Here is a 547,779-nt window from a genome sequence, read left to right as displayed (position 1 = left end):
AGAAATTAAGGATCAAATGAAAAAGAAAGTAATTGTGATCTATCAGTCTGGAAAAGGAGTGGCCGGCCGTCCAAAATTACCCCAAGAGTGCAGCGACGACTCATCCAAGAGGTCACAAAAGACCCCACAACAACATCTGAAGAACTGCAGGCCTCACTAAGGTCAGTGTTCATGACTCCACCATAAGAAAGAGACTGGGCAAAAATGACCTGCATGGCAGAGTTCCAAGACGAAAACCGCTGCTGAGCAAAAAGAATTTTTGCCAGAAAACATCTTGATGATACCCAAGACTTTTGGGAAAACACTTTGTGGACTGACGAGACAAAAGTTGAACTTTTTGGAAGGTGTGTGTCCCATTACATCTGGCGTAAAAGTAACAGCACTTCAGAAAAAGAACGTCATACCAACAGTAAAATATGGTGGTGGTAGTGTGATGGTCTGGGGCTGTTTTGCTGCTTCAGGAACTGGAAGACTTGCTGTGATAAATGGAACCATGAATTCAGCTGTCTACCAAAAAATCCTGAAGGACAATGTCCGGCCATCTGTTCGTGACCTCAAGCTGAAGCGAACTTGGGTTCTGCAGCAGGACAATGATCCAAAACGCACCAGCAAATCCATCTCTGAATGGCTGAAGAAAAACAAAATGAAGACTTTGGAGTGGCCTAGTCAAAGTCTTGACCTGAATCCTATTGAGATGCTGTGGCATGACCTTAAAAAGGCGGTTCATGCTCGAAAACCCTCCAATGTGGCGGAATTACAACTATTCTGCCAAGATGAGTGGGCCAAAATTCCTCCACAGCGCTGTAACAGACTCATTGCAAGTTATCGCAAACGCTTGATTGCAGTTGTTGCTGCTAAGGGTGGACCAACCATTTATTAGGTTTAGGGGGCAAACACTTTTTCACACACGGCCATGTGGGTTTGGATTTGTTTTCCCTTCATAATAAAAAAAACTTCAAAAACTGCATGTTGTGTTATCTTTGATATTTAATTTTTTTTGATCTGAAACATAAAAGTGTGACAAACATGCAAAAAAATCAGGAACGGGGCCAACACTTTTTCACACCACTGTAGTTCTGCAACTGGCCAAACTGTTTAACCAAGATTTACATTACGCAATCTCAGACAGCTTTCTGCTGTCTCCATTGGTTAAACACAGTTGCTCATCTGGTAAGGTCCCACTATTTAAACGAAGCTTCTGTCTCACATTGAGGCTCAATGACCCAACCAGAACATTACTGTATTGAAAACAGTGTTTATGTCTGTAGAGGATGGGAGGGTTTTATGTAACATAAAAGAGGATAACAAGGGTTATCAATAAATATCTGGAAAAAAATATATTAAAAGTCCTTAAACGATTCAAGTTTAGGTTCAGAAATGAAAATTTATGATATATCTAAATATTAAAGGTCAAGAAGAACATCAGCAGCAAACAAACAAAAAAAAAACATCAAAAGAAAAAAGTGGTTAATACACAATACATGTTTATTATACTTTCATGCAACCAAATGCAACTATTATACTTAAATGCAACCAAAATTATTTAAAATAAACATGAACAAAAATAAAATAAAATACAATGTTTATTTTATTTCCGCTATTTGCCAAATAATAATTTTACATTTTTCTTTAGTTTAACCTTATGTAATTACTAAAACTGAAATAAAAATGACTAAAAACTACATAGATGTATTTAGGGAAAAAACTTAAGAAAAACGCAACAAACGGCACAAAAAGTGGTGATTTTAAAACCTAGAAACCAAATATCCTATAAAGTACTATATATTTTGTGACAACTGTTAAGTTCAGGAAATTGCACATCAGATATCTCTTACCCGATATCTGTTTTTCCAGTAATATCCACTTCTTCTCACAAATTCTTTATATTTTTCTCCACCCCCTTGTTTTAAAACAAATGTCCTTTGAATTTGGAAGATACAGCTTTCCAAATATTTGTCGGGAGGCCTGTGGCATAACAAATATGGATTACTTTAAACCAATTCACAGGTAACCTTCATGAAGACAGTTTGAGGATTTGGTTTTCTCTTCTGTCGTCTGGACATGCTTGCTTTTCATCATAGGAAATAAGAAAGCTTGATTATGCCACATGATGTGATTTTTCTCAAGACTGGTTTGGAGAACAGCTACTAGACGTCATTTCTCAGTTTGCTTTGGGCACCGAAACTGGAAGGTAAATGCGTCTGAATAGCCTATATGTCACATGAATGATCTGACTTTTAGCAGTAATTGTTTTGATAAACATAACATAGTGAAAAGCAACCAGATGCAAAAAGCTCTGCTTCTTTACTCGGTGTGTGTCAGATGCAGTGATGATGGGCTGCAATGAGCGGCATGAGCTGATAGAGGATGAGAGGAGATGGGTTATTGAGCATCTGCAGACGGGGACGGAAATGATGGTGTATCAGCAGAGGGTTGAGAGACTCACAGTTCGGGTCATTATAGAGAGCATGCAAGTGGCCTTGATGCACTCCGATGACAGGATAGTCAGAGTGTGTAAGTTGCTTCCTTGAAAAGAGACTTGAATCAAACAAAGGAATGAATGCTTTTTAAAAAAGCAGTGTTGCTATTTTACACTAATGTCTAAGAAAGTGTTTTGGTTTCTAGTTATGCACTAATTCTGGCCTCAATTTTCAGAATTGCTTAGGCCGTATGCAAGCATGGAAATTTATTCTAAGGAATACTAGTGATATACTGTAGTGTATTGCATTTTACTATATGTGTGTTTATGTATTCGCAGTGGACATTTTTGAGTTCAAGGAGGTTCAGCAGTGGGAATAATTCAAGGATTTCCAAGGATTTAATGAGAGCAGGGGGAATAGATTTCGAAGAATCTTTTGCCAATCTGAAAAAGAGCTTCAGCAAGACAGCAAAACCTGTTTCACCATCTTCTATGGATCTGAGTTCATTTTAAAATCGCTGAGCCTAAAAGGTAACACATTTTAGGTTCACGATAAGACGACAAGACATTTATTTAGTAGCATAAACAACTGTGATAGCTATACTAGCATCCAACGGTTTGGGGGCAGTACGATTTATTTAGGCCTATTTAAAATAAATAAATAAAAATTAAAAAATTAAGCAGGGATGCGTGAAATTGATCTAAAATAACAGTAAATGCATTTATAATATTACAAAATATTTATATTCAAAATAAATGTAGCTCTTTTGAACTTTTCATTCATTAAATAATCCTAAAAAATGGTTTACACATAAAAAAAATATTAAGCAGCATGAATAAGATGAATAAGAAATAAGATGAATAAGAAATGAGCACCAAATCAGCATATTATAATGTTTCCTGAAGGATCATGTGACACTGAAGCCTGGAGTAATGGCTGCTGAAAATTCAGCTTTCCCATCACAGGAATAATACATTTAAAATATATGAAAATTGGAACAGTTATTTAAATTGTAATATTTCTCTTTACTGTTTTTAATTGAACAGTTGCAGCAGCCTTGGTAAGCATAAGAATACTTATTTCATAAATATTCAAAACTCTTACTGACCCCAAACTTTTAAACAGTAGTGTGTAACAGTACTGGTCCAAGTTTATGCTACAGCATATCCATACTAATGAAGCTGTTTTTTGTTTTGTTTTTGGTTGACTGGTTAAGCTAGCAAAAAAGGGACAGCAGTACAGTATCATCACCAACATCTAAAACATAACTTGTGCTGGTAAACAGCTATGCTAGCAATAGCACACTTACCGGAATGGTACCCTGAGGTTACATGTCCCACTGTGGTGGACAATCATGACAGTCTCACCACTTCATTTTAACAGTTGATAGAGTTTGATTGATTCAGTTTGATAGTACTGTTTTGCTTATTCTGTGGTAGCATTTGTTGTTCCACAGCTAATTCAGTGGAGGATGCAGAAAAATGGCTGACAGGACTGGAGTTACTCAGACAGGAAACATTGGCGGCTCACACACCAGACATTATAGAGAGGTACACACACACACACACACACACACACACACACACAGATAGTGTACTTTGTTTATCCATAAACCATAACACAAATCATGTGTTTGTTTTTCCCTCTACTGTAGTTGGCTGAGGAAGCAGATGACCAAACAAAGAAAAACAGGTTCTCCTCTTTCTCTTTCACCTTCTTCTCAAACAGTCTCATTTTAATTTAATTTAATTTAATTTCTGTCTCACTTCATTACTGCTCCTTTTCTGTCTCTCAAAGCATCACCCTGAAGGAGCTCAAGTCTCTTTTACCACAGATGAACTTCACTGTACCAGGTGGACGCTTTCTGGAGGACAGATTTGTGGTACTGTACACTGTACTCAATAAAGAGTATTTTTTGATTTTTTAAAACTCATTTAACACAAGTGCATTTTCAGGAGGTGGGAGCAAATGATTATTCCCTGGACTTTCAGCAGTTTTACAAATTCTACAATCTTTTGATATTTGAAAACCAGAAGATGGTGAGTGTGCAATTTATTTATACATGTATTTATTTGAATGTTTCATTATATTTATGTGTTATTTGAGTATCAGTTCCATTATTAATGTTATTTATAGTATTGCATAGAACATTTACTTAAGCATGCTAAAAAATATTGAAAATTATTTTATCATTATTATTTTTAGTTAAGAGATTAGCTAGAAGAGATTGAAAAGGGGCCTGCAGCTTTCACAATAAGGTAAAAATAATCTCTTTTTTGGGTTCAATTCAGTTTCGAAGCAGCCATATTATTAGAATTTTACTAAAGTTATTTATTTATTTTATTTTGTTTTTTAAAATAAGTGTACTATGAAAACTATATTTGTTTTTTGTATGTATTTCTCTGCAGTAATGCTGATAGTCCTGAATCTTCTGTAGTTCCCCTCTATGATTTTCAAAACTTTCTTTTATATGGACAAAAGGTAAGACCAATGTCTTCCTTGTTATCTTATCTTTTATCATCTGTCCATCTTTCCAACTGTTCAAAAGTTTGGGATCTGTACAATTTTTAAATGTGTTTGAATGAAGAATCTTATGTTCACCCATGCTGCATGTATTTGCTGTAAGTCATTCTAACATGCTGATTTGCTGCTCAACATTTCTAATGAACATGAATGTTGAAAAGCAATATTTAATTCGAAAATGAACTGTACATTTGTTTTCTGTCTGTAGGACGCCTGGGCCAAAAATTTTAACCAGCTTCAGGAGCTCATGACCAGTTTCATCAATGACACCATGAGGAAGACCAACGATCCGACACTTACTGTTGGAGAAGTACAAGTTACAGAGATCTATTTAGTTTGATGTCAACATGTGAAATAAATCTATAAAACAGAAAATCAGTGCAAATGTTATGTTTCTGTCTTTCTAGTTCCTCAGTTTTCTCTTCTCCAAAGAGAACTCGATTTGGGATGAGAAGTTCTCAGAGATTTGCCCACTGGACATGAACAATCCTCTGTCTCACTACTGGATCAACTCTTCTCACAACACGTCAGTGCTGCAGTTCTTCATGCTCATGACACACATACAGCAGCTCCTCCTCTTCATGATCAACTTCCTGTGTTACTTTTTTTCCACAGATATTTGACTGGAGATCAACTGCGCAGTGATTCATCAACAGAATCTTACGTGCGCTGCCTGAGGCTGGGCTGCCGCTGTGTTGAGTGTCAGTGACTTTTATATTGTGCGGTTATGATTCATATTACTCGATATCGGGCCCTATGTTATTATGTATTCTTTTTTGTGTAATGCAGTGGACTGCTGAAATGGTCCAGAAGAACCTGTCATATACCATGGACGAACCATGACCTCTAAGATTAAGTTTAAAGATGTGGTGAAGGCCATCAATGATCATGCTTTTATAACATCTGAGTTAATCATCAACAACACACACATTCAGTTATCATTGTGCAACATAAATTTGGCATTCAACAATCTTATTTGTATCTCTATTGGCAGGTTTCCTGTGGTGCTGTCCATAGAACAACACTGTGACATCAAGCAACAGAAAATGATGGCTCAGATCTTACGAGATGTTTTCAGAGACAAGCTCCTGACCGAACCGCTGGAACCAGAAGCAGAAGATCTACTCTCACCAAACCAGCTGAAGGGCAAGATTATCATCAAGGTGGGAAAAAACTATTTTGTTTGAACCAAATTTAGTAGGAAAAACTGCAGAGATTCTCCAATTGCTTCAGTCTCTAATGTAATGACTTATGACAATTTTAGTGTTTTGTCACAGTGTATGATTTCCTTTTTATTCTCTTCAACAGCACCAGAAAATAAAAGAGACTGATCAAATAGTTAAGGAATCCACAAAACACACCTTCCACAAGTAGAGTTTAAAATGAAAGCAGCTGTTTATCTCACTCACATAACCAACCACCAATATCATATGCTAATTAAGTCCATTAAGTAATACATTGGCTTTGTTTAGACTACATGTAGTTCTGACTTGCTTTTTAAATTCAATATATATGAAAATGAAGTTGCAATTTTTTAAGTAATGATCACACTGTTTTTGTGTAAACACTGAAGCACGTTGCATTTGTATGTGGGTAAGAATGAAAAATAAAGATGTATATGATTTAAAGGAATCGTTCACCCAAAAATGAAAAGTTGCTGAAAATATACTCATCCTGAGGCCATCAAAGATTTGATGAGTTTATTTCTAAAACAAATTTAGAGAAATAACATTACATCACATACTCACCAATAGATCCTCTGCAGTGAATGGGTGCCGTCAGAATGAAAGTCCGAACAGCTGCTAAAAACATCACAATAATCCACAAGTAATCGACTACAGTCCATCAATTAACTACTTGTCAAGCAAAAAGCTGTGTGTTTATAAGAAACAAATCTATCATTAAAGCATTTTAACTTTAATGATAGATTTTTATGATTATATATATGGACTTCCGACTTCATGCATTCAAAATATATATGTATATATTTTTTAATGTGACCCTGGACCACATAACCAGTCTTAAGTCGCTGGGGTATATTTGTAGGAATAGCCAAAAATACACTGTAGGCCTATGGGTCAAAATTATAAAACATTTTTTTTGCCAAAAATCATCAGGATATTAAGTACAGATCATGTTCCATGAAGATATTTGGAAAATTTCTTAATGTAAATATATCAAAACTTCATTTTTGATTAGTAATATGCATTGCTAAGAACTTGAACAACTTTAAAGGTGATTTTCTCAGTATTTTGATTTTTTGCACCCTTTAGATTCCAGATGTTCAAATAGTTGTATCTCAGCCAAATATTGTCCAATCATAACAAACCATACATCAATGGGAAGCGTATTTATTCAGCTTTAAGATATATAAATCTCAGTTTATTTATAAAATGTATACTTAAGACTGGTTTTGTGGCCCAGGGTCACAACTATACTAAGAAAAATGTACATATATGTATATATAAACTGACTGATTTGAGCTCAGTGATTCTTTCAGGTTGCTAAAGACAATCCTTTAGGTGACCAGTGTAAAGGTGTGGTGGACATCTCAAAGTGTACAGTTGGTAAGATTGTTTTGACACCTGTGTGAATGTTTAGTACTCATGTAGCCTACACTATGATTAGAGGAACTGTGACATCCATATAAAATCTCACCAATACTCAGCAGGCACTGCAAGAAAGATTATTCTCACTATTTTCAATAATCAGTGCCCTATGAAAAAAAAACCTCTCAGTTTACAAAATATAAGACTTTAATACTCTCTTCCTTGTTGATTTTAATGGGTTCTCCTCAGCATGCAAAGCCAAACATGCCAGGCCCCTCACGGTGACCCTTTTGAATAGGGAGAATCTGAAGCTAACGGAGTTCACGTGTGAGATCGTGGAGCAGGTGGACGAATGGTACCAGGTGCTTCTGAACATCATCCAAAATGAGCAGAGTTTAGAGAAAGCGGTTTTTTTCTCTCTCTTTCATGCCACACTAACTTATATTCAATATGCGCTATTGTGCTTGATTATTAATAGTGTATCTATTTCTATGTTTGGTGACCAATAGTTCCTGTGAATATCTATGCACTGACTATATCTATATCTCCCTTACTTCTCGAAATAGAGAATAGCAGAAATGGAGTCCAAAACCAAAATAGCTGCTCAGATGTCAGATATGGTGGTATACTGCCAATCTATCAAGAAAAAGATTTTTGGTATGTAATTTACAGTAAGTGAAAAAAAAACTGTGGAACTAACTAAAATGAAAAGCAGCTGTACTTTATAATACACATCAACATTAAGCAAAACAATTTCAAGGCAATGTTCAAAAAACTGCGGATAACGTGGTTCCAAAAGAAGGGAATGAAACTGCCGTGGAGAAATCAGACTGCATTTTGGAGTATAACTGCAAAGCGTTGACCCGTGTGTATCCCTGCAGTGGGCGAGTTGATTCCTCGAACTTTGATCCTTGTCCTTCGTGGAAACTAAGCTGCCAAATGGTGGCTCTCAACTTCCAAACTGCTGGTAAGTGAAAGAAGAGAAAAGAAAATTAATTATGTATAAAGGGTAGGCATAATAAGCAAGGCTTCTGCCTACTACTTTTTCGGTAAATATGTATTTTATTTATTTTGTGAAAATTTGTTTGTGAGGACCGGAATAAAATGATTATTGACTGATCGATTGACTGAAACTGAAACTGTTTAACTCTTGGGGAGTTGGAAATGAGCCAATTTCCAAAAAAAAGTGGAGTGTTCTTTTAAGCTCACCAAGGCTGCATTTATTTGATCAAAAATACGGTAAAAATAATATTGTGGAATATTATTATAATTTAAAATAACTGTTTTGATATATGTTAAAATATAATTTATTCCTGGGATGGCAAAAGCTGAATTTTCAGAAATCATTCATCTATCTTCAGTGTCACATGATCCTTCAGATATCATTCTAATATGCTCACTTGGTGCTCAAGAAACCTTTATCGAAGTTTAAAAGAACAGTTATGATGATTAATATGTTTGTTAAAACACATTTTAAGGATTATTTGATGAATGGGAAGTTAAAAAAACAGCATTTATTTAAAACAAATCTTTTGTAACATTATGAATGTCTTTACTGTCATTTTTGATGAATATGTGTACTTTTAATATTTAAAATCTAATCAAATGCAATATTACTGAGCCTCAACGGTAGTGTAAATTGCATTGCTGTGGTAGTACAACCTCAGTACTCTATGGGGCGATAGAGGGCTATCTTAAAATATTCTGTATGGAAGAAATAAATTGGTTAGTTTTAAATTAATTTTCAACAACTTTTCATTTTTGAGTCAACTATTCCTTTAATGATAACTATCCAAACAGAAAAGCACATTAAGTATAAATTCCCACGAGAGCTATCTTCAAATCCTTGTGCCATTGACCCACATGTGCTATCATTATTTACATAAGTTAGCTATAAACATCTTGACTAACTTTCTCAGCAAGCCTCTCTTAAAACTATTGCTCCACCACGACTGTACTTGACCTTAGAAGAAGAGTTTACAGTAAAGTCTGTTGTAGCGTCCATTCTGCATGATTGTTAAACTTCAGAACTGTTCTCCAATAAATGTGTCTAATAAATCTTAAACACAACTACGTCTCTCTTCAGATAAATTCTTGCAGCTGAACAGTGCTCTCTTCAGTCTGAATGGAGGCACGGGTTTTGTGCTTAAACCAGTGGATGCGAGATCCAACCAAGAAGAAACAAGTAGTTATTTTCTTGTTTAGTTAAATCTTGGGCACGAACTAAGAATTCATCCCTAGTTTTATTAAATTGTGTCCACACTGCTAATTCGTTCCTGTGTTATAATAAATTATAATAATATAATTATTATTCCAAGTTTTGATTTAATTAATGACTTAGTATGATGTTTCCACGATTTACTAAAACGAGGGAACAAAGCCGAGGGAAGAAATTCTTAATTAATGGCCACAATGCAACTAAAATTATAGCGAAGTGGCTACGATTGAATCAAAATGAGGGAACGAGTTCATAATTTGTGGCCACAGTAGATATATTTTTGTATGCATGTAATGTGCAGGGCTCTGAGATTTTAATATAATGTCTGCAAGACATGAAGGTAAAAAGTTTAGTGAGTGTTTTATTATTTATTTAAATCTGATATTTTTCATTCATTCATTATTAGCTTTTTATCAAACCACTAAGTTCCTGCAGTTCTCTCACAAACCTCAGAACTGGAACATTAGTTTTAGCTCCAAAAAAAAAAGTGCTTCTGTATTAAAATCCAAAAAGTTTTCTAAACTGTTGCATCTCTCTTCTGGTAATTTTTTATTTTGATTAGGGTATCGATCTGTTCCACTGAAGAACAGGTTTAGTGAAAACCTGGAGCTTTCATCTCTTCTGGTGCATGTACAGCAGCTGGAGGTGAGGAAAGACACAAACTAACATCTTTCTTTGATCGTCTTTACACAATCATTAACAACAGCCAGTACCAGCGTATGAAGAGATAGTTGACTATAGAAATCCATGGATTAACTGTATTTGCACCTTGGTTTCACTAAACACATTTTGCACTTGGAAGGGAGTTAATGTTCATTAACCTCGAGACTGCTGATATGAAAGCAGTAACACCACCAAAAACAAATAAGCCCAACTTTAAATATTATTTCCTCATTCCAGTCAGTAATGAAAAATCTTTGTTGACAAGTGTAAAGCCTTAACCACAAGGAACTTGCAGACGTGTCAATGTGAATATGGTGTAAAGGACGTGGTTTAGTCTTGGTCTTTTGGAAGATACAGTCCAGATTCTGGATCATTGTGGAAGTAAATTGTCAGGACTGCAAAGCAGTTACTGTGATACTGAATGAGATCTAAATAAACTGTATATGTATATATATATATATATATATATATATATATATATATATGAGTATTACATATAAATGTGTAGATGTGTTCACATGCTACTGATAAGGGAATTGTTTCATTGTTATCATTTCTCAAAATAACAATATCAAGCGTGCATATCAAAATGTGTCAAACCACTTTTGAAACAAATGACTAAACTAAAACACGTCAATAAAAAAAAGCTTTGAAAGCTTTCTATTTGAAACATATTCACAGACAGTTTATTTTGATTGAAACTCGTTCACATATTAGGCTTATTTTCCTGTTGAAGGTTGTGTTCTCATTACAACAGCCAAAGAGCAGCAGCAGCAGCAACCCAGCCGTAGATAGAAGCAGAAAAACACAGAATAAGGGCAGCAGTTCTATCTGTAAAAACTCCAGGAGTCATGGGAAATGTAGTTCATTCTGTATGTACACAACTGGGCCATGCAGACCCCACCCACATCAGATTAAGACTCAGTCTCAATTCAACATAGCAAAAAGCGCTTTTCAAGAATATGAAAAGAAAAAAAAAGCTGAAATTAATGAAACATTATAATATGTTGATAAGGAGACATTGGAAACACAAATAGCACAGTGAGTTCCACAGGATATTACAAATTAATCAGGAAACAGTTGAAGTACAAACTGGATTTCAACTTCAATAGATTAGCTATTGTCTCAAAGATATGGCGCTTTTTTATAATTTCGTAACAAAATGAAGGCCGAGGGAAACCCAGCCCCCTGAATCCTTCCCGCCACAGAGAAAAATGGTCTGCTTTTAGGACTGAAGACCATTACAATGTATCAGCTTGAGTTTCACCAGTGTACAGCATGGTACTGGTCTAGTCCACTTTAATAACACACTCTCAATATAATCCATCAGTTTACACTAACTGTGTCCATCTTTCACTTTTAGAAACACGTATTGATCCATATGGTAAGTGGTTGAAGGGGCTAGTGATTTGAACCTTTACATTAAATCTGTGTGTTCAAATTGCAAACATGCAAAAAGAGAAACAAAACAGGCAACGAAAATGGATTTAACTTATACAGTCGAAAAAAACCAAACAAACAAAAAGAACACAATAACAGTGCACTTGGTCTGGGGGCGGGAAAGGGAACAAAAATAGGTGACCATTTGCACACATCTAAAAACAAAGGCAATAAACAGTCTCCCAAAAACTTGAGAGAAAGAGAAACGGGAAATTATATACACTCATATGTACATTATACAGTATGCAACTATGCAAGATGGCAGAACATGAGTTGGTGCCATTATGGCACCCATTACTGAACACCCCCCTCTGGACGGCATCTATATCTGTGTGAAATCGAACGCACACACAAGAGCTGGAACTACCGAAAACTGCTACTTTCAAGCCCGGGGCAGCAACTCTCTCTGGATATAGTTTAACATGGGAGTAGAGACAGACACACCTTTGTAAACGCAAGAATAACTTGATTTAAGTTAAGACGGCAAATTGATTCTTTTATTTCTGACCGTTTTTCTTTGTTGTTTTTTTTTCTACAAGCTCGGTCTCGTTTCTCTACTAGTCAAGATATTGACTGTAACTAATTACAGTGGTCATAAACTATACGTTCGGAGAGACGTTGATCACAAACGCGAGAAAACTAAATATAAAAAGGTTAAACTGCATAACAAGCCTTAATGAACATAGCACAAATCTTGGCTCGATTTCGATATAAATATGCGGAACATTGTCAACCGTTGTGGCAGGACGCTCGTGGTGGACTCCTATCGACCACTAGAGGCGAAGTTTACAGAGAATAATAAAGCCTATTAATCCTTTTAAAAGTCCGTAATGTATCTATGTACAACTTAGCTGATGTTGCTAGGTGATGCAATCTTTACAGAAAATGTTTTAGGCACCATCTTGGTTCAGTATGCTTGACAAAAGTACTTCATAAAAGAAAAAAGGACCAGAAATGGGGCTCATAAATACAAAGTAGTCCCAGACTACTTCCTGGACGACGTTCTTTTAAATAGGGTGTGAAATTAAAATTACACTGTACAATGTGGCTAAAAAAAAAAGAAGAGAAAGGAAATGATGAACAGAAAAAAAATCCCCTGAAATCCCCAAAGCCCCTGAAATGTCTGCATAAAAAATGGGGATACGCCGATTTTCTTTACAAACACACACGTATATGAAAGCAGTGTATGGAAAAATATGCTTATTCAAGTTGATAAAAAATGATTTTCAGAGCGATAGAGATATAGAGATGAACGTGAACATTGTTAACAGACACATTTTACACCAGGAATCTATGTGAGGATGCAAAAACGATGGACTCTGAACCGAGAGGACCAAGCACACATGTAAAAAGACCAAAAAAAAAAAACACAGGAAGTGGAAGTTAGCTTTCCACACAGGAAGTGATATCAAAACTGTACTGGAATGTGGCTCTGAATATTCAGGCCTTCACCAGACGCTGGTACCACAGAGGAAATATATCCAGGTGGTCTGATGTCTTCTGGAGGGACGAAAAATGACGCCAGTTACGGGTTTAAAACGAGGGACATGGTTCCTCTGAGGGGTCAGGCGAGAACAAGAAAGGTTCCTGTGCTGTCTGATGTCACGGGACATTTCGATGCCGCTGCGAAGAGCGTCCTCGGATGAGACACTAGATGATTCTTGAGCGTTTATGATATTATCAGAAGGTCCTTGAATGATGTTCCTATAAATACAGTCCTCGTTTCTTGATTATGTTGTGTTGGGATGATGTGTCAGCGATTTCCTGTGTCTATCAATCTCCTTGAGCGTCGTGTTCACCACGCCTCCGTATAGCGAACGTCCACTTCCTTTAGATTGGGTAGTTTGGCCTGTGGAAAGGACCAGAGATAGAGAGGTTTAGATATTAAAATGTTTAATGTGTGACATGTTCCTGGTTCAACATCCTCTGTCGTTCCTGGAACAACATTCCTATCAGCCTTATGATTCCTCTCTGATTTCAGAGTCAAGGCTACGATTGATTGACTGAACCAGGAACATGTCCTGCTTGTGTAAATAACACTGTGCATATGGGCAATAAAAAAAACTGGCTGCATGATAAGAGTTAAAGGTGAAGTGTATAATTTCTGCACCATTAGAGTCGCCAGACTGTATTGGAAAAGCAAAGACTGTTGATAATGCTTTCCTGAACTCCCTCATCTGCTATTGGCCAGTCAAACAACATAACAACTGAAACTCAGGCCATTGGCCAAGTCGATGTTGCTGTTTTCCATTGGTTGTAATGGTTAAATGTTTTGAAAGTTTGGAATCACAGTATTTAATCTGTTTTTCATAAATGTTGTTACATGCTTCTTCAAAAATCTTTGTGATATCTTAATAAACATTTCTTTTTATTATCAATTTTAAAAACCGCTGTGCTGCTTACAATCTTTGAGGAAGCCGTGATACATTTTTCTTTAGGATTCTTTGATTTAGGGATGGGTATCGTTTATATTTTATCGATACTGATACTGCTTATCGATACCGGTACTTATCGATACTATTTGGTGCAAAAATAGGTGAAAAGTTGTTGAAAATTTCAAGTTATTTTATTACTGCTGAACTTTAGCAACTGTATTAAAGTTATTCAGTCAAGAGCAGCGAGTTATTTTTCTCTTTGAGTTTTATTTTTTTAACATTACATTTATGCATTTAGCAGACGCTTTTATCCAAAGCGACTTACATTCAAGTTACATTTTTTACATTTTATCAGCTCTTGCTTTCCCTGGGAATCGAACTCATGATCTTAGCGTTGCTAGCACCATGCTCTACTATTTGAGCTACAGGAAGACATTAGTTCATTACGACATTATGGACATAGTTCGCCCATAATTGAAAATTGTCATCATTTACTCACTCTGAAGTTGTTTAAAACCTGAATGAGTTTCTTTCTTCTGTTGAACATGAAAGTTATTTTGAAGAATGCGGGAAACCAAACAGTTGCTGGTCCCCAGTGACTTCCATATTTTTTTTCTTACTATCAAAGTTACTGGGGGCAAGCAACTGTTTGGTTACCCACATTCTTCAAAATATCTTCTTTGGTGTTCAGCACAAAAATAACTATCCCTTTAATGACAATCGGCAGCATGTTCAGTTCTGTCCCTTTAAGAGCACGCATCCGTTTCTCAACTGTTTACTTTCACTTTAGACATAACTGTGTTTATATGTAAACCTTGTGTGTTTTTGACAGTATTCGCGCAATCAGACGATAACTAAGATAATCAAGTAATCAGGTGCTGTTTGACTGGCCTTTTACTGTATGCACGCTTCAGGTGTGTAATGCGCTCTGAATAAGCGCACGTCAGAGCAACACGCGAATGAAATGTTTAACCGGCAAGGCTTTAGCACACGCAAATAATATACTTTTGCAACTGCAAATAAGTGCAGTGTCTCGTGAGTGTAACTATACCGCTGAATCGACATTTGATGCGAATATGTCTCGAGAGTTACAGTTGGAGCTGGAGAAGGGAGACAGTAAATTCAGCGCATTGCTTGAGGTAGTTAGTTGTTTTGTGTTAGTAAATGCTTCATTATATTACTGGTGTTGCCTCCTTTGTTCACTTTTACACTACTGCATATTGCATCTGACACTGGTGTCGCTTAGTTTTGTAACGTGAGCCCACACTTTCGAACGATTCATTCTTGCCGCCACTGATTGCACGCAAACACACACCGCACATGCGCATGGATATCACACGCACGTTGAGCAAACATCAGCCACATCATTCAGTGAAGGAAATGAACAAGCAGCAGCTTCTAATTCGTCATTAACATTGAAGTATACGGAGATAAAACAATGCAATTATCGATAACAGTATCATCCAGGTGGATGCTGCACACTGGTGGTGGTTGAGGAGATTTCCCCCTTGTATGTAAAGCGCTTTGAGTGCCTTGAAAAGCACTATATAAAATGTAACAAATTATTATTATCATTTGTCCTGAAGCTTATCGGTACTCCGGTATTGACCCAATTACGTACCGGTCCAAAAAAATACCGGTTCTCGGTACCCATCCCTACTTTGATTAATATAAAAGTTCAAAAGAACAGCATTAAATTGAAATAGATTTTTTTTTGTAACAATTCAAAAAGTCTTTTAATGTCTTTACTGAATAAAAATATTTATTTCCTTAAAATTAAATAAAAAAAATCTTACTGACCTCAAACTTGAGAAATAGTGTACAATTAGTACCTTCTGCATATTAAACTGAGCTAGATGATTTAACTTTTTTTTTTTTTTTTTTTTTTAATTATACACTTCACCTTTAATTTTACGTTTCAATCCTAGCAGTCTAAGGGTCTATTAGAGTCATCATCCTCTTACCTTCAGGTCCTCATATGTGTCCGCTGTGAGTTTAGTACTGTTCATATTCAGGCTGCACAGACTTTTCATAGCTGTAAGGAAAGGTTGCAATAAGTTAATTATCCTACTTGTTAATTAAAATAAACCATAAATGTGTCCGGACATACACTAAATATCCTTTACACTCAAAATAAACCATGGCAAAATAATATTTTGTTAAATGGATGGTTTAAATACTTAATTTTTAAAGCTGTGCCATAATTCAGAGCCAAACAACAAGTAGATGATTGTTTATATGGCTAAGCTCCAAAAAAAGCACCATAAAAGTGGAGGTGTGAGGAGCTGGCTGAAATTAAACTGAAAGCTCATGATCTTCATCTACTGAATGTCATTTGTGCTTGTGTTCAATAAAAAAAATTGTGCCTTCATACACATAACAGCAGGTCTGACTTCATTGATGGCAAAAAACCACTGGTTCTCGCATGTTACGTGACTGATTGTGACGTGGCAAATTTAAAAACACGGTCGCGAATGACATTTGAGATCTACGTGGAGAGGAAGATTATTTGTGAGCAATGACTATGGCTTCAAAAGACTTGGACTATAGTGCACGAGTCATATTTTATGATACTTTGAAGCTTGACAGTATAAATCACCATCCACTTTTGTTACTGTATATGAAATACAAGCTCGGATGGACATTGTGTTCTCCTTTTGTGCTCCATTCCTGGTCTGGAATGGCATGACAGAATTTTCATTTTTGGATCAACGATCCCTTTAAGAGACCTCAACAAGCTTCACAAATGAATTATTACTATCCAAGATCTGTTCTAGATCAAGAAGCTAGAGAATAAATACAATTATTTTAATTTGAGAAACAGCTGTGTTTTTTACTGTTGAGAATGTAAGTAGCTGGATATGAGATGTGTGTGAATGTGCTCTTACAGCTGAGGGACAGCAGGCCAGCGTCCGTGACTGGAGTCTCACACAAGTTCAAAACTTGCAGACAGGCCAGATGCTCCGATAGCAAACGCAGCCCAGCATCTCCAAACTAAAACACAGAGAAAACATAAATTAAATCAATAAAACAGACAGAGAAAAGATTTTCATTAAAGAAATTAATACTTCTATTCAGCAAGGATGCATTAAATTGATCAAAAGTGACAGTAAAGATATTTATAATGTTACAAAAGATTTCTTTTTCAAAAAAATGCTGCTCTTTTGAACTGTCTATTCATTACAGAATCCTTAAAAATTCTCTTAAGCAGCAAATCAGCATATTAGGATGATTTCTGATGGATCATGCGACACTGAAGACTGGAGTCATGGATGCTGAAAGTTGTTGCCATCACAGGAATAAATTACACACTTTAAAATATATTAAAATGGAATTTAAAGGTGCTGTATGTTAGAGGTCTGCAAGCCCAGATCGGACTCGGGCTTATTTAGCTTCTCTCCTTTAACTGTGAGTGTGCCCATATTACGCACAGAGCACACATGGCGACTGTATTTAATACTGATTATAAATATTACACATTGCCTACGCAATACGTAACACATTTTCGCACGCATTAGCATACAGGTGACAGTTGACCATGCAGAGCATCAAGGAGAATTTGGAGCGTGGTTACTAATAAAAGTTCCCAATGCTTCGGGAAAAGCTGCATTTTGGATCATCCATGCATTTGATGATGATCCTGAATCGCCATCTCCTCATGGATGCGCCGAAACTGCTTTTTTCCCCTTTATTTAATGTCTTTATTGCATGCTTTGTTGATATTTTGAGTGCACACAAATAAAAGTAGGCCCTTTACAGTTCCGAACAATGAAGCCTATTACTCTTACCTTTATGAGTACAAATGACAGCGTATTTGAAATGTTTCCAATGCAAGTGATCGCTCTGGCACGTCCATGTTCTGTTAAGCGCGCTTCAGCTTGCACTCTCCGCACAAACGACTGGATATGCATCAGTACACATTAACCTAGGTTAAGCCTTTAAACTAACATTGTGGAGCAGTTTTATAACTATAGATTTAATTTTAGACAAGTCGTGATAATTTGAGAAGGCTAAATATATCAAACATAGGCTATGATCAACTCACTGTCTGCCGCTGGCCGCTTGGTCGTTACTTAAAAAAAAAAAAAAAAAAAAAAAAAAAAAAAAAAAAAAAAAAAAAAAAAAAAAACTTACATTTAACAAATTAAAAAATGCTCCAAACGTTTTTCTAAATTAACTTAATATAACGAAATGAAATAGCTTACAATCACTTTGCCATTTCATACAAAACTGAAGTATTTTAATAGCTGAAACAATACAAGCTGTTTTGGGAGGAAAAAAAAAAAAAAAAGACAGGCTTGGGTCGGACTCGGGCTGGTAATTCTGATAAACTGTCGGTCACGGGCCGGGCTAAGGTCTATATTTTAGGCCCGTGCAGGGCTCTACTGTATGTAGGATTGACACCCAATGGTTGAAAAAGGTATCGCAGTCCAAATTCAAAATATTGGAGAGGGTTTTTTTCACCTGGCCCCTCCTCCTCAGACTTGATGCACATGCAGGTTGCCAGATTAACGACACCAACAGGAATGAGCGACCATGACGATGAATGAAATTAAATATTTCCGCCAACTGGAAACCCGGGGTGCCGAAATACAATTGGGTAAACTGGCAGTGGGCGGGTTTCACAAACCAAAACACAGACCAATATTCCGGACCGGAATGCACATTTTCAAAGGAGAATAACTGACTGTAGCATTGTTTTTCAGATAAACAAATATATTAACTTAGCATGTTTCTTAAATATCTGCAAACATATTATTGTATTTTATATGCTTTAGTAGAGTCAAAAACTTACATTCAGCACATAACTGTTTTATGATAAAATAAATACAGCCTTGTTGAGTATGAGACTAGATTTAAAAAAAAAATTAACAGACCCCAAACTTTTCAGAGGCATATTTTCAAAGCATTTAAAAAGTATTTCTCAAGTATTTATAAAGCATTAAGAAAGTTATTTCGGCTTCTAAACTCATATAGCTGCAAGACTGTTCCAAAATAGTGGAGATTCTCTGTGACTACAGGACTGAACATGAAATGAGCAGAAGAAAACAGACCTGGGTGGACCATAGGTTGAGCTGTTTGAGGGATGGCAGTTTGATAAGCTGTTCGGCGCAGGCACTGGTGACGTTGGTAAATGCCAAGCTGAGGTTTTCCAGATTGCCGAAGGAACCAGAGCTCAGCAGGCGAGCCAAGTCAGCATCCTAGAGTCAAAAAAATGTGAAGAATAAAACCTTGGGGAAGGATTTTTGCTAAGGTTTCATTATGAAAACGACATCATAAACGCAAGCCCATATATACATTGTAATTTACATAAACACACACTTACCGTAGATTTAGAGGGCAGAGTGAGTCGAGTAGGGCCTCCTTTTCTTTGCTAAACAGAGAAAGAGATATTACTAGTTCTGTAGGTTTTAGTTCAAATACCAGGTGGCGCTTGAGAGTAAGCACCGTATACGTAGGAAGTCTGTAAATGGGTCACTTTTGTCTTTTTGTGTTAATGGGAGCACTGCGTTAAACCAGGCCTGTGACGGCAGCAATGACTGCATAATGACCGGCCAGCGTATTATCAAAGCCTGTGCGTGGCAGTAAAAACGTCTCGGTGTTGATTTGTGAAATTGGGTTTGTGCACTCACCAGTTCTTTAAGCTCCCTCTGTCTGTCGCACAGCTGCTCATACATGCGCAGGCCGACCTGGGTGCTCTCCAGGGTGGAGATGATCTGTAGCTGAGTGTCCTTGTTCTCTATGATGTTGTACTCCAACATCAAACACAGGATCTGCACGGCAGACACACAGAGATCACTGCAATATCCTACATACGGGCTTCCCTGGAGTTTTTTTGAACTCTCCACAGATACTGTAGTGAGCTGCCTTGCTGTCTACTTGGGCAGCATCCATACAGAAATGGGTAACTGATTTGATACAACTCTGTAGAAACTATGTGACACACCTGACTAATGGTGTGGTGAAATTTTAAATTTCGTAACTTGAACTTGCTGCGAAATCTGTGTGGGTTAATATTTAGCGAAAAATCTCTTAATTGTGTGGATTACTATTGAAATTTTGCCTAAAAAGGTAAATGCAACCACATTCAATTCATTCCAATGGAATTTGATGTTAGCATGTTGCTAAGCTAACAATTGGATACTATAAAGAACACAAAACATGGCGCATATAAACATCAGATTAAATAAAATCCTAATTCTAAATCCACAAAGGATGCATATAGTCAGACTATAGACTATCTGGAATTTATTCTAGTCCAGAACAGCCAATTTAGATTCAAAAATCAACATTACCTTTAATTTTATGTGTTACGTGACATTTAGGGATGAGTTTTAACTAAAAACTGTTTATATACTACAACAATAGATAGCTCTGGAAAAACAAAAGAAAGCAAACAATGCAAGTTTCTGCAGGTGATTTAAAAGAAAACAAAGAAATTTGCCAAACAACATCCTACAACATGACCACATCCTAACATTCTTGCAATCTGGTGTTAACGTGTTGCTAAGCTTACAAGTGCTACTTTAGTAAACAAAACATAGCGCATACAAATACTGGATGATACGGTAAGATATTGGATGACATTAATTCAATTTGAATCATTACAACGCATTCCAGGGTTGCCAAATCATACACACAGTCAGACTATCCTCTATCCGGTCCTCTTCACAGTTTATTCTTGTTTAGAACTGGCAACTCAAGACTGAATGTGATCACCCACCAATTGTTCGGTTTTCTATGTCATTTTAATTGAAATTTATTATACTATAATAAGGAAATAAGAAAAAAAAGAAACAGTTTCTGCAGATGGTTTTAGAGAAAATAAAAGAATTTGGCAGAAAATGTACTTAGAATTTCTGTCTGTACAAAAATACAGATGATTTAAAATGGAATATGCAATTCTGCTTGAGGATATTTCAGTTTTCTTAGTCTAGTCATTAGTTCTTCCTCAAAAGCATTCATTAGTACCTTGTAAACATAACTTAGTTTCACAGGAAGTTGCATAATGCTTGCCAATCAGATACAAAACTGCTAATTTATAGTCTGCTTGTACCATTTTGTGTGCAATATTCATCATATGGCCAGTGAACAGACTGTTGGCGGTCTGAGGACGTGCCCTTAAAGGCTGAGACTAGCAAAACTAAGGCTTTTGGAAAAGCATTTGGGTTGAAGCATCCATGATACCTAAAAATGTTACTTAGGTGGGCAACAGTCAGTCATATGTACCTCCACCATGGTCTGGTTCCCCCGCAGGGCCAAGAGCATGCAGGGTCCCAGTTTATTTTCAGCCAGCGACAGGAGAAATTTCTTTGTCTTGTAGCAGGAGCCCATGAGGATGTGGACCTGTGAGGACGAACGACATCAGACCATACAAGTAGATATAGTGGCAAGACAAAAGACTAAATGAGACATCTTGTATTTCATACAAACACTTTCATACCATGCTAGCAAACAGCTCTCCGTCATCATCGCAAGCTACGCCTCCTGGACTGTAGAGCTGGAACCACCCATCTTTTCCAGAGCGCACGCTGAGCAAACAGGAGTGGACCTGTGAGAGACAAACACATGCATATACATTCACAATAGCTGAAGCTCAACAAAGCATTGTTTACTAAGTCTACAGTGCCAATATTAAGCAAGCATTTGACTGAAACTGTAAGCCTAACAACACCCTTTCTGCAAACAGCAGTTTCCTGTCTCACCTCTTGTCTGGGATCTTCAGCAAACCTCTGAATAACATATTTCAGCTCTCTGTTACAAAAATAAAAAAAGAGATCTGTTAGATGGCATGAAACAGTAAAAATTAAAAAATTCACCCTAAAATTTTTTATCTATATCTAAATCTATAATTTGGTCATCATTTAATTACTTTCATGTTGTTCCAAATCCATGTGAATTAAATTTTCTGAACAACAGGTCTCTCTTTTCTATGCAGTTACAATTAAAAGGTATTGAAAGTGTCACAAGTATAATAAAAATGGGTTAAAATGACTATAGGCTTTATTTTAAATCTTCTAAAGTCATATGATAGCTTTGTGTGATAAAAAGGCTGAAATTTATTTTGATATTTACTGTTATTCTTAACTTAGACTGTATCAGTTTGATATGACTGAATCATTCAGACTATTTCTGTACACTGGATGAACAAATTCACTAAAAAGATTAATTTCATTAAAAAAATTAATGATTCATTTCACAAAGCTGATCAATCTAATCTACTTAAGTGAGTCAGTGTGAATGTCAACATTTTCAGTGAATAATGACATAGTCTGTTCCTCAAAAGCTATAGTATTGCTTCAGAAGACTTTCGTAAAAAAACACTTTTCTAGTTTTTGTGATACTCTTCCACCCTTGTGTTATTTCATAGAGGTTTGAAAAAACAAAAGGGTGAGAAAATGACCGAATTTGATTTCTGTAAGAACGGTCACTTTAAAGTTTCATAATGACTCAAAAACTCTTAAAGGGTCAGTCCACCCAAAAATGAAAATTCTGTCATCATTTATTCACCCTTATCATTCCAAACCTGCAAGACTTACTTTTTTTGCAGAACATCAAAGAGGATATTCTGAAAAATATTTCAGGCAATTTTTGTTTTGTCCGTACAATGGACATCAATGGGCTCCAGTGTTTGGTTTTTAAAGTTCTTCAAAATATTGTATGTTCCACAGAAGAAAGTCAGTCATACAGGTTTGGAACGGCATGAATGATGATAGAATTTTAATTTCTGGGTCAACTATGCCTTTAAAATGACATTTAAGTATTTCTCTAAATGGTTTAATAACACATTGGGGCAAAACTGAAGTCACTTACTTTGTGAATTTGGCGTGTGCGAGGGCCCTAGAGAGGAGAAAGCAAACAGAGAAAAACATTGACTTGACTCTGGCACTCAAAAAAAGACAGTGTCGTCATTCCACATAATTGCACAAGTTGCTTTCTGAGTCTATATGTAGGCGTGCTTGCCTCGACATGCATCATGATACAGTTTCAAGTCATTTAAAGTGTTCTGTGTGTATGTCTGGGAGGACTTCATCAAATGTTTTGCATTTGTTTCAGGAGTGCTCTGGGATGCGCCTGGCTGTTGTTAACTTTTTCTAATGAAGGCCTGAAGCTCGGCGTAGCGTATGAAAGCAGGTGAGCCCCCCACCTGTGGCAACCGCAGGGCTCTGAAAAAGACCTGTAATGATGTGCTCTGTCCTGCAGGGCCAATTACAGGAGCCACAGAGGAACCGAGAAGCCTCACCCAATACCCACAATCCCACTGCAGAGCCCTGCTGCGGCTCGCCCACGTCAGTACTCTGTCCTGCATGCCATCCCTCGAGAGACCAGCCCACCACACGTACACAGAGAGCCCCTGGTATCATTATGTAGGCTACATATACAAAACATGAAATAATATTTCTCATACACCACAGTTCAAAACTTCAGGCTTTTTTAAAAATGTTTTTGAAAAGCCTCTTATGCTCACCAGAATGTATTTATTTGATTAAAAATAAAGTAAAAATACCATTGTGAAATATCACTACAATTAAATTTTTTTTAAAAAAATTTTATTTTAATATTTTAAAATGTAATTTATTCTTGTGGTGGCAAAGCTGAATTTTAGCAGCTCCAGTCTTCAGTGTCACATGATCCCCTAAACCATTCTAATATGTTGATTTGGTGCATCAGAAGTATTTCTTTTTATTATCAATGTTGAAAACAGTTGTCCTGCTAATATTTGTGCGCAAATCAGGATACTTTTTCAGATTTAATGAACAGAAAGTTCAAAAGTACAGCATTTATTTGAAATAGAAATCTTTAGTAACTAAAATCTGAATCAATTATACAAAAATATTTAGTATAGACTGAGCCATGCGAGACAGAGTTCCCAATGACGCTTTTCACTTTTGTTCATTTTAACATCTTTTTGAGTGTCAAATCATGCCGAAATGCAACTTAAAACTGGTATCTGTGAATCAAACTGGGTAAAACTCTCTCAATAGAAACAGTTGACTTATTCCTGTGCAACTGCACTAAAAAAGTTAAAACTTAAACACAATGATAATTAAACTGAATGGTGTAATTTACACTTCATAATGAGTTAATTGCAGCAGCTGTAATCATAATGGATTACTAATCGCACTGGATTCCATTAATTTGAGGCCATAGTTGATAGAGGCAGCAAGCAAATGGTTAGAAAGAAAGCAACTGTGAACAAGATGAGAGGGAAGTAAATGCCCTTACTCTTTCGGGAAGGGGATTGGTTGAAGCAGGCTGGCCAGTGCTGGTCTCCAGTCATCATAGTCTGATCTGTAGAGAGAAAAGGCCAAAGGAGAAATTCTGAGACAGGAAGAGCGAGAACTGGAGAAAATAAGAACCTTATGTAAGATAGGCCAGTGAAAGCTGAAACCTCAGAGGCTCTGCTGTGATCTGCAACCGGATGGTTCACAATAGGATCAGGTGAAGGTGGTAAAGCCTAAAAACAGATTCGGTTCAATGAATCTGTTATAAATATGCCGACTGGTTTAAGGTCACTTCTCAGTGTGATTATGGCCGAATCTGGCTTTTTATATCCCAAACTGATCATTTATATTCAATGTGGGACGATTACAGTGTTGGAGAATAACTACAATAGATTTTTCAGTAGCTCTGCTGTTATTAAAATAGCATAGCTTTTTCTGTAAGCCAATTATTCCAGCAGCAGTGTTACGCAACAAAACGTTGCATTACGCAGCCATAAAATGCACGAACAAACGCTAACATGCTCTTCTCTTTCATTCTCAAATCAGGTGGTTCCAATAGTTTGTAGTGAATCAGTTTGTACAGGCAACTTATCACTTAAAGGTGGGGTATGTATTTTTTCAAAAACACTTTAGAAAACGAGTCAGGGCCGAGTACCAAAACAAACGTCGCCAATCAGCAGTAAGGGGCGTATCTATTCATGATGCAGAGGAGAGAGAGAGAGAGCGCTCATCAGTGCACATTAGCCGAGCAGAGCGACAACAAAGATAGATAGCGGAAAAAAATAGGATGAAAAAAAACAAAAGAGGAAAACGTCAGCGGAACAAAAGAAGGCTTACACTGTCTACACCGGACGCGACCGTTATATTGGTAAATATTGGTTTTGCTTTGTTTCACAGAACTAATCGTTGTAAGTATGTGTGGGGCGGAGATATCAAAATAGGGGCGAGACCCTTTTGGGGTAGGGGCGTGTTTGTTTTGGTGATTTCAAATGTCAACATTGGCTACCAGAAATCACTTACCCCACCTTTAATAATGTTCCTGGAATTCACTGCATATGGTTTTCTTTTTGGTAGAAATATTTGAAATACAAAAATAAAACTATAATAAACAAAAAACAATGAAGTGATACAATATGTATCTGCCTTAACAGAGAAATACCTGTTTTTTTTTTTTTTTTTTTAGATATATGTATGTGTGTATAGATAAATAGATAGATAGATAATTTAACCCAATAATTATCTAAAATTGCCGCAAGTAGTTTAAGTGTAGCTACTTGTAGAGTAGGCTAGGTATTATGTACTTTGGATAAAAGCACCTGCTAAATGATTAAATATAAATGTACTTTGGCAAACTTATCAATTAACAAAATTAAGTTAGCACTATTTATTTGAGGTCCTGTGATGATGGCAGCATTTACCTCTACCATGTGGCCAATACTGGCAGCCATTACTGCCTAAAGGAACTTTTTAAAACTGGATGGAGGTATAATTAGTGTGGAATAGTTACAAAGATCCAGGGACGCCAAACTCACAGCATCTTAAGGATGAGGGCGAAACATCCCAGCACTCTGTCGGCGTGGGCAGGCAGCTGAATGGACAGGGCGTTGAGCGCGGGGCTGACCAGTAGACAGTCGATCAGGTTGGGCTCGCTGTCACCTTCTGCAGGGGCCTTGCGCAGTGTGTTAGTGGTGTTGTTGTTGCGCTCTAGCTCTACCAGGATCTCGCTGGAGTTGACGATGGAAGGTGGTGGTGAGAGGGGCAAGGCTGGAGGCGGGGACAGGGTGGTGGTCGGGGGTGGCGTGGGCGGCTCGGGCCGCAGTAGGCGCAAAGGCATGGATGGCTTCCTCTCACTTTGTTGCTGACAACCGTTTCGGATTTCCTTGAGACTGGGAGAGTTGTCCCGACTAAAAAAAAAATGAAAGAGAGAGGACATATTGTTTACCACTTTCCACAAATTCAAAACACTGTGGTGTCCTGTTAGTTTTTTTTTTGGTTTTGATTTTTATGCTCACCAAGGCTGTATGTATTTGCCTAAAAATACAGTAAAAACTGTAATATTGTGAAATATTTTGAGAGTTACTATTGAGAGATAAAAGCGTCTGCTAAATGCATAAATGTAAAAGTTATTATAACTATTTAAAAGAACATTATACTTTAAAAATGTAATTTAATCCTGTGATGGAAATGCTGAATTTTCAGCAGAATTTTTTTAAAGATTGCATGTAATAATAAAAAATAAAATAAAAATCAATGTTTTGTAACAATGCAAGTTTTTGCACATTTGATTAGTTTAATGCAATCTTGCTGAATAAAATTATTCATTGTGTATTAATTCTAAACTCCTCCTTTTTCACTGTCAATTTGTTGAAAAAGAAAAAAAAAACAACAACTTTATAACAATATTGCATTCAAAGAGTTTCAGGCCCTTTCCATGGAAATAGCCATATTTGCATGCAGTCATATACAAAACACCAGCTGTTTAATTTGCTACATAGCCACATTATTTGAAAGACCTTGTTTGTATAAGTAACCAAAGGACATCTGAATTTGGTAGGATGACAAATGGAATACATGATGCAAACACATGTAAATGTGCACCTTTAAAATATCCATGAACTGTAGTTATGGAAATTTTCCAAAAGGCCATTGGAGAGGGAATAAGAGAAGTGATCACAACAAAAAGCCAAAAGGGAGAGGTGCAAGGAAGCCTAAGGAGTGCGCTTTGACATGTCTCACTCTCTGGAGTCTTTGCGAATCATGGAAACTTTTGAAAATAGTTCCTTATTCCTCTCAGGTGGCAGTACCCTGGCCCAGATGCTCACAGTGATTACACAAACGGTGTCAGGTGAGACCAAAAATGTCACTACAGCCACGTCACTGTTGTTTGTCACAAAAAATACGGACCGATTAAAGCAGGTGGAAATGAAAGCATGCGTATTTAAGGAAAATTTCAGAAAACAGGATATGGAGCCGTGAAGTCAGCAAATATGATTCAGAGAAATGTTTTGAGCTGAGGTCTCAGGGGTAAACTGCATCTCATGGGTTGGAAAACCAGTGAATCGGACGCACCTGTTGATGAACTCTTCGTAGCAAGAGTAGATGGCAGCCAGGCACACCGCCACGAGATTGGGGAGAACCCGAGGATGAGGGCACTGTCCGGTGGGACCGTGCATGCTGAAATCATAACATGTAAGAAAAGGTAAGGTTAGCAGAGTTTCTGTGTCTAAACGCACACAGAGTGACAGCTAAAAGAAAACAAAGCTGCAACAGGAAGTAAGCGCAAGGCTTGGTCCTAAACAGACCATTAAAATGACACAGTCTGATAGATAAAATGATGTTACAGTTTGTGTACACACGATGGCCTGTTCTTTGTACGTAAGTGAGGTGGAGCCAGGATGAGGTAACATTGTGTTCTAACCAGGCTCGCCGCAGTGTTGTTGTCATTAATACATAGTTTCGCTTGTACAAGGAAAGTGTTCTGTGTTTGTATAAGAAAAAAAAAAAAAAAAAAAAAAGTCACTTACCTGTGAATAAACTTCTTGACCACTTCCATGCCAGCGTTAAGCTCATTCAGAGCCAAAATATACTCCTGAGTAAAGAGACGGAGTCTGGGGCATTTCCCAAAGTCCTGGAATGAGAAGAAAACACCAGGACTCAGTAAATGAAGGTCCAGTGACATGTGAATTCAAAAGCATGTCCAATATAGTGCGCAGACCCACCATGTTGTGTTTGAGGATTCTCTGAACCACAGGAGTGAACACTTCAATTACCACCATTGACCGAGGACGCTCCCTGCAGTGCTGTGTAGGGGAACACAAAAAAATGCAGAATTTTCAGCAGAATTTTTTTAAAGATTGCATGTAATAAAAAAAATAAAAATTTTGTAACAATGCAAGTTTCTGCACATTTGATTAGTTTAATGCAATCTTGCTGAATAAAATTATTTAGTTTCATAAAAACTACCTGATTTGTTTTATATATATATATATATATATATATATATATATATATATATATATATATATATATATATATATATATATATATATATATCTCGTTTTTTTTTTTTTTTAAGTATACTATATAAATTACTATCTAACATATAACCTACCATAACCATTATAATGGATACACAATAATATATATACAAAATAACCTCTGAGGCTGAAAATCTACTTTTCTGAATGGTAAACTCCTCCTTTTTCACTGTCAATTTGTTGAAAAAGAAAAAAACAACAACAACTTTATAACAATATTGCATTCAAAGAGTTTCCGGCCCTTTCCATGGAAATAGCCATATTTGCATGCAGTCATATACAAACCACCAGCTGTTTAATTTCCTACATAGCCACATTATTTGAAAGACCTTGTTTGTATAAGTAACCAAAGGACATCTGATTTTGGTAGGATGACAAATGGAATACATGATGCAAACACATGTAAATGTACATGTACACGTAGAACACAAAAAACGATATAAATTGATACATATATTAAATCAAATTCATTATATATAATCTCATTCTTTAAAAAGTACTTGGTAAAGTAATGCAGTAATCAGAAAATGTAACTTTTTTTAAAAAATAGAAATCTTTTCTAACATTAGAAATGCATTTACTGTCACTTCTGATCAGTTTAATGTGTAATTTCTTTCAAGTTTCTTCTTGGTAGTGTAGCTGTTTTTGTAGAAAATGTAAAAATGATTTATATATGAAGTAATCATGTTATAATGCCTTCTTTTTAAGTCCTAGTGAATTCAAACAATACAAATGAAAGATACTTTCCATTTGACCTTTTTGTCTTAAGTTCAGAAACACAAGCCAAAAGATTTTAAACAATTTAAAAAAATGAAATATTAAAAGCAGCAATAAAATAAAATAAGATTTACAAAATTTAACTCAATTGTTCCCCTGATGAATAGCTAGAATTGTTTATTGTTAAATTTACCTTGCAGAAGAATTCACACAGGTCAGGGGGAGGGTGGTTATTTTCCAGCAGCGGTGCGATGGCCTGCAGACAGATTCAAACCATTAGTCACTCCCCCACAGACATGTAGAGTCTTGTAGCTTTTCATCCACATTTTACAGAAGTGCACAACCTTCAGAGAGCACATCTGTGTGCGCCTGTCCTGTTTCTATGGCAGTCCACTACATTTTCAAGTCAATTTTATTCTAAAGTGCGTTTCACTGAGCCTTAAGATACATTACATAACTGCCTTTGTTAGCAATGGTGTTTAACACTCTGTTGTGTGAAGGCTATATGCGTCTTCATATTTTCTTTGTAAAAAAAAAAAAAAAAAAAAAAAATAGCAGCTTACCTCAATGATGTTCTCATGGTCCTGAGCACTGAGGTTAGTGTTCTGGGAAGGAAATGACACAAAAGCATATGTTGAGAATTCATTGGCCAGTGGTGCCACAGCTAAGTGACTCAACAACCAGCAAGCCTTGCTTTTAAAATGTTAATGTCCTTCTTGGGAAAGCCGGTGTGACTCAGGGATATAGCCTTTTGACCAAAGGCCAGTGAGAGGTCTGTTTTTAGACCTTTTAAAACCTTTGAATTCAAATGCTTGGTATGTGGTGTTCAAAGACAATCTACATTTTACAAATCAAAGTGGGGATGTAACCAATCTTTCCCTATCTGGAAAAGGAGATCTTCGTTGTGTAGCGATGCCATGTAAAAAAAAAAACAAAAAAAAAATCTAGACTAGATCACAGCAACACAGACAACCACAGGTAACTCTTAACCTGAACAGACTTGAAATGAAACGTAACGCACCTCAATTCACAAACGACACTCATAACCAGAAATGAAAGCAGAATGCTGCTCGAGTTCTAGCATAAAAGATGCTAGCTATACTTCAAGAAACTGGCTGAAAAATAATACATCCAATATATTTGATGTGCTCAATAAGAAAAGTGGCTCATAAATGCATAAACATACATTTCTATCAACAATTACAGCCCTAAATTAAAACAGCCCCCAATTCCTTAGATTTGGTTAGGCAAAATTCGAAAGAAATCTTTTATTATAATGCATCCTCACTAAACTAAATTCACTTACTAAAAAACCCTTTGGAAGGGTAGTGTAACTAATTTTAGGTAAACAAAAATGTTAAATAATCATGTGATAATGTCTACTTGTTGAATGTCCTAATAAATAAAATTCTGTAAAAATGAATGGTATTCTTATTTGATAATTTTTTATTATAATTTCATAAACACAAGGCCAAAAATTTTCAACAACTAAAACGGAAAGATTGAAAACAGCACTAAAATAAAATAAAAATCTATTCTATTTTAGGAAAAATCTTACACTTGACAAATCTGCTGTTCTCAATTAGAAAAGTGACTCATAAAAAAAAAAAAAAGTTTTCTTTTTGGGTTTAGAGATGAAGTTGCATGATTTGAAGCATCACTGCCCACAGTTTTGGGTGGAGGTAACTTAGCAAGCACTATTAAAGAGCATTACACTCCTGTCAAATTAAATAATTCATAACTAGTCTTCTCACCAATTAGATGATGTGACGTACCTCAGCAAGCAGGGTGGAGATGATGTGCAGCGGGGCCTGATGGATGGATTCGTCCTGCAGGGGTGAGGTGAGGGCCATGTCCACCAGGGCCCTGATCTCCTTCAGAACCACGTCCCAGCGGCTCGGGTTATTCAGAACTTTGCGGTACTTGTAGATCTTTTTCTGCAGAGAAGTCAGATAACCCAGATTGTACACACCTGCCTTTTACCAAATGCGATCAGCAGTTATGAAACCGGCACATATTTTATCACCATAATGCAGCAGTGGTATCACATATCAGGAAAATCGCAAAATCGCTAGCCCGACGTCCCGGGGCTATTGTGTTTTCCAGTCGGGCTACCAAAATGCATCACTGCCCTGCCTGACGGGCTACCTTAAATACAGGGCTCCCACGCAGTGTTCCCTCTAAACTGAGCGCGCTCTTCTTCCACCGCGGACGCGCAGAAGAAATAATGTGCCTCGCGCACACACAAATGAGCTGGGAAGCCATTTGATTGAATGCCGCCAGTAAAAGGGAAAGAATAGCAATGCTCGGGCAAACCGTTATAGAGCTGACCGGTGAATACGGTTTACAGGTTTCATAGAAAGAGAACGATATGCACCAAATGAGTCGCTGTAGAAACTGAATACTTCAATGGTTGCGGTGCGCTCAACACGAGTCAACGCAAACGCAATGACATGTGAAATAAAACGTCCTCATGTATTAAAGAAGAGTGGCTTGACTAAGTGCTGGAAATAGCTGAGGATGGGCAAAGAACGGGAACAAAACTCTGAAATATGTACAGTCACACACAAGAGTATTGTACAAACTGTACTTCATATCGATGTTCAGACAGCTATAGAAGAATTCATATGTTCATGTTTTTTTTATATTTAACTTACAGATCTCCGCTTAAGTTTTGCTTCAGTTTGTATTCTATTCTATTCGATTCGATTCGATTCTATTCTATTCTATTCTATTCTATTCTATCAGTTTAAATAGTTTGTTTTGATAATATATTATGTTAGGGCTATATTATAAACCTGATAAATAAGTGACCTTGTTTTTGAGTCTTTGACTTTGAGTCTCTTGCTCATCAAGGCTGTATTCATTTCAAAAATACAGAAAAAACATTGCTATAGTGAAATATTATTGCAATTTCTAATATTGGTTTCCTATTTTAATACCTATACTTTAAAATAGCATTTATTCCTGTGATCAAAGCTGAATTTTTAGCATCATTACTCCAGTCTTCAGTGTCCCATGATCCTTCAGAATGCTGATTTATTATCAGTGTTGAAACTGTTGTGCTGCTTCATATTTTTTTGGAACCTGTTACTTTTTTCTTTGATTCTTTGACTAATAAAAAGTTTAAAAGAACAACATTTATTCAAAATAGAAATATTTTCTAACAATAGAAGTCTTTACTATCAATTTTATCCATTTAACACATCCTTGCTGAATAAAGTTTATTTAACTTTCTTTCAACTTTTTTAAAGTATCTTTAAAAAAGAAAGAAAAACATTTCTGACGCCAAACTTCTGAATAGTTTATATTGTAACACAACATTTCTATTTTGACTAAACACTGTTCTTTTTAACTTTATTTTTTTTAAATATCACGAAAAATACAGTACAAAAAAAAATTAAAATAAAGCAGTACAACTGTTTCCAACATTGATTCAAAATCAGCGTATTAGAATGACTTCTAAAGAATCATGTGACTCTGAAAATACAGCTTTGCTTAACAGGAATTAATTACATTTCAAAGTATATTAAAATAGAAAACATTTATTTTAAATTGCAATAATATTTCACAATATTATTTTGTGAAATAATATTCAGTATTTTTTATCAAATAGATACAGCCTTGATGAGCATAAGAAACTTTATTGATCCAAACTTTTGAACTGCAGTGTATTGTACAGTAAAAATGTTTTCTCAGGTAACCTAAAATGTGCATCATTTACTTACATCAAGGGTCAAATCAAATATAAATAGCGCATTAAAGTTAAAAGTTACACACTTTTTGTGTGCATGCTGTACAGGTCTGGTATAAAGAATGCTTTTGCTCAGGTGACCGAAATGTCCGCCCAATATAGAAAAGTTTTGCTCAGCAAGAAAAAAAAAGAGGGAACATTGCTCCCACGGGTCCTTAAATTTGATACAACTAAACTGAGTTTTTAAATACGCTAAATGGTATAAGAAATAATTTTTCAAATTGCCTTAAATTAAGAATTCTGCAGATACCTTGTAAATAGTAAAATAAAACTCTTTCCTTGATATTTGTGTATTGAAAATGTTTTTGATTGACATTTATGGTCTTTATTTTATTTGGGCTAGTTAAATAAATTTTCAGGCTACCAAAATCTGAAGAGTACCTGCCCGAAGGGCTACCAGGGATTTAGAAATTTTGCGAGCCCTGCATATATGATAACAGCTTTTGAACTACGCTACAGTGTGATTTACCAAATCTACCCAGAAATAAGCTGTTGTGACCAGGCTTGGGGATTCAGAGTTTGAAGTTCTTATTTTGTTCCATTTCATTGCCCTCATGCATGCATATTTTTTTCAACCACAGGCACTTTTCTTAAAACAAAACACTCTTTTCACACTAGTTAAATCTATCTACTATCAGCGTCCCATAGTCAATGTGTATTTTTTTTAAAGATCATGAACACTTCCACCGCGTCTCAAAATATGGAAACTTATTGACAGGAAAGTTGACGCACCAAAAAACTGATGCTCGGAAATTATATTTACTGTTTCCTCTATCACATCACATCTCGTATTTCATATCAAGCAATGCTGTCTCCTTGGCAGCTAAGTATTATGTTTTGATAAATAGGTATTGGTTTGTAATGGAAATGAAGTCACAAATGAAGTTACAAATTGTAACAATTTCTCACAATAATACTAAAATGGTTTATAACCGCCTCATTCTTCTTTCCAAAAATGTTTCAATATGAAAATAACCAGTTTGCCTAATTTGACTATATTTTAACTTGAAAGTGATGTTTATTGTTTTCTTCATACATCACGTCTCATATTTCATATCAAGCATGATCTTCAGGGACATGGCTGTCTCCTTGGTAACCAAGTATTAACTTTTGATAAATCTTTATTGAGGCAAAATTGTTGATGTTGTAAATGACGCCACAACTGAGGTAGTAAACAGTGTAGAAAATAGTATATAATCATTAGATACAATAACTAATTTATGACGGTTTCATTCTTCCATTCAACAAAATGAATGTCAAAAAAAAAAAAAAAAAAGTTTTAATATTAGAAATCAACCCTTGGAACATCAAAGTGCCGTAGTTGAAGAACCACCCACATACGCAAACTTATAAAATGATACTCTCACTAAAACCATGCAAAATGTCATTACACAGATGCTTTTTGCAAGTCTATCCTTCCTAGACGTGTGACCTTACCTTCCACTGTATCGAGTGAAACCACTGGTCCCGCAGATAGCTGTTAGCAGCCTGCGAGTGCACACAAACATTCGCAAAATGAGTCAAGAGCGTAATCTCACAATGAGTGTCATGAAAGCGTGAGGGGGCTGGAGGTACCTGCAGGAGGACTGTGCCTCCAGGGAAGCTTAGCTGGACACAGTATTTGGGGGCGTTGTCCCAGGACAACAGCTGTAGGTCTTCAATAGTGCTGTAAGACAGAGGGGCCTCCATGTATCCTGTGGGCTACAGAGACAGGAAGAGACACGTTCATATTTGCAAAAAAACTGCCTGAGCTTTAACACCTCTCAGGACGAGCATCATGTAACGCACTATCAACCTTAATAAAAGCTCGACAGCGTCATGGACGGGTGGTTGTACTATTTATTAATCTGCAATGTGAATAATGATGATTGCTCTCTGAATGTCACGATACGCCTTCAAAGTTGCATTGAACTCTTGACATAAATATCTTCGAGCCAGTGTCACCCACATAACGATACTTCACGCAAATTATTTCAAAAGGTCAGTTGCAAACAAGGCTGAAGCTGAAATGGTTTGTGTTGCTGGGTACAACGTACAGTCTAAATGATCCATTTTCTATTATCCTCATTTCAATTTTATTAATAAACTTAGATTTAAATCATAGATAAAGGATAGTAAAGCATAGATAGTTTACGCAAAATTAAAATTACACCATAATTTTGCCATTCTGGGTGTATAGGACTTCTTTCAGACTAGGGCTGCACAATAAATCGAAATGAAAATCGCGATAAGACAAAAGTTGCGATTGTCATGCGCCTCGTCAGTGAAGTACGGTTCTGTGATCAGTAGTAAATCTCCATCCGAAGGCCAGAGGGCTCCAAATATACCCAGCAGAAGAAATCCAGGAAATCCCATAGCAGTAGCTGAATAAACAGAAGATTTAACTGCTTTCATTGATTCAAAGAGACTAATAAACACAGGACTACGGCAATATATTATTTAAGTTCTTATTATTATAATTATCATTACAATAAAGTATATAATGCAATGCTAATCGACATTTATCACTGCTTAGAATACTATGAAATATGTTGCTGCCTTATTCTGTGTAAGAAGCCACATCATCTAACAGAAGGATTTATTTCAATCACTCGGCTGATGTTAAGAAGTGAGTTTGGAGTAAAAACATTAAATGTGAACATATGTGAACAACAGCTCTGTGTAGTAAATGCTGCTCCATCTGAAAGCAGGTGATGGAGATTTACTACTGATCACAGAACTAGGTTTAATGACAAGATGCGCATTACAATCGCATTCGATTAATTGTGCAGGGGTTGAGATTTTGAAGTCCAATAAAGTGCATCTATTCATCAAAAAAGTGCTCCACACAGCCCCGGGGGGTTAATAAAAGAAATGAGTAAAGCGATGCATGTGTGTACGAAAAATATCCTTATTTAAAACTTTTTAAACCATAATCTCTAGCGTCCGCTAACTGTCATACGTACAGTCACGAGAGAATGGCATTCCAGCGGATGACGCAGGACGTAAGCTCTGGTGAGAATATGCAAGTCTTGCAAGAACCAAGTTTGTTTACAGCAAAGGTAAGTCTCCTCTGGGCTTACATCAAAATCCTCTATCATTTTTCTTTACAAATCCTCGTTTTGTGCTTCTAATATTTTTCGTACACAAACGCATCGATTTGCTTCAGAAGGCCTTTATTATCTTCAAACTTCAATTCTAAGAATTATGATGACTCTCAGCACTTCATAGTTACACTTAGGGGTATTCGATATGCCGATTTTTTATTGTGGATGATAAAAATGTCTCCACGATCTGCTTTTGAAGAAATATCGAAGTATCGTGCTACAGCCCACATTCTGTCAGCTGCAGTTCTGGCGCCGCGGTATCAATATACTGTACAGCGCGACATGCATTCACATCAGTGTTAAGTCAGCGGTACAGTTACTCTCACGGAACACTGCACTTATTTGCAATCACAAAGTATATAATTTGCGTGTGTTTTAAAGCCTTGCCGGTTAAGCTTTTCATTCACTAAAAAAAAACCTGTCTAAGAGCGCCTGATTACTCAACCAAGTAATCTTTTGAGCTAATACTGTCAAAACACACAAGGTTTACATACAGACTCAGCCGGTTATGTCTATCATGAAAGTAAACAGTTGAGAGAAACGGATGCGTGCCTGTATATTAGATGCATGCAGCTCTTAAAGGGACAGAACTAAACATGCAGACGACTGTCACTAAAGGGATAGTTCACACAAAATTTTTATTTAAAAGATATTTTAAAGAATGTGGGTAACCAAACAGTTGCTGGTCCACATTGACTTTGATAGTAGGAAAAAAAAAATACTATGGGTGTCACTGTGGACCAGCAACTGTTTTTCTTTCCATGTTCCTCAAAATAGCATTTATGTTCAGCAGAAGAAAGAAACTCATTCAAGTTTAAAACTAATTTTGAGTGAGTAAATGATGGTATAAATATAAAACACTATGACCGAATCGACAGACAGATGACAGAATTTTTATTCTTTAAATGTTAAAACAACAAAACACAAAGAGGAAAAAAAAACCTCACTACTCTTGACTGAAAAAATAATACAGTTGCTTTAATAGGAATCAATCTATGTAGTGTTTTATTTTTATATTTGTTCATTCAGTTTCTTGAACGCTCCTGCTAAATATTGTACCTGAAAATAAAACACTTTGTTTTATTTGTATATTATGTGTATTTGTAATGTGTATCTTTGTTCTTATTCTTTAATAACAAATATAAAATGATAAAGATTTTTATTTTCGCCCACTTTAGCCTAAATATCCACCATTCTTTTTTTAGATTTTGTAACCTTGAAAGGCTTTGTCTTTATAACAGGGAAATTAGTTTGGCTGTACTGCTCAGACAAAATAGTAAAACCAACATGACAAAGAATCGTGGTGAAATATTTCTAAAAGAATTGTGATATGATATTTTTGCCATATCGCCCACCCCTAGTTACACTTTATCATTATCTTGTTTGGTGTGAACGGGCTTCAACTCTCATGTGGTTCTCCATTGGAGCCGCAGATTTACAGCGAATTTAAGGTTCCCCTTCTTAACAATCTTTAAATGGCTGCAGGAGCTTCATTTTCATTATTTGTCACAAATGAGCCTGTTGTAGCTCATTTCTCAGTTCCACTCCTGACTGAAGTGTTGCTGGTCACATGACCTCAAATGTCAACAGGCTGTTCCCCATCTCCTTCCCTCTACAATAGCACACTGCGGCTGTTCCTTTATTAGCCGCCCTCCCTCCTCCGTAGACCGGCAACAGGCTCTTCTGTTATTAGCGCCGCTTTGCACAAACAGGCTATTGCTTTATTTGTGCTGCTCTCCCTCTAGACTCAAACCAAACCACAGTTCCTGTATTTGTTTCAGCCACCCAGTTCAGCAGAGCAAACAAGCTGTTCCTTTCTTTGACTCATTCTCTTAGCGTCTCTCGCTCGCTCGCTCAAACAAACAGGCAGCTCGTCCCCGTATAACCGAATAAAACAGGCCTGTCTTTTATTTACATCCCCCACTCTTAGGTGATAGACCAACTGGCTGTTCTGCAGTGGAGGTCCTCCCCCTCTGCTGCAGATGCGAGATGGTTGATTTTGTCTTTCTTTTTAAGAGTCCATGTGATAAGCATCTATTAAATGATATCTCATTTTTCAGGTAATCAATCATGAGTCTGCTAGCAGGTTTGTGTACGTTGGGAGACGTGCCACACGTGGAGCAAAACAAGGGCCTTGTGGTGGCAGAAACCCAGATAAACAGCTGAAGTCAACTTGTCTCTCATTAAATCAAGGTAAATGTCACCACTGGGGTTTATATACCTACAGTATGGTAAAAACCACTTTAAAGGTTGTCATAGCTACAATATCCTGTATGACGATGTGACGTGAACTTGCGCTGAGCTTGACGTTCCATCTGCTTATCTTTGTGTCACTCGCTGTCCTTTCCCCTCTCTCTCTCTCTCTCTCTCTCTCTCTCGCGCTATCTGTCCTCCTTTCCACTTCTCCGTTCCAAGAAGTCCTCCAATTCTTTCTTCCTTCATCTCATTCAGCCTGTTTTTCATCGTGCAATTCTTCCTTAAGGAGGAGTTGAAGTTCTCTCACCATTGCTATGTTGCCATGGAAACAAAGAGATGAAATAGAGACATATGTTTTTGTTTTTTTTTGTTACCAGGGAGATCCAGATGGAAAACGATTTGGAGAAAAGCATCAGTGTGTTCAGGTGGCGTCTCTATAACTGACAAACTGATCTCGGAGAGCTCCTGTTAGCGCTGCACCTACTAAACTGTAAGGAACCACAGCAAAGGCAGATTTATCAGCTTCTTATATTGTTGTCTGAAGAGCTGAGTGGCGAATATATAATAGATATGTATATTAACGATAGACATAAATCAATATTGGGCCATGTGAGATGGTCATAACAGCAAATAATCGTTCCGAATGACTGATTAAAAATTTTCCAAATCATTCCTTAAATCAGATCCAAAATCTACCACATTGTTGTCAATGGATAATACAAAACTTCTGCTTTTCAAAAATTGCTGAATTAGTATACTGAATAAATTATTTATGAAGTCAATATTCAATATGGTTTTAAAACAATTCATCTCTAGGTCTTAAATTAATCTGCATTAGCCTATAATTGCATACATTTTGGACATGTCAATTGGCTCTCTAGTTATTGATATCAATATCAGACAGTTAAAAACCCATAATGTTTGACCACTAATGTATATGCAATACTGTATGAGATGCCATGCTCTGTATTGACTACAATCACAGCAAAATGTGTTATTCTTATTATTATTATATTTTATTCACAGCAAATGAGAAATACTGCAGAAATTAAACTTAGTTTTATACTTTTTAATACTTATTTTACACAATATTTTAAAAAATACACTGTTTTTTAATGTTTTTGAAAAAATACTTTTATGCTTACCAAGGTTGCATTTATATGACAAATACTCAAACTGTAACACTGTAAAATATTATTACAATTTAAAAAAAAAATATATTTTCTATTTTAATACATTTTAAAATGTAATTTAAAATCCCAGCAGCCATTACTCCAGTCTTCAATGGCCACGTACACACTACAGGTTTCAGGAGTGACAACCGCATTTAAATGCGGGAGTGAGTCATGTAAATTATCGTTCCATGTGTGTACAGAACGGCAGTCGCTCCCGCATTTGTAACCATAGCAACATTCTGTCGTCTTGCAGGAGTGAATAAAAGTTTAGCCGTTTGTTATGTGCCATTTTTGACTAAAGACGCTTTTTGTCCGTCGATTTTAACTAAACTTTCGCTGATAGACGTGCTGTGTGTTGTTTATGCTCGGGAGGCTGCTTTAGAGAGCGCTGTCTTGCAATGTTGCCATGTCCTCACATTTAGAAGTGCTTTCAGGCATGTTGTTTGGTCTTAGCTCATAAAGATAGTCACTTTATGAAGTTCAGAACGTTTTCTGTCACGGATATGAGATATATGATTTTTGTGTGTGTGTGTTAAAACAAAGCATTTGGGTTGTAGTTTTAGTGTTTTTTTTTTTTGTGCTTGTCCTTGTTTGTTTGTTTTTGTTTTTTTTCTATGAAGATCTGGCAACACTGTCACTTTACCGCACGGTTCAAGAGCGCATCTAGCCCCGTGCTAAGACTTCTTTCACTGTTTTCTTGCATCTCACATACAGGCGAATACATTGATGCATGTTCAAATACGTCATTAACAACTAGTTGTCCAGTTCGGTTCTGTACACACTGTGTAGAATTTCTGTAAATGCGGTTGTCACTACCCGTATTTTTCGGGAGTTAATGCGGTTGTGGAATGCGGTTGTCACTCCTGTATTTTAGTGAACTGTGTGTGTACAGAACGCGATTAAGGAGTAAAAGGTGAACTGACAACTGAATTTAACTGCAGTGTGTACGTGGCCAGTGTCACATGATCCTTCAAAAAAACAAAACAACAACATCCTAATATGCTGAGTTGGTGCTCAAGAACCATTACTACTTATTATCATCAATGTTGAAAACAGTTATGCGGCATATTTTTTTTAAAACTGTAATACATTTTTTTCAGTATTATTTGATGAACAGAATGTTTATTTAAAATGGAAATCTTTGTATCAAAGTCTTTTCTATCACTTTTGATCAGATTGACCATCCTTATTATTATTATTTTTTTTTTTTTAAATACCTCACTCACCCCAAACTTTTAAACTGTAATGATATGATAATCATTAATGGCAGGCAGAAATCCTATCAGTCTATCAGTAAATTAACTGTGATCCTGGAGAAAAAAAACTAAAACAAAAAAACATGGATGGACAATGTCCAAGTCATAAAATCTTGACATTTCACATGCTTTTGCGTAACTGTTCGAGCCTATGCAAATTTTGTGTAAATGGAGCAAAAATATATTGGGCATGTAAAATCTGTGACAATGTGCTCTCTCCCAAAGTAAACATGCTTTTTTCCAGCTAAATTCTTCAACCATGATATATTAACAGCAAACCATTGCAGGCCAGGAGGAAGAAGAAGAAGAAGAAGAAAAAAAAAAGTCTCCAACCAGTAGAGCCAACTACTAGAGTTCACTTGGTGATCTTGTTTCTGTGCATCTAAAAACACCAAAAGCAACAGAGTTACTCGGTTAGCTAGCTCGGTTACTGTACAGACAGGTACGACTGCATGCCTATGGGCTCTATACAACACTAAATTCCCAAAGACAGCTGGCTTCAATTAATGCCATATATCTGTTAATATATACACATCCAACAATCCAACGCACACACTTGCGTCCTGATACGTGGTTTGCACATGTGGTGATTGGACTTGCATACAGTTAAAGACAAAAACACATTTCTTGTGAAATCTAGTCCAAAGAAATTCTGAGTGTGATGCAACTGACTATGGCATGCAAAGTTTAACACAGCCAAAATAAAGTTCAAGTGAAATATTGGTTTTAAAACAGTTCAAGCATGTCAAATCATCGACCGGTGGAGTTAGCAACTTTCAGATGATGTGGCTATTCTTCGTACACTCATAATTCAGCCATACGGCTATCTAGGGACAGAACTAGTTTTTCATTCGGTGGGCTGAATAGACAATTTCAGACTACTGTCATCCATTCATGCGTCAGCCTAACCACAAATTTGATGATCGGAGATGGTTTATGCAACAAAAGGAAATTTGGCAGCCAGTGTCAAAATGACGGATGTGGCAACGTCAGTTCCGTTTCAAAACCTCAACAGCTAGCAGCCGAGCAAATGAAAATGCTCATACATAATCAACAACTGATATCATATGATACATCTGTCACTTTAATTACATGCAACATGAGTTACAACCAAACTCACCGTTTATTCGGAGGGTGTCTGGCTATGCATCTATATATATGCAATGGAGTCAGAGTGAAATCTCCATTTTAAAATATGTTTTCAAGTGCAGTAGAACAGATTCATGGCCAAAAAATTATTTTATAAAATTGTATAATATTTTTGAAAGAAATGAATAAATTTATTTATTCAGAAAGGACACATTAAATCATTTAAAAAGTTACAATAGATTATATTTATATAATATGTATAATGATTTAAACATTTTAAGCAGCATGCCTGTTTAAATACTCATAATTAGGGATGTCAATTTTCGATCATTTCCACAATCGATCGTCGTTTAAATTAACAATCAATTAATCGATTAATCGTTAACCTTAATACTGCAAAATGTGTCTATTGCAGTAGCATATAGTCACCGGCATGACTATGGAATTATTTTTGTGTCTTTATTATTCAAACAAAAAGTATGTATTTGAGAGCAAAACTAATTATTTTGTAATTAAAAAATAAAAGTTTGCAAAAAGAGTCTTCTTAAGGTTAAAAATTAAAGTAATTGAAAACAAAATAATTTGCAGTGCGTGTAAATCTTTAAAAATATATATTTTTCTTTGTGCACTTCAAAAACTTTTCATCACTAATCCACAAATGTGGCTCTCTTTCCTGCCTTCTTTTTTTGCGGGTCTAAAACTTTTGTTTGCGAGTTGAAAAGTTTTGCTTGCGAGTGAAGCTGTGTGTCAGTGGGCGGTCTCTACGCACCAGGATGAAAGGCCCTTTTCTATTGGCCACTCTCGATTGAAGTGACAGGTTGACCACGCCCACTACGCTTTCCCACCACTGACGCCAGTCTGACAGAAGAGCGAGCTTCAAATTCAAGATTCAAGATTCTTATTCGTCTCACACACAATTATACAGAGTATAACCAGCAGTGAAATGTAGGTCAGGTCCGCTCCAAGGACAGTGCAATTGTATAGACAAATATTAAGAAAAAGAAAAGTAGAAAAAAATAAAAAGAATAAAATAAAAGATAAAAAAAATATAAATATAAATGTGCAGGTCAGTATGTTGTTGACATAAATAGTAATATAACAGGAATGTGCAAAAGAATGTGCAAAAAAGTTGTACAGGGTATTTAAATGGCAGCATATGAGGTAGAAAAAATTATGAATAGCTTATTGATATAGTGATATTTACACTTGAGAGTCAAGTGATGTTATGACACAAAAAAGCAGCAATGGCCAGCAACCGCTCCTTTACTTGGTAAGATAACTAATTTAACATCTTAAATTCAGTGACTAGTGAACTGAATTATTCTCTCTTCTCATGCTCCTCCACCTAAATACATAACGTTAGCTAAGCCTGTCTGTAGTTGTTGGTGATACCGCTGAATAGATTTGATTAGACAACAGTACTTTAGCTACAAGTTTCTATAGTCTTTGGTTAGCTAGCTGTTTTGTGTGTGTGTGTGGTTTATTTAACATAACGTTAGGCACTTACATAAAATACATACACGCGATTGTACCGTATTTTTCCTTTCTGAAGTTGGCAGACACACACACACAAAACAGCTAGCTGTCACGGAGACCACTGAATGCGCCTTTTTAAATGGTTTTATGGTGCCCATTGTTTTATTTTAAAACATCGGCACAATGTTTGCAATTGACATTATCGGGATTTAAAATAAAATGATCCCAAACGCAAGTACGGCGCGTGGGGCTGTGACGTGCGGTCAGTGATCCGTTTCCAAAACCACCGGCGTTGCAATGGCAAAACACACTGTTACCCATTTGCAACATTTTAATGCAAGTATTATGCCATAAGTGAGGTACAAAGCTTTGTTAATAAGAGATATAATTGGTTAGCAGGCAAATGTTACCTCGCGACCATGCTTTTGGATTCATGCCGTTCGAGCACATGCATACATTTAAATCAAGCGTGCCAGATGGTCACGAATTTAATATTATTTATCGTTTCTTTTCCAAAATCCTCACCGCCTCACCCTCTAGGTTTGCAGGTTTATTTTATTGTTGTTTTAATCACTGTTTTCGCATCTCTTACTGTGGTAAACATGTGGGGGTAAATGAAAGATTTAGTGGCCATGAATTAAGAATTCGTTACATAAACTGCTCCCGCATTTAAATTCATGTGTTTTCTCGGGAACAAATTAATGAAAACTGGACAGTGGCCACAAAGTAATATGTCGTATGAACGAATTAACAAATTGTATGAATGAATAGTAGCTATCTGTCCTGCTCGCATGCACGCAGCCCTGTCAAAGCGAAGTGCCCGATATGCAAAAATTATCTAGGGAAATTATAATTGAACATGACTTATTACTACATTTCAATACAAAAGAACTTGGATCACATTAAAAGCGTAGTTTGTACATTAGTAAATTATTTTCGTGACCCAGTCCCTTCACCGTCACTCACAGACGTTTGCACGTGTTTTGCGCATGAGCCGCATGCACCTCAAAAATTAAACTGCTTAATCGACAGCTTTTATCGATTACATCGCTTATCGAAAATTAATTGATCGTCGATTAATCGTTGACATCCCTACTCATAATAATAATAAAAGTTTCTTGAGCAGCAAATCAGCATATTAGAATGATTTCTAAAGGATAGTGTGACACTGAAGACAGCTGTACACAAAGTAACACGCTCACAAATGCTGCTTTATCAGGCATTACAGGCATGATGAAATGAAAATGAGACCAATCACCGCAGATTAGCGTCACGCAAAGGAGGGGTTTGGAAAAATGAATCGTTGAGCGAATCATTTGGGAGTCACTGAGCAAATAAGGTAAAAATAAATGCATATTATAAGACAATGTAAGTGTTTTTTGACCTTGCATGCATGTCGGCCTGTTGTTGGGGACTCCCAAAACCAAAATATGAACCTTTCATTACCCATAATAGGGGCACTTTAAGCAAACTTTTTAGAGTTGTTCAAGTATTCACTAAATCAATCCAACATTGTTAGGTAGAGTTAGTTGGAGTCACAAATGTTGGGAATCCCATTCCAGGATGCCTTTAAACTGCCCCGAAGCGGATCATGTGGACGGCCCCAGACAAAGCCCTATACTTTACATCCAGCACTCTCAAATGAAAATATCTCCAAAATATTTCAGCAACATGGCTCCACTGCATGTTCTAGATGAAAATGCATTCCAACCATTTAACATTTGGTTTTAAGTTCTCTCTATGAATTGCAATATCAACCAGTTGCATCCATTCATTCAAGCTTACAGCAACAATTAAAACAAATCGCTACAATATCAAGACACAAACAACCCAGTACATGCAAAACAATTAATCTGAAACCCTGCCAGTGTTTGAAAATGTCCTCCTAATGGCTTTTCTGTGCTACAAAAACAAAGCCAGCTCCTACATCTCAATTACAGAGCATATTTGGATGGTAGCCGAGGGGATCTCAATAGTTTATGTGCCCAGTCATCACCATAGCCCTGTTTGTTTACAGCAGAAAGCCCAACAGTACTGTTAAAATGGTTTGTTATAAGTGTAACCTGTTGTTGCGTTTGTTAACATGTCCTCAAGCTCACAACCGGAATATCATTTTATATGTACCCATGTGTTCAGCATCTAACCCAATCACGAAATAGCAAAACACACCACATAAAAACAGTCGTGCAGCAGCTCTCACCTTTCTGTGCATTGTTTATTCAGAGGACATGTTATGATCTATACAGGCTGTTGTCTCATCTGGTACTTCATCTAATTAACAGGACCTGACTTGAACAGCAACTATAGTCTGCAACACAAACAAAATGGTGCGCTTGAGGGCATCGGCATAAATGAGCCTTTAGAGGTAGGGCTTTTGATGTCTTTTTAACGAAAGAGTGACAGGAAGTATTTATAATGGCTTGCTGTTACGCAAATATGATTTAGACTCTGAGAGTTTAGAGACGAGGGTGACTAACATCTTTCATATCTTCCAGTGAGATTATTTTCCACAGAGCTGACTACACTTTGAATACACTATCAAGACTACACTATCAAAATGCCAAATGTTGTCTTCACTTAGCACACGAATTCTTAAGAAAATCATGAAAAAAAATAAAATAAAAAGCTGAAATCTTCAGGGAAAAGAAGGCATTTATCATCGGACAGGCGTCATGTGCTACATCTACAAAGCAAACGAGGTCAAATATTTTAAGAACATGTGAGCAAGATGTAATTTCAAGCCAAATGACACCCTAGCAAGGTTTGTGCTGGGAAAAACACCAGGTGAGGAAACCAAACAATCCAAGTCTAACAATTTATATGCTTAACATCAACAATAAGGCCTTTCTGTTGATATACTGACCTCTTTCTGAAGCACAATGCACAGTAGAATCACAAACAGGCTAGTCTTTGCCAAAAGAGACCATTAGCCACAGGCAACTACCTCCATTAGCTACGGTCAACTGAACACGGGTCACTAGCTAAACATCTATTAGAGACCTTGCAACTGTAGTAGAAAACCAATACTGAGTGACACGACTGTCAAAGTATGCTAACTTTTTTTTTTACTCTGTAAACACTTCCAAATGACATAAACCTCTGCAAACGGCCAGATATAGTTGCAAACATAAACATACGGTCAGTGTTTGGCTTGGGTTAATCTCAGCTAGCCTCCGAAATCTCAAGGGCCTCTCAGTGTCAGCGGCTGAGCTTCATCCGACAGTCAGACCGTTGTTAAACAAGCAATCTAATTCATTCTGAAGCATTCATTTCAGGAAGAAGTCAACAGCTAATTCGATCATATCAGAACGATGAAATATCTCTGTAAAATTTAAACCTTTAATTTAATCTGCAATTTGATGATGGCATCCTGTGAGGATGTCCTGAACGAAGAGACTCTCTACAAGACTCCTTTGGCACATCAGAGATACGATTTACTCATCTGAAACAGGCAGAGGGTAAAATATGACTGTCCTCTCCACATGCAAACCAAACATCGATGAATAACGGGTCACTGCCTGTGTAGTTTTGTGTTTTCACTTTTTAAAAATAACCGCCATTGAGTGGATTCCCAGAAATCTCCCAGGTGGGTGAATCCATTGTGACCCGTGACACTACTTTTCCAAAGATAAACCTCTTGAGCAGCAATTAAGATGTATGCAATGATGTTTTTGAATATCTGAGCATCAGATGAGGCTTAAAATTCGCAGAGAAGTAAGTAAACATCAGCGAGGAAAATAAGAAAACAGGACACGTGGACAAAATGTGATTCGATACTCAATTCATCATCTCCACTGACAACAATTCAATTCTGACACATCTAACTGTATCAAGACCCATGTAGCATTTTAATAACTCTGCTGGCCGAAAAAAAAAAAACATTTTCATGACACTTCAATACAGAACATAGTAGGTCCAAACCCTTCAAAATAGCTCTTTATCATTTTAATTTTAGGGTTTTCTATCAGAGGTCCATGAAAAATGTAATAAAATTCATATTCCTAATGAAAGTCATTGGCTGGGTGGTGGTCCCTGGGCTTATACTGGTTGAAAACCCCTTATGAACATCTGAATTACTTTTATGATTCATTTTCCAGTATGCTGGACCCTGATTATGGTATTTGGAAATGACAACTCATTAGTTAAATAATGCATTATTAAAACGATATAGATATTTGCAACAGGGTAATTCCATGGTAGAGTCCTTTTGTGTACCTCATATGTCAACAGTGGCTTTAACAAAGAATAGCTGACACCAGCTTTCACTGTTTGTTTTTATACCCAACACCTCCTTGATATTAGCAAACACACACCTTTATATAGAAATGGAAATAAATGTTAGCGCTTACTCTCTCTGAATATTTTTAGATTTTGTTTGACGTAGGCCACTTTATTAAAAGCATTTCAAGTGTCTAAAAGCTATGCATCAACAGTGTTATCATCAAAACTCTCATATCTTAAAATGATGCTATTAAACCAACATTGTCTTCCTGTTATTGTGTGAAATCATCTCTTAAAATGACTTTATACATTACACAACAGATTATGGAAAACTCGATATTCATAGAAATATCAGGATTAAATTATCTTTCTAAAACACACTATAGTGACTTTGTGTGGCTAAATGAACTGTTTAACCCCAACAGCTTTATCCATATGTAAGGTTTATACAAAAATTTTAGGATTTAGCTTGAGGTGGTGCAATGCAGTTTCTTTACCCTTAAACACACAGCCTTTTCTTTAAAATATTAACTTTTTTTCCAAAACGAAGCAGGCCCCAATTTCATAGAATGACCATATCAAATGACAAATCATAATACATAAACCCGGAAACTAGAAATAATAGAGAGGAAGCTGTTAGTTTGTCATTATTACGTCACGGTCACATATTTCGAAACACATCCGCTCAACATGATGCATTTTTTCGACGATGGGTTTCATTTTCTTAAGTCAAATGTTCCCTAAATTGTCTACTTTTTCGAAACCATGTTGTTTTGGGGATGCTGCTGGTTAGTGAGACAAAATTATTTGTTCCGGATAAATAAAAACCTTATTTTTCTCTTTAAAAGAGTTTTTCAATTTCCAAATATAGGAACGGCAATCCATCAAACCCATTAGAATTAAACATTATTTTAATATCAGCATATTACTTTGATTTCAATGAATGTTTTGTGCTGTTGTACTGAAGTGTATTAAACACTATGTATTTTGCTTTCGCTGTCTAAAGTGCCATTACGTGTATAACATCTCTTTGCACACATTGAACAGATTAACATACATACTGAATATTGAGCACAAAATTATACGGTTTCATATATGGCCATTAAACAGCCACACATCAGAGCGGCTCTTACCGTGGCAGACACTAGGCTGCTGTCCGTCAAGGTGAGGTGGTGCGGCTCCCACCTCCGTAAAAATTTGGAGGTGAGGAGCTTACTGAGGAAGGTCCGCGGGTGCTTGACCACGCACACCTGGATGTCCCCCTCCTGGAGGAGTTTGTATCTCATGCCGCTGCTGCTGTGTAGAAGGCTCCTCTTGCTGCAGGGCCCCGCTTTCTGATTATTATTCCCCTCCGGCGGCGGCTGCGCGGACATTTCCCCCAGCAGAGGCTTACTCTCTTCGGACGGATAAAACTGATTGTTGTGCAGCTCGTTTCCTCCACCGCTCCCGTTAAAATCCATGATTGCCCTCAGCGAAAATCGACGGCGTTGAATCAGATCAGGTGGCTGTCTTTTGATTTCGAGGCCGAATAATAGTCGTTCCGGTGTTTGGCATATAGAGGCTCACACGATCCTCCGTGACTCGACCTCAACAGCGGTACGGAAAAGACAAGGGTCGGCGAGGACTGAAGCCATTAAATAAGCCCGTCAAGATGAGGAAGGTTTGATGAAGTAGAATGTCTTTCCGTTGAGCGTCGCGAGCTATTCAATATGCTCGAGCCATTGTCGTATCCATTCCGTCTCTCTCCACAGCATATTATTCCTGTTCCGAATATGAAACAATAACCAGGTACAAGATCCACGCTGCGTTCAATTTTATTTGTTCTTCAGATGCTCGGAGTCATGGTTCCCTTTTCTGTCTTTTTTCCTCCCTACCTCGGCGGAGGAACCGAGGGCTGCGCGTGGATTGGTCCCGGCTCGTTCATGTGATACCGGAGTGACGTCAATGGGGAGGCGAACGGATGCGCGTCTCAGTTTGATAGGGAGCGCGCACTTCCCTTCTCTCGAGCAAAATGGTGAAAAGAAAGAGGGCATATGGCAAACCGCTTTAGCATTTATTTGATCGAGTTTACATTGCAAATACTTTTTTTTTTTTTATTATTATTTCTTGGATGTAGTCGAATTATGATGATAGGCTATACCTTCTCAATTTCACACTAGCAACTATATAGCCTACTTGTGCTTAAATAGTGGTTCAAATCTATTGTTAAATTCATTGTGTTAGCACCGTACTTATTTCTTTACTACTTTTACTCATTTATTCCTTTTACTACTCGATATCACTGTAGTGACACATACATAATGTTTTTATTTTTAAACTTCTCACAATTCAGACTTTTGTCTCACAATTCTCAATTGTGTGTTTATATATTAACCACACAATTTGGACTTTTCTTCTCAGAATTGCTAGCTCGTATCTTACAATTGAGTATATCTCGCAGTTGTTTTGTCATTATTGCAAAAAAAGTCTGAATTGTGATATATATATATATATAAGCTTCCACAGACAAGAAACTATCATTGTTGCTGGCAAAATTGCAGACTTGTGCCCTTTAATTTTATAGCAATTTTCAGATATAGACTAGTTTCTACTAAATATTAACAAGTAAATATAAAATAGTAAAACATAAGTAACTATTTTGAATACATACTTTTTTTAAATACTCATTTCAGTTAAAGGCAATGTTAAAATGGCTTGCCATAGTGAACAGAGTTTATGCCATACTGTCATTTTCTGTACACATTCATTCTGTAATGCTTCATTGTTGCAGAGGATGTGCCATCTGTCCTGTGGTTCACAATCTTTCATAATATATAACCAGTTCAAATAGGGGAGGATGGGCATACTTTAATGCCACCTAAATGTTTTTTTGGTTGTATTTTCATGAACAAAATCAAATAGGCCTAAATTAATTTCTCAGCATGTGTATATTATTCAAAGTCACATTCTGCAAAAGAGCAAGCAAAAAAATACTTCTCAATGGATGCACATTGACCTTTTGCTGCTAATTGTTTCTATAGCGGGGTACTTTTTTTTGGAAAATGAAATACTAAGGTAGGAAAAAGGCATATTCTACAACAGATTAGTATTTAAATTGTGTTACTATTTTGTTTAAACTGTACGATTATATGAAATTAAACAGCATAAATAGAAAAGGAAGCATACTCAAAAATCCAATGCATTGTTGTATATGTATAAATTGTATATAAAACGTGTAATAACTTGCCCTGACCTAACTAAAAACATATGTTTTTAAAACTTTTGTTTTTGATCTTTATTGAAAATACCTTAATGCATGTTATAGTGTATTGTTTTCCTTTCTGTGTACTCAACAGATATTACAAACAGTATGTTTGTTATTTTTAGAGATTGGAGGAGTTACCAAAATGTCATTATCATTTAGTATAGTTTTGAAAGTAATTGAGTTTGACTTTAAAATACAAGCATTTAAATGTTCATGAATATGCAAGCAATATTAAGTTTGAAATTCCCCTCATTGTGTTGCAGTTCACAGCCCTCCATCCGACTTTTGTTTGGCTTAAACAGCAAAGTATGAAAATAAATAGGCCCACATTTGGTCATTTGAGTTCGATATTTATTCAACTGGGATACTTTTTCTGACCGCTTGCTCTCATTCCGCATGAAGTGCATAAGATTTTTTGGGAGGCCGAAGCAAGCAGGGCCACCCACACTCTAAACAAAGCCCCAGTCACAAAAATGAATACTCCCCAGCCTCTGACAGCATTGTTATTGTGCTTGTAATCTTTCCTAACGCATTAGTGACCACATATTTTATCAGAATGAGCCATGGTGGTGCGTATCAGATGATAATGCTTGTTCATACTCTTCCAGACTTCCAAGTGGTAAAATCTTTCACTGAAATGCATCAGTGCTCAGATGCTAAATGCCTTATGAAACGGTCTTTGTTTCAGCAAGTTAAAGGGAAGTGAGATTTTTATCTGTGCTTTCGTTCTGTCATTTACTATAGTGCACTGGCGGAACTGATTTGATTTACATAAAGGAATATATATGTTGATTCAAATCTGGTTTACTTTCTTTCCAAAGAATATCACTTTTTCATATACTAAAAAATGTCACTCTTTTTTTATTTTTTAGTAATATAATCATTCCAAACCTGTATGACTTTCTTTCTTTAGAAAATCATATTCACTCTTTTCCATAATAAAATTTCACACTTTTACTATATTCAATAATATAATTGGTTCATACCTGTATGACTTTCTTTCATAAGAAGCCACTCTTTTCCATATAGTAAAATTTCACACCTTTATTATATTCAGTAATATAATCAGTCCATACCTGTATGACTTTCTTTTGTAAGAGTCACTCATTTCCATATAGTAATATATATATATATATTTTAAATACTATTCAGAAATACTATCAGTCCAAGCCTGTATGACTTTCTTTAGTCACTATTTTCCATAAATAATTTAACACTTCTATTATACTCAATATGGTCCAAGTCTGTTCGACTTTCTTTATAAGAATATCTTAGTCACTCATTTATATAAAATTTCACACATTAATTATATTCAGTAATATAATTGGTCCAAACATGACTTTTCTATTTTTAAGTCAGTTTTTCATAATAACATTTCACACTTTTATTGTAATCTGTCCAAGTCTTTTTTAGGAATATCCTAGTCATTTGGCCCGAGTCTGTATGACTTTTTCTTTCTTCAGAATATCCTACTCACTTTTTTCATTTAGGAAAATATCACACTTTTATTATATACGGAAATAAGTGGGCCGAACATTCTTCAGAAATTCACTTTCCACAGAAGACAGTCAAGCGGGTTTGTTTTGACATGAGGATGAGTAAATAATGGTGAAGTTGATTTTTAGATTAACTGTTCCTTTAACAAGTTTGACCCACAAAGTTATCTGATGTGTTTAGTTTCCTAGAAGACATGTTTTGGTGTACGGTGTCTCAGCCATTGCATTATAACGTGTTAAATGATCACACAACCATTCCTGATGACATACTTGTAGAGGGTGGGACTGTCGTATCTTAGACTGTGAATTCTGCAGATGTATGAAGTGTGTGGAGTCAGTACAGACAATGAGATCACCGCCTCAAGGACTGATACCAGTCTGATTAATCCCAGAGGAAAGATCTAAACATTCGCACACTGCCCTGCTGTTTTGCTTATGGCTTGTTCCACGCACTGGTTGCTGGGATGAAGGCATCACACCCCTGCTGGGATTATTGTGGTAATGTCAGCTGTGTTAACAACCAAAATGGTGAGTAAGAAAAGCAAACTGCATCACTTGACTTCCCCAATCGAATGATCTGCATGCCTCCTGACCAGCCCCTTGACGAGGAAGTGAATCAGGCTGTACAAAATCATTCACAAGTCGAATCAAATGGAAAGGAGGAAGTCTTGTTTATGTTGTCAGTGAACATGGTGGGTTGATGTAAGAGGTGTTGAAATAACTTCAGCTACATTCAAATGAGGTTTGCATGCACTCCGACTGGGAGAAAGAATTTTCTTGCTCTGGTCTTTTCCCGTCATTCTCACATTACTCAGTCCGACCTGTTTGGGCCATATATGCAACACTTGGTCACAAACTGCAAATAAAGTCATATGCTGTAAACTTAAGCTGAAAGTGAAACAGCTGTCTGTGGTTGTTTGGTTCTTTGAGGATGGGGCCTTTACAGGAAAACGCTCTTGTATGCAAGTTACTTTTTTTTTAAAGATGCGTACTGGGTTCATTTACAAAGTGTCACGTTTTTTTTGGGGTTTTTTTTCAAGCGAAGTCTATTTTAGGACCATTAAGACTTTTGAATTATGGCATTATGATATTTTCATGAAAATTATTTTTATTATAATCAGCACAAATTAAAGGCAGTACAATAAATACTACCACAATGTAAAAATACTTTTACATTTAAAGAATAACATATAAATATTCCTTAAGTAATATTATATTTTTGCATTGTAATAAGAATTATATTTTTTTGTATTACAGCATTTATAGTATAGCAAGAATGGGGGAAGATTTGTCATGAAAATACTGTCATAATTAAAAAATATGAATGGTCCCATACAGGCTGTGTTTTCATTTCATAAAATGAAATCGTTTTAGGGTAAACTTTTTAGCCACGTTCTTGTTTTCATGAACTTCGTAAACTTAGCTGTAGCACACCAGAATTTTGATTAATAATTGAACCTAAACTATTAAAATAATTCAAATGTTTTTTATTTGTTTTTGTTGAAATAAAGCGGAAATAAAATTAAAATCTAAATAAAAAATATTTAAGTAAAGTTTTAATAAATTAATGATTCATTTAAGTTGAAGCACTAAAAAATGAAACTAAAAAAATATGACTGAAATAAAAAATAAATAGTAATGTTTTAAAAAAGTAAAAAACTAATGAAGATAATAAAAGCACAAAACAAAATTAAAATGAAAACCAAAAAGACAAAAAGCTAATAATAAAAAAAAAGCTATAGTTCACCCAAAAATGAAAATTCTGTCATTAATTACTCACCCTCATGTCGTTCCAAACCCGTAAGACCTTCATTCATCTTCGCAACACAAATGAAAATATTTTAGCTAAAATCCGAGAGCTTTTTGATCCTGAGAGCAATGCAACTGAACTGTTCCCAGTCCCAGAAACGTATAAGCACATCTGTAAAACATGTTATATCAGTGGTTCAACCGTAATTTTACAAAGCTACACTGTAAAAAAAAAAGTTTCAAAAAGTTGTTTCAACTTAAAATAATGTTACCCCCGCTGACTTAAAATTTTTAGTTTAGTCAACTTGAAATGTTAAGATACTCAATGTTAATTTAAGGGACAACTGGAATATTTTAGTTGAGTAAACTAAAAATTTTAAGTCAGCGGGGGTAACAAATTATTTTAAGATGAAACAATTTTTTTTTTTAACAGTGATTATAGCAGTCAACAAGTTAAAGTAACTCTAAGTGTTTGAGCAAACTGATTGCCTTAAAAACCCGACAAGTTAAGCTAACTCAAACCGTTTGATGAAACGTATTGTCTTAAACCATTTAAGTTCTTATAACTAACAGTTATGAGTACTCTGAACTTTACTAAGTTTACTAAGTAATTAAGTGATTAATTAAGTGCTGATTGAGCATTAGTGATGAACACCTGCTGTTAACAAACAGAATCACTGACAGAAAGAGAAACACAAGAGCAACAACTAACTGAAATCAACTGAAAAAAATACATTAAATCAAGATCAAAACAACCAGCATCACCAGCTCCACCTATTAATAACCAGACGGACTTTAGTTCTGTCAGACATCTACAGAAGATCTTATTGAGAATTAACTAAGGTTTAGGTGGTGATTTATTGTTTCATTTGAAGTAAGCATGTTAGAGATCAGTGTCTGCTGTAGTTGGGCTCTTGACCCGTGACATTTGTGTAATTTTTTTCTGCTATTGTAACCATGTGTTCCTTGAACATATTTGTTATGACTGAAAAGCCCAGAGAAAATTATCAGTAGATGATTGTTATATATTTATAATGACAATCATCTGTTAGTGAACTGATCTCATTGAGAGTGGGCATAGACTCATTGTGTGTCTATTTTCTGGTTAAATGGATGTTGTATTGATTATAGTGAAAGTGATTCTGTGACAGTCAGGAAATATAAAGGACTTTCCAAACAGTTTGTCCAGAAAAAAGTTTTAATCAACAGTAGTAATTAGTCTCACACAGACATCAAGAATCAGCTTGTGAACCTCAACAATGGTGACCATTAAAAAATAAAATAATAATCATATTGCAATGCATGCTGGGTACTAGCATAGTACAAAACTCATCCATGGTCATATATTGCTGCATGATTTTTAAAAAAAATTTTTTATAGTCACCATTGATGAGGTTAATGAGTTGATTCTTGATGTCTGTGTGAGTCTAATTGCGACCATAGATTAAAACTTTTTGTGGACAAACTGTTTGGAAAGTCCTTTATATTAACTGACTGTCACAGAGCCACTGGCTCTTAGAATCACTTTCACTATAATCAATACAACATCCATTTAATCCGAGATAAGACACATAATGAGTCTATGTGTGATCAGTTCACTAACAGATGATTGTCATTATAAACGTACAACAATACTGATCATTTTCTCTGGGCTTTTAAATCATAACAAATATGTTCGAAGAACACATGGTTACAATAACTAGAAGAAAACCCCCCCACAAATGTCAAGGGTCAAGAGCCCAACTACAGCAGACACTGATCTCTAAAATGGCTACGTCAAATGAAACAATAAATCAACATCTAAACCTTAGTTAATTCTCAATAAGATCTTCTGTAGATGTCTCAGTCTGGTTATTAATAAGTGGAGCTGGTGATGTGATTTGTGGGGTTGTTTAATCCGATTTTGAGAGATTTAATGCATTTTATTTCAGTTGATTTCATTTAAGACGATGGTGTTTCTCTTTTCTTCAGTGATTCTGTTTGTTAACAGCAGGTGTTCATCACTAATGCTCAAACAGCACTTAATTAATCACTTAATTACTGCAAGTTTTAAAACTTACATGGTTTAAACCAAGTGGAATTTGTTTACTCAAACAGTTTGAGTTACCCTAACTTGTTGGGGTTTGCAGTGTAGCTACAGCCCCCAAATTTGACATTCAAGGAGTGCAGATATTTGCCCCAAACACAATGAAATATTTTACATAATCTGTAAAAAGTGATAAGTTGACTTAACTTAAAAAAACTGAGGAGACCCGTTGCCTTAAAATGATTAAGTAATTAATAATAAAAAAGTATAAGTTAAGTGAATTGTCAATTGTCACTTAACTTTTTTTTCAATTATTTACTTTAGTCAGCATGACTTCTTACAGTGACAAGAATACTTTTGTGCACAAAGTCAACAAAAATAACGTCTTAATGAGGAGCAGAAGAATTGTTGAATAGAGTCACTATTTTTGTTTTCTTTGAACACAAAAAGCATTCTCTTAGCTTCGTAAAATTACGGTTGAACCACTGATGTCACATGCACTATTTTAACAATGTCCTTACTACCTTTCTGGGCCTTGAACGTGTCTGTACAGAGTCAGAAAGCTCTCGGATTTCATCAAAAATATCTTCATTTGTGTTCCGTGTTCCGATGAACAAAGGTCTTACAGGTTTGCAACGACATGAGGGTATGACAGAATTTTTATTTTTGAGTGAACTAACTCTTTAAAATATTAATAAAAACTATTATAGTATTTAAATTAAATAAATAAATAAAAACTTATTGAAATAATTAAAGACCTCAAATCTAACAGACATGAACTATGAGGTATGTTTGGTAATCAACACCTGCGCTTTTTCATACACACAAATGTTTTGCAGGAATGATCTGAGGGCACAAAGGATGTTAGGAAGTCAGCTATTAAGATTGACTTGGCGTGCCTGTTTGAGCAGCACTAGCCATGTCCAAAGTCACAAGACCTCTGGTTAAATGTAAGTCCTGTCATATGAGCAGCCCAGTTTGGGTGAATTTACCGCATCCTGTTTATCTTCAGTAATCCTGTTAATCCCATGCCTGTCCTGCTGTTTATTCATACCCACACATGCACACACGAGACCCAACACATTCATACACACAACTTTTGATGAGACACCCATTACGCCATAGAAAAACCCAAACTTTGGTAACATACCAGAGTTATGCAACAAACAAGATTTGCTTACGAGACTAAATTCCCCGGTGTGTTTCAGTTTTACAAGACAATGTTATGACTTGTGTACTGAGTGAACGGATGCTGCACTCACTCGAATACCTACCGTCACGCTAATTTTTTATCTATGTAACTGAGAGGAATCAATATTAAATACTGGTAGAAGTTTAAAACCATCTGAAAGATTTTAAAGTTGCTGATGTGAAAGGCAGTGTATTGCTTTTAAGCCATAAAGCATGCTTTCACAAAAACATTTCAATGCAAAATCAAAGGAAAAAAAAAACATATTCCCTTTTTTATTATTCATTTTTCCAGTATCAAAGTGTGATAAAACGATGTATTTTTTATACAAAATATTCTAATGAAAAATATACAGTTTATTGGAAATGTGATATTAACTTAAACCATATTTTAACATGCTGTCAAATGATTAATCGCGATTAGTCACATCCAAAATAAAAGTTTTTGTTTACATAATATATGAGTGTGTACTGTGTATATATTATGTATACATAAATACAAACACATGCATGTATATAATAAATATACTAGTGCTGTCAAACGATTAATCGTGATTAATCGCATTCAGAATAAAAGTTTTCGTTCATGTAATATATGAGTGTTTACTGTGTATATTTATTATGTATATATAAATACACACACATGCATGCATATATTCAAGAAAAATGTTATTTGTATATTAAATATATTTATATATAATATAAATTATATAAATATATACATGTAAATATAAAAAAAAAATTATACTATGTGTGCGTATTTATATATAAATATACACAGTACACACATATATATTACATAATCAAAAACATTTATTTTCGACGTGATTAATCGCGATTAATCATTTTACAGCACTAACATATACACAGTACAGACGTATATTATATAAACAAAACCTTTCATTTTGGATGCGATTAATCGTTGTCCAGCACTAATATATACTGTATATAAAATAAAATCATTGAAAATGAAAATTATTTTAATAATAAATTATTAATGTAAAATTCTATATATAAAACAATGCACATTGTAAGATTTTATTTTATGAAATTATGTGACAGTATTTTTATTATATTTAAGACAATGAAACAAAAAATCGTAAAATGTTCCTAAAAATTAGTTTAGAAAGAAACGGTTTATAATTTTCCTTTCATTTCATGCATGTTTTAATAACCACATAAAACACACACCACCGACTTCTGCATGAGATTTTATTACAAGGCAGATTTCAAGAATACCTTAGAGGCAAATCTAAGCCTGACTTGCACTCCAAAACATCACAAACATGGAATGAGAATTCCACAGTGAAAATGTCCCTTTAGTACCAGAACACCACTTTGCATAATATAAACATTATGTGCTACATTTTATTAATCACAATGTTCTGGCAGACACCAAGCGTTTTAGTGTTGTGTGCAAATGGAGCCATGACAATGTTTATAGTAAAGTGAGTGTGTTGATCATTTTCATGAGCATGTATTGTGTGTGAAGTCTTGGCGAGGAACACACATTACATATCATGCATAGTTGGTATACTCCGCATTCTGACAGTACTTCGATGTCAATAACAACAGCAAATTTTGTGGTGATATAGAAATTACAACTTACATAATCCTTGGATAGTGCACATCTTCAATTTAGTGACCAGTGCATTGGTGCAAATACCACAAATTGGTCCTGTAATTTTTTGGTCCACATTCTCATGGTTTGAGAGCCATTTTTGACAAATGCTAGTGTCTAGTGTGTAAAAGTGTGGTATTTATTCCTGCTATTGGATTGCATTTCCATGGTGGTGAATATGCAATGTTCGTCCCTTCAATTAGAACAGACAGCAGCAGCTGAATCATGCACAGAACAAATGGGGTCACCAGATGCCAAAACCGTCCACACTAACAGGAAAGCCAGTTCAGAGGTCATTCACAAAATACATCTTGCCACATAAGGGTGAGACCAGCAACTTGCATCTATTTCTGACATGCTGTGGTGTTTTAAGTCCCTGGATACGAGACCAACAGCAAAATTTGATCGGTTAAGACAGACAGACAATCACGCAGAAAGCCAGAAAGACACATGAAATATGCAAATATCCACCATTTTCGGTTTCAACTTTGACAATACAATGCATATGTATTAGTTTAAACTAAAGTGTAAACTCATGTTCCTCCGATCAGAAAACACATTTTTTTTACTATTAACTAAGGCTAGCAAAGTTAACTTTTGAGACTAATCAAATGTGAATGAAAAAAAATGTAATAGTAAAACTGCTTAATTCTATAAGGTTCTTTTTCAGAACAAGAGCAGGTCCGCAGTTATCCAAATTCAATACAAAGTCCCACAGCTGGGCTTTTACACAACTTTTTTTTTTTTTTTCTCCCATAAATGAAACAGATGGGATTTTTAACATGAGTATGTTATTTGCATTTTGTAAGGCAGAATGTACTTATTAGCAAAATTTAACAAGACTGAAATTTCTCCTGGACACCTAAGAAGGCCTTTAAACAGGAAGGCATCCAGTCAACTTATGCACTTAAAATAATATTATTATATGTACATTTTTAATGATAGATTTTGTTATATAGTACAGGTATTATATTTATTTATTATGATATACAATAAAATATTTTATTGTGTGAGTATTATATATATATAGTCCTGTCAAACAATTAATCGCGATTAATCGCATCCAAAATAAAAGTTTTATTTACATAATAAATGAGTGTACTGTGTATATTTATTATGTATATATAAATACAAACACATGCATTTATATATTTAAAAATATGCTGTTTATATATTATATGTATTTATATATAATATAAAATATAATAATATAAATATATAAATGTATATACATGCAAATATTTTCAAAATATATACTGTATTTGTGTATATTTATATATACATAAATAAATACACATACATATAGTATGTAAACAAAACCTTTTATTTTGGATGTGATTAATCGCGATTAATCGTTTGACAGCACATATATATATATATATATATATATATATACATACATATATATAAATTATACATATAAACATATAACATCAAACTTAAAAGATGAGATGACATTTTAAATAATTTCAATAATCTAACATGTCATTTCAACTTTGATTGTACAGTATCTAGACACTTGCATTAGCAACATAATTGTGCTTAATATGAACATACCACTAACTTGATTTGATTTGTTCCCTTACTTACTGAACCCACATTTAAGACTTAACTATTGTATAAAATAGACAATTTTGACCTCCTTCACCGTGTTCAAAAGTGTTAGCGTCAAATAAGCTGCAATAACATCTAGGTAAAATCTATTCATATAAAGCATGAAAATAGTGAGCAGGTCCGATCTAATGTAACAGCATTTCCTGTGACTGGTAAAAAAGAACCCCCCCCAAAAAAGATGTACAATTCATCCTCTAGGAAAGGCATCAATCATAAAAAAAGGCCAATTCATTCAAGCTTTCCCACTTCATAACCAAACCTCTGCTGTTGCCAATATAACCCCACAATCCTCTGCATCCTCCTCCTAACCAGCAGACGACGGAGGAGTGACAAAGCCAGCAGTGAGGATGTGGGTTGTTTATGTGGATTGAAACCGGATCTGGAACTGTCCCTGCTGGAGCTGCAGGCGGAACAGCTTACAGTTAGCGATGCGTAGGGGGGCACAGCTCGTCTTACTCAGATCAGAGGACATGAGGGGTCTGGTGGGGTGCCAGGTGCCCGTGCTTCTGCGAAACTCCCGCACATAGTCAAAACTGGTGCCTGCAGATGAAACAAACAAACAAACAAACAAACAAACAAACAAATAAATAAATATTTACACATACACACATACGTATGTAAAAATATATGAGGTTTTTATTTTTAGATTTTTCATTTTCAATTGAATTTTATTTAGTTTTAGAAATTTTGTTGTGCATTCTTATTATCAATTCTTTTATAAATACATCTATATAATTTGTTAATTTTTGTTTCTGTTTTAGCTATTTTCGTACATCAAGTTAAACTAGATGAAAATGAGAAGTCTTCCTTGAAAACTATCTGAAATAAAACACTTTTCTTAATATTTCACTTTATTTTGTTTAATTTCAGTTAACATAATTTTTTTTTCACGTAACAGTTTTTTAATTGCTTTAGTCGACTATAATAAGCCTTCAAAATATCTTATCTTATATTACATTATACCATATATTATTAAAAATATATTTCAATATATACCTTCTTAATGACTTTAATGTAGAAATATACTTAACTACTTAAAGAAAATGGCAGCTTGATATTAACTATTCATAATTTGTTAGCAGCTTGTAAATTTTCAAAGTAGCTGATGCGTTGGTCCTCAAAAATGTTAAAAAGAGTTACAATATGCACTGGTTTTAGCTTGAATGTATAAGTTATCATAGCACAAAAATATTTGACCTTCTCAAGGACGGAATGTGAAGATAAACGTATAAAAAGACGCTCCTAGACCGAGGATAAAGTGCAATTATAAGACCTTATCAGCTTACCAGTGTCAAGTTCTCCAACCACATATACACTGGCACCAATGGGAACAGCTCCATAAACAAAAGATGATGTGGCCTGTATGCAGAGGTTCTGGTCATCTAAATCCACCCACCTGAGAGTAAAGAAAGACATGCATCATACTCTTTATTTAATCACTCTAGCATTACTCTAGTATTGTACAAGTGTTGCTTTGAAGAGCTCACCTTTTTAGTTCATCATGGAAGAACTCAGACTTGCAGATGGTCATCTGACTAGACTCTGGATTGTCAGCGTCTCTGTTCCTCACACCACCAAACACATAGAGCTCTTGTCCAATGCCACATGCCACCGCGCCAAACCTGAGGAAAACAAGTGTGAAATTATCCAGCCGTGTTCTTGTCAAGGAATAGTGCACAAATCACAATTATGTCATTTAGTAAATTGCTGATAATACAGAATACTTGCAAATTAAGGCTTCAGACACAAATAAACTAGTCTCTAGTACTCTTCATTTAATAATTTGGAAATGTAACTAATACCTAGCAAACACACATAAAAGATACTTACTCTATTGCTGTTTTTTATTTGTTTTTTTTCCAACTCTGTGAATACTTTATGAAAATGTCATTATAAATGTACATTTACATTACAAATACTGTACAAACAATAATACTGTAAAATATTATTGCAATGTTTTCTATAATGCACTGTACTTCTCTCCCTCACAGCCTCATTTTCATTCTTGTCAAAAATAATGGTGCTACCCTGACAAAAGTTTTGAAACCAATTGCGAGGAGTCAAGTCTTCTGTGCAAAGTGCTGTTGCGCCAGTAGTTAGTACCGATGCAGAGTATCCCAAATCAGTTACTTTTGAGGTTTCATGGCGTTTAGGATGCTGCCTTAGAACGCAGTAGGCAGCCAGGCAGCTCATTAGATTGTGTAACAGAGCTATGGACAAAATGATACTCCAAACAAGACAAGAACACCAAGAAAAATGACTATTTGTGTTCCTCCAGATGGGGATCAATTGTTTCCAGTTACATGGGTTAGACTGATAGGTCCCTTGACTCCAATTGCTCTAAATACACATCTGTAAGACATCACAGATTGTAGGGTGTGTCTCAGTTCTCATAGCTGTTAGACCTTATGAAGATGTGCTGCCTTTGCCTTAAAATGTAATCTGTTTCACTTTTGACATTTCTCTGCGTCATAGGCAGGATGTGAAAAAACATTCTCTTAATTCACATCTACAAAGAGCATGCCGCTTTGAGCGGCCAGTATTTGCAGTTTGAATGCATGGGGCCAAGTTATGCCGAATGACGTTTCTGCTGTTTCTCATTATCAAATTATAATGTAGCCTCTTTCACACCTATTCAGTGAAAACCTGGTTACCTAAATGTAATAAAATTACATCACCATCTTTTCAAGGTAAAATGTTATGAAACAAATTGCAAAGGCACACTCACACATTTATTGTGTTATATAAAAATACAGACCCTAGCACAAAATGTTGGCCTGTGTCCCTCCACTGCAAACAGTTTGCTTAAAGTGTATTCAAAAGAATGGTTCACCCAAAAATGAAAATTTACTGAAAATGTACTCACCCTCAGGCCATCCAAGATGTAGACGAGTTTGTTTCTTCATCGGAACAGATTTGGAGAAATTTATTACATCACATGCTCACCAATGGATCCTCTGCAGTGAATGGGTGCCGTCAGAATTAGAGTCCAAACAGTTGATAAAAACATCACAATAATCCACAAGCAATCAGTCCATCAGTCTACATCTTGTGAAGTGAAAAACTGCACGTTTAAGAAACAAATCCATAATTAAGGTGTTTTATCTTTAAACAGTGATTAAATGTGTGCATATTTCTGTCCTGATTCAGATGAAATGACTTTTTCCCCGGAGAAAGCAATATTATGGATAGAGAGCTTGCATTTTAGCCTGAAGCAACAGCTTGACATTAAAAACGTTTTAATGATGGATTTATTTATTGCAAATATGCAGCTTGTGGATTACCTACATTACTTGTGGTTTATTTTGATATTTTTATCAGCTGTTTGGACTCTCATTCTGACGGTACCCATTCGCTGCAGCGGTTCCATTGGTGAGCAAGTGATGTAATGCTAAATTTCTCCAAATATGTTCCGTTGAGGAAACAAAATCTTCATGTTGGATGGCCTGAGAGTAAGTTTTCAGCAAATCTTCATTTTTGGGTGAACTCATTGATTGTGAACAGAACAAGCTTTTAGGCGAGTGTTTGTAAATTGCTTTAAATAGAATTGTCTGCTAAATGAATAAACACTCTACCTCCTTTCCTTAAGAGGGCAGACTGAAGTCCACTGCTGGGTTTTGGGGTCATAGGACTCCACAGAGTCGTAAATCTTCCCATACGATCCTCCGCCCATCACATACAGTCTCTTTTTCATGGTGGCACAGCAACCGAACTAAAAAATAGAGACACAAAGTGTGAGAAGCATGAGAGTATTGCAGTCAAAGTGAAAGGAAAAAAAGAGCTAAAACTCACTTTGCGCACTGTGGTCATTTTTGGTTGTGTTCTCCAAACATTGCAATGGGGGTCAAACACCTCCATCGTGAGGAGGACCTCAGTGTCTTCATTCTCTCCACCCAAAACATAGATCATCCCATCTAACTCTGCAATGGCAAAGTGCTGTCTGGCCTGGACAGATGCAAGAAAATACAATATCATAATGCTGACACCTGGTGGCTAATGTAAGATCTGCACTATAAAGATGAGATTATGCAGTATCTACCACTTTCAACCAATTAAAATCAATAAACAAGCTCCTTTACACCAACTTTTATGTCTAAATATCTATAACTATCATGGATAATTTAGTTAATGTTAGTCCAACAGTAGCATTGCCATTCAAATTTCCCTATTTACATTCATTCACTTGACAGACAGTTTTATTCAAAGTGACTTACAAATGAGGGGAAAAAAACAAATTCAAGAAATGTCATAAGTTTTCCACAAATAAATAGATTTGAATGATAACATAACTTTCTGTATCTAAATATGTTGCAAAAAGCTTAAAATATATTGCTTTTACAATTAACATTAACTACTAGATGACTACAATCAATAATTTTATATCTTTTTGATCACTTACATAATTCACAAAGCTTCACAGGTTCAGAAATGTAATATGCAGTCTTGTACAACTGTCTTTATTCTGATTTTGCATATACAATTTGTTTCAAATCACATTCAATCAGACAGCCCACCAACTGCTCGATAATGATAATAGGTAGTTATGTACTATGAGGAAAGAGGAATACCTGCATCATTGCTGGGATTTGGGTCCAGGTGTTGGTCTCTGGGTCAAATTTTTCTCCACTGCTCAGGACAGTTTTATTCTCATTCATTCCTCCTATTGCAAACAGGAACCCCTCTGATTGGACAGACAGATTATAAGTTAATATCAGTTCAGTCATTAAACAATAATAGAACACACAGAAGCCCAATAATCCTCAGGATGAACTACGCACAACAAGTCAGACTCTGTAATTAATTTAAAACAGTCATATGTAGTTTAATCAATATAAATCCATTAACAGATTCAATGGATTTTTGGAAATGCTCAGGAGAGTATCTGATGGGTTTATATTGCTGTGGATGCACTAAACTTAAGACAAGATGTGGTTCTACATCTTTTCCAGACCGCATGCTAAACAAAAAGCAGATTGAAGCAGGACAATTTTATCTAGGGATTTTATTTCAGCTGTATTGTAAAGCCAAATGTCTGAAAATTAAGATTAAGGGCCAGCGAAGTCTCTTATGATCACCAAAGTGGCATTTATTTTAAAATACCTGTGTTTTACAGTGGTGTGAAAAAGTGTTGGCCCCCTTCCTGATTTTTTATTTTTTTGCATGTTTGTCACACTTTAATGTTTCAGATCATCAAACAAATTTAAATATTAATCAAAGTAAACACAACATGCAGTTTTTAAATGAAGGGTTTTGTTTATGAAGGGAAAACAAACTCCAAACCCACATGGCCCTGTGTGAAAAAGTGTTTCTCTAGCCACACCCAGGCCTGATTAATGCCACACCTGTTCGCAATCAAGAAATCACTTAAATAGGACCTGCCTGACAAAGTGAAGTAGACCAAAAGATCCTCAAAAGCTACACATCATGTTGAGATCCAAAGAAATTCAGGAACAAATGAGAAAGAAAGTAATTGAGATCTATCAGTCTGGAAAAAGTTATAAAGCCATTTCTAAAGCTTTGGGACTCCAGGGAACCACAGTGAGAGCCATTATCCACAAATGGTGAAAACATGGAACAGTGGTGAACCTTCCCAGGAGTGGCCGGCCGTCCAAAATTACCCCAAGAGCGCAGCGACGGCTCATCCAAGAGGTCACAAAAGATCAGTTAAGGTCAGTGTTCACGACTCCACCATAAGAAAGAGACTGGGCAAAAATGGCCTGCATGGCAGAGTTCCAAGACGAAAACCGCTGCTGAGCAAAAAGAACATAAAGGCTCGTCTCAGTTTTGCTTTTTTACAAAAGTTGAACTTTTTGGAAGGTGTGTGTCCCATTACATCTGGCGTAAAAGTAACACAGCATTTCAGAAAAAGAACATCATACCAACAGTAAAATATGGTGGTGGTAGTGTGATGGTCTGGGGCTGTTTTGCTGCTTCAGGACCTGGAAGACTTGCTGTGATAAATGGAACCATGAATTCAGCTGTCTACCAAAAAATCCTGAAGGACAATGTCCGGCCATCTGTTCGTGACCTCAAGCTGAAGCGAACTTGGGTTCTGCAGCAGGACAATGATCCAAAACACACCAGCAAATCCACCTCTGAATGGCTTAAGAAAAACTAAATGAAAACTTTGGAGTGGCCTAGTCAAAGTCCTGACCTGAATCCTATTGAGATGCTGTGGCATGACCTTAAAAAGGCGGTTCATGCTCAAACCCTCCAATGTGGCTGAATTACAACTATTCTGCCAAGATGAGTGGGCCAAAATTCCTCCACAGCGCTGTAACAGACTCCTTGTAAGTTATCGCAAACGCTTGATTGCAGTTGTTGCTGCTAAGGGTGGCCCAACCAGTTATTAGGTTTAGGGGGCAAGCACTTTTTCACACACGGCCATGTGGGTTTGGATTTTGTTTTCCCTTCATAATAAAAAACTTCATTCAAAAACTGCATGTTGTGTTTACTTGTGTTATCTTTGATTAATATTTAAATTAGTTTGATGATCTGAAACATTAAAGTGTGACAAACATGCAAAAAAAAAAAAATCAGGAAGGGAGGCCAACACTTTTTCACACCACTGTATATATAAAAGTATATTTTACATTGTAATTTGTTCCTGTGATGCAAAATTGAACTGAATCAGTCAGAAATCATTCTATTATGCTGATTTGTTACTCTAAAAATGTTTCTTATTATTAATGTCAAAAACAGTTGTGTGCTTAATATTATTTGGGGGGGGGGGGGGGGGCAATGATAGATTTTTTTGATGAAAAGAAAATTAAATTCAAAAGAACAGCATTTACTTGAAAAAGAAATATTTTGTATCAAATAACTTATTAATTGAATACATTCCTACTGAATGAAAGTATTTATTTCTTTATTTCTATTAAAAAAAAAAAATCTAACTGACCCCACACTTTTGAACAGTAGTGGAGATCACTGGAATTGCTTATAATTGTGGAAACGATGCATAATCATGAGACTTACAGTAAAAACAATGATAAGACAGATCAAAATGAAAAACAGAGCAATGTGAGCTGCATCTTTTGTTTAAACATCAGCATCAAAACAATACTGAGACAATACAAACCTGCTGACACAACTCCGTGGCCAACACGCCTCTCATTCATTGGCGTCAGTTCTATCCAGAGCTGCCTGTTTCGGTCATAAAGCGGACACATGCAACGCGTTGCTGCCGTGGGCCTCCGAGAGCTGCATTGGAAACATGCAGGAATTCAGGGAAACAAAGAGAACACCGTAAAATCTAATCTTGCATTATCTAGTTCGCTTTATGTTATGCATGTTTATACTCACGTCCTCTCCTCACCCCCTACGGTGACGATACACTCAGAGTAGCCACGGGGTTTAAACGCAGCGAGTAGTGCCTCCCCCTGCTGTGCTGCTCCTCCCAGAGGCTCCATACAACAATTCCGTATCACCTCCCTCATCAGGGACTCTCCGAGCATCTGCTCCTGGAGGTAGCTCTGGTCCAGGCCCTGAACCCACACGGCAGACATCACCTCTTTCATATGGACCTGGAAGAAAGGTATCCTATTTAAAAGCACTGCAGTGAATATCAGCTCAAATAAATAGCAAGAAATAAATAAAGTGTTCTAACGTTAGGAGTCAGTAAGTTCTAGTCTGAAAGAAATTAATAGTTTTATTCAGCAAGGATGCTACACTACCAGTCAAAGGTTTTTGAACTGTAAGGTTTTTAAAGAATTCTCTAGCCTGCATTTATCTGATCCAAAATACAGCAAAAGAAGTAATATTGTGAATAGTATTTTTACTATTTAAAATAACTGCTTTCTATTTGAATATATTTTAAAATGTAATTTATTCCAATGATCAAAGCTAAATTTTCAGCATCATTACTCCAGGCTTCAGTGTCACATGATCCTTCAGGAATCATTCTAATATGCTGATTTGCTGTTCAAGAAACATTATTATTGTTATTATTATTATTGATAATTAAAACAGTTGAATCCATTTTTTTTCAGGATTCTTTTATGAATAGAAATATCCAAAGCTTAGTATTCATAACATTATGCACTATACCATTCAAAAGCTCAGAATCTGTATAATTTTCTGGAAGAAATTATAGAAATTAATACTTTTACTTAGGATGTTAACTTACCAAGGATGCTTTAAATTGACCAAAAGTGATGATAGAGACATTTATAATGTTACAAAAGATTTCTATTTCAGATAAATGTTGTTCTTCTGAACATTCTATTCATCAAAGAAACCTGAAAAACAAAATCTACTCAGCTGTTTTCAACATAATAATAATAATAATAAATGTTTTTTGAGCAGCAAATCAGCATATTTGAATGATTTCCGAAAGATCATGTGACTGGAGTAATGATGCTAAAAATGCACCTTTGAAATCATAGGAATAAATTACATTTTAAATTATATTCAAATAGAAAACAGTTATTTTAAATAGTAAAAATATTTCTAAATTTGACTGTTTTTGCTGTACTTTGGATCAAATAAATGCAGGCTTGGTGAGCAGAAGAGACTTCTTTAAAAAAAACATAAAAAATGTTACTGTTCAAAAACTATTGACTGGTAGTGTAAATGATCAAAAGCCACAGTAAAGAAATGTATAACGTCAAGAAAGATTTTTTTTTTCCAAATAATTATTCCAAAAAACTATTTTGTAAAAAATACTTCACAATAATACTGTTTTTACAGTCTTTTAATAAAACAACTTTGGTAAGCATACGAGTTTTTATAACATTTTAAATCTTACTGACCCCTAACTTTTGAACAGTAGTATTTATTTAATTTGAATATATACTATTATAATTTTATTTTATTTTATAAACAATTTTTTTTTAATAATTTTCAGTTCTGCTAATATTTTGAATTAGATTTCAATTGAATTAGATTTAGATTTTTTTTTAATTAAACAATTGTTAGTCATTTTTATTTATTTGTTTTAGGTTAGTTTTAATTATTTAAGTACTTCAAGTTAAACAAAACAAGTTTACGTTTTTTCATTCTATTTTACTTTCAGTCAAAGTTTATTTTATTTCAAGCAAATAAAAAGTTTGTTTTGATTAAAAATAGTAACCCTAGATTAAATAATTATGATTAACAAAAATTGTTTATGTTTTTCTATGCCTGTGCTTATGGAACCCTTCCAAAACACTTCATGACACTTCCACTCACTCGCCGAGCTTCAGTGTCATGTCCGATCCAGCGGACCACGGCCTCCAGGACGTGCTTTTCATTCCCCACGTTGAGCTTCTCTATGGACAGCAGTTCACACAGACGATCGGGCGGCTGCTCCAGGAACTCCTCCGTATTAGCCACGTCACGAAAATGCGTCTGCAGGTACTCGGTGGCCACATGGTAAACGTGGTGCAGGCAGTAATGCAAAGAGAAGACCCGAATACCGATGCAGTTCTCTGCAGTGATGCAGCTCTCCAGGAACTGACAGCACAGAAATTTGAGATCAGTGAGGAGCAGAAGATCAGCAGCCTGGACCACATCCTGGATGGTGTCTTCACTCAGGGTAATCTAGAAATCAGAGCGCCAAAGAGAAAGGTTTTCAACAAACAGTTAACTATAAAAGCATTGTAATTATGACAATGGAAACCCAATAGTTTGTGACACACATTCATAATTCCTATATGTTTTTTCTCATTTTGATCATTTAATTTCCATTGCTTTTCCATAACCATAAGTGTATGTAATTATAATTGATTATAACGGAAATAATTGTAATGGACAATGATTTCTATAAATCATTTAAAGATGGCACTCACGAAAAGAAATCTACAATTAAATGAATTATTTTTTATCTTTTTATTACTTTTCTGGGCCTGAAAACCATAATTTTAAAAGTCAAGGTTTTCCATAACTGAGGGAAGCATTTATGTAGTATTTTGTTAGTAATATAATTACCTCCCCACTGAAAATGTAGTCCAGTATCTGCCTCATGGTCGTGACAGAGATCCCTTGCAACTCAATTTTGTATACAGATCCATCCTCCTTTGGTGGGTTGTAATTTAATTTGGTCCTGGAAACATGAATTTGCATTCACTGTGAGCTAATAAAAGGACTGACCTAATAACTTGGAGAATTGTTATATACATTTTCAGTATTTTAGCTGATTAGAGATGTGCAAGGATCTGTTTGCCAGTCAGGGTTTTGCACATTAGAGTTTTGCATACCATTTCTTTCTTTCTTTTTTTTTTACTTTTGTAACAGAATCCTCAACTGACCAAAAAATGTGGGGGTTCTGAGTTGAGTTGAGTTGAGTTGAGCCAATAAGGGCAAAAGGGCCTTGATACAATGTTTCCAGCTCATGTACTCTTTCATTGCAGTGATTCAATCAAGTAGACAGATTATGATGTGTGAAGAAATGCCTCACCAGATAATAATGGCTCCAAAATATCAGTGTTTTCTGTTTGCTGTTGCTTATTGTGAAAACTTGAATATTAAGCATGAAAGAAATTTTGAGAACTGTGGAATTACTGAATTTATCAGTGAACTTTTGTGAGTAACAGTTGAGACCCCAGATAAGTGAATCAGTGAATTGAATTTGAAAAGCATTTAGAAGACTATCTGAATTGCATCAACTGTTTCTTTGAAAAGATTTGCTTCAAATGAATAGTCCATGAATCTAAACGTTTATGATTCTCATAGTTCACAGAATGTTTTTTATTTTTTAAATTTATGATTTTATTTTAGTATCATTGATATACTAATTAAAGGTTTTGTTAATATTTTATTTGTATATTTTCTGTTTTCATTTTAATTTTGGTTAAAGTTTTAGTAATTTTGTGTTTTATTGTTTATTTTTTACTTTTTTTTTTTTTTAGTTATTTTAATACTTAAACTAAATGAAAATAAGAAATGTTGCCCTATAAACTAGCTAAAATAAAATAAGTTTGACTTTTTGTTAGTGCTTTAGAACAATTAATTGCAATTAAATAAAAGTTCAAAATAAAAGTTTTTGTTTATATAATATGTGTGTGTGTGTACTGTGTATATTTATTATGTATATATAAATGCACACACATACAGAATATTTTTTGAAAATATTTACATGGATTTACATGTATATATAAATAAATTTAATATATAAAAATTACATTTTTCTTAATTATATACATGCATGTGTGTGTATCTATATATACACATAATAAATATGCACAGTACACACATATATATTATGTAAACAATTTTTTTTATTTTGGATGCGATCAATCGGGATTAATCGTTTGACAGCACTACTTTTTGTTATATTTGATTTTATTTCAGTTAGTGTTTATTTTATTTTAAGTAATGACTTTTTTTTTGTGGTTTTGGTTTTAGTTTATTAATTGAATATCAGAGCATCCTTGAACCTACAGTTGTTTGAACCATTTTCATCATATTTTGTGGTTATTTCCTTTAACAAGTCATTGTCAATGCATAGAAAAGACTAAGGCATTCATTAATATTTCCCCTTTTGTGTCCCGCAGAAATCTCATAAGCTGATACAGTAGTTCACACGAGGGTGTGTAGATGACTTTTTTTTGGGTGAACTATTCCTTTAATTGACCCAAGCAACAGGCAATGTGGGGCGGTTTGGCACACCCGTATGACACATTGCCCAAGGGTCTGCTACAAGTCTGAGCACACACACCAGCTCTCCTGATCTGATCTCATTTCATGCAAATGTATCCTATATTCAAGCTTTGTCTCATACCTGATGTATGGACTAGCAGCAGCCAGAATGTTTTTCTGAACAGGAATCTGTTCACCATCCAAAACCAGCACTGCATCTTGAAAACAATCTTCTTGTCTTAAAGACTGAAGGACCCTCAGAAGCTTTTGGGAGTGTTGAGGGTCTGACACCTTTGATCCAGCATCAGCTCCAGCTGTTTTAGGGTCTGACATGCTGTTAGAACAGACAGACAGGTGATCTGTGAACATAACAACAACAACATGGTTCAAGCTTGTATTATATACACAGAATCACAGCTTGAAATCAATCAAACCCACTCCAGTGTACTTGCAATAAACTTGTTCTTGATGCTCAATATAACTTCAGCTGCTCATAATCTGTTGTCTGTTTCAGAGCAGCGCACAATGCAGAAAAACAATTTGGCAAGTTAGTGACGCTGCGTTACGCCACCAGGAAGAGCGTTTTACGCGTCATAATAAAAGTCCCTCCACAAAATAAAATAAAGCAAAAAAATAGAACACGCAGGCGTATTTAGAAATAGTCATAGAAAATTATCAATAAAATAATAATAATTCACTGGATTATTCGTTTTGTAGTTAATTTTAATTAGGCAATTTTAAGAAATATTTAAGATTATAATCTGTTCATAGCATTCAAATAATTATTAAATGTTGTTTTTAAAGTGTGTGTGAGTGTGTGAATGTAAATGACTTAATTTCGTTTTTTATAAGGATAGGCCTTGTCTTGTCAGACGTTCATTATTAAATATAATGAAAACATTTGAAGTAAAATTAAACACAAATTTCTATATGTGGCATTTCAGACATGGATGTATGTTGTTTTCATGATATCATGTTTATTATGAATCCATACTAAAAAATGAAATATTATTAAACGCGCGCGCACACACACACACACACACACACACACACACACACACACAGACTAGTGTAGGATTTACTTTAAACAATTTTTACTTAGAAATTGCTAGTAAACGACACAAGTACAAAGAAAAGGCAAGTAACACGTTGAATGTACATTGCATATTTGTATATTATTCTTTTATTATCTGTGTCCTGTCCTGTTGCTGTCTTTCTGTTGCACTGTGGAGCTTCTGTCACTAAAACAAATCCCTCGTATGTGTAAATTCCTTGTATGTGTAAAATAATTTTTTTTTTAATTTACACTTAAAAATGCAGAAAAATCATAACGCATGTGTGTTTAAATACTTTGTTCTGTTCTATTCTACTTGTATATTCCATTCCATCAATAGCCCATTAATAAAGTAGCCTACTTTTCATAATTCAAAACGGTTTCACAGAAGAGAATAGAATAGAGTCTCATGAATGTAGCAGAGAAAATGTTAATATATGACATTAATAGTGTGTTTAATAAACTATTATTTCACAAACAGTAAAGAGTGTAAAAGAATTAAAAAATATCCTTACTACAGCATTAACCTACTACTACATGAGGATAACAAGTACTGCAGATTTATATGTATACTCATGGGATTTCCCTTTAGGTAAATGTCACATGTTGATTAATTTCAGTTTTCATTTAGAGTCAGATTCGTTTCTTTGAAACAGCCACTCTTGCACAGGTGTAATGCATTTTAATGAAACATTTATAGGACCAGTAAATCCCTCTGTTGCTTAGTCATTAAAGGTGAAATCAATCACAGTTTCCTGTCAGGACATTATGGGAGAAGAGGTTTGTGGACAAATCTGTCCTTTATGCATGAAAAGAAAGAGGATTAAGCTGACGCATTGATGGGCCGAAGAAAAAACTGAGGAGAGGTGTTGATTTATGAGGACTGGTGACCTCAAAGATGTGAATGAGTGAGATGAAGAAAAGGATTGAATTAATCTTTTATTAAGAGAGAGCTAGATGGTGATTTAACACCCGTTTGTGGCACTGATCAGCTGTGCCAATTATCGTAAAGAGGGCAGAGCTATTCCCTTTAATTTTGGTGATTCATGCGTATTTCAATGAAATATAAAGAGGAGACTTTTAATTAGAGTCTGTAGGATATACCCTTTACCAAGTATAAAACCTTTTATAGTGTATTAAATTGGCCCAGACCTTCTGTGACTTGGCATGTCCTTTGGCACGTAAATTAAAGAGCCTCCCACCATTAGATGGTGCTCACAGAACATACATTTCAGATTCACTGTTATTTCAGAAGTGCTTAACAAATCTCAGTCCATCAGAAAAATAAAAATGTATAAAAAGAAATAATTTGCAGCATTTTATCCATCTTTAAAAAGCTTGTATGTCTGGTTATCCATCTTTCAAAGCATGTCTTTGATGCCCATTTCTATATTTAGAGGTCCTCTCACAAGTATCTTGTCTGTCCTTGATTATTCTGTCTCTTTCAAGCTTTAACCATAAATTCAACAATATCATTCTCTTTTATATTCGCTCTTCAATGTACTGGGTATCTTGATATCTCAAAGACAAGAACATGCAGACTTTTGAAACCAGAGGAAAGACGTGTAGCAGTGCAAGTGCTTATGAATGTGTAAGTGCTAAACGCTAACAGGAACCCAGACGGAGTCATGTCTTATTCCCACTCTTTCCCTCAACTTTCTTATTTCTTTCGAAAGTTATATGAATAAAAGTTTTAAAAGGCCATAAAAGGGTATAAAGCAACAATTTCCTCTTGCCTTTTCATGCTCTATAGTCAGCAAGCTTTGTGAAGGGTGTGAAGTCTCTACAGCGCACGTCAATGGGCACACAGTGTACTTCCAAACCCTGCATGCCGGTGGCTCTCAAAACCTCTCTAATTAGCCTCTTAATTCTGGTATTTCCAGGTCAAAGATTTATAGTACAAGAAACTCCACATTAAATCAATATTTTATTTTATTTATTTTTTATTTTCCCCAAGTTAAATATAGAGCAAGGTCTAACAGGGGGGAAAGAATAAATAATAAAAAAGCATTGGTGGTTTCAGGTCACATTCAGGAGAATAAATAACAAAGCTGTGGAAAAGGCCTAAAGGTCAAAGTTCAGAGGAAGAAGAAGCTGTGCACATGGAGAGTTTGCTGCCAGATTTAAACATTATTAATAATAGTCTATTTAAAATATTTTAAACTATTTAATGGCATTATGCAGTCATTTTAGTCAATGGTTAAAAAACATTAATATTAATTGATAATATAAATGATTTTATATAACTGAAGGTTTTAGGTCACATTCAGGACAATAGTAAGCCCCCCGCCCCACCTCCCACCATCAGCAAAAAAAAAAAAAGTTGGAAAAGGTCCAAATATGAAAGTTCAAAGGACGAAGAAGCTATCTATACACGTGGTGGCTGCATCCTAAAATTAGTATTTATTTTGAATAAGTAATTACTTCACAAATGCTAAAAAAGTATGCAAGTATGTATTTGGTATGAATATGTGTAGTATGAATGAAATTTGGATGCACTACATTTGCCATGTTGTCATTATCATGTGGCCTATTCACAAATCCTTTCGCATGGCCTCATGGGATATATGCACACTTCAGAAACTGGCCGGAAGAAGTAGGCCATCTAGGTACTTTTTGCCTACTCTTTCATGAGTACTGTGAATTCAGACATACTTCTTTTGTCACATACCGATTTTGCCTACTATGTAGGCTAATAGTGAAGTTTGCGATTTTGGATGCAGCCACTGAGTTTGCAATCACATTTAAACTATTCATAATTGTCTATTTAGCTAATTTTTAGTGTTCAATGGCATATGCATTCATTTTAGTCAATGCAATAGATGTCATATTAGAAAATGAATTGTTTTATGAGAAAATGTCACTGATGTTACAACCCTTGTTTTATTCATAAAAATAACCATTTATGATTTGTAATAATGTCAAGATCTTAATAAATATCTATCCACTTTTATGGGAGGGAACTGAATTCCACTGAAGTCAACATATTTTCAGAGTGTCATTATTAGCTCAGGGAGTGTTGTGTTGGAGCAGAGAAGAATTTTTTGATGAAACATCGTCATTTGCCTGTTTCTCACTAAGTTCAACACAAGGCCATTGCTCTCAAGTTGATATGCAGCACCTCACGCCTGTCCTTAGCAGTCATTCCTTCATATAGGGCTGTTTGTGAAATGCTGCTCTAAGCCCAGAGTTATTAGAATCACTTCATATGGAATCTGATTAGCATCTTTGAGAGTGCCTAATTATTTCTCAAGTGCTATTGTCTGTCTGCATCCCTCCCGTTTTGAAACAAAACAAATTTATGGAAAGCAAAGTGAAGGCAAGGTCAGGATGTCTTTGAAGGTGGTGTGTGTGTGTGCCGTGAGGACCAATTCCTCTTTGTTCAGTCTGAAAGACAGAATAAATGTTTGATAATTAGCTGAGCCTGCGCTGTCCAGAGTTTTCTAAGCAGAGGACAGACTGACAGAATGGGAGCAAACTGAAGACAGAGTCACTGTAAGCATTAGTCTATCAACCTTTCTTTCTCATGTGTAACAATTGTTCTTGATGAAAGCATGAGCAAAGGTGAGCCTTCAAGTTCCAGATCTGTCTAAAAGGAACAGCAAATTTAGATTCTCACATTAGTCGCCTTTTACATCTCACCATAGTTTTTCCACTTCCCCTCTCTTATTAGGCATTAATGGGTTTTCAATGGAGTTCAATATCCTTGTTTGACTCGTCAGGCTCCACTGCTCATAACCAGGAGAATTAATTACAATTGATTAAACTCATCTTTGTGGGAGCCCATTCCACATCTAAAAAAAAGTCACCATTTTCTTTTGTTCTTTAATCAGGCGGGGAAGTTTTCAACATCCCGAAGGAAATTGCCTGACAAAAGAGGGATGTGTTTTGTGATTGGGTGGTCAGGAAACAGTGGGTGGCTGGATTGCTCTGTTATGTCTCTCAACAATGATGTAACAGAAACTTTTAGACTTTTAGGCAAGCACTCTGCCTTACACCTACAGGGATGAACTGCAAACAACCGAGCTATTTTGTAATACTGATTATAATGAAATGAACAATATACAGTGGTGGCCAAAATTGTATTTTCACCATGTGTGACCTGCTAAAAATGGTTTTAAGAGAGTTATTTTTTATCTTTTTCTGTAGTGTGTCAGTAGGAAATATCAGTTTACATTTCTAGCGAGATTTTTGTTTGCACAAGAAGTCTGACAACATCCAGTGCTCCACACAGAGATCTGATCTCACCATCATCCAGTCTGTCTGGAATGACATGAAGAAACAGAACAAACTGAGACAGACTAAATCCAGAAGAACTGTGGCAACGTCTCCAAGATGCTTCAAGAAACTTACCTGCAAAACTACAGTACTGTTAAAAGTTTTAGGCACTTGTGTAAAACTGCTGTAAAATGAGGATGCTGTCAAAAATAATGTCATAAATAGATGTGCTTTATCAATTAACTTCTATTAACTAAACTAAATCAACATTTGGTGTGACCATCCTTTGTGTTCAAAGCAGCTTTTGTCTTATAGGTGCACTTGTGCATATATTATGCATTGCAGGTAGGTCTCTTAAATCATCTTGGAGACGTTGCCACAGTTCTTCTGGATTTAGAAATTTCTTCTCCCGGTTCTTCTCCCATGTTATTTTCTGTCACCATGTAAGTGGCGCCATATGAATCGGACTACAGTCGCAATGTATGTTTTTGATTCACTAAAAAAGAATCAGCTCATATTTGTTCATGAATGTCGCTACACTTGATGCCTTTATGTTATTTTTGCATACAGCCCACGAGGAGAACTCAATTAAAAGTCGTTTCTGGCAGTTATTTTGTCATACATGGTCTTTTTACAGCATAACCATCTTCAACTCAGGTAAAATATAATTTATTTGGTCTTGGCACATTTAAGATTTAGCATCTTGGGAACATTGCGCTGCTGAAAAAGTGGTGCAGGAAACAGTCATTCGTCTCATTTGTTTCTTTTAGGAATTTTAGGAGACATCTGTGACAAAGTTGATATGGTAAACATGACTGAGAACACCATTAAGTCAAATGAGCTATGAGAGAAACGTCTGAGCAATAAGCCCCATGTACACCAGGGAAGCAAGCACTTGAAGAGTTGAAGAGACATGTTTTGCTGTCAGTGGTTGATCTCTGTATTTTGCCTCTTAATAGACAGCCAGAAATAGTTCATTCAAATGTGGGATTTGCAAGGACTACACCGAGTTTGGGTTCACTTTCATTTACTTGCTATCATCAGTGACCTGTAAGATAACTGTACCTAGTCGTTTCCACTCCTTTCCCATTTCCCTTCTTAAGTGCACTGAAGTCAGCGTCGTCTCCAGAGAAGGAGTCTCCAGGGGTGAAAGCATTTGTCATGACTGTGAGAACAATCTCTGTTTTCCCCTCTTACTGATACCTGCACCTTTCCCAGGAAAAAAAATGGAATGTAGAGCAACGATATGTCACCACACATTATTATACCTTGTCAGGCGTGCTTCATGAGAAATGTGTCCATCCTCCCAAAATAATTCCCAAATTCAAATCTATGAAAAAGCAACATCAACCCCTCCTTTTCAACCATCACGCTATTCATGATATTATGATAGAAGTGCAAGTGACAACGCAGACCCCGTGCAGTGCAATTCATTGTCAATCCAGTGCATTAATAGCAATGAAAATGACATGCTGGTTCATTTTTGTGGATTTACAATAGAGAGCTGAACTTCTTTTGGGGGCTGGGTAATATACATGCATAGTTCATGTTACATCTATGTTCAGGTTAGATGATTTTTAATGTTTCCAGATGACAAGCTTCATTAGCTCCCTGCTCTGGGCCAACCAAATGCATATGAAACCGAGGGAAAAATATTGCAGCTGTTTTAAAAAGCACCTTGGGGGTTTAATGTCTCATAAGTGCATGCAAAACATATGCTTTTCATAACTCCCTCTGTTCTTTCACTGGTCCACATTTTGATCGAATATGTGCATAAACTGAGTTATTCACTTAGTTATTCATTTATGCACACTCAAGGAACATGGTGACATTATTCTACACTCATCAAAACAGTTCTCATATTGTAGCTGGGGAAATACAAGTGCCACAAAGATGTATAATCCTGTGTAAAATTTTAATTCTGCAAATGTGCTTGGCATGCTGTGAAAACAACATATAACACGCTTTGGGTGGATTTATGTGGGTTGAGTGTACATGTGTGTTCTGAATGTAATGGGCCAATCAGGGCATAATAAGAAATGATAAAGGAAGTCAGATAGAAGGAGAGATAGACTGATTGATTGTGCTTTTATCTGGTCCTCCTTCATGTGTTGATTTTCCAGATCAGTCATGTTCTTGCTGCTTCCAATAGTGCGCAAGAGTAAGCTTCTGGAATTAAAAATCCCTTTCATTTTCTCCAAAGAGATATGGATTTTTGGAGATAACGTATAAACCTTTCAAGGCAGATCTTCCATGAGCTTTGAGATTATTAATGATATATGCCTGCTTCAGTGTGATTTCAGCTTCCTTTTTAAAAGAAAGAAAAAAAATCAATTTATAGTCAAATTTCCAGTGACCAGTGACTGCCTAGTACTATACAGTATTTCCTATATGAAGCACTGAGTGTGTATGTGAATAACACTGAGTTATCGAGTCGATCACCCACTCAATGAAATTATGTATGTGCATAAACTTACTTATTTATGGACACCCAAGGAACATGGTGACATTTATATTCACACTTATAAGTAAAAAGTCTAAAAATATGGCTCATTGTACCATGTTATGAAGAAATTTAAAATTTAAAAAAATATATACATAGGCCTACCATTTTTAATTCAATTAGATTTTTCTTCTTACAATATGAATATTTAAAATAAACAAAAAATAATTTATAATATTTGTTAAAATATTAAATGTTTTACATATTTTAAATATTAATATATATATATTTTTTATTTATATTTTCGGTTCAGCAGGAAAAAGTACAGTCACTATAAATGTTCCCATGACATTTTGTTAATTCCCTGACATTTTCAGATTTTCCACTGTGGGATTTATTTCTTTATTTATTTTTACAACACTTTATGTTTGAAGTAAACAGTGAATAATAAAAAAATATACAGTTTTATAATGTTTTCTAATAAAGCAATTTTTTGTTTAATTAATTTTTCTCCATTCCAGTGATCATCTACATTGTCCAAACAAGTGCCAATGCCACGGAGGCCATTGATGTTAATTGTGACCTACAGAGGACAGCAGCGCTCCACAGTCTGAAACATGCATTCTGCATTGGCACAATTTTAAAGGCATTGTAAGACTGGGTTCATCGTTTCTTCTGTTTTCGACTCTCAGCGGTATTCTTGTGGGCAGATATAATTAATGGATCACTATTTACATCCCGTCTTTTTGCCCCCATCTCCCCCTTCTTCCACCTGACAGAGGCAAGTGTGCAGATTGACAGATTGGCTATCAGCTGTAATTAAAGCTCATTTAGGCTGCTGATGGCATTTTCCGCCCCCTCCATCCGCTTCAATTAGAGACAGTATTAGGCTCCAAACATTGCGGATCAGATAGGCTTATTTAAAGGGGAATGCTAAAGGTCCAGGGCAACAACCCTGGTGTCCTGGTAAGCTTCCGTGGGTATAGCTGGGGAGTTATGGATGTTCTATAATGCATGATGGGAGAGCGCTGGGTATTGATCAGATAAACACTCAGAGCTCAGGATGCTATAGATCATACAGAAGATAAACCTTCAGTCTGCTAGTGCTGCTTCTGTCCTTCCTCCCTCTCTCACTTTTGGGCTATCCATGAGTATGCTCAATTCAAGAAAGATAAAGTGAGCAGGGCTTTCAACCAGGACTCAGCATGAAAATTGATATTATTTATAATATAATTAATGTTAACGCATGTGCATTCCTCAGCCATCTGTGAAAGTCACTGCAAAACAGCACAGCTAGAGAAGTCTGATTATTGAGCGAATGACTCTTATAAGCAGCTTCTTTCTAGTGAACGAAACATGGCCTATATAGCATAACTAGTGAAGTTCGATTCTTGAGGGAATAACTCTTATGAGCTGTTCTTTTGAGTGAATCAAAAATATAGGCCTATATTGTGACCAGTGAAGTCCATTTCTCAAGTGAGGCAATTCTTTTTAGTGAAAAAATACAGCATAACCAGTGAAGTCTTCAAGACTCTTACTGTAGCCTATTAAACATTTTTTTTAGTGAATGAAGCATACACTCTTAAATAAAATGGTTCCAAACAGTCCCAGAAAAGGGTTCTTCGGCTTGTAACAATAGCAGAACCCTTTTTAGTGCTAAACAGAACCTTTTTTATAGGGTTCCATACAGAACCATGCTTTGAAAATGCTATATAGGACCTTAATGTTGGACGTGATACATCTGAAATACACAACTGAGTTTAGAGTTGTGTCCATGTGTTTATGTAAAAACAATTATGTTTATGAAGGCCAAAAGCAAAAATGGACAGTCTGTGAAGCCTTCACAATCTTAAAAGAAAAAAAGTGATAAAAAGATAGTTTTAATATTTTTTTGTGACTAGGTAGGTTTATACATAAACCCAAGTAATAATTTAAAAAGTCTAACAATATGAATGATAAATTCATTGTCTCTTGTACTTAGTGGAGAAGAGGAGAGAAGTTTCTGAAGCTTAGCAGAGCTGCACACACTTAGGCTATATGTGACCAAAAACTAAACAAAAAGATAAGAACATGTTTGTTTGGAAACCGGTTACAATTTTAAAGTATTATGTATTTAAATTTAAGAATGAAATCATTTGAGTGTGTTGAAAGTCTGTGTAGTTGGATCACTGAACTCCAGAAAATCAGTAATGAAGCACTTTGACAGATATAGATTTGAAAAACAAAAGGGCGAGAACAAAGAACCCTAAACTCTAACAAAGAACCATTTTGGCATAAAAGGGTTCTTCAGAATGCTATGGTTAAAACCATTACTGCATGTAAAGAACCTTTAAAGAACCATATTTTTTTAGAGTGTATGGTCTTTATTACCATGTATGATTCTTGAACAAATGACTCTTATGATCTGCTTCTTTTTAGTAAATCTAAAATACAGAGTGTGACCAGTGAAGTCCAAATCTTGAGTTCTTGTTAGTGAAAAAAATAAAAATAAAACTGTGATGTCTGATTCTCTTATGAGCTGCTTCCTTTTATTGAATCATAATTATATAGCATAACCAGTCTTGAGTAAATGACTCTTATGAGCGTTTGTTTTTTTTTTGCGAAGGAAAAATACCACAGTTTCAAGCTAATGACTCATTTGAGCCAATTCTTTTTAGTGAATCAAACATATATAGAATGACCAGTGAAGTCTGAGTGAATGACTCTTATAAACTGCTTTCATATCGCATAAAATATGAATATGAATTTTATCGTAACATATCAGGGCCTATAAGGTATATTATTAAGTCAAATGTAATCCGTGAAGTCTGATCCCTGCGTTAATGGCTCTCATAAGTCGGGTCTATTTAGTGAATCACAAACAATGGTAAATCAGTTGGAGCAGATTCTAAATGAATCCTAATACTGTATTCATTCTGAACTAATGAATTTTGTCATGTCATACTTTCGTGAGCCGAGAACCGATACTGTGTTATGTTATCAAAAGATCTAAATCAGTGCAATTACTGACTGGTTGTTCATAGAAAAATGTAGTTAAAAACACGGTGCAGGTTCATCAGTAATAATTTATACAGAAAATAAAAGGATATGAAATATATTACAACATTCAATCATTTGGTTCTTTTACATTGTTATTGAAATGATCCCCGCATTTGGCAACAAAATTGCATTTCTGTTTTTCAGATATTTTTCCTGAAATGCAAAAGAATTGATAATAGAATCGCTAAGGAACTGTTAAGAGGAATTTAATGCCATACTTTTAAAAGTAGCCTAATGTTCCCACACAAAGCTTATAAAGTCGTGCAGCAGGATAGGAAGCACGGATCTCATGCGGACACACACTGAGAAAAGACAACATGAATACTGAGACACCATTAGTGTGGATACACTTTTTACAGCAGTGTATCCGTGTGTTCGGTAAATAATTTATTCAAAAGATGGTTTTTCCTCCAAATAAATACTAATATGTTTTGAATATCTCTCCCTCTCTCTGTAAAGTATTTAGACTAATATCATGAATAATTCATTACTTACATTCAGCCTAAGATCAAACCCATTTCAAGTATGTCAGTGTTCCTGTGTAGATCTACTCTTGTAAACTCAGCAATGGAGAATGGCTGTTACGCTTCTTTACTGGACTCCAGGTGGACTTTAAAGTCTTTTTAAAGATTTATGAATTTCAAAAAGCATCTAAGGCAAAAACTGTATCCCCCAGGCTTTTTCCTCTGGCTCTACTCAAAAACACTTTGTCATGGTAAACACTTCTTTCAGCATGTAATCAAATGCTTTTGCCAAACATGTATTCTGTCCCAGCAAACAGCATGGTGCCCAAAGAGCCACATGAACTTCCTATAATGCTCCTCATCAGCTGGTTAGATGAAGGGATAGAGAAAACAGCAATCCGATAGTCTATTTCTTGGTCTCAATTTCCTTTGCTTGTTGTCTTTTCAGTTTAAATGCACTTCCTCTTAAATATATTTGTTCCATTATAAATAGCCATTGCTTTTTTGGTGGACACGGCATTTTTCTGGCTGTTTTTGCCACCCCACTTAACATCCTTTCAAATGTCACAGTTGCAGCGATACTTCTAAAAGAGTTTCTTTCTCCTCCAGCCCTGCCGAGAGAGAGACTTTCATATAAATGCTAATCTATTTCCAGCCATTCGGGCTTTTAGTAATTCACTGGCAGTTTCTAATGCGACACTTGAATGGTGAAAATGGGAAAGAAACAAAAAGTTGTTGTGACACAGCATGGTGATCGAAAAACAGTTTCTGTTAATGAAGATATTAGAGCGGAGAAACATCCAGAATCATATTTTTGTTAAAATATCTGTGTTTTAAATGGAAGCATGATTCCACCTGCAGGGTAAAAACAATAAGCAATAATTGTGACTTCATATCTCACAGATGCAATGTTTCTTTGAGTCTTTTTAAGTTTATTTTTTATAATTGCGACTTCATTCTGTGTGTTTGTAATTTGTGACCCTGGACCACAAAACCAGTCATAAGTGTAAATTTTTTCGAAATTGAGATTTATACATCAGCTGAAAGCTAAATAATTAAGCTTCCCATTGATGTACGGTTTCTTATGATAGGACAATATTTGGCCAAGATACAACTATTTGAAAGTTCTTAGCAATGCATATTACTAATCAAAAATTAAGTTTTAATATATTTATGGTAGGAAATTTACAAAATATCTTCATGGAACATGATCTTTATTTAATATCCTAATGATTTTTGGTATAAAAGAAAAATGGATAATTTTGACCCAAACATTGTATTTTTGGCTATTGCTACAAATATACCCCAACGACTTAAGACTGGCTTTGTGGGCCAGGGTCACATTTTATATTTCACAATGTGACTATTTCTTAAATATACTGTAACTACTGTATATTTAAAAAAAAAATGACTTTTAACTTTGTCTTTAAAGTTATGTCTCACATATGACATATGCAATTATTTTTTCATAATTGCGACTTTGTTGTTATTATGTCTATATTACAGAATGGGACTTTTATTTAAAATTGAATTGCACATTTACAGTACTGTTTAAAAGTACTGTATTTTTAAAATTAAATAATACTTTCATTTAACAAGGGCTCATTTAGTCAAAAGCAACAGGGAAGATGTTAGAAAAAAATCTATTTCAAATAAATGCTATTGTTTTTAACTTTCTATTCATCCAGTAATCCTGCAAAAATATTAAGCAGCATAACTGTTTTCAACATTGATGTTTTTTGAGCACAATATCATCATATTAGAAGACTTTCTGAAGGATCATGTGACACTAAAGACCGGAGTAATGAAAATTAAACTTTGCCATCACAGGATTTAACTACATTAAATATATATATATATATATATATATATATTATTAACAAAAAAGTAGTTCATTTATATTGCAATAATATCTCACAATATCACGGTTTTTACTGTATTTTTGATCAAATAAATGCAGCCGTTTGTTTTCAAAAACATTGCTTTCAAAAAGAAAGAAAAAATCTTTACGACCCCAAACTTTGAATACCATCTGTTTTCCATAGAATTTCTTTATGATTATTTGTTTATTTTCATATTGTGTTATTTTATTTACATAGCATTTTCACTGCAGGAAATGATTGTGGTACTTCTAAAATTTGATGTTCCAGAAATTAAGCACTTGAAAATAAAATTACATATTGTCAAACTCCCAATACCAGAATGCATCACGGATGACTGTTTACATTCTGCTCTTAGCATTAATCTGACGCATTGATCACAGGGAAAAAAGCTTTTAGCAATAATAAAAGAAGAGAACAGCAATGTTCCGCCATGTCAAGAAAGAAAGAAAGCGGAGGGTCAGAATTTATGGATGAATGATAGATATATATGGACATATAAGGTATCTGTGGATATCGAAATTAGTGCATGGCAACAGAAAAGATGAATGTGTTTGTGTGCGCCGCCGTAGGAGTGTGTCTGAGTGTGGGGGTGGGCTATTGGATCAATGAAAACAGCATTAAATGGAGGGATTGTTCAGTGAGGTGAAGTCAAACGCAGGAGATTTGGTGCGGTGTGATAACAAGACTGCTGTTGGAAAGCAAGGGATGTTGGTTTCTCTTTGATGCCCCACCGATCAGCATCTGTCAGATGTGAGTGGGCATATTCCTATACTCAAAGAGCATCCGGGAGTGATCAGATATGCTTTTATCCAGAACCTTGGGGCAGACGTTTGCCTGCGACAGACACTTAGATGTACTTAATGTGTTCTTTCTGTTCTCCTTCCATGTGTGACTCACACTCACTAACACTAATTATCAATTACCTTGGTGTGTAATTATCAGGTCAACAGGGAACTCACCTTTCATGAAAACAAAGTCTTTGAGATCTGCTTTGAAGATACACACCTCCTTAGTATATGGAGGTAAGAAAGAATCAATGCAGTGTTTGCGTAACAACCTCATTCTAGCTGATTTATGAGGCGCAGTATATTGTGGCTGATAAGGGCAGCATGTTTTTGAGTTTTTTGTAGAGATTTGTTTTTATTTAATTAATTTAATCTATCTAGTTTGTGTTACATACTGTCTGCTTAGCGTCCCCCTTCTGGCTGATTTATGAAATGCAGCATATTTTGGGCTTTACTGCCTGTGATTTTGAAACAGTCTCTTTCAATCAATATCCCACATACAGTAATGTGTAAATTTGTACTTTTGAGTGAACTTGTACTTGTACTTCATACATAAGAAGTGCAGCCTTCTGCATTTCAGTACAGTAACTGTCATCCAAACTGTAGCCATAGTTTACATCAGAACATCCCTCCAGAGTACACTGTTATATTGACAACATGACTAAGCAATTTGACTGTCTTATCCGTACACAATGACACAAGGACTTGTCATTCTGATGGCACTGACATGTTCATTGACACAGATATTTATTTTTGAGAGATGAACTAAGTATTTTGAGCAAGAGACTGGCTTTTGCAGGTAATCCATGGTGTTTTGCTATTTGTACGAGTTGTTTTGAGAAATGCACTTACTGTTTTGCAAATGTCAAGGATGATTCGAGAACTGTACCAAAGCGACTGATAAAAACTGTAAAAGAGCTTCTGTTTTTTATTTTGAGATTTTTTGTATACGTTTTAAGACTTTTATGTATTTTTTTATTGATTTAATTTAATTTAAATGCGTTTATGTATTTTTATGTATTGAATTATTTTTCAAATTTTTATTAATTATAGTATATTATATTATTTTTAAACCAAAAAAAAAGAATTGTGGTAATTAAATATAATATCATATAATAGGTTTTATTTTGTTTGTGATTATATCTTGCAATGAATGAATATTAATTTATTGCTATTTATAAAAATCTATTTATAATTAATATTTCTCTTAATTTAATTTAAAATCTTTATTACTTCTAACTGCAACTTAGAATGCGACTTTATTTTTATTTTCAATTTTGTTCATTTACTTTGTTGCCTCTAAAGCTTATTTAAAATGGTTTTAGATAATCAGACATGACGTTATAATACTGTGCAGCAAAGCTGCTGCATTTGGACACAGGTATGTGCATTATCTTTGTGAACATGATTTTCTTTTGTCAGAAAAGATTACTTGGCACAAGAATTTACATTGACCCTGACTAACCTCTGGTCTAATGCATTAACTTATTTAAGAAGCTTTTATTATCTACACTGCAAACAAAGATTTTTGGAATCCTTGTTCTCACATTGGTTGACAGATCATTGCTCAGAAAGTATAAATGCATTATTGCCTTCTTGGGGCCCCAAAAATAGACCTTTGGCAGTGGAATCTGTCAGTATGTGATATGCAGCTTAACAACTTTTCAAAAATATAGATGTCTGTATCTTACAGTGTCTTCTGCTGACCCCAGTAACAATCCTGGGGGATTGAGCCTCTGTTCAATAATTGTCCTGTGTGTCTACTAGACCTCGTGCTTGCTGTGCATGTAATCGTCTTACAGAACCAATATCCTGCAGATAAAACAGAGATGTGAGATCTAGGAGGACATAGTACCCTGAAAACTTGAGCAATTGGCCATGGGAACATGTGAGCTGCAAGGTTACTATTACTTGTACAGTTTCTGCAGAACATATATATATATATATATATATATACTGTGAATAATATGCACATTTTTTTAGGATGGATGAAAATACATTTGCCAAGCACACTGAGCTGTTGACAGTATCCCACAGTGCAAAGTGCTTGACTTGACTTTAATTTTCAGTCTTACAAATAACCCAGAAATAGTGCAATATTCATAAGTAGATAAACAGATAAAGGCATAAACAGAGGCAGTAATTATTTTTCTAATTTCAATTTAAAACTGGTTACCTTTAAATACACACACACACACACACACACACACACACACACACACGCGCACACGCGCACACACGCACACACGCACACACACACATTTTACACATTTATATATATAAATGTGTAAAAAAAAAAGATTTTACACATTTATATATACGTATGTGTAAAATCTTCAGTTTTCTCTGCACTGATTTGTGCACATAATTTTTGCCTTATTTGCCTTACACATATTTTGTAGAGCCTCCTAGTGTCTTGATGTGTCAGCTGATTAACATTTAACATGCCTCCTCCCAACGGTACTTCCTGAAGTCCTTCACTGTTCCTGTGCTTCAGTGCACTTACATCATGTCGAGATTACGCTCGCATTATACATCAGATTCACGTCAGATCTACATTAAGCAAAATGCCCAAGAGGTGCATCGCACTCTGTTATCATTTCATTATTTTACTGCTGAACGTACAGGATAGTGCCTGTCACATTCTATTCTGTTCTATCTTCTCTCTCTTCTCGCTCTTTCTCTCTCTCGTCTTTTCTGGTCTTTTTCAAGCCAGACGTTGATGAACACTCACACACAAATGCACGGAAACACACTTACTGCTAATGCTTTCAATTTGAATGGATCTTCAGGTAATATTATCTATGTGTGTAAGCTATGGATCACACAGGAAATGACTAAATATTACAGCCACCCCACTGAGGGTAATGCACTAACTATGTTATTCGCTAACTCTGCTATTATTCTTATGCTTTCTTATTCACACATGCAGACAGACATAAACCTGCTCACTGCTAATGAACCTAAAGTTAAAGTAGTTCTTATGAATAGTTCACCCAAAATGAGAATTTGCTGAAAATGTACTCATCCTCAGGTCATTTAAGATGTAGATGGGTTTGCTTCTTCACCCGAACAGATTTGGAGTAATTCAGCATTACATCACTTGCTCATCAATGGATCCTCTGCAGTGAATGGGTGCCGTCAGAATGAGAGTTCAAAACAGCTGATAAAAGTATCACAATAATTCACAAGTATTCCTCATGCCTCGAGTCTATCAGTTTTTCTAAAAAACAAATAGATTATTAAACCCATCCTTGGTTAATAATCCATAATAACACTTCCTCTAGTGAAATGGTTCATCTCCTGTCCTCTTACATCTACTGATAGATTTGTTAAAACTGTTTTGGACTGTTCATTTAAACTTTTTTTATGGATTTTATCGATCGGGAACTCGTGGGAAGTTAAAAATGTCTTAACGATGGATTTGTTTATTACAAACACACAGCTTTTCAAGCCTAAGATATTAGTTGATGGACTCGAGTTATGTGGATCTGTTGATTATTGTGATGCTTTAACAGCTGTTTGGACTCTCATTCAGACGGCACCCATTCACTTCAGAGGATCTATTGGTGAGCAAGTAATGCTGAATTTCTCCAAATCCGTTCTAATGAAGAAACAAACTGGGATGGCCTGAGGGTGAATTCATTTTCAGCAAATATCTATTTTTGTGTGAACTATTTCTTTAAGGCTATTTTACCCGTTTGTCCTACAGGAAATGCCAAGAAAGTAATGTATTAAGTTTCTGTCTTTCTCGACCCTTTCAATCATACTCCCCCATAACTGTATGTTACATCACTTGATTGTGTCTAACTATATATGAGAAAATGACCTAAGACCTCTTGCGCTCCTCTGGAGAGTGTCGAGGTAATTACAGTGAGTGCTGCCAAGGCATGGTCAAGTGATTAACGTGCGTGTATTTGGGTGTGAATCTATAATCACATCTGAATGCACATGGCTGCCGTTATCCAACACTTCGTACATTAAGTGTTTTTTAACCAAGTGCCCATAATCCTGGGCTTTGAATCCAACGAAGGACAAAGCTTCATGTTTCCACTATGTCCTTGGTTATGCATCATCACCATGTTGATAAAAAGCAAACATGATGCGTGTATACGAGATGAATAAAATCCTTGTCTTTTCTGTGCATCACTTATGTCAATAGAGATGGGGGAAGTCAGGCGCTAAATTACCCATTACACTGTCCATGCATGAAATGTTTCATTTGCATATTTAATCATGATATGTGTGAGATGTGCCCTGGGTTTTTGGTTTCCCCATTGGTCCCTCTGTACTCATTCAGAATATGGTATAGAATAAGGCTATATATTTTCAGAGATGCCTTAGTGCTTGAAAGGACACTTTGAATAGCAGCACTGCACTGCTTTTATTGATTTCTTTCAAAAGCCCATTGTGTCCAAATCAATTTGCACAAATTCTTCTGGGTGAAAATGGCGAAGTACAGTTAAAATTGAGTGTATTCACATACTTTAATGTGTTGAAAAGTTGACTAAAGATGTGCTGAAAGGTCGTATTTGAATAAACATTGCATTTAACTAACCTCAATTATTTTTCTAAAGACAGACTTGCCTGTATCTCAAAGAAAATGTCCTTCAAAGGCATTTTATCTGTAGGAGGATACATCAAAGGTATTGTAAATCATAATTAAATGAAAAACCATTTATACATAATGTTTTTATTCATATACACTACTGGTCAAGGGTTGGGAAAATATTTTTTTTTAATGTTTTTTTTTAATAAATCTCTTATCAAGTCAAAATCTCTTATCAAAAATAGAGTTCGAACAGTAATTACAGTGAAATATTTTTACAATATAAAAGAACTGTTTTCTGTTTTAATATATTACAAAATTTCATTTATCCTGTGATGGAAAATCGCAATTTTCTGCAGCTATTACTCCTGTCTTCAGTGTCACATGAGTATATGTTTCAATTTAATATCATTAATTTATTTCTTATATATATATATATATGTACTGTGATACACAGATATTTAAAAGATTTAAAAAAAAATATAGATATATATATATATATATATATATATATATATATATATATATATTATATATATTTTATATATATTTTATATATATTTTTATATATATCACAGTTTCCAAAAAAAATTAGGCAACAAAAACGGTTTTCAATGTTTCTTAAGCAACAAATCAGTATATTAGAAAGATTTTTGAAGGATCATGTGACACTGAAAACTGGAGTTATGCTGAAAATTCAGCTTTGCCATCACAGGAATAAATAATATTTTAAAATATATTCAAATTAAAAACAGTTACCTCTCAGGGATCAGTCCTTGGTCCGTTCCTGATCTCCATCAAAGCATGTGACTTTATTTATATTGCTACACTAACTGTACTCAATACTAGGTTTTATGGTTTTGCAATTTTATTGTTATTTTTGTTTTGTTTTGTGTGTTTTTATAATTTTGAGAGTTTTCTAGTTGAGTTTATTTATGTATTATTTAATTTTTATTTATGCATTTCAGTTGTTTTTTTTAGTTGTATTCAGATAAAATACTTCATAAATGTTTTCATTTGTTTTTAGTTTTCAAAAATGTAACACTGAATGATGTATTCTTTCACTCCCTGAAATAGATGAGATGTGTAATATATAATTATGTAGTTGAGCATCCTGTTATTAGACTTTTTTTTTTGCCATTGCTATTGTAATTCATTACATTAATCTGTCACATGGGCACTAATTATGAAAAGGGTTAATCAGTGTATAGAAATCATAAATGTTAGGTTTGTATAAAATAACTGTGATGATTGCTGTTAGATCTGGATTATCAGAAGACAATACAGAGATATACAGTAAATGCAATGTGCTAGATAATAAAGCTCTCAGTAATGTTAGTGAATCACATGCACAGCACTGCAGGAAACAAATGGAGAGCTGAGGTGTGCTTTAGATAGTGATATTGATTGGTTAAGGCTAGATATGTAGGTGGGTCTGAATGCCGTCTTAAGAACTCGGGTCTTCATCTATTAATCATGAATACATGGTGGAACATCAAGCTTAAGTTGTCTCATTAAGTACATCTCATGAGGGGCCCATACATTGGGTTCAATTATATCTTTCTTCATCAGCGACTTTGCTTCATAAGCAGAGTTGCTAATGAATCAAGGGATTTACCATGATGTGTGTGATCAGATGTAAAGTGTGTGAATACTCAATCACAGACACACAAATATGTTTTCTTCCTGTGAAGTTAGCTGATGAAATGGCTTTAATGCTCTAGAGAACAATAAGGGCTATGACGGGAAAATATGTAAAAAAAATAAATAAAAAATAATGGATATATATGCAGTATGTTTTTGAAGGAAGTCTCTTATGCTCACCAAGGCTGCATTTATTTGATCAAAAATGTAGTGAAAACTGTAATTAAATATTATTATTAATAATATTATAGACTGTATATTATTACAATTTAAAATTCACGTGTGTGTGTGTGTGTCACGGTGCACACACGAGGGAGGAACCAGGAACACGCAGACGAGGATACAAACTCAAATAACATACTTTACTGAAGAACATCAAGGCAGGGCAAGACAAGGCAGGACCAAAACACAGACAGGAACACCGGGGAGTAACGAGTAGACCAGACGAAATCTAACTAAACAGACAGGACTAATATACACCGGTAAATCATAGCTAACGAGACAAACACAGCTGAACAGAATGAACTACTAATGACATGACAGGAAACAAACCAAAAATGGACACAAGGGGCAGGAACACATGACACACACACAACAGTTCCCTGACATAACTCCCCCCTCCCGAAAGGCTCGTCCCGAGCCTTAACAGTTCCATCAGGGAGGGGGGGTGGGCGCTCTGGAGGCCTCTCAGGACAGACACGGACCACAGGACGGGGACCTCCAGAGCGGAACAGACAGACAGGACCCATGGCGGAGCAGGGAGCTCAGGAGGCCATGGCAGGTGGTAACTGTGGCCATGGCATCCTTCTTCGGCCCACCCACTCCACCCAGAGCTCTACTACCCCCCCCCAAAATTTCCATGGGGAATCCAGGGGGTATCAGGAGCCCTCCGGGGCTAGACAAACAAAACAGTACAAGACACGACATGAAACCCTCCAGGGTCAGACAAACAGGACAGGACATCCCACAGGAACCAGAAGCCCTCCTGGGCTGGCTAGGAAGCTGAGTCTTCCTCTGGGCATGACGAGGAGTCAGGGGCCCTCACAGGGTCCCTCAGCGACCTCCTCCACTTCTGCGACAGGGGGGGCAAGCGGCTGCGACTGGCCTCCATGGCCACAACTCAAGGAGCCGCCTGCCCCAGACGAGTCTCCATGGACAAGACAAGACATGGCATGACAAGGTAAGTTTAAAATGTTCCTGTGGGCACAATAAACACAAACACGGCTCTCCTGGCCGTGACATGTGGACTTGATCCACGGAGAGGGTATCGGCGACCGGCAGGCTTGAGTCAGCGGCAATCCGGTGGGCTTGAGTCAGCGGCAATCCGGTGGGCTCTGAGTCAGAGGCGGACCGGCGGCGTGCACAGGGGAGCCGCGGACGGCGGCGTGAACAGGGGGAGCCGCCGACGGCGGGTTGGCTTTCCCCGCGGACGGCAGCGTTGATCTCCCGCGAACGGCGGGCTCGGTGAAGCCGCCGACGGTGGGTTGGCTTTCCCCACGGACGGCGGACTTGGGTGAACCGCAGATAGCGGCGTGATCTCCCGCGAACGGCGGGCTCGGTGTGCCGCGGACGGCGGCGTGAACTCCCGCGAACGGCGGGCTCGGTGTGCCGCGGACGGCGGCGTGAACTCCCGCGAACGGCGGGCTCGGTGTGCCGCGGACGGCGGCGTGAACTCCCGCGAACGGCGGGCTCGGTGTGAGCGGCGAGGTTGGGATAGCCGCGGGCAGCGGCGGACATCTCCCGCGATCGGCGGGCTTGACTCAGCGGCGATCCCGCGGGCTTGACTTCAGGGCTCGCGGCCAGCGGACTCGCGGCACTCGCGGTGATCCCACCAAACTCCCACGCCCACTTGACGCGGGCTAAGGCAGGAGGACGAGTGGCGACTTCCATGCCGCGAGGGACAAACAGGAACAAACAAAAAACTTTTCAAAAACGGAAAACAAAACAAGGTGAAGGGGCGCCGCTTACTGTTTTGGTCTGGTCTTCTGTCACGGTGCACACACGAGGGAGGAACCAGGAACACGCAGACGAGGATACAAACTCAAATAACATACTTTACTGAAGAACATCAAGGCAGGGCAAGACAAGGCAGGACCAAAACACAGACAGGAACACCGGGGAGTAACGAGTAGACCAGACGAAATCTAACTAAACAGACAGGACTAATATACACCGGTAAATCATAGCTAACGAGACAAACACAGCTGAACAGAATGAACTACTAATGACATGACAGGAAACAAACCAAAAATGGACACAAGGGGCAGGAACACATGACACACACACAACAGTTCCCTGACAGTGTGTATATATATATATATATATATATATATATATATATATATATATATAATTATGCTTAATAATTATTACAATTCTAGTGTTGGTTCTGCTTCCAAATAAAATATATTCACTACCAATTCAATAGCATTTGCCATTCTAATTACTTTCGCCTACAATTATAAAATTAATTTCATGCTAATTTGATTGAAATGTTTTATTAAATAAAAAATGAATCAAATTCAATCCAATTTTCCATCACATTTTAGTTCCTTGACCTCATATCATTCCATTCCAACTCCAATTTGAGGTTGTTCCTGTTTCATTGAATTCCTTTCAGTCCCGTTCCAATCAAAACATTTTAATTCACTGCATCTAAGACGCTCCATAATGTCTTCATATAAAAAGAAAAATGTCATTAGAATGTTTGAGCTACTGTAATTGTGGATAAATTTAATACCACACCTGTCTAGTCTGCCTGCATATTCATTTTCATACATTTCTGTCATATCCATAAAGCTCTGCATAACCATTTTATGACTGGCTACAGAGAGAAACTAATTTGATCATGCTGAAACTATCTAATTGTGCTGAAACAAACACACTTTGCTCAATAAACAAAAGCAGCGAAATAGAACTAAGCAGATTTAGGAAAAACGTTGAAAATGAAGCTTCGCACATCTAATTTCCACTTCCACTCTGCACTGGCAAGAAAAGACTTTTCATCTGACAGCTACACCTAAGGTGGCCTATGACAATTATCTCTGGATAGTCAATGATGTTTTGTCACCAAGATATATCATCTGTCAAATGCCTCTGGTATTTTCTGACACTACGTCTCCATTTAAAAGATCTCACGTTGTCATTTTGGGGCAGATGAGGCCAAGATCCGTGGCACACCCACACCGATGATTTCCAGATGATTCAGACAGTTTTCACCATTTGCTCTGTCAGTCTAAATGAGGTCTAACAGCTTATTTAACATTCCTGAGGGGCACAAAAGCTTGTGTGCCAAGCATGGGTTGTTTACACAACTGGATGTTCTGTCCTCATTGTTGTTCACTTTAGCTGTGCTGCAGACTTACTAATCCCAGGCCATTCTTAGTGGAATACAGGGTAAATCTCTTGCATTGTTGCACATAGATGCAGCTGGTTCTTTCCGGATCAGTGACTATGGTAAGAATATCTCATTCAAGGGCAACCGCAGCTTAGCCATACTTAACTTCTCAGATCATGGCTGAGGGACAGATATGTTCCTGTGGGCTACGGTTCCATAACCATAACCAATTTAAACAGCTTTTTGAAGATTATTTTAAAGAGAAAAGAAGAAAATGATCCAAGTTGAAAGGAAGCTGTCAGAGCTTGAATGTTGTGGTGGTTAATTGTTCACTAATTCGTGCAGTGACGCTTACAAGTTATGTCGACAAGTGACCGTTTTTGTTTATGTGTGAGTCATCATATTCTCAAAAGATTAGTTTAAGACACAGAGTCGGTTTCATTTTCTTATACTGAAATGGTTTATCTACAAATCTATGAAGAGACTCCAGAAACAGTGCTTTATTATAATTGACATCATTTTTTTCTCCAATTTGTCAACAAACTGCCAACCAAGTTTTTCTTCTAACATTGTCAAAGGCTCAAATAGTGTCTATTCATACTTTTGGCCTTCAAAAACATATATTGTTTGAAATATTGTATTTTGAGTACCTATAACAAATAACAAAAAAGCTTTTTTGCAGTACAGCACAATATAGCAGCATTAGCAATATCAACATTATTATGGGCAGGCAGTCGTAGTGTTGGGTTTCTGTCACGCAGGCCTCAATCAAAACTCATCTGGGAGCTGCATGAGAGACATTAACCTCACCGTGTTGTTTTGTGCCGTGCTCCTAATGGAAGGTAATGAAGCGAGGCCATTAGACTCTGTGTATACCATCCAGAGTGCCGAAACAGATAAATAGATAATTAAATCACATCCTTAATTGCGTAATGTTGCTGGGAGTGTGGTCAGTCAATCTGGGTGTAACAAAATTCATTCTCAGTCCCTTGTATTCTCCAGAGGTTCCACAATTCTTGTTGGAAATGTTACTGATGGGTGTATAGGCCTTTCAGCAAAAACCTAGCCTTCACTATCAGAGCTTGGATTATAGCCGACCGCCTGCCTTATCAAACTCCTTTATGGTTACAAAGCAAATGTAATTGAAAATTTTCTTGCGGAATAGCCTTTTATGCTTCAAAAAACGAGATCCATTTATCTCCAGATCAGTCTGAGTTTTGTAACCTGCCACTCTGCATGGCTTCCGTGGCTCACAGTAGTAGTTTTTTTCTCTCCCACTTTATCTAATTATTCTTCAGATTTATTCAAAAAGGGTCTTTAATCATTCCTGAGAACAGCTATGCATCAGACATACGATGTTTTATTTCATAACCAATCACTGATAGAGTTTTTTACATAGAAATTACTTTAGCTAATCATCATCATGAAATGAATGTTGTTTTTCAGTGTGATCTCATTATACGTATTCTAGACTGCATCTAAAGCATAAACCCTTTTGCGTATCGAAGATATGAAAGTATGTAATGTAGTTTGTTATAAACAATACAATAATACTCATTGCACAAAGGCATGAGAAAACCTATTTTAAAGTGATTTTAAAGTTTAGAAGTCTTGTTTTGTCTCTCACACACACACACACACACACACACACACACACATTCAAATAATCAATTGTTCAGCAATCAGAATACACTGTATGTTTATCTATATATATATATATATATATATACACAAGACATTTAATAAATAAAGTATGCCATGAAAAATGTAGCCAATAAAAAAACATTTTATGCTAGTGATTTGAGAAAATTATTATTTGAGACCAGACTACTATGAATTACATTTTCTAATAACATTATTGGAGGAACAATGTCAATAACATAAAGAGAACCTTGCCAGAATGTTAGCCAAAGTTCTGAGAAACCCCAACCCCCCCTCAGTGACAGCTTGGTACCTGAGAGTATGGTTATTCCAAAAGAATAACTGGTGTTTATTGAAAGTGGGTGTACTTTCACACACTGTAAGTCACCTATCTAGTGCATGGCATCCTTAGATGCCATAACACATGTGAAACATACCTGGCACCAGGGCTGGTGCTTCTTTCATCTGGTATTGTATGTGTCCTGTGAGGCCTTGACTCCACTATTTCTACACATTGCTTGGCCAACGACAGCCCGTCTCCTAATTTGACAGGAGCACATAATGGGGTTTATAATTAGCCCTGAGGTCATGGAAGTTGTGCTCGGCAGTTCCTGTGCTGTCAGGTTAATAGATACGCCTGCGGGTGATGAGAACTAGAGGATGAAGAGATAGAGCGGCGAAAGGCTACGGTGCACGACCTGCAGTGTCTCATGCGGTTTGACAGCCCACATCTATGAGAGCAAGCCAGCCTGATAAAACGCCTTGTACTAATCAAATAAAATTGATAAACTGCAATTAGTGTGAATTCGTAATAATATGTGCTTGAGTGGAATTAATTAATAGGCTACTCTTATGAAATGAGAAGCGGAGGAAGATTGCATTGCGGGGGAAATTATAACCACTAGACAAGCCTGTCTGACTTCACAAGCAGAGTATAAAATTGAAGAAGAAAAAGAAGAAGAAAAAAAATATCTTAAAAATACCTTATTGTGTGTGTGTTTGTGAAAATATTATTAAAGGAAGAGTTTGCCCCAAAAGGAAAATTTACTCATCCTCAGCCCATCCAAGGTGTAGATGAGTTTGTTTCTTCATTAGATCATATTTGGAGAAATGTATCATTACTTGCTCACCAATGATCCTCTGCAGTGAATGGGTGCCGTCAGAATGAGAGTACAAACAGCTGATAGAAACATCACAATAATCCCACAATAAATTAATGTAACTCCAGTCCATCAGTTAACATCTTGTGAAGCAAAACGCTGTGTTTATAATAAACAAATTCATCATTCATCATGCCTCTGGCTAAAATACACAAGTTCTCTCTCTTTCAGTGAAAAAGTTGTGTTGTCCCAATCAGGAGAGAAATATGCACAGATCAGGCACTGTTTACAAGAAAAACAGTTCTAAACAAATATTTTGATGTTTTTATCTGCTGTTTGAACTCTCATTCTGACGGCACCCATTTACTGCTTCCATTATCTGTTTTGATGAAGAAATAAAATCATGTACATATTGGATGGCCTGAGGGTGATACAATTTGGAACTATTCCTTTAAATAGCAAAAGGGATAGGCTATTTACCTCATTGTCTAAGCATAACTTTAAAAATCTTTTGCAAACTTGCTTAGAACAGATTCTGAGACTATTCGTCACTGAAATTAATGGTACATTCCATAAACCATATTTGTTCATTTTCAAAGCTACTGAGATATCATTCATGTTTGTTCATTGTAGTTCTAAATGCTTCTGATTGATCAACTGCCATTTTCCAAACACTAGCAAATTGTTCTCACCAGGCTCACAAAGACTCTCTATGAAAAAAGTATTTTTAAAAAGAACAAAACTCTTGAAATGAGGAGAGCAAATCATAGATCTAAAATGAAGTGCATTATATTTATTTTCTTTCTGTATCCATGAATAGCTGTTATACATTGTATTCAGAGATCATTCTGGCTGACATTGTTTATTATCAAGAGATACATGTTCTTAGGAAATGAAGCATGGACAGTATATAATTCAGCACATCATTACAGTGTAATTTACAATCAACTTACCAAAAGAAGAATGAAAGCACTGTCATTATTCCAGATGCATAGACTTTTCACAGCTGAGATCAAACAATTGTCTTTAATGAAAAGTCAAGGAGTCACTCACACGCAGCATCTCTAAAGTGGCATCCTTCTAAATTGGACCTTAAGTATCAAAATCAGAGGACATGATGGCTATAAGACTATGTCAGAGCCATTGCTGTTATAGCCGGGGTAGTTTAATCTGTGAATGAGAGTTTGAAATATTCTCGTTTGTCATTTTTACTGTTTTGCCTATCACGCTCAGACTGGATTATATTGACTATTAACCTTGCGACTGCTTTGACATGATGGAAGATTAAAGGGTGTTTCAGGTCACTGTTTACACTGTGTGACCGCTAATAAGAATTCTAACCTATTAAAATTAGGCTCTGATTATATATATATATATAATGAGAACCAGATAATAGGGCTTTCTAGACCACATCCTTCAGCTCATCAGCTACTGGTTGAGGCCCCACATTCTGTACGTGTGTTCAGGGGCCACTTTTGTTTGCCTTTATGAAGCCTCAAACCAGCTTCTGACTGAATTGTCTTTGTTTTAGTCGACTGCTCTCTCTTTGAACGTAATTACAGTCTGTCTCGCCATTGCATTCTGCTCGTATACACATATGCCATTGATCTATTTCCTTCTCAACCTCTAAGATCTGTTGCTCTTCAGACAGCTATTGCTTTTATAGTGATGGCGCAGCGGGAGTTCAGAGGCAGAAAAGATGAGAGGGATGAAGAAAACATAGTTTGAATGGAGTCATTAAAAAGAGACCCTAAACATACATAACATTTTCATGTCTAGAGCGCAACAGATTCCATGGTTTCTAAAGTTCAAATATGCTTCATATTTGGGGTTTTGGAAGAAAGACATACTAAGATTTGGGGAACTGGTGCTCTAGGTTATAAAGCCTGCAGTATAATTACCATAATTATGATGAAACCTTTTTGTAGTAGTGCTAATATATAAATATGTCTTAAATATGTCTGAATGTCACTGCATTAAACAACAAACTAAATGACGTCTATCAACAAGTGATCACCTATTGTTTTGGAAAACTTCAAATTAATCAACATAGGTTTTTATGAGTGTGTCACTGAATTAAGCTGATTTGTTCAAAACACTGATTCATTTAGAAAGAAACAAGTGAGCTGTTTAAGAGAGCATCATTGAATCACTGAACTGATTCATTTAAAAACACAATTCAGAAAGGAAGTGATTTAATTTAGTCTATAAATCAGTCATTGATTCAGGAATTCTCATTAGCTACACCGTAAAAAAAAAATAGTTGAGCCAACTTTAAATGTTAAGGCAACCAGCTTCAGCAGATTTTTGAGTTTTCTCAACTTGTTGTTTTAAGTTTATACAGCAAAAAGTTGAGAATCTCCTACAAAAATGAGTTCAGAGAACTCAAAAATCTGCTGAAGCTGGTTGCCTTAAAATTTTAAGTTGGCTCAATTTTTTATTTTTTTTACAGTGTACATAAATGTCATTGTATATATTATATAAATGAATTTAAATTCGTTATTAATATAAATTTAAAATGTCATGCACACATAGCATAGGGACAAACTGATTTTTTTAAATAATTAAAATTATTAATAAGTATAAATACTAGTATAAACATAAAAAAATTAAAAACAGAGCAAAAATGTAGTTTTTGTAATATAAAAAGGTATACACACACTTATTTAACATACTGTTTTTATTTTAAGATCTGAAATATTTTGTATGAAAAGTGTGTTATGCTTGTTTAAATAATCTTTTAATAAAATGTTCTGTGTTTACTGGATCAAACACAAAATGGACTTGACCATTGAGAAAAATGGAATGGATTCATTAACAAACTGTCAATAATTTTCAGATTGGGATGATGGTATTTGAACTACAACTACAAATTTGAGTGAGAGCACCAATTGAAAATGGGTTAGATGTCTGATAAAATGAATGAAAAGGGCAGCTTAGATTTGTGGATGCAGATCATTCCCAGCCCTGGTGATAAAGATGAAGGGAACAGCACCAGACAGAAACTTTTGTGAGGCCAGTATTAATGTGTGTGAGATGGGCAGTCTGTGAGTGAAAGATAAATACATCTCAGTGCTTCTGCACTGTCTTGAGATGTGTTTACTGGGCTCAGCTGTAATAGGAGGTTTTTGTACAGGGAGGGCTTGTGGCAGGGTCGTTGACTAAAAGCTTTGCTGTTGGATCCGATGGGAATGAGCATGTGTGTGTTGGTTGGTGGGTTTTGATTGAAGTGTTTTTCCAGATTGGAGATGGAACTTCCAGTTCTTACATTGTGGAGGTTGGGGTATATAACCCTCTGAGATTTTCAAATGGCATTTCCTAGCAGAGGTCATTGTCTGCCTGACCCACTCCCCCATTTACCCTACCTGCACATTTCTCTCGTCCTCTTTACTCCATCTCAGATTGGATGTGGGCAATATTGGCGGCTGTAAATGTCACAGCGCTCTCATCCAGTGTAAATTAGAGAGTGCTGTACGGCTAACTGCACCTTTCCCTTCCTGCTTAAATTAGCTCATTCCACAACTATCAATGTGTGCGTTTTTTTCTTGGCCACTGCAATGCAATATTTCAAAGGTTATAAAAAAATTAACTTTTCTCCTTTCTGTAGGTGAATTTTAGGAGTAATAACTATACTCACAAAACCCACAGCCATAACATAGTCAAATCATAATCAACATGCTTGGTTAACTCACTACACTCAACACTCTAGCAGAATATTTGCCATACTCATATACTCACTCCATACTAATAATTATAAATATGGTGATTATCAGTATGGAAATAACAACAACAATAACAATGATAGTATTATTATTATTATTTAATCTTTAAAAAATGTGAAAATATATAATAGTATACAATATAATATATACTGTTAATATGATAATAATAGAATATTACAAAAAATTTAATAAAAATGTTATTACTAATTATACTAATTTTTAATTTAATTGTACATTTATGATGATTGTTATTATTATTGTTATTATTATTATTATTAATAATAATATATACACACACACACACATGTTGGTTTTTGTGGTTTATGGGGACTCTCCATAGGCGTAATGGTTTTTATTCTGAACAAACTGTATGTGCTATTGCCCTACACCAACCCTACACCTAAACTTAGCACTCACAGGAGACTTTGTGCATTTTTAGATTTTCAAAAAAACACCATTTAGTATGTTTTTTAAGCCTTTTGAATTACAGGGACATAGGCAGTGTCCTCATAAACCACCTTCATATTGTAATACCTCTGTCATACCCATGTCATTATACAAATTTGTGTCCTTATAAACCACATAAACATGCACACACACACACACACACACACACACACACACACACACATATACAATATAGTTTTAAAAATAAATATGAATAATTAATAATATATAATAAATACTGTCAATATTATAATAAACACACACACACACACACACACACACACATATACAGTATATATATATATATATATATATACACACACAAAAGTAAATATATATAAACAGTAAAGACAAAATTGCTCTATTAGCTGTGGAGTCAAGGTATTTACTAATATGATTAAAAGATGAATATGAGACAAAACTACATAATGTCACATTTTAGTACTGGGTGATTCAACACACAGATGTTTTACCAGCTAAGAAGTTCAGCACTTTTAGAGTTTCATCCCACTCATTGATGTGAGCATAAGTATTGGAACAGTTGCCTCACAGGTCTTCTAATTGATCAGCTGTGTCCTGTTGCATTCATTCTAGAGATATTAAAAGCAGGGAATATGTTGTATCAGTTATATCCATTACTTCTGTATTCTGAATCTTGCATTCGATGATGACACACACAAACCAGGATGAAGATGAGGGAGCTGACTTTGAGAGAAAAGCAAGCAATTTGGATGCTAAAAGAAAAGAGGAAGTCAGTTAGAGCTATAGCAAAAACAAAGGGCATTGAGAAATCAAGAGTTTGGAAACCACCAGCGACACCAGCAACCAACAACGACCTGATTGGCTGAGAAAACAACAATAGTTGATGACAAACAAATCATAAAAGCTGTGAAAATGAACCCTAAAAGACATGTCTGTAAAATCACCAACAGCTTCCAGAAAGCTGGGGTGATGCTCTGACAATCTACTGTCCTCAGGAGACTTTGACATAGAATTACAGATGCTACACAGCAAGATGCAAACCACTGACCAGCACCAAAAATAGAAAGGCAAGATTAGAGTTTGCAAAAAAGCACAAAGGTGAGCCAGAAGAGTTTTGGAACTGTGTTTATGGACTGATGAGACAAAGATGAACCTTTATCTAAGTGATGGGAAAGCAAAAATGTGGAGAAAAAAATGGAACTGCAAATGATCCCAAACATACAGCCTCATCGGTAAAGCATGGTGGAGGTGGTGTCATGGCATGGGCATGCATGGCTGTCTCTGGAACAGGCCTCTCAACTTTACTGATGACTTAATGTATGATTATAGTAGCAGAATGAATTTGGAAGGGTACAAAAACATATTGCCTACAAATATTCAAGAAAATGCCACCAGATTCATTGGGAAGTGCTTCATATTGCATCTGGACAATGACCCAAAACACCCTGCCAGTTCAGTCAAGGAATTTATAAGGACAAAGAAATGGAAAGTCTTAGATTGCCCAAGTCAAGCTCCAGATTTAAATCCGATTGAACATGAATTTCACCAGCTGAAGAGGAGAGTAAAGGCAGAAACAGAAAACAAGCAACAATTGGGATTGGCTGCATTAAAAGCTGGGAAAAGTATTTCAAAGGATGAGACCAAGAGTCTGGTGATGTCTATGGGTCACAGACTCACTGCTGTGATTGTGCGCAAGGGATCTGCAACTAAATAATAGCTTTTAATCTTTTATATCGGCCTTATTTTCAACTGTCCCAATACTTATGCTCACGTCAATGAGTGGGATGAACTCTAAAAGTGCTGTTCTCTTTATTTGGTAAAATATGTCTGTGTTGAAACGGCTAATAATACAATGTGACATTCTGTAGTTTTGTCTCATATTCATCTTTTAATCATATTTGCAAATGTCTTGACTCCACGGCCAACAGAGCAATTTTGTCTTTACTGTTCCAATACTTATGGAGGGCACTATATATATATATATATATATATATATATATATATATATATATATAGCAGGTAAAATAAATATTGAACACGTCACCATTTTTATCTGTAGATATATTTCTAAAGTGCTGTTGACTTGAAATTTTCACCAGATGTCGGTAACAACCCAAGTAATCCATACATACAAAGGAAACAAAACAAATAAGTTCAAAAATGAAGTTATGTATAATAAAATGGAATGACACAGGGAAAAAGTATTGAACACATGATGAAAGGGAGGTGCAAAAAAACATGGAAAGCCAAGACACCAGCTAAAATCTATCAGTAATTAGAAAGCAATCCTGTCCCTCGTCAGTAGAAATTTCTATTAGCTGGTTCACTCCCAACACCTACAGTACTAGGTTGATAACGATGAAACAAGGGTGGACATTTCAGCAAGACAATGATCCTAAACACAGCCAAGGAAACTTTCAACTTGTTTCAGAAAAGAAAAAAAATAAAGCTGCTAGAATGGCCAGCCAATCACCTGACTTGAATCCAATAGAAAATAAGAACTAAAGATCAGAGTTTATAGAAGAGGCCCACAGAACCTACAAGATTTGAAGACTCTGTGGAAGAATGGGCCAGAATCACACCTGAGCAATACATGCGACTAGTTTCTCTATACAGGAGGCGTCTTGAGGCATCATTTCCAATAAAGGCTTTTGTACGAAGTATTAAATACACTTCAGTAGTTCAATACTTCTTCCTTGTGTCATTCAATTTTATTATACATAACTTAATTTCTGAACTTATTTGTTATGTTCCTCTTCAGGAACTCAAGCTGCATCCGGTAAGACACTTTGGGGAACGTCTCCAGTGTAAGCGACTCTGAATATCGTGTTTAATCAGTCCAAATGATGGGCGAGACGTCACGGGCAGGGTGACGTAATGACCAGCTGGTATAAAAGCATGTGTGATGCAGCCAGCATCAGCTTTTTGTCATTCAGCAAAAGCGCTCTGTGTGTGTTGTCCAAACTTTCTGTTTTGTGAGTCTTATTTAGTGTTGTCCTGCTTGGGAGCGGAGCACGCACGGTCTCCGAGGGAGCCGACTGTGCATTGTGAGCGTCTTTCGATGCATTTGCTCCGCTCCCAGAAGGCTCTTTTTGATGCTGAAGGAGATTTCACCAGCGTTTCCCACGGTACTGGTCCCGCTGCTGCCGAGGCGGAACACTCATGGGGATCGCAAGTGGATCTGTTGGAGGGAATGGAGACGGGCGAGTCCCTATCTCCTTCCCCACCCATCAGATTCAGCGGCCGTTCTCCAGGATCGGAAGCCCGCTCGGCAGTTACTTCTCCCCTGGGAACGGAGTCGGCGCTTCTCTTATCTTCCTCTGAGGAGGGTGAGTGCGAGAGCTCCAAGGCTCCGCCTCCTGTGTCGGCCCAGTATGAGGAGCTGTTGCGCTCGTGCCCCCTGTACAGCCTGATGCGCCAGATCCTTGTGTGGGCCCAAGGGAGACTCCGCTTATTGAGAAGGGTATATATCCCTGGGCATCTCAATATGGGAGCAGACATCCTGTTGAGACAGGGGCCGAGGCCCGGGGAATGGATGCTTCACCCAGATGTGGTGAAGAAAATCTGGAGAGTGTTTGGCCAGGCTCAAGTGGACCTCTTCACTACTCAGGAGACAGCGAGCACTGGACGTATATGTCCACAGAGCTTCCATGTGGAGAAAGGGGGACCGATTGCTAATCTGTTACTGTCCCCCCAAGAGAGGTCTGCTGGCTACAAAGCAGACCCTCAGCCGATGGATTGTGGATGCCATTAACATTTCTTTTGAGTCCTCTCAGGTCCCCTTGCCGATGGGAGTCAGAGCTCATTCATCTTGGAGTGTGGCGGCCTCCAAGGCCTTTCTCACAGGTGTCCCAATACAGGACATCTGCAACGCTGCGGGTTGGTCCATGCCCCTGACTTTTTATGGCCTCGATATGCCGGCCACTCTAGGCTCCTCCGTTCTCTCGCCCTCGTCGTGCTTCTGAGGGATACACACAGGGCAGGGACTCAGGGACCCGGAAGAGGAACGCCTCAGGTTACATATGTAACCCTGGTTCCTCGAAGAAACGAGACGCTGCATCTTGGTGCCACACCTCCTGCATCCCTGTCAGCGTTTTGCTTCATTCCTTGAAGCTGATGCCAGCTGCAATGCATATGCTTTTATACCAGCTGGTCATTACGTAACCCTGCCCGTGACGTCTCGCCCATCATTTGGACTGATTACACACGATATATATAAGTTTATAAATTAAGTAATGTATAATAAAATTGAATGACAGAGGGAAAGAGTATTGAACTACTGCTAATATTATAATAAAACAAATTATTTTTTTAATAATTATACTGTTATTTATTTTAGCAGTTGTAGTATTTACTAAAATACTACTACAACTAAAAAAGATAATTTAACTAATTTTTTTTATATTATTATTCATATTTATTTTAATGATATGACTGTGTGGACTATGTTGACTGATTGGAAGGAAAAAGAGATCTCAGTGCTTCCAGGGACAGTTTGTGTGACAAGGCTCTGTTTAACGTGGGTCAGGTTTTCAGTTTCAGTCAGCTGAAAGATCGACCCAGGTTACGTATGTAACCCAGGTTCCCTGAAGGGAACGAGAGCTGCGTCGGAAGACGCTATGAGAACGCCATCAGCGTAACCGACGCTCTGAATATTGTCTACACCTAGTCCGATAGAAGGGCGAGGCGTCACGGGCGGAGTGACGTCACGACCAGGAAGTATATAAGCACGTGAGGCAGAGCCCGCATCAGCTTCATGTCATGAAGCAAGCGCTGGCAGGGATGCCAGAAGTATGGCTGCGAGACGCAGCTCTCGTTCCCTTCAGGGAACCTGGGTTACATACGTAACCTGGGTCGTTCCCTTCCAGGAACGTCGAGCTGCGTCGGAAGACGCTATGGGAACGCTATACCAACGCCGCCAGACTGACAAGTCCCTGCCTGATGTCAGGCCAAGAGGACAGAAGAGCCTGTAGTGGCTCGGATGTCGAGGTCGTAACCTGGCGAAGTCAGGGGCGTGGACTACCCAGCAGCGTCGCAGATGCCCTGATCGGTACATCTGTCCAAAAAGGCCCTGAAGGCCGCCATACCTCTGGTTGAGTGCTCTCTGACTCCCAACGGATGGGCAAGCCCAGAGGCCTCGTAGGCAAGATAGACAGCATCCATCATCCACCTACCACAGGGCAGCTCTGTGGATGTACGTGCCCAGTGCTCACACTGGGCACATACGGTTGTGCTTTTCCTGCCGAAGGGAGGAGGACAGAGGCCTGGCGTACGACTGGCTGTGATATGACCACTGGAACCTTCGGTACGTACCCCGCACAGGGGTAGAGAAAGACTTTAGCCGAACCGGGCGCATAGTCACCATCGAAGGGGCCGCAGACAGGGCCTGCAGGCCACACACCCTCCTCAGAGAAGTGATGGCCAACAAGAAGACGGTCTTGATGGTGAGGAGTCCATCTGTTATCTCCTCGATAGGCTCAAGGTGCTCGCACCGAACCTCAGAACCACAGCCAGGTCCCGAGTGGGGACGCATGATCGTACCGGAGGCCTCAGCCTCAGCGCACCGGAGGAAACGTGTAACTAGGGGGTGTCTGCCCACTGACTGGCCACCGCTAAGGGCGTGGTACAAAGAGATAACTGCCATGTAGACCTTAACAGTGGAGTGGGTTAACCCTGCGGAGAAGCGGGCCTGCAGGAACTCCAGGACTGCGCGAATCGGGCAGTAGACTGGGTCGAGCTGGCGGTCTCCGCACCAAGAAGTGAAAGCTTCCACTTCCGGGCGTACAGTTTCCTCGTGGAGGGAGCTCTGGATTGGAGGAGGGTCTCGACAACCTCGGTTGACAGACCGGAAGCTATGAGTTGTGCCCCCTCAGAGGCCATACCCACAGCTTCCATAGCTCCAGGCGGGGGTGCACAATGGTGCCCCCGGCCTGTGAGAGGAGATCTCTCCTGATCGGCACCGGCCACGGGGTGCCGTCGAGAAGAGAAATCAGGTCCGAGAACCATACTCGGCCCGGCCAGAACGGTGCTACCAGCAGTAGACTGACCTCGTCCCGGCGCACTCTCTCCAGAACCCCCGGGAGCAGAGCGATCGGGGGGGGGGGGGAGGCGTACGGATGGAGCCTCGGTCTCCACGTCTGTACCATAGCGTCCAGTCCCGGAGGAGCTGGAGGGGCTAGAGAGAACCAGAGGGGACATTGCGCTAACTCTCAAGCGGCGAAGAGGTCCACCTGTGCCTGGCCACAGCCTTCCAAATCTGCTTCACCCCTCGGGGTGAAGCATCCATTCCCCGGGCCTCAGCCCATGTCTCGACAGGACGTCTGCTCCCATATTCGCACCAGCACGTGGTGATCTCTTAGGTCTGGGAGGAAGTGCCTGAGCACACGGAACACAGCTAGGATCTCTAGCTGGTTGATATGCCACGTAGGTGGCGACCACTCCACAGACCGCGGGCAGGGTGGCCACTCATGACCGCACCTCAGCCGGTGAGGGAAGCGTCCGTCGCTAGCGAAACGCGGGAACAAGGAGCTCCCAACACCGGGCCCTGAGACAAGACTCACGGATTCCTCCACATGTCTAAGGCACGGACAGCGGCGTGACACTTAGACAGTGCGGAGCGAGTCCCCCCTCAGGGAGACCCCTTGGTCTTGAGCCACCACTGTAGGGGCGTCATGTACAGCAGGCCAGAAGGAATCACGCTGGACGCAGCTGCCATGAGCCCAAGCAGTCTCTGAAACTGCTTGAAAGTGAATGGCTGGCCTTCTCGCACTCTCTTGACTGCCGTGAGGATCGACTCGATCCGAGCAGGGGTCAAACGAGCCTGCATCGTGGTCGAATCCCCCACTACGCCTGGGTAAGTGGTTCTCTAGCTGGAGAAAGCACACTTTCCTCGGCGTTTAGTCTTAACCCCCAAATCTTTCACGTGGGCGAAAACGACACCTCGATGCCGAATCGCCACCCGCTCTGATTGAGCGAGGATCGACCAATCGTCGATGTAATTGAGTATGCAGATGCTCTGCAGTCGCAACGGGACCAGTGCCGCATCCACACACTTAGTGAAAGTGCGGGGTGAGAGTGTAAGGCCGAGAGGAGGAACCCGATACTGATACGCTTTGCCCCCAAAAGCGAACCTCAGGAACTCCCTGTGAAAGGGAAGGATGGGTACCTGGAGAGGTCTGTCGTGACAAATCAGTCCTCGGACCTGATTTGAGACACGATCTGCCTGCCAGTGAGTATCTTGAACTTCAGCTTTCTGGCTGAGCGGTTCAGAAACCCAAATCCAGTATGGGCCTCAGCCCCTCATCCTTCTCTGGAACAATGAAGTGCCGGCTGAGCCGCCGGCGTGGACTTCGTGAGGAGGAACCACTCGATGGCTTCCTTCCTCAGCAAAATATCGACTTCTTGTTCCAGGACCAGAGACTGCTCGGGGCGGACCACAGTCACGCAAACCCCGTTGAACGGCGGAGGTGGCCCATTGAACTGGATGGAGTAACCATTCTCTACCGTCCGCAGGACCCAAAGAGACACATCCGGCAGTCGCTGTTTCCCAGGCTGCCAGATGATCTACTAAGGGAATCAGTCTCTCGAGACTGACCTCTGGTGTTAGAGATATGGCCAGACCACTGTCTTGCTGCGGCTCTCCGGAGGAAGACGTGGTCTCTGGCACTTGAGGCGAGTTTCCCAGACCCGCAGTCACAACCGGCGGGGGACTCTGAGAACAGCACTCGCTGGGACCTGCTGTGCCCTGGAACTGCAGGGTTGACAGACAAATCCCCGGAGGGCACCGAGGGGAGACGGTCACCGTGTGCCGCGGTGTAAGCCGCTCCACCCCAGTAGGGGTCGTCCTCCGTAGTCCTGGGGCGCACCCGTCAGGACATCTGAACAAACCAGACCCTGCAAGGCAGGGCCCCGCAAGACACATTCGACAGCTCACTGCCCAATGATCTACTAAGGGAATCAGGCTCTCGAGACTGACCTCTGGGTTCAGAGAAGCGGCCAGACCGCTGTCTCGCTGCGGAGCTCCGGAGGGTGACGCGGTCTCTGGCAACTGAGGTGAGTTTCTCAGGCCCGCAGTCACTACCGGCGGGAAATTCTGAGAAAACGCACTCGCTGGGACCTGCTGTGCCCTGGAACTGCAGGGTTGACAGACAAATCCCCGGAGGGCACCGGGGGGAGACGGTCACCGTGTGCCGCAGTGTAAGCCGCTCCACCCCAGTAGGGGTCGCCCTCCGCGGTCCTGGGGCTCGCCCATCAGGACCTGTTGCGCGAGGAGCTGGTATGTGGAGGAGGCTGCGTCCGCCCCGCAGCCACCTGAATTTCGAGAGCGCGCATACCATCTGCCTTCAAAGATTTCACCCGCGATCTCAACACCTCGGTGGAGATCGGGGGAAACTTAAGGCTCTTGTGGGTCCTCACACTGGGGCGCGAGAGGCGGCGAAACCTCGTCAACGCTCGTCTCATCAACCTCCTCGGAGGACGCAGCGTCAAGCCCTCGTCTCGGGGTGAAGAGTACCGCTTCCGAACCGCGAGACGGGGCGCCAGATCTGGTGGATACGGGAGAAGATAGTTTCTTTCTCTTCTCTTCTATATGCCCGCCAGCCAGATCAGCCTTTTTTTTCTACAAGCCCAACGAGTGCAGCCGCCGCTCTGCCTCGGCAGAGTGGGGCTGGCTTTATTTGTGCTTGTGCAACACTAGAGTTTACAACGCTCATCATTTCTCATCCACCTCCTCGGTAGGAAGACAAGCGGGGCGTCGAGCCCTCTCTCTGGGGAAGAGAACCGCTTCCGAGCACAGAGAGCGGGCGCTGGATTTGTTTTGATGATCCATTTGCGAGCCGCGCGAGGGCAGCCACCGCTCTATCTTTCTTTTGCACAAAGCGGGGCCGACAGCGCGTGGAGAACTCGCTTTCCTTCTATATATATTGGGGCGACAGAGGCGGCGAAACCTCATCAACGCTCGTCACGTCAACCTCCTCGGAGGAAGACAGACGAAGCGTTGAGCCCTCGTCTCGGGGGGAAGAGATCGCTTCCGAACCGCGAGACGGGGCGCCAGATCTGACGGATACGGGAGGAGATAGGGACATTCCCGTCTCACTCGGGTTCGCCAAATCAGCCTGTGAGTCCCACGAGCGCAGCCGCCGCTCTGCCTAGGCAAAAGCGGGGCCAGCACCACGCGGGGAGCTCACAAAGACTCCCTTCTCGAAGAGAGCCCTCCGAGTGCGGAGTGTGCGCAACGAGAGCCGCTCACAATGCGGGCAGTCAGCTCCCTCGAGAGCCGCTGCCTCGCGCTCCGCACTCAGGTAGACCACGCACAGATCATGTGTGTCCCCGCTCATAATGCTTTTTTTTTCATAACGCAGGCAGTGGACTAGCACACAATCTGAAACGCGATCTAGGATCGCCCCCTGTTTTGGTCTTGGCTTTAGGGATGTCTAATTTCTTTTCAGGACATACAACACTAAATAAGACTCACAAAACAGATATGGACTGACAACACACAGAGCGCTTGCTGAATGACAAAAAGCTGACGCGGGCTCTGCCTCACGTGCTTATATACTTCCTGGTCGTGACGTCACTCCGCCCGTGACGCCTCGCCCTTCTATCGGACTAGGTGTAGAAGATATTCAGAGCGTCGGTTACGCTGATGGCGTTCCCATAGCGTCTTCCGACGCAGCTCGACGTTCCTGGAAGGGAACTTTTGTTTGATTATGTCAAAGTGGACTTATGAATGAACACTTATAAAGAGGAACTGTTTCTGTCTGGCATTTGAATGTGGGGAGAACATCATGTAAAGTGTAGACAAAAGGCATCACTTGCTAGTTTGTAGTTTTTGCACACCCCTTTGAAAGAGAGAGATGCTGTTTCAGTATAATTGTATACCTTTTTGTTCTTTTAGCCTTGATATCTTTATACAGAAGCGGCAAAATGAGATTTTACATGGGTCATATCACAAAGAATCAAACTTTCTTTCATCTTTTGAGATAAAAGAGCTTTTGCTCAAAATTCAACTCAAAATTCATTATTTTTAATTATATTTTATATTTATTTAAACAATAAACATTTATTATTATTATTTATATTAAAAGTTTTTAAGTTTACTTTAGTAATGCATTATTACTTAGGGCACCAAGTGAGACAGGGAAGCTTTAAACAAGGTATGCTAAAACTGTTGTCGTCACAGTTGTCACTATAAAATGATGGGGGTGCAGAGGCACTACAGGCTTCAGTTATTTTTTCTTGAGGGGACAACCAGAGAAAAAGAAAAAATGAGAGAGATAGAGGCTGTTTAGTAGTCATCTGAAGGGCTGGATGTAATTAGAGCAAGGTCATGCATTCCCTCCTCACACTGCAGCAGAAGGAATACAGCGACGCAGAGAGGTTGCTTCATCTAGCCTTGTCTTCTGCTGGCATTCTCCTGGCAGAGTTTAAAACGACTCGTCTCCATGGAGTTCATATCTAGACAAGCTCCCGCTCCGCGCACGCATGGACATCAAACAAATCAAACTGAAAAGAGAGAGAGAAATGGGAAGAATGAGCATGACACATACAGAGAGTAAAATATCATCAGAATTTGGGACTGAATGATAGGACCAAATGACATTTCTTTCTTTTCCTGGCACCCACTCACAAGGTGGTTTTGTTATAGAAATGAGCATTCATCATGCAGGTCATTCAGACCTGGTTGGATGGAACAAATGAACATGCATTTAGCAGGGCAGATCCATCAATCCATCAGTCTAAAATACTTGTGAGGGTTTGAATTATTGCATTTGTAGGCAGGATGTGATACATCCAAGGCTAAAGTCACCGTCTCCAATATTAAATGAGCTAAATGTGACCAATGACCAGAGTTGGGTAGTGACCGATTACATGTAATCTGGATTACGTAATCAGATTCCAAAAATTAAGCACTTGTAATTAGAGTAAATTACATTTTAAAATACTCAGTCAGACTACAGTTATTCACACAATAGAGATAAGTTATTCATCATTCATAAATTCTCTCTAATCCCTCTTTTTTATGTTTTAAATGTTCCTTTCTAAAATAGTCTACCGCTTATATGCACTCAGAAAGTCTTCCAGTTTTGTGGACATCCACACAGAGATCAGTCAGTCATTATTCAGGTGGCGACAGAGGATTTGACCAATGATTTACAAAAATAATTTCAGGCTTAAGAAGTATTTCAACATTGCATCGACTACTGATGAATATTTTTATTTGAATTATCACATTTTTATTTGAATTAACCATGTATTATTATGTATTATTGAAAGGCTTTTGTCTTTCAAACTCATTAAAATTCACAAATTCTTGTTATTTCTAATTTGCAGACATTCTCAAACTTTTTGCCATCTGAACCTCTTTCACCTAATATATTTACTTTAAAGGGGTGGTCAGTCAGCATTTCTGTAAAAGACAATGTCTCCCTTTACATTGAACATTGAGCGTCGTAACTTTGCGGATGTTTTTTATGCTCAAACAGCAACATTACACACTAAAGTTAAAAAAGTGTAATCATAATCAAGGACCCCTTTAAGTACCCCTGAGATTTTAAAATAAATATTTTAATAATTAAGTATCACATTTGCATGTTCATGGTTCTCTGACATTGGTTAATGGTCATATGGCGTGCAGGTAAACATAAAATATTTAATCTTTTTTAGTAAGTGTATGATTTATTTTAATTTTACATTATGCCAGTTATGATTTAATTACTTGTTAGACTTTCATTAAACTCATAAACCCCCTGCAGTTAATTTGCGAACCCCAGTTTGGGAAACCTTGATGCAATATAATGTTTAATGCACTTCATGTTGTTAATATCACTGAAAGTAATACATTTTCTCACTCTTTGTATTTTTACATCATTATGGTACAATATTATCCTGTTTAAATCAATGTGATAAATGATTTAGGTCAAAAGTAATCTCAAAGTAATCATTATTACCTAAAACGTGTAATGTAATGGATTACGTTACTGATTACAATTTTTGCCATGTAATTTGGAATCAGTAATGGATTACAATTAGTAAGTAATCTACCCAGCTCTGCCAATGACTAACAAAAATATTTTACTTACGAATGAATCATTCCCTGCATCTGAATATTTCCCTACTATACAGTAGGTGAAAAAGAGGTATGTCCGAATTCAAAGTATTCATAAAACAGTCTGTGAAAAGTACCTGGATGACTTAATACTTCTGATGGGATTCTGAAGTGTGCATTGGATGGACTCTTTTCTATCCCATGAGGCCATGGTAGAGGACTGATGCCGTAGGTCACATGACAGTGACAACATGGCGGATGTAGTACATCTGAATTCCATTTAAACATGTTCATGCTGTAAAACATGCTTTTTAACATCACAAAGCAAGTTTCAAACCAAATGTAGTGATTTGGTTGCAGCAGTTGACTTTTATTTGATGAAGCAGTGCTGTAGTTCTTTTGGTTGGCATTTTGTGTTAAAAAGAGCCTTTTTTGAACTAGCTTAAAATCTCTAAAGTCAAACTTACCACTTAGTGGTTGAATTAATATATGTGTGGAAGCTATTGATGGAAGGTATTGGTAGAGGAAGGTATTGGTAGTTTAAACCATGTATTCTTGTGTTGAATTTGTATTCTCTGTAGAGCCCCGTGCACTTCTAATTAAATTTTCAGGAAGGTATAATTAAAATCCGTAAAATGGATATTTGTGTCTCAGTGATCTGTAAAACGGCAACAAACAAGTTAATTAAAATCAATGGTGTGAGAGTTTAGGTTGGAAAGCGCTTATTTTGAACTTGTATTTCCCCTATGTACCTATAATTCAGTTTTTGAACCGTCTAAAACAGACTATTGCACTGACAGAAATGAGAATATTTATGTGTGCTGCAATTTAGCTCTTGTCAGTATCTCCCTGATTAGGCTGCCCTGGCCTGGCTAACATATCCATAGACCTTATGTGATAATTTAATTGCTTAATAACCTCTAATTCATCGCTAATTGGCAGCAAATAAGCTGTGCTTAAATATGAACTTGAACTAAAATTGCTTATTAATTGCTGATGTGACTCAAGTTGTCACAACTGTCAAGCTCGATAACACTGGGTCGTCTTAACACAGCGCACTCTCTCTCATTTTAGGTCCAGTTCGTTAACTTCCCCTTTTTTATGTGTCATTGCCACTTGGCTCTCTGCACCGTCTCGTAGTGTCACAAGTCGTGTTTGGATGTCTGTTTATAGCTGCGTGCTGTCAGGGCAAAATAACTCTGAAATCACTTTGTAAGACTAAATCCTTCCTGTTTATCCCTGCTGTGGCTGATAAGACGGTGCGTGAAAAAGGTGATGCAATGCTCACTGCTTCTTTTAGAATCGCAATCAGGATCAAAATGACTTTTATCTGTCATGTGTGATACTAAACTCGTGTCAGAACAGTCTACACACAAATCATTTTCCTTTGATGCATAGTGCTAATTGTTTTAATGGCAAAAGAAGGCACGGTAGTTTATAGTATTACTAAGTGACATGATTAATCTGCACAAAAGAAAATATGCAAATGTGGCAGACAAGGCTAGCCAATTACGAACTGAAAGCAAATGTGTACATATTACGTCATTTATTGATTGGTGTGATGTTAATTTCCTAAAAGTGAACACAAAGAAAACTGAGGAGATCATTTTTGATCCTAAGGGTATTGGAGATCATACGCCTGTATTTGTTCACAATCAGAAAATTGCACAAGTTCAATCTTACAAGTACCTAGGTGTGTATATTGACAAATCTCTTACATGGGACATGCATGTTCATTGGGTTTGTGAACGACTTTCACAAAGATTTCTTACGTATTGTACGAACTGATATGAAACTGACAGGACAAAAAGACTATCCCAGTATTCAGTCTCTTTTTGAACAATGTACATTGAAAGAGGCCAAAAGGATTTTGAGTGATCCGTCTCATGTTCTACATTCCAGCTATGACCTGTTACCTTCTGGGAGAATGTTTAGAACTCTACGTTGTAAATTGAACAGATTCAAAAATGTTTGTGCCTGTATCAGGCTGCTGAATCTGGAGCATTATATATATATATATATATATATATATATATATATATATATATATATATATATATATTTGTGATAGTGTATATGGATGTGTATGTTTATTATGTATGATAGTATTTTTTATATTTTTAGGTGTACCAGTTGATGTTGGAAAGCTGGTTTTGAGTCTACCCCAAATTTCCCTACCAGGGACAATAAAGTATATTTCATATGCGATAGTTATTTGGTTTTGCAACCAAGGGGTCAAGGTTTTACTGGTAAATATTTATTTATTTGTTTATTTATTAATTTTGCATGGTATAGAAGGGTAAGGTTCCATGGAGGTGAAAGGGAGACCATAGAAAACATAATTTTTGCTTTCACATATGATCCAACATCAAAAACAAAAAACAAAACGCTAGTTCCATGATATTCCAAAAGACACACACTCTCTCTCTCTATTTTATTCATAATTTATTTAGACATTTTATTTATATAATTTATACATTTATATTAATTTATTATTTATTTATTAATTACATTACATCAGATTTCGCATGCCAAAAGATTTTTCCAATTTAGTGGTAATTATGCAGCAGATGTCTGCAAATAGACTATCAAAGTGTGGACTGGTGCAAAAGTAAAGAGAAAAAAAAACATCAGATGCATCAAGCAATTGTCTATTCTTTCTTCACTTGGCACATTAATTCAGAGAGTTCAAGACTATAACGGAGAGTGAGAGTGAAAGGGCAATGGAGGTACATTATCAGGTTACTGACTACAGAGGAGGGAAATACTTCTGTAAAAATCAGTGGATGCCTTCAAAGGACAGTTAGAAATTCAAAACTAAAGACTAGCCGGCATTGGTGAACAAGAAAAGGTTTAGACTAAAGTAAGAAGAGGCTGCCGAAATGTCTCACTGGTGTCGAGGACACACAAAAAAAGCGTGAGAGGTACAATTCAATAACAAAACCTTGGTGATTTTCTGAAATATGCATCTTTCACTCTTGTATTGTTCAATGTCTCTCTCTGAGGTGGTGACCAATAATGGAAAAATTACTCCAGTGCCTTTTTTCTGCATCTCTGTTATCATCACCATGGAACCATGGTGAGGTAGTGGTCCTGGACCAACATACAAGCATAACAATCATTGCTCTTATTATTGTGATTTTATTCCCTTTATCCAATTTTTCATTAGTGATTAAAAACTGATTTTCCCAAGTATTTTGTTAAGTGTTTACAGAATGGAACTGGCACGACTCTCATTATCACATTAACAAATCTGTTAACATTGTCTCCAATAGCCGTCAGTTCACCAACATAATTTAGTCTGGCTTTTATGTGGCATTATGTCTTTACACTGAATTTTAAGCCGGCACAGAGCAGTCTTAACTGTAAAGACTTCTTCAGTTAAGCTTTTTATTACACTAAATTCATCTTAGTGTCACACGTTGGTGATTCAAACTTCACAAGCACGAAGGAGATCAATGAAAAGTCTTTTAATAAGATAAATCCAGGAGAACAGGCACAGAAACCAACTTAACATTGACGAGAATGGACGAAGACTAACAGTGCGTTTCAAATGGGATATATCGCCCTCCGAAGGGCACTTCGGAGTGAAAACATCATGGCCGCCATATTGAAGGGTCGTTCCAAATCGAAGTGCTCAAAACCGGCCACTTCAAAGGGCCCTTCGGAATGAAGGATTTCGAAGGGTACAACTGATGGTAACTTCGGGCTCCCATCATCCTTTGCGCTGATTCCATGATGACGGCGCCTCCGTGTGGGCACGGGAGGATGACGCAGAAGGGCACTTCAAGAAACAGTTGTTTGGTCCCCTACGCCCTTCAACCCTTCGAAGCTCTCACTCCGGAGGGTAAACCCTTTGAAGGGATTAGGGCAAAGGGATGAGCCCTTCCAAATGGAACACGAGGTAAGTTAGAACTGAGGGCTTATAATCATGAACCAAACAAAGGGAACTAATGGGATAATTAACAAGACCAGGTGAACAGAATGACTAATTAAACAAACTGGGTAAAACTAGGTCACATGGGAAACACAGAGACAGAAAACCACAGACATGTAATGCTTAGGTTTCAAAATTAAAAAAGAAAGCATTGATGAATCTTATATTTGATCTATTACAGACTTATGAACACATTCATTTATGTCATTTATCTGTAATAGAGTAAAGGTGAGCAGCAAAAAATAGATAAAGAGTAAGAGAACTGAGATGAAAGATAAAAGATATTGAAAACTTTGAAAAGTAATAAAAGAAATAGTCAAACTAATCAGAAATAGTACATTTTCTAATATCTTAATACTGGGGTTCTGAAAATGACTGGCATGGTCTCATTAAGTTACCAGCATATGCACTGGCCACCATGCAGGCTTTTTATGAATAATCTTTAACATACATTGTTACCTCCCACAATTTTTTTCTTTTTTCTTTTTACTTTGACAGAGTCAAGAAGTCATCAAACAAGGCTAATTAAAAATAAAATAAATAAATAAATAAAAAAGTCTCTCAAAGTAGATGAAGATAAAGCAGGGTGACAAATATGTTAATTGAATTTATGTGAACTCATTACTATTAATTTTTTAGGAAAGAGACATTGTACTGTGTCCTAAGCGACAACAAAGGCATGATGTGATCTAATCACATTGCTGAAGGTAGTCATTGATTCCTGGCTCCTTTATCACTAAAAGACGATTCCGTAGTGACAAGATTCGTCAACATTCGATCTGAATGTTTATTTTTTCTTACTGACAAAGCTTGGCAACAAAGGGCTGTGCTGTCACATGAACACAATTAACACTGCTGTTCTTATGCAGCAAACAGGAACTCTGTTTTTTAGGAAACCATAATTAAAACATGGAAAATAAATGAATATTTCTGTGTCTCAGTGATCTGTAAAAATAGTAACAAATAAGGAGTGTAAAGTTAATTAAAATCAATGGTGTAAGATTTTAAGTTGGGGGCAGAGGAAAAAAAAAAGCATGTTAGCTGTGGCAGTTTCCAGGATTATATGACGAAGGATTTATATGATCCCAAAATCGCAACAAGGCCTCGGGTATATATGTGACCCTGGACCACAAAACCAGTCATAAGTGTCAATTTTTCGAAATTGAGATTTATACATCATCTGAAAGCTGAATAAGCTTTCCATTGATGTATGGTTTGTTAGGACAATATTTGGCTTAGATACAACTAATTGAAAATCTGGAATATGAGCGTGCAAAAAAAAAAATCTAAATAATGAGAAAATCGCCTTTAAAGTTGTCCGAATGAAGTTCTTAGCAATGCATATTACTAATCAAAAATTAAGTTGATATATTTACAGTAGTAAATTGACAAAATATCTTCATGGAACATGATCTTTACTTAATATCCTAATGATTTTTGGCATAAAAAAAAAATCTATAATTTTGACACATACAATGTATTTTTAGCTATTGCTACAAATATACCCCAGCGACTTAAGATTGGTTTTGTGGTCCAGGGTCACATATATACAATACACTTGAAATGGAAGTGTGATCATGTGAGTATAGAGGGTTGGGGATGGCAAATTACAACAAATTCTTCTCCGCAATTACTCATCTTGAAAAAAATTAGCTTAATGTCATGCATCTCAACACATCCTCCGATTAGAAAGCTGCTGAACACTTGACGAGGGTGTAATTACAGAGGCAGCTAAGAGCTGACTGGCGGCGTGAGAGAATGAAATATGAACAGGACATGAGCTTTATGACCGTAGAGCACCCAGCTGAACACAAGCCCTATGGGTAGATTAAACACAAAACAGCTATATCCTTGTGATCCTTCACATTAACTACATTCACAGCCGCAGCTTTGAGATTATGGCCTTGACTGCAGATTCCTCATATTTAAAAATATACAAATACACCTGACATAAATGCGAATGGTCTCTTTTCACATTTCCAGAAAACTCTATTAATGCATTTATTTATCCATTTAACATGGTATAGCAGAGTAAAGGGAGAGAAATATAATTTTTGCATTCCCATATGATCAAACATAAAAAAAAGTCACTATCGCATTTCCATGACATTCCAAAAGAGGCAAGCATGAGGGAAGGTGTTACATTTACAGTCCCTCCCTCTGCAACTGTATTTGAAACCCTCTAGCAGCAGTGTTGACGAGTTTTTTTTTGTAATTTAACGTCAGATTATAGTGAAAATATAAAAAAGACTTCCTATATTTATTTATTTGTTTATTTACTTTTGCCATTTTGTCATCACTGTCTGTGAAAGAGTCCATTGATATACTGTGCATATGCTTTGAGGCCACCACAATTTAATGGCCATATTCGCTGGTAATTTCGTATAATTTACGTTTACGTACACAGAGAATATAAAATGCAAAATTTCTGCTGAAATAAATCCAGATTATTTTGTGTTCCTTTTTACAGCTTTTATCACATCTCACTGAATTGTGACGAAAAAGTTGTTAAAAATTCGCAATTAGCTTACCTGTTTTATTTTTTATTCCATGGTGGGAAAAAATGCTAAATGTAAACTCAGAATTTAGAAAATAATTCAGATGTATTGCAAGATGTAACCTCAGAATTGCGAGAAAATGTAAAAATTGTGAAATGTAAACTCAAAATTTACAGAAAAAAGTCAGAAATGAAAGATGTAAACTCTGAATTCTAAGAAAAAAGTCTGAATATTAAGATTCAACTTGCATTTTTAAATTCCATGGCAGACAGTTTCCATACCATAGAACACGTACAAGAAAATGACTTAAAGGGAGTGTTATTTTTGTGTGTGTTTTCTGTTTGTATCTACATTTTGCGTAAATTATCAATGCAAACTTATTGATAAATAATGATTTCTATGTGAAAACATTTCCACACAGATGTGATGCACATATGAGCACAGCGAATGAGACATTAATTCATTACACATTCTGAGCATGTTGAGCTGGGATTACTTTTAAAACTTGTCAAGTTTCACAGCAAAACACTCAAATTGCCACATCCACCTGCCACACTGAAGGAATAAATGAAAATCTCTGTATGAAATGATAATACACAGCAGAAGGAAGCTGTATCTCAACTCCATGACAACCTTTATGCATTCTGGAACTGTGAGATATAACGTGACCAAAAAACATCCACCTGTTCAGCATATCAAATAAGTGTATGTGTTTTTTTATTTTATTTATTTGTTAGTGAAGCTGTTACAACTCTCATGGGGTTTGGAAGGGCAAGCAGCAGCTGATGTTTTCTAGAAAACTGCAGCTATTTTCTCACCTCTGTCATACCTCTTTGGCACCGCAATGCAAAATACTTCATTATGCATCATCAGAAAGTCTCCTAATGGAAGGCTGGATTCCTGCTTTGATATTTGGCATAAATTAGCGCTGCCTTTTCAGCATTAAAAGCCTGGAAGCATGCCGGCTTACAAAGGTAATATTTAACTGCAGTCCGGATTTACAGTATATGAACTTCAGCCAGCATTTTTGTTGAAAGGCAACCTTTTTACAAATCATATTTAATATTTCAGTATGAAATAGTAAACTTGATTAAAGCCAAAAATTTCTATCTCATAAGGATGAGTGAATCCACTTCAAGTCACCTTTAACCTTTAGACGTGTTCACTGAAGTTAAAATATTAGGGTCCTTCACAGCAATAAAAATAACTATAAAGCTAACTATAGTGATAATTATAGCATGTCCACCAGCAGACAATAACTTTATTATAAGCATAATAAACAATTTTGTCGTCTGCCAGTTTTTTTGGGGAAACCTGTTTGGAAACAATCATTATTTTTGCACTTCTGTGTTGTTGCCACTTTGCAGGCTCAAAAATGTCTCTTTTTACATTTAACTAAAGCCCATATTTCTCCATGTAGCGAATGTTCGCACTGTCTCTTTCATGTTTGAATTGATAGCATGTTGATCTTTTCATGATTTAATCGTGAGTTGAAAAGCTGCAAATTAGTGCCAAGGGTTCCTCTGGCTCTCAGCATTATCTGCAGACTTGATGTAGATTTATAGATATATACATAGATTGAGGATTGTTAGACAATACAGTTTAATGATTCACGGGTAGAGGCCAGGTGTAAGGCAATTGTATCCTCGTTATGGCAGTTGTTTTTCAGAGTAACTGAAACAGGGACCGAATACATGACTAGGTACTTATATTAAAAGTAAAAAAAAAAAAAAAGTTTTTTATTAACTTTCAGCCAACTACTAAATCTATAAATCATCAGTCTATCCATGAAGGTTGTTTGATTGCTCATGTTTGAATGGTTGGTGAAAGAGAAATCCATAGCAAACAAAAACAAGATCCCGCTATTTGTTTTCTATCACATTATTTGTTGCTGGTCTCTTCCTTCTTTTGTCATTTCCATTGACTGCATTTCTTCCCATCCTTATTCTTGTCTCTTCCACTGTCTGCCCTCATTGAATCGCCCCATCACATCCTGGTTTGGATTTTGTCTAGACCGCCATTGTTGTCTTTAGGTAAATTACTCAAACAGAATCAATGCAGCATCTCCAAACTCTCACTTCCTGTTGCTTTGGCTTTGTAAGCAGGATATTGTGAACCGTGTTGCACACTGAGAAGAATTCACAGGCCCTCGACTCATTTAATGCACCTTGAATTATAATAGGAAAATCTGCTATGTATAACAGGGTCATCAATCTTTCCTGAGTTTCCCTGAAGTTGTTTTCCATTTGATACTGTGCTAAGAGAGGGATGGAGTTCAGACAGATCCTGCCACCAGTGCTTTGTTCCCCCCCGCAATCTTGATACCTGAGAAAGCTGGCCAAAAATGACCCTTTCAGAAGATATTTATTCTAAATATGTTTGCTCTGACTGGTTCTGGCTCCCGTTCTCATTACAATGAAACACAATGGAAATTGGAAAGTGTAATAACAGCATTATTATCATAGAAATTATGATCATTTAATTGATATAATAAATAATAACAATATTAATATTACATTGTATATCAAAATATTATTGTAAATTTAAATAAAATATTGTATATTGTATATTAAAAATCACATGATAAGGCCACAAGGAAAAAACTAAGAGGTAATGTACTTTTAGGGCAGCTAAATATAACATATTTAGGATATAAATTAAATATGAATATTCTTTCACATTTAATTTTAGCCAAATTTTATGTTTTAAAAACTTGTCAAAAACTATGCTTAACTGCAATTATTTTATTTTATTGATAGTGCTAAGTGAAAACAACAACAACAAAACAACAACCCAATTTGCTTATAATTTTGTAATAACATTTTTTAATCTTGATAATAGGCTGTCATCTTAATAAAGAGTAAATATTCCCCAAAAATATTTTAACAATTCGCCTTAGGACAATGACAATATAAAAGCAGTTATTTTATAAGGTCTTTATAATATCATTTACAGTATGTTTTCTTTATAATACCACACTTGATGCTTTTTGTACACAGTATAAAACTTTTTTTACTTGAAATAAATACGGTTGAAAAAAAAAATATATATAAACAATATCTAAACAAAAAAGCAGGAATATCTAATATCTAAACAAAAAAGTAAATATAAAAACTAATTCAAAATATTAATAAAAAAAATATAATCTCAGTGATGCTAAAATAAACATGAAAATTGCTCATGAAAATTGCAACCTTTGTATTATAGGAAGCCCCACAGAAGTTTCTTATGAAAATTTTCTTGTTCACACGTTGCAAATATTCAAATTTCTTCGATTTTTTAAGATATTTTCTTTGAAATGATTTTATCTAAAAATTATCAGTGATGTTTCTCTAGGCTTACTCCTTGGTTGACAAGTGAACTAAACATGTGAGCTTTCTAAGCGGCTCTCACTCTCCTCCAGCTGCTGCAAGCAACGTGTGACAAGCTTGTTGTGCCACAATGGAATTCAGATTGTGAAGCATCCTTGAATGCCACACACTGTAAAAAACTCACGCCGTGGGAATCAGTCAGTACACTGTGAACTTGTGTGTGAAAATGTTAATAAAAAGAATCTGGCAACATTGTAGCTAGTATACCTTATACTGAAAGATACAGGGACTGAAAGCCAAGCCAGTCTTTATGACTTGTTATTAACATCTTTAAAATGTAAAATTTATCAATTTAGAGTTGAAATGTCTTTGAACTTACAACATAATAGTCTGATTTGTTCTTAAAAATGTGCGAACCTGACTCAACTCGAGAAACAGATCCGATTATCCTCAGCATAGTGTGCAGTTTGTGATGTGCCACTGAAAACCTTCAGACTGCAAAAATTTGACAAACTTCAAGAAGCGCTTTCCCACCCACCTTGAGGAATGTCTGAAATATTCTCATCAGTTCCGCTTTAGTTGTTCCTGAAAGGTTCACGCGAATGTGTTCACTCTGTTTAAAATCTCTCTGTCCCTGTCAGTGTTTCTCTTTAGTTCCACTGAGCATTCAGCTTTACTTTGTTCTCTTTTATATGCTCTCCTCATTCTGAGTGTCATGAATGCTGCTAAATGCTCATTATCTCACCTAGTTTCCTCTGTAATTGGCACTTATTATCATTTGTTGTGTGCAAATGTTCTAGACCTCCTCACTGTCACGAATCCTGGCCATGAACATACACTCACACAGTTTCAGAGCTTTGCTTATTTGAGAAGAGAGGGCCTCGCTCCACCCCTTTCCAACCACATATCTCCTTTATGTTTGATATAAAATACTGATTACTGCAAAGTGTATATATATATATATATATATATATATTTTTTTTTTTTTTTTTTTTTCTTTTTTCTTTTTGTGTATAAAGTTGAGAAAATTCAAAAATCTGCTGAAGCTGTTTGGCTTAATTTTAAGTTGGCTCAACTTTTTTTTTTTTTTTTACAGGTGTATATACTTGCAGATGTTGCAAATATTCTCATTAGGAGCTTTGTTGGATATTTCCTAATTAAGTGAATTATTAATTAGCTTTTATTTTTTGCTTTAAGATTTCATTTTTAGTAATTTTGCTATGCGTCTTTATCATTTTATTTAATTTATTTTTATTTCAGTTTTAGTTTTCAGTTAGTTATTTTCCATTTAGCTCAAGTTAATAATAATTCCTGCTTTCCTTTTTTCTCCATCTAATATTTATATTACAGCTTTATTTAACCCTGTATACTGCACATTTTGATAATCGATAAGTAGAAAATTTGAGGGTTTTATGCATAGAATATTTGCATACTTTGCATAATTTACTGCATAGCATTAAAATAGAATGAGTACTATGGCAGTATATGCCATTCCAAATACAGACCTTTTTCCTGCTGTCATCTGTAACCTGAGTACATTTCTGTGTTTGAGGTCACCTTAAGGAATTCAGTTTGATAGCGAGAGACAAAGAGACACATGAGAGCTTATGCAGGTGGAAAACTGGCGTTCGTATTCATATGTCTAACAGACGCATAACAGGGTCCTTTTTATATTCATTATGCCTGACTGTCAGTGATGTTCCCGTTCCATAGACAAACTGGAGAATACGATATGCTTTTTCATGATTACAGAAGAGTGTAATACATCCATTTCCAAACACTGCGCCGTGTTGCTGAAAATGACAGCAACTCCTGCTCATAACTATTGTGTTTCATGACTGTTGGCTTTCTGTGCTTATAAACCTGTGCTATTAATATGCAAATTTATTTCTATACAGGACAATTCCAGCCTAGAAAGTGGCCCACAGAGGGAGTATTTTAAGCCATCATTCGCACAAAGTGTGTTCCAAAAGGTAGGCAACTTAATTATGCTGCCTCATAATATAGCTAGTTTTGCTGTCTTAGGATGCATCAGTGAACGAGAGATGGCAGGACAAGGTCAGAAAAATTCTAAGTAGTTGTATTTAATTAAATACTGAAAAATGTTGTTAAACATATTTCATTGTAATTGAAAATGAAAGATTTTCTATTTAAATATGAAGCAATTGTGCAAATGCGATGCCACTTGTTAATGTGTTCTCTAAAAAGAAAACGGTAATTAAGCTTTTCTATTACACAGAGAGAACTTTGCTTCTTTATTTTGCTAAATTAATATAAATGATCCTCCATGTTCATGCAGTTCTTAATTGATCTGACAAATTAGAGCTCATCTAATAATCCGACTGCGCAAATAAGGAAGGAGACAGATAAGGATCGTAAAAAGACAAAAAGCGAGATTCTTTTAAGAATCAAGCCAGAGCCATTAAATGACTCAAACAGATCGCAAGCTATCTGAACGTTTATGAAGAAGAAAGAGACAGACGTTGTTTTGAGACAATAAAGCTCCATCTGTTCTGAGCAACTGTTACAACAAGCCTCTTCCATAGTCTGAGTTAGCAAACATTTCTCGCACTTTCCTTCTCTCCGGCTCCAGTGTGTCTATGCTATCTCATTTTGCTGATATAAATGGAAGGCAAAAATAAGACCAACTTATTAAGACTCCTCGCAGAGCCATTGCCACGAAAGACACAATTAGCCTTAATGACCGTTGCTGCATCCTCATCTGAAATCGAATCAGAGGAAGTTCTGCGTGCTCCAGAGGGATCACGTTTAAGAAATGAGTCTAGACTCACTGGTTTGTGAGAATTGAACCATCTTGCTGCTGTGGAGCTCATATGGTTCTCTTCCCACTGAATACTGTAGGCTCAATGTTGACTTGGAGTTGCATGATTAGAAATGCAGTAGCATGGAAACAGCCTAGCGTAAATATGTTGGTTTGTGACCAAATTTGAAATAGAAAGTTCACCTAAAAACTGCCTCTCATGCTGTTACGAACCTACATAACATGACTTTATTTAGTTATGCAGAACATAAAAGAAGATATTTTGAAGAATGTATTAGCTGTTACAATGTGTGGTCCAAAACAACACCGGACCCCGTTGATGTTACGTTTTGCACAAAAACACCAATGCCATCTTTTTTATGTTCCATGGATGTTAAAGGTTCTTCATGAAACCATAGATGCCAATTAAGAACCTTTATTATCCATTTTTACTTTGACTTGCATGTAAAGACAAGCCCCTTTACCCAATAGCTCAAGGAACAGTGTGAATAAACAGCATCATATTTTCATTTTTAGGCAGAGATTGAGAATTATGCCTTTTTCCCTCTCTGTATTGACAGATTGCATCTTTACGAGGACTGCAGTTTTCACCCGTCTCTCCACAGTTTAAATGATGCATTAGAGGCCCGGTGAAGTTATCCGCTCAGGGTGAAAAGCACTGCCATTATTCAGGCATTGAAACACCATAATGAATATGGAACACAGGGAGTTCCTGAGGCAAAAAAGAACGCCCTATTTTTGAGCAACCAACTGTGATTCCTAATTAATAATATATAACTGTGGCATTATTACCTTGTCAGCAGGCACTTTTCTGTTTGTTTGTGTTCATGTAGGCTGTGGTAGTCAGGGATTTACACTTTTCTAATGCGATGTAATGTTACTGAAAACAGCTACACATTTCAGTATAGTGAACAGCTCCTCCGTCAACACACTTTCATCTCTATTTGCACTTCCCTGTGGTATAAGAGCATCTGAGATGCCCAGATAGAGTTGCTGTTTTATGATTTTTATTGCCTCTAAACTGGAAAAATGGTAATGAGATTGCAGATTTGCGAGGTTGAGCCTTTGTCTTTGTTTGAGGTTATTGCTCGTTTCCCCCATTGACACTTCAGTCCTCTCTTTGGTTTTCTTTTGGTCTGAATTGTTACTGATTGTGGGGAGGGTTTGGCTTCCTGTATCTTTTTTTGTTAACATCTAAATCTGCTGCCAGGGTGTTTACAAAACTACTTTCTCCCCGAGCTGTTGCTTTTCCTCCCTACTTGCCTGAGTCATCTTAACAGCCTGTGTGAAAATTGCAGCAAACAATTTGATTTAACTTAAAACTTTAACAACAATGTATTGGAGTCTGAACTCTAAGAATGCTTAAGGTAACGCATCTATTGTTTATGTAGCTAATGCATTCGGTACGGTTGGGCAACTGCTTGCGCGAATGAAATTTTGATGCATGAATATGCCTACCATTTGGGAAAAATATTGACATTGAAAGTACCCCATTTTCTATTAATGGGAGTTTCTAAATTTACAAAATGAGAACACTTTCTGTGGAACTCATCCAATCTGTAAAACAAACAGTCAGTGGTGAAAATGATGAAAGAGAAGAACACAAGAGAGAGGAGAAAATAACCATGTGTAGTATTTCACAAAAACAAGACAACTGAAGTGAAAGGAATAGCTCACCCCAAAATAAAAATAAAAATGAAAAAAATCTGTAATTACTTACTCACCCTCATGTCGTTCCAAAGCAGTTTTTACTGTTACTTCAATGGAACACTAATTTTATTTTTTTTGTAATTGTAAATAGATTTTTTTTTTACTTTCTGTGTACTGTTTTATGATGTGTTTCTGGCAAAATAACCATCATCATCTCTATCACCATCTTCTTCCTCAGTCAACATAATCTTCAGTCAGCATCATAATTGACCATCATCATCATCACTATCATCTTCATCAGTCAGCATCATAATCATGACCATCACCCCCATCATCATTATCAGTCATCATAACAATAATCATCACTGTCACTGTCAGAATCATTGTCAGTTATTGTCATTATCACCACCACCATTATCAATGTCAGTCACCATCATCATCAAAATCATCACCAACTTTTTTATCACCACCATAATCACCATAAACCAAGATCTTATATTTTCTCTTCAGGTTGAGGGGGTTAGAAGCATTATCAAAGTCTCTGGCAAAAGAAAGCTGGCAGCAGTTGAGACCAGATGCAACTGGACTTCGACCCAGCCCTCTGGCAGGCAGCATTAGGGTTGTTTTTCTCTTGTCCTGCCCTTTCTTTCAGCTACCTGTTATATTTTCCTTATTAACCTTTTATCATTTTCAGTTGTAGACAGATATTTGTCTGTATTTTGTTAATGTTTAAATACTGTGGCATAATACATTCTAAAGATCAGAGGCTACATGGCTTTCACTTCTTCATAAAGACCTGAAAAGCCACGCCGGTCCGTAACATCACCTAGCAACAGTTAGCCTGCCAGTATGAGCAATTAACTTGTGGTTGAAGGAAGCTTCAAAAGGCACAGAATGTTTTTTTTTTTGACGGATGCTGACTATATACTACTCTTTCAGTCAAGGGCGTAGTCTTGGTTTGAACATTGGGGGGTTGAAGTGGACCCCTGCTCATGCTCCCTCTTAAGGTTTATTTGTTTGCATAAATGTTTATTTTTTTGTAAAATGGTCTTTTGTGCTATCCACCACACATGCAAGGTTGGTTGATTGCATAACAGCAATAGGCTAGTTAACAATTACTTGTTTACATAGGATATATAATGTATTTTATATTATTTAGACAGTTAGGCTAGTATGACAGAATGTTCCAATTCAACACGCCATGTGAGGTCAATCTAATTTAACATTCTTATATTTATATTGTTTATTTCTTACTTACAGTTCAGCAGGCTCTTAATGATTTAATCTATACCATCATTGGAATATCTGAAGGCCAGGTTTTCACTGTCTCAGGCATGCTCACAATGAGCCACAGCTGGGGGTAATTAACCTGAGAGAGATAGTGAGGGAGAGGCACAAAACATAACACAAGGTACAAGGCCTACATTTTTAATAAAAAGAAGAAATCATAAACGCCCTATAGGGCATAACACATTTGTTATAATAAGGCTAGCCTATTAATCATTACCAGGCCAATAATGACTTTTTTATTCATCTATATTGCATTTGTTATGAGAAACAGCCTTTAGAAACAATAGCTACAACATGCCACAGTTGTAATATAAATCTTTAGGGAAAAATCTATTCCCTTAACAGATTATCTATTATAAATTCTACAAGTTAGACAATATTTCCCACAATAAATAAGCCTACAGTAAAACGTGATAAATTATAGTAAAGGTGGTCATGAGTAGTTTAAAAATATTTGAATATTATGTTAGTGCTGGTGCAAGACTGTTTTCTCCTCTTTTCATCAGTATGTTTAGATTGTGCCCTTTTTTTGTGTGAACTTGCTAGTTTTGGTTATTGGGGGGGGGGGGTTAGATTCTGTGGTCCAACTCAGACGGGTTGTGTGGCGTTTTGTCATGGTGGTTAAAGGTGAGGCGATGGTACTGAAGTTCCTGATGAATCGGCGGTAGAAATTGGCGAATCCTAAGAAGCGTTGGAGCTCTTTCACAGTTTGAGGTAGAGGCCAATCCAGAACAGCACTAACCTTTTTTTCTTCCATGGCTACTCCCTGCTGACTGATCACGTAGCCCAGGAATGATGTACTGGTCTGGTGAAATTCACATTTCTCAGCCTTGGCATATAGTTGATACTGGATCAGACGACTTAGCACTGACCGGACATGACGAACATGTTCTTCCAGGGTGTTTGAGTAGATTAGAATATCATCGATGTATACTATCACCCACTTGTTAAGCATGTCCCGGAAAACATCATTTACAAAGGACTGGAAGACAGATGGACTGTTGGCTAGGCCGAAGGGCATAACGAGGTATTCATAGTGCCCACTAGTGGTCGAGAAGGCAGTTTTCCATTCATCCCCCTCACGAATGCGGATGAGATTATAGGCATTGCGGAGATCTAGCTTTGTATAAAATTTGGCTCGGTTGAGCTGTTCTAATGCAGCTGGTACCAGTGGTAGCGGGTAACGGAATTTCACAGTGATCTCATTCAGGCCACGATAGTCAATACAGGGTCGCAATCCCCCATCCTTCTTTTTCACGAAGAAGAATCCCGCTGAAGCTGGTGAAGATGAAGGCCTGATGAAGCCCTTGGCTAATTCTTCCTCAATGTAGCATTTCATTGCTTCAGACTCGGGTTGTGACAGGGGAAAAATTCTTCCCTTTGGGGGTGTGGTACCAGGCATAAGGTCAATCGCACAGTCTACAGAGCGGTGTTCGGGCAATTGAGAGGCTTTTCTTTTGCTAAAGGCCTCGGTTAGATCAGAGTACTCGGTTGGCAAGTTTAGTTTATCAGTATCTGGAGAAGATGAGTCAGAAATCTTACTTTGGATTCTTGAGACTTTGGACAAGCAGCGATCTTGACAAGAGGGGTCCCACTGAATGATCTGATTCTCTCTCCAGGAGATGTGAGGGTTATGGGTGCGCAGCCAGGGTAATCCTAGGATGATGGAGTGTGTGGATGAATTGATGACATAGAAGCGGATGGTTTCTGTATGCAAAGTTCCAACAAGAAGTGTGGCCTCCTCAGTGATCTGAAGGATCCTCCCCTCACCGATTGGTCGTCCGTCTAACGCCTCCACTGCCAAGGGGGAGTTACAGGGGGTTAGTTTCAGTTGGCACTGAGTAGCAAACTCACTCGAAATAAAATTTCCTGCTGCCCCAGAATCTACGAGTGCAGATGTCTTAAATACTTTGTTCAGAGTGATTAACTGAGCTGGTAAATAAAAGCAAGATGAGGAGTGGGTGTTTTTGGATGGTTGACTCACCGGCTGAGATCTTGATGAGGGGCGCACGGGGCAAGAGTTCCTCATATGTCCCGGTTGACCACAGTAAAGACAGAGGTGATTCTGCATTCGGCGTTCACGTTCCTCAGGCGTGATGTGGGTAGTTCCGAGCTGCATTGGTTCCTGATCCATGACGGTCTCGTGAGAGACACGGACTGGGGCTCGTGTAGAGCGTCGTGAGCGGAGCAAATTATCTATTCGTATGGTGAGATCAATGAATTCGTTCAAGTTCTTACCCACGTCACGACAGGCCAGTTCAGATTGTAATTCGGTCCTTAATCCTCTTCTGAATAGCAGTTTCAGTGTGTCTTCGACCCAGGTGGTTTGAGCTGCGAGTGTGCGGAATGAGAGGGCGTATTCAGCCGCCGAGTTCCTTCCTTGAGTTAAGGTTAATAATTGCTCACCAGCATCTCCTCTCTCCGTGAAATGTTCGAAGACCTCCCGAAACTGTTGAAGGAAAGCCTCGAACGTGGGAAATGTGGAACCATCCGTTCGCCAAACTGCTGTTGCCCACTCTAACGCTCTCCCGGTTAATAGCGAACAAACAAAAGCTATGCGGCTAGATTCAGTGGGATATAATAGCGGTTGTTGATTGACAAACAGAGAGCACTGTAACAGGAAGCCCTTACACTTAGTTGGTGTACCATCAAACCGCTCCGGGAAGGCGAGGCGCGGGCTGACCGGAGAAGGCAGTGACGGTGTGGGGTTGCTGTGTGCTGATGGCTGGGCTGCCATGGTGCTGGTTGTCGACGGACGGATGCTTTGCAATGCTTGAACTAGCTCTTCTGTCAGGGTCGTCAATCGATTCAGCTGGTATTGTTGTGATGCCAGCTGAGATGCTTGAGCAGATAATTCGTTGGAGAGTTGCGTGAGGGCCGCTGGATCACTGTCAGGCGAAGTCTTCTGTTGCGAGGGACCAGACGGAGTTAGATCCATTTGCAGCTCTTTATTTGGGAAAGTCAAACAAGCAGGGTCAATCAACAGCAAACTGGGCAATGTAGGCGAGGCAGAGACAGAGTTGTGAATACAGGCAGAAGATCGGGGCAGGCAGCAAGAATCAGAATCCAAATTACAATCCAGGTCAGGGCAGGCAGCAAACAATCAATAACGGTAAACAGTCCAAGGTCAAAACTCACAGAAAACAAACACGGGAAATAACGCTCGGAAATGACAGCCGGGGCAAATCAAGACTTCGCAAAGAGTCTGTGTGTGTGAGCAGCTTATAAGCGTGTGTGTAAATGAGGTGCAGGTGTAAGTGCAATCAGTCCCAGGTATGAGGCCTTATGGGAAATGGAGTTCATGGAAAAACTAATACTCAGGCGATTGCTCCCTCTGGTGGTGCGAGGGAGGCGGTACAGGAACCTCCTCTGTAACAGTATTATGTTTGTAATGCGAAACAGAAACCATGCATAATTCTAATTATGCCAAAGCTAGCCAGTGACGTTAATAAAACTACACTGGCATTAACAGTGGACACCTTGATGTGCAATTCTGCTCATTATGTTCATAATAATGGCCAATCAGTTAAATTCTGTGAAATTACCTGAATGCAGTAATTGTATTATGTGAGCTTTTTGTAAGTGCTGCTTTCTAACAGTTCTGCTGTTAACAGTCGCTACACAAGGGTAATGAGAGGAATAATTGAAAAATGTTGAACTTTGTACACCGAATCCTGTGGGGCGGCACACAATGGACATGGCTGTTGTTGCTGTGCTTATTTCCTTTTGTTTCTTATGTGCTTGTTTTGTGTGTCTTTCAGGACCAGCATTCCCAAGATCGACTTTGGTTGGGAAATCAAGGGTGTTGGGCTGCAATCTGCTAGTTCTTTGACTCCGCTTAGCCTGACACAGCTGGGAACAGACATGAGTATTGACTGAATTCCCTCTGCTCATTCTCCTTCCATGCATATGTTGCTGCCAGCTCAACAAATGTGTTAAGGTGGAGCTTATGTGTCTGAGGACTGGCATTAGTGCAACTCATTTGGTGGCCGACAAGCTCCTGAAACTGTACTGACTCAGTGGGAATTTAGAAACGCTGTCTGTCTCACCCATTAAAATCACCCAGATAAATGCACCTGTGGAGACCCCCTGCCGCACCGTCTACCAGACATGCTCCATATGGGGCTGCTCTTCTTCTCACTCTTTCTTTCTCTCACCTTACACTTCATATTTCTATTTTGCCTTTATATTGCCCCCTCTTTCCTTTTATCTCCCTTGTCATACTACTTTACATCTGTATTTCTTAAAATGTCTACTAAAATGTTATATGTGACCCTGGGCCACAGAACCAGTCAAAATCGCATGGTTATATTTGTAGCAATAGCCAACAATACATTGTATGGGTTAAAATTATAGATTTTTCTTTTATGCCAAAAATCATTAGGATATTAAGTAAAGATCATGTTCCATGAAGATATTTAGTAAAATTCCTACAAATATATCAAGACTTGATTTTTTATTAGTAATATGCATTGCTAAGGACTTCATTTGGACAACTTTAAAGGTGATTTTCTCAACATTTAGATTTTTTGCACCCTCAAATTCCAGATTTTCAAATAGCAGTATCTCGGCCATATAATGTTCTATCCTAACAAACCATACATCAATGGAAAGCTTATTAAGAAAAAAATGACCATTGGGACTGGTTTTGTGGTCCAGGGCCACATATGTTCTTATTCTAAATTAAAAAAAAATAAAGCACTAAAAGCTAAATGCAATAATTTTTTAAATGTTACAAGTGCATTATAATGTCTAGTGTGAAAAAAATTCTGGTGTCGAACTCAAATCTGATTTGTGTTAATGTGTGAAAGAGCGATATAAAAAGAACCTAGGTGTTACAGGGCGAACAAGATGTGAGACGTGCGGATCCATTTGCAAGGCTTTTTTCAAAGGCGAGGTCACAAAACAAGCAAGGTTCATGCAATGGCAAACAGGAACATCACAGGCAAGACAATGAGTAATCCTAGGGCAAGCGTGGGTCGACGATCGGCGAACAATATCCAACAGGGCAAGGCAGAGAGATAATCCAGGTACACGAGCAATAGTCCAAGAGAGGTGCAAACAGAGTCCGAATGGCAAGGCAAAGGGTAAATCCAGGAAACAAAGGCAAGAATCAAAACACTAGAAAACACACAAGGCAAGGCAAAACTATGATAACTGAGTAGACTCTGTAGAGTAGCTACCGCTAGGAGAGTGATATAGCTTTATAATACTCGGCAGGGAGGAAGAGGAAGTCCATGGTTTATGTAGGGTGTGTGATCAGTGCAATCAGCTGTGTGTGTCGTCAGTGCAATGGATGATGGGAATTGTAGTCTGAGGTGGTGTGCAACAGATAGTGTGGTGCAAGAGTCCATGTGGTGAGCGAGTGACCTCTGGTGGTGGTGAGTTAGCAGAAGTTCATAGACCAGATTCACGACACTGGGTTTGCTGATCTTAAAAACATATGTGGAACCAAGGTGCAATATGTGTTTATCACAGATTGAAAGAGTGTTGGAAGAAAGGAAGAAGATGGCAAGTTTAAAGGAATAGCTGAACATTTGCTCAAAATTTGCAAATGCTTCTACTATTCAAAATTTCTACTATTTGAGCTACAGGAAAGCTGTTATTTAGGTAAATGAGTTTTTTTTTCTGCACCGGATCAGATTTGGAGAAATTTAGCATTACATCACTCAGCAAAGGATCCTCTGCAGTGAATGGGTGCGATCAGAATGAAAGTTGATAAAAACATCACAATAATCAACAAGTGGTCCACACAACTCCAATCCATCAATTAATTGTGAAGCAAAAAGCTGTGTGTTTGTAATAAACAAAATTCATTATAATTTTTTTTTTAATTAAAAACATTGCTTCCAAGTAAAATAGAGTCTTCTATGAATAATATTGCTTTCTCCAGTGAAAAAGTCAAGGCCAAGCATTGTTTACAAGCAGTAACTGTCCAAAACTCTAAACAGACATTGTGATGTTTTTGTTAGCTGTTAAAACTCTTTCTTATGGTACCCATTTACTGCAGAGGATTGATTCCTAAATGCTAAGTTCTTGAAATCTGCTCTGATGAAGAAAAAGGTTTCTACATTAAAAATGGGCTAAAGGTGAGGTTCTCAGCAAAAACTATGCCATTAAACCCTTTCAAAATTACTCATTAACCACTAGCTGATCATTCTGTGCAGCTGCAATAATATGATAATTTAATGGCATGATTGAAGATGTTATGGAAATCATACCATAAGATATATATGTCAGTCCTCTGTCGTGTGCGTCACGTGTTCCTGCCTCTTGTGTCCATATTTGGTTTGTTTCCTGTCCTTGTTAAATGTTATCATTAGTTAATTCTTGTCTTGATGTTATCAGTAAAGACATATTTGAGTTTACATCCTCGTCTCCGTGTTCCTTGTTCCTCCCTCGTGTGTGCACCGTGACAATATACTTGTTTTGTCCTTCAAAGACCAAGTGAGATATGTTGAATGCTTGATGTATAGAATGAATTCAAGGAGCAAATGAAATTATCCATCTTGCTTAAGAAAGATTCTGTGACCCACTCCTACATGACTAAGGATCTTTCCAACAGCTGGCAGGAAATGCACTTACATACCACTTCATCACCCACAATTGGACGTTCCACTAGATTCATGCTCTCCACTGGTTGAAGTAGATGCTCACTTAGACATTGTAAACATCAGTATAGATGAAAAGCGAATGGAAAGGCTACTTACCTCAAAATGTACATGCTTACAACTGTGCATGAAGCAGCTCTCACACTTACATGGCAGAGCTCTTTGATTTCCAACCTATTTGAGTTCAACATCAAAGTGAGATTGAGACTGGTCTATACACCACCGTAGGCTGACAGAATGCAAAATTCTCACCAGATTGCTGGAGAAAACAACCAGAAAACCTCAGCTAACGGTAAAAAACATTATCACAGAGCAGCAAGAGGCCATGGTTTTCCATGGAGCAACACAATACTATTGAGAAGCTTGTCTAGGAGAAGTGGCCGAGGAGAGCTGTATCTCCACTTATATGGAGAATTAAGCTGCTATACTGTGTAAGGGAAGGAACTAGAGACGTTCCAGTCCCAAAAATACAGACATCCGTGTCCTTGTGCGCCGATCGACAGCTCCAGAATTTCCCAGAGGAGCAACTATAGGCAAACAGGAACCATTTTAGAGACATTGACATGAGGTGAATCTAAAAACCAGTTTCATTCGCTTGCATTTTAAACAGACTACCTGCTGGGCTTACCCAGCCTCTGTTGTTTTACGCTCAAATGCAGAAATAAATGAGGAAAAAAGATGAAAGATGAAAGAACAATTTTCCTTCTCTGACTCCAGTGGAGGCATTGATGCAGTGGCTGGTTAAGGGCAGACAATGTTCAGATAATGAAACCTGTGAGGCTTAAAAACACATCTTTTAGTAATAGTGTAGGCCTGCTTTGCTTAAGCAACTGTGGCAGAATTAATGCATGAACTAAAGTCACTGAAAACTTCTCATTAGCCTTTCAAAATTGTGCTTTGAAGCATTTTGCAAAAGCGGAAACTGAGAAATTAGTGAGGAAAAAAAGATATCCTGAATGTTTGATGCACAAATTCAACAGCCTTAAAGATTATTAATGGTTGTTTGTTGAATTTAATAACTGACAGCCTACAGGAAGGGACAGTGACCTGAAAGGAAGGACGATCCTGATGGAAGCAGGATATGAACTTGCTCCAGCGCAGAATGTTGATATTGGAAAGTAATCTTGAAGATGCACTGGGCTTGCTGACACTGGCTCGAACAAATATGTTTCCATATAGACATGACATAAGCAATATCTGCCAGGCTCTGCTTGCTGAGCTCGTTGAGGCTGATCCCAGCTGGATTTTTAAGCAGATAGATAATATATTCCTTTGGAAATTGATGTGGGGAATGTGGCTATACAGAGTTCTGGCAACGCTCCCAGTAAGGGATGGTGGAGAGAGATTGATAGGAGGGAAGTGGTGAATGTATTCATATGGTGTTCCTAATGGCCCTGTGATTAAACACACTCTCAGATGTTTCTGGCAAGCACTGGGAGAAAATGGAGAGCTCCCCATTCCTGTCGCATTCACTGGGGCTCAAATAGACACATGTGCATGCACACAAACTGAATTGTCACCGCAATGTGTGTCAGTGCTCCTTCAGAGTGATTATTTTTTTGCAGTTTTTAGTGTTTGATGACTGTTGTTTAGATTTAGATAATATTTGTCATTTCGAATCATCATTATTATTAGGGGCCATTCACACAGAACGCGTTTTTGCTTTGAAAAACTCCAGATGTGGGCAATGAAAAGGGGAAGAATGCAAGGTCTCGAGGCATTTTTTAAAAGTTGAAATTCTATTTAAATTGAGCGCCGCATTTTTAGAACGCTGTGTAATGCAATAGATGCGAGTGCAACGGTCAAAGATGTCTGTCTGGTGCATGTTTACATGGTTGATAATCTTTTAACTTGAGCGTCGCATTTTTAGAATGTCGTGTCATGCATTAAGGCCCGTTCATCTGTTTATTCAGATGCATCTGTTAATTATAGTAGGATTGATTCTGATTGGGTGTTAATCTTTTAATAATTCATCAGCTGGAAGAAAATCGTCCTGAAAGTGATTCTAATGAGATCTTTTCTCGATGCCTTTATCATTATAGCTGTGATGTGGACGGTATTTTTTAATATAAAGAATGATTTTAGAACTATATCTTTATCTTTACCTTTATAGTTTTTGTCCTTGGTGTGAATAGGCCTATGACACAAGCGCAATGGTCGAAGATGTCAGTGTAGTACTTTTACACAGAAAAACAACGAAAACGTAGCGAAGTACCCTATTAGGTAACACTTTACTTTTATGGTTGCACCTATTAGTTGCTTATTAGCAATTACTAGAATATTGCTTATTACTAGAATATTAGCCATGTATATGTGCTAATTAAGCACATATTAATGCCTTATTCTACATGACCTTATTCTACATCCCTAATCCTACCCAACACCTAAACTTAACAACTACCTTACTAACTATTAATAAGCAGCAAATTAAGAATTTATTGAGGAAAATTTGTGATTAATAGTTAACAAGTGTTACCAATTATAAAGTGCTACCATATAGAAATAGTCTTAATCAACAAACAACGGAAAAACAGGCCAGCAGAATGAAAAAATGCATTCTTTGTGAACTACACCGGCATGGAACATGTGATTTCTTGCTGAGAGTCTTGCTGAGAAAAATCCCAAATCTTGGATTCTGCTATTGTCTGTTGACAAAATAAGATCCGTTTAAGATTAGCATGGCAGCCAAAAATAAACAAAGTATTGCAATCCGTTTAATTGAATAACAGTTTTGAGGAACAGTATAGCTACAGGCCATTTAGTTTGGCATGCTATGCGTTAAGCTGGTTCAACAGCTCCTCAACCCCTACAAAGTCAGAGACAACAGAGGAGCCGGAAGCCAAAGAATGTGGCCGCCTGATATGTTATCCTCTGGCAGTGTGAGCTCTAGGAGTCCTCTCTTCTCTCCATCTCATCTCATCTGTAATCCAAGCCTTCCAACCAGCCTCTCTGTATGTGTGTGAGTGTGCACAAATATAGAAATAGAAATGAATAATGAGAGTATATTACTTTCTTTCTTTCTTTCTTTCTTTCTTTCTTAAACCAGTGACTGACTTTCTTTCTTATTTGTGAAACAGAAAATAAGTTGTATATTATGGATAAATTTAAATATGTGTTATATATCAAATATACATTTCAGACTGTTTTTCACACAACAATACTGTACATTGTAAGAAAATAAATCTTATAAAAACAGAAAAGGTGCAGGTAACTTTCTCTCAGGACTTTTTTCATTAAGTTTACAGACATTTCCTTTAAAGGAATAGTTTACCCAAAAATGAAATTTTGCTGAAAATGTTCTCACTCTCAGGCCATATAAGATGTAGATGAGTTTGTTTCTTTATTGGAACAGATTTGGAGAAATTTAGCATCACATTACTTACAATGGATCCTCTAACAGCTGATAAAAACATCAAAATAATCCACAAGTAATAAACTCCAGTAACTTCTTGTATGTAAGAAACAAAACCATCATTAAAGCTTTTTAACTTTAAACCATAATCCATAATAATGCTTCCTCCAGTAAAACAAGCACATCACTCGTTTCCTCTCACATCAAAATCCACCAACATATTTGCTTAGAAATGTGCAAATATGAAGCAAAAAAAGGAGTGTTTTTCCTTGTAAACAGTATTGATCTGTGTATATTTCTCTACTAATTCAGACTAGATGACTTTTTCACTGGAGAAAGCAATATTATAGATTATGGACTCGTATTTTAGTCTAAAGCAATGGTTTGAAGTTAAAATGTACATATAATTAAATATTGATGAACATCACCTCAAAATAAGATTGATTGTTGTACTAACAGGACGCTTTAAAAATACTTTTTGCTACTGGCAGGCAGCAACAAAATCTTCACACTCTTATTTCACCAGAAGTAGGTTTATAAAGGAATAAATTACATAAATTTAGACTGATATTTTGGCTGTAGGCCTTTTCAATATTTTCTTGTCTGTCTGCAAAACCATAACTGTAAATATGCCAAAGAGAACAAAGGTTCAATTCATAGGTTGGAACTTTCAGCACTCTGGACAGTCTCAGCCTTTTTCAGAACTCTGGACAGCAGCTTTTTACAGAGAAGTGAAATATATTTTTTTACTGACCTTGCCAGGGATTTTTTTCTGTGAACTGCCACAACATTTTCTTCTCTGGTAAATCCCACATGCAGTCTATAGCTCCACTCAACAAATGAAGCTTTTTCCCAGAGTGCATGAGTGCATCTCCAGAGTGCTGGAGAAAATGCTGTTTGCTTACCCTTTAATCAACAAAAGGGAACAGCTGAGCTCCTACAGAGTTGCAGTATTTACTTTGGGATATTTTAATGATCCGAATTGCATTGTGTTAGACCAAACAACATGGCATTGATTAAAAATACATATCATCATATTTTTCTATCATTATATTATAATTTGCTCTGTAGCAGACAGGCTGATAAACAATTATTTACAGGGTGCACAGCAGTTGGCATCTTTAAGCCTGACAAGCTTTAAATATCATAATCACAAGACATTCCGCAGATTCTTCCTCTTGGCATAAATACACCAGAGTCCACTTTGACCTTTTGTTTTAGAGAAAAGGATAAATATGAAAAGGATGCTTTGCATGCAAGGACAGCAAGAGCTCCAAGATTTAAGATAATGCTGTATGTATTCCAAGACTGATGTAAAAATCCTGACAACAGAAATCAGTCATATTAAGCTTAAGAATGCATTTGTTTACAGATTGAATAAGGGAGAGTTTAAATTTAAAGTGATGCATGACCTAAAGGGGTTGAGAACCACTGCTACAGATAATATCATCAACCTGTTTAGCTGCTTTATAATGTGTGGAGCCATGAGACATAGAGATGTGCAAGAAGCCCAGAAAATCTAAACTTGCTCACTTGGTCTTTAGCAGGCAATCCCCATGGAGAAATTAAGGCAAATACCTGGGGTACAATAGTAATAGGACAGAACTGTTATCTCAGAAGCACTGCAGCTAATAGATTGTCCCTCTATGGATTTAAACCTGCAACCTTTGCATCAGCAGCCCAGATCTGTAACCATTAGACAACCTGAACCACAGATCTCTAACAGATTGTTTTTTGATGCACATCAAATATGTCTAGTTGTATATACAACACATTTGCATTTTAAGTAACAGTATTAGGGTATGATGAGCACAGTTTTATACTCTTGTGAGCTCAAACTGCACCAATATATCAGATGACTTTCCAAAGAGACTTTTTGATGATTATCGGTGGGTTACAATGGAGTCTGAGAAGGCTAATTTTCCTTTGAGGACTCATTAATGTGTGGGAAATGTGGGTGGCATAAGGCAGCCTGCAGTCTCTGAATGGCTTATTAAATGTACTCTGACTCTCATGTGGAAAAGAGAGCCTATCCTTTAAAAACACCATCATTCTGCTCCTCTGCCCCACTAGCTCAGCATTGGAGCCTTCATTTGCTTTGTTGCCTACTAGAAAGCATTTCTGAAAACACCAGGGGTGCAAAAAGAGGATGTGCAACATATGCGACTCCACATGAGGCAGGGTGCCAAAGTCATAGATGTCTTTTTTTACATTTTTTTTAAATAACCTAAAAATAAATCAAGGTACAATTTTACATTTTGCACAGTTTGGTGGACACTTTTTTACAAAGCGACTTGCAGTGCATTCAAGGTTTACGTTTTCCTGGTATGTGTGTTCACTATGATTCAAACACATGATCTTGGCATTGCAAACACCATGCTGGACTGGTAAAGTAAGAAATTATAATCAATAATAAGAGAAAACGTATTCGGTTGAGCCTGAGATACGGGAACGAGTACTGCGTCGCTAGACGCTATGGGGAAAAATGCCTTTTTCTCCGAGGACTGAAGACTTTTTCAATCACACAGTGTGACTGCACGGCCATTGGTTCGTGCAGTAAATAAAAACGAACCAATGGCTCGTCAGCGGCACTGCACGAGCCTATGGCGGCAAAGCCCGCCAGAGCCCGCCAGAAAGGGCGGGGCCATCTGGCTATATAAGCAGGCGCTTCGCCATAGGAAATCAGACCAATTCGACTGAAGCGAAGACCTGAGTCGTGCAGCTGAATGGCATGGCATGGTACGCAGTATCCCGTATCTCAGGGAACCGAGGTTACGTTAGTAACCAAGTACGTTCCCTATCGATACTTCACTCGTACTGTGTCGCTGGACGCTATGGGGAACAAATACAATCCCGCCATGCCATGAAGAGAAACAATTTGGCAAATGTGGACGGCGAGGCCCAGCCGGCCGCTGCACAAATGTCTGCCATGGACACACCACTAGACCACGCCCAGGAAGATGCCACGCCTCTGGTGGAATGGGCTCTCACCCCTTGGTGCGGCCGCCAAAGCAAACAAAGAGTTGTTCCGATTGCCTAGAGGACGCGGAACGCTCGATGTAAGTTCTCAATGCTCTGACCGGGCAGAGAAGGTTGAACTCTCGGTCCTCCTCAGAAGGGGGGAGCGCAGAGAGTGTAATAACCTGGGCCCTAAACGGAGTGTAGAGCGCATTCGGGACATAGCCATGTCTTGGCTTTAGGACGACCTTAAAGTCGTTAGGCCCAAACTCAAGACAGGCAGGGTTTACAGAGAGAGCCTGCAAGTCACCTACTCGCTTCACCGATGCTAGCGCCAGCAGCAGAGCGGTCTTGAGCGACAGTGTTTTTAAGCTTGCAGATTGTAGTTGCTCAAAGGAAGCGCCGTTGAGGGCTTTCAGGACCGTGGGCAAATCCCATGCAGGAACTGTGAAGGAGAACCCCTCAGGAAACGGATAACCAGGTTGTTCCGGCCAACCGACTGTCCAGCTATAGGAGCGTGAGAAGCTGCCATAGCTGCCACATAGACTCTGAATGTGGAAGGGGCGTGGCCCTTATCCAACAGCTCTTGTAAATACAATATTACTGATATGTCACATGTTGTCGGCTCCTCGCCGTGGGCTTGACACCAGGCGGAGAAAACCGTCCATTTAAGGGCGTAGAGGCGTCTCGTGGACGGCTCTATTCTGTTCAATGGTATATAGGACATTCTCGGGGAGATCTATTGAGTCCCATGCAGAGTCACGAGACTCATGCTCAAGCAATGTGAACATTCCATCTCGGTCAGAGCGGCTTCCGCGTGGGGTTTACCCAGGCACGAAACACACTCCGAGTGGCCGTCACCATCGTGCAGAAAGATCCTGCATGATGCGCAATGATGGCTCTTTTAGAAGTAATTTGTGTTTTTAGTATGCTCGCCGGATGGCAGCAGGGGATGAGCTGGCGTCTGCGTTGATCGCTGAAGCGGCTCGGCGAAGTGGGCTGGATCAGCAGGGAGGCGCAGAAGAAAAGGTAGCTTCGAATCCGCAGCGAGGCATGTCAACGGCGAGCGTCTGGAGTCCTGAGATCAGCGAAGAAGTCGTCGCTGAAGGAGAATTGATCTGATTTCCTAAGGCGAAGCGCCCGCTTATATAGCCAGATGGCCCCCGCCCTTTCTGGCGGGCTCTGGCGGGCTTTGCCACCATAGGCTCGTGCAGCGCCGCTGATGAGCCATTGGTTAGTTTTTATTTACTGCACGAACCAATGGCCGTGCAGTCACACTGCGTGATTGAAAAAGTCTTCATTCCTCTGAGAAAAAGGAGTTTTTCCCCATAGTGTCTAGCGACGCTGTACGAGTGAAGAATCAATAGGGAACTGTTAATTAACAGTGTGCATCTGACTATGCAAAACTGGAAGGGCATCAATTTAGCATGACATAACTTGCTCATGAGTGGATCCTCTGCAGTGAATGGATGCCATCAGAATGAGAGTCCAAACAGCTGATAAAAACATCACAGTAATCCACACGACTGGAGTCGTGGATTACTTGTGGATTATTGTGATGTTTTAATCAGCTGTTTGGACTCTCATTCTGACGGCACCCATTTATTCATCTACATCTTGGATGGCCTGAGAGTGGGTACATTTTAACCAAATTTTAATTAATGGGTGAACTATTCTTTTAACTAAAAATGTTATATTATGTAGAGTGAAAAAAATGCACTGAATGTTAGTATTTTACGTTTTTGCTCCAGTAATAATAAAATATTTAATTTTATTAAATAAAATGAATGTTTCAGCAGGTATTATAACATGTTTTTGTAGTGTAACATTTTCCCTTTTTTCCATATGTTATAATCTAATATTCTATATTGCAGATAATGCTTAAAATTACATTAAAAGTCCCACACTTTAATATAATCTTTGATATTTGACATAATTTCCAGTGTTTAGAGGTTTTAAACAGCTGTGTTGATTGCCTGTTGCTGGTGGTTGCCAACATTGATGTTACATACTCCTCAATAAATGGGTAGTTGCGCTCCTGGGAAAAACAGTGGGTGTTTTGTGTCTGTGTTTGACTTTTGTATCTGACTATGGAGTCTATCCCACTCCAACTAATTCAAAGCTTTTGTGTGTGTTTCTGTATGCATTTATGTCACAATTCTGCAGGCATTTCCTGTTATCTATTTAATGACAGCATGCAATGTAATTGCCCTCACTGGAGCAGAACTCAAAGAGGTTCATGGGGGTTCTCATCTCACTTGCTGAAGGGAACCATTGTGTTTATTTGTTCTGCGCATCATTATCCTGGGGCTTAATTGATCGTCTTATTGAACATGGCTTTGGGTTCCTTTATTTATCCAGTGCACTACACTCTTAAAGATAAGGCAGCTTATCATTCTTACTCATGGAGGTTCACGCTGAATCATTAGAAATGTTGTAACAGTGCAACCAGGTTAATTGCACTATTAAAAGAACATATAATGTTCGAAGTGAAAGTTATCAAGTGATTTCTTTTTCAGTTGTACACCTTAGGCTGTAAGTGAAAAGTTAAAGAAAATAACAAATGCTATCTGTGTATTGGGGATGTATCATGAAACTGATCCATTAATCTCTTAGCATACAAAATGAGTTCAGTACTGTTAAAAGCAAGTAATGAATTACAAATAAAATATTCTCAATCATAATGATAATAAAACACTTCCCATATGATTAAACGCTATAGTATTTTGATGCAACTTCATCTGACACTCCTGAACATATATACTGTATATACAGTACAGTATACAGTTACATGTACAGTTATACAGTTGCCTATAAGGACGGTTGTAGAGTACCCAAAAACTATACTCAAATAAAAGTAAAAGTACTTATAGAAATATTTACTCAAGTAAAAGTAATAGTTACTTGAGTAAGAGTAAAAAAGTATAGGATAAAAAAACTACTCAAGTAGTTACTAGTTACTTTGGATCATATACTGTATATAGTCTATTTTTATTTAGACATATAGATAAAATGTAGGTAATGTGTGTGTGTGTGTGTGTGTATAGATTTTTCATCTGCCTTTACCACAGTCTTCAGTGTCACATAATCCTTCAGAAATCATTCCATTATGTTGATTTATTATCAATGCTGTTCTTTTTAGCTTTCTATTCATCAAAGAATCCTGAACAAAATTTCACAGGTTCAAAAAAATATTGAACAGCAAAACTGTTTCCAACACTGGTAATAAATCAGTATATTAGAATGATTTCTGAACGATCATATGACTCTGAAAACTGGAGTAACAGCTGATGAAAATTCTGATTTGCATATATATATTTTTTTATATATAATGCATATATATATATAACCTGACACGGAGAAGAGTAAAACCTCCTCAGACGACCGCTACCGAACATCTGAACATAACGAAACAAATGCACATTGACGGATCTTCTTCCGTCTGTTCAGCAAAATGTAAACAAATGTAGCCTATATTTCTGCAAGCGTACATATTGTGAAAATATCAGTATTAATTGTGTCTAGGCAAAGGCATTCCTCCTGGAACAGGTCGCGCGCCGCTGCGCTCAACGCTCTTGATGTTATAAACTCTGTTATCTGAAGTGAGATCCGCTTCAGACGACTCAGCGCGTGCGGCAGGGAACGGAACGAATCATTCAAACCGATTCACTGGTTTGCCAAATGGTTTGATAAAGCCTTTGAACAGAATTGACTCAAAAGAATGAATCATTCGCGAATGGGCATCGCTCTTTGCCCAGAGAAAAGTAGACGGTGCGTTTGGAATAAATTGAAGCATTTTTAACTTGTATTGCATTAAGGTAAAGTAAGGAGAGGAGCGTCGCCCACAGTAACGAAGTAAAAGTACAGTTTTTCACTAAAAATGTACTTGAGTAAGAGTAAAATTTTAAATATACTCTAAAAGTATTAGTTACCCAAAAAAACGTACTTAAGTAAATGTAACGAAGTAAATGTAACGCGTTACTACCCATCCTTCTTCCCATATCTTCTGAAACCATGAGCAAAAGAGTGTTGTTAAAATAATAATAAAAAATGTTTAAACATTTTTTGTTAAATAAAACTGAAATAATACAAAATATAAATACTAGATGAAAAACTTAAGCTAAATGAAAATAAAAAAACGAATTAACTAAATAACTAAACGACTAACTGAAAATATATTTTAGTTATACTAATCACTAGTACTAATCACAAAAACTAAAACTGAAATAAACAAGGAAATAGAAATATTTAAGAAATAAAACTAATGAAAATGACAAAATAGATTTACAATTACTAAAACCTAAACTAGAATTAAACTGAAAATGTTAAATAAAAACTGATTCAAAATGTTTATAATAATAATAATAATAATTTCTTTGCAGTGAATCATTGGCTTAATAAATATAAAAAACATAATACATTTATTTAAATAAAAATGTTGAATTAATAATTGATTAATATAATAATTTATATAAGTTATAATTTTCTCATTTAAAATACAACTTTGGAGCTGTGTCGGGTCACCATTTGATGACCATTTGATGTAAATTCTGGGTATTGGAAGCAAAAGCAGGATTAGTGGTTATGAAGCCACCTAGTGGTGCTATTCCTCTGCCTGTACTTACGTGACCTTTGACCTTTGTGGCAGCCATATTTGATTTGGCTAAAAGTTCTCAATAATTATCACACTATTACTAATTAAACAGCAACATCCTTCAACATCCCTCATAAAATACTTTGTAAGTATTACTGAATTACTAAGATGCTTATCTTCATTTATATGCTGATATTTGTGTGATACTATTTGATATTCAGCAAATATAAAGGAAGTGTTCTGCTGTATATTGGTACATTAATTGTTGAGGGATACTCCACCCCAAAATGAAAATTTTGTCATTAATCACTTTCCCCCATGTCGTTCCAAACCCGTAAAAGCTTTGTTCGTGTTCAGAACACAATTTAATATATTTTAGATTGTGACTGTCCCATTGACTGCCAAGTAAATTACACTGTCTGAAAGTATTCTCATCGCTTCATAATGTTACGGTTGAACCACTGATGGCAGATGGACTATTTTGGTGATGTTTTTCATACTTTTCTGGACCTTGACAGTGTAATTTACTTGGCAGTCAATGGGACAGTCACAAGCCTCCCAGTTTTCATCTAAAATATATTAAATTTTGTTCCGAAGACGAACACAGCTTTTACGGGTTTGGGCATAACGACATGGGGGTAAGTGATTAATGACAAAATTTTAATTTTGGTGTTGAGTATCCCTTTAAGCATAATGTTTCATCCATGTCTTGTTAAGCCATTGTTAAGAAGTGTGTTTATTCTGTTTGGTCAATTTCAATGTGTTTTTTGAAGTGGTGGTGTCAGAAAATAAATGTGTTTTGTAAAAGTAACAGGAGTCAGAACTGAGAATGTCTTTCTGTTTTGACAAATGTGAATGACTTTTTTTAAAATTGTTATAGCATTGACATATGACCATGTGACATTTAGAATTCAGCAATGGCTATTTGGTGTTCGGAAACTTAACACTTGAATCACTTTGAAGTTATGAGGACTGAATTGGAAAGATACTTATATTGTTATCACACTTTCATGACAACTTGTAATAATTTGTTTGAGATGTAAGACTGTATGATATTTTACATCTTGGATTAGTTGAAACATGGTAATTTAGGCTTGATGTTTGCTTTAGGTTTGGGCTGTGTGATTTAGTTCTAAAATTTCTTACAGTTTTGCAATTTCATGCATTTTTTCCCCTAAGTTGTTATAATATGATAAGGTTTACTTTGTTGTGCAGCTTTCTGGCTGTGAATATGATGATGTAAATGTCTCTTTTTCTTGCATGAAACTTGACTACCACTGTAAGTAGATCTCTGTGAAAATGGCGAACAATGTATGATATGATACTTTTAAGTATATTCAGCTTTATATCATTTCTAAGTGAGCTTACTGGACACAATGAGGTTTGGAGCTTGACGCGGAACTGAGTAGAGTTGGGTTACAGTACAAAAAAAAAAAAGTTGCTCTTTGTGTTATTTTAGTGCAATATTTTCACTGAAAGCCTCCCTTTGAAACACAGGCACAAGGACAGAGTTGAATGTTGCCAGTGAAACACGCTGAAGTACAGTAATAATCGCTACAGCAAATGTATACCTGCTTCAAGTTTTGAATGCATGCTCCTTAAGCTCTTTATGAGTCTTTATTACCTGAAGGACTGCAATTTTGCTGTTTGCAGGTTTAAAATGTTGTTGCATCTAAAAGGAAAGAAATGCAGATTGAGTGTCTTTCGTGACCCTTACCATTTTTTGACTGTGGAAAACATAATGTGTGTGTAGGTTAGATTAGTGATTGTTGATTTGGGATTTTGGACATCTACTTTAATGAGATTTGGCTTTTCTGACAAACAGATGCCTGAGATTTTCATCCTACATATTCTTTATTGATTTCAGCCTTTGGCTTCTTTATTATATTTTTCAGTAACATTCATGAATAGAGCTGTTGGTATTCTGCAGATTTGCCAAGGAGTGAATAGTGATAAGTCATGAGTGGGTTTGTTCTGATTAGAGCAGCACACACATTCACACACATGATCAAATCATCTTTATTGCGGCCTGCTCGACGCACCCACCCACAGTGCTCAGATAGCACTGCCAGTGTCCTCTATGAGTCTGCCTGCCCACATGCTGTCTAGCCCCCTAAATACACTTTCTGTCTGACAGAGCTCAGTTCTCATCACATGAGCACTCAGTAAAATGATCACACTTTTGCATTTTGGTCTGTTTTACACTCTTCAAAATAAAGGTTATTTATTGGCATTGATGTTTCCATGAAGAAACTTTAACATTAACGTAGCCTTTCTTCTATAACAATGCTAAATACAAAAAAAAAAAAAAAATTTTTTTTTGGGGAATCTTTTATTTTTAAGAGCATGGGTTCTTTTAGTTTATCCAATTATTATCCAATTATTACTTTGAGCTGCAGTGAGATTAAAATTGATCTGTTTTGTATATATGAATTATTTTTAGTAAAAATGTGTTTTTTTTTTTGTAAAAATGATTTTGATATCTGTGTTGATTTTTGTACAGTTGTACAGTAAGTCATACATGATTTTGGATGTATTTTGTTTTTTATGAATATATAACACAAAACTTCCTGAAGCCTGAAGAATGCAGTGTATAAAAGTACAAATTACCATCTGGTATGTCATATGCGTCTTTACTATTTAAATACACATTGGTCCAGTAAATAATGACATTTGATACTGATCAGTGTTAGTATTAGACATTACATGTTTTTATTAGCATTTTTTCTTTTTCCACAGTGGTGATATCCTATTCTTCTGTGGTGATCTAATTCAAATAATAGCACTGCGAAATTATATTTGGATACTCCCCTTGGTTTTGGACGAAATCAGCATATATTGTTATTGTTGTGTAAATGTATTAAAGTAATGTGCAGTTATCATTGAAGACCAGCAATATTGATTTTCTTTTCTTTTCTTTTTTTTCTTTTCATTTTGATCACATTATAATGGCAATATATATCTGTTGCAGACAGAGTGTTTACATATTACTGGATTAAATTTGGCCCAGTACCCCCCCCCCCCCCCCCCCCTTTTATAGCTTCACTTAATTATGGATAAATTTAATACACAGCAGACAGTTACTTTAACTGTTGTTTTTTTTTCCCCTTTATCATTTTGTGATGACATTTATTGCTAAATATTCATGCTTATATTGTTCAAAACTACACTTTACCAGCTTTTTTTGGGGGGGGGGGGGGCGCCTATGGGTTCGAGCCTTAGTCCAGGACAGCAAGCCAAGTTTGTTTACCATTAACCATTGGGACTGGATGGCCAGGTGAATGATGAAATGGGAAATTCTGCCTTGATCCACTGAGCCTAACAGAAACCAAATGAAGCCTAAATACCCCAAAATCTTTTGAAAGTGTGCGTTTCAATCCCACTCACATCACTTTTGTGAAATATCCCAATTCCAAGCTGCTCTAAGAAGTAGGAAGTGTTATGTGAAGTGATAATTTAACACATTTTCACCAATTCTTAACATTGCTAAAATGAAAGGCATGTCTGGCTCATATAGCAAGAAAATAGTTACATATTCATTAACACATTAATTGGAAATGTATTTTCCAGTTGTGTGCACACATTAGACACTCAATGCACATACTCCAGAAATGAGAGGCTTATTTATATATATAAAAAAAAAAAAAAAGTTTCTGTTGTACCAATCAAATGCAAATGTAGTGTAATATTTGACAGCGCCATCAAATACCTAAACCGTTGTGATTTATAGCCCAATCTCAGCTGTAGGTGGTGAATGAGATTGACATTTGGGTTAATTTATTCTTTTCTATGCTGTTGCCTATTCTTCTCACAGACCCTTGTCTTTGTTAACCATCTGCAAGATCAGTCAGTAGTAATTGATCGCTGTTGTAGGATTACCCTGCTGCTACTTCACGATACATTCAGAGAAGTCATTTATATCATTCCTGTTGCCCATTCATCATAATTTACCTGTTAACAAGCAATCTCATACACTCATAGACAGAGTAGCTACATTAAGCATATGTGATCACTCAATTCTATTAGAAAACAAACCAGGACGATAAGCTACAATGGATTCATCTTCCTCATTAATGTCAGCTACTAAAAATAACATTGGCGGCAGGAAGGCTGATGACTTCAATCTATTAAAAGACGAGTTCTAGAAAATTTTGGAAATTTAATTCCAAAGCTCTTTGAAGCTGTGTCTTTTCTTAAATATATTTACCATATCTATTATTATAGAATCATTATTAGAATTATTATAGTATAAATTTATTATATTTAATTTTAATATAATTTTTTGGTGAATTTGCTTTTTTAATGTAGTTTTCACATTTTCTGTTATTATTTTTAGTCATTTTCTAGTCGAGATGTTTTATTTTTCTTACGAGTTCCCAAAAATTATTTATTTTTTATGTTTTTATTTGAATAATGCTGTGCCTGTACCATACCTGCATAACTTTTTTTTTTTCTTAAAGAAAATGTAAATTTGTTTTCTAGGTGGTTGCTTACTGTTTAAATCTGATAATTCCATATTTTGATCATTCTGATATGACTTGCATCTCCGAAGTCTAAAGGATGTTTTTCCTCATCAGCCAGGTATAAATTATGAGTCAAGATTACTTAGGAATATAATAGCACACCTCTCATCAACAAACTACATAATTTGCGGTGTCTGTTATTTCTATAGTGCATATATTTCAGGATGGGTTATGCGCTAAACTTTAATACTTGGGTAAATAGTCAAAAGTACTACAGAAGATACATATATCTCAAGGTACAGTGCTGCTTTGCATTGTAGTTTAAGGTCACACTTGAATGATATCTCACTGTGTACAATGCGTCGCAGGGCAAGTGTAACCTCTATACCAGACGATAAATTGCACTTATCTCATCTTCCATAGCACAAAGGATTGGTGTTTTATTAATTGAGAATCATTCGATTGCTGTTAATGGAAAGTGCTTTTCTATCTCAACTCCTAATGAATTGACTCCATGATGCTGCGGTTGTGGAGCTTCTGTTAATGTGGTGTAATTCTAAACCTTAATGGACCATTATGCCACTATCGAGATCATTTGCTGTTTTTTTATGCCTTTGTCTTTTCTTACTCTACAGAAAAGGAAAGCAGCTCCTTTGTCCATAACCTCTCATACTATCCGAAAAGGACAAAAGGTCCAAAAGCTGCAACTGTATGATCTGGTTTATGTTTAGAATAATGCAGATCCCCATATAGACAAAGATCAATAAGGATGCAAATGGAAAAAGCTTTTTTCACCAAAAGATTTATGGCCTTGATAAGCGTGCTCTCTAGAAAAATCTGTAAAATTGCTAGACAAATATTGTCTTAAAAATTGAATTGGTGATGCTTTTTTTTTTTGTTTTTTTGTTCTTGTTTTTATTCATCTCAGTGGGGAAATAGTCTTTAAAAAGCTCTTCTCTGAGGAATTTGCAACAAAAGTGCTAATTGGTATCAAATTCCTGCAAAAACTGTCAGCAGAAGTTCCAATAATTCCAACATAAGTGATTGTGTTTTTTAGAAGAACATTTAGAACAATAATATATTTGAGGCAGTTGTTTTTATTTTTATTTTTATACAGTGCACAGACCCATTTTAAAAGACACATTTGTACCATATACACTGTTAGACGTTGCATATCAGTATCTTAAATAGTTCACCCAAAAATTTAAATTTGTTTGTTTACTTATCATTTATCCAAGATGTAGATGAGTTTGTTTCGTCAGATTTGGAGAAATTTAGCATTACATGACATGCTCACCAGTGGATACTCAAAAATCACAATCCATAAGTAATCACAATGAAAAAAAAATCACAATCCATAAGTAATCCACATGACTCCAGTCCATCAATTAACAGCTTGTGAAGCAAATATCTGTTTATAATAAACAAATCCATTATTAAGACATTTGTATCTTCAAACTATTGTGTCCAGCTAAAAATATGAAGCCTTTATCCATAACATTGCATCCTGCAGTAAGAAGGTCATCTCTTCTGAATCAGGAGAAAAATATGCAAAGATCAATCTGTTGCAAAAATAAGCAGCTGTTACAAACAAAAACAGTTATGTATGGTACACCGCTATTCTCTTTATAAGACATTAATTGGTCAAGACATTAACTGAGGGATGGACTGGAGTCATGTTGATTACTTGTGGACCATTGTGATGTTTTTATCAGGCTCTAATTGTGACGGCACCCATTCACTGCAGAGGATCAATTGGTGAACAAGTGATAATGCTGGATCATGACATGATTATCACCAGGTCTTATGAACCAAATAATAAAATATTCTGAAATTCATGTTATTTTTTCAGTTCAACCTTTCCCTCTAATTTGTAATGGAGGAATATTAAATAAGAAATATTAACTTTCCCTAGCAGTCTCAGACTTTTGGTCCCCACTGTACTTTTGTATTTATTTTTTGCCTGCTTGTTTCATCTTGTTTGCTCATTCTCAGAAGTTTATTTGGCTGATGGAACAGAGAACTGAGAAGAGACAGTAGCAGAAGCCTTTCTCTGATCTCTCCAGGTGATTATCTGGAGATTAGATTATGATGAAATGTTGCATCTTCTAATTTAAATATTCATTTGATCTGTCATTTCCTGCAGAGTGTGCTATCAGAAGAATGCAGCACAATTTGAATCGGCCAAAATTCTTTGCCTCAGCTTTCTGATTTCTCATACTGAGCGCTTGACTCTAAAGAGAGATTAGTTTACGGAGATGGGAAAACATGAATTTAATTGCTTTTCAAAGAGTATGCAAAGTATGTTTATTATAAATCTGAAAGCTAACTCCTCCTTAGTACACATCTCCCCTCAGCTAGTAAGTCTCAAGTCTCAATTTATATATGAAGCACAATTAAAAACAACTACAGTTGACCAATGTGCTGTACAATGTTGTAAAAGATTAAAAAAAAACTTTGATTTAAAAATAGGTAATGTTGGTGCAGTTCTAATATGGATTGGTAACGTGTTCCAAAGTTTAGGTGCGGCTATGGCAAAAGCTCGATCACCCCGAGAGTTTAATTTTGACTTTGGAACAGTCAACAAACACTGGTTGGCAGACCTAAGAGTTCTTTCCGGATGATATTCACACAACAAGTCAGAGAGGTAAGGGAGGGCGAGGCCATTTAAACATTTAAAAACAAGCAAAAACACTTTAAAATCAATTCTAAAGCGTACTGGGAGCCAATGTAAAGACATTAACACAGGAGTAATATGTTTGTATTTACGAAGACGTGTTAAAAGACGTGCAGCCGCATTTTGGACCATTTGTAATCTAGATATTGAAGAAATGTTTATTCCCAGATACAGGGAATTACAAAAATCAATTCTAGAAGAAATAAAAGCATGAATTGCCGTTTCAAAGTGCTTAAAAGAAAGGAAAGTCTTCACTTTAGCCAATGTTCTTAACTGATAAAAACTTGATTTGACAACTAAATTTATTTGCACCAAATTTAAGTGCACTATCAAAAAAGACACCAAGTTTTTTACACCTGATTTAATTGAAGGAGATAGAACACCAAAATTTACATGAGAAATGTTTGGGCCAAACACAATGACCTCAGTTTTACTCTCATTTAGATTAAAAAAAGAGGGAGTCTACACCATTTTTGTGCTTCAGGGGCAAATAAAGTTGAGTATCGTCTGCATAGCAATCCAAGCTTTTCAAAAATAGAGGCTAAAGGAAGCATATATAGAGAAAACAATAAAGGGGCCAAAATAGAGCCTTGTGGGACCCAACAAGTCAGGGGGACCGCCCCAGAATAATATCGTCCAATATTGACTTAGAATCTTCTATTTTTAAAATATGACTGAAACCAACTTAATGCAATTCCTCTAATGCCCACAACATGCTCTAGCTGAGCAAGCAATACCTCATGGTATTCCATAGTATTCCAAAGTCTGCTTGTCTTCCTAAAATAAAGTAACTAAAACTCTATTTCCGTATGCTTCAGGCTTAAAGGCCCCGAAGACACACGATGCACCTCTCAGTTCCTCACAATCTATCAAAACAGCAAACACTCCTTTATCTCACTCCCACAACACAAGCCAAATCTAACAGAAGACAACAACAGCAATGCACCATGCGAGAAAGCAAATGAACTAATCACAGATATGTTAGTCAGGAACTTGGCGTAAAATGGTAGATCTCACGACTAAGTGTGACGAGAACTTGTGCGAAGAGGGGATTTTTTAACTGTCACAGGCATTTGACCGCTGTGCGTTGCTCTTTCAAACATCCTGTGAAAAGTGCTGGAGCTGGATGTGTTAACTACTGCCAACTACTGCTGACTGACTCAGCTCCCTCCTACATGTGACAGCAGGTACGGCAGCGCTCTGTCTATTTGTGTCACCATCTTTTGACTTCCTGTTTTAATTCACTCACTTGTGCCTGGCAAACTTGTCTCTCGCCGTTTTTGTGTGCATTTGTGCACTTCTATCTCTTTTGTGGTGTGTATTTGTGGCTCGTAGTTTTCTCTTGCATTCCTTGAAACTCTTTACAGAAGCAACTTTGGATTTTGCTTGTACAATGCTTGTTCTAAAGGTTGGATACCTTGAATCTAAAAACCTTTTACTTTCCTTCCTCATATGCACCTCCTTTCTCCTTCCTGACACCCTGTGAACAGGCATGATGGGATATTTTAAAATTGAGATCTCACATTGAGATGTTAAATCATAGCCTGGGAGAAGAGCTCATCTGAGATCAAGTTTTTTTTTTTTTTACGGTTCCTGTGTTTCATTCTGCTTTAACTAGCTCATTCTGTAAAACCAGCAAAGCAGACCAGGCTGGGAGACCAGCTAAGACTTGGGAACTGGTCTTATGCTAGTTTAAGGTATTATTTTCAGCAGAACAGCAGTTTCTTTCAAACTGCAGTTAGAAATACATATGTTCATATTCAGAGAGACATTTTTATACAGTGAAATAATCTTGTGGTCACTGTTTCTGTGACCTTCACTGAATGACCTTCATAGCTATACAGGAATGATCTGCTCTATGCACAGTATAGTTGCTATCATTATTAGTATTTAGACTCTTAAGTCACATATGAACATGAATGAATGTCATTGCATTAAATGACAAAACAGCATTTGTTTTCAAGCAGGACATTTCACAAAAAGTTTGTTGGAAAGATTTTTAAATATTTTTGACAGAAGTCATCTCTAATGCTTACCATGGCTGTTTACTTGATCAAAGTAAATACAGTAATACTGTGAATTATTATTCTTATTATTATTATTTAAAATATCTATTTTCTATTTTAATATATTATAAGATGTCATTTATTCCTGTTATGCTGAATTTTTAGCAGCCATTACTTCAGTCTTCAGTGTCGCATGATTCTTCGGAAACCATTGTAATACACTGGTTTGCTGCATAAGAATAATTCATATTATCAGGGTTTTTTTCTCTCGCTTTCATTAATTTTTACATAATACAACCATTTCTTACAGTTGGTGGTTACCCGCTGATATAAGAGGGATCAGTTTTGAAAACAGTTGTGCTGTTTATTTTCTTGTGTGTCAAAATAACAACATGTTTGAAAAAGATGTCTAAAGTACTAATTTCTTAAAAAAAAAAACATTTCGCTGACCCCAAAGTAGTTCAACAGTAGTATAAAGCATACAACATAACAAAAGATATAATGTGCATTTAAATCAATAGAGCATTGACATTTTCTGGTTGTCGAATATTAATGCAACTAACAAAGAGACATTGGGAAGTGGGAAATACCTCTTATACATCAACATAAGAGATGAACGGGTCACCCACTCACCCTAGCACTGAAAAGACCACTACACATTCTTCCATTTGTCCTTTCCTCCTCTTCTCTTTTGTGCTGTATCTAGAGTCGTTGCTCTCGTAAAGGCCAGAACATATGGCCTTGAAACATTTGTATTCACTAAAGAGATGCTGAACAATTTCGAATAGAGGTCTAGTAGAAAGCTCATCACAGCACTGTCCTTGACTTGTTGATATGTTGAGAGATGTACTGCACTTCCAACAGGAATACATTATTGGATGATGAACTCTGGGGCTGTTAGAGAGAGACAAGCAAATAACTGTAAGATAACCCTCATGCACAGCCATGCAGATAAATAGTTTGTTGTCTGTTATCTTAATAATGTCTACCCCCGAATTGATTTAGAAACGAAAGGAGACATCCCGTCAACACGCTGAAGACGCTCGCGGATAACTCAACTCATGCTGAGCGAATGTGACTTTACTAGACAGCAGACAGACAGTCATGTTCTTTCAAAGGCTTCTTCTTCTGTAACTCGTGTTATGTTTTAACCTGTTCCTTTTTGAGCAGCATGTCACCCTCATTTCCTTTCATAAGTGTTAAACTGCATGGTTTCTCCAGCCCAGCTGTTCTCCCGTGTCACATATGCTGAACTGCTCTGGTTTAATTGTAATGAGGCGGCGGGAGGGAGAGAGAAAAGTGAGGGTTATAATCATTACATAGACCCACTTCTCCATGTAGTGTAATTTTAGCTATGCTCAGAGGGAACATTGATTGCATTATTCCTAGGATGTTATATATCGCAGTTACAAATCCCTTTGATATGACCATAATCATAATTGCAGTATATGGAATTGCCCAAAAGCCATAGGATCAAACTTACCAAAAAAATGTCACGACAGTGCCCCAATTTTATTTTATTAAGTATTAATGATTAAGAATGATTAGCGATTATGGTTTAGAGCTGTTATACGTGTGCCAATCTTTCTGGTTTTATTGACATACACATCCAGTGCCATATAGCTGTATGCCTACATTTACATGAATAACATGTATGAATGCCAGCATTTCTTGTGCTACATTGATTCTGAAGTTTTAGATTGTCAGTTGATAATGGTTTTTTTTAATTTCAGAATTTTCAGAACTAAAAACAGCATGTGAATTCAAAGTCATGTGGATGAAGGACAAGGTGTCACTGAGCAAAAAGCATTTGTACATGATGGTATAAAATTCTACTTCAAATATTTTCTGTTTATTTTTTTACTTCTTGTAAGGGTATAATCATACTTAACTGACAACACAGAAAATATAACATATACAAATATCTTTTAGTTATTGGGATTTCTTTAGTTAGAAAATTGTTATTTTTGACTTGTGTTGTCTCTGTCTTCAGTGGAAAATAACTTGTACACTGTATCCAGTGATGGGGAAAGTTACTTTTAAAAGTAATGCATTGCAGTATTGCATTACTCCCTAAAAAAGTAACTAATTACTTAGTTACTTTTTATGGAAAGTTATGCATTACGTTACTTTTAAGTTACTTTTTTAAATCTTGGCAGGGTTTGCTTGTTTGTTTTTAATATAAAAAGTCCTTCTTTTACAAATGTAAAAGACCTTTTTCACAACTAAAGTAAAATGAATACTCCTCAGGCTGAAGGAAATGTAAATTCATGTCTGTACAGTAGAGGGCGCAGCTCAAACAAATTGCATGAAGAATATGATGCAGGAGAAGAAAGTTCAACAATATTCATCAAAAAACCAAAATGCAATGCAAATGTGTCATTTTTACTTAGTATGGTTGAATTGGGTCAGTAGCAAAGATATTGGTTAATAAAATGGGATTAAATACATAAATATATTTCTCTTATTTATTTTATTTAATTACTGGATGTTTGTATAATATTCTGAGTTTGCATTTAAAAATACATTAAAAATACATGTTCATATTTAGTGTAGAACTACAGTAAGCATCATGTTCACACAGCAACGAACACAAATTAAAAATTACTTTACTAGTAATTTAAAGTAATCTGATTATGTAACTTGTGTTACTTGTAATGTGTTACCCCCAACACTGGCTGTATCCCACATCTTTTGAATTCATATGATAGCTTAGTGGCATCTGATTCATAGATGAATCATTCTATGTTTCTAATGACCTCTCATGAATGTGAAAGTAGCAACTTTTGGTCTGTTCCTCACAGAAAGCTATTGTATGGCTTCTGAAGACTTGGAATATAATGTACACATTCACATGAACCACTTTTATGGTACTTTTTTTGTGATTTCAGAGCTTGATTTCCTCAATCCTCATTCACTTTCATTACATGGAAAAGAGTAGGTAGGAAAATCACCTATAAACTCAACACTTTGTGTTCCATGGAAGATAGAAAGTCATACGGTCTGGAAAGACATGGGGGTGAGTAAAAGATGACAGAATTTTCATTTTTAGGTGAACTACCACTTTAATCTTCAGGGCCTTTTGATAAATTCTCTTTTTCACTGCAACCTTTTCCAACTCTCTCATGTGTAGTGAGATACACGTGCAATATCCTGTGAGCTGTCTGGTTTCACCCCCCATCACCTACAGACCTTAAAAGCTTCACCCAGATTTCCTGAATGCATTTAGGTACAGCCAACCATGAACAAGATGCCAAACTGTATAGGAATTCAATATGAAATCCCACCTACCATGCATTAGTTCTATATGAATAGTTTACATGGAGCTGGTGGCACTGTATAATAATGCAGTATAACTTCTGTACTTGGAAAACGTACCAGGCATGTAGGAACGGCCATGCAATTGTCCAAAATAGTAATTTCAAAGAGTGAATTTGAAATTTGTGACAGTGATCTTTGAATTTTGTCTAAGAATGAATATAGCTATTCATTAGTGTTGCTTAATAGTCAATGCACAATTTAACAGCTTGCCACTTTTAGATGCACCTGTGGGATTCATGTACACTTATGAGTGCATTTAGCTTTTGCATGAAATATAAAATATTGACATTGCTGGTGTTCTGTTTCATGTTGTATTAATGTATTAATTTAATCAGCCAATTGCAATCAACCAATGCCAGTAATGTACACATATGTTGTGTCTAAACAGCTAATGCTCCAGAAGACTTTGTGATATTAGTTTTAAATTGCTGAGATGTTTCTTATCCTGTTGCTCCAAATCAATTTGTGCAATCAAGCATTCCAGAATGAGTTAAATTCCCTTTAAACTACACTGAGTCTCAAGTGAGTGAGCCACAGTACTCTCAGAAGGGAAGTTCTTCTGAGGCTTATTTCTGTTGTGTGTGTATTCGTCTCATAGTATGCAGTCTGTGTGCTTCCATGCGGTTAGAAATAGTTTGTTTCTCCTTTATTTTCATCGCTTTTTCCCTGGACGCTCCCAACCCCGTAGCTCCTGGAGCGAAGCTGAAAGGACACATACATCCAAGCATAGAATATATATGACAGGAGAAAAGGGGGAGATTAGCAGTTAATGATATTTTTCATGGGCAGCCATAATTCAGCCTGCATTTGCAGACATTTGAATAAACAACATAAATTCAGGCAGCAGTGGCTCTTTTCTGGTGGTAATAAAAGGTAAAATGAATTGCGGGGCGGTTTTAATGCATGGCACGTCTGATGTGGAGTGATAGGCACCTGCTAGGGCATGAGGAGCGAGGAGAACCGGATTGGGGGAGGGTGTTGAATCGCTCACGGGGCCTAGAACTCAATTTCACTTGTAGATTTCCCTCGTCTTTTCATTTTGCCATTGCTCACCATCCTGCCTGACATGGGTGGCAATAACAAAGGGTTGACAGGTGAGACTATATACTGCCCTCCACCACAGGAAGGGAGAGAGGTTCATGTTTGACAGGGGCCACAGACCCCAACAACCTGCGGTACTAAATCTACTCTTAGAGTGACTGAGAGAGTATGAGAAAGACAGAGATGGATTGACTGTCACTGTCGGATTTGTTTATGCATTTGCTTGATGATATGGCTAGGAGGTATGGCATTTATATACAGTAGCTTAGTATATTTATGTGTACTGTATATCATATAGCTTATCTTTCAATTTGCGTTTATCAATTTACAATAGTGTCTTTAAAGTGAAAAGTGAAATTTTATTCACCCGAAAACAGGCATTTTCCAAATGTCATTTATTTGATCAGAATTAAAGTGAAACATTATTACAGTTTAAAAGAACTGTAATAATGTAATTATGTAAAATAATTGTATTCCTGTGAGGATGCAGCTGAATTTTCAGAAGTCATTACTTCAGTTTTCAGTGTCAGATGATTCTTTAGAAATAATTCTAATATGCTGATTTGGTGCTCAAAAATTTTTCATTGTTGTCTTCTCCTTTGTCGTCCTTGTCATTGTTGGCTTTGTCATCATATTCTCCTTCTTTTTCTTATTCTCTTCCTCCTGTTATCTTCTTCTCCTTTTACTTTTTTCTCCTTCTCCTCCTTTTCCTTCTCATTCTTTCCTTCTTGTTCTTGATCTCCTCTTCCTTATTTGTCACCCTTGTCATTGGCGTTGTCTTCATTGTTGTCATCTTTATCTCCTCCTCTTCCTCAGTGTAAAAAAAAACGTAAAAAGTTGTGCTGCTTAATAATTTTGTGGAAGCCATGATATAGTTGTTATTTCTTTGTAAATTCCCAGCAAATATTGGTCATACTGCCCATGCCGAATATACAGTTATTATGCAGGAACTGGTATTAATTTGCAAAGGCAATTGCATCAGTAAATTTTCCGGTTTGCAATTTTCTCATCCCATCACTCGTCCATATTTGCTTTTGTGTGTTTGGTGAGTGTATTTGCTCATGTGGCACTCCGTGTTTAAAGGTGGGCGTTCACTCTGGTAACCTGGTGTCTGGCAGCAACACTTTGCTTTGTCAACAAAGAGAAATAGATGGTGTTATTAAATCATTGATTTAAAACATTGACTTTGCACCCTGGATGGCAGTTCAGCCAAAAGATTAGTTATTTTCTCAGAAAACTCCCTTGGCATGCTTTGAATTTGCCTTTAGTTTGCTTGATAGTTGAGTGGTGAAAGTCATCTGGGGTCATTTTGAAATCCTGGTATATTTATTTATTCATTTTATATTTATGTGGTTTTTGATAGCCGTGACAAAGAGTCTTGGAGAAAAAGAGACAGAAATAGGAGTGATCAGAACAGCGATTCCCTGTCTTTTAGTCTGGGTGTTTAAAGGCCTGCTTTAGCTCAGACTGTAGACTTGATTTGTTTTGTTCAGCGAGTGTGTGGAGTCGAGGCCGCAGGCACCTCCATTCCACTCTGATTTCATTTTGACTTACTTGTAAATGAAAAAGCTGTTGTCCCATCTGCAGAGGTGAAGGGCCAGGGCACTTGGGTGATTTACAACCGCACATCAACACCGCTATGCCTTTTCTTAGCCTGATTTGTTATTTTACGTTATAAAATCCACTGCAGGTGAATTGTAAGGATGTGTGTTTGTAGGGTTTGAATGTTATTACTGAATCTATCCTTTCAAAATGCTTCAGTTGATAAATCAAATGTCATGATTTGTTTAAAGTTTTGAATGACACTATTTTATAGAATGATTCACCTTTTATGTTGTGAAGTTCATTCAAATGAGGTATCAAGATAATGCAAGTTTTGACTTAAAGAACGTACTGCTATAACACTGTTTTTGTGGTTAGAAATAAACACAGGGTCTGAAATGTTTTATGATCACGCATATGGCACAAAAAACATAAACAACAGTAACAATCTAAATATATATATATATATGCTAAAATGTTTCAAAAAATATTTATGTACACTGATCAGTGTTATATTATTATAATATTATTAATTATAAACGCAACACTTTTGTTTTTGCCCCCTTTTTTCATGAGCTGAACTCAAAGATCTAAGACTTTTTCTATGTACACAAAAGGACTATTTCTCTCAAATATTGTTCACAAGTCTGTCTAAATCTGTATTAGTGAGCACTTCTCCTTTGCCGAGATAATCTATCCACCTCACAGGTGTGGCATATCAAGATGCTGATTAGACAGCATGATTATTGCACAGGTGTGCCTTAGGCTGGCCACAATAAAAGGTCACTCTAAAATGTGCAGTTTTGCAGTTCTCTATATTGGGGGGGTCCGGAAACCAGTCAGTATCTGGTGTGACCACCATTTTTCTCACGCAATGCAACATCTCCTTCACATAGAGTTGATCAGGTTGTCCCCTCCTCTTCAATGGCTGTGTGAAGTTGCTGGATATTGGCAGGAACTGGAACATGCTGTCGTATACGCCGATCCAGAGCATCCCAAACATGCTCAATGGGTGACATGTCCAGTGAGTATGGTGGCCATGCAAGAACTGGGATGTTTTCAGCTTCCAGGAATTGTGTACAGCTCCTTGCAACATGGGGCGGTGCATTATCATGCTGCAACATGAGGTGATGGTCGTGGATGAATGGCACAACAATGGGCCTCAGGATCTCGTCACGGTATCTCTGTGCATTCAAAATGCCATCAATAAAATGCACCTGTGTTCGTTGTCCATAACATACGCCTGCCCATACCATAACCTCACCTCCACCATGGGCCACTCAATCCACAACGATGACATCAGCAAACCGCTCACCCACACGATACCATACATGCTGTCTGCCATCTGCCCTGTACACTGAAAACCGGGATTCATCCGTGTTGAGAACACCTCTCCAAAGTGCCAGACGCCATCGAATGTGAGCATTTGCCCACTCAAGTCGGTTATGACGACGAACTGCAGTCAGGTCGAGACTCCGATGAGGATGATGAGCATGCAGATGAGCTTCCCTAAGGCGTTTCTCACAGTTTGTGCAGAAATTCTTTGGTTATGCAAACCGATTGTTGCAGCAGCTGTCCAGGTGGCTGGTCTCAGACGATCTTGGAGGTGAAGATGCTGGATGTGGTGGTCCTGGGCTGGTGTGGTTACACGTGGTCTGCGGTTGTGAGGCCGGTTGGATGTACTGCCAAATTCTCTGAAATGCCTTTGAAGAAGGCTTATGGTAGAGAAATTAACATTCAATTCACAGGCAACAGCTCTGGTGGACATTCCTGCAGTCAGCATGACAATTGCACACTCCCTCAAGACTTGCAACATCTGTGGCATTGTGCTGTGTGATAAAACTGCACATTTTAGAGTGGCCTTTTATTGTGGCCAGCCTAAGGCACACCTGTGCAATAATCATGCTGTCTAATCAGCATCTTGATATGCCACACCTGTGAGGTGGACGGATTATCTCTGCAAAGGAGAAGAGCTCACTAACACAGATTTAGACAGATTTGTGAACAATATTTGCGAGAAATAGGCGTTTTGTGTACATAGAAAAAAGTCTTAGACCTTTGAGTTCAGTTCATGAAAAATGGGGGCAAAAACAAAAGTGTTGTGTTTATAATAGTGTAAATATGTATAGACTTTGCATTTGTAGTTTGAACACTAATGTGTCCCGATCTGCCCCATTCAAACTCACCTGTCAATCATCCATTGCACTAAAACAAGAAATTTTTTGACTCAAGTGAAGCAAGCATTTCTGAAATTCTCTTAATATACGAGCTTGGATTACATTAAAAAAAAATAACTATATTTGGAAGTTTTTCAAACCTGACCTTTTCGAAACAAACAAAAGCAAGCAATAAGGCAGAGATATATTGACTTCAAATTCATCTGAGTCATATAAAAATAGCTGCAACTCAAGTCTGACAAAGCACCTGTCAGTTTAATGTTTGCCAACTTTAATCAAAATGAGATTTCATGAGCATAACTGCATTACATTATATGATAATAGATAGGAGCATCAAACACAATTACCAGTGTCAGTTTTCTTACATCACTTAAGGTCTTGTTTGGGACAGCATAATAATACCATGCTTGTATTCCTACTATTTTTGCAGCAAGTATGCTATGCATTAACATTTGGTTGTGGTGGGAATATTATGCTACTGCATTTATACTATTCCAGCAGTATGTGTACTATGACCCAACAATATTTACCAAAATAGAGAATATTGTGCTGTGAACTATATGTCATATACCACGATGCTCTTGACCTGACTTTCTGTTTTCAGGGTGATAAATGAACAGGAAGTAATACTGTGATTAATCTTTTATTACAGTTTTATACAATGAACTGCGAAATTAGAATTAAACACAGAATTAGTTTCTAAACAAAAGGACAGGAGAATCACCCAGAGAACTAATACACATCAACTCACGTAATCAATTGCATAAACATCAATCCAGGGCAAAAACTAAATAAACAAAATAAACATCAATCCAGGGCAAAAACTAAGGGAGAACAGAGGACTTATAAGCAGGAACCAAACAAAGGGAACTAATGAGAAGATTAATACAACACAGGTGAACAGAATGGACTAATCAAGAAAAACTAGGTCAAGGAAGGTGGAACAGAAACATAGGGAAATCTAAACAGAGACAAAACATAAATGTGACAAACACCTGTTAGTAATCATATCATATCCAACCAAAACAATACAATTCACAGGGTCCCTCTCACAGGATTATTAATAAATGGTTGCGATGAGTATTGAAACACCTGCTACTTATGTCATCACTTACTTGTTGAATACACTGACTGAACAGCTGATTCTTGCATGGCTTACCCTGATTCTCAGTGTTATTGTCGACTGTGTGTCTGTTAAACAGGAGGCTATTGAAAAGATGCATTCCATCTGTTTACCAGAAAGTGAAGAGTAAAAATACACAGCAAACAGCTGAAATAGGTGCTGAGCTGATTCACAGATGAATTATCAGGTTTTTTTTTTTTATGAACACCAAGTGCTTTAATATAATTCCTGTTTGGATCATCATCTCAATATTGACAGAAGTCATTTAAAAAATCTGTTTTGACCACTGCTTAGTGCCGCAGTGCTGCTTTTGGACTCTTTTACAGGTATTGAGCTCAAGTTTTGACATAAAGATGCTAATTTAAAGGGGTCATATGATGCGATTTCAAATTTTCCTTTCTGTTTGGAGTGTTATAAGCTGATTGTGCATAGAGAAGATCCCTGAAGTTGCAAAGACAAGAAGTCTCAAACCCAAAGAGATATTCTTTATCAAAGTTAAGACTCTGCCACGCCCCCCTAAAACGGCTCGTTCAAACACCCCCCCACATCTTGACATCAAGATGTGGACATATTTGCATAATGCAGCCCAAATGTTCACGCAAAGAAAGAAGGTGTGGTTTCAGTAACCGCAGTAGTGTTGATGCAGCCATGTCAGGGAGAAGCTGTGTGTTTCTAGGTGAAAGCAAAAGCACTTTATTTGGCCTTCCGAAAGTAGATGTATTTAGGAATCATTAAAATTACAACAGAACAGCACAACCCAGTTGTTATCACAATGCGTTTTATGGACAACCGTTTCGTGAACCTAGGAGAGGAGGTAATTCTGACTTTGCTATGATAATCAGCGACTGTATGTTTTGTTATTAGTTTAAGTATTTACTATTGACTATTTAGTTGTTGTTGAGCTTTATTGTCATTCTGCTACATGTGGGGACATACAGTGGAACGAAATGTCGTGACTCGCAGGACCACGGTGCTACATAAATACAGACATACAACAATGACGTAAAAAACACTATAAACCTATACACAACTAACCTACTGACAGATTTTAACTATAAGTATACTATATATAAATATTTACCCTATACAAACTAAAAAAAATAAAAGATAAAAAATACAAGGCCAATCAGAGCAGACTGCGCTTGTCAGAAGGAGGGACTTTGTAGAAAACGATGTGTTTGAGAGAGGCAGGGCATAGAGGACATACAATAATGTACAGTATTTGAAAAATAATGTGCTTTTTGATCAATAAAACACGTCAACATATTCTGTTACACCAAATACACAAAATAATGATCTTTAAAAAAGCATCATATGACCCGTTTAATAGAAAATTCAAGTCATGTACAAACTTTTACATTGATTGAATGTAAACATGATGCTAGTAATGCTAGCACATGGACTAATGTTATTTTTAGGATTTTCTGTACCAATTGTTTCTGGGAGAGAATTCACATGTGACAGTCACTAAATTACTTGTCTGTATAGCGCTCAGAAGTGTAATAAACATATTTAGCTAGAGCCTATATGAACAAAATTACATCACAACTCCCTCATCCTTATGTGAATTAATTGCCATCTATATGCATGAGGATCCATGCAGAGATTCTTTTATAGACGTCGCTGTGAGAAACAATTAGTCCGAATAGTGGTTCTGAGTGCACGCCAGAATTACAGAACATAATTCATCTCTAATTAGCATGTTCTCTTGTCTTTAATAATAAAAAAAAAAAGTAAGAAGTTGAGTTAATTCAGAGAATTTGTTCTGAATTTATTTTGGTCTCTCATGCTCATTAGCGCTAACAGGGATAAACTGATTAAAGCAGATTCAGAGCTGGATAATTCTCAGCTGGAGGACTCTTTCACAGAGTTGAAATTGTTCATTGAGCCACTTATTCTCTCTAAATCGCCATTTGCATGCAGTCTCAGAGCCGAATCTGTGGACTGATGCTATAAATTCATTCAGTAAAAGACTGTACTGACTCAGAAATGGATTAGTCACAGTTTGACTAACAATGCAAAATGGTTGGTATCATCTGCCCAGCGGTTCAGTGATGCAGAGACTGTTGTGCGAGACCTTAGCGCTCATCCTTCACCAAATCACTTTTCAATTCCAAATCCTTAAATAGCTGAATTAGAGCTGTGGTGAATGAATCAACACAGAGAATACATTATTGCAAAAGGTATCAAAATATATCATTTTAAGCACATTTAATTGTCAAATCTAATGGAATTCTTGAGTGTTTCTTTTAGTTTTACTATAAACCAAGGTTTATAATAACTAAATTATTTCACATTTTATTAACTAATACAATTGTAATAGTATTATACTAATATATTCATATATTATACTAATATATTTATTAACTAATAATATAATATAATGTAATATACAATTTGTGGTTGTTGTTACTGTAGTAGTAAAAGTATAGTAGTATATTTCACATTTTATTAGCTATATGATAATATAATATTTATTATGATTATTATTATTAGCCTATTGTAGTGGCAGTCGTATTTTTAACCAAACGTTCTGTATTTAATTTATTATATCCCTTTATATTTAAACCAAGGTAAATAAAGTAGGCTATATTTCACTTATTATTATTATTATTAATAATAATAATAATAATAATAATAATAACAAATAAGTAGTTGTAGTAGCAGTAGCGGTAGCGGTATATATCACAATTTATTGACTACTTTATGATATTTAGTAGCAGTGGTATTTTGCTTTTATTTTATTTTATTTCATTTTAATTTTTTTAAAAAAATTTTGTATTTTAAACCAAGTTATTATATACCTTTTGTTTATATTTAAACAAGATATATAACTAAATTATATTTCATAGGTTATTAACTGTAATTTAATATGCATTTTCTTTATTATTATTATTATTGTTTGCCATTTATATATTTCACTTTTCTATTATCAAAATATGTAACTGCTTTTAAATGGAGAAAAATGGTATTTGCTTCTGTAGTTTTGCCATCTTTCAGCAGGAGCTAACTGGACTATGCTAACTAGTAAAATATTGACCCATGGTTTAAATGGTACTTTGCACAAGTGGCTATATTTAGAATCAATTTAATGTAGACTTTAAAAATTTCCATACAAATGCTTTCACTGGGCTGTGCTGCATTCATTGACAGTCATGTAGAGGTGGTTTGTGTTGAGCTTTCAGTGATGGAAACTCATCAGTAAATATAGAAAATGAGTCTCTTGAGTAGCGGCTCAATCGGGTGAGTGTTGAAACAGGTGATTTGAAGAGACGATCAACAGAAAATAATTATACATGAGGTTATCTGTCATTTGGGACCTTGATTGTGTTATGTGCGTGGTTCACCCATGGGTATGAAGCCTCAAAAATGAAGAGGAATAATAGTGCTAAGATAAATAATGGAGTGTAGGTTTGTATGTTGGAGGTCGTTGTGTTCTTTCAGGATTTGAACAAAAGAATCCAGATAAATTATATTCCATTATTCAGATACAAGCAACCATTGAGACAGCAGTGGTTCCTCATGGTTCTGTTGTGTCCTTCACCATCTGCAACAATTGAACATATCTGAACTGATCATTTTTGAGAAAACACTTATTTCGGGATAGCATAAGCGCCAGAAAATGAACTCTTGGGTTTAATTTGGTACTCCCATGTTTTGCTATAATTTCAACGCTCTTGAAAGATCCGCTATTATCTGAATCAGCTGGATTTATACCACTCAACCTTGGTATATTTTATTAGTTTTGTGCAGGGATGAGCCAGAATGGTGTGTGCTGGCCCAATACAAACCACTGTCTGCTGTATTCACATATATATATATATATATATATAATATATATATATATATATATATATATATATATATATATATATATATATATATTGATTTCCATTGTATTTCTGAAACAAGATATTTTTTTACAATACGTTACATTTGACATAAAGTGGTTGAGGAATATGTTATGCATTATGATCATAGATAGATTATGATCAAGCTTCCATTACGACACCACACTGATCGGCCTCATCCAGGACGGTGACGAGTCTGCTTACAGACAGGAGGTTAAGGAGCTGGCTGTCTGGTGCAGTCTCAACAACCTGGAGCTTAACACACTCAAAACGGTGGAGATGATCGTGGACTTCAGGAGAAACCCCCCTGCTCTCCCCCCACTCACCATCATGAACAGCACCGTGACTGCAGTGGAGTCATTCAGATTCCTGGGCACCACCATCTCTCAGGACCTGAAGTGGGATATTCACATTGACTCCATTGTCAGGAAGGCCCAGCAGAGGTTGTACTTTCTTCGCCAGCTGAGGAAGTTCAACCTGCCACAGGACTTACTGAACCAGTTCTACTCTGCCATCATTGAATCCATCCTCTGCACCTCAATAACTGTCTGGTTCAGCTCAGCTACCAAATCTGACCTCAGAAGACTACAGAGGGTAGTCCGGACTGCTGAGCGAATCATTGGTACAACCCTCCCCACTCTCCAAGAACTGTACTTATCCAGAGTGAGCAAAAGGGCTGGCAAAATCACTCTGGACCCCTCACATCCAGCACACAACCTCTTTGAACATTTACCATCTGGTCGACGCTACAGAGCTCTGAGCACCAGAACGACCAGACACAGGAACAGTTTCTTCCCTCAGTCAATACATCTCATGAACACTCAATAAATAAACGTAGAACACACAACTAATACATTATCCATTCACCACACTCACTTATTTTATTTTCTCATTTCTAATTTGCACATACTTGACCTGTACATACATAGTCGCCTATATTATATATTATATATTGTGTATTTTTTTTTTTTTTTTTTTTGCTGCTTTGTACATTGGTCATTGGCTATTTCCTGTTATTATGTTTCATTACCTGTGTCCTGTCCTGTTACTGTCCTTCTGTTGCACTGTGGAGCTTCTGTCACTATAACAAATTCCTTGTATGTGTAAACATACTTGGCCAATAAAGCTCATTCTGATTCTGATTCTGATTATTAATAAACTAGGTATTACTTATTTTGTGATTTTACTGAATGCATTAATTTGACAACAACACAACTACTATAAATGTATTGACACAAAAATAACAATATCGTTGGAATCACTTTCAGAACGTTTTTTTTTTCAGCTGATAAGTGATAAAAACATTGAGAGCCAATCAGAATCCATTCTGCTTTAAAATGCGTGAGCATTTAACTCTTTCCCCATCAGCGGTTTTGAAAAAAGTTGCCAGCCACCGCCAGCGTTTTTGCTGATTTTCACTCAAATTTCAAGGCCCCCAGAATATTTTGTTGTATGAATATCTGAAAATGCAATACATCAAAATAAAGATCTTTTAAAAAAAACGAAACAATTTTTTTTCTAGTTTCAAGCATTGCTTTTTTATCAACACTTGAATGTAGGTAGATTTCATTAAAAGAAAACATCAACAACATTTTGAGTGAAAAGCTGAGAAAATAGCATTTTTATCAAATACTACATCTGGATCATATTCAGTAATATTATAAAGCAAAGATACAGTGGATGGCTTCCATCAGTTCTCCCAAAGCGTGCACAGGCCTTTACCACTTTCTGGTTTGACATTTCAGTCTGTAACATTAGGTAGTTTTCATTTAAAGGTGCCATAGAATGAAAAACTGTCTTTACCCTGGCATATTTAAATAATAACAGTTCTGTACATGGAAATGACATACAGTGAGCCTCAAACACCATAGTTTCCTCCTTCATATGTAAATCTCGTGATTAAAAAAAGACCACTGAAAAACAGGCGAATCAGAACATAACACCGACTGTGACGCAACAGTCGGGATCACTACGCCCCCAACATTTGCATAAACCCGCCCTTGTTCTAAGACGGCCGAACCATCAGAAGCTCTGCAGGTATTGTAAATAAACAAGCGCGGACAACAGCGAAAATAACAAAATAAATTTTATGTTCCAGGCCGTGCAGGGGGTGTGAAGTGCAGGGATGGGTTGGTGTCTGTATTCAGAAAGGCACAGAAAGCAAATAACGCGAGCCACTAAAGGGACATGGTTAGCTCCTTGCTAGCGGTAGCCTGTTACAGTACATACGATTTCACTCTCAGTAAGGAGAGATGAGGATGATGGCGAATGACTTACAGATCCTGAGCACCACTGACAAGCATCTGATCTTGTGAAATGTGTGGTAAGTACTGTTGCTCCATAATGTAAACATAGTTTGTGTGATCGCGTCTCTTGAAAGTGAAACTATAACGCGATCGATGGATCGTTCAAAAGCAGTTTCAATGCCTCGCATATTAATAACGGCTCCCTGATGCCCGCGTTTTATATACAGTATAATTACCCGACGATATAACTGCGAGAGAAAGTATTTAAATATATATTTTCCTCCCTGTGCTTCCTTCTTGCTGATGAGCCGTACTGTGAAACAGCCAATCAGAGCAGAGCTCAACATTGAGCAGCACTGTGAAACAGCCAATCAGAGCAGAGCTCAACATTGAGCAGCACTGTGAAACAGCCAATCAGAGCAGAGCTCATTATTATTCATGACCCTGCCAAATAAGCCAATAACAGACCGTTTCATTCTAGGGAGAAATCCTAGGGTTGTAAATGGACATGTAAAATCGTTTCTGGAGATTTTTTGCCCTTACCTAAGCCACATACCTTCTGTGTAGATATCAGAGAACAATTTAAAATACTGTATCAATGCATTCTATGGCACCTTTAAATAGCCTTAGTGTTGATGATCGCATTATTTTTCATATGCATGCTTACATATGAGATCGCTCGTTTCTGTGTCTTCCTGGTCTGTGTTTTTGTTTGGCACTTTCTAGACCAGGGGTGCCCAACCCTGTTCCTGGAGATCTACCTTCCTGCAGAGTTCAGCTCCAACCCTGATCAAATTCAGGAGATGTGTAAAGCGCCCCATAGCGTATAGCAATGAAAACACGGGAACCCAGGGAAATTCCATGTTTGGTAGGGAAAGAAATGGGTCATGAAATGCATTTTGTTTTTTTTTTTACAATATTTCATGTTATTTGAGGTGTTCATGTTTTCTTAGTGTGTGTGTTTAAATAAAAATGGTCATAATTTAAACGTAAATGGTAATTTTTCTCCCCTTAAAGGGATAGTTCACCCAAAAATTTAAATTCTGTCATTAATTACTCACCCTCATGTCGTTCCAAGCCCATACAACCTTTGTTCGATTTGTTCTCTCCTGGTGAAGACCTCCACCATTATCGACACATGTGCATTGCTTTCCTCTGCTTGTTTTATTCAAAAATAATTAATGAAAATAGCAATAATCCTAGAAAACTTTTCTCTACCATAGATTGTCTTTTAAATAATAAGCCTGTTAATTGTTTTGATCAGCCCTCCCTAATTATGTGTGAAGATTTTGCTATATTCTTTAACGACAAGATAACACAAATTAGAATTGATATTGCTCATACTGATCAATCTTTTGTGGATAATTGGGAAGTTACCCATACCACAAAATGGAAATGTTCAGGACAGTAAATAAAGAGAATCTTTTACAAATTATCTCTCAGTTAAATTCTTCTAGCTGTCTCGACTCTATACCAACAGTTTTTTTTTAAAAGATTTCGCACAGTTTGATTGACTATGTCTTTGACATAGTAAATAATTCACTGGAGACGGGCATTTGTCCTAATGCTTTTAAAAAAGCGGTTGTGAAACCACTTTTAAAGAAACCTAACATGGATTATTCTCTCCTTAATAACTACAGGCCAATTTCGAATATTTCATTTTTAAGTAAGATTTTAGAAAAAGTTGTACTGCAACAGCTTAATCAATTTTTAGAGGAATATAGTATTCGAGAGAAATATCAGTCAGGTTTCAGACAAGGTCATAACACGGAAACAGCATTATTAAAAGTAGTAAATGATCTGAGATTAAATATAGACAAAGGTAAAGCATCGGTTTTAATTCTCCTGGATCTAAGTGCAGCATTTGACGCGGTTGATCATTGTATTTTAATAAACAGATTGGAAAAATGTATAGGTCTTTCAGGTAATGTTTTGAATTGGTTCAAAACATATATTACAGCAAGGACATTTTCAGTGAATATAGGTGATTGTACATCAAAGAATCATGACATTCTCTATGGTGTTCCACAAGGCTCCATCCTTGGGCCAGTTTTGTTTTCATTATATATGCTTCCTTTGGGTAGCATAATTCAGAAATACGAAATAAATTACCATTTTTATGCTGATGACATAAAATTATATATTTCAGTTGAACCCAGAGACACTGTTGTAATAGAAAGATTGTCTAATTGTCTGTCCAGCATCGTAAAATGGATGAATGCAAATTTTTTAAAACTAAACAAAGATAAAACCGAAATTCTTATTGTGGGTAAAAAACCTGAGCGGGAGAGGATTGAAGCTGAATTGGGTTCCTTAGCTTTACAATCCAAGAAAGAGGTAAAGAACTTGGGTGTCACTTTGGACTGTGATCTGAGTTTTAAGTCCCATATTAATCAAGTTACAAAAATATGTTTTTATCATTTGAGAAATATTGCCAAGATTCGTCCTTTTTTATCTTTTAACGATGCTAAGAAACTAATTCATGTATTTATCTTCTCTCGACTTGATTACTGTAATGCTGTGTATACTGGTCTACCTAAGGGTTCTATGGTTAAGCTGCAATTGATAGAAAATGCAGCAGCCAGAGTATTAATGAAATTGAAGAAACGAGAACATATTATACCGGTTTTAATGGAATTACATTGGTTACCTGTGCATCAAAGGATTGACTATAAGATTCTTACATTAGTGTATAAAGCATTGCATAACTTGACACCTTCTTATATTTCTGATTGTTTGTCAAGATATATTCCTAATCGAACGTTACGATCCTCTAGTGCTGGACTTTTAGCATATTATACAGTAAATCTCAAGCGATCTGGCGGTACTTCTTTTAGTCACTATGCTCCAAAAATTTGGAACTGTCTTCCAAATGAAGTGAGAGAGTCAACCAGTATTTATATTTTTAAAAAGCGTGTTAAGACATACCTTTTTACAGTTGCTTATGATCATAATAGTGTGTGAAGTGTGTGTATTATATTTGTGTGTATTATATTTACTTATACTTGTTTATATTTTGCTTTTGATGACGTTGTTTTTTTAATATTTGTTTTATGCTTGTTAAGCACTTTGAGTTGCATTTTATGTATGAAAAGTGCTATACAAATAAAATTACTTACTTAAAAAAGGCACAGCGCATGCGTGTTTTGCTTTAGCAGCATCACATGCATGCATGGTGGAGGATTGTCCCAGGAGAGAAGAAATAATTGAATAAAGTCATTATTTTTGTTTTCTTTGCACACAAATACTGTTCTCGTAGCTTTGTAAAATTACGGTTGAACCACTGAAGTCACATAGAGTATTTTATTGATGTCCTTACTACCCTTGCTGTCTATGCAAGGTCAGAGAGCTCTTGGATTTCATCAAAATATCTTAATTTGTGTTCTGAAGATGAACAAAGTTCTTACGGGTTTGGAACAACATGAGGGAATAATTAATGACAGAATTGTAATTTTTGGGTGAACTAACCCTTTAATTTAGTCCTCTGATTTGAATGCTCTGTTGGAAGTGGCGTGTCTGATGTGAGACTTCAATGTAAACACCCGCTGCTATGATTGGCTTACATCTTTGCATATGAAATGAGGATTTTATGTGGAACTCTCTTGAAAACTTTTACTGTGTTTTTACAGCCGAGCTGCCAGTGAGTTTTGAAACTTGCGGTATGTTTTTATTGTATAGAGTAACCTCTTATGTGTAAATATTAAGAACATTTTGATTCTCCAAAACTGTACTTCTTCTAATAAACAGAATATTATTGTACAGTATGTTGTCGTGGACGCTAGTTCTCTTTATAGTTATTGTTTTTGGTGAGAATGGGCCTTAAGAGTTGTCTTATGCTGCCCCAGAGAGCGTTTTCTGTCAACTGCTTCTTCCACATCTGTCACTGTGGCTTAAATGGTTTGACTTGATGTTGTTGGAACTTTCCTTTCTTTAAAATCTTATTTAGTTTCTATCTAAATGTGTGAGAGTGTTTGTAACCACATTGTGTTTCCTTTAATTTAGCATTTAAGCTGTTGCATTACCTGAAAAATGGCTTTTAACGGCTGGAGTTGACAAGGAAAAAAATAAACACAGCTAGTGCATCTTTAATGTAAGTCACTTCAATCCCGGCAAACATTTACTTTCAGTGGTACGGGTTGAGAAAATGAACTTTGACTTGATTGTGGCCTGTTGCTTTTTCTTTTTTCCTGATGAAATGATGCAGCCTGCATCCCCACTGAGAGCCTATTGAAAAGCTCTGAGTGGAAAAAATGACTTTTCCATTTTTGTTTTCTATGTTTATGGCTGTTTACTTTTGTAACACGTGTCTTATAATGTCTGTGCGTGTGGCAGTGGGTTTATCCAGAAGTTCATGTGTTTAATAAAGTAAACATGATGTGTTTGTTAAGGGGCGCAGAGGGCAAATCAGTTGAGTAGACATTTAATTGACACAGGGCAGAGTAATTTATTCGGACTAATAAGAATGCTTTATAGTTATCAGACTAATTTATTCTTGGCTATAACAGTAGTTTATGGAAATTGAGGCATGTTCTAGAGCTCACTGTCCATGAGGCCACCTGCTCCGACTGATGAATTGGTGCCTATAAATTATGTCAGTAAGGAGTTTGTGCTGAGCTTCTGCATAGAAATTTATTGGAAAAGAGCTTTGGGCATGTTAGGAATCACAGTTCCACATGTTGCATGTATTTTTAGTTTGATAAGCTTTAGAGATTCTGTCATACAAGGCAACCCTTCTCGCTATATTTTAGAAGCTCACCTCAGGAGGTAGACACGCTCAAATGGATTGCAAATGGCTGTGCAAATAGCATATTTATAAAGTTTGTGCTGCCATGTGACTTGATGCCCTCTGTTCTCTGTAAAAGCTGAACCTTTCAGCAGAAATTAATTTATTACTAATAATATTTTTATTAATATAATGGTCCTCAATAGGTTTTGTTTCAGGATTTAGGATTTTAAGATTTTAATTTGGACAATGAGTCACAGCACCTAAATAAATTTATCTCACAAAACAACAACAGCAAAAGTCCTTAAAATTAAACATGGGAATATATTAAGCCAAGTGACCAATGAATCTGTGCCAGAATATTGCAATTTTATTGGACACATAGCATTTGGCATCACTAGTAAACATATGGTATGTGTTTTCTCCTTTCTTTTTAAATGTGTTGCTATATTGTGTAAAATTTTATTATTTGCATTTAGCATTGTTTTTCCTTGCAGAACAAACCAGCAAACCCAATAAAAGTCCAATTAAATAAAAAAAAACATTCATTTCTGTAGTTAAGCGCTTTCAATAATATAATGATTTTTAAATGCTCTATTGCATATTTGTTTTCTTTTGCTGATAGTGGGCAAAATTACTGTGTCCAATAGAATAGTCACATCCTACTTTGAAGTGTCATTTTCAGCAAAACTCTCTCTCTCTCTACGTTTTTTGCAACTAACTGACTGTTTTTTTGTTTTTTGTTTTTTTACTGAAGTGTATACTTATTTGATAATATCGTTCTAAATCCTATAATTTACTGCTCATTTCCATATAATAAAAGTTAGTGGTGTCTAGGGGCACTCAAGCTCCAAAAATAACAAAAAGCATCATAAATGTTATGCCAATATAATGGGCTAATATTAGACATATGCATGCTCATTTCACCATTTTATATTACATTTGTCATCATCTAACAATCACTTAAAGTTAATCATCTTTTAAAAAACAAATTGGTCCCACTTTATATTAGGTCATAGTATATTTTTTACACTTTATATTAAGGGCATAGAGGCATTTCGTAGACGGGGCTCTAGCCTCAGAAATCCTTGAGCAAGGCACCGAACCCCCAACTGCTCCCCGGGCGCTGCAGCATGGCTGCCCACTGCTCCGGGTGTGTGTTCACTGTGTGTGTTTGTGTGTGTGTGTGTGTGTGTGTGTGCGCATTTGTTCACTACTCACTGCTGTGTGTGTGCACTTGGATGGGTTAAACGCAGAGCACCAATTTCGAGTATGGGTCACCATACTTGACAATACGTCACGACTTTATTTTTTACTTTTTATTTTAACTACTATGTACTTACATTGAAATTAATAATTTGATACAATGCACTTATTGTGTACATACATGTTTTTACATTGTACTTATATATTTAAAATACCTATATGTAATTACATCTGTAATTAATTTCTGTAATTAAATTTATAATTACACTGTTGACCCATCCCTTACACCTTAACCCACCCTTAAACCTTACCCATATCCCACCTCGATAGCAGCAAAAGTGTTTTGAAATACAATATGACCACAATAAGTACATTACACTTATTTTTTGATGTAAGTACATAGAATTTAAGGCCACCTAATATAAAGTGTGACCAAAAAATTTATTTAATTAAAAAATTTAATTGGATGTCACGTTATAATATATAACTTCAGATGAGTTGCATAATAGCGCATGAGTCAGATTTCAGTAAGGCATACAGGTTTGAAGGTGAGTAAATTACAGGATGTTTATTTTTGAGGGACCTATTTTTAAACCATTTCTTGTTATCGCACCTTTCTTTTTTCACCTCTTGACAACTTCTTAATTCATTTTAATAAAGATACCTAAAATAAATACATGAAAAATCATGGAGGGGAAATTTAGCACCATTTAGAGAGAAATGCTTGTTGTTTGCGAGAGAATGGAGAGACGTAATAAAGAGAGTACAGGCTGTAATAAAGCATCAATTGGAGGGACCATCAATCTACTCCAGCAGTGCTGGCACATGGGAGCTTTCCCTGGCCCGGCTCTGATTCTGGCAGTGCATCACCTGCTCACTCCCAAGGACAAAAGCTTCTTGCCTGGCCAGGGAGAGGGAGTAGTGCTCCACTGGACACCATCCTGTACCTGCTGAGAAGGAGGCTTTTGCCTCACCTAGTGTCCATTGTTTGTAATTACATCCTCAGGAGGACCATACATCCAGATCATGAGGACAGTGTGCAAATGAGCATGTGGATTCATTCCAGCTGGCTTATATTAATTTTGTTGGACAGTCAGAGGTAGAAGGTCCTACTGAAAACATGAACGTGGCTGGCATGTGTTTAAAAAAAAACAAAAACAAAAGCAAACAAACACATTGCATTGTGTTGCAGTGTGCCCTTATTGTCGTTACGGCAAATTTATTTAATCAGTCTGAATGATTGGGCAACATTCAAACAGACGTTTTCATTTACTTGTTTAGTTAAGGTTCAGCTCTCTGGAGATCGGTGGAGTTCCTTCACCTGCATGGACATTGATTTCATTATCTATTTCTCAATGACCTCAACTCACTGTTTCACACAGTGAGCAGAAAGGATAGAAAACCGTTATGGAAGAAAATCTAATTGATTGACCTGTTGTTTTAAATTAATATGAAGAAAGACATCATAGACTTGTCAAGTGATTGCTGGAGAATGTTAATCGTTATTGTAATGCATTGATAGCAGACCTTAGGTTTTAGCTTATGCAGAAAGAAGAGATGTTAAGAATAAATTCATTTTTACACAAGTATTTTATACACAAAGACTTAATAGCAAAGAAATAACCATAAAATCTTGTCTGGTTGCTGTTTATGCCAGTAAAGTTCTACCCCCAGCTCTCAGAAGGCAATATAGCATTAGATTTGCAACTATATGATGCAGCTTTCTTTGAGGTGTGTACTAACCTGACCTATTTTTTCCATCACTTTATAGACTTGTAAACACTTCCTTTACTCCTTTCAGTTTTGTTTGTTTTCTGGTTTTATTATTTGACATTATGCATCTCTGCCTCTTTGCCAGTTTCATGTTTTCATGATTGTTGTTGCATTTGCCCTCCGTACTAACACTGTGCTCTTTTCTCTTTTTAGAGAGGGGAGGAGTGGATTGTTTCCCATAAAGAATATTTTCCGGCACTCTAACTCCTATTCAATACCAGGAGACATTTTCAACCCTCCCTTTTCAAGACAAGATAACAAGACATCAAGATAACAGGATGTCAAGATAAGCCCCAAAAATGAAAAAGCTCCATTTGTGCCATTTTTTTCCTACAGCAATCGCTCATGTTAACCTTTTCACATATATATATTTTGTTATAATTTTCTATGCAAATGTCTCGAGTTTGTCAGAAAACATTTTTAGATATTCCAGTCCAAACTGTTGATTTGTTGGTCACTGAGAAGGAAAAAAACAGAAACTTTAAAGGAAATGTTTTTTCATTTTTTTTCATTTTGAACTTCTAGTAAAAGTAGCATCTCAGGTGTGGAAAATTGAATCAGGAGACTTATTCCTTGAGTATTCACTCCTGAAGTGGAGATACGTTATCTGAAAACGTTTTGCTCTTGTCTTGACATTTTAATCGTTCTCATATGGTTTCATTTTGTAGTTCTTCATTTTTCACTTAAAATTGCAGCTAGCTCTCTTTCTTCATCGCCACCTCGACAAACCAAGATACTGGAACGTTTTTCTTCCCTGCCACGCACCTTTTTAACATATGCATTTTAGACAAATCCACAGCAGCCGTAATGCTATTTCCAGCCTGGATCCTTTGATAAAGAGATACAGCGCAACAATTCCGCAACATTGTCTTGAGAAGGCAATTCCTCAGGACGTCACAACAATTCCTAGCCTCATTTTTCACAACCGGACAGAAAAAAGGGAAAGAGAGGGAATCTAAGGGAGGTTGAAAGACGATGGCTCATGAGGTGACGGTATACGAATCATAACCCTTCCCCTTTATCAACTACAAGCAGATATATGCACAAATCTATCCATTTGCAAGTGGCTGCAGAGAGTTGTGGGTAGACTATGAATGGATAAAGAAGAGTCTTTCATTATCTTTAGTCTTGATTCATCATCTTCCTTCGAAATAGGAAAAAGTCAGCCAAACTTTTAGCAGAAACTCTGGTTGGATATGAAGATGACAGGTAGAGTGAGATGGTAACCTTTCCGCCTAAAGGGAAACGTTTTGGTATTTTCTGATCTATCACGTTCTCTTGATCTGTCTTTGTTTGGTCTGCTTTGTTTCTTTACATGCCTTTTAAAGCTAAAAGAGTTAACTAAGGTGTTTGGATATTGTCTGAGATGTTATAGAGGTCCATGATCTACAGTTCTGAGTTTGACTGTGAGCATCTGCCCTTTGCTGTCTTTCATAACAGGAAGTGTCACATTCCCTTGATGTGCATCTAAGACATGTTGATATAACAGGGGCAAAAGAGTGCTCAAAGAGCACGGCTGTATTCCCATACCAAATATAAATGTGTCTTTCTTTTTGAACGTTTTGGCCTGAAACTCCCGTGACTGTTGGTCAAAGGATATTTGTTTGTGCTCATTGTGGGATTCATGGGTTATTGTGATAGATCTTTGGACACTTTTAGTTGTCATCACTCTCAATAGCCTGTGTCATGCTACATGGGGGAAATAAAACATGATGCATTGACAGGAAAGCAAATACAAATCCAGAAACAAATATAAAACGATAAAGATTCATCTATATTTTATGAGTAAAGAAGCATTTGAATTTGAGCTGCTTCATATTTGTAGCTCATTTGACCATGTTAGCAAAATATTGTTAATTATTTCAGCTATTTGTTATGTTCAGATTAGCTTTTTGTTCTCAGATTTACCATTTTTGAACATCCCTGAGAGCCAACTGTTCAACTCTCTCGATTACAAGTGGTCATTTTTAGGCAGTATCAGACACTACTTACTGAGATTTTAATAGGCATCCTGTCTTTTCTGAATTCCAATAGAACATTTTTGGCACTGAATGTCTAGACATGACAGCTGACTAAAATACAGTGTTTCTGGCTTTTGAACATGGGCCATGGTCAACTTCACAATGGAAAAAAAAAACCTTCAGAAAAAATTATTTTGCAGCTTTCAGTTAGAGAGAGTTTTGCTGAAAATGACAAAATCCAAGATAGAATCTGTGGTTAGTGTTGTGTCGTTGTCAGTCAAGTTAATAAATGTGTGCTGTGGTTTTGAAATGAAAAAGCCTGAGTTTAACCCTCACAACAAACACTAACTGCATTCTAGGTGCTGTTCTGAAAGTTTAGTGAACTAGTTAAAAAGAAAATGAAAGAAACCTTGTTTGTCCAGCATCTAGTCCTCTCCAAATAATCAACATATAGGATGTTTTGCTATTATTTGAACTGTGCAACCATTGGTATTTTGAATTAGACTCCTAGCTAATATCCTAATGAGGTTTTCTTTTCAAAATCGTGAATCTTTGATGTTTAGGTGAGTATTTACAGATTGTTCTGTCAGGACTGTTTTTTCTTCACACAGAGATACTAGTTTAACCTTAATGGTTCTAACAAACCTGAACTTCAATGTAGATGCTTTTCTGGAAGTTAGTGAATTTGGTATTATAAACAAAATGACCTTGTTTGTCCTACCTGTACTATCCCCTCCAAATTGCTGACATACAGTATAAGATGTTTTGCTGTTATTTGAACTACCGAGTGTGGGTGAATTGTGAATTAGATTTCTAGAAAACATCCTCAGAATTTGAGGTTTTGTTAATTAAAATCCAGATCATGAAGCTTTAGATACATACAGATTGTTCTGTCAGGACAGATTTAGAGTTCAAAACTGAAATGGGTGTTTCATGCATATTTCAGCCAAGATTTCACCACTGTTCTGAAAGTTCCTCAGAAAACTAACTTGTCTATAGGTTCTGAAACTGATTTGATTGTCTCAAACTTTTGGAGATTGTTCCCTTATTAAATTTCAAAATCCCTTTTTAAGATATCCCAACTATGCATAGTTATATGCTTATATGATTTTTTTTCTTCCTCCCATCTACAACCCAATTTGAACAAACCTGTGACCCGTTTAAATGTCACAACCCACAGCTGAGAGTCACTGATCTAGAGCACACTCTATAAAGTTTTGATTTATGACCAATCATAAACCCTGCCTAAGCTTGCTGCTTTTCTCTTATGGAAATATTAAACATGACACCTTAAAAGCACAGCAAGCCCTTTGGAGCTATGCATGTCTGATTAGTCTATAATACTGTTTCCATTAAGAAGGTAAATGTGCAATATACCAGCCTATTAAACTCTTTATTCTCCATTTGTCTTTCCAAACAGAAAGTTTGAAATCGGATGAGGATGAAGGAATGCAATGCAAAGATGCCAAGACTATATCTTGAGCATCAATGTGAGCATGTCAGGTTCATGCGAGCGTCAAAAGAAGAAACACCCCCCTCTATAAATCTATTGGTGGTGGACTCCAATGCTCTGCTCACGAGGCTGCAGTTCTATTTGGGAAGTTGGCAGCTCGAGGCAGAGGGGCTTTACTCTCGCGACTCTGGAATTATGAACAGCGCTGGTCTGACCAGCATCTTGTTTTGAACATTATTCCCACTGATCTGAGACCATGGAGTTCGGAACCCGCATTTTCATCGCATTCCTCGTTTCCCAGGTAGGCGCGAGAGATTTAATTCCGTTATGTTCAGAAATATCGCTCGAGCTGGTTCTTAGATTTATTTTGCGTTAATTTAGTGTCGGGATAATAGTGAAATTATTTTGTGAGCGCATTGCACGTTTTTACAACTCAAGCAGAAAGAGTTGCACTTAAAGCCGAATGCGCACGACTAACAGAATAGAGATCAGTGTAATGTAACATGCTATTCTTTATTTCTATTTTTTTGTCTTTATTCATCACAGTAGCGATGTCCCCAATGCGTTGAACGTTTAATGTTAGATGCTTACTCCAGTCCATTCGTGTGATTCAGTCTAATGCACTGGGTTCAGGTGGGTGCAAAATAATCACGAGCAAACTCTCGTCTCAGATCGCATCTATATTCCGCTCAGCTCTGAAGTTGAGCGCTCCTTTGGCTCCCTTCATCAGGAGACATTCACGGAGCCCTTCTCCATTCACTAAAGACAGCGAAGAATCCGTAAATGAGCGAACAAATAAACGATTCAAGACTAAAACAGTGCCTACCAGTAATCTGAGATCGCTGAAACTAAATGAACCATTAACGAACAAATAAAAGATGAACGATACATTCAATCTCCGTTCACTTCAGAGAGTTTAAACAAGATTAACGAATAGCAATCCAACAAATAAAACAAGAGTCGCTTTATTCACTTGAAACTAAATAAACGAGAGCAATAAATATTAATGAATAACCAAACAGTCAACAATAAATGATACAATTAGAGATGAATCATTAGGACAACAGCGCGTTCACTTCAGCTGAAATCAAATAATGGAGCCAAATTCACGCGTAAAGTAGCCTAAATCGATTCAGTTTAAGGTGGCAGATGTGTTTTGAAACATATAGCTTTTTTTTCACCAGGTTTAAGGTGGTCATTTGCTGGATCAAGCTGGTTGACCAGACTACAAGTGGTCGAGCTTGCTATATAGACATTGCAGATGGTTAACCAGCCTCCAGTGATCTTCTTGCACCAACTAATAACCAATTTAGAAAGTCATTCCTTTAATGCTTAGATCCGCTGTTACTTTCATTCAGCTGAGGCTGTTAATACTAATGGACAGTTAATATTGTCATGTTCTTTGCAGTTTGCATGTGCATTACATTGTGAGTGGTAGTCAGCTGGGGGTGAAAGAGACATTATGGCCTCCTGCATTAAAAATGTTGATGGCTCATTTGTAAGCCACTGCTCAACAGTTAATTCCTTGTACAGGATAATGAACAACAGGTGTCGTGGTGGTGGTGAGGAACTCTCACACATTAAATGCCATTATTTTCCGAGAATATGATTTATAATGCTCAAGTCGTGGTTCTCAAATGGCCCTTTGAAGATAATATGCATTTGATGGACGTTTTCAGTTAGATAAATGTTATTATGGATTAGTTAGTGGTATGTAAGGTGATTTATGACTTTGCATGCCCTCAGCATGTGCTATAAATGCATTATTCATCATTTAATTTAAATAGATCTTCTCTGTTGTTTATCACATGGAAAGCTCCAGGCTTTGTGCGCAGTTTAAAAAAAGACACTTTATCCTTGAGAACTTTGAGAGACCTATCACTGTGCACTTATTATTAATACTTATTAGGCATTAGTCACATTTCAGCTTTTCTCAGATGCTTCATGGGCTTTTACTTTTATAGCTCTGAATCATCACAATGCTCTGAATCTTCAGGGAGTCTGAACAGATTACAGCACTTTTTAAAAACTATTCATTGTAAGCAAGATGTTGTCTGTGTTTGGCTCCCTTATGCAATACACCACTTTAAATAGATAATAGCTTCATACGATGCTCTCTAGATGGTCGTCTCACACTCACAGTCTACCTGGCTAACAGTGCACAATCTTTTTTCCTCTCTGGCTCCGTGTGTGATCAAGTGAGAAGGATCTTATTTATAGTCGCGCAGGTAGGGCGCCAAGTTTCCCTTGCATATCGGAGCCTGTGAATTCCCCTCCTCTATAAATCCCTGTTTCCAAAATGAAACGTTAAGCAGTCGCGAGGCGCTGCAATGATTCAGAATAAGCGTGGCGTACCCGTGAGGTGCAGACATTTATCTTTTGCTCTCTCTCCCCCATTGCTTTTGTGTTTTATTTTATTTACTTATCTATTTACCCAGTTTCCTCCAGCATGGCGTTAGAAAATAGAAAAGGAGAGCGTGAAATGGAAGATAAAATAATTTCCCTCGCTTGCTGTAAGATCCCTAAGTGGTGAGGGTTCTTTGGAATGGATCATTCAGTCCAATATCTCAGGTAATAGATAAGTCAGTGCGGCCATTTAAAGTTTGGAGAGGATGTTGTTCGCTCCAGGATGCACATGTTGGCTTTAAATCTTGGATAGGCCACACTTAACACTTTTGAATTGCTATTTGCATCACTTTCTCCTTTGATGACCTTGTGGCGCAACGTGGACGGTGTGTGTTTGATGACTTCGCTGCCACTTATGTGTTACTCCTGTGATTCATCACTCTTAATGAGAGAGAGGCGCTGCTTTAGGCTGGTGTCATTTCTATTTATTGCAAGGGTAACAGGTGCACATCGCTTCAGCCAGGGCATAACACACAAGCGCACACACACACAATCACACTTTCCCTTTAGTCGCAAAGCCTAAAGGCAGTCATGCAGAAGGGCTGGCTTCAGCTGTGTCCACTCTCTGTGTCTAGGGTGCTCATCACTAGCTACAGAGTGCATGTATATATAGCATCCCTTCTTCGTGAATGGCGAGGTGAGGTAGGAATTTGCGTTTTAATGTCAAAATGCAAAGCACCTTAAATATTGAGATCAATCACTTTACATTAGCATTACTTCAAATGCATTATGCTACATTTCCATCGGTTGCACGGTTTCCTCTACAGGGAGGTCTATAAATTAGGTCGGAATGGTTGAATTGGTGTAACTGGACTTCTTGCTGGATTTTTTTTTTTTTTTCAAATTTAGTTTTATAGATTTATTGATAAGCAGTGACATAAAAAATTTGTTTAACCTAAATTAGGGATGCAACAGTGATATTATTAACTAAATTATTAAAATTCTTTTCATGAATTGAAATGAGGCTGACATAAAATATAAATATGAGATGAAAAATGTAATAAAAATGACAAAATACAGATTAAATTTAAAATGAAAACGGAAAATGTAAAAGCTAACATATAATAGTATTTGAATAATGCTAAAGCTAAAACTGAAATTAAATAAAGGTAAACAGATTTTTTAGTTCTCGAAACCCCCCCCAGGAAATTACAATTAAAAAAATAAATGCAAAATGAAAATGTATATAAAAAATCTAATTCGAAATATTAATAAATATCATAATAGTATTTAAATAATAGTAAAATAACACTGTCTAGGATGCAAAAATATTTAAATTCTGGCCAGTATCGATAACCTGGTAATTATTTTCATGTTATGGCCGATAACCATTAAATAGCCTACATTAAAATTCTATACAATCTTGTCTTAATAAATTATGGTGTAAATGTCTAAATAAATAAATGGTGTAGTTACTGCATCAAACCAGCAGGGATGAGCTGCTGATATTAACTTGATACTAACCGTCTGGTCCTCGCAATGCCTTTAGGTAACTTTGCATTGAAGCACAGCCAGAATTTGGGAGGTCTGGTTTGTATTTAACCTTGCAGATGGACTATACTGTGACTCGTGCTTTCATCTTTGAAGTGCGCCATTAGGAGGAAGCTTGTCTTACCAGAGTGAGAAATCTTGATTAATTTGAACACTAGCTGTTGAGCACAATACGGTAAATGAAGGTCTGGTAATGATGGAGATAATGAGAGCACCCAGTCATTAGCACTGCAGTGGATTTGAATGGTTCGCTCCCTGTGTCGACCCTCCTTTGTACCCATCCTCTACCAAGGTTGCCGCTTTTGCTGCATAGGTTAGGTTTGATTTTGCCTTATTTGTACAATTCCTTCACATCAAATATGTTGTGCATGCTTGTGAGTTATATAGCTGTTGGTGAAGAATCAGTGATTACAGAACAATGCTGTTGGTGGTTTTGTCTTAGAGGTCAAGGCTCGCTGCCCTCGGGCATTTCACTTGGCTCCCAAAGTGGAAGCATAGTTGGAAATTAAATTTTAAGGCACAAATTTGTGTGTTTGTACTTAAATGTAGCCAGTAAGTTGTTGCGTCGCTAAAGTCAAAAGGCTTGGGCAATGTAAAGAGATATCAGAGCAGAAAGATTTGTTTAGATTTCTGGGCCTTAAACAGCAGGAAGATAGTTTCACTAGCTGCTACAACTGTAAAAGTTTTGAAGATGTTCAAAAATACTTGCTCACATACAGTACATATAGATAAATATTGTACACACAATCATTCTGAACTAATTCAGTGGTTTACATACTGTCAAATGATTCTTTCTCCTCGTTTTGCATTCTCTTTTCCCTTTCTCCTTTCCAAATAATCACTTTAAATGATTTATGAGGTTCATTATTTGTAAAAAATGTTACCAAGTGCATATTTTGACTGCTTGCTTTGTACAATTTTTCAAATATATCACCTTTCTGGCCATTTTTGTTGCATTTCAGTTTTTTTTTTTTTTTTGCATTTCTGCAGTCAAATATGGCACTGTTACATGCCATATGTCATGTTTGATATCAGATGTCCATCAAATGTCATTGGTTCCTGTGTGTCTCTTGGCCAAATTTCATCCTTCAGTACCATATTTCATGCTACAGTGGAGACTTGCAATTTAATACATGCATCATTTGAATTATTTTATGATGGCTTTCTTCATTTTTATGACATCTTCTCTTAGAAAAAAATAAATAAAGCTGTCATTAGGGTGGTAAACAAGGTTCAAAAGCCCCAAAACACATCTTTGTACCATTTTTAACCCTAAACGGTACATATTAGTACTTTTAGAAAGGGTAGCGCTCCAGTAACCAGAACATTCTTCAAAGTAACCATTTTTGTGTTTTGTGTCAACAGAGTGAAAGTAATAGATTTGTACCAGCATGAGGGTGAATAAATGATGACAGAATTTTAATTTTTGGCTGAACTATCCAGTTTTGAGATGGAAGCAAAGATGGAGATAAAAGGCAACGATATGTCCCAGAGCTGCTCGCTCATTTTAACCAAGACCATATCAGCAATTCCAACTCATTATACTGAATGTAACTGATTTAGAGACAGTGACAGTCGGGGGAGAATGAAAGCTCGCTTGTGTTCAAGTTTGTTCCGTTTTTGAGTGCAAGAGTTGCATTAGATTCCCCGAGCGTTGATTTAGCAGAAAGAGATCTCACATTGTCAGTCCTCTCATTTCACAACCCTCTATCCATCCCTAGCGCCCTTCTTTCTCTCTTTCCTCTCTGTTTGCATAGATCATCCCTCCGTCAGGCAGATAATTGCAAGGAGAGCCTCAAAAGCCTGGATCTTCTAATCCACTTCTCAAACACACCGTGTGGCATGCCAGGCCTGCGAAATGTCCCTGGACTGCCTCGTCCCTCTGAGAGAAATGGAAATTTTATATAATATTCCTGTATTTGCATATTGATTCATAGTCAATTACTGCTGGAATCTTTTCTTTCAGAATATTTAAACCGCCCAGACGGCCTAGCCTGCATTCGCCAATCCAAATATAATTGCAGTGACTCATGCTGTAAACACGGACAGCTTTATATGTGACACTGGATTTCCAACTCACTAGTTGGAAGCAGTAATTAATTGAATGGTATCTGTGTGGCGTTTGTCTGACTCTGTGTGTTTGTTGTGCATAGTGACCTGTGGAGCTGGAGGCAATATGGGGATTTGTATCGGAGACATGCACACGTACACAGATTTCACAGCGAGAACAGCCGAATGTCACGGTAAACATGATACGTGTTTATCTGTAGATGCTTATGCGGCACAATTCCTTGTGTATTAAAGGGAACCCAGAGAATAGTAATGGTAGGAATAATGGCAGCATCACAGAAAACTGTTCTCCTGTGTGTGTGTGTGTGTGTGTGTGTGCGTTCCTTTTAGAAAGATGCATGTTGTTGGGTATGATTGATGACAGAAACGGAGATAAATGGAAGGCTGGGATCTGATTTGTGATAAGCAGACAGGATGTGCCCTGCAGTCCTGACCACCGCTGTTCTGATCTTTCCATCTTTCATAGTTCAAGCTCTGTTTCATCCCTGTGTTAAGACAAAATTTAACCTGTGAATGCTTAAAAATATTCATATTTATGCAGATAAATGTGGATGGTCCAAAATTGAAAATATTAGGTAAAAAAAAGTTTTTCAGACCAGAAAAATGAATGACAATGATGTCTTTGATATTTCCATAGTAAATAGATATGCTCTGCTCTAAAATATTTTACTCACATAAGTAACCTTTTCCTCAACACAAGAATATAAGAAATGATGCTGAAAATGTAGCTCTAAATCTTACCGGCCACACATTTTAAATGTTGTTGTATGCTTTATATTGTTTGACCCAGTTCACAAATTGAGTAGAAAGATTGATTAATGATTTAAAATGAGCTTATTCTTAGTTTTATCAAGTAGATTTTAGATTTTTACTTTGTGGAGACACCTAGCGTTGAAATTAGTGAGGTCAGTTAGTTTGGATTTAACTTTCATATTTTTACCAGTATTGTTGCATGTTGTGCTTCAGCTGTTAGACTCTTTTCAGCTGTTTGCAGCATAAAACCCTCTCAAAAACCATCTCTTCAAATTTATCCACCTCGAAGCTCTGCCACTCTGGTCGGTTTGTTGCATTTTGTACTGTTTTTGCAACCCGCCTTTTTTTTAAACATAAAAAAAATAGTCTAACTTTTAAAATAACAACTACAGGCCGCTGGTTTCTGTTCCATTCGATTGCGCTCCACTGAGACATCCAATTGGGGTCAGGTGAACCCGAAACCAGCCTAATGATTCAGATCTTCTTTTAGAACGATTAATTGACTAGTCGTTTAAGCCAAGTTCCCACTGACTAGTCAATTTTGAAAGTATTTACACATCCCCATAACCCTTTAAAAATCTGTTGCATAAAAGTCATCCCCATCTAAAATGATAGATTGCTTTCCTCCCCACATAATCTAATTGGACGGTGATATTGAACGCTTTGATCTGCTTCATCTTGGCTCGTTGCTGTTTTTGCATTGACTGCGGAAGATCAAATCAGCCAAGTAAACCCTACCTTGACTGTAATCCTTTATTTTCTTCTTTTGCATTGATCTCCTCCCTATATGACTCACACATGCCTGAAGGAGAGCCTGAACCTCAGCTGGGCTGTGACTAACACCTTTCTCCCTTCTCTAGAGCCGTGTCTCAGACAGGACTTAGGTAACCAGCAAAGACGTGAAGGGACATCAGGTTCCACAGCTCTCACTCTCTACATCTCCCTCTCTTTACTGTGCTTATTTCCAAACCGTGGCTCGCTCTGTTTTCTTTAATTTACCGTGATTCACAGCAGATCGCCTCAGCTAAGTGCCACATCTGAGAGAGGGCAAATCAATCTCTGCCTTGCAATCTCCTCTCCCAACCCCCACTCTCAACACCCGCAGTACTCACTCCCACCATATAGATGGCGATATAGTGCCAGCAATTCTGAAGGGACACTGCCTGCCACACCAAAAAACAACAACAGGTGATCATAAGTGCCTCTGAGTGAGTTTGTTTGCCAGAGTTCTGTAAGAATGTTGATTAAGCAGTGTATTTGTTTAGAAGATCAGCAGATGTTCAGGGCAGCTGACTAGATGGCCTTTGTTGGAGTTACTGTAGGATAGACTTTTGGATTTATTGTACTTGATGGAGCTGTTGAGTAAGAAGAATAAGCTTTTTTTTGAAGGCTTAGCTCTTCTTCTGAGGGCTAAGGTTCAACTGCCTCGCTGTAAATGCAATCAATGCTTCATTCTTGAGTTGTTTTTCTTCAGTTTGGAAAAGAGTAGTGTGCGTGAGTTGTACAACAACACACCCGAGCGAATTTAGTCACCTCTTTAGCTTTATTTGTTCTCGGCACAGCAAGTCAAGTGTATTTATTCTCAAATTTGTTCTTAAAACTTCATCTTATATTTTGCTTACTGTTCAGTCACATGTATACAAAGTCGTAATTACAAAACTTGCACAAAGCATGTTTAGTTTATCGATGTATGCAGATCATTTTTTCATGCATTAGCAGTGAAAAGGAGGAGAAATGTTTCAGGGACATAATTGGAGAGAATGAAACACCCAACACTGTAGTCTGAGCTCTAAGCTCATCTCTCATAAAGACCCAACCTCCTTTGAAGCATTTCTAAGAAAAGAAGACAAATCCTCTATCTCGAGAAACCTTTTCTGCTCCATGATGAAAACTGGCATGATGCTGATGTGGAAGGGAGCGTTTGTCGAATAGCGTATCAAAAATCTATGTGTTTAAGCGGCTTTGCGAGGCTATTTTTGGGAAAGGCTGCTGTTGTTGTGGATGGTTGAAAGGGAACATATGGACACTTTTAAATGTGCATTTCTGTAGTTGGGTGTCAGGCGAATTGGCCCTCATCCTCTTAACCTGTCACCCACATGCACACGCAGCATGGTGCGGTGTCTTTCTTCCACATACTTCTTCTTTCTCTGTGCATCTGTCTCTTTATGTCTTCAACCCAGTCACACAAAGTCCCTAGAGGCACAGATTAGTTTCTGCGAAGGCTTTATAATCAGACATTTTGAAAGGCTGACAGCGCTTTGGAGGCCTCATTAGACCTTGAAATAAAGTAGAATGGATGTACTTTTAATAAAGTAAGGACTATGCATACTTCAGAAACAACTTTTTACTGACGGGCAAACAAATGACAAGAACAAAGAATCCTTTGTGTTCGCTTGATGAATCAGACATCACTACTAAAGTGCAAATTAAGATTGTCTGAACTTCACACATATCTAGTGCGGAAAACAAATGTTCCTATTAAAAGGAAGCTTTTTTTTAGGAATTTGCTCTAATGTAAATGTGCATACTAGAATTTTTTTCAATCCACTGCCTATAGAGATCCATTGAAGCCATGTTTCACTAGGAGTCTAGTTACCTGTACCATTGATTATTTTTTTCAATGGACCATATATTGAAGTGATTTTTTTTCTTCAAGATTATACTTAGAAAATAAGTATAAACTTAGGAAAATGGTTTTATCCTCCTAAAATTCATACACTAGAGTACATTGTGTATAGTATAACTTTATGAAAGCAAGTTATATTGTGCTATGGAAAAAAAAAGTTGGTCATAAGTCTCTCTATCATTGTTTTGTTCTGATTTTTAATTGGGTGAAATTTTTAAAATGGGAATAACTTTGCATTAAATGGACAAACGTTTTTGGCGATAGACCCACAATTAATTGAAGTCTGTTGTATGATTTTATATCGTACAAATTTAATGTATCCCCCTAATGCTAAACACAACCCTTAAAAAAACTTCCAAATTTTTAGTGGAGGTTTATAAGCTATTTTCCTCACAGGGACTGAAATTTTGCCCCCACAATGTCAACAATTTCAGGTTTTACTATCCTTGTGGGGAATTTGATCTCTACAGGGAATTCTCAGACAATGCACAAATAGATATTAGTACATATTTTGTCATTTATTAAGTGGCACCTGGGCTTCTATCTTGAAAATGCACGCTGTAGACATGTATTTTCAGCGTACAATATTTGACATTGTTTTTCAGATTTTCCTCACTGTTTCCCTTTAGACTCACATGTGATTATCTGGTTTGAGCGAGCCCATCTGCAAAGTTTAGATTGTGTAGGTGGGATTCCTGAAAATATGCATTGCATTACATTTGGTTTTCATTAGAATTTCATGTCCTGGCTGTCATATCCTACGCTTTGCTGGACGCAATTTTACGCTCCTTTGGACCCACATGGACAGGCTGATCCCCACCTCTCTTTTTGCCAGCTATCATACTGTCCCTGCGTCACAAGAGCTAGACGTTAACTGCATCTCTCTATCTCGCTCCACAGATACGAATGGCACGTGTCACAGCCTCTGTCGACTTTAAGGCTCACAGAGTACACAAATCATCAATTTACCCAAGCGTCTGAGATTGTTTATCCTTCTGCGTTTTGACTGAATCAATGGGAGATAATTTGGCGTGTCATGATGCTAATAGAATACGGGATGGACAGGGAACAAAATATCATCCTCACCCAATTCTCATTGAAATGCCACAGGGTCCTGTTTGCTTAAAAAGGCGAACATGGGCTGCTTGTCAGACAGAGTGAAAGTTAACCTTCATAGCATATCTTCAAACAATGAACTCGGAAACTAATTTAGCCTTGCGCAGACGGATGTGTGAATACTTGTGTTGCCGGCAATTAAACTTTGCCAGGTTGTAACAGCAATGCTCACATTCCAATTTTCCACATTTGATCGACGGAGCGAACACATTCACCGTATGCTTCACGAACACAAGCTTCTGTCATCTCAATTTTGCATTAATCTCTTCCAGTTAAACCTTGTTTTGCATTCTCGTGTCTTTCAGAGACCGTACCAATCTGCAGATTTCCGCATTAGTGACAGACATTCCCCTCTGAGCCATCATACCCTACTGACATCCATTCCGCACATAAAAAGTGAGAAAAGAATGACAGACACTCGGTCTAAATCTGAATCTGCTCAATGAACATTTAGAATTTTACCAAATAAAGTATCTGGGGGTGACACAGCAGTTGTACCATTCACTGAACAGCTCTGGTGGGGTTTGTTAGCTGCAGGGCTGATGGGCACGTGGTAATTGTGTCCTGAAGTGACTGAGTTATGACACAGCTGCCGTAGTATGTCTTTAAGAATTGAGATTGTGCCAGTGGCATTTTCAGCCATCATCATACGCCCTCTTGTTTTTGACCCTCAGTTCCCTGTTGAGTTTTACAGGCAGAGTCTGCTTGTGGGTGAATGTGGGCATGTGTTCGTGGCACTTTCATCCTCTGGATGTATTTTTGGTATTAAGCTGGGCAACTGCAGAAGCACTTGTAAGTATAATTAGAAAGCAGTAATAATGAGAGACATATTGTTTGCCATGGCTGTTATAAATACTTATACTAAGTATTTTTTGGGACATTAGACAGGAGGTGACATTTAAAAATTGAGAAGGGACATGCATTTTTAAAGGTGAAGTGTGTAATTTTTGCACCGCTAGTTGCACCAAGAAGTGATTGTCTCCTAACAGGCTTCCCAAAATCCTGTTGTCAGCCCTGTCTTCCATTAAGTCAAATAGTTAAACTCACGCCATTGGTTGAGCCAAAATATGACTTGCTTAATATACATGATGACCTGTTCTTTGGTCCAATGAAATGTCAGAAAAGGCGGGGCTATCTGGTGTGACCCATTTAGTTGTTTCTGCTCTGTAAATTTTGGTATTTCAGTGTCACATATTGCACATTTACCTTGAGGTATCATTGTCAATGTTATTTTAGTATTGTTTATATACTATTGTAGTATTTATTAATAAATGAATAAATTAGTTTTAGGTAACAATAACAACACTGATGTTGAATGTAGCCAAATCTGGCATCCTTTTTTAATTGGCTTGTGTGATAAATGTGTATTTAGAAAAGCATTTTGCCCAGTTGCTTTGTACTGAGGCTAGACCAAGTTGTTGCTCGTAGCATCCATAGTCTCCTAATTGCCGAGGAGACATTTTGGAGCCACTTTAGCCCATGTGGCTTAATGCAGCAGAAACAATGGCCATTAAACATGTCCAGGGTGAGAGATTCTCTAGATGTCTGTGGCTGTTATTTTTAGGCTTGTGTGAACAGTGTCTGCGGCTGCGCCTACTCCATGGCCATTAATCCCTTGCTCCTGCGCCTGACAGAATGAAGAAAGTTGCTTTATTTTCTTAATGACCTGTTTACTCAGCCGTGTTTACGTGAAGCTGAGAGGTCACGTTCTTGTGTGTTTTCAATAAACGCCTCTGGATTCCACTTCGCCATTCCAAGAAACTGAGCCACAGCATCCTGGCTCCGAAAAAGAGACTAATTTTTGCAGTTTTACATTCGTACCTGCATTTTTTCCTGTCCAGAGTTGCTCCTCAATGTTTAGCGCTAGTGCAGAAAAAGAGATTTAGAGCAAAGATGTAGGTAAAAACATAGATACTCATTTCAAAATGTACAGTGTAGAAATGAAAGATCGTATTAACTATTGCATTACTTATTTCTTTGTGTTTAATCATTTTAATAAATTAAATTAAATATATTAAATATATTTACTGTACCATAACATGCCTGGTACTCCAAATAATACAATGGTGTTGCCATAGTATATGCACAAAAACATGGTATTACTGTGGACTTTCGTAAGTGAAAAATATACTCACAGAGAACTAAAGGCATGGAGAAAAAAGAGAAGCAAGAAAAAAAAAAAGACAGAGGTTATACAGGGGGAATATTTCTCCTGTAGGTGATATGCAAAGGCTTGATTAGGGGAAGGTGAATTGTGGCTCTGGAATGGTTCCTGACAGGCACATCTCTCAGCCACAGATTTACCTACCATCGTACCTATGCAGGGTGGAAGACAATCTGGTGGAGCCAATGAATATTTATATTGCAGTCGATGCGATGGTTATTAAGTGGGTATTCTGTACTTTCTCTAACTGTTTGGAAGTTAAAGTAAGAGCTAGAGGGGAAAAGAACTAACCTGACCACTCCTTCATTTTTCCTTTCTTTCTTTTATTTTTTTTGAAGTTGGAGAAAGGTCATTTATACATCCTGCCTGGAGGCAAACATACAAGTGACGGCATTGAAATAAATCTATGTGCAACTCTTTACCTGAGCACAAAAATGCAGAAATTGGGGACATTTTGACTTCTGACTGGAACCTTGTCACACAAAAAGTGTTTAAATAAAAGAAAAATGGCTATGGTGGCAAAACAAAAAGGCGCTTCAAAGGAATAGTTCAGCCAAAAAATTGCTGAAAATATACTCGCCCTCAGGCTGTCCAAGATGTAGATGACTTTGTTTCTTCATTGGAAAAGATTTGGAGAAATTTAGCATTACATCACTTGCTCACCAATGGATCCTCTGCAGTGAATGGGTGCCATCAGAATGAGAGTCCAAACAGCTGATAAAAACATCACAATAATCCACAATTACTCTACATGTCTCCAGTCCATCTGTTAGCATCTTGTGAAGTGAAAAAGCTGTGTTTGTAGGAAATCCAAGGTCATTTCTGGCCAAAATATTAGTTCATAATCCCAAATTTCTCCAAATCTGTACCAGTGAAGAATCAGACATCTTGGATGGCCTTGGATTTTGTCTGATTTCCATTTTTGCCACCTTCATCTTACATTTCTTCCTATAAGTAATTTACCTGGCTATCTACTTCATTGTGTGTTAGCAGTGAGATTAGGATAATTCCAGCACAGATTTGCTATAGTCACATAGCACAGGTGTTTCTGGGAATGCGTCCAAAGCCCAAATGAGATCTACAGTCCTCTCATCATTACGGTATAGTAATTAGGCTTCCACATTGATTATTTTTATTCACCCTTTAGTCATGCTTTCCATCCATATTTGACTCATCACTCATAATGTTCATTAGACATTCAAAGCATTTCGACCACATAAACTGTGAGGAAATGATGCTGATGCTGTGTTGGATTTCAGAGCGCATTGCATTTGTTTTCAAAGAGAGAGCTACATTTTGTCAATAATGCTTTTTTCCCCAGGCTTGCTGTTGATTTTTTTTTTGCTTTTATGTTTGACCAACAAGACAAAGATAAAGTTTGAAGTATGTATTTATTTTCAGTGTTGGACTGCTAAATCCATCTTTTAACCATGACTTAGTATCAGGATTGGGAAAAAGTCAAAATTCATCCATCTACAAGGCCTGAAACACAACCCTGCATTTTATTGGAAATTTTAGATGTTTTCTGATATTTTTTTCCTCATTTATTATTATTATTATTATTATTTAAAATAAAATAAAATAAAATAAATGGAATGTCGTATAAAATCTTTCAAATCGATGCTAGCCATAGTTTAAGGTTATCAGCCTCAATTTGCACTGATATGACTGAATCTGTTACTTTGAATTATAAGAAAGTAAGAATGATTGACTATGAGAGGGGCAACCATACAATTAATATAATGGGCTTTATTTCTTGTGCTATTACAAGTCTCACAGGTGACCGAGTGGTTATACCTAATGCATTTTTAGTAGAATGCAAATTCGATGTGTTGGATAAAATCATGTAAGTGGAGTCATCAAGTTAGCATAACTGAAATGGATTAGCTAATAATCCAATGGTGTCCTTTGCTGTAGAGGAATGCAATGTAAATGCACTGATTGAGACAGCACCTCTCACTCGGTCGTCTTTTTCAAATGTTTTTGAGAAGGGAGATTAAAGAAAAAAAAGACGCTTCTGTTTGATGTTACGCTCTCATTATTGTTTTCTGCTGTGGTTTTTATCGCAACAACAGGAGCACAGGGCTAATAGTCAGCCCCGCCACAGGGAATAACAAATCACACTCGTGTTTGAGTTGGTGCGTAGCTGCATAAAGACTCAGTATTTTACCAGTTCCGGTGCTGTTAGAAGGGCCTTCATGCTTTAAAGATGCAGGAGTCTGGGCTTAGAGAGAGAGAGAGAGAGATGTGCATTGGTTGGGTTACTGAGGAGAAAATACAAGAGAGTTTATAAAGAGTTTTGATGTTTATATTTATAGAAATCGCATTTATATTTGTAGAAATCGACTGATTAAATTTTTTAAAAAGAAACATGAGGGAATTACTGCTATACAATAAAAATTATATGGGTTGTTAACATTTGGTAATGTTCATATAATAATAATAATAATAATAATTATTATTATTATTATTAATATTAATATTAATTATTATTAATAATACATTTGTGTTTTTTTGTAAGTATGAGTGTAATACATTTTTGGGTGACCTCTGTGCATGTTGCAACCAAACGCATATGAATTATGCTGAGATATCATGATGTTGTCAACAAGTTCAAGTTTGGAGCTTAGAGATCCAGTAGTATTCACTTGGGGTTTTCTTTGTAGCTCTCAGGAGTGTCTGTTTACTGGGAGAAGGTGCTTGAGGGATCCGTCAGGGAAATTCCAAAGGGACCCAGTTCAGCACCCTGTGGCACACCTTCAAATGCTTGTGTTTGGAAAAATACAAGACAGCGCAAACACTTCCAAGAGAAATCTTGGTGTTTGTAAGCAGGAAGACAGTAGGGGCAGAGAGACAGATAGACAGGGTCTCTGAGGTTTGATGAGACTTCTGGCCGCTGGGAAAGAGCAACGTAATTCCACAGAGAGATGGTTACCCTTCTATCCCAGAGAAGAGGTCAGGTAGGGTGAATCTTGTGTGTGTACGTGTTGGGGAAAACAGAGAGAGAGCATGTTACAGAGTTAGGCCGGTGTGAAAGGACGGTCCAAGGGGATTGCTGATTAGACTGTAAGGGAGTCTGGAGTGTGTCTGGGTTTTTAGCGTCTCTGTGCAGCCAAGTTTGAGCTCCAGTCCCTTGAGCCCCGTATTAGGCGGCGAGTGGAATATAAACCAACAACACTTAGCCTCTTCACGGACACTTACTGTAATGTGTGTCACATTGTAGCAAAGCTGTAGACTGGCAACTCTTTGATTGTAAGAAGAGAATGTGAGCGGACGAGAGGGCGGAATGGACAGCAAATGAGCGCAGCTGTTGAAGATTCTTCCTGAAGGTGACTTTTCAAGGATATAAGCTTATGATTTTCCAGTAAGCTGTGGAAGAAAACCCATATGGAGCAATAAAAACATACATCTATATAGATAAAAGATTGTCTTATGAAAATGAGACTGCAAGCAGTAACCAAGGTTATATGTATGTCTTTGGCATATAAATCATGATTGAAGATTTTCCCTTGAGCTTTTTGTATCCTTCCTTCATGAAGTCAAAATAAATTCTCAAATGTGATGCCACACTGAAAAGACAACATCTGGGTGTATAGGAACAATCTGTAGTATAAAAACGAGTCAAAAGATGTGACGTTAATGTGCAATAGTCTTTTTCCTTTAAATAGAGTGAAGAGTTGACACTACTTAGAAAATATCAAAGCAGCTCACTGAAACAGACATGCAGAGGGTGTTTCTGTCATTTATATCAATTTTATGTCTATATAAGCTCTTTATATTTAACATCATTTGAATAACGGATATGTTTTCATTTGTTGGTTGACACTTACTCTCGGACTGCCTGCCAATTAGAGTCCATCATCTCTCAAACTGTTACGCGCCATGGGAAAAAAAAAATGCATGTATAAAAATAAAACAATTATTTATCTAAATTCCCTCTGTAATGTCAGTTCCCCTGGCATTTTATTAAGGCATGTTCTGCCAAAACCACCCACTCCCATGAATGTCCTTAACACTTGTGCCTCACTCTTCATTTTCACTGCATTTTTTGTTATCCTCCATTCTCTCCGTCCCCTCACTCCCACGTTCTCGCTGACCTCTGTAATCATTGTATCGTGGTGCCCACCTGTACAGTTCATATGTCGCCCTTAAGGATAAGAATACGCACAGAGCTGCCGTTACTATGGCAAAAAGAAGCTTTCTGCATAGCCTGAGAGCAAAAGCTTCCACTCAGAGCTTTATTAGAGAGACTTTGAAGCTCTTTTCACTTTATATTTGTGTCTCCAAGCGAGCTATAGAACAATATACTCAACCGTGAGAGATTTAAAAAAAAAAGTCACAAGAGAAAATAGCAGTACTTACCTGCAAGCATGTCCTGTAGGGGTAAAATCACTAGTGATCATTATAATACTTTTATGCCTTCCATAACATTTTAAGGCATCCTAAACACTCCTGATGCAATTTCTAAGGCAGCATTGCATGTATCCCTCACCAATTAAGCAATACCATAATGCATTAATTAGGTCAGTGATGGAATGTGTTTGTAATATGAATTCTAGATATGCTTATTTCAATTAATACAAAAAATAATAATTAAAAACATTAAATAAACATTAAATATCTGTGTCATGCATGAATAAATGTTAACAGAATTTGTGCTTATTTAAAAAAAAAATAATAATAATAATTTTTATGCTCACCAAAAATACTGCAAAACCGTAATATTGTGGAATATTATTAGAATTGAATATAATTGTTTTTAAATTTCTGGTGCTTAATTATTAATAATAGTTTCCATTTTTTTAATGTTGAAAACATTTTTTGCTGTTGAAAATAACAGCATTTATTTGAAATGAAACATTTTGTGACAAATTAAAATCACAGGAATAAATGGCATTTTAAAATGTATTAAAATAAAAATAAATGTTTTTAATTTGTAGTACTGTTCTTACATTTTTTGTCTATTTTGATCAAATTAATGCAGCCTTATTTTTAGGTTTCACTTAAACTTTCAGCCGACCGGGATTTTTGAAGCCTCCTGGTCTGACAAAGCTTTAGAAGTAATGTTATTTGTTGCAAGTTTAGTCCATTTATTCACAGCAATCTATCCGTTAGTTTTAATTGATCAGTCAGCAAGTTGGTGTGAATCTATTGATTTTATAAAGTGATGAAAAGCTGGTACAATACTTTAGTGAATCTATATTTTCCACATTCTTTAGTACCCTTTTGGACTCCTAATAGAGCTGAGAATCATCTGTATCTTGCCTGGTTTCATTATTTTGACTTCTGCCCTGCACAGTAGCTGCTCCCGTCCTTACTATGATTTAGCGGTATTCAGGGTAATTATTCCCTTTGCTTTTTGGCTGCATATTTATCTTTGTCTTGGCCTTGTACCTCACAGCCATCCAGTCTCACCAGCTGAGGATAAAAGAACTGCAAAGAACTACTCAACCCTTTTAAATGGATTTCAGGACTGATGGGGGTGAATAGTAGGCTTGAGACTGATGGAATTAACCACTGTTGGATTACAGAGAGTTTCGGTGGTGTGGGTTGGTGTGATAGATGGACTGAGTTATTGCCATAAGGCGCCGGATTGAACGAAAGCTCAAGCTCAAGAAAGGAAGTGAGGGTAAGAGGCTGAAGAAATAAGAAGGTTGAGAGGAAGGAGGGGAGAGGAATGGTTTGTCTGCTCTGTGTGAGTGATCGAACAATGCACGGCTGGTTGGGAAGATGAAGGTGGCTTCAGTGCTGGAGAAAACGGTGCTGATATGGATGCTGGAGGTAATTTATTCTTCCCATCTTGAGCAAAGCTTACTTCATATCTATTGCCATTTCCTTCTAAAAGTAGATAACAGGGGTGACGAGTTTTCCAATTGACCAAAAGTAGAGGCACACAAATTTCAGAGTTGCTACTTCACCACTGGTGGCCAGACTCATTGATAGAAGAGATTTGAAGAGAGATTTGCAGAGACTTGACATCTTCCACAGGTGGGCTGAGGCAATTCGATTCTACATAATACTGATCCATCCATACAGTAACTCAGTTTACATGCTAGAATCTGTTTGATTAAACAGAGCAGCTCTTAAAGTTTTCTTAGGACTGCAGTCAAAGTGCTACTGACTGCATAGATGAAGTGTGGAGAATCTACTAATTACGTCAAACTATTCTAGCCTATTTCAGTCTAAAAATAATTAGTCAGATAGTTAATATTTGTCAGATAGTTTAAAATAAGAAATTGTCAGATTGTGAGAAAAAAGTCACATTTTAATGTACAAAGCCATAATTCTTAGATGTAAAGGCACATTTTGATATAGTCTTAGTTATAAGAGTCGAAGTTGGAGTTAAACTTGACATAACGCGTTGTAAGACATTACAATCTATTTGGATGTATAAAGTTGAAATAATGAGAAACATACTGTAAATTGGAGATATACAGTAACTTTTCATTAAAAATATTAAAAAATTTGTCCACAAAACTATTAAATTGCACAATGGTTTTAAATATGGATAATGCTTTTTTTGAACTCCAAATCAGCATAAATTACAGTAATTTTTGAAGTCATGGGATACTGAAGACTGGAGTAATGGCTGATAAAAATTCAGCATCTGATAAAAATTTGAATGTATTAAAATAGAAACAATTTGTAATCATAGTTCACAATTTTACTGTATTTGTAATCAAATAAATGCAACCTTTGGTGAACTAACCTTAAACCTTTGAACGGTAGTGTTTAAAGTGCCATTTTTAGAAATGCAAAGACATTTTGAGATACGAAACATTATCCCTTCATACCGTGACATATAAAGTCACAATTGGAGATGTAAAGTCACTATTACATTTTTATTTTATTATTATTATTTTTATTTAACACGTAAATAGGCTTTAAGTTTTTTTTCTTCTCAAGACTCTTGTAACCCCAACATGAGAAAATAAAGCCTAAATTTTATGAGCAGATAAACCACATGGCTTAAGATATATAGTACAAACAGATGCTAGAACATTGCAACAGGCCTCAAGTTCCAAACCCAGTTCATGGTCTGCTTAGCACAGCCCACAGTTGTGAAAACATTTACTCACTTACTTGTTTCAAGATTTTTTTTTTTGCCATAAATCACAAGTGCCTTGGAGAGTCAGGCTTTGAATGAACATTCACAGTGTGTAAAGAAGAACATACACACACTCACACTCTCGCGGTGAGCGTCAGCTGTTCCTTATCTCTTTCTTCCTCATCATGCTGTTTTTTAAAATTCAGTGGGCGAGTAGTGCCTGATACAACAGTCTCCCATCTTTAATGTGCTTAAAATCCAACACCTTGCTTTCCCAACCTCAGGGTACATCTCTGCTCAATTTCACACCACAGTCCAGAAGAATGTCCTAATTCAATTTGAGCCTGTTTAAGAAAGCAGGGGCTAAGGGGTAAGTTTATCTCTGCAAGAGGCCAGGCATGTCAGATTTGAACAACGACACACATTTCCCATTAGTAGCTAGAATGAAGTATGTAAATCAGTCTTGGGGGCTTGAAGCCCATTAGGACGACCCAGCAACTCACCCGGCAAACACCCCTTAGTTACTGCAAGGTCAGCTGTTCTCCGAGAGCTTGTGTTGCAGGACTCCTAATGCTTGTGTGTGCTGTCTTTCAGTATTACCTTCAGGCCGATGACAGGAACCTTATAACTTTTCATGATAATGAGAGCTTCACTCTCGGCAAACTGATGAACGGTTTAAGCTCTTAACAGCATGAACAGAGGAGCCAAGGACGGTGCAGCTAATCCAAAGAGACACTCCATAGATCTGTTTTATGTTGCTTAGATGAAATGCAACTGCATCTGAATGCACAGCGATGGCATTTTTCATGTTTTCATTGATGGTCTTTTGCATGACATTCAAATATGAGGCTTACACTAGTACAGACAAAAGTCGGGCGATGTGGTCCCACTGACATTTAGATGTTCATCTAATACAACCCTCAAGACTTTGAAAGGGTTTAATTGGGCAGCAGTTGGGAGTTTCTGTTTCTGTAATTATCCTCATGTTTAAATTCATGCCAGGTTAACAAACCCTGCTGAAAAGACCAGCATGAATTTCCATGTTAGTCCAGGCTTGCTTTCCATGTTAGTCCAGACTGATTTTTCTTTTTAAGCTAGTGAAAATGGGGACACCGTGTCGTTGTCTATAGAAGTGAGACTTCAAGTTAATTTCTTTAATACTTTCCTCAATCAATGATGAAGGGCAGGTGATGATGATCAATAGTCTACATAGTAAGTGCATCATAAGCATTGAAACAGTACGCTTGTGCAGTTATAGACGTCATAGTAGTACAGTATGCTAGACACTATTACAAATGATCTACAAGGAAGCTGTATACTAGTGCCAGCATTGTGAAATAACTGGCTCCATTCCGTTTCAATTCATGATTGGAATCTGAACTGAATTGGAGACAATTGAAATCTTTCATCTGTTTATCTATCATTCTATCGGTCTACAGATTTTTTTAAAATTTTGTTTGTTTTATTGATTCTGTAAACCTTAAAGACAACATTTTTAAACTTAGATTTAAATGTAGCTTTTCCTTTTAAAAATGAACTATTTTGGTTCTTCTATCGATTGTATTAACCTTAAAGATTTTTAAACTTGACAAATTATTTTGTTGTTAAAATGTATTTATTTGAATTTAATTCACATCATTGTTTCCACGAACCTTAAAGACTCAAAGGATTTCTAAATTTGACAAATTGAGCTTTTATTGTCAAAAATATTTCTTTAGAATTTTGTTAGCACTATTAATTCTATAAATCTTAAGACTTAAATAAAAAAAATATTTGAATTTCAACTGCTTCTGCATCCTTTGTGCTACTTCAATTCAAATTCAACTTTGAGTTCAATTCAGTTCAGATGTGTTCAACCCTGACTAATGCAGTTATAGCATTTATGATACAGCACAGTTTAACATTTTGAAAAATTTAATTGACCCCTGAACTCTTTCACAGTGTGTTCATAGTCCCAGTGCACCAGCTTGACCCTGTGTTCACAATGAAAAATAAATAATTCAAGCTTTAATAGTTGAATGTAAAAAATATAATGATAAAAAATCCTTTTCATTTATCAAGCCTCAGCCTGCTTGGCTTGCAGTACTCTGTGTAGTCCTCTGACATGATGAAGGTCACAGCTTTGACTGTTTTCTTTCCTTGGTGCATTTTGCTGGCACCCTCAATGCCTGACCTTTGGCTCCTACCTCATTCGCCGCAGAGGTCAGGCTTTGAAATCCTTTAGTGGGCAGCTACATACGGAACCACTCACATGAATATGACATGCTATTGTCAGGGTTAACCACCAACCTTGCGCAGCTGAAAGCACCTGGAGACCCCAAGCCTGCAATGACATTTCCTCACAGAACGGGTGCCAGCCTGCATGTCATTTTCTTTTGATATCTCCCCTTCCTCCATTGTGTGGGTGTCTGCACAGAAGAGACAGCTTGGCAGGGAGATGGAGACGTGCACATAAAGAGAGGACCACAGGTGTTTGCACGCACCTCTGTCCTCTGACTGCCTGGAGAGGTACGTGGGTCTCAGCAGACGCCGGGTTTGTTTGCGCCCGTTTATCAGCAAGGTGCAGTTGGTATGTGCCCCGTTCAGCTTCTACAGATGGCTCCGTGCCTGTGTTTTTGTGGGCGGGAGCCCATCGCTGTCAGTTTGGGGGGCCCGAGGAGGTCCTCTTTCCCTGTCTGTTCTCCATCCCAGGCCTCCGTTGTTCTCCATTCATGCTCTGCAGGGCCGTGCTGTCCTGAAGAGTGCAGCAGTCAGTTCACAGCTCCAACAACCAGGCTTGTGCACCATTCAGAATATTAATTATATTTAATTATATATAAAAAATTATATTTAGTTTATATATTTCATCTTGGAAAAAACCCCACAAATGTTAGGGCATTTTTTTTTTTTTGACGTATTGTCAAGTATGGTGACCCATACTCGAAATTGGTGCTCTGCGTTTAACCCATCCAAGTGCACACACACAGCAGGGAGTAGTGAACAAATGCACACACACACACACACACACACACACACACCGTGAACACACACCGTGAACACACACCCGGAGCAGTGGGCAGCCAGTGCTGCGGTGCCCGGGGAGCAGTTGGGGGTTCGGTGCCTTGCTCAAGGGCACCTCAGTCGTGGTATTGAGGGTGGAGAGAGCGCTGGACATTCACTCCCCCCACCTACAATCCCTGCCGGCCGGGGACTCGAACCCGCAACCTTTCGATTACGAGTCCAATTCTCTAACCATTAGGCCACGACTTCCCCCATGTCAAAACGTCTCAGACCTCAAAGGGTTAATAAGTTACATTTTGTGGACCAAGTCTCCTTTCCTAAAATGCATTACTTGTTATTTTTTTTTAATAACAATTCCGTAAATTCCTCTTCCTGTCTTTCCAGTTCAGCTTCCTGTAGGATGTGGCCAATTCAATTAAAATTCCAAGGAGATACCTTTCTTTTCTTCTGAATTGTGCACAACCCTTCTTACAACTGAGCTGGTGTTTCATCCAGAAGTGTCTCACTGGACTATTTTAGAGAAACAACGACAATAAATCCGCAGAACTGCTACCACTATGGTTGGGTGAGCACCACAGCGAGCCGGTTATAGAGGCATTAACCCCAAACCAAAAGCTGTGAACCTTCTCAAGTCTCAGGTTTGGTCATCCTGTGGAAGCATGTTAACTTTCTCAGGACAGGTTCGACTTTCTCTTTTGTGTGAGGGTCAGCTGAAGCATTGGGAAATAGTCGTAGCCGCTCACATTTTCAAGCTGGCTCAGCTGTATGTTTTCTCTCGGGTGAGTAAAACGCAAATGCCTGTGGGAAAGTTTTCACCTCCCATCCATGAATATTTACAGCACTTCAGGACGCAGAGGTGAGGCAAAATACAGTTTCATCATTAAATCCAAGGTTAGAAATTTTGCACAGGAAGTTCTGGCACTTTTTGTTTTGGTAATGCTTCTGCTTTAGCTCAATTACCCACGTAAATTTATTTTTGCATGGATTAGCTTTCCACGTCAAACGACAGCTCATCACACCTTCCTTATTATACGGCATGGAAATGGGAGATATGGGGCACAACGGAGGTGATGAATAATGTGTGTCAGTGGGTGTGTGATGGATTTTTCACTTTCATTCCCCTCATATGCACAGGCGGAACACTTTGCGGATTGAGAGGGAGTTTAGCTTTAACCACAGGTTTAAATGAAGGCCCGTTTTCATGGATCAGCCCTGCATTTAAATGCATGAAAGAGTAGAAGGGGGATCATAGATCACGATATGACTCGGAGAGCGCCGGCAGGCCTGGGCGCTCTGAAAACCTGATTCTCATTCGCGATCGCACCGAATTCATGCTATTACCTTTGAAAATCAGCGGTATGTGCTGTGAAACTAAACAATACAAAAACTACCTTAGCAGTTCATATAAGCAGGAAAAGTCATTTATAAAATAAGTTTACCAAAAAAATTTAAATTCTGCCATTTACTGATGACTTTATTTCTTCAGTAAGACACAAAAAGGTAGTTTTTTTTTGAAGGCCATTCATTTTAATATAATGAAGAATGGGGCTGTCAAATTGTATTAAACCATCATAAGTGGATCAGATTTGTATTTTGAATTTCAAGTCTTCTGATGTGGAATAATTCATTAATTGAAATTATTTCAATTAATTGGTTGATTCAGTTCATAAAATGAGTCAAATTAATCATTAACAAATCGGATTTTTAAATTTTTTATTTTAAGACCGATTGAGTTAAATCAATGATTTAGTTGCGGAAAAAAAAGAAGATAGAAATTCCATAGAAAGTCATTATTCACTGATAATGTTCCATTCCAGTTGCTGTTAACCATTGGGACCAAATCATTGATTCACACTGTCGATCTTAGTTAAACTCAAAAACCAAATCAGATTTGTGAATGATTGATTCAGACCCATTTGAGAACTGAATCAACCAAATAACTGAAATAATCAACCAATTAACTGAATGACTTCTTCACACCAGTACTTTATTTTAATGCATTTTATATTTTAATGCTTCGAGGAGAAGTATGAATGATTTTCTATGAATAAGTTTTTTTTTTGTTGTTGTTGCAGAAAGCCATAATATGGTTTGAGAATAATGTAGTACCATTTTATAAATGACCATATAGTGGTCATTTTGGAGCTTAACAACAACTTTGAGTGAGTCAATAATTTAATACATTTTGGGTAGCTTTTCCTTATGTATGTTCCCTCACCATATACTCCCAGAGCCCATTTTTGAATGTATACACATTTCTGCCTGCTGAGCATTCACCAGTGCGTTCACCATGTGTAAATCAGGCATGGATCAGCCACAGAAAAGCTGCAACTAGGTATGTGCAGCCATGCTGCTGGTGTGAGATGCACCATCAATGAGCAGCAGCAGCAGGCTGTGAAATTGAGAAGATGGTCTGTCAAAGGTGTGGGGATAGCGATGGGCAGGAGTTTGGGTGCTGCGGGTTGAGGGATTGGAACTGTGCAAAATGTGATTAAAATCCCCCTGCTCTTCGTCTGTGGTCTTTATCTTCCCCCCAACTCCAGGCACACAGGCTGCATACTGAGTGACACATTGATTACTGCTGTTAAATCATCTTTATAGGAGCTTGTAAAGCTAGAAATATGTTTTGGTGTAAGTCTTTGGGAAAATGCATATAACATCCATATAGAGCAGGGAAATGGTTAGATAGTATGGGCTATATAAGTGGAAGAATAGAAACAAAATATAATAGAACAAAATGTAGAAGCAAAAGCAAATTAAGTACATTCATCATCTGTTCGGTTTAGGGCAAGTTTGATGTTTGGTTTTGGGAGGAAATAAACTAGTATCACCAAGATCTAGCCTGAAGATAGATGCTTGAATGTAGTTTTGGGCATGCATGCCATTTCTATAATGGACCGTCTGATTCAAAGTCCAGGAAGTCATGCACATTAGTTGTGTTCTAAATGGACGTTTCTGTCAGTTACTATAGCAGAAAACCAATGAATGGCCAGTGCTGTTTCCCCACGATGCCTGAGGGATGTAATTTCAGTGATGCTGATGTCAGACGTTCATAGCTCTGTTTAGAATCATGCAGAAAGGGATGTCCTTTGAAAACTGGAATTTATATTCCCATTTCCTTTTTTTTTCTTCTGTAGATGAATATTTTAATTCCTTGACACTTCACAGTTTATTCAATTTAGGTTTGTGACTTAATTTTAATTTTGTAAATTGTTTTGGACATGTTAAATAGACAACTGGACATTTCTATGATTCAATAAACTATTCATGTTAAAAAACACAGGCATATGTGGAAGACTGTTTCCACCACTGAATAAAAAATAAAAAAGTTAATTGTGAGTTTTTGTGACAGTTCTTTTCTCACAATATAAACTTGCAATTCTGAACAAAAGTCAGTACTTTTGCTTCAGAATTAGACTTTATAACTTGCAATTGTGAGTTTATATCTCACAATTCTGAGAAAAGAAGTCAGAATTGCAAGAAATAAACACGCAACTGTAAGATATAAACTTGAAATTATAAGAAAAGACTTCATAACTGCAAGTTTATGTCACGCAATTCTGAGAAACAAAGTCAGAATCGTGAGATAAAAAGATGCAATTTCCTTTTTTTTCAGTGGAAATGAGCAGGCATAGATGCATCTACATTATTTCAAGGAAAGTTAAATATCCCCAATAATTATGCTGATTTTTAGTATAAGAAGCATGCGTGTGTTTTTTTTTTTAATTTCCTATATTTACCATACTTGACACTCCACAGTTGATTAAATTTAGGTTTGTACTTTGTCAATTTCATACTTTGTCACAAACTCCATCCCCCCACAATTCTTTGTAAGCAGTTAGTGTATTTACTTCAGGATTTACCACAGAATTTAGTTTTCTCATTATCATTTTTTCTGTCTTACATCAGGAAAGCAGTTCACTCGATAGGCCTCTCCAAACTGAGAATCTCAGACTTGGTAGTATAATCGGCACCTCTTTTAGCGTCTCTGCATCTCTCTGGCTGTCAGAGTTGGGAATTGCTATTTTTTGTTGTTGTTGTTTTTCGACACTTCATGTCTCCCACAGATAAAGAACACTTTGATTTCCTGTTTTCCCATTTGTGCCAGTCGGAATAATGTGTTCCTGTTGGAAATGCGCTATAATGTTTGCTTAGGTGTAATGGCAGCTGTTTCACCTGTCAGTGTTCCTGGCGGTATGCTTCTAGCATGTGCTAATAATGTCTTTGCATGATGGCAGTGCAGGTAGAGAGGACCAGCAGCATTTCAGATGGGCGTCTAGTCTGGGTCTCGATTGTCTGTTGTTGCTCATACTCAGGTTTGGTCGTGAAAGGCTGAAGCTGTTAGTAGGAAATATTGCATCATAATCTTGCAAACCTTACCAATGAGGGCTGGATCTTTATTATTATTATTATTATTATTTAATAATAAACCTTATTTACAACTGATATTAAGATCCGTTTCGGGTGAGCTGTTCACATGTGGTAGGGTGAAACAGATCACTGTTGTTGGTCTCAAATTTGTCTCTTGTGAAATTGAATTTTTGTTTTACTTACAAATATACTTGAATTTTAATTTTAGGCCAAATATGATGTTTGGTGCAGAGTTTTGTTATTTTACTCAAGTATTAGGCAAACTGTGAATGTGTTTCACATAACCCAGGTATTTTATGCTCACCAAGGCTACATGTATTTAATCAAAAATACAGTGAAAACTGTAATATTGTGAAATTTTATTACATTTTAAAATAACTGTTTTCTGTTTTAATAATAATAATAAAAAATAGGACAAAGATTAATTTTCAATAGCCATAAATCCAGTCTTCAGTGTCACATGATGTTTCAGAAATCATTCTAATATGCTGATTATCATTTCTTATTATCAGTGTTGAAAACAGTAGCACGGTTAACATTTTTTTTCAGGATTCACTTATGAATGAAAGGTTTAAAAGAAAAGCATTTATCATATATGACATTTTTTTTAAACATTATAATTGTCTTTATTGTAATTTTTGATCAGTTAAATGCATCCTTCCTGAATAAAATTATTAATTTCTTAAAAAATACTGAGCTCAAAGTTGTTGTGTAAAATATGGTGTGTTGTGAAAAAACAAAACAAAACGCTTTAAGGAAATATTTGTGATTTTATATATATATATAAAATCCAGAAATTATATATAAAAAAATCCACCTGAACAATTCTTTCCTTTAGAGCCAGCTCACTCCAGAGATGTTTGCCAGACAAGACTTTTATGGTTGCATTTGCTGCACTGATATGATGCATTGAAAAACTGATGCTTTAGATTTGTCGAAATGCTTTAGGCCTCTTGCTTTATTCGTTCTCCTGTGGATATTGTCTTGAAATTGGTTTGGCTGAGAATTTACAATAGTAAGGTTGTTTTGAATTCTTTTTTTCTGAACAAGCAAAGAAGAAGCAAGAGAAAGAATGAGAAACTATAAGCAATTCGCAAGCCTACGGGTTAGATTTCAGCCTTAAGATAAACACTTACTGAAACTTCTCCTCAATTCTCACAGGTTATCAAACCGTCTCATTCACGCATCCATATTGACGGATTTGAAACAGAACATTCTTTCCCCTGCATGGTCTGCTGTCTCGTCACCTTACACTTAAGCAGAAGCACAGTTATCTTCAAACGTACATGCTTCTTTGCGACTGTTAGTTGTAGCGCCCAGAGCACCTTGTCACCACGCCTTCCGATAATTAACTTAACAGGAAATTAAGGCATAATCTAGTGTGTCTTTCTTCTGTTTTCTGACAAGATTATCCCCATTTACATCCGTGCTTGTGTGGCAGAGGTTGAGTGCTGCGAGAGGGTTGCGGCATTATTGCGTTTATCTCCTCACGGCCTTGTCTATTTAATGAGTCTTTCAGCCTGACAATGTCAAATGTGCTACCACTTCACCCTGAGATGCCTCTCTCCTCCATAAACTCCTTTAAGTGGACGTTTCAGCTGTAATTTAATGGATCCTTCTTGTTGTTAAGTGAAGGTTATTTTGAGTGTTTAATTACTGGCCTTTGATCACTTTTTTAAGTGGAGGAATGGTGGAAATATCAGATCTTTAAAAGCTTTCCGGTTCGGCTCTGGAGTGAAAAAAGGGAGCGTTAAGGACATCATCCTATAATGACCTCCATTCAGAGAGGCCAGCTGAAGTGTGAAAAACAGGGAGTCGCAGATTAGGCTACTTATGGAGTGTCATTGTTAATGTGTTTAATGGTTGTGCACAAGTACTTAAGTGCTCAGAAATTAGCGTCAGTTGACATGAAACTTTCGTTTGCAATTTTGTGATTAGTTATGGTAGTATTTTGGGTATTTTGGTATTTGTGTGTTTTTTAGGTGTGCAGTTAACAATACATTTGCAGACATACTGCATTTGTCATCTTTGTGTTGCACTTTTGACATACCAACAATAACTGTGAAAATAATTAATTCTGGTGGTGTTAATCAAGTAAATTTTGAAAAACAACTTTCACAGTTTTCAACAAAAAAAATCATAACTATTATTTTGTGCGAGATGGCGAAATCTTAAGGCATCCTACGACTTGGCTTGTATGAATAGGTACACTATCAATAAGTATGATATACATATGTATTATATATTATTATTATATATATATATATATATATATATATATATATATATTAGGGTTCCCCATAATAGTCGACTAATCGTTAGTTAATCGGTTTGAAAATATATCGTTTGAATGGTTGGTAAACTATTTTGCAAATGCAATGCACATAATGTGTGTCTCATGCATTTGTACCTAGACCAATGATTACAGAGTCACAGATGGAACTCAAGCCTTCCTTCTCTTCCCAGCAAGCACAATGTCCAAAATCCCTATCCTTAGTTTTCCAGCAGGCTTAGGATGACGGACGGTGAATATGGCTTCATTTGTTATGCTTATACAGTGCCTTTCCTCTGTTTACAGCAGTCCACACAAGGTTAACAGATCACTCCGGTCAGCTCATTCATAAAGCATGTGTTTTGCATTTGTGGGATTGAAGGTAGCATGAGTGGAGAAAGCTGAAAGCATTCACAGAGCCATCACATCCCGATTTGTGCTGCGTTTCCGCACGTTCCCGCATGTTTTTTTTTTTACCCAGAATTCCACTGCATGGACAACCTCCGGTAGGGTTCCGCCTGCCAGCATGAAGGGCACAGACTGTCACACCGGGCATCAATCATGCAGCCAGTGTAAAGCTTTGATAAAGAGTGTCGTTTGAGCCGAAACCCCGTCAAGGACTTATTAAAGGGCTGCCTTGCTGTGATTAACGACCCGGCCCGTTCTGCCAAGACCAGTCTCTCCAGGAGGAGTGGAAGGTTAGGATGTGAAAGCAAAGAGTGCAGGTGCACCTTCATACTGTGAGAAAGAACATGAGAACACTAAGTTCACTTCTAGTAGAAATTACTTTCAATTCTCCTGCTCGCAGACGGCCCCACAACCACATTTCATGAGAATGTTCATTCATGCACTTCTTTTTTTATTTGTTTCTCTAATATTACACGTTAGTGGGGCACAAAAACTAAAAGTTACTTGTAAATATTGCTGTTGAACATAGTTGTTTACTTAATTTATTAGTGACTCTCCCCCTTTTTGTTATTATTGCTTGTCACCTTTAAAACAACCTTTAAAAAAATTTAAATAGAAAAGTCCTTCATATTGTCATATTGTGTACATATTGTGCCCTGCTTAAATTTTGTTGTTGTTACTGTATTCTTCTGTAATCTCGTCTTTGAAGCGCATTACGCTGCTTTTTATGCTGTGTAGATTTAATAAAAATTATTCTGTTAATAAATTTGTACTGCATAAATTGAGTATTTTATTTATTTACTTATTTTTTTAAAGAAGTGTCTTACCAAGGCTGCATTAATTTCATCAAAAATACAGCAAAATAGCAGTTTAGCAGTAAAACATTTTAAAATGTGTTCTGTATTAATATATTTTAAAATGCAATTTATTACTGTCACTTTTGATCAACTTAAATCATCATTGTTGAAAAAAAGAATTAATTCCTTAAAAGAAACTGTTTTAAATAAAATCATGAGTGGCTCGTAGTTTGGCAAGCTGACGTTTTACAGTTTCACAGTTCCCTCCTCAGTGCTTATTTTTCATATATATAGTAAATCTCTTGCCCTCTTTTCCTCATTGAGCCACAGAAGGAGGGATAGATCCAAACATATTGCGCTCGATTCCACATGTCACTGGTCCACATGTCTTTCAAATATCAGAGCTGTTTTTTTATGGTTACTCTTTTATGAAGTGAATTATTAAATTCCCAGCCTTTTCAGCACAATGGTCAGACCAGGCTGAGAGTGGAGCGGCTCTGAAGGCAACAGCCTGCGTCCTCCCATGAATGCAGAGAGTCTCTTTGTCGGGCATCACATACACTCCATGCATTCTTATACGAGTGTTATCAGCTAAGCAGCGAGTACACGCAAAATACACACATTCGCCATTGTGTACAGCTGTGCGCACTTCACTGTGTAAATGTTTCAAGCAGGAGCAGTGCCGTACGTCAGCTTCTGCTCTGGCATTTAGAAAGCCTGAGTGCCTAAAGCCCTCTGGGTTTACCATTTTCAAACATCCATGAGTATTTCCTGCAGTTTCCACTATTTTTCCAGTGACTGACAGTTGAGAAAAAGCCACAATATAGGGGACCTTAAAAAATGTTTGACAGCTAGTCCCACTCTCTACTATAGTTACTGAAACTCATATTGAAGTGGGTGGTCTGGGTCTTTTGACTTCCTGCATGACTGTGCAGTTTTAATTCCTTAATCATCAGTTTCCACTCAGCATGCATTGCATTCTTAACTAGTGTTCTAAGGGTGTTTTTCCTGTTTTACTGGGATTGACTGAGCATGTTTTTTAATTATTGATGAGGCTGTTTCTATTGCTCAAACAGCGGCTGGGATCTATAGCGATGCAGATGTTGTTGCGATGCTGGAGACTCCCATCAGCACTGTGAAATGTCAGTATGAATGTGAAGCAGGAAGTTCTGTTAATGAGCCTTTGTTGGTGATTATCTCCATCCTGAGTCTATCCTGAAGCTTCGTGCAGACAGAACACAGAGCGGTGAACTTCCGAGCTACTTTGTGTTTTATTTTTGTTCTCTTCTAAGAACACCCACCTCTCCCTGTAGGAAAGAGGAATCACAAATGAGATCCTTTTTATATCTCAATTGCTTCTCCTAGACAGCAAAGGAATTAGATGGAAATGTCTGCTTAAAGGTTTATTCACCGCAAAATGTAAATTCTGTAATTATATATACCCCCCCCCCCCCTCCCCCCATGTTGTTCTAAACCTAAATTACTTATCTTCAGTTGAACACAAAAAGTGTTATTTTGAAGTCTTGGTCACTCTTTTCCATGCAGTTAAATGCATATGGCTTTAAAATATGGTTAAAAGCACCATAAAGGCATCATAGTGGTCCATATGCCTCATACTTTATCTTTATAAGACTTTAGAATCTTTAGAGAATGACATAAACACTATTACATAATGAGATAATTTCTATTTTTGGGTGAACAATCTCTGTGAGTTTTTCTCAGATTTTCTCCTGAAATGGTTAAAAAAGCATAATTAGTATAGTATTAGTATAATTAAATTAATAGTTCATTGGAAATTAATCACCCTTTGGCCATCCAAGATGTAGATGAGTTTGTTTCTTCATCAGATCAGGTTTGGAGAAATTTAGCATTACATCACTTGCTCACCAATGGATCCTCTGCAGTGAATGGGTGCCGTCAGAATGAGAGTACGAACAGCTGATAAAAACATCACAATAATCCACATGACTCTAGTCTTCTGGATAAAATACTAGTCTTCTGTCCATAATTTGGCTTTCTTCAGTGAAAAAGTTGCTTTTAGGAGAGTAATATGCACAGATCAAGCACCGTTTACAAGCAAAAACAGTCCAAAACCATTCTGAACAAATTTTGATGTCAAATGACGACAGGTCATGGACTTTTCCACTGGAGGAAGCGTTTGTATAGATAATGGATTTGTTTCCTAAAAACACAGCTTTTTGCCTAAATAGGATGTTAATTGACTGGAGTCATGTGGATTACTTAGACAATTAGATTATTGTGATGTTTTTGTCAGCTGTTTGGACTCTTACGGCACCCATTCAATGGAAAGGATCCATTGGTTAGCAAGTGATGCAATGTTAAATTTCTCCAAATCGATGAAGAACAGAACTACTACATTACTACAGTATAATAATGTTTTCTCTATTGAGATTCAAAAAAACATAATGTCTCCAGCTATAAATATACCTTTTCTAATCAATTTAATATCAGTTTTATACAGTAGTTCTGAATTCTTATTGAATATCAACAATTGTCTCATTTGTGTCTTTTTTTCTTCTAAGGAATTTTAGGAGGCACACCTGAGGCAAGTTGATACTTAACATAAGTATGAACTCCATAAGTCTCCTGAGCTAAGAAACAGCAACCTCAGAGACACAAACTTTCCCTCTGGGTCCAGAGAGACACTCGGGCAAAAACTTTCCCTCTGGGTCCGGAGAGACACTCGGGAGGCTTCATGCATTGGCATGTCTTTAGTGTGCTAATGAGGTGCTCCTTTGAGACTGTGCCCACATGCTAAACCCGATAAACAGAGTGTTTGTCTATATATAGTGGAGGTGTCCTAGATTGGAAGCTCAAAAACCTGCATGTGGTCTCTATATATCATGGAGCCGTTAGCTCTGTTTGGTCTGAGAAAGGCTGTGTTTGTGGAAGTCATCTGATGGATTATTGTAATGAAGTCTATGTTGTTTACTAGCAACCTCCTGCTGTCTTTTCAATGCCTTTTCTCATATATTTTCCTCCACTCTTTGCCTGTCTCCTTTTCTTTGTGATGCTTATAGGCTCAGATTAATCCCAGCATGCCTGCATAGAACATCATCAAAACATCATCACATAATGAAATGTAGAAGATGCAGAAATGTTTTTCGATTTATACCAAATGAGGATTTATCCGAGGAGAGGACAAACATGCTTTCCTGAGAGAATTAGTCCAATGTATGTATCATTTTTCCAGCTTCCGGCTCCTCCGGTCCACATTGGTGTGGATGTCTTGAAACAGCCTACATGAATTATTCAATCAACCAGCTGATTGTCTCAATTAGAAATTGCATTGCCTCTTAATCAGTGTTTTGTTAACCAACGCACAATTTCCCCGCTTGTATGCGTAATTTGCCGAAGGATCGCTTTCTCTCCCCATAGGAGCGGAGACAGTTAAAATGTGCAATCCAAGTTGACAAATATCACAAATTCGTGCAGTTATATTAAATTAAGCTGCTGTGTGAGACAGAGAGCAAATATAAGGACAACCATGCATTAAATTCAATTGAGAATGCAGCCGATAATTGAAAATAAATCTATTTTTACCAGTATCTGCACATAGAATCTTGGCCTGTGATGATGAATGAGGCCAAGGAGAAAAATAGGCACTAAATCATGGATGGATGGTGATGTGAAGGAGGAATAAAAGAGGGGATTGGGTAGCTGTTTGTATGTGGTCGGGAAAATAAAAGCTTTTAGGACTCCTAAACTAAAACTGGTTGTCTGTGAAGTAAAAGTTTTTTTTTAGCCCAGTATGTTTATATAAACACATAAATCTCAATTAATTTCAAGTTCATTTTGATTCAGACTTGACTGAAAGTGATGTCCGAGTGTGTGAGTTGTTAAGAGATGCTGCCACTGGTGTCATGTAGAAGGATTTTACTCAATATTTGATATCATTATCAAATGGGTGGTGATGGCGCAGTGGATAAGACACATGCCTTTGGTGTGAGAGACCCGGGTTCGAATCCACTGTGAGACACCAATGTGTCCCTGAGCAAGACCCTTAACCCCCTAGTTGCTCCAGAGGCGTGCGACCTCTGACATATATAGCAATTGTAAGTCACTTTGGATAAAAGCGTCAGCTAAATGAATAAATGTAAATGTAAATCATTATAACACATTTTAGTTTTAATTATGTACCATTTATTAATTTTCTCTCCATCTGCCTCAGAGAAAACACCCCTAACACTATTCTCTGGACATAATAAAGATGACCGCTCAACAACATGTTTGTTATCAGACTAAAAGCAGTGGGCGACATTTTCAGACAGCCCAGCACAATTGGGAGCTCTCAGATCTGAAAGAAATGAACGAGTCTTCAACTTTCGTTCAAAGCCGTGGCAGGTAGCTCAGTGGGGGAGAGATTTTTTTTCTGTTAGTCGCTCTTGCTTTCCACCGAAATAGTGGCGTTTCAAATTATATCGCAGACAGTCAACAACTTTCTCGCTCGTTTGCATCCACCGCATGTCAGGTTAAACTTGCACTTTATCTGAGCTTCAAAAGCAGCCACCCAGTGTTAGGATAGACGTAAATCAAAATGTTTCTGGCAGTCGTGACTCACTTGGTGCTCTAGGCGAGATGAGAGGTATATAAGGGATTCTATATAGTGTTAGACGTACAGATGGTACTCAACCAGAATAAGTCTTTTGCCACCGTGTATTATCTTATGATGCAGTTTCCGTTTGGTGTATTGGGGGCTTCAAATCCCACACAAATGTCCTTTTTTATAACTTAATCAAAGCAACTGAACTTGAGAGCCAGCGTTCATCACGTACATACTATTGTGTGAAAAAAAGAAAAGCTTTGATGTTGCGACAACTTTGTGTTACATGGGAGAAAATTGAACACACCAAATTTAGATGTTAATAAATTGTTAATAAATAAATAAATCTCCCTCTCTCTATATATATCCTCTTATACTGTACATTTGATTTGATTTGAAAAGAGGAAAAAAAACAAAACATTTGGCTCAAAAATCAGAGTAGGTACAAATCTTCATATGTGACCCTGGACCACACAATCAGTCTTAAGTCGCTGGGGTATATTTGTAGCAATAGCCAAAAATACATTGTATGGGTCAAAATTATAATTTTTTATTTTATGCCAAAAATCATTAGGATATTAAGTAAAGATCATGTTCCATGAAGATGTTTTGTAAATTGCATACCGTAAATATATCAAAACTTAATTTTTGATTAGTAATATGCATTGCTAAGAACTTTATTTGGACAAATATAAAGGCACTTTTATCAATATTTAGATTTTTTTTTCTGCACCCTTAGATTCCAGATTTTCAAATAGTTGTATCTCAGCCTAACAAACCATACATCAATGGAAAGCTTATTTATTCAGCTTTCAGATGATGTATAAATCTCAGTTTTAATTTTATTTTACATCACCTGACTTTAACACTGGTTTTAGCCCATATTTGCAGTCTATGTTCGTCTTCTCCAGTCCAGTGAGAGTTGATGGATTTCACAGAATATTGCATAGTATATGAGGGATACGGACTCTGATTTCTTACCCTCAGACTGTAATTCCATCTAGCCAGAGTATATCAAACATTTTTGGAGCTGAATAAAGAGAACATGTAGCAGCACATGAAGCTTCACAACTCAAACTCAAAGTGAAGCTTTGGCTAGATAGGTACAGCCTAAAGAAGACTGACTTGTTAGTTGGCTCATTTATGAAAATGTTAAATAACACAAATTTGTTAGCTTGATGCAAGCAACTGTTGGTAACGTTGAATCTGAACAACACAAGTTTGTTGTTTTTTTTGACTTTGTATATTTGTTTAGCTATGTGGCTTGCTGTGCCTACCATCCGTTTCAAACAACTAGCCCTGCAAGCATGTAAAAACCTGGGACATCCTTCATTTTGGTAAGGGGCCATATTTTGAAGAGGTTATTGCATACGCTCCAAAATGGATCGAGGCCTATTTATAATTTACAATTCATTTTGCGCTCTCCTTTCTGACCCAGCATTCCATTTAAACTGCTTTCTGTTTGCTTAGTGCAGACCCAGGCGAGAAACCTTGAATGAAGGGCACTGAACACCCAGGGAGACTTTCATCCATGTCCTTTCAGAAGAGTTCGGCAAATCCCTTCAAAAAGCTAAACTTCAGCAAAAGCAAGTGTTCTGACTTCTGAGAAAAGCTGGACTGTGTTTTAAAAAATGATGAGAGGATACCAGTAGATATACTGTAGTTTACTTTTTTGGTAGAAAGAAAAAAGCGGTCAGAAAAAATTTGTGGTCAGTTTAGATGTTAAAATATGTTCAATGGGTAAAGCAGGATTTATATCTGTAACCTTGTATGCATAACCGGTCAAAAGTTTGGAATCGATTATATTATTTTATTTATTTATTCTAAAAGAAGTGAAGGCTGCATTTATTTGATCTAAATAGCCTACATTTAAAAGTGTAATATTGTGAAGTAGTACTACAACTTAAAGTAACTGTTTTTATTTAATATATTTGACTTATTCCTGTGTTGGAAAACATCAGAAGCCATTGCTTCAGTATTCAGTGCCTCATTATCCTTCATAAATCAGTATAATTTTCAGATTTGGTGCTCAGTTATTAGCCTTGTCAGTTAAATATTTTTGGTGCTCAATAATAAATAGTGTTTCTTATAGGGGTGTGCGATATGACGATTTTTGATCGTGGACGATAAAAATGTCTCCACGATCTGCTTTTTAAGAAATATCGTAGTATCGTGCTACAGCACACATTATGTCAAATACAGTCCTGGCGCCTCCGTCTCTATATACTGTACAACATGACATACAGCAGTAGAGTTACTCTGACAGGACACTGCACTTATTCGCGATCGCAAAAGTACATTATTTGCATAAAAGCCTTGCTGGTTAAATTTTTCATTCGCGCGCTGGTCTGACGTGCGCTTTTTGTATGAGCGCATACACTGAATCGTGATAAAATGGTGGAATCAGTGATACATTTTTTTTCCAGGATTCTTTGATAAATAGAAAGGGCAAAAAACAGCATTTATTTTAAATAGCAGTCTTTTGCAATATTTTAAATGTCTTTACTGTCACTATTAATCAATTTAATGTGTGTTAATTAATTTTGTATTTTAAATTTTGAATGCTAGTGTCTTAGGCAATTTACTTAGACTTTTTTTAAATAAATGTAGTCTGGATTGAGAATAAGAGACTCTCGTATGATGCTATTTTAAAGATCATTATTTTGTGTATTTGGTGTAACAGAATTTGTTGACATGCTTTAATGTTCAAAAAACACATTATTTTTCAAATACTGTACATTATTGTGGTTCCTCTATGCCCCGCCTCCCCTCCTCTAAGTCCCTCCTTCCAATAAGTGCAGTCTGCTCTAATTGGCCAACTGACCCGGTGCATTGTGATTGGCCGAACACCACAAGCACTTGTCGGAAATGTAATGCCCCTTACCATAATCGCGAGCTTCAGCTTTCAAGTTAGTTTTATCAGTTCAAGCCCGAAAAGGGGACAGAGTCACGTGACAGACACAGTGATGATACTATGTATTTGCAGTACACAAGCCGCGGTTAAGACGATTTCTGACGGGCTGTACACTCCGCTAAGATGCAACCCTGTTCCCCTCACACACACACAGGACGCGTTACGCACAAAACTCCGCATTTGAACAGTCAATAGCAAATACTTGAACTAATAACAAAACATACTTAGAGTCGCTGATTCAGAAGCGCCAGACTGTCATAGCAGAGTCAGAATTGACCTCTTTGTTTTTTTTTTTTTTTTAGAAATAGCCTTCGTACACAGCCAGCCTTGCACTCTACTAGGTTCACAAAACTGTCGTCCATAAAATGCATTGCACAAATTCGAACATTTTGGTTGTGCTGTTGTGTTGTAAACAAATCTTAACCAATGATTCTTAATTACATCTACTTTCAGAAGGCCAAATAAAGTGCTTGCTTTTGCATAGAAACACACAGCGTCTCCCTGACATGGCTGCATCAACACTACTGCGGTTACTGAAACCACGCCGCCTTTCTTTGTGTGAACATTTGGGCGGCATTACGCAAATATTTCCACATCTTGATGTAGATATGTGAGGGCATGGACGAGTCTTAACTTTTATAAAGAATATCTCTTTGGGTTTGAGACTTTATCCCACCAAAGAGAAAGGAAAACTTGAAATCTCATCATATGACCTCTTTAAACACTTCTAAAAATTACAATAGTATTCAGTTATTTTAGAATGTATATAGTTGTAAACAGCGATGTGTCTTGTTTTACCACACGTGATCAGATCAGCCCGGTAGGGCTTATTACCAGGTATAAACGGGGCCAGTATGAATGGTTACATTGGTTTCCAGATCCATGACTTCCTGTTTGGTGTTTGCACTGCTGGGGAAACACATGTGGCTGTGAATATGGTGGGGCAGATCGGACTCTGCCGCTCTGATGGGTCTTTTATTTCGGTCTGTTGCCTACAGTGGCTGTCATGGCACCATTGCAGAAGTGCCACGCTGAGACGTACGGGTGTGATGGCCGCAAATCGTTGTGGTCTTGTATAGAGTCAGCTGTGAAGAAGTTATCTGAGCCATCTGTCCTTTATTCCTTCTGCCCCCCATCTGTGCGGAGTTCCTCTTGTCAAATTCTCAGCACTACACTCTGAAATCCTCCATTGTCCATTCTCTTTTTTGGTTTGTCACTGACAGATTTCAAGGCACCTTCACATGCTCATGCTCGGTCAGTGCATTAAAGTCTTTTGCTGAGACTAGTTACTATGCCACTTTGTGGTCTATTGTCTTCAAGGTCAGTTTTTTATCTCAGATCATATTTTATCTCCCTTTAAAGGAACAGTTCACTCTTAAAATGAAAATTCAATCATTGTTTAATCACCTTAATGCTGTTTCCAAACCTATATGACCTTTTTTTTATTGATGTCCTGATTTCTGTTTCAGTAAAATGAAATTAAATATTACTAGATATTATGATTGTCAAGCTCATACAAGTATCATACATGTGTCTGTATTACAGTTTTCTGAACCTACTTTGTGGTCCTTTTTGAAGCTTATAATACATGGGGTGAATAAATGATGACAGAATTGCCAAATCCTAAATGAGTAAAAATGCATTTATGATCTGTAAACTCTGAATCACCCTTTGAAAAGTTTCAACAACATATATAGACATAACTTTATAAAAGTTTAATGCAAAACATTAGCTTTGCAGGCTCGCCTTGAACATGCAGTAAACCCTTACAGGCAGGTTTTAGATGTACAGAAACAAACCGACTGAACCTTGGAATGGATTAAATATCAAAAAGTTCCTCAGCAGCACTTCAGAGAGAAATGAAAAAGCTAGACAGTATTGCTGTTTAGATTCAGTTGCCAGCTGAGATTCTCTGTTTAGGTTTTCTGCAGCCATTTGGGACTTCTGTGAGAGACATTCTTAATGAAGTACGGATGTTTAAACATCTTTGCTAAATGAAAAGACAAATTTAAAGTATGCAGCCGTGTGTACTTCATCTTCGTATGATTAATTGTATGTCTGCCAGGCGAGATAACCACACCACTGCAGGGTCTTTCGCAGAAGTTTAGAAGTCCTTGTCACAGCGTCTGCTTTCCATTTCCTCCATCTTCCAACATTTTTAATGAGTTTGCCCACCCAGATCTCCCACTGTGCCTCCCCACACACCTTGTTGTGTTCTGCTTTTCCCTCCCTCCCATGCCCCTCCTGCTGCAGGTGGGATTCATCTCTGTTTTCCTGGCTGCCGTTCGGTAAACAAAGCATTCAGCAGTGGAGAGCAATTCAATTAAGGTTAATTGAAAAGCTCAGTCCGTCTGGGGCTCCGGAACGCTCCCATCTCCCTTCGGTCTGGCAGCCTGGTGTAGAACACTGCTAGAACTCCTCCTACACTACAACTCTGCCTCCTTCTCGGCTTTTTCCACAGCCGTTTCTATTCGCTCAACCATCTCTGGATTTTATCTCAGCGGCCAAGCTGGTCTCCTGGGCACTAGCCGACAGTGGCCTTATTAAAAAGGGATGTTCTCTTCAAAATTTCCTTGTAAAGTCTTCTCTGGCTAAAGCTTTGTGTGGGGTGATGTGGTGGATGCTTCTAGAAACCTTTAGCCAAGACCTTTGTGGAGATGTCCTAGACTGAGTGTTGGACTTTGATATTTTTAATTTATAAGAGATGTTGCATCTTAAGTAAATCTTTAAATATTACTGGAGCTAAAACTAAAACGCTTCCAGTTACCTCAGTCTGAACCTTTGAAATTTAGGGCCAGATTTACTAACAGCTTGCACCAGTGCAAATAATCTTTTAGGTTTAAAATAGTACTGTCAGGATCTACTAAAGACACGCACTGAATAATTAGCTGAAATGGTGGACACAGTTATTTTTGCGCCTGACCTTATTGAATATGCATTTGTAGGAGTTTCCCTTTGAGACGCAAAATTTATGGGAGGAGAGTATTAAAATGAATCACGCAACATGATTTACTAATGTTTGCACTCGTCAAATTACTTGTATTTGCGCCCTTATTTAACGCCCCAAAAAAGCATGTCTTAAAGCAGGTGGCAATTTGCGCTGCTCTTGGTACAGTAGCTTGTGCTGGTCATTATGGAAATGATCTGGCTGTGTCTGTGTTCTTTAATGTGTGCATTGTCAGTAAATCACTCATAATTTCCCCCTCCCATCAGCGCTTTTATGGAATTGTGCTCTAACACTAATTTAACCTGTTTTATAAATCTGGCCCCTGGTGTTTCTTTAAACACAAGTTTGTCCTGTTGTGCTTTTTTTTAACCAGTAGCAGTTAGAAGTTAGTAGGCTGTTGAAACGAGAGATTCTTCGAGAAGTTGCTGTATGTTTGTCAGAATACAAGTTTTGCCAAGACCGTGGCATTGTGAGTTTTGCAAAAACTGCACATGCTCAGGCTCTTGTCCTAAAACTTGCAAATCACTGTTTACTCTGGAAATAACTAAAAATAATGGTATATATATATATATATATATATATATATATATATATATATATATATATATATATATATATATATATATATATATATATATAATTTGTTTTTTTTTTACAGCTAAAACAGTCTGGATAGAGCTCAACTCTGACTAAAAATTCCACAAATAGGTTCCTAGTTTCTTCTGGGTTGCTTGTAGAACGTAAATCTCAGCAATAATTGAGCTTTCCCTTTGTTGCTGAGTAGACTACAGTATGCAGGACGTTTTATGTGTGACATTACGTTTGATTTATAGAGCAACTTGCAGCTCTGAATGATTTCAAATCTTTAGTGACAAAATTCACCAGGTATGAAAACACATTCACCTTGGAATTGCACTTAAAGTGCAGCCCAAAGTAACATGGTCTGATTTACAGCATATAAACATTAATTCTGGTTAAACTAATTGTTTTACTTTTGATAAAGAGCGGAACAAAGAAATAAAAGCCAAAATGCATCTAATATGTGAAACCTTTCATGGAGCACAAAGTACGCATAATTATACATAATATGTTTTTGTTTTGTATACATTTCTTTGCTTGGATAGGTCAGAGTTGTGTTGTGTAATAAAGGGTCAGAACATTGTCATTAGATCTGACATTTTGGGGAGCACTTTGAGATCATTTCATTGCGTTTTGTTGTTGTCGTGCTCGCCTTTCTGGCGGCAAAGCTTGGAGAGCGCGCTCATTAAGGTAACAAGCATAATGCTTGACTCTGAATTGCTGAGCAGGTGAGAGGCTCTTTTTTAGAGCAGCATTATTCCTGATGAACCTTTTGGTAAACAAGCATTAATTGACCCGTGGAGGATGTCGCAGTCACGGACCCTTCTACACCTGCTCATAAATGGTGAGTGCATTTACAAAAAGGTGAACGTGTCTCCATTCTCTCAGTCCGGGTAACAACTAGCATAACTTTTAGGTGCCACTGTTTGTCTTATTAGTGAATATCCACCCACAGAAAAAGTGGTTTGTTGTGCTTTGTTTGAGGCCTTTTGTTTCTTACATCAGGCCCGTTTAGAGACAAACGTGTCAAGCTTGAGATGGGGATGGACAGGGTCCGACTCCTTGAACTGTATTGAAAGCCAGGCGCACAGCAGTGCATATGGAGGAAGATTCACCTTGTCTTCGAACAGCTGCAGCTTCATTAAGGCCTTGGCGTTGATGCAGGGAGTCCCATCTGCCGCGACTGATGGTGTTGGCGTTAGCGCCTGGGCCATGCACGTTTGAGTCTGGCATGTCTAATTCACCCAGCGTAGCGACTACATGAGAGATCTGACTGCGAGCAAGTGTTGGACATTACTTAGCTGCTTCCCATGGGCCCATCTGCCCCTCAGAGGTGGGAGGCCTGACCCAACTTCATTGTGCTGCATGGGTAAGACGTTTTGGGTTGGGGAAATGCAAGAAAACTGGTGAATATTTTGTAATCATTGCACCGTTTTCACTAAACATTACATCATTAAGGTTTAGAGCTATGATTGGGGTCTGAACAGGATGGATGCTTGTTGCCCTCCAGTGAAGCTTTTAAGTTCTGGATGTCTACAGATCTTCTCTTGAGTGATCAGGTCTGTTTAAGCAATAGCTGTTGGGTATGGTTCATTAGGTCAGAGAGTTTTTAACTGGAAAGCTTTTGCTTTCCAATGAGATGACGAGTGTTTTTAACTTTTCTGGGAGCTTGTAGCCTCTTTTCCATTATGAAATGTTGTCAGCATATTCAAGCAGTTCAAGTGTTTGCTTCAGCGGTGTAAGCAGAAATTATATTTGGCTGTGGTCAGTCTAAAGTTGAATGCTCAGGCTTTGCCATGAGAAAGTTTGATCTTGATTGATTCGTTTAGGGCTGGGGTTTCCAAACTGGGGGCCACAGGGGTTGAAGGGGGGGGGGGGGGTAACTGAAGTTAATTATTATTATTATTATGTTATGACAGCCCCAGTTTTTAGCATTAATATGTGCATATAGTTTTGTGAAAATAACACTTTAAGTTGTATAAAATATTCTAGTGTTTTTAGTACATTGAAATTATAAAAGCCTGTTGCTTGTTATTCCAAAACACATTATTTTTTATAATAACTGTTGCACTGTTAATGTTTTTCTTACACAGAATAAATGGGTCTGTGTTTCTAAAAATGGGAAACGCAAAAGGGAATCAGCATATTTAGGGATTTGTGGCAGTTTGAGAACATTCTCTTTAGTGTACAGCCTTGTGTTAAGTATAATGGCAAAGGGTGAGAGGTTGCACGTTGGTGGTAAATGGGAACAAAAACAACAACTTTCTTATGTATATATACTTACTCTCTGCCATATAAATGGAAATGAACCAAAATATCCTGATGAACAGACTCCATTAAGGCAATGACCCATTCAGGAAAGATCACATATTATGTCTGGTAAACTATTAAGTAGTCACTTATTTTAACAGGAGTATTGACTTGGAGGTTTATTTAGGATGCTGCTTAAAACAGATGTCACTTTGATCGCCATAGTGTGTCACCTCTGTCACAATATTAAAGACGTTGCTTGTGAATTTAGTGAAGCAGACAGTTCTGAAAGACATTGTCAGCTGGTGCAGTGTCAGTGCTGAATGTGATGGCAGTGAATAGCACAGAGGAGATTTCCTGATGTTGTTGAGACTGCAAAAACTGGTGGAACGAATCAGACTGAGTGTTTATTTAATTTTATTTAGTGAAATGAAATTGAAAATTGAACAAAAAACTAAATATGGCATGTTTGTAATATTCTTTTGTACATATTTACTTCTAAAGCTAGTTTTTAAATGTCTATTCCATGCTTTATTGTCAGCTACAATTCCAAATACTTGTGATTAATTTGATTGATTTATTATCATGTAATGAATATGAACGCATTTTCTTAATCAATAGTCCTACAATGGATTATAACCAAACAAACATTTGAAAGCTCCCTTACCTTTTTTTTCTTTCTGTGAAGAACAGTTTAAAAATAAATAATGTTAATATTTTCAGCAAGTTGTGAATTGGCAGGCAAAAATTCCCTGTTCCAAATCAGGGCAGTGGAAAGATCAAAAGAAACTGCACAGTGCAGGAAAAAACACCTAGAATCCCCCCCCATTGTTACCTTAAGAGTTTCCTGGACAATTGTTGCAAGCCGTGGAATGAATTGCAGGGTCCTATAACATGGCTGACAATGGAGCACTATCATTTGACAAAAAGCACCACCAGAAGCCAGAGAGCAAAATCTTCCAAATAAGTGCCTTTCCAGTAAATGGACCCATTTTAGAGTTAGAGGAGTGATGGAGAGATGGGAAATTATGAAAAAAAAAAGGCAGAATGACAGAGGCTGACAGAAACCACCTGAACTGTTTATATCCCAGTAGCTATCGCGCTGCATCGGTGGATCCTGAATCCATGTTTGTGTGTGTTTGGAGGATTGGGGTATTACCTTTAGCACACTGGAGTGTATTCCTCATTCCCCTGAGGAGAAAATGAGGCAGATGTTTTATTGATCAGGTTTGCATTCACACTGTTTTTCTTTTGTTTCCACCTTCTGCCTGATGCTCATGTCATTTTCTTGAATGCCACTGATTTGTCTCATATCCATGTGTTTGTGATCCCACTATTCTTTTGTATCGTTATGGAAATATTTAGCTGTTTACATGCACAGGTTTTCATCGGTCAAAATGAATTCCAATCCGACTGAATATAGAGATATAAAATTCTGAATAGGACACATTTTATTTCTTAAATAAATATTATGGAAATACAGAACTTCTTCAAACCCGGCACGTTGCTGTGTTGCAAAATTAAGCACTGTAGTTTACATGGCAATTTTTTAATATATTGTTTAGGATCTACACAAGTCATTTAGAAATTTATTTCAAATCTAGCTGAATTGAATCATTTTTTTATTCACTTGAGTTTTCATGATGCTGTCTATGTTACTTGGTTGACAAATGCAGTTCTCATATATGAACAATATATCTAAGCATATCTCACAAAAACCTAACAGCCGTTTTACTTCAGTTTCACCTATTCTCTCAACCAGTTGTCAGTTGCAGTGTAAAAAATATATATTTTATTATTTTCTCTTGATGAGATTTAGACGGATTTTGATCTGTTTGCATGAATGGCTCCGTTACCTGTAGTTGTTTCTGAGTGTTTGCACATTCATATAGTCTTAGTATATTATGTAATTCAGTGGTGCTCTGCACATATTCAATAAGAGCGAAGTGAACAATAATGGGTTTGACGAGAGTAAGATGACAATTTTGAGTCAACACTCAAAGTGGGTGGTGAATGTCAGCATTTGCCAACAGAAGAATGTTTGCACTATTTAGTCGTTTTGATTTATTGCAGTTTATAATTTTGACAACAGGTTTTTCGGTCTCTCTCAGTTTCTGTTCTTGTCTTCACACTTGAAACCAAACACTTTTTCATCTAGAACATAACATCTAGTAGCGTAAAAGATCTTTTGGGAGATGATTTACGCTGTCACACAATGCTGTCTTTCTCCTTTATATGAATTCCACGTTCTGCAATATGCATGAGGTGGAATTACTTCAAGTGAAAATGGAAAGCAAAGCACATTGTATATTTCAACATCAATCTGAATGTTTGCTTCATGCCTCTCTGTGACTGGAAGCAGGGACGCACGCATCTGAGGCACAAGACTGTCATCTGAAATAAGATTTTATCCCGTCAGAATGAATCTGCCCTCTTGTAACATTATGTCCATTATTTTGAGATGCGTCTTTGGATGTCTTCTGATAGTCAGAGGAGGAAATAGAAACGCTTTTGAAAGCATATTAGCATAGAAGATGATTAGCTACGCCTTTCCTTTTTGATCTGACAGGGTTGTGGTTTTGAAGTGGAAGTTGATGGAAAGCAAGATAACACAAGATTGTAGGCTTGGAACAGAAATGCATTGTAGTCAATCATGGTACTTGTGACAAATTGAAGTAGTAAGTCATTTCTGAAATACGGCCCGAGCTCGTCTTGTAGATAGCTTTGCATTTCTCTTTTGGATATGCTGCTTCTTGGAGTTATTACCAGTGTCGTGCTTTGTAGGGTTACAGAGTTATTTGTGGCCTATGTATGTTTTTTTTTTTTTTTTTTTTTTTTGGCTTGGCATTAATTTATGGACTGACAGGACGTAAACAAACCACAGGTAGCTACAGACCAGATGTTCTTCGGGGTGTCACGCAACATTCTGTGTGTTTATTCCAACATATTTCGCTATTACAGCTGTCAGTTCATTTTCTCAGATATCCTTACAGATTTTATGATGCCACAGTGTATCATTTTTACTCTTGCACTGAACTACAACTGAGATACTATTATAGTTTTTATTAATGTTTTGAATAATTGTTTATTTTTATATTTTCCATCTTAATTTTAATGTATTTTTTTTGTAATTGTTATGATTTTATTTTAAAAACATTTGTCCATATAGTTTTTAGTAACTTTATGTCAGTTTATTAATTTGGTTTCAGTGTGCTTTTGGTCATTTTTAGTCTTTGTATGTATGTATTTATTTTCAGTTTTATTTTATCTAGTAAGTTTTTTTTTTTTTTTTTTTTTTTTTTCATTTAGTATTTTTGGTATGTATAGTTTTTTTAAATTAATTTTTTATATAAATTTTACGTTTTAGTTATTTTAACATTTTAGTATGTATACAATTATTAAAATATTTTGTTTTAGTTTTAAAGTAAAAGTTTTAGTAATTTTGTTGTCTTTTGTCATTTTAGTAGTTTTTTATCTGTATATTTTTTTAATTTCAGTTTTATTTGTTAGTTTTAGTAATTTTTGGTTTTTATCACTTTTAGTCATTTGTGTATATAGTTCTGTTTTAGTTCATTTATTTGAAGTTTTAGTCATTTTTAGCATTTTTAATAAGTCCATATAGTTTTTATGAATTTTAATTTCAGTTTTTAATTTCATCAGTCAATTCTAGAGAATTCTAGAGAATCTCATTCCCAGAAATTACAGGAAATTAATTAATTTAATATGAGCACTTAAATTGGCCAGTGACAATTTTTCCACTTTACTAATCTTAATGTTATTGCTCACTTTTCAGTTTTCACTTGGAAAATAGCTGATATTCTTTTATTGACCAATCCCTGCCACTTTATTTCATAACAAAGTGATGCTCATGGGTTCGAGTGTGTCTGATTAAAGGCCCGGAGGCGGTGCGTCCCTGAGCTGACAGTCCTCGGCCTTGCTTTAGTGCGTGTGCGTATTTATCACCATCTTAAGTGCTCTCATGAACCGTCTCTACCACTATAACTCTGTCTAATGGAAAACAAAGGCACAGCCAAGAGAGTTCAGACACTGCGTCTCTCCTCTGGCACTAATGCACTATCAAAGGGTGTTGTACGCACACCTCTGCTGGTCATAGCTCACACACCTGCCCACGACGGCACAGCTTGCTGCTTTAAGATAGAAGTTGATGAAAAGCATGCAGGGGGATGCATAGATCTGACTGCCAACATCAAAACACAAAGATGAGAGAGAGAGAGTGAAAGACAAGATTTAGCACTGACGTCTATCTTGGGGAATGCTATTTATTCACTTGTAATTAATTGATTTATTGCATGCATGCTTGACTTAATTGTATCCGGAAAGCAAAGCAACAGCTTGTAAAGAAGTTGTTTTTCTATCTGGAGCACTTTCTTTTGGCTTCTATTGGTTTTGTACTTAATATTTTTAAAAACATTTTTTTATTTTTGTGTGTGTCTCCATACCTCTAAGCCTAATCCTCAAAAAACTTCATTTTTAGATTTTTATTAAAACATTTTAGTATGTTTATTAAGACATTTATTAATTTAGTGGGGATTTAAAACATGCCCCAAACACGCGCTCATGCTGAAGGAGTTTTTTTTTTTGGTATCTGAGACTGAAGAAATTAATGTATAACATAATCTTTAACTATTAAATATGATTTATCTCATGGAGCATCCTTCTCTTTTTTTAATAGCCACTGTTAATTAGGCAGGAAACTTTATTGTAGTCTGAACTGAAAATCTATTTTAGGATTCTCATTATGTTTAACTCATGCATTGTTCAGTGTTTGTTCCTGAAAATAATTTTTATAAGCATAAATTGACATTGATGTGACACGTTAGATAATAGTTTTGTATGTCATATTCAAGTCATGAAATAGGAAAAATAATACACACACGCGCACACCCACACCCCCCCCCCCCACACGCACGTCTATCAATTTGAACGATTTTCTTGCCTTCGATCAAATTATCAAAGTAAATATACATACATGTCTGCTAGCCATCCCTCCTGCCTACACAAGTTGTCAAGATGATATCTCATTGATCACTTTATTTCGATACTTTCCTTGTTGTGATGCTTTAAACAGATGCTGTTTTGCTTTCTTGCTCTCCCCTTCAACAACCAAATAGCAGATAAAGCATCAGTGTACAAGCTGTCAGCCTCCTGTCTCTGTGGACATTCTCTCCTTTCGATCTTATGCTTTCAATCATCTTTATTGTAATTTATTTATTGTAAATTAATTCTCTCTCACACACACACACACACACACACACACACACACACACACACACACAATTCCAATTCATCCCATGTTCAATTCTGTGCTTTGTGCAGGTCAGTCAGATTTTTGTGTGTCATTGTCATGCTGGCATAGAAAATGACCCTCCCCAAACTATTGGTTAATGGCAAACAGTTAGATGGTCTCAAAACTGCTCAGGCCAATATGTTTTAATCATTTTAGAGGGTTTTGGGGCACTTTTTAGCTTTAAATTTGGGAGATCAGCCAACCAACAAGCTAAAAGCGGCTGAGCACGATGGAAGACCAGCTAGACCCATTTTAACCAATTAAGGATTCTTTAGGATCTCTATAGGACAAGGAAATTATCTAGAATTACTTGTGTGTTGTTTGGTCATTGGAAAATTTGTTACATATAAGGTGTATATAACCTAACTAGGTAGACGTGGAAGTGAACAGAATTCTGTGTTCATGCATCAGGGTCTCAGTCGTGTTATTGGAGGTGGAAGAGAGCGCTGGTCATTCACTCCCCCACCTACAATTCCTGCTGGTACCGAGACTCGAACCCGCAACCTTTGGGTTACAAATCCACCTCTCTAACCATTAGGCCACGACTACTCCTTTTAACCTTATTATGTGTGTGTAAAGCCTCTATCATGCTAATTCTGCTCTCCTAAATCAGGAGATTTGATCGCTCTTGGGCTCCACATAACAGGTGAAAGTGACTGTTTCCATTTCCTTCTCCTCCTTTCACTTTTTGTTTTGATCATGGCTCTATCATACAGGACACTCGTTCAGCGTCAGACGACGGAAGCTCCACATTCCAAAGAGGCGTAGAAAGGTATTCAAAGACAGCTTATGTCATCCATCATGTTTTATTCTCAGCGGTTGGCTTCCAGAGATAAGGTCTCGTATGCGACCCTTGCTGTGCAACTAGAAGTATACCCAGAGAGTCCCTGTTCATCACAATTACCTTTACGGAAGGGCTCTCTTCTCCAGAGAGCAGTAACAAGAGGAAATAAAATCTCACACCGCTTCCCTTTGCACCAGCAGGGATTTAGACGATAAGGCTATTAGAGGAGAGAGAACTGGCCGAAAAGTCATTACTCAAAGTGTCCCTCCTTTAAAAGTTGTGTCTATGCGCAGGTGCTCAGTGTTTGGCGGCTGTTTGGGAACGCATTCACCATCCTAACAAGTCTGCGGTTCATCACAACCAAAAGCGTTTACTTGGTGATACATTTGTACTCTACTCAGGCACGCACACACGCAGATGACTGCCCTCTGTACATCTGTGTATGTGTACGTGATGAATTATTTCGTGGCATAGTGACCTCGTAGTTTAGTATGTATGACAGCACCTACGGCGCCTGATATGTCAGTCTCCCAGCACAACAGCAGCTAGATAAATAGGAACAAACGGCCTGCTGGGCAGTAAATACTACAGATCTTTTTTCCCCTCTGGGTTATTTGAATTTCATCAAATGAATTTGAAAGACACAAATACGTGAGATGAGATTGGATTCTCTGTATCAGTAGCAGTATGGAAATGTTTTGGAGTGTGAAGTGCATGGTGTGATGCTAAAGTTGTAGTGTTAGGCATGACAATATATTGAGCAGAGGGGGGTTCTCAAGGTTAGATGAAGAGGACAGGCCACATTTTCAAGGGGGATCAATATTTCGTACATTCTACACTGTTTCCCGCCAGCGCCTCCTTTGCAAACCCCCTGGGGTGGTGACAGAGGTTTTCGGAACAGCGAGAAGGGTAGGAGAAATAGATTCTTCCATTCCCCGTGGACTGCATTTGTGCCACCGAGCTGTGAGGAAATAGTGAAAGTATAAAACAGCATTGATTGGTGAATTGACTCATTCCTTACTTGCATTAAGAGAAAACTAGCGATTGCAGCAAGGGGGTGGGTATGTGTTGTCTGTAGACCTTTCAGTCATATATTGTGCTTTACATCAATACTGCGTTAGTGATTTGTTCAGATTTATTATTCCATACAGCACCTCCTCCAGACCAGGAGGGGGCGACTACACCAGTCAGGGATCCTGATGTGGAGAGGTGATCTGAAGCATATGCTGCCTTTAAGTGCACCTGAGAAACTTCTAAATCATATGAATCAGGCATTTGTTATTACGACATGTCACGCATTCAAGTCGGAAACATAACAATGTGATATTTTTGACTATTTGTCGTAGTTTTTGTTTTTGACAAAGATATCTTATGTGCTTTTTCCTTCAGTTCAGTCTGTATTTTTAGCCATGTCATATTCATAAAATATTCATATTCATTGTGCAGATGCAAGTTGTAATATGTTTACACTATGGGTCAAAAGTTTGGATTGATTAAGATTAAGAAGTCTCTTATGCTCAAAAATTCAACAGTGGTGTACAACAGCTGGCATAACCAATTAATAGATTTAGGGGACAATTACTTTTTCATCTAGGGCCAGGTAGGTTTGGACAACTTTTTTCCCTTAATAAATGAAATGATCATTTAAAAACTGCAATTTGTGTTTACTTGCATTATTTTTGTGTAATATATTAGCCATTATCCCAGTCTTCAGTGTAACATAATCCTTCAGAAATCATTTTAATATGCTGATTTGCTGCTCGATAATCAATCAGTTATTATTGGTGCTCAATTATTAATACTTGTGCTTTATTTTATAAATGTTGAAAACAGTTTTTGCTTATTTCAGGATTCAAAAGAACAGAATTCATTCATTCATTTTTTTTAAATTAATTTATTAATTAATTCACTCACTCACTCATTCATTCCTCCAAATAAGTCTTACTCCAAAAATCTGAATGGTAGTGTTTCACAATTTGCACAAAAATATTAAGCTGTAAAATTACAAGTAGATCAATAGTGACAGTAAAATCATTTATGTAACAAAGGATTCCTTTGAAATTTTTTTTGTTCTTTTGAAATTTTGAGCTATTTCATCAAAACGTCATTAAAAATATATATTGAGATTTGACCAGTAGTGTATGTTGTGTACATTTATACACATTACCTGGATTACTTTGGACCCCAGCTACAGGTATTGTTGTGCACACATTCAGCATCAATGAGTGCACACTTTGGAGCTCTGACCATAATCAAGGCCTTGATTGCTTGAATGGCTGTAATTAAGAGTAGTGGAGGGAGACAGAGTGGAAGGGCTAAGTATTGACATGCTCCTGTTTTCAGTGCTCTTTCAATGAACAGACACAGGGAAGTATGAAGGTCACCATTAGCAGACCGGATGGAAATCGGTGTTGTACCCGCAATCAGCCGTTTCACTTGTAACGTGCGCTCGTTCTAATTACTGTCTTCATTCAGAAGGCTGCACTCTTTTAATTACAGTTCCTTTTAGCCCATACTGGGAAGCCCTGTAATTAAGAATCCCCTCCCCTTTGTCCAGAAAAAAGTGCTATTGAAAATCCTGAGGCGTTTGTGATTCATGTATTTTTTGCTCCCCCTCCAGTCAAACTTGCTGTAGAGGAAGGACACTCTCTCTCGAGGGTGCCTGGAAACACAGTTCAGCAATGCTTTTTGGCGCAAACTAGCTTGTTTATAACTAAATAAACTTTTTGATAGTGCCATCCAAGCATTTCATGTGCCAGAAAATAGCTTCAGAAGGAATAGATTTTGTACTCACTTAACATATATCTCACCCTAAGGCTCAAAACATGCTCTCTGCAAGAATATGAACACAAATGCTTCTAGCTATGCTAGCTCAATTACAGGCATCTTTGTGTTCCAAATGCTGTTGCTTTTTTAGCATTGCTACAAGGGACGTTAGCATTAACTCTTATTCCTTTTGCTGGTTGAGCAATAGCATAATGAGAAGTTTGTTCAGCATGATAGGTAAAATTTGTAAAGTCTCTGTAATTGTGTGTGTTTTGTACAGTACATTCCTAGTATCAAATGTCAACCTTAGGCTCTGTAAACAGGTACAGCTTCCTGTGAATCATTTTGTACATTTGAATACATTGACATGTTTGTGGAGGGTATGATTTTGGTAACATTTTACAATAATGTTCCTAATATTAGTTAGCGTTAACTAGGGGTCGAACGATATGTTTTTCAGGGCCGATATCAATTATTACAGATCATGTACACCGATAACCGATATTATGAACCGATATATATGTCTAGTGTTAAAATAAAAATTAATGTCAAAATTAAGAATAATAATGGCACTTACAAAAACTTTCTTTAAATGCTTTTAAATTGTTTTATCAAATCCACCACAGCAGTCTCGCGTAGCCAGACCTTCAGACTGACGGCTGAAGGTCTGGGAACTTTGGCCGCTTTGAATGGCCAAGGCCCGCCCAAGAGGCCATATGACTGACAGGTAAAGCAACCAATCATGTTTCGTTTTGTGCCGTGTCATGTTTAGGGGCTTGGAAATGTCGCCACAATAAAAGACCGGTGTGTAAAACTCTCGGACATATTTTAAAGATTCTATGCCGCAAACTTTACATTTTTCATACACTTTTGAAACTCCAGTATTTTGTTGACCCTGATAAGCGCTCGTTGTCACCGCTGTAAACATGACAGCATTCTTCTTTCGTGAGGGGATTGGGGCCACAGTATTTTTGTTTCCAGGCAGAACGTTAAAGAACGCGACACAGAACTTTAAAGAACACATCTCCTGGAAATCCTGCATAATTCAACCAATCATAAGACGACTTCTGAAAACTCCTGAACTGTTTCCAGATACTCCTGAACTGTTTCCAGATAAGTGTGCCATATGCATCAGACGTTCAGCCAACGTTCCATGGGCGCGACGTCTGAGGATACCACCACAGTGATGCTAAACCACACATTGCTGTTTACTTCTCTCACAAAAATTAACTATGGTTTTATTATAGGAAAGCTGTAATAACCATGTTTTTTGGCAGATTGATTACTATTTCTATAACCACAGTCTTACTGCAAATACCATGGTTAAACGATGGTTAGTGTAGCAAAACCATGGCTAATTTTGTGGTTACAATGGTTTAACTAACTTTTTTTAATTTTTTAATTTTTATTTTTTTTAGTTGTAGTAAAACTATGGTTAATTTTCACAAGGGTTGTTCAGAGTATGTTTCTGGCCTGGTCATATCTGTTTTTCCCAAAACTTGAAAAGTAAGCCTCTCTTATGTCTGACTGAAAAAAGCCTGTGTGGACTGTCGTTTCACTATGTTTACTCCCGATCGCTTCTGTTATCTCTTTGTGGCTACGTCTGCACTTGAGTTTTGACAAGTGTAGAGCCCTTATGCACAGCATGCCAGGGCCGGGTGACCTCTGCCAGAGATTGCTGCCCGGTTCATTAATCTCCCAAGGGCCTTGTCCTCTCAGCAAGCTAAAAACACACACAACACATAATACGACCATCACTGCAGAAGTAAAGATAGTCTTCACACTCTGGGGTCCTTCTCTTTCTCTTTAGATTCTTAAAAGCGAGGACTGATATTTCTTCAGCAGGTCTGATCAAAGGTCATTGGTTAGAGAGCATGTCCAGTTGACTTCAGCAAGGTTAGCAGGAACCATTTCTGTGATATTGTATGCCTTTTATGCAAAGATTATTGAAAAGACTAGCTTAGACCAGCATGAATTTGTTAGGGTTCGGTTTGTGCTGGTTTTGGTGGGTTTCTGTATATGTTTTCATACATTTCTTTTTTAATTAGTGGTGGATTAGGGTTAGTGGTTAGTGGTGGTGTTTTAGTAAGCATTAGTGATGCACAGTTGTGCCGCTTAAGGTTTTTGTGGATTTTACCCTCCAGAATTCTTTGAATTGAAAGTTTAAATGTTTAATATTTAATTATTATTTTTTTTTTTTTTTTAACAATATTAATGACATAATTTTTAACAAGTTTTTTTTTTTTTTACACTGAAAGGGTACTTTTACTTTTGATCAATTTAATGCATCTTTGATAAATAAAAGAACTAATTTCTAAAAGAAAAATTGCACATCTATAGTTTCACAAGGTGATGAAGCTGGCTGACAAAGGTATTTTTAATCATTAAGAAGCCTGGAGTGGATATCAGCATCCAAAACATGCGGTAATGACTAGCTGTGCTGGTTTTCCAGCGGGGAAAAGTCAGCGGGATGCGTCTTTGACATTGAAATGTACATGTGCGTTTTTCATTCTGCAAAATGAAATGTAGGTTTTAAGTACAGCTTTATCAGAGCAATCTCTGGTATGTCTTTCCTTTTATTTCTTTTAGACTACAGTTTTGTGTATTGGATGAATTATGCCGTTAGGCAGAACTGCAGATTGTAGTGAATATACAGCAGTTCAGCTTTTTTTTCCCACTAGTATTCTTTTTCTTTTGTCTACAGAATTATGCACACATGGGTTTGTGCCTGTGCATGCATACATAATTTAGTGTATAGCTAGATAAAGTAGCTGCTCGGATGCCACAAAGTTCACTCAATAGACCCTTTTTGAGTCGACGTCACGATTACGTCACAGCACAAGCTGGAGGCAAAACAGAGGGAGAACTGGAGGCGGCCCATTCAAACCAGCGCAGATTCAGCAACATAAGGAGCTTTAAATATAGTCTTGTTGTGATGTTGGGTGCCAGAATCGACATAGTACAGGCTCTGATTTGAAATTTTATCGCTTACCTGCTGCCACTGCCAGACAAAAACGGACGACTGATTAAAACGCGATAAAACCAGAGGACTGGACAGAAACGACCGTCAAAATGCTCGCGTTTGCAACGCACACTTCTCGTCAGAAAAGGTTCAATAAAGTATTGTCTTTTGTTGTTATGAGTGCGTCTATAGATTTCTTATGCATCTCACGATTATGTTGTGTATGAAATAATGTCCGTGTGCATGTGTGTAAAACAACAAACTTATAAGCTTAATCATTTGCAATTGTATTGTTATGAGTAATTGTGGCTTGGAATAATAATGTTTCTGTAAAAATAGTTGCCTGCTGAAATTGAAAATACATCTTCGTGACTAGATAGACACTGTGAGTATGTCTTAACTACACAGGTTAGATGTGAGTCAGTCAACCGGAGGGAATCCTGTCAGATCGTCCATGCTTCGAGGAAAAGCGTGCGCGGGTCGGCCGATCTGGTTTCGTCCATTAAAGTTAACCTTTTCAAATAACAATCGCGGTCCTGGACAGTGCGTGGCCTTACATATGTGGGTGAAATCGGATTTTCTCCAGTTATTGTTAAAAAACAAGCTAACAAACTTCATAGCTAGCGTTAGTGAAGCGGTCAGTGGAATCTTTCTGCCTCCAGCTAAGCTCCGCCCACAGAAAAACGTCACAATGTTTACTAACAGAAAAAGGGTCTATACTTCAGCACAACATCACACAGTTTTTTTTCCTTCTCTTTGACAGTCTGCAAAGCTGAGTGCACTTGACTTTCTCCTCCTAAGACAAATAGCATGGGCAGAAAGTGAAGGCGTTATCTAACAAGACAATCTCCATACACACCTGTGATAATAGAGAAGTGCTACTTTACAGCTGCTGAAGACATGCTTTGTCAATTAAACATGCTGTGCATATCTGTGGCTCTCGGTTTGATTGAAGAACCATGTTGGGAAGCATAGTAATTACATGAACCCCACAGGTGGCCTGGTGAATCATTCTCCCCATTACAAAGCGAGAAGGCCAATTTTTTTTCAACATTTGTCAGGGAAGGCCTATAGAATGTGTATAAACAAGCTTTGATTGCATGTATAAATGTACAGTGGCACCAAAAAGTATTTTATTTTGTCAGTGTATTATATGGAAGCTTCTTTCCCTCACAGAAATATAAACTCGAGTTTACGTCTAGCAATTTTTTTTTCTGCCACAGAATAAATAAATTATAGGTTATAATCTCACAATTTGGATTTTTTATAATATCTTGTCATTTTGACTTTTCTTCTCAGATTTGCACATTTATATCTTGCAATTCTGACATTTTTCTCAGAATTGTGAGAACTAAAATTCAGAATTATGAGATAAAAAGTTGAAATTATTATACTGACATTGCCATTATATTGACTTTCTTTCCGACATATGATTATTTGGATCAACTGATTTCATTGTGGAAAGCAGTTAAAGTCTTTTGGAATCTCTGTTTGACCTTGGATAAGGTCAAAAGAGCAGGGGTCCAATTACCCCCTCCGACAGCCATGTAAATACCAGCCAAGAATAGTTTGAACAGCACACCATCCACCCTCCCATCATGATCCACTTTCGTGACTCAACTAAAAGATTTAGACATTTCACAGACCTAAGTTCAGATTCCCGCGTGTTCGACACAGACGGTGCTTAACTCTTGACTCGATACCCAGGTCCAGAGTCTGTTGTTACAAGCCCTTTCGTTAAACACCGGAGCTGCCGCTCATTTCGGTTTGATTAAGAACGTCTGCTGCAGCTGCGTCCCCGTGTCTCCACCGGGCTCGTCTCTGGAGTGCGCCAGCGTGCGCCGAGCCGGACGTCTCTATTAAATCCTGTTTGTGCATGCATGGTTTTATTATTCTGATTTAATACAACAATGCCACCAATATCCATTCTGCTTCCTTCACTTCTTATTTATGCCAGTTTCCTCCTGCCTCTGTCTCGCCGCTGAGGTTGGTGGGACAATGGATATTAAATCAGATTTATTGTGAGGGTATAGAATAGTGTCTGACCTGCATCTCCTCTCCCTCGGCCCGCGGCTCCCCCTCCTCTCGGTGTGTGCCAGAGGCGACAATGCAGCCCTCGCACAATTGATGGCTCTTCAATTTGCTCTTGGGAATTGGTTACATTCCGTCTTGGAATGACACCGGGCCAGAAATGGAATTAGGGACAGGCAACTAAACGTTGCGTTAGAATAATGGTGTCCGCCCTCTCTGCCATCCAACTGCGCCGAGCTGTTCCCTCCAAACGCGCACACATACAAAGAGGAGGTTTAGAAACACGAAATATGTTCAACTCGACAACTTCTGCTTACTGTGCAGTTTATGTGACTTCAGGTTGGGGATTGTTTGGGGGTGGACAGACAGCACACCGAGTTTTGCTGAGAGAGTGCATGCAGTCTTCCATTCTGATTCATTTTGTATCCAACATACAGTCAGCATGATTTCGTCATATCTATGCAGAGTATATTAACATGCACTTCTTTAAATACTTAACTTATTTGAATTTAAACATTCTGTTGTTGAGTTTGAGTCTTAACTGCAAATGCTGATGAGCTTCCTTGTTCCTTGTTCTGTCTGGTTGTCTTTGAGGAAATCATAATCAAAGAGATGTATATATTTTAGATTCCTAAATTATTTATTTAATAGTCTCAGGTTCAGACAGCACACCTACAAATCACCCACGGCCTGTTCTGTTGCACATTGCACACAAACATGTCTCAAAATGGCAACTTGTTTGGCTGGCTTTGCTCAACTTTTGGAAGTAGGACAAAAACTATTATTAGTCCGCTTGGAAACAGAGTCGTGTTTACAAGGTATCAGCTTTTGAGGAGAAAACTAAACTATACTGGATTTGGCAAAGTTGGCAAGGTTCATAGCATCGCATCTTTGAAAAATCCTCTATTTTAGGAACTTAAATTGATATATGTGAGCAAAACTGTATATTCTAGTTTTTGAAATAACTAGTACCTCACTTTTGGACTGACAAAAATAGTGTCTGCACACATTTTCTGCTTTTTTTCACTCTTGTCTATAACTGTATAATCTATTTCAGATAAATAAAAAACAAAAAATAGGTGTATTAACTGTGAATTTCTTGTGTGTCACCTTCATAAAACGTCATTACTATAATCCCTTAAAATCAGTTAGTGTGCATAGTCGATAAGATTTTTTTTTTGAAAGAAATTAATACTTTTATTCAGAAAAGATGCATTAAATTGATCAAAAGTCATAATAAAGACTTATATTGTTACAGGATTTTAATTTGAAATAAATGCCATTCTTTTTACATTTCCTTTTATAAATATCAGTTTATAAACATTTAAATGATCAATTTATCAATCTTTAAAAAAATACAATTATAAGAAATATTTCTTGAGTAACAATTCAGCATATCAGATTCCTGAAGGATCATGCACTGAAAACTAGAGTAATGGCTGCTGAAAATTCAGGTTTGCCATCATAGGAATTAATTACATTTGTAAATGTATTATGTATAGAAGAAACTGTAATAATATTTCACAGTATTTCTATTTTTACTGTAGGTTTGATCAAATTCACGCAACCTTGGTGAGCCTAGGAGACTTTCAAAAAGCATTAAAAATCTTAACAACCCAAGACTTACTTAAATATAAGAATCAAAGTTTCATGATATTTTTTTTTCTATTTGAATATGCATCAACTAATGGTCTTTTAAGCATCATGTATTATTTATAAAGTTACTGTTTGCCTTTGCACAGACTGTATTTAGTGGTTTGAGGCACAGCATTAACTTAGAGACCCTGGAAAGCAGGCTGACTGTCTTTCTCTCTGCCTGTTTAACATTCTGGAAGCATGTGTGGGAAGGAAAGACTGTTCCAAAGTGGTACCGTGATGAGTCTCCCGTTGCAATGTCTGTCAGGCTCCGTCCACACGGTGTTTTTGGGGATGGAAAAATTAGATTTCAAAGAGTTATTTGTATCCCTCACTCTGCGCTTGCAATTGCATTTCTCATGGGACAAAAACTGAGTCTTATGGCTCTTGTATCATAGCTTGTTTTGCTGTGGGGCAGGCCTGAGAGTTAATCGAAAGTGAATGTGAAAGAAGATATGACAGAGATTTATGACTGTGTAAATTGAAAAGTTTGTATCAGATTGATATTGATTCAGAGTCTAAATAAAGCTAGTTTATCATCACAGTAATGGTTGATCTTTGGCCTTGAGCCCTTGAGCTCCACTTTGTTTTTTACATGTGTGTAGGTTACTTAGATATACTTAGGGGACAAAGTTGCCCCCAGAAGTTGGATAATCTTACAAAACGTTCCTTTTGGGATGTTTGGGCATGTCCTTAATTGGAAAAACAGTTCATAAACTAAGCCTATTTGTTGTAAACATGCAAAACGTTTTCTTTTAGGTGTAGGACTGAGTTAGGGTCAGTCTACAGTAATTAACTTTTATATAAAACAAGAGCAGTATATAGTAGAGATGCCAGAGACTGTTTTCATATGGTATTTTTTTTTTTACAAGGGCTCAAGTAACTGTAAGGTTTTGAGTCAAAAGTCCAATTACACACTTTCTGGTATTTGTAGCAGTGGTTTGGCTGTACAAAGTGGCCTCAAATTAAAGTAATTTTGTGAATTTTATGCTCCAAAGGAAGTACAAAAAGTATCATTTTTTTTGCTTCAGCTGTTGTGTAAAGGAATAGACACATTTAAACCACACTAATACAGATTCAGGCAAAAGAATAACTATAAAATCACTGCATTTTCACCGAAAGGTTGAACTCTGCTCCTAGACAAGTGATATTTAGATATCAGATCAGGGCAACTTGTCACACGAGTGTTAGATGTTGTCATTCCACTTAGCTTATTAATTAAAATTTCTGCTGGTCACAACAACTGTTTGATATTTCTGTATATAACCTTTTTTCATGAATTTCGTGTTTTACCATTTCATTTACTGTTGTCAGTTAAACATTTGCTTAAAAATACCAGGCCTGTTTAATGGCTTGTTTGGCATACCCAATTCTTTTAAGGTTTATGTCTTTACAAAAAAAACTGACTTAAAAGGCATATTTGACCCAAAAATGAAAATTCTGAACTCTTTTCAGAATTTAAGTAAGACGACTTTTCTTTTGAACACCAATTAAGAAGAAACTTTGAAGAATGTTAGTAACCAAACTTTATTGTACCATTACACAAGCAAGCATTTTCCAAAATACCTTCTTTTGTGTTCTACAAAAGTTTTGCAGTGCCATGAAAGTGGGTAAATGATGAATTCATTTTTTTGTGGGTGAACTATTCCTTTAAAAACTCTACTCTAAAAGTACTCACTGTATATAAAGTAACAACTAGCTCCATTTCCTCCCATATGCTCATTTTCATAGCTATGCATGTGTTTCTCTCTTATTCTATTCATTGCACAGGTCACTTAACATTTTTACATATTTGTCTTACCATGCAGTTTATCTGCAGCATTTATCTAAATGTCTTTATGAACAAAATCCATTATTTTCAGTTCATTTTTGTCTTTTTTTTCCACTGAAAAGAGCAGTGCATTTGGTTTCTTTGTCCATTCTTCATCATGTCATCATGTCCGTGGTTCATCATGTTCCATTAAAGAGAAAATTGTTCTGCTTAATGCACCGAGCTCAGGTACCTACGGTGTATGGCGTCCAGTAAATGGAGGACGATTAGAGGCATTACGAAGTAAAACTTTCAGAGATGAGTTCAGCATATCTCCAGGGAGTTTTTCACCATGATGGATAAGTGGTTGCTGCAGTTTTATTAGGCGGTGTATTTGTGGTTAGGCAGCATGGCACAGATCAAGTCTTCTGTCTAGAGCTGGAGAGATGGTTTAGAAATAGGTGAAGATGTGGCAGAGGGACAAATGCATTTCTCTCTTTCACCACCGCATGAACCGGCATGTTTTAGCAGCTTGAATGAATAAATATCCAGATCAATCCATCATTTCAGTGCCCCACACCCAGAAACCTGCATCCGATGCTCATGGATCATTAAACCCTACCTTTCACAAACCGTCACACAGGCAAGAAAGTTCAAGAGTCCCTCTGAGGCTTGCACGTGTTCCTGCCGAAATGCAATAACCAGACTAACCTAGCAAAGTCAGATCTGGTCAAATTAATGTAGCGTCAAGAAACAGAGCTTATATTTTACTGCTTTTGGACAGGCTGGTGATGTACTAGGCATGGTGTAGTTTTCTGTGCAGTGTCAAAAGATGTCTTCTGTCTTATCTGTTGAGATCTATCATTTCTGTTTTATCTATCTTATGCTGTTTTCTCACAGTGTTTCTAGTTGGACAGTGATGAAATTACTCAGTTCACACTCAGTCCAATCCATCTTCACAAATCCACAGGACTTTCTTTTTTCCCTGTATCTATTTTTACCGTCTTATTCTGACCTCTTAAACAGGTCTGCCTCAACAAATTATTCAAATATCTTTGTTTTACTCAAAATCCACTCCTGCTTTTTTTGTTGCTTCCAGATTACCTTGCCTTGAGTTTGCTGTTTAGCAGTTATGTATAACCATTTTTTTTTTTTTTTTTCAATGTGTCTGTTAAAAACACATTATATCTGAATATAATAAACTTACCATTATTGATCTGTAAACTGTAATTTTATTTTATTTTATAAAATAAATCTAACTTTGTAAAGTGACCTGGGTTTTGGAAATGTGCTAAAAAATAAAATATTATTGTTATTAGTAGTAGTATTAGTAGTAATGGTGTGATTTAGTTCATGTGGAGTGACTATACACACACACACACACACACACACACACACGATTTTTAAATGCTGCAGTCATGTTCACTTTCTGTGTCTGTGATTTGTGTTTTCATTAATATTTCACAAATTCCATATGTCTATCATTCTGACTGCTGTTTGCACTGTTTAACACATAATGAATTCTTGTTGTCATGCAGTTGCATTATGGGCTGTTATCATGTTGTGCTCATGATGGAGTGGTAACAGAGTGATTTTGAAGTGATAAAAAACAGATGCTCTGACTTATAAAAATATATATTTAAAAAATAATGAAACGTAGCTTGTTCTAGGCAGTCACTCAACTCAACTCACACCATTCACTATTTATATCTGTCTGTGTGTCTACGTACAGTAGAGTTATTTCTGTTGAATTACAAAGTGTCTGATTTGAGTGGAGATTTGCTTGGAATAATGCACTGAATTGAGAAAAACCAAAATAAGCTATTAATTGCAATAATTAGCTAATGACTTATTCTATAACTGTAATCATAAATCCATTATTCCACATTTATGCTTCTGCAGTTGCCAAGCTATAGACAACATTGCACTGGATCACCTTGAAACTTCCCATATCTTTACTGTGTTATTCTCAGAATAATTCACATTGTGCTTCCCGTTTTGTTCTGTTGTGTGTTTTCATGGCTGTTTTATCTGACGCAGTGGGCTTTTTCCTGATATAAGGTTTTAAAGGTCTTGCTTCAAAAACCGCAATGTTGCAACGGCTCAAAAAATGTAAGCATAACTTCATTCAATAAAGTGTCAAATGCTGCAATAGCTTGGCTGCCGCACTGAAGGAAAGGTGATTCCGGAATTGCTTTGTGTTCTCATAGCGTAATACTCTCAACCAAATAGCACAAAATGGTTTTTGCCATTCTGAGCGTGCAAGAAATTGAGTTATTTGTCAGAATTGAAAGACTGAATTGTAACACGCTCATGACAGACAGGTAATCAAGTCCTACGTGATACGAGACAGACCGCACAATGACCAAGATGGGAGTCCCAACACCTTTGAAACGGCCTAGAAATTTTAAGCTGCCAGCCTGATCTCACATCCTATTCCTGGCTCACATTGTACTGAAATTTTTCAGTTTCCTCAGCATCAATATCACGTCTTTCTTTGTTATGTTTAAATATAATCCTAAGAGACTGACTCCCTCCCCACATCTGCTTGTCTCAACGCTGTTTTTCCTGCATTATCTAAGAACTTCCATCCGTATGTCTGTCACTTTTCTCTATGTGGCACATAATTGTCAATCTCCTCTTGTCGGATCTCTTGTACTATGACAACTGAAAGTGACAATATTGTAAAATTATTTTTTTCCGGTACTTCTCTTACTTGGCCGGATCGTTCTCTTATTCCAGCCTGTTTTTTTCTTCCTCCACTAAAAGAAAGCCCCTCAAGTTAGCAATGATTATCTGAGATTAAAACAAGTTGAAAAAGAGAGGAAGTGACATGCTTGCGGGGTGAATTGATAGTAGTTGGAGAGAAACTTTCTCAGTTTTGCTAATATATATATCAGGCTTGGAGTATAAATAAATGTACAGCTTAATGCAATTTGATGCAACGTCTTTTACTAGCTGAATTTTCTTTCAATGAGGTCAACAGATAGAATGAAATCATTTTGTTTCTTTTAACATTGTCAAATTATAAATTCGGCTATTAATAGTGGTGACTTGTAAAAAGGCAATTTGTTTCTTCTATGTGCAGGTGTGCAGCTGTTTTTCCATTGATTGATAATGGAGTTCTTACTTCATTGAGCGAGTATGTAATGCATTCATTTCGTATTATGAGATGTATAGTAATATATTCAGAGGGCAGTGGAGCAGAAAAGCTTTCAAATGGTTGGTAATAATGAAAAGATTGTTCTGTGGTGTTCTGTTCTACAGTATAAACTATTCTACAATGGTTTGGCTTCGCAGTTATCAGCATTTAACATGAATGGAACAGAGAGTTTTTGTAGTGTTTTAAACAGAAGCATTAGCAGAAGGTAAGACAGTTAAGGTTTTATAAATTGTTACAATCAGAGTCATTTAAATTTTAGTGTATGCATGTGCAGAAAGAACGTTTGAATGTTTAATGCTAACTAGAAAGATGATATTGATTATCAGAGTACTGTATTTCCTGTTACTGTAGTTGACCTGTCTGGAAGTGGTTGGGTCATATGGGTCAGTCTGCACAGGTGGTATCAGACATTACACAAAAGTCTGATACTACATGACCGTAGATGTTAGAACTCTATTATTTTTATATTTATAGCGCCATGTGAACAGAGATGTAAATGCAACATTTAGTACTGAATAGGAAATGCCTAAAAAAACTGAATTTGAAATTCCAAATACACTTCTGAAGTTAAAATCCACTAAATTGAAAGCTGAGGTTAAACAATGCTGAGTTGCAATTTAAATAAGGAAGTAGAAATAAATAATAAAAAAAATGAATTGACAGCTAGATGGCCAATTCAAATTCACACTGATGAATGTTCAGTCCTTAATTTTGCTCAACAGTATGTAGAATGTTATTTTTTGTAAAAACAGATGGCTTTTTTACATAATGTCTTACATTTACAGAAGTTCAGCTGCTTTTTTGGTTCACAGTGTTATAGAGATGAACAGCAAAGCTCAGGGGATGTCGCGAGAGGTAAATTATAATCATTACCCTTGTTTTTCCTGTTTCCCTTCTGCTTTTAAAACTCACTCTACTGTAGTAACCTTTAAGTTGCTTTTTACTTTCTTCGGGGGTTGAACAAAAGACCAGCTGTCGATTATTTTGGGAGAGGACAGCATCAGGAGTAAATATTGATTCAGATTTTTCTGCTTTCCCCTCTGGAGATGATAAAAAAGGAAAACAGGAGGAACCTTTCACAGCTCGTTCAGTGGCCTTTTAACGTGCTTATAAAATGGTATTAAAGAGTTTGATTCTGAGGGGGGGGGGGGGGGGGAAACACGAGCGCAAATACCATGTCAGCGGAAAAATATTGGGCCTGTAGAAAGAAGTTGAAAAAGTGGACGTCCGGTTCGATATCTTTGCAGCTCCCCCATGAATATAGCCCAGTAGTTTGATCTGCTCCCTCAAAATGTCTGAAGAAATCTTTATTTTTCACTCTCAATCCACTATTGAATCTCAGTGAAAGGAAGAAGGAGGGCTGCTTCATGGGTTGGAGGGCTTATTGGCAACTTTGCCCTTTAAACTGATGGATGGTGTGACCGTGGTTGGATTTGATGGCGAGACTTGAGTAGATAATCGGAAAAAGGACGCAATCGCTCACACCAACCATATCTTGCTTTCAGACACTACTGTGGAAGGGCTTAGCACCAGGGGAAGGTTGTTTGGGAGTATGTGAGTTATTGCTAGCTTTGCTGGCTAATCTTGTCCATTCCTCTCCGCCACGGCCCTGGTGAAGGTGATGAAAACAGAAACCTGACTTTGGGACTCTTTTGTAGTTGCTTATCCCCGTATTGGATGGCACCCTTTGACCCTTAATACACATCCTGGGGTGTTGCAATGCTATATGAGTTGATGGCACAATTGTTGTGAGCGAATTGTCACCACCTCAGTTCTGATGTAGATGACCTTACTGACCCAGAGACAGATTCAGCAAGTATCAAAGAAAGTGAAGCTACAATATTGAGCCACTGTCACTGGAGTTACTTAAATGTCATGGCAAAATATCATTCAGCCATTAAAATCATTTTGATATGCTTAGATTGTTTTTAGCACTTTTAGCCAGCATATTCTTTTCACATTACTGCAGTTGTAATGTTCTAAGGTGAGTGATCAGCATCTAGAAAAAAAGATTTAACTCATTTAATTTCAAATTATTCCCAGCTAAGTGAGTTCATGTGTTTTACTTTTGGGTAGCATAATGAAGCTTGAATGCCTTTTATAAAAAGGTTTTTAGGATATTAGTGAACATGGTTTATTCTTGGTCATTGTAGCTGGTTGGAAACTACGGAATATGCTCAGTTGTTCTCCGAGACCGAACAAAATAATAAATAATAAAGTGACATATACTAGCAGGTATTTGTTTGAAAAATAAATAATTGGTAAAGAATAAGTTAATTTTTCTTTTCAATTTTGCTTTGTTGCACTAAATGCACCATTTGAATTTTTTGAGGAAATTATTAATACCTTTATTTATCAGTAATGCATTTAATTGATCAAAAGCAACCATAAAGACTTTTACATTGTATGTATATATATATATATAAGCTTTTATTTTGAATGCGAGTAATCCAGATGAATCATTTTGCAGTCCTAATAAATATATTTAATGCACAGCTAGCCATGCATCATCCCTTACATATATTATGTATGTATGCATATATATACATACATACATACATACATATGAAGAGTTTATTTGCAAAAACCGATAACTCCGTTTTTAAAAAATGTATCATGTTTTATCATGTTTTTTGTTTTATTGTGTTAGTTAGCTAGTATTTATTAGTTATTTTGTACCTGATTAAAATAACCTGACTGCAGTTTGATTGAGATTTATTGGAATGCACAATGAAAAAACATGATTTTTGAAAATTGTTAAAAACGGAGATATCTGTTTTTGCAAATGAACTCTTCATATACATATACATGTGACTTATCATATATACATAAATGTGGTATTTTATACCACATTTATATAGATTGGAGCCATTGTATACATTAGACAGTCTAAAGCTGAAATCAGGAAACTAGTCTGGCTCTTGGAGCCCCTTTTTCAGCATTCAGAATGCTTATGACCCCAGTGATCTGCTTAGTCATCCAAGGTCTGCTCTCTGCCCTTTAAACAGAGTAGCTAAGCGCCAGCTGTTTGGCCCTGCTGAATGGTAATGTCTTAAGGTAAACACTGTTGTTTTCTTTTGCTCTCTCCTGATGTGCCCTTCATTCACACTGCAGTTATTTTGCTTTAAGTTAGATCCTTTATGTTTATAATTTTCCAATAGTTTGGAAGCTCAGGAGACTCAAATTTGTGTTCCAATGCATGCAAGAACATTTTTGTCTCTATTGTAAGGGTAACATTTAATTTAAAGCAAACAGTTTAATTTAGCTCAAAGGGAATCGTTTATGATTTTATAGGGAATTTGAACAGACTCACTGTTTCACAGCTGATCACTGAGTCAGCAGCGATTCAGTGGACGAGCCATATAACATCAACTCTGCACTGGATATTAAAATCCAAAATGTAGTGAAAACACTATTTAATAGCACAGTAACAAGATCGGCAGATTAAGACATTAACTTGTAAGCACAAAACACAAGATACTTATCTTTTCAATATAAATAAGATTTTATTTATATAAACCTAAGACCTGAACTAATCTAATACATGAACACACACATTCACACATTCACACGTTGCAGAAAGAGAGAAAGTGAGGAAAGGATGAGTTTAAGAGAATGATAATGTGAAATCCCAAGTTTACAGCAATATGTGCTATTTCATATACCAGAACCATCAATCACTAATTTAACCCTCGCATTGAGTTTCTCAATGAGGCTAAAATTTATATTAAATGCACCAGCTCAGCAAAAATCTGGAGTTGTATTTGCTTGCGTTGCCTCTGTGTTAAGGGATTCCCTTGTTCTTTGTCATTGCAGAAAGGGGGTTTACCGAGGTTGCTGATTGGCTGACAGTTCAGTAGTCGTTTGTAGTGTAGTCTTGGGCATTGGCTCTTGGCTGAAGTTGTGGAGTTGTGGGCTGGTTGAAGTTTTAGAATATATATATAATTTTGGACATGATTTCTATAACAAGACTATGATACATTTTACAAAGAATTGATTGGAAGAAACATTTAAAGCATTATTTTTCAAACTCATGCATACCAAATACGAATATAAATCCTTAAATAGTTATTAAAAATACATAATATGTGATTAAAACATGATAGTCTAATGAGTGGGTTACATACATAATATGGAGTTATGCATGGAAATGATTAGTTGCTCATACGTCCTTTTAGGATGATTTTAGGTGCATATGGAAAAGACAATCTCTGAAGTTCAGTGTAGAACAAAAAGACATGTTCTGTGGACAAAGGAATTTTGGTCTGGTCTGTGTCTTCTATGTGTGGGGGAAAAGTCAATCTAAGGAAGCTCGTGATTTCTATCGTGGAACACATGCGATGGCCATCTCTTTGACCATCAGTCTTGATAACTTGCCCCAAATTTGACAGTCTCCTTCTTGAGTTGGACTTATCAATAAATATTCTTTTGTCTTAATGTTGCAAGCTGTTCTGTGAAAGAGGCTTGCTGGTTAGGCTTTCTTCAGACGGGTTGAAGCTAGGGATCCGATTTATGACTTCCTGTTGGGCCTTGTGGCGTCTCTGGAATTTCGGCTCCTCATGTTCCGATGTTCTGTTCGAATCTTAATTGTGTCTGATTCAGTCTCTGATATCCTACACTATCTTGCAAAAGAACATTAGAAAAGCTATGAGTTAGTTTGAAAAGATATGTTATGATCTATTACTGTATACAAGCAGTTTATTACTGCTAAACTGAGTCTAAATCATAGGCCAGGATCCCTCGGTGGTGCATTGTGTTTACACATCTGGAGTTGGAACCACAGTCGTGAACCCTGTCAGCCCTGCCTTCTAAATTACAGCAACAATGCAGATACCATCCAAGATTGAGTGTCTGTTTGCTGTGCCCAGTGCCTGGATTTTTTTTTCTGCTTATGCACCAACCCTTATTCACTGGCCCAGCAGGTGTAGTGTGTCCAGATTCCAGATGGTTGTGCAGGCTGCTTCTCCCACTGGCAAGCCAGATGCAGCTGTTTGGATGGCCGACTGATTGATTCCGCTGCAGACTCTCGCTGTGACCAGGCCTGGGTCACTCCTGCTATGCCCCCTGTGCGCACTGACATTTACCACAGAGCAGAGGATTCAGCCCAGTCTAGGGAAGGGAATGATGAGGGGACGTTTTCTTGCCCAGCTGGGGGCGGATTACGGGACGTCCTGGTCTTTTCATTGGCTGGGAACAGTAGGGTGTCGTTTTGGCCAGATTTGAAAACTGAGACATGGTCTGGAAGATTGGAAGGGAATGTGTACCATCCCAAGCGATTGCAGTAATTAATGCACATTAGATACAGTCTGGGGATATGGGTATTTTCCAGGTGTCAGTGGATATGAGGGGTTTAGTGGGTATCTGTGCATCAGCCTGAGGCCTTCATTTGATGCAATATTGGAATATTATACACTTTGAAATGTATGCTGAAATATTACATCTGTTAACAAGGCTGGACGAACCATATGGGTATTTGGGCACATGCCCAGGGGCATCACTTCCAGGGTGGGCACCATGCGTTTATTCTGGTGTATGTAATTTAAAATGCTTCAGTGGAACAGTTTTGACTCCTCTGGCTTTCTGTAGTGCAGTGTGCATAGCACACTGGTGTTGTTGTAAGTTTACAGGCTTTTAAATGAGCAATTCTGAGATAAATTGGTTAAACTTTATATTTTATTTATTTAGTCATTTAGCAGACGCTTTTATCCAAAGCGACTTACAAATGAGGACATAAGAAGAATATTAAGGGCCAGTCTTTAACTTTATATTAAGGGGCAGTCGTGGCCTAATGGTTAGCGAGTCGGACTTGTTACCCGAAGGTTGTGGGTTCGAGTTTCAGGTTTGGCAGGGATTGTAGCTGAGGGGAGTAAATGTCCAGCGCTCTCTCCACCCTCGATACCACGACTGGGGTGAGACCCTTGAGCAAGGCACTGTGTGTGTGTGTGTGTGTTTGTTCACTTCTCACTGCTGTGTGTGTGCGCTTGGATGGGTTAAATGCAGAGCACAAATTCCAAGTATGGGACGTCACGTCCTTTCCTTAAGGTGTTCCTTATACCATTTAATTATGTAATTAATTACTAGTCATATTAATTAACAGCATGCACTTACTGTAGGGTTAAGGATAGGGTTAGGCTTTGGTTTGGCTTAGTTGCTTGTAATTATGTATAATTTACAGGCATTACTGTATTAATTACATGTAACATTTAACAAGAACACTGTAAAATAGAGTGTTACCTAAAAATTAAGTTTAATACAGAGGCTCTCAACCTTGTGGGCTTGAAGGCTTCAAGTCAATAGATGGCCAATTCAAATCAATGACAAAGCACCTTGTTTTCAAAATATTTTATGTTTATTAATATATTAAACTAATGTAATAATTTTTATACATTAAATGAATTAACTGCAGTATATTTTGTGATTCCAGAATGTGTATTATGTATTCCTGAACTCTGTTTGTCAGTAACAACAATAGTTGAGGTAAAATAAAAATAAATGTGCTTTTATTATTACAATACATTTTGATTGTATGTGCTTTTAACATTTTAATTTAGATTACAGTTAGATTATTTTAATATTTAAAGTCATATTTTAAGTCATCCTCCAGTCATTCACTGGTAGAGAGCCACTTGTTTGGTGAAAACTTCCCGTTCCCAGGTTGCTCTCTTAAATTTAGCAAAAAATCTGCATTCTGAGTTATTTATGCAAAAGCTCAGTGGTTATTAAATCTGGTTGAAGGGAAACTATGACCAAACAAACCAAACTTTAAAAAAAACAAAATAAAAATTTGTCTGCAGAACAGAATTCTTCAGTTTACATGAAGAATAAACTGCAATATACACCAGAACTGTTTAGTGAGATTACATATCAATATCGAGCTGAATGGCTTTTATTTGTTGGCATAAATGACAAGACATGAATCATAACTTACCCCTAACACCACAAAACTCTTTACACACTTCAGGTGCTGCAGCCATTTCCATTCAGTCTGTCTGTGAACTCATATGGCCATATTGATTTAAAAAAAAAAAAAATTTTTTTTTTTTGAGCTGACATTTACACCAGACTCTGCCTAGTGACTTTGGCTGCACTGGCTTTCTTCAATGAAGTCTCAACCTTAATCACACTTCAGCACCTGCCCGGAGGCCATCACCACTATACTCTTTAAAGAGAAAACGGCTCCTGCTAAAGCCTCCAGAACCCACTGCAGAGTGACCGTGTGCACAGGTTCTTAGAAAGCCACATGCCCAAAATAAACTTCTTTACCTTGTGTGTAAATGTCATACACTGAACACCACTGGGCAGAGTTTACTCATAGCGTCTGCGGCATCTGAGCTTCATACTTACTTATGTATCTGCGCCTTCATTACATGCATTATATTGAAGTGCTACTATGTACAAATATAGCCAATGGTCAGTTTTTGTATTTTGCCCTTCAAGTATTCACTTAAACATACTGTAGTCATTTTGCCTCTAGTCTAAGTCATTGCAAACAGACTCACTGCTTCTAGTCAGATCATTTATAAATATTCATACTTGATATACTAATACTCATTCAGAGCAGACAATGGCAAATAATTTGTTTTATTTATTGAAGCTGCTGGTATAGACCTGAAAACTTTAATCAGTGTTTCATTGCGTTTATTTTTCATATAATTAATAACTGTATACTCGTCATGAGTAATTGTTCTCAAAATTATTCAAGCAGTATTAATATTAATCTTTTTTTTTTTTATATAATTTGTACATTAGTTTAGTCATGGTACTTATAAATATTAACATTGATTCAGCAACACACTATTTAAAAAAAGACTATGATTATCATAAATTTAGTTAAAGGTAAATATTAATATTCATTTTTAGCACCTTTTAAATTTTTAAGAGTGTGTTCAATAGCATATTAGGTTTGCAGTGGGATAAAAAGTGGTATTCAGGAACTAGACATTTCTTAATGTTGGTGTCTTGGTTTGTGAATTGATGTTCACAACCCATTTTGCTTTCATAATGTGATGTATTTCCAAGTGAAATAGGATTTTAATGATTTATTTTCGTTGGTGGCCGTACCATCCCAAAATGGAGCTACACTAATAGTAATGCTTAAATAGCTTTTTGGTTGTTGGTTAACATTACTCAATAGCCCTATGAAGTGAGATAAGTGGAAAAGGAAAGTCATTTCAGAAGAGCAAGTTATTATGTTTTGATTTAAGGTTATGAAGATAACAATTTTTTGTCTTGTAACATGAACCTATGAATTGCGATAAGACAGGAATGTGTGTTATGAAAGTAAATGGGGTCTGTTTTGATTTCATATTGACCTAAGCAATTCCGAGTTTACTTCACTAATATATCTTTGCCCTGTTATGCTGCTATAATCAAAATTTGCAAGACTTTCTTAGTATGTATTAATTTCTTTCTGACTTATTGAAGTTGCTGATGACTTTAATGGGCTAATTAATTAAAGATCTGATTCTCTGAGCAGCATTAAGGGAGATGATCTATAAAGTATGAATAGCCTACTCTACCATCATTATGGATGTGTGATATTAATGTTGATATCAATTTGTTCTCATTTAGTAGTTGAATGACAGAAGGTGGTTTAACTTGGACTCTAGAAGATTGGAGGACACACTTAAAGCTGTTAGCCTTCTCTTTTAGCAGAGGAATGTAGTGACATATCGATCTGATACTCGTCGTATATGTGGTTGTTGCTTTTCTCTCACCCAATAAACCCGGTGAACTTTATACACTCCTCTGACATCTTTATTTAAGAGAAAAATCTGTGAGGCACAAAAAGAATCAGTAAGTTTGTGCTTCTATAAGTGCTATCAATTGTGAAGAATACAACACGACTGCAGAAAGAAAGACTTTTACGTTTTGCCATCTGCAGTCTGTCAAGTGATTGTAATGTTAATCAGTCTGCTGCTTTTGTTTTTGTTCCTCAACAGTTATATTAACCTTAAAACCCTTCAATGGAAATCCAGTCTCCTATTTTACCACATATGGTGTAGGACTAAATTTTCTAATGACCCTTTGCAAACTAGGTTGTACAATATATAGGCAGCTGTAAAATGCTTTTAGAATGGGACATTAAAATTGCTTTGGGTTATTATTACGCTTGTGGCCTGCGTTATGGCTATGTTCTCATCTGTTGCTTTTATACTCCAGTAGTTTTGAGGTTAGAAGGTCTAATGAGTAGATTACATGCCATGGAGAGGGATTACAGTGCTTTAGACCTGCGAACTATTGCTTTACGGTGCTGTAGTTGCATGGGAAATATGATGGTTCCAGACTTTCTATGGAAAGAATTAATCCAGACATTATGGGTAAATTGAGATTCGATGCCTCAGACGCTGACCTCATTGATGAAGCCAAAAGAATCCAGCTATCAAGCGCTGCAGGATTCCTAACGTGCATGAATTGCATGCATAAATTATGGCGTCGGCCTTGGAAAAGTGCTAAAGCTAACGGACTACAGAGTTCTATCAGATACTCATCAAGCTGTTTTGCCCAGGCTCAGTGTTAATGTAGTCGCAAAGTAAGGCACACGTTTAGATCTTCAATATAACTCAGGGATTTATAGCACAGTTTATGAGCAGAGACGGAGGATGGGTTTGAACTCTGTTTCCCCTCAGTGAAGCAAAACAAAAAGCCAGACTCTCTCAGGCAGAGCTGAGTAAACCATAACCTCTATCTCTCAGCTGGGTCTCATAAAGCCACAAAGAAATGGCACTCATCAGTTTGGAAGCTTATTCTGTCTCTTTTTCATGCTTTGTTTGTCTTGTCTCTTGTCACACCTATCATTGTTTATAACAAACACAGCCCTTGCTGCTACCTTTTTATCATTTCCCTCAAACGTAAAGGGACTGTTCACCTAAAAATGTCAATTCTCTCATTATTCACTCACCCTCAAACCTGTGTGACTTGCAGAGATATATTTAACAATGTTTTTGTGTTGTTACAATAAACAGGGAATGAAGCTTTCAAGCTTCAAAAAGGATGCAAAAGCACCGTAAAAATATCATAAAGTGGCTCATACGACCTTGTGTGCTATATTCAAAGAAAGCTCTTTATAAGAAACCAACTGGAATTTAAGTCTGCAAATTTGGACATTTTCAAGAGAGTTGAAGATCTTTTCAATGAATTGATTAATTCAGTTAACAAAACCAGCCTGAATGTTTAGCTTACGATTCAGACTGATCAGGTTCCAGTGATTGTGATGTTCTTGCTGTGTTTTTTTGTTCCTCAACAGTTGTTAACCTTAAAACCCTTCAATGGTATTCCAATTTGCTAATGATTCTTTATTAGAGAGTGATTGAAATTTAAGTCTCTAAAATCTGAGCCCTAACCCTTGACAGGTTCAAGACAGTTGTAGCTGTTGAATATCTTTTTAGTTACTTAATTCAGTTAACAAAACCATCCTGAATGATTAGTTTACAAATCAAAGTTTTCTGGTTCAAATTGTGTTTTTTTGCTCCTCAACAGTTATGTTAAACTTTAAACCCTTCAATGAAAATCCAGTCTCCTATCTTATGACATATGGTGTCCCATATGACTAAATTAATGACCTAATGAACCTTAATGATTTGTTAATATATCGGACTTATCAGGTTCATTTCAGCTAGCTGATTCAATCGATATTCAACTCACTGATGTAAAGAATTATGGGTCTCAGTAATCCAGGCCCATCTCCATACTAATGCTGCATTTTGCATTATATTTTACTCTTATATTTATTGTGTAGCATCTGTTGAATTGTACAAATGTACAAAAAATTGCCGTAGTTAACAGCCCATTGGATGGCCCATCTGTTGAATGGCTTCCTGATAATTGAAATGTAGTGCATAGTTAAATTTTTATGATACTTTATGCTGCTTTGTGTGCTATTTTAAAGGCTGATAGCTTCAGTCCCCATTAATTGCATGAAAAAGTCTTAAATATCTCCTTTTGTGTTATACTGAGGGAAAAAGTCCCACAGGTTTGGAACGACACGAGGGTGACTAAATGCAGACAGAATTTAACTGTTGAGTGAACTATCCATTTAATTTCCCCCCTTTGTCGTTCACAAGCAGCAAGACCTAAAAGAAAAGTGGAGACTTCTAAAAGCACATTTAAATGTTTTTCTCTCCGGACCAGCAGGGAACATTGTCATTTCCTAACCCCTGTCCCCTCGATCACAGCCCACCAGTGTCATCTTCTCTAGTTTTGTTTAATAAGGAAATCATGCTGAGTCAAATTATTAGAAACTAATGAAGTCTCCACACAGCTGCATCACAGAAATGAACTGATAAGGCGACCAACATGCCAAGCAATCAATTACACTTTCTAGTTCAGAGAGAGGAAAAGAAAAGCCTGCGTTATTGAGGAAGGGAGGGTCGAGGTAAGGCAGCAAGTGGTGTTCTTGCTTTGGACGCCCGTTTCCCTGTAAGCACCCACGCAGTGGAAATGAAGACAGGTCGGCACAATCCCCTTGAGCTGGGCTTTCTTTTGTCACACCAAACAAGGCCACACATTTTTGTGAGCATGGGTGCACATTCTCTTTTTCCTCTTACCTCATTTCTCTGTCCTCCCATTGGTTGTCTTCTGCTCTGACGCCAACTTGGATACTTTCACACACACATACAGTGTCACCGCTCACACAGGGTGCTTTCTAGCAGTTTGACAGAGTGCAACAGTATTGAACATAAGGTGCATTTATAGGTGCTTTTAATACACTTGTCAATATATGTATTAATTATCCTGACCCCTAATTAATCTGATAGATTTTTTTTTTAATCTGATATTGATTTGCTGCACTGCTTGTCAGAAGTAATTTTTTTTTAAATCTTGACACAGCATCATGAAAAGTGATGTGGAGCATCAGCCATCCTTCATTCAAAGGGCTTCAGCTAACTGGGCCACAAGAAGGATACATGGAACATTAATAAAAATGTATAATGATTTATTTATTATTATTTATTTTTTGTATACAAATCCTTATTTGTATACAAAATATTTATGCCAAAAATCTTTATTATATATATAATAAAGTATAATATATATTTGTTCAGATTTATTTGAATTTATTTATATAATTATTTTAATTGTACTTTGTAGCTTTATTAATGTATGTATGTGTGTGTGTGTGTGTATATATATATATATATATATATATATATATATATATATATATGTGTATATATGTGTATATATATATATATATATATATATATATATATATATATATATATATATATATACTGTGTATGTCTGCACTGTTTTTTTAATAACAAAAAATAATCAGGTATTTATTTTACAGTTTATACATCTGAATTTAATAACAGTGGATAGAAAAGCTATATATACTGACAATTTAAAGTAAATATTGTTCTGGTAATTTGATATGTTCATTTAAATATATTTTTTATTTATTACTGAGCAAGAAAAAGAAAAATATATATAAACCATATGCTTTTATTTTAGAACCAGCATCCTCATACAATAATAACACACCTAATATGTTTCTCACACAGTATAAATGGGTCTTTGTACATGAAAAGACTCTATATTTTAGAAATGAAGTCCGGTTTAGGGGATCATCATATTTGGGGTCCTTAGCATAAAAAGTTGCAAACCCCTGCTCTTGAGCACATTTAGCTTGATCAACAATTAAAACTTTCCAGGCGGAATGTAAGAAGTCCTGTGTGAATTTCCCTTTAACACCCTTTTAAATTTTTACAAGTTCTCTTCAATTTTTTTTTGTGCTGACACTTCGCAGATTTGTGCCTCGGGCAGTTTGAAGGACACAACATAATTAATGTCCAGACTTTTCTTTTCCTTCTCATCTTTATTTCTTTATCATTTTATTCTCTTTTTGTTCCGGGAGAGGACAAAAATGTGCACAGTGCCCTCTGATAATATCTGCTCTTACATTTTTTTGTCTGGATGGATGTTTAAATGATGTTCACCATGCTGATTGGAGAAATGTCTGTCGTGCTGTCTTATATGCAATGTTATCTCTGCCCTGCTGAGGCAATTCTAAGAATATTTGCTTCGTATGCGGCTATGAAAAGTCATTGTGTTTCTGAGTAACTAAACTAGCTTCTGTTCTCTTATGAAGAACTCCATTAAGAGAATTCCTAAAGGACTGAAGAAGCAATGGGTTGAATAGAAACAACCATAAAGAGTGGAGACCTTGTTTGGAAACAGTGCCCTTAACCCCCAAATGTATTTGCCATTAAACTGGAGATAAAGCAGAGTATGCCTTTGTGAGTTTAACAAGAGACTGCATAGTGCTATCCGAGCGTCACTGAGGGCAGTGCTATTTTAGCAGCAAATTAACCTGTAGGACAAGAATGATAGTATTTTTTCCATTTCAGTAAACACAACAGTCTTGTCAGATTTGGCTCATTAAATAAAAAAAATAAGCTAAAATAAGCATTTATTTTCTCCCCAAAATACACAGTGCTGAGATTCTTCTTTTTTTTTTTTTTCGTCCGTGTCGTATCCTAGGGGAAACGTCAAAGAAAACTTTGTGCCGTATTGCTGAGTGTGCAATCGCAAATGGCTTTTTTTTCAGCTGCAGTTTTTCCTTGAAACTCTGAATTGCTGTAGTAATAACATGCTTGAAGCTCCCTAACGCTGAAGCTCCCTGGCATGAATTCTTCTTTCAAGGGATTTGAAGCTAGCGACAGTGCAATAGCATAAAATCTCATATCCAGACTTCTCATCTGAACACACAGTGAGGTGCAGCAGCTGTTTGAGAGCTGCCCTCTTAATGTGCATTCTGTGTCCCAGCTGGCTCCTTACAAGGCCCTTGCCGTCCTATGCTCTCCAACTCCGCAAATCAAACCGACGCTTCGACATTTTTGACTGATCTTCTATAATTGACTTGGATATTAGCTTCAATAATAACTAAAGAGACCTCGGCGAAACGCAGAGTACCAGAACAAGGCTGCAGTTTGGAAAGACAGAAGGCATTCTGTTGAATGTACATGTGCTTTTTGTATTATCTTATGCCTACTACCCCTTCTGGGGCATAGGCCGCCAACAAGGGATCTCCAAGAGTCTCTGTCCAGGGCTCTCTTCTCTAGTTGGTTCCAGGTCATATTCATGGTCTTTATATCTGCCTCCATTTTTCGGTGCCATATGTTTCTTGGTCTGCCTCTTTTCCGCTTGCCCTGTGGGTTCACCTATTATTCACCTAGGACTGATATGTATCCTATATCGTCTTTTAGTGTGAGCCGGCCCTGTGTATGATAATGCTACTTTCTTTAAAGTTAGAAAGAATAGCTTTTTTTTAGCTACAAAGCAGCTGTGTTCATATCCTTTCATAAAGAATGATTGTGAAGAAAGCATTGGGTTTTACTAAATCACAAAGGGAGAAACGAAGCCAAAACCTTCATTATTCATGAATGGGTTATCTAATCTAAAATATTTACGTTTTAGACAGCGCGGCTGATGATTTATGCTCTGTGTTTCTGATGTAGTGAATCTGTGTTGAATGTATTCTCTAGGAAGGACCTCTCGAGTGGATCTCTGAAATTCTGTCTGTGTGTCTTGAGTTGTTATGTACTATGTAGAACTGAGAGGAGGAACAGGGCTGTGTATTCAAGCTTGGGATGCGGGGTGCGTCATTGCCAGAAAGAATCCCTGTTTCCCTCCAGCTGAAAGGGTGATTGATGGAAAGCAAAAATAGGTGTGAAAGAGTAATAATGTTGCTGGAAGTAAAAGAGGAAGATGGACAGAAAGGTTGGTGCTGCATGGCTGACTGGTCCTTACAAAGGGGAAAAAGCAATTTCCTCCAGGTTTTAAAAGCTGGATGATTACCTTTAATTCTTAATGAAGACAAGCTTTGCTTTCCTAAGTGGAAGGCAACCTAAAATTGGTATAATTGACCAGAAAAGCCCTCAGCAGAATCATTGTGCTCTTGTCAATTTAGTCAATGTAGGTTTGACAGAAAATGGTCTTGTTGATCTATGTGAATTACAATACTCCAGATTTGGTCAGTACACTTGTTTTTAGCAGTGCAGTTGAAGTTGTTTTTGACTAAGAACAGGAAAAACATAAGGGGTTTTTGCTCTTTCAAAAGAAGTAATAAGGCAAAATCAGGTTGTATAAATCCTTTACATAGAAAACCTTGACTATGTAGTTCTGAGAATAAAATAAAAGTAAGAAAAGTGCACTGAATGTTGGCATGGTGAGAAAAATATGAAACTCTAGTTACATTTGATTGTATTTGTTAAACTAAAGATGGTTTACGGGCGAATTTACTTTTGTCACGCAGATACAAATGTGGAAGAGCAGAAAGTCAAGCATTGCAAAGACGTTCGGCTTTGCATGAAAATTACATTTTTGAATCGCATACAGACTAGAATGATGACAATTATTCTGCTAAGTTGAGTTTAAAAAAGTGATCATTTCGCATAAGGAAAGTTTTTGAGGTTTAAAAAGTTTCATAACTATATTTCTTATGCTGTGTAAAGTGTTGATGCCTTTTGAAGCTATATATTTATCTTAGGTTGTTGGGTAAAACTAACATGACATGAAACAGATGGCAAATTCATTATAACTCTGAAGGCAGCAACAATTATAATTCTAGTTCTGAAAAAAATGTATGACTGAATTCTAATACAAATATAAATGCAATTATTTCAATATTTGCAAATATATAAGCAGATTTATGATCTAAGAAACGTTAAAATTGTCCACTGTATTCAGTTATTCAATGGAAATCTGTCTTTCTGTTTCAGGTTGTATGCACTGGAGCGCAGGAAGAGGAAGAGAAGGCTGAATGTGTACCGGGATTTCAGGAGAATGAGCTCCAGGTGGAGTACAGTGGAGGGTTCCTCAAAGACGTTCCTCTGCTGCAAGGTACGGCAATGATGTCATCATCTGTGAATGAGAAGGTGCAGGTTTGGTTGTGGAATTTAAATTTTTTTGGCTTCCTCTCGCTTTCTCTCTTTCACACACCGTGGCTGTCTGAGCCACATGTGTACACCAGCTGGAGAAAGAACAGTTCTCGAGGGCCTCGGGTGAATGTTGATTGTTCATTATTCTCATCATGCACAATACTTTTTCATTTATTAAAAAAAGGAAATAAAGGCTCCAGTGTCCAAACAAAACATCAAAATGATCTGGTGCTCATCAATTATTCTGTTTGATTGTGAGGATGTTTACAAAGCCTTTGTGATTCCAGTCTCTTCTAGTGGCTGCTTCTCATAACGGCTGCAGCTGCGTAGAACTTTCTGCATAAAAATTCATGTCAAGATTCTGGCAGACAACACCGCCATCCAGACATTTTCTGTCTGCATCATATTTTTCAGAGGCAGTTAAGACAGATTATCAAAAACTTTAGAATGGCCAACACTCGTGTGACAGCAGAAAAAGAAAAGCAGAGAGCGAGAACTGCTAATAAAGGAGTCGTTTCCTCACAGGTCTCCACGTTCGCACAATGAAACTCTCCTGAGATCCCCGAGAATCAGAGTGATTAATGAAATTACAGTCTAATTACACATTAAGCATGTGCGTCCCCACAGGATACTCCTACACTGCCTTGCATGAAAAAGGCAACAACATGAGTGTTTTGAGAACAACAACATATTAATTCAGATAAGTCATAAACAATGTGTTGCTTGGCAGAGTTGTAACCCACCCATCCCTCAAGCCTAACATGAGAAATGAATAAAATAAATGGAAAAAATGCAATCCACTATGTGGTGTTCAGCTCAGAGATGTCCAGAGGTCCTGTACTGCGTGTGAATAGTAATCAGACAGGGGACCAAACATGCTGCAGAGGTCAGTTCTGCAGTGAGAGCAGGCAGACAGTGGCTTCGCTCAAGCAGGATGGAAAAGAAGTATGAGGTGCTTGTACTACACTGATTGTGGAAAACAGGCAAGAAGTCATGAGAGATAGTAGTAGTAATAGTAGTAGTATCATCCTTGATATTCATAACTGGTCCACAAAATAGCCTGAATGTGTTGAACTGCTTGAAATTGATGTGCTACTCTTAAACAACCACCAAATTGTCCATCCATCCATACATCCATTGTTTGTTCGTTCTATTTTTCGCTTGATCATTTGTTCTGTCTATTGATCGATCAATCATTCTATCTATTGTTTGTTCATTCTATCATTAGATTGTTATAGCTATCAATCAGTTGCTATCTATCACATTTGTTTAATTTTTGTTATTGCTGAATAGTGTTGAACTTTCTTCTCCTGTGTCATATTCTTAAAGCAATTTGTTTGAGCTGTGCCCTCTACTGTACAAAGGGTTTTTACATATGTAAAACAATAACTTTTTTATATTAAAAACAAACAAACAAGCCCTGCACAGATTTAAAAAGTAACGTAATGCATTACTTTCCATAAAAAGTTACTAAGTAAAATAATTAGTTACTCTTTAGGGAGTAACACAATATTGTAATGCATTACTTTTAAAAGTAACTTTCCCCCAACACTGACAACTACAGTAGTTGTGCACAGAATATTATTAAGAATACATGTGTTTTTGACTACTTGAAGTTTTCAGAAGTTATTTTGGTTTTGTTATGCGGTTGTCATGTTTGTGTATTATGTTTAATATATATATTAAAAGTAATTTTAAACTTTCAGTTGACAATACTCAAATATCTCCTCATGCCCAGGTGCGTAATTTAGGCGTTATTTTTGATGCTCAGATGACTTTTAATTCTCATTTCAAAAACATAACTAAAGTTGCTTTTTTCCATCTTCGTAACATTGCTCGCATTAGACCCTTTCTTTCCAGGCCTGATGCTGAGAGGCTTATTCATGCCTTCATCACATCACGGCTTGATTATTGTAATTCTCTCTTTGGGGGTTTACCAGCAAGTTCTGTTAAGAGATTGCAATATATACAAAACTCAGCTGCGCGAGTTTTGACTTATACATCTGCACGCCATCACATTACCCCAGTGCTCCAGCAACTTCATTGGCTCCCGGTTCAATCAAGTATTGATTTTAAAACTCTGATTTTAACCTATAAAGCTGTGCATCTGTGATTTGGTCACTCTTTCTACTCCTCCTCGCTCTCTTCGCTCTGCTGGTTGTCTCTTCTTGTATCAGCCTCGTTGTAAATTAAAAACCATGGGGGGGAGGGCTTTTTCTTATAACGGGCCTAAGCTATGGAACGCATTACCTGCGTTCATTAGGAATGCGGCTGCCTTAGATTGTTTCAAGAAACTTCTTAAGTCGCATCTTTTTAGTAAAGCTTTTAATTTGTGATTATTTACTGTGATTTTATTTTGATATTATGTAGTTTTGGTTGATTTGTTATTTTGTTTGTAGATGTTGTAGCGCTTTGAGTTTAAGAAAGGCGCATTACAAATAAAATTTATTATTATTATTTGTTTTTTTTTACGTTGTTGTCATCATTTCAGAAGTCACTAAATATTGCACTATGAAAGAAACAGCCATTATTTATATTTTGATAATGAAGCATTTTAGACCTAATAATTAACATTTATCAGTTATATTTTGACATTTAAGGTTAAGACTGTAAATTCCAGCCATGTCACCTGAAAGAAATCCTGAAAGATTTGTTTTAACAAAACGGCAGGAGTGATTTGATTGGCTAATCAGGCTCTGTGGGATCTCATGGAGTCTTGCGAAGATTGTCAGTCCTCGTTCAAAAAAGCAAAACAACTGTTCTTCTTGATTGTCACAATTCACTGGACCGTGTCTCCTCTGAGATGCGTCGTAATGTCTTCAAGCTTTTCTTCAACTCCTCTGGGATCTCAGTAATGTCTAGCTGGGTTCCTGTGGGAATCTAGCACCTCTGCCAAAGTGCCTTTCTTTTCCATCTCCTCTTCCCAAATTGACAGTTGTGTCAACCGGTTGCACAGCTAAAAGAGGAAGAATGGGCACCGTAGTCTGCCAAGACAGTACTGCGGATGCTGCAGTTTGCGTGACGATGATTTTTTTTTTTTTTTGTGAACGTTTGTGTTTGTGTGTGCGACTGATGACTGTTGAGTTTGCGCACAGTCACCGATTTGGAGCCGGTTTGACCGCTGTGTTCCAAGTTTTTGTGTTTGGGGGGGAGCCATTGATCCATGTAATTAGAACAGTGAGAGTGGTGGCAGTCCTTACAAAAGATTGTTCCCTTTGAATTTCAATTTACTTAAGCTACAGAACATGATTACACTGAAATAGAACACCACTCAACACCATTACGCTGACAGACAAAGAAACAAGGTGAAAGCTCTGTCATCAGGCCAAAAATGCAACGAGAAGTACGCGTTTTTCCAATGGAAAAATATATATTTTATCACCAGCTTGGCAAGCTGGCCAATCTCGCTCAGAGTTTCAATATTTCTATTCTCTTCTATTCAATTGGGAAGAGCGCTGAGGCATTCTGTCATCTAGGGACCCAGCGATCCATGCACATAGAGACAGAGCTCAGTTCCGCTTTACTGAGTCACCCTGTAACCACTGTGCACTTCTATTACCCTGAATATGCTCCTGTCAGCACAGCACAACACACCAAACACACTCACTTACGCGCACAACTTCGCACATGTGCAAATAACTTTCCTAGTAAACCGAAATATAAGCAATGCATTAGCATGCTTGTTTGCGAAAGCGTGATCATTCAGTCAGAGAAGTACACTTGGCTTGCATGAAGCTTATTTGCTGCGAGCTCTATGCTCAAAATCCTTGCAGGTAGTATAGCTACTACAGAAGAAAACTGTCCGGGGCAAACTCATTCGTATTCATAGATTCAAAGAAATTTGTATGTAAAGTATGTGTGTATGAGTTTGTACACAGACTACTGTTCAGGTATTTGGGGTTAGTACACATTTGGTTTATTTTATTTATTTATTTTGAAAAGTCTCTTATGCTCATCAAGGCTACATTTATTTGATCAAAAAATGCAGTAAAGTCATCAGAGTCAGCTTTCAGAAATCATTCTAAAGCTGATTTGGTGTTCAAGAAATATTTCTTGATACTTTCAATTTTAAAAATGGTTGTGCTGCTTAATATTTTCTGAAATAAAAGTTCAAAGAACACCATTTTTTATTTTATTTTATTTATTTATTTTATTTTTATTTGAGGACAATAGAAGCAATCAAAACCAACAAAAGAGAAACAATATGCAAGTGCTATGCCAAGTCTCGGTTAGCCTAGATGTAACCGCTATATGTAGCAAGTTTTTTTTTTTTTTTATGAAAACAAGTATGTAGAATAATAATAATAAATAGATATATATATAGGGGAAGGGAAGTGGTGTGTGGCCAAGTATGGTGACCCATACTCTGAATTTGTGCTCTGTATTTAACCCATCCAAGTGTACACACAGTAGTGAACATACACCCGGAGCAGTGGGCAGCCAATGCTGCGGTGCCCGGGGAGCAGTTGGGGGTTCGGTGCCTTGTTCAAGGGTCTCACCTCAGTCGTGGTATTGAGGGTGGAGAGAGTGTTGGTTATTCACTCCCCCCACCTACAATCCCTGCCGGACCTGAGACTTGAACCCACAACCTTTGGGTTACACACACACACACACACACACACACACAGTGGCATGCAAAAATTTTGGAACCCCTTGCAGAAAATGTGAATAATGTTAACAAAATAAGAGAGATCATACAAAATGCATGTTATTTTTTATTTAGTACTGTCCTGAGTAAGATATTTTACATAAAAGATGTTTACATATAGTCCACAAGACAAAAAAATTGCTAAAATTATTAAAATAACCCCCTTCAAACGTTTGGGAACCCTTGGTTCTTAATACTGTGTGTGGTTACCTGGATGTTTTTTTTGTTTTGTGATGGTTGTTCATGAGTCCCTTGTTTGTTCTGAACAGTTAAACTGAGCACTGTTCTTCAGAAAAACCCTCCATGTCCTGCAGATTCTTCAATTTGCCAGCATCTTTTGCATATTTGAACCCTTTCCAGCAGTGACTGTATGATTTTGAGATCCATCTTTTCACACTGAGGACACTTGAGGGACTCACAACTATTAAAAAAGGTTCAAACATTCACTGATGCTCCAGAAGGAAACACAATGCATTAAGAGCCGGGGGGAACATTTAGAATGCATTTAGAACCTTGATATTCAAGTGATATTATAATTTAATTTTTTTAATTAGAAGATCCAGGTAAATTGTGCTTAATTTGTCTTCCGGGAAACCAGGTATCTTTTGTTGCTTCCGAAGGGCAGTTCTAAATGGGGAAAAAAAAGGATATTTTAAAGATCCCCCCCCACACACACACCCTCGGCTCTTACTGCTAGTAATGATAGTGGCAGTCCAGTAAGGGAAAAAAAAAAATCCTGTGCTATAGGATTATGAGACAGAATTTTATGAGTTGTTTACACCACAAAATTGCTTATGTTTGTAGGGAACATTGGTAACATAACATAAGCTGAATTTAGTAGGTCAGTACATTTCATTATACCCTTAAAATGAAACATAACCCTTCCTTACTGATACAAGTGTGGTTGTAAGTACATCATACAACAGTGAAGAGGTTCTAATGAGTGCAGTGTGTGCGTGTGAGTTAGTGTTTGCAGGTGTGTGGCTGGTGACTCATAGCTGGTGTCAGAAGCAGTCAGCTGTGCAGGTGACATATGCAGATTTATGAAAATACACTGCTCTCCTGTCCTCCTGTTTGGCCATGCCTGCTCAGTAATTATGCAGATGGAAGCAGTCTTGAGGTGGTCAACGCTAACCACCTGAGAGTCCTAGGTCAACAAAATTAATTAATTTAACTCTCGGAAAGATTGCAAACATGCATAAAAGTCTAAATGCATATGAAGGATTATGGAAATATTTTTTTAACTTTTTTTTAAGCTAATTTGTATTTTAGAACATATGGGTGCCCGGTTCCTTCAAATGCATTTTTAGGCTACAACTGTTTCATTTGTAGTAAATAATAATAATCATAATATACCATAATATATCATCATCAGCCATTATTACAGTATTCAGTGTCATTCATTCAAAATAGAAATCTTTTGCAACAATATACACTACTGTTTAAAAGTTTGGGGTCAGTAAGAAATTTTATTCAGCAAGAATGTTAATTTGATAAAAAATATTGTTACAAAAGATTTCTATTTTGAATAAATATTGTTATTATTATTATTTTTTATTAATCAAAGAATCAATTAATTACAATTAATTAAATTAAGTAGCACAACTCTTTCTAAAGTTGTTAATAAATCAGCATAATGATTTCTGAAGGATCAGGATTAATACAACAGTAAAGAGTGATTTTAAATTTGATTGATATTTCACAATATTGCTGTTTTACTGTTTTTGATCAAATAAATGCAGCCTTGATGAGCACGAGACTTCTTAAAAGATAAAAATAAAAAGCTTAATGATCCCAAATGTTTGAATTATATATATATATATATATATATATATATATATATATATACATACACACACACACACACACACACACACACAATATATTTGTGTGTATAAATTACTTTTAAAAGGTTTGATTTTGTCAACATGAAAACCGAGAAGTCAGTCCAGAGATAAATCTAAATAAAATATGATTACATTTTTCCATCCCATCAAATTGTGCACCTAAATTAGGAGTAAAGTCATTTCCAGGAACCCTCGCCAATAAAAGTCGGCGCTAACAGAAGTGCGGCGTTCTCTCGAATGGGATATCGTTTTTATATTACTAAAACGAAAATCAAATAAAGCAGAGTGCTCTCATTTCTCTGGATACTCACCGCATAGGTATCTCCATTCTGCTCGTCCCACACTATAATGAAGGAGGAAAAATGGAATGCAATTTTATGAAAGCCAATGAGATTGATCTTTTCTTCTCCCAGAGCCCCTCACCGTTAATTCAACACCAGCTCCAATTTCACACACTTATTATCCCGCAGCTGGTCGCGCCAAAAATACAAACTCTGCTCGGCTCAAAACTCCTCCGCTACTGGGAAATTAGAATATCACCCGACGCAGATCAGAGTGATCGCATATCAAAAGTAGAAGGTGACACCGACAAGTATTGAATCACAGCCTGAAGACTGGACAATTTATCCTTTTCCCATTGCACTATAAATCTCTTCATCTAGACCTTTTTCTTGCAAAACTTTACCTCTTTGAAAAATTGTCCCATAATCACATAAGAAATTTATTTAGAGAGATAGTAAATTCATTGCGTTTGTGAGCATTCTGTTCAAAATGTTATATTTGTTTTATCTGTATTAAATAAAAAAGAAATGTATTAATGTATGTATAATGTATAGACATATATGTATAATTGGTCTTAATATATATATACACTGCCGTTCAAAAGTTTGGGATCAGTACTTTTTTCTTTATTTTTTTTTACAATTATTTCGATTATTTCCAACATTGTTAATAAATCAGCATGAATGATTTCTGAAGGATCATGTGACACTGAAGACTGGAGTAATAGCTGATGAAAATTCAGCTTTGTATCACAGAATTAAATTGTATTTTAATGTTTAGTAAAATAGAAAACCCTTATTTTAAATTGAAAAATTATGCACATTTGACTGTGTTCTGCTTAATATATTTGTAATAATATTTAATATTCTTTAACATTTAAAAAAAAACTTAAATAAGAATGCATGTTTAATTAGATGTTTTTCTCTCAGTAGTTTTTTATCATAAAATTATTTAATTTTTTAACCCATTTAAAAATTTTAGATGCAACCAGTGTCTTAACACTTACAAACTGTCGTAACCTCGGTTCCCTGATATAAGGAATGAGTACTGCGTCTTGTTAAAGACGCTATGGGAAAAATCCTTTTTTCTCCTGAACTGAAGTCTTATTCAATCACGCATTAAAACTGCACGGCTATTGGTTCGTGCAGTGTGTATAAAACGAACCAATGGGTCGGCAGCGGAGCTGCACGAGCCTATGGCGACGGAGCCCGCCAAATCCCACCAGAATGGGCGGGGTTATCTGGCTATATAAGCGGCCGTTTTACCATAGGATCCTCAGGCGACTGAAGCGACGACCTGGCACGGCAAAGTACGCAGTACTCGCTCCGTATCTCAGGGAACCGTGGTTACGATAGTAACCGAGTACGTTCCCTATCGATACTCCACTCGTACTGCGTCTTGTTAAAAACGCTATGGGAACACAATTCAATCACGCCGTGCCAAGGTAGAGGAACGATTGCCCAATGCACTTCCATAAGCATGTAAAGGCTCCTAGGGAAGTGTAACAGTCTACTCCAGGCTAAAGCGAGCTAAACTCATCGAGGTCATACACGGCCTGAGTGATCGTTCCATGAAACTCTTACATACTAGGTACGATTAGGACCGAAGTATGCAAGGAACCCACCAGAGAGCTTGAGCGACTCGCGGTTAAGGATTCTCTGTCAGGAGTATTCCCACAGCGGTATAATCTACGCTCATCTAAGCAGAGAGGACCCTGGCCTGTAAGGCCGGTACATCCAGGTTATAAAACCTAGCAAATGTGGGTGGCGAGCCCAGCTGGACGCCGCACAAATCTCTGTAATGGACACACCACTAGACCAGGCCCATGACGAGGCGGTGCCTCTAGTCGAATGGGCTCGTACTCCAATGGGGCATTGTAGGCCCAAGGAAGAGTACGCCAGCTTAACAGCATCCACTATCCACTTAGAGAGTCTTTGCTTCGTGACCGGATGCCCTTTGGCACGGTTACCGAAGCTAAAAAAGAGCTGTTTCGTACGCCTGAAGGAAGCGGAACGCTCAAAGTAGATCCTCAAAGCTTTGACAGGACATAACAAGGACACCTCCCGGTCCTCCTCAGAGGGAGGAAGCGCGGAGAATGTAATGACCTGGGCTCTGAATGGAGTCGAAAGTACCTTAGGTACGTATCCATGCGTTGGTTTCAGGACGACCTTGGAGTCGTTGGGCCCAAATTCCAGGCAGGCAGGGCTAATAGAGAGCACCTGTAGGTCCCCTACTCGCTTAACCGACGCTAGTGCTAATAGCAGAGCAGTCTTCAGCGACAGTGACCGAAGCTTCGTAGACTGTAGCGGCTCGAAAGGAGGACCTTTCAGGGCCCTCAGTACAGTGGGTAGGTCTCATGTAGGGACGGTAAGGGGCCGAGGCGGATTCAGCCTCGTAGCTCCCCTCAGGAAGCGGACAATTGTATTGTCTCTGCCCACTGATCGGCCTGCTATAGGGGCGTGAAAGGCCGATATAGCTGCTACGAACACCTTGAGTGCAGAGGGAGAACGTCCTTTATCCAGCAGCTCCTGCAGTAAGGACAGAATCACCGCTAACTAGAAGGGTCACCACGGTTCAGGCACCAAGCGGAGAAAACCGTCCACTTAAGGGCATAGAGGCATTTCGTAGACGGGGCTCTAGCCTCAGAAATGGTGTTTAGCACTCGCTCTGGGAGGCTGGTAGGCTCCCGTTGAGCGGCCAAAGGTGAAGGGCGCACAGTTCGGGCCGGGGGTGCCATATTGTACCGTTCGCCTGAGAGAGAAGTTCTCGTCTCAGGGGTACGGGCCAGGGGGCTGCAGTCAGCAGCTGAGTCAGCTCCGACAACCAAAGTTGGTTTTCCCATAGAGGAGCCACCAATAAAACCTTGTGTCCTTGTTCCCTGATCCGCCTGATGACCTGTGGAATCAGGGCGATTGGAGGGACTGCATAAAGGAGGAGGTTGGGCCAGTCGTGGGCCAATGCGTCCTTGACCTTCGAATAATAAGTTGGGCAGTGAGAGTTGTCTTTGGAGGCGAAAAGGTCTACTTCGGCCTTGTCAAATATCTTCCAAATCAACTGAACCGTTAGCGGATGGAACATCCACTCTTACGAGGGGACATTGCTCCGAGATAACATATCCGCTCCCTGGTTCAATCTGCCCGGTAGGTGTGCTGCTCTCAGCGAGCGCAGTTTGAGCCACTCCAGAAGGCGTTCTACTAGAATGAAGAGGCGCTTCGAGGAGAGACCTCCCTGGTGATTTATATAGGACATCACAGACATGTTGTCTGTGCGAATCAGCACATGGCGGCCTATTAGCTCTGTCAGGAAAAACTGGCAGGCTCGACATACTGCTAGCATCTCCAAGCAGTTGATGTGGAGGTCTTCCTCCGCCTTTGACCAAAGGCCAAAGGTCAGTTTGCATTCGCACAGCGCCCCCCAACCCGTGTTGGAGGCGTCTGTCGTGACAACTTTCCTGTTGCAGACCATACCCATGGCCACGCCCTTTTCCATCCATTGTGGGTTCTTTCAAGGGGCCAGGGCTGAAGGGGGCGCATGCGGAGCAGGCCCAACTGTAGCACTGGCGATACTGCGGCCATGAGGCGCAGTATTCTCTGAAACGCTCTGAGGGGGCGAGTGGTGCCGCTCTCGAAGGAGGCTGCAAGCTTTTGAATGGCCAGAGCGCGTTCTGGCGCTACCACAGCTCTCATCTGAGCTGAGTCCAGTACTGTTTCCAGGAACGACACTCGTTGGCTGGGGAACAGTGCGCTCTTGGCAAAATTGACCCTGAGCCCCAGGCGCTCTAAGTGGCTGAGGAGGAGGGTTCTGTGCGAAAGTAGCTGCACCTACTCAAAGCTCCACCTGATGGGGGGCTATCTGGATGTGAAAGTATGTGCCTTTCAGGTCCAGAGAACAGAACCAGTCCCCTGTGCGAATCTGCGAGAGGATCTGCTTCAGCGTGATCATCCTGAAATACCTCTTCACGAGGGCGCGATTCAGGTGTCTGAGATCGAGGATGGGCCAGAAGCCGCCATCCTTTTTGGGAACGAGGAAGTAACGGCTGTAAAAGCCTGATTCGCTCTGAGCTGGAGGAACCATTTCTATGGCTCCTTTTTCCAACAGCGTCATCACCTCTGAGCGCAGAACGTGAACGTTCTTGCCCTCCCCCGAGGTGGAGACCACGCTGCTGAAGCGCGGGGGCCTTCGAGCGAATTGAAGTGAGTAACCTCGTTTTATTATTACCTCGCGTGACAAGGGGCTGGATAAACCTGAGCGATCGGCTGCACGGAGGCAGGGCACTCGTGAGGGAAGGAAGAGGAAGTCTGCTCTCTCTTTGAGAATGTTTGTGTTTTCTTTTTTCCACTATCACAGCGGATGGTTGCATTTTACGGGCCCTGAATTTGCAACAAACACAATGTCCTCTGCACCCGGCAATGAGCGGGGTGAAAAGAGGCGCAGGTTTAGGGCGACTATTAACAGCAGCAGAGCTCGAGCGCTTGGGCAGGAAGTGTCGCATGGCCTGTGACGCCTTCTGTGCCTCCTTGAAGCACTCAGCGAATCCTTCCACCGCTGGTCCAAAGAGGCCGCTGGGGGAAATCGGAGCATCAAGGAAGGGGACCTTGTCTGCGTCCTTGATCTCCATCAGCGTGAGCCACATGTGGCGCTCGAGCACCACTAGGCTGGCCATGGACCGTCCTATCGCCTGGGCGGTGGTCTTGGTGGTGCGCAGAGCCAGGTCTGTTGCACTTCTCAGTTCCCTGAGAGTCGCAGGATCAGGTTCAAACTCGTCCACAGCAGAGAGGAGTTTGGCCTGATAGACCTGAAAACCGCCATAGAGTGAAGCGCCGAAGCCGCCTGTCCAGCTGAAGTGTAGGAGCGTCCAGCGAGCGCTGAAGTGATCCTGCATGGCCAGCCGATGGCAGTGGGTGGGCAGAGGTGTGCAGCCACTGACTCATCTAGCTGGGGCATCTGCTCGTACCCCTTTTCTTCAGCGCCATCAACTGTAGTGAGGGCGGATGAAGCGGAAGGAAGGAGGCGAGCAGAGTAAGGGGAGCGCCAAGATCTCGTGAGCTCGTCGTGAACTTCAGGGAAGAACGGTGAGGGTCGCTGACGAGGGGCCTGACGGCACCCCGGCAGGAACCACTCGTCGAGACGGCTGCGAGAGGGCTTCTCCGGTGGAGACCAATCCAATCCCAGCTCTTCAACTGCTCTCGAGAGGAAACGGAAGAGCTCGGTATCCATCCCGGGTTTGGCTGTGCTGGGCGCGGACGAACATGGGAGGGCAGAGTCAACAGCTGAGCCCGACAGCTCCTCAGCGTCCGAAGCTGCCAATGACATGCTGCCAATGACATGCTGCCAGCTCTTCGTCACTTCCCCCAAACGAGACCAGATCGCTCGCACTCGCAGAGGGACGCTGGTCAGGGCGGGAAAAAGGATGGGAGAAACCTCTCTTTGTGGCGAGAGCGAGGCACGCGGGATCTGAGCCGGCGTGAGCTCGCTCTCAGCCAGGCGCTGAGCTCCTTTGCCCCGCTGGTTTTTCCTCACAGGTCCCTGGGAGGAAGAAAACGGGAGGGCGCGAGGGGCGGAGTCGCTCTCTGAAAAGAGAGTGATCCACAAGCGCAGATCATCAGAGACTGATGTCCTCGCAGTGAGAACAATCAGTGCCAGCGAGCGCGGCATCCGCGTGGGATTTCCCCAAGCAGGAAACGCACTCACTGTGGCCGTCATCGGCGTGCAGGGGGACATTTGAAATTTGGGGGACATTTGCGTGAGTGATCGCCGGATGGCGGCAGCGAACGAGACCGGGATTTCCACGGCGCTGGAACATTTCATCTCAGCTTGCAGATCGAGGTCGCTGGTTCAGCTGCGAGGCGTGTCAACGGCGAGCAGGCTACTGGGATCAGTGAGGGCGAAGTCGTCGCTGAAGGAGAAGAAATCTGAGGATCCTATGGTGAAACGGCCGCTTATATAGCCAGATAACCCCGCCGATTCTGGAGGGATCTGGCAGGCTCCGTCGCCATAGGCTCGTGCAGCTCCGCTGCCGACCCATTGGTTCGTTTTATACACACTGCACGAACCAATAGCCGTGCAGTTTCTCTGCGTGATTGAATAAGACTTCAGTTCAGGAGAAAAAATGCTTTTTCCCATAGCGTCTTTAACAAGACGCAGTACGAGTGGAGTATCGATAGGGAACCTCTTTTTTCTTTTTTCTGATTAGGCTCGATAACATTGCTTATAGTGACTGCAGTTGACTTCTTCATAATGTAAATGCACTCGTTGCTTCATTCTGGGACGTTTTCCACCAGATTCGAACTCCCCATTGGCAATTCAAACATTTACTTCCATATATCCCTCTTGCTCGTCATTACATCATGCAAAACCAGGCCAGAAACTTTGCACCAGCCTCATTCTTCAGCCCGAATACAGACTGTCACTGTAACTAGCAACGTGTGATTCTCTCTCGCTCATATGACAGTAAGACTCTGAGTTACAGTTTTGATTATCCATCATCACAATAGTGTTCAGACACTAGCTCAGCTCTCAGTCCATACAACAGTGTGTATATTCAGGCCTGGCACTGATTATTAACTCTGGAGTACCTCTTCCTGGAAAGATCTCAGACTTCCTCCATTGTGTTGTTCTTGACTTTATCATTTTTCCATCTTAAGTGCACTCAGCCTTCTGCATTGCTTACTGGTTTTAAATAAATTGAATTAAGGTATAGCCTCAAGATCTTTGAGTTTACAGGTGTAAGTGTTTCCATGTGCGTCAAAGGCACATAAACATTTTTTTTACTGGCTGTGAAATGGCAGTTCACTCCATGGTCAAATAACATCAATTTATTGTATGTGATCGTAGAGGTAAGAGTTGATGACAACTTACAAGAACCTTTGCTCAAAAACCTTCAACCTGGTGCTGCACAGCACAGTCAGGCCTTTATCTCTTCTATTTATCTTGAGCTATATATGCAATACTGCATACATGTTGAATTGGTTTAAGATGATCTTAGTTGGGTCTTTAAAACCAGCCAAATGACCAGTCTAGGAGACCAGACCAAAACACCAGTTTCCAGTTTTAGATGATTTAAACTGGTCTGAAATGGTTTACAATAGTCTCAGACCCTGGCTAAGCTTTATCGTCATTACTAGTGCTGCACCGAAGTGTTTTTTTTTTGTACTGTTACAGTTAATCAACATTGAAATTAAAAACTGATTTGCATATAAAAACACAAAGTAATTTGCACACAGTTTTCATAATTGCATTTTTTTTATTTATATATTTTTTCCTACAAAACTGAAAGGAAAAAAAAAAACTAATGAAAAACTGAAACTGAAAAAAAGACTGGTTCATTAAAAGATCACAATACAGATTTTTTTTTTTTCCAAGCAAGTGTGATATGTGATTCAAAAGAAGCTTTTTTTCATGGTAATCTAATCTCTGTTTTAAACCGTGTAGCAAAGCCCTCGTGTCTCTCAACACGGCTTTCTCCAGCTCATGCCAGTCTCACAGCTGTAATTGTACAACATTAATCACACGGCCCACATACAACAGGGCCTACTGCCACTTTTTGGGGTATTTTTAATTGACTATAAATCAGGCACACGCTTGACAAATGACGGTAATTACAGTGCAGTTGTTTCAGTGCTAGGGAGAGTGTTTCCCTTCAGTAAAGAGAAGGGTCGGCAAGGTGAGGCAAACGCTTGTGTGTGTGTGTGTGTGTGTGTGTGAAAAAAATGGAGAGAGGACCTCAGGCGAACCGGTTCGCACTTGCAGACATGACCCTCAGTGCAAGCTGTCCTGACTTTGAACTGAAGTGTAGGGCATAGAGAGCTGTATAGGGGTCAAGGCTAAAGACGACATAAAATGTGCTTTAGGAAAAAGCTTTAATGGTTGGGTTTTCAGTACTGAATTTTTATTTTATATTGTGGCCAGAACTGTTTTGGAGAAACAATTATGTTTAATTAGTGCTTTTCCGACTACTTGTTTTGACGGCATCTGTGTCTATTGTACACAACACTGACACACTACAACAGGTAAATCTGTCAGCTACAGTATGTGCACCCCAGGCCTGGGTTTACAATATAGATTTCTCGATTTCTTCCTTTTGATGAATAGAGATCTTATCTATGCTGTTTTCAGTTGATGTTTGAATAAAATTTTACAAAACATTTACAGCATGCCTACCATCCACTAATCGTAAATAAGTTCAGTGCAATGTTACTTTTAAAATAATCAACTTACTGAAATGTAGTATCATGTCTCATGTAATCGTTTCAAATGTGTAAATGGCGTCAATAAAAGCTTGTGAACAATGTCACGTAACATTACATTTACCTCAGGTAAGCCATTCAGTGTCCATAAATCATTAGTTAGCTCAAAAAAAAAAAAATTCTCTAGAGAGGAGTTTTGCTAAATAAGTGCACTATGTATTTATGTTTGAATAAATGTCATGAAGACATGTTTTTATTGTAGCCACTGTTTAAATGTGTATATTTCAACAACAAATTTGAGTAGAAACATAATTGTATTAATAAAAAGTGTGAAATTGCCTTTTAAATGTTAAATGTTTATTTGGGTGTGTGGTGGACTTGTAAATAAACTTTATTTTTAGTTTCAGTTTCCGGCTTAAATTAAAACTTTAAGGCTCTGTTTCACAAACAGGGTTTAGCTTAAGCCAGGACTAGACCTTAGTTAAATTACGAAATTTAAGCATCTTATACAAAAATGCATTACAGCTGTGCGTCTTGACAGAGAACAATGACACAACATATTTTAAGACATGTCAGAGCAAGATATTTTCATCTGAGACAGCTCAAACATTCATTTTAGTCTGGGACTAGCTTAAGCCTTGTCTGCAAAACCGGGGGTAAGTTTAGTTTTGGTGTTTCAGGAAAAACAAAAATCATTTTGGTGCATCAATAGTAATAACGATGAAGCTTGGCAAGGCTATGAGAGCATTGTAAACCAGTTCAGAGAAGTTTAAACCATCTAAGACTGTAAACTTCTTAAACCAGCCTAAGCTAGTGTGCTGGCCTCTCCCAGACTGGTCACTTGGCTGGTTTTTAAAATATTTTGGGCACTTTTCTGCTGGCTTTTAAGACTGGTAGATAAGTGTAAGTCTATTACGACCATCTTAAACCAATATAGGATGAGTTTAAGAAGATTTCTCATAGCAGGAGTGGTTTAAGATGTTTTGACATCGCTACTTTCTGTAGCTAGGTGTTTAAAAGCTTGCCTACGTGAAAGTCCTCTTATTAGAACTTGTTCTTCTGAGTTGTTTGAATGTAGTTCCTGCTGGTCTCCTCCCTGAGCACTGACCCATAAATTCCAGGACGTCAGCAAGCTAGGCCGGTTAGAAGTGGAGGGAGGTTATGGGCTTGAGTTCTAGGACACCATTGAGAAGAAGATGGCCTAAGGGGGGGCACAGCACTGGCAGCTGCTCCCTGTCTGCTCCGGGCACAGTGACTGCCATTTGATCTCTCCTCCGCCGAGGCAAATGGCGCTATGCAAAATGGCCCCACTCCACTCGCTAACCTACTTAGCAGAGGAATTTCCATTTCTGATGCAAATCGGCGGTGAATCTGCCTGGACTGAGAAACAACTTTCACAACAGTGAAGAGGAAAATAACCCAGCGTGTTTCATTCAGCTGCGTCCGTTCACCAAAGTGTGTGTTCTTCATTAGTAACATGATCTTTGTAATTGCAGCTTTGAAGGATAATTTAAAGAGTGTAGCATGATTCAAATTATATAAACTGTCAGAATTAATGCTCTCCAGTGTTCGACAGTCGCCTGTTCAAATTAACTAGAATACTGAACCATTATAGTAGAATCTGCTACATTTCTGCTGCCTAAAAGGTCAGCGGCAAACTTATACATTTTAATGAGCTCTTGGAATTCGAGGCTTATTTGCCATAAATTTTAATAAGTGCTGTGTAAGAGGAAGCAGTGGCTTTTTAGTGCTAGAAATTTTTAAATTGTGACTGTTTAATATGATCTGATTGTTGTATGATATATTTTTATGCCAACATCTTTGTGTAATACCACATGCAGCACAAAGGTGTTGATATCAAAATATCTCATGTTTAATATTAGACTGCACAGTATACACAAAATAATTCCATTAAACTGTGAACAACAGCTTTAGTCTGTGATCATTAAGCCGTATGCAGACCTCAGGGTAAAAACTTTATATGTAATTTAATAAAAAACGAAGCCCTTGAGCTTGAGAGGTTCTGAAACATTTTTCTCATGTTGCTGGCTTCATTTTGAGGAGGAAATTAAGTATCCTTAAGTATATAATAAATCGTATATGAACAAAATAATTTCTGTAGGTCCCATTTAAAAAAATTGTTTAAAAAGTTACGTTTTTTAGAAATTGTTTGTACACAACCAGACAGAAGTTATTTTTTTAATGTTTAATGAAAGATTTAATTTTTAATGAAAGAAGTATCTTGTGTTCACCAAGGCTGCGTTTATTTCAACAAAAATACAGTAAAAGCACAAATATTGTTCAATATTTTAAAGAACTGTTTTCTAATGTAATATATGTTTAAATTAAATATATTCCTGTGATAGCAAAGTTGAATTTTATGATCCGTCTAATGTTTAAACTTTCCATATACTGATTTGATGCTCGTATCACTATTTTAAAAATTATAGATTTTTTCAATCAATCAATCAATCAATCAATCAATCAATCAATCAATCAATCAATCAATAAACAAACAAACAAATTATTTATTTATTTTAAATAAATGCTTTACTTTTGAACTTTCTGTTCATCAAAGAATCCTGAAGAAAAAACAAACAAACAAATAAATCAATTTACAAAAGATTTATATATTTTAAATACTGTTCTGCGACTGGACGTTGGCGAGAAGGATGCTAGGCAGAGGCGTGCGGTGTGCACGGGCTCTCAGCCTGTTCCTGACGCCGGCTCGTTTCCCTCGAGGCCGCCGCTTCGCGACGCGTCCATTGTTCTCCCTCAGGATCTCACTCGGCCAGCTCGGATCCGGAGTTAAAAACGTCGAATTGTGAGTACATTGTACACCAATAGAAACAAGAGTGTCTCTGTCATACCTAATGTACGCAATGGTGATAATTTTGCCGATTTTAAAACACTGAAAACTAACTTAAAAGACAAAAACAAAGAAAAGGTGGTCGGAGCAGTCGTGACGGCAGCCGACCTCACCGGCGCCATCTTCAAATTCCAACACAAACACACACACACACACACACACGAAACTTTAATAATGATTGAACACAAATAAAAATTGAGCACAGATTGCCAATTATGATTTCTGAAGAATCATGTGTCACTGAAGACTAGATTAATGACTTCTGAAAATTCAGCTTACCCATCACAGGAATAAAATATATTTAAAAAAATGTTCAAATAGAAAATTGTTGAAGTGCAATAATACTGTAAAATCTAACTTTTTTTTACTGTTTTTATTTTAATTTTGATTAAATAAATGCAGCATTTAAAAAGAAGAAAAACTTTATTTCAAACTTTTTACAGTAGTGTATTTAATGTTTTATGATAACTTCTATGGGTTCTTCATATTCAGTTCAAATTGAGCTGTAATTGAAAAGTAATTTTTAAATACCTTCTAATTCAGTTGGAATTTAAGAGTCATTTAATTCTTTTGTAACTTAAAAGTCTTCCACAATTCAAAGAGCTTGTTTGGGTAACCATAAATATTTAGTTCATGCTGTACACAGGTCAGGTCGGGTCAGCACCCACAGGATTAACCCATGCTGCACTTCAGTTTCCAAGTTATTCACAGTTGCTTGTGTCCTTGTTTGCAATATGTATGTGGGTTTGTTTATATCTGTGCAAGGAGAGGTCAGTCTAACATACTAAAAAGAAACTGCAACATAACAAAAGAAATCACAGGAGACTTGACATTCAGACTGTACTTTTTGGGGGGAAAAAACGTACTGTTTCCTCTTTCATCTCTGCTAGAAAAGCATCAAAAAGATTCACAGTAAATCAAAGCTTTTTATCATCGCCTTATTCCTGTTCAACTCCGATAGAGATTTTCAGCTACTTAAAATTGCACCGTAGTTGCTGATGATTGCCGACTGGGGCATTTATGCGGACAGCCATAATAACCTGCTTCTTAGAGCTGCCATAACCATCATTGAGTATCTAGACAGGAACAATAACTACATCAGAGTATGTGAGGTTCATAATTTTTGAGAAAGCAATCAGTTCATAAGTGATTACTTTAGTTCATCCATTGTTATAAACGCTCTGCTTAACCACTTTGGTGGATGATAGATCAAAAAATGACAGGAGCTCAATGCTGAGCGCAGTTCCAGAGGCAATCACAGCATGCGTGTGTGTGTGCATGTGCACCTTTTTTTTCTGAGACTGTGTGCTGTGGTTTTCTGGTCCTGATGGCTGAGCGGATGTTTGGCCTGGTGCCGTGGGCCCGTGGCAGTGAGAGCGCTGAAGTCTGATCCCTGGTGTCTCTGGCTTCCTGTGCTCAGATCGATCCACCGGTGAGCAAAAGGCGGGCCATTCAGCAGAGTACTGGAGAATGACAGGCCAGCAGCCTCCGTGGTTCCCTCACAGCAGAAAATGTACTCGAGGAAAGAGGTCTTTTGAGCCCATATGGTAAAAGACACCACTAGTCATTTGACAGCATAGGTCACTGACAAAAAAAAAAATGTAATGTAGTCAATAATGTAAATGAAGGCAAAAATACTGCCACTTCTTCAAGATCACTGCATTTCACCATGCAGACACCAATCTTATCATACTTATATAAAAACTTTTGCCATTAAAACACTGCCATAAAGGCACTGACATTGTTTAGTAAAGTGAAGCTAACTTATGACAACGACCTGTATTTCGTGTGTGTGTGTGTGTGTGTGTGTGTGTGTACACATGCTTGTAATACATTTATATGTGGTTCCAAAAATGGGCTATAATTTTATGTATATATATATGTGTGTATATGTTCATGGAGACATTTTAGATTGTAAAATTGTCAGAAATTGATGAAAAAATTATTGTTAGATTGATACAAATTTTTATACAAATTTTGATGCTTTTTGAGGGCAAATGTTTCTCACCAAAGTCAATGAAGTGTACTTGGGGGTGAGAACCTGTTTGTGTACGGACATTAGTTTTATTAACTTAATCTTAATTAAAGATTTTGAATTGTAAACATTATCTTAATTAAAAAGCTAAAACTAAAAGCTTGATTGAGGGCCTTGGACCAAAATAAATGTTGCATTATATACAGCTATAATGTTTAAAAATGTCTTAAAAAAAATTAAAAAAGAAGAAGAAAAAAATATTAACCAATATTAACCTGCTGCCACTGGTTTGGGCATCTCTGGTCTAAAAGTACTTATAAGGATGCCCTTTATAGCAGGACCTTTGAATATCATCTCAGATAAAAAAAAAAAGTTGAGAACCACTGGGTTTCTGAATATTGATGCTGCTCTTTTCCATACAATAAAAGCATACAGTGACAAGCTTCTTCCTTAGCATTATTCTAGCTCTCTGTTGGAAATAGATGGAATTTATGACTTGGAATATAGTGCACAAGTCTTATAATCTGCTTTTATGATGCTTGGTGTTTATAGAGCTTGACGGTGTCCATTCAGATACACTTCGGAGCAGCTTGAATATTTAGTATTTTTCTCCTTTTGTGTTCCAAGGAAGAAGTGAGTAAATGATGACAGAATGGCAGAATTTTCACTTGTCAGTTATACTGATTGCTATGGCTTTTAGGTTACTACATTTACCATAGGACTGAAAGGATTCAGTACAAAGAGTAGTCACCCCTTTTTAAACCATTGTTTTTATCCTCACTCTTTTTTCCCGTCAGAGAGTCAAAGAAAGCTGCCGCCAGTCATTCACCTGGAGTGTGCTGATGTGAGACCGGTATAAGCACTCTTACGTGAACTGGCAAGAGAGAGTGACAGCTGTTAAGTTGAGAGGTCTTTTTTTTTTTTTTTTTTGCTGACTGATGACGCAAGATGACCCAGTGAGAGAGAAGGGAAAAATAGCTTCGACAAAAAGCCATGCCTTTAATAAACCCGTTTTGAAGTTTGTTGTGATGATAAATTAAGATACCAATCCTCTTTGGATTCCTTGAGCGATTCCTTAGATCAAACACAGATGCTTCAGCCAAAACCCTGAGCTTAAGAAACTTAATGGAAAAATACAAATATATAAATATATATAAAAGCAGAGCTCAGAATGCTGTTTCTGAAGTAATGCAACCATGGTATGAGTAACTTCAAAAAGCTCTGCCCTTGGCTGAACGAGCTCAAAGAAAACAAGTTTACTGACAGTGGTCAGTTTGTATATGCTGAACAAAGATTTACGTCAATCATTTTGTTGTGTTGGGAGGATATTTGAGTGGTTTGTTGTTTTAAATGATGACTGGCTGTTTGTCAGACAAGTATTCATGTCCTTTGTTTTGTAATTATTTTTATTCATAACCACACAGAAAAACTGCATATTTAGTCTGTTTTGTTTATCACAGACTTTTCCATGGTGTAATTAACTCAAGAGACAGAACAACAACAACAAAAAAATTCAAACTAAGGTAATATTTTATGCACAGAGATTTCAACATGATGAAATGTTGTGTAATTTAAATATTAAATTAAGATTGAATTGATACAAATAATACTTATTTTACTATAAAAGAATAACTGGATGTTACTCAGAATGAAGGTATGCAGTATCACTTCTCTCCTATTGCTTGGCATTGTGTTGTCACTTTCTTTTGTATTTCCTGTATCCCATCTTTTACGTCTGGCATTAACATTATGGGTTTTTGCAATTAAATCACATTTGGATAGCACTTATTTACTCATGAACACTTGACTAAAATCCAAATTTGAAGCTGGTTGGTGTGACACAATTTACATTCAGTTTATTAATTCAGCGCATAAAAAAAATAAAATAATACAATTGAAATAAATAAATAAAATGAATATAAAATGAAATTCTTTATTCATTGAAAAGTCAAAAATATAAAACGCGTGTATCCATGTATAAAAGGTTGTTGTCTTTTATTATTTTTAATTTGACATTGATATCACATGAACGTACTGTGATTACATTTAGTAAGTGCTGTGCTTTGGGTTCTTGTCATTTTTGTTCTGCTCTTACGGTGTGAAAAGACTTCTGTTTAACAGTCTGGTCACCACTTTATTTCCATTTATTTGAAATCACAATTTCTCATTCACGTCTCTCTCCCGGACTCTTTTCTCAGAGCATGTTTGAGAATACTTTTAAAGTAAATAGACCAAAATACCTTACATTTTGCACAACTTAGTGTGATTAGATCTCTTTCCGATCACATTTGAGGCGACTTATAATTGCAGTGTGCAAATTCAGTCCAGAATGCTAACTGGATATAAAACCACATGTTAATGTAAGACGCACTGGGAATCTCAGACAGTCATTACAATCTATAACATATGAGATGCAGATTTGAATTTACTTGTACTCTACAAAAAGTGATGACATCATGAGAGCCGTGACAGTAACGCAGCTAAAGCAGAAACTGGAGAGGCACTGATTAAGGTACTTTATAGTGAAAGGGAATAAACGTCTCTTCCTTTCTCTCTGAACACTTCAAAGCAGACTCTGCATCTGTTTTGACAGACGTTCCTTCTTTGTTCTCACATTTCGTGAAAAAAAAAAAAAAGTTTTGCTATCAGCGAGGCTGGCTAATTTCTCCTCCACTCACTTTTACCTAAGGGTGCAGAATTTCTCTGCAGGAAAAGTGATGGGAAAGCGTAATTTTATTAGAATTGGAGGCATTCTGTTATAAGAAGCCTGGTATTACATTGGTTTAAAATTAGAGGCCTTAATGAATCGCTCATGGAAAGTAAATGAAGGTGATTCACTGGGTTCCCACATGATCTGCCATCTGTGAGAGTAAGATACGTATGTGGATGGTGTGACATCTGTAATGTGACAAATACCTTGACACTCTTATTTCTCATGGTCCACCTACCAGTTCAAAGTGATGCAATGTTTGCTGAATGTGATGTGAGTAGTCTTACTTTAAACTTTCTAACTCTCACGGTATTGCAAACTGTTGCTGTTGGATTTTTGTGGAATCTGGAATAGATGCAGGTACTTTTTGCAGCCAGTGTAGGTATGCTTTTTATTTTTATTTTAGTGAACAATATGGGAAGTTGTTGATAATTAGGGCATTTGAATATCAACTTAAAGCTTAATTAATGTTTAATTTAATGTTTATTTTATAAACTGATATGGTGTGAGGCGATGAGTGAGAAAGTGTGTGAGAGAGAGCTGGCTGTGATTTAAACAGCTTTGTGTCGATAACAAACAAGAACCGGGATCCCCATAGGGGAAATACACAAAGCAATTACGGCGAGGGAAAGTTGCCTGGAGAACCTTATTAAAATTTAATAAGCCCAAGGTTCTTTTCTGGCCGTTGTTCTGTGATGGCTGAACATTATGTTTCCCAATTCTCAAATTAAATCACAGGGTGAGGTGAGAAAATGGATGAAAATCAAAACAAAAATAGAGTGAGTTTAGATTGCTTTTCCTTATATCTGTGCCATATTTAAAGCACGCTGTTTGAGAGGGGGTGGGGGGTGGGGGGTGACATGCTGTGAAGTATGTGTTCACACATTGTGTGTCTTTTGTGTTTGCCAGTCTCTACTTTTTATTCTGTGCTATAGTTCCGAGAACCCAGAGCTGGTTTGAGGCGTTTGCATTTTGGCAGGGATGCATGATATTTCAATTCTGGTGGATACCGATAAGCTGGTAATTGTTTGAATGTTTAGTGGTGAATAACTTATAAATGATAACATAACTTAGAAATGGCCAGTATTAAAAATATGTTCTATTTTGTATGTGTATACAACAGTTCCTTCGGGTGCTTGAATCTGATTGGCTGATAAGAGTGTGATATTCCAGTGATAACAGAGCCAAATCACAGCCACTGCTACTCGTGTGCAGAGCTGGGTAGATTACTTACAAATTGTAATCCATTACTGATTCCAAATTACATGACAAAAATTGTAGTCAGTAACGTAATCCATTACATTACACATTTTAGATAATCAGATTACTTTTAGATTAATTTTGGATTACTTTTGACCTAATTTGTTTATCACATTGATTTAAACAGGATAATCTATCTATCGTTCTATCGTTCTGTAGTTTTGTCTATCAATCTGTAGTTCTATCTAGCGATCTGTCTATCGATTGATTGTTCATCTTGTTTATTGATCATTCTGTCTATCAATCATTCGTTCTATTGTTCTGTCTATCAAAAATCCTGTCTAATGATTGTTTTAACTAGCGATTGTTCTATTTATTCAGCATTCGTAGAACATCGTACAGTCCTGACTTCTTTTTGGATAAGGGATGTTCATGTACAAATGGCTTAAGACAGTCTAGAAAACATATATTAGAAAAATAGTGGCACATTGTGAATTGTCCTTCAAATTTATGTTGCCCTTACATTTTGTGTGTGTGTGTGTGTGTGTGTGTGTTTGTGCATGTGTGAGTGTTTGCATGTGTGGGTGTATGTCGGTTGAAACCTGTTGCTCTGGCCTGCTGACTCTCAGAGATAACAAGCAACCGCAACAGGAAAAACATAAGCGCATACTCTCATTATTCCACCATCATTACCATACAGTGCGCACACACAGACACACATACAAACTCTTCTGCTGCTAATCTGCAGTAATACACTGTAAGTACATGGCGAGTCTTGCCATGAAGCTAGTGCAGAATGTAACTGAACTCAGAGGCTACTGCGAGAGAATTTGTGACCTGTAACATTAGAACCGAGAGCTTCAAACACAACAGTTATTCCGACAGTTAATCCACTGATGTGATTTGTTGGATTCCCCTAGAAAAAAATGTTTGAACTGCTCCCCTGGAGCACCCTTAGGGTATTGAACTGAAATTGCTTCTTATACTTGATGGCATCCAGAATACTGGCCTCTGCTTTTGCACTTAGTTTCTGGTCCCTGTAATGGTTTAAAATATCTGATTTAAATTTATAGCATTGCTGATCTTTTTTTTTTCTTCTTTTATTCCTTTTTCTTCTGCAACGTTACCTGTAATAATAACAAAATAAAACTAATTTTCCACTGATCGGGAAGATCCCTTGTGCAAAGATGCATTGCAATAAAATTGGCCGCACGAGTTTGATCTCTATTGATGCAGAATGTACATTATAGAGAGAGGAAATGACTTTGCTCAGATGCAGTACATTCATTTTTATTAATGGAAAATGTAATACCTGATAGGAGTGTTACAGCTTCTTCACACTTCATCTATTGTGACATTTAAATTCTGGTATTTGTGACAGTATTTTGTGCAGTGATCTATTTATCTGTTAAGGACACATTTAACAAGCAATTGTTAGGCAAATTAGGGAATTAGTTTCCTGTCACCTGATATAAATTAGTTTAAGGTTATGTAGTCTCTGTGCTTTTGTCAGAATACATTCTGACATAATACCAGGAATTTCGTTTTGCTCATTGAATATATACCAATTGGGGAGTTTTCTTAATGTAATATACAATGAAACATTGGTAGTTTTTGATTCCAACTTTCTTGAACACAGGTTGAGTCATATTGAGCCTGTTATAGTTTTCATTTTAGTATAGTTTTCCTATTTTAATTTGTTTTATTTTATTTTAAAGATGAATTACATGATGACAATTTGGCTTTTCTCTGTCATTTACAGTATTTATTTATTGTATTTGCATGAAAAATATTTTTTTTTTATTTCATTCTTTATTTTTGGAAGACCTCTTATTAAAGTCTAAAAGAAGAACATCCTATTGATAAAACAAAACAATTAAACTCACTGCCTACTCACTGCTGCTGAGAGTATCATGTTTGAGAGCAGCCTTTTCAAAAACACTACATTATGATTATGACCTCAGATAAATGCAGATAGCAATCTCAGATGAATGCAGATTAATTGGTCGGCTTCTCTTGGCTGTTGTTGTCCATTCACATCAGCTGCATGTATGCTGTAACAAATGTGTGTGTTTGTGTGTGGGCAGGTTTGTGTGGGTGGCTAAGGTTACGCTCTCATATATTCCTGCTTTTAACATAATAAGAGAAGTACCCTATAACTACAAGTCTATCTTCTGAATAAACTTTTATTTAGATCACACTTACATGCACTTTTGGCTTAAGCAATGACAGGTTGCACAGAAATATGCAATGCATCAACTTGTAATGAAATGTTTTATTTTATCTTGCTGAACAACACATTATGCATTACATTGTAATAATATTTGAATAGTGTGAGCTAACTGTAACAAAATTATTCTCCATCAGTGTGCAGATGAGCTGGTTGTAAATTTCACCTAAGCAGATGTTTTTTGTTATAAGACTTCAGTACAATTTTAGAATAACATGCTGTATGCTGACTTAATGCATCTGACTAAATGATTTAATATTAGCATCACTAGTCATAATTGATGGGCTAATTAAAATGATTCATTTTACGTAGTGATTCATTAGAATAAAATAATGAAAAGATCAATTAAAGATGACCATTTATGAAAGTGTTTTAATATTACTACATTTGTAAAGCTCTGTATGCAATACAACATACTTTACAGTAACACTAAACAAAGAAATAACAAACAATAGCTTGTTACCTAAAAAGCTGTTTGTTTTGGCTGCTCAAAATCTAGTTAAGCTAGCACCATTTTATATATAGATTTTGTCTCTAAAAAAGTACCAATAACCTTTTTTGGCATGTTAGCAGGTAGTGTGAGTTTGTGCGCAAATATATTTATTCTAGGTTATGAGCTACAGTGTGCATTGATGACTGTGTATTTAGAAATTGAAAGACCAAGGTACTCCACTTTCGTATGAACCATTCTGTGTGAAAGTAAGAGATGACTACAGGTCTGTCTGACTTTATACACTTGAAAGACTCTTAGCCTTGGTGATTACTTCCACCACATACTTTGAGCCAAATGAGAATATTCACCCACACAACTTCTTGAAATATGTGCAGTCTTCATATTTCAATGTGTACAAAGACATCTTTGAATGCCTGAACTGTCACAATTCAGATCTTACTACCTGTCTGAGGTGATACAGTGAGGCTGCTCTAGATAACCCAATGGATCCAACAGAATAAAAACTTTTGAGTAGGCGTTTTAATCACTACAGTGATGTGATGTCTGCCACTCAACCCCCTTTACACAGAACATCCAAACACTCATGTTTAATAGCAGAGAGAGCAAACGTCCCACAAATGGATTTTAAAACTCCTGACTCACTCATTATAATGATTTTGTACAGAATTCACACTCACTGCAATCTATCTATCTATTTGGCCTTCAGCAATTATATATTTTCTGTAATGCTTAATTTAGGCTAAATATCAACTGTTTAAGACAGCTTGTCAAGTTATTAGCTAACTGGAAGATTTTGAAAATATGTTTTAGGTTTTGCTCATTGCCAGTTGGATATGCAATGTATTATTCCAGGTATTTTTACTACCTTTACTGTTGATGTACACTAAAAAAAAAAAAAAGTAGTACCTGTTAATGACTAAAACACTGTTCCAGGGGTCACACAACTGTGCTGGCTGGATACCCACGAAAAGGCTCAAGGAACAGCGGGGAACAAAGTGCTTGGCTTAGGCCAAGGTTGCTCAGCCATCAAGCAGAGCTGAATCCGGTTGGCTCTAGCTCAGTGATTACCCACCAGCCTAGACAGATCAATTTCACTGAACTTCGCCTCAACCGAGCAGCTGTGAATGTCAATGGTTCCTGTGAAAAGCCTCGGTGTAAATCTGAAGGAATTCCAATGGGTTTGTCTTTCTGGTCCAGGCAGAGGTGCAAAATTTAATCGTCCTTTTCAAGACACCGTGATTTAACCGACTAGGCCGTTGTAAGACAAAAGCAGGCCAGGGTGATGAGGACGGTCAGTTGTACAGGCTCAGACCGCTCTTGTTAAGAGAGCCCTTGAGACCATCTCCAACCAAAGAGGTGAGTAGGTGGTGGTGAGCGGAGAATGTGTGGGATTACTGAGCTGGTTTGGAGACTTACCTTCAATTACAATTGACATTTTTGTAGGTCGCTGACTTGTCCATAACTCTCAAAGGATGAACACCTACAAGCTGGTGTTTCGATACATCAGACGAAAATGTGGTTGGTTGGTCAAGGGCAGTAATCTCAGTAGACAGTGTAAGAATAGCTTTTACCCAAGGATTGATGTCTTTATAAAGCTGTGCAGACCATACAATTGTTGAGTAGATGTTTCTCGTTGCTGCTTGCCTGCTTCAGATCTTGGCTTTAAAAGGCTTTGCAAGTATCTTTACAGTATTAATATGTCAAACTCAGTGCACTGCATGGAAAATGGGCTTTTGGCCCACCCATGGAGCAGGAAGCTATGTTTGTGACTTTTAAAGCGAATGTTAGATCAGCCCTTTAATGGTCTTGATCTGAGAATCCCAACATAAAAGGCCTGGGTTAGACAGAGGCTTCAATTCTTCAATGGCTGACTGAAGGAGCACACAGCTGGAGAAGAGCAGAGATGAAGCGTGATTGGCTAGTGCCGTGAGATCAGATGCTGAATCAAACTGGTCCCTTCACCTCTGATCAGGAGTACGGGCCACTGAAATGTCATCCCAGTCGTTGCCTCCTACTGAGCTAAATCTTGTGTGACTGTTTACTTGACTGCCGATAAACATCCTCACATTTCAACAAGCTGGTTAATTGTAATTAAACCATCAGCCGTCAAAAGGAGAGTGGAAGTTGATACACTTAGAATTGATGATATCCACTGCAGGGTTTTAAGCCTGCTGATAGCTCAGTGGTAGTGTAATCCAAAGTTAAAGGCGGGGTTTCAGTGCAAGCGCAGCTAGGTTCAAACACACTACAAAATTTGTAGTGTATTCCAGCCTTTAGTCACCCTGAAAGATTGGAATTGTTTATATCTGACACTTTTCATGATACAGGTTAAGTTACACTTTCAGTTAGTTTACTTTAGACAATGTGTGTAGGTTTCCAATTTATTTCCTTTGAATTTCTAAATAAAGACTTCTAAATCTGAAATAACATGACCAGCTATGAAATGTATTGATGAAACATGTAACTAATGAACAAACTTGATTTGAAGAGAAATCTGAACTACAAAAAAAAAAAAAAAGAGAAAAAAACTTAGGACCCTTTGTAAAGCCATAGAAAAACTGTTTTAGTTTCCCCAAAGAACCTTTCTGTGAACAGTTCTTAATAGAACCATTTTTTCTTTGTGTAATGAACATTTTAATAATCTAAAGAAACTTTTTTCCCCCTATAAATAATCTTTTGTGCAATGGAAAGATTCCATGGATGTTAAAGGTTCTTCATGGGACCATAGATGCCAAAAAGAGAATCTTTATTTGTAAGAGTGTAAGAAGAAATCATATTAAATTGTAGCATCTACAATCATAAACCATTGCTTAAAACCTCAAAGCTCATGATAGGTCTCTCTGTAAAGGTTTATAAGTTATTGTTAAAAATCAATTACGCTGTGGAGAAAATGAATGAACTCTACTGATGCGCTCTGTTGAGGTTTCTCGCTATCAGTTATTGACACAGCTTTAATAAGTAAATTAAATGTTGCTAGCAATTATCAGATCTGGGCTTTATTGTTATGTAATGTGCATATCAGTGATAAAATGCTCGCCTGTGTATAAGCAGGTTCCCATGTGTGTATTTGAATTCTGCCGAGGCTCACCGCACAACTCCCACAAGCTAATCCTCGTAGCACGATGCAATTTGAGCTCAAAATACTCCTTTTAAGACGAGAGGGGTCTGCTATTGACAGCCAACATCAAAGCGGTCCATAGCTATATGCTCTCCAAAACACTCCTGTCCTCTACAGCAACAAACACACAATGCCATCAAACACTCACCGCGCTGCCTTTGAAACGCCTGACACTGTTTGCTTTGCGACTGGCACACTATAAAGAGCTTCCCCTTCTCATTGAAAGCAATATAAAATGGTGTAATGGAAAGGGAAATGAGCAGATACAAGGTGCTTGAGAGATTTACTGTGTCTTTGCTTGATTCGGTTTTCCACGAAGGGTAATCCTTTGACTTTGCTGTTTGTTAAGCACAATTGGTTATTTTCCCGACTGTCCTCAATTATGCCGGCAAGCAGGAATGCTTGACAATACGTTTGTGTGCAAATATGTGTGTGTTGGTGGAGGCATTTGTGTTCAAAATGGCCCTGAAAGCTGTTGTGTTGAGGAAGATAAAAACTAATGGCCGAGTTGAAAAGGTTAAGTGCTTGAAGAGAAAACTTCAGTGGATTTGATTTGTATTGATTTTGGTAGACACTGCACTAAACAGTTACCTTGCTTGCACCTAACAAACTGAGCCGAGGAAGCAAAACAGCTGGAGATGGAGAGGTGATGGCTCATGTCATATCTGTTCTGTTTTTCCGCTCACTTTCAAAAGTAGAAAGAAACACACAAAGAAAAATTACCGAAATGTGTTACCGAAATGACTGAAAACAGTATTTAAATAATCGAATGGTGTAGTGACAAATCTTCTTTCCTTCTTGCTCTATGCAAAATGTTGCGTTCTCCTGGGAAGTTCTTACTTGCATATTTGGAAATCGTAATTACTACATGATGTGTGCTGTAATGATTTCTGGTCAGTTTTGTAGTTCTTTCTAATGTTTTCGCTTCCCGACAAAGCCTTTTTAGCTCTAATGCATGGTAATGAAGAGCAAAGGATGCACATTAGGTGTGTAATTGCTGTATTTGATCATTCTTGGGCTGCCAGAGTGTTGAACAACTCGCTGTTTTGTACTTCAACATGTGTTTACGTGTACATGTTTTGGAGTTTGTGCATCTTTTAACATCTTTTATCTCAGTGGAAAATATAGTTCCTTTATGCAGTTTATATTGGATGCCACTTTGTCTCCCTCCAGATCTCTAGCATATTTCCAGTTCTTCTAAAATTGCTATACATCCAGTTTATGTGCTTATATTAATAGAGAGTGATTAAGTTTAACTTTTGAATGTTGAATTTTTTTTTCCAACTTTTATTTATTACCTAGCAGGATCATATAAATGAACAACTTTTATTTACCACAAAAGAGGCAACACAGGTAAAAGAGATTAAAGTGGCAGAAGTTAAAATGATGAATAGTCAAAGGACCCAAGAAATACATTTTTAAATTTAATTTATTTTTTCTTTAAATAAAAGATACCCATTTATTTATTTATTGTTTGTGGCTTTTCAAAACTAATTCTGAAATATATGATGCTGTAGGTGACAGAATGGCTGCAAATATATAGGGAAAAAAACAGCTCTATAATTCACTTGTCATGTGCGGTTTTAATAAAACTGATATGAAATACTGTTTCGTGGTCAGTTCGAAATATTTATAGCTGAGGCAACAAAAATGACACTCGCCTATGATATACACTCCTTTTAACCGGCTGCCAGCGAGTATCGGTTTATTTTCCCAGATCCCACTTTTAACTGTCTGACCTAAGATGGATGACTATTGTTACACCAGCAATCACAGAACACAATTTGACAAAGGCCTTGTGAGATGTTGAGAAACACAGGGGCGAGTAGAAGATGTACATGAGAGAGGAGGACAAAAAGCGAGATTGAGATGAGCAAGAGGAGCAATTGTTGAAAGGTGGACATTTAGAGAATAAACCAACTACAAAAAACACACATGAACAAGTTGAAAGGCTAGGAAACAACAAAGCTGAGAGTATAATTAGAGCACACATGTGTTCCTCTGAGCTCTACAATTGTGCTGTTGATGATAACCGTAACAGTGATAGGTGGGTAGTTTGACAGACAGACTGAACTCATTACAGCCGAGGTGCAGAAGCAGATCTCAGCACACAACAGAGGCACACACTGCCCTGCACTGCTGCCGTCCCTGGAGCCCGGAGAGAGACATGAACACGGGAGCTCATTAAGACCCTCAGTCTATCTCTCCCAGTGTCTTAGCCCAAGCCCACATCACATTCAGAGTGTGGGAGATTGACTCTGACTGTAGTGTTCACAGCAGCTGAGGAGAGCTACTGCTGTTGATGATTATCGGTAACTGTAAGCGAAAGACAGAAAGAAAAGAATCCAGTATGATCTTTCTGTTTCCCCTGGTGATTCTGTGTCTTTCAGTCACATACAGGACCTGTAGAAGAGGGCTGTGTGTTTGTGTATGACTACACCACATGGTCCTTAATATGTCTCAAGGCTCTTTCATATGACTCTTCAATGCATCTTCAGCAAATTATTGGTCAAACCAGGGGTGAGTTGCATAAACCTGGCTGCTATGTTAAGACTGGGTCTTAAAACTTAAATTAAATTTAATTTATAATTTATTTGTATAACTTACTGTTTATAATTTAATTTATTAGTTTGAATGTGCATTGCATGCATCTTTTTTTCTAGTGAATTTCTCCTTGCCGATTTCACCTTTAGTTTGATCATTGAGGACTGTATGACACTGCTCTCTCTCTCTGTGTTTGAACAATATTTATTGTGAAAAACACTACAAAAATAAATCAAATCGAAATATTATTCATTTAAAAAGGGTTTATATATCTAATAGCATTATATACAGTATAATATAAAATATTGCCATCCTACTGCTTTATTAACATCCTAATACCTAAATGTTCTTAATATGATGGAAATATTTGCATATAGTATTCAATAATTTCTTTAGACTTTAGGGGAGTGACAATTTAAAACCAATTATTTAATTTAGCATTTTTTTAATTTAACGTTGATTTAATAATCCCATCCTTACTATTTTCCTCACACAATATTGCATTTTTTTATTTAATTATTTTGCACTCAATAATTTTTCATTCCCTAAAGAAATAAATGATTTAGTTCAAAACATTTCAGCAGGAGCATTGGTATTTTGGTTTGTATTTTTCTTTTAAAGAACTGCCATTTGTTTGTCACTAAAGATAACACAATAAAAATCATTTCCCCCCCCATGGTACCCTGTATTTCATATTATCTCCTCTAATTCAGTTTAATTAAGATTCAGTTTGTTTTATTGTGGCACTGCACAGTAGATTTAGAATTGCAGATTTAATACTAATGCATATAATATGATGATTATTCTTTAAATATCCTGAATTACCTTAAATGTGCTAATTGCCTGTATTCCTTTCCCACCACATATATTTTTGAGTATTTACTTCAGAAAACGCATAATGCTTAATTTCCTGCCATGCCGCCTGCTTCCTGGAAAGAGCCTCCCCCACATAAACCTACACATGGTTTGCGGTCTGTTTTTGGTCTGCAGTTGAAGTGCCCACTTGAAACTAACAGTTTGCACTAACAGTAAGTAACATCCTTATTTTTACCTCTGTAGGTGTCCAGATCGCTTGCAATGTAAAAAAATCACACACAAAAAGTGAATGCGGTTGAAAGGCATCAAGATACCCTTCTCTGCACCGTTGAATGATCCATTTCGATGGAAACAGGTGCTTCTGCAGGCAATAAAATGACTGTTGATTCGATTACCTGCAGTTTCATCACCTGTGTTCGTGGAGGTTATCGATAGGGCGTCACATTACTGATTCTGCCTCAATTCAATTAGCTGAACAGATATGTGAGATGCTCTGTGGTCATACTGTGCTAACCCTGTTAGCATCACCGCAGTGCCTGCTTCAGGATGCTTTGTATGGTATGGTGGTGCATGTTTAAGTGAGAGAACAAGACAATATCTTCATCTTGCACCTACACCTGCTTGCCTGAGTAAAACAATGTATTTTTTATCCGAACAACCAGCGTGGCTCACAAAGGAAGCAGTTTTGAGGAGAAAAAATCAGTGAATGTAGCTCATGCACAGGTGTGAGGTGTTCGAAGGTTTTTCCAGTTTTGGCGTCCTGCAGTGCGCTACGTATATCAAAGCTGCCAAGCAATTAAGGTAATTGGTCACAGAGGCATTCGTTATTGACGTGTCATGCTAAACACCTCTGGTTTTGGAGCCGGCGTTGCCACATTAGTCGTTTGAACGTAAATGCGATTTCTGAGCGAACGTAAAATAATGTTACTGGCACTGTTCCAGCTCACTTACTCAAATGAAATCTTCATTGAATGCATTTAAATGGCATATTTAAATGTGGCTATAGCCGGTTACAGTTCTCACTTAAGCTTTTATGGATGTAATAGAATTTTCAAAAAAACATTGAAGGTTCAAAGGCTGAATCTCTGAAGGGTTTTAATGTGTGTGCCTTTGCGTGTATACATGTGAAGCCTTTGTAATGCTGTAGAAATGTGTTACCATGTACAGATCCTGCTATGCTTTTTATACCGCAGTGTATGCACTGTAAAATGGATACATAAATGCAATGATTTCTTGCTTATGTGTCGCAGCACGCTGGGAGTCCAGTTTAGAGACAGTGTAACTATAGGAGCATTTTTATACCAATATAATAATATAGTTACTATAATAGTGTATAATTTAACAGCTATCACTGCTGTTCATATAAGCTATTCCAAAGTCTTGTTTTGGGATTGTTACATATGGGGAAGCTGTTGCTCACTACCGTTTAAAAGTTTGGGATCAGGCAGTTTTTTTTTTTTTTTTTTTTTTTTTTTTTCAAACAAATGTTGTTCTTTTGATCTTTCTATTTATCAGTATTATCCTGAAAATATATATTACAGTTTTCCACAAAAATATTAAGCAGCACAGCTGTTTTCAACAATTATAGTAAGAAATGTTATTGTGCAATAAATGGGTATATTAGAATGATTTCTAAAGGATTGTGTAACACTGAAGACTGATGGCTACTGAAAATGTTTTTACAAAAAAAAAAAATCTTTACTTTGGTTATTATAGCTATTTTATATATATAAAAAATGAATGAATGGGGAAAAAATAGTCAGTTGGAACATAATGCATATTGGCATATTTGCAGGAATAATAACTATATACCATAATTTCGTCATACTGCCTGATTTTATCTGTTCCACCCCTGCTCACATTGTGTTACAAGAACATAACTTATAGCGTCAAAGAGGATGGTAAACAGGCAGGAAAAGAAGAGTTATGGATGAGAGAAAGAGGGATGGGGAAGGGAAATGAGTGGAGGAATATGTCACAGAGGACGCAAAGAGTGAAAGCGAGGTATGGGGCGTTGAGATAAGATGGAGACGGACACGATCAGAGGGGATAAGCTGGCCCGGTGTGGCCATATCTTCCTCGGTCAGACCTGATGGGTGAAGATGAAAGTGGGGTCGATATTATTGAGGGTTAAAGTTCTCTATTTCATGTTAATAACCTTTGATGAATGGGCCATATTTATTTTTTACTTGCTTTTAGCTCATGGTTGAATGAGCGCTGGGACAGCTTCGTCAGGTATAGTCACCTTTTCAGGGACATTTTTTGCAACTGCAAGTCCATTTTTCATCAACCGTAAGAGCCGTAAGAGATAGATCACCTCAAAAGAGCCCTTTCTTGACCGTTTTTACATTGGAAGCTTTACTAGGTGACTTGTGAATGAATGCAGTCATCCTAACAATGCTAACTATGGTTAATCCTATTGGTTAACATTTCTTTTCATCATACTGTATAATAAGTCATATGTATTGGCTTGGTTTCAAGTGTCAGACTATTTCTCCTAAGCTTATATGTCAATCTTTTCTTTTCTCTTGCATTCTCTGCAGTGGTTTTTGATGACTGCGCTGGAAATGAGGGTGTTGAGTTTGACGTATCGAACCCTGACTTTCTAATAGACGAGAACCTGAATCTGGTTCCCAGAAGAGACGTGATTGACATCGGAGATGTCATGTTTGTCCATGGTGTCAACGTTCATGTTGATGACATGGCACAGGTGACCATTATGGGAGCACCTTCCAGATCTCCTCAGACACTCAGGGTAAGCATTTCTCTGTGAGTTGATTTTGTGTGTGTGTGTGAATTTGTTAAATGGCCTGAAGTCTTCAATCTTGTCATTTTAAATGGTCTTCTATGCTGGAGACATCGTATGTCTGGACACCCATGATTCTGTTCTTTCAGAACTGGACGTATGTGTCAGTCAGTGTGTCTTCACTGCCATCGTATTGACAGACTCCAGCTCAGACTAGAAATTACCCATCATGTGCTGTCATGGTATCGTTGAGGACAGACACATATTTCATTTAGAGGAGACCAGTGGCAGAAATGATCATTTTTCTTATTAAGGGGGAAAAATCCCCCCCCTGGGGCTTTTTATGTTCATAAAGGGCATATTTTTTTCTAACTTCATAAAAACACAGCATGTTGTCTAATTATGTTACATGCTTCATTTGAATCTATTCATTAGAATGAATTGTCAATCTGACCAATTATGGCTATAACTGATGAAATTAAATGAACATTAACTTAGTAGATGTACACCATGCACAGGATATTATAACATGTAAATTTAAAATAATATCTTGAATTCTAAGAATTTCTTCTTTTGAAGGGTTTTCTTGGTTAATAGTGATTTATAATTGAATTTCAATATAGGCTATACACTACCATTCAAAATGTTGGGGTCAGTCAGATTTTCTTTATAAGAAATTAATACTTTTATTCAGCAAGGGTGCGTTAAATCGTTCGAAAACAATTAATAAAGACTTTTACCTTTTGAGAAAACATTTCTTTCAAATAACTGCTCATTTGAACTTTCAGTTCATCTTTCGATTCATCAAACAATCCTGCAAAGAGTATCACTGTTTCCATACATATATTAAGCAGCACAACCGTTTTCATCTTTGATAAATATAAGAAATATTTTTCTAATCAGAGCTAATCTGCATATTAGAATGATTTCTGATGGTTCATGTGACACTGAAGACTGGTGTAATGGCGGATGAAAATTCAGATTTGCATCACAGCAATAAATTACATTTTAAAATATTAAAATGGAAAACAGTTATTTACATTTTTTATATTTTTAACAATTATTTATTTTTTTACTATATTTTTCATTAAATAAATGCAGCTATGTTGAGCTTAAGATACTTTTTTCAAAAGCAAATCTTCAGGACTATAAGCTTTTTTCACTCACTCACTCACTCACTCACTCACTCACTCACTCACTCACTCACTCACTTCCTCATTCATTCAGTCTCGCCAAAATACATGCAATACAGGAACACTTGGGTCATACTGTAGCTGTATTATATTGCATAAGTGAATGAAAAGCAACTAGCTCCCACCTCTTCGAGATGATAAACTATGAATTATACTCTCAGATGAGCTATATAGCATGAGAGAAGTGATTGCTATGTGAGAGAGCTCAGGGAGAGAACAGCGGCATGTGAAGAGGCTGAGGCGAGAGCCTGGAAGCAGGGTCATTATGGATCATACATCCTGTAATCACAGTCAGACTAAGCCTTCAAAAATAAAGCTCGCCCCAACCCACTGGTTTGTTCCCGGCAGAAAACCTCGCATCAGCTAGTGAATGCCGAAGGGAAGCGCTTCTTATTGATGCCATATTTAACTTAATGCCCATTTTATTGGATTTTGATTATTGATAAGTGTGAGTGGAAATGGAAAAGGCTTCCGTCTTCCCCAGAGGCTGATGTGATGTAATTCTAGCCGCCATACAAGCACAGCAAGGCTGAGGAAAAGGCCTTATGAGAAAAGTGAGAATTTAGGGTATAATTCAGTATTTTACAGAGGATCAATATACAAATTAATTTCATAATTTGTTTTCCTCTCTAACATTTCTATGTGTGAACGAGACTGTCTTACCTTGTGGAACCACCAAATGGAGTGGAAGAAAAATGCAGTGAATTTGTAAGACCTTGACATTTCATACTTCTCAATCTGTTGAAAAACAAGGATAAATATACTGGGTTCTTTCTTTCACAGTCCTTTTTCATTTATTTTAAAGAAGAGGATGACCTGTTCACAAGGTTACAGGTTGGAAATCTGTCTAGTTTATTGCCTTTACTTGTTTATTGGCCTTTCTGGTGTTTTTAGCCTTGGCCTGTGCTAGTAATGTAATGGCGTTGTTTGATAGAAAGTGGTTAAGTTGCTTACCCTGCTGAAAAATAAAACATCTGAAACCACTGTAAGGTTTTAGCTTGTCTGGTTTGATCATTTTATAGACATTTTAGGTACTTATCATCTAGCAGTTCCTATGAAAGGTTGGGGTTACAAATGGGGTCTTTTGGGATGACTCACTACAGGCAGAGAATCTGCAAAGCAAACCCAGAGGTTTCTGTCTGGCACTCTGTCTCCTCTCTCTGGATAAATGAGAAGTCAGAAATGAGTAATGATACGTCCCAATAGGGCAGTCAGCAGCAGAATGGCAGAATTGACAAGGACGTGGTGCCTCTGACAACCCCGAGTCCTAATTATTGATGAGTTTTGATGACTAAGGAAAAGCAAATCGTGGGTTTTGATCACATTTTATGCACTGTAATACACTGTTAACAAGACTGAAAGTTTTAGGTGCTATAGAACAGTACTTAACTTTGTAGACTCTGTAAGACTGGGGGAAACTTGGTACTTCAAAGACAACACTGGTTCCCTAGTTAAGAACACACAAGTTGACCTAACTCAAAAAAATAAGGCAACCTATCACAATCAACTTTTTAAGTTAACTCAACTAGCAACCAACAGCTTAAAAACTTTAGTTCATCTAATGAATAAAAGTCAGTCTGTGAGGAAGAAAAAAGTATATATATTTCAGATTTTAAATGTATTTGAAATGCATTTTTCCCTCTCTGTCGCCTTAGACTTCACAGCTTAAGATGGTTGTTAGTGAAAGCTTTTGATTTGTGTTCTTGTAGTGCAATCAAATAAATCAGTATTCTTAGTATGTCAGGCCATAATTTTTATGTGGCTCCAAAGTTATTATTCACATTGGCATTAGGTGATTGCCTTAAAAAATGTGTGCCCAGAACTGTATGCCATCTACATTTTAGGGTAACCGCACCAGCCAAACAAGTGCCTTTGAGATGATTGGGAATGCTAACAGATGGCTTTTTTCAGGTATTATAAACCAGCTTTTGTCTTGGGAACTCTCACAGCTCAGCAATCAAGATTCAAGTGCCCCTTTTTCAACACCACACCATTAGCAGCAGCATTAATGTTACTAAAATAGCCATTATTACAACGATTCACTTTGAAACTCAAAACAGTCAACGCTGTGGTTGAGAAACACTCTCCATGTCTTCTGTCACCTTTCTCTTTAATGAGAGACCATAGCTTGTTTGTCTTTCACAGGTTTGGACAGTTCTGGGGGCAATCATGGAAACCTTTGATCATGCCTGTCTTCTTACGTGCAAATATATTTTACTACAAGTGTCACGAGTGTCATTCACGCGTATTACCATTATTACATTATTATTTTCAGTGTATTTTAATATTATTTATTCTCTCTCTCTTCTTGTGTATATTTAAACCTTTAATCAATACTTTTTTATTTTATAGCTTTAACAATGTATGTCTGGTACATTTTTTATTTTATTATATTTTTATTTTATTTTATTTTTGACAGTCAAGTGCAGACAGGGAAGTACGAGTGAGAGAGGAGAAATTAGATTAAGACATGACCCAGGTCAGGCTTGAACTCTGGTCCCCATAAGCCAACAGTTCATTTTGTGATGTTAAAGTTGCTTGCATTGCAGTTTTGTCTATAATTTTCAGGGAGGTGGGGTGGCGTAATGTTTGAGGCTCAGAGCTGGTAAACGAAAATTTGCTGGTTCAGTTCCATGCAAGGAGCTAACCATGAGCCTTCAGATGACTGCAGGGATTGAAAATAAGATAAAACATATTAAATCTGCTTAACGCACATAATTTATTTGCTAAATGGTGGGAAGAATTTCAAAAACCGTAATCCCCAATGCAGCTCAGCGGTGCAATGTACTCCATGGCTGGGATTCGTATGCCACTAATCTTTAAGCCGCCCTGTTTCAGTTATTGAGAGCTCAAACTAGCTCACAGAGCGGAGAAAGCCGAAGCAGGGATGATTGTACCTCTGTAATTTATGAACAGGAAACATTAAAGATTCATGACTATCTTCTTTTCAGCATGTCAGCACACTCTAGCCAATAGTGTTCATCACTGGCAGAGGGAAGCCATAGCAAACGCATACAACAGACATTACGCTCTGTTCTCAGAACAGTGCAGTGTGTTTTTCTGTCCTTGAGAATGCAGCGTGGAAGAGTGGCCAAGGAGTTCATCAATAACCTCAACGCAGACCTTCATTTTTCCAACAGAGAAGGTTCTTAAAGTTCCATCAGTCTCCCTCGTTCTCTCCATCGCTCACTACGGCGAGTTGATAAGTTGACAGAGACGTTTCATCTTCACCGTAATACCCGTCACTCTGTCACTTATGCCCCTTATGTAGCGGATGAGAATAACATAAACTCCCCTTATGATGGGAGGACATATTGGTTACTTTCTCATGGAAATGTGCTCTCAGCCAAGGTGAAGGGACTGATGATGCTGTTCTGACAGGTTATAAGTTGCAATACAGCAGCTGAAGGACACATAGTGACTTTAAAGCAAACGTAATTCAAGTGTAATTATGATTTGAATCATTACACAAATGATAATGTTGCATTTCCATGAAAGTGTAGTTTTAATACTATAATATGCACCCTTTAAAAAGACCCCAAAAATGAAATCCTCGTGTCTATTCGAAAACTGTACGACTTAATGATCTTTTTCAGAACATAAGATATTTTGAAGAATGGCGGGGTCCAAATCTTTTTATTTATTTTCAAAACAAAATCATGCAGGTTTGGGAAAACATGAGGGTGAGGAAATAATGACAGATTTCCCAGTTTTTGGGGGTGAAATCTCCCTTTAGGGCCATGGCATTTGAAATATTAAATATTAAAACTGAATGAATCATTTAAGTGAATGATTCAATGACTTGCTTGTTTCATTTCTGAGTCAATCAATATTTCTGAATGAATCGAGTGAAATATTAAGTGACTCACTAATAGACAATAATTTGCTGACTTGCAGATAGATACTTTACAAATAGAAGGTAATTCTACTCATGCGATCATTATTTTAATAAATTAATAAATTATTGATAAATTGATAAATTAACACAAATGTAAACCAAAAGATGAGTTTATTTTAAAACTTTCCTCACTTAAAAACTATAAAAAACTAATAATATAAAACAAATTGCTCTGATTCTGAAATATTGAACCACCTTCAAAGGTGTGCGATATATGTGTGCATAGATTTATTTGCACCATCTTTGAGTGTGAGTATCAAAAGCAGCCAGGTTATGATGATGTGTCGCATTATGTGGCCATGAATGATGTCAGTGCGATTCAAACAAATGACTTTATTCCGTCCGTTCTATTCCACCTTTATACACTCCGTCATCCTGACAGTCTTTGGGCTCCAGCAGCTCTGAATCCAGACTCTCACATTCCCCCATCACTCCACCACAGCTACGCCTGAACAAAGAATCCAGCAAGGACGGAACGCGCTGTGCTTCCGATGCAAATGGAAAGTTTGTGACCGCACCCCAACGGTTTCCTGCCCAACAAAACAAATGACATACGAGTAGGACACAATAAATAGCTTGTCAAGGGTATCTTTCTGTCTGTGGAGTGCATGCTTAGCGGGTTGGAATTTGGAGAACAGGAGCAAAAAAACAACTGGATTGACAAAAGAGCCTTCTTAGTGGTGCTTTTCCAACCTTGACAAACTATGTAGTCATTGTAGCTGCTGTTTTCCAGTTGGTACGCGGTGACATTCTTTTTTTTTTTGCCCTCCCTCTTTCTCCCTGTTCCTCCTCGTTCTCTCTTGTAATGCAGCTCAGATAGGTTCATTGTTGTAATGAGTTCAGATGCATGCTGGGATCTGTGTGGTGGCGGCATGCTGTCGCCGTGTCCTCAGCTTCAAGTCAGCTGAAAGGCTGCGTATGTGAAGCATAAAAAAAGCCTTGCTGAACAAACATAGATATCAGAATCTTTTTTCTCGTCTGTTTACTATGAAGCATTTTAGGACTATTAATTCCGCAGTTGCTCTGATAATAGAATTCATCTCTGTGTTTAATGGTGTTCTTTTGCTCATGACAGCAGGAAGGTGAAAGTAATTCCCTCAATAAAGGGAGATTTCGGAGAGAAACAGTGGTGTGTATCTGCTAATGACTTCAAAACAACAGGAGCCTGTAATAATTAATTTCAAGAACAGATTTTTTGAAATATGAAATACTATTAAGACTGATCCGTGGGGATTTATGATAATTTTTTTAGTTTTCCAGGGAAATATCCTTAAAAACGTCAGGCTGAAAAGTACTCGAGACACTCTTCCTCACATTAATAGCTCAGGCTGTCCCCAGAGATGGTGCTGTGATGTATCCATTTCACAAATGGAATCTTCTGTCCGGGCAGATCAAGATGGGCCATTTAGGTTATAATGTGATTTGCTAATGTACTTTAATTTTTCTCTGCATTTGGCCGTTTACTTTTCACTGTACTGCAATCAGCTCAAATTGCATTTTATTTTTGAGATAAAACTGGGAAATGACTGGTTTGTTGAGAACAAGGTGCTCTGTAATGACTTGGGAAAGATATCCGTTAGCATTCACATTCATCTCAATGGCAGTTGCTTGATTAGCACAGAACTTCCTGAAACTTGTTGAGCTACACTGGAAAAAAAGTTAAACATCTACAAGTTCTTCAGAGAGAAGCAGCATTGCATAAAATATTAAAACTTGTTTTCAGAAAAAATACTAATGTCAAAAGTCTCAAAATAAAATTGTATAAAGTCTTAAGGATTATTTTATGTGTAAGGTGCTATACCATTCAAAACGTTGGGGTCGGTATAATTTTTTTCTTTTCTCCCTCCTTAGTGTTACAAAGGTTTTCTGTTTTAAATAAATACTCTTGAACCTTCCTGAAAATCCTGAAAAAATATTTATCAGAGAATTATAAAAAAATGCAGTTTCAGATGATGCAGTTTCAGGATCCACCAGAAGGGCCTAGCTTGAGCATGCTAATTAGCTTAGCCTTGACCTATTGGTTTGCGGAAAGCATTTTGAGCCAGGTCATCAAAAGACATTATAGGGCCATTTACTCGTGCCACATGGCCATCTAGGGCCAGTGGGATCTTGCACGGGTCGCTGCCACCATGCTAATATATTCCGTTTCACCCTGCTGTCAATGCTGAGTGACAAATATAATTTGTGCTGCCATCTAATTGCCCTTAGGGGCTCTAATTGCAACAGTGTTGACAAAGAAAAGAGAATAGAACAAAATGGCGAGGAAGAAAGAACGGATCAGAGAGGGTAACGTGAGAGACACTGATTAGCTTGGTTATTGAATTGAGATGCTAATAAACTTCAGTAGTCAAATTTGGTGCATTTATACATCTTAGGTGGGATGAGAGCTGAGGCTCAGATTGCATGTCTGTTCATCTTTATATCCATTTTATCTGGAATACTTTATTCTGATTGGTCAGTTGTGACATTCTGTGGTCAAATAGTATTCCATAATGACTACTTAACTATATAATTGACCATTACCCATGGAAACCAATGTAGGAGACAGTGTTAATGTATCTCTGCGCTCTTTATTTTTTCTTCGTTTGCTAAAATTATTTGAAACTAAATCAATATTTCATTTCTGTGTATTCACTTATTTGGTGTGTGCCAGCATAATAAGCCAGATAATGTACAGTCAGGTGTTCATTATCGCAAAATAAACCCCACCAGAGTGACATAAAAGAGTGATATTTTGCAATAATGACTGGCTGACATCCCATACACAGTATAATGTCTCTTTTTATGTCACTTTTTTCTCTTTAAGGTTCCACTCAACTTCATTTAAGAGGCACAGAATGAAAGCTTATGACAATATTTGCATAGATTAAGTCTCTGAAATAGGACATGGCTTTCAATTAAGCTTCTATCTAAATAAGGGAAGCAATGGCAAACCACAGAACTGCTGTAATGACCAATTTTAATGACTTTGGTAAGAGCACAACGTGGCTTGTTTGTATCGATGTACTTGCTAGAGTTTTATATTAGCACTATCAGGTGTCTGCATAGTTCAGTAACACTCATGTACACTGCCCTCCAAAAGTTTGGAAACACCCCTGGCAAAGTGTGGTTTTGGACGATATCAGCATAAATCCTTATATTTTTTTGGTGCAAATACATTAAATTAACTTGACATTATCATTGAAGACCAGCAATAAAACATAATAATGGCAATATATGCATGTCAAAGTCAGACATGCCCCTTTGCCAGCTGTGATGCCTGGTTACTGGTTTAAACTTGGCCCAGGTTTTTAAAAGATTTTGGGGTCAGCACACCTTAATACTGTAGCTTCAACAATTGATTGCCAATTCAAAGTCAATGTTTGAATAAACTGACAGCTCAGATGCCCAGATTATGCAGAGCTCTAATAGCTGCTAATGGTGGATATTTTGATGAATCGAAATTTTTTTCTATGTATAAGCTGTTTATGTAATAAAATATGTTTTCGTAGTTTGTGTTGTCCCTTATCAGTGCAAAATTATCACAAATTAAAAAGGATTCATGCCAATATTGTCCAAAACCCCACTTTTCTAGGGCGTTTCCAAACTTTTGGAGGGCAGTGTATCTAATAGGATGTATTGTGGCTGTTTTTCTATCCATTCAAATAACATTATATGGATGTGTCCAGTGTAAGAGTTGGTATTGTCCTTCATGAAGGGATTTACATTGATTTTATGAAGTATTCATAACATTATGGGACTAATGTAGTGTATAATAGCATAGTGGTTAAAGATCTAGAATGGCAACTGAAAGGTTGTAGGTTAAAACCCTCCTAGGGGTGATTTATGATCCATCACCATTGTCCCTTCGAGCAAAACACTTAGCCCAATGGATGTTCCTGTAATAAGTGTACTGGAAGTCCCTTTGGATAAAACGGTCAGCTAAATGTCAAATTACCTCTGAATATGTTATATTTGGTGTTAAAGTAGAGTGACACATACCTCAAAACTTGTATTTCTTACAACTGTTTATTACTGTTTATGTATTTCTTGAACTATTTTCAAATTTTTGTCCTGGTTTAGGAGATCCTGGGTCTAACAGACATGATGCCATACCGATCCAAAAGATCCCTGCTGGTGCCCCCCATGTTTGTCCCAGAGAACCAGCGAGCCCCCTTCCCCAGGTTAATTGGAAAGGTAAGACCTTCCATTGGTAATGCTCTTTGACATTAGCTTAGTCCTAATAATGTGCATTGCCACCATGGCCTTGGTGAACCATATTTTGTGTGTGGACATAAGTGTGACAGTGCTACCTGATGGTTTGAATAAGCCATTCTTTGATTTTCAAGCTTACTTAGCCCTGCTTCCAAAAAGTCAGATGAATTAGCAGAAAAAATATGCATGAATGACACATTTTCGTAGGCCAACCCAGAAGTTAGCATCACCTTGGTTCCCCAGGGTAAAAAATCCAAAAGGATTTTTCCATTAGCTTTTGGATCATTGCAGAATAATAAACTCTGTGGCAAACAAAAGTTTATGATTCTTACACATTTTGTTCATCAAGGTAATATTCACAAATGATCATCGCTTTTATGAATTAAAAAATGAAGTAAACAGCAAAAGTTGTTGGCGCTGATAGCTGATATGTGGCTGATATGTGGGCAGCGTGCCAACATATAGCGCCATTGCGCTACAGGCGTCTCGAGTTCGAATTCCAGCTCGTGGACCTTTCCTGATCCCGCCCCCTCTCTCCCACTTCTCTTCCTATCACCAACCACCTTTTTGAGACACATAAGAAGCTTAAAAACAAAATGAGTGATTTACTGATATGTTGTAGAGTAAAATGTGACAATATCTTGAGCTTGTGGTAACCACACACCTTATTTCAGGCATTTAATAATAATAATAATAAAAAAACGATGTTGGAAGGATGGAACCAAAAGTGTGGGTTTTAGGATTCATTCTACCAGGACTTTATTAGTGCAGAAATATGTCCAAATTAATCATTTACTGCTCAGAATACAGATCCTTGCTGCCCTAGCTAGTAATTTGAAATGTTTTCTTTTAAATTCTCCAGAGTAACCTTTGGTCTGATTTACATTGAATTGCTGTACCAGTTTGCTCAGTTTTCTCAGGTCTCTAGTTTTTCAAGGACCTCTGAGACCAATGATGGGTCAGAAAAGAAAGCAAGCATGCAGGAAAATTGTAGTAAAAGACATCATACTTGATTTGCAAGCTTGAGATATGGGAGTTTTGCCCTAGTTGTGCCCCTGCCCATTTTTTATCACCATTCAAGCCTGCATATATGGATGTCCCAGGGGAGATACTGTAGATTTTTGCAGAATACCTCTGTTTGGGCTTTGAGGTGATGCCATCGGTTCAGCCCTGCTTTTTAATACAATAGTCGAGTGCCGTGTTACTATTCAGAGAGAAAGATAAAAGAAAATGGAAAAGAATGGGGGAGAAAAATTATTTTTTTTGGAGATGTGTGTTTACACCAGGAAACGAAGAGATGGAATCAAATGTTTTCGGTACTACCTGTTTGCTTGCTTTCTGTGGCTGTGTCTCAGCGTGGGCTGGGGTTATTCCTTGGTGAAATAAAAGTGCTAGATTACTGTGGCACAGTGAATAAACCACAGTTCATGCCATTTTATGTGGTCTTTATTCTAGTGTTGAATGCAAGGGCTGAATTATATTGCAATCTCTCCCACCGACAGAATAACCCCTCTATATTGCACATAGATTACTATACTTCAGCAAGTGGCAGAAAACACAGTAAAGAGTCTGATGAGGCTGACCTTCCTTCAGTCTCTTTCTATATACATCTGCATATGTCTGCGCTTTCTCAATCTATATTACCTCTTTTGCAGAATTTTCACCATGTTGAAACAACACAAGGGGAATGGCTACTGTGACCTATTCATTTGATAGGGCTGCTGTACATTGGAAACCGGGCAAAATGGATTTTCCGCATGGATAAATCTTGTTTCCTTGTGCTGTTTACCTACCATATGGTGCACATTCATTTTTCATAATTTCCACTGCACGGAAATTGGGAATTGCCCACAAGGATGATGGAAGCATGAAGAGAAACAGAGGGGTTTCCCAGATGTTTTCTCTCTGGAAAAGGGTAAGCATGTTGGGTGTCTGGAAAAGCCTTCTGTTTCTTTTTCAATTTCCATCATTCTTGTGGGGCATTGTTTATTTTTATTATTGTCATACTAAGATGAATCACGCTGCCGCTGATTATTTGCTCGCAATTTTGGAAAAGCCACTAACTGAATAAGAGATGTTAGTGTGTACACTGTGATAGATTTGCCATCACAATCCTTCAAGGCACATTAGATTATAAATTTTAGTGTACAGTCTCTTTGGTTTTACACTGACATCTACTGGTGTGGATGTATCAATGTATAATTTTAAACATATTTCCCAGAAGTACTGTCCATATATTTATCTATAAATTGTTTGAGAAAAAATCCTCCTCCTAAGTTTTTGTTGTATTTTATAGTGCCAGAGATACATTGATCCCTGTAGGAAGAAATTGTAATATGATTGTTTAGAGGGGTTTTGAAATTAATCCTTTGTGAACCACTCTGTCCAACACTGTTCTGTGTTTCCAAATGTTAAATCATACAATGGGGCAAGTGGTTTTACACTGGCCCTTTCTGTAAAGATGAGTTCTATTGGATGGTGTTGACTTGAGATCCACTCTCGGTTAAGGGGGTTTGAAGTATTGGAAAAGTAATAAAGAACAGATTTGCCCTGATTCCTGTTCTGGCTTTGACATCAGTCTTCTGTGGGATTATGGGGGATTTATTATGGTGGAGTGTTCACCTGTAGCACTGCAATCTCACAAATGGGAAAAAGTCCAGAGGTTCCCTCTTGGACCTGCTAGTAATTGTCTCTGGGCCAGTTTTTATGGGCAGTGCTGGTGTCTCTCTGTTCTATTATGTCCAGGACAAACCCTCTCCACAGCAATTGAATTGCTCAGTTTCTGTGTATTTTTTGGCACCCTGAGCTGAAACACTGGCCATATTTTGTTGCTTCACAGTTGCACTCATTCTCACTCTCGGCAATACTTTTCACAAATCAGAAGGAATAATTGTGTCTCGCACTGAAGTGTTGATAGATGGTGAGGAATATGTGCGCTTGTTTGTCTGTGCATCATTAATTCTGCTGGGTGCTGATTGTCTTTCATTCTGCTTTAACCTTGTACTAACAAACATGAGTTTCATGTAGAAAGAGAGAGAGAGAGAGTTCCAGTTAGTTAAGTGCTCTTTGTAGATATCTACTTGTTTGCACTCTAGAGAGTGTGACCCCATCTGTCTCTATCTTACTACAGTTTCCCTCTGTATTAATTTTTTTCCACACTGAAAGCCACTTGTCAGCTGCAGACGTAAGAGCTAGTAATTTTGTTTTGAAAGAAATTAATACTTTTATTCAGCAAGGTTGCACTAAATTGATAAAAAGTGACTGTAAACCTAACATCCATTTCAAAGTAAAGGTTGCTGAACATTTCTGTTATCACAGGAATTAATTCTGCTTTAAATGTTAAAACAAAAACAGTTTTAAATATTTTAAAATATTACTGTTTTTACAGTATTATTTATCAATTAAGTTCAGTCTTGGTGAGCATAAGGGGCTTTCAAAAACATTAGAAAGTCTGACCACAAACTGTTAATTTTACTTTTTTTGGTCACAATATTACTGCTTTTACTGTATTTACTGTGTTTTTGACCAAATAAATGCAGTCTTGGTGAGAAAAAAAGGGCTTTTTTCACAAACATAAAACACATTTATGCACACATTTTTTCATCAAGTTGCATGATTTGATGTATCATTCATGTCCGAAGCACAAAGGGGTTAGCTCAAATCCATAACCCAAAATTTGAGCAATAGTAATAGTGACACTTTTCTTAGCAAGCACCACTTAGTTTCTGGTTTATGGATTGTTTTTTGGAAAGTTAAGTACTCTGTGTCTAATACACAGCCTCTTTGACATCAGTTTCCATTCAAAGTCAAGCATCAGAGATTATATACCACGGCGGTGCTCATACAGCCGAAAGCTATCACGGTAGAAAGACAGAGTGAAGGAATATGAAAGTGAGGACGTATCCTCTCCTCCCCTTCAGTGCTGTATTGTCAGAGAAGTTCGAGTCGGGTCCCTCCTTCCTGTCATATACAGGCAGTGGCAAGAAACGGCTGCTCTTTCATGTCCTCCCTGCTCCTAATGAGAGCTGATAGAAATAGGGGAGCATCTCCCCCAGGGCTATTCGCTGACATCTAATGACTGAGAAGAAATCCAGGGGAGGCTGTGTAGGCTTGTTTGTGTTTGTGTACATATGTTTGTTTGTACGTTCAAATAAACCAGCACCTGTGAGCTCGCCATAAACAGCGAGGCAGCGCCCGCAATCCGTTTCCGCGGCCTCTATCGCTCCACCCCACCAGTAGCCTTGATCATTCGAAACTTGTCTCTTCTTTCTTGTATTCCACTGAAAGTTTGACTGCTACAATCACGCCACACACTGGGTGAATTAGTTTTGAAAGTGAGCAGGAGAATGACTTGCGCACTTGAACAAAATTTTTATTTTATTTATTTTTATTTATTTTTTTAAATCTAGTAACATTAGTATAGGGACCAATTCTCACTGTTAACTAGTTGCTTATTAGCATGCCTATTATTAACATATTGGATATTTATTAGTGCTTATAAAGCACATATTCTGCATGACCATATTCTACATCCCTAATCCTACCCAATACCTAAACTTAACTACATTACTAACTATTAATAAGCAGCAAATTATGAAAGACCTTAAAATAAAGTGTGACCAAAAATCTCTTAAGTTGCTGATTTGCTGTTTAGGAAAAGTTTCTTATTATTTTCATTGTTAAAAACAGTTGTGCTGCTTAATATTTTTGTGAAAACTTATCTCTTTTTTTTCAATAATTCTTGATAAATAAAGTTAATAAAAACATGATTTATTTAATTTTTTTATGTAACAATCTAAAAGTCTTTACTCTTACTTTTGATCAATTTAATGCATCCTTGCTGAATAAAAGTATTAATTTCTTTCAAAAAGAGACTTAAAAAAATATTTGAATGGTAAAGTCTATGTTTAGACCATGCATCATATAATGTTACCTTGATAACATAAGTAACATACTTTGATAAATTTGTGTTTGTAATTGTTGTAATTACTGAGGAAAATAAATATTTTGTAGCTATTTTACACGCACAAATTGGTGTCTTATTGGTTACTGGTTATTATTAGAGATTACAATTCGATATTTTTTTGGAAAATGTAATTGTTCATGATCATTTCCTTCAATAATTTACATTTAGCTCAGCTTTTCTGTCTAACTACTGTCTAATACTGTCTAATGTGTATGTAAGGTTACTTTTTAAAAATGTTAATATATTAATAAATTAAATCTTTAGCAAATCATAAAATGAATATTCTGTTCACGCTGTACATTATTATAATGCCCAAATTCACACACCAGTTTTAGTTTTTAGTATTTTATTTTGAATACACTGAGATAAAATCTCTGTCCTTTTATTCTTTTTACAGTTTTTGACATTTTTCTGAAAATAATTACCAGCTTATGGATATTAACCAGAACGTTTGCATCACTATTTTCCTCTAAAAGTCCTTGAGGGCATAAAAGCAATTGAGCACCGTAAAATCTCAAGTATAATGCCACAATTTATGGCCACTATTTTTCTGTCTTTTCCCCTGTCCAATTTCCACCTTCTTCCATCCATTTTGTCTCATGCGTCATCACACCTCCTTTCGTTTTTGTTCCTTTCTAATTATCTCTCGTGCTGAAGGAGACCATTGCACCTTTAATAAAGCACCTCTGAAGTACAGAGAGAAAAGTTGTGTTTTATTGTTCTATTGGATCAATATCACAGCTATGTGCAGCATACAGCAGAATGAAAACCAGCTCCATAGCAACCACTCACAAAACATACATGGAGCCGTTAAGGAGTTCTTCACAAGGCAGAAAGCGGCGTAGGAGGAAAACAGACATGACAAGAGAAGGAAGAACTGAGCTTGATGGACTCTTGTGGCATGGGACTCCTGTAAACAGGCGACACTGCAGTTTATCTGGGTGTCTTTTGGCTCTCTCGCGATGGACAGAAGAGTTCATTTACAGATGACCTGTGTTGGGATTCAACCATGATTGTGTCACAAGTGTACCTGCTCTATAGGAAAGTACTTTGCTGGGCTTCCTGCCTTGAGTTTTTTTGGAAGAAACTGCTACCCTGCTGAAAAGAAAACAGCTTAAGCCAGCTGTTTTTGCGAGCCTTAGCTGGTTTAACCTAGCCTAGATGTTCTCCAAGTCTGACAAATTCCCAAACACCTGGAAGTCTAATGGTGTGTGTGCACCAAAAAATATAAAAAAATAAGTTATCATTCTAGATTCCTTGCGCAATTTTTTTTTGTGTCGCTTGCATGAATAAAATCTTTGCGTAATGTGTTATCAAAATTTTCCACTTGAGTTTAAATATTTAATCGTGCACGGAAGATGCGATTGAAGTGTATATTGCACATTCGCTGCAATCACGTCGCCCAATTCACATCTATTTGCATCTAGATTTGCTTTTGGTGTGCATAAGACTTTTTTTGTCAGCTCTCTTTCTGACTTTAAAGAAGTATTTATTGACACATAGCTTATGTTACATAATTTATACAGTATGTAATTATGCATGCTAATTTGTTCGATAATAGGAACATTTTATGAGATTGCAGTACAGGTTCTGTTTACGTACGTGTTTAGCCTGTGTGAGCGGGTTAGCTAATACACGTTTGGGAATGTTTTCTAATAGTATTTAGATCACAAAGGTTTCTTTTTTATAATTAGATGCTAAAACATGTTGTGGGCTAGAATTATGCTAGGCTAAGTAGTGCTATGCTACAGTATGTTAGCTGCAAGCATCTTAGCTTAGCATATTTTAGAAAGGGAAATGTTTGGCTGTATCTACATATAAAAACAAAAAAGTAGCAAAAGAAATCCAAAAAATTGTATGATCTTAGCTTTTAGCAATAGGTACTATTTAGCTTTATTTGAAACTATAGAGAGTTGTGAGTGTTTACAGTGCTGTATGTGTTTGTGTTTCTGTCAGCGTGACTGCTTGATTTATTATTTTCACGATCCGCTTTAGTCCACGTTACCGTCGCTTACATTAACAACCTGTCCACTAAAGGGAAAGTCGTGGCCTAATGGTTAGAGAGTCGGACTCGTAATCCAAAGGTTGCGGGTTCGAGTCTCGAGCCTGCAGGGATTGTAGGTGGGGGGAGTGAATGTCCAGCGCTCTCTTCACCCTCAATACCACGACTGAGGTGCCCTTGAGCAAGGCACCGAACCCCGAACTGCTCCCCGGGCGCCGCAGCATAAATGGCTGCCCACTGCTCCGGGTGTGTGTTCACGGTGTGTGTGTGTGTGTGTGTGTGTGTGTGTTCACTGCTGTGTGTGTGCACGTTGGATGGGTTAAATGCAGAGCACGAATTCCGAGTATGGGTCACCATACTTGGCAGTATGTCACTTCATTTCACTTCACTAAACAAGACAGCTCTCATTGTGCAATAAAATTCTACAATTTCACAGCTGTTTGCCGGCCACAGTATATACACCAAGATTTGAAGGCCTCCTCCGGTGAAGCCTGCATTTGTGTTTGCCAGAGTCTTAGCGAGGTGCATTTCTCAGAATAATAATGTTCCCTGGGTTAACAGAGCCTGTAATTATAAAGGAGAAAAACAGTATTAGTGTATGATCTGGCAGAAAGGATCTGTGTGGGGAAGATAAATAAAGCTAACAGGGGCTTTTCATGTGGACAATTACTTTGCTTGGATTCATTTTCTAAATGGGATATTTATTCTTAAGCTTAATTACAAGATATGGGAGGGTTCAAGGTGGGCAGCCTCTGTGATTCGATACATGCACTGGGGTTTATTGCACTTGATGAAAACAACTTTTAGAAAGGGTCTTTTAAACAAAAAGGGGTCATAAAAGAGGCTATTGTTCATTTGTATTTAAAGGCATTAGTTAATAAGTGAGCTTTCATTAGCGAGGGAAGTTGCAGCAATCTAATTTGCACAAAAATATGCTTTACACAAAAGCCAAATGAACTGCAGGTGGTAGCACTGGTCACACTATAGCCAATAAAATATGTTGTAATATACAAATGGATCTCATTTGCAAACTTCAGTATATTAAAACACTGAGTTAATCATCTGTAGAGTGCTGTTATATCATGATTTAAGACTTCTCACTGTGTGTTCATCATTGCCATCGACTGTCATTTGGTAAATAATTCTGAATTTAGATTTAAAATGTGAGATCAAGCAAATTATGTGCATGTTTTATTCACACATAACTGTGTTTGCCTGGGAGTGTGTGTAATTAACTGTTTTCTTTGCTTTTAACTTGCAACACTCTGGACTTTGCTGCATTTATCCAGTCGCATGTGAGTACTGCTGACAAACTTGAAAGAATGAAAAATGTACACACATGATTGGTCAATATAGATTGACAAAAAAAATTTATTTTAATGTTTAGTTGTCCAATATCACATATGTGCAATAGCATATGTGACACTGGACCACAAAACCAGTCATAAGGGTAAATTTTTTGAAACTGAGATTTATACATCATCTGCAATCTGAAAATAATATTGAGAAAAAACTTTTAAAGTTGTACAAATTAAGTTCTTAGCAAAGTACATTACTAATCAAAAATTATCTCACAAAATATCTTCATGGAACATGATCTTTACTTTAATATCCTAATGATTTTTGGCATAAAAGAAAAATCTATAATTTTGACCCATACAATGCATATTTAGCTATTGCTACAAATATACCCATATTACTTATGACTGGTTTTGTTGTCCAGGGTCACATATTCTTCAGCTTTGGAACAATAATAACTAAATAATCAAAACGGACTATAATAATAATAGTAAAAATAATAATAAACAACATCAATATTATTATTATTAATAATAAGTTAATATGTGCTGTTGGAATTATTATTATTAATTTGTATTATTATATGCTACTGTAATATTTATTATATTTTTAATTAGATTTTGTATTTAAATTTTAATTGTTTTTTTTTTGTTTTTTTTTTTATTGTAATACATTTTTAGCTTATCATTTATTTCAGTTTTAGTAATGCAAGTACTTATTTTACTATAGCTGCCAAGGCAGCATTTCTAAGCTTGTAAAGTTTATGTAATATTTTATTTCAGATTTCTTAATAAAATAGTATATATATATTTTTAGTTACAGTAACAACACTGAAGTTTAGAGCAAATATTTGGGATATCATATCTTAAGGAATGATAAATAAATATTAATATTTAGGTAATTAAGAAATTATTCAAGTACATTAAAACCTTTATATAGTTTTATGCTTAAATTTAGTGTTTAACTGTACCATTTCAATAATGTTAACATTAATATGATTTTGGGTGCTATCCTGTGATATAGGTGATCTCACTCGACATGAAGGAAGACCACATCTTCCGTCTGACAGGAAGGGGAGCAGATCAAGATCCTAAGGGTGTGTTCAGCATCAACCGACTGACGGGAGAGGTGGCAGTCAGCCGAGCCCTGGATCGAGAGGCCATTGCGTACTACCATGTGAGTGAGATATTAACTCTTATCTACTGTGTTCTGTTTCCCCCTTGCATAATGTCAGTGAGTGTGTAGCAGTTCAGTTAAGGAGCTCCACATGAAAACTGCAGGTTTATTTAAGTCATATTAGACTGTCGCGTGAATAACCGATCATCCCTAATCGAAAAGAAAATATGTTTTTGCTTCACTCCATGCATCAAGGCGATTAATGGCTGTAATGATTCGTGTCTCTTCAGTGAAGGAAAGCCGACTGCCGTACAGGATGTGGAACTCCAGTTAGAGGAGGCAGTTACTCTACAAAACGTGTGCGAGATCAATGATGCAGCTGTCAGCTGGCCTGTCAAACACTTGGCTAATGTGTGTTGGGAGTTTGTGCGTGTGAACATGGTGGCACCTTTCCGTTTTTGCATTAGTGGTCTGATGGTGACTTTATCAGGTTGACTGATAGCTTTATTGAGGAAAAAAGTGTCTTTAACGACCTCATTAAAACGAGGTCAGTGAAAAATACTTTTATTCAGCAAAGACATAATGTTGCAAAATATTTATGTTTCAAATAAATGTTCTTTTGAACTTTCTATTCATTGAAGAATTCTGACAAAAAGTATCGCAAGTTCAGAACAGAACAACTGTTTTCGTTTTCAGCATTAACAATAATAAGAAATGTTACTTGAGCACCAAATCAGAAATATTAGAATGATTTCTGATAGATCATGTGACTTTAATGGCTGCTGAGAGTTTGGTATTGCCAACACGGGAGTTAATTACATTTTAAAATGTATTAAAATAGAAAACGGTTATTTTAAATCATAATATTATTTCACAATATTACTGCTTTAACTGTATTAAAAAAATGCTAACACAAATATTTTGCACAGTAGTGTTGAGTCTATTGTGTCCTAGTTTACTTAAAAGTTGCCAATTCGATTTGATGACACTGTTGCACTACATAGAATTTATCTAATCAAATGCTCTCTAGAATAATATGTCCCTCCTCCTGTCTGTACTGTTGATCCTCAACCATAAAATAAGGTCTGTAATACCTGAAAAAGCAGTTTGTTCCTGTTTATCTTAATGGTGAATTGTCAGCTCTAGTGCAGGTCTAAAGCTTATTGACTAGATCTTCAATAAATCCCTCCCCCTTCCTGTTTTAATAGGCAGTGCATCAAAACATGAAAGCGTTTCTTACAATATTTAACCAGAAAAGAAGAGACCTTTCAATATGTAGAGCTTTGCCAGAAGAAAGGACCACACTGTGCTAACTCCAGATAACAAGATAGACAAATACGATTCCTTTTAATTGTTTGCTCGGTTGAGCAAGCTGATACTTTGATTCAAGAATTCCAGAGCTCTTGTTCTCTTTCTCTTTGTGTCCTCTGACGTTTGACAGATAAAGGAGAGTTTACCTGGTTTCTATCCCCCTGTAGAGGGGAACTAAAGGGCTCTGCTTAGTTTGATATCCACCTGTCTGGCTAGGAACAGATTTAATAAAAAAAAAGAAAGAAAAAGAGTTGCTCTTCTTCCGCCCTCGCTTTGTTCCGCTCCACTGGTATGCTCCGATAAAGTATTCTTAGCAAGGTTTTTGAAAAATCTCTGTCAGCCTGATGCCTTTGGTTTGTCTTTTCAATAAAAAGTCTTCTTTCCTTAAATAAGAGATCATTCTTTATATTATTGCTGCTTTTTTGGATCCGTAGCGTACAGGCTGTTCTTGCTTTGGGCACTTCAAACTTTAACTCAGACAAGTGTATGTGTGTTTGGGCCCAAAAAGTTCTGTAAGGAAAGATGGCAGATTCCAAATCACATACTTCTCTGGATTCTCTGCTGGCTGAGGAGCTGCCTTTGAGGTAGAAGGGAATGCTAATAGAGTGCTGGACAGTTTTGGGAAGTGAAAGTAGTTACACTTACGTAAGTTTTCCTGTAGCGGCTTTAAAAGTAGAGTAGCTCTTGTGGTAGCCAATTATTATGTCTTATCCAGTAGCCTCAACAAACAGTAAATGACTGTTCTTAAGATCGGAAGGGATAATCAAACAAACTCACCTGTGCTTTTATCTCTAATACACTGTTCAAAAATGGTTTTAATGTTTTTAAAAGTATTTACTATTTTTTTTCTGTAATTTTTTCTGAAATGAATTTGAACTTTTACAAGTACACTTGGGCACAAATCCCAAATGCTCTCAAAACTACAATATGGTTAATTAAATTCATTTCTGTGATAGCAAAGCTGATTTTATAGCAGCCATTACTTCAGTATCACATAATCTTTCAGAGATCATTCTAATATGCTGATTTAGTGCTCACGATACATTTATACTTATCAATGTTTTGTTGCGTAATGCTTTTTTTTCCCAAAAATGTGATACATTTTTAATGAATTAAAATGAATGATCAATCAATCAGTCAGTCAATCAATCAATCAATCAATCAATCAATCAATCAATCAATCAATCAATTCCCAAACTTTTGCATGGTAGACTGGGACTGGAATTTTTGACTTGGTTATGTAGTTTCTGTTGTAAATAGTGCAAATATAGCATTTGAAGTTCGGCACTGTCATCCTCAGAGAGTCATTCATTCAGAACCTCTCATTGTTTTTGTGCCAGCAATAATGCAGCTTGATTAAATCTTACATTGTGTCATGTTTTAGTTTTTGCTTGTAATGTGTAGTGTAGTGTACTTTTTCCAAAAAGTAGCGTGACTAGTTTAACAGCTTCAAATTATGATTATCTACAGTTCCATTGTAGCTGCCCCAACATTGGGCTTTCTCGCAGTTTTATAACCTCCATGGTTTAGGTCTGGTGGTCACAGCAGAGCGGGTGAGTGCTCTGAAGAGAAGGGTAATCTCAGGTACGCAGACCCCAGTCGGGATCAAAGCCCTCACTCAGCAGAGCACTTGACATTTACATCTCCTTATCTCCCTTTCTCTCACATCCACACCACCCGCAATCTCAAAAGCGTGCGTTGAGCGTGCGCACATCAAAGCTTGACATTTTACAGCACTAATGCTCACACACTCCTATCTTGATGAAGGAATGATGCTAACAACAGCTGTTTTTGCATCTGTTGGCTGTGTCTTTCTGAGAATGATTACTCTTACTTTTAGTGATGTTTTTCCATACTGAAACAACAAAACTAACATTAAAGTTTTCATGTAGCTGAAAACCGAAACTGAAAATAATGTTTCAGTAATTCAGTTTGGGTAACTGAACTCATAATGTTGTTCAGAGTGTCATGTTCTCAAGTGATAAATTAAACAGTCCTTCATAGGGTTATTATAATTAACCAATAAAACTGGAATTGCAACTAAAACTATAATAATAATAATAATAATAAAAACTTGAAATAAAATAGTTTGACTAAATTATATTTAAGTATTTAAATAAAATTATGTTAACTGATCAAATAAAATAAAATAATTATTTTGGCTAGTTCTCAATGCCTCATTCCTCATTCGAATTGAGTTTATCTTGAAGAACTAAAATAAATATTAATGGATGCATATAAATTATATTTTATTATATATTCAAAAATGACTAACACAACAAAATGAATAAAACTTTCAAATTAAAATAAAAAATAATTAAAAAATAATAAAACTCATAGTTTCGTAATTATATTTAAATAACACTGGTTCTTCAGCAATAGCTTTATTTCAGCTTAACAAATTTTACATACACACTTTAGTATCATTTTTGGTCATGTTAAAGTGCGTTCACACTGCTCTTGCAACTTGTCCATGTTATGTGCACAAAATCGACACTGACACAGTCAAAATGCATAATTAGAGGAGAACTATTTAAATATCACTGTTTCAATCAATGATGTTGCCTTTCCAAAACCATTTTGTCCAAAACCAGAAATTATTTTTATTTTTTTACTTTTTCTTTTTCTTTTGCTAGCTTATTCCTCCATCATTGTTTTCTCTTTCTCTCTTGGCATTCCGAGTGGTTTTGGGAACGAGTCTGACAAGCGGGCATGTCAGTATTGCAGTAATCCACTGACTCACCTGCTATGTCTGAGAGCCTTGGAGCCCCTGACCTCTAATGGCGTGTTGTTCTCCATCTAATCACACAGATGGGCCAGTTCCCTCTCGCCTCGACCACCTTACGCACACATATGTAGTGCAACACCTCCGCGCCACACTTCACCTAATTCCCGAGCCACACTGGTGGGAATAACCGCATTTTCTGGCTGATCCCTCTGCAGCACATCCGGAGTAATTACACCACGGCTAATTCCAGCCAATCTCACACTAGGATTGTTCTAGTGGATGCTAGGTGTGGCAGTGGGGTTGTTTGGTGGTTCCTGAAAGAAATGGTAATGGATAAGGACTTGAGAGAGGACAGACAAATCATAGTAGGCTGACAAAAAGAGACCAGTTGACCAGTTGCCTCCAATGAATGGATATTTATTATCACATTACAGCAATCGACTGAAACCGTTTAGTTCCCACTGTATAAATTTACATCCCAAAGATCCAACCTGTAGGGAATGAGAACACATGGGCACTGGGAGGTAGGCAGATACACACTCTCACACACCGCATGAATATACAGAGAGTTGCACTGACTCTCATTCACACATACATGCAAACACAGAGGTGCCCACACACATTACCACATGTGTAGACACACACAGGCACACGCAAATCCCCTGAGCGATTCTTTCATATTTAGGAAGCGTAGAATTTCGCCAGACCGACTAACTAACCATGCAATTGACATCTTAGAAGCTCTTTCTTTCAAAGTGAATCCTTAATTACATTCTTCTCTGTGGCGTTCATGGCCAGACTGCTGCAAAACACAAGGCCACGATAAAGGCTTTATTATTGGACTGGAATCAGGAATCAGGCTTCTGTGTCATGCCTTGTTAATATCCTCAGTCTTCTTACCGCAGGGAAATCGCACTGTAAAATGTTGAGCACGAAGGACCTGTGATGAAGGACCCATGTTGTGATCACTTTACGAGTGGCTGATTCCAAAACAACTTCTAAAATAGGAGATTAAAAGAGCATGATTCTGTTGTACAGCAAGACAGCAGATCAGATAAGTGTGAGTAATAAAAGATAAATAAAAAACGATTGTGGTTGGAGCTGTGGTCTAGTGGTTAGAAAACACAAATACTCCAGACACTGTATCAGCCTTTCAAGTTTTCAAGCAGTGTATTGAGAGGTTCTGTGATTGTTTTGGATGCATTCCACTGACTGATTTTTTTTAGTTTTTATTTGCAGAGATATTTCTGTTTATTTGGATGTGTAAATATGTAACAGCTATAATGTCTCTCTAAGGTTTTAAAACTCTTTGGTTTAATATTTGAAAGAATATATTTACATAACCAAATAAATACTTCCTCAAGAAAACTCAGGCAAGTAAATTAATTGTGTATATATTATGAAGAAATGCTTCACATTTTAATCCATATATAGATGGATTTGATTTTTACAATTTAATGAAATGATCATTATTATTATCCTTAAATCCACAAACCAGCTTTAAACATTGAATTTACAAATATATAATTACATATCCAAATAATAAGATATATTTTCAAGAAAACTGAGGCAAGTGCATGAATTTTATTTAGAAAAATTTCAATATTGTGCATATATTGAGTATAGGACTGTTTTATGGTCAGCTTATAACATTGTGTTCATCCATGAGCAGCTTGGACTTTCTGTGAGGTAACTTCTTTTGAGTGACATAAGGGTGATTAGGTTCCCATTCAATGAAAGAACATGTTGCTCATCTCTGTACATGTAACTCTACTCTCAAAAATCATTCCTCAGTGTCAGCCACATGGATAAAACACCAGAGAGACACCTAGTCAGATAGAAAAATAGAAAGCAAAAAGATGAAGAAGCCACCCATGCATTAATACAGAACATATGGATGATGTTTTTTCCTGTGTAGCGGCAGCCAAATGACAGTGCCGCTCCACTGCCTGCAGAAGAGTCACATGATGATGTGTCGAGGGGTGTTTTGGTGCCTTGTCTCAGGTAGACAGACTCTGCGCTCGCCCACAGAGGGGTTGGCACTGCGATATCACGATGGGCTGATGCTCGTCTCTCACAAATAACTGCTCCAGTCTACCGTAGGGCTGAAGCGAGAACTGTGTGTCCAACAGCTGTTTGTTTGCCATGGACCTGACACACACCCTGATCCTCGGGGCGCTGGCATGCTGCATTTGATGACGGAGAAACGGTGGCATCTGTGCGTGTGTGTTTTTTGTGCATTTATTTGTGTGTGGGTGCGTGCCATCTGTGCTCCGAGTAATTGCTGGTATTTATATGATCTTAATTGTATACTGTGCACTGTGTGCTCTCAAAGCTAGTTTAAATTGAACTGTTTTAAGAGATAGTAGATGCTAAACATGAGAGATCTTTGCGTGCAACCAATTAGGTAACCATCTGTGTCGGCTTCTGATTTTTTTTATTGCACTGCAGTTTGTGCATTTAACCCTTAGATGCATACCTCGGGTCTTTAGTACAGTGGCCCAGTAGTGCACAGCACAACAAAATCTCCACAACACAGCTAAATCGCTATAACACAATGCATAGGACTAATTTCATTGTGTTTTGTTAATTTCGCTGTGTTGTGGCTTGATTCCGTTGTGTTGTGCTAATTTCATTGTGTTGCAGCCTGTTTCTGTTACGAGTCTAGTGTGCAAAGTAAAGCGCACAACGGAGTATAATCAAACAGAGTTCTTTTAATAATCCACAGAATTAACTAAGCACAATCAAACGCAATTCCAAAACGATAGCAGACACGGGAACAGGGGAGAACACAGGCTTTAAATACTAAACACAATCAAGGAGAAACAGAAACAGGTGTGGAGCTAGTTAACTAATAACCATGGAAACAAACTAGGTAGGATGACGGAGACATAGAAAACTAAACTAAAACAGATCAACATGTAACAGTTTCGTTGTCTTGTGCTAATTTTGTTGTGTTGTGGCTTGTTTCCGTTCTATTGTGGCTTGTTTCTGTTGTGTTGCAACTTGTTTCCGTTGTGTTGCAACTTGTTTCCGTTGTGTTGTGGCTTGTTTCTGTTGTGTTGTAGAAATTTCGTTGTGTTGTACATCACTGGGCCACTGTACTTTACTGACCCAGGATGCCATCCACAACCCCCTCCCTCATTTGACAGTTCATTATCAAATATTAGCGTCATGGATCTGATGACGAAGCTGTTGCTGAACAAAATACTGATTTTAAAGATGATGAAAACATTTTAAGATTAACATATCTGTAGGTTCAGATCAAATTATGATGGCGGTGAAGCAGTTGCTCAAAACGCCCTAACAAGTTTAAACGCCCTAAATAAGTTCCAACAGATAACAAAATATGCTTTAAAAAAATATTTAGCAATTGTTATTAACATATCAGGACTGTTTTATAGTACTGGGGTAGTTTAGAGATTCATCCAAGGTAGATATACATTATAATATGCTATATTATATAGTATGCTATAATATGTAAAACATTATTTGACAAAACATTCATGCATTCAAGGGTTAAACTCATTGCTTTCCTCAGTCATCACTATAAGGACCGTTTGTTCTCTGTCACATCTCAAAAACTGTCCTTTTGAGTGCAAAACCCAGACTATTAGGTCAGCTTGAAGTGGCCTAAGGTAATATCCCATTGTAACATCAATTAGAGTTCTCATTATGTGTGGCCTAACACTAATTACTGCAGTTATTTCCTGCTAACAGTTATGATCCCTGTAGTGGCGTATGCTGAGATGGCCTCTCATTTTTTTAGCGTATGTGGAAATGCCATTTTTGGTCCACCGTGGTTTATTCCCCTTGCTGAGGTTCGTCCATTGGGACGCCCGTGTGCTTCCTTGCACATTACAGTAATGACCTTCACGGTTTCCACAACCGAGAGACTGGCGGCATCTCTGTTTTCAGATTGTACTCTGATACCTAAAACCAGGCCAATAGTCGTGTTTAATGGCACCCGCTGGTATTGCTGTCTAATCAGCCCCCTCCGTACTGCACCAGTCATGGCTGTGGAAATGAAACATTAAACATTTAATGAGAGATTAAAACCTCCATTAGTCTAAAGAGTGCTAAAATGCCGAGGGAAAGTGGTCAGGTTTCCAGATTTTACCCTGTCCTAGTTTATCACATGAAGGTCAGAGCCAATCAACATGTGTGTCAGCAAATAATGATAAGAAGTGAAGGCAGGGCTGAATAGATTTGATGATAACTGAAAGCTGAATGGATGTTTTAATTACAGTGCTTGCATGCCACAATGTACTAATAATCCTGAAATGTTCATTTTAATAGTTTTGTTCTGAATGGTCATGATTGGATTTTATTTATTTATTGGATTAGATGCAATAAAGGTCTTAATCTGTCATGAAAGGTGCACCAGGCAGATTGAGGATGTATAAAAACAAATTCTAACATAATTATTTTAATTCAATCTAGCAAGGTTTTGCAATATACTTAAACCTTTCAACATCTGTTACCATGACTTATCCCCAGAGGAAAAAAATATGTTTTAGTAGCATAACATTGGTTAATGGAAATGTAATCAATTCGCAATAGGTTTTTATCAACATTAATAAAATATTGCAAAAGTTTTGCGCAAATCTGTCATGAAAACCCTGTTAATTTCACAAGAATTTCCATATATGGCAAAAAAGTTTTAACACTTAAATGAGGTGGTTTTTCAGGCAATTCGAAAAAAGAATATTCCGCCGAACCGCAATGGAAACAGTTTGTTGAAATTTACAGGTCACCTGGTGTATATAAAATCACATGAGCATTCTTTAATGTACTATAACCTCCAAGAAACACCTCATACGTGGCCGCTCTCAAGTATAAGGGACTTTGCTTTCCATTAATGCTTGGATAACCCCTTATTTACATTGCACACGTCTGCGGTGCATTATTATCTGCGCTGATACTTCTTTCAGAAAATGCTAATCTAGTAGAATATTCCTGAAAAAATGTGTTGTGCTTTGGATGGTGGTGTGCTGGTGTCCCAGAAGCTTAACTAGCTTTATCAGACTTTTCAGACCCTACTGATCAATCAGTCCTAATGGGTGAGATCCATTTGCCTAGACCAGCTTCAGCCAGCTTTTCAAGCAGGAATAACAAAAACACTTATCAAACCTGTGTTTTCCAAACCAGGTACATAGACGTGATCCCAAACAACCAGCCAATCAAAACCGGTGATCCTTGAATGTTACATTATACACTTGTGATATAATCAAGGTTTTGTTCAGAGTGAGGCTTCATGAAGTGAGTGTGGTGTCAGTTCTTAGTTTGCAGTAGCACCGGAGGCCTTCTCAGGTCTGGCCTGTGGTTGAAGGCTTTATCTCAGTTATTTAACAATGATGGATTCATGCAAGGTCACTCTGTAAACTGGCATATTAACCACAATGCTTGTGAGGATAAAATCGATATACGGTCTGAAACGCTGCTTGCATGCAGAAGGCATTTATAAAAATCTGTCTGAGCAGAGAAACCTTGTGTAATGTCTGATGAATTTAACTGAAGCTGAGGGACAATATGAGGTCTGTTGTAGAGCAATCTTTTAATAATAATATATTTATTTATTTATTCTATTACGTCACTCGAAACCCAAGGACATTTCATAATGCTTTTTAAAGTTGAAAATCTTATGAAATCATAATTTATTGGTAAAAAATGGCACTTGAAATTCTATTAAGTTTGGAAAAGGTATCCAATTATATACATAAGTGCTACTGTATTTCTGTGGAGCAGGGAAACCAACATTAGCCATTTTTTGAGCTCAGTTTTGGCCTGTTATGACCTTGGGTAAAGCACTTAACCCCAGGTTGTTTCAGATGGATTTTGCATTTGAGAAATTAAAGCTGGAAAGATCCAATATTTTTCCAAGAAGAAGAAAAGTTATTTGAATTTGAATCAAATCAGTAGAGAAAAAGTGAAAAGTTCATAAGATTAAAAAAGAAACAAAATACTGTAAGAGAAACAAAAATAGATGAAGATAATAAACATGCTTAACTGTTCATGTTTATTGTCATTTTCTCCCTAAGGATCTTTGTTTTTTTATGTGTAATTTCTTTCTTCGTCTTTTTTTCCTTTTTTTGTTAAAAAATGCAGCGTTGATAAAAATGCAGTTGCAAATTTGAGCAGATGTGCCTAACTTTTTTTTTTTTTTTGAAAATTGTACTCTGTTTTAACGTTGTTTCCAGCTTGTGCCAGTGTATGCTATGTTTTGTTCTAATCTGGGGTGCCAATAGATTCTACAACCACTAATTACCTGTACAATGAAATTAGAACACAGTGGATTCAGTTGTAAATGCTCAGCTCTGTTTGGAAAGAAGGAAAAACTGAAATGCTGAAACAGACCTGCTCTCTTTGTTATACATCATCACTGAAATACATCATCATTTTGTCAAATGATAATGGAACCTCTCTTGAAATTAGTGGATCATCATGTCACTTACAAAGTTCTTAGGAACGTGATGATTTGACGGGTAAGCAAAAAGAGGGGATAGGAGGGATAAATGTCTCTAGACAGCTCTTCTGTAGATGCTAGATCTTAAGATGTCTCTCCACTGGTAGAGCCACATGTCTCAAGTGTCTCTCTGGAGACACAAACACACTTACACCTGGTGAAGAGGGTCTCATGGGATACCCATCTGGCCTGACAACAGAACATCACACATAGTAACTTTTTATAAAATTACAGTCATAAATGTCTAATAATGTGCTGCTTCCACAAATTTTAGAGTAGGTGACTAATAGCTGTGGATTGAAATAGAGGTTTGATTTATTTTTTTTATACAGTGCCAAAATGTTCCTACAGAGCAAACGAGAGCATCTCACCTCTTTTTCTGTACATTTTTTGCATACTTTATTTATTTTTAAATTAATTATGTATCTTATTTTCTGAATTGCAGTCTGTGGCTGAGCTGTCATTTCACATTAATGGATCGGTGGGCGTTTTCAGGCCAGCAGCTTGCTTGGCTTGAGGATAAAGGGGTGGTACTTTCGAGGGGATTTCCGATTAATCCGAGAGGCAGGTGGAGGGCTCAGCAGGAAGAAAAAAGTTTGATTGCGGTGCAAGAAGGTTTGATTGCGGTGCCCGTGCGAGAAGAATAACCAGACAGTTGTCCACTTCATTTACGACTGGCTTTAGAGATATGTCCAGAGACAGGTGATGTTCACCTCCAAATCGCTATCCTCTTTTCTGCTTGGCTGGCCAGTAATTTACTGGGCATTGGTTAGCAAGGTATGCTGCCCTGCAGACAGGGAAACTCAGTTTTATTTTTCACCTTCTCTTTTTTGTGCTTTGTTTTTCTCTCTGAAGATAACACCTCTTCCTCAGCCTTTCAAGTAAAACTCAATATGTACCAACAGACGCGTATAAATATTATATGATGAAAAGCAGCTCTCTTGTTTTAGAAATGCACTTTTGTCTTGTCACTTTTTGCTTCTTTCAAGAATCTACTTATTTGAGTCTTTGAGAACCAAAAGGATTTTTTATAGGGTTTCTGAGCAACAAATTCCATGAAGTGTACTTTTTTTTTTATCAGTACAAACTGCAGCTTGTGTGAACGTATTTCCCATTTTATATTTTCTTAAAGTCTTTAGATGCTTTAGTGCCACAGAGCAATGCTTGTCAGAAGATTCTGTTTGCACAGAGTCAAACCGAGAGGAGACTGAAAGTCAAACAGCAAATTTTATTTTTTTTTTCTTTAAAGAACTACTAGTATCTAGTGTTTGTCTAAATCTGTATAGAAGTTGTGGCTGCACAGTATTTAAGAAATATTAATTATTTCAAGTCAAGTATTTATATGTGTTCAGATCAGGTAAAGAAAAACCTTTTTAGTGCATATTGTACTTCTTTTTATACTGCTCCTTTGTGGGTTAAATTTAAGAAAGAGAGCCTCTGTAAGCTTCAGGTTGCGTACTATGACTGTATGAGGATCCTGCTGAAAAAGCCAAGATGGTGCAGTGCAAGTGATTTATTCTGTAAGGTAAGATTACAATCATTCCCTGCTTTAATGAGAAATTTAATGTATAAATTTATTTGTCGGCTGGACATTTCACATAATAATATTATAATGCTGTTGACAAATCCTAGGTTTACTGAAGTGCTATATCAGTCCTCTATGAGGAAGTATTGGCATAACTGTCTTTTTTAATGTGTACTGTTTTGGTTTGTATTGTCTGTCTTTTGCTAATGGACCTTGAGTCTGGAAATAAATTTGAACTTAGAAAGTTATTTAAGTCTACCTGTGTCTATAGTCTCTGAAGACATGATTTACTCAAGGTTTTTTTTTTTAAAGGGCTAGTTTACCCAAAAATTAAAATTAGCCCATGTTTTACTTACCTTCAAGACATCCTAGGTGTATATGACTTTCTTCTTTCAGACGAATCCAATCGGTGTTATATATAAAAAAAAAAAAATCCTTGCTCTTCCAAGCATTTGAATGGGAGTAAACGGGTGTTTTTTTTCAACAGTTCAAAAGTAATCAAATAAAGTGGGCGCATCCATAATAAAACATGCCTCACATGGCATAACATCTTAGAAACTAACTGGACTAAATAAGTTTATGCTCTAAAATTATTAAAACAGTAATAGAAAAACTGTATGATATATGTAAATGTATCAAATAATAATACAAAATAAAGCACTTTGGTTAGGGTCTTGCAGTAATTAATTTTGCGTAGCCAGGCATTTGATTATCTATCAAATCTGGTCCACTTTGAATCTTATTTTGATTATTTTGAGTTATTTTTGTGATTAGCTAAACTAATTGATACCAAAATATACTGTGAATTTGTTTCCACTCTGGCAGATGTTCCTGAAAGTGCTCATTGTTAAAATGACCAAATTAGTACCTTGTGTTTTGTTTTTTCACGATGGTCTGTTGCAGCCAGAATCCTGGTAGTTGCATAAAGCATGTCACCATGTTTGTGTGTAATATGTATTAGACGTTTAGTAGGCAGTCTGTGGGTGTGCAGCCTGAGGCTGAGACTGTGTAGTTCCTGTAATGTTTGCCCTTATTAGTTTATTTATGGATTCTGATTAAGAGCTCTGTCGAAATGTATTTCTGTTTCTGCTGTGTTTGCATCTTTGGCAGTATGTGTGTCTTTACTTGGGGGAGTGATTCCCTAAATGAAGATGCATTCATGCACACTTCTAGAGTGGATTGTTTTGTCATGCCCCTCTTTAAAAAGTGTAAAAAATGGCACTCTTCCATCTCACTTGCCCCACAGGTCTCTAAATGAGTTGTGTTATTGGAAAAGGGAAGTGCTGCTCTCACATCAAGGGACTTGAAGGGCGAGATCTGAGCCGGTCTTTGAGGCTTTCTCAGGCGACAGCAACCACCAAACAAATGTGAATGAATAATGCCTTTAGAGAGGCAAGAGCCATTGCTCTAGTATGAAACACCTCCCAAAGCCCTGGTGACTTTTTTTCTTCGCATTTCAGCAAGCAATTATTTTTATCTGGCTGCTGCTATAAAGGATCTTCCTCTACTCTTATTTTCACTCTTTCATCATTTATTCCATCACCTCATCTCACTTCTTTTTTTCTTTTAAAGTCACTCTATTTATACCTATGCAAATCTGTATTTTATATAAAAAGGGAGAGATTTAGATGTACTCCTCCTCCTTTTTTTAATTGTATTTATCAGAACCTTCAAAAAGAACCTTTAAATGAATAGTTCACCTAAAAATTAAAATTTGCTGAATATTTACTCACCCACAGGCCACCCAAGATGTAGATTCTAGAGATGTAGAGTTTGTTTTTTCATCTGTATGGAGAAATGAAGCAGTCCATCATTTGTTTACCATTTAATCTTCTGCAGTGAATGGGTACTATAAGAATGAGAGTCCAAACAGCTGAAACATCACAATAATCCACACTCACTTAATCAGTTAACGTATTGTGAAGAAAAAGCATTCAAGTTTGTAATAAACACATTCATTCTTAAAACGTTTTAATGGTTGTTCGTTACAAACATGCAGCTTTTCTCTTCACAAGATGTTAATTGATGGAATGGAGTCATGTGGATTGCTTGTGAATTATTGTGATGTTTTTGTCAGCTCTTTGAACTCATTTTGACGGCAGCCATTCACTTCCATTGGTGAACACATGAAGCAATGTTACATTTCTCCAAATCTGTTTTGAAGAAGAAACAAACTAATCTACATCTTGGATGGCCTGAGGGTGAGCACATTTTCATTTTTGGGGGAATTACTCTTTTAAGTGGATTGTTTATGGTCATTGAGAAAACAAAAGTTTTTGCTTTGTTTTTACGCTCACTAATTATGTGCACTTCATGCATATTCATGAAGATTAAGGAGCCTTTTAAAATACAGGTAGTAATCTAATCAATAAGTGTTCAATCATGCTTTCGGCATTCTAAATATCCCCACAGTACTTAAAGGAAAAGTGAGGTTATGTTAAAAAAACTACTCAGTCTTGTCTTACGGATGGATGGATTGCAAATCAGTTAGTGTGACTGGGCAAATATTAAATCAGCTAATTAATATTCATGAGGCAAGCTGTTAAGATTTATAATTAGTTGCTCCCCAATTCTTTCTATATGCTCCCTTGTTTATGGAATCAGTGTTCAGAGTTCATATTAAGAATGAATTTATCTGATGATAGATTCTGGATGATCAGTAAATTTTAAGAAGTTGGCAAAACTATCTGCATTGGTTGTTGGGGTTGTCTTGTGTAGGGTTGTCCTCTTTTTGGGAACTTGCAATACCAACACACTTTAGCCAAGCTGTAAGTTGTAAAATAAGAGCAAACATGACAGTAGAATACAGTAACACAGAAGTTACAATAAATTGTGTATGGTGGAAAAAAAACAAAACTTATTTCTAAATGGCACTGGCTTGTGTTCGTACATGTCTGGGCTGTTCCCTCAGGTCTGGTTTTTCATGCGTCCATATGCCGCTTTGATAATGGATGCAGTTCCTACAGTCTCTAATGTACAAAGTAAAAAGGCCTACAGTTTTCAGCACTTGCACCTGGACTATATTTGCAGCAAAACAAGATGCATGGTTTCTTCATAACCCAGCAAATAGTCTGAGCACAGTAATATTGTGTAACAGCTACAATACATTTCAAGTTCCTCAGAGTGTTTTGCTGTTTTAATATACCTTTGCTTTAACTTTTTATCATCCCATTAGCCTCTCTCTTCTTCACTTGGCAATGAGCGGCAGAAACAGACAGGAAATGAGTCTAGCACTCAGGCTAGCTCAGCTGCTCTCCGATGGCTCTTTGAAATATTTAAATTCCAAGCAGACACACAGCATATGTGAACAGGAATTGTGGATTAGAGAGTTCCCTGGCAAGATGTCCCAAGTCCACTTACTTTGCTCGGTGTACATACTCATGCAGAGTAAAAAAAAAAAAAAAAAAACTGACATAGAAGATCAATTCATTTAGCTTTCAGAATAACTTCTGTTCGTTTTAGGAGGCATGAAGCCTGACTTCATTATTTTTTATCTGTCCTCCCAAGAGCAGCTCGCTGAATTTTGAGATTCAGCATAAGCAATACAGTTGCATTCCCAGTAGATGGAAGGATACATGGATGGATTCATGGCTAGCTGGTTAAGACTGCATCTCTTTCTTGTTTTGCTACAAAGTGCTGTGCAAGTGCTGCAAACTGTAGGTCTTCATTATTTTGTACATTAGAGACTGTAGGAACAAATTCCATTAAACAGAAACATGAAGAACCAGACCTGAGAAACAAGCCCTCATGTGTACTAATAATACAAGCCATTGCCATTTGGAAGCACAATTTGGATTTTCTCACCTTACAACTTTAATTTAAATGTGTACTGCTGTCATGTTTGCTATTATTTTAGTCATCCATCCTTCTCTTTCTCTCAACATTTCTCAAAAGTTATCCAGCCTCCATCTATATTCAGACATCTTACGTGGGGGTTTCTGTTTCCAGTTGGACAGTCTTCAAAGGAAGTCTGTCCACTATATTCTTACCAGCCGGTTCTTTGTATTTGAGGGTCATCTATGAATGCCCTTCCCATATGGCTTTTTTATTCATGAAACCTTAGCATTTTGGACAATTCTTAACAGCATAATGTTTTGAGTATTCATTGTTAGATTCAATCAGAGTTTTTGATTAAAGTTGTATTTGTTGAGATCTTTCTTTTGGAGACAACAAACATGTGTTTGTCAATTGTGCATCTTTGAGTTTTAGAACTCTAACTTGCTGTTTTAACTGAAAGGAAGGGTATTTATTTCTACAGCCACCATATTGAGCATTAAAGTTTCCCATTCATTTTTCAATAGTCATCTCCTATGCTGTCTCTTATTTGTACAGACTTTTTTTCTGACTATAATAGCTCAGAACTGCTAAATGTTGCTGGGAGTCACTCGTGTGAGGAAATGTCACCTTCAGATCCATTTCTTGAAGATTTCTATTGTGAGAAACTCTCGAAATCGTCCATCCCCAGTGGACTGGAGTCTCAAAGGAGATGAGTAAATCTCCAGAGAACGCATATTGAGAATATGTATAGCTTCCTTTATTTATTCACTACCACTTTAATAGACTGTTAAAACACCAAGTTCAGCAGTTTTCTGGACTAAAAGAGCCCAAATTCGATAGATACACCTCAGAGGGACATTCAGGTCTCCTGGATGTTAATTAATGCACTTTCTTTGGTGCTTGTACAGCTGAGATGTAAATACACCTTTGATGCTTTTGTAAGAATGCAGTAGAAATTCCTTGGAAATGTTTTTTAGGCCAAATTAAGGTGTTTCATTCGTTATAATTGTAAGAGATTGATGAATATGACATGGAAGTAATCCATATTATGTGGGTAGCACCATTCAGGTAAAATATTAAAGAGGAGTTTGAAAAAGTCTTCATTAATTAATATTTTACTGCACCCAGCAAACAGTAGCTATGATCAGAAACATTGTGCTCCATTCTTCATACTCTGTGGATATAATTCATAGAAACATGAGACTGTCATATTATTTGCAGAGAAAAATAGGAAGGGAGGACAATATCCTTATCAATTCTGTTTTACGAAGACATAATGAGCTAATGAACATGGCGTAATAGTGTCTAAAAGCTAATTTTGGTGTGAACATCTATAATTTTCACTGTTGTGAAAACCCGTATTTTCTCATTCTCTCTCTTCCTTCACATTTAATAAGTCATTTTCATTCAAATGAAATCACTGTCTGCTCATACACTCCAATTTTCGCTTGGGAAAATTTCTAGGGATGCTAGCAGAAACTACTACCTCGCTGGTATAATGAAACAACAGGCGTTGCAGTGGGCTGAAATGAGGAGGAATATTTCTACAGGCGTACTGGGATGTGGCGCTGCCTCTTGCTGTGACCCTGTCGGGAGAATTTAACCTTGCCGAGAGGCTTTAACATGAACATGGATCTTTATAATCTTTTGAACCATGTCAGTGGCAAAATGTCACAGAGATGCTCATCATGACACAAAGCACTGTGCTCAGCAGTCTGAAACAATTTTAATTCTGGGAAGATAAGAATCATTCACAGACATAGGAAAAGTGTAACGCTTCAGTGTTTCTTTTTGTGCCGAATGAGATTTCTAATCATTGAAACTGAAGTTTACAATCTGAGTGGTGCAAAAGAGATTTAAAATAAATCTGGGATCCCACAGGAATAAAATTAAGAACAAACAAACACTTTCATGTTGGATTCTCAGGCTGATTTTGCAGTGTTGTTGAGAGGAAACAACACTTGGGTATAATGTTCTTTGATAGTTTACACACAGATTCATCTTTTAACTGACTGCGATAATCTAAACCTTATGTGTACAGTGCAAATTTTATTTTTTTAATAGAGCTTTCAGTTTTTCAGTTTATGAGTTTTCAGTTTTTAATGTTTTCTATTTCTTTTTCTTTTCTTTCTTTCTTTTTAAGACTCTTATGCATAGGTTGAATTTGATCAAAAATACAGTAAAAACAGTAATATTGTGAAATATTATTACAGTTTAAAAGAAATTTTCTGTAATTTATTACCTGAATTTTCAGCAGTCATTACTCCAGACTTCACTGTCACATGACCCTTCAGGAATATGTATTTTCTATTTTGTTTTGTTTTGTTTTTTGTTTTGTGCTTTCTGCTTTGTGTTGTGGAAACCATGATACATTTAAAGGCTTCTTTGATGAACCGAAAGTAAAAAAAAAATCATAATTACAATTTTATTTGAAATATATATATATTTTTTGTAATTTTCTCAATGTATTTACTAATTGTAGTTTAATGCATCCTGTAATTTAAAGCACCCTTGCTAAATAAAAGTGTTAATTTTGAATGAAAATGTATGTAAAACAATGTTAAAATAATCTAGATTTCCAAACATAAATCTCATAAATGTTGAAACATTAACCAGAAACTGACAGGTTACTGGGTCTCATCGGCCACTGTTTAGTTAAATGTTCACTGGTAGTTAACACTGATGTTGTCATTTTGTTGTCATGAATATGTTTGCTAATAACCTAATGGAAATGTTGGCAACATTTTAGCAACTATAGTATTTAGTTTCTTATTTGTAGTTAGCAAATAAATGCATTTCCTGGTGGTTTGCCACAAATTGAAGGGTAAACTTCTAATAGGGGGTTTTATTCAGAGTGTCTCTGCATGTCTTAAATATAAACATTTTTAAATGTGTAATTATTCATATTAAGGTAATTGAAAATTGCTGTGTACATGCATGGCCAATAGTTAGATTATTGCTGCTATTGTTGTAAACACAGCTAATGAGGTGTACTGAGACAAATCCTGCATTTTCAAGTGTTTGTTTGCAACTGTATGCATGAACAGATTTCTTAATTGTAGGGTTGTGTCATGACTCAGTCACTGTCAGGTATAATGGTGTAATGGTTTCTGTGCGCTAGACTGCTGACAATCATTTCCATCCATCAGAGCAGATAACAACCTTCATAGTATGACAAGTCTTGCCACATGTGCTGGACACAAACCCACTCATTGATCTCTTGTTGCGTTGTGATTTTTAGTATAGTGAATTATTAATAAGGGGACTGAGTAGCATAGTTAAAGACCAAAGTGCCCTGTGATGTTAGATTTAGAATATTCCATTTTAATTTTATATTCATATTTTTTTCTTATGAAGAAGTCTGATATGTTAAGAGTATTGGATAAGGCATGAATGTTACATATATGAAAAAGGTTTCTTGAATAATGAATTGTTTTAAATAATAGAATCACACCCCTTGGCTGTAGAGATGGCAGTGCTAAAGGGAAACCTATACGTTTGTCATTTGCATCTACTCTCTCTCGCACTCTAACACTGATTCAGTGAAAATCCCACCTCAAATGAGAGACTGTTGACATTGCCGTTAATTAAATAAAAAAATATATATATTATATATATATATATTAAAACAAAAAAGTTACTTTTTTTCTCTCAATTCTGAGTTCATCTCTCACAATTCAGATTATTTTCTTGTAATTCTGAAGGGGAAAAGTCAGAAATTTGGTGACAAACTCATAACTGTGATATATAAAATGATTTTCTTAGAATTGCAAGAAAAAAATTGACATATAAACTCCGAAATCTGATGGACTTTCTCAATTTTGAATTTACATCTCGCTATTCTAAGTTTATAGCTTGCTATTGTTTTTCTCCGAATTCTGAGGTTACTTTTTGCAATTGTTTTTCTTCTTTTTTTTTTTCATAATCTGCATACTCTGGATTTACATCTTTCAACACCTTTCTTTTAAGGTAAAAAAAAATATCAAAGCTAAATGAATTGTGAGATAAAAAGTCACAATTACTGTTCCTTTATTAATTTTTATCCCGTGGTGGAAACAGGCTTACATAGGTTGTAGATTTAAAGGGAAAGTTCACCCATAAATACAATTTTGTCATCTTGTACACACGCATCTCATGTTGTTCACTGAAAATCGTACCTTACAAATCTTGCACAACTGGTATTGTCAACATTCCCTTTAATTGTATGAAAAAGACCAGCTTGGAGAATTAATACTTACTATTTCCATAAAAAAAAAAAAAAAAAATGTGTAGTCAAACACGTTTGGAAAGACATGAGGGTGATTTTCATTTTTCAGAATGTTCATTTTCAGCTGAACTATCCCTTTAAATATACTGATGATGCTATTGTAAGAAACTCTCTCTTCATATTGACGTGAGAGCGATGAATATATAGTACAAAGGTCCAGTGGGAAAGAGTATGTGTGAATATTATTTGCATAGTATTGACAAATAATGTGACAACTGTGGTCCTTTTTTTGCAGTAATCAGGAACAGAGTGCAGACATAAAGAGAGTAGGAAGCGAGATTGGGAGCAATGTAAAGTCACAAGTAAGGCTATAAATTCACACAGAAGAAATGTGGACAGATGTGGTCTTAGCAAAACAGACAGACTGACACTGGCTGCATGGTAGTGTAACAGCCAGAATGCATGCCAATGGCCGGATGCCTGCTCCGAATGTAAAGTGATGCATCACACCAGCACAGCATTAAAAGAATTAGGTTTGTAAATTGATTTTTTTTTTTTTTTTTTTTTGTATAGCATTTGCATTCTGATTATTTCAGTTGTTAATGCATTTAGTTCTGTGTTATGTAAATGAAACTCATTTGTATAACCTTTAGGTTCAGCAATTTGTGTGGATGCCAGGGTTGTGCATTCAGAACTGAATTAAGAACACCCTTTAATTCAGTGCAAGATGCGGAATTGCAAATTTGAAATTAAATGTAGGTAAGTAGAATTAAAATTGGTGTAAAAACATATAACTATAATGTTATATAGCATGTAACATATTTTAATCGATAGACATTAAAAAATTATATTTATCACATCTACTACTGTCCAATGAAAAACCATATACTGTCCCTTTTAGTCCACTACTGTCCTCAGAATCAGAGTGATTTCAGTATATTTGTACCATTTGTTTTGCAGTGGATCACCTGAGGACGTGTTGACTGGAGTGAGGGGAGAGAAAACACTTGTCCATCTCCTGTGTCTGAAGGTTCACAGGGTCTGTGCGAACACCAGTGGGGTATAAGTGCACTTGACAGGGATGTAAACACCCCTCAGATGAGAGTCAGAAAGAGCAGGCGGTAGAAAGGAAGGGCAATAGGATGAAAACAATAGCAACAAATCTTCCAGTTAAGGCTGGGATCTCTGTGGGGAGAGAGTCTGGGATATCAAAGGTGCTTTAAAAGGAATCAGACTTCTGGATATGCGAAGGGTGTTACTGTTTGAAGTCGCCTTACGTAAGTTTCGTCTTTCTCCCATACGGATAATTGCATAGTTGAAACAATGGATGCCTGTGAGCATACATCTCCTGAAAATGAGGCCTCGAACTGTGTGTGCTCAGAAGTGAGCTCCTGTAGTGCGCTGACACGTCTGTTTTACTGAAAATGAGCCACGCCGGGGGTCTGACGAGGTGTAATGATGTTTGATGTCTGCTGTAATGTGCGTGCCACACTTGCTGTAGCTTAATCTGATATAAATGTTGTTTAGCTTCAGATTTAAAAGGCATACATACATAAAACATTTAAAGGAACATGTTTTTTTTTTCTTTGACAGTTCATGCCGACAAGATTAATGTTAGAATCTGAGGGAATCGAGGGAGGCACTGATTAATTTTCTTAAAAAATGCAAATTCATTAAATGGTTCATAAATTTTCTTAAATCTTTGGAAATTAAATGGATAGTTTACCCCCAAAATTTAAAATTGTCATTATTTACTCACACTTATGTAAGTATGACTTTCTTTCTTTTGTGGAACATATCTCAGTGTTATTTATTTATTTCATGAAAAATACATTTAAATAGTTGTCTGTAAATACTGTACATTTCACAACCCCATTTATTGAAACTAATCTCAAACAGCTCATTTAAGACTTTTAGTCAAGTCAAGTCAAGTCTGCTTTATTGTCAATTCTTCCACATGTACGGCACATACATACAGGGAATTGAAATTGCGTTACTCTCAGACCCTTGGTGCATACAGTTAACATTTAAAACACTGACAGTAGACGTTCAAATACAGATAAATACAGTTTAAACATATGTACATACAACTATACAGATATACAAATGAGGACATTGTAGAAAAATAAAGAAAGAGATAGATAAAGTGGCATAAGGCACATGGCAGATAGAGTGCAAACCAGTTAAATAAAACAAAACTGTGCAGATATATGTGTAGTGCAAGAAGAGCTTATCAGTCTATTAAAGTGACAAGAGAACAGTCTTTTTATCAGACTATCCGAAGAGGTAGTTTGCAGTCAATGCTGGATGAGGTAGTAATCAGTCCAATGCTGCACAAGTGACAGGTGCTGGTCACAGTTTTTAAGTGGGTGTGTGGAAGGGTCCTGGGGATGTGGGGATGTGGGGAGCTGGGGGGGGGGGGGGGGGGGGGGGGGGGGTCGTAGTATCAGTGTTCAGTGTTGCATGGGGTAAAAGAGGGGAGGGGGGGCAAGGACGGGAGGGAGTTCAGCTTCCTGACAGCCTGATGTATGAAGCTGTCCTTCAGTCTGCTGGTCCTCGTCTGGAGACTCCGCAGTCTCCTCCCTGATGGCAGCAGACTGAAGATGCTGTGTGTCGGGTGGGTAGGATCACCTGCAATGCGGAGAGTTTTGCGGGTGAGACGGGTGCTGTAAATGTCCTGGAGGGAGGGGAGAGAGAGAAACCAACAATCTTCTCAGCTGCTCTCACTATGCGTTGAAGTGACTTGCGGCAGGATGCGTTGCAAGTGCCATACCACACAGTGATGCAGCTAGTCAGGATGCTCTCGATGGTGCCTCTGTAGAAGGTGCACATGATGGGGGCCGGGGCTCTGGCTCTTCTAAGTTTGCGGAGGAAGTAGAGACGCTGCTGTGCTTTCTTGGCCAGTGCTACAGTGTTGTTAGTCCAGGAGAGGTCCTCTGTGATGTGCACACCCAGGAACTTGGTGCTGCTCACTCTCTCCACAATCGCACCATTGATGGTCAGAGGGGCATGCTGAGTGTGTACTCTCCTGAAGTCAACAGCAATCTCCTTCGTCTTCTCCACATTCAGAGAGAGATTGTTGTCACTGCACCACCCGGCCAGGTGGCTCATAGCGAGCAAAGAAGGCATTCAGCTCGTTCAGCAGGGGGATGGTGCTGTCACAGGTCTGTGGTGGTGGCTTGTAGTCCGTAATGGTCTGTATCCCCTGCCACAGGCTCCGAGTGTTTCTGCTGTCGCTGAAACGATGGGCTATCCTCCTGGAGTACTGTCTCTTGGCCTCTCTGATGCTGCGGGAAAGGTTGGCCCTAGCTGTCTTCAGGCCCTCCTCATCTCCAGCTCTAAAAGCAGCGTTCCGAGCCTTCAGAAGTCTGTAGACCTCCCCTGTCATCCACGGCTTCTGGTTGGCCCTGACAGTGATGGACTTTGTGACCGTTACATCATCAATGCACTTGGTTTTACAATATATATTTGCTTACATTTGATTAGCATCAGAGTAAAATGAATGAATGAATGAATGAATGAATGAATAAATATTATTACTTTTTATTTTAAATTATAATTGCAACTTTTTTGTATTTGCAATTTTATGTCTCACATTTGTTTCTCACAATTGCAAGCTTTATTATTCATATTTGTGACTTTATATCTTATAATGTGACTTTGTTTTGCCATTTATTCCAGTAATTGTGACTTTTTTTCATAACCTAGAGTAGACTATCTCACAATTGCGAGTTTATATTTTACAGTTAGATTTATTATTTGGGGTGGGTTTTTTTCTTTTCTTTCTTTCTTTCTTTCTTTCTTTCTTTCTTTCTTTCTTTCTTTCTTTCTTTCTTTCTTCATTTACTTTTTACTTGCTCTAATGTAGAAACAGGCTTCTGTAGATTAGAAAATATTAAAACTTTTATTTATTATATTTATTTATTATATAAATATGTATTATGTATTATTGTTGGATTGTATTTACTTCCAGGTTTTATTGTATCCTAGATTGTTAGTGTCGTGTCAGACTTTTAGACCACAGTGCAACTATCAATAAGAGCGTCTTTCTAGGGGAATCCTAGCATTAGGAAAGAGTGGATAAAGTATGTATTATATTTAAGATCCCTGAACCAACAGTTATTAATTTAAGGTCATAGAAGATTTTTACATTCTCTTAAAGGGACAGGCAACACGTCAGCTAGTGACAAAACTAATCGACTAGTCGGTGTGAACCCTAGTAAATGTTCTCTCTCTTTCTGTGAATGCCGGAGTGCAGAGCAGCAGGCTGTGATGATGTATCGAACTATTACTGCTATAAACTCTGATGTGGGGAGTCTGTATCATTAAGAGCATTAGATCTGTTGAGCGGAATCATGACTGCACCGGTCGGGACCAGACAAAGAGACTGACCCATGCCTCCGCGAGATACAGAGAAAGCAGTGATGTCATGCAGCGATCGCAGCGCTCTGGTAATGTGCTGGCAGAGGAACTCCCCCGTTTTGGCCACTCTGTGTAATGGATCATTCCTGATGGGCTCTTAGGGTAATGCAAAATGGCAAGTGCTATCATTGGTCATTTCCACTGGGGTGAGAAGGGAGGGGAGACTCATCATCCGTTAACACAGCTAGGAGTTATGAGCCGCTAATTTGAGCTCTTAATGTTCCCGTTCTGAGCCAGGTATTGTTATATAATAGTAATTAATAATAATTAATTTTAGTAGTAATAATAATAATAATAATTTTATTTTATCTTATTTTATTTTATATTTGGAAACTGTTATTCATTGATTTCAGGATTCTTTGAGGAATAGAAAGTATAAAAGAACCGCATTTATTTAAAATTCCTGTAACAATGTAGAAGTCTTTACTGTCACTTTTAATCTATTTAATGTGTCCTTGCTGAATAAAAGTTTTAATTTCTCTCTTTAAAACAAATGACCTCAAACTTTTGAATGGCAGTGTACTCCTTAAAAAATTATAATAATAATAAAAATAAATAAACATGCTTAAATTAAGTATATAGTATAAAGAGTATATATGCAGAATAAAGCCAAATATGAGGTTTTATTACCATTATAATTTGTTTTAATAAAAGTGTGCATATAGGTTGTTGGCATGGAGATATTGGAAACAAAGAGTTGTGGAAAGGGCACCAAAAAAGCCATCTTCATGATTAAAATAAAATAAAATAAGTTGCCAGTTTAACAACATGGCATCAGATATTCATTGGTAAAGTAATTTTTTTTCTATCTAGTGAATGCACTATATGAAGGACACGTCCTTCTTCTAGAATGTTACTTGTAAAGAGTAAACTTTGTAAAGAGTACAAAGGAGGCAATAATGTGCAAAGCCGTCAGCACAAACTAGCAAACTAAAGTTCCAAATGTTGCTTCTACAGAGTTTACAGGTGCGCAAATAAAACATAACGCTACAGGGGAACGTTAGAGGTGCCCAGTAGGAGAGTTCTGAGCTCTTTTATCAGACAGTGATTTGCGTCAGGTTAACGTGTTTCACGGGCCAATTGCTCTGGAGCATCTAGTAAGCAGTAACGTCTCTGGCCTGGGGTATGATGTTTGGCATACAAGCGTGCGTGTTTGAGGCAGAGAGACAGGACGTGCTGTGTGTTTCGCTGCATTTGCTCTGCGTCGCGCACCCCCCAGGGGTGTGCAGAACGCACACGGTTACAGCAGCACTCGGAGAAGGGAGGAATGAATAAGTGATATGGGCTTTGGGGAGGCCCGACTCTGAGGCGGGGCTGAGAGATTGAGGCACAGAAGCGAGGCAGATGCTAGCGCCTCAGCCATCACCGCGCTCTCAGGTGGGCCCTTGTGAAACTTCACACTGTGAAAAGCAGATAAATCTTCTTTCTCTCCTTTTCTTCTCGCGAACCCCTCCTGTCACACTTCCAAACGCATCCCTGCGCTGTTGTTGTTTCATATTCATTCTCATTTTCCCCACATGGCTCTCTGTGTTGTCTACCTGTTTTTAAGGCTGTGTATGGCTTCCCATCTCTCTGTTTCTCTTTATCTCTATATGAATCTATTCTCCCCAACGGGTTTACCTCGTTTTTTCAATCACCTTGGACTCTGTGGTTTGGCTCGTTGCCTCTAATGGAGGATTTTTGGTCCAGTCAGGCAAAAACAAGCTGGGAAAATGGGATAATGAGAAAGAGTTGTGGAAAAATAAAACTTAAATAGATAGTTCACCCTTCATGTAATTACTCTCATGTCCTTGCCAAACTGTCCTTTTGATTTCAATAACAACATTCTTCGAAATAACTTTTCAGTATTTTTTAGCAATTTGACTATACTTCAATATATATATATATATATTCCCCCCAACAGCCATCATCTTTAAGATTCAAAATGTTTATTGCAAAATGTAAAATACAGTAAAATCTAGTTAAAAGTAGAACAGCATTTAATTTGATATTAATTCAAATAAAAATCTAAGAAAATCTTTACTGTCATATTCGATAAATTTACTGTGGCCTTTCTGAATTCTTGCTGTAAATCTAATTAAAATAATCCAATCATGCTGTTTTGCTGTTTTAACTAAATGAAAGATGAATGGTATTTAATCTTTTCATTTAATAATTTATAAGAACCAATATGACAATATGATAATACATTGCAAAATATTTTTATTTTATTTTTATTATTTTATTTTAAAATTCAAGATTCTTTGAGGAATATTCAAGAGAACAGCATTTAATTTTATATTAATTTACATACAAATCTAAAAAAAAAAAACATTATAAATGTATTTACTGTCACATTCAATAAATATAGTGTGGCCTTGCTGAATTCTTGCTGCATTATTATTATTATTATTTTATTTTTTACAATATTTTAAAATATGTAAAATGCTGCTGTTGAACATATTTTAGTGATGATGCAAACAAATCTTCAAACTTTTGATTTGAACGAATCTATTCAAAGCTCTGATTGAAGCATTGCATCAGCAGTTCACAGGCAAGAATCAAACTTTGACTGTGTTGTAATTTGAGTAATTTCTGTCACTAGCATCAGCAAAGTTCATTGAAATATTTTTGCCTCACTCTCATGCACTCTTATGGCTGCAGGACAAGAAGTGATTGTGAAAACATGTCTAATGACAGTCTTTACCTAATGGTCACATAAAAAGTGCATTAAAATCACACCTAATCAAACATTGCTTATCATGACAAACATGTCATGAATATTTGATATATAATCTGGTTTCAGCATCAAACCCTGCATCAGACAAACAAGAAGCAGTGCAATTGAATCAAATTGTGTAGTGCCTTCATAAATTGCCTGTGTATTTCTGAGAACCAGTAATCCATTCTTCCTCTGTATCTGTTCTCCTCAGCACCATTAGAGCAGACAGGCTCTCACACCGCAGATCAGCCGCAATCACAGACAAACCACTCAGGTCTTTCAATAATTGCTGACCACAGGCAGCATAGGTAGCCATTACCCATGAGGCCGTCCTAAAGACCCTGGCAGTCCATGTCTGCCATTTTTGCAACAACATCCGTACTATTTTTATTTATTTTTTTATCACAATCTATGTTTCATGTTTGGTCTGGTTGTTTCTACAGTTACAGGCATTTTTATGTATTATGTATATCATTCAAATATGTTTTAGAGAAATTAAAGCATGACCAAAAGTATTTGTTTTCTTTTTTTTAACCCAACATTTTACATTTTTCAAATTTTCCAAATTTCAATTAATTTATTTAAAAGCATGCTTGAGACAAAACGAGACATTGTTATTGTGCATCACTTTCAATCAAATTACAATTTTATTAAATTTAAAAAGTAGGAAAATATTATTCAGTTGTTTATATTTAGGTTAAATGCAATGCTAGGTATGAAATTAGCCTGAAGACAAAGATGTGCATTTTATTTTAAGATGTTGCAAATTTAATTTCCCAAATGAGTGATTATAGTTGAGGGAGAAATTACATTTATCCATGATGGCTCTGGTGATACTGATAGTATGCAAACTAGCAATTTTGAAAAGTGTGTATTTTTTACATTCTATAGGGCCCATAATTGAAGAAACACCCCACTGTTTCATATCAGTGAGCAAATGGTGAAAGAAAAGAGAGAGAGAACAATGTGAAGTGTAAAACATCTCTGGAGATTATTGTTTGTGCCAAATACCTTATTATTTTTAAACATTGTAAATTTCTTCAGCTGGCAACACAGGATGTTAATGTTCCTTTTATTAAAAGTCCAGTCATCCATCAAAAGTTTTCTTCAGTTTTCATTCTAAGATTAAACTGTTTGCCAATCATCTCACATTGCAAGTGAAATCTCAGTTGCCTAACACTGAAAGCAACCAAAGAAGCACTTTATTTCCTCTGTCAATTACTCCCAGAAACAGCTGAATCTTTCCTTTTTGCATATGTGTGTATAAATCACTCTCTTACTCTCTCACCCACAGCTCCAGGTATCCACCACTGACCTTAGTGGCAGATTGGTAGAGGGACCAGTAGACCTGGACGTGTCTGTTATTGACCAGAATGACAACCGACCGATCTTCAAGGAGCCGCGTTACTCTGGGGAGGTTCTGGAGGGCTCCCCCACAGGTACTCTTCTCTGACCTAACAGTGCTCATGCTCTCGTGGTTGGAATGTATGTGCCTAGGGAACTGATTACTGGAAGTGGAAAGTCGAAATCAGAGATGGCTAAGGGTCTAAAAGTCCTTGACAATAGTGGTTGGAGAGTAAATATGGTTTGTTTGATGGAACATACTGTAGCCTGTGGACAATAAGGATTGTACGTTTTGTGGTTTCTCATTAGTTGACAGGCCTGATTAGTTGATTAGTTAGCCTGATTATTGACAGTTCTACATTTTTTAATGATACCTACAATTATGTTGGCTGGTTGAAAAGATGTGTGCAGTTACTTTGAGTGAATGTATGATTTTCACCTGGCAGATGGTAGAGCCCAAACATTAAACCTGAAACAAAAACAGTTTGTTTTTTTTGACCGAGTTCAGTTAGCAACCACCTGTGAGTTATGCACATGCAGACCAACATCACTCAGTTCTCTTCAAAAAAAAAAAAAAATCAGTTTTTCCGATTTCATCATCTTACATGAAGAATGTGCTACACAAATAATGTGTTTTACATCATGGCATCTAAAGCGTTTGCAAAGGGTTGCACAGGATCTCTTTTGTTTCTTCTCAGCGTAGCTATAAAGCAAAAATGACATGTTTTATTTAAAAAAAAAAAAATTTAGTATACTTTGGAAGTCTTCCCTAATGAGCAAACACATTATCACCAAGCGTGTATGTTCACACCGCATGCCACAAAGATATCTTCGCTGAGCTAATCTTGAGCATCCCTCACCAATGGCAGCCGGCGTTTATCTCGCCACAAGAGAATGCTACATTGTTTTCATGATGTGTCTGATAAATCAAAAAAGAATTGGACCATTTACAAACTGCATGACACAGTCTCTTCAGTCCCGTGCCCTCCAGAAATAAGAAATTCATTGAGACACAACCCCGTCCTTAGAGGCCTCAGTACTGCACTTCCATTTCTCAAGCCTTCCATCATTTTTCCCATGATTCTGCAGCAATTCCATCACAGCACTTTGCTTCTCTCTTTTCCATTTACACTTTTTTGTGGTCTTTGTGGCCTGTCACCATGGAAACCCCAAAACACAAGAACCATGGTTTCAGAGAGTTTAAAAGAAGGGATTTCGCCAACCTTCATCACCCACACTCGCACCAAAAATACACCCCACACACAATTAAACATACCCTTGTAGCTCAAACAGGCATGTGAACTCTAAATCAATGAGAATGGCGAGCATAATAGGACGGGAGAGATCATATCAAATCTTTTTCTCTGTCAAGAGTGGGCGGTGCTGCTTTCATTACAACATAAACAAACAGACATCGGCCTCAGACATCAGTAATGCGGACAAGATGAACCGATCCAGGATCAGCTGCGCACAGTTCCTCGCAGGTAGAGTAGGCGGATACGACGTGCCTGTTTGCGGATACATTTAGCCTGGGAACGGTAATGTGTGCTCAGTCAGGAGTGAGTTAGGGTGGAAGGAGATGAGAGTCCCTAACAGTGGGAAACTTTCCGCCCGCTTCCAGAGTTGCTGTAACTTAGTTAAGCAAAGTGGGTTTATCTAATCGTCAAAAGAGGAAATGAAATTTGGCTGAAAGACTTAATGAAATTAAACTAAGACCTTCATGCGACCAGGGAGAAGATAAACACCCACAGGCCAAGCACTGTTCCATTGGCTTTAGTCAGAAAGTGTGTCTACATATACTGAAAGCCGTGTCTTGTACTATATAATAAGTAAATTGCAATAAATATAATGTATAATATGTATAATATATATGTATATATATATATATGTATATGTATATGTATATGTGTGTATACTGTATATACATATATGTATAGTATATTCTTTCTCTCTATAAGATTGTAATCATGGTAAATTGAGTGCGTAGTGCCCTCCCCACCCTTTTTATATATATATATATATATATATATATATATATATATATATATATATATATATATATATATATATATATATATATATATATATATATATAAAGTTTCACTGTCTTACATAAATACATTTTATTGCCATCAGTACTGAGTGCCTCTTTTAAGTTAATTTATTTTTTCTGGCTCTTATTCTTTTCTACATTTTCATTGGCATGTCTATCACCTTTTAAGATACCTTAATGGAGTAGATACATGATTTATGGAGAGTAGATCCATTTTAGTGTCTATTGCCTCTCAATTATAACCATTTTCCTTAGAATAAATTTAAAATTGATCATTTAAAAAGCCTCACACCATTCACTAAAAGGGGTGTTTTCTATAGTTCCATTATCTTTCATATAAATCAAAAAGTTGCTTTCATCATTTTCGAAGCGTCGTGTCCTGGCCAGTTGTTCAGAGGTGTAGAGTTCCTGTTCAGATTGCCATTGTCCCTGTTCTACTCAAGGAGCATGTGTGCAGTGCATTGTGGGTGCAGGTGCACGCAGTAGGGGCTGTTTTTTCTTTTTTGGTGACTTCCTCTCTCTTCTTTAAGCTTGTGTATGTACGAGTGCAGATGTGCACAGCGGGCCTCCTCCGCTATGTCGAACTCTCCTGGGCGCCTGGCAAAGGGAGGATGAATGTGTATTGCTTTAACGTCTCTTTTCAAACGCCCTGTTAGGCACAAGACTTTGCCAATGTGTGTCCGAAGAGGAAATGAAAAATGGGAATTGAGAGATTTTTAAAGAAGCCTACATTAATCAGCACTGGAACCAACAGTCATGGGCCTCCCACTCGGGTCTCGGGTTTAAGATATTCTGCCCCTACCCCCCGTCTGCTTTAATCTGCATGACCGCTGGCACAGGTTAGAAATTAAAGAGCTCAGCATGGTGCCTGATTAGTGAAGCTTTCTGCAAGCTGCCTTTTCAACAAGTTGCAAAGCTCTGCGACTTCATGCATGTGTGTACACATGTTTACTGCCGACAGTGTTATAAAAATGCCAAGTCAAGATGAACTGCTGAGTGAAACGACATTCAATAAGAACAAAATGTAGGGCAAGACTCTATAGATGAAAGGTGGTTGGAAGATGAAGATGTTATTTCAAATAAATCTGTTCTTCTGAACTTTTTACTCATCAAAAAATCGTATAAAAATAAAAGTATCGAGGTTTCCATAAAAAAATATTAAGCAGCACAACTGTTGTTTTCAGCATCAATAATTATAAGATTCTTTCTTTCTTTCTTTCTTTCTTTCTTTCTTTCTTTCTTTCTTTCTTTCTTTCTTTCTTTCTCTCTTTCTTTCTTTCTTTCTTTCTCTCTTTCTTTCTTTGAGCAACAAATCTGAATATTAGAATGATTTCTAAAGGATAATGTGACACTGACACTGGAGGAATGGCTGCTAATAATTCACCTTTGCTATCACAGCAATAAATTGCATTTTAAAATATAGCCTTTTTGGATAGAAAACAGCTATTTTCAATTGTGTATTTTACTGTATTTTAATCAGATAACAAAACATAAGAAAAGTCTTTCAAAAACATAAAAAAATATTATTAACCCAAATTTTATTTAATTTAATTTATTTTATTTTATTCAATCACTGTCTTTTATATTTACTCCCGTCACTGTTACTATTTTTATGCTTCCTTTGGTTGACACAATAATAGTTAAGGGGCTTGACTTCTACAATTTGTTTATACAGACATTATTTGATCAATTGGGAGTCTCAATTTGAGAGTCCCACCTGTTTGTCAATGTGTTTTTCAATTCCAGACACTCTCTATGTAATCAGAGCCAATAAAACCAGGATCATGCAGTAGGAAAGTAAATTGGGCCAATGTTTATGGTGGCAGTAATGAACAAATGGTTTGAACATATCATTCTTTCTCTCTTTCTCTGCAGGCTCCTCCCCACCTCCGTCCTCACACTTTTGCGTGTGTCGTGCGAAATGTTTATTTTGTTCTGAATTGGGAGGACAGTTGCCTATAGGGGAAAACACAGCAGCACTCTGACATTTCTGTGCGTGGTGATAACTGAGCAAACAGCTAGACTTCTGGCAGGCCTTTATTCACTCGCTCTCTTTCTCTCTTTCTCTCTCTATTTCTACAGGCTATTTTTGTTGAGGAAAAATATCTTCCTTTCTCAGTTGCCTTTCCTCTTGTCTGCTCTTTGGTTTTTCTATTTGTGAAGTCTATAAAAGGCTTCCTGGGTTCCTCATTGCACCTGTGATTTTCAGCAGCTCAAAGGAGCGTTCCAGGTTCAATACAAGTTAATCTGTATTCATAGGATAGTTGGCGTTGTGTCGATTAGTTTGGAAAATAATTTAAACTCGTCCTTCTCCTTTAGAGCACACACAAAAAGAAATAACAGTGTCATAATCAGCTAAGATAGCAGGTAATATAGACAATCAACCAGAGAGAAGCATTGACTGGTTGTTAAGGACGCAAACTCACACAAGGCATAAAATTGACAACAGAATGAGTTTATTGACTGGTATGGAGTGGATGGGGAGAAGCAGGTGAGTAATCAGTTCAGTAGGTAAGTTATAGTAGAGAGTGGATCTTAAGGGAGATTGTATCTCTTGACAGGAACGTGGATGACGGAAGATACACACACCTCACTTTGCTGAATATGGAGCAGAGCAGGCTTGAGCATATAGAGTCCACTTTTGGGTAAACAAGACCGGACACTGAGTGTTGTGAGGTGTGTGTATTTGTAGTGGTGGTGATGAGGTCTTGATAGCATGCAGGTGTGTTCAATCTGAATTCTGGTAAGGGTGTGCGTTGTGATTGGTTGGCGTGGGAGCCTGGCTGATCTGTGACACTGGTACAGTACCAGAAATAATTGATGACACATTAATATTATTGCATACAGAGCACAACTTATTACAACTACAGTAAATCTTTTAGCTCCAAAATATATCATATTAATATAAATATAAAATGAATTCATTATAAAGAGCAAACATGTTATAGAATATATGAGCCAGAATGTATAAATATTACTGGATTTGAATCTATTGTGTGTGTGTGTGTTTGTGTATACAATCAAAACAATTTCTGTCTTTAATATTCAATATTTTGCAACAAATATTGTCAATAGAACCAGAATATGAGAATGAGTTTTGAGCATTAAATTTACAAATATATTTATATAAAATAAAGAAAATCTTTCTACTCTACAGTAGTACCATTGCTGTAATATATTTATTGATTGAATAAAAAAAAAAAAAAAAATATATATATATATATATATATATATATATATATATATATATATATATATGTATATAATTATACATTTTAAAATATTAAAATATTTTATTTTGTTTCATTTTATTTTTAAAAAGGACAAATTTGGCCTGAGACGGTCCACTGTATGACTGTAACAACACCTGAGATAGATGGATGGATGCATAGATAGATAGATTAGTATTTATTTATTAGTTTTTGTTGTTTTCTCATATGTGCAAGCACCTACCTTAAAAGTGGATTTGTTGGAATACCATGATGATACTCATTTTGTCAAAAACATAAATAAACTAAAAATAACTAAATAAAAGGAACTGGCGTGCAGGTTCTTCCATTGCTCAGGTGGTCTGTCAACAGCACTGACCCTTTCAGCCCACTGTAATCAGTGATGTTCTGCTTTGTGGCAGAGGTTGGTGACTACCTGCTGCTCTGCCTGTATATCCTCACCTCCTGACAGGGCCGTTCGCCATCTCAGCCATGCCGTAGCCTCCAGCCTGATGTGGCAGCTCTGAGAAAGTGGCGTGGAGCCGGCAGAGCGTTGGCCTCAGAAAATAAAAGGCTAAAAAAATCAATAGCTAATTGCCAGGACAGGCCCCCGAGGAGGGCCGGCTAGACCCCAGCTCGGATTGATCTTGGCTAGAAAATGATTGGGCTGAGGGTGACACTAATGCCGGCAGGTAATTTGTAGCATAATGGCATGATGTCTGTGCCATTAGGATTTCCCAGCACCAATGTCTCTCTCACAGAGCTCTCACAGGATGACCCCTGCTCCCTGCTGCCGAGCGGCTTTTCAATCCCACAATGCCTCATTATCTGTCGATCAATCCCATGCTGACTGCCATATTATGGACTAATACTGAACTGTGCTCTGAATTGTTTGTGTTGAAGTAAAACTCCAGTACTAGATTAAGAAAGAAATAGATAAATGAGTTATTGAACACTTTTGAGGCTGTGTATGATATTTAGTTCTGGTCCTTGAATTAGACTAGCTGAGCGGTGTTCCAAACCTGAAGACATTTAAAATAAAATTATATTGTTATTCTGTTTCACTCATACACACTCATCCCAGTTAACTTTTGGTTCTAAACTATAAAATACAGACTACTTGGCCATTTTTTAATACAAAAGTTACATAATATTTATTTCTTGTTTATTGAACTGTTGCAATATGTTCAGGCATTTCTTCTGAATAGCAGCACACTACGTTCGCATGAATGCAAGTGATGTTGCTTAATTGTCACCTGCCTTGTCTCACCTCCTGTGCAATTTTATCCCAACTGTGTCTATCACATGAGAGTTAATTTCTGTCGGTTTTACACAGATATACCCCATGAGGAGTGATACAGGTGTTCAGGGCGCCATCTGCATCCCACACAATGCAGCTGGATTAGCTGACGCTCAAAGTACGAAAGTCATTCAGAGTACAGAGTGCAAAAGTGCCATTGCATTGCCACTGCCCTGTTCATCTATCTTTAGGTTCATCTAGTAAACACCACAGAACACAATAAGCAATTATGGCATCAGTATTTCATTATAGTTATTCATAAATTTTAAGCTTCCATTTACTGGATCTAGCATAGTAAAACAAGTATTTTGATAATTTTCTGCTTCGTTTGTCACTGCAATTAAAAATGACCTAAAGTGGTTGATATGGAACCAGCTAATGATGAGCTTGGACCAGCCATGAACTAGATAGCATGTTTCAAAACACCACTACTAACTTAATCTGGGTTTTCCAGCAGAGTCTCCTTGAATTTATGATTTGATACCCTCCAAACACTCCGTCATTTATATTTCATGAATTCAGTGTAAATCACATCAGCACACTTGAACTCAATGTGCTAGCCTGCATCATTTCAAAGCTAAATTGCATCATTACGCACCATTCAAATAGATTTTTTCCCCTTTATTCTCTCATTCACTCTCGCCTCTTTTCTTGTTTATAGTCCTGGGGCTTGCGATGCAAATTGGCGGAGGCACTCGTGGAGTTTCAGGGCCCTGTGAAAGGACAGGAGGGAGCTGCCCCAGACATGAGTGGCGGGTTGGCCATGGGCTCCCTGTGGGGGTTCCGCTACACGAGCGCTTCTAATCTATTAAAGAGCTTCTGCTCTTTCCTCTACGCACAATCCAGCAGCCCGCCGCACACCCGCACTTGATTATCTGTCCCTCACTCCTTCTCTTACTTCTCCCAGTGAGGAATAGAAGCAGACAGACCGTGCAAGACACAAGAAAACCAATCTCGGCCGATCTCCCTGTCTCGTTGTCACTTGTCTTTGATGGCCGATGCTATTTTAAAGCCCCGGGACTCCCAGAGCTCCAGGCCTGGTTATCTTCCTTCCACTCTTCTGCTGGTACATTTCCAGATGAGATAATTGTTTTAGAAGCGCTGGCTTTTAAAGCTCTTTGGATCAAAATTGAAGGTGAACAGCAGGTTCCGAGAACATAGTGTTTGTAAATAGCATTGCTATTTTTTCTTGCTTTTCTAGATGTTTTCGATCTAAAGCAGGGTGTAATCTTGTTATCATGGCTTGGCAGTAATAGGGTAAATGTAGCATCTTTTGCTGCTGGTTACAGTACAGCTGTAGTTTGTTCAGTCTAAGAAAGATTTACATCCACTTTGCTTTCTGTAGTTGTACCTGAAACATAAGTTGGGTCAGTGGTTTGACATAAAGATAAGGTGCTATGTAATGTCAGATGATCTAGAACCAATTCAAGTGGCGTTTAAAGCAATGATTGTCAATCAGGGGGCCAGGACCCAAGGCCCACTAGGGGTCAATATGGTTATAGAAGTTATGAATGAATATTGATAAATAAAAGAGAAAGTCAATTACGATTGCAAATATATATACGGGAACAAAAATAATTGTATGGAAATATTATTAACATGTAGTAATAATAAATTGTAAAATTAAAAACATCAAATTAAGGATATTGATCTAGTTTTTTTTTTATTAAAGGTTATAAAAGGCCAAAATGCATATATAGGATTTAAATTTTGCCCAAAACAAAGTTTGAATGAATGCTGTATGTTTGTTATTTGCAGAAAATGATGGATATGAAAAAGAAAAAAGAAGGGAAAAGAAAATATGCAGCAGCCATACCATATATATATAAATTGTTATATACTCTACTGATCTTTAAATTGATCATTAAATTGCATGCAGATGATTATGGTAGCTTGTGCAAGTGTAGATGGGTGAAAGTCTCAGGATTAAGGATCAAGTGTCTTTCTGAAGCGAGCTTAGCAGTCAGTGACATACTCTCGTCTAAGAAACAGAAATAGTCACACTTTCTTCAAGTGTCATTTCAGATACAAAATACATCGGAGAGAACAGCTTTTGACGCTTCTAATCCTTCGGTCCATGATCTCTGCATCATGACTAAGTTCTCCATGTCCTCCAGGTGCCTCCCCTCTTCCTGTCTATTACCACTCGCTATTCAGTGTGACAGGCTGTGAGAAGATAAGCTTTAAAGGAAAGACTGGAGTTTGTTTAGTGTCTGGTACCAGATGCTTCCTAGTCTTGCTTATTTTAAAATATATCAGGCAGGCTTGTCTGGAAAAAAAGGTGGACATTAATATCCCAAACAAGTGCTCTTTCTGTTCTCAGCCTGACACGTTCATGTCACTTTCTTTTTTATTATTTGTGTCCCACTTGTGCTGCATATGTGCATAGCCGAGAGGATTGCTGCCTGAGTGCACATTTGCTTTAGGGCCTGAACGCTTTGATTGAACATTGATCTCAGATCCTGCCGGGTTTGGCGAGCGTGGTACCACCTGGGCTTGTGGGATAGTGGTGAGCAGTTTTATGACCCTACCACCACCCCAATCATCTGTCCCATTGCTGTTAAAAAATATGGCATGTTAAAATTGTCAGAAAAGAATTTTCAATGGCATGTGATCAGTCAGTCAGTCATCTGTTCAAATACCGGTAGTTGCAAAATAGTGTTAGTTTTTTGGAAAGTTGGGGGGGCTAGTACATATACTGTATCAGGCTTTAAAAAAACTATTTATTGAGGAAGGTTTTTTTAATAAAAATAAATAATGATGAATAAAATTATTTCAAATGTCACTACAAAAGTTTTAATACAAATAACTTGTGGACATGTATGGCAAACGTTCACAGACTGTGTCCCGAAAATTTGCCAGAAAAATTCAGTTAATTACTACATATTGTGAAAGATCAGAAGCGCACAAGTGTGGAGAAAACAAGTAGTTTTCATGTTTTCTTTTCATTATAAAACAGGGAGAGAGAAAAAAGATGACAGTTGGAGAGGTGAAGAGGCTCTATTTTTGCTCTATAATAGCATTCAATGAAAGCTCCCAGAAGGCTTTGTGACATCCTCAGATAAACCTTTTTCCAACACAAAATGGAATAAAATATGTTTCTGAACAGAACTCGAAATGTAGTAAAAGTGAAATGTTTATTTCCAATTTCCAACTTGAAAAAAAATGTAAATAGTAAAATTTTATATTAATTATTAATGTAATATTTTCCAGTGATGGTGAAGTTCAGAAATTATTTGATGAATGGAAAGTTCAAAACTGCAGCATCTATTTGAAATCAAAATGTTTTGTAACATTAATGTCTTTACCGTCATTTTTGATCAATTAAATGCATACTTATTCAGTAAGAAGTATTTCTTTCTTTCTTTGAAACAAATTAATCAATCAATCAAACAATCAAACAAACCTGTCCACAGACCTTCAAACGGTAGTGCACATTTAAAAGTGTATCAGTGTTTTATTTGTTCATCGAATGAACTTCTACAGATAGATAGATGGATGGATGGATGGATGGATGGAACAACATGGGGGCTAGTCTTGATGACAGAATGTTCATTTCTGATTTTCATTTCTCTCTTTCACTTAATTCCTGTATTTGAAAATCACTTCTGTTTTTCTCTGCCAGTAAAAATCTGAGTTGTAGTCTTTGAGGGACTTGATCCCATCTGTGTTCAAGTATAATAACGTTGCATGAAATACATTAATAGAGGAGGTATGTCTTGTAAACCCAGGTTTAAAGCTGAGAGGGGAAGTCCATAAGCCGTCTGGTAAAATCTCACAACATTCCCGCTCAGTAAAAGAGGTTTTATGGAGGCATGCGTGCGTTGCATTAATAGAGGAAGGAATAAGGTCATGGCAGCCTCTTTTGAGTCGAGAAATGAAGGAAAGAAATCAATAGCAGAATGTCTTCGAGGTGAATGGAGTGTGTTTGACATTTATGAGGTGGCAGGTGTAGAGGTGCTGTATGAAAGGAGAGAACGGCATGAACAAACTGTGCACATACAGACCACCATACGGCATAATCAATAGGCCTCACGTCCCACCTGGGCAGCCTCAATCCCTTAGATTTAGATATCATAAGAAATCTAAGTCTAAATGTGTTGTAAATTAAATGTGCTTCATTGTCTTATTTCCATCCCGACCTCCCAGCAGCTTTGACAGACATCGGAATAGATTTTCAAAAAGCGCTACGAAACTAATAAAGCAGGCAAAATAAAAAGAGGAAGGCTGTCATGGTTATATTTCCCTGAAGTTTTTCATCAAATGACTTTGAATTGCTTTCCACCCTTTCATTTGTCAAGATGCATTCAGGTTTACTCGGTCCCCTGAGGTACACACAAGCATGGCATTTTAGCTCCACAAGTGAAAAAGCTTCTTAATTACTTCATAGGCCTTTTATAGTTTCATGCATCGTAGTTTTGAACATCAAAAGTGATTTCCAGACAGCACTCAGGAGATCTGGATGGCTTAGCTCGTGCCACAGAGCGACTGAAAAAACTCTGATGGAGTGGGAGGAGGAACAGCTACTGTATCAGCTCGACTGACAAGAGAAAATGACTGGGTGAGCTTGTAATTCTCTCTAACTGGTTATCTGAGGACAGAAGATTGCCTGTTACGGTGCTGATGTCTTTGTAAGGTCCAGTGATGATTCTGAGTTTTAAGGGTAAGAGTTAAAGTACACACTGTGTGTGTACTGTGTGCTAGGATTGACAAGAGTTGAAAATAGCTTTACTTAAGACGTGTTCAAAGAACACTACATTAACCTGAGATTGCAACAATTATCAAAACACAAAGATCCAATAAATTCCTAATGATCGCAATTTCCATTTAATGTTGATTTTAAAGATGCAGTATGTAATATCTGTGCCATTAGCGGCACCAAATGGATTAGCAAATTACCGTTTTTAAAAGTTTGGAAGCCTCCTTAGATCCTAGTAAGTAAGTCAAGGTCTTGAGGAAAACTAAATAATAATGTATGACCCACTGCATATCGACTTCCATACAGTATGTTTGAGAAAAAAGGCAATAATAGCAAAAATACTATATTACTCCAATACTTAGTTTGGAGTTGCTTGCTAAACTTTTATTGAATATAGTCTACAAAGCAGGTAACTGCTGCGATGTGTCCTCCAGAGCTCTACTTAAGGGCTTTATAAACTCCCGGGCTTTTGAACTCTCAACCTGAACCATTTTTTTTTTCAGGATTTGATAAAAGAGATAGAATAATACATAGTCAAGTGTCAGCAGCTTGAGAGGATTTCAGCTGAGTGCTGACTCAGCCTTGACTTCTGTGAACTTGTGAGCAAAGAATATTTTAGAGATCAAGACCAAGGCATTCCGATGCAAACTTTGTGATTGTTTTATTCCATCATATTATTTGTCATGTTTGGATTTATACTGACATTAAAGGATATACTTCACCCAAAAATGAAAATCCAACTATATTTTACAAATATTGTAGTCTTTTCTTTGTATGAAAAAGGGCAACTACTTCTGTGCTCAGAATATACAGTACAGGTTTGGAACAACATGAGGGTATGACAGAATATTATTTGTTTTGGTGAACTATACATTAAGGGTTTCAGTGTAAAGGTATAACTGTGTCAGATGGGTCTGAGATGTCTGTCAGCCAGTGAAAAGACATCATTTTTTGGCTTTGACTGAAGACTAATATTTCTGCTCCAAATTAGCCAGATCTATGTGCATCTTTCAAGAGCTACTTTTCGAAAACGAGATCCCAGCTTTAACTTTCAAGGTGAAACAGGGATCACAAGCTGTTCAATCCGCAGGATTCCTTGTGCTTAAAGCTCTGATCCTGCCATTCAGACTTGTGAGATGAACAGACATAAAAAAACATTTTTTACCAATCCTCCAAATGCATTGTTAGCAAGAATACAAAGTCCTGCCCCACTTTTCTGTGCATTTTAATCTTTCTGCTGATTGCATCATTAGGGGATAAATTGTTGCATGTTGTACGAGAGAAAAACAAAGAGGCAGCTAAAGTTTACTAGTCCTTTTTTAAATGAAATGATGACCGGTTTGTTCTTTTCTGAGAGTGTTTTGAAAAATTGAAGACAGTTTGAAAGAAAGTTTTCTAATTTTATCCTGCCATTGATGGTGACTGAAAATTCCCCCCGCCCCCGTTTTGGATGTTATTGAATTTCTAATAAAGCCATGAAGATGCTGTCTTTCAAATTTTAGTAGCACACAATTTTAACTCTCTAAAAGAACATTTATTTTACATCAAATCAGCAATGTTTAAGATCAAAGAGTGTTCAGTTGCTTCAGAGTATTATGAGACTACTAATATGGCATTGTCACATTAGACCTTGTTTCCATGGCATCTGTAGTCAGAGAGACCTGGCAAGCTCTTATTTTGATGTGTTCCACATTTGTATAGATATCCAAGTTTGCGGTGCAAAATTTTAAGAGCTGTAATGTGTGGGAAGGCTAGTTGGGGGCTTTGGATGAGAGGACGTCTATCAAGGGGGCTCAAGAGCTCTTCAATTAATAATGATCACTCAAATTGGATGCTGTTCTGTTTCACTGATCCGTACATCACCTTTGTGAGGAAAAGACTTTAAAGGACACAATATCCTCTCAGCACAGAAGAAGCATCATTGCCCATTCATGTATGATGAGGCTAGAGTGTTACATCAATGACATGCTCCTTGTAATGTAGGGTGAAGTAAGTTAAATTGGGGTCATTTTTGCCTTTCAGATGACTGATGACTGGAAAAAATGTCCCAATTATCCTAAATTAACTCTAGGTGCTTGTTTTATTTATTTATTTATTTTTGGACAGTGCTTATACAAAATCATTTCTTCAGTAGATCTTTTTATACCTGATGTTGACTTCCATTTTTAATCAAATCATCATTGAAGAAAAGGTATTAATTTAGGTTACTTGCTACATCAGTGAGTAATAAAGCACCTGTGATTGGATCACCTGAGAAATATGTTTATACCACTTGTAAACAGAGCTAGATTTCAACAAAGAATCTAATGTTCTGAAAAAGCAAGTATTATACCTGGCTATATGGATCGTTAATGTAAAATTTCTTACGTTTTAGGTTGAGATTAATGTATTTGTTAAGTGATTACAAAGCGATGTTCATATACCCCAGGGGGTATTTATGAGTATGATTTCAATTGTAGCTGTTACCTGCAAGTCATAACTTCTCATTAAAAGTTGTGGAAAAGGTAGTGTATTTGAGATGTAATTGCATATTGGTTAAGCTTCTACGGTAAGTTCCACCATACAGTAAATGACTTTATTTTTGTTAAAGACCCCATCTGGATTTCATTTGGAAATAAATACAATAAAAGAAGTTTATCTACGATTTCCCCAGAGCTGTTTGTGCAAGATAGACAACTAAGGTATCTCATTCTGAGGTTTGGAAGCACTGATGTAAAGCAACATTACACATGGTTTTCTATAGAGCCAAAGAGTATAAAACGTTGTTCTGGCTTTTAAAATGGTTATTCTATTGCATAACTCTGCAAAACACTTTTAAAATTGCATGTAGAAGCAAAGATGGTGCCTGTTTGTGATGTGTGATATGGAGTTACAGAGTGAGTTAGAAGCATTGTTAAGACATTCATTAGAGAAGCACACTAGTTCCCTTCCAGGAACTTCGAGCTGCGTCGAAAACGCATACGGGAACGCCTTCAGCGTGACCAGGCTCTGAATATGATGTGTAATCAGTCAAACAAGGGCGAGGCGTCACGGGCGGGGTGACGTCACGACCAGGAAGCATATAAGCACGTGCGGCGGAGCCGGCTTCAGCTTTTTGTCATTCAGCGAAGCGCTCTGTGTGTGTCAGTCTTATTTACTGTTGTTTGTCCTAGTTTTAAGTGGAAAGCATTCAGTATCATGCCAAAGCCAAGGGCAAGCTCAGGGGTGAAGCTTTCAGACCACGTTTTGAGTTGTGTGTGCATCCTTGCCCTCGCTATATCACGAGCGAGGACACACACGATTTGCGCGTGGTCTGCCTGGGTGCGGAGCACGCAAAATCGGTCTCCGCACCCGGAGGGCTCTCTTCGAGAAGGGAGCCTTTGCAAGCTCCCCACGCGGTGCCGGTCCCGCTGCTGCCGAAGCAGAGCGGCGGCTGCACTCGTGGGGCTCGCAGGCTGATCTGGCTGGCGAGTGTGAGACGGGCATGTCCCTATCTCCTCCCGTATCAGCCAGATCTGGCGCCCCGTCTCTCGGTGTGGAAGCTGTCTCTTCCCCCGAGACGAGGGCTCAATGCTTCGTCTCTCTTCCTCTGAGGAGGTTGATGTGACGAGCGTTCACGAGGTTTCGCCGCCTCTGTCACCCCAATATGATATAACTATGAGCTTTGTAAGCTGCAGTGTTTGCACAAGCATAAAATGAATAAAGCCGGTCCCGCTTGCCTTTAAATCAGAGAGAAAAAAAGGCAGAGCGGCGGCTGCGCTCGCGGGGCTTGCAGAGAAAAAAAAAAAAAAAAAAAGAGAAAAAGGCTGATCTGGCTGGCGAGAGTCAGACGGGCATGTCCCTATATCCTCCCGCGCCTGATCTGGCGCCCCGTCTCTCGGTTCGGAAGTGGTCTCTTCTCTTCCCCCGAGACGAGGGCTTGACGCTGCGTCCTCCGAGGAGGTTGATGTGACGAGCGTTGACGAGGTTTCGCCGCCTCTCTCGCCCCAGAGAGCTGCTACTACACAGGAGCCTTCCGTTTTCCCCGATCTCCTCACCGAGGTGTCGAGATCGCGGGTGAAATCTTTTCGTCCCGGCCATTCGTTCCCGCGGGAACTGAAAGAGCGCGGGTATGCGGCGATGCCGCGGGTTGAACAGACGCTTGCGAGCTATCTGTCTCCCTCTACGGCATCGCTTTGAAGGCTCCTGCTCTGCTTACAACATCTTTGGTGGGCAGAGGGTATGCGCTCTCTATAAACTCAGGTGGCTGCTGGGCGGGCGCAGCCTCCTCTGCATACCAGCTCCTCGTGCAAAAGGTCCTGACGGGCGAGCCCCAGGACCGCGGAGGGCGACCCCTACTGGGGTGGAGTGGCTTGCACCGCGGCACTCGGTGACCACTTCACCTCGGTGCCCTCCAGGGACTTGTCTGCTGACCCTGCCGCTGTTCCAGGGCACAGCCGGTCCCAGCGAGTATATTTCTCAGGTTTGTCCGCCCGGCAGCGCGGAGCCGAGAAACTCGCCTCAGCCGCCAGATTACGCGTCTCATCCCGGTGCGCCGCATCGAGACAGCGGTCTGGCCGCTTCTCTGAACCCAGAGGTCAGTCTCGAGAGACTGATTCCCTTAAGATCATTGGGCAGCGAGCTGCCGAATGTGTCTCTTTGGGTCCTGCCTTGCAGGGTCTGGTTCGTTCAGAGGTCCTGACGGGTGAGCCCCAGGACTACGGAGGACGACCCCTACTGGGGTGGAGCGGCTTACACCGCGGCACACGGTGACCGTCTCCCCTCGGTGCCCTCCAGGGACTTGTCTGCTGACCCTGCCGCTGTTCCAGGGCACAGCCGGTCCCAGCGAGTATATTTCTCAGGTTTGTCCGCCCGGCAGCGCGGAGCCGAGAAACTCGCCCCAGCAGCCAGGCCACGTGCCTCCTTCCGGTGCGCCGCTTCGAGACAGCGGTCTGGCTGCACCAGAGGTCAGTCTCGAGAGACTGATTCCCTTAGTAGAGCATTTGACAGCCTGGCAGCGTCCTTGGGTCCTGCAGACCGTAGCGAGAGGCTATCGTATTCAGTTCGGCGGGCCACCCCCGCCGTTCTGCGGGGTTATGACTGCGGTCCGCCCCGGGCAGGCTCTGGTTTTGGAACAGGAAGTTGGTACTCTGCTGAGGAAGGAAGCCATCGAGTTGGTTCCTCCTCACGAGACCCAGTCCGGTTTCTACAGCCGGTACTTCATTGTTCCGAAGAAGGATGGAGGGCTGAGGCCCATACTGGATCTGCGTCTACTGAACCGCTCAGTCAGAAAGCTGAAGTTCAGGATGCTTACTATCAAGCAGGTCGTGACTCAAATCAGGTCCGAGGACTGGTTTGTCACGATAGATCTCAAAGACGCATATTTCCATGTTTCCTTCCTTCTCACAGGAAGTTCCTGAGGTTCGCCTTTGGGGGGAAAGCGTACCAATATCGGGTTCTTCCCTTCGGCCTAGCACTTTCACCCCGCACTTTCACCAAGTGTGTGGATGCGGCACTGGCCCCGTTGCGGCTTCAGGGCATCCGCATACTCAATTATATCGACGATTGGTTGATCCTCGCTCAATCAGAGCGGTTGGCGGTTCGGCATCGAGATGTCGTTCTCGCCCACATGAAAGAACTGGGGTTGAGACTGAACGCCAAGAAAAGTGTGCTTTCTCCGGTTCTGAGAATCACTGATCTAGGCGTGGTGTGGGATTCGACCACGATGCAGGCACGATTGTCCCCTGCTCGGATCGAGTCGATCCTTACTACAGTCAGGAGAGTGCGAGAAGGCCAGTCACTCACTGTCAAGCAGTTTCAGAGACTGCTGGGGCTCATGGCAGCTGCGTCCAGCGTGATACCTTCTGGCCTGCTGTACATGAGACCCCTACAGTGGTGGCTCAAGACCAAGGGGGTCTCCCTGAGGGGAAACTCACTCCGCGCTGTCAAAGTGTCACGCCGTTGTGTCCGTGCCTTCGACATGTGGAGGAATCCTTGGTTCTTGTCCCAGGGCCCGGTGTTGGGAGCTCCTTGTCGCCGCGTCTCGCTAGCGACGGACGCTTCCCTCACCGGTTGGGGTGCGGTCATGAGTGGCCACCCTGCCCGCGGTCTGTGGAGAGGTTGCCACCTGACGTGGCATATCAATCGGCTAGAGATGTTAGCGGTGTTCCGTGCACTCAAGCACTTCCTCCCAGACCTGAGAGATCACCACGTGCTGGTGCGCACCGACAGCACGGCAGTGGTCTCTTACATCAACCACCAAGGAGGTCTGCGGTCGCGCCCCTTGTATAAGCTGGCACACCAGATCCTTGTGTAGTCCCAGGGCAAGCTCCTATCACTGAGAGCTGTGCACATTCCTGGGCATCTTTATGTGGGAGCAGGCGTCCTGTCGAGACAGGGGCCGAGGCCCGGGGTATGGATCCTTCACCCTGAGGGGTGAAGCAGATGTGGAAGGTTTTTGGCCAGACACAGGTGGACCTCTTCGCCACTCGAGAGTCAGCGCAATGTCCCCTCTGGTTCCTCCAGCTCCTCCGGGACTGGACGCTATGGTACAGACGTGGCCGAGGCTCCGTCTGTACACCTTCCCCCCGATCGCTCTGCTCCCTGGAGTTCTGGCGAGAGTGCGCCGGGACGAGGTCAGTCTACTGTTAGTAGCACCGTTCTGGCCGGGCCGAGTATGGTTCTCGGACCTGATATCTCTCCTCGACGGCACTCCGTGGGAAGTGCCCGTCAGGAGGGACCTCCTCTCACAGGCCGGGGGCACCGAGGTGCACCCTCGCCCGGAGTGATGGAAGCTGTTGGTGTGACGCCCTGAGGGGGCACAGCTCATAGCTTCCGGTCTGTCAACCGAGGTTGTCGAGACCATCCTCCAATCCAGAGCTCCCTCTACGAGGAAACTGTACGCCTTGAAGTGGAGGCTCTTCACTTCTTGGTGCGGGGACCGCCAGCTCGACCCAGTCAACTGCCCCGTTGGTGCAGTACTGGAGTTCCTGCAGGCCCGTTTCTCCGCAGGGGTAACCCATTACACTGTTAAGGTGTACGTGGCAGCTATTTCGTCATACCACGCCCTTACCGGTGGCCAGTCAGTGGGTAGACACCCCCTGGTTACACGTTTCCTCCGCGGTGCGCTGAGGCTGAGGCCTCCGGTACGATCTCGTCCCTACGTGGGATCTGGCTGTGGTTCTGGAGGCTCTGTGCAATGCACCTTTCGAGCCCATTCAGGAGATAACTGAGAGACTCCTCACTATCAAGACCGTTTTCTTATTGGCTATCACCTCTCTGAGGAGGGTGAGTGACCTTCAGGCCCTGACTACGGCCTCTATTCACTTTGCGCCCGGTTCGGCGAAAGTATTCCTCTACCCCCGCGTGGGGTATGTTCCTAAGGTCCCATCGGTCGTTCCACAGCCGGTCGTACTGCAGGCCTTCTGTCCTCCTCCCTTCGGGGAGCCAGACCAGGAGAAGCACAACCGTATGTGTCCAGTGCGAGCACTAGACGCATACATCCACAGGTCCTCCCTGTGGAGAAAATCGGACCAGCTGCCTGTGTGCTATGGTCCGCCTAGGAGGGGTCTTCCTGCTACGAAGCCCTCCGCTTAGTAGGTGGATTGTGGGTGTCATGGCTTTGGCATATGAGGCCTCTGAGCTCCCCCCGCCGGTGGGAGTCAGAGCGCACTCAACCCGAGGTGTGGCGGCCTCCAAGGCCTTCTGGGCAGGTGTTCCATGCAGGACATCTGCAACGCAGCTGGGTGGTCCACGCCCCTGACTTTCGTTAGGTTCTATGACCTCGACATCCGAGCCACTCCCGGCTCCTCTGTCCTTTCGTCCTGACACCAGGCAGGGACTTGTCAGTCTGGCGGCGTTGGTATCTCGTTCCCATATGCGTTTTCGACGCAGCTCGAAGTTCCTGGAAGGGAACGTCTCAGGTTACGTATGTAACCATGGTTCCCTGAAGGGAACGAGACGCTGCGTCGCGTTGCCACACTTCCGGCATCCCTGCCAGCGCTTGCTTCATGACTTGAAGCTGAAGCCGGCTCCGCCGCACGTGCTTATATGCTTCCTGGTCGTGACGTCACCCCGCCCGTGACGCCTCGCCCTTGTTTGACTGATTACACATCATATTCAGAGCCTGGTCACGCTGAAGGCGTTCCCGTATGCGTTTTCGACGCAGCGTCTCGTTCCCTTCAGGGAACCATGGTTACATACGTAACCTGAGACGGTTTCCATTACTCAGTTTCTGATAAAGTCTTACAAGTCTGCTTTTTGTCTCTCAGCTGGAGTTGTGTGGACTTCATGACTTGCAGTAGCCTGTAAACCAGAGCAGAAGATGACTTTCATGTAAAACATAGTAATTTCTCCTTTGAGAGTCACAGTAAAGCCAATAGCTCAACAGAGATGGGGAGAAATGTGGAGAGATAACTGTTTATTTTTGCCTTTTGCCTCATTTATGTTGATGCCTGAGTCCATTTTGCATTCATCAAGTGCACATCTTTAATGTATGTACGAACTGTCTGTCCTTGTATGTAGTGCAAGAGGAAATACAGCAATTTCTTGTTCTCCATAGGAACTCGACTAGAAAATAACATTTCATTTATATTCGGCATTTGCATTGCTATCAGAGGAAACTACATCATGCAAACTTATTTTGAGGGACAAAGCTGAGACCTTATGACAGTGGAAGCAATAAGATTAAGCTAAGCTTAACAATAACTGCAAGACTACTTCGTCTTAGACTCCCCAGGTCTCCTTTGAAAATACTCTAATCATACAAAACCAGCAGCTTAACAGAGTAGTTCACCTGAAAAAAAAAAGAACATTTTGTAGTCATTTGCTCACCCATGTGACTTTTTTCATTAGTGAAACACAGCAGGAGAAGTTCAGGGCACTTTTTTTATATACATTGAAATCATAAAGTGGCCTGTAAAACTCCAAAAGGACAAAATGTACAATTAAGGCACTATTAAATTAGTCTATTCAACTCGTATGGTATATTCCAAGTATTGCAAGTATGAATCTGTTTTAATAAAATTGTGTGAGGAACAGACCTACACAATGTTTCACAAGTAATTAATACATTCCTTTAGCAAGGATACATTAAAATGAAATGTTCAAATATATATATGTATGTATGTATGTATGTATGTATATACATATATATATATATATATATATATATATATATATATATATATATATATATATATATATATATATATATGTGTGTGTGTAAATGTATATATATATATATATACAGTATAAAAATGTGTATATATATATATACATGTATATGTTTGTGTGTGTGTGTGTGTGTGTGTGTGTGTGTGTGTGTGTGTGTGTGTGTGTGTGTGTGTGTGTGTGTAGGAATACGCACGAATTGTGAAACATGTTATGTATTTTTCCAGGTGGCAAATTAATAAGGACTCGTACAAATGATCACCCCTAACCTGCCCCTAAACCTACCCAACACAGAAATTGAGGTTGTGAGTGAGGTTGGACGAATTCGTATGAATTAGACACCTTGTAAAATATGAACCAATTGGTTGTGAGATAGCATTTGCTTCACAGAAGTCTGATGACAAAATTTTCATTGCCAGGCGAACCAACTCATCGTCAAGTCTGTAGTTGTGCATTTCACATAAGTTTGTAGAAAGTACATAGTATATCACTAAAATATCACTGAAACTTTGGCATAATGAAGATAAGTTTTGATCTGTACATTGTTTATCACTGAAACTTTGGCCATAATGAAGATAAATTTAGATTTGTACCGTGGTCAGTGGTAAGTTGAGCTTTTCACTTCATGTATTAAAAAGATATAAATGAAAGAAAACAGTGTGTATAACCTCAGTTTACCCTATAGTGTTGAATAAGAGATTGCGTTGATTGACGGCAGAGTTTTAGCATGTTGTTCGCCAAGTTTCCTGTTCGCCAAAATTAAACATGCATTTCACTTCATCCCACAGCTTCATGTTAATGAGTTTCCCCCCCTTTTTTCTCATAAAAGAAATGTCTCTGCAAATTTCTAGCTTGCAGGTAGAATGCAATCTTAAATATAAGTTGGACCGCACTCGTTGTGAGATATGAGAATGTTACTAAACGCTAGGCATCGGATCTCTGAGGAACCATATTGGTTTCTCAATTACTGACCCGAGGCACTCGTTGCCTGGTGTACGCTTAGAGGATGCGATTGAGATAAACACAACACAGTTTCTTCTGCTTTTGCATGTTTTACGCCCTTAATCAAATTCCTCCTCTCAATTTTTTCCTTTTTCCTTTTTTTTGCATATCTCATTTAGCACCACCTGCCTTAAACTCTGTTCATCAACACCCTCTTGTTTCTCCCTTTTCTTCCTCAAGAGTCTTTTTATCTGTTTTTTTCTTGACGTTCATCTGTTCCCTCTTTCCATACCTGATTTCCTCATTTTCTGTTTTCATCTCTTTCCTCATATCTTTGGTCTATTGATTGCTTTGAGTATGTTTTTAACAAACACAAGCTAATAGGTTTTCTGTTTCATTTGCAGTCTTGTGAAATAGATGGACCGTCCCCGATAATTAATAGTCGTGTCTGTTGAAAGGACCCACTTATTTTGAATTGATTCAGACCTGGGAAGAAAAGCATTGTGTGTTTTTCTTATTGATGAAAGTGCATTGCACATAGCTCATATTCAGTTAAATAAAAATATTGCATAAGGTTGCCCCCAAGAAATCCATTCTGCTAAACCTGTTTGTATGTCTTGCTTTAGATTTGAGTGGCATTTTCCTAAATGCAAATATTTGGGACTTGAAATGTCAAATTCAGAGCTCTTTGTATTGTTTTCGACTGTCCTTTTGGCTGGCTGCCGCCCATCACAGCAGAAAATACTGCAAGGATGTCAGATCCATGCGAGTCGCCTTAATGATGTTTAGCTCACTAGCAGATGTTGCGTTGAAAGACCCGTCAGTTTTGCACCATCAGCTACTGTCTCTTCATATAGCTTGAGCCGAGTGGAGACGCTGAACACTCACACATACGCATATGACACGTCTTCCTGTCTCTGCTGCCATTCGAACTGGTCTGGTCACATGACTGCAGAGCTTCCCATCTTGTTTTTTTTTAACAGAGTTTTTAACTGCTAGTATTGTGTGGGTGTGTGTGTGTGCGTGTGTGTGCATTTTAGCCCAGGCTTACTGCAAAAACATGGCTCTACCTAAAATGCACTTTCCAGTTGAAATGAAAGCTAGAGGCAGCAGAATACCAACTTTCATTCCTTTTCAAATTAATTATTATTATAAGGGCAGATTATCAATTCATAAAGAGATTTTCCATGGTTCCTCACACAATGCTGTGTTATGACCTCAAAACACTCTAACCACAGTGCATGATTTGTAAACTAATATAATTTGATGTTTAAATCAAATATCCATCGCATAATGGTCGTTTCTGATATAGTAAACTTGGTACAGCATTTCAATTGTAATGCAAAGCGCCCGCGTATGAGTCTTGTGAAACACAGTTCGCCAAAAGAGCTCAAAGCTGTATTACAACAAGGTAAAATAGCATGGTTGCTTCAGCAAATTTGTTTTTGTCCACTTGTGCGTCTGCCTGTTGTGTATCATTGGAGCTGGTTTAAAACGTCTGTGCACAGGATATTATCAGGTAAAGTGTAGCTCATCACAAGTCTTTGGTGATGGAAGCATGTTAAATTATAGTATGAATCGAGGACACGTCAAGGACACTTCAAAGCAGCTTGTTTCGTTAGATCTCCAGTTCCCATGCCCAAATCATGGCTTGGCTGGTGCCTATGTATTCATTGACTGTCACCGTTTGGAGAGTGTGTTCCTCCTCCATGGAATTTTAATGCTTGACATGTCAGCAGACTACTGCATGTTATGGAAAATCATTGGAAAGGTGGTGCAAAGTTGTCAGTGTTGATGGACAGGAAGAGATGTGTGTTTGACATTGGCAAACAACGATTTTATTACAGTTAAAGTCTGTTATTATCATTTTCCTCTCCTAGAGGGATAAATAATCTTCTTAGACAAAGAAGCACAATATTTTTGAAACATTAAAGAGGGCTTTTAGAATTTCAAAGTTATTTTTTTTCCTATTAACTGATTGAAATCACTATATAGACTTTAAACCGCAGCAGAGGACAAGCAGCGGTTTGTGATTTAATCTGTCTGCTGATACAGACCAGAATGATTAATTAGTCTTTGAGACTAAAGAAAAGTTCTGCCACATCCCTTAGTAGATTAATGGACTTGTTGCAGAGCAAGAAGACTACTTAGTTTAGTACTTTTTTTAAATTAAGTGTATCACAGTTTTTTTCACACTGCTGTCACAGCTATTGTTTCCACTTTGGATGGTTCATTATTTTGAAAACATAATGAATGTGCTCTTTTAAAGCTGCAGATTTTCCAATATTTAAAATTAGAAAAAATACACTACTTTTCAAAAAAATTGAGGATTTTTTAAAAATCATTTTGAAATAATTCTCTTACACTCACCAAGACTCTATTTGATCCAAAATACAGTAAAGCAGCAATATTGTAAAATATTATGACAATTATTTTTATTTTTGTATATTCTAAAATTGTATTTATTCCTGTGATGGCAAAGCTGAAAAGTCAGCAGCCATTTCTCCAGTCTTCGGTGTCACATACTTCAGAAATTATTCTAATATCCTGATTTGGTGGTCAAGAAATGTTTTGAATTTTTAAATTTTGTTTTTTTTTTAAACAGTTGTGCTGCTTAATTTTTATTATTATTTTTATTATTTATTATTATTATTTTTAAAGATTTTTTTGATGAATAACAGCACCTTTTCTAACATGTAAATGTCTTTACTGTCAATTTTGATCTGTTTAAGCCATTACTGATAAATAAAATTACTACTACTAATAAAAAATCTTATTGACCAACTTTTGAAGAGTGCAAAGTATCAAGTTAAGTGACATAAAGTTAAGGTTTATACATTGTTAATAGCCATGCTTTTTTTAACTGTTGCAGAACTGTCTGATTCATTTGGCAGTGCTCTGTCTTTACTTGTTAAGGGAGGTCCATGTGTTGTCAGAAACTAAATCTACATCACTGCAAATTTACCTTTCTTCAGAATCAGTTTTAGATCCAGGTGAAACAGCTTTTCAACCATTCCTCAGTGCAATCCTATGTGTTGCTGAGACATCACCTTAAACCTCACTGGGTCACCAGAGGTTCATTTAGACAGCCCCATGAGCCCTGGGACCTGAACTACATCTGAGCTCTTTAAGCCACACAGACAGCAAATTTTTTAGAACGGGCCCCAGAGGAGACAGTTCATCGCTGGGGTCTCAACCGACAGGAAGTAACCGAGGCGGACGGGTTCTGACCCTGAGCTGTCAAGCTTTCTATAACCAGTTTTGGAGGGTGACTCATTGGGTAAAGATTTGGGATTTCAGTAACTTTGTTCTGTCTTGTTTTACATGCCTCAAGTGCAAGGATCTTGGGTTTGAAAGCAATTCAGTGTTGACAGGCCCAGTAATTCTCTGCGGTTCTGTCCTAAAGCGGCGAGGTTCTAAAAACCTCTGACATGTAAATGACCATGGTCTCATGAATCTATGAAGTTTTCTCGTTCAGAGAGCAAGATTTTTTGTCAAAGACTCCGTCTTTAGGGTTTGGACAGCCCTGATGTTGACAGAGATTACTATTTATTTTCCCTTTGAGTTTCTTTGGACGCAGTGGGGAAAGACTTTGACTTTTAAGTTCACAAAGAGAAACGGAGAGCAATTTTTGTTCTATAAAAAAGGGAAAATAATATCCCCAGGCACTTTTCGGCCAGGGGCATAGTGGATTCTGTGAAAGAATAATTTCAGCTGTGTCTTCGCATGCTGTGGTCTATTTGCTGTCGTCTTCGGTCTGTGTTCAATGAGTTCCCCATGTGTGCTTGTGTTAGCATGCATGCTGCTGTCAGTTTTAAGTGTTACCTCTTGGATGATTGTGTGAGTGTTTGTCAGATAAGGCTGCTGCCTGCTGTCAGGTTGTAGAAGACAGTGTGTGACCACACACAACTGATGAGGTGTCAGAGACCATCCACCATTACAGCTCCTGGTGGAAGCGGTGGGTCAGTAGAAAGAAGCAAGCAAGAAAATCATCCCTACAGGCATAATCCACCTATCATTTACTGTAGTTACAAACCTAAATGTATTTCTTTCTTTTGCTGAACACCAAAGAAGATATTTCGAAGAATGTTGATAACCAGTTTCGACATTGACTTCCTTTGTATTTTCATTTTTTATTATTTGTCCATATAATGGAAGTCAAGGGATACTAACATCCTCCAAAATATCCTCTTTCATGTTCCACAGAAAGCTATATAGGTTTGAAACATGGCGATGAGTAAATAATGACAGGATTCTAATTTTTGGTTGATTAGTTTAGCAAATAATTTTGTCAAGTGACTATATATTTAGAAAGGCTTCATCATATTTATCTGCCTGTGACTGAGAGATGATGTACATGAGAAATTATGTGATTTTTGTTTTGAAGGTCTGGCTTACTTAATTATTCACTCACTCACTCACTCACTCACTCACTCACTCACTCACTCACTCACTCACTCATTTATGTTGTTATATATGCTGCTTTGTAATGTCAGAGCAGACGTCTTGAAATGCAGTTGAATTTGTTTAGAGTCTAGAGGACAATTTAAAGCATGGCACAGTTTACTTCACTCTCCCTTGCCTGTATTGAATTGGATTGCATTAGGAAGTTTAGGTTTATATTAAGTCAGGCAAACATTAAACCTAAATGAGACAATCGGAGCTGTTTGTTTACATTGCAACAAAACTTGATGACGGAGCAAAATGCCATTTCAGTCGAGCTTGATATCTCCTTAAACATTAATTTCGCCCCGCTGAGGACTGCCGTTCTGCGTTCTGGTTTGATGAGCGCAGCCATTGTAAGACACACATTGTTTTAGCTGCAGTGATGTGCGCATTAAACCGTACATATGGTACGCACTGCCAGGATCCAAACAGATTCCTGCTGCTTTACGGATACACTGTGAAACAGTTAGCTAATGCAGAAAGCCCCCACAGAGGTGTTAATTAGATTTTTTCATCCGAACATGACTGTAAACATACTCTTGCACTCCCCCTCAGATATACAAGCACAGACACAAACAAATTTGTTATCTAATTGAGCACAATTCCTTTTGATGATATTCATTCCAATCAATTTCCATTGTGTGTACATATACTTGTCCACCATATCAGCCTAGTTTGCATTTCCGGAACATGTTATATAGGGGTACTTAATAGAAAATTAATAAACAATGTGTCGCTAATAGGAAGAGATGACATTCTGCAGCCTAATCAGCTGCCACCATTGTTCCTGTGACTGTTGTCCTTTTCCTGAACTAGTAAAAAAATTTTTTTTTTTTTTAAATATAAATGTGAAAGCTCAGCTATTTTCAAATTTGTGAAGAAATTCCTCAACAGATGCCATATTTTAGTGGCTGTTGGATCAGTGTGTTAACCGTTCTAGTGTCGAGGCAATGATAGGTTATTTTCACTAGTGAATCTGACGAATTCAGTTCTGCACAGAAGTCTTTTCAGGTGTTTTTTTATATTGAAATAGTTAAACGCTGCTGTTTGTCACAGTTTGCAGCTGTGTTCTTAAGAAATATTATTATAATTTGAAATAACTGTTTTCTACTGCTATTACTCCAGTCTTCAGTGTCACACGATCCTTCAGAATTATTCTAATATGCTGATTTGGTGCTCAAGAAACATTTCTTATTATTAGCAATGTTGAAAACAGTTGTGCTGCTTAATATTTTGGTGAAAAGTATAATGGCTGCTGAAAATGTTCTAAAATAATTATTTTAAATGGTAAAAATATTTGACAACATTACTGGGTGTACTGGATTTGACCATATAAATACAGCCTTGGTGAGAATAAGAGATTTCTTTCAAAAACATAAAAAAATCTTAATGATTCCAAAATTTTACAGTAGCATATATTATATTATATTATATTACATTATATTTAGTGGTGTCAAAATTAGCGCGTTTTCAGTTTAACGTGTTAAAAATATTTAACGCAATTAACGCAGGGGCGGGGCTACGGTTGGCCACTCCACTCACAACTGCTGCTTCTGTCACTTTTTCTCTTGAAAAGAAGTGCATTTATTCAGTCGCAGAACGTCTTTACGAGCACATCAGACGTGCGCCACTTCACTTCAGCGCCAGACGCGATTCAAACGAGCGCGGAAACGGTACTGGGCTCACGGTCTTCCATTGCACGCACAAAGGTGCTGGCTGTAGCCTGTATTCTTTCATATCAAAGCGTGAAATAAACTACATGCATGCAATATCTTGGTCAGTTAAGTCATGAAGTTACCAAAAAGGCGATTAAAGCTCCCTTGTTGTGTAGGGACAAACAACACTAAATAAGACTCACAACACAGATCGACAGACACACACACACACAGAGTAGCGGTTGCTGAATGACAAAAAGCTGACGCCGGTTCCACTGCACGTGCTTTTATGCTTTCTGGTCGATTACGTCACCCGCCCGTGATGTCTCGCCCTTCCATTGGTCAGATTACTCGCGTGATTCAGAGCGTGGTCACGCTGGAGGGATTTCCCTTAGCGCTTTGACGCAGCTCGAGTTCCTGGAAGGGAAGTTTGATTAATTAGTTATTTTTTTAATCGATTGACAACACTAATTATATTATATTATATTATATTAAAAATAACCCAATAAACTGACCCAACAGGCTGAACCCAGCACTTGGGTTAAAAAAATAACCCTGCATTTTTTCAAGTATATGATATGATATGATATGATATATGATCTATTGTTACTTTATCATTTTGTCCCAAAAGCTACTCTTTGACTGTAGTTGAAATACTTTAAATAATGTTTAGCTTCTCTGTTTAATCAACTCTTTATGTTTATGGGTACATGTGGCTCTGCACTGGAAACTGTTAGAATGAGTGAACAGCATGTTTAAGTGATAGGAATAGTGGTGCAGGTAGAATTTAATTAGTATGCTGTAGGCTGTAAAGGTGAAGAGTTGGAGGGAAGAGAGGTGTGTTACTGTCATTCTGTCACAGAACACCAGACCACCTTTACATAGTCAAAGACCATTACATACCATTTCCAACTGAAATTAGAGGATTCACTTCAGCAAACACATGCGGTTGTCACTGCCAAATCTTTGCAGTGTGTTTGCGACGATTGTTATGCAACATCTGTGTCTCATTAAAAGACATACTTTCAATAAATGCCACTTCAGATGTTGGTTGCATGCAGTGTTAAGACAATTTCTGCTTGCTTTTATTTCCTGCTTTTCCAGAAACCTTTGCATTCTTTTCTTTTTCTCTGTCATTTGCTTTCACATCTTCTCACTCGTCTCACTCACACACTCACACACAGATTGTGTTAATAAGTGCTACCTCTTGCTCTCTTCTTTCATATCTGTAATGGAGAAGCTGGCGACAAGGACGAGATGAGAGAATGATGTGTGGCTTTATGCTGCAGCACTTTCCACTGCAGGCCTGGGATCAAACCGGACACACAGATTACATTTCTGTGTTTACTTGCCCGTGTGCGTTGTGGGATTTTATGTGAGGTACCAGAGCTCTGAGGCTTAATGAAACATAAAAAAGGGTGGAAGTGCAAGTTAAGGATTTGATTTTAAGACATTTTTCTTAGTTCTGAGAGTCAATTTTGCTGCTGTGTTGGTTCGCTGCTTGACATCCAATGTAAAATCACTGGTGTTATTTTATAACAAAGGTTGCATAGCAGGGCATTGTGACCCTGAATCTTGTTGAAATTAGATTGATTCTTTCATTTTAAACCTCAATGTTTACCTCCTGAACAGTTTTAGCTTCGGTCCTGAGAAACTAAGTTAGCTTTGTCTAGGTTATATGTTTATCAATCACAAAGAATGGTTTGGAAGTGATTTGTGGAAATGATTAAGACTTGATGAGCACTTGTATGCATTACATACAATAACAAAACAATGAAAGTGCAGGTAGTCCATTATTCGTCTTTTACTAGCACCCTGGCGTTCATCTTTTATGTAAATCATTGATAATGTTCTCATAAAGTGGAGGTTTTGCACACTTTGGTTTCCCTTTGGCTGAATTAAATGGCTGAGTGTTCTCTACTTATATGAATAGTTCATCAAAAATTCTCTCATTATTTCCTCAATGTCATGTCATTCTAAACCTGCATCTTGTTTTTTAACACTTTTAAAAAGATTTAAAATTCAAATAATCTTCAGACACTTCTTTTAAACACAATAACAAAAAGAACAATAAAAGTAGTCCATATGGCTTTATAAGTCATCTGAAACCATGCATTGGCTTTATATAAAGAAACGTTTGTCGTTCACGAATAATCTTGCCCTCTAGGGAGCTATTAGCTCAAGAAATGGAACACTGAGTCAGTGAATTGAATTCAGAAACTTCCTTTGGTAACGAATCTGTCTTTTTATATGAATAATTTAAAAGTACTGGTTGATCCAGTTCACTAATTGGACTGATTAGTTCAGGAATGATCCATTTCCAATACTGTTTCTCACACAAAGCTATCGTATGGCTCCAGAAGATCTGAATATACATTATAAAATTTTTTTTTTCTTTTGGCAGAGGTATAAAAAGTGCTCAATTATACTTAAGTGAAAGTAAACACATTGAGTGAAAAAAATAAAAAATCTCATCATTTTAAAGTACAAGTGTCTGGCCAGAAACTTACTCGAGTAAAAGTAAAAAAAAAATATCTGTACTTAAATATATACAGTGGTGTGAAAAAGTGTTGGCCCCCCTTCCTGATTTTTTATTTTGTTTGCATGTTTGTCACACTTTAATGTTTCAGATCATCAAACAAATTTCAATATTAATCAAAGATAACACAAGTAAACATAACATGCAGTTATTAAATAAAGGGTTTTTTTATGAAGGGAAAACAAAATCCAAACCCACATGGCCCTGTGTGAAAAAGTGTTTGTATAAATAACTGTGGTTTATCACACCTTAGGTTCAGTTTCTCTAGCCACACCCAGGCCTGATTACTGCCACACCTGTTCGCAATCAAGAAATCACTTAAATAGGACCCACCTGACAAAGTGAAGTAGATCAAAAGATCCTCAAAAGCTACACATCATGTTGAGATCCAAAGAAATTCAGGAACAAATGAGAAAGAAAGTAATTGAGATCTATCAGTCTGGACAAAGTTATAAAGCCATTTCTAAGGCTTTGGGACTCCAGGGCCATTATCCACAAATGGCAAAAACTTGGAACAGTGGTGAACCTTCCCAGGAGTGGCCGGCCGACCAAAAGTACCCCAAGAGCGCAGCGACGACTCATCCAAGAGGTCACAAAAGACCCCACAACAGCATCTAAAGAACTGCAGGCCTCACTTGCCTCAGTTAAGGTCAGTGTTCATGACTCCACCATAAGAAAGAGACTGGGCAAAAATGGCCTGCATGGCAAAGTTCCAAGACAAAAACCGCTGCTGAGCAAAAAGAACATAAAGGCTTGTCTCAGTTTTGCCAGAAAACATCTTGATGATCCCCAAGACTTTTGGGAAAATACTCTGTGGACTGACGAGACAAAAGTTGAACTTTTTGGAAGGTGTGTGTCCCATTACATCTGGCGTAAAAGTAACACAGCATTTCAGAAAAAGAACATCATACCAACAGTAAAATATGGTAGTGGTAGTGTGATGGTCTGGGGCTGTTTTGCTGCTTCAGGAACTGGAAGACTTGCTGTGATAAATGGAACCATGAATTCAGCTGTCTACCAAAAAATCCTGAAGGACCATGTCCGGCCATCTGTTCGTGACCTCAAGCTGAAGCGAACTTGAGTTCATCATGTTACTTTCTCATCACCACCTACTTTTGGTGGTTATCAGGTGGTTATTACAAAGGTAAAATACAGATTTCACTACACTCTAAAAATGCTGGGTTAAATACAACCCAGTGCTGGGTAAAATATGGACGAACCCAGCGGTTGGGTTACTGCCCAGGAGGTTGGGTTAAACATTTAACCCAACTGTTGGTTGAAAACAACTCAGCATGTGTTCTGTCCAATATTTACCCAGCACTGGGTTGTATTTAACCCAGAATTTTTAGAGTGTACTTCCATGTGTTGGTATAATAAATTACCAAAAGAGGATCCGGGCATGCCCTAAGTGCACCCGTGCCATGCGCTTAGATAAAATAGGGCCCTATGAGTCATTGTTGAATGGAAAGGACTTACATTTTCTCAAAAATTTAGAATATTTTGCTCCGTAACAGAAGTAATGTCATTCAGATTTGAAATGACTTAAGGCTGAGTAAATCCTGACAGAAATTATTCTTTTGGAGGAATATCTTTTTCTTTCATTCAATCCATATTCTTGACCATGGGAATGAGGTGTTAACCTAGATACTTGTTAAGCAGTAAATATGTAGCTTGCAAAAAATCTAAAAAAAAAAAAACTTTGTATGTTCTCCTTCAGCTTAGGTGCAGCATTTTACAATACAAGAGTGAATGTGTGAATGCAAAGTTTCAAGTGTTTCTTCCTGCAGCACTGTTTCTGCTATGGGACTACACTTTGAGGGAATGAGCAAATTGCAGAGTGCCCAGCAGTTCAGGGGTTTTCGTAAAAATGGTGCTTACTCGCCACAGTGTAATGAAACAACAGGAACGTCGAATAGCCATACTATGCCTGCAGACTTCTTTTAGACAGACTGCTGAATTTCACTTGAGTGCCTTTAACCAAGGGAGAATAGGCAAGCTGGGTCTTTCAGGGCAAGAAGGCAGCAAATTTCACCCCAGTGCTCTATTCCACATTGTAGTCCATTTATCTTTCTCCAGAACCACTAGATGTATTGAATTACCTCCCAAAATGAAGGGTAATAGCGCTCTGTGCTTTTCTGTTGCTATGTAGCAGAGATGGTCTATAAAAAGCCACACCATTTAGAATTTTGTGCTTTTTGAAGTCTCACACCAATTCATGTGTCACAAAGTTTCAAACGTGTCATTCAAATAAATGTCTGTCCGTTCGGGAACAAAAAAAGTTATTTGGTAGATTTTGGATGTGTCATGTGTTGGTTTCTGTTTAGTTCCTGTTTGCCCATATTTGGTTTTGTTCCAGTTCTTGTCATTAGTTAATCTTCGTTCATTTAGATCACCTGTCTTATATTAATCATCTCGTTTGCTCCTTTACATCTCCTACATAAGTCCTCAGTTCTGCCCTTGTCTTTGTCTGAGTTTAACGTTTATTAACTGGAAGAGTGTGTTGATGCTATTTCGTCTTTTGTTTATTTCCCACAACCACAAATCCGTAACAGAAACTCAGACCATAACCGTATAATGGAGTTCGTGGATCGCTTGACTGCCCTGGCCCTCCGAGAACTCCCGCTGACAGAGTATGTGAGGGAGTTCAGCGGACTCGCTGTATGGACAGGGCTAGACGATGCCATGCTGAGCTCCTTCTTCTGGATCGGGGCTAATTATCGCCCCGTGGACCTCCCAGACACCACTGGACTCAGCTGGAGGGAAGGGATCCTCCGGTGTCTGGAGAGTGTCCTGCCCCGATCCAGAACCAATCCGCTGAACACAGCTCGCTCCGCCGTCCGCAGGACAGCATCCGCCGCCATTCGCGGCTCTCCCATGTCCACCGCCGTCCGCGGCCAACGCAAGTTCGCCGCCCGTGGCAAACCCAATCCCGCCTCCGTTCGGCCAACCCAGGCCCACCATCTGAGAGTGTGGCAAGCCCTCCGGCAGAGAGTATGCCAAGGCCTCCAGCAGAAAGTATGGCAAGCCCTCTGGATAAAACTCTCTCCAAACCAGTGCCTGCTCCTCACAAGTGCCCTTCAGTGCCAGCTCCTCGCATGAGCCCTCCTTCGTCTCCACTGGTCCCATCCAGCACTCCTACGTCTCCACTGGTCCCATCCAGCCCTCTTTCGTCTCTGGTGGTCCCATCCAGCCCTCCGTCATCTCCGCTGGTCCCGTTCAGCTCTCCGTCGACACCGCTGGTTCCGCCGTTGGCCTCCCATGTCTCCTAATCCACCCTATAGGCTTCCCTTGTCTCCTCCCTGTCCTGGCCCTGCTCCAGCCACCAGGGCGCCCGCCCCCCCCTCCCCGATATCACTGTTACGGTGCAAGACGCACCTTCCGGGAGGGGGGCGATATCTAGTCCGATCACTCGCTCACACACACCTGCTCCATCATTATTTCATCCTGTCTCAATCTTTCACCCCGTTCTTTCCTATTATAAAGCCCATCACACAGTGCGCTGGCTTCCCTGGTCTGAATGAGATCCTGAAGTCATATTGATTTCCCTGGATGTCTATAATAGAGGATGTGCCACATGTGACACCGGCCTTGTGTTAGCGCACTGTAGCCCTTACTTTCTTTTTTAACTCTCTTTGTACAGTGCTGTATAACTGAAAACAGAAAGGTTGAATAAATATGAATTGTGACTGCTGATGGTGTTTTTTTATTTGCACATGCTGTTTGCATTGTTTTAGCACCTAAAGGAATTATTAAACTTTTAAAATTGCAATTGTTCCTGCAAAATTAGCACTGAATGTGATTTGCTATTCTCTGCTAGGCTGTCAGGGATCTAGCATACTATGATGGGATGGTATTGTTACACCACTGAGTCAGTGCTTTAAAAAAAGGCAAAAAGTGCTAAATAATTTAAGTAATGTTTTATGCATAACCTTAAATAATATAATGTTACAATCTACATAGAACTATTTGTTTTAAGGAATAATTAACATAAAAATTAAAATATTTTGAAGTTTAGTTTTTTTGCCCATGTACAACACAAATGAAATTTATACAAAATAAAAATATATAAAAATCCTGAATATCACAAAATAATTTGTAAACAAAGCAGCTTCTACAATATATTTTTTAAAATTAAATGGACAAATAAGGTCATTTACATAGAAATTAAGTTTTTGTGCTGAAATAAATTGTGGTTTCCATCCGTTTGTGTGTGTAGATGTTTTTTTTGGGGTGGGGATTGTTACGATATTCAGATTTGTTTACATAAATTTTATGCAATTTAAAGTTTTTTACATTTTATTCATTTAAAAAATTTAAAACCCCTATTTCAGCATATTGAGTGCCTGGTTAAACTGGATTGTATGTGCTTATAAGATTTATAAGATTATTTTTATAAGACACAGGGTTTTTTTGGGGGGGGTGGGGGGGGTTGTTCATTGAAAGAACACTAGTGACATTGTTTAGTGAGTCTGTGGAATCCTTTCAGAGGGAACAAGAAAAACTGATTGAGAAAGAAGGAAAAATGATTTCTGTGAATCTTGGCCCGAACTGTCATTATCAGGATATAAATATGCCCTTTTAATGGCGTGACACATTTTGAGTTATTATGTAAAACCTCTCCTCTGCAAAAGCTGAAGGGCCCAGCTTTTTAGCCAGCGCTTGATTTTAAGCAGCTGGGGTCATGTCGAAGTGGAAGGCACCCTGTGGAGAAGCCCACGGTTTTGGATGGTACACCACTGCCTTCGGTTCTGGAGTGGGGCTCAGTGATTGGCACCCACCGGGCTTCAGCTGTTGTCAGAAGGCAGAGATGCCCACTAAAATGCCTTGATCTTACAAACAACACATTCTTCTGCTATATCAGAGAGCAACAGGATGAGAAGACGTGAACAGTGTGCGCAACAGATAAACACAGCGCTCTAGGTATAGTCGCAGAAAGTCTGAAAGAGAAAGGTTAAAATTATAAATTATTATTATTATTATTATTATATACTGGTAAAATTATTAAGATATAACTTTTTTCACAGATTGATGACTCAGGTTGGTGAAAAAAAATGTACACACACACATTATTTGATGAATAAAAAGTTAAAAAGAACAGCATTCTTCAAGAAAGAAATCTTTTTTTTATCTTTACTATTCTTTTTAAAAATCAATTTAACACATTGTATCGCTAAAAATAAAAAATTAATTTCTTTCAAAAAAGAAAGAAAAAAAACAGACATTTAAATGGTAGTGTATATTGTTACAAATTATTTAAATTGGAATAATATTTCACAATATTACTGCTATATAAAACAATAATATTGTGAAATATTATTCAAATATTATTCCATGTATTAAAATGATATATTATAAAATTATATATATTATACATATCCAAAATAAAAGTTTTGATTTACATAATATATCTCTGTGTACTGTCTATATTTATTATGTATATATAAATACACACAAATACAGTATATATTTTGAAAATATTTACATGTATTCACATGTGTATATTTATATTCATATAATTGACATTATATATACATTTATTTAATATAAATAACATTTTTCGTAAATATATACGTGCATGGGTTGTATATTTATATATACGCAATCAATGTACACAGCACACACACATATACTATGTAAACAATTTTTTTTGGATATGATTAATCGTTTTGACAGCACTTTTTTTTTTTTTTTTACAAAATAAATATATAATTACAATTTTTTATGTTTGTACCACAAGTCCATGTAGCACATCTACTTGCCTGTTCATACCATGGTTGATTTCAGTATGCCAATGTATGTTTTCAGCTTTAGTTAATGCAGAGTTAGACACTGAACCTGATATCAAATTAACCACTCAAGTCAGGCATTTTATGAGACATTATTCATTTCAATGTTCCGCCTCTTGTTCAGTGTGACAAGATGGTGGAATTAAAAGGGAGAAAGAAAGAGCCAGAAAGAAAAAGTCCTCACTCTGACTGATCCCATAGCCCCAATTAGATGAACAGAGTTGATAATACAGTAATGGAGACCCACAGATTCAAGTCTAGCCATTTCAGGTCCTCCCATTAAACCTTCCAATGTAGTTAACATTGATTCCGGCTTGGCGCTGGGGAGAGTATGGACTTCATAAAGGAAGACAATAGCTCCTGAATTGGGCTCAGCTTTGACATAATTGCCTCATAATTGCGTAGCAGTGATTTGCATTCACTTTCTGGCCCTTCCCATCAGCCAATTAGATCTGCTTGTTGATTTATGTGTGTGCTGATGGGAGCTGATGGCTTTTGTCATGGTTCATATTGATGAGCGCTAAATACCTCATAGCTTTTTGATCTTTATGAGGGTGCAGGAGGAGAACAGGTTAATAGAGCTACAGGAACCGGATTGAATGTTGATTCACAATCAAGTTGTCTTGTGGTGATTAGGTTGATTGTTTCTATTCTTTCACAAATGTTTGTTCAGTCGTAAAATTTTCTTGATTATGAATGTATTCTATACATAAACAAAATGTTTGGACAGGGCTAGTTTTCACTGACAAGGAAATCAATTTCATCTTAAATGTCTCAGAAAAGGAATAGTAGGCTACTAAAGATGTTTTCTTTGGCTGAGACATTCATTTTGACAGGATTTACAGTCATTGATTTAACTGAGCTCTAATGAAAAGAAATTAAAGAAGCTCTTCATCTTTTTGAGGCAAATTATTATTATTTTTTTCTGGTGTTTATACGTTTCTGGAAGGCAGTTACAGTCTGTCTGTCTGTCTATCTATCGGGATAAATTGCCAATTTTGGTAATTATGAATAAATAATCTGATACAAATTATACGTACCGTCTTTTTTCTTCTCTAGAGCTATTTTACGTATATTACATTATTGTACCGGTTTATTTTTCTTTCTTTCTTTCTTTCTTTCTTTCTTTCTTTCTTTCTTTGTAATGTTGGGTCCGTAAGCCCATATATTAAATATATTTTCCATTTGAATACCTTTTTTAGTTTGTAAAAACAAATGACAAGAGTAAAACCATACGATAAATAACAAGGTTTTCAAACTTAATTTCAGTGCTATGTTGCTCTTCATAAAGCACAGTATAAGTGCTCTTGTCTGGGTGCTTTTCTTTCCATATGTGCATGAGAGAAAGAAAAAGGTTGCGTGTGTGTGTGTGTGTGTGTGTGTGTGTGTGCAGTCATGCTGTGCGCACACTCTTATATGTGTCAGTGTGTGTTTCTGCGAACACGGAGGTCGTATAACTTGGTGTAACTGAACAGTGAAGTGGAACCCTTCGCTCTGACTAGTGGTGTCACGAGGGAGCCCCGCTATGCGCTTCAGCATGTGTAATTAATCATTAGAGGTGTACTGCTTAACCACTGTCTCTCTCTCCATGCAGATACTCACTTCTCCCTTAATTACTTATAATAGCCTTTTACTCATTTACTCTAAGATGCTAATATTCCTATTCGAGGGTGTCTGAACATTTCCCCCCAGTTTTTTTTTCTTTTTTTCTTTTTGGTGTCTGCTGAATTTATGCCGTACAGTGCAAGAGCTCTCGTAAAGGCTGATCGGAGGTTAACGTCACTGATAGAGGCCATTAACTTCAGGAGATAGATATGACTTAGCCTCGTGTCACTGTCTGGTCACTTTGACTTTGAGAGGCTCCGGCTCCATATGCGGCCCACTTTTGCAGCTGAGCACATTCAGATGAGATGGAGGGAAAATGAAATAGATGAACGGTGTTGCTTGAACTGTGATATCTCCCTCTCTCCGGATACCGTCGAGCCGTTGTTCATTCCGGAGGCCACGTCTGAGAGAGCAGGCGAGCTGATATGTCAAGGATTGACTAGGATTACAGTTCATCTGCCAAGAAAGGCATCCTTATTTTAGATGCAGTACAATATAAAACTCAGATGCGCTGGGAGAATCGTAATACGGCTTCTTAGAAGTAGACTTTTGCTCTTTCGTATTTTCTGCCCCAAAGCCTCATTTAAAGCGTGTCGTCTTCTGTTGGTTGGCTCGCAGAGTTCGATCAATTACAGTTCCGTTGGACTGTGCGATTTAATGAAAAATGGCAATACAAGTGGTGTTGGTGTACAGATAAAACCTTAAGGATATAGTTGGCACCAAACCGAGTAGCATCCTGCTCATTTGTCTCCATTATAACTCTTTGTTTTTCAACTGTTTTTGGCAGGCACTACAGTGATGACCATGACGGCTTACGACGCGGACGATCCCAACACGGACAACGCTGTACTGCGCTACATCATCGTGAGACAGCTGCCCGATAAACCTTCACCCAATATGTTCTACATCGACCCGGAGAGAGGCGACATTGTCACTGTGATAGCACCCCACCAGCTCGATAGAGAGGTACGTGCTTTCTTTGAATGCCTCTTTTTTATTGCTGGATGGATGTAAGTTTTGTAATAGCAGACTGGCGAAGAGTATGCTGTTTGTTATATTGTATGATGTTTTAAATCACTGGTGTACTGCAAATTTCTGAGCCTGCCCACAGCCGGTAATGTCATGGACAAACTTTGTATCGGATGAAATAAGGCAATTTATCCCTCTCTTAAATTACTGTGTTTTCTGTAACTGTTTATAACAAGGTTTAATCAATGGAGGTTAATGCATTGGTTATCATACAATTTCTACATTTAAAATCTAATTATTTTTAATATATCAAGTATAATGTTATAATGCACTATGAATGAATATGTATTATTAATGAACAATAGCATATGATAAAATTCTGTTTATAAAATAAAGTAAATAAAAAGTTAAAATATCAAATACTGTAATTGTAATACACTACAATTCAAAATGTGAACGAAAATTGATCGGTGACATTTATTCATTTGAACTTTCTTTTCATCAGAGAATCCTGACAATAAATGTATCTCTGTTATTGATACATATTAAGCAGCACAACTATTTTCATTATCGATGATAAAAAAAACATTTGAGCACCAAATCAGGATATAACAGTCATTTCTGAAGGATGATCTGGCAAAATATTAAGCTTTACCATCAAAAAATAAATAGACTTTAAATATATAGTAAAATTTAAAAAAAAAATTATATATATATATATATATATATATATATATATATATATATATATATATATATATATATATATTTGAAATTGTAATATCAACTAAATCAACTAAAATCAAAATGGGTAAGTATAGAGGATAAATAAATAAACAAATAAAATTCACATGATTCTGAATGTTAGGTTAAATATCGTCTATAAATATAAAATAAAATTGACATTTGTTTAAATAGTATAAAGAGCGTGAGTTTGTGATACCTAATGCACTAACTAATGTTACCAAATGGAATCTTATTTGTAAAATCTTTTCCTTCTCTCTTTGTATTTCCTGTTCTGTTCTGAAATACTTTCTATTCATCTTTTAAGATGTCTAGCATTTAGAAGTGTATATTTGATGAGCAACAGCAAGTTTACAGCATGTTAGTGATGTTAGCACTGGATTTAAACCTCTAAGCAAACATTTGTAGCTTAAACATACATGAGAGGAAACCTATTCCACCATTCTGAAATATATTGACGCTGCAGCTTCAGTGTCAATCAGCCCAGGCCTTATTTAGTGTCTGCAAATCAATTTTCCATAAAATACGAATGGCGAATTTACAAAATGTACCGCAGATATATAAAAAAAAAAAAAAAACATTTCAAAGACTGTCAGATCTCGTAACACAGCTGACTTTGCGAGTCGAACCTCTAATAGGAGGGCCGACAGAACGGAGGCTTTCTGTTCAAACCGAGCTCTGCAAACAGGGGGCAAATCTGCAGGGATAAACAATAACTACGATGTGTTTTAATGTTTAACTATCCTCAAGACACCTTTAGAGCAAGTATATTAGAGAAGATTCCTCAGCATATTAAAGCAGGGGTTTTAACGTTGTTAAGAGACAGGAGGTTGGATGAATTCAGGGAAGATGCTACGGTATCTTGAGGACAGGGGTGTTAGTGATGCATGCTAATGAGCAACTGGAGGCAGTGCTTCCCAGCTCCTAAGCAGAGCGAGACAACAGCATGATTGCTTTTTCTGCGGGGTGACGAATGAAGGAACATCAATTCGGCCCGCTGCTGGAAGAGGAATATTAGCTGTTGTCAGACACTTAGAGCATGCTTTAATTGAGGTTATACACACTTATCCACCAACATCGGCTGTGTCCGACAAGGCCAGTAGAAAACCCCTCAGCTGGAACAGAGCAAAGCCATCATTGAATGCATGTTTGTATGCGTTCCAGAGCGCGTCTGATAGTCGAGTTGACGTTGTAATTGAAATGTTACATGAAAGGTGTCTGAATGTAGCCGTTTATTCTGACTTCTTCATAGTGAAACGCTGGATGTTGACAAACTGCTCTAACTTTCACTGTCACCGCTGCGATTCACTGATTTCCTCTGCACGATTCCCACGAGTCTGTGCTTCGTCGCAGTTGATCTCATATGTATGACAGATGTTTTACACAATGAGCTCAGGGGATTTCAGGTGTGTTAAGGAGACAGGTGTGCACTGTTTCTTTGTCACAAATTTACTTTTTAGCTCTTGGTTTTTTTTAAAGTTCACAAACACTTTTACAAGTGTTTTTTAACGTTGCCCACAATGGAATCGGTTTGTGAAATCTATTTTGTTTGACTGGCTAAAAACTGACCTGTATCAGAAATTAGATAAATATGAAGTTTATTTATTTACTTTTTACTTACAGATTTACTTGCTTACTGTTTATTGTCATTTATTTTTAAGTAGTCTGTTTTTTTTTTTTCTAGTTCTCCAGTTATGTTCTGAATGTGATCACGTGTGGCTTATCTTTTTTTTTATTCCTTTTAAAACTCACTCTTGAATGCATGCAAGTATCAAAAGAATTACTGATCTATTAGGGCAATATTTTATTTTATTTTATTGTATTTATATACACACAGTTGAGGTCAAAGGTTTATATTCAGAATCTGCAAAATGTTTATTGTTTGAATAAAATAAGAGGGATCGTACAAAATGCATGTTATTGTTTATTTAGTACTGACCTGAATAAGTTATTTCATACAAAATATGTTTACATATAGTCCACAAGAGAAAATAACAGTTGAATTTATAAAAATGACCCCGATCAAAAGTTTACATCCCCTTGATTCTTAATACTGGGTTGTTACCTGAATGATCCACAGCTGTGTTTTTTGTTTAGTGATAGTTGTTCATGAGTCCCTTGTTTGTTCTGAAGAGTTAAACTGCCTGCCGTTCTTCAGAAAAATCCTTCAGGTTTCACAAATTCTTTGTGTATTTGAACCCTTTCCAACAATGACCGTATGATTTTGAGATCCATCTTTTCACACTGAGGACAACTGAGGGACTCATATGCAACTATTACAGAAGGTTCAAACACTCACTGATGCTCCAGAAGGAAAAACCATGCATTAAGAGCAGGGGGTGAAAACTTTTGAACAGATTGGAAATGTGTACATTTTTCTTACTTTGCTTAAATATCTTTTTTTTTTTTTTTTTTTTGCACTGCCCTTCAGAGGCTACAGAAGATAGTTACATGTTTCTCAGAAGACAAAATAAATCAAATTTACCCTGATCTTCAAATTCAAAAAGTTTTCATATATTCTGTTCTGTTTTGAATGTGATAATATTTGATCTGGTGCTTTCCAGAATATATGGTACACTTATAAATCTATATTTGTCTGTAAATGAAAAAAAGAGCTCTTTGAAATTGCTCAACATGTCAGTTTAATTTCTAGCAAAGGCATTTGAATGCACATCGCATTGTAATTAAGACATCTGTGTTTGTGTAGAAATTACCCAGAAAGACTTGTGAAGGCAGCACACATCTTATGTTCCACAAGAATCAGACAGGTTGATCTAATTAATTGAATGCAAACTCACATAAAACTGTTTCAGCAAACAACGACAGAATGGCTAGTTCAGTTAATGGCTTGTTGACAGCTTGCGAAACTGTTTTGAACAGCATTTTCTCAGTGCACACATCTCGTGACAGGTCAAGGGTGCCTTTTCTTTCTGGTATCTCTCAGAACAGCATGCGTGACTAATAATGTTTGTATGTCGGTGTTGTAAGCTTCTGGTACAGTACCTGATGTGCTACATCAGATCAGATTAATCAGGTAGAACCCACTTGTCAGAAATGGGAACATCACAACTTGGTTAAATTACATTTTGTAATCTTATGTCATAGTAACTCTCAACTACGTGGAACATAATTTATAATTAACTGGAACACCAAAAGCTCTTATATAAGCCAGTCCTCAAACCATCGTCTGTTCATGTGCAGCAGACAGCAGATGCCCTTTCCAAAAGGTACGGAGGATGATCACATGCAACTGTCACGGATTGATCTTTTCCTCTGATCTGATTTCAGAAGGGCGGTTCAGAAGCTTGCAGCACTGATCCTACACACATTGCCTGTTAGCGAGGAATAACCAGTAATGTAAATGATCACACAACTTTCTGAACATTAACTGGGCTCTGCGTACATGTGCACATATGGTTGTGTATGAGTACTTACTTTTGAATGTACTTAAGTATTGAAATTAGAAGTACTAGTCTATGGGAAGTATCCATCTTTTATTTTATTTTATTTTTTGAAGATGCAAAGTGCTTTACGATGATTTAATTTTATTTTTATTAGTTAATGTTTTTTTTACTTAATATTATTATTTATTATTACATTATTTATAAGTATATATTATTTATATATGTAGTACATTTGTTTGTTTGTTTAAAGATTACTAAACTCATTGTTTTTTATTATTTGTTGGTGTATTTTTATTATATTATTTGTTATTTTTATTAATTTGTATTTTATTTTATTTTCAATAAGTGGTGTTTCTATAGTATCCTGAACAAATGACATTCATTTGCCAAATCAACACATTTCTCACACATCATAAAAGTCTGGAATTCTGTTTGAAGTTTAGTTTTGAGTTTTATTTAGACTGGCTGACAGATTGCAGGCTCACTTTGGGGGGGGGGGGGGGGGGTGACTGTAGGACCTTCTCAAACTAACTTCTGTGGTCAGTCTGCTATCGTGGGCTACCCACAGTGCATCTGCTCCGGGTCATGGCAATCAGAGTCCTGCCACTAAATCTGACAGCCGATTGACAGGCAGAGTGGCCCCACCTTTGTTTCATAAGCCCAAATGACACAGTACAAAATAGACATCTTAAAATCGATATGCAGTGACAGGATTCTGGCAGTACTCTTACGGAGTATGTCTAATCATTACAGTCCTGCTTCTGATGGCAAGTCTGTGGTCAGATAAGAGCTCCGTTCCGAATCCTAGTGAGCTGTCTTGCTGTCAGCTTGCCTACATAGACAGAGCATGCCATTAAACTAATGATGCCGGTAAGAATAAAAATACATCGCATACAAAAATTGAATACAAGAGTACATTTATACAGTCAATACGTTTTGGTATTGAACAAACATTATACTATTATATGAAATATAATATAATATTTGAACAAAGCCCTATAATTATGTTTATCAACATTTTGCTTGAATCATATAGAAGACATCAAAATTTTTTTTTTTTTTTTTTTTTTCAAAATTCTGACTTTTGGCATTTTACGACAAACTCAGAATTTGAGATATATACTTACAATTCAGATGGAAAAAAGTGAGGTTGCGAAATATAAATTCAGAATTAAGATTTTTTTTCCTCACAATTCTATTTATATCTTGCATTTTTAACCTCTTTTTACCTCACAATTCTGAGTTTACATCTTTACTTTTTTTAAAAACAATAAAAGAATAAAAAAGAATAATAAAAAAAAAATTACAACTTACAATTCTGAATTTTTTCTCACAATTGCAAGTTTATATTTCACAATTCTGACTATTATTCTTAGAATTTTTAATAATAAACTGGCAATTGCGACTACATTTCTTGCGAGTCTCACAATTCTGAAAAAAAAGTCTGAACAATTTTTAATAATTTTTTAAATTTTTCTACCCATCCATTCATCTATCCATCCTGTGGTGGCCAAAATATGTATGTATGTATGTATGTATGTATGTATGTATGTATGTATGTATGTATGTATGTATGTATGTATGTATGTATGTATGTATGTATGTATGTATGTATGTATGTATGTATGTATGTATGTATGTATGTATGTATGTATGTATGTATGTATGTATGTATGTATGTATGTATGTATATGTGTTTGTGTATTTGTAATTTTTTTTTCACCTTCAGATCAAGAACTCACCCATCTTGCCTATACTTATCTATATGCCTATAGATACTTATCTATCACCTATCTAAATGCTGTCTACATGGATAGGTAGCTCAGGTTTTGGAGAAGAGCTAAAGAAAAAATGTGTCTTTGAATAGGAACACGATATTAGGACTTCTCAATGGCAGAAATTGTGTGAATATTTTTTTCAAGCTCGTACAAGCATTTTAATGTTATATAATCTATTTATACATGATCAACGTGTGAATTTTTTAAAGCTTGTTGGGTTTGTAATATAAAAAATATTTGTGCAATTTATGGCCCATTTTACAAGCCTCATCAAAATAAACGGTGTATAAACACATTGGCACACATTTCTTCTGCATGCACATGCACAGACACACAATGGACATCCAATTACTGTGAGGTCGTGGCGTAGTGATTTCCCTTACTGCCGCCGCATTCACCCAGGATCCAAACGGTCGTTGGAATTACAGCTTCAGCCTCCCCTCAGCGCTCGCCCGCAAAATAGGCTTTTCAGACATGCTTTTCGGACCTCTTTTTAATCTGATCTCTCCCGCATAATTGAATGTCAGTCGCCATATTAAGATTCTTTCCTGCGCTCAATTAATGAATCATTGTGTTTGGCAGGACGGCTAGACAAAACAGACAGCAAAATATTTACTCCTGCAGATGGTTCCCAAGTTATTATGTTATGTCATCTAAATGCAAATATTATAGTGAATGCAGGAGGGGCGCGGGCGGCGATTGAAAACACTGCATTATTGCTTGATTTGATGTGCACTTCTCTGCATAAAAGATATAAACTGTCATTTATTCAGTCATTATTATGTAAAGATTGAGTTTAGTTGGCTAGGAAATAGACTTGTGAGTGAGTTTATGCAGAACGCAGAGTGCTCTCGGATTGCCCCAGGACTGCTTTTAAATATGTTCTATGCTTTTATTCTGCAAATTTCTGCTCTGTCTTTTAGTCATCATTTTGAATTCCTTTTTACCTTAGGCTTTATTAATGATATCCAAAAGTATTCTTCAATAAATTTGCAAATTAAAAAGCTGATTATTTTTTCAGTAGTTTTGAGTATTGGTATAAAAAGATTTTCACTTTCTATGCCATTCAGACTTTATATATATATATATATATATATATATATATATATATATATATATATATATATATATATATATATATATATATATATATTGCCCCAATGCTGGGAGGCTCCGTCAGAATCATTTGTCATTTTCATTGTGACATATTGCCATTAGACACATGATACCAGTCACCAGACGTCAGTGCTGGGCCTTTGACGTTATACTAGTGAAAACTTCACCCATTCCATCAAGCACAGGGGGTTTTAGACAAAAGAAACTCCATCTTGCAGTATGATAAGACTCTAAACTTTGTCAATTTCTATAAATACACCAAGGGAAAGGTGTAGTTTCTCTCTTGCCGTCTGTCATTTTCTCCTGCATGTCTACTGTGGCTATATTTGTGCTCTGCAGTGGACAAAAAGATGGTTTATCAATTGCATCAAAGATTAAAATTTGTTAGCATTTGTCAATGCATTAGGTATCATGAACTCAAAATGAAAAATACTCTTACAGCATTTATTAATTTTGATGAAAGGTCAATTTCTACATACAAGTTGTATATTAGTTCGTGAAGAAACATGAATTAACAATGAACAATATTATATTTATGAGTTAACATTAATGTAGATTTAATAAATGCTGTAAAAAAAAATTGTTCATTGTTAGTTCAAGCATAAACCGGTTAACATAAACATATTAACATAAAACCGGTTTATAAGTGTTGCCTACACAAGAGAGGAAATTACCATTTGTGTAAAAATGAGCCTGTAACCTGTAAAATTACACTTCCATATTATTAACTGTTTTCCTTATTTTTGCATATACTGATATTAGAATGCCCCCAGAAAATGAAAAATTGCTGAAAAGTTACTCACCATCAAGCCATTCAAGATGTAGATGAGTTTGCTTCTTCATCAGAACAGATTTGGAGAAATCTACCATACGTCACTTGCTCAGGAACATATGGATCAGTGAATGGGTGCCGTCAGAATGAGAACGTTTTATAATTATAATTACAACGAAAGTTCAAGTTCATAACCTGTTTCTTCTTACATTAAAATCTATCGAGAACTGTTTTGGTAATGTGATCTCGTGATAATTTTAGTTTTAATTTTAGATGATTTAATGACTAAGTTAAATAATTTGTATGTATTTCACGTAAAATGTGGTTCTATAAAACGTACACTTAATGATGATTTTACAGGCACTAAAACATACAATACTGATGTATTTTCAGCATCAAACGTACACAACTGACATATCGAGGACACCTAAAAATGAATCCTTATGAATAAACCTTTAAAATAAATAAAATTTCTGCAATCATTTAACCTTTACTTGTCATGTAATGTTTACTTTGTGTACCATGGGCCACAAAAGCCGTTTTCTCCAACATGCTATGACTGACAATAGAACTATAAATTACACTGAAAACGCAATATTATTACGAAATAAAACAATTTAATTTGTGCGCTGTTATCCAAAGCTTCCGAATCCATATGACTGCGAGGAGCAGACCCAAATCCAAGCATTTATTTGGCGATCTTCATCTCCATCCCGAGCAGCGATGAGTCCAGTGACCGTAAACAGCAAACCGCGCTGACTGACGCGTTCTTTACAAATTCAAATGTTGCTGCTTCAAACGACAGGTTTTATGCGCAGGCTAATTGATCACTCATTGGTTCTTGCCTGCGTTTGTCACAGATTGTGACATGCAGTGTTTCTGGTGAGGTGTGTTGTTTGAATGATGCGCGCGCATACACAAGTTCACGGAGTGGATCTGGAAACTAATCTGGATAATATTATCAGAGATTAACAATTTAAATTCTGCTCTGCACGTCACACAAACCTACTGTATTCCGCCAGAGGACTGCGGCTGCAACGCATCGTCATTTAGATTACTTTTGGTACTGCTTTTGACATTTTTGCAATAATTAAATGATTGTAATTGCATGTATCTGTCTGTCATGCTTTTCTTATACTGTACATAGTTATGTTTAGGTTTAAAGGTAGCAGTGGGATTAGCGACTATAAAAATATTTTTAATGCTATATTGCTACTATAATGGTTATTTTCCTGCATATTTCGGTCAGTTGCGTTTTATATCCTTTTAATATTCATTATAAAATGAGTAAGTTTAGGTTTGAGGGTAGGTTAAGGGGTCTAAAATCTAAATTGCTTATTGATAAAATGATAAAAATGCACTGATACAAATATCTTAATGATAGAAAAGATACGTAAATATTTTACGGGTTTTTTTGCTAAAAATATGTAGCGATTTGTACGTTTTAAACGTTGAAATACGTCTAAATTGTACATTTTAGCATCAATAAAAACGTACAAAAATGCATGTTTTGTGCTTGTAAATGTTACGTATAAACAATGAGGCCAGGCAGTTTTTCGAGGGCTTTTGATTTGCGCATATTTATCTCTCATCTCTCTGATTCAAATGAGACAGCTTTTTACAAGAGAAAACATTATTATTTAGAACTTTTTATTTGCTTCCATATTTTAGCATAATGGTTTGAAAATAAAAAACTTCTTAATGATTGTTTCTTTCACGTATGTAGCTTTTCACAAGACTTTTATTGATGGACAGGAGTCGTGTGGATTTCTTTGTAGATAATTTTGATGTTTTCAGCCATTTGGACTCTCATTCTGACGGTAGCCATTCACTGCAGAAGATCCATTGTTAAGCAATGATATACCTAATGATAAATGTATTCAAACCTAGGCTGTTCCTATGAAGAAACAAACTCATTTACATCTTGTATTTTCATTTTTGAGTGAACAATTCCTTTAAAGATATTTTGCTGTTGCACAATAAACAGTTTTGGCACTGTTGGATCATCATATTATCCAGTGTAAAACTAGAGTCCTGAAGCAAATGTCAAGTTTGTCTGCACACTGCAAAACTCTTATGAGATTCACCCTGACCTGCTCCTGTGCAGCAGTGAGCAAACAAAGCACTCTCGCAAGGGTTTCCACAGCACAAGAGTTAACATGTAGACATTTACCTGGTTTAACCAGGAGAGTTATACTTGACAGCAAGCCAGAAAGTTCAGCTGTGGTTCTAAAGTGCATAAAGCAGGTGGAGTCCATATTGAGTGATTAAAAATGGCACCCTCTTCCTCTCTCCTCACACTCCCTCTCTCCCCTTTCTCCTCTATCACGCCTCTGTCTACTTGCATTAGTGCGGAAATGAGATTCCACTAATTAATTAGATCTCCGAGTGCTAAAGATGAAGATTACATCCCAATGAAGGTTAGGAGTGTCAATCACTTTTTTTCACTAGCTGTGGATTCCAGAAGATAAATTGAGCCCCGTGGGAATTATGGGCAGAAAAAAAAGGTCAGGCTGTTAATCCTTCTCCGTTATTAATTGAGCCTCGCTGATCTACTCAGTCAATAAAGGTGCGAAACATCTGAAATAGAAGGAAAACATATGATGAGTATTATCGAAATTTGTGGAGAGAGACGTCAAATAGAGAAGCTGGAGATGAACATCTGAAGAAGAATGCGGTACTAAAGGAATAGTTCACCCAAAAATAAAATTTGTCTCACCCTCATGGGGAACAGTATCATCTTTTAATTGCTTTGATAATATCTTTTAATATTTATTTATATCTATTTATATATACCATAAGGTCACCATTGGACCCCATTGACTTTCATTGTATGGACAAAAGTAGTTGAAATATTCTTCGGTATATCTTCTTTTGTGTTTTACAGAAGTCAGTCAGTCATTAGATCTGGAATGACATGAGGGTGAATTAATAATAACAGAATTCTCATTTTGGGGCCAATTAAAATCTCTTTAAGACATTTTTAGTGACCTTCTTGTGAGTTTTCCTAACATGACCTTTCTAAAACACACTGATATTGATTCTTATCGTGCATGTTGTCTATGATTCAACTGAGTAAACAAGTTTAGTACACTCCAAACGTCCATTAGCACAACCCATATAGGAACAAAACAAAATAGAAAATATAAATAACAGTGATAGTTTTGCCTGCTGAAGAGTCCCTTCCCTGAAGAGTTACTGGCAGAGAAGTAGAGATCAAGTACCAATTTGCTCTCATGTTTTGCTCTGGAATCAGCTCTAAACTCACATCTTGTGTCATAAAGGTGAAAAAGAGTTTCTTGGCCTCACTCTGAGCTCTGACAAATTCCTCACGTTCTCACAGGCAGGACTGAGTGGAGGCGTCCCTTACAAATGCACTGACTTTGAATTATTGAACTCTCCAAAACTTGGCAGTAACACTCTAAGTGTAAAATATGCATCTTTTATTTTACTGGCAAAGAGTTGGGAGCCATCTAAGCACGATCTGTCCCCAGAACGGCATAATATAATAGGCAATTGTTGGCATTTATAAGGAACGAGTAGGTAGGAGAAGTCTTGAGAAGTTCCAAATGTCTCCAATTACCGCAACTCTTACGTTCTGGAGAGAAATAAAAAAGTGGGTATTATAAATATCTCTGACTGGCTTGTAAAAGTGTATTGGTGTTTTATTGGGTGCTGTAAAGCCGGGCCACGCCTGAACAGAAGCGGATAAAACTAAGTACTGAAATAGGCCATATTGTGTGAGTGCAGAAAGAGAAAAGTAAAGTCTGCTAGACTTCTGATTCCAGCTCTGCTCCAGTTCAGAAAACTATATAGATGGCCGCACTTTCATCAAACTGTGGAAATAGAGTATCACGGACCAAGGTCAGACTTTAATTCCCGGACATGCCTATCGGCTTGACCGCTCTTCCTGCTAATCCCATCCAAAGAAACCCTCACCTTCCAGCCCACACCCTGATCTCCAGGGTGGGATGCAGGCATTCAGATTCATGCGTCTCAGATGGTTGTGTGGGTTGAGATAAGAACAGAGCCGGTTGTGTGTGCAGACAGGAGGACGGAGGGGTAATGAAGTGAGTGATGAGTTTCTCCTCTTTCTGACTGAGCTTTGGGTCAGAGATCACCCGGTGTCCATAGAGAGCGAGAGAAGGAGTTACAGCAGATGAGAAAGAGGGATCATTATTTTTTTTCATTTATCAATCTGACTGGTTGACTCATAAGCAGGTGGAGAGGAGGATTCGGTCAGATCTGATCATCCTAAGCAGGTCACTGGGCACAGTTCACACAAGTAATAGGGACCTAAAGGGATGCTTTCCTCATGCCGACACCAGTGATTTTGTTCAGGCTGTGCTGAGCTATTTGTTTAAAGTTCCTAAACATTGATTTGGTAACACTTTAGATTAGGGAATACATATTTACTATTAACTAAGAATTTGCCTTCAATAAACTCCTCATTTGCTGCTTATTGATAGTCAATAAGTTACTTGTTGTAGTAGTTATGCTCAGAGGTGGACAGTAGTGGAGTACATTTACTTGAGTATTGTACTTAAGTACACTTTTTCAGTATCTTTACTTGAGTATTATTTTTTTCTGGTGACTTTAACTTCACTACATCTGAAAGACAAATATTGTACTTTTCACTCCACTACATTTCTATCAAGGTCTTCAAAGTAGAAAGTCGTTATGCAGCAGCTTTGAAAGTCAGTGAATTTTTTTTTTTTTTTTTCGAAAATGTGATTTTTTTTTTTGACAGCATGTCAGTAATCAGCATTTTTTGAACACTGCAACCAGTTGCAAATATGATATGTTTTTGCAACGATTCAATATTAAGAAGTTTATATTGTGGTATATATTAGACACAATATTGTCTGATTTTGCAAAAATGTGTAAATGATAAAAATAACTATAAAGCCACAACTATTGTGCATCTCCTAACAAAACACAATAGGTGTTTGACTTGAAGCAGCGCTGCACAGACGTTCTGTATATGACATCAACGTACCGCTAGAATGATGATGTCAAATAAATCTTGCTGTTTTGCTTTTTCATTAAAGCAGTGTTGCTGTTATAAAGTTATACAGCAATGATTGTGTTGCTGGGTTTTAAAGCAGGTTTCTTTTTTTCTTTTTTTATTTATCAGTCTGTATTTACAGCATTTCCACTGTCCACTTGGTTCAAATGTGGATGAATGGCTACAAGTAGATGTGTGCACACACTGCCAGAGCTGTGAGAGATCACTACCATCCTGCTTTTGTGGGGGTGGGTAGGGGTGTTAATTTTTATTTACTTATTTATCTATTGTCAACTCACTTGTTTTATTTCTATAAGTTTTTAACATTAAAAAAGCTCTTTATTCCAAAGATTATACAAGTTGGTCAGTGTATTCAGTAGGTGTAATGCATTATAAGTTGCTTCAGAGGCATAAGGTATTGCAAGTATTACGTACAACAAAAATAAAACAGTGCATTGACATAAAAAAGGAAATTTACTTTTGGTACTTGAGTACTTTTAAATGCAAGTACTTCTGCACTTTTACAAGAGTAAAAATCTGTCTTTACAACTTTCACTTGTAATGGAGTAATATTTGACCAGCAGTATCTGTACTTTCACTCGAGTAATGGAGTTGTGTACTTTGTCCCCCTGTGGTTATGTTTAGGTATTGGGTAGAGTAAAGGGATCTAGAATATGGTCATGTATAATAGGCCATGTGACCCTGGACCACAAAACCAATCGTAAGTCATATTTGTAGCAATAGCCAACAATGCATTGTATGTGTCAAAATTATCAATTTTTCTTTTATGCCGAAAATCATTAGGATATTAAGATCATGTTCCATGAAGATATTTTGTAAATTACCTACCATAAATATATCAAAAGTAAATTTTTTATTAATAATATGCATTGCTAAGGACTTCATTTGGACAACTTTAAAGGTGATTTTCTCAATAGTTAGATTTTTCAAATATTGTCCTATCCTAACAAACCATACATCAATGGGAAGTTTATTTATTCAACTTTCAGATTATGTATAAATCTCAATTTCAAAAAATTGACCCTTATGACTGGTTTTGTTGTCCAGGGTCACATGTGCTTTAAAACTACTAATAAACAGCCATGTGTGTTACATGTACATGTCTGTTATATGTAATATGCATGCTAATAAGCAACTAGTTAATAGTGAACAGTGTTCCCCAATCTAAAGTGGGTAACATTTCAGTATAGGGACCAATTCTCACTATTAACTAGTTGCTTATTAGTATGCCTAATATTAACATATTGGGTGTTTATTACTACTTATAAAGCACATATTGTGCAAAACCATAGTCTACAACCCCAATCCTACCCAATACCTAAACTTATCAACTACCTTACGAACTATTAATAAGCAGCAAATTAGGTGTTTATTGAGGCAAAAGTTATAGTTAATGGTTTGTTAATAGCGAGAATTAGACCTTAAAATAAAGTGTGAGCCTAAAGTGTTACCACTGCATTTCAGAATAATGCTGAAATCTTTAAAAAAAAATTATAAGAAGAAGAAACTATAATGAGTTGTTCATGGTGATGGTAATAGATCATCTTATTTTTTAATGTACTGTTTGTATGAAAGCAATGCATTTTGTGAACCAGCAGGGTGTTTTTTTTTTTTTATTAAATGCAATGCATTTTGTCAGTCAACACAAGTAGTTAAAGGATAATGCTGATGATGTCATAGATTGTGTGATGTAATAATGGAGCTTATTTTTGAATGTACTTTCTTCATAATTGCAGTGCAATTTGTGAGCTAACCCAGAGGTAGTTTTTGTTTGCATCGGCTGTTGTGAGCCAATATGTGTAGTTAGAGGATAATGCTGATGATGTCATCAGTGCTGTAACGATAATGACAATGCAATAAATCAGCTTACATTGTAATGTACTTTTTTGGATGGCTGCAATGTACTACCTTGTTCTGGTATAAAACAGCAATTTAAAACTTCTCAGTACATTTCCCCTGCTGATGACTGTGGTGACAGCTGGAGGCAGAGGCATTAGAAGCTATGGGCTATTTTGTCTCTCTGCCAGAGTCTAGAGCGCTTTTCCAAACAGTAGACCCACTGTGCTGGATTCGCAGACTGCACGCTCACATACGCACACACGTTTATTAGAAATGGAATGTCATATCACCAAACTGTTTGGGTGTGTGGTATGTGAAGAGGGTTTATAATTTTTCAAAGTAGGTCTCATTTTTGGAGTAGGCGTTATGCAAATCATATCACACGTAATCATACAGAAGACTACAGAGTGTAGTCCGTACTGCTGAGCGAATCATTGGTATAACCTTCCTCACTCTCCAAGAACCGTACTCATCCAGAGTGAGCAAAAGGGCTGGTAAAATCACTCTGGACCCCTCACATCCAGCACACTCCCTCTTTGAACTGTTACCGTCTGGTCGACGCTACAGAGCTCTGAGCACCAGAACGACCAGACACAGGAACAGTTTCGTCCCTCAGGCAATCCATCTCATGAACACTTGACAATAAAACACGGAACACACAACTCTATTATACATTATTTATTCACCACACTTACTTATTTTTTCTTTTTCTTTTTTCATTTCAAATTTGCACATATCAGACCTGTACACACATAATTGTCTATATTATATATTGTGTTTTTGCTGTTTTGTACATTGCCTATTTGGATATTTGTATATTATTCTTTTATTATCTGTGTCCTGTCCTGTTGCTGTCTTTCTGTTGCACTGTGGAGCTTCTGTCACTACAACAAATTCCTCGTATGTGTAAATATACTTGGCCAATAAAGCTCATTCTGATTCTGATTCTGATATGGCACATTTATCCCAAACCCATAGAATCAATATGGAACAGGAGACAGCTATATAGTCTGGTTATATTAAATATAGAATTTAGCACAGCTGTAGCACATATTGCTAACGTTTTACCCAATATATTGCAACTATTCCCAACATTGTTATTATTTATTTATTTATTTAATGGGCATAATGGGCGTATAGGCTTTCGATATTTTACAACAACACTTTATGTAAAAATTCACCTTTGTGACTCCATAAACACAACATCTGTTCTTATACTGGGGTCAGAGACTTTCATGAATATGCATGCATTCTACAGATAAGCTGTTGTGAAATCCAGAAATAACCTTCTTGCAAACTCTTTAATGAATTGCAAAGTTTGAAGTCTTCGGTGAAGATTTTGTTTCTAGGCAGTTGGTTGAATTATCGATTCTGTTTTCCATGTCACAAATCAAAATTAATGCATCTCAGAGTTGCACACTAATGTGGCACGCCATAAAAATAAAGGAGTCAAGTGGGTCTAGATAGGAGGACAGACTCTTGAACCATCAGTGCTTTTGGATGACTGATGATATGACACTTGCATAAATACCATGAAGACCTTTTCAAAATTCAAAATTGCCAAAACAATCTATTGGCTTGGGCAGACAGACTTTATCAATCTGTCCAAAGGAGCTCTTGAAAGGGCAGAGAGGAGGGATAGTGAAGAATGAGAGAGAGAGCAGATGTTTGGACACTGGGAGCTTGCTCGGTCTCAAGTCTACTTTGAGCTGCAGAGAGAAACTAAAGGAATTAGCGAACCTCATTATTACCAGGAATCAGGGGTCTTCTGTAGTTTGATAATGTTTTTAAATTTCAGTAAATTTCTGTAACATTATAAAATCATTCTGTTCTGTAGCACAGCAAAACATACTGTAATATGAATTCCTTAGGGATATTTATTTATATTATAGTGGACATGATATTTTACAGAAAGAACAAATAGAAATTAGCTTTTATTTCTGTATTTATTTTTCATCCAAATGCTGGTATTGGCTAATACAGCAAGGAGAAATCGTAAAAAAATAATAATACTAAATACAGTTACTGCTTTTTGCTGCTATGACAATTTCAACAATTATTAAAGCTTAGAATAATCTATTTTTTACACATATGTAAGGGACACAAATACACTTTGGTTTGTAGAATGTCCTTCTACTCTGTATCTTTCATATATACACTTTCTACTTTGAATTAGGCATGAGGAAATTTGTCATCAGCCAATTTCCTTGGTTCCCCTGCATAGCTCAAAAAGTTTTGAACTCTAACACAATTTCATCCTTCTCCATTTCCTCCAGGACAAATAAAATAGCAGGGAAAAAAGACTTTGTCACCTCTCAGTATATTTTGTCTGACATGAACTGGACCTTTCTAGTTGTTCCGTGAAGGAAGGTAGGCAATTTATGGTAAGCATTAATATTTATTGTATTTAAAGTCAAATAAAGTTCCTTACTCACCATAAACCAACATTAAGTCCCACACTGTTCAAGTTCATAGATAACCACAGACCTGTCATTCCATAATTGGCAAAAATGAGGGCAGAAATGGGCTGAATCTGCAAAATGGCTCAACAGTTCCGGCGCCTGCTTCATTCAAATGGAAGCGGCACAGCTTCAACCCATTAGTGTCACCGCAGGGATCTAAGGCACATTATAAGGCTGTCCGAAATATTCAAAGTACAGAAAGTGTTCCTTATAATTTTGACAGTTCAAAGGGCAAGCACAGGGCAAGGGACGAACTGCTTGCTTCCTGATCTATCTATCTATCTATCTATCTATCTATCTATCTATCTATCTATCTATCTATCTATCTATCTATCTATCTATCTATCTATCTATCTATCTATCTATCTATCTATCTATCTATCTATCTATCTATCTATCTATCTATCTATCTATCTATCTATCTATCTATCTATCATTCTGTGTATCTGTAAAACTATGATTGTGTTGGCATTACATTGTGAAACATGGTTGGTATTTGGACTCTGCAGGTCTGTTTGTGGTCTGTCAGAAAGGGGTCGATATACATCTGCTACATTCCCCAAGCAAAACATCTTAAAGGTCTACTCTGTGTTTACCAAATCTAAAAATGAAATGAAGCTTAACTGTGAGACAACCTAGTATAGATCACAAGCGTCATTTTGTGCTTCTGATGTTCATGTGACGTTCATATTTAGAGGTTTGGTGCACTGCTGATGGTTTAAAGGAATGTTTTGAGAGTTCTATCGACAGAATCTGTAGCATGTTGTTTACCACAGAAAAAAAAAAAAAATCTCTGCCTCCAGTTTGTGAATTTAAAACAGAAATGGTTTTCAGAAAAAATTCCAGAGGGTTCAGAAGCAGATGTGTGAGACTTTGATTATTTTGTATTAATTTTACAACATTTAAATGTGACTAAATCTTTTTGTATCAATTTCTAGTTATGGAATCTAATAATTATGCGAAGGTTTGAAATAGAAAATCACTACTGTGAATTCTAAACTCTTATTGTAGTTTTCTATACAAGTTTTATTGTTGTATTCTGAGACAGACAACTTCCATAAATTTTGGTTCACATATTGAGTGAAAGTCACTCGGTTTACCAGTTTTATATGGTCACCGCAGTGGATATAAATTTTAACTTTGCACAAACCACATTTAATTGAATTTAACAATTAATTTTAATTGGACAGCAGTTCTATCACACTAGTTTTAGGTATGTTAAAATTTCGTGGTCCTGCATTCGAAACAGTATTTCAGTGTTTTTTGTTATGCAGTACCTTCCGTTTTTCATAACTGTTGTTAGAAATTGAGGAACTCTACAAATCAGTATTATTTTATGAGGTGTATTTGACATCACAAATGCAGTTAATGGACCTTGAGTTGAGATTTGAATCTGGTGCATTCCTTTAACTATAATGTTATGTATTACATAAACTGTATATTTATTGTGCTAATCTGAGGTCAAAGGTCCAAAATGCTGTACTTGTATTAACAATGTGTGAAGCATTAGCATGTACAATGAACAGCAGCTGTGTGAATATCTGTTGTTGTGAAAAGGGCTCATTACCCTCCTTCCGTATTTACTGAACTATCATCAGCTTTGCCTGGTGGCCGTGCCAAAAGCACTATTTCTCAGCCCCCTCACCTATTATATTTTTGAATGTATTAAGTCACATAAGCACTCATAATGGGCTTGAAACAGCCATTGTTTACCTTGAATCAACCATGTCAAATTTCCCTAATACCGCTTAATAGCGAATTATTTCATTTATTATTTTTCTCTTTTTAATTAAAGGATGGTTTAGCTAGAGAATTACCAGTGGAAGAGAAACGCTTGCCAAATTAGACTCTGATGCCATATCGAGTATGATTTTAACAAAAGTTCATGTAAGAGCATTGGCAGTACAAATGGTTTCAAAAGACTGCAGTCAGAAATGTTTGTCCTTGTAAAGTATGATTACTATTAAGAATTGTGGTAAACAGATGGGAAAGTTTCTATTTCCAAACCACCGGCTCTCTTGTGGAATCACTGTCAGCAAACAGCTGATGTAGTGGAGCTATATTGCTTACAATATAAGTTAGCTAATAGTGTCCTCGTGACTGCTGCAATATGATATTATTAGCCATAATTAGACCGTAACCTTTTGGTGCTTGGAGTGTGTATGTTAATTACGTACAGCTGTTTGAAATTTCTTTATTTGTAACTGAGTAAATAGTGCTCATCGAAGCCAGTACCAAACTCTTGTATTAAGTGTTCTCAAAGTGTTTCAAGACAAAAAAAAATGAAAGTGATTCTGCCCTTTTCACTGAATTAACAAAACAGCAAAGCAGAAAACAGAGGATGCAGAGGATGAGAGGAAAAAAATATGAGCCAAGGGCAATTATTTGAAGTTACCTCCATCCGTTCGTCTCAATTAATTTAATCTGAACAGAAGGAGGTAAGACCAAGTACAAGAGCTAAGATGGAAAATGTGCCTAATTAGTTATTTTCTGGCCTTAGATATAGTCTAATTGGTGGACTATTTTGAAATTTTCCTGGCTGGCATTTAAAGACCAAAAAAGCACATTTTTCACTGGATGCTCATGTGAACTCGGTGAGTTCTTTTTTGGATTTTACCCATTACATGGTATTTTTGTCTTGTTTTTTTTTGTTTTTTGTTTTCCAGTGAAGCATTTAGACTTGAATTTACTAGAGAAACTAAATTGTTCATGATAATAAGACTTGTTTTCAGAGAATGCATTGTTTTTATCCCTTTGACAAGTAGTTTTTTATCCCTAAAAAATGGTATATTGAACAACAAAAAAAGTAAACATACTTCAATATTCTTTACCTAAAAAATACATATAAGCATATATACATGCATATATAAATAAACACTTTTTTTAATTTAAGTTTGCTTTTCAAGAAAAAATATTATCTATCTATCCATTCATTCACTCATTTACTCATTCAATCCATTCATCAAGCTCCTAACTTTGAGTTTTCATAATTCAAATATTAAATTTCCACCTGATGACAGGCCTGATTGTACATCTTAAAAACAGTTTTGTTCATATCAGGAGTAAAATTGCTGTCATTGAAAGTGACACAGCATCGTGGCACATGACAGAATGTTTAAGAGGTAAGACATGACAGCTGTTATTTATGTGCTTTCAGCAAGCGTTTATGCCTGCTTTTACGACTGACTCTTGCCGAAGTTCTCCCTTTATTACAGTCTATTTATATTGTGGGTTTGTGTCTGCCGTTCTGTGTAAACCGAGTCCTTGTGTGAAAACAACGCACAAGATGGAAGAGCCATGGGGTCATGTCCAGAGGTGCTTCAGTACAGCATCATTGGTTGTTTCATTAGATTCACAGAGGGAGGCTTTGTCCCTCATATCACACCCAGCTGAGTCAAAACAACTCCTGCACTAATATTAGCATAAGACTGGAGCCGTGAAACTTTCTGTCCCTCATGGAATCATATTCCTCTTTGACTTCAAAATGATTATATTGGCTAAAAGAACTTACTAAACAACTATATTGGCTACCAAAAAAAATATCTAACACATCTTCTTATTAATCTTTAAATGGTCTAAAAACCAATCAGTCTACTAGCTTTGCATTCAACTAGCTCATTAGCATGCTAGCTAAGCATATATGCTACTACACTACCATTTTTTATGCTACTCATTATTACTACAAAAGATACCCGGAAAGGCTTTTTTTTTTTTATTGGCTAGACGATAGTGTGATATGCTTCTGAACAGGCATTACAGACGTCTACTTCTTGGGGTCTTAACTTGGTACGGTTTGTAGGTGGACATAAAAGCAATTACAGACATTAGAAAGAGCTAATTTCAGGTTAATGTGGTATGTGTATTATAATGTTTGTGTGTTAATGTTTTTATATTATTATTTAATTTTATTTATTGTCATCGTTTATTTAATTAATTTTATTATTTAATTAAATAGTTTATTGCAGGATGGTTTAACCATTACAAACATTACACAGAATGAGTTAGACTAATATTTTCTTTACCCCTTCATGTTAATGTGATTTTTGGTATGTGGGCATGTGTGTGTGTGTGTGTGTGTGTGTGTATATATATATATATATATATAATATATATATATATATATATATATATATATATATATATATATATTCCTTGTTCATTCTACCTAAATAATATATATATATATATATATTTTATTAATTAATATAATTTAATTATCTATTTCATTCTACCTAAATAATTATCTAATTATCTATGTATTTGATTAGTAATTATAATTTTATAATTAATAATATTAATTATATATTATATTGTAGTATTGGTATTGATTTGTATTTATATATTGTATGTATATATATATAGACTCACTGATTGATTGATTGATTGATTGATTCAATAAAATATCATAGCTAACATGTCACTTTACATATAAGACAGAGCTATTTCAACTAATGTAATTTCCTTCCCGCCTTCAGGTTAATATTTACAGTTCTTTTTTTTTTCTTTTTTTTTAGATAATATTTATTGTAATATTTTATTTTTGATTATTAGTATGTTTATTATACATTATAATCATCCCAGTACATTAAAGAAATTAGACAGTTAGTTTGTATATATTTTTCCTTTAACGGGTTCCTCTGAATCTGTTAACATATTATTGTCGTATTTAGTACAAATGAAATGAGTGGGTCATATTCTTCTAAATTATTCTATTTAGTCATTCTTTAAAATTGTGCGGGCCCCTGCTGGAAATTTGCATGTGTTTGGATGCAGAAAGCGCACAATGTGTGCACGTGGCATTAGCATGTGGTGCTTCATTAAATATTCTCTCAGCAAGGGGAGCATTTTTTTAAAATTCGCTTTCTTTTTCGCTGAGCTACAAATCGCTCGTAATCAGCCACAATGACATTTTGTGGCAATTACGCTCTTGCTGTTGACACTTTCCTGAGGAGTTTTTCAGACAAATTATGTCATTTTAACACTTTGCCTCCCTTGAGGGAATTGCAGCGATGGCAGCGGCAGCCATTTCAAATCAGAGGTTTTACCATTAATCAGAGCTTTATTCTCTTTGCTCAGTCACCTGTACCGATTGCACATTTTTCAGGTGTGCACTTGCATTTTAATCTGTCTAGGCAGGTTGTTTTCCCTCAAAGTCTCTTTTTAGGAGCATTATTACTGGACTTTGATGGGCACTGTTGTCGAATCGCATTCATATTCACAGATAAAAAGCCTCTTCTATACACACCATATGTGAATTCTGAGAGAGATGGATTTATCCCAGATGATGGGCTAAATCTCTCATCCCCTCAAGTTACATCCATCCTGTCTCACTGCCTCTCCATCTCTCACTCTCTTTCCGGGCATTTGTTTACTCCGTCTCCTAAGCAGATTGAGCATTTCCAGCATGTGTGCTCTTCTCTGGAGGAATAGGGCTTGCACTTAGAGACTCAGCCTGGAATAGACTGCAGACGGCGGGCCCACTTTAGTACTCAGTGTGGGGTCTTGGCTCCGCACTCATAGCTCCTATCTACTGCTGGAGGACTGTCAGAAAAGAGTAGGCTTCTCTTGGACCCTTTTATCTCGGAAAGCTCTGCTGTTTTTTTGCCAAAAACTCCTAAAGCCTTTCCCCACTGATCTCTGGGAGAGATGGAGACTCTTCTCCTGAACCACCTACAGGGATTTAAACTGTTTAATTCAGGTCATAACTTGGATTATTTAAGCAGTGTTATTTAAGCGTTTTAAAAGCCTGTTCTGCATATTTATAGTTGTAATTATGAACCTAATTATTAGTTTTGCACAAGTTATGGTTATGTCCACTAGCATTTCCGAGCCCACGCATATGGGAGGCACAGTTGTAAAACCTCTCGTGCAGTTTAATGGAGTGGAATTATGCACACACATCCAGCACTCTCTCTTCTACTATTTAAATGACAAACTTTCCTCTGAGGCCCCTAAATGTTACATATTGGTCTCCTCACGGTGACTTTCTAACATTTTTAATAGTCAGATGCTTTCATATATGGGACACGCTGTATCATTTTGTGTCGGTGCTTACAGTACAACTTATACTGTAAGCACTACAACTACAAACTACAACTTATTTAAAGCGAAGGTTTACCCAAAAATGACAATTCTGTCATTGTTTACTCATTTTTTTTTTCTTCTGTGAAGCACCTTTTACACCTTTTTGTTCTATGTTTTGTGTTTTTTATAGCTTTTTTATTTGTTTTGTTTTGTTTTGTTTTTGTTTTGTTTTGTTCAAATATTTGGGTTCTACAGTTTACTCAAAAATTTAAATTCTGTCATTGTTTACTCATGTTTTTTTTTTTCTTCTTTTTTATAAAAACACACTTTAAAAATATCTCAGCATTTTGTTTTGGTTTGGTCAAATATTTAGGTTCCACAGAAGGTTGAAGTTTACCCAATAATGAAAATTCTGTCATTGTTTACCCAGTTTTTTTTATTCTGTGAAACACACTTTAAAAAACGTCTCAACGTTGTTGTTGTTGTTTTTTGTTTTCTTTTCTTTTCTTTTGTTTTTGTTTGGTTTGGTCAAATATTTGGGTTCCACAGAAGAAAGTAAAACTTTGTAGTGACATAAGAGGGTGATAAAATAATGACAGTGTGTGTGTGTTTGTTTGTTTGTTTATTTAAAGAACAAAGAAATGCCTGAAAAAGATCTGAAATGTTTAGAGGCCAAAAAACAAAAACAAAATTATAGCATCCAATTAAATGACAGAAATATAATTACAGTATCATTAGAACACTAAGACTTTACTTTTTCATTCAGTGCATAAACTCACTGTTTTCTAGTTCAAAATGACTCAAAAATGAAGTCGTCACATACAGTGTTTAGAAGATGCCATGTGACTACATGAATCAGTGTTGTGGGACACCTGCTTACCACCTCCCTTCGGAGTTGAGAGCGAGGGTCTTTAGTAGTGTGCGGCACACTCAGCCAGGTGAACAGACATAGATACCGCATGAAAGCTAATGCGCCAAAGCCTGGCCTGTCTACTGCGCAGCACGGTGGATAAATCTACACTAAGCTCCCTCCCTCACACACACACACACACATCCGTTGCTGTCCATGGAGACTGAAGCTGCAACCTGCTGACACGTTACCATAGAAATGATCTCAAGAGCCTAGGAACATAAAGTAAAAAAACGAAATAAGCAAACACGCTAACAACAGATACCATCGCACATGAAAAAGCATTATTATTGCATCAATGCATTGCACTAGTTGTGCCACTGAGGTGCTTGGAGAGTTTTACAAGTTGGGTCTATGTGGCAGCCCTAGTTCTTCAGGCATGGATGATTCTCTCTTGGCTCAGGAAGGCGCAGGCCTTCCTGTGGTTACTGAGGGGTTGAGATAGTTCTTTCCCATAGTTGACAGTACTTTTGTCACAGAGGAGGTGTATAGTCGCACACGATCAAAACCGTAGCAGCAGAAAGAGGAATCCTACGGCATTCCTGTACACACAAAGCAAGAAGAATGTGCCAGGGTTTTGAAAGATGTGTACGTCCTTATTGTTATAGGTTTTGACAGTGTCCTTCTACAATCAAAGTACACTGACATTTGGAATCAAAGATAAAACCCATGATCTGAATTGAATCCAAAATGTTTTTGTGACTGTATGTTAATGGGGATTTGGGCACAGTCATTTATTTAGATATACATTTACATACATTTACAATTAGTCATTTAGCAGACGCTTTTATCCAATGCAACTTACAAATGAGGACAATCCATGCAATCAAAATCAACAAAAGAGCAATGATATGCAAGTGCTATAACAAGTCTCAGCTTAACACAGTACACGTAGGAAGGTATTTTTTTTTATTGATTATATAATAAATAAAAAGAAAACAGATTGAATAGAAAAAGAATAGAGCAAGCTAGTGTTAGAGGCCTTTTTTGCTTTTATTCATTGTATAATAAATAAAAAGAAAACAAATAGATATAATACAAAAAGATTAGAGAAGCTAGTGTTAGGTTTTTTTTTAATACTGTGATATTCTTTAAGTAAAAATATAGGTCAGAATATAATGTATTTAATTACATAGAATGTACTCGTAAAAATAAAGATTCCAAAAGCCCCCCCCCCCCCCCCCCCCCCCACACACACATTCACACACCACACCAAAAAAGATTTAAAAAAAAAAAACTCTGTGAACTTTTTAATATATATTTTTAATAATCTTAGTCATTTTAATAATATGTTTTGCAATGAAAAGATTTCTTGGTTATTAAAGTTACCTCAGGGGGCTTCTTTTACATTTTCATTACTTTCAGTTTTGTGCAATAGCAACTAAATGAGCATTTTTCATTTCATTCCCTTAATAATAAATTTGATTTTTTTTATTTTTTTTTTATGTAGCTGAAATAATCAGAACTGATCACTTTGGATGGAATTAAATTTAGCTTACTCTCCCAGGTTTGTGGTTTTGGGCCAGAATAAGCTGCCATGTAAACCAGACAACATTGAAAATTTGATTTGGCCAACAAGAACAATTTGGCCAACAAGAACATCCATTTATAAGTCCAAGTCCTAGTTATCATCATATGCAAATAGCAACCAAAAACATGTAAATGAAGTCTTAGAAATCTAATCCTAATATAATCCCATATGACAGAACACAATATATACTGTATAGGCTCGATCTCAGTTTCGGTCGAAACCAGCTTTGGTAAGCATATTAATCTGTCTCAATCAGTGGGACAGGAAGAATTCGTACCCCCGGTCCCTTAGAGACCTCCCCGGCCCCTGTCGGCAATGTAACTGCTCCCCGGTGGTGGCAGTCTGCCTTTGATCTGTGCTAATCTAATTAACGGTTAAACAGCAACACCTGTGCTCTTCAACATAAGTGCTGCTGCCACTTCCCAGATGGGCTTTGATGGCCATGATGAAACACCTCCCTCCCTTCCCTCTTCCCTTCTTCTTCCACCTCCTCATTTTCTACCCTCATCTCCTCAGTAGGCCTGGGTGTAATGGGGACTATTTCCTCCCCATTACTGCAATGTAATTGACAGCGATTAGTCTGCGGTTGGACGATGCACTTGATTAGATTAGCCAGACTCCTTTTTTGTGCTCTGTTTCTTCAAACCCCGAAACCCCAACCTTGACCCCAATTAGCCCCACACACGTCAGGAGATTCTGCATCTCTTCTGCTCATCATGAACTCATTAATTTGGTTGATGAGTTTCTGTAAATACGTCCAGAGTTAGGTGTCAGACTTGTGCTATGAGTCTTTCATGTAGTGCAAGGTGTCCTAAAAACTTCATCAGTGGCATAATCACATGCTTGAACACTTGTGGCTTAGTGGTTTGTACATGTGCTTTGTTGAGTCTGGCTCGCAACCTCTGCATCACTTCCAGACTTCTCTCTACTTTTCTGCCTATAAAAGAGGTAAATGCAGTTTTTATTATGTGGTAAAATGAATTATTTCTCTAAACTTTTCATCAAAGTGTCTGCAAAGGCAGTTGTGCACGATGTTCTGAAATAGTTCAGCTGCATCATATTCACAGAGGCATTACGTCTTGTCAGAGCTGCAGCCTACTGGTTAGTGCAAGTGCTTATTGAGCTGAAGTGCTCATGTGGATGATGCAAGTTCAAATCAGCCAAGAATCATTCCTTATATCCTGTATTGCCCTCTTCTACCCTTTATTTCATATTTTCTTTTTCTCTTTCTTTTAAATCTATACAGTAAGTGCAATAAAGACCAAAGCACATTTTTAAAAGTCAATATTGCTTTTATCAGTTAAAATCTTTCTTGTTGTCATGAAAAACAGGGCGTTGCTTCTGAAGAAGCACTTAAAAGTGTTCCATGCCACCATCAGATCTTAAAGCTAACATAATGTCATATGTCATCAATAAATGGCAAATTGATTCAGATCAATGTACCAATAACAAACTTTTTGAACTGTGTGAAGCCCTAATGTGGGTAAAAGTCACATCTGTATTTTCATAAATCGCTGGGATCAGATCATATAGTATACGTGATGCTGAATAGGAAATTCCAGAATCACATCAAGTTCTTATTATTAAATGAAGCTCCACCAATATGCTTTAATATATCTTAGGATATCATATTAATGCAAAGACCTTCAAATAAATTTTTGTTACAGTGTCTTTGTTACAGTGTTTTTGTTAGAGTTTTATCTAAAGCAGACTTTAAATCCTTATATTTTTTTTATTTACTCTTTTTTTATTATTATTAAACTAATTGTTCAACTAGCCAAAGTATCTTAAAACACCAAACCAAATTGTGAAGAAAAAAAAAGCATTATATTTACAAGAAAAGTTGAAGGGTCTTTTGAGGTTTGAGAAGGTTTTAACAGTTCTTCAAATATAATAAAAGTTAATAAGGTCTAAAACTTTGTTCCACACAAACAAAGACACTCATACGGGATTGTATTGGCATGAGGGTGAGTAAATGATGACACAATTTTCATGTTTGGGTAACTTTCCCATAGCCTAGTTTTATTGCATGTGTTCTGACAAATCGAACTGAGGTGATGCAAATTCATGTCTGACTGATATCATGGTGTCCTGTTATTCCTGTCCTCTCTTTAATGATCTTTTTTTTATAAAAGTCCCTAAAAGACAGAGAGGGGAAAAATCAAATAAACCACAGTGTTTTATATTTTAAAGTCCACTTTGTTTTGATCATCTGGTAAAATTACCGATTGCTATGCAAAACCCTTCAAAGTCTCCAATCCAAGCTATTTCATGCTTTTAACCACATCTGTTATGGAAGTACCTGTCCTTGTTCACAGCAACAGCAGTGTGTGTGATATTAGGTGATTGCAACCAGGCTCTTTAGTTGACATCATCCCCTCTGCGCCTCTCCGGATGCCAGGATGTTGACTCAAGAGAGCCACGGGGCAGAACTTCTGTTTGAAATGTCAGAGGCAGGAAAGTGCCAGAGATCAATCCGTGCCCCGTGTCACATGCGCACATAAAAACACTCTCTAAATAGAGACAAAAGGACAACAGATGAGGGGAAAAAATAAATGAGGCTCTCTCCGGCCTCTTTCATGGAGAACTCGCTTGCTGCGTGGACCCGGCGCGCCATCAGTAGCCTTTCTATTAAAGGCTTTGTTTTTGGGGAAGGCTTTGATCCTGGCTCCATAATCGTTCAGCCACAGTTGGTTGTTTCACACACTCACCTCTTCAACAGTGTTATCACGGGGCAGCACATAATACTTTCGCTGCAGCTTACAAGTATTTCCATACGCAGGAACTTTCAATGACTTCTCTATTAATATTCAACCACAGCCTCAGACTATAATAAATTGGGTTATATCATTAGCGGGAAACGATATCTTGGTGCGTATTTGCCAAAGGGAGAGGAGTTTTAGGAGCGAGCGGCATCCTTCTGCGAGGCCGTGTGTGTGGCGAAATCTGAATAGCTTTCCAAATTGACATGCAATGCTCGGATGATCGTTAATCATAATTGGACACATATTGGACACATATTTGCATATTGCAGTGTCAGTGGCTTCGTCATTGGGATTGTTCATACATTAGTGTTCATTTTTTAATGGCAATTAGTCTCCATCTCATGATTCATTTATTAAATACGGCTGGATTTTTGAGCTCCATTAGTGGACGTCCAATGAATCAAGCGTCCAAGCGCAAAGAGATCCATCAGATATGACGGCTGTTTGCTGCTTTTAAGTCATCGGTGATTAGAGGGATGAGGGACATGCTGAAGGAGGCAACACGTAGAGAGTTTTGCAGCAACTTCTAAAATGCTACATAGCTGCACACGTGACTTTGTGAGGAAAATGGTAAAAAGATGAAGCGGCGAAGTGGCCTGAGCTCATTCAGCAGTGTGCATTGAAGCGTAGTGTACAGTAAGCAAATTGGGATGAATCTAGAAGTTAAATGAAGTCACTGCAGGATTTGTGAGGTTTCTAAACAACTTTTGTAGGAGAGAATGGGCTCATTAGGTATAGCATTTTACAAATTGCCAAATATAAAATTAGGCTGTTTTCTATTTATATACTGTATTTTAAAGTATAATTTATTCCTGTGTAATTAATATTTCAGAGTGCATTTTAGGTGCTATATATATATATATATATATATATATATATATATATAATGATAATATAAATATGTCATTGCATTTTTGTAGTTGACTAGAAATAATAAATTTACAGTTGGCACATTTTCTCAATTCAAAAATTAAATACAAATGCAAAATGATAATTTTGCACCTCAACAGTGATACGCTACTGTGAGGTGAATCAAAAGTAGGTTCAGGAGTCCCAGAAGCAGCCTCTAGCTGTCTTAAGTATTGGCAGAATCATTTATCAAGTCTGGTGTGACCCACAACCCTGTTGCTTCTTGAATTTAATTTTGCTCTGTTGAGTCTACTGTTTGTTTGTGTATGTATTTGCAGTCAGGAATTGACTACAAAGTCTCATCATCACTCCAGCTGTCGTTTAAGGGTCAGGAGATTCTCTCGTGTAACTCCACTTGTGTTGGCTCCATTTCCATTTCACCACCTGACTTTCAGCCATCTGCAGCCACACACAAAACATCCTCATTTTATTTGCATCAGCACCCAGCCATCATCACATTTAGGCAACTGTTAGTAAGCGCCACGCGTGGGGCGTTAGCTGGGGATTTCCAGGGGAGCGAATTTGTGATGTGTTCCTGGGTGTGCGATGTTCAGGCTGACTGGTATTGTGACTCCCCTCTGAGCTCAGTGGGATATCGAGCCAAAGGCAATGTGCCATGATCCAGCGAGCTGCTCTGCTAGTCAGCTACTAATGTCTGTCTCACTTGGCCCAGAGTGTAGTGAAAACATTTTGCTGAGATGAACATGAAAACTATGTGCGAATATGAATTATTTGGTTGTTAGGTATCATCAGGATGTAATATGTAATATCTATGAATTTGCAGTTGGGAGCAGTTGTGGCCTAATGGATAGAGAGTCAGACTTGTAACCTGAAGGGCACGGGTTCGAGTCTCAGGTCTGGAATTGTCGGTGGGGGGGAGTGAATACCAGTTCTTCCACCTTCGATACCATGACCCTTGAGCAAGGTGAGACCCTTGAGCAAGGCACCGAACCCCCAACTGCTCCCCAGGCGCCGCAGCAATATGGCTGCCCACTGCTCCGGGTGTGTGTGTTCACTACTGTGTGTGTGCACTTTGGATGGGTTAAACGCAGAGCTCAAATTCCAAGTCACCATACTTGGCCACACGTCACTTCACTTCAGAAGTGAGAGAAAAGAGCAGAGAGGGAAAAATTGCAGTTTATTCTTGATATGGATGACAGTGATATAAAGAAAAGTAATAAAAAAACGAAATTAGGATAACATTCCATGGATTGAGTGGAAACACAAACCCGTATAACCATCCAGATTGCAATCATGTAGAAGTATTAAAAAAGTACAGGAGACATTAGCATATCTCCAACTTAGTTAAAGCTATGTGAAACAACCCTTGTGAATAGGTGTGAGAAAGCCAGCTGGAATACAAATGAAATACTTCAAGGAAGACGAAGACGTGGCCGGCAGAAAGATAGAGAGATTCCCTACACAAGACAAACGGGTTATAGCTTTATTCATCATTTCAGCTGCTACTTCTGTGGCTTTTGTGTGGATCATTATGTTCTTGGGAATGAAAGGTAGAGCGGTGAATAGGCTGAGAGGTTGGGAAGGCAGACAGTTTCTTTCAATGTGCTTGAGAGAACATAAAGGGGCTACAGAAGCATAATTATGACATCACATCTATTGAAGCGGACGAGGCGGCATCTCGTTCAGCGGGTCAGAGCCAGTGCCGTCTCGCTATGCATATATTTCCACCTTCTAAAGCCTATATTACTTAAGTCCTTACACTCTCTGGCCATGGGAAAAGCCTTGATGTATTATACAAGGTGCTTTTGATTGCATTTAACCTCATTTACAATAAGTGTTATTGGACGGACGAGATATGAAATGGATCTGTCATAGATAGAAACTCGAAAGACAGATGAATTGGATCTGGTGTGTGAAATGACTGACATAACTGGGGCGCGATAACAGTTGTTATGCAATGTGAAGTTAATGTATTGTGTCTCGTTTCACATTCACAGGCAGACCTGGGATGTTTCAACACTCTTCCAGATTTTTTTAACAGGTTTTGTATTTTTATGACCTTCAAAAGCACACGAGGAGGTCACAGGTGCATCGGTGTGATCGATTTGAGTGGGTGAATGCGAGAGATGCGAGACTCATTAAGATGTTGTCACGCTATGCGAGAGCTTCGTGTGAGCCTTTGATGGCACCGAGATTTAATCTGCACTCACCTCCCTCTTATCCAGATGGGTTTCTCTTCTTTTTTCAACTCACAGGTCTGTGAAGTACCATCTGTTTATCAGCAGTAAATAAGTTCTGAGTCGTTCGTCAGTGACAGCCGTCCCAGCCGGTCTCAGATACTGGAAGCACTGCGCTTCATGGAGATTTAGAAAAAAATACTTCAGCATATGTCTGATGAGGTGTAAAGTTTGACCGTTGGTGGTATTAGACAGTGCACACCAGTAACTTTCATCTCCATTTCTTAGCTTTTCTTATTTTACGTCCTGTGAATTACAAGCAATTTGTGTTGAATCACATCAACAAAGTAGTTCAGAAGTGTGATGAGTGTTCAGATGTTTGAGATTATAAATTGCAGTTTTACTTGCAGGCAATTCTCAGTAAAAAAAAAAAAACACTCACTAAACTAACTATATTTGGTCAGTTCAGTCATTATTTGGCAACGTTTGAACATTGATTTTAACCTGAGAGTGTCATTCTAAACTTGTGTGAATCTGTCTATTCTATTCTATTCTATTCTATTCTATTCTATTCTATTCTATTCTTAGGTCAGAGTCTTAGAAGGGGATTATCAATGTTAATATTTCAGTTGTTTTCTTTGTTTGAATTGTTCGTGTCATTGAGATACAATTAGTTGCTTAATATTTTAAATTAGTTTGTATATTTGTTTTAACTTTAGTTAAAGTCTATTGTTATTGTATTGTTATTTTTATTATTATCTTTAATAGTATTATTTAAAATAATATATATAATATTTGTTTTAAATTCAAGCAACATTTATTTTATTTTTGTTGTTGTTTATGATTTTACTTTTAGTTAACTATAATAACCTTGGTCTGAAAACAGTTTTCCACATTCATCGGATCATTGGGTTTCTTTAAATACCACACCTCAAGTCGAAATATTGTGAGAATAAAGTCAAAATACCCCACTTTTAAAGTACATATTTTTAAGTCACTTTTTTTCCTCCAAAAACTGCAGTGTACTATGATTATTCACTTTATTAATTGCAGGTTTGTTGAAATGACATACTTCACTATTTGAAGCGTGAGATAGCAAGAGTAATTTATACAGAGAGGCATTGCACCATGGGTAAATGACTGCAGCACGGGCCTCCTGGGCTTTATGTGAAACAGATGGATGAGTTTTATTAAGCATGTGGTACTTAACACTGCGTTGAGTGGGATTTCAATAAAGGAAATAAATGTTAGCATTAACAGCACCTCCCTGTGTAATGTGCCATCATGGCTTTCCAGTGGGGTTGACTTATTTTAACAAATGCTTGTTGTCTTGGATTTATGAATATTGGGCTTTTGGTCTGGAGAAGGTTTATTTCCCATATGACGAGTAGGTGGTGTTTGATATAGAGAAAACGGTTTCAGCCAGTCTGAAAATTTGTTTGGATACATTTATACCTTTTCCTTGCGTCAGAAAAACCAGATGTCTATGTAACGCTTTTGTGCCCATTTATTTAACTTATGTATTATTCATGCAGTGATTGTAGGGTATTTTTCCTGAAATATCTCTGAAATAGCCTTGGCTTCTCTTAAAACTAAATTTCAGGAATTTGTGTTTGTTCGCTGTCTTTCACAATCTCTAAAGAAAACTACTGTATACAGTTGTGGTCAGAATTATTGGAACCCTTGGTAAATATGATCAATATAAAATATGATCAAGAAGACTGTGAAAATTAACCTGCTTTGTTAATCCTTTTGATCTTTTATTTAAAAAAATCACAAAAAGCTAACCTTTCATTGGATAATAAGAATTTAAAATGGGGGGAAATATCATTATGAAATAAATGTTTTTCTCAAACACACGTTGGACACAATTATTGGCACCCCTAGAAATTCTTAAGAGTAAAATATCTGTGAAGTATACTCCCATTCATATTCACAATTTTGAGCACTCTAGGGTGATTATGAACATGAAATTATCCAGCCATGGCTTCCTGTTTCACAAAAATATAAATAGGAGGGAAAACAAAGCCCAAATTCCCTTAATCATCCATCACAATGAGAAAAAACAAAGAATATATTTCTGATGTGCAGCAAAAGATAATTGAGCTTCACAAATTAGTGAAGTGGCTTTAAGAAAAGAGCTAGAGCAGTGAAAATCCCCATTTCCACCATCAGGGCAATAATTAAGAATTTCCAATCAACAGAAAATGTAATGAAACTGCCTGGAAGAGGACGTGTGTCTATATCGTCCTAATGCACGGTGAGAAGGAGAGTTTGAGTGGCTAAAGACTCTTCAAGGATCACAGCTGGAGAATTGCAGAAAATAGTTGAGTCTCGGGGTCAGAAAACCTTAAAAAAAAATTGTCAAACAGCCCCTACATCACCACGTGTTGTTTGGGATGATTTCAAGAAAAATTCTCCTAGCTCATCCAAAAACAAACTCCAGCATATTCAGTTATCAGACAGGACTGGCACTTCAAATGGGACTGGCTTCTATGGTCAGATGAAACTAAAAAATGAGCTTTTTAGCAGCAAACACTCAAGATGGGTTTGGTGAACACAGGGATAAAAAGTACCCCATGTGTACAATGAAATATACTGCTGTATTTGTGATGTTGTGGGCCTATATTTCTGCTGGAGGTCCTGGACATCTTGTTCAGACACATGGCATCATGGATTCTATCAAATACCAACAGATAAAAAATCAATAAGTGACTGATTCTATTAGAAATCTTATAATGGGCCATGTTTGGATCTTCCAACCGTACAATAATCCAAACACAAACCTCAAAAACAACACAAAAATGGGTCACTGAGCACAAAACCAAGCTTCTGCTGTGGCCATTCCAGTCCTCTGACCTGAACCCTGTAGAAAATGAGTGAGGTGAACTGAAGAGAAGAAGCACCGTCATGGAGCTGTGAATCTAAAGGATCTGGAGTGATTCTGGATGAAGGAATGGTCTCTGATCTCTTGTCAGGTGTTCTCTAACCTCATCAGGCATTATAGGAGAAGATTTAGAGCTGTTAAACTGACAAATGGAGGTTTCAAAAAGTATTGAATAAAAAGGTGCCGTTAATTGTGACCAATGTGTATCAGAGAAAAACATTTATTTCATAATGATATTTCCCCCCATTTTAAATTCTTATTATCCAATGAAAGGTTAGCTTTTTGTGATTTTTTTAAATAAAAGATCAAAAGGATTAACAAAGCAGGTTAATTTTCACAGTCTTCTTTGATCATATTTACCAAGGGTTCCAATAATTCGGACCACAACTGTATAATAGAAATATACTTTATAAGGAAAGCACATCTTGAATAAAAATGCTGACAATGGGGATTTCTGGTATAGATTTTTCACCTGACAACTTAAATACTTAAATATTCTTAAATATAGCATATTTTAAGATTTTAAGAACCCTTGGGACAAAAAAACTAAACAAAAACAAAATTGATTGATTAATTGATTGATTTACCAACCAAAAAACCTCTTCTGACCCTTCTGTCTCATTCTTTCTTTCTTTTTCTCTCACATCTTGACATTCTGGTTAAGGACATGGCCTTGAAGGAAAGGTGATGTGGGCGTTAATTGACATTTGCATGTTTTTCTTTCAGTATTACCATTGAAAAGTGACTGAAACTTGACATTTATTTAGACTAGCACCTGTCAGGGAGAGTCAATGCTCTTTCATGAAGCCTTTATCATTGTTTCAGGACCGTCCCCCGAAGAAGGCCTTACACAGGAAGAAGTGTAAATAAACGAATGAATATTTTAGTCTCATAAATCACCGGTCAATCATGAGCAATAATGAACTTTTTGTACCGATTGACTTTAGTGTTTGAAATGTCAATGATGAACTGCGAGACTCTTTTGAGGTGACGCCATGACTTCAATACAATGATTGGTGGATTAGATCTTAATTACTGCATTTTACCAGTTAATTTACAACGTAACCGCTCATTAGAAGTATGTGTTGCTTTTTAGTGCATATTGACCGCGTCTAACCAGCACTAAAGCAGTCGTGGAACAATTACAATTACTTGTTCTTCGATTAAACCACTTAAGCTCTTATCACGACTGTACTCCCTCTATACTGAAGCTCTACTGACTGTTCCCAACCATGTTCTTATGTGTCCACAGACTCTTCCAACCACGCAGTATGAGCTAGAGATTGTGGCGAAGGACATGGCAGGAAGTGAGGTGGGACTGACAGGAACTGCAACAGCCACCATCACCATCACAGACAGGAACGACCACGCACCTGAGTTTACACACTCACTGGTAGGAGGAACCTTTTTTTCTTTCTTCCTTTCTTAGTAATGTTATTCATTGACTATACGTGATCTGCTCCATATTTTCAGTCATTGTGACCCAGAAACACATTGACTGTAAATACTCTGAATGAAAAAGTGTCAGCTTACATTTCTACACCAAACTGGATATAAAAATTTAAATGGCTGTCATAAAAACTTGTTTTTGAAAAAAAAAAAAAAAAAAAAAAACACCAATAAATATTCCAAACTCTTTTCAGACTACTTTTAGATGATATTACGAGATTTATTCAAACAAAAATATATTGGAAAATAGTGTCTTATGTTCACAAAGGCTGGATATATTTGATTGAAAATATAGTAAAAACTGTAATATTGTGAATTATTACAATTTAAAATCATTATTTGATTTTAACATATTTTTTATCCCTATACCTATTATGGCAAAGCTGAATTTTCTGCAGCCATTATTTCAGTCTTTAGTGTTGCATCTTCTCGTACTGATTTGGTGCTCAATAAATATTTCTTATTATTATAGTTAATATTTTGATTAGATAAGAGAAGACAATTTTTTTTTTTTTTGCAACTTCTGACTTAAAATAATAAAGCATGTCACATATATTCATTGACATATTGTGTGCTTTAACATGCTGTATTGACCAATCAGCAACCACTATTATATCACTATCAATTTTATAACTGAAAAGTAAAGTAAAGTCGTGACGTATTGTCAAGTATGGTGACCCATACTCGAAATTGGTGCTCTGCGTTTAACCCATCCAAGTGCACACACACAGCAGTGAGTAGTGAACAAATCCACACACACACACACACACACCGTGAACACACACCCGGAGCAGTGGGCAGCCATGCTGCAGCGCCCGGGGAGCAATTGGGGGTTCGGTGCCTTGCTCAAGGGCACCTCAGTCGTGGTATTGAGGGTGGAGAGAGCGCTGGACATTCCCTCCCCCCACCTACAATTCCTGCCGGCCGGGGGCTCGAACTCGCAACCTTTCGATTACTAGTCCGACTCTCTAACCATTAGGCCACGACTTCCCCCTATATATGAATATTCTACAGTTTCTTTTGAAATGATTTATAGTGGTTTGAAGCAACTTAACACCTGCAGTCATTTACCATGAGGACAAACACTCAAACTTCTCAGTGCAGTAGACCTTCACCAATCATTTCCAATTGTCATTCACTCAAATCACGTGTATACACACAGAAGCCCTCCCTGCTCTGCCAGGACCTCAGCTTTTCACTCGGATACACTGACCTTGCGAGAAAAAGCCCTGTGCATCAATCACTCTAATCTCAGGTGCACTGCAGTGACAGCTGTGATTCACAAATACTCACACACAAAGGTGATGGACTGGGTCCTTCTCGACCGTTTATCCTCCCCGACCTCCTGTTTGTGGTTTGAAATGATTGTGTTATAATACTCAGGGCCTGCCCTGGCAATGATGGTCTGTCCATGGACGTAGTGTATTGTTTGTGTGTGTATTGTTGTTGTAATCATAAGTATTGCTGGAGTTTTTTTTAGCTGCACATTATAGCTAAAGGCTATAAAATACACATTAGTCTTTTGCTAAACAGTCAGAAACAGAGGCCACCGCTGCCATTCAGCAGTATGAAACCCAGAGGGCTGGAAAACTGCACTTATGCTATGTGCAAACTTAAGCTGCGTGTCCATTTGAGCCCACCTGTGATGAATTTGTCAGAAAATGCTACACTTGCACTTTGCTAGCCAGCAGAGGGAAAACAACTACGCCAGGCTGATGCAGAGACACTTATTTTGATCGGTATGGTTTTTTGGAGGAAGTGCCCTGGGCTGTTGTCAGATTCCTAGAGACATCACGTCCACCCTCACTTGGCCCATTCCTAAGGCCCATTCTATGCACTGCTGTGCCAGGAAGAGGGGCTTTTTGACTGGTTGATGTAGCCACTCATTTGGGTTACCTATTTAGAGTGGCTTTGACAATTGCTGCTGCCTTGCTTTAGGGTGCACTGTAAACACTAACAAGCTCAATATATGCAAAGAATTTGCATGAAAATAATTGCCTTAAAGTAGCTCAGTAAAAACAATGTGCTCTTCATATTGAATGAACTTAGTTAACCATCATTAACTAGTGGGACTTATAAATAGAGTTATTTATGTATTTACTGAAGGATTGATTTATTGATTTATTTATTGATTAATTGATTCTTTTGAATTTTAGTGACAAGTTGAGATCGTGGTTAGATCAGAAATTGGCTGTTATTAGACAAATCCTTTCTATAGGCTGTGTATAACATTCTAAAATTATATAACATTACTTCCTGAACCTGTTTTCATAAAGTAAACATCTGTTGTTACTGCAAAGTAATAGGATCTGCATAGAGAAAATTGATTTTATATGAACTAAGGTTCACCATCAACACTAATCATCATAATGGTGACTAAAAATACTTATTTATGATAAAACAATATCAACAACATATATAGAGATACTACTTTAGATAGTGACATTTATGTGAAGATTTAATTGAGTATCTGCATTTGTATCTTCTTGCATTTGTCACTTTACGCTGCTCCTTAATGACAAGTGTGTTTGTTTTCAGTATGTTTTAACAATTACTTTCCATTATAAATTGTCTCCATTTACCAGTCTGACAGGGTCTGAGTTGACTGCAGTACCTCCTCTTTGCACATGCTTGAAAACACTCTTTACTGTGCTGTGAAATTCTGCAGTAGGAAAGCCACTGTCTCCTCACAGGTGCTTTTTTAGTGCATGTTTCTGTTTTTGGTACCAGTCCACCATACGGGCCTAGAGAGCTGTGGTAGTGGATAAGCAGAATATCCCCCCTCCTCCTCTTAGACTGCTGTATCTGACAGACCTCAGTAAATATTCATGAAAAACACCTTTGAAAGTGGAACATTTTGAAATTTCAGTCCTTTTGAAAAATGCCTAAGTTAGTTTGCTGGTATTAGCAACTGACCTTCCGGCTAAACCTCCCAAGCACTAGTTTGACCAGGCTGAGGTCAACCTCAGGATTTAAATGGATAGTTCATGCAAAAATGAATAATCAATCACTATTTACTCACTCTCATGCCATTCAAACCTTTATGACTTCCTTTATTCTGTAGAACGCAGAAGAAATTACATGTTACTTTCAGAGACTAAACAAACTAAATTCCACCCCACAAATTCCTGGAAATCAGCATTAAAATGAATAAATAATAGGCTAAATGCATTTGTCTTTTTTATACAGCACACACTGCTTCACCATTTATCATTCTGTGATAAAGCCCAGACTGTTACTTGCCCCTGAAGTGAGATAATGTACTTCCTTATCTCCCACTAATTTTACAAGAGAGCAGAAAACTCAAAATCATCAGAAACTCTAAATGTGTTCTTTTTAATTACAATTTTGTGAGGAAACAAGAGTAGAAAAACATGCCACCTTCTCATGTTTCCTCAATTTTTCTTAATTAGCAGATGTTTCACTTTATACATAATCACAGGCTGGCCTGTAGTCTACCTAGTATATGATCATTGCCACAGTTTATCATTTCTAGGTGGACCCATCTGGTAATTTATTCTCATTAGCTGGTCTAGTTGAATGGATGCATTTAAATTCAGTGGTGTTGTAAACAGGATCGCTTATAGAAAGCTGTTTCTGTCTCTGCTCCAAAGTGAGACCCCACTTTAGTTCACTCTATAATAAAACCAATACAACTCTTAATAAAAAACTAACAGGCCTACACAATGAAGCTGTATTATTTATTTGCATCAGCGGCACAGCTTCCCAGAGATGTTTTATTTCATATCTGGTTCTTTACATTGCAAATTGCTCATCACAGTGAAAATCAATTGGAATTTAAACTACACCATTGAGATCATATCCTGGAATGAACAAAGAGGATCAAGGAACGTAAGATCTGCTCAACGACAAGCCGCCTGGGCTGCACTAAGGTTTTTTGGTTTTCCTTAGTTCATTTCATGTATTTCGCATTTGGGCCACCGTTGAACGTTCATCTTTTAAAATAAATGTCTGCAGTGTGTGACAAGAGAATTATTGTCTGCCCAGAGATAATTCTAGGCCGCGGTCAATGTATGGGGTCACATAACAGTGTCCCACAGCGGGAGTATTATTAGGATAATAGCAGACCTATCCATCCTCCCTCTATTATCTCTGTCTCCCTGGGTCCCTCCGACTCATGCTCCCTATTTCGGGATCTTGGAGCCATAGAGGGAGAGGCCAGAGGCTGTGCTAGTTGCCGCAGGTGGTATGTAGATGCCCGCCCACCCTGGCACTTTGTGATAACTGGCATCTATTTCAGATGAACCCCTTCCAAGTGCTGCAGCAGCCACTGATCGGTTTATCACGCCTGTCACTCAAGGAAAGTGACAGCTTATCTGATCTGCCTCTCTCCCCTGAAGTGACAGCACGCCGCTGCCTCTGTCAAAATGCTAATGACATCAACAATGATGGCTACAAGTCCGCAACACGATAGTAACAGAAGTCGGGCACACTTTTGGGGGGCGACTCTGAACGGATGGCTGTTTTTATTTGTACAATAGCCAATTGACTTTGCATTTACAAGGTCTCGCTCACAGCTCACAGACGTGCTTGGGGTGATTTTAAAAGTAGAAAAGGAATTCTAGTACTCAGTGTGATTGGCTGTGTTCCAAAATCTAGTGAGCTGCCTATGTAGGCTGCCAAAGTCAGCATAATTATGCTGCCTTGCGAGATATCTTGTTTTGGCTAAAGTTTAAGGCAGAATTGCATGCATGCTTTAAAAGAAGGCAGTCCCAGGGTGCATTGCAGAAAGGTTAGTAAAAAAAAAAAAAAAATCCATCCAAGATGATGGATGAGGTGAGGGAAGTGTCCATTTATACAGTTCCTTCCAAAAGTTTTGAAACTCCCTCAGGTTATGGACAATTGCAGAATAAATATTTATCATTTTGTGCACTGAACTGCCTATTTAGTAGCAGACAATATGTAACACTTTAATATAGTGACCAATTCTCACTATCAGCTAGTTGTTTATTAGCATGCCTATTATTAGCATATTGGCATATATACTAGTATTTATGAAGCATTTATTCTGCATGACCATATTCTACATCCCTAATCCTACCCAATACTTAAATTTAACAACTACCTTGCTAACTATTAATAAGCAGCAAATTAGGAGTTTGAGTCAAAAGTCATAGTTAATGGTTTGTTAATAGCAATAATTGGACCTTGAAATAAAGTGTGACCCAAGAATCTTATTTGGTTTTAGAACAGAGTCATTGAAACTATTGGACCATACTGTATGTAGTAATTGGGCTGTAATCATTCTCACTAAGATGGTTCTTGACCTTGGAAAGATGAAATTAAGGAAGGACAGTCAAGATGTTCCCTATCACTCCTCACTACTTTGCTTTGAGACTTTGTCCATTGTGTGCAAATAGAGCCATAGCTCACTCAATATTTTTATGGATTAAATCATTTTGACTCCCACTCAATTTTTTTTTTAATGAATGACCTTTTGGTTCTGCAAACATTCCTTCATTATTAGTCTTAGAAAACTTTCCCAGTCTCTTGTTCAGTTTTTCAGTTTTTTTAAGAGCAGTTAACATTTCTAGATACCAGTGCTGGTAAATGCCAGTGAACAGTATTGTTAACAACAGTAGCAAAGTCAGATTTAGCCTCCATATTATCCATGTGAAATGATGTCCCATTCCCTACTCACCCAGCAATCCATTTCAAGAACCATCCATTGTCAATTCCCACAGCTACACCAGCAATTATTGATGGTCATGGATTCTTATTTCTGGATTTTATATTGTTTCTGGCTCATCTCTTCTCGCTATTTCTTACAATTCCTCTGCAGAATATTGAGTCTCAAACTCATTGAACTGAAGTAATATCTGAAAATGACTTTCAGTTTTAATGATATTTACGTTCCATTAACAAGTGCTATATATATATATATATATATATATATATATATATATATATATATATATAGCACTACTAATATTGTCAAACACACGCTACAAAAATAACACTTTATAATAACATTTCTTAAGACACATCATTAAACATTTAACAGATCATTAATTCAAGTAAGATTAAAGGTCATTGCACACAGAGTCTGAAATTTTCGCATGCGTTTTTCTGTTTTTTTTTCGTATTCCCCATCCTTTCCTATCAAAATGCATGCTACGGATGCGAAAACGCAGAAAATCGAACCTGATCCGAATTGTTTTTGACGGACGAACGTTTCGGAGGCAGTATGCAAACGTGATTGACACAACGTGAGGTTGTATGTATTTTTTAACGTGTGAAAATTTCAGACTCAGTGTGAAGACCTTAACGCGTCAGTTACAAATTAGTATGTATAGAATATTCATATAAATGTTAAGCACAATATAATTATAAAAAGTTTTATCTATAAATGTTTTGGACGTTTAGTTCATATTATATCAAAGCACCACTATACATTATTTTTCCAAGAAAATAAATTAGAATAAGCCATTCAATTAGAGCTTAAATTAATTTATTCAGAATATAACATAGCATGTCAAAAGAAGGAAACCAGCTTCTAACACTGTGGAATCCTTTATCAAATCTGCAAAGTCATTTCAGCATATTTAGCGTGCATTAATATAAATTAATGTTTCCCATCAGTGTGTATGACAGGACTGAGCAGTCTTTCCGTTTGTATAATGAAAACACCAGACCACATTATAGTTGTTTAGCATATTTCATATTATGCTAATCTTTTCTTTGGAATCTCTTCATTTGCATTTCTGCGTTTTAAATTGTTTACAAAACATGTTCGTCTCACAATGCACCAGATCACTTTGCCAGCTTGTTTTTTTTTTTGGCATGTTTATGCGTTTGTGATTTTACTCATCATAAGCTGCAGTTATACTACATCTGTTGCCATCTATATGTCATTTTCATATCCATCAAGAACAGACATATTCAGTTGAGGGATATTGACTTGATCATGTCTTCATTTGTCACACAGTGTGAGCTTGAGTGCCTAGTATACTTCAGATTATTAAAGAGAATTTAAAAAGTTAGTCAAGTCAAGTTGAGCTTTATTGTCATTCCGCTACATGTGGGGACATACAGTGGAACGAAATGTCGTGCCTCGCAGGACCACGGTGGTACATAAATACAGACATACAACAATGAAGTAAAAAACACTATAAACCTATACACAACTAACCTACTGACATATTTTAACTATAAGTATACTATATATAAGTATTTACCCTATACAAACTAAAAGAATAAAGGATAAAAAATACAAACTATATGAATGCTTCACATAAATATTTACCCTATACAAACAAAAAATTAAAGATAAAAAAATACAAACTATACGAATGCTTCACATAAATATTTACCCTATACAAACTAAAAAAATAGAAGATAAAAAATGCAAACTATACGAATGCTTCACAAATACAGTACATGTGCAAAGAGAGACATTTTGAGTCAAGGAGCTGGTTGTGGAACAGTGCAGGATGATTTGTAGTGCATGAGCATGTAAACATACATATATTTCTGAGTCTTTTGTGGGATTGTGTACACGCAGCAGTGTGTGTAAAGTGTCTAGTGCACATAGAGGAGAGTGTGTTACTACAGGTGGTTTGTACAGGCCCACTCACCTGTGTGTAGCACACCTCGAATTGCACAAAAAAAAGTTCCATACAGTTTTTTCTTCTTTGGTGTGGTAAGGTTGGGGGGGGGGGGGGGTCCATGTTACAGGAGGTAGGGGTTTGCATGGGGTTTCAGAGGGGGGCGGGGTGATTTGAGTTCAGGGCTCTCACAGCCTGGGTGAAAAACCTGTTGAGCAGTCTGGCGGAGCGGGCTCTGATGCTCCGGTACCGTCTTCCTGATGGAAGGAGCTGGAAGAGACTGTGGGAGGGATGGGTGGAGTCCTTCAAGATGCTGTTGGTTTTGCTGGAGCATCGTGTAAGGAAAATGTACAGGATGGAGGGGAGAGGGGCACCGATGATCTTTGCAGCTGTGTTCACTGTTCGCTGGAGGGACTTGCGGTCAGCAGCACTGCAGTTCCCGTACCAGACAGTGATGCAGCTGGTCAGCACACTCTCAATGGTGCCTCTGTAGAATGTGGTGAGGATGGGTGGAGGGAGACTTGCTCTTTTCAGCCGGCGGAGAAAGTGTAGGCGCTGTTGTGCCTTTTTGGAGAGTGACATGGTGTTGGTGGTCCAGGTGAGATCCTCTGTGATGTGCACCCCCAGGAATTTAGGGCTGCTGACTCTCTCCACAGTCGAGCTGTCGATGGTCAGTGGGGGGTTGTCAACGGAGTTTCTTCTGAAGTCCATCACAACCTCCTTTGTCTTCTCCACACTGAGGGACAGATTGTTGGTGCCACACCATTCAGCCAGCTGTGCCACTTCCTCTCTGTAGTGCGTTTCATCGTTGTTGCTGATGAGACCTACAACTGTTGTGTTGTCAGTAAACTTGATGATGAGGTTGGAGCTGAACTTGGCAGTGCAGTCATGGGTCAGCAGTGTGAAGAGCAGCGGGCTGAGCACACAGCCTTGTGGGGCACCTGTGCTCAGTGTGGTAGTGCTCGAGGTGCTGAGGCCGACACGGACTGACTGAGGTCTTCCGGTTAGAAAGTCCAGGATCCAATTACACAGGGAATTGTTAAGGCCCAGCAGGTTTAGTTTATTTATGAGCTGTTATGGGATTATTGTGTTGAATGTCTCTGGTCTTTAGCAGCCCACGAACCTCTGTCATCCATGGCTTCTGGTTTGCACGTGTGGTAATGGTCTTGGTGACTGTCACATCATCAGTGCACTTTTTGATGTAAGCAGTCACAGTTTCAGTGTACTCATGCAGGTCTGTGTGGTTGTTGTAGGTGGCTGCCTCTTTAAACATGTTCCAGTCTGTGCACTGAAAGCAGTCCTGTAGTGCTGAGGTAGCATTGTCTGGCCATACTGTGATCTGCTTTTGACCGGTTTGGCGAGTTTAAGAAGTGGTCTATATGCTGGGATTAGCATAACAGTGATGTGGTCTGAGTACCCGAGGTGGGGGCGGGGTACAGCCTTGTAAGCGTTGTTTACTGTTGTGTAAACAAAGTCCAGTGTGTTGTTTCCCTTGTTTCAAAGTTCACATGTTGGTAGAACTTTGACAAAACTGTCTTTAAGTTTGCGTGGTTGAAGTCACCGGCTATGATGAAAAAGTCGTCAGGGTTATTTGTTTGTTGTTCACTGATGGCGCTATACAGTTCACGAAGCGCGTCCTTAGCGTTTGCACACAGGGAGATGTAGACTGTGACAATAACAATGACCGTGAACTCCCGCGGCAGATAGAACAGTCGACACTTCACAAACATAAACTCCACCAGCGATGAACAGTGTTTTGATAATACCGCAGCATTGTTACACCAGTCTTTGTTGATATACACACACAAGCCACCTCCGCGGGTCTTACCAGACAGTGATGATTCTCTATCCGCTCGGAAGCTGGTTAGTCCGTGCAGCTAAATGGCGGAGTCTGGGATGTTGTCGTTTAGCCATGTTTCGGTGAAAACAAACACACAACAATCCCTTGCCTCATGCTGTGTAGAAAATTTGCTATACAAAAAAAAATTATATTTTTAGGCGGTGAAACCCATGAGTGACCTATATCAAGGCACTTTTTAAACACTGAATACAGAGTAAGTAAAAGTAACAGCAACCATTTCTAATGCAATCCTTTCTATTTAATATTCACTACTGAGAGAGTAAGAGAGTGAAAGATGTATTGACTATCATTTTCAATTAGCAGATATTAGCATGTTTACATTTCTTTTGTGGAGGCCAAGTCAAAGCTTGTGAAGTGATGTGTGGGTGTTTTCTTTCATTCGTCTCATGGCTTTCATTATTTGGTTCACTGAATGGTTGTTATATTTGAAAGCACTATATTCAGTATTGTGAATCAATTTCGGTCGAGCTTCTTATTGTTTGAGACTTTCAGTTACATGCGTAACGCTCATAACTTTATAGATTGAACCTTCAGCTCAAATTGCCACTAAGAATGCATTTGTGGAATCAAACACTACTCATCAAAAATCTGGAATCAAACACTACTCATCAAAATCAGAGAAGCAGAGAACAATAGTTTATCAGTCTTCACTTCATTAAAAGACAAATGATGAGCTTATCGATTTTGTTGCTCAATCAGGACTTTAAGCCTACTTGTTCTTATTTTGCAGCATTCATTTGAATGTAATTACCCAGACTTATACTAATTTCAGTTTCATACTACATATATGTATAGGGGTTGGAAAAGAAAATCAGTTGATAACCATACACTTGATTTGATTATTTAAGTTATGACACTTTTATTCCTCTGCAGATGAATCTACAATGAGAATTGTTGACTGGTTGTTCATTTAGCAACATAGTTTTATGAATATTTAATAGATGGAAACAGTGGTCACATATTTGTTTGGATGGTATTTTTGTTTAATACATAGGCCAATAATACATAAAATACATTTATTCTCCAAAAAGTCTGTGTAAACACATTTTGTTGCAAGATTTTTTTTTATGCATTACTCAAATTACCTCATTATCTGGTAATGGAATTCAATTTATTACTCTCCAAATGTTTAAAAGAATGGTTAATGGAATCAAAACTTGAATCTGATTGAATTAAATGTTGAAATGCATTTGAGATGCAGTCACTTTTTTTTGCACACTGAGATCTGTCTTCATTGTATCTGTTGGGAAAATAAATGATTTTTTTAAATTGCACTGTCACACACCATTACACACATATAAATTTAGTTTCTACCTAGTCAAATTATAACACTACATAAATAAATATTTCAAGAGTCAAAGTTTTAAATGTTTTATATTTTAGTCTTTTTAATTAACATAGCAACAAATCGAGTGAAATGGACTGACGTGGGAATGATTATCTTTTAATTTTACCACTTAACAAAATAAATTACATTTTGATGTCTCCCACTATCAGATGTACAGTTTTTTTATTTATTTGTAATATTGACACTTTTCAAACTGATTCAAATTTATTCAAATGCTGATAAACACTCGTTTTTGTCACAGACTGCATCCCATATAGATTTAATGCAATTCTGTTCTCTTAATAGAAGATGATTCCATCTAACATTCCATCTTCCATCCTAAATGTAAGACTACAAGTCATAACTCCAAGATTCTTTTATGAGTCCCATCTGTCCTGTGAAGTCCATCTGGTAACTAATGAACTACAGAAGACATGTCCTCATAAATAAAATCAGCGGTGTAAGGCAATTTGTGAACATTCAGGGATTCTCATTTCATCACAGGGGACACACACACACATATATATGTTCTTAATGATGAAGTAAATTAAGTAATGTGTCAGTTATAGACAATGCTGATAACAGGAGGACAGACAAGTCTGTTATCTGTAAAATTGTCTACTTGCAAATCTGTCATAAACTGTCCAGTAGGTAAGAGATAGATTCCCAATTTTCATACTACCTGTCCTTATATGTATGCAAGATTAGTACATTTAAAATAGCATGCTTAAGCTGCCGAGATGTACAATAAGTATGAACATAAAAATGATAAATTAACGAATTATATGCTAAGTTTATATGGCAAAATTTGCAATAGTGTATGACATGATGGTCATGGTGGTTTTATGAATTATGATGTCACAATACTGGTGTACTATCTTTTAACATACTCAGAAGTTTGCACTTTTCCATCACCAGCAAATGCAGAAGAAAACAAATTAGGATGCATCACTTCAATTTGTAGGTTTGGAATTTAGTTTAGTGTTTAGTTCCGTCACTGCTCTCACACACCTGTCTGTAATTTTCAAGTGATCCCAAAGACATTGATTAACAGGTTCAGGTGTGTTTGATTAGAGTTGGATCTAAACTCTTGCTGTGTCCAAATTCAGGGTCTGCATCCTCCTTAGGATCCTTCCTACCCGGTTGAAGTAGGAGGGATCCTCCGACGTCCGCAAAACCCGGAAGTCGGTGTTTGTGAATTTGGACAGCCTACCCTTCTTTCAGTTCCCTCCCTTACCCGTTGCTCATATCCTGTCGCCTAGCAACCGTGACAGCGCCAAGCAAGAAGCGGGAAAATGGACAAATAAAGAGTTATTCTCCTCATTTTAATTCTTTTGGAAGAAATAAAGCAATTAAATAAATTAAATACTTTCTTTGCTCGTTTTCGGAGAGTTTTTTATATCAGACTACAAGACAGTCACATCCAGGTAAGCCATTATAGCCTATTTTTATTTGTTTTTAAGTATTCTACTAATTTCTCCTACAAATTCATTGAGCCAAAGCATAAACTTTAGCTTGTTTTAGCTTTTAGCTCGCCACAGCCATATCACCCTGCAGCCCAAGACTGGTTGCCCACTGAAGCTAAGCAGGGTTGAGCCTGGTCAGTACCTGGATGGGAGACCTCTGGTGAAAACTAGGTTGCTGTTGGAAGAGGTGTTAGTGAGGCCAGCAGGGGGTGCTCACCCTGTGGTCTGTGTGGGTCCTAACGCCCTGGTATAGTGACGGGGACACTATACTGTCAAAAAGCACCGTCTTTCGGATGAGACGTTAAACCGAGGTCCTGACTCTCTGTGGTCATTAAAAATCCCATGGCACTTCTCGTAAAGAGTAGGGGTGTAACCCTGGTGTCCTGGCCAAATTCCCTCTACTGGCCCTTGTCAATTATGGCCTCCTAATAATCCCCATACACTTGATTGGCTCAATGACTCCCTCTCCTCTCCACCTGTAGCTGGTGTGTGGTGAGTGCACTGGCGCCGTTGCACTGTGGCTGCCGTCGCATCATCCAAGTGGATGCTGCACACTGGTGGTGGTTGAGGAGAGACCCCCACATGATGGTAAACCCATCCTTCCAATTCGGGGAAAAGGAGGACGTATTTGTGGGCCGCATTTGAAGGATCCTACGAATTTGGACAGCCTTCGTCGTGGCGCTGTGACGTAACATCCTTCAAATGAGTACTCCGAAGGATGCAGACCCTGAATTTGGACACAGCCTCTGAAGAAAGGAAAATCTCCATAAACAGGATTAAACCCCTTGGCTGAGCAATATGCTTAATTAAATGACTACACAATTCATTAGTCCACATATATTTTCTCTGGTTAAGAAAGTTTTACAGTGCAATGTATTGACTTTAACATATTTCTTTAATTATCAATCCATTATTTTAAATAATTTACATAAGACCTGAAATCAACCTACTAGCTACGCAAGCTTGATTTCATGCATTGCAGAGTTCCAAAATGTGTCAGACTGCCAATAATAGTGTTTCAACTTGGCATTGCCACAGTGGTTGCTAAAGCATATAATAGCATAACTTAAGTCTTTTAAAACTGATAATTTTGCACTTAAAACCTTTCTTTAAAGGAATAGTTCAACCAAAAATAAAAATGTCCACTGTTTACTCACTCTCATGTCATTCTGTCTTCTATGGAGCACAAAAGACAATATTTTGAAGAATGTTTCAGTTGTTTTTGAGACATTTTTCTCTTTCTTTTTGTGTTTCACAGAACAAAAGTAAGTTTTACAAAGCCAAGAGTGTGAATAATTGATTACAGAATTTTCATTTTGGGGTGAACTATTCCTTTAACATTTTCCATATTTAGATAAATTTTTTAGACCTTCCCTCACAATCAGCACAACAACAACAACAATTAAATTTTTTTTTATAATGTTTTACCATAAGTTCTGACAAAATAACCAATACTGTGGAGGTCTCTGGCTCCTGATGAAGGGCCGTCAGACTGTAGAATATCTCAGTCTGTCACTCTGAGAGGCTCTGAAGTGAAAGTGTGTGATTGGGGTTACCTGTGGCATTAAAAGGCACCTGTATTGTCTTCCACAGTCACATCAAGAGAGACTCTTCACATGCCTCTCTCTCTCTGAAGGCTTCTGGAGTGCTTTCACCTCGAATGTGTTCCCAGTTTAGCTGAAGCAAAGTGTTAGTTTCTAGAATCTTGTTAAGCTGTGAAAACAGCACGCAGCTTTTTTTCTCACGTTCCCGGTTTTAGATGTGCAATTTGAGACGTGTAAGTCAGGCAGAGTTTCTCGAAAGGTCATGAATGTTGATTTGATTCCACGAACAGATGTTGAGACAGTATCAGGTGTGAATTTTGCAAGCTATTTGTTACTAAAGCAGTAGCACAGCTCAAAACGAATCTCCAATGATGCCTTCACCCTGCGTTACATTACTGATAATGAATGGCATGCCAAATAATACTAGTCATTCATTGCTTCCGGGTATCACCACATCGTTGCCTCTGTAGAAAGTGATTTATCTTTCACTGGCCACACGCTCTCTTCCCTCCTCATTTCCCTGTGTTCTGATCCTGGGGGGCTTTGACTAGGCAACATCTACCTCACACACACAAACCCACCCCGTTCCCTCAGTTTTGGGGTCTAGCTTCGGGGTTGATAACTTCTCTGTTTGCCACACTGCTGGTTGCTTTGTGAACTCAGAGGAATTGGGGTCTTATCAGTAGTGTGGCAGGGCCAGGGTATCAGCAGCCAACAAAGATTGAATACATCCATCTGACCGCTTCACTGCCCCAGATGATTAAATGAAACACCGACCGGTCAGCGATGTGAAGATGCACAGCGTGAAGCTGTGTGGACATATTCACGTCCCTCAGTAAACATTTGTGGCAACCTTTTGTTTAATTGTTTATTCCACACTTGATAAAATCTTGGTTGATAGCGGGAGAGTATCTCCCGCCGCTGTGATTTTGACAGAGATACACCTGCAGGGCTCACTGTAGACACAAGGCTCTCTTTGGAGCTGAAGTAATATGTAAGAGATGTAATCGCTTCATGGCCTTCAGCAGACAGGTACAATCTCATCTCATTCGAGACACCCACAGGTTTTAAGGACATGGTGAGCTGGGCTTGTGTTTCAGAATTGAAAAAAATGAAATGGAGATCTATTTTCAAGAAGGGATGAAGCGTGGCTTATATGTAAGGCTGACTCCAGGACATTTTTTTTTTCTTCTCTCTCTTGTAAGGAACAAAATCATGGGTTCTTTCTTTATATTATTAAAGAAGATATTGTTATTTGGAGACTGGCCTTAGAAATGAAACATCTATATTTTCAGGTGTGATAAAATGTCTTAGGCTAGAATCACCACCTGCATCTACTGCCTGATGTGTCTACAGCAGATCGTGGTAGCAGAACATTTTCACACCTAATGTGAAAAAGTGAAAAACTAAGCGTGAATGTTGTTAACGTAGATGTGCCTTCATGACATTAAGGATTTTCTTTACTGTTAATATTGGATGGTTCACTACTGTGGCTCGAAAGTAATACGCATTAATTTAGAGAGGGGGCTTAGTGGCAGTACTTCAGTTCTACGAGGGGTTAAACTACTTAGCTTCGCTTTCTAAACTTCTTTAATTCATCCAGTCACCCAGATCCAGCAGCACCCTCTTCAGGACACTGATGACCTTTGCATCTGTCCCCCTATACCCTCGCCACTGGACAGCTCTTATAAAGGGAGTGCATCCCTGAGGCATAGAGGGACTGCTCACTTCACAAGCCACTAAACAAAAATGATAGCAGAGCTGATGGGGACCAAAGCTCATCTGGCCTTTCTAGGAACACTTCATCTCCCCAAACAGGCCTGTGACATTGGGTTTGATTGAGCAAGGACTATGGAGATTTGCAGCACTCTGAATGGAGTGGCTTTCCTCCAGTGACAAAACAGAACAAGAGCGGTTTCATATAAGCTTAGCTTAAGCCTTATCTTTGACAGAGGGACAGAAAGAAGGGTAGGAGGGAGGTGGATGTAAGACAGAGATTCTGCATGTACAAAACAAGGAAGGAAGGACTAAACAGGGATTGAATTGATGCAGCCGTAGGTAGATCAGCACTTATTTCATTACTCAAGGCAGTACGCGGTTAGCTGAAAACAATAGGCGCCTGTCCTACTGGTTGTGTTAATCTCTGTAAACATAAGAGCCACAATTGTGAAGATCTAGTCAAAGCATTCATTTACAGTTAAATAAATTAATTTCTACAACCAGCAACTCCTCCACTGCTCATTTTGTCTTATTATTTGAAGAGACTGGAAAGAGAATTATTGATGTTGATTGCAGACTGCAAATTCATGTCAATTTACTTGTGATATGATGAATTCTAAAGTGTTGCTGTAATGTGATTTCTTGGTTTTCAAACATTGGGAAGTGTTTAATAGATCAAACAACCTTTTCTGTAGTTCCAGGCATCAGTGAATGAGGGATCAACTGGGGTGGTAGTGAACCTGACGGTGGATGACAGAGACGACCCAGCCACCGGAGCCTGGAGAGCCATCTACTCCATCATCAATGGAGATCCCAACCAGAACTTTGAGATACAGACCAACCTGGACAACAATGAAGGGATGCTGTCAGTGGTAAAGGTACACAATGTATTTTTAAGTTACTTGTTTGCCATGTGAAGGTACAGTAAGATCCCCTTATGGGGCTTGAACCTATAAAGTTTAGGTTACCAATTGAGATCTTAACCACGTATACAAATTAATTACTAAGTGTTTAAAGGTACAATAGACGATTGTCTTCAGAAACATTTTTTGTTATGCTGGTTGAAAGTCTCTTCGCATCCCGATAGCAATCATTAAGTTAAGTGGTCTAAATGTACTTATGTGTGTTTATATATTCTGTGGAAGGCATAGTATCAAGAAACATTCATCCAATCAAAATGTTCGGTCCGAACATTATGAAAGGCTTGCCTATCTTCCTGTCAACATATGTGTTTGCATACCTCTGTGCACCCTGTTCGCACATACATCATCAGCGCGTTCACGTACGCTATGCAGACAGAGTAAGAATGGCAGGCAAACATCAACAACCTGATCTTCCTTCCTGGTATTGCATATGACACATGATGTATTGTAGTATTGTTGTCTCTGGTCATCTGGTCTTTGTGCATTCATGCGTTCAGGAGGCGTGGCTTTGGGTAGCAATTTGCAGGGAGAGTGGGACGTACGCTTTCAATGCTATCAGGCTAAAGTTAGCATTTTCCAAGATGTCCTACTGCACCTTTAAGAATCTTGATTGGTAACAAAAATTTTAAAGGTTCAAGCCAAAAAAGGGGAACTTCATGAGCCACTATTATAGGATTTGCAAGCAAGCTTATTAATTGCAGAGGTAAATTGGCAGTTTTAGGGCAGGAATGTCCAATCTGTCTCCTAAAGCAGAGGTGTCCAGTTCTGCCCCTGGCGACCCACCGTCATGCAGAGTTCAGCTATAACCCTAATCAAACACACATGAACCAGCTAATTAAACTTTTCATTAGCACTTGAAGGATACACAGACAAGTGTTCTGAAGCAGGTTGGAAATATGCTTTGCAGGACGGTGGGTCCCCAGGACAAGGTATGTAGACCTCTGCTACAGAGTTTAGCTCCAACCCCAATTAAACACACCTAAATCATCAAGGTCTTGCTAGGCATACTAGAATCTTTCAGGCAGGTGGGTTGAGGCAAGTTGGAGCTAAACTCTGTAGAACAGTGGCCTCCTGGGCTGAGTTTGGACACCCCTGCCCTAAAGGGTCTGCTTTCTATTGAGTTTAGCTCCAAATTTTCTTCACACTTTTCTGGAAGAGTCTAGTAATCATGAGGACCTTGATTAGCTGGTTCTGGTGTGTTTAACAGTTGCCGCTAAACACAGGATAGTGCCCAACCCAAATAAATCACACCTGAACCAGACAAAGGTCTTCATGATTACTAGAAACCTCCAGACAGGTATCTTAGAGCTAAACTCTGCAGGAAAGTAGCCCTCTAGTAGGAGGATTGGATGCCCCTACTCTTTTTCCTGTTGTAAAAATGTACCATAAGTTGGTTTTGATAAGGTAGTAATTGAAAAATAATGATAAAGAGCCATTTATTTGGTATTCGTTAGTTAATTGCTCTTTTATAATTCCTTTCACATGTTGTCTTTCTCAGCCTCTGGACTATGAAAGTTCAATGTTTCACACACTGCTGATAAAAGTGGAGAATGAAGACCCTCTGATTCCTGACATTGTGTATGGCCCCAGCTCTACAGCGACAGTTTACATTACAGTTATGGATGTGAATGAAGGACCGGTGTTCTTCCCTGATCCTCTGGTTGTCATCAGGAGAGAAAATATTCCCGTAGGGAGCTTTGTGGCCATGCTGAACGCTACTGACCCAGACTACCTACAAACGCAGAGCATAAGGTTGGTGCAGCATGACTATGACTATGGTCGTCAATCTTTGTTCCTCCAAGTCCATATTTAGTCATATAATGCTGTATAGACTATTGGGTAGTCATCAACTGTGATATGTCTCAAAAAGTTGTGTCGAGGGAGCATCACTGGTACAAAGGGGAAGCTCATGAGCACCTTTCTGATTTATATAATTACAAATGGGACCAAGTGCACCATTTCCAGAGCCAATAATGCTTGTGTTCTCTTTCTGTTACATTGCTTCTGTGCTAGACATGGGAGGGATAACTTTTACAAACTCTGAAGCAAATGTCACATACATAGTTTACACATACACATACATTCTCATTGGATTCTGACAGGGTAGATTGCAATGACAGCACAAACTAATCAAAGCCTTGCACGAGCAGGATAGCATGACCCCTGTCACTTAGACATGTCTCAGTGTGGTTATTCTTGTCTTACTGTTCTTTGAGAACACAGCAAATATACTGGAAGCAGGACAGAGTTATGTATCTCAGAGTTTGACCATCTGTGCAGACATTCATCTTACTGCCCAACTACATAATTGACCAAGTACTTGGAGTCATTACCTTTAAATTTATTCTTAGAGACTTGTGACAGATCATTACTTCAATGTAGCTTTTAACTTTCCTTGAAGCCTCGTTACCTTATCAATAAGGTAATGCAAAAAGCAAAAATAAAAAAATATTTGCATTTATGTATTTGACAGATGCTTTTATCCACAGTGACTTACATTGCATTCAAGCTGCAAATTTACATTTTTCAGTTCTTCATCTCCCTGGGAATTAAACCCAGGACCTTGGTGCTTATAGCTCCATAAATGTTTGAGCTACAGGAAAGCTAATGTTTTTTTTTTAAATCAAAAAGCAGCTGTGTGCGCTTGAGCACATTTTCTCACACTCTTCCTCTGTCCCTCCTTTGTTCATTGCCTCAACCTTTTTGCTGTAGATGTGGTGTGTACACATTTGCATTTGTTATGTGATCTCAGTGTAAGCTGTGCCACGCTTGTTCAGATCAGGAGAATTTAAACAGGCTCCTGTGATTCGTCGTGTCTGCTGAGCGTGTATGAAACTCACAGTATGAAACTCGGTGTGCCGCTGTGATCATGTGCTCTGCCATTATTACCGCTCCGTCCTGCTAGTTAGAGTGAGCCCTCCTCATCAAAAACCATATGAGCTCTCTCCCTTCTCCTTCTCATTCTGTCCTCTCTTCATTCTTCATCTCTTCTATATCTGTCCTCTCTTTGCCTGCCTCACCTCTTTTGATCTCCTTTTGCCAGTAAAAGGCTCTTTGAAGTACCATAGCTTTCACCTGAGGCTATAAGTGGCAGGACTGAGTAAGAAAAAAGAACAAGCTGTAGCAAAATGAAAAAGAAGGACAGAGGAAAGGCTTTTCTATCTATCTATCTATCTATCTATCTATCTATCTATCTATCTATCTATCTATCTATCTATCTATCTATCTATCTATCTATCTATCTATCTATCTATCTATCTATCTATCTATCTATCTATCTATCTATCTGTCGTTCTGACAGTCTGTCTGTATATTGATCGCTCTGTCTCTTGTTCTGCTTATCGTTCTGTCATTTTATCTATTGTTCTAACCATCTCTTTATCACTCTATCATTCTTTCACTTTTTTCTGTACTTTTGTCCCACATTTCCTTTAACACAGTTCTGATATGGCATTAATTTATTTTTAGGCTTAGGTTAGCAGAAGCTGCCCCAAAGATTGCACCCTAGCAAGGGCAAAGAGTACAAAAGAAAGTGAAACCCCATTGATCTGTCTTTTTACCTGTGCCCCATGGTACTTCTTAAGGACTGCATTGTAAAAGATATGCAATCAGGCGTCCTTGATAAAAGACAAACATTAAAATTGCTGCAGAATTAATAGGCTTATCAAGAGCTACAGATTGTGGAACTGTAATTGTGAACAACAAGAGTATTATAACCATTATAGACCTTTGATTTGAAGCCTGGATAAATGTTGTCAAAAGATCAAGTTAAATAAAAAACTGTTGTATTTGTTTCTATAGAATTAGTTTATATTCTACAAACATAGGTTGTGTTTCTGGTTCTAAAAGAAAAAAATTGTTAGCTCTTGTTTGATGTTTGATACTATTCCTTTTAATGTATCCTCTAATTTAGTTTGAATATTCTATGTTTTCTTTTGAACTGACAGAAATGGCATTGATTATTCCATACAGACATATTAGCTGTGTCTCATTTAGAAGGATGCGTCCTCCGGAGGTCCAATCCTCTGTAGGTGGCATCCTCTCTAGGATGCATAAGGAAGTGTCCTCAACCTAGAATTAAAAACGAGACGGCCTTCGTAGGACGGGAGGAAAAGGAAACAGGAAGTATCACGTTGATTTGCCAACACATTTAGAGCATCGTTGCACTCTCACACTACTTAAATGAAGGAAAATTATTTCTAAATTTGGAAAGTAATTTGAAAAAAAAATGCTTTTACTTGTTTTATTTTGCTCAATGTTTGAGGAGCTGCAACGTACATACAACAGACATGTGTTAAAGAAAAAACGAGGAGGATATTAAGAACAAAGTTTATACTGGAGGTACTTTAAGTTGAAAACACCCCCGCGCTTGTGTGTACATCTGCCGGCGCCAGCATTTTTCAAATTAACACCGGTTGTTTACAGCAAAGCAAAGAATTGTGGGTTATCTGTAGAAGTGAACGATGCACCTGATGCATCCTCCGAATTCCTGTGAAAGAAGGTCGCATTCGGAGTGTCCTGCTTGCTTTTCTGAAATGAGACTCGATGACATATGCACTCTTCGAATGAGACCTCCGAAGGACGCATCCTTCTAAAGGAGAGCTGTACAGGAACCATCATTTATAAGAGTGCTTTTCACATCCTGCAAGTTTTATATCTCTATTGATAAAAGATAAAAGGAAAATGGTCTAGAGGGATTTATTTCTTAGTTTGTTTGTTTGCTATTTATCGATTCAATCTTTTTGGTGAATTACAGGAAATTTCCAGTTGCAAGAACGGCTTGATTGTTTAGTCTCTAACAGCAGTCCATACATTTATCTTGATACTTTAGTGAAATAAAAACCTGCAACACTTCAGGATCATTGTGCTTTTCAATGGCACTTTGTTGCAGATATGTTTGGAGCTCTCATTTATCAGACGTTCCTCTGAGTGCTGCTCTGAATGAGTAATTCAGAAGAGCATGTCAGGCAAGGTTAAGATTTTGGGGTCTCTGATGTGTTTGTTCAAAGGTTTTTAGAGTTTTCTTCCATCTCCACCCCTTTATTTAGCTCTGTCAGGCTTGTCAGGATAAGTTGAGCTGTGCATCATTGCTAGCCTGAGGGAAATCACAAACACTGACTCTATCAGAATTATGGGAAGGCTCGTTGGGTGCAAGCTCCCTCACCGCCACAGGTCGTTAGGAGTGATGCCGAGACGACTGTGAAATACACTGGGTAGAATTTGTAAAATAGATTAAATTCTATTTGCATTAGCTTGTTGACAAAGTTTTTGTTGTTGAAACAGTGGTTACTTTCGCAAATACTACCACCAAGGTTTGGTATTATACACAATGTTCATTTTTCGCTTTTAAATATATAGCTTTTGCTAATACTTCCAACAATTACAATGACTATTGTAAGTTTTTGTGTCATATTTTTATAACACCGAAAGATACTACACTTCAGTCAGTCATTGTTATTTCTGGAAATATTAATAGTTTGTTGAGGGTGCAATTGATGGTGCAAACCTTTTAATCTACCCATTACAATTTAGTCTTTTTGCATGATTTTTCCATCTGTTCCATAGCAATCAATACATAGTTATTGGATATATAGTTATAGTATTCCTGAGCAAATCAAAGAGTTGTTTAATGAGTACAGTTATATTTTAGTGTCTGTATAGAATATTATAATAGCAGGTCTTGGGTAACGGTTGTTCCCCTGCGGAGTACCATTCACATCCAAAATATAGCACTTTCCCTTGGATCATTGCATAAATCCCAGTCCAACTCTGCTTCAAAGCTGTCTCTGAGTTGATCTTGCTCCAAAAAAAAAACTTTCAGAACAGCCGTGTATACATAATTCTGAGTTTGTTCCTCCCTTTGGCTGTGCCGCAGTTTAAAATTCTGAGAAAAGGAGGATAAAGACACTGAAAAGACGGCTGGAGCCTGTTTGTGTAGGGAATTTCTCCCATCTCTTTATATACGGCATAGTGAAGATCAAGACACCTCATTCCTGAAGACACTTATTATTTACATATTCTACAGCTACTAGGAATTTGCCACATTGTGCTATATATTAGATATATTTCTAATAAAAAAATTGATAGAATATAAAAATGTACTATTTATTGTTTTTAAATACACGACCAGTTAAAAGTTTTAGAACACTCCCTTTTTCAGTTTTTATGTGACATTTATTAAAGGGGTCATCGAATGCTAAATTCACTTTACAAGTTGTTTGAACATAAATGTGTGTTGGAAGTGTGTGTACACATCCATCCTATAATGATAAAAATCCACCCAGTATTTTTTAAAAAATCCCTATTTTAAAATCCCTATTTCTCAAATCAGGCTGTTCTGAGGTTCCTGTCAGAATGACATAGTTCTGTACAGGCCCCTCCCATGATAGTTGATTGACAAGACCGTCTTACCTTAGACCCGCCCTGAGTGAGCTGTAAACAGTCCGACTGACTCCGGTGTAGGGGAAGACATGATGTCTCAGATTAAGCGATTGAAGTGTTTAGTTGTTGGATGTAATAATGAATATATAGCAGTTGTCATTTACTCCTGACATCTGAGCTGCTGAAGACGCAGAGGATTAACGTTACTTTCACTTTTAAGTGAATGCACCGATCCCTGATCTACATAAATGCGTGAATATGGTAAATGTGAGATGGCTAACGCATCAATGTATCTGGAGCAGTCGAATAGGGAATCTACACATATCTATGGTCTCTGCTCGTCACTCCATGGAAGAGAGGGGCGGAGTCAGGAGAGCTCACTAGCATTTAAAGCAACATGGACTAGATCAGCGTGCTGAAAACAGAGCTAATTTTGACAGGGTAAAGAAGGTGTTTTTTACACTACCATTGAGAAATTTTAACCAAAGTATGTTATAGACTTTTCATTAAGACCCTAAAGAATCATATCAACTTGTGTAAAATGGGCATCCGATGACCCCTTTAACAATTCAGATTACTTTGAAATTAAATCACATCAAGGGGATAAAAAAATTAAAAGAACAAAACGGAACCAATAAAATTTTGTAAATTAAAAAAAAAAAAAAAAGATTAATGGAATCTTTATGTAAAACAAATATAATTAAATTCTAAATGCGTAAACCAAGCCCCTACATTTTTTCTTCTAGAATATCCTTTTTCATTCTGAAATACATCACATTATGGGTTGTGAACAGCATTTCATGTTGACACGAACTCATTGCGTATTAATTTATTAAAAAGAAAAATGTTCTTTAAATGTACTGCAGCTGAATTAATTCAAGGTCTTTTGTATGATTTTATGAGAAATCGTTTCAATGCATGTTAAATGATGATTGATGATTTATTCTACACAGCATAACAATTCCTCATTTGACTGTAATATCAAATATCTATTCACATTTTATAGCAGAGTTGAGTGGTAATATTGTATTGGTGCTCATTTATTTCTCCATAAGCGCGTTAGAGTGTTCGTAAGATAAAAAGCATGTTAATGGATGTATCTTTGTCAGCAGTGAAAGCTGTTAAGTGATGCCATTGCTTTGGACACAGCTGCAGTCTGTGCAGATGCAATATCATCTGTGCCGTTTTAGTGAAACACTCTCACACCTGCACTACCACGCTTTATATTTAACAAATGTTAATTTGTATATCGCAGCCAATATGCTGGATGATATTTAAAGTGACTGTATGTTTGTTTAGTGATGTTAAGATGTTCCTGACATTGCTGTTCTATCCTCAGTGCAGGCTGAGAAAGTTATACTGATAGTGACATTTAATGAGATCCAGAACATGCATTTATCTCCTCTCACCCCTTTGCTCTGATGACCTACGGGATGTGACTGAGCTACTTCCTCCTTCGTGGGATCTGCTTCTGTTGCACCCTTCTCTCATTAGTTGTTTTGGAACTGCAGTACTCAGCAAGTACTGAAAGATGACAGGCCATGTCTAGATGACAGGACAGTTTTCTTCTCATTAGAGCAGAGGATCTCTACCTTTGTATCTCCAAGTAATGTCAAAGGTCCCCTCTACTGGCGACTATATTCCAAAGTAGAAGTTTAAACTAAAATAAGTTAATTTTGTTAGTGCATGTTTTTTAGCCACAGCCATATCACCCTGCAGCCCAAGACCGGTTGCCCACTGAAGCTAAGCAGGGTTGAGCCTGGTCAGTACCTGGATGGGAGACCTCCTGGGAAAAACTAGGTTGCTGTTGGAAGAGGTGTTAGTGAGGCCAGCAGGGGGTGCTCACCCTGCGGTCTGTGTGGGTCCTAACGCCCCAGTATAGTGACGGGGACACTATACTGTCAAAAAGCACCGTCTTTCGGATGAGACGTTAAACCGAGGTCCTGACTCTCTGTGGTCATTAAAAATCCCAGGATGTCTTTCGAAAAGAGTAGAGGTGTGACCTCGGCATCCTGGCCAAATTTCCCCATTGGCCTCTGACCATCATGGCCTCCTAATCATCCCCTTACACTGATTGGCTTCATCACTCTGTCTCCTCTCCACCAGTAAGCTGGTGTGTGGTGGGCGTTCTGGCGCACTATGGCTGCCGTCGCATCATCCAGGTGGATGCTGCACACTGGTGGTGGACGAGGAGACACCACCCCTCACAATGTAGAGCGCTTTGAGTGCTTAGAAAAGCAGAAAAGCGCTATATAAATGTAATGAATTATTATTATTATTAATAAGACAAAATTAGACATTCACTGTAACTTAAACTCACTTGCTTTGCTCAGCTAGCCTAAAACTTAGTGAAGGAAACATGGTTAAAAATTACTTGAGAAAGGTAATAAAACTTAATTTGCAAATATGCTTTAGATCCACTGACATTTGTTGGCAGGACAAATGACAAATTTGTCAACTTAGTTTCCCAAGGTTCTGTGCTGCCAAAAAATGTTGAAATGAGAACTCCTTGAAAGTTCAACATGTTCCTAAATGTACATGTTCTTGATTTACTCCAGATACTGTATGCCATTTTTTTTATGTAGAGCTACACCTTCGTATTTAGAGGTTTTGGCATTTTTAATATGACATAAATTAGTTGAAATGATTTTAAGACATCTTGCTGTCACAGCTTGTGTAAATTTAATTGGGTTTTGTATGGTGTTGCAATAACACATAATCCATTTAGATACAAAATGTTTTTGTAATTGCACTTGACTTTGTTCCTATAGTGCATTATGTGGGAGTTGTGGGTTTGTATATGTTAATGTCTCTTTGTGTATATGTGGGCGAACCATTAATTAATCACAGTGTTAAATGAACTCTTTTGTAGAGTTAAGTTTAAGTTTGCTGTAATTTGTACGCGTTGATTAATCACCAGTAATTGTACGTGTGTGCACTGTTTATCTGGAGGTCCCTCTTCCTCTATTCAACAATGCAATACTGTAGTATGGCTGTCTGTTTTAATTAACGACAACTCTGCTGTCTTCACATCTCTGGAAACTCAGAGGGCCACAGCAACCCCTTATTCTACCGAGTTCCTGGAACTTAAAGATTGTCTTAAAAAAATAAATAAAACAAGTATGCGGTATTCAGAATAATCTCTTGTGAGATGCACTGAGAGTTTGGTGACAGTGGAGGAGGGAAGAGTTTGGGCTGGTTAATGTCAGATCTCGCTTATTCTGCAGTGGCTGCTCAAAAGAATAACTGCACTCTGAAATGAAAAACTGAATTAATTGTGATAAATATGAAGACGCTTAGCCTCTGCGACTCCTTTCTTTATGGGAGTTAACCATTTCTCACACAGAAACAAGATACGGTTGGTTTTCCTCATTAGTTCCACAGTGTCAGATATAATTCCAAGCTAGTTTATTATCTTATTTCCTTGCACAGGGCTAGTGAAGTCCTCATGATTGTTATTTACATTTTATTGAATGCTGATACGTCAAGTACTTCATATTTAATATAGGCAAAGTGTATAAAATTTAAACAGTCTAGACCCAAGTTTTGATATTTGACCTCTGTTTTATAGTAGAAAAGTTGTTGGTAAGAGATAGTACTTTCTTGACTTACTTTCTTCATAACTTTTGAGTGAACCCCTTTGAATTCCTCCTTGTGCTGATTGTTTTCCCAAAATAATTGGTAAATAATATCAATAAACTTAATTAACATCATGTTACTCAGTTTATATGCTACCATTCAATTGTTTGGGGTCAGTACGATTTTTTGAATACAGTAAAAACAGTAATATTTGATTTTAAAAATGTATAATTTAAATAACTTTTTTTACTTTTTAAACTATTTTAATACATTTCAAAATTATTACTGTGATTGCAATGCTGAATTTTCAGTCTTCAGTATTACATGATCCTTCAGAAATCATTGTAACATGCTATTAGACTAGTAATATTTATTAATATTATTCATATTTTTTTGTGGAAACCACGATTGATTTTTTTTTTCTAGGATTCTTTGCTGAATAGAAAAAACTGCATTTATTTAAAACAGAAATATTTAGTAACATTACTATATTACTTTATAAGCAAACATGTCTTTACTGTTACTTATACAAGTTAATGCATCCTTTGCTGAATAAAAATCGCACTGGCCCTGAATGTTTGAATGGTAGTATACATACAGTACATATATCCGGCGCAGAATAGAGTACACATTTAAAGTTCTTTCAGCCAATAGAATCACTTTGGGGTCTGAGGGGAACAGGAATCTTTGAAGGGAAAGAAACTTGCACAACTCTGACTGTGTGCCGCAGAAAGCCATTTTGGCTCATTTTCATGCAAATTCATAAAATGTAGGCTTGTCCTACGGAAATAGAAAGACTGCAACAAAACTGTCTGATCTCTATTTCCTCTTGACATTAATAATGAGTAATGTGGTATTAGTCTAGGAAACAGTTGCGAGACAGCCATTATGTGGTTAAATAATTAAAACTATCCAAAAGGTGCCAACAGGAAAGACTGAGTGGCAAGGCCTCTCTGAAGCATGGATAAATTGGTTTTCTCTGACTTAATTACAGGGTTATGATTTTCAACCGATGCAAAGAGCTTCTTTTTGTGCCTTATTATGATAATAAATTAGATTTTATGTATTGCATTGCTGAGGCATGATAATTTATGGAAATGAAGCCAAGGTAGTTCTTCCTGTTACCTCGGTTATGCAGTTTAGTTCTCATGCAGTGAGTTCTTAAAAAAGTGTGAAAGAGATAGGGGATGGATCTGGGAGTGTGTGTGGTGCGTCCGTACGCTTGACTGCTGATACCACACAAAGAGCTTTGATGATTCTCACAGTCTTTGCTTAAGCTTACAGTAATCAAGTGAATGTTTGTCTGAACACATGCTCCTCAATCCTCAGTGGCTGAATAAACTTTGCACAGCTTGGCACATCTTTGCTTATGGGAGTCTCAGTTGGAAACAGCATTGTTCTAAGAGGTCCTAGTATCACGTCTTGTCTAGCTAAACTGCCTCTCTCTAACCAAGAGGTCCGTAAGCAGGTTCCAGATGGTACATAGACCTACACGCTCAGGGAAAAAAGTACAGAACTGTCACTGGGGCAGTACCTTTTCAAAAGCTGTTATTATGTACTCTTGAAATATTAATATGTATATTTAAGGTACTGGTATGTACCATTTAGAGGAAATAAGGTACAAGAATGTACCTTTTATCTTTTGTACCTTAAGGTGCCACCCTAGTGACACTTTTTTCTGAGAGTGTATAAAACAGAAATTATGATAAAAAATATATATATATATATATAATAATAACAGATGGTATAATTGCACATATTCTTACATTATCAACATATTTTATTATTCGGGGGGGGGGGGGGGGGGGGGGTTTCTTAATTTTTCAACATAATTTCTGTTCTTTATGCTCTATATAAAATATGGTAACAATGCAATTACCAACATGATATAACAATAATTTTACAGCATTTATTAACTTTGGTTAATGGTGTTAATTTCCATATACACTATTTTCTGTATCACTGAGCCAGTAGGTGGCAACAAACTTAATGGTTGAGTCATTGAGTCATTCGTTCTACCAATTTGTTCAGAAAAATTATTCATTTAGGAATAAAACAAGTGTCTTTATCAGTTGGTCAGTGAATCATTCACAAAATTGATTCTTTAAAAACTCTTTAATGTGCAACATTACATGATTGAATCTTTGAATCGTTCCCTCAAGCAGTTTGTTCGAAACACAGATTCATTCAAGAATGCCATTACTACGTAGGTGTTTCTTGAAGAAGACAACATTTTTTGCTGTGGCTTTGCTTGGAACTATACTTTTTTTTTTTTTTTTTGAAAGTGTAGAAATTACTGGCAATATTATGACCAATAAATTGACATTGCATGTAAAACAGATAAAGACATTAGTATTGCTTGAATATATTTTAATTTATATTAGTTAACATAACATGAAAAATAGTTATCTAAATACATGAATATGTATAATTATTATGTTATAAAATTTGTCATCACAAGAATAATTACATTTAAAAGTATATTAAAATAGAAAAATGTTAAAACGTTTAAATTGTAATATTATTTTAGCTTGCAACTTGACAAGCTGCCTTTTCAAAGTTGATTCCCCAGCCCTGAAGAAAGTGTGTGTTTGTGTGTGTGTATACTGATCCTGTGAAGGCTGTCAGAGGGTTAAGCAACAGAGTGAGATGAATGGACGGTGAGCGACAGTCTGAACTTTAACGAGGAGTTAATGGACATGCTAGTAGAATGGACTGCACCCACAGAAGGGGTCTGATTCCCTCTGAGTCTGACCATGGTTGATTGATGGGCCGTCTCCCTCTGTTTATATTGTCCTGCCTCCCTGTCACATTTATTTCCTTTGTACAGCTCTTTCTGCCAATATGAAAGTGAAATATCTGCAGGGGTGACAATGGCAATTTGTCCCAGACATGAGAGCGGAGGGAGAGTTTATGGCACAGCTGTTTTTCATCAACCTCTGCATCTTCACGCACTGATCTGGGGTCCGGCGAATGCACATGTGGGAGTTGAGTTCAGTTTAGTCAGCGTGAATGAATCCCACAGAGAAATGAACTTAGAACGGGAATTATGCTGCGTTTGGGAAAGCCGATTTTCTTTTGTCTTTTTCCCTCCATTTTTACTGTATCTTCACTCAGAAAGAGATGATATCCAGTTCCAAACCAAACTGCAATTGCATTTCAATGGCTAAAAGTAATATCCTAATGGGTGCATCCATCCTATTTTACAAACACAGGATGGTCAGCATTAGTGTAAGTGTGCCACTTCGTCCCTGCAGATGTATGTTTGCTGATAAAGAGGCCTGTTTTTGGGGGGCTATAGCATAAAACTCAGCTCAACGGAACAGTAAAAGTAGAGCACACATTAATATTTGAACAACAAAGTTTCACATCAAGTCTAAAGTTACACAAAAAAAGCTCAAGAATATGTGTGTGTGTTCTCTTTATTTACTTATTACAGTTTAGTTTAATGCTGTTAGTAGCAAAGATGTTGTGCACCTTAAATCCACCTTTTATTATTTGCTTCTATGTAACATGGATCTTTATTGGAGAAATTGTTGGTTTACACAGTCCACAGTTCAACTTGTGAGACAGCATTGGTTTCTCCTTACATGGATCCACTCCTTAGCACAGACCAGGAATAAAAGGAACAGAATGTATGTACAAAGATGCCAGAATGACCCTCCTGCAGCAGAGAAGCTGTCTGTAGCTTTCCCCTGTTTTCTATTAGAAGGTAACGTGGAGAAAAGCCCCTCTGGCCTCCGTGCCCTTGCAGTGATGCAGAAGCATAAATTTCCACTGCACCATGGGCCCCTCCAGGCCTGACACATCTTTAAAGGGTAAGGGAGTAAAAATTATATGAAAAAGTGTCTCAAGGAGAGGCATTTCTTACATTTTAGATTGTGGTGAAGAAGTGGTCTTTTTTTTCTCTTTGTGGATTGAAGGTCAATGCCCTAACCTGGTGAAGTGAGCTTGTATGCTTTGTGAGCAGTTGCTATTGTGTACTTGTGACTGAAATAGAGGTTTTTCGTTTTGTCTTTAGAAACAGCAGCCAGTTGCATAACATTCTTAGACTAGTATTACAAGTAGAGTAAGTCTTTGTTTTTAATTTATATTTTTAATTTATTTTTGTTTTTAAGAAAACTGGCTACAACTTTTTTTTAAAGTCAGTTACTACACGTAAACATTTTTTGAATCTTAGAAGTTGTCACATTTTGCCAGGGAGCAAGGAACGAGGAGACGAGGAATTCACAAACGAGTCTTTTAATCATCAACTGGGAGCATGGGAGGCACAGGAAACACGAGGAATGACGTTCAAGATCCGACAAACACTAACTGAAAGGACTGGGGCTTATAAACACTGGGTAATAGGGGAAGACGATGAGACACACCTGGAACAAATTAAAATGATCAGACTGGGGAGAAACTGGGTCACAGGGAACACATGAGGAGCAAAAACACAACAAAACAGTCCAGGATCCTGACATATTGCCCCCCTCCCGGAAGGTGTGTCCTCTCACCGTTGAAACATCCAAAGGGAAGGGGCAGGTGGGAACTAGGGAGGCGGCTCAGGAGGAGGACGGACACCTGGGAGGGGGCCGGCAGACAGAGACCAGGGAGGCGACGGAGGAGGGAGGAGCCAGGGAAGAGACAGGAGGGACCCGGAGCTGGAGGCGCTCAGCTGGACCCAGGCCACAGCCGTGAAGATGGCCCACAGTGGAGCCGACGGAGGGAGGAGCCATGGAGGAGCGATGGCCGCCGACTCCAGGGGGCCGACCAACGGCGGCAGAGCAGGTGGTGGAGGAGCCCGAGGCGGAGACGGAGAGCCAACGAGCCAGGGGGATGCCGAGAATCCGGGGGGCCAGGGTGGAGCCGAGGGCTCTGGCGACCAAGGCGGAGGCGGAGGCGGAAACCCGGTGATCCGCGGCGGAGCCGGAGCAACTGAGGACCCAGGTGGAGCTGAAGGGAGGAAGGAGCCCAACGGAGCTGGTGGGATGGAGCGACGAGGCGCAACCAGAGGAGAGGAGTCCTGAGGCGATGGCGGGTCGACACCCGACCAAGGCGGAGCCGGAGGGACGAGGGAGCCCGGTGGAGCTGGTGGATCGATGGGTGACGGTGGAGGCGAGGGAGCTAGGAGCCGAAGTGGAGCCACTGGGTCTACGGGCCGAGGCGGAGTCCGGGCCTCGGAGGCTGGAGGCGAAGGTGACAGATACTCCAGCCCCGGCGACGCTGAAGGATGGCAGACTCACGGGGCTCGCACCGTATAGATAGGGGGCTGAGGGCGAGCTGGGGGGCTGCCAGACGACAGCGGTGGAGGAGGCAGGAGTGGGTGGGAGGGTGGTTATTTTCGAGGAGCGGGCACTGGAGAACACTTTCGAGGAGCGGGCACTGGGGGGCACATTCGAGGAGCAGGCACTGGAGGACGGACGCCCCCTCTCTGTCCAGCAGTTCCCAGATCTATCCTCAGCTCACCCTCAGCCGCGGTGCAGGGGCGGAGCTCCACTCCCCGCTCACACCGTCCATGGCTTGCTCCCTCGTGATGGGCACTGATGCCGGCTCTCACACCTGGTCTGACGGGTTGGGCTCAACTTCCGGGGCGATCATCCGCTCAGTCGCTCGGCTTCGCGCTGGCACGCAGATTGCGGCGGCAAATGGCTCTCCGTCATCGGTGGGCTCGGGCTGGTGCTCCGCACCGTGGGGAGATGGTGGGCTGGGCTCTGGGTCTGGAGTGGATCTGGCGAAATCATCCTCAGGGGAGACTGTGAGGGGCGATCCGTTTCTCGCCAGAGTTCACTCCACGAATGCGGCGAAATCCTCTCGAGGACATCTTCGGATGCTCTCTTCAGCGCTCTGCACGCGGTGTTTAGGCTTGCATTATAAAATGAGCAGAGCGCGTCGTCCAGGTAGCTGGTGGCATTAGCTAACATCAGGAACAGTCTTGTATGGCCCTCGAGAGATCTGTCCCCCTGCTCCAGCAGGAGGGGGAGGAATTTGGGCCGGATGAAGGGATCCATAAGGGAAACACAATGGGAAAAAAACACTGAGGGAAAACAGAAAACAAAACGGAGGGTACAAACAGAGGTAACGGTTTTAGGTCGGATCTTCTGTCACACTTTGCCAGGGAGCACGGAGCAAGGAACGAGGAGACGAGGAATTCACAAACGAGTCTTTTAATCATCAACTGGGAGCATGGGAGGCACAGGAAACACGAGGAATGACGTTCAAGATCCGACAAACACTAATTGAAAGGACTGGGGCTTATAAACAATAGGGGAAGACGATGAGACACACCTGGTGCAAATTAAAACAATCAGACTGGGGAGAAACTGGGTCACAGGGAACACATGAGGAGCAAAAACACAACAAAACAGTCCAGGATCCTGACAGAAGTACGATTGATTACCGCTTCAATAAATATTAGATGGTCAGACTAGTTCTTAAGACTCTGTCTTAATATATTGGCTAAGTTTATGCAACTGGCCTCAGCTTTAAGGAACATTAACACAGGGTTTTGCATGGACATCTAATGAATTGTTAAACGTGTCAAGTGACATGCTAAACACACACTGTCTTTTTTTTTTTTCTTTTGGATGAAAATATTATCTAATTTTAGTGAACATTACATGTCACTTTTGTTTTATTCTGACTTAAATGGCATAAATTGAATCTACAAAATATATCCTTATAATAGAAAAATTAGTGTTTTAAATAATACAGTCAAATTCTTTCTAAAGCATTGTGCATTAGTCATGGTACTAATCATTATTATATTGTTAATATCTTTTTTTTTCTCGTTGTGTGTTTGTAAACAGTATCTTTTAATTAAAAGCATTTAATTATTGCAGGGATTCACAGACTCTTTTTAAGATGGACCCCATTGAACCTCTAACATATTTAATTGAAGTACCCCTGAGATTATAAGTTAAAAGGATAGTTTACCCCTAAATGAAAATTCTGTCATTATTTACTCCCCTCATATCATTTCAAACTTGTATACAGGATAGGAACAACATTAGGGTGAGTAAATCTTGACAGAATTTAAATTTTAGGTGAACTATCCCTTTAATATTTAAGTTATGTAACTACACATTTGTATGTTCCTGACTCTGTGATGTCAGTTAATGGTCACAACATGCAGGTTGTAGCATTTGGACCAATCAGACACACATTTATCCATTATATTTAATGAATAATCCAGCAAACCCTCTCATTCAACAAACAATCTGTGAGGGTCTATGGACCCTTCCCCCTGAAAGAGCACCCTAAAGGGCTCAGTTACCAGGGCAACCATCTGATAAGGCTGTTTTATTGCTCAAAAGTTTGTGAGATGTGACTTGCCGTAAGAACGGACCCTTCTGAAACCCACGCAATGCCCATACAAACAAAAAGTTCCTCTTTGTCACTCATAGACAAACCTTTCTACAGATAAACATGCATCCCAGGACATTGTGTGTATGATTTTAACTATCTTGTATAGTTTCTCTTACATTGTATTTTGTTTTATGCATGTTTTACGAGTGAAGTACTAGTTAATGTAACCTCACCTATATCGTGTCTCCTACCAAATTAATGCTCATTTGATGACGCACACTTTGGTGTACACCACCTTCTCATAGAATGCCAGGTGTGTGTGTGTGTGTGTGATTTAATCAAAGTATAGACTGCCAGAGCCTTTCGAACCATGCTCTCAGACAAAGGGTCATAAAACCCCCCAATATTTCCAACCTCCCGCTTGGAAGTTCAGCCTTTCTCGTTGGTCAAGCCCATCTTGAAAGGTGTGACTCTTCTCTGACATTTAAGGGCTCACGCACAGGTCCAACTCTCTTCTGCTAAATCTTCCGATTTCTGCCCGTATTGGTTGGACTCATGGAGCGCCTGAGCCGGTGCAGGCACGCCCGGCAGACCCCAACATAGAGCCGTATGCGGTCTCCCCAGCCTGGGGAGATGGCTCTAGACTACTGAGAGTCAAACTAATACCACTGGAGTTCATCTTCACTCAACCCTGGAATTCACGATCATGGAAATTCCTCAGATATTTCTCTCTCCTTGCTCCCGGCAGTCTCTGAATCTTCATCTCTGGATTGCGGCCTATAGTTCCACTGCGGCCCACAGGGCCAGCAGGCCCCATTTTACACCCAGCCATGTGCTTACTTAGAAGAGTACTCTCTCAACCCCAACAGAGTCATGAACAACCTCAGAGTTTCAAGAGATTGCAACTTCGGCCATCGAATGGAAACATCCAGACCTTCTTCAGAAGCTTCACGACACTCTCAATAAGTCAAATGCAAGTATCGTTCCTTTCACCACACAGATGTTTGTTGTAAGCTATCATATACTGTGCTTTGAATTAGAGACTGATGGTTCTTTCAGATGGTCAACTCAGCCTCATTTCCCCTGTTTCTGTCCGGTTTCATTCATCCAGTCTCACTTACCCTTCCCATGTACCATGTATGTGTAATGCGTGTGTGTGTGTATGTGTATGTGTGTATATGTATGTGTTCGTTTAGTCTAGTGATGTGTGTGTGATTTAGTTAATAAAACTTTGTGCACAATACATATGAGTATTTGTTTCTGATTCACCTGCTTGCAACAAAGTCAATTTAACGATTTCGATCTTGTTACATGCTCTGAGTAAATGAGTATTTCTCTTACCCTAGAAATTAAGATTTCTTTTAATTCATAAATAATCAATACTGAGCATTCACTAGACGACCTGGTCAATCGATTGTACTGTAAATTCTGATTTATCAAGCTGATTCTATTAACTTATCCAAATATTATAATTAATTATAAAGAGTTATGATTAATTGTTAATATTCCCCCCTTGAGCTAAGATTATTACAAGGTAAACAACTAAAATACATTTTAACTGTTTTTATTTTCATTAAAACATTTTATGATTGAAATCATTATTAGATTTTCATACTCGCAAACTCCCTGCAGTTCCCTTACAAACTCCCGGGGATTTGCAAACCCTGAATTAACATTATGCTGCTCCCCAGACAGCAACATAGTTTTGACCCAGATCTGGATCCGGATCTGGGCCGACACTGCTTGCTGTCTGGGTCATTTTCAGTCTATCTTTAATAAAATCTTTTATTAACGAGCATTTTCTTTAGCAATATTGTTGATGAGATTAACACTGCACACATGCACACAAATGCAATTTTAAGTTGGCAGTTATTTCCAAGTATACAGTGCCCTCCAAAAGTATTGGAACAGTAAAGACACAATTGCTCTGTTGGCTGTGGGGTCAAGACATTTATAAATATGACTAAAAGATGAATATGAGACAAAACTACAGAATGTCACATTTTATTATTGGGTGATTCAACACATAGATGTTTTACCAGCTAAGAAGTTCAGCACTTTTAGAGTTTCATCCCTCTATCTAATGTGAGCATAAGTATTGGGACAGTTACCTCTCAGGTCTTTTTATGTGATCAGCTGTGTCCTGCTGCATTTATTCTTCAGATATTAAAAGCAGGGAATGTGTCGTATCGGTTATATCCATTACTTCTGTATTCTGAATCTTGCATTCGATGATGACACGCACAAACCAGGATGAAGATGAGGGAGCTGACTTTGAGAGAAAAGCAAGCAATTTGGATGCTAAAAGAAAAGAGGAAGTCAATTAGAGCTCTAGCAAAAACAAAGGGCATGGAGAAATCAAGAGTTTGGAAACCACCAGCGACACCAGCAACAAACAACGACCTGATCGGCTGAGAAAACAACAGTAGTTGATGACAGACAAATCATAAAAACTGTGAAAATGAACCCTAAAAGACATGTCTTTAAAATCACATATAACTTCCAGAAAGCTGGGGTGATGCTCTGACAATCTACTGTCCTCAGGAGACTTTGACACAGAATTACAGATGCTACACAGCAAAATGCAAACCTCTGGCCAGCACCAAAAAATAGAAAGGCAAGATTTGAGTTTGCAAAAAAGCACAAAGGTGAGCAAAGAGTTTTGGAACTGTGCTTATGGACCGATGAGACAAAGATGAACCTTTATCTAAGTGATGGGAAAGCAAAAATGTGGAGAAAAAAAGGGAACTGCAAATAATCCGAAGCATACAGCCTCATCTGTAAAGCATGGTGGAGGTGGTGTCATGGCATGGGCATGCATGGCTGCCTCTAAAACAGGCCCTCTCAACTTTACTGATGACTTAATGTATGATTATAGTAGCAGAATGAATTTGGAAGGGTACAAAACCATCTTGCCTACCAATATTCAAGAAAATGCCACCAGATTCATTGGGAATTGCTTCATATTGCATCAGGACAATGACCCAAAACACCCTGCCAGTTCAGTCAAGGAATTTATAAGGGCAAAGAAATGGAAAGTCTTAAATTTCCCAAGTCAATCTCCAGATTTAAATCTGATTGAACATGAATTTCACCAGCTGAAGAGGAGAGTAAAGGCAGAAACTCCCCAAAACAAGCAACATTTGGAATTGGCTGCATTAAAGGCTGGGAAAAGTATTTCAAAGGATGAGACCAAGAGTCTGGTGATGTCTATGGGTCACAGACTCACTGCTGTGATTGTGCGCAAGGGATCTGCAACTAAATAATAGCTTTTAATCTTTTATATCTGCCTTATGTTCAACTGTCCCAATACTTATGCTCACATCAATGAGTGTGATGAACTCTAAAAGTGCCGTTCTTTTTATTTGGTAAAACATGTATGTGTTGAAACGGCTAATAATAAAATGTGACATTCTGTAGTTTTGTCTCATATTCATCTTTTAATCATATTTGTAAATGTCTTGACTCCACAGCCAAGAGAGCAATTTTTTCTTTACTGTTCCAATATTTATGGAGGGCACTGTATATCGCTGCAGCCCGGAGACCCCCAAGTGGGAGAGATTTACCTCCAAGTGGGAGGAACTTATGCCACAAGTAGGTTGGGGGAGGGTAGGTTTAGGGTTCAGTTTGAGGCATATTAGCAAGGCCCAACCCATTTGGAGCTGGCTCCGACCTCCGTTTATACCTATCTCGTTATTTCTGCATGCTTTTCCAGCATGTGTCTGAAACAATTGACCTGTCGGTAAGCCCACCCCCCCCCCCCCCCCCCCCCCCTTACTTACTGTTGCTGATTTTTGATCAAATGCAGGCTTGGCGAGCATAAGAGACGTTTTTGAACTTTTTGAACTGTAGTGTATGTGTAAAATTTTGTGCATGCATACTTTACAAATCTTAATCAAATAGTAAGTTTGTCTTGAATATAAACTTACTAAACTTATTATTATATGAAGATTCATGTGGTATATTGACACATCAAGTCCACTCTGTCTTCATTTTCCAGTTCTGTTTTTGCTTTAGTGAGCAACTGCGATTTTTATTTTTATTTTTTTGAAAGGGTGGAGGGAATCATTGTTGGTTGTGTGAATGCTTGTGTTCTTTTGGGAAAGGTATCTGAGTCGGCAAGAGGTTTCAGAAAAAAATAAATCCCCCTTCTCTGTTTTCAAAGTCTCTATTGGTTTCCTAAAAGCAGTAGAGCCGGAGAACTTGGCATTCCATTTAGTGTGTTTGTTTTTTATTTAGCCTGTAAATCATTGACTGAATTTCAGCACTACTGCAACTGCTTTTATGCAGGCGAACATGCTTAGGTGTTCTGGAGGTCATGCGCGAGATATCATCACATGGTTGCCCAATTACAAAACGGCTCATTACTCTTAGAGGTGTCGCTGCAGGTCATTTATCACTCCTACATGTTTCAGGGGCTCTTCTTGCTCCATTTCTTCTTATTTCACTTTCAACTGACCTTCTTTATAACCCATCACCACTCTGTAGTGCTAATGCATGAGGTCATGTTGCTGAATGGTTAAAAATCTGCTCTGGGAACCAAAAGGTTGTAGGCTTGAATGCCGCAAGGGGTAGTCCATGAACTTTCAGCATTGTGTTCTTAAGCAAGGTACTCGGGTAGTCTGAGGGTATTGCCCCTGTAAAAAGTGGTCAAATAAACTGAAAGAGATTTTGAAACTATAAAAGCAAGACTCATTTTAAAAGCTGCATGTGTAACTGTTAATGGTCATGTGTGCCTTTCAGGTTCACTGTATTGAGAGACCCAGCAGACTGGCTGATCGTGAACCCCTTCAAAGGCAACGTCACCACCAGAGCCATACTGGACCGTGAGTCTCCACACGTTCACAACAACCAGTACACCGCTCTCTTCATGGCCACAGATAACGGTAGGACTTTTTGCATGGGGCGTTATCCACTGAGGTCAAATGTGATATAATAACCTCTGATGTGAGGTAATGTGAGATGTGATTTAGTCACTCATCACTATGTTTATTACGTAACAAATCGCTCTTTCTGACATTTAGTGGGAAAATGTGGGAGATGAAGGTTAAAGAGCCTACATGCTGGGTCATATACAACCCTAAAATCTAAAGGAAATTAATACATTATAATTTGTAAATCAAATATATTTTTGTAATATAAATAAGTTTGTTGCAGTGTTTTTCCTTTACTTAGGATTTATATAGTCATTTTTCAAAGACGTAAATAAAGATTATTGGAGTACATTTTACACAAAATACAGTTTGTTTTTAAAAATGTTTAATTTGATGTGTTACTTGCCATGTCTTTGTAATTATTTTTGTAATTTCTACACACATATATATATACTGTGTGTGTGTGTGTGTGTGTGTGTGTGTGTGTGTGTGTGTGTGTGTGCATGTTTATGTGGTTTATGAGGACACAAATTTGTATAATGACATGGGTATGACAGCGGTATTACAATATGAAGGTGGTTTATGAGGACACTGCCTATGTTCCCGTAATTCAAAAGGCTTAAAAAACATACTAAATGGTGTTTTTTTGAAAATCTAAAAATGCGCAAAGTTTCCTGTGAGGGCTAAGTTTAGGTGTAGGGCAATAGCACACACAGTTTGTTCAGTATAAAAACCATTACGCCTATGGAAAGTCCCCATAAACCACAAAAACCAACATGTGTATGTGTGTGTGTGTGTGTATATATATATATATATATATATATATATATATACAAACACATTTCACTGTGGAAAATGTTATGATGTGCCCAAAAGAAGGCTGGCCAATGGACCAGCTACCTTCTTGTGCAAATAATTGGCACTAAACCTTGGATAGACATTGCAAATAGAAAGCGATTATTCTTTTATCTCCTCAAATGCCGTCGAAACTATGCCAGTATCACGGTGAGTTTTTTTCTAGGGTTCTTTATGCAAGTCATCAGCCATGCTTAAAACGGCTGAGGTGGTGTGGCCATGGATTATTCACTCGCAACAGGAAATTGCACGCTTCTGCAGGTCAGAGAACACAGTTTTTGCATTAGCTCTTTAGGTAGTATAGTAATTTCTCTCACTTGCCATAAACAACATTTAATTAACCTCTGAATGATTCACTTCTCAATGTCACATCATCTGACAGGGACACTCAGAGGTATTAGAAGAAGAAATGTTCCCCTTCTCTTTCTTTTCTCTCACCCTCTTTTGGTATGTTTGTTTGTCTGTAGAAGGAGGTTGGATGTGGCATTTGAAAGATGACAGATCCATTAAATGAAACAAGCCAATCAAAACACAGTTCAGAAGTGTCCATATTTACAGCTTTTCAATATGTAATTTCATACTGTGCAAATTCATATTCATACATGCTTTTAAGGGGGAATTGGTAAAGGCTGAATGCACTTTGCTCAGGCTGTGTTTGGAATAGCATACAACCATGCGACTCTTATTATTTTTGCAGTGTGCATACTAGGGATGCCACAATTCTCAATATAATATTGAACCGTTCGGTACGACATCCACGGTTCAATACGCGCTTGTGAATTGCGTTTTTTTTTCGGTTTTACGTTTAAATAATTTATGTGCGTTTTATTTCTCTCCGAATTGACTGTTTGTGTGTGCCTGTAAGTCTACGAGCTGAGATGAGGAAACTCCTTCCCGCGAGTAAATATTCAATCACTATGCTCTAAAGTTAGGGGGCACTTAACCATCATTCCACACTTTAACATGGCGAGCGGCGGTGAAGTGAGGCAAAAGTACGAGGAAGCGCCGGCGTCTTTCAAATCCGCGATGTGGAGACATTTCGGTTTTGCCGTTGAGTATAATGCCGAGGAAGAAAAAACGGTGAACAAAAAAATGACTGTGTGCAAGCATTGTTTTACACGTATAGCCTACTCAAACGGAAATACTTCCAACATGACTGCACATCTGTGGCGCCATCACCCAGCAATATCACTGTCTGAAGGCAGGATAGCAGAGAAGGTAATAAAGTCCTCCAAAAAACAACAATCCCTCGCTGAATCCTTCCAGCAAACATACCCAACTGGTTCCGAGAGACACATAAAAATAACAAAGGCAGTGGGGGTGTTCATTGCTAAAGATTTGCAGCCATTTTCGGTGATTGGAGATGCGGGCTTTTGTCATCTTATAAAAGCACTCGATCCACGTTACAGACTACTGTCTCGCAGTTTTTTCAGCACCGAGATAATTCCCGACCTCTATGAAAAGACACGCAACAATATTGTGTACGAATTGGCTAAAGCACAGAGCCTTGCTCTGACCATGCTTAAGTTTAATTAAGATGGTTTATTTATGTTTACTGAAGTACAAATATGTTTATTTGAAATGGTCAATTAATGTTTATTAACTTCACATGTATGTTTATTTTCAAAATGTAGGAATTTATGTGTTCCCCAGTGTGTACATGGGCTACCAGCAGCTCTAAGATTTCAGTGTTAATTTTTTTTTATTATACAATACACTAGGAACTAGTGTACTTTTCTTGGCTTTTAAGTAAAATAAAGGAGTATTGCAATAAATCGTTTTTATTTTTTCTCCTTAACCTCTTACTGTTCCTATTGCCTAAGTATAGAATAACAAAAAAAAAAACACTTATGTGTCAAGCCATCAGAACCGAACCAAACCGAACCGAAAACCGTGTTAAAAAACCGAGGTATGTATTGAACCGTAGGCTAACTGTATTGTTGCATCCCTAGTGCATACTGTGTGTGGGATGCAGTATGCAAATGTGCATGAAATGCAAGATTCAAATGGCCCACATTTGACCAAATGTGCAGCATACTGCACTGTATACCTTAATATAGTGTGTTTGAACTACCATTTTCAGTGAGAATAGTTTGCCACAACATTTTATTTATTTATTTATTCCTTTTAACATCTCTTTCTTGAATCGTTTTTGACTGGACTGCCAAATGTCGACATGAAACTGCAGTTACAACCTATTTTATGTCTATAATGTGCCATATTTCTGAGTGAAATACGATACAAGAAAATAAAAGTAGGATGGCAATTGATTTTATCTGTTGGTAATGCATTGATTTAGATGAAATTGTCAGCCTCAATAATTAACTGCAAACTCCATTACAAAAAAGTCGTAAGTTCACATTTATAATTTTATCAAATATTTCTGTTGCAAATAAATGCAGTTTTTTTATGAATTACAAACAACATTGACTTTATGAATGTCCTTTCTGTCTTTTGACCAAATTAATGCATCCTTGCTGAATAAAACTTCTTAAAATATATATATATATATATATATGTATGACTTTACATTATCCTTTACATATTTCATACTGAAATATAGCCTGCACTGTATACAGTATGCTAGCCTCACTCTATTTGTATCTCTTTCTTTCCTCCTTATTTTCTCTTCACATATAATTTAGTCAGCAAGGTATGGATGAGATGTATATCCAGCACTGTTGACTCTGAGCAGGTCTTCCTGTCATCACCACCTTCCCCAATTCACAGTCTTTCTCTCTCTCTCTCTCTCTCTCTCTGTTTCGCATGAGGGAATTGGGGAGTGTGAGAGATGTTGATTTTAGGCTAAATTGCTTTCTGTGATCGTGAGGAAGGCTAGATTGCAAGGCCAGAGAAATGCAAGTGGCTTCGTTTGCAATGGAAAGGATATCAAGGCAGGTTAACCAAAGTGCAAATAACATATAAGAATGGCACAGCTCAGACATCAATCTGAGTATATATGCAAATCCAAGTTTAACTTAAGATCGATAATGGTTTGATTTCATACTCGTAATAAGTTATTAATCATTGTTTGCTGAGGTTTTGAAAAGGTTACAGTGACTGCAGCTATGTGTCATTTTTCAGAGTTGTTATTTGCATTGAGATGTACTGTAGACATTTCAGATGCAGACCAGAGGCTTATTTCAATAAATGTCAAATGCCCAAAATAATGTTTGCTTTAGGGTGACTTGCTGCATTATTTTTCTATGTTTACTGGTTCAACTGACTTCACTTGAATCAGGTGGGAGGAGTTGCCTTGTTTTTAAGCACTGTTAAATGGTAGTTCACAAAAAAAAAAATCTGTATTCAGAGATATATATAGTTAGTATATATGTATGTATGTATGTCAATGTGTGTATGTGTATATATATATATATATATATATCTATATATATATATATATATTGCGAGGAGTCGGCTGCCTCCCCCCTTATTATCATCACCACCCCATCCCGTATTCGCCGCCCTTCACCAGGCTCCCGACGGGAGTGGGTGTGTGAGAGAGGAGGGGCGCTGAAACAGCCAGGGCTGGCGGCGTGTGATGAGGCGCACCTGATGTGAATAGAGCCTCATCACCGCCGCTGTTTAAATGCCGAGCTCGCCGCTCCTCGGGAGACCGGTCTCTTCCCCGTGCATGCACGTTGGTGTCCTCGTGGGTCCAGGAAGGGAGCGTTGAGAGGATTCCCGCACCGCCAAAGACGCGAGCTGCCGGACCCGCAGTCCGGATAGAGCCGAGCACCCGTGAGACGGCTGACGGGCCAGGATACCGGGCCATCGAATCCCCCGGAAGTGCCGAGGACGGACGTTGGACGAAGCCGCTCAGGAGAAGCCGCCGCCACTCGCGCCCTGGCCCCGAGAGGGGAGCGCGTGCCGCCACCGGACTCCGCCCCTTCCCTGGACCCTTCCCTTCCGAACACTGCCTCCCTTCACGAACCCCACAGCACGACGAGGACACCAGATCCCCTGTTTATTTTGGACACTTTTACCCCCTTTTGGACACTTTCTTTGATTATTTTGTTTAATAAAAACCTCTCCGAGGCCTGACGCCACACCCACTGTGTCTGTCCTTTGCTCCTCCCGCCACTATCTATATATATATATATATATATATATATATATATATATATATATATATATATATGTATGTATATGTGTGTCACGGATCGGTCTGTCCCTCTCCAATCACTGTGCACACCCTCACCTGGGGCCCAACGTTTTGCTCCGGTTTCTGGGTTGAACGACATGTTTCCTGGAAACGGTGTGCAACGGGGTTTGAGATACGTTTTCTCTTGTTTGGTGGGTGTGTCAAAAATGTCAGCCCAATCAGCAGCAACATGTATATAAACCACGCGGTATTAAAGAGACAGATCGCACGATAGGTCCAAGTGAAGTCATTTAATATGTGTCCTCTGCAGCTCGGTGTGCAACAATTGAAGATATTAGAAGACAAGTTTGTCGTAAGAGTTTTATAGTAACATAGCATATCAACATAATGATGATGAATTTGTAAGTAAATGTAATTAACATCTAAATAAATTCACAAGAGCAAGTATATTGTTTGCACATGTTTATTTACATTACAGGCAAAATAACTGAAATAAGAGCACAAGTATAGATCTGGAACTTCTTTAAGTCTGTCTAAATATGTAGGAATTGCAATGTCTTCTGGTCCATATCCTTTCCTCAGGAAGGTGTGCTAGACACTGATACATATGTATATATTTAGCTATTGTATTGTGGAGTGACACTTTCATAAACTTTTCTATGCTCCTCTAATTATATAATGGTAAATATTACAATATCATAGCACAACAACAGTGATCAGCAATTATAGCCTAATACTCACAATAAAAATAATAAAGTCATATAGATCATAACACAGTCTCGGAGGTAAGAAGTGGATTATCCTTCACCTGAAATTTCTTTTCATCCTGAAATGCGAGGCAAATATTGGATCACAATAATTAGGAACCACAGTTTCCACAAATCCCTTCACTTGATTGGGATGTTCTCTTTTATTCTGGACAGCAAGGGCAGTGACTGTAACATCGAGCGTATTTTGCAGTATAAAAAGTTAATTTATACCGATTTAATCAGGCTGTGAAAATTCTTCATACACAGAGTGGCCTTCTCAGCTGCCATATTTGCAACACTTGCGTCATCAGAACAGGGTGTTCAACGCATCACATTTCCATTTAATAAACGTTTTGCACCGTTTTTTCGGGGCTGAATGCAGCCCTGGGTTCACCCAGTCGTTGATTGAGCACACCTGCACCTCATTTGGACACTCATCAGCACAGCAATAAAGATTCTCAACTCTCAGCACTCCAATGTCCGGTCTTGTTTGCACACATAGGACTCCTACTCTACACAAGACTATTATCACTAGTGAATTTCTTTCAAGTGTTATCTCATGTACTTACCTCCTGTGTTCTCTCCAGTGTGTTCTCTTCGTCTTCGTCCTGCATCCTCTCCTGGTCCTCCTTGTCTCCGATCAAGACACTAGTGTGCTCTCGCACTCCCTCCATCCACTACCTTCAGATCCTGTAAAGACAAGCCATACCTTCACTTTCATCATCAAGAAATCCAAAGTGTCATTGTCCTGGTTACTCACCTGATTCCCCTGCTCTTACTGCTGTGTTTTTCAATAAACCTACTAACCGTCTTCTCTGTGTCCTGGGTTATACTTACGTTACAGAAGACCGGACCATAACCGAACACACAGATTATGGACACCATCTCCTCGCACCCAGAAAACACACTCCTCACGATAATGCAGGATGATCGCCCCATCGAGGTCTATTTTGAGGAGTTCCTCCAGCTCGCCCACAAGGTGAAGTGGAATGATGGAACATTGAAGGTAGTCTTCTGGAGTGGCCTGAATAATTTTATATATCTCCACACACCAGCTGCTACAACCCCTGGCTCTCTGGTGCAATACATCAACCATGTGCTTATCCTGGCGGGTTCGTCCTTTTATAGTGGAGGAAATTCTCGACGGCTCCGTGGATATCCTTGTCAACAGCCGGCAACCGCTGCTCCCACAAGCCTGCAGCTGTTCACAGTTCCCTCAAGCCAATCACCGCCCGCTGCGAAGTCTGTGCCGCCGCCAGCGGCAAAAATTATGCCGCTGCTATTTGCGGGTGAATCAAGGTCGCCGTACGCTGCACATACAGGCCCTTCGGCTCCAGCCCTGGAGCTTCTGGATGTGGCTCTAACCCCTGAATTTTCAGCTCCTGTCCTCTCCCCAGAGCCCGCTCCTCACAAGCACCCTCCAGAGCCCGCTCCTCGCAAAAGGCCTCCAGTGCCAACTCCTCGTATGAGCCCTCCTATGAATCCGCTGGTCCCGTCCAGCCCTCCTTCATCTCTGCTGGTCCCGTCCAGCCCTCCTTTGTCTCCGCTGGTCCCGTCCAGCCCTCCTTCATCTCTGCTGGTCCCGTCCAGCCCTCCTTCATCTCTGCTGGTCCCGTCCAGCCCTCCTTTGTCTCCGCTGGTCACGTCCAGCTCTCTGTCGTCTCCGCTGGTTCCGTCCAGCTCCGTGCTTCCAGAGTGCCCCCAAGAGCCCGCGCTTCCAGAGTGCCCCCAAGAGTTCGTGCTTCCAGAGCGCCCACCAGAGCCTTTTCCTCCAGAACGCCCCCCTAGAGTGGACTTCCCCAAGAAAAAATTTTTCGGGGGGCCATATAGTCACTGCCTGTGTGGTCGGGCCATGACCACAGAGTCCCTTGATCCACCGTGGCTCCCCGAGTCTCCAGTCCCGCCATGGCCGTCTAAGCTCCCGGATCCGCCATGGCCGTCCGAGTTTCCTGATCCGCCATGGCCTCCCGAGTCCCCGGATCCGCCCTGGAGGCTTCCCTTGTCTCCTCCCTGTCCTGGCCCTGCTCCAGCCTCCAGAGCTGGTCTCCACTACAGCACTACATTTGATCCAGTTCACAAAACCAGTCTAAATGATTTAGTTTTTGAGTTCAACTCAAAGATACGAAGATAATCACAGAATAATGACTTAAAATTATCCGAAGTTATTGTGCGGCTTTAGAAGACCTTGAATAGAACACACAAGACTTTTAAACCACTTTTATAATACTTCTGTGTTGCTTTTATTGTTATGTTAGAGATTTGACCCACAAGTCCTTATTCACTTTCACTATATGTAAAATAGTGACCATTGTTTTTCTTCAAAAATTTACCTTTTGTATTTCACATAACAAAAAGTCATGCATGTTCAGAACAACATGAGAGTGAGTGAATGATGAAAAAAATAATTTTTTTGAGGAATTATCCCTTTCAATTTCTCTGAGTTAAAGTCAATAGAAAAGCTTGTCTTCCAGACACTCATGTTGGTTGATGCAAATCTCTCAGTCTAATATTTGACTTTGATATATATTATGCGGTGAGGCTTTGTATCAGCGCTTCAAACACAGTGCTAACATTATGCTTTCCTCCTTTTGTGTGGCAGTACAGATGTGTGTACAGTGTTGAATTTCACATCGCCCATGTTTCCCTGGTATCCCAGGCAGATCTAGTCTATCACAGACTCCCTATTCCTTGACAATCTGTCCAATGATTGCATGACATTAAAGTCACAGTGGTCACTAACAGGCTATTGATCTAGACTGGAGTCCCATGTCTTTATTTCAAGGGCTCAGATGAGTGTTGCCTCTCTCTCTCTGTCTGACCGCTGACCACAGAGATTGAACAAGAATGATAGAAGGGAGAGGGAAAATGAGAAGATGCTGAACAGATAGAGGAGAGTGTAGATAAGACAGGGTGGAGAGTTGATAGTCTGTGTGCGCTTGTAAACTATTTTCTATCCTGGTGTGTTTACACATATGACTGCATTAAAAGAATAGATCACTCAAATTACTAAGATAATTTTCTCACCCTATATCATTACAACCCCGTATTAATATATCTTTCTTCTGTAAAGCGCAACAATATATAATACACACACACACACACACACACAAAAGGCCTGTATACCAATATTTTTTCTTATTATTTTGACATTGAGAAAATATGAACAGCTCTAATAATGTGGGTTTGCAGGAATGGTGCTTAGAATGTGTGGGAAGAAAATCCTTTTAGGTCCAGAACATAGACTAAAATTCTGTGGTAGCGGTATGGAAAAATCAGTCTTACCAACCTCTAACCTGCAGTTGAAATAAATGGATCCATTTTGCAGCTCCCAGTGTGTGAAGTTGCATACTCACTGGAGTGGTGGGGAGCTGCTGAAGTGCAACACTTTTCTGAGCCTGGTGGGCTCAGTCTTGTCTGTCAGCCTGAGGTTAATGATTCAAGTCCTTACAACACCTGCTGGAGCTCGGCTCAGAAGTGTGGAGCTGGAGGGGCTGCGCTATTTCAACATTGGCAGAGGGTCCGTCGTTTAGAGGGCCTAATCAGTTGTTTCGGTGTGAGACACAGGGAAATTTTTCTTGTTTCTTCATTCCCCACTGCGCCAGCAGATGTTCACCAATTCCATCACTCTTCGGGGAGGAGTGTGTGTGTGTGTGTGTGTGTAATCCGCCCACCATGTTTATGTCCTGTTTCCTATGGAAATTTGGTTAGCTGCATTAACTTGTGCTCATATTACTCTTTTCTTATGTTTATACAGCTCTTGCAGAATCTGTAAGATGTTTAGACAAATAAACCTGTATAATTTTGAAAAAAAAAAAAAGTTTTTTTTGAAAGATGCACACTAAGGCTGCATTTATTTGATTAAATATATATATATATATATATATATATATATATATATATATATATATATATATATATATATATATATATATATTATACACACACAATTTAAATGTTTTTATTCTAATATTTTTTAGAATGTAATTTATTCCTGTGACCGTAAAGCCACATTTTCAGCAGCCATTATTCTGGTCTTTAATGTCACATGATCCTTCAGAAATCATTCTAATATGCTAATGTGGTGCTCAGTTATTATTGTTATTCAGATATTATTAATAGTATTATCAGTTATTGCTGCTTATTTTTATTTTTTTATGTTTTTGGAGAAATTTCAGGATTCTTTGATGATTTGAAATATAAATATTTTGTAACATTATAAATGTCTTTACTGTTACCTTTTAATCAATTTAATGTGTTCTTCTGGAATGAACGATAGATTGACTGACTGACAGACAGACAGACAGACAGACAGACAGACAGACAGATAGACAGATAGATAGATAGATAGATAGATAGATAGATAGATAGATAGATAGATAGATAGATAGATAGATAGATAGATAGATAGATAGATAGATAGATAGATAGATAGATAGATAGATAGATAGATCGATCTTTAAGTCTCCTATGTAGGGCACATCTTCCTGCCCCTAGATTTACAATATCAACATTAAATTTCACCTGGAAACATAAATACCATCAGATAGCTCAACACCACTCTTCTAGGGAACAGCATGCAGTTGTCACTTGTTGTGCTTTCATGTTATGTCACAGTTGCCCACGTCTTTGCATTTCATTTAAATACTCAGACGCTGATGTGCACTTGTCATTTAGGTGCAGGCAATGTATTATCATGAATGTTGCTGCACAATATAAAAGGCTCTTTATGTATGCATGAGAAGTTTGCTCGGCGCATTAGCATATGCCTCTGAGACCTTTGAACATCCGCATTGTAGAGGGAGGAACTGCATTCATTGCTCGAGTACTACCAATCTAGCTCCAGGGCACTTATGGATAACATGATGTTTTCTAGTATTCGGCCTCCACACCTGCCCTAGTTTTGTGCGGAGATTGTTGTTTAGTCCTTGCTAATCTAATGTAAAATTGTTGATATTGTGTCACGGTGCACACAGCAGGGAGGATCAAGGACACGCAAACGAGGATATAACTTCAAATAATAGTCTTTACTGATGACATCAAGGCAGGGCAAGACAAGGCAGGGCAAGCCACAGACAGGACACCGGGGAGTAACGAGTAGACCAGACAACACAAAACTCAACAAGCAGGAACTTAAATACACGCGCTAATAAGACAAACACACCTGAACAGAATGAACTAATAATCACATGAAACAAGGACAGGAAACAAACCAAATAAGGAAACATGAGGCGGGAACACATGACAGACACGACAGAACCCTGACATGTTGTTGTAGCCAGTGTATTAGAATTGGACAATTGTTCATCAAGGGCCTGATTAATGAAAATCTTTAGAAAAAAAAAAGTTAAGAAAGTTCTTACAGGAATAGTTCGCCCAAAAATGAAATGAAAATTTGTTCACCAAATATTTTCTGGTCTCCATTGAATTCCATTATTCCATTACATACTTTGGAAGTCAATGGAGACCAGCAACTATTTGGTGACCCACATTTTTCAGAATATCATCTTTCGTGTTCAGCAGAAGATAGAAACTCTTACAGGTTTATAACAACTTGAGGGTGAGTAAATAATGACAGAATTTTCATACTTGGGTGAACTATCCCTAAGAAATTAATAAGAGTGTGCAATTCTTGAAAAAAATCTTCTCCAATGTCCAATTTTCTTAAGAATATAATATCAGTAATGCATAAAAAATATTTATTTATGTGTTTGTTTGTTTGTTTGGGCATGACATTAAGAACATTATCTGTCATTGAAGAATTTACTTTCTGGAAATCATTTGGTTAACACACAGGAAAAGAAAAGAGACAAACATTATGGAACTAAATATTTTGGTAGTTATGTGTATTATGTTGCACATATGATCTTTTTTAATGCTTAATATTTAAAAACAAACACTCTTTTTTTTAGATTTTGTCTTAAGATCAGTTACAAGAAGAAGAAGAAAAGACAAGAACATTCTTATTGGAAATATGCATATTCTATCTATCTATTTGAGTCTAAGAATTGTATTATAATTTATTCTCATTTATAATAGGAATGTTTTGTGAATGTGGTGAGCATCTTGTGACTGCAGTGCCATTCAGATAAACAAATGTTTGTTGTGATTTTTTTTTTCTTTGAATTGTTCAGGGTTTCATTTTTAGATATTTCTATCTTTTACCAAGCAACAGTTAAGGGAAGTCTGCAAATGTTTGCCTGTGGCACTGTCTTGTCCATAATTGGTGCTCTCCAATTTAGACACTTTTCTTTTGGAGGAGAGCTCCAAGTGAGGGACAGATGTCAGCGGAGAGGTGTTTCATTCCCTGCAGATCCTCTCTGGCACTGTACTTTGAAGTAGAATGAGGATTTTCAAAATAGCACAAGGGGCCACAAGAGCTCTATACATTTCTCCAGCCAGGATAATGGCGTCAGTATGAGATCTACCCAGAAAGCCAAAGACATCATGGTTCTTACCATCCAGAGCTTTGGTTTCTCCACTGCTTTTTACTCTGCTCTCTCTTAAAAGTCAAAACAAGTCCACCTCCTCTGGCTCTCAAGGGCTGTAAGATAAAAGGAGACTCGACTTCTGTGAACTTTTTTTGTGATAAGACATGCTCTTTGAGATTGAAGAGGTGCTTTTACCATGGAGAGAAACATGTAGGTGTTGCCTGTTTTATAGGACCTGTGGAGAACAAGTGCTTTGGTTGGTTGCTTTACCAAGTTAATAAGACAGGAAAACACGCTGCACACTCTCAAATTATCTTCCCTGTCTGCTGGGCTAAATTGACATTGATTGGTTTCTGCAGACACTAGAGAATCGTTTTTTGTCTCTGGACTTTGAAGTCTGAAGTGCCGATGGAAGAACATTCGTATCTCTAATAACGCAGCTCCTGTCACGTCCACTTGTGTGGCTTTCAAGAGGGAAATAGAACTTAATCACGTATACTCTCTTCATACAAAAGAGGACTTTGACGTACAGAATGATGTCAGGCCCTGATTAAATAGTAGTGTCGACGGCTATATGTGGTCGTGTGATGGATTGTTTTCTACAGTCCCTCTAGGGCTGATTGAGAAATCAGAGGTTGCTGGAAGGAAAGCATGTCACATTCCTCTTTCGAAGATTAAGTGCATGTCATGTTAATTGTTTTTCAAAAGGTTATTACTCTGTAAAATTGTGCAGTATTCATAAGCCGTTTGAATATAACCTCCCTTGTGAGGTTGTTGATTTTATTGTTCTCACATCACCTTTTCATAACTTTTATCTTAAAGAAATAGCACACGCATACTGCTTTATACACACACACAAACACATACTGTTCAAAAGTTTGAAGTATAATGTTACAAAAGATTCCAATGTCAAGAATCCTAGAAAAGCGAATCATGTTTTCCACAAAAATATTCATCAAAAACTGTTTACTGTGATCAATATTGTCCAAATCAGCATATTAGAATAATTACTGAAGGTTAATGTGAGACTGAAGACTGGTGTAATGGATGCAGAAAATTCAACATTGTCATCAAAGGAATATTTACATTTTAAAATATATATAAACAAAATTCAAATTACAATAATATTTCACAAAATGACCGTTTTGCCATGTTTTTGATCAAATAAATGTAGCCTTGGTAAACAGAAAGAAAGAAAAGGAAATAAAGTTTTTCCCTCCGCAAAGAAAAAAATCTACTTTTGAACAATAGTATATTTATATATAAATCTACTGTGACATTTTGTGGTTGGCAAATGTTATTGCAATAGTCCATAGTTAATGAGATGTTCCACTAAAAAGCACCTTGGGACCAGTTAGTGAAGTTATTTTTGAGAAATGCTGTAGCATCATTTGTCATTCATTTTGTATCCAATGCAATGACATTTTTAATGTGACTTTCAAAGTTTAAAAACTTTGTGTGGCCTCTCCTCATCTAAAAATAGAACATTTAAGAGCATTGATGAATTGAACAAGCTTAGTATGCTTTTTTTAAGAAATTTGAAAGTTAATGTGCTGTTACAGTATGCTTGTATAAGTGGTTTTATTCCTATAGGTCTTTGCACTGAAGCTATGAAATCTCAGAATGCCAAAGCAGAGTGAGAAAAGAGCCATCTGCTCGAGTCCTGTGTGTCCTCTCAGAGTCTGTCTCACTGTGTGACCACTGCAGTGAGCAACCACACACTCCACACCCCCACTGCGCCATTCCTTTCTGACTCAGACACCCTCCAGATTACATCCCATTCACATCCTTGAGGTCAACTTTGTCTTTATTGTTTCTTTTTTAAAGAGTTTTCTAAGAACTTTTAGCTATTTAGCCCATTTCGCTAATAGTTCAAGAGTTCTAATAATCATCTTCACGAAGTGAATCAGTCCATGGATTCTTTCTTTGTCTTTATCTTATACTTTTGCCACTAGCCTTTAAGCCTCAGCAGAGATGGAGTAGCCAGAAAGTACCGGAAATCATTCATTTTCAATGAGAGCCGGTGATTTGAGATGCAGTGTGCAAAAGTGCCTGTAGGCAATGCGACAGAGTTGAGCAGAGTTTAACTGAAATGCAATGACTTCCAAAGGGAGAAAGTGGAGCTCAAGTGAGCCGCCACCTGAGACAGATTGTTACTGCAGTTGGTTAGAATTGTCTGTAGAGCATGGCAATAGCACAAGCCAAGGATCATGGGTGTCCAGGGAATGCAGGAAATAATCAAATGTATACTTTGAGTGCAATGCTTTACATAAAAAGTCTAACTAAATGCATGAACGCAAATGGGTGATTTTTTTACTTTTCTAAAGAACTAGAATTTGTTTACACACATTTAAGAGTTAAATTTTTTTTCTGATTTCTGTTCATAATAGAACTTTATTGCATTTGCATTTAGGCATTTAGCAGATGCTTTTATCTAAAGCAACTTACAAATGAGGAACAGCAGAAGCAATTTATCAGATTCAACAATGTTTGTAGTACACAATGCCAAGTATAAGCTAAATTAGCTTGAGCCAACTAGTGAAATGCAGAAAAAGTAGTAGTATTTTATTTTATTACTTGAAAATATTTATTAATTTTAAATAGGATCTGTCATAGGAAATGACTTTTGTTTCTGGAGAGACTGTGAACAGACAGTAACAGTGAGCGATACAGGCAGAGAAACACTGCTGTAGTCAGTTGGTCCGTCTTCCAGGGCAGCATCAGGTGGAACAGACGCTATGGGCCAGTGGGTCAGTGCCAAAATAAAGAAACTCACTGAACCGAGGGTCTGTCTTTGGGGTCTGAGGGGATGAGATAGAGTCCTGTGCTGTCACAAAATCATTAATGCAACCAACAGCATAATTTCTTGACATGTCACACAAACTTTAGCTTTACTAAAGTTTATTTTTTTTTTCCTGTGTGCTCACTGATTTTTGATTTTTTGTCCACTAACAATATTCATTCGTTTATACCAGCATCACAGTAGAATGCTGACATTGTTATAAACATTTTCACCATAGTGTCATTTCCACCCTATTTCAAGTTGTTTTGTGTATTCTTAATATCTATAATATAACTTTTCAAAACCTTTTCTTACTTCATTGTTTTGCTAAGGCAAAATGTAATTATATTTTCACACTTTTTGAATAATATGATTGTAAATGGCACAGAAAAAATTAATCTGCTCACTTGATATTTACCTTGAGTTTTTTCATTTTCTTCACTCATCACATCTCAAATTTCATCTGAAGCTCTTATGCTTTCTCCTGGGAAACCAAGTACATTCATTTAAAAATATAATATATATTGGGGGGGGGGGGTTGTTTTGGTAGAAATAACACCCAAAATGTGGGACATTTATAATTTGCTTAGGTAGAAATAGCACTACAAATGTGGGGCATGCATACGTTTTTGTTTTTTTTGTTTTTTTATGTAACCATTTAAAATTGTTTTAATGATTTTATAGTGGCACTGTTCATATTTTTGGTTGGATTTTCCTATTTTTATAAGGCTAAAAATGTGGGATCATAAACTTTTGAGAAGTAGCAAAGATAAGATATTGCTAAACTTTCCCAAAAACCTTCTACAGTTACACAAAGGAAAAAAAAAGTTAAAATTTGTTATTGTAAAGAAAAAAACATCCCCTAAGACTTTTGCAGTATGTAAAATGTATTTACATTGTGCAAGCTGTGATTTAGCTGGCCATAAAAAAGGAACAGTGTGCACAGCCATAAAAAATAAAAATGTATTTTTTAATGCAGAGGGAAAAGACAAATGACAGTTTTGCATTTGATTGCAAATCTGCTCACGAACAGCTGCGAGGCTGAAAAACTGTCTATCCTTTCCATATCACCAATGTTTAGTGATGCATTAGAAAGAAGTTTAGAGAAGAGGGAATTGGAACTCAGCAAAGTCAGACGAGATGTGAGCCTATATATATCAGCTCACCATAACAAAGGAGAAAATAAATCACTCTCATTATGGAAGGGAAAGAAGACAGCATCTGAAACATCCAGTTCCATTACACACTGCATATGTAATAGACATATTTATGCAAACAACCCTTTCTTATCCGTGTCTCATGAATATCTTTTATGTCAATGCTGCTTGTTAAACAAAGCGGTGTGTCCTCAGCTATTCATGAAGTCTGCTGTATATTTCCACTCACGTTTACCTTAATCAATACTGATGTTACAGGGGTCGTCGGTTTCTAAGATGAAAGTTATTAAGAGATAAACTGCAACATGAGGCGCTGCTGCTCATTTCTAGAACACTTTACAGTGCATCTAAATGTGTGTAATAGGCCTTCAATGGGAGTTAGAGGATGAGGCAGCTCTTAGCACTGCCGAAGATAATTATGATGATGATGCTGATGAAGATGGTAAAGACTGTGGAGCGAGGGAATGTGTTTTTTTTTTCTTAGTAAAGACAAACAACTTTAATGCTTTCTAACCACGTACAGCAGCCATGTGTAAATGGGGAGGATTTGCATTCCCTCATGCATATGTCTTCTGAGTCCCACAGCACACACAGAAGAGCTTCATAAAGCCTGGCTGATGAGATTTGCTTGCTTAGGCGATGTATGAGTTTATCTTGATTTTTGCTTTGCTGGAAATGTACTGTACAGTTGAGAGATAGCATTTGCAGTTGTATTATAGAGAGTTCATGTATTGAGTAATGAAGTTCTTGGACAAGTTATTTAATATCATTTACTCTTTCTTTCTTTCTTTCTTTCTTTCTTTCTTTCTTATGTAGTTACTCCTTACCATATTATTATTAGTAGTAGTAGTAGTAGTATATTTTTAATATTTATTTATTTTTCTTATTTATTTAAGCATTTATGCATTCATGAATTCGTTGTTGTTGTTGTTGTTAGTAATAATCATTAAATAGTGTATTTTTCAATGTGTTTATTTACTGACTGATTTCTGGATTCATTTATTATTATTTGTATTATTATTATTAATTTCTCTTTTTCATTGTGTTCTTATTTATTTATCAACTGATTTATGCATTCATTATTATTATTATTATTATTATTATTATTATGGGGACATAAAACATTGTTTAATTTGATGTGACACAAGGCTTTGCTTTGATTTGATAAAAATAAATATAAATATATGGAAGACTCATAAATGTTATGCTTACGTTAAAAAATGTATGAATGTAATTGCATTAGGTCAAACCAAGTAGCATTTATTTTAAGGAAAGAACAATAAACTTTTAAAGCATTAAAAGGTTATAGATATAAATAGACATATTTTTTCATTCTTACATGTATACATACACACATACATGAATGAATGGATAGATAGATAGACAAACAGACAGACAGATAATATTTTGTTTTAAAAAAAGGGGGTGAGTTATGTGTCCATATGAGTGTCACTAGGAGACCATGTCCAGAAACAGAAGAGGTGGACTAAAGTGTGTTTGTACTACAGGAAGTGTAGTATTTCATAGGGTCGGGTGGTCTTCAGCATTGTTACCAACTAGACACCCAGTTCCCTTGAATGACAGATGTGTTAGTCGATTTATGTTGACGGCATTGACGAGGTACATCAGAGGCAAAAGAGATACGGCAAGTGCGGCTCATGAAAGTCCCAGCCACGCTCCACTTACGCACCCTTCCCTGTGGGCACCATGCTCCTATAGCACATACCCGAGGGGTAGGAGGGCCAGAGTGATGATAATGATAGAAGAGAGGAAGACTTATAGTCTCAATATACACAATAATTCCCTTGTGCAAAGCTAAAATATTTTTCATAGTCTTTGGGGAGAAAAATATGCATTTTAAAAGATATTTGGAGGTCAGTGGCAATATGTGGAATGTTTGTCTTCACCAAACCAAAACTAATCATAATGAAGTTTCATATTGCTGCTGGCATATTGCACATTTCAGAAAAGTTGAACATTTTTGCTTGTCATCTTCTATTTAGATTGAGATGCATTTCTGATATCAGTCAAAATTTGAGAGAAACAATATATTAATATATACTATAGTGTGTTTTTGCGTAATGTCTTAATATAAACTTTATTGCATTTGCATTTATTTATAAACCTCACTTGAGTATGTAGCACTGTGGTACATTAAATATGAATACATCCAAAGGCCTTTTTAGTGTCTGTATACGTCACAGACGTGATCTCTGAACCGAACACTCTACGTTCCAGTGAAATAACACAATAACACGCTACCAGATACTTCACAGTTACTGATCTACTGACAACAGAGGCTATTTTCATGTTTATTTACAAAAAGTTGACAAGAGAGACTTTAACTTTCTCATCTCCTCTTGCACTTAAAGGTCAAAACTTAACATGCTGGAATTTTTATTACCCTCAGGCCATCCAAGATGTAGATTAATTAGTTTCTTCATTGGAACAGATTTGGAGAAATTAAACATTACATCACTTGCTCACCAATGGATGAATGGGTGCCGTCAGAATTAGAGTCTAAACATAAACATATTCATAAAATTGCTTTCTCCAGTGGAAAAAAAGTCGTCTTGTCTGAATTGGGAGAGAAATATGCACAGATCAAGCACTGTTTACAAGCAGAAATGATCCAAAATGGTTCTAAACAAATATGTCTGTTGATTTTGATTTGAGAGGACAACAGGGGATATCATTTTTTCGCTGGAAGAAGCTTTATTATAGATTATGGACTGGTAGTTTGGCCAGTATTAGGTTGCTTTTCACTTCACAATTTGTTAACTGATGGACTGGAGTTGTATGGATTACTTGTGGATTAATGGGATGTTTTATCAGCTGTTTGGACTCTCATTCTGCGGCACCCATTCACTGCAGAGGATCCATTGGTGAGCAAGTGATGTAATGCAAAATGTCTCCAAATCTGTTCCGATGAAGAAACTGGCTCATCTACATCTCATATGGCCTGACAACTCAATATATCTTCAGTAAATTTTGGGTGAACTGTTCCTTTAAGGACTGAACTATTACTCCGAATCACATCAGCTCATGCTCTACTAGGTGTCCGAGCCCCCCTAAATCTCCCTTGAATATTCTAGAGTCACCCCTGCATGCTTCTGGGATTTTTATCTGATCTTGTTGTTTGGGTCAGAAAGCGGCCAATAGCTGTTATTGTGAGCAGAAACCTAATCTATATTCAGTCACTACCATATACTAAAACAGCTGTATTTATGTAAAACTTGCCTTGACCTTTGGCGTCTTTCAGTCGCAGGTTTGCTCATTGGTGTTGAAAGCGAAGCAATGGACGTATTTACTAATGCGCACACAAGCCACATCTAAATTTTTTAAGAGTTCATGATTTATAAATCAGATAGCTGTTATCGCACATGGCGGGACATGTTTACTTCTGTGAAGCATACTGAGAAGTCTGCTGCTTTAATGGTGTTAGGCGAGACAGTTTGCTTTTGTCCATGGACACGCATTCTTTTCATGTTGTGAAACGTCTTTTTACATACTTGACAATCTTTTTGAACAGAAAATCAATAAAACATGGCAAGGACATCATTGTTCTACTTCTAAACGCTGTTCTGCAGAGGTACTTTAGAGACGCAATTGGAACAAACCTGATTTATTTTTCTACTGAGACATTACTTGCTCCAATGTTTTGACACCTTGCCTTTTCTTCTTCCCTTTGAGGCCTTAGCGTTCCTGGCAGTACGAGGACAAAATCATTCTGTAATTACTGATCCTGTCATCGGATGTTAATTGCGAGTGACCTCCAGGGCTGTTTATAATTATGCAGTCCTGCAATAACTGCTAATCTCCTAGAAACAGAATATTTCAAAAGCCTTGAATAATGTATTTTTTTCTCTGTGCAATATTCAATAAAGTGCAATCTGATACAAAATGAGGCGAGATAATTGTTGTTACTCCAAGTCAGAAACTGAATGTTTTGATTTGCTGTTGTTTTTCTTTCTGTATAGACATTGACTGCTGTTGCTGATCTAGTCTGACCTTTTTTTCGCTTGTGGCTCTAGTTGTAAGATGTCTTTAACCCATTTTGCTTTACAGTAACAGTCAGGCAGTGTGAGATGCTGGTGCTTTGAGCGCACCAATGAGTGTTAAGCACAATCCTCCTGTGCATTTAAAAGAGACCTATTGATTTGGCCTATAGAGCCAGAAAGCTTTAGTCTGCCAAAGGACTTTCATGTGATTGTGAAAATCAAAATTGACAAAATTGCTTTCATAATACTCTCTGCTGATCTTTATAGAAGTTTGTTTCCTTTTTTACAGTATACAATAGAAAATTAAATGTGAAATTAAAGTTTAAAGAAATGCAAATTTATTTATTTAATTGTTTAAACTAAAACTATTAAAATTTCTGAAAATGTTCTGAAAAATAACTTAATTTATAATAACTTAATAAGAAACAAAAACGAAGAAAAATGTTAAAAAGTAGGACTGAAGGACTAATTGCTAAAGCTAAAATAAAAGTGAATTAAACAGACATGCTACAAACATTAAAAATTACAATAGCACTTAACAAAAAAAATCAAAAATCAAATTCAAAATATCGAAATACTGTAATCTTAAAACTTTAAAAACTGCTGGTCCTGCCCTACTTTATTCTTTTTAACTCTGCCTTTTGTCTCACTAGGAAGTCCACCTGCCTCGGGCACGGGTACGCTGATAATCACTCTGGAGGACGAGAACGATAACGCTCCCTACGTCTTCCCCTCCGTGGCCCGCGTGTGCGAGGACGCTAAAGACATGAATGTGGTGGTGATCGGGGGACGAGACAAGGACATTCATCCTAATACAGATCCTTTCAAGATCGAACTTGGCAAACAGCCAGGACTGGAGAAAACATGGAAAATCTCCAGGATCAATGGTAAGTTAATTCTCAGATGGGCAAGAAACAGGCACTGACCCACGGTTAAACACATGCTGGCTATTTCTAGGGCCGGTTTGAGGAAATACAAAAGGTGCTTGCACTAAAGGAAAAGTTTACCTTAATATAATCAAGCTTAACTGATTTATTGTTGATTAATCAATTTCAGCACAAGCACATTTATTAAAAATTAGATTAGGTGATGTAAACACTGCATATACAGGCATAAATTATTAGAATTCTCTATAAATTAATTACTTAAACTGCAAACATTGTGCACATTTAATTGGCCATTAATTGTAATGTCAATCAATCATGAAAATGTTCATAGTGATTCCGCAGAAGAGCAATTTTGAGTTCCCCGAAGAACCTTTCAATTCAGTGTTGCCAAGTTGGTGGTTTACCTGCAGAATTTGGCTACTTTTAAACTGTTGCCACTATTTTTATTTTATTTTTTCCCCATAGGTTAAAGCATGTTTCAATGGAGGAGACAAAAATGTGATTGGGATAATTTTGGGATACTTTTGATTAGCAGTTGGGCTGGTTTTGTTTCATAGACCTGGCAACCCTGTTCCAGTGGTCACTTAAAAGAACCTTGTTTTGTCTTTTCATTTATTTTTTTCTTACTGTAATGAACATTTTAATAACCTAAAAACCTTTTTCCACTATGAAGAGCCACTATGATTTGTGCAATGAAAAGTTTTCATATGTTCAAAGTTCTTCATTGAAACATATGTTCATTATTGGCTTTTATTTTTATAAGTGAAGTCTACCAGCTATACCAGCACCTACCCAGCATGGACATGAACATTCTAGTGTTTTTACCAGGGTCATATGGGTCACATGCTGCTGAGAGCAAAGGGATCAGTCTGTTGTCCCAGACAGTGTGTATCATTAGATATCACGCTGACCGAATAGCTGAGTGTATTTGGGGTTTATTTTAGCAGGCGCTCGATTACCCATCTATCCTGAGAGCACACACTCAAATATAGAAACGCATGTGAATCTCCAGACTTCTGTCAGCTGTTTGAGAAGAGAATCAGTGGCAGATGCTGTGGTACTGAGAGAGAGACAGAATAAGAGAGGACTGGTGAGGTGATTTGAGGTCGAGGGCTTTATAGTACTGTGTAGAGTTGAAGATACTCTCTGACTGACATTCAAAGCAACCAGAATGCTACATTAAGTTTTTTTCTGATGGTTTTCAGACACTCACTCCCAGATCATGTTGCTGCACAGTCTGAAAAAGGCTAACTACAACCTGCCGCTGGTTCTGACCGACTCTGGCGTGCCTCCAATATCCAACAACACAGAACTGAAAGTTCAAGTGTGCACCTGTAAGAAGAACAGAATGGACTGCAGCCGTGCCGGCTCCATCCAAACAAACCTCTTGCTACTGCTCGGCCTGGTTCTCCTCTCCATCCTCTGTAAGTATCCTTTCATTCCACTCTCTACAACACTCACATACACGCCTGACCCCTCTTATCAGAATTTCTGGAAATTCCAGGTGATTTGCTTAAATGTAGAGTTTTAAAGTTTGATAGATGCTGCATATGTCATGGTTTCTAATAAAGTGCAAATAAATATTGCAAGTGTTCCAGAGCCACGATTCTGCCCAACAGCAAAAAATTTAAAATAGAAAAATGAAAAGTCAGAACTCTGCAGAGTTTATTATTGAACAAACTCTCTTAATCCCTGAATTTTGAACCTTGTCCATTCTGTGCATCATCGGCACATCTAAATGGACCTTTTGCAGGACTCTCTGGGAATTTAAAGTATTTTAAACCTATTTGGATTCAGGTATTGCTCCAGTCCAGCTCAGGCTGTCTGCAGAATCTTTCCCATTCATTTAGTTTGTTTATGTACCACATCTTTAAGACACATTATCTTGTATATTCAGATGTATTATTTTATATATACATATTTTATATATAAATGTATTAGTACATTGTATATGTGTGTGTGTGTGTGTGTGTGTGTGTGTGTGTGTGTGTGTATACTATATATAGAGAGTATATATATAGAATATATATACAGTGCCCTCCATAAGTATTGGAACAGTAAAGACAAAATTGCTCTGCTGGCAGTGGAGTCAAGACATTTGGAAATATGATTAAAAGATGAATATGAGACAAAACTACAGAATGTCACATTTTATTATTAGCCGTTTCAACAAATAAAATTTACCAAATAAAAAGAACAGCACTTTGAGTTCATCCCACTCATTGATGTTAGCATAAGTATTGGGACAGTTGAACATAAGGCAGATATAAAAGATTAAAAGCTATTATTTAGTTGCAGATCCCTTGCGCACAATCACAGCAGTGAGTCTGTGGCCGATAGACATCACCAGACTCTTGGTCTCATCCTTTGAAAGACTTTTCCCAGCCTTTAATGCAGCCAATCCCAATTGTTGCTTGTTTTGGGGAGTTTCTGCCTTTACTCTCCTCTTCAGCTGGTGAAATTCATGTTCAATCAGATTTAAATCTGGAGATTGACTTGGGCAATCTAAGACTTTTCATTTCTTTGCCCTTATAAATTCCTTGACTGAACTGGCAGGGTGTTTTGGGTCATTGTCCTGATGCAATATGAAGCAATTCCCAATGAATCTGGTGGCATTTTCTTGAATATTGGTAGGCGAGATGGTTTTGTACCCTTCCAAGTTCATTCTGCTACTGTCATCATACATTAAGTCATCAGTAAAGTTGAGAGAGCCTGTTCCAGAGGCAGACATGCATGCCCATGCCATGACACCATCTCCACCATGCTTTACAGATGAGGCTGTATGCTTAGGATTATTTGCAGTTCCCTTTTTTCTCCACACTTTTGCTTTCCCATCACTTAGATAAAGGTTCATCTTTGTCTCATCAGTCCATAAACACAGTTCCAAACCTCTTCTGGCTCACCTTTGTGCTTTTTTGCAAACTCTAATCTTGCCTTTCTATTTTTGGTACTGGTCAGAGGTTTGCATCTTGCTGTGTAGCATCTGTAATTCTGTGTCAAAGTCTCCTGAGGACAGTAGATTGTCAGAGCATCACCACAGCTTTCTAGAAGTTTTTGGTGATTTTACAGACACGTCTTTTAGGGTTCATTTTCACAGCTTTTATGATTTGTCTGTCATCAACTACTGTTGTTTTCTCAGCCGATCAGGTAGTTGTTTGTTGCTGGTGTCGCTGGTGGTTTCCAAACTCTTGATTTCTCCATGCCCTTTGTTTTTGCTAGAGCTCTAATTGACTTCCTGTTTTCTTTTAGCATCCAAATTGCTTGCTTTTCTCTCAAAGTCAGCTCCCTCATCTTCATCCTGGTTTGTGTGTGTCATCATCGAATGCAAGATTCAGAATACAGAAGTAATGGATATAACTGATACGACACATTCCCTGCTTTTAATATCTGAAGAATTAGTACAAGAGGACACAGCTGATCACTTAGAAAGATCTGTGAGGCAACTGTTCCAATACTTATGCTCACATCAGATACAGGGATGAAACTCTAAAAGTGCTGAACTTCTTAGCTGGTAAAAACATCTATGTGTTGAATCACCCAATAATAAAATGTGACATTCTGTATTTTTGTCTCATATTCATCTTTTAATTATATTTGTAAATGCCTTGACTCCACAGCCAACACTGTATACATATATATATATATATATATATATATATATATATATATATATATATATATATATGTATATATATGTATGTGTGTGTATATATGTATTTGATTACAAATATTTTGTGTACCCTTGACCTTCAGTATTGGAAATTCTCCAGCTTTCACATGTTGGTACTTTAGCTCAATGTTAATGCTGATGATGAGCACCTTGTATGCTTTGCTGTACAGTTTGACAGGAAATTGGCTTCTCTTCCCTTAATGTCTGCCGTGACCCCGTATCTGTTTACTGTGGTAAAGCCTGGAACTGCATTAAGAGCTGATCCATATCAGGCTAGATTTACAGCATGTGTAGGGCCACTAGTGCAGCCGCTAGAGACACATAGAAGCATTTAAAGTAATATGCACTGATTAAAGGTTGCTTTACAGCAAGTCTTAGGCTTCTCAGTGTATGTGTGTCTTTGTGTGTGTCAAAGTATATTATATGTTTGTCTCACAGTTAATCTCCCATCTAAACCTGCACACGGCCCCCTGGCGACTCTTTCTCCCGGCAATAACATTAATAATTCATTCCTTTAGAGGGGCTGGAACATAATGGAACTCTATACAGCCATTCTAAAATGGAAAACAGAGGAAAAATAAATCAGAGTTTTTCACTCTCACTGTTCAGAAGGGATGTTCCGCTCTGAGGTTTTCTATAGCTGGGTTCCTCGCTCAAGGCCCGGTTTGGATAAGAGTCGGATCCATCTGTGATTTGTGGCACTCTGAAGCCAGTGTCTCCAGATCTGCATAAAATATGGTGGCAGATCTTCTTCAGAGTTTCCCTCCTCCAATCACTTTCCTGTTTGTGTTATCTCTCTGCATATATTATCAATCCATATTTCCCCCTCAATTTTGGCTTCATATGCTTCAAACTGACTAAAATTGCTCCATTTTCTCAAGCTGTACATCAAAGCCGAAGCTGCAACTTATTTTGTATCAGGTACTAAATGTGGAAAAATATTGCTTTTATAAAAATCAGGCTAATTATAGACTTATTATGTGGAGAATAACTGATCAAATAATGGAAAAGCATTATAATCAGGCATATTTCCAGAAATACAGTACACAAAAAGTCTAAAACAACAACTCATGCATTTTGGAAATAAATTAAATTAAAGTTTCCTTCTTTCTCATTGAATCCCTGCCTTAGCATTTTTCTGCATCTTTTTGCCCTTTTGTGCAGTGTATGTTTCATATCATTGTATGCTTCATTTTACATTTTTAGGCATCATTTTCTGTTTCTCCCAGCAGCTCTGGTAGCAATCATTGTGTTGGTGTGAATGCTGAATCTGTGAATGTTAATAGGCTGAAATGATGGGATTATTTGCCACTGCCCTGGCAGACATTGACATGTACTGTATTATGCCATGCTTGTTTACCCGAAGTGGGATTTCTCATGAAAAAAATACAGCTTCTGGCACAATTCTAGCACACAATAGTTGAGAAATAATCTCAGGGCTGTTAATATAATTTCTGAATGATGTGTTCATGTTTATGTGTTTTTATGCCCCTAAATGTTTGTTTGTTTGTTTGTTTGTTTGTTCAACCAAAATTGACATTTTGCTGAAAATGTATTCACCATCAGGGCATCCAAGATGAGTTTGTTTCGTCATCGGAACAGATTTACATTGTATTATTTGCTCACCAAGTGGGTGCTTTGCAGTGAATGGGTGCCGTCAGAATGAGAGAAACAGCTGAGAAAAGCATCACAATAACCCACAAGGGATCCATACGTCCACAGTCCATCAATTAATGTCTTGTGAAGTGAAAAAGCTACATGTGTGTAATAAACAAATCCCTAATTAAAGGGGTCATATGATGCTTTTTTAAAGATCACTATTTTGTGGATTTGGTGTAACAGAATGCTTTAATGTTCAAAAAACACATTATTTTTCAAATACTGAACATTTTTGTAAGTCCTCTATGCCCCTCTATGTCCTCTCAAACGCTTCGTTTTATACAAAGTCCCTCCTTCGATCAAGCGCAGTCTGCTCTGATTGGCCAGCTGACACAGTGCATTGTGATTGGCCGAACACCACAAGCCACGTCGGAAATGTAACGCCCCTTTCCATAATCGCGAGCTTCAGCTTTCAAACTGAAAGTAAAAACAGTTTATTAAAGTCGTTAGTTTTACCATCAGTTAAAGCACGAGAGGGGAACAGAGTCGCGTGGCAGACACAGTGATGAAGCTCGTATGTGTTTGAACACAAGCCGTGATAAGACGATTTCTGATGGGCTGTACACTCCGTTGTGATGTGACCGTCTCTCTCTCTCTCTCTCTCTCTCTCTCTCTCTCTCACACACACGATGCGCAAATCTACGCATTTGTGCAGTCAGTAGCAAATACTTAAACTAATAACAAAGCATACAGTCGCTGATTCAGAAGCGCCAGATTGTCGTAGCAAAGTCAGAATTACCTCCGCTCCTAGGTTCACGAAACGGTCGTCCATTAAATGCGTTGTGATAACAACTGGGTTGTGCTGTTTCAGTTGATTCCTAAATACATCTACTTTCGGAAGGCCAAATAAAGTGCTTTTGCTTTCCCCTAGAAACACACAGCTTCTCCCTGACATGGCTGCATCAACACTACTGCGGTTACTGAAACCACGCCTTATGCAAATATTTCCACATCGTGACGTAGACATGTGGGGGCGTGTTTGAATGAGCCGTTTTAGGGGGCGTGGCAGAATCTTTGCAACTTCAGGGATCTTATCTATGCACAATCAGCTTATAACACTCCAAAGAGAAAGGAAAACTTGAAATCGCATCATATGACCCCTTTAAGCTTAACTTTAAACCGTTGCTTCAGGTCAAAATACGAGCTCATAATCTAATAGCACTTTCTCCAGTGAAAAAGTTCCTCCCATTGTCCTCTCACATCAAAATCCACCGACATACTGTATTTGTTTAGAACAGTCCAACAGTTTGAAATAAATAAATAAACAAAATACAATATAATGATGAATTTGTTTATTATTCTGATGGCACTCATTCAAGTGAAGTAATGCTGAATTATTTTTTTTCATTTTTAGGTGAACTATTCCTTTGATGTGAATTAATGTTCAGGATTTATAATTAAATATTCTGATTTTAACATACAGTTTGACCCAAAAGTCTGAGACCATATTGAAAGTAAAGGATTTGTTTATTTATTCATTAACTTTTAACAGAAAATTTGGGAAATTATGTAAGATGAATGAGAGTTTTTTTTTTTATGATTCTTCACCGTTTTTAGATCACTAATCAAATAGGTACATTTGTGATACTGATCATCTGAACTTTTTTCAAATGGCCATATTTTCTTCCCGTCAAAGCACAAGATTTTCTTTGGATCATCTCAAATCATTCTGCAAATCATGATCCTCAGGTTTTACTTCTGAAGCTCATGCACTTTCATTACTGCTTTTATTAAAGCAAAAGGACTACAAATCAATACTAAAACATTTTAAATTCATATCTCTTTAACTTTTCAGTCGTGATCATATAATTTTGAATATATTTTTTATTAAATGAGGAAGAATGCAAAACTGAAGCATTTTCACTAGTGGTCTCATATGTTTAAACCCAATTGTAAATTATATATGTGTGTTTTTTCCTCATTCAGGCAGTGATTCATCGTAACAGGCAGTCTAAAAGTGTGCACGTGTTTAATTCTCATGTTCACCGTTGTGCAGGAAGACACACGAGACGCGCCGCTATGTCACACACTGATCGAGTGGGAGGGAGAGAGTGTCTGACTTCAATTTCCTTATCACCTTAATTCAAGAGTTTTATTTGTCACATACACAATTATACAGAGTATAACCAGCAGTGAAATGTAGGATGAACCCTGACCCCTGCTGAGAGAGAGTGCTGAGAACAGGCAGATAAGCCCAGAAGCTCAGTGATGGAGCGCTGCAAGAGAGAAATGGCCAAAAGATTAGAGAGAATTCACTTCATCTGTCTCCTCTACAGGAGACACATATTCACGAACACACATGCGTTACTGTCATGTATAGTTAATTTTTTTATGGGTAGTCCACATTAAATACTTGATAAGTTGATGATGTCTTGCAGTGTGGCACATCTCTGAGGCCTGATGTTACACCTGCACCTGCTCAGTTGTTGCAAATTGCCTTTTTTTTTTCATCATTATTATGCATACAGTTTAAAAATGTATCTGCCACACCACAGGACCATTTAAAGAGATGGTTTATCCAAAAATGATAATTTATTGTAATTTGTAATGATTTTCTTTCTTCTGTGAAACACAAAAGTTTGGAAGTTTGGAAGTCTTCAGTGAACTGGGCCTTAAAAAATAGCTAGAAAAGGCTTGATTAAAAAAAAAAAGTTATCTATATATATTCTATATAAATAATTATAAATTATATAAATTTTAACCAGCTGTCTCGAAGATAAAAAAAAAGATTTTAAAAATGTATCACATTGATATGTTATTTGTCAACTACCCTCTTCCCCAATGCTGGTTATACATGTTTTTTGTCTCCTGACATCCCTTGCTTACCTTCATGGACCCCAAGGTTGAAAACACAGACCTCTAACTTCTGCATGGTTGTTTGGTCCCAAGTGTGTTTCTTGTATTTCTCTGTAACTTGTGTTTCCTGAGGAAATACAAGACTAGTGTTAAAGTTTTAGGAAAATCCAAATACAGATATAGAAAGAGAGTGTGCGTGTGTGTGTGTGTGTGTGTGCGTGTGTGTGCGTGTGTGTGTGTGTGAAATTATAATATAGAGTTTAACAGTGCCCACCCACTTTTTTTAATGGCCTTGCTTACGGAAGTAATTTATTTTCTTATTTGTATTTATTTTTCCATAAGAAAATGATTTTTATTATAAGCCATGAACCTAACTTATCTGCAACCAGGTAAATCACAACATTAAAAACTTTAATTTGAAGCTAAAAATTACTTAACAGCTATAATGAGTTTTTAAATTATTTAAAGAGAAAAGACGCGCACTGAAGAAGGCCTGAAAATCTAAACAACTGCAAGAACTACAATCCCATGAAGCATTGTAAATGTCAATCAAAAGAAAACGATGAAAAAAGCTGTTGATTTAAAGTTGCTAATTATGTAAATATAAGCAACATATTTTCATTGTTTTGCACTATATATAAATATTTTAGTAGTTTGAGAGCATAGGGAGATTGATTGTCAGATTGACTGATATGGCAGTGCTTCATGAGAGCAGGCAGGCACTAAAATCTTCTTTTGGTGTGATTAGCATGTTTGGATTCTTGGCAGAATCATGGGTAATGTAGTTTTTGCCTAGAATTCCACTGATAAAAACACTTTTTTTTAATGAATATGCTAAAATAAGATGGACTGATGGCTTCAACAAAATCCATATACAAATGATTACCAACCTTGTAGCTCGCAGTATGTCGTTGTTATCATTAAAAAAAGAAATCGAGAAAATGAATATCAAATAATGGCCAATTATCATTTAGTATGCAAATACCGCAATGACATTGTTGGTTAGATTTTCAAACTGTAATCATAAGCTTCTTAATTTTCTAATAACCCAAAATAAACGGACTGAAATGTAATGGAATTAAGTTTTAATGGAATATGTGTTAGGGTTTTCGCTGAGTTATTCAACTGTGATTTGTTTCGCATTTGGCGTGAAAGGCCTTAAATTGCTGAAAATTGATAAAAAGAAGAATCATCCTCAGTTTTAATTTCACTGTAAAGTGGCTGTTTGTGAGTGTGTACGTGTGTCAGTAGATGTGTATTTTTAGCTTCCATGTTGCTAATCTTCTGCTCCACGGACTGAAAAAAAAAATCCATACTCTATGCTCTTCCTCCATTCTCAAGGATAAAGGAGTCCAGTGAACTTGCATTTGTGGCCTCTTAAATAATGTATGGAAGCCTTTGGGAGAACACAAACAGATCCTCCAAGTTTAATAAGTCCTACCTGCGTGTGCCACGACAGATCATGGGGGGCACGACTGGCACCGTTTCTCAAACACTCATTAGTCTTGACGTCTTCGGTCCCACGAGAGCCATTGTTACTGTTTCTGATGACAGTTTGCCAAACATCACCTTCTGTGCTGATTTGCCCTTTGAGTCCATTGATTTTGTTTGTGCTCCGAAAACGTGGCGCCATTGAATTGTGTGTCTGATTACACCGGCAATGTTAATGGTTGAGAGGGACAAAAACACATCATTTTCAACACCAGATGAGGCTGAATTCTGATACGTATGTCGAGGGGAAACCAAATTATCTTTTCCACTGGCAAAATATGCTTTGATGTAACAATTGAGCTTAAGATCAGATCACAGAGGAGAGTGTAAAGAGCACATGCTGAACAGAGGAAGGGTCAGATGATGCCAAGATGACCATACTGTCCCCTGTAGGACTGCTTGCAAAATACGTATTTTACTTTCTTTTTAGGAATGAAATTGACTTTTTTATTTAGCAAGGACTCATTAAGTTGATCAAAAGTGACAGTAAATTAATGTCTAATGTTACAAAACATTATGTTCTTTTGGAACATAATGTTTCAAAAGAACATAATTGTCAGGAGACAATCCCACTTCTGACACACCTAACCTTTGGGGAAGTCGTGGCCTAATGGTTAGAGAGTCGGACTCGTAATCGAAAGGTTGCGGGTTCGAGTCCCCGGCCGACAGGGATTGTAGGTGGGGGGAGTGAATGTCCAGCGCTCTCTCCACCCTCAATACCACGACTGAGGTGCCCTTGAGCAAGGCACCGAACCCCCAACTGCTCCCCGGGCGCTGCAGCATGGCTGCCCACTGCTCCGGGTGTGTGTTCACGGTGTGTGTGTGTGTGTGTGTGCATTTGTTCACTACTCACTGCTGTGTGTGTGCACTTGGATGGGTTAAACGCAGAGCACCAATTTCGAGTATGGGTCACCATACTTGACAATACGTCACGACTTTTGAACTCTCCGTTCATCAGTAAAATCCTGTGTCGCTGTTTCATTGATAATTAGAAATGTTTCTTGAGTAGCAAATCAGCATATCTGAAAAAGTAGAGTAATGGCTGCTTAAAATTGGGCTTTACCGTTTATTTTATAATGTTACTGTTTTTACTGTATTTGCGATCAAATAAGAGTAGCCTTGGTGAACTTAAGAGTCTTTTTAAAAAATCATACAGATACCAAACTTTTAAACAGTAGTGTGAAAATGTGTCTTTTTTTGTTAGAGATTATCTTTTAGACTGTTGCTCTGTTGTAATTTGGATGAGTGGCAAACTTGTTTTCACTCTTAAAATATCTTAAATGCAATTCGCCCACCATTTTACTTTTATACAAATAGCATATTCCTGATAATTACACTGTGTGTGTGTATAGCATCTATTACTGTTTGCAGTATACATATACCTTAACCATGATTGTATTTGGTTGATAAACATTTTCTACCACAATTTAGTGTAAATAGCATCTACCTTTTTATTTTCACGTTTAAATTATCCATGGTTAATAAACAGTGAGCTATCCAGCCTGTGAGCACATGAAAATTAAATTGAAAATGTCAGTCATAGTTTAATTAATAAATGCTGTAATTGAAAATTACATATGAGACGGCAATTTGGAGTGTGCTCATAACATGATATTTCTGGTCAAATGAAGAGTGGTGATATACTCAACAGACCTCTATAACCGTGCTTTAATCTGATGAAAGATGCCCAACAGGGGTAAAATATAATTAATCCACAAACAGGGAAATAAGCCTGAGTCTGGACCCACTGAAGTTTAAATCCCCTTTTCTGCCAAGATGGGCGCTTTTACTCTTTAATCCTCTCTGGGTACTAATGTGGCCTGTCACGAGGGGAAGAGAAATTTCCACAGCATCGACCCGTTTGCTGGCTCTTCAAGCCACTTGTTTTGACATGCCATCCGCAGTACACCTGGCAGATAAAGCGTAACCTCTTCGTGTTAATGAAATTTTAAGCGTGAAAGGAATATTTAATACTACTTGCTAAATTACAATTTCTGTTTCTAATACTCAAGGGTTGAGGTTTTCAGAAGCCTTAACCTTAAGTATTGAACTTTAGAGTAACTTGACATAAACATGAATATTATTTTAGATGAATGTTGAAAGAATAATAGAGTAAAAACGTCAGTGTGCTTCAGTTTTTTAAAGGGATACAACAACAACAACAACGTTTATTTATAGAGCACATTTAAACACAACCAAGGTTGACCAAAGTGCTTTACAGAGAGTAAAACACAAATAAAATAAAAAAGTAACAAGGAAATCAACAGATAAGTAAGATCCTCAAAGTACAGAAAAGAAAAAAAAACAGGAAACATTCTAAGGATTGTTATAAGCCAGGGTAAAAAAAAAATGTCTTTAGATAAGACTTAAATATACTAATATATGGGGCACGTCTGATAAAGGGAGGAAGGCTATTCCAAAGCTTCGGTCCCGCAGTAGCAAAGGCGCGATCACCACGGTTTTTAAGTTTAACTCTAGGGACTATGAGTAGGCCAAGGTCACAAGATCTCAAGGTTCTAGACAGGGTATATGGAAGCAGCAAATCAGTTAAGTAATGAGGAGCCAGGTTATTGAGGTCTTTGTAAACAAATAATACGATTTTAAAATCAATCCTATACTTGACAGGGAGCCAGTGTAGGGACATTAAAATAGAAGTAATATGGTCATATTTTTGCTTCCCTTCAAGCAGTCTAGTGGCTGCATTCGGAACTATCTGAAGACGAGAAATAGATAGATTTCTCAAACTGAAGACGAGAAATATATAGATAGATTTCTCAAAAATGATTGGCACTATTCTTTTATTACTATTATCTATTATTATTTATCTGTTATTATTATTTGCTAACCCTCATGTCATCCCAAACCTGTTTGACTAAGGTTTTTTTTTTTCTGTGGAACAATATATATATATTAAAGAATAATTTTTGTCTGCACTCTTAAAAATAACAGTTCTAAAAGGTTTTTTTTTTTTGTGGAGCAAAACCCATTTTGGGTTCCCCCAAAAAACTTTCAGTGAACAGTTCTTAAAATAAATACTTTTTTTCTTGGTTTGAACTAGGGTTGCACGATATTGGATTTTTGCCGATATCCGATATACCGATATTTTTCAACTCATTTTGGCCGATACCGATATATTTCCTCTTGTTTGAAAACAACACCAAGTCTCTCCTGTGCAGAAATTATAAGCTAAATATTTTTAATTTTGGTTAGTTTTTAACAAGAACTTATTTATTAGAATTAAATAAAAAATAATGAAGGTTTTTTAACAGTACATTGAAGCTTTGAAAATAACTATAAATAAATTATATCAGTCGCTGGATTTTTTCCCCCAGAAAGATGCAGTGTTAACCCTAACATTTTATTTTAAGATTTAACATTTGTAGATGGTCTGAAACAAAAGAGTTATAATAAAGGACCTTTTGTGCAACCGAAAGGTTTTATGAATGCTAAAGGTTCTTTATTGAATCAACGATGCCATCAAGAGTGTCTACAATAAAAGTCAAAACAACATTTGACCCCAGTGACAATTTTATTGGGGGAAAAAAAGTTAGACTATTTTTAGAATCTTTTAATTTGTTTTTCAAAGTAGAACAAATGTCATACAGATTTGAAACATTATGAGGCTAAGAAAATGTTTACAGAATTGATATTTAGAACTATTAGTTTAACTATAGTTAAACTATTAGTTTAATTATAAATTATTGTTCCAGTCTTTTAAATCTATCTAGCTAAAATTGGAAAACTCTTTGGCTGTAAACTTGAAACCCATCATGAGTAGCTTTACTTCTTGGCTGAAGGAAGACAAATTGAAAAAGTGAATGATGAGGGTTGTGTGTGGGGGGGGTTGTGTGTGTGTTGGACAGAGGAGTGTATTTCTTTCTGACCAAAGCCCTGCAGGGTTCACGTGTTATTGTGCCTTGTTTCAACTGCAGCTGACTGCTGCCACAACCACTTTCCTCCAATCAGGCTGATGGTAATTAGATAAAACACACTTTTGTCTTGCTGCCTGCATTCCCTGCACACTTACTTGTGTTTTCCCCTTTAGGAAGATGGAGCGAAGTGTGTATGTATGCGGAGATGAGAGTAGTGAGGATTTTTATCTACTCTTTCCTTGACTTTATTGCATGTGAAAGCGGCGAGGTGAATTGATTCAGTTGTATATTTTGATGTTTCAGACTCGCACTCGTCCGCCTAAGGGAAAAAGTATTACCTGGATGCGTTTCGGCCCTCGGCACATGAACAAACTGGACTGGAGTCCCATTATAATTTGCAATAGGCATTTGTGGAACGAAGCAACCTCGGCCACATTCTTAAGTGCCGTTCAAGTCTTATTTTCCTTCCACTGCCATTTAGGACCAAGCTGTACAAATGTATATAGTGGAAAGAAACAACAAGCAGCAAAGGGAAAAAAAAATCAATAACCCCCCCCCCTCCGCATTTAATATTCCCTCGCATCAGATCTGGCACGGTTCGATCGCTGTTGAATTTCTGAGATCCGCAGGCCAATTCATTTCGCTCAAGTCTTACAAAATTAGACCTTGCATTTTTCAAAGTTACATTTTAATCATATTTTACGATGATGGCGGCGTGGAGTGGAGTAAGGAAGGAAAGCAAAGGCAAAAAAATAAAAGGCTGTAAGGGTTCCTGGAGCTTCAACGAAAGTGGCATTTTGTTCCTAATTGGTTTAATTTATTAATCCAATGCTTTGTTGTGGTTGTTCTTTATTTATATACAGTCATTGCATAAACATTACAGCGAATATCTCATGTTGCTTTAAAAATTTCAAACCTGCTAAGGGAAACTGAGTTTATTACCACCACAGATGTTCTGTTAAACTTTCCAATGGTGTTTAATCACTGTTTTCTTTTCTCTTTTCTCTTTCTCAGGCTTGTAAATTCCACTGATTCTTTCTGTAGTCCTTTTGCAACACTGAAGAAAACCTTCTTCTCTTCTCCACACGCAATTCAGACCGAGAGAGAAGACCTCACCCCCAAAAGACACTTTGCACCCTTCATTTTTGCTCTCCTCCTTTTCGCCATCATCGCTCTCTATCCCCAACCGGTGCACCTCCACCTTTTCACCAGGAACTCTCCCTCTGTCTTCTCCGTGCACTCCCTGTCTTCTCATACCTCTGGAATCACTCACAGACGGCACCGCCTCAATGCTCGAACTCTCTCTCACTGGACAAAGATATATTGGATGGGGGCAAAGCGATTGGACATTTCGATGTACTTTAGTTTCCTCTGGTTAAAGACTACTGTATTTGATCTTGTTTACTAATGTAAGGGAAGGACACAAGGCCTCTTTAGTCTGCAGTGGTTGTGTTTTCTTAGGGCAGGGTGGTAGCCAGAAGCCTTCAGAGTCTAAAAAAAGCATCTCTTGCGTCTTTTTATTTTTGGTTCAATTGCATTAGTTGTTATGGAGTGGAACACAATATATCTTTATAGTAATGTGTGAAATGGTGGGGGGAAATGTACACTATATACATTTTATTTTTTACCAATGTACAAATATATTAATTAACTTATGTACTTTGATTGCTTATTCTTTAATGACCCCCTCATGAGAAAAACAAAAAACAACAACTGTAAAAAAACAACAACTGTATGTTTTTGCAAAATTTTAGGGACTATTTCTAATGCCATTGATGTTTTTCCTCTTTTTTTCCATGTACGAGCTCTTGTTTAGAGTGCGGTTCTTGAGTCTAGAGAGCGATTTGCAGACAGCGAATCTGTCTTGTGATTCTTGTTTTTGATGGTATTGCGTTTATTATATTTTTCTCCCTCTCCCCTTGGGTCAAAGTCAAAGAGGCCAGGGAAGGCTGTTGATTCAGTGGTTCTTTTTTTTCTTTTTTGCGCTTGTGAGAAGAAGACAACAAAAAAGAGAGACAGAAAAAGATAACTGACGAAAAACAAAACAAAATGTGTGTGTGGGTTTGTGTGAAAGACCCCGTAAGTTCTGAAAATGCAAAGAAAAAGACGACGTGGTGAATGAGTTTTGTCTGTCTTTTGCACTAATTTAATAAAGCTGTTACTGTACTTCCCACCACTTTAACTTTGCTTGTTTGTTTTAAGCTTGTCTGCAGACCAAAGAAGAAGAACCAGATTCAGATGGAGAAATGTCATGAAATATTTACATTCCATAGGGGACATGGCTGATTAATAAATAAACCAACATATGCACATATTATAGAATATTGGTATTTTAAGGATATAGCAAACTAAAGTGTTCACAACATCCTTACAAGGTTTAAAAGCCTTGTCCATTATTATTATTATGAACATATGAAAAGATGAATGCTGGATTTCTGATTTTATGCTGTAAATATTTATTTATTTATTTTTTATTAAAACATCCTTTAAAATAAAAATAAAATATTGGGTAATTCATATACAAGTGCATTTGTATAATATAAAATTCTACAATCTATATATAAAATTGAATTTATAGCATAAACTCATTTGTATCTTTGTACCATAATTTCATACAGCAATATTTTATTAGGCTCACCTAAATAATGTTAGAAAGGTCTAAAAAAAAGACTTGTCCTACTTGTCAAATGTTGCTGTTAAAAAATGGAAATGTCTTGGTTTGAAGGTCAAGGTACACTTGCATATTAATTGTGGTTTAATGAACTAGCTCAGGCATTTAACTAGCTTTTGCATTAATTTTGAAGTCAGAAAAAAAACGCGACTCTGGCCGTCTCGAGTCATCATCGCTTAGAACAAATATCATCTGATAATTTCTTGCCAATTTGATTAACTGAAATAATTAGCTCATAAACCACCATTAACATTTCCCTGGAGATGCCAGAGTACAGTCTAACAAACTGACTCCTTCAGTATAAATAATCTGAAAATTAACCCATGAAACCCTGCAAGTTGCTCTCAGTTTGAAAAGTGATGCTTAAACTTTGAGAAAAGAATAGGGAACATTTGCAGTTATATTTGTGTGAATTACCCAGTTTAAGGTCTGAATAACAAGACTTGATTGTACTTCTTTTATCATTGTGACTACAATATAAAAGAATAATGGCGAGCCAGCAATGTAATCACCCCCCACCTCCTCACTCATTTTGATTTCATACTCAGTTTTTGGCCCACATCAATTCTTAATCACTCTATATAAATACTAGAGCCACCGTTATGGCAGAAGTTTGTTATATTAAGTCACCGCATTTTTTTCATAACAATTACTCTTTGTGAAAGCACAAACGTGTGAAACCTTGCTGAATGAGTAGAAATCAATAAATGATCATGCTTTGCCATTCGGATCTGGGTAACGACGTGTAACTGGAACATGTGTTTGGGTCGATAAGTGTACACGGGTGTTCTTGGCCTCGATGAAGTCAATAGAATTATGATTACTATTTCCAAGATTAGCCCATAGCTTGATTTAAGAGAAAAGTTAAAGACGCCATGAAATCAAGAATGAGGTTTTGTGTCTTTTAGTCAATGTCTGTTAGTTTTTAGGCCATCTTTATGCTAGCATGCTTTCTCTAACACAAAAGAAATATCCATGAATCATGTTGATTGTCTTCTTTAAAGGGATCATGAACTGCCTTTGTTTTTTTATTTTGTACTGTTCTCATGTCCATTTATAATGTTATCAAGAAAAAAAAACATCCTAATTTAGAAGTAAGCCATTTTTATTGCTGTTTTTAACCCCCCTCATCAGAACACTCTGTTTAAATAGGCCACATAATAAAAACAGTTACTCACACTTGTATAGTCGGCGCAGCATCATCTTTTAGTTTCAATCTTTTTAAAATTTCTGCATAGAATTGTGCCTTGTTTGTAAACCAATCCGTGGTAAAAATGAAGTGAACAAAGGGCCGAGTTCTTACTGACGCACTCTGGATCTTCATTAAAATAAAGTTCCTTTCCTAATGTTGGGATCAGAAGGAAATCAACGCAAACACCGTTTTTCCACAACTTGGCACAGCATCTTGTCTTGAAAGCATCTTTGTCGTTTGGTTTCTGCGTAGACTTGTGCATTCATAACTCTGGTAAACACTACATGCACAATTCGGAGGGCGGGGCTAAACATGCAGTGATGTAGAAGCAGGCGTTGATGATCTTCTGTGGAGGCGGTGCTTATCCACTCTATTACATCATAGAATAGAACATTCCACAAGCTGTCGTTTTGGCAGACTGCGTTCAACATAAGCTGTTTTTAGACTAACTACAAAGTTTTGAGTTCTGAACCTTACAGAATGTTTTTATAGTACAATGGCCTCTTATATATCAAAAGATCAAGGGAATTTTGGTTTCTAAGTTCATGACCCCTTTAAACCATTTAACCCTATTCAAGTCATTTTTATGGAGAGCATGTTCAAATGGTGGCACTTGTATGCAATCTACTGGTTTGTATTACACTCTTGATTATTATTGAAACTTTGAACATTTGACCTGTTTTAACATCATTTTGTATTAATTTCAGTCAAATATGTCTCAAAATGGCTAGTAAAGGCATATGCTGAGTCTCTGTCAGGCAGGTTGTTGCTGTCACAATCTCCATTTATTCTACACTTCATTTATTTGTAGGATAGAAGCAGCTTTCATCTCCTATCCCTCTCTCACAGGTGACATGAGGGATTTGTCTCCACAAATTTCGATGACTTCTAAATCCTCTGAGAGTGTTCTTGCTTTAAAATGGCAGAGAGAGCAGAGAGAAAAACCCTCTCAGTGTCAGTCATTCACCTCCTGACCTACTACATTGATACAACTAATGGTCACAAAATATTTAAAATTGGAGTGACCAATTGCATTGTCCTTAAAGGGACAGTTTCCTAAAAATGAAGAGATATTTTGAAGAACCTACAATGAAAGTCAATGGGGTCCATTGTTATTTTGGACCCCCATTAAGGGAGTAGTTAATGGGCTCCATTAGAATAAGAGTTCAAACAGCTGAAAAAAAAACATCACAATAATCCACAAGTAGTCCACAAATCTCCAGTCTTGCGAAGCAATTTAAATTTAAAATGCAAAGCTGGTCCAGCAGTTAATTAATTTGCAGCATATAAATGTTCAGTGCTCTCAAAAAATATTTGGACACTTAAGCCAAAACTTTTTATCTAGATTAAAGCGACATTAAAATATCTGAACTTCATTTCATGCAAAATATCAAACCAAGTGGCATTTATTATAAAACAAATATAGCACAAGCACACTTTATAAACAGAATATTTTATTGGTTCAGAATCAATGCACAAATGGCTCAGAAAAGTTAAGCTAGTTCTGAGAAAAGGTCTGGCATCATTTGTTTGCAGATGACACTTGGTTTGATAGATTGCATCTAATGCAATGGGTTTTTTTAAAATATAAAAGTGTCTATATATTTCATTTTTGTGTATTTTTTTTCCAGCCACTGTATGTTTTTGTATCTGGGTGACAGTTTGATGAAGTGGCATAGATGCTGGACGCACACTGTGTTCGCATTTGTCCTGCTTGGCTGGAGACTAGTAAATAATATACAGTTTATTTTGGGGCATGAAAAAGCATGAATGTAGTACTGTTTATGTTTTGTTTTTCAGTCATCTCTTTCTTTCATTTCTGCTCTCCCTGCACACCATTCACTTCCCTCTGATCCTGTTATATCTCGAAGTGTCATGCTGTCTCATCTGTGATGTATTTTTTCACGACAGCACTTGGAAGCAGGAGCATTGGAACAACCTGGAAAGGTCAGAAGAGTGTGTGTGATTATTTGAAATCTTATACACCTGGCTCATGAATATTAATCCTATGGCATCATGCAATTAATATTCAGTTTTCTGTGCGGCAAAATTGGTACATAGACTTTTTTTTTTTGGTAATCCTTTCTTAGAATGTTATTTGTGTGTGTTTGTGTTTGTGTGTGTGTAACTCTTGTCTCTGTCTGTCTCATTCACTGTCAAGGTTAGTTAAATGTATATATATATTTATATATTAGTGTGTGTATAAGAAAACAAATTAACCAGCACAACTGTTTCCAACATTGATTTCTGAAGGATCATGTGACACTGAAGACGTAGAACACTGAAGAAGTAATGGCTGAAGCAAATTCAGCTTTGCAAAACATAAATTATATTAAAATAGAAAGCAGTAATATTAAATTGCAATAATAAAAACATTAAAATTATTACCGATCCCAGACTTTTAGCCATTAATGCATTCATACATTGATCTTTTTAACATTTATCTAAATATACTGTATGCGTGCATCTGTATATATAGTAATTATTTCACAAATGTTGGATGTAGGATGACTATATTTAAAGTGTATGTTTCAAGGAAGATTTTTTGCTCAAAGTGGTATGTACTGGGTAGGTGCGTGCGTGCGTGTGTGTTTGTGTGTGTGTGAGATGGATGTGGCAGGTGAGAGCCCTGGGGCCACATTCCACCTCACACCAGAAGAGAAACCGAGCTGTCGGAGACCTAATTGTCCCTCAGAGCTCCTGATTGGGTAAAACTGAAGACAGAGAGAGATCCTCAAGTGTGTCTGCTGGAAATAAAAGTGCAATATATCAACACACTGAAACGTGTGTGTGAGAGAGAGAGTCTGTCAATACACAACAGTTCTTTCTGGAGTTTACGTAGGGAGCACTGAGGTCCAGCTGTCTTGGCCCGTGTTTGTTGTCTAGACATCACCTTCTGTCTGAATACAGTTGTGTATTCATCCAGGTTTTTGGCCCTGAGGAGTGTTTTGTCTTGAGTTCAACTGCCGCTGAGTGGAGCACTGATGCACTGCAGCCTCAGTTCTAGAAGGTTCCGTGACCTCTTTCTCCAACACTTAACAAATGCGGATTCAACATGTTCATTCGGTGAAAACAAGCACTGACCAACAGATGCTCACAGGGTAACAAAACCACATTATAGACCAGGTTCATATTTGCATTGACCACATTAGCACTGCAGCTTAATTTGTGAAGATCACATCTATAATTTCTCCTCCACAACAACCTTTTCTGTCCATCTTCTATAAGAACATTCAGCTATGCCATATATAGTATAGTCCATGCAGTCTTTTCGAGATGTTGAAATTTGAAACGGACAGCAGCAGAGCTTCACACCTCTTGTTAGCATATTGTAATAGCCTGCAGGGATTCCATTCTCACCATGGATGGTGTGAAAATTCAGCACTGGGTTTGATTCACAGCCATGGAAAAGGATGCAGACGAAGACGCAGACACCCTAGATTACCGTTGCGTTCATCCGTTCTACAGCTAAAATGAGAACAGACATCCAGCGACATCTACCTGCATCGTTCCATTCTCCCACAAGCCCTGCTAAAAGGGGGAGAGGAGGAATATGTATTTATTTAGCCTGTTTTTTGTCCCGCTATGTTTTGCCGAATAGGGGAACGGCACTGTGTAGCAATGTTGACTCATGAATTATTGACGGCAGTCGCATCACCTGGGCCATCTCATTATCAACTCACTACGGAGAAAGAGCCAGCCAATCATCCCGCCAACAATAATACGGCTAGCGCATCTCCATTGCAATTACCAGCAATCCAAAAGAGGCTCACACACACACAAACACACACACACAAGATTTACAGACTACATGCATGCTCACATGCATTTATTGACTATTTGAGACAGGATAGATATGTAGTACAAAATAAATATAGTGATTGTTAAGTTTCATACTGTGATATAAGCATGCATGCGTACACATGCATGCAGTTATCACCTTGCCAAGGACGCCCTACTCGGTAATCAATACCTGTCTGTAATGAGTGTATCAGGAATGGGAAGTCTAAACACGCACAGACACAATAACCAGCACACACACACTTAACAACACACACTTCATCACCCAAGCTTAGACTATACGCTCATCAATACTCATCAGCACAGGATTAAAGCGCTCCATACTGACTGCGGGGGGCTGATCAGTGCTTAATCACATGTCCAGGTAACTTACACTGTTTTTAGAGTAATAATGAATAAGTAATGTCCTCGCTCCCATGTAGATGTTGAATTGCTTACAGTATTGTAGCTGTTTTACAAAAATTAACAATTTCATTATTTGACTGCAGTTAATGCAGATATGCACCAACACCTTCCTATTGTGGTGGTAATTATTGCACAAGCAGGTGGGATTTACATTTACTTAAGAACATTTTAAAATCTAGACTTATTTTAGGAAATTAATTTGTCATAAATATCATTAATATTTGTCTATATACTGTAGAATTAGGCTTAATCAGAATGAACTGAAGTGAGTTGTTCGCAGTGAATTGGGAAATGTTTTATTTATTTGTTATTTGACAGTTTTAGAGCACCGTTATATGGAAGCTTGTTTCTGCCACTGAATAAAAATTAAAAATGTTATTTTCTTTTTTCTCAGAGTTGTGTGATGTAAATGTGCAATTCTGACTTTTTTTCTCAGAATTGCATAATACACCCTAGTGCAAAATAAATATACTAAAATAATTTTAAATACCTTTATTTTTTGCTAAGTATACTACAAACGCATTTTCATATTTATGTACTTAATAAACATACCCAGCAGTTATACTTTTAGTTTACTAAACTGATATACTAAAAGTCTGCTAAATTGTAACAACTAATTTTGTACTTAATGCACTTTACTTAAGCAGAAGTAGTGCTGAAATCCGACTAAAGATGTATCAAAGTCATTAAAACACAATTTAGGCTTAATATTAAGAAATGTACATTGTGCTTAGTACTCCAAATAAAGTTTAATTATAATGTTTAGTAGTAAGTCTTGCGATATGTCAATATATCTCGCAATTGCGAATTTATATCCCACAAATCTGACTTTATACCTCGAAATTGTGATTTTATATCTCGCAACTCTGACTTTACAACTCACAATTGTGAGTTTAATAATGAACATTTGTGAGAAAAACAGTCACAATTACCTTTTTTAATTTTTGATTCAGTGGCAGAAACAGGCTATTTATAGATTTATTTATTTTTTAAACTTCAATACTATAGATTTTTTTTTTTCAACATTATTAATTTTTTTATCAGAATCACTTTGTGTAGCTAAAATTATTTGGTGTTGAATGTTGAACTCGGGAATGAAAGATGACTTATTCCAGCCACCATAACACATCAGAATTACAGTAATTTAATTCTAATTTATGTGAGAATTAACAGAAGACAATGAGAAGTGCCTGTTTATTAAGCACTAAAGTCATCACCTTTGTTTGAATGTTTAATTTCCATTTAAAGGTTAGCAGTCAAATCTCACTGTTTGCAGTTCACCTGTTGTGAGTACATCACGTTTTGTGTTACAAATTGTGATAGACCTGCAGTAACTTTGTCAAGTTATGTGTTAATACCAACTTTGGAAACAAATTGTTCCAGCTGTAATCATTTCACTGTCACTGTGTATTAATGGAAATCATTTTATCAGTCTTAGGTGGATACAGTTTGTGTTTCGAGGTCATTATCTCTGGGAACATAGAGTGATGATTCATTAAGAGGTATTTAAAAGTATCTTTGAGGTTAAATTCTTAACCTCTCACACACTGAAAAGCTGTTAAACGATACTCATAGAATCATTCTGATAACCTCAGTCCAGATTAAACTCCCTTTATAATAGAGAACGTCACATGCATAAAGAGTGAAACTGTGCAAATGAGTCTCGCTGGGTTAGACGAGGAGTGAATGATGTGATTAAAGTGACAAGCAAAATGCAGCTCCTACGATGTCAAAGTCTAGACTGGGAAAGACAGATCTTTCAAAACTTTTTGCTCGAGAAATAATTATAGGCTGAGCATCTGCAGAACATTTTTCAGATCCTAAAGCTGTTCCAACACTTTTTGTTGAATATTTGATACTGAAAATATAAAAAATGCGTTATATTTGCTTTCTTAAGAATACATTTCAGTATTCACAAAAATGCCCTTGAACATAGTGGTGGTCTAGTGACATCTGTTAACCACATTCCTATATGGGTGACATTTTCAAAGATTCTGTTGTATTACAGAAGCACTGTATACACTATGTCTTGGTCAAGATGAACAAAATAACAGTGATCAGGAGATGGTCATAGAGATGTCTTGAATATAAAAGACTCTGGGCCAAGTGTTGTTGTTGTATTTTAAATATTTAGCTCAAAGGGAATAAAAAAATGTACATATTATACTCTGCAAGTGTGTGGTTCATTACTGCTCTGGCAAAGCAACATTACTTGTTTACAACGTATCAAACATTTGGTGTTTTAATATTCAGGAACTTGCTTTGTAGCCAGTTCAAAAATGCCCTGTAATCCACATTGAACAGTTTGGTTTGATAATATTTGCAAAAGAGAAACCCCAGAAAAAGTAAAACCAATCGAATGAAGATGAGCAGCTCCTGAGATGGAAACCATTACATGTTTAGGAAAGATACTGACTTAATTTACATGAAAACCGAGGCTCTTATCTCTAATCTCTCTGGCTGGAGGTGAATATAATTTTCATTCCATGGTATCTAACAAGTGACCATGTTTTATGCTTGAATGATAATAGTATTGAGGAATTATTTAAAATGGCTTTTCACAGTGGCAGCTGGTGAATGTTCCGTGTCCTGGAGCTCCAGCCAACCTGAGGCCTGTTAAAGTGACGCTCGATTAAACAAAGTGTGCGTATAATGCGGCCTCACGTTCTAATACGCCACCCTCATCACCCTTTTGTAAACATGATCATCTTGGCAAATAGCAGAGTGGAGATAATCGTTTTTAATTTACTTGTTGAATGTGCAGCGGAGTGGGTAAAGTGAACCATGCGTACTTGATGATCTCCAGCCGCGACCACAATTCTTCACTTTACAAGACAGCAGTTTTGTGGATTATTGTGATGTTTTAGTAGCTGTTTAGACTCTCATTTTGACAGATCTTTACTGCAGAGGATCCATTGATGAACAAGTGATGCAATGCTAAATTTCTCCAAATCTGTTCCGATGAAGAAACAAGCAAATTTTCATTTTGGCAGTGGTGGAAAGAGTACTGAAAATTTGTACTTAAGTACAAGTACTTTTACATTGCTGAAATAATACTCAATTACAAGTAAAAGTACTGGTGTCAAAACTGTACTTAAGTAAAAGTACAAATTACTCCTCTCAAAAACTATTTAGAGAACTAGTTACTAGTTACTTTTTAGCGGCAATATTTAATGAATTACCAAAAAATATTAATTCATATCTTCACTTCTGGGTCCTAACGCTCTGCCAAATGCCCCAAGAAAACAACAATCTGTGCAAATATGTCATGTATGCCATGATGTCATGTAATATTGAAAAATTATAACCCTAACTTTTATCTCCATACTGAAAACCCAGATGGCCAGACAGTGATTCAGCTAAAATATTAGTGTCTGAGACACTGTGAGCACGGATACTGTAGTGTGCACAGCAAATTTTTAAATGCTTAGCTTAAATATGTCAAATTAATTAAATAGTGCTCATAAATGGCTTATGAGATAATATTTTCAAGTGAAACAAGTAGAGACATGGACCCCGAAACTGCAGTCCTTACATCAGACTTAACAAGAGGATTCTCCCCAAGCCTTCAAACTGACGTCATCTTAGAGAGAACGCCATTCCAGAGCAGAAGCAAAATTTCAGTTTTTGATTAAATATTACGACGGCAGGCTATTTTTTTCCCGGTGTATTGACTTGCACAGTTTAATTATTCACCACAAGACTAGTCATGTGCACTAAACAAGTAAGTAGGGTCATTTTTGATTTCATGATGATTTCATGACTTCAATCATTTTCAATACCACTGGCAAAACTACCACATACTGTATACTGCCATATAGATATTTTAATATCTCAAATTGTTTTGTCCATCCATTTTTTCAAGGCAAACATTATTTCAAGCTTTGAGTGGTTTAATCCAAGTCTTCTAAAAAAAGACACGTTCGCTTTATATGATGAACATATTTTAATATAGGCTTTTATTTACATAGCCTACATATAAACATTGATTAATTACCATTACAAAAATCTCAATCTTAAACATTTGCTCATTCTGTGTATTTGTGTCTTTAAAATGAGGTATGCTGCAAAAGCTTACAGCAAAGAAGCTTGATTTCAAATTTGATTTCAAACTGAACTGAATTTACAAGACAAATACACAGTCAGTAATAAAATTCCAAAAAAACATTGCTTCAATTCAGTTGAGATATTTGAAATATGACAAGACTGAATTTTTATAAGCAGTGATTTAAGACCCATATGTTATTTATTTAGATAAATAGAACATCAGATGGCTTTGACCTGTAATGTCTGTGATGCAGTTAGACAGACTAGGATATTTATATGTACAAATCATACAAATATCCCATTCCGAAACATTTCTAGCATAAACTTACATTGTAAAGAAATTGAAGTTCCATCTTTCACATTTAAAGACTTTCTGGTGCATTTCACTTACAGTCAATAACATTTCCAGTAGCATTTTCATCGGTGGATCTATTCTGAATGATAACTTTTGGCATAGTTTAATCAAGGAGCAAAGAGAAATAATTTCTACTATAAAAGCACGGAGAAATCGCGTTAGCACACAGTCTGAGAGCGCACAAACAATATCAGAGTGAGAGGACAGGCAGGTCATTTGTATAAGTTAGGCCTATTTGAGAGGTCGCATCCAGTTTTCTGCGATTACATGATTGTGTTCTCATGTTACAATAAAACAGTGCCAGATATTTCAGTATATTTATGATAACACTACCATGTAATTGTTTCTCTAAACTTTGTGTTATTTAAAAGTTATTTTTGTGCCTGCCCTTATTGAATATAGAATAGAGGAACACATGAGTGGAATAGACTCCCAGTGGAGCTGAAAGAATTAAAACATTTAACAGGACACTGTGGTTTCTCAAAAAAGCTGAAAATATGGATATTGACCCATCAAAATTGTGATCATTTATAGTAATTTATGGATATGGTATGGTACTCTGTAATTTTGATTTAATATTCTTGGTTTATTCTTTTTTCTGCTCTCAAATTTTCTTCGTTCTTAATTTGGTGTATTAATATTTTGTTTATATTTTCTTCCTGTCCTTAACATCAACCTGCCAAAAGGGACTACGGATGAAAATTAGCCAGTGTTGGCTAAATCTGCTGCATTTTACATATTGTATGTGTTATTAATGTGCATTGTCCCTGATTAAATAAATGAAAGGGGAAAAAAAGAAATGAAATATGCATTTGTAGGAGTTTCCCTTTCGGATGCAAAATCATGCAACGCAATTTACTCACATTTACTCACCATTATTTAATGTCCCAGAAGAAGCATGTCTTAAACTATTTTGGGCCTGTGTCGTAAATAGATCACCTGCACCTGATGAGCATCGGTTCTGCTTATTTGCGACTACACTAATTTGCACTGCGCTTGGTATATTGCGTTGGACAATATGTAAATGAGATGTTGCGTCTGTGTTCTGTAATTTGCGCATTGTCAGTAAATCACCTGATGAAATTTCCATTCCCGTCGTTTTGGATTTGGCTCTCATGCTAATTTGCCCTGTTTAGTAAATCTGGCCCCAAATTTGGTAGCATTGACTGAAGAAAAGAAGCTCTTGATGGACTGGGAGATGGATGGATTTCATTTAGGGAACCAATTACTCAGTTCTGAATTAGTAGTGAATGGAGCTCAGAGGTTGTTTATTAGCTAAACGTATTTTCCTTTCCAAACATTTATCCATTTACTCTATTCATTTGTCTCATTGTGGTTTGGGTGCATTTGATATTTGTAAATGCACTAAATTAGACTCTTATTATGCTCTCACAAAGTGTTCTCCTCAAGAGAAGGCATGACACAAGAACATTGTTGGTTACTGCTCCCAAAATTGCAGGTGCTCTTTAGAAGCGCATCAATATATTCGGCAAAACACTCTTACCAGCTCCAGTGCTCAACGTGAGCGGAAAGCTTCCGAGCAAAGGACAACAAGAGGTCTTTAAATAAATTTCCCTTCTGCTATTGTTGTCTTTCATGGTGCTCACTGTGCAAGCTCTTGGTCATATAGATTGTTTTCAACTAATGGGCGGCCTCATTATTTTTAATGGGCATTTCAAATCGCTCCATTTCAGCAATGCGCTGTCATTTAGTTGGCCAGGCATACCGTGGGATTAAAGCGGAAACATTGGAGTTGCCAGGGGAAATGGGTCTAATTCAGCATTACGCTGCATCCCTGTGCCTCTAATATTGGTCCAGAGCCTAATGTCATCGTCCTAAAAATGTTTTAATTTGTTTACGTTGATCAGCGGTCCTTCATTTGAGATGAGAGGGAAAGCGAGAGAGGAAGTTTGTTGGATCTTAATGGTGTTTGCGTCTGGGCCTGAACCAAGTGGCTATCACACACTAATTGTTATCATTTTTCAATTTACATTAGGCAGTTGTTTAGTGAACACCCCCCACCCCCAAGATTTCCCACTGTCCCCAGATCACTTGTCTCCCAACTGCACTGTGGCCCCTAACAAATTACCTTTTCCCCTGCATTTTCAATCAAGATGAGCTTTTAATTAGGCCTTCTCTTCATGCTCTCTTGTGTGGTTTCTAATCAAATCAGGGGAATCAAATCTCTTCTGCTGCTGTTTTCTGAACGATCACCAAGCATCTGTTTCATTTTGTTGCATTTTTGCACAGTAAAAAGAGGAGTTCAGTTCACATTTGGTCTGGATGTCAAAGGAATGGAGTGCATTATTGTTATTTTATTTTATTACTATTTTATTTTATTATTTTATTTTTCAGCTTTCATTGTAACAACTTGCCTAATGCAAAATTAAAATGTACTAAAATTAATTACACTATTATACGCAATTTTCTTTAGAGGCCTTGTGACAACTTCCCATGTAACAACCAGTACCGGTCTTCCTTGTTTAATATACACCAAAACCTCCGTTGTCTGCACCGGTCAGACTAGGTTCCCATATGTATTTTATCTTTCTTTTTTTCTTCCACTTAAAGCAATTTTAGAGTTGGCACTAAACTCTAACTAACACCACAGCAGGGTCAATGTGACCTTTGCCGCAGCCACAGTCTTTGTAGCAGGATTGATTTGTATGCCTCTTGTTATATTTTCTTGCATAATTCTGTTTGGTTTGGACTGAGGGTTCTGTGACATTTTATATAAATGAAAACCATGGAAAAAGATGAAATGGAAGATTACACAATTGTATTCTACCTTGTGCCAAAAGCAGTCTAAAGGAATATGACAAACAAATGTTTTCAAATGCATCTTTTGTTTCATGAACTCTGGATCTAGCCCAATATGTCATGGTGCTATACAAGATTACATGCATCATGAGAATATTACTGACGGAAAAAATGCTCTGTGCTCAGAGGAGAAAGATTTGCTTTTGCTGGCTCCCTCATTCCATTCAGCTGCAGTGACTATGAGAATACAGTGGCATCAGTATTCTGAGGGATCATTGAGGAAAAGGAAGCACCCCTGCATTTTGATTTCAGCATCTGTCGTGTGATTCACTCAATAGCTTTTGAATCAATTGAAAACCCACCACAGCAAAACAAGAGCAGAGTCTATTTAGAGGAGATGCTGTATGTAGATGTATACATCTCAGATCCAGCTTCTTTTTATTCTTTTTATTCATTTCACAGGAGCATTTTCTTTGCCATTGTCAAATGGCAAAATGGCCAGTGAAATCCTGTGTAAAAATAGATCTTGAAAATGTTTTTGAAAAGCAGATGTAGAAAGACCGTTTTCAGATAAGCTATAGCAAGCATCGCTATTTCTTTGGCGCATACAGCTAACCTTAAATATGAAAAGTTACTATTTGAGCTACAAATGTAAATGACCAATTCATGTCACTTATTGATGTTTGCTATTTCTTTTCTAAGCGATTGATTGATTGATTGATTGATTGATTGATTGATTGATTGATTAACTGAGATTTAATGGTACTTTGCTATATTTAAAATCACAATTTGGCGTTATGAAGTTGCAACTGTGAGACAGAAACAGGCTTACATAACCATCCTTGCATGGCCAGAATAGTGTTAAAAAGAGTAAGGAACACTAACATCAGGTGGCCATCAACACTGAAATTCAGCATTACATGTGTACATAGGCACCCAGATGATGAAATGTGACCTTGTATTCTGTTTATTTGTTGGACAGCTTTAAAGGTCAGTGGTTTAACAGTAGGACCATGTTGATTTGATTTTCTTTGTCCTGGGGGCATTGACTTTCATAGAGGAATCCGTTTCACGGAACAGTAGAGCTGCCGAGAAATTTGAGATGGTCCTCACTGCAGAACACAAGATCCAGGGGGCGAGGTTGGATCCAGATCCAACTCCTCCCACCTTACTTATACCTAAACCTACCCGTCTCCACCCCATTATCCCTAAACCCACCCATCTCCACTCCTAAACCTACCAATCTCAACCCCCTGTGTGAGGGGCTACTTAGAAATTCAGGTATCTCGGCCTGAACTGGTGGAAACAAATTCTAAAGCAAAAAAATATATACAAGGTATATGCTGGGAAAAGTTGGACTGTGGTACTGAGGTGGGATTTAGGGACGGGACTGTTCAGAGGAAGTGTGTCTTTTCAAGCCCTCAAACCAGTGAAACCTTTAGGAGTTTCTGAATGAAGAACTCATAAATAGACTACAGAAGCGCTGTGATGTATAGTCTCGTCTGTTCTCGGGAAAGGACCATCATGGGAAATATTTCCAAAGCATACCGAAGTGCTTAAATGCTTATCAAAAATGCTCTTTGATGGATGTTTTCAAGACTCTTTAACGCTACCAGAGCACTCAGGTGTTCTTGCTTGGATTCTGAACAGTCTGTTGCAATATTTCATTGCTGGCAGTGATAAATTTGCTCTGAAACCCATGCAAGGTGCATGGATAATATCTGGTGTCAGTTTAGTGCCCCTAGTGAGATGGTGACTGCATGTCTGTTAGAATAAAACATTGATGTGCTTGAGGGGGGATTTGTCTGCTTGATGGGGTTAGACAGTCAGAAATTAGATACTGGGGTCCAAGTGGTTTCTTTGCGTATTAAATATCTAATAAATTTCAGAGACTAATAATGTTTATTAGTTGGGCTCACTGGGTTTAAACTTTATACCCTAAAGATCTCAATTCACTTTTTTTTTAATCAAATGTGTATGTGCACTTTTGTTAAACACAGCCTTAGGGGCCATTTATACAGAATGCATTTTTCCATTGCACTGTTCTACTCTTCCATTCTTTTTCAGCCCCATTTTTGTTAACTTTATAAGTGGCCTTAACTACTATGTACTTACATTTAAATTAATAATTTGGTACAATGCACTTATTGTGTATATACATGTATTTATATTGTACTTATATTTTAAAAAAAATGCCTGCATGTAATTAATTAATTAATTTCTATAATTACATTTATAATTACAATGTTGACCCATCCCATACACCTTAACCATTAGCCCCTTTAAACCAACCCATACCACCAAACCTGTCCCTAACCTTACCCATATCCCACCTCAAAAATCTGCAAAAATGTTTTGGAATATTAACACAATAAGTACTTCTTGTACTTTATTAAGTACATAGTTAAGGCCAATGAATATAAAGTGAGACCAACAGCATTTTAAAAACACATCTGTGTATTTGTCTATCATCTGTATCCCAATAATATTTTTAAGAACTTGTTTTCTTCAGCCAAATGAAGTCACATTACCCTTAAATGCTATCAGATTTGGTGTACTAATTATGTTCAGAAAAACAGTCCCCCGCTGATCTTTTTTTCTGGCCTTTTGATGACATTTTAGAAGTTTATTTAATTGCCAAATGGCTAATTTTACACGATTGCTTTTTTTGTAGCAGTGTTGCAATTATGTGTGTACTTCAGCCTGGTCTCAATTAATTCATATATAGAGAAACACCATGGATCTCCAACTTTTGCCAAATCTTGACCAGATCATTGATCAAACCTCCTCTAGTTTAGTCTTTTGTTTGATTGTGTAGGGGTTCACTGCAATGCTGCAATAGGCCTTTACTTGCTTTGTCAAAAGTGTTACCTGTTCCTGGCCCCATTTTGGAAACATTTTTCTCTATAGGGTGCTATACAGACTCAGTGCACCAAAGTCACCTGGGCCTTTGTAGAAGAAATAAGACAGAAAAAAAGAGTAGGGTATGTGTTGTGCACACGCAGTCTTGGAGCCTGTTGCCAGTGTAATTTTGGCGTAATTGCAGGCGTGTCGTCTCTCTTAATGTCGAGTGATTGCTGTGAAAGTGGTTGATAACTGGAGCGCTACGCCTTGCTACCCAGAACATTACACGCTCCTGCCTGTAAAGTAATGGAAATGTGTGATTGTATCAAAGGCGTCAGATGCGCGGCGCTCTCCTTCACAGGCAACCATGGAGTTTTCCAACAGTGTCATTTCCGTGTTCGGCATTTGCACGCATGCTGGTAAATTGAACTGGGTATGGATCATGTGGTGCTATTGTGTGTCAAGAATCTTGACCACACACCGAACTTGGTTGCTCGAACTAACACAATCTTTCTTTATCAATTTAGTGGAATTGTTCATCTACGTCTAAATAAACAAGCTTGCTACTAAGTCTTCAGATTGACTCTGATTTTTCGAACTTAAAAGGCTTCTATTAGGATTGTAAAACAATGTATTGATTTACAACCTTACATGCTTGCATCTACTAAAGTTGCAAATGTTCTCTTAAAAATGTGGTGCTTCCTGTTGCTAGCGGCCATTCAGAACATGTTTTTCTATTCCACTGCGCTACTTTTCTATTGTTTTTCTATGAAAATATGCACTGGATGGACATTTTGACCTTTGCGCTTACGTCTTTTGCACCAACTGCACCATGGCTTTCTAAAAACATGGCACTCAAGTTGAAAGAAGTCCAAAATTGTCTCTCAAGACCCCCCCCCCCGCCAGTTGGCTTCTCACATTTTTCAAAGCCAAAAATGCATTCTATGAATGGACCCATATGCTGACTTTCTCCTCAAGGATCATTACTAAATAATCTGCAAAAGTTGCCAGCAAATTCACATTTCTCACATAAACACATTAGTTGTAGTTATGAGTTATACAGAATTAATTATTGAAAAATGAAAACATCAAATTCGTCAGTTATTTCAATATATTGATCCGATTATGCAAATATATCTATATGTGTTTTGCCTAAATGGTACATTTGTATTCTAAGTACAGCATCTCAATGACTGTGTCAGAGGTTACAATGAAGTATCGATCAGCTGTGACACCCTTACTGGTCTGCAACACATCGGAATTCCTCACAACGCTCCTTCCACACAAGACCAAGATGCACTAATAGGAGGAACAAGTGGGAGGAGAAATAGGAGAGGTATGTGTGTTTCTTGGCTACCTGATTAGAATTATAGTGTGACAACAGCGGAGATCCCTGATCTGTTGCTCAACCCTGTCAGACCAGAAGATAAATTGCTCTGCCACAGCACCAGTTTTAATGCAAATCCGTACGTTACACATCCCAGGGCTTAGGTTCTCCCGTCAGGACACACACAAGCGCACAAATCATGGCAGCCACTCAGTCAAGGACTAAGAAATGAGATGTCTTGTCCCGAAGTGGACCTGAACTTTTCAAGCGTTCGAACCGGCCATGTGAGGAGTCACAACACGGAGATTGCTGCAGGCGGATTTGAGTGGTTTATGTAAAGCGCCATGTACAGAAGTCAATACTGAGAGCCGAGAGCCTTTGCAGAAATGGCTTAATGGTAAAATCACCCAGTGTGACGATTAGAGTGGTCATTGTGGAGGCTGTAGTGCAGCATGACGCCTGAGGACGTTGGCGTGTTAGACGGGAACATGACAGGTAGGCGATGAGGAACACACCACCATGATGGTTTTTCCTTTATTTTGACCTGGTGGAATAAAAAAAGAAAATACACAGTTTTATCAACTGTCAAAACATGCTAAAATTTACTTTTAAAGTCAACATAAAATCAAAATTGGCTCTTTTTTTTGTACGAATAATCAGTACATTTTTTCTGGGTTCTTCGTTCTGGACACTGTTTTTTTAACCAATCACAAATTATTTTGTCAGAATACAAAGCTGCTTTTAAATTGCTGTCAAAGGAGAAACATGCATCCAAATAACTTTTTCCATTCCCATATATACTTTTCACATTCAATCTTTTTTTCTTGTTGAACAGCATAGTAATTCACAGAATTGTTTTACTACTTTTTAGCTGCGCCTCAACACTCATGCTGAATCTACAGGCCACAACATAAAGCTCGAGCAGTATAGTCTGATTCCTGAATGAATGGCTCTTAAGAAATTAGTTCTTTTTAGTGAATCAGTGGTGATACTTTAACAATAGAAAATTTTCTAATAATTGAATAAGAGTCTCATTAAATAACACTGGTTAATGCATTAGTTAACGTGTACTAACTATGAGCAATATATTTAGAAATTAACATTAAATAAGATTCACTAAGATACTTTTAAAATGCTGTAAAATTATTGTTCATTGTTCATTTTAACTAATGTAGTTTACTAATGTTAAGAAATTAAACATTATGAAATACTGTAAAATATTACTTTATCAGCTTTGTAATCATCTCATTGTTTTCTTTTAGCATTGTTATTGAATATATAGTTAAGACCAGTTATTGGATTGCATTTATGCTGCTAATAAACAAACAAAAAATTGGTGTGTAAATAAAGTATTACATTTTAAAAAATACAATTATGCTTGAAATTACCTAATAATTACATTTACACTTTTGTTTTATTGTTTTCTTATTTTATTACATCTATAATATTTCTTCCTCGAAACAATAGTTCATGGAACTGTTAAGGAATCACATTTGTTAAGAAGAACTGGAGTTATTTCTTGCGATTCCAATCGCAATATATATTTACTACAAATTATAAATTCATTTTATTTCACACTTGAGAGAGTTTTCAGTCTTGGCTCTTATAAAGGACTTTGTCGCCTTGTTCTAACGTACACTAACTTTTAAAGTCCTTAATACAGGTTGAGGAGAGCACTTCCCCTTTGCACTTCGGCTGGAGAGGCAAGTGGATTATGGCTAGCGTCTATGTATGTTTTGAGCGAGATTATGCCAGAAAGTAAAACTAATTCTGGTGTTAGCCGCTTTACTGTTTACGCCGTAATAGCTATGTTGGATTTCTCTCCTTGAGTGTTTGTGGGAGTATATGCATATGTGTGTGTGTGTGTGTGTGTGCGTCAGGTTGGAGAACGCGTGTTGGCACTGTCAGTCTGCATGACGATAAACGTTTTTTTTCAAGCATTTCAGCGAGGGCTCTTGCTATCTTTAAAGCCCAGGCGTCAAAAAAGACTGACAACATAGAGGCAAACATTCATTCTCATTATCCTTTCAGTTAAATTATTCACACCGTGGATGCCCGCTATCTCCCAACAGCACCATTCTGCTCTAAGCTGCCCTTTAACCATAATCAAGAAGCACACGACTTGCCTTCTTCCTCCTCTTTCGCTCTCACCCATTCTGCCTCTTTTCTTTGCCCTTTGTTTTTCTGACATTGATACTTACAATAGAGATGTACAGTACCTCTCCATAGCCACTACTTTAGCATTGCCAGCAGTCTGTTCATCAGCGACAGTGGGCGATGCATGAGGGAGGATTTCAGGAAGGGTATTAGAGCGGGACCCTCAGTCTAGGAAAGGCTCCGGGAGTCATTGATGGAGGCCAACCCAGAGTTAACTAGATGTCGGTACACATCAGTCACACACGCACCCTAGGGACAGCACAGGCCACGTGTTTGACAGCGGCCCCCTCTCACCCTCCTCCGTTTGCATGTTTACGTGACAATCTCAGTTTTTTTCTGCGATGTTCATTTTGATACTCATTAATACTAATGAGGCAATGATTAAATAAGATAAAGAACATTTTATCAAGGCCTATTAGTATAATGCATCAGATAATAAGTCTAATTGTATAATTAGATTACTGGCAACTGTTTGTTTAAAGATCATAAACAGGCAGCTGTGGCTGAGATTGCTGAGTAAAGATAGAGAAGAAGACTGCTGAAAGAAATCATTATGAGTTTTTTATTGTGCGTAAAGACCTGTGAACAAAAGACATGCAAAAATGTGCACGTCAATGACGTAGCTTTTCTTTAGCCTGGCGTCTGTTTAGTTGTTGTTAATTTGGCTTTGGTGTGAACAGGTAAACAAATCCACTTCCTTTGAGGAAATTATTCATGACGGCACTGCTTCTAGCGCCATTATTACAGGCCTGCTTTTGTTCACTAGCATGGAGAAACGCATATGTTGCCTGTCGCATCTCGGAGAAGGCACAGGTCACGGCTTAAGTCTCTTGGCCAATGCCTGATTGCTCTCTTTTCTACTCTGGATGTAAGCCACTGAAAGCTCCGGCTAATCCACAGTTAATTAAGCTTAAATAGAGCTCTCTTCATAACGCAGAGAAAGACGAGGCGACTAGATACTTCCAATCTGCTCGATTACAGTCAAAAACACATTTTCTTCCTCCTCCTCAGTCACACACCTTGACATTCATTTTCTCACTTGCATATGCTTGCTTATTTATATTGTGTGATATCAAGAGCTGGCTTCATATTTCATAGTTGCTTCTCCTTGAATAACACATGGTGAGTCATCTTAGACATTGTCCATACAGAAGAATAGCTCATATACTATTTTAGTAGAGATTGTTCATAAAAAAAATAAACATTTTGTTATTATTGATTCAAAAAATATGGTTTTAAATTTATTTTATTTTGGGAACATATACCATTCTGGCATTAGTAATCTGGATCCAGTTGCTGGCCAACTGTATGTGTGTTTGAAAAGACAGAACTAAATAATAAAGACAGTACTTTTATTTTGAGATGAATTAATTATTTAATGTTGTATGAAATCTCAAACAATGATAAATGTATCCCTCGATAATGAATCTGTGTTATTTCTGAATTACATTCAAATCAACCAATTAGATTTTTAGGCTTTTTAACCCATTCAAACCAAAATTATGTTCTAGACACACACACACACACACAATTATGAACATGCTTCTAATTCTAAATACAACCATGCATTATAATCAATATACATAACATGTGATTACTGTATTTTTTTAATTATTTAATTAAATTGATTAGATTAGATTGATTAAATTGACATTCATTGTGACCAGTAGCCAATTCAATACACCGATAAATGTTTGGAGCTCATATGATATATAGTTTTTTATCATTATTATTCAATTTATTTATTTATTATTATTTTTATTCAGTAATGGCACATTACATTGCTCAAAATGGACAGTTAAAAAGACTATTACAAACAAACTCTGTTCTTCTGAAATTATTACATTTTTAAATGTACTGAAATTCTAAACAGTTATTTTAAATTGTAACATTAACTGTATTTTAAGGTTTTACTGTATTTTAATCAAATTAATGCAGCCTTGGTGAGCAAATAAGAGGCTTCTTTAAAAAATCTTACCAGGCCCAAACTTTTGAACGGTATTGTATATATGAAAAGGGGTAGATATGAAAAGTGACTACTGGTTAAACAACATTTATGTTGATGCATAAACATCCTATATATGGCAACAGGATTGGCAGATGATGTGAGTAGGACTTTAACTTGTGTTTCTTGAATAAGAATATCCACATGTCAGAGCACAAGCAAGGCACAGTTCTGACATAAAATAAAGTATACCGCATAGAGAGCAGACTTACTATGTATAAATTCAGAATGAGTGTGACATTAACAGCATCTCACTACTCCCAAAGTGGATAATGTAAAAGCAGAAATATTCTAAGGCTTTGTTTTTTTCTATATTCAAGTGCTTTGGTTCGAGCTCTCACATCTGCATGTGAAAATGACTTCAAGGGCAGGATCGGACAGAATTGGAGGACATTCAGGCATCAAGATGTCAAGTGTTTATCTCACCTTCTCTGCTGGTCACTCCAGCAACAACAGAGAGCAGCTCGTGCTTGGTGTGACATGTAGCTGTTTATTGGAGAAGGGATCATTTCTGCTCTACTGTCCTGTTCCCCTACACTGGGCATGGCTGGACATTGGCTTTTGGGTCGGTGAGATACTGATCCGGTGTTTGTGGATGCAGGAAACGTGAGAAGATTACACTGGTCCCTGAGGCAGGGCTCTGTCCAAAGGTCCTGTTTCTCTGGAGCTCCGGTATCATTCCACCATCTCTCTGCTGAGTTCTCAGTCAAGGGCACAGGTGATGGATTCTCACAGATTAGGAAAAGGTTATCTGAACATTTTGCTCAAGTGGGCCTCAGAGGGCAAATGAGTACTGTAGGTGACAGTAGCACACAGTTCTACTCTGATGACAAAAACTGTTTTTATAACATTTAGTTAAAGGTGATGTGTGCTATTTTTGATGTGGATAGATTGACTTTCTTGGGGTTCTGTGGTGTTATCAAAACATTGATTTGTTTGAGCTAATCCTGCATAGCAACACTGGCTCAACCAATGGCATGAGTTTGGGCTGGAGTTACCTGACCAATGAAAAAGAGAAACCAGCTACTGTTTTTGTCTGCTCCTAGTGACGCAAAAAATGTTAAACTTTACCTTAGAGCTGTTAAAAAAAAAAAAAAAAAAAGTTCATCCCAGGTTAATATGCAGAGCAGATTGTTTTCCCGACCTGTTTGGCAATCAGCCGACGGCGCTATTTCGGGTGAGCTCAAAACTCATAAGAAAATATTTTTTATTTATTTTAATTATTTATTTCATATTAATATTTTTACATTTCTTATGAATTTGTACAATGTGATTTGTGAAGCTTATGAATTTTAGAAAATAATGTAAAAATGAAGGTCCACGAATAAGAGTAGGCCTTATTGCTATGTTTTTAATGCCACCTCAATATAATTATTGTTGTTATATACAGTAAATATTATGTGAATAAGTTGTAATGTGTATATAAAATTCTACATCAATTTCCTGTCATTCCAACTCAGATTCCTGTGTTGTGGGCAGTTCAGTTCAAATTCATTCTCATAAACTGAAAAAGAGCAAATTGCTTCAATTCTGAATTTTGCACAACCTTGGTAACTCCCATTTTTATGCATTACATGGTGCAAGGGACGTCAAAAGAGAAAAGAAAGAGAAGTTTGTTCCTCTGTGTATTATTATGTTTCTAGGTATTATCATTCATTCCTTGCCATTATAACGGCCCAGGTCTCAAAAGACCCCACATTTTCTCACTCAATTTGTGTCAGAGAAAGAGAAATGAGAAACACAGAGCGACAGAAATCCAGAGAGAAAGAAAGAGAGTCAGAGAGTTCATAACACGCATGAAAGAGAGGAGCAGAGGGCCTGGCTTCACTGTTTTAATTGACTTTGCTAGTGTGGTTAATAAGGTAGATGTTCTGTAGGCAGTGAGACAGCGAGCTGAGCTCCTGAACATAATGGGTCTCTGAAGATCACTTCCTCTACGAGAGAACACACAGACCTCCCTTCGCCATCTGTCCTTCAGTCCGAGTGCATGCTGAGTAAATTACGCCTCGTATAATGGACTCGAGTGAAAAATAGGCCGCTCTCTGAGCCTGAGTACCGGGTTTAATGCGGGGTTACAGCAGCAATCTGAAGATACTTGGCGGCAAATTGCAGAACCGTTCTAATGTCACCTCTCATGAATGAATCCCATCTGTGATTTATTTAATGGCATGTAAAGTGAATAAATATTATTGAAAATGCCCCATCCTTTACTACACCAGTGTGGCCCTATTTCAAAGCAGATTTGTTTAATCCTATGGCAAATTGATCTTATTCCTATAGGAAATTACACAAAATCGTCAGTAAACGGCTCTAATTCTATGATAAATTATCCCTCCCACTCCCTGCCTATGTGGTTGACACTGGCATAAATTGGCCTTGGAAAATAGAGCGAGAGATTCATTTAGGGACAAGAGGAAACGATACACTGTTCAGCAGAGAGATTTACCTCTAAAATTACAAAGATGCCCTAGTCAGTGATTTTGCAGGTAAATTAAACAAAAGTGGGGAGAGCGGGAATTATTGTAACTCTCTTTGGCTTTTGCTTATTTATTTAGAAAACACTTATCCGAAAGATTAGAAATTTTACCCCAGACATACTTGTTTCATTTGTTTAATTAATATACAACTTGCAAAATTAGATGTGCACAGATAGATTTTACATTCATATCGCCTATTCTGCTGCATAACTGTAACGGTCAAGTGAAAAACACTGCATTTACAGTGGAGTCCAAATCCCTGAGACCACTTGTGAAAATATTTGTTTGCAATGTAGTACAGTTTTTATTTTATTTCTATTGTAATACTGTTTTGGTCATTTTCATTTTGTTTAACTTGGCCTACTAGAACAACTGAAACTACAACCAAATTAAAATTATTAAAAACGATAGGCCCTATAGACATGTTTGAAAATAAACAAAGGAAAAATAACTACACTAACTAAAATTAACATGAAATCACAAAACCTAAAATCAAATTCAAAATATCTAAAATACCGACAAATACTTTAAATTACCGTATTTAAGTTCCAAAGAAATCCATGTGTATTGTTACTAAACTGTTATTTTGCTAATTGGTAGATGATTGAATTGTGCAAATAAAATAAAAGCAAATATTAAATCACTTATCATAGAACACGTTACTCAATGGATCTGTAAAATAACGGATCTCAATTTGTTGAAATCCAAAACGCTTTCATTTTTTGTTCTAACATAAATGACACCATCATACTTCAAATGTGAATTTTGAAACCATTGTGTTTTATACTAAACTTCCAGAAGGATGTGAGCTTATGGGCTTCATGAATTGGACAGATGTTGCAGTCTTGTAGCAACTTGAATTTTAAGGCAGGTTTTCTGACTACAAACTAAACAGCTTTATTTCCTGTAGCCTAGAGGAAATAGCTTTATAGCTTTAGAGATAACATGTTCTCTTTCATTTTTTTCATTTGATTTCTTCACTTCAAGAACCTTTTCCCAAGTGTAGGATAATTGAATCTTATAACCAGGAAATGAAAAGTCATATTGACCCCTGTGGTTAGAGGCGTAGTCGAATGGAATAAAGCGCATGCGTCTCATATCAAAGCGAGCATGAAGTAAACACGGAGGACAAACTTGTCCCCAGGTGAGCGGCTCATCTCTTCTCAGCGTGCTGGACATGTCTGAGTGCCAGCAGTTCCTGTGGGACCCCAGGAAACTAGACCAGAATGGGTTTGTGGTGCGAAATCCACCAACCCCCGTGCTCCCTTTGAGGAGCCGTGTGCACGGCTTGGTCTCAGCGAGCTTGTTTGTTCACATGTAAAAGCTCACCATCACAGGCTGTCTGTACACAGTCGTGTGGGAAGTGGATTATGCCACAAAAAAAGCTACTCGGCTTTTATTTTTCAATTGTGTGATTTGCTGTTGTTTGCGAGAGTCTGTTTGTGTTTTGAAAGGCAGAGCAAGCGAGAGAAGGAGACTATTTTACATTGTCAAAAGAGCAGAAAATGAAAACATGGGAAAGCGTGATGACGAGAGAGAGAGAGAGAGAGAGAGAGAGAGAGAGAGGATAAGCAGTGGTGTACCACAGATATTGGAAGTCCTCATGTGAACCATGAGATGTCTGAGGCAATGGTTGCATCATGCACAAATATTTGTCACATACTGTAAATAGAGTACAGTTTAAAGGTTTAGGGTAAGATTTTATTAATTAATTTTTTTTAAGAAATAAAAATTTTCATTCACCAAGGACACATTAAATTGATCAAAAGTGACAGAATTTTATTTTTTATTTTTTTCAAACAGAGGCTGCTGTTTAAAACTCCCCTTTTTATTAATCAGAATTTTTTTTCTATTAATCAAAAATGTAATGTATTGTAATGTAATGTACTTTGGGAAACGCTGGGGTCCAAACAACATTGGATCCCATTGACTTTTATATTGACCAAAAAAATTAAAAATGTATTTTGTGTTCCATAGAAGAAAGAAAATCATACAGTTTGGAACAGCACAAGCAAACAATTATAGAATTTTTTATTATTATTATTTTGGGGTAGCAATAAGTCATAGTTACAAATTCATTACGTTCAAATGCTTTGTTGTTGGAAATAACCTGAATCATGGATGCCTCATTCATGAGTTTGCCCAATTATTGCGACTACATGTGAAGGCGGCATTACCAAGTGAGAAGGTACCAAGCGAGAAAGTTTCCAGACTTTGTTTAAAAAGAATGCAAAATTCTGCCACATGGATGTTAACAGTCCTCTGCTTTTGCATTTAATATCACTCCAATCTTGTGATAATTTTATTTTTTTTTCTCCAAGGTTGGACAAATACAGAATACAGGTGTAAAATACAGAAGTCTAGCTGATATAACACAAATAGGTTCTGATTGGTGTCACGGAGAGGCAAACCGGTGCTCCTGGCAGGATTCATGAAACTTAATTATGCTTTTAATGCTCCATCAAATGTGCATTGGTCAGAGATCAGCCAGTGTGATATTTGAACATGTACCTCCATCGGTCTTTATGGATGGCTTTCAACTGCTAATTGAGATCAAATGTTCATTTATGGGGCATTTTTGCAGGAATGGGCATGGAAAATAGTAGGATAATCAAAGGGATTCAGATAAGAGCAGCAATTAAGATGATTCATTAACAGAACAGCTTTATTTGTGTTTGTCATTCAGCGTTATTAAAATATCTCTTATTACAGATAATGTGTACTAAATTGCACTGCTAAAAATGAAATATAGGCCGACATGCATTGAACATCTGAAGAGCTATTGTTGTTTGAAGTCAGTATTGACAGTTTTATAAAGAGAAGCTTAAGGCTACTCTAAGAGCAACCTCAAATATAAATGTCAACAACACCAAAATTCTGGCTATAGAGCCAAAGTGTTCTGGATAATCAACCTACAAATGTCTAACATAGTAGCTGTTTCCAGGGCCTTTTCTTGGCTGGGAAACTCTGGCCCTCGAGGTATTATTATTACGCTACAAAGAAATAATTGATGACTTTGCTTCCAGAAAGTGAAGAAAACAAACATTTTGAAGAGCTAGGATATATATACCCTTTGAACACTGAAACACTGAAACTTCAGCAGTTCAGTTTGCTTTAGAAGTTTGATATACAATAAATATAATATTGTTAATGTTTATGTTTATGTGTGTGTGTGTGTGTGTGTGTGTGTGTGTGTGTGTGTGTGTGTGTGTGAGTATCTGTATATATATGTACACACACACATACATACAAACTTCTTGTTTTTAATTTACCTATTTTTATTATCTTTTTTTTTATTTTAATAATATACTGTATATTATTATGTTTGTTTTTCTGTTTGTTTAGGTGATATTTTCCCTGTATATTTTTATTTATTCTTCAATATGTTTGTTAAATATTCTCATTGATGCCTCTGTATATTAAGCTAGTCAAGGAGAAGGTATTTTTTCAAAGCTTCAATTTTAACAGACATATTTCCCCATGCATTAAATACACCTCTCATCGTTCTTGTTAACAGAGGTCTGGAAGTTTTTAGCACTTGATGATCAGTGAATTTCCGTTCCTTTGGTTTTCATGTCCTTGACTGAGCAAGGTGACAGAGAATATATTACGCTAAAACGAATCCGTGTGCTCGTGTTTATGACCTGCCTGTCTGTGTATGCACTTAGCAGAAAATTAAATTAGTTTCCAAAGTATAATCAAAAAAACAGACGCACAAAAAACCTGTTCGCTCCGAGCTAAAAGCACATAGTTTTGTGGACTCATAAATCATTATGTAAGACTCTTAGTCTCAGCGTGCAACACAGCATTACAGATACGACTGGAACCCTGGGTGAAAAACAACTTAGAGCGGAGGGCCTCTCCGGAAGATGATGACTGAAAATGAATTTAATTGGAGTCCAGCGGAGAGATTTCTCGCCTTTTATACTACACCCCCCCCCCCCCCCCCCCCCCCATGCCGAACGCATAACATCGCTGTCCCTCTTGGCCCCTGGAGAAAAGGAATAGGTGTGGAGGAGTCTGGAATGTACGTTTCTATGGTTACGTATGGCAGGAGAAAAGAGAGGTTTTAAGCCAGAGGGAAATGGTCAGGATGCAGGACGCAACCTCCTTTCATGCTCCTTTTCCATAGAACTTTCACCTCAATTTTTGCAGCAGGAGACCAGAGGGAGGAACAGGCAAAGGTCACTTCATTGAATGCCTGCTGCGTTTCTGAGTGTTTCTGCATCATCTCAGCATCCGCTGCACAGTTTTAACTTGTTCTGTGCTAGGTCTGAAAATGTTTCACAGTTAACTTTTAGCAATATCTCACTCTCTCTAAGGGGGCATATTACAGATGCTTTCGAAAACAGAGAGACACTGGAACAGAATACACAGAGCACAAGATGTTTTGATCTATTTATAACTTCAACAAGCCTAGATAAATTGTGCAACAGGATACAAAAACAAAAAATCTGTCCAGAAACACAAATGCTTGGCCAACACTTTGAAAAATGTAACAAAGGTCAGTAATGAAAGGTTAAATAGAGTTATCTTCACATATCTGTGCTATTAAACGTGACATTATTCAGAGCTGCAACTGTGTCAACTTTAACTGATTTGCTCAGCAGGATTCAAAAACTGTTGTTATTTTCTTGACAGTATTGACTTGAAGAAAAGTGGCTGTAGAAGCAGACTGCCGTGTCTGCTGTTGAAGGACATTATATAGGAATTTGTGGTAAAAATGTTGAGTGAAAATGTTGAGAAATGTAAGGCCAAAGCTGCCACAGTGTTTAGGGCGCCTACACACTTGAGTTTACAGTTTGTCAGAGAGTTATGCAAATTTGTTGACTTTAATGGGAATGGTGTGTCAAGTGGACATTTGTGAACAAAACTGATAATGTGTCATGTAAACAATATTTAAAACAAATAAAATATTTTTTTCTGCAACATTGACGGGTGAGCATTTCAGACAAACATTAATTAGGATCAAACTGGGCCAATGGGGAAAAACATTTTAAAATGTTGTGCTTGATGTGTGGCTTGCAAAAATAATAAAAACTGTTCTAGTACCATTCACAAAATTTTTGAAAGAATTTTTATTTTTTTTTCAGAAAGAATATAATAAAATGGTCAAAAGTGACACTTAAGACATTTCAAATAAATGCTATTCTGAAGTTATGAAATCTACCAGCAGGTGCTAACTGGACTGCTAAGGGGTCAAACATTGACCCCTTTGTAAAAAAAACCTAAAATATGTGATACATGAATTAGTTAAATATATGTGACCCTGGACCACAAAGCCAGTCTTAAGTCGCTGGGGTATATTTGTAATACATTTAATTAAATTAACACTCACTGTTCAAGACAAGAGGGTCTGTGGTATCAGTACGGATTTTTATGGCATGACACACTCAAAACGTACTAGTACTTTTCCATTATCAGCAAAGTATTTATGTTTAGTGCATAGTATAAGTATGCAAATTGGGTCATATCATCTCTCTGAAATTTCAGTCTGATGTCCATCACTCTCTTCCCTGTATTAATTACTGAGATCAATAGGGCTGTTTCTCAGGCATACTAACCTTGAACACTCGGGAAACGACTAATTAAATCTTAACTGCCCACCGTGTGTGAAGATATGTAATTTAAAAGAGGAGCAGATGGTCACGCCTTTAAGAGCGCCCCCTTTTCCCCCAGGCGGATGGAGGAGGACCCAGACAGGCACATTAGACATCTTTAAATGCCTTTAATTTATCCGGCAGGTCGCCACGACATCGAAGTTAAAAGAACGAGAGCGTGAAACTGTCGTTAATAGATTTCTACAGGGGTTTTTTTTCTCAGTTTTTATGTATATACATATTCAAGGGGAAAGATCTGTACAGATATGAAATAGAACTGCATTTAGCACTTTTCAACAAATATGGTACAAATAGCTTTTATTTACAAAATAATTTTTTAACAAATCAAAAATAGACAAGCATGAACTCTAAAATAACACTGTAAAAAAGTTTTTTTTTTTAATAAAACAAAGATTATTAGAGTAGGTTTTTACAAGAAAATACAATTTCAGTTTTTCTACTTAAACATTGCATATTTATATTCAAAGTGTTGCATGCTGTTTCTTTGTAATTGTTTGTGAAATTTACTAATAATTTCAGAGTAAAAATTGTATCTACATATATATATATATATATATATATATGAGGTGTTTTTTAGCCTCAGAAAATGATCATCGCCAACCTACGGAGGTCAAACTAAATATTATATTGGCTTATTTTATTTAATTTTTTGACATTAAAAATGTTTTAAATTCTTTTTAAAGTGTGCTTTTTATCCATTTTCAGTGATAAGCTGAAGTGATCAGTGATCAGTAAAAGAGCACTGTAAAAAGATTTTTTGAATAAAATAAAGATCATTGGAGTAGGTTTACAAGAAAATACTATTTCAGTTTTTCTACTTCAAAATTTCATATTTAATTTAATACACCCTGTTTCTTTGTCATTGTTTGTGAAATTTACAAGCAATAAAGTAAAAATTATTATTATTATTTATGTTTTTTTTTTTTTTTGTAAAGGTGTTTTTTAGCTTAAGAAAGTGATGATCGCCAGCCTCCGAAGGTTAAACCAAATATTTTATTTTATTTAAAAAAAATGTATTAGTAATGGGAAAAGTGACATGCAGTATAACTCCTTACTGTTTGCATAGCAGATGTCAGCTCTGTCCACTTTAAATCTTCCCATTAATGAAAGTTAATGAGTAGAGGGATAAGTCTTTTTGCAAATATATTTTATTAGCTGTAATTATAGGCTTCCCTTGGTCTGTTGAATCTAGACAAACACTTGTGCTCCTAGAGTCTCTCTTATTCAGTGTGTTCACAATGTATTGGTTTGTAGTGGTAAACATGTCAATCTCTGAATCAAGTACCATTCATTCACTTCAAGATCTGTTGTTGTTGTGACCTAATGCATTTTTGAGCAGCGCGTTTGAAGAAGAACAGAAGAATATCTTCCCTATGTGGGATTTAAAAAATTCAGTGTCTTTACTTATTGATGGTGTATTGTGTTTGTGTTTATTTCACAACAGACGAGCCGTCTCAGTCCACGTAATATCCACGAATTACAAATAGAAGAGACGCCGACTCAAAAACAAATGCTTACAAGCTCAAAACAACCAAATTGCCAGTATACGTTTTAGTCACTGGAAATGAAATGAAGTAAGAGAATTTTCTAAAGAAAATATGAGTGGTGTTTGACCACGCCAAAGAAGGGGTGAAGGAAGAGAAAGAGACCGATATGCTCTGTTTGCTTTGGCTCAACTCTGATGAAATTCAGTTCTGACACTGACTGCTGCGCTCTCTGACACTCTGGCCTGTAATTTGCGCAGATCAGCCCTTTGTGTGACAAAACCCAGCAATCACCAGATCCAATTAGACAAGCAAGAAGGCCAGAGCCCAGAGTAGCACTGAGGGCATTACTGCGTGAAGAGAATCCCACAGAGAATGCTAAACCGAACGAACGCTTCCCGTTCACGACATTAACAGGGAGCGCTGCACGGCATACTCTCTTCTCGCAACCTCTCCAAACGGCATGTATTGATGATTCGATTCATCCATTTATCCACTCATTCGTCTTCATTTCAAAGCAATGAGATGTGTAGTTTTAATTGTGCTTTTTGTTCATTTTCACACAATCCGAACAGACACTCTTTGTATTCGCTCCCAGAGGCCTGCAGCACAATTATGTGGAAAAAATTATCAGAGTGAATGTTTTTTTTTTTTTTTTTGTAACATTGCTTTGTGTTTATTGTTCGCTCATGTTGATGAGGTTCACAGATGTTATAATTGAATTGATTTGAAATTATTTTTAAAATGTCGTGTTAGATGATTACAGCACATCCTCTTCTATTTAATACAAGAGCAGTTAGTTGACCTCGTTGCAGCCAGGGGCAAATGGCTCCTTTCACCCGCATTTCAATAAACGCTGCCATTGTTGAAAAGATTACAAGTGTATTTACCTGGCAACATCTCGCCTAGACTGACTGTTGAGTTAACACAATTCTTTGCAGCTTATTCTAGGTAAGAACTGTCTACTGTAAAGCTGCCAACCACTACAAAGTATTGTTGGTTTTACATATTTTAACTGAAAAACTGATTGTTTACTATTGTCCTCTTGTATTATCAACATGTCCTGTTTAATGGAAAGCTGCTTTGACACAATCTGAATTGTTTGAAACACTATATAAATAATGGTGACTTGACAACATATTTTTGTCATATATGTGTGTGTATATATGTATGTATATATATATATATACATACATACACATACATACATATATCTTTCCATATACATACATACATGTATCTTCGCATCTGATTGGTTGATAAGAGTGCGATACTAGAGTGATAACAGAGCTCCTCCAACCGTTTCACCATTTGTATCACTCCGCTAGCTGTATTTCTCACAGCGAGTGTCATGGCAGACGCCCAAATCCACTAAAATTTAAAAATGATATTGTTTTTGTTTCACGGAATGTTTGTTTTAGTCGATAATGTACTTGTTTAGACTTCAAATATGCGCTTGGTTAATAAAGATAAAGATATTTGAAAATTTGTTTTCGAATTGGTAACGGAGGCTCAGCTGTCAAACTGTACACTTTAGATTTGAATCCTTGGTGGAAGGAAATAGTTCTGCACCAAAGAGTGCCATCGAACTGTTGTATAAAGGCAATATCACACTTGTAGACGTGAGATAAGGCTGTATATCAGCGCCTACCTACGGCCGAATCACAGCCGTTCCGATATAGTCAGATTCATGCAAATGTACAGAAATTAATAATAATTATATACTATACTATATTTACTATATATAATATCTACAATATATAATATAACTCATTATATTAAACCAGAACCTTTTAAGTCTAAACCTGAGACGTTAGAGACGTTATAGCTGGATCATGTATTACATGACAAGCTGCAAGCATTCAGACTGTGACTTATGTACATATCTTTTACTTTGGCATACCTAAGAAGATACAATTGTCTTTTATCGCATGTGGTGTTTTGTTGTAAATGCACTCCATTGATGCTCCATATTTGTTTGTATAAGTCGCAGAGTCTTACTCTCTGCCCCTCAGCATCACAGCTGGAACACTTCTGGCTGTCTCTCTGAACACTCAAGCACTCGCTCGTCTTGCCCTTTGTGAAGAGAGCTCTTCTGCCTCTTGTTTTTACAGAGCGAAGGTAAATATGAGAATAACTGCTCATCTTAATACCTTTCTTCTCTCTCAGATGCAGTCTGTTTTCATGGGCGGAGAGCGGTGGGCGTTGGGGACTGGGTGAGCTAATTGGCCCCGAGCATAGTGCTTAATCCCCATCTAACTCATTAGACAGAGAAACAAACAGGGCGGCTCAGAGAGAGACTATAATTAAGAGAGATCTGTGATACCAAATCCTGTGTGGCATGAATCTGATGCAAACACATCTGTCAAAACAATCCCCTCTCTTTGTCGTTTTCTAGCCCCTTTCTTGCACGCTTTCCTGCATCTATCTACAAAGCAAAAATAATGTTGGGAGACCTGGAACCATGAGTGTTAAAATCAACACTTCTGGGTCCATCTTTGATAGAATAAATAATAAATCAATCAATAAATACTGGCCAAAGTGAATATAATGTCATACAACTTATTCGGAACAACATGAAGGTGAGGAAATATTGACAGATTTGTCTTTATTAGGTGAATTTATGTTGTTTTAAGACAGAAATACGAGATAAATACTCATTGAGAACATGATGATATAGTTTTCCCTCCCCACACACCCCAACTTTCCTTCTCTCTATTCAGAAGAGTGGCATATTGACTAATGAATCCCCAAAGCACTCTGCTAATGCCATCTCGAATGTGTAATTTAATGATCGCACACACACTCTGTCACTTCTCTCCTCCGCCACCATAATCCCCTTTACTTTCACTTATTCCCTTTCTTTTCTCAATTTCAATCATGCATGATAAGCTCCAGCATTAATCCTGAATGTCGGAGAGAGCCACGGGCCTGTTCTGCCCTCCGTGATGTGATGTGCAATATTTACACATGGCAATCAGTGCACACAGCCTCTGTTCTCTGCAGGGCTACAGATTGTATCATTACAGTGCAACATCACACATTCATCAGTTTATGATGCCAAATTACTGTGTGCAAACACCAGTCATGCCCTCTGGTCAAATTTGTACTCTGACAGTTTCTGCTTAGAAAGGGATTAAATTTGCTCACTGATAACAAACACAGGCAAACACTACACCTGATCAGAGCATTGTCATTTAACACTGCCACCAAACTGAAAAATAAAGACAGGAAGGTCCAAAGTTGTACAATTTGTAAAAGTTGTAAAACTTTTGCTTTTATTTTTTCTAATTTAATACAAAATATAAAGTTATAAATAATATTAAATATATTTAATTTAATACGTTTTTAAATTGATAACTATGTTTTTAAATTGTTAACTATATTATCCGCATAAGAAATAGTGCAGAACTTTATTTTTATGTTTCTAATATTAATACAAACACGCACATGTATTTACACACACATATAGTAAAAAAAAAAAAAAAAAAATAAAAAAGAGCTCTTTCACTGTGGTCTCAGACTTGGCAGTGTATTTAATATGTTAAACCAAAAGAAAGGGGCGGGAAATCATGTAAAATCATAAAAAAGAGATTGAGAGATGTATGGCTTTGAAAATACTTTTTTTTGCTCATATTATTATTATTATTATTATTATTTTCTAATGTAATATATTTTTTAAAAATGTCAAATTATATTTTCTTATTTTGGTATGGAAAATATTTGATTATAGTGACCAAGAAGTAGTACAGAACATTATATTTATACATTTCTAATGCTATAATATTTATTTTATTTTACATTATATTTTACTTTTTAAAAAGTAATATTATTAAAATGATTATTCTAAGGTATTGATAACAATTGTTTGGTATTGATCAATAAAAAAATCAAAGGTATTGATTATTCTAAGGTATTGACTTTCACTGTGGTCTCAGACTTGTGTACTCCATTAAAGTTAAGCCCAGAAAAAAGCAAAGAAAAAAAAACACTATACAATCATGAGAAAGAGGTTGAGAGATGTATGGTAGTTCAGGTTTTTTATCACTATTTTTATATGTATATATATATACTGGCCTCAGGGAATGGTTGGATGGCATGAATTAATGGTGCATCTTTGGACAAAGGGCTGTGGTCCAGCATTCTCTGCATACAGGCTTGTATTATATGGCAGAGCAAGGGTGGATGACACAGGGATCAAGGCTGGAGTACAATTACTTATTCAGTAGCACTGTAACTGCCCTGAGATATGCAGTCAACTCTTACCTACCTTGTAGTAATGTTCAAACTAATGACACAGCACCATGTTTGGAAAGAAAGTAAGCTGCCCACATGCAGTAGAAGAAAGACTTTTGTATTCAAAACAAACATAAAGCTAAACTTGGCATGATGTACATGATATGTACACGATTAATATGTAGTTTGTAGTGGAATAAACATTTTGGAGTTTCATTCAAAAATGCATTTAAAATGCAATGCATGTAGACACTGAACGCACCACTTCTATTATGAGGTTTTCTGTTTAAAAGTAGATTTTCAGATGTCAAATGTAATAATATTAATGATTCAATTCCCTAAATGTCCTTTTGTAATACATATATATGCATCTGTCTATTTTAGTGTTATTGGACTTTAGTTTTGCCTTTGACACTATCAAACATACCATGCTTTTGGAGAAGCTTGAAAATTATGTCGGCATTAGAGGAACTGCACTGGCATGGTTCAAATCATACGTATACATACATACACATAACCTGAACGTTATCTTTTTTGTAGTAGTACATGAAGAGGTGTCATATTGGTCGCATATTCAGTATGGAATACTGCAAGGCTCAGTACTTGGACCATTGCTTTTCACCCTGTACATGCTACCCTTGGGAGATATCATTAAGAAACATGGAGTTACACTATATTTTTTTGAGGCTCAACAAAATATACTAATTCATAAAATTAACTAAATACACAGTGGATATAAAAAAAGTTACAACTACAATTAAATTCAGGAAAAAAGTTTTAACTATTGGACCAAAAACCTTGATGGATGTTCAAAACTCAAAAATACTGTAAAAACAGAAATAATGTGAAATATTATTGGAATTTAAAAGAACTGTTTCTGTATAAATTATTTTTAAAAAGTAAAATTATTCCTGTGATTGAAAAGTTGAATTTTTAACAGCCAGTACTCCAGTCTTCAGTGTCACATGATCCTTCATTAAATCCTCAAGAAACATTTTGTAATATTATCAATGTTAAAAAACAGTTTTTGCTGTTTAATATTGTGTGGAAAATGCAATTATCATTCAAAAGTTTGGGGTAGAGATATTTTTATTCAGCAAAGATGCATTGAATTGATCAAAAGTGACAGTGAAGACATTCACATTATAACCATTACAAAAAAAGTGTAGGGAAAATAATGTTTTACTTTTTATTTATTTGTTCCATCCCTTTTTAAAATATGAGTTTCTGTTAAATTGGTCTAGATTTGTTTTTAAAGATTAATACTTGAATTTCCTTATTTGTCATTGACCCATTTATAAATATTAATACATTGAAGTATGTTGAATTTATGTAAAGCACTCATACTACATCTTAAACTGAAAGAAGCAGAAAGTCAGCTTTTGTCGTCATAAACCCCGAACAGTTCACACAGACTAAAATCTTACAGTCAAATGACAGTTTCTACCAGGTAAGCGCTTTGGCACAGTATAACCTTAATCAGCCTTAGGAATGAATAAATTACCAAACCATTTGCCTCCATTAGCCTATGCAGATGAGACTGAGAGAGAAATGACACCTGACCTGCACTGGGGAAGCAGCTGCCATTGATGGAGGACAATCCAGCCTCATTTAGCTTCAAATTACCCCAGGAACTATAACACCCACAATCACCTTCAACATGGCTGATTCCACTCCCGCATTTAGCCAATCACAAAAGACCTTAAAACGCAGTATTTCGGATATCATTTCTGTCTGGTTATTCTCTCAATAACTGCAATTTTATGGTCAGGTGACTGTTAGTAATGGTATCCTTTAAGACTGATTAAGTTCATTAGTTTCTTCACTCAGGACACACAGTGAAGCGTAGGATATCTCCATCCATCCCCGTTCATCTTTTCCTGGTACATTGCTTATATCCTCTCCACTTGCCAACATCCGCCAGTAGTCATCATGATATGGATAAAAATGGAAGCCCTTTTCAAAATTGAATCTTTTGTTGCGTTTTGCCCTCACAGAGAGAAATGAAGCAAGTGTTATTAATTACTACAGCTGGGGCCCCAATGTTTCAGCCCTGAGAGAAAGAAACAGGCGGATTTCAAAGATTTAATACTTTAAAAGTTTAAGAAGGATTTCTTGCAACGTTCAGCTGCAGATACATTTGTGAACAATGAGCATATATTGGTCAATATAGTATGTTTGAACCATCTATATTTCTTTCTTAAAGGGCTTTGTTAATGTTCTATAATATAGCCTTAGTCATCTCTTCAAGTATATTGCAGACCTGAGCTATTTAAATAAGTTTCAAACCGAATCACGTGGCACTTGAAAATTTCACATGCCATATTGTACCGTTTCAGAAATTTTTCCTAGATGTTTAAATGAACAAAAGTCCACTTTCAACCTTCCTTTCATTTTCTTTATACACATGAGCAATTACATAGTCTTATCAAAAGACAGTAAAATCACTTTTCCTCCTCTATGCCCCCTTTTTTTGGACTAAGCTGTCTTCCAAGGTAACCTTTTCGATGAAATCCTCCGCCTCAATGACTTATTGTGTGAATTCAGCGAGGTATTAAACCGCATATTTGCTCATTTCAGCCCATTCTCATATCCATCTTTTCACATGCATTTTTATGAGCGCCCCGCATGCTCACAATACAAGCTACTGTGTCTCAATTAAAAAAATGGTTTGCGAGAAGACCTCAGGTAGCACATCAATATGTGGAAATGAGAATTCCCATATTTTCTGCATGTGGAATCCATAAGAATGGCAATCAAACAGCAAATTGATTAATGTGCTGTTGGAAAATTTGCAACAAGGCAATAGAACATTGTTCAGCATGTGCTTTACTTGACTGTAATGACAAGCTCACAGTCATTAAAAAGGGTGTAAAGTGCCTCCTAATCCATCCTGCCTGTAATTGCGTATTAACAAATGGGCACTAAAATGTTAATGTGCGGTTGGCTAGCAGCTGCGGGTTTGTTGATTAACATGTTGTGCTGAATCTTCCAGGACACTATGTGATGCTCTTTGAGGTCTGGAAGGCCTTATGTTAAGATCCAATGCTGCTATTCTGGACAGGCAGATCACTAATGCTTTTAAAGTGATACAGTATTAATAACTAACAAAGCATTACAATACGTAACTTTTGTAATGTAACAGTTAGTTCCGATCACTGTAATGGTGAGCCAGGAAGAGGAACGACAGACACACACTCTATATGCTTACTTGCTTTTACTGAGACTCACGCAAGAGAAACGCCACTCACGCACATACCAGTGGTGCCTCTTTTTGCCAAGTAGGGCTCGCTGCAGCCCACAAGATCCAGGGGGCGTGGTTGGATCCACATCTAGGGGGTGGAGATGGGTAGGTTTAGGTACATGTAAGGTGGGAGGAGTTGGATCTGGATCCAACCACACCCCCTGGATCTTGTGGGCTGCAGCGAGACGCTTCTCCTTTTTGCAGGTTCCATCCGTACATCAGTGATGATTGACTCATTACTCAGTCGAGTCACTCAACAACTCTGATTTATTCAGGAACTAAACTAGTATCTTTATTAGTCATTGAATTATCACTCAAGCAGTTTGTACAACAATACTGATTCCTATTGGAACAAGAGACTTTTCTTTACTGTATGAGTGAGTCATTGAATCATTCACTGTAATGACTGTTGCTCAGGGATTCAAAATAAACTTTGTACAAAGCTGAACATATAGTAAGTCAATGCATATTTTCAAATGTATTGAGCATTTGAATATACATGAAGTTGTACATGAATGTACATGAACATGTCAATGTTTGCCCCATTTACCAAGGGTTACTCCACCCCAAAATGAAAATTTTGTCATTAATCACTTACCCCCATGTCGCTCTAAACCTGTAAAAGCTTTGTTCGTCTTCAGAACACAATTTAAGATATGTTGGATGAAAACCGGGAGGCTTGTGACTGTCCTATTGACTGCCAAGTAAATAAGCCTGTCAAGGCCCAGAAAAGTTTGAAAGACATCGTTAAAATAGTCCATCTGCCATCAGTGGTTCAATCTCAACTTTATGAAACGACAGGAATACTTTAAGTAAAGTACCTTTTGTGCATAATTCAGAACACATTAGTCTACATAAAAAAATAATAATAATAACTTTCATCAGTATGTATTATTTAGTTTTATTTAGTGACACGAGAATAAGAGGTATTGAAAATTATTTACAACATTAATAATCCTGCCATTATTATTATCAATAATAATAATAAAAAAGATCAATTTAATTCTGACTGAAATCAATATAAATTAGTTTACGGCAATAATTGTACATAATGATAGTCCCGTAAAAAAAATACAAAATATAATCATGACATACCATGTTAACTTTAATCAGTACAAATAAAATGCTTATAGACTTATTAATAATGCTTTCTAGTTCATGTGAGCTCTATACTGCTGATTTTAAAAGCTTTTTAAAAATGTTATTTTGAATTAGGGTTACAACTTACTGAAATTATTATTGTTGGTACTTTGAACTGCCAGTGGATTTAGCTTGAAGACTCGTATTAACGATTACATTTTCTTTAATAACAAAAATTTAGCAGTTTATCATCTGTGTGTGTGTGTATGACAGCAGCGTGGTATGAATACCAACAAGAAACTAAGGATTGTAAAGCTCGAATACAAATGTGTCTTTGATGAGCAACACTTTTCCCTAGAGTCGTCCTGTAAGTCCTCAAAATTCATATTTTCAAGTAGCCCTTCTACACAGTAAACATATTTATTAGGTCATAATCTCCAACTGATTTCTTGTTCCCTTCATTTTTGAGGCTCATAACAACGCTGGGTATTCATTTTACTTGTATAGAAAAGTCTCTTCATGAATGGCTAAAAACATCAGGACTCTTTACACCTCATTTCCTGATCCATTATGTTTTTGTGAGACGCTAAAAACGAAAAGCCTTTCAGTTTCACATCAAATATCTTAAAACCATGCAAATAATGCAAGAGACTCATTATTTTCTACTAAACAAGCCTCAGATTTTGGGCAAAACTAATCCGAAGAGGACAAATGAACTGCGTTTGAACCATATTGTGGATGCTACACTTAGCAGTTGCCGTGGTAACCTCATGTATTTGTCTCACAGTAAAGCGCTTGATGTTGTGAAGTATGTCCATCCAGCCTTGGGCCTGTGACTACAGATGTGTTTTCCTCACTTCCACCCTCACTGTGGGAAGACTTTCTCAAGGGCATCCTTTAAACATTGTCCGCTTTGTTCTGTTTCCACCCCATGCTCAGTTTAAGCGAATATCATAAATTTATCAATTTATTTTAACTTTATTTCTCACTTCATTAGTTTCTAGGGCACCGCACGGAGGGACGGGGGGAAAGAAGATGTGTGCCTCCTTTGAGAGTAAAAATGCAATTTCACAGTCAACTTACACTGAGATACTTTACACAACAATGGAGGGAAAAAAAGACAGGAGGCCTACTTGAACACTGCAGTCTGTTATCAGACACTAGATACAGCAGTCATGGAGGAATAAAATGCTTGCTGGAGAGTGCTAAATCTCTTTAAACACCGCCAGCTAAACCGCCAAGGAACGGATCTGTCCAAATGCGATAGGATCTGGCCCAACAAGATAGTGTACTGTCCTGTGTTAACTTCAGAAAAACGTTTGAACATCCTCCATTGCCCAAAATTGGTCAAACCGCCAAGATAGTACATCATGTTTACAATGGAAACAAAAGAAAGAATCAGTTTTTGGAAGATAAGCAGAATTTTACTTCATAAACATTTTTAGCTGGCACATTGAGACAGAGACTTGAACATAGACAGCCGTTTCACAGTGAAGCAGATCACACTAATAAAGGAATCAAAACATCATTTATTACAGCAGCTTCCACTCAGTCACGCTGGAACGCTCTCTTACGTACACACGCTGAGAAGGCAAAGACATGACAGGGGCTGATAGATTCTTCCCGCTTCATTATCCCCAGTCTTTCAAAGTGTAGCATAAGTCTACATCAAAATCAGCAACCGGCTAATCAAACAGAGGCTCAAGCATTGCTGAAAAGGACTAAGAAAAAAAGATTCATTTGGACGATTATCCTTTTCCTGCTTGGAATTAGTGGAGATTTGGCACACTTAAAAAAAAATTAAGTGAAATCGGTTTATAACATCAAGCAGCATGCTGGGTAATAATAGTAAACGTGATAAAACGGATAGTTCACTTAAAAAGAATATTCTGCCATCATTTACTCACCCTCGTGTCAAACTGTATGTTGTTTAATGTTATGTTTTATAGTTGAATTGTATATATTTAATAGTTTTTACATAGCTTTCAGATCCCAAAATCCTGTATCCATATGGCAAAATAATGGGGAGGAAATCTTTCTGTCTAGTTCTGTTTCAAGCTGCATGTTAAAAAACATACAATACAAAGAGTAGCTTGATTTTTGAACAAATGTTGATTCGTGAGCAAATGACCGATTCTTTTTAAAGAATCACTCAAAAACAGTCAACCTCATGAATTACGGTTTGGAGAGTTCCATCATGGAATGAACTCTGAATCTTCTCTCTGAAAACATCAAACCTGTGCCATAAGTGTTAAATATTCATCAGTGATTTGCATGAACAATTTGAGAGCAAATAATGATTTAAATTTGAATGTATTCTTCACAAAAACTTGCATGACTTCACAGAATATAGTGGATAAATCTTATGGACTACTTTAATACTTTTAATAATGTTTTATCTATAACATTATGTTGCAGCAGCATTATGAACTGCTGCTGGATGAAAGGGCTGCAGGACAATTGTCTAAGGAAGAAAGTAAGTCATTCAGATTTGGAACAACTTGAGGGTGAGTATATGATGATTTTTGGGTGAACTATCCCTTTAAAATTGGATTTATTGGATTGTTATCTTTCAGAAAGGCAGAGTACAACTGTCCATTTCTGAACTAACAGTAAAATGTGACTTGCTGGTTTCAGTCGTAGATCCACAAAAGGCTTGATTAAATCTTTATTGTGTTTGTCCACCCTGTGCGGATCAGAGTTATCAAAAACGATAACACTGAATTTGAGTGTACACATTCAGAGCCACAGATTTGACTCAGAGTTTGCTGTTCTTCTGGAATTGCGACACCAGTCCCAGCACTTGCTCCGAAACCTTGATGACTTTATTCTGCAGGTAGGCGGCACTGTTAGTGCTGGTCTCTTGTAAAAAGTAGCGATAATTAACCATTATGCCACAAGAGTTGGCGATCCCTCGTGGGCTTGTGTCCGCTTGCCAGTTCAGCCTCCACATGGTGGCGCCGTTCTGAAGATGGAAGTTGGCAACGGGGTTTAGGGCATAGCCTCGCCGTTTCTCTCCGTACAGGTACCATGCACAGAGCTGCATTAGCGCAGGTTCGAGAGCGCGGACCAGGCGGTCAGAGCGGATCCACTCGCTGGTGCTGATGAGCCTGCGCAGGGCCTCCAGAGCTGGGGCACCGGGGGCGGCTCCTGTGACATCCTCCACCTCCCTCCACTCCTGCTCGGACAGGAGCTCTATGGCACGTCCCTCCTTCTTGTGCTGACCGAGAACCCCTTGTAGCCATAAGGAGAAGCCGGGGATGGGAGACAGACTGGAGAACTGGGCCATGTGGGGAAATTCACTCTGCACAGAAAGGTAAACACAGACAGTTAACTCTCAAATGCATAACTACACACACACACAGAAAAAATAAATAAAAATAATATTATAAATTATAATATATATATATATATATATATATACTGTATATATACAGTAATATATACAGTATAACTCAAATTGGATCCCAAACTCCCTTGAAATAATGACAAGAAAACAAATCTTTCTGTTGAGTTGTGTTTGTGAGCAGCATGTTCAAAAAATACAACACAAGTAGTATCTCGATTCATGGGCAAATGACTCATGAGCTGATCTATGAGCAACTGACTCTTACAAACTGACTCTTATAATGAAAAACTTAAAAATTACAGATTTAAATCAGATGGTTTCTGCATTGAATGTGTTCTGTGAGTATGTGTGTGTACATATACACACATACATACATACATACATACATACACACCCACACATTTATTTGATTGAAGATACAGTAAAAACTGTCACAATCTGAAATATTAATACAATTCAAAATAACTATTTTCTATTTTTAGATATGTAAAAATGTAATTTATTACTGTGATTGGGGAAAAAAAAAGAAGAATTTTCTGCTGCAATTACAGTCTTCAGTGTCACATGATTCCTAATCATTCTAATATGCTGAATTGGTGCTCAAAAATATTTCTTATTATCAATGTTGAAAACCGTTGTGTTGTTGAATATTTGTGTAAACTGTGATATTTTATACATAAAATATCTATATCCTCTCTCCTTATTCTTCCTTTTCTCTTTATTTTTTATCCTCCATCCATACTCCATTTGTACTAATTTAAAAACCATGTTGAACAAGTCCACGGTGTCTCTTTCTCATCCCCCACAAGGACATAGACACACTCATTTTCTCTCCCTCTTCTGCTCACATTCAACAAGAAGAAAGCACTGAACAAACCAAACGTGTCAGACTGGCCCTGGAGGAGCAGAGATTTTAAGTCCTGCACATCTCAAGTCAATCACACTTTCCTCTCGCTCTCATTCTTTGCCATGCATCACTCCTTCAGACAGGCAGGAGTGAAGGAAGATTAAGCATGTCCAAGGGTCACTTTTCATTCATCAACTCAATTTACTGTAAAACATCAGTCAGCAGGTTTAAAGCTACAGAGAGCGAGAACGAGAGAGAATGAAGAGTAAGGACGAGAAGAGAGTGCAAAAGAGCCCCATGAGGATTCTGCTGAAAGACAAACAAACCCTCCTCCCCTTCTCCTAAAACACACCGTGACCTTTCTCCACCACTTTTTTTTCTGTCTATCATCCATCCATCACGCCAGTCATCCCCTTGTGGCATAGTGAGTCACCTTTACTCTTTCTACAGCAGAAGGATGAGCTCCAGCTCTCACAGGTACTTTATATTTCTTTCAAGCTACATAAAATAAACAAATTTTCTCAAGTTTTATACACAGCTTTAAATTCTCCCCACAGATTTACTACAAAGTTGATAAACTTAGCATGCAAGTAATCACTTATGAACATGAAACTGTGTGGCTTGTACTTCAGAAAATTTTAAAGTCTATTTATTACAGTAGTAACAATAAATGTACCTAGAGTAACAGTGGTGTTTTACTGGAAACTATGGTTACTATGGTACATTTTTGTAAGGTTCATATGGATATTTATGGACTAAGATGGAGAGAATTTGTTTCAAAGAAAAACAAGTGAGCTGCATTTGCACACACACACACACACACACACATTTCAGAAACTATTTAATTCAAATACAAACCCAAAGCATCAACATGCACAATTTGCATGAAATAATATCTATTGAGTGTCCATTTCCACTCAAATGATGCCTTCAATCTCTCATCTGGGTAAATCAGCTCTCTGAGAACCACAGCTCTTCACAGAGAGCTCTTTACTAGGGTTAACCTCTATTACACAAACAGCCATCCAGCACTTTGTTTCACCAACATTCCCACTGAAGCAAAACTCATATGAATCTATAAAGCTGAGTGCCTCTCGTTTCTTTTCCATTTAATTTCACCTTCATCTAGTAAAAAGACAGGAGCTCTGTGACATGCCATGTGTCCCTCCTCCTTCATGTTATTGAGGGTGACAGCTGAAATGTTATTATTTTCCTGCTTTTTTTTTTCTCTTCCAGCTTAGAAATGTGCTAAAGTACAATGCCTGACACTAGGTGATGCTGTGGGACAAATATATTATTGGTATTACAGTCCTTAGATTCAATTTCTATTTTGTATTGAGTTAATTACAAAATAACAATTAATTAATTAAACTGCGTATTAGTTTTTGTATGCATATTAAGGGAAAAGTTGTCCATTGATGACCTTGATTTGGCTCGCCATGCCATTTCACAAAAGAAGGAAAAAATAGACAAAAAAAAACATACTTTAATTTATTACTGTCATGAGCCGGGTTTGATTCTAGTTTTCTTTTCCTTTCCATTTTTTGCTCTGCCTCCTAGACTCAGCTGTTCGCGTTCACAATCAGCGCTCGCGCTGTTTGGGACGGCACCTGTTTCCTTTTGACGCTGATTTGTCCCTCTATTTCTCTCTTAGTGTGTTTTTATTCTTCTTTGTCAGATTATTGTGCTTCGCAGCCGTTCTGTCAGATCTCTCTCTAGACTACCGTCTCTCTGTTAAGTGTTTGTCAAGTACTATCCTGTCCAGTCTAAGTCAAGTAGAGTCATGTCGAGTGTCTGACCTGATCTCTGCCCAGTCTCCCAGTTGCTTGAGGCCAGTGGATCGTTTGCCTCCGGGCGCAGCCCTTCGGACAATACAGTCTCATGTGGAAGTCACCACTCTCTGGCCGGGACCGTTCACCCTCTCGTTCAAGTCAAGTCTGCTTCTATGTTTCAGTTTGTTTCCCGAGTTATTTTCCTGTTCTGCGAATGCCTGATCCGGCTAGCGAACAACAGACTGCCTGAGTTCATTTTTGGACAATAAATTCTCTGTTTTGACTTGCCTTTGCCTCTGGGTCCCTTTGTGACGTGACAGAATAATCTGACCAGAACATGGACCCCTGGCGAAGGAGACTCCCATTTGTTTTGCAGTAAGACTGCAGGGCATGATGCTGAGCCGACATGAGGTGGAGCTCGCTGCCGTCAAGCACGCCGTGGAGATCCTGTCCACCCAGGTTACAGAGCAAACCAGTCAGTTACAGAATCTGCGTCCCGCCCAATCTGCTTTGCAGCAGCCTCGTAATCTCCCTGAACCACGTATCAACAATCCTCCCTGTTATTCTGGACAGCCTACTGAATGCTGAGCCTTTTTGACACAATGTGAGGTGATTTTTTTCCCTCCAACCCACGACCTATGCCTAGGACCGCTCCAGGGTCGCTTTTGTGCTTTCTCTCCTGAACGAGAGGGCACGCGACTGGGGAGCGGCTGTGTGGGAGTCAAAGGCCAGCTGCTGTGAACGGTTTTCTGCTTTTAAGGACCGTTCTGTCTATGGACACGAGGCTTCTTGACAGCTTGTGACACTTCGCCAGGGGAGGCGGTTAGCAGACAATTATGCAATAGAGTTCCGCACCTTAGCAGCCACCTGCGAGTGGAATGAGCAAGCTCTCTATTTATGCTCTCTATTTATGCCCTGGATGGTCGCATTCTTTCCAAGATCCTTCGTGCCACTGCTCCGGTGAATCTCACCATTTCCGGCAATCACCAAGAGACAATTTTTTTTATTTTGTGTTCCCCCCTCGCCTATCATTTTGGGGCACCCCTGATTAACTCAACATAACCCTCAGTTTAACTGGGTAGAAGGGACCATCTTATCTTGGGGATTGTCTTGTCATGTTAAGTGTCTTGTCTTGGCTATGCCTGTTTCTCCTAAAGTCCTGTGATGGACTTCAGGAGAAACTCTGTTGACCACCCCCCACTGGCCATCGACGGCTCAACTTTCAACAACAGCGCCTACACTTTCTCCGCCGGCTGAAAAGGGCAAGTCTCCCTCCACCCATCCTCACCACTTTCTACAGGGGCACCACTGAGAGTGTGCTGACCACCTGCATCACTGTGTGGTATGGGAACTGCAGTGCTGCTGACCCCAAGACCCTACAACGGACAGTGAACACTGCCGCAAAGATCATCGGTGCCCTTCTCCCCTCCATCCTGGACATTTTCCTTGCACGATGTTCCAGCAAGGCCTCCAGCATCGTGAAGGACCCCACAAACTCTTCCAGCTCCTGCCATCAGGTAGAAGGTACCAGAGCATAGTGAAGTGACATACTACCAAGTATGGTGACCCATACTCGGAATTCGCGCTCTGCATTTAACCCATCCAACGTGCACACACACAGCAGTGAACACACACACACCGTGAACACACACCCGGAGCAGTGGGCAGCCATTTATGCTGCGGCGCCCGGGGAGCAGTTGGGGGTTCGGTGCCTTGCTCAATGGCACCTCAGTCGTGGTATTGAGGGTGGAGAGAGCGCTGGACATTCACTCCCCCCACCTACAATCCCTGCCGGCCCGAGACTCGAAGCGAGCGCTGATTGTGAACGCGAACAGCTGAGTCTAGGAGGCAGAGCAAAAAATGGAAAGGAAAAGAAAACTAGAATCAAACCCGGCTCATGACAGTAATCAATTAGAATCAATTATCCAACCTTTGGATTACGAGTCCGACTCTCTAACCATTAGGCCACGACTTCCCCGTATCAAAGCTCACTCTGTCAGATTGCTGAACAGCTTTTTTCCCCAGGCTGAGAGAGCTCTTAACTCCAATCTAGAGAGATACCTAGCCGACTCGCATCCTGCCGGCACCATTGTCCCTTCCACCTCTCCCGCCGGGGCGGGGTTCTTTTTTGTGAAAAAGGATGGCTCTTTGCGTCCCTGCATTGATTATCGTGGACTTAACGAGATGACCATTAAGAACCGGTACCCGCTGCCACTCATGTCGTCAGCCTTCGAGATCCTGCAGGGAGCAAAGATTTTCACGAAATTGGACCTCCACAATCACTTGGTGCGCATCAAAGAGGGAGACGAGTGGAAGTCACTTTGAATACCGGGTACTTCCATTCGGGCTCGTCAACGCCCCAGCTGTTTTTCAAGCATTGGTGAACGATGTCCTGAGGGACATGCTTAATATTTTAGTTCTTCTGTACCTAGACGACACTCATTTTTTCGCCTTCTCTCCAGGAACACGTGCAGCACGTGCGTTGTGTGCTTCAACGTCTGTTAGAGAATCGTCTGTTTGTGAAGGCTGAGAAGTGCGTGTTTCACGCCAGTTCGGTTTCGTTTTTGGGTTCTGTCGTGTCTGCCGATGGCATCAGTATGGATCCAGCTAAGTTGCGCGCTGTTATGGACTGGCCTGTCCCCGACTCTTGTACAGCTCTCCAAAGATTTTTGGGGTTTGGTAATTTTTATCGTCACTTTATCCGTAATTTTAGTCAGGTGGCTGCCCCTCTAACAGCCCTCATGGCGACCAAGTCCTGTTTCTCATGGTCCAACGCGGCTCAGGCGGCTTTCAATCGTCTTAAGAGATTATTTTCTAAGCACCTATGCTGATTACCCCTGACACGTCAAGGCAATTCATAGTAGAGGTTGACACATCTAATGTAGGAGTGGCAGCGGTGCTTTCGCAGCGCTCATCACACGACGACCGAGTTCACCCGTGCGCTTTTTTCTCTCATCGCCCCTCACTGACCGTAACTACGATGTGGGTAACCGTGAACTCCTAGCCATTCGGTTGGCGCTAGGCGAGTGGCATCATTGGTTAGAGGGGGCAGCCCAGCCATTCATTGTTCGGACTGATCACCGAAATTTAGCGTACATTCGTTTGGCTAAAAGATTAAACGCTAGACAGGCGCGATGGGCTTTATTCTTTGGGTGGTTCGACTTTACCATTTCTTACAGACCCGGCTCAAAGAATATGAGGCCATTCTGCCCGATGGTCTTGTGGTAGGGGCTGTGGTCTGGGGAATCGAACGGCAGGTCAAAAGAGCTCTCGTTCGTGTCACGATTCCTCGAGAATGTCCCACTGGTAGATTGTTTGTCCTCAGGTCCGTTCGTCCTGTGGTTCTCCACTGGAGTCATGCCTCCAAGCTCGTTGCGCGCCCTGGAATTAAGGGTACTCTGGCCACTGTCCATCAACGGTTTTGGTGGCCGGCCTTGGCCAGTGATGTATGCCGTTTTGTACTCTCTTGTCCTGTCTGTGCCCAGTCCAAGTCTAGTAATTCTCCTGCTTGGTTGCTTCATCTTCTCCCTATTCTGTCTCGCCCTTGGTCACACATCGCTTTGGATTTCGTTACGGGTTTGCCTCCCTCCGCAGGAAATTTGGTAGTTCTTACAGTCGTTGATCGCTTCTCTAAGGCGGCCCGTTTTATCCCCCTTCCCAAGCTCCCTGCGGCCAAGGAGACGGCTCTAACTGTGTTCGATCACGTTTTTAAGGTCCATGGGCTACCCACTGACATTATCTATGATAGAGGGCCTCAATTTGTCTCTCAGTTCTTTGCCTCTGGGTCCCTTTGTGACGTGATTTTGTATATAGTGAATTTTATATAAATAAAACTTAAATCTAAAAATTTTTATTTAAATTTGTTTAATTTATTTTTTAAATGTAAAAATGAATATATTTTGTATAGTGTATATATAATTTTTTTTATTTTTGTTTTATTTTAGAAAAAACTGTGAATTTGATATATATATATATATGCGATTAAAATTTGATTAAATAATATATATAATTTTATAACAATTTTTGATTATTTAAAAATGTAAAAAGAGTAATTTCACACACATTTCTACAATATACATTACCTTAACTGTTGAATACTTTTAAATATTTTCTTGTGCTCTTCAAATCAAAAAGTTTGAAAATTCTGCTCGACTCTACCATATAAATAGCAGACTGTTTTCCTAGCATTTATTATTTATCTACAGGTATTTCGCTGCAATAATTCTTCAAACAGCTGTGATAAACATCACTTTTATGATTCATTTTCTAATTCATTTGCCCACCTGCAGTTCTCGGACCACCCTCTTGATGAGGTAGTTTCCAAGCTCCACCCCCTGCAATCCGGCCTGAGTGGAGGAGATGGAGTAGAAGATGGCCGCATTGATCTTGTTAACATCTTCCGCATCTAGAGTGGAAAACTCTCTTACAATTCCCTGGGAAAATAAGAGGCACACGATACATTAATAAATTCACGCAGGATACACTGGAGGCATTGGCTTTCTGTACATTCTAGGCACAGTATGCTGTTTTGGAGCATCTTTACACCATTATTGTCTCCTTGCACATTTTTCTGATCCTAGCAGGTTCTGGTGAGAAGTAATGATATTGCACAAGGATGCTTTCTCCCTTCATGAACCCAATAATTCATTTGCACTCTATTGACAATCAAGCCATAAATTATTCTTTGTGATGAATACCAAATGTGATTTTCATTTGCATCTACCTGGATATTATTTGCTATGTCCTCAGTTAAGGCAACGTGCAGCACCACCAGAGGCTCTCCAGGCATGGAGGCGTGAGTGAAGGCATAACATCTCCGGTACGGCCCCACTCTGCGTTTGATATCTGTCCAGTTCCGCACAGGGTGAACCGCCTCGTACCTGTAGGATCAAACAAAAAAGGCTCAACTGCGAAGACAAATAAAAACAAAGTGTTTATACATACGAGAGAGATCTTACTGGCTGATCTTCTGAAGGATCTCGCATGGGGACTGCCAAGTGATTCTTTCCAGTCGGAGTAACCCAACAGAGAACCATTCTGACAGAAGACTTTTCAGAGTGCTGTTCAGATCCTAACACCAAGATATACAAACACAAGAAGATCAGAATTGAAGAATGTGACAAGTGAACATGTAGTTTCCTCACTAGAATACACATATAGCATAAAGTCCTGTATTTAAAAAAAAAGTTCTCATATGTAGGTTCTAAATTTCTCAAGTTATTCTACTTATTATTTTAAATGTACTTTGTACATTGTGAGACCCTGAACCAGTATTGTTTTACTATTATTTATATACTGTGAATATATTTAGATTATTTTCTAAGCACCTATGCTGATTACCCCTGACACGTCAAGGCAATTCATAGTAGAGGTTGACACATCTAATGTAGGAGTGAATATATTTTTTATATATATATTGTGAATTGGCTTTTATTTTTATATTTTCAGTTTTTATTTTATTTTTTCAGATTTTTATTATTTTAGTTTATTAGTTTTTATTTTTCATTTTTATTAATATTTTTTAAGATTACAATTTAATGTTGTTTTTTTTTTTATTACAGTTTTAGTTTTAATTTATTTCCAGTTAGTAATTTCGGGGCTTCAACATATTTTATTTTATTATTTATATTCATATTTATATGTATACTTTATCATTTAGTTTACACTTAAAAAACAAGTTTTTCATAGTTTTAGTTGATGATAATATCCCTAGACTAACCAAATCAATCACACTTAAATCAAAAAGATTTTTTTCTATATTCTATATTTTCTATATAAGCTATGTGAGTTATGTTAAAATTAAAACACAATATTTTAAATACTCTCCCCCCCCCCCCCATCATAAATCCAACACAAACCTGTTATAAATTGCATTAAAAGTTAAACCTGAAATACATTTCCAATGCAAAACTTTCTCCTGACGGCACTCTGACCATTTATGATAACTAAAATGCAAAAATGGGTCATTCCGAAATCATCACAGTATCGCAAAGAGGTTATTTACATATATTCTTAAAACTAAAGACACAAAACCAGCCTGTTTAATCCTAAGGGTCAAAGAGAGTGTAGCAAATGGCCATGCAAAAAATCTTGACTAATATTATAAATGGACTTCATGGAAAAAATAATAAGCTGCAAAAAGTGTGGAACACGGCCGGTTTAATATTATAATTCATGTGCAATACCCACCGATTTTCAAGAATCGTTCTCAGTACTGCACTCATAATGGTGCCTAATTATAAAGTGTGCAGCTTCCGTCAAGGGAATTAATATTTCACAGATTGTGTGCAGCAACCCCACCAACTCACAGTTTCATCCGTACAGTACAAAACACTTTCAGAGTTGTCTCATTTTTCTCTGCAGCTCTTAGCGTCTGTTTATTTGCTCTGGTGTTCTCATTAGAGCGACGGGATCGGCGTCAGCGTCCATACTAGGATGCTGAAAGATTTCTGTGGTAAACACAGTTACATTTCATCAAAGTGCTGTTGCTCCCCACATGAGATATGGTTCTGCACTCTCCCTCGAGGGTCAGATTTATTTCATAATGGTGATGAGCAACACAACACGCATACAAATATCAGGATCTAGATCTAAGGGCACTTGCACAAAGGTTTTAAAAATTCTACGCTAGCCTGTCCCACAGATGCATGTGCTTAAAAGAATTGCGAGCCTGCCACTCAAACATCCACACCGGCCATCTGTACGTGCTTCGGCTTCATCTATAGGTAGTTCACGTAAATTCTGACCTTATTGTAGCGCTTTCAGCTGTGCCTGCAAGCAAAAAGATCTCGAATTACCATTTCCCAGCACGCTTTTCCGTATAAACCCGCTCGCTCAGATCAGCATACAGAAATGTGTCAATAAGTGATGCATTTGTATGTACAAAATAACCAGGGGGTGTCCCAATAGCTCAGTAGCAGCAAAACAATCTAACAAAGTTGAGATTGTAGCGCTGCCTGAAAACAGAATGGCTGTTCAAGGAAAGCAGGCCATCAGAGACTCAACTGGCAATGCAGTCTATGGCATTTTGCTTTTCTGTCTATCTCAGCTTTACTCTGAGTGCAATCCACAGCCCTTGGCTGCCCCAGCAGTCACCGTTCCACTTAACTTTAAACTCATCAAATCCTCTCTGGGCTGGGAAATTACTTCTAAGCATTTATTCGGTGTTCTACCTTAAAATTCAGGGCAGCTGAAGGCATTTGAAATTCTTCACCCAACAGAGTTTTGTATTTGCTTACATGGCTGAATTTACTCTAGGGCCAAGCGTACATAAGTGGAATCCAACTTTGATATGTGCCATCGCACCGCAGGCCACAACTTTCAAAAGCGCTGCACTGTTTGGGCCGCTTTATTTATTTTCTAACGTGCATAAGGGAAAGGA

The 547,779-nt window shown here is 37.6% G+C and overlaps 4 protein-coding genes and 1 pseudogene across 6 annotated transcripts in view; 2 read left to right on the top strand and 3 right to left on the bottom strand.

Annotated features, from left to right (window-relative positions):
* Positions 1–2,333: 2,333 nt before the first annotated feature.
* Positions 2,334–13,459, top strand: LOC306843037 (1-phosphatidylinositol 4,5-bisphosphate phosphodiesterase gamma-2-like; annotated as a pseudogene). Its single transcript has 16 exons — positions 2,334–2,514; positions 3,877–3,970; positions 4,218–4,307; positions 4,829–4,901; positions 5,152–5,253; positions 5,351–5,469; positions 5,559–5,644; positions 5,733–5,850; positions 5,938–6,106; positions 7,444–7,510; positions 7,742–7,899; positions 8,077–8,149; positions 8,238–8,459; positions 9,579–9,677; positions 13,085–13,158; positions 13,258–13,459. The product of its transcript is annotated as a 1-phosphatidylinositol 4,5-bisphosphate phosphodiesterase gamma-2-like (transcript).
* Positions 11,036–49,345, bottom strand: LOC306843112 (C-Maf-inducing protein-like). Its single transcript, XM_079374387.1, has 21 exons — positions 48,555–49,345; positions 34,498–34,623; positions 34,360–34,410; positions 30,944–31,105; positions 29,732–29,773; positions 29,362–29,424; positions 28,134–28,214; positions 27,939–28,042; positions 27,484–27,588; positions 25,947–26,318; positions 24,416–24,481; positions 23,003–23,029; positions 21,895–21,943; positions 21,633–21,740; positions 21,419–21,535; positions 19,822–19,962; positions 19,515–19,562; positions 19,243–19,389; positions 17,077–17,182; positions 16,153–16,223; positions 11,036–13,662 (listed from the first exon to the last, which is right to left on the bottom strand). The coding sequence occupies exons 1-21, from the start codon at positions 48,879–48,881 to the stop codon at positions 13,609–13,611; spliced, it is 2,367 nt and encodes a 788-aa protein (XP_079230513.1). The 5' UTR covers positions 48,882–49,345; the 3' UTR covers positions 11,036–13,608.
* Positions 49,346–60,094: 10,749 nt separating this feature from the next.
* Positions 60,095–72,424, bottom strand: LOC306843260 (gigaxonin-like). Its single transcript, XM_079374629.1, has 11 exons — positions 72,061–72,424; positions 70,269–70,383; positions 69,531–69,881; positions 67,665–67,885; positions 67,441–67,562; positions 64,928–65,040; positions 64,152–64,304; positions 63,935–64,071; positions 61,847–61,981; positions 61,646–61,755; positions 60,095–60,899 (listed from the first exon to the last, which is right to left on the bottom strand). The coding sequence occupies exons 1-11, from the start codon at positions 72,285–72,287 to the stop codon at positions 60,718–60,720; spliced, it is 1,866 nt and encodes a 621-aa protein (XP_079230755.1). The 5' UTR covers positions 72,288–72,424; the 3' UTR covers positions 60,095–60,717.
* Positions 72,425–182,913: 110,489 nt separating this feature from the next.
* LOC306842925 (cadherin-13-like) lies at positions 182,914–494,904 on the top strand. 2 transcript variants are annotated; one of them, XM_079374136.1, is made up of 14 exons: positions 182,914–183,119; positions 262,719–262,839; positions 298,300–298,511; positions 307,656–307,769; positions 317,078–317,230; positions 345,602–345,746; positions 383,802–383,980; positions 419,544–419,684; positions 435,921–436,103; positions 437,647–437,900; positions 458,142–458,284; positions 479,003–479,236; positions 480,442–480,660; positions 493,739–494,904. In XM_079374136.1, the coding sequence occupies exons 1-14, from the start codon at positions 183,075–183,077 to the stop codon at positions 493,744–493,746; spliced, it is 2,151 nt and encodes a 716-aa protein (XP_079230262.1). In that variant the 5' UTR covers positions 182,914–183,074; the 3' UTR covers positions 493,747–494,904. The 2 variants fall into 2 exon arrangements, with proteins under 2 accessions (XP_079230262.1, XP_079230263.1); XM_079374137.1 differs by lacking the exon at positions 182,914–183,119 and adding an exon at positions 237,206–237,348.
* A 40,932-nt stretch (positions 494,905–535,836) lies between these two features.
* The window catches only part of LOC306842667 (malonyl-CoA decarboxylase, mitochondrial-like), an 18,727-nt gene continuing 6,784 nt past the window's right edge, over positions 535,837–547,779 (bottom strand). Inside the window, exons 2-5 of the mRNA XM_079373668.1 lie at positions 545,357–545,469; positions 545,122–545,278; positions 544,682–544,831; positions 535,837–537,734 (exon numbers count right to left, since the gene is read on the bottom strand). Coding sequence (XP_079229794.1) covers positions 537,189–537,734; positions 544,682–544,831; positions 545,122–545,278; positions 545,357–545,469 — 966 coding nt within the window. The 3' untranslated portion in view covers positions 535,837–537,188. The remainder of the gene's footprint in view (positions 537,735–544,681; positions 544,832–545,121; positions 545,279–545,356; positions 545,470–547,779) is intronic.

The sequence above is a fragment of the Barbus barbus genome, assembly GCF_936440315.1.
Source record: "Barbus barbus genome assembly, chromosome: 23".
Lineage (NCBI taxonomy): Eukaryota > Metazoa > Chordata > Actinopteri > Cypriniformes > Cyprinidae > Barbus > Barbus barbus.
This window is presented reverse-complemented; position numbering and strand designations above follow the sequence as displayed.

Bases quoted from the DNA above. Each gene is read 5' to 3' on its own strand.
- LOC306843112 (XM_079374387.1), bottom strand. From the start codon at position 48,881: ATGGATTTTAACGGGAGCGGTGGAGGAAACGAGCTGCACAACAATCAG. The intron at 28,043-28,133 runs GTGGGTCTGCGC...TTCTCATTCCAG, and splicing joins GAATCCTCAAACACAACATG to GACTTTGGGAAATGCCCCAG. The intron at 21,741-21,894 runs GTGAGACAGGAA...TGTCTCTCACAG, and splicing joins CTGAAGATCCCAGACAAGAG to GTCCACTCCTGTTTGCTCAG.
- LOC306843260 (XM_079374629.1), bottom strand. From the start codon at position 72,287: ATGTTCACAGATCACCTGTCTGTCTGTTCTAACAGCATGTCAGACCCT. The intron at 70,384-72,060 runs GTATGAGACAAA...TCATGTTTCCAG, and splicing joins GCTGCTAGTCCATACATCAG to GACCAAATTAAATTACAACC. The intron at 60,900-61,645 runs GTAAGCTGATAA...TTTCATCTGCAG, and splicing joins GGTTGGAGAACTTGACACTG to GCACCAGTTTTGACTATGTG.
- LOC306842925 (XM_079374136.1), top strand. From the start codon at position 183,075: ATGGAGTTCGGAACCCGCATTTTCATCGCATTCCTCGTTTCCCAG. The intron at 262,840-298,299 runs GTACGGCAATGA...CATTCTCTGCAG, and splicing joins AGACGTTCCTCTGCTGCAAG to TGGTTTTTGATGACTGCGCT. The intron at 419,685-435,920 runs GTAGGAGGAACC...CCTTTTCTGTAG, and splicing joins CTGAGTTTACACACTCACTG to TTCCAGGCATCAGTGAATGA.